The sequence below is a fragment of the Euwallacea similis genome, chromosome 11 (genome assembly GCF_039881205.1).
Source record: "Euwallacea similis isolate ESF13 chromosome 11, ESF131.1, whole genome shotgun sequence".
NCBI classification, from domain to species: domain Eukaryota; kingdom Metazoa; phylum Arthropoda; class Insecta; order Coleoptera; family Curculionidae; genus Euwallacea; species Euwallacea similis.
The window spans coordinates 4,363,196-4,859,703 of record NC_089619.1 but is presented as its reverse complement, the minus strand read 5'-3'; the positions used below and the strand labels follow the sequence as shown (position 1 = coordinate 4,859,703).

Below are 496,508 nucleotides of genomic sequence, written 5' to 3'. Positions count from 1 at the left end.
TACGTACGCTTCTGGAATTTATTGTTTTTGGGATTTATAATTCAGGTAACGGAGTTAAACTAAATAAGAAGATGGGTTTCCGGAATGAGTTTGCCTAAGCTGCGAAAGCATACTCTCATTTCTTCTTAAATTCAATTTGAGCCGAAAAAAAATCCTCCAAATTCTCTCATTTCTCAACGATGTTTACACGGCATTATTATTCTGGAAATTACAAATATTAACCCAATTCGATAGTTTGTTTGGGAGATATGGAATAGAGTATTAAGAAGGCTCCGAGACTTAATAAGACAACTTTAGACTTAAATCAACTGTAAAAATGTATAACTCCAAAACGGAAGGTCCTAGAAGATTTATATTTGCTCAAATCGACCATCTGTGTGGACTCTTAAAGCATCGAAAATATTAACTTAGTCCGCTGTTCTAGATGGAAGTTATGGGCAAAAGAAGCGAGGTAGCAAAGAAATCGAATACGCTTACTGAAGACTCCAAAAAGTTTGGAAATTTATAACTCCAAAGCAAAAGGTTTTAGAACGTTTTGCTAACCTGAACTAACCCGAACATTTGAACTGCTCAAAATATTAGCTCAATTTGCTGCTTTTTCGGAAGAGTATCGAGCCACCGCCTAAACCGATAAGTTTAGAGAAGAGTGTAGTCGGGCTTGAAAATGTGTCAATCCGAAACGAAGGCCTCTAGAAGATCGGTATTCGGCCATGGCAGTCATGCATGGAAACTCTTCAAATACTAAAAAATCATCACTCCAATTCGCAGATTTAATTTTAAGTATTGCGTCAAAAACAGCAGCAAAAAAAGCAAATCAAAACCAAATTAAAACTCGACTCAAAATCCAGAATTGTAAGGGAAGTTCGTCTGGTAATTGGCCCAGGGATCCCCTGGTGGTACATTAAATTAGCGGAACGAGCTGACGTGCTGGAAAATGAATACGTGAATGTAAATTACGTCTGGCTGGTCGATTATTTCTGCTTTTCGAGTCCAAATTCAAACTAAATTATCTACGACAGCCTTTAAAGCTTCACTTTTGCCACTGCTCTTTCCGCGAATAGAGCTAGGAAAACCAATTAAGGTCCACTTATTTTGCTCCGATTTAAAGCCGAATCAGATGGATCAACGGAACATAAATCTTCCAAAGGTAAGTAGCCACATAAACCGTCCATGGCCCGTTCATTATTTCAACTGTCTTGTCCGCAATAATTTTCTTCATGTTTTGCGGCTTACCTTTAGATTTATCCGGCTTAAGGGTTGGGCCCTTTCTGTTCCCCCGGGGAAATACGGTCAAATTTCATCCTTTCAGTCACGGGCCGAGGTTAAAATACTGGGGCAGCTGCAGCGTATCTTTAATCCTTCAAAGTTACATATATATCAAACCAGCTAAATCAAACTTACTACTGGAGTTCGCAATTAGAGCGTTTTAATTATTAACAAGGATCTGTTAGAGCCTCAAAGCTGGCTTTATTATCACGTAGAGATAAAGAAGAAATGACTCTCTAGTCGCTTGTAAGCACGTTCTCTAATTAGGGTAGAAATATGCGGCAGAGTCAAATTAGAGACGACACTTGGAAATTAATACTCAGATGTAAATTAGGGTCGTTTGGTGGTTAATACATTTGAATTCAATTTGCATAGACTGCCTGAATTTGGCTTCTTTGATTTATCATAGGTTCGGAAGTTGTAAACTTGAATCTTCGAAAATTCAGAAACGTTCAGAAAATTGCCTGCGGCAGCGGCAGATTAAGTAGAACTCGAGAACATGCAGTGAACTTGACAATAAACAATATGAAAGTGATTAAATCCTTTATAAGAAAAGTATTGCAAGTTTTGTGACAGGAAGCGCACAGAAGCGCTGCGGCAACGTCGCCAATAGTGCTGCTAAACAGGAGATAACTTTGTTCTAATTTTATTTGAGAGAAAGTTGCGATGTTGCCTTAAATAAATCAGAGACGTACTCGCGAGTTTGAAAATCTGAAGTTTCTGAAAAGAACATTTCAAAAGCATTTTAACACCTCTAATGCCAGAGTGTTGGCTGGGAATTAAATATTCTGAGATATAAAGAATCATGCCAATAAGGGATTTTTATTCCTGCATTTAATTCCTTCACATAGAGATGTTGAAGATCTTCAGATGTTCAAATTGCCTGCTCTACAAGGAGCAGATTAGTGATTCTGTTTTTCTCGAAGTTGGTAATTTACTGCCGGGCTTTCCCGCTTTCTAGCACAGAAAAAGTGTTTTCTCTTGCTCGCAAAACCATCCCCATCCGTCACGATATTCCAAGATCTCGCGTAGGATTTCTTCGGTTATGAAAACCGCAAACGAAAGTGAGATACCATCGCCACACGTTTTATTTTACCAGAAGACACTGAAAGATGCAAACCACCATTAACGAAGTCAATTAACGGCCTACACGCATGCAAGGGACCTGGTCTTTGACAAAGGTTTCTTTGTTGTCCAGGCCAAATGCAAATTTAATAACAAGGTTCAGCTCGTTGTTATGTATGACGATTTTTAATTTGAGATGTTTACGAGATACATAAACACAATCGGAGCAAGTTGCAAAAATGGAAGCAGGGAATTTACAATACGCTTTACGCCTCAGTCAGTCTCAGAGAATGTATATGTACTTCTTGGCACCTCCTACGTAGGTGCTTTGAATACCATTTAGGTGCCACGTAAGGAGCCATTAGAGGAACTGTTTTGAGATATAAAAGTGCCTGGTGTTTACTTATTTTTGCTTATGCAAAATATTGTATTTAGCAAGCTCTCTATATGCAAATGCCTGTTATTCCTCTTTCGAATTGTGTTCCTTTTGAGTGCTCGACATTTTCCTATTAAGAAAGTAATACAAGGCTCGTATAACTTGTAATTTAGAAAATAATAATAGTATGTAAACTTTGCAGGCAAATAAGGAAATTTGAGTTCTTTTCGTTCAAATCGAACTTAACAGAAAATCAGAATGCTCTCGGCTACGGCAAATAAATCCCCGAAACCAATCTGCCTGTTTAGTTCGACACTCTATTACTTACATTCCAAATCCCAAAAATAATACATTTCAAAGGAGTAAGCGGGGATAGTTTGAAAGAAGTAAAATTGACTTTTTATAACAATTTTATGGACGATTATCACAGCAAAAATGATCAATATACACCAATGTGTCGCATTTCTCTTAATTTTAGACGTTTACAAGGGAGATTACAAAGCAATGAAATTCAATATGACATTTAGCACACTTAAATCTGTTTCTAAATTAACACGTTTCCAACTTTATTTGCGAAATTTCTAGATTAAAAAAATCAATAAATTATTTTTTGACTACGATTTTTTGGAAGGTTCTCATTGCTGAAATAGTAATGATACGCCACTGCGTTAGAAGTACCTTAATACCTGTCAAGTTCTTTCTTCAGAACATCAAAATTTTGAATTTATTGTCAAACCATCAGAGGCGTAGGCGCGCGCAAGGTGATTTCAAGGCACTAACATTCAACAGAAAATGATTATTATTTAAACATATTATGATTGGCTTGACGACGTTAGGATAATGAAGACAGGCTAATGTGTTGGATGGATATGTGTAAAGTTCTGTTTGACAATGTGAAATTGTTATTTTTTTTATTTTAAGTTTGAGCAGGGGGGGTTCAAGGCACTAAAATTCCGGAAAATTAGTTTTTCGAATATCATTTTCTGGAAGACTTCCGTATTTAAAATAATCGAGCTACGCCAATGGGTTGAATGTCTCTCGGCACCTTTTAGACCTGTTTCAAATCATCAAATTTATTTTAAAAATTGTTTGCTTTTAAAATTTTAATAAAAAATTTCGTGGATTAGGGCTCATCTATTTTCAAAAGATGAAAAATAGGTACCAAAGATTCAATCCCCTTAAAATTCGTCGAAAGGTCTACACAATCAAAAGAATGTTTCTGTTGCACTTTCTCGTTTTAGAGCCCTAAATTGAATCCGTTCGAAAGCCACGATTCAACTAAAAGATTTATAACCAAAATACGTTCCATAATAAATACAAAAATTCGTGTATATACGATACGTTGAATAATATATAACAAAGTTCGAGCTCCAATATGTGTTTATGTCGGAACAACATTATTTATTGATGCCATAATGCATTTCCATCACATGATAAATGACACGCAAATATTGCTCCTATGTACGAGGCAAATGCATGGGAGGGACTTTTGGTGACATGCTTGTTTTATGTATTTTTTCTAACAGTGTATAATTAACCCTTAACAAGGGAAATTAATTTACAAGCTAACAAAACTTTCCATCCAGAGTTTCCACTCCCTTGTTCGCTCTGGAGCTTTATTTTCTGCTCCAACAATCTGCTTACCCTCAAATTTAAAGCCATCCTGATGTCCTTTTTGCATGCATCCGAGTTAACTGGTTTTGCTCCTATGGAAATTGCATGGACTTTCCATGGAAAAACGTTTAATTTGCCTTCTCGTTGTGTATTCCCAGGCAAAGATTGATGGATTATAATCGTAAGAAAAGAGGAAATATGGAGAACGTTGTTGTTAACTATTCAAATAGGAACATAGATTAATTCTTGGGAATTAAAACCTAATAGAGACTTAAGGCCCCGTAAGCGTCTCAAATGGGAAGGGCTTTATCCACTTAAACTGAAAATTAAATATTGAGGGGCCGCTTAATCCTGCGACAAAGTATCTTCTCAGCTGGGGCTCACTTTTGTTACCCAACAAAGACAGCAGAAAATAATCTGGAAACTCGGAACTACGGCTCTCGGTGATACTGAGTTACACAAATTCGCCTGCCGGTTCCTCTCTGCAGACGAGTTCAAGCGAAAACTCCCTCGAGTCGGACTCCCACGGCGCATGCATTGAGTCACATGGCGAGGTTTTGAAACTTATGAAATTTTCTCTTGAACGGAAAAAACGTATTGTCCTTTCTCGTTCGATAGATTCGCTCGCATGAAATGAACTTATAGACTCTACACGGCTAAATAAGGTTAATGAATACATTGGTAAAGCTATAATGAAGCAAGACTTATATGTACTTTAAGAGCCAGTGTGCAACACAATGGGTAATTAAGACTTCTAATGATCACTAATAATAGAATTGTTATAATACAAATGATTATCGTTTTCTGGTCGAAGCTATGTGACCTTTTTGGAAATGCGATTATTTTCCATTGTTCATTTTGGCCTGTGGATGTTCCATAATGATCAGCGAAAAAGGCGTATATTACGTAGCCGGCTTCCGATATTTTATTTAACGTTTTCGATGGGTAATTGGTTTCCATTGGGCGGCAACATCAAACTGTGTCCCACTAGGGAGCTTGATCGTCACGAATTTCCATTTCAAATCTTAAAATCTCCATCATACATCATGATTTAATAAATCTAATTTAAAATGCATTAAAACGGTCGGAGGGATTTTTTCTTTTTTGGTGAGTAAGCTGCAATACCAAATATGGGCCGGACCCAGCAGAGTGTAAACAGCGGACCCATTATTTATATTCAATAAAGAGAGCACCGTTCTCGGACCGTGATGCTGGTAAAAAGTATGATCTGCGATGCGAATCTGGACCGATTTTATTAGAGTCACTTATTAAAATATAATTGATAGTCCGATAAGCTTTGGAGGTACATAATTGGAAGTTGCCCGCTTGGATTGGCCTTATCGGATTCGTTATAGTGGATTTTTTTGTGCCTGTGTGTGTTTCCGATAAACTAAATAACACTACATGTTTCGTTTAATAACTCTCGTTTACCTTTTACTTACGAAAATTCCTTTCGACAGGACATAGAGCCGACATAAAGCTCATTGCCACTCAAAATATTAATTTTTTGGGCAGTATTTGCCCCTCGATGGGGATAATTATTTCAGTCATATACGGAGGCTAATATTTAGATATAATCATTTTTCCAAATCCACAAACCCGCAGACTGGACTTTTTTTAAGGAAAGCGACTAAACCCTTAAGTCTCATCCTACTAAAGGGTCCGACGAAGTTTGAAAATGTGCAGTTGACACCCGATGGACTCAACAGGGTTCATATTTGGGCTCGCTGATCCCCCATGTAAGTCTTCGAAGTGCTGAAAGTACTCACTCGATTCTCTTCTTTAGTTCGAAGTTGTGAGCAAGACTAGTGCGGTAGGAGCAAAACTCTATAAGCCTATACGACGGTTCAATGATATTTGCAATTGTATAACACCAAAACTACAGCTTCTAAAAGGTTCACATTTCGTCAATGTAGCCATCCATGAGAATTCTTGAATCATCGGAAATATCACCTCAATTCGCTACTTTATATAGGAGTTGTGGTTAAGAGTGTTGAGGCATTAGCAGAGCTTAATAATTCTACTCCAGAGTTCAACCAAGCAGGAAATTTTGAAATTAACGAACAATTAACTAATTTTCATTTTCGATTTAGGTGCATAATTAAAAACTAAATTAAAACTCTTAAACTCAGACTATGCCATAGATTTTGGAACGATCTAATGACGGAACAGTTCGCCTCTTTTCCCTGCCATGACTGAAACTACAAACAATCAGCGGTGTAATGTCTGAGGCCGACAAAAGGGACAAAGCCATTAAACCCTAATGGTAAATTTTTAAAGATATTTGATTCTCCGTATGAGCAGACGGCGCTACTGATTTAATTCTGATTTAGTGGCAAGAAAATTAAAATTTTTTCGCTATGATTGGCTTCTTGCTTCTTCATTCCAAGGGGTGAAAAGCTGGCATTTACCTGAGCAGACTAATAAAAAAGAAATAATATTGAAAAATTCCTAAGAGTCAGGACCGTAGAATTTCAATCCTTGAAAATTTGCAATTCCTAAATCCTAAAATCCTAAAAATTTGCAAATTAAAATTATCATCAAACACCTGCATTTTAAAACTCGTGGGCAAAATTTATTTCCTGTTGCACCATTGATTTTATTTCGGGAAATTTCCATGAAATAAAAAAGGCAGTGACACACTGTTGGCAAACCCCAATTAAAAATAACGGCACTATTTCTTGCAAATCATTTCACTTTTCACTGTGCTAGCAATGCCTGACAAAAGTTATTTCAATAAAGTGCTACAACTGAACAGTAATGGCGATTGTGAAGTACCCGTAAAATCAGTGGCAGCTACGTAAGGTTACTTAAATATTTTAATTGAATTATAAAAATATCCCGCGGTTGTATCCTGGAGCCGCGAGATGCCGTGGGAACTCGACTTTAGATTACTCTTACTCTTTTAGTTTTACGACATCTTCACATAAACTTCCTTAGGTTTTTAGATCTAAGCTCTACGGAAACTTTATGGATCATACGGAAACGTATCTCGAATACATTAAAAGGGCCTTTGTGTCCGGTGTCGTAAAATATAAATTAAATTTGCTGGTGTGCCTGACCCGAGTGGCTCTTGTTTTGGTTTAGGACACTTTTGTTGTCTTGTTTTTGTCTGCTGTTTCGCTAATTTTAAGCTTGTCGAGCGGTATATGTAACGAGTTGGGCTTTCACGTCTCCGGCCTCGTTGTTCCGTTGTTAATTTATCGATGGGGACTATTGTACCTTAAAATTTACAAAATTTTATAATTTATCGCCACCCGGGTGGTAGAGCTAGATAGTAAATCATAAACTCTGGCCAGAGCACATTTTGCCGGCTTGATTTTCATTGCAGTTTCAAATACCTCGTAAAAACGGGTTCGAGATGAATTTTTCATTTTGCCTTGTGTGCAATCACCATTCATCGCTGAATTTCAATCCACAATTTCCGCAATTTAAATATCATTTGCATTTCAACAACGAGGCCATAAACGAGCTTTTTTACTTCGGTACGGTAAGAGACAGTAATTTGACGAGCTTTTTTCAGCCTACAATTACCAAATTTCGTTTTATTCCTCATTTCGTTCAAGTTTGAAACTTTTGGCGTTTCCGCAGAAGTAAGTACATTGAATGTGAAGCAAGCAATGAAATTACAAAAAGGGAATTTGCAAGCAAATCTGGCTTGCTGATAATTGAAGCAATTAGGCAGAAAATGAAATTGGGTTTGGAAATGTTTTTACTGTGGAAACCTGTCGAGGTAATTTAGAGCAGAGAAAAGGGGCTGCAAGATGGTCTGAGAAACCTGGAAAAAACCGTACGCGGCTATGCCAAAAACACAGGAAATTTAGATTTCTCTCTGTTCGACCCACTGAAACTCGCTTGTTTGAAATTTTCCAACGTACAACTGAAGAGATAATTTGGTCGCAGAGATGTCTAGAAAAAGCCGAGCACAGTGGGCCAAATAACTGTATCAACAGAGAAAAGCCAATACGCATATCCACATAAATTATTCCCTGTTCAACTCCCTCTAACTCTTTTGCTTCTAATTTTCGATTCATCTGAGGAAATTTGAAAATTGCAGCAGAAATTTGGGGCTGCAAGGTGACATAAAGAAGCATTAAAATAGTTTGCTCGTCGAGGTACCTAGAAAACATTGTATACGGTGAGCCAAAAAAACTCATAAAAGAAGAAAGGTTAAAACACAGATAATTACATTGCTCCATTCAACCCCCTGAAACTCGCTTATTTGAAATTTCGAGCATACATTTGCAGCCCGAAAATGCAGTTTTAGGAACATTCGTTTCAGGGTGCTTTAATAATCGCGAAAATTCCTTTAAAAGCTACCGTGTATACCAGAAACTATAATAAAAGAGGTGTTAGAATCGGTTTGTGCACGCTTGCAGAGCATTTCGAACGAATGGTACCAGTTAATTTTTTAAGAGATCACTCCTCAGATTCGATAGTAAAATTCGAGTAGAATTATTGAATTGCGGCGATTCCAATACTTTTGGGCACAAAGCAAATAAGAAGTTGATTGGTGACTTGAGCTCTGGTTTTTCTGGGACATTAAGTGCGAGGCGATGAGAACAGGAACCTCAAGAATAAGAATTTTATTATAAAATTTTCACCCGAAAATGGCCAACAAAGAATAAATCGAAATATTTTTTTCCAACTTTCTTTCTATATTTGTATGCAAATTTAACCCCACCGTCTCGACAGCAACTTTGCAAGTGGGTACAGGCCTCGATTTAATTTTCAAGCCAAATGGCGAACTCGCCTACTTCTCAGCCACCTTTTGCCATTCTTTCTGACCGAATAAAACTGTTGAAATATAAAAGAGAAGTCGAGCGTTGTGTTGGTTTCTAAACGCCTCATTTTCCGCCTTTAAACGGTCCAAAAATCGTCGGCCACACATGCGATTCATACGAATTTCGTTATTCCGGGTCAGTGGCCCCGGAAAATAACCTTAAAGTTCCAGGGGGAATAAAAATATTATTTTGTGGAATTGCTGCGAATTTCCTTGGAACAAAAAGGCCCATAATTAACGCAAAAAACGATCCCTAATCTAATTCATTACCGGGATGTCGTTAAAGAGAAATCTCCAATGATAATAAAAAGCGAAACGTCAGGAAGCAATTTCGTTTCTAACCCGAATTCAGACACGAATGCTGTAATTTTTCAACTGTAAGCAAAATTCGAGCAAATCTCATTATCCCGGTTTGTGGCAGTATTTACATAAAAACCGAATAACTGAGCCTCCTGCGGCTTTGTGACATCTTCGTTCCATTAATTTTTCACGCTCCCTGCATTCCACTTTTGCGACAAGTTAATTAGCCCGCAACTGTATAGAGGTGGAAAAATCAAAATTCTTTCCGTTTAATAATAAATTTCAATACAATCCTGGCATCGGAACATTAATCTTTCCAGGCTTCTCTCTCAACCCGATTCGCAATGAAAGACTTTATAATGGAGAGATTTTCCTTGACTTATGAAATAATTTGAAAATTCGTGCCCGCTTTCCAAGTTAATTTTCGATTTTCCGCGCTCGCTCACAGGATGCTTCGCAGAATTAACTCCTTTTTTTGCAGTTTCATATTCAGCCTTTATATTTCCATTAAATTTAACGCAGACTTAAAGAAGTAGTCCTAAGGCGAGTCAGCTGGCCGTCCCACTCTCCTGATTCGGCGTCTATATACAATCACGTTTCTCAAGCTTTCAACCATATCAAGATTGTCGGACTTCACGCCTAACCTGATTTAGATCTGATGCATTTGCTGGTAGCGAAAAATCGTTATTGCCTGGAAGGCAGTAATAATACAGGTGCTGGTAGTACCAGGAAGAAGAAGCTTTGGGAAAATCAAACAAGCGCAACAAAGAGCTCGTTTTGCTCTCATGCATATCCACCCAAATCCCCCAAATATTGAACAAACTGCAGTAATCCTTCAGAACAAGACGGAAACATAAAGTTATATCGGAAACAATAAGTCTTTTCATTCCTTCGAACGATAAAGGATGGCTTTCTGATAATCGATAACATTGGACAGATTGAAATGTGCCCTTATCTCTTAAAACGACTTAAAGTATAAGTTCGGACGGATAAAAGAAAATTGAATTGGACTCGGGCAATCTTTCAATTCATTTCAGTCATATAATCAAACTTCATTGCAATGATGGCGTTGAGGCTTATTGTTAAATTGGGAGTGGCACAGATGAAGTTGCCAATTTTTAGATAATTGGTCGGATGGTTGGACAAATCCGTTAGTGGGTTTATCTAAAAGTTATGGTCCAGGAAAGGGACTTCCAATATTTCAATGAATACATATTGAGTTTTAATTTTTGGGTAGAACGAGCATCTGAATGCAGCTGCCACACAGGGGAAATATCAGCTAAATCGATACGTCAATTTGAAAATAATAAACCAAAGAAGCGGTCAATCTTCTATTCAAGTCTGCATTTCGATTTGGACCACTGTAACATATCAAGTTCACTACCTCCTCAAAATATCAACTAAATTTCATAATTTACGTATCCTCTAAAAAGCTAGAAATCTGGAAATAGTTGCTCCTTCCTGGAAAGTTCATTAGTTAATTTATTTGGAAGTTTTGAACCACTGCAGTAGGTCAAACTCCCTCGAAAACCTTCAATTAAGGTTAAAAATTTGTTGCCTCAAAATTGATTATCAGGACTGTTCATTTTCGGCTAAACCATGCTCCTGAGAGTACTTTTCATTTGCTAAAAATATGAGCTTTGTCGTTGAATTTACCTGGACATTTTGAATCATTAAGACAGATCACTTTCACTAGGAAATCTACACAAAGTTTCAATTAGCAAATTTGAAAATTTTAGTAATCCAAATGGGGTATTAATGAGCGTTTACTCTTGGATAAACCATGGATTTGGAGGTAAATGACATTTACTGGAAATACGAGTTTCATTGGTGAAATTTTTTGGAAGTTTTTTAGTACTGCAGCAGTTAGCTTGGAAATTTTCTCAAATTAAAAAAAAATCAAAGTTTATATATTCAAACTTGATAAATCTAGAATACCTGCTTTGATCCAGTTATGTGCCTGGATATGCCATCGTCCCTTTGGAAATATCAACTAAATTTTCTGGAACAGGCCATTTGCGGAATCTGCATAACTGTATAACTACTCAAAAGGTCAATAAGATTCTACGGTGTTCATTTTTGGCCGAGTAACGCATCTGGACGAATCTTCGGCCTATTGCGAATTAATCAGTAAATTAGTGTAAGAATGTCGCACCTTAATGTAGCAAGTCGCCTTAGAAAATATAAAAAAATGCTGAAAAATTCAATAAAGTTCGTAAATTTGTATTTTCGCGAAGTAAATCTAGAGGGTTCTTTTTTAGCCAGTTGAGCATCTGGATATTTTTCTTAAGCGGTAGAAATATGAGGACAATCCGGTAATTTGTCTGGAAGCAGTGGGGTCCAGGTCGTCTTGGAGAGTCCGTGTAACTACTCAAAAATGTAATAAAATTTATATCTGCTGTATTTTTCTATAAAATTATGTTTTCTCTGAGAAATTTCCTTTGTCTTCAGTTAAGTAGTAACCGACAGTATACTGACGACGTTTAATCTCTCCTTTAATAAGTACATCAAGATTAAATGGGTATGGGTGTTGACTCATAAAAAGGCGATTAAAGCTACTTTTATTTAGGAGTTTCGCCGTATAATTAGCAGCCTCTATCTGCTCTCAAGATCCCGAACTTTCCAGTTGTCGTTTAAACCATAATTTCCAAAAACGTGTATCACATATCCAGCAAACGGCGTCATCCACCAGCGGAACGACAGTTTCTCCCTCGCTCACGTCTGACGCCATGTAATTCATTCAAAGACCACCTTAGAAGTTATTTTCATGCAACTCGCATCTACCAGCGATAAATTATCGATGCTTTTTAAAAATTCCTGACGAAGGCGCACTCAGTAAATTAAGTTTTGTTATTTTTTATGAATTATGACTTTTCGGCACACTCCATAAAGCCGAGAGGGCCGCGCCCCGTTTTTCTAAAAATACCTCAATTCGAAGCGTCTATTTTGGGATTTTGAAAGCTCCCCGTGGAGTGTCTGTCTAAAGGGACAAAAAGTGGTGTAAAATGAAAAAACCCTTTAGCGCTCATCTCCGAGGTGAAACTTCGCGTTTAACGCTAATGGAAGTAAAAATAAAGAGGAGCTTTCCCCAACAAAAGCAAAAAATGACCCTAATATTTTTGTCCGCTTAAGCGACACCGTCATCCCTTATCCCGCTTGCAGCCTCACAATTATGATGACGCGTCATCCTTTGTTTCTTATGTATCTGGGAATTTTCCCTGGCAGGAACACAGACAATAACTTAATGTTCTTCAAATTAGTCAACTATTTTGCTGGAAATGAGGGAGATTATAGTAGTTTCCCCCTTTGTAAGTTAAAGGGGTGAGTTTTGCTTTCAACGTGTAAGGGGATGTCGGAAGTTTGTTCAATTTGTCAAGAGGTGTTGCACAGAAATCTGTCACATGTTCTAGTATAGTTTCACCCTAGTCTTAAAATATTCTTGAAAATTCGCATTCCACAGGCGCCGAAATTCTACGGGGATTTAAGCAAATCCCGAGATTTGAAAGTCAATTTGAATTAATACGACATCCTACCGAGAAGAGCCCCTAAATGGTGAGAATAGAGAAAAATCTAATCACGTAAATATCTTGTAAAGAATTCGGAAAGAAATTCGGAAGACCGACGTACGTCACTGATGTTTAAACTTCCGCGGGATTCTAGGCAAACTCTCAGATTTGGAAGTTAACTCGATTAAAAAAGTGTCGCACCGAAGAAATTCAGAACAATTCGATTGTCTGTTCCTGATAAAAGATTCGTAAAAATCCGGAAAACATGTGAGAATTGTGTTTTTGGAACCGGCGTATTGCGACATGGCAGCAAGAATACCGCAAGTTCTTCGTTAACGTTTCTTTAAATTCAATTTTATCTAAAATCAATAAAATTCTCGATTCTTTAAATTCATTAATTTTAAATGAAATTAATAAAATTAAATTAAATTAAACATTGGAGAAGAGATTGTAGTACTCTTGCTACTTCATCTTTATTTACCGAATCCAAACTCGCCTTGGGAAGACACATCACTCATATTCCTCGACGTTAAAGGTGGTAGAAATTTTAAGCAAATGCTTAGATTTTGAAATTAATGTAGTGCGAATTAAGACAGCGTCGTATCAAAAAAAGAATTAAAAAATGTGAATACTTATAGGATAATTTCATTACTTTTCTTTTAATAAACTGACTTCATGAGCTTTGAAAAGAAAGTTGTCCAATATTTGCCCAAGACTTTGTCCAATAATTTTAAGCAAATATTGAAATTTGGAAGTAAATTTGACTTTAGAGGAAAGTGTCGAACCGAGGGGAGGCTAAAAAAGGTGAAATATTACACGAAAATGTTATCACGTTTTTTTTCTTAATCGCGTAAAAGCAAAAGACCGATGCATGACACTAACGTTCATAGGCGTTGAAAATCCAAGAAATTTTAAACAAATACTGACACCCCGTGGTGAGAAAAAAGGTGAAAAGTTACAGGAAAATTTCATTACGTTCCTCGTCAAAAAATCCTTGAAAATTCGGATGATCGATATACGTCACTAAGTTTCATAGGCGTCGAAAGTTCAAGAAATTTTAAGCAAATATTGAGATTGGAAAGTGATTGCTGATTAAGATCGCGCCGGGAAGTTGATGAAAATTATGAAAAAACAAGAGAGGAAAGTTGCACAACGTTCTTTTTAAATTGGTCGTAAAAATCCGATTACCGTAGTACACCACTGGCTTTCATCGACGTGGAGTCCAAAGCGACTGTAAGTAAACGGGCACTGATACTTTGAAATTAATTTATATCTAAATAGGGTCCTATGGAGAGAGCCATGAAAATACCATTATTGTATTATATTCTTAAAGATGTGGTGTGGTGCACGCCACTGATTTCCGTAGAGTTTCAAAGTTTGTGGAATTTTAAGGAAATATCGAGTTCAGATAATTAATTTAAACGAAGGCAGTGCGGTGTCGAAGGGGAGGGAAAGGGGCTAAAAATTTCAGCGAATTGCTACGGCGATGCTTAATTTTTTGACGCAGTTTTTGCTGAATTCCCCGTACATTGCCATCTAATTTACATTAGAGAATTCCAAACTAGATTTAATAATATTTAAAGCACACTGCTCATTTCTGCTTAACCTTCGCGTCTCTTGCTAACAAATCGACTATTCTCGGGGGTTCTTTAGGATGATAAAATATGATATCCAGACGTCGCATTTCCAGAGGATTACGCCGAGAGACGCAGTATTAATAACAAATTCTGGCAGCTCTAATTTATTCGAAATCGAGCCACTAATTTGGGTCTGTTTGACCAGCTGTTTAAGCAAAAAGGCGACACGCTCGCTTCTTGTGACAAAACTAATGCTAATGTCACGTCTCAGGGTTTGTGTAAACAATGACGTTTAGGTAACAGCTGAGCCCCCGTAACCGGATCTTTCGGGGGTGGAATTCGGCGAAACAAATGGGTCGAGAAATAGCTCGAAGCCCTGGATTTCACTGGAAGTTAATTAGGGCCCCATTCAGACGCAACTGCAATCAAATCGATTAAGAAAATAAAGCGAGACACAGCGTCAAAATCGCAATTAAGGTAATTATTTCCGAAATCGAGCCATCAGGTATACGGACAGATGACAATTAATAACGATTGGAAAATTGTTAAGTACATATTGGGAGGACCTACATGGTACTCGGCCGAGAGTGGTTCTGATGGGTTCTGGGTGGCGCGCACAACACATTGAATTACCGAGCCTTATTTAAATTTTATTTAGGGCATAAATTACGCCGGCCTGGTCATTTGGATATCTGATTACCCGAATCGTATTATTATTCGGTTCTTGTGCATGTTTATTTCTCGCTGTTGAAGAGGGTGCGGATTGAGTGATTTAAGTTGCAGGCAGGAATGCCGGAGAAACAGACCAACATGTCAGTCAAAAATCCTGAATCCACTGAATAGCTTTTAAGGTTTTTCGTTCAGTTCGTACTGTTATAGTCGAATGCACCAAGGAAATTGCAAAATGAACTAAAAGAGCCTTAAGCTGGAAAATAAACTGGGAAATATTAGAGCCATTTTTTTTGGCTTAATGGGGAAGTTTTTGCAACTCCAATTCCATTAGCAATAAACATGGAAACATGGAACAAAGGGAGTTTGTAAAGTATTTTTAGTGGGAATGATAGCGCTATTTTAGAAGTTTCTTGTGTGGGGATATTTTCTGCATTGTGATGTTTAAATATGAATGAAATGCGTCATTCAAAGTCGAAAAATTCTTACTGTCGGCTGCGAATTTATTTCTCTCCGTGTATGTTACGTGAACGTCTCGTTGAACTTACACTCAGCCACTTCAGCCCAAATAACAAAGCCCAAAGTCGAAAACTTTTTGACCAAATCTTCAATTTGCATTACTTATTACGATGATGACTACCAGCAAGACCTCAATAATTTTAAATGAGGCGCAGAGCCGCATAGACGTTGAAAAAATTGCATCCCGACGTGTCCTGTTTCCAGAATTAAGATTCTCTGGAAAGGATAAAACGAGTCGTTTAGGAAACACCTCATCCATATTTCAGTTCTTTAGGTCGACGACTGGAAGAACGATGTTATGGGGTGTTTTTATTCAATTTGTTTTGCACTGAAAGATGAATATTTAAGCCTGTGATTATTCATGCAGGGCGAGATTGATTAAAAATTAATTGTATGTTACGCGGAGAGAAATTTATTGAGTGGTTGGAGAGTAGTAACGGAAGGCCAATGTGGTGTTTGATTTTCGCTCTGCTGTGGTCTCATCATGTGGAGGTGGGAATTACACCGTTTTCTACACGGAGAGAAATATAACCAGTCAACTGAGAGTTCTCGAAAAACATGTTTTAAAATTGAAAATGGGTTATGTGAAGACGAGGAAAGTTTGACAAATGTGACGGGTTGAGAACATAACAGAAGAAGCACGAGGATGCATGACCTACACGAAAAGAAATAATTCATTCAGTTCTTTCGCTTTTGATGTAGCCATATTTTCCCTGCTCCTATGACAGTAAATAACGAAAATAACACATTAAGTCCTCCCCGCAGGACACGCATTTTTCCCGAAGAAAAAACGGTAATTTGAAATATATTGTAGCGTTTCCCCAAACACGGCAGACGGCAAGAACGTTCCACAAAAAGAATAAAATATTATGTGCCACGAGAACCGTTTGTAACAAAAATTACGTGAACCCTGCATATGTCGCTGGAAGTATTATAAATTACAAGGTGATAAGCAGAAACTCCAAGTTTAAGGCCCTTTGATTAAACTCGTAGCCCGACTTGGATTGGGGTTTAAGTTAGGGATAAAGATATTCCACGGTAACTTGCGAAGCAAATCGCTCCATTATATTACAATCAGTTCCCGAAAAGTCACGGAATTCCTAATCTAAAGTAGCCTTGTTTAATGGAATTATACAATTTAGTACACGACATTTAGCTGTATCGAGTTTTTCACAAAATTAAAAAGCCCCGCAAAACGTGCATAACTCATCGTGGTAGACCTGTTTATTATTTGTGTTTAGATAAGAAGTTGGATAGGGGCTGATTTACGTCATTCCGAGGGATTGGCAACAGTCGTTAGCACGCGAACCCCGTTGCCAATAACGGGTGGTTAATACATGCCACCATAGGAAAAAAATTAACAGTCTTTAATTATCCGATCTTAACGACCCTCCAATGCAAAACTGGCGAGATAGAGAAAAAGAAGCTCAGAAATGCCATCGCTCGTTAATAAAAATTCGGAAGTTTTCTCCTCATAAAAACCGGAAATTAAAGTCTCCATTAATTACCAGAGGCTTCCGTCAGAATTCGGAGTTGATTTTAATTACTTAACGTCTCGATCCTGCTTGAAAATGGACGCTTCATTTATCATTCAATATTAATTCGAAAACACAACACTGATTCTTCTTGATTTTTCCCCTCGATGATTTATGAGTGTCGTCGGTCCATCACAATCGAATTCAGATGTGGAAGGAAAATTTCATTCATGAAGCCTTTATTTTCAGCCCCAACGGAAAGCAGCAATTTGGAGTAGTGAAAATATTTCTTTCTGTGTGTGAAGTTTTTCGACGATTACCTAAAGTTAGCAAAATCGTCCATCTCAGGCACGACCAGGATTTTCAAAAGTCTTTCAAATCAGGAAATTTATTTCTCTCCGTGTGAAAACCGTTTTGTAATCCCCAATCTGAATTTTGTTATCTGAATATTTTGTCTGTTTCTGTGATTTCGTGTGTTCTAAAGTTACTTTCTTTCTCGTAAAGTCCCTTGAGAAAGTTACAAAGTGAAAAAACAGTGGCGAGGATAGGGAGCGTTTCACTTGAAGGGGCACCAAAGAGGCTAATATAAAAGAAAATATACAGCGCGACAACATGGAGATAGTTAAGAGGGCGATAGTACTCTGCAAAGTAACTTTAAAAAATGCTAATAGACCCATAGTCAAAACGTACCATTTTCTATATACAGAGTGGCAAGGTTTCACAACATTCCTAATTGAGGATCAATAAATGAAAAATTGGTTTTTGGAGTTAAATCTTATTTTTAGGTTGCCAAAGAGAGGGGAACCAACGTTTTAAGAGGGTTTAATAACAAATCAATAAATGTTCTCTTATTTGTGTCTTTAAATGGGGTAAAAACCGAGATATATGGATTTAATCAAGGTGTCGAAAAACACCCAGAGAATCGTGATTTGGGCAGTGGCATCTCAAATCGTTGAAATAAATCAGCAAATTCTACACAAAGGGCCCTTCATAAACAACCCATTATTCAACTATATTCCTAGATTAACTTTGTCGCAAACTTTCCGAACTCATTTACTAAATTTCGGGAAGACTATAAAGGAGTACATTCTTCTCCTCAGAAAGTTTCTTAGGGTACAAAAGAACTTAAAATTGACTGAATTAGGGAGGCTATTCGTGATATATCAACTGAATAAATCAGCCCTTTAGCAGGGGGAGCATCGAGCAAGTTAGATTGATTGTTAACTCGAAATAGTCTTTTCCTGAGATAGGGACGTAGTAGATTGATCGATGCCCTGCACTTTTTCCTGTATTAAAAATTGGCTAAATCAAAAAGCAATTATCTCAAATGGCCAAAATTTACAGGCTTAATATATTATATTTCAGACCCTTAAGCCGCTAAACCCGAAAGTTTGCAAGTTATGTTTCATCCAGAATCGATTTAGGAGATCCTGACCAAAAGTTATTAATGGACCTAAGATTACTTAGCCAAGGAGAAACTTCCTACCTCGCAAATTCACCGTTATATCCTTTAGGTTGGCAATTTGGGGGTTGCTGCTGAAATAAGGCTGTGTTAGGGGTTGATGTGACTTTGCGGTATGAACTTATGGTGGCTGTGATAATTACATTAAATATTTACACGATTCCGGGCCAGTTTTAATCCAGATGTTAATGTGTATATGAGCAATTAAAAATTCCCTTTTTCCACATGTTCCTACGAATGTTTTTCCGGGGCTCTAATATTTTATTAAGGGCCCCAACTTCAATGCGAGACATACTTTTAAAGAGAGCAATATTAAAGGGGAATGCTCTTAAATTACCCGACTGAAAATTTAATTTCAGGCAACCGTTTTAAAAATGGCCGGATATTCCAGGCATCAAGGAGATTTTTAATAAAATACTTTGCATATTTCGGATTTAATTTAGTACCTGCTTTAAGCCCTGTATGAAAACATATTTCTTCTCTGATATTTACATCATCAGCCAGACGGTTCAACAATAATGCAGGAGAAATGCGTGGCCAAGTCACTTAGCCTAGGTTAAATTTCCATTTTCAGCCTTTCATCTACCCATTTTGCTTCCAGGTTATGGAGGCATCTCACGCACCACTTTCCAGATCGCTTCCAGAGATTTCTCAAACGCCCATTTGCACAAAAATTTTTGTTTCGGTGCAGATATATTTAATGGAGTGAAAGAGGAATTTTGATGTTTTCCCACATGGAACAGTGTGCCAGACATATGCAGGCAATTGCTTCCCGAATCGATTCATATTCATAACACACAACAAAGGCAACAGCTTAATTGTTCCGTTTTGTTATACATACGTGAATTGCGTTTATCGACGTCTAGGAAGTTGAGTCGAAACAACGCCCAAACTTTGGGTGTGAATAATTATTCGGTCCAAATTGCGATTTTCAGCAACTGTGCTTGGATTATTGTAAACACTGGGTGAATAAACTTGCACTTATGAATATCTGATAAAATCCTTTCCAGGCAATATCAAAATATTCGTCAAGGAAGAGGGAATATGCCACTTTCCGCAAATATGCTTCCTACATAAATAACGGGCAATCTCGTAAAATTTGCGAGCTTCGTTCGTAAACACTTCAGTTTGAAGAACGTAGCACATGAAAATGTGTGATTTTTAACATAAAAATCTCCATTAAAATCGTAAAATATTTTGGGATAAATTCGGGCCCGGTCCGAATAGCAAATTGCTCGCTGATCTCCATGTCGATGTCCATTTTCATTATCCGGAATATTTACTGGAGCGAATAACATGTGTGTATGCAGTCGATACTTGCAATTAAAAACATGTTATTAAGCTAATAGATGATGTTATATTCGTTTTGTAACTTGTTTCATACAATTCACGCCCTGTTGCTGCTCAATTATCAACTCAAATTTGGGCAAAATGGCATGCAGTTCGAATTGAAATTTCATCAGAAGGGCACTAGAAAATATGTATCACGTTCTTCTCAGCCAAATGCACTTTTTACTGCGTTATTACATTAAAAGACCTTGACGAATCTGGAAAAGAACTACGTGCGATCATCAATCACGGTTGACGTGAATGCTTTATGGCTGAAACTGATCATTAGCAAAAGCTAATATTTCGATGCTGAACTTCATTAATTTTAAGTGTGAGTTATTCATGCCAAGATGCATGCCTGAAAACTGTTGTATAAGATCAGGAATAATTAATACTTATGTGACACGGGAAAATTCTTATGGCTTTGCCAACTTCGGCAGCAACACAAGCTCTCTCTTCCTCTCTGCATCTCGTGAGGAGTCGGCGTCAACCAGGCGATAGCAGAAGGTCTAGATTATCCGCTCTAGTGTCAATCAAACTCTAGAAATAGCTACTAGATTACCCGCTCTATTATCATCCAGGCCGTAGCAGAAGCCACCAGGTTACCAGTTCTTGTATCGCCGGGCCGTAGCAGCAGCGCCCGCTTTGGTTTCCGCCAGGCTTTGACAACAGTTACTAGATTGCCTGTTACTAGGTAGAACGTGAAGATTTTATCACAACAAAAAAAAAACAGAGAAAGCTCAATTCACAATGAAGCAAATGCAGTAAAGCGCAATTGAAATAGTTTTGCGAGCAATTATAAATGAGGGGCGATCATTAGAAAAACCGCGAGTGAGTATTGAAATATCAGAGGCACGTCTGAGATCAATTGATATGTTAGTTAGATCTTTGGTAGTAAATAATAAATCTCTTAATTAACTCCCTACGTTTACGGTTCAGCGCCTATTACATGGTTTTTGCAATGATCATCCGTTATGCACTATTAGACTTGATATATTGTGTACCGAATACGCCACTGATTTTGGCACGAGTCCATAACACGAAGGGTTCTTTATTTTGCACATAATTTCCCACGAAAAAATTAAATAAACTTCAAATCGTAAAAATTCTCCCTATTACAAGCACTAACTTCTACCGAAATTAGGGACTAGAAAATTCATAAGTTCATTTTCCATTTTCATTATCATAAACCGCAGTTACGCCTCTGATTTTGATACGAATTTACAACCCAAAAGTTCCTATCTATTTTCCGCTTAAATGACTATGAAACTTTAAAGCATCAGGAGCGTAGTGTCTCGAGCTTACAGAAGGGCTAAAAAAAGTTAAATCCGAATGCGCTTACCATTAACCCCATTAAAAGCAAATTAAAGCACAACCGATTTAATTCCGAACTTGTAAGAATCAAATTTATAATTTCCAAAAAGCATGGGCGTAGTATTTCCGTATTCGAAACTGTGGGAATGCTAACAGTAAAATGACGCAAAATATGAGGTAAAACGTGAAGCTTCGCCACCCTGTATATAGAAAATGGTGCGTTTTTGACCGCGGGTCTATTAGAATTTTTTTATTATTTTGCGGAGCGCTATCATCCCCTGAAACACTTTTATGATAATTGACCATTTATTTTTCAAAAATCAGCGGCGTGGCAGTTCCATAATATTTCGAAGGGCGGACAGAAGAATCTTCTTCGTGGAAACGCGAGCTAGATTCTTGGTTTTCAATGAAGTTACCTCTTAAAAATCATGTATGAGCCGCTACTAGTGATCTATTATCAAATTCCCAAACAACAGAGGAAATTCAATTAAAAAGGCTGCTCGGATTTCCGCGATAAATCGCTTTCCTCAAAATTGCAGCCTCGTAATTCCGCCGTAATATTCCATATTTCGCCCTTTCCATTCCTTGTAACCATAAAACAAAACAAAAGAATAACGAAACTCCCGGGGGCGCAATAAGGACGGGGCGAATTCTTCTCGAGGGCAAAGAAAATTAAAAGTCACCCCGCTAGTGCTCCGACGACCAAAAAACACAATAACCTCGAGTTTTTTTCGCTTCGCCATGAAAAACGCCTATTTTAGGAGATTTATTATATTACTTTGTTTTCTGGACCTTCTTTAATATATAATACATTCATACGTGGACTGCATCGCTTTTTAATGCAAAATTGAATGGAATGCCATCTAGTGAATCTTAATCATTTCTCTATAAATGACGTATAATCAATAGAGGGCGCGCACCAACCAGGAATTTTCTATGGGAACTAGTGAACCCCACTGATAGATTGATGTATTGAGAGTTGCGTTTTTCTTTTTCTCTTATTTCACAAACCCCAAAGCTTTCGCTTCAGTGGGAGACTGCCCTAGATATGGCAAATACAAATTTCGATTTAGTAGGTACTTTGTCCACGTCCATAAGGCGCGGTTCATAAAATACCTGGACAAGTCAAATTTTAAAATTACAAAAATAGCGGAAGAGAGTTCTGAGTTAGCAGTAAGGTACTGTTTAAGTTGCTCTATAATCTGGTTTAAGTTTCGAACACGTAGGTTCGATAGCTTAGAAAATGCAAATTTTTAGCTTGTGAGAAACATGAAAGTTGCTTTTATAAGAACCTTGTCAGGCCAAATTGGAAAATTCGTACCTTTTAGAGAAACAGCGATAGAGAGCTCGAACTTGGCAGTAAAGCAAACTTTGAGTTGCTTTATAATTTAGATTAAGTCTCGCAAATGTAGCTTCAATGTACTATAATTTTAAGTTTTATTTTGTTCAAAGACTATCCATATACGATCTGCCACATTGGCTACCATTGTCTAATGCAAAATTACATGTAGTAAAATTTAATTGTTTATCCATATATGACGTATCAATAAAGGATTCGGGATAAAAACTCCATTGCCGTTAGATGATGTTTATACATTTTAAGTCTTTGGCCATTGATGAGATTTTCAGGACAATCATTAACTCTTCAGGTTGTCACTACATGAGTTTAGTAAGTAAACACCTGATCTACATACAATGGAAGGTTTGATGAAACGGAGAAGTAACGTGAGACGTCTAGACGAAAAGACTATTTGCAAAGTCATCGTTTCTGTATTTAGGTATTATAGGCTGTTTTTAGGAGTACTTTTAAGTTACATAATATTACAATAGTTCAGAGGCACAATCATTGATTAAATATTTTCTTTAAATGTAAATAATGTTTTCGAGTTTGTCAACTTAGCCACATTCACCATTTTGTACAGCAAATATGCGGAGCTATGAAAAGTGTACCAAACAGTCCAGAAGCCATTTAGAGGTATCTTCGAATATCTATTGAACTTCTACTTCCTACCTCATTGTTCATCTTCAAGTGGCTCTTTAACTGTTAAGCGGCCTATGTTCACTAAGTGCAATTTTGAAGGATTATATGGACTAGATACAGACCCAGAACTAACATGGGGCGAACCTTTCTCGACCCGTCAGTTGAAAATCCGCCTTAAACCAGGTTAGTACCCAAGGTACTGTCGGGTTTAATATATTCCCTCGAGTACAAATACCCGGCCGAAGTGGGCAAACCAGTATTCGAGCCGGCTCAGACTTATCTTTCTTGCTTTTTAAGATAATTTTCTCAACAAATATTCGACTATAAATTAGCCGATAGGACTTAGAATGGTGATAAATCTAGGAGTACTATTAATTAATATTCAATATTTTTTTAAAGCAAAATTGAGAGCTCAGTAAGTTTGAGTCGCGTGTGAGGTAGCTTTAAGGTGCTCGTTTTGCCCTCGCGATAAATCTCCCCGCTTCTAATTACTTTCTGCTTAATAGCGACGAACATTATTATGAAATTACCCCTTTGCTCGCTGTAAATCACCACTTATTCGCCCAATAAAGGCACGGGAACAGCTTTTGTCTCAAGACCGTTAGTCAAGCAGCAGCGGGCCCCATAAATTGCAACATGTGGCCCTAACTCGAGACCAAGTGGGTGAAATGCCGGTTTAAAATACTACTACGATTTCGATTAGGGCTTTGCCTTTTAATGCTGTTTTTTACACCTCTGTGAATTGCTGATTGTATGCAAAAATCGACAAAATTTCTAGAGGAGGTTGGCAACCTACACGTATACACCACAATAAAATGGGAATTTTTCAAAAATCCCATACATTTTTACCACAAGCCATGGAAAGCTCCAACTTGGTTGCGAAGCCCCCCTTCCTGGTCTGCTGACCTGGGACGTCATCCAACCTCGCCCTCATAAGACCAAAGCTCTGAGAAAACTGCAGAAATAGAGAATTCTTATAAAACGAAAATTAATTTGTCAACATGCACTTTCGCGCATTACATTATTTAATAATGTGTAATCCAATGAAGATAAGAAATTCAACGTCGTAAACATCTGGAGGATTACGAGACTAATAAAAGTACTTAAAAGATAAGGACAGAAATATTTAGTCGATATGCGGCTGAGCAGCTCATCAGTTTTGTCTTGCGCCCTAAGATGTTGTTCATGATTTAGCTTGATTACGTGCCAAAACCCCAGAAAAATCATTATTTACAGTTGGTGCGTCTGTACAGGATATTATAGCTTTAAATCGAAGGTAAGTTTGTTAAATCTCATGAGATTATAATTTGCGATGTGACCATACATTAATTCCTATGCTAGAACTAAATCTCAGCATGTTCTGGGTACTGGCTACCATAGCAGTACTATCATTCATAGTCTACTTTGGTTATGTAAAGCCATTTAAATACTGGAGGGACCTGGGAGTTCCACAAGGGTCTCCTTGGTTCCTATTAGGAGACGTATGGCCGACCATTATTCAGCGTAAAGATATTGTGCAATGGCTGGATTGGCTTTATTACAAATATCCAAAAAGTAACTGAGACATCCCAATGAATCCCACATACGTAAATAAATCTATTTTTTTAGGCAAATACATGGGGTTTTATCAGTTTGTGAAACCATTGTTCCTTGTCAGAGATCCGGAATTGATCAAACAACTGGCAATCAAGGATTTCGATCATTTTACTGATCATCAAGGCTTCGCTATTTCTGAAGACGTTGAACCCTTGTGGAGCAAAAATTTATTTTCTCTGCAAGGTAAGCAGAATTTCTGTTGAAAGCTTATAAGGAAAATTGAGCTTCAGGTCACAGATGGAAGGAAATGAGAGGTGTGCTCTCAGGCTCGTTCACCAGCAGCAAAATAAAAATTATGTTCGATCTGATCAGGGATGAAGCTGAAAAGTTCGTAGATCACTTCAATGAGGAGATTCAAGTTGGAGTTTTGGAGTTGGAAATGAAGGACACCTTTAGCAAGTACATTTTCTGTTTTACGAAAATTTTCAATGCTAATTTTTCCAAGTGAAGATATGCTACAGATGTGATAGCCTCCACCTCATTTGGAATCACTGTGGACTCCCTCAAAAACCCATCAAACGAGTTCTACAGAATGGGAAAAACGGTGACTAATCTTGGAGGGTATAAAACGCTGCTTAAATTCCTAGGATATCAAATCTGCCCTTCGCTTCTAAGGGCAAGCAACAACCCACAATTTTTCTCTCTATAGCTTAATAGCCCCATTTATAGCTTTTAAAAATTACATTTTTCCCTGCAAAAGTCTCAAATTTCTTCTCTGGAATCGTAAACGATACCATCAAAGAACGGGCAGAGAAGGGAATAGTCCGGTCTGATATGATAAATATTTTGATGGAAGCGAAGAAAGGAACCGCTAAAGTTGAAAATAAAGAAACTCATGATGAGGGATTTGCAGTCGTAAAGGAATCAGTTGATGGAAAAGTAGAAAGGAAGCATAACATAGAAATGACCAACCAGGATATTACATCTCAAGCTTTTATCTTCTTTACCGCCGGATTTGACACCGTATCGACCGCCATGAGCTTTATGAGTTATGAATTAGCAGTAAATCTTGAAGTTCAGGAGAAACTGAGGCGGGAAATTAAGGAAGTGTGTGAGAAATCCAATTCCAAGCCTTCATATCGGGAAATACTGGAAATGAAATACCTGGACATGGTAGTTTCGGGTAAGATCTTCCTTGCGTTTCTTTTTCTGATTTTGAGGCTGTATAATTTTAGAGGCTCTGCGCAAGTGGCCCCCAGTATTAGGCACAGATAGAGTATGTACTAAGCCTTATACATTGAAATCTTCTGGAGATTCAATACCGTTTAAGAAGGACGATTCTTTATTTATACCCATATATAGCATTCATCATGATCCGCAATATTACGTCGATCCAGAGAAATTGCTCCCTGAAAGATTCTCCGAAGAAAACAGAGGAAGCATTAAGCCTTATACGTATATGCCCTTTGGACTAGGTCCGAGGGCTTGCATAGGCTCCCGATTTGCTTTACTGGAAATTAAAATTATGATGTTCTATCTACTGAATAGCTTCGAGATAGTGCCCACCAACAAAACACTAATTCCATTGAAATTCGATACATCTAATGTTGCTTTTATGCCTAAAGGAGGGTTTCAGTTGGGTTTGAAAAAGTTGTAGATATTGTGTGGCAGATAAAAAGTTCTAAACTAAAAACGAATGTTTTTTCCTGTCCACGCTATAAGGCTCAAAGTCGCCTGAAGAAGTATACGAGTGTTAGGGAAATTACTTTCCTAAATTGCTCTAACACCCTGTGCTGCAAGTTTACAAGAAAATGTCTGTATACTGCAAATTTAAGCATTGATCTTTCCTAAACTATTGAAACTTTTATTGGGAATTATAAAATGACTTAAACAGTGCTTCTCTGACAAGTTAGAGCCTTTCATGGCCTGTTCTCTAAAAGGGGAACATTTTTAAATATGTCCAGTCAAAGTTAAGGCAACTCTAATGTATTCGCTGTATATTTTATATTTTCTAAATTAGCGAATCTACATCTGCGGCGTTTTCTCTTGATTATAAAGCATTTCAAAGAGTTCTTCACTACCAAGCTAAATATCTCTATCGCTGGTTCTCTAACAATGAAATATTTCAAATTGAGACTTTCTTCTAATTCTGAACATCTGATAACTAGTATGATTCGATGACTTCACTTAACTCGACAATTAATTAAATATTTACTAGGGCAAAGAATACTCCCTTTGAAGCCAGAAAGACTTTAAATTCAAACTCCAGAGTCCTGAGACCAATTTATTTCCCCTTCGTCGAGAACGTTTACCTTGCGAACTAAACACACCACCCCCAAAGTCATATCCGAAGATATACGTTTGTATTTGTCTTTGCAAACATCTTTTCCGCCGTATTATGTTCTTTGGGAGGTTTTTTATTATTCGTTTTATTTGGCGAGGCCTATAGGCCCTTGATGTTTTATTCAGCAGAAAACTCTGCCGGCCTCCTAATGGGGCACAAACGGCTTTCAGTGTCCATGGAATGCCGTAACAGCAGGATTTTTCAGTCTCTGCTTGGCAGGAGTAACTCAAATATACATGATTAGTTTGCCATTGTATGCAGTAATTCCATCAAGGGGTTTTCGTCGAAATGCTAGGAATTAAAATACGCATATCCTGCATCCTGAGACTCTCATGACGATTCATCATGCATCACTTTTTTCCCTATCTTAATCAACTTAAATTAACTTTGACTTTAACATTTGACTCGAATGGTGGTCATGTATTATTGAAACCTCGCAAAAAGCATATTAGCGGCCATCATTAATTTAATAATCTACTCGAAAGCTCTAAAATGAGCATAAATGTTAAGTATAAAATTGGCTTATTCAGTTTTTAATTGATTTTATTTATTATATCATTTGTAGTTCCGTTTACTGCTTTTTCTACTGTTATTTGCATAAAAATGCGAAGTCCACTTTAGGACTAATGACGTGTTATTATAACGTTAAATTTTGGAGGATGATTATTATGTAGATGCAGATGCAACGTCTTTATTGGAAGGACTGAGAAGCGTACGTGAAGAGATTATTTACAGAGAGATGCAAAAGAGTAGCGATAGAGTGCTATAAATCGGCACGAAAGTACTCGATGGGCTGCTCCATAATTTAGAGAAAATCCCACGTGTATATGTGTCTCAGTTTCGAGCATATTAATTTTTAAACCTAGCGTAAATATCAAAGTTTTCGCTCATTGGGTCTCCAGCGCTCTAATTTCACACGAAAGTACTCTATAAGTTGCTCTATAGTCTAGAGAAATTCCCACATATAAAGCTGTCCCCATTTCGGAAATATTAATTTTTTATTTGGCAATAGAAAGCTTTAATTCCGTACAAAAGTAGTCTATGAGCTGCTCTATAATTTAGAGAATGTTCCGTATATATAGCTGGACCGATTTCGGACATATCAACTTTTGAACTTGGCGTAATCAAGAAAATTTATTTAATAGAAGATGGGCTATCTGCGAGAAATAGTTTAAGTTTGGAACTTTGAGCGTTTACACAGGAATAGGTGCAACGAATATAAAATAAGTAATAAAATTACAAAAAGTCAAAAGACCCATAACCAACGACCTCGGTCACAAATTTCGTGAAATTTATGACTTAAAACAGCTTTCTGCGGCATCCATCAATTCAGTGTTTGACTAAATGAACTTACCATTTGACTAATTAAACTTACCATTCAACTAATTGAACTTACCATTTGACCAGTGAAACTTACCATTTGACGAATTAGAGTTACCACTCGACCCAGAACCTGATCTTATAGAATTCAACAATTTCTCGATTTTAAAGAAGTCACTAACGCTGTAAAGTACCTAATGCTTTTGAAATACGGAATGATACTTACAGTGTCTTTACGGGTAGGTGAAATAACTCGTATAAAAGGTAAAAATTCTTTATTTAAAATTTCATTTTTCGGGATAGGGTCCTGATAATTCAAAACTAGTTGTCCCCATAATTTCAGTTCAGATAAATGTTTCAAATATTTTCAAAAAGATTTTTTCTATGAAGTAAATTGCCTTTGATATAGGAAATACGACAGAAAGTTGGTAAGTAAAAATGTTATTATGAAACGTTGAAAAATCTAACATTGATACCGACAAATGTCTCCACGTACAAGCTTTAAGACTAGTCTGATCCTTGATGAAGGCATTCTGAATTAATCAAGAATAGATTAGAAACCTCGGTAATCCTCCAGGAAAGGGTGAAGAAGCTTGAAAATCAGGATTCTGGGCAAATCATGAATGATTATTGCGAATATTGTTTCCGGGAAGGGTCTGGAATAGTCTAAAGATATTTAATTAACCTGGATTTAGCACTGAAATCAATCCAGTGAAAGTATGATGGATTTCCCGGCAAGCTTAAATCTGAAGATTCCTGGATGAAATTGCGAAAATCTACTAAATAGTAGAAAATCAAATATTTCGTTTCGGGACAAAGCAAACTGCACGGACCCTATTGTAGACAATTATCATATTCTTGGTTATCTGGCATAAACCTCGATTGCAGGTCAGTCCCCTGGACAAATCCGGCATTATCGACAAAATCTACCATATCTACCGACTTATTAAATATCGATTAACACCGTCTCCAAGCAAAACTCTAATCCACAACCCGGGAAACCCTGATGATGTCGGCCCATAGGCCAGAAGCAGGTACGTTGCGCTATAGACTTTTATTCTTGGCCGCGGCGCCTCAGTTCTCTCGAAAACGTCGGCGAAGTTGGTGCGTATCGACGGTTCCGTTTAGCGTCGATTACGCACGTACGCGTACGCTCTTTGTTTACTTCGTTTGGATCCCGAGGAAAATGCATTTGGAGTCTCTGGAGTATGAGTGATGGTTTTGTGAATTGGTGAGTCGCGAGTCGGCGGATGAGTGCGTGAGTTGATCTGAGGTTGAAACAGTTGAAGCGGAGGATGATGGAAGTGGTTCTGTGCCCTGTGCCATTTAGGATGATGTTGGTTTTTGTAGTTGCAATGTTAGTTTGCGGGACGGAAGGAGGAACGACTTCTGGAGGCTTTTATGGTAATACATATTTTATGACAAAATAGCGCATAAAACTAATCCCCACGCTACATAAAACATCCCTGCGTCTCTTCGTTAATTCTTTGGAAATATTAATTAATACGTCACCAGGGATTGGGATATGTTGCACTTAAATTAGTTTTGGAACGCAGTATGAAATACGCTTCATGGGACAAGTTTATGGTCTTCTGGCAACATCTGTTTGTGGTAAAAATTGAGGAACTTTCAATTGAAGCTTCACATTTAGACCCGAAGAAATGTTCTCTCTTCGGCATACATATTAGTCCAGTTATTTGTTTTGGTGAAGTCGAGATCATTTATCTTCTGGCCCCATAAAAGTATCCGTTAGATTCCATATAAAGAAAGGTGTGGCAAAGTAGAACCTCTTATCAGGTGAGGTAAGGCCCCTATGGAGTCTGGTTTCGTTTGGTTGATTGTAAGTCTATTTGCTTGAAGATATAATTCTTTATCTATTTATTTCTCTGCGTGTATTTTCGTACGGTTTCTTAGACAGACGAGCGTAATGATTTTACATTTGTGCATATAATTTGAAGAGAGGAACTACGAAATTTTTGGTATCGAATGATGAAGTGCTATTGGGAAATACATAAAAATTTCATCTTTCCAACCGCAGTACGCCAATGACTTTCATGTGGGTCTCTATCCCATGACTGTCTCTCTAACTCACGGAAATTTCGAATGCATTCGTGATTTAAGCAGCAGCGTGTCAGGTGGTGATCTTGATATAACTAAAGTTTATGGAAGAACTCAAGTTTGGAATTTAGCGGGATTTTGATAAGGATAGCAAGAAATAAAATTACAAAATGAAAATTTGCAAGTAAATTTGGTTTGCGACTATTCTACTGGTTGCAACTGATTACTTCGGGTAGGTAGTGAGTGAAACTAAGCATAAATCGCTGCCAAATAAAAAAGAAATGAAGGAAAAAGTGATATTTAGTTTTGAAATGAGGGTGAACGTGTGATTTGTTTGCAAATTATCATTATCCAATTTTATTGCTTCCTATTCATTGTACCTATTTCTACGTACACGATAAAAATTTCAAATTGTTTCTCGTGGAAAAGGCATGTTTTATGTAGTTCTCTAGCTCATGACTGTGTCTTTAAATCGTAAAATTTTCAGATCAATTCAGAAATAAACAGTGGCGGGTGAGCTGGAAATATTGGGAACTAAAATCTACAGAAAAAACTTTAACATTTTTCGAAAAAATTCTTACTGCCTTTGAAATCACAATACGTCAATGACTTCCACGTGGTTCTGCCAACTCTGTAGTTCACAACTGTCTCTTTAGATCGCAAAATTTTTAAACTTCGAATAATCAGCGGCGTGCCAAGTGGAGGAACCCTGGCAAAACAATTTTTTACCCCTCTCTGCACCACTGTTTTCCGAGTATTTATCAATACTACACTACCCCTTACGTAATACCAATAATTTGATCTTCTTGCAAAAGTTCCCCTTTTCTTCAAAAGCCTCGCATCCAAGACTTTAAACTCCTCACATTGCTCTATAATCTCTTAACTTTGGATCTCGCTTGAGAACTCTATTTCTCCAAAAAGCCCGGACCAAAATTTATACTAAAACCGTCAAGAGGACAATACCAATTTCCCCTCAGACACAAACCATTTTTTCCCTGTTTCAGTCTGGACTACTCACATCCTCGTTAGGCCCGGTGCTTAGGTATAACGAGGCTCAAAAGGTCGTAAATATAGGGTAATAAATAAAGCCTGTCTTTCCATTTTCAATGCCAGTTGTTTGTGTTCCTTTAGGCGCAAAGTAACAAATTACGTCTCCGGCTTCGTTCCCTTTGATTTGCCCTCGGATATGCCCTTATCTCTCCGTCAGCTGCCTCTGTATGATGGTAATTAAATTATATTTGCCTTGCCAAATTGATTCCATTGGGCCACACTTAATTATCTCCCTTATCTGATAAAAGTCTGTTTCAACTCCATCTCATGTTATCTTTGAAATATGAGGTTTTTTGTCTCTTGAAACCAGAGATAAGCCTTACTAACTGTTCCTTTAATGGAGTGTCACGGTTTATACAGATATAACGTAGAGGTAACGTTGACAGGGTGTCAATGTTATCTGAAAGGGTCTTAAGATATCAGTTTAAACTCAAGTTGAGTGCGCACTCCTTCCTGGGATAAATCTTTATGATGAAGCTGTGCTTTATGGCCGAAATTGGTGTGGATTTGTCGTCGCAAGGGGTTATCTGTTTGGTTCAGTAAATACACATAAATTGCAGCGATTTATTGCTGACGGCAGCGATCTAAAGATCGTCGCAAACATGGCTTCATAAGATTCCGACGAAACGATTTAACAGTACCCGCAATAACAAGTACATACCAAGTTCTGCGAATTGCTAAGTACCGACTTAAAGGAATCAAACATTGTATAATAATTAAATAGCATGTGATAAAAACGAAAGCCGAGATGAAAGGCTTTAGGGAACCAAATTGGAGCTTTATGTCACCGTTTACGATTTTGTACGATGTTTTGTGTCATGATACAGTCCCAATTCAATAAAAAAAATCTCACTCAAGGAGCTCAATTTAATGTGGATTTAGATAATGCGCCCCCTTGAATTTTTATTAAACTATCGCATGTGAGCTACTGAGATCTGTTGAGGTTACAGCCCTAGCCCGTAAGTATACAACCTTAAAGCTTGGAGATCATACTGGCACTCGAATATATGAAATTTCCTGCCTTCTCCCTTTACATCTAATACAACCCTAATGCATTAATACAAGAATAGAAATTATTGCTTTCATTGCTGGCATCATAAACCTGACCACTATCCTGAACTAGCCCTGCAATTTCGAGTGTAATTTTATAAGCAAAAACATGCTTCCGGCATTCGAGAACATAAAAATTTGTTCCCCTGGTGTGTACAACACCCGCCACTGAATTTTCTTATGAGGCTAGAGCACGGACCCTTAACTAGAGCTCTAAAAATTATGGCCTTTATTGCTGGCTTAATATCGAGGCCCTAGGGCTCTAAGTTCGAATGCAATTTTACGGAGAGTCGCCATAAAGAAAATTTTGCAAAAATTGTAAAACCGGAAGGAGTACGAATGTGTAGGTGAAATTTTCTAAATAGGTGGTCAAAAGTCCCTTTTACAGGGGGAAGGTTTGTGGTAAGAAGTTGAGGAAGAGTTGAAGTTGAAAAAAAGTTGTGGTGACAAAAGCCTAGGGGAGATTCCTTTGGCCCAAATGAGAAGAAAGTTCGTGTGAACATGGGTCCGCAAGTGTTTTGTATTCGAGATACAGGGTGTTAAGTTAAAAAAAAAAAAATTATTTATCGCTTAGAAACGCGTTTACCTATTTGAATAAAATTTTTACAGTTTATTAAAACAATTATTATACACCTCCTGGACCAGTTAGATTTGGTCCGGAATTTCCAGGAGCATACCCAGCGAGCAAGTCGGTTGTTTTTTGCACGAAAACCTATCACCCTATATTTTTTTGCGGTTTTTATGTGATATTCAGATAAACCCACAAAAAATAGTACATTTTTGTCTTTTGGCCTTTTTTCGTGTCTCGCTTGAACTCCATACGGATAAATAACAATGCTTAGAATTTTTTTTTTTTAACAAAGTGAGTGTGTTTTTTGTAAATGGTCTTCATTGGTTTGAGCACAAAGTCAACAACATTAGTTTTTAAAATGTCTATCTTGGTTGTTGATAGTAAAAAAAAATTAACTTTTTTTTTAAACTTAACACCCTGTACCTCGAAAACCAAGCACTTGCGGATCCATGTTCACATGAACTTTTTTTCTTATTTTGGTCAAAGGAATTTCCCCTAAGCTTTTGTCACCACAACTCTGAAACACCCCCGTATAAACTACAAACTCTGCACTTTTATACGACTCAAATTGGGAGTAAAACCTGCTTCAGTTTGGGGGAAAAATTTTCTCAGGAAGCAAATTTAAAAATTTTGCCAAAAATCGTGGAAACCGTAAATAGTAGAAAAATGAAATTGCGTCGGTCATTGTGTGTTGGCCAGAGACACTAAAACATTTGTCTTGAGCTGGCAGATATCTCAAAAAACTGGCAAAGCAGCCTTTAGCAAAATTTCGCGTTTCCTTAATCCCATTGGGGTCAGATTGCTTTGCAACAATGTGAACGTTGGCAACATATTTCTCGATTACATTTAACACCAATAAACAACGATATGATTCGCTCTAAATTCCGTAAAAAGCCTTTTAATGCACTCTTTCCTCTTATGTATCGGATAACGCGTTGCCAAAGTGATAAACTTCTTCATCGAACGCGACATGCCGGAAAATAAACGTCGACCCACCATATTTAATTAACAATTCAAACTTTATCGCACTAATGAAGTCGCCTGCAAGCACTTTATTTTACTGTTATCCGCATAAAATACGAAGAAATACCTAATTTCTCAAGATAAGGCTTTACGTAAATAAAAACTTCAGGATTAAACCGTAAAGTTTTATATTTCGCAAATTTGGTTATTGCTGTTTTTTAGTGAGGAGGCAGATCGTTAAATTAATTTAAATTAGTCCTCACACAAGGAATCTTGCTGAGATAAGTTTATTTCTGTCCATAAACATCGAAATCAGTCATTAAGATTTTATGGTCGAAGAAAAAATACTCGAATTTCACGCATTGTCATGGCAAAACATGCTGTTTTTTTAACTTCATATCAACTCACTTCCAGGATCGGATCCATGACAATGGTAAGCGAAACGTGGGTGAACAACAGTCGTCGACCCATTAAGGCAATTTAGGCAGTTTATGTCCTATTAAGCAAAACATGACCTGCGTGTAATCTTTCATTTAGGTTCTTCTTGTCTTAATACTTTAATTATTCTTTGGGTGAAGTGGTGCAAGTTCTTGCTGGTTTTATTATCTACCCCTCCTGTAAATTCTTTAGGATGGACCTCTATAAAGATTTTTGGGTAGGTGCGAAACGCTGCGAAAGTGATTTATGGCTGATGTACTCATTAGTTTAAAGAGGTTGTAAATTTTGAGTTATATATTTTCAGTAGGTACTTAAGTACTGATGCTCACGTTGACTGACAGTCAACTTTTTAAGATTTAAGCTCAAATCTTTGAGCGGTAAAAAGAACCAAATGTCTGTAAATGCACTGTATGACGCTGAATTTAATTAGGCTAATGCCTTGAAAATTAGTGCCCATATTTCATTATGAGACTCAATAGTTATCGAAGCTTGAGTAATATTCTATAAGTACCTTATTAACATGCATGTAGTAATAAATTTGTATTCCATTTAGACGCACTGCAGTTATAACCCGGAAAATCCGTGCCCTAACTGAAACATAACAAAACACTATTTCTCAATGTTTCAGTGCGATTTTAGCAGCAATATATTAATAGACTCATATTAAACATAGTGTATTCCCAATTAGTCGCGGCGAACGCCACTGAAATTGTTTGGGACTAATTCATAACTGCATCCCGAAAAATCAGTGCCTTGATTGCTAGCATCATAAACGGGCACTAGCCATCAAAGTTTCATTTCAATTTTAGCAGCAATATCGCGTTATTTACAGGCACTTTGGGGAAAATGATCAAAAATTGAGTTTAACCATATAAACAAAACACGTTTTTGAAATTTGAATATTTAAAAATTCTTTCTCCTTTTTCTCGTAATGCGGGCTCCTCAATTTTTTTAAGAATCTAGGGCGAAGCCTCGAAATGAGAGTCTCGAATTTCGAACAAAATTTACATAATAAACAGACACTGGGTGTCAAATTGTATATGTCCCAATTTAGGACTGGCTTTAGCAAGTTTGCCGCCCTGGGCGAATTTTTTAATCACGGCCCCCTTCCCCCAAGAAAAACCGCCGATCAGAAAAGCTCCGCACCCTTGCTGGTCTGTTACCTTGGGTCATCACCCAACCTCTTCTCCGCTTCACCCCATAAGGCCGGTACCGTCCCCACTGAGTATGATGGCTGTAAGTCCTTCTAAGCAAATGTCTTCAGGCTCTGTAACTGGCAAACCATCGAGACAGGTATTGGAACTGTGGTTTCTGAATATCTAAAAATGTACAGGGTGTACCATTTAAAAAATAAACTTTCAAGAAGCAGACAGTTGAGGCGACAAAAATGAATATTTTTATATACAGATGGTGATATTTCGGTTTACTAAAGTCAAAAATATACAAGGCGTTATACCTAAAAAGTCGATTCATTGGTGGTAGCAACGTGGAAAGACGAAAATGGAAATGTCTAGTAAATTTTTATCAAAAAATTGTCCCCTCTATTGCTCAATTAAGTTTTCATACACGGAGGGTCAGTATGTGGATCCCTTATATCGGACACAGTGTATATTATGTTTGTGAAAATTTGAGCCTTCATTGTAGCAAATTCTGGGCGCTTATTACGCTGAGAGGAAAAATCACCTATTTAAATTGAAATTGCGTGTTCTGCTGAATTCCTACTTTGATTTCGAGCGCACAAAAATCCGGCTTTTGTCCGTAACTTCAATTTTTCCACGTTTCATCGCTCTAAGCATCGCCTGCTAGCTACACCGAGAAACATCGCTGATTTTTACTTAAAATGAAATGTACGTTTCTACCGAGTACTTTCAGATTGCTTTGGTTGTAAACGGTGACTCTTAGTTTCTTTTTTGGCCGACTTAGACTTTTGACTTCACGTTCGGTTATTCTGGCTCTTCTTTGCAGTCGGCCCATACAGTTTTGAAGTTAAAAACTAGCCTAATGTTTTTACGCATTTCCCCCTGAAATCTCCTTATAAAGTACTTGAAAGAATGCTGCACAGAGGCGACATGCCGACTTAAAAATGTTCCTCCGGTTTAGGGCGTGAAGCCCACATGCTCGCCAGCCTGCAGAGCCACTTAATATGCATAAAGAATACAGGAACGTATAAACAATAAATTCCCTCCCACGCGATATACGACGGCCCTCGTTGTAAAGTATTTAAACCCGGCAATTAGTTAAATTCTATTAAAGTATTAAATTTCTTCCCCGACTAATGCGGTTTCTAAACGGCTACAACAAGGGCCGATGGTCAGTAAGAATAGGAATCCATCGACTTTATTTTCTGTGGGCGAAATAAGTTTATCGGAGAAACTAGAATGTCTTTTAGACCTCTCATATGCTGAGTTTTATGAGCATATTCGCTTCCGATATTAGAGGCGTCTGCGACACGTCAAACGCCTTTAACCTAAAGATATCTTTGATGCACGATGACGCCTTAAAGTCTCTGTTTTGTCTCTTAACGGAGCCTCTAATGAACTGTCGAGTGATCGACCTTTTCGAGAGACGCCCCCCTCACTTGGGTTTCAAGCCAGAAAATTAAAGATAATTTAATTGGAAATATGTCGTTAAATTATCGTGTTCTTCATAAAAGTCTCGAAATTCGAGTCAGTGATGAATACGAAATATGTTGGATTGTCACAAACTTATCTCGAACTGAGAAGCTCGTCAGGACTGGCATCCATCCCCCAATTAAGCGGTAATTTCCCATGAAATTAAGACACATCACTTTCGCATGATTCGGTGCCGTTTACGCCGAATTAACATCTCTCAATACCAGTCTTGTATTGGCAGCTGCAGGGGGCGTGGTCTGGCACTAATTAAGCCTTCGAATCGTAAATTAATTACGTACTAACACGACTGTAGCCTTATTGCACATAATGCCCGTTATGTCGGCAATTGATGCGATATGCGCCCTGCTAACGGACTTAGGGGGTGTCTGTTCACGACGAATTTCCCTGATTATTGCTCTCAGAAGGCCCATTTCTGATTTCGAAAAATATTGCTCTACAGGACACTTACGGTACACCTGTTTCCATGTGTTCATTCAAATTTGGTCGCGAATGTCATTCCAGTAAAGGAATAGCTATTTCATACACACGATTTACGACACATTAAAGAGTTAGTGCCAGAAGACCATCGTGTAGTTGTCCGGTCTACGAACCGCGGCAATAAAAGACTCCAACAGCAATAAAAACTTACTTTTAATGACGTACGTTCGTTTATGGCGCTTTGGATAATGATCCGTCCATTAATTGAGGGGAGAAATTGCGTGACTTTTGGACCTCAATTAGTCTGGAAGTTTTAGTGTTTGATTGCTGGAAAATGGCGGGAAATGTGGAAATTAATATAGTGGATTCCTCCAAACTCTTTACAACCCTTCCCGGCTCGTAAAAACCCAGAGGATTCGTCTGGAGCACCTTTGATCTCTCCAAGGAACCATTGAAGTAAGATCAAAGCAGCCATGAAGACAGTAACAAGTAGTAACAGTTAAGGCCGTTTAGGACTGCGTGTGGATAACAATTCAATTGATAATTCAGTGACGATCATTTCGAGTATAAGGAGAGGCAAAGTGTTACTCCATTTTTGGGCGACTAATGCCTGCTTATTATGCCAGCCATAAACTCAACGAAATTCAGTGGCGCACGTTACGAGCACAAGGAGGAACAATTTTTTTAATGCTTGAATATCAGGAACGTGTTCTTGCTGATGAAGGTGTACAGACATTTTGACGGGTCAGTGTCTTTTTGTTATGCCAGCAATCAAAAAGCTAATTTTCACGGTTGTGCCCATTGATTGGAGCTGCAGCTGCAAGCAAGTTCAGTGGCACGCGTCATTTACACAAGACGAGACAAATTTTTTAATGTTCGAATGTCAGAAACGCGATTTACCTAAATAAATTTCGAGACACTGAAATTGAAGTCTACGTTACTCGTATTTGAGTCGTAGAAACGTGAAGATTTTGCAATTCATAGAAGACACAGAGAATTTGACTTGCAGACTCCCGTTCCTTCGGGATTTATAATTTTTGCAAAATTTCTGAATCAAAGTCGGTATGAACTGTGAACCTTAGTTAGAGCATACCTCCAGATCTCTCCTTTCATGATTCTTTCACCCACCGATGATTCGTGAAAGTTCTCCACGACCTGTGCAAAAACCCGAAAGGGAAAAGTACATTTCCATTGAACTACGTTGTTCCAGTCAAAGTGTTATCATCCCATAAAACGTGGTTTCCAGATTATTCCCAATCACCAGTAATTCAGTCGTCACCATCGATTATCTACCAACATTGTTTATTTACCAAATCCGCTCATGAATGGCTCAAATCTTTGACGTTGGGTGTCTGTAAACTCATCCACTTTACGACCGGAATCACTACTTTCCAGATTTACGATCCACTAAAGCATGCTGATAACTCGGCATATTGAACCTGGAAAACTCCCATAAAAGACTGGAGAAGTAGGACTTTATTCATATTAAGGTCAGCTCCAGGAATCCTCCTGGAGTTAATAAACTTTAGTACATTTGCAATGGAGGAGTTTGAGCTTTCGAGAAATGGGAAATAAAGTGAAGAGGTTTTATTGTTCGCATCATGTTTCCTTGTAATTAACATCTCATAACGCAGCTGCCTAGGGATTAATGCAGGCATTAAAACGAAATTAATTTTCGGCTCGAAGCGAAATTTCGATTATGATGCAGTATATCAGAGATAAGCCCTAGATAAATCAAAATCTCTGATGGCTTTATTTTAATCCAAATGAGATTTTATGCAAAAGTCTTTTTGCTTGAAACAAAGAAAGAATTTGGTGATTAATCACGCGAGTGATGTATTTGTGCCAGTTTATTTCCTTTCCAAGACGAATGGGGATTTCACGCTTTATAAGTCTGGATGGGTTCTAAATCAACTTCGTCCAAACAAAGCTATTTAAAGTAACAAGCGCGATGTTAATTTCAGCAGATGCTGACTGTTTTTTTCGTCAACTGTAGTTAATCTTGACGGTTTTGGCACTCCGACCGCAAAGCCGTTCCTTCGCCGGAAACATGTTTAGGAAATGGATCTTTAACAACTTAATGACGTTCTTTGAAGGTGTATTTTTACGCCATTGAACGAGTTTCCTTAAATGAGGGCTGTTTTTCCAGGCGTCTGGATCAATGGAGGTTCCTAGAAACAGCAGAGAAATCCAGAAATGTCGCTCAATCCCGTTCAAATTCCACGGATACCGAGGAAGCTCTGATCGCAAGAATGTATTGAGCACGAAAATACTTTAGGGAAACTTCAATAATGTAGAAGTTCACTATGTAAATGCCTTGTATTGCACATAAGCAGACAATGCTTATTTCACAATTGTTTTCACCAGAAATACTTTTCATGCTCAACCAATAAATCGATTTCCCTGCGATTTTTCAACGAACTATGACGGATTTTTCGTTAATTTTCTGTGTTTAAAAAATCCCGTTCAGTTTCTAGAGAGAGGTATTTTTTAATTCCAAAAATGTTTTCACGGACACAGATTATCGTTACGAAAATATAGTTCTAAGCCCATAAAAATAGCAGAAATCTCGAGTTTTCCCAGATTGGGAAATGTTTCTCTTGTATTTTTAGAACCAGGAACGAGGAGAAATTAAATACTCAAATCAATATGAAATATGAGGTAATAATAATATGAGAATAAGGTTGTGAGCCCGTAAAAAATTCCTAAAAATCCCAAATTTATTCCAGATCAGAAGTTTTTTGAGCGGTTTCGTATGTACAATGAATATTTTCTTTTTCAGGTAAGTGTCCGACGTCACAGTCACACGTGGATGCAGCACACCTTTACAAGGAAACATAGGTAAACCTTCCATTAATTTATTCCCATGCAAGCGTTCTCGGAAGTACATTATCTAATTTTCCACTTTTATTATTGTTAAGTGTACCAATTACCTTTAACATATCTCTAAATGCATCTCCAAACAGAGGCAGGCTTGCATGTTGTTTTTTGACCCTCGAATTACCGGGGATGTATCTACCCAACTACCCATATAAGGGTAGGTTTTAGAACTTGCTGATGTATCTAGCCAGGTGCATGTTACATGCGATATCGTATATAAAAGGGGACTGCTAAATACATGATTTTGTCATATTATTTTTAAACTTAAAGGTCATAGTTGCTGATAATTTAAAGTCAATTTTTCAGCAAGTTCACAGGCATATTTCTAGAGCTTTGCACGCAAATCTCTAATGGCGGAAAAAGTCTCTTCTACATGAGAGCCCTACGGTGTTATTCCAGATACAGTCAGTTTATATAGCCAATGTTCCAATTTAAGCCATTAGAAAGTAATTTATCCTCCCTTAACTTTGTCGAACTGGACAGAAACATGGACAAACCCCATGTCGCAGGGGCGTTTAAAAACTCCAATTGAACAGGACTTCTGAATAATACATGGAAATCGAACGTTTAATTAAAACAGTCGTGTATATTCCCCATGTTCAGTTTACGTTAGTTTGAAATTTTTGAGCGTGTGTATCTCGGAAATAATTGGAAAAATAGCCCATGAAAAATAACCCAAATTAGCACATAACCAGGTTGTAATATCTCGTTCAGTCGGTAGGCTAGAAAGCCGGTTTGCTGGCTATGTTCGCGATTTTCAGGCAATTTTTCAGGAGCAAAAAGTCCTGAGGATGCAAGTAAACCCAGAGCCCTTATGCAAACATCCAACCTAATCCAGTGGCGTGGGTAAAAAGGCACGTGTGCCTCCTAATTCCGTCATTTCGGGGGTGAATATTCAAAATTGACAGCCCGATAATAATGGGTCCAGTGACGGCTGAGTTATTGATGGGTTCAATTAGCCAGTTTCATTGACAACACGTGACCCTCCAAGGAAGGGTGCGAAAAGCCCTTTTCGTTTTATTATAGAAAATTATGGGAAATTTCACCTTTGATTATATAAGCCTTTGATGCCAGGCGCTAGGAAATAATCTTCTGTACCCATCCTTAAATACATTTCTTATCTAAATAAACAACACATTAAAATTTGTATACTTTAGAACGGTTTTTGAATGTTTATTCAACGCTTGAAAAGATCGACAATGGGCCTTTATCAGATGTGGGTTGGGTGGTTTGCACATATACATAAAGTCCCTTATATACACATCAGCATATAGGTCTTGAAAATCCTAAGTAAATATGCACTAATTTAAAAATTCGTTTGAGGATAAGGAGTGGCGGAGTTGAATTCACGATCTGTATTTAATAAGGGTTGAAATAATTCCGAGGGAATCTAGGAATGTAGTTTGAGGTTGGTTTACATAAGGAGCGTACTCCCTGTTGATAAAGTATTAATTAGTTTCGGTTTGCGAACAACCTGAACAAACAGGGTTATGGAATAGATATTATAATCGAAAACAATGTTTGATGTTTGTACACATCGGAGTAGCAAATTTGCTTAAGTAATTGTTATGAAGCCATGAAATGGAAGATTGAGGGAGTATTTTGTAATTAGCGATACAGAGAAAAGGTTTCGGTTTAGGTCTCTTTTGACAAAACTTCAGAATTTCACGGGATCCAAAAGCAATCAGGATTATGCGAGACGAGTTTCAACGACAAACGTTAATTTTTTCTTCGAAATTGTCAGCCAAAGCAATAATATATTTCCGAAAGAAAACGCTTTCAAGCCACCACTACTTGGAGAGAAATGTATGCTATTTTTGAATAAGAATCAGAGGCGTGCGAGACGACTACTTCATCGGATTTGGTAACAATAATCGACGTGCAAGAGGCCGATTTCAACATTCTCGCGGCACGCCAATGGACTTCTGCAGCTCGGCGCACGAATTCTAGAAAAGTTTCTACTAGGGCTCGCTAACAAGTAGAGGCCGACGAGAGGTTCAAAGGCAATTTGAAAATTACACGGAATATTTCGTTGCAGGACCTCGCGAAGTTAAAAATTTCCCAGTTAAATCACGATCGACTAATGAGTGTTTCATTGGCGTAAACCAGATCCCAATTATTTTTCATAGCTGAGCAGGACCGAAACTGCATTCGGAATGTTAAAATCAGCACAACAAGCGGCAACAAAACAATGGCCTGACAGAACTACAGCAGGTAATACAAAGCGGTCGCTGCATACGAATCGAAATCGAACAGATAAATAGTACCGTTCATTGTTTTTAATTGGACCAGGAAACAGTTGATCTCGGGTCCGAGTAATGTCCCTAATTACACGGATTTAATGTGCCCGCCTCTTTGAATTGCCCGAGCTTTTAATTCGGACTTTCGTGCCTTTAGATTGCTGATTAGGTCGCCAAATCGAACTTTATTGGACGGTTTAAGTTCCTAGCAAGAACACTCCATGTTGCATCAAAGCGGTTACTGTTCTCACCTTTGATGGCAAGGCAAATGAAATCATATCCTGAAGTCGAATAGAAAGTGCAAACAGTTCGGAGTCTTATCTATTTCGATTATGGAGAAATCAAATATTTGGCGTTATTCTCACTGTTTCAATTCGGTGTCGATCAAATAGCTGCCCTTGAAGTGCAGATGATCGGAATTCTACAATGAGCTTCAGAATAAACAGAGACATTTGACGCCGTAATAAAAAAAAAACGTATGAACAATGCTATCTTCAGTCTCACACAGAGCTAAAAAGACACTTCCCAAAAGTCTAGAACAACTCCAGAGTTCCTCACTCGAGCAAACTCGGCGGCGAAACTCCAATTTGGAGATGTTAAATACTGGTTCTGCACACCCTTGTTTCGGCCTTTGAAATCAAACTACTTGAAAACTATAATTACTTTTCGAATGGCAACTTTTTCTCGAATCCAGACGAAAATTGGATCCGGCCAGTATTGATTCCGGCGTCAGCAAAAGGTAGATTTTATACGACAGCAACGGCCCAATAGGATAATAAAAGCTAAAGGGTTGAAAAGGATAATGGTGCAGAAAGTTTCGTTCGCTATATTGGGCCCTATTCCAAGGGAAGCATCAAAGTTTGGGGATCCTGAGGAAAGTAAATGATTATATTGGCAACGAATCTCGGATGAAACCAGCCCCCAAAAGGCGGATTAGACAACTTTGTTGTACAGCTTTATTAGGATTATAAATTCATAAAGCTCCATTTTGACATTGAAGCTTGATCTACATAAGCCAATTTGCTTGCAAATTACGAGTTATCTTTCAGGAGGAAATTAAAATCGCCCAATAAAGAGTCGAATTTAGACCGTCATGTGCTTGCACTATTGCTGTGGCACAAAAGGTTCACGAGAAAATCAACTACAGTTTTGACAAATTTTGCAGTGGTTCAAATCAATGCATGTGCGCCCCCGATTATTACTGAATCATGATGAGGTTTTAACTATATTTAACGGAATTTCAGAGGGCTATTTTGTTGAAATTTGTTGATCAATTTTTAAAATTTTATTGTGGCCAATTTAGACATATCGCACGTCCCTTACTGTTACTGAATGGTAGTAAGATTTTAACTTAGAACAATGAAATTTAAGAGAGTCATTTTTCTGAAAACTAATAGTGCATCATTTTAAAAAATTTTGTGGTGGTTCGGATGAAAATATCTCTTACAGCTCTACAAGATGATCCAAAACTAAATTTCTGCACTCGTCTTGGTAACTACGTATATCCAACTTTGAACAATGAGCTTTGAGACACCCGGTATGCAGAGATTTTTGGGAAATCACATCCGGGATATTCAGTAGGTCAGTTGCAATCGCTGTTGCGTTTTGTCTTTTATCAAGTCGCCTACGACTCCAGAATGGAGTTCTGTGATTGGCCGATGCAGAAAAATTAAATCCCATGACATCACATTGAGATGTAGTTGCCGTCATCGAGGTCTCAGGTTTTCGCAAAAATTGCCGGAAAATTAGGTAAAATCGATTAAAAAAATTAATCAATGTGAGATCTCCAGGTCGTTTAATGAAGTTTGAAAATGGTTTTTGTTCTGCATGTAAGTAGTCTCAATTAAAGGCTAAGTGTGGACTAGGAAATTGTAGATATCTAGGTCAATTCGAATTTGAATTTGTGACAAAATTAAGAAACTAATATGTCAATAATTTGTGGCTCTCTTGAAGAAATTATTTTCCCATTTAGGAAGATAATTGAAAATTTATTAAAACTTGAGATAGGACGTCGCCAGATAAATAACTTCTATAACATTGCCCCTTTGTTACTTTATATTCCTCTCTTTGTTTGATACGTAGAAAATTAAAGAGTGAAAACGTCAAATACGCAATAACATCTCGAACTCCCTATTGGAATGCGATTTATGTCTATTGAGGCGAATTTGGAGGATTTCAGTGAAGGTTTTCGCAAAAATCGCAGAAAAATGCGGGAATTCTTTTTCAAAGTAATTTGAAAATCATCAAAAAAGGGTGTGTTTGAAGGTTCAGTGCGTTTGTTGGGGGGTGGAGATGGTTTTCCTTGAGCGGATGTAGCGTCAAAAGCTCAAGGCAAATAAGAATTAGAAACACAGTGTCCCTATTTAAATTTTCTAGGAAGTTATACGAGATTAATGAAATTATTTTGAGATTACCCTGATTTATTTCAGAATTGACGGTTTTTAAATTTGGGACACCCTGAAGCCAATAGCAAAATAATGCGTTAAATTAATTCTTTGTCATCGGCACACTCTCAGTCTAGCACACTTTTGTGCACAATAAATTATGATGAAGTCCCCCAACAAAACCCTTTTCACCAAGGGTTAATCCAGTTTGATAACATTCTACAAATTTATATTACTGGTCCCCGTGTCATGTTGTCTTAATTAACTTTGTTTTGTTAATTAACAGAGACGAAATTAGTATTTCTATTGTTTGACTGGTCCCAATTCCACCTTTGTCTTCTGCGGTATTAAAGTTTCCATTTCTCGGAGCTAATTAAAGAGATATGTGAATATAGGTCAGTTTCATCAAGAGTTGTTCCTGAAAATCAACATAAAGATGGAAGAGCTTAAAGCCCCTCATTCTTACTTCTGAAAAGCGTATTAATGACATATAATATCCCAACTAAAAATAAGCTTAGAGGAAATCCTCTAAGAAGATTAAAAGAAAAAACTCCTTATACTTGTCATCCCGGTTAAATAATATCTGTTCACTGGTTTGTGTCACGTCTAATTCTGTCCTCCATGGTTACGAAGCTAATAACGCAGACGATAAATATCCAGGATCTCCTTTCCAGACACCCTTTTTATATGTGTGTCCGTATTGCTTTGTGAACGACGTGTAAAAGGGCTTTTGGGTTTTATGTTATATGCTGAGACAGCGTGTATTGTGACTTAAGATTTGCTGTTTCTTGTTGTCTGCTCCTTCAAAATACTTAAAGTCAGAAAAGTTTCTTCAACAACACAACAACACAAAACCACAAATTATTTCTTTATTATTTTATTATTTATTAGCTTTGCACCTTGACGCCAAAGTTTATTAATCAATAAAACTAAAAGTTTTGCTACTTTTACATAATACGTAGGAAGCGGTTTCCCCTGAAAGTCATTGGCGTAGATTATATATTTGAGTTCCTAGAAATTTTCGAAAGTAACCAAGAAAATGCATTCCAAGTATCTACTATAATCGTAGTACTCATACTTTTTTGCTTCCTCATCTTTTTCCGTCATTTTTTCGCCGGATTTAGTCAGTTTTAGCTTCGGTTTTAGCTTCAGATTTCTCTTGATAAACCGTCCAAAAATGTCGTTCCCTGATGGTTCCAAGGCTATCAGCGATAATGACACTATCCTCAACACACATAAATTGGAGTCAGCAGATGTCTATTTACTTTTAGAATTTCCTCATTTACATGTGCAACGTATTTACATGTTCAGAAGTAAATAATACGAAAACCGAAAGATAAGTTTGACGGAAACGTTTTATCGTGAATGATGCATTTATGTAAGCGCAATCGTGTTATGCATATAAATGGCAAAATATCTCGAAAACATCTAAATGCAGGCCACTATTTTCGACCATATGTCGCAGTATTTGGCTTTAAAGGGAAAACTGGATTTATTGCTTGATAGAGGCAAAACGCTATTTAATGAAACCTTACAAAAACAGATGTTTTATATGATCAAATCCTTCGAAACAATCCGAAATGGATCCGCATCAGGACATATTGCTTATCACACACGTCGGTATCGTATTTTCCCATTTTCCGGACTTTTAATCTGCTATTCCTCGCTTCATGCAATTACAACTGTCGTTTGTCAAAAATTACGTGCCATCCAGTTTTAAAACAATTCAGTGTTATCGTTCATATTTCCATTGTGTAGGAAGTAGAATTAATTGGGTACGTTTCCATTTATGGCAAATGCAATTTTTCCAGTGAATGCAACCAATTAGGTCATAGAAAATTTATGTTTTTTTCCGAATAAATGATATAAATTCTTTGAGCACAACAAAGAGGTAATTATGATGGTACTTGTTATTCCTATAAGACGCATTATCTACATGTGAAAAAATGCGTTGGTATTGTATTCGCTAAACTGGATTTCCCTTTCATAAAATTGTTATTGATAGTTAAGCACATTATAAAATCCCAACCTTTCTCAATTACCTTAAGCGCCATTATGCGAAAAGTATTAGCCATAAAAAGTTTCCGTACAAATCTTGCTCCTTTGATCGCTCCAAGACCCGTTTGGGCCTGTTTGAGACAAGTATCAGCAACCCTTGCCAAAAGCTACACAAAGCTCTATTTTCAACCATAGCTGATTTCACAAACACAATTTTCCTATACCGAGACATCAAGACTGGATTCGACAAAAAGTTTGCCATGTTCAGTATGATTAATGGGATCTATACATGTGTCACAGGGACTTTTGTGTGGGCCCGTTCTGACGATGCAGCATTAAAGGCCCTGCTTTTGACAAACGGCCGATAACCATGAATAATTATGTACTGGCGTGTTGGGCCCATGGGTGGGGCGCAAATATTTACATCTCATATATTGTAACATCATTAGTCAACTGGTCAAGGGATGTATCTGAATCTATCGTCTATTATTCTAGATTAATTCGCAAAACGATCAACTTTTGATATTTTATTAGTTCCCTCTCGCCACGTGCCGAGAATGAACCCTTCTCATCTTCGGTATTTCATTAGTTGCTCCCGTGATTTTGCGATTGTCCCTAGAGAAACATTTTGTGCTGATTTTTCATGAGCTATTAGGCACTTACAGGAACTAATGGTGCTTTACGGGATGAAGCTTCTTTTACTTTTAGTGCAAGTGGGGGTTTAGTGGGGCTGTTTCTGAACTTCCACCTTAAAATTCTCCTCTCAGAAAGGCAAAATTGTCCGATTTTGACTGGGAAATTACAATTATTTTCCTCCGGAGTTCTCATTTTTCACGATACGCCAATCTGTAGTTTTTTTTTAACATTCTTCGACAATCAGTTCTTTCACTTTCCATCAGCAAAAGACAAAACATTTTCTCTTCATCTGCATCAGTATAGTTTAAACCGTGGAATCCGGCGTTGTATCTCTTCATTAACGAAACACAACAAGGCATTGACGTAGCGTTGGCTTAATATGCTTCAGCCCGAGAGTCAAATATCTTAAGTATTCGTCAAATATTTCTCGAAAATTTCTTAAAAAGTCAAAGGCGCGTAGTGAGGAGTATTTTTCGATCTTTAAAGTGCTGAAAAAATGTTGTTCAGGTTAGGAAGCAAAAATTACAACTTTCCCTTCGCAGCAAAGGGATTGAAAATATACTTTTCGGAGCTCGCGGATGACCAAACTCCGAGGCATGCAAATGAGTGCAGTTCTCGATGTTCCCCTCTGAATTGTGTGATTTCTTCTTAAATGCTGTGGTTTTAAAGTTAGATAACGAAAATTTCGTGGAAGTAGTTTTGAGTGGAAATGTAATGAATGTTTCTGATTCAACAACTAAATTCTAGCTCATCGAACTTCGCAAATTACATGTACTTACGTAAACCGCTACAGGCGCAGCCCGGTTGGGCGTACACATTGATTTAAAACATACAATAATTTTATCGCCATTTATGCACTTTTATCAAATCTAAGCGCTAAAAACTGTCGTACAGATTCAGGAATTTAGGACTTTGTGCAATTACGATATTTACATACATATTCATGCAAAATTTACGAGCTGCAAGAGCCAATCTAATGACTTATTACAGGTTTTGCGGAATATAAATGTCTCCTTCAATTAATAAACCTGCGTGATCGACACTATAGGACACGATTATTAATTTGCTGAATAATCTAATAAGCTAAGAAATAATTAATAATCGTTGCAGGAATATTTATCATCGGGCATCAGGAAAAGTTTTTATTGAGCTTTAAGGTGTGTGAAAGTATGATAACTTCACATGTAAAGACACTTCTGTAGGTGCAGTTTAAACATCTGTAATAAGTTTGAGCACACGTGCTTACAAATGGGGCGTTGGGCTGGAAATAAATAGTTGCATTGGTAGCAGAAGCTGTAAATAGTATAGCAAATTAGCTAGGGCGACAAAACGAGAAAGTTGCAATGGGATTAAGACAGCTTATATATGACATCATACTCGGTAAGGCTTGATTAATTTCCTGAACCGGCCTCGGTATGAATTACGAACGACAGTTGTGATTAATTTCGTTCCCAGCTGAAAATTAGGTTCATTATTTTTGCCTTTGTACGGTCGAAAATTAATGACCGACTAGCCGACGGTTTAAATGCACTTTCTAATATTACATTACCGGCAGTGATCGCGGGTATTAATTTTTTTTTCATCTTCTAGGCGCCTGAATTGGTATAATCGGTTTTAAGAGGTCTAATGCAGGTGGTAATTAGAGGAAAATCCGTTAGGTCGATTATGTTGAGGGAAAAAGGTTTAACATTTTTTCAAGCCTGTATGGCAAGTCTCAATCGGTTCAGTTCTTTAAAAGAGAGTTTTGATGCTGTAGAAATTGGACATATAAGTCGGAGACTATTTATAACTCATGCACGGGAACTATAGAGTTTTGTTCCTGAATTGATGATTTGTTATTATTATTTATTGAGAAGAACAACTTCCCATGTTGACAAGAAGGAAGCACCCACTTCTCAATTACTCCATTTCCGTTTAGTAGTAATTATTTTAATTGACCCCATTTGTCTTCACCAGCATTGTTAAAAAAACGTTTGAGTTTGAAGTCGTGAGGTTACCGGATTAAACGAAAAATATGCTAAATTTCATTTCAGTAATTTAAATAACTTTTTATACTTCTATTATTGTTTAAATTAAGTAGTATAATTAATTTTAAAAGCACTTCTCTTCCTTCAATTGACCGCTTTGAACTGGCGCAATCTCAAACCCGGATCTGGGCATTGGTTCGATTCGTATACTTGAACTTGAACTGAACGTTATTTTATGTTAATATCTAATAATGAAAATATTTGTATATATTATTAATAAATCATGGAAATGTTCATTTTATTTCTTTTCGGTCTCAGTAAACACTCTCATTTTTTTATTGTTTCCACATTGCAATCTTGCATTGTAGTAGCTTAAATTAAATTAAAGGTAAGTTTTATATAGGGCGTGCTTCCCTTTCGAGATGACATCACGACTGATGCCGTAACTCCATAAATTCAATACTGAGGCAACGTTGGCCCCTCACTAAAAGTTTTCTACGAAATCATTCAAACCAGGTCATCTTTTCCATGGAAAAATCTCAGCTATGGCCAAATGAACCAGCAAGTGAAACAAACAAGCCCATTTCTGTCAACGCCATAAAAGAGTCTCAATTTCTTTTGATTAAAACTTTCGAGGCGACTTTTATACAGCCGATGCATTATAAAAGCTATCGCCTTGGCTCCGGCTCTCTTTTTGATGTACAAACTTCCATTCTCCCTCTCTTTCCTTCGAACTAATTTATTTATTTTCCTTTGCTCCCTCCGATTTAATTTCGGGCCTTCTCACACATTTTCATAAACATTTACGGCTTACTTTCTCCTCCCCAGATTAAAAATATTATTAAATGCCTGCCTGAAGGAAGCGGGGTTGTTACCCCACCAAATCCAGAATTAAACAAGGGGTAAGCTTTGTGTTTTTGGAATTCTGGAAATGTTAATTTTCCGTTTAAGGAATCTTTCTTTGAAACCTGAATTTCTTTTTGGAATATTCAAAGTTGCTTTAAAATTTTTTCTTAATCTTTGAAACAGCTAAAGTTGTGATATCATTCATCGGCCACGTTCAAAGTACCTTTCACAAATGTCAAAATCACGTTAGCAACATTCACTTTCAGTCATTAAATCATAGACGCACTAAGGTCGTACCTCACGAATCTTTAGAACAAAAGAAAACTCGATTATTCCGTTTATTACCGCGACGAGCATCTATGAAAATCTTGTTCATCGTCGCGCTAACATTCGAGTGAATCATCTACGAAGTGATATCGGTACTACCTGCCTTTTATCAAGGTACAGCTGATCGCCCTTGGAAGTGAAATGTACAATGTTTTCAGATTTAGCAAAATGTCAGAAAAGTTTCGAATTCAAGGCAGCAGTTTCATTACGCAAACATACCCCGATGGATTAAAAAATAGATTTTCTATTGCAAAGAGAACTCGATGGAAAAAGAAGTCTTAGGTTTTCGAGAATACTAATTTAGAATTTCATATGTCGTGTTTATAATTGATATATCATATATATAATAAAGATAAAGCCACCACTCACTTTAACATTTTGTCTCAGTCTCTTAAAATTTAACAACTTAGACGACATATGCGATCTTATAAATTTAATTCTCTTATAAACAATAGCCGTAAGCGTCGCGTCGCGATCTTGCAGGGACAACGTCGTCTCCACCAAATTGTCCAGAATTCGTAATTTTTATTAATAACACGTTTGTGGATAATGTACTCGACATTTTTAAAAAATTTGGAAACCGCTAGAGTTGCCTCCGGAAGAGCCAGAATTGACTCAGAATTGAGAGTTTCTGCTCAAACCAGAGACGCACACGGCTCACGCTTAAAGCACAAGAACATTGAATTTAATTTCCTAAATTAAAATTTAAGATTTTCAACCTATGCTGACCGTGGAAACCACCATTGAGGCCGTGGAGCTTTGGAAAGACTCTTTTCGGACCTTCATTTTCAAACTAAAAAACATATTGTCGAACAATTTTCGCTCCGAGTTAACTGGTTAGTTTATTCCACACTTCGAATGTCTTGTTTGATGTGCTACCGCTCGGCTGAATCATCTAAGAATCGACATTACTAGGAGTAATAGGACGGATCATAACGATATGATAGCCTCCAAACATTCACATACCTTTCGCCCTTTTTGCGACCGTACAGCTCTCGGTCTGACCGGACGGAAACGATACGCGAAACAATAATATGCAACGTATACACGCTTGAGGAAGAACAGCGGCAAAAACCACTCAGAGTGGTCACCAACGCAGAAAATAGAATTAAGCGAGGTTAAATTAGGGACAATGATCGAACACTGATGACTTACTGCAAATAAAGCTTCTGCAATTATGATTCGTTGGGAGTCCTGTCAACAAAAACTGTCATTCCGCAGCCTTTGAGGAGAGAGATTTCAGTTACCATTCATTTTCGACTCGGTACGGACTGCACTGCTCGGTCTCACGTCCGCCTATGGCTCCATTCTTTTCGGTCGCGGAAACTTTTACTCCGATTCAATTCGAGCTCCTTCCGAGCAAGCCGCTGCTACTCAGCGATCGTGCAACTTCGGAGACCCGAGCGCAAACGAGACGGTATTCCCGGAAATGGCAATCAAAATTTGTCGAAACGGCATTCCATTGCAAACAAAAATAAACAATAAAAAAATTCACATTCTACACAGATGTTTCTTTTCGAGGACCAAAGAAATTGATTAGATTGATAAACATTTGCTTCAGTGATTAATGCATCTTTTCTTTTGATGGTAAATTGATTTATTGCAGCAATTTCCCAATCATTAGACGTATTTGAATAAAAAAAACTTAGTTTCAACGCTATTAAAACACTAATCGTGCAAACGATTTTAGAATGATTAAAGACGTCTAACTTGATAATCCAACAGTCGAATGTAACAAATGAGATACCAAAATGTAGAGAACGATAAGATCTTTGAAACGACATATCACTTAACCCCTTTACTAGTTAAGATGTTTGAGAGGGCCGTTCTGCGGGGTAGAGGGTTGAAAAAGATGCGGTAAATTCTGCATAAAAATTCTTCCCCCTCGATAACAAAATCGACGTGTTTCGGTGATTTTTAAAAAATTTATCCCGTTTCGAGATAATAGGGGTGGGAGTTCTCAATTTGATACCTCAATTTGATTATGTGTGTGCTAATTGACCCCTTTCATTGCTTTGCTATACCCTACTCCCTAGGCCTCGGAATTACATACCATTCAGATTCATTTTGAAACTTACACAGAACGCTTCAGGTTAAATTCAAATAACAGTGGCGTATAATTCGTTTGAGAGGTATTTCAGTTTTTTCATAGGTATAATTAGCTAGCTGCAAGCTAAGTTTAGAATAGCATAATCCCACTCTCTGGGACTAATTAATGATAATTTGAATGAATTCCTAAAAATTGAGTATTTTTTTAAATTCGCAGCAATCTTTAGGAACGAACTTTAATACTGATGTTTGCAGTATTTCAAAGTTTACAGATTTGTATATAAGATCCTGCTCCCTTGGAGAAATCGGAATATTCCTATCAACGGCTTAAAGAAAATTTCAACCGTCAAGTGAAAAATCCGAGAGTATTACTTTATTTCATCAAAATTTCTGAAATTCCTGGAGGACGGGCAAGGCTACAGACTTTTATGGTATATTAAGGGTTTGAAATTGTCTATAAAATGCCGCTCTTGCAACTAAAACTAGCAATATATGGGTACCACCTTATGGAAATTGGAAAAATAAAAAATGTACTAATATATCTTTGTTAGTCGATACACATGTAGAAAATTGTCAAATATCTTAATTAACGTTAGTTCAGTCTTTCAATAAATCCTATTTCCCACTTTCTACGCCTCTGAATTTACTACAAACAAAATCCTACAGTGATTATATAAAGGAAACTTCAAATGTCAAGGTTAATGGAATCCATTGGCGGATCTAGGGCTACTAAACACTCACTACGCCTCTGGCGTTGTAATAATTAACTGAGTTGAGAGATCACTTATTCTGTTTTCGAGTCTTCAACGAGATGACCTAATTCTTTGATATTAATTTCAGAGATGCATAGCTACATAGCTCTACTAAGTTCAACGCTGTCGCCTTTTAATTAATTAGGACTGTAACTGCGAATGCGGTATGTGAAACGCTACTGGCAAACGTTAAAGCCGAGGAACTTATTAATTAGAGGCTCGGAATTGTGTTATTACTTTGGCGAGCTCGTCTCAGTGTAATTCATGTGTAATCTACTTCCACATTAAATCTGCCATATTAGACCTGCTCGTGTGTAACCTAGATACATGCCAAATTGAAAAGAATCACAATGGATTGGAGTATACTTCGGACGAACTAATCCGCAACATCAGAAAAGTTACAAGAAAATTTGACTTTATCAATAATCTAAATGAATCAGAATTAAGTATATCAATCGCCCTCAAACAAACGTTACGCCGGTACGTTTCGATGAGCGTTTAACCTGAAGTTTCTTCAGTAAACCGAGTTATAAGTTACGCCACTGATTCCTTTTAGTTTTAGAGTGCAAATCCCCCTTGTAACTGTAGAAATTTTCAGTCCGTATCATTCAAAATTAGCGGTGTGTCAGAGTTAAATTAAATTACTTCAATGTAAGATGAAATCTTATTTCGACAATCTAGAATTAAAATAAATTGAATTGCGTTATAAGACCAGCTACCTCACTGATTTCCATCTGGTTTCAGGTTTCTTTTGCTAAATTGTCCAGCACGTAACGCGAAAACTCAAAAGCGCATCAAAGTCAAATCATGAGATCGGAGTAGGACGAAATCTGTCTTGCCCATTCATATCTAGAATCGACCTCGAAATTTCCTGAACTCGAAAACTAACCTGAACTAACCCGAACTCGAACGAAACGAAAAAGGCATGGCGACAGGAATTGTCTGATGATGTTGATTTTATTGCGGTTCTGTTGAAAATGCGGTAACGACAGTCATAAAATCATTATAAGCTAAATGCTCAAAAGTCTACCTAAACCAGGACCATTGGAGAAATTAACCGATCGAGGTCTCATACATTATTCAAAGCTACTTCGGTGCTTCTGAACTAAAGCTAATCAATATATATGCAAAATATGAGGCGAACGAATCAAAGAATAGAAACAATGTATTGTGCTGTAGTACATAAATCAAATCTCAGTAAAAATCAGGCGTAGAGTGGTTATTGTTTTTGACTGTGACTGGTAATAAATCGCAATGTCCGCACAGTAGAACAATGGAGAATACTAAATTTCACATATTAAGTTCCTTGGCCTCATGTATACCTCATTTCTTGTTATTAGTGAAACTTCCGGGGATTTAATTTTACCCACAGAGATTTTCGGGTCAATGGGACGTCAAAATGACGTTAGTTCCCTACGTAACAATAAAACCTCTTAACACAACAACATCTTAATTAAAGAGGATCCATCAATTGGCTAAGCAAAATTAGTCTGGCTGTTATTAAAGCGAAGTCAAACAAACTTTCCCTGTTTACCTCAACCTTTAATATTAAACTTCGTTGTGTGCTACCACGAAAACTAATTAATTAGGAGTTCAACTCCGGGGAATTTTGCCAAAAACCTCAGTGGAAACAGGTGGGATAGTAATGAGTTCCATTTTATTTCCAGGAACCTATTGAATTTTGTGAGAAAAGTATCATATTTTCCTTTGTCCCCCTTTCAATTATTATTTATGTCGAGCTCGTTGTCGCCTAATGCTTGCCCTATATTATAACCCGTGCAAAATCCATCATCTTTCGAAATCTGTCAAGCGAAAGCAGCTATGTTGACGCAGATGGCGCCTCCCGCCTCTTCCTCCTCATCCTCCCTCGATAAAGGGTTCCCGAGGGAACGTCACATCATTAGTATGACTGGCAGGGAACGCATTAAACGACGCTTTGAGCTGCGTTTTCCCTTAAATGGCAAATTATTTATTCAGAATTAAGTAATGGAATTTGTTCCACCTTCATAGTCATTGATAGAGATCCTCGAAAGTGACCTCCGACCTAATGAATGGATCAGGAGATTATGTCTTTCAGACCACCCAGGTGGTGGGCAGTGTCTGAACTCAGCTGAAATGCTTTATGGTCAATGACATTGTGAATTCATCTGCTAATAAATCGTTTAGGGTTTCCAGGGGGAAGTCTCAGGTTTTTTAGCAGTCACTAAAAGTCATTGTCGCATCGTTTTTTGTGATTCGTCATTTCGACTATGGAACATTTTAATTGTGACCAAATTCGTGGTATAAATTCGCTTCGTCACAACTTCGTGGCATTGTCGCAATACCGCTGTCCACTCATTTGAAATGATTAGAATTCGAAGAAAATCTGTCCAATGTGTCTTAAAGAGGCGTCGGAGAATATATAGAAAAATTTATTCGTTTTTCACTTAGCCCCGATTTCGTCATCAATGCAGATCTCTAGTCTTTTTTTACATTGAAAATTTTGAATTTATCTGCATACAAAACTAACATTTCCTAACCATTCTTGTTTCAGGTCAATACCGGTCACCGCGCATAGTCGAGCATCCATCGGACATCATAGTGGCGAAAAACGAGCCTGTGACGTTGAATTGCAAAGCTGAGGGAAAGCCGGAGCCGACCATCGAATGGTACAAAGACGGAGAACTGGTCAAGACGTCCACCACGGACAACAAATCCCATCGCGTATTACTCCCCGTAGGATCCTTGTTTTTCCTCAGAACCATGAACAGCAAAAAGGAGCAGGACGCTGGCGTTTATTGGTGTGTCGCGAGGAGCATTGCAGGAGTTGCTACAAGCAGGAATGCTACTTTGCAAGTTGCCGGTAAGTTTTATATGAAGCAAAACATCTGCCCACCAGAAAAAGAGCGTTCGTCACGCATTTCGAGGGACCTATGCGTATAGATTCATTTTTGCCTCGGGCGTCTGCAGTCTGCAGCATTATCAGATTGGCGATAAATAAATAGAGCCGTCCAGAGAGGCGATAAATTGCCGCCCCAGGAAAAATATTAAACAATAGCAGGCAAAAAAGTAGACAAAAACTTTCTTCTCGACTTTTGATTCAGCCAGAGATTTATCATCCTAAACGTCCCGGAATGGCCGATAAACAAGGATTACGAGCAAAATTCCCGATCGCAGGCTGACAGATGGTGATGAATGTGCGGTATTTAATCGATTATCGTCGCTCAAGCACCGTGTCTTGGATGTGCTTCAAGCACTTCTCTCGATTGTCGTATGACATACCACTTTTTTATCTTCGACTAGCTAAGAACAGGATCTAGGAATTTAACACCGAGATTTCTCAGCCCTTTCATTAAATACTGTCAAATTAGCATCAATTTGAAACTGATGAAATTCATGAAATCGTCTGGTTTCGTCCGTCTTAAGGGCGAGATCATTTTCACTTTTCGATTTCATGTCCGTCAATCATTTGATGATCGTAATTGTGTCTCGTTAAGGAACCGACCAGTAGAGAATATAAACAAGTGCTTCGTTGCAATTATCAATGATAAAAACTCAGTAGCGTGGAGCCTTGGATAGGATGGTTTATTGTTCTTTTCAAACCCCCGAGCACGCCCCTGACGAGTAATGAATGTAATTTAAATCTCGAATTTCATTTTAAAAATTTCAGGCTTCTAAGTGCGTATGAAGTAGCGTTGTGTGTTTCCAAGAGTCCTAGAATTTTCTCACCGAGAAATGAAATTTCTTACCCAAGAACTTCGTTCATTTATCAAATCAGTGGCATCACAAGCAGTTTTTTTAGACACATCTGTGCAAAATAATTGATTGCTTATGTAGACCGACAATGAAAAATTGATGAAAAAAAAACAATTTGTAAAATAGTTAAAACCAAACAGTGAGATTTATTTTTTGATTTTTACATTTCTTTCAGTCTCCTCGGGGGACGACACTGAGATTTCTAATTCAACTTAGGATTAGGGTCAAGATTTCTAATAATTCAAAAAGTAACATATACAGGGTGCCGTTTCTGCAGCTTAACCATGGGGATCTCGGTTATTATAAGAGATACGAAGTCGGTTAAATTGGGACAAAGTTGTGTCCTAGGGAGGGTAAAAATATGCCGCTGAAAATTTAAAAAATTTTTCAAAGGTTGCCGAGACTTTTGGAAAAAATTGAAATTTTGATTTTTTGTTTTTATTTTTTTTCAGCGAAAACGGATAGAGTTGGACATTTTTAACCAATACATTATTAGGACACTTTTTCATGAGGAATTTGAAAATGTGACCAGAATGTCCAAGACACTCTTTGTTTAAAAGTTACGACGCCCAACTTTGTTACTTCTTATGGTTGCCATATTGGATTTTTGCATTTTTGAGTTAAACTCTTTTTTCTGACTTAAATGATGTGCGACACAGCATCTCTTACAGTAATCGAGATCCCCATGGTTAAGCTGCAGAAACGGACACCCTGTACACTAATGATTATCACTTAGTTTTTGAGGTTCTTTTTGAGGCCTCTTGTAGGACGAGCCTCAAGTTTACTTAGGAGAATCGCATCAAAATCAGTAGCTTACCTCAATTCTCAGGGTTCTAGGCTTTAACAAAAATCACATCTATAATCTTCTGCCAAGATTTTCCAGTTTTTTAATCTTTCTTGAAAATATTCACCCCATATGCACCCCCATTGCCTGATTTGACAAGTACCAATAATTAACTGCAAAGAAACCAGAACTTTTCAGTCCCTTCAATCCAAAACCCAATCCAGACGCATAATATGGGCCTGGAAAAATATTTGGCAAATTTTCTAGTATTTGGCAACACGGCAAACCCCAGCACCGATTGCACGTCTATACGGGGGATTTTTACGAGCCCTGCGGGGGTAGTGCGTGCTGCAAAGGGGGGAAGCGGCGCGCTGTCGGGGCTGAAATATGGGGGAAAACTTCAATTCGAAATTAATGGTTCCCATACAGAGGTGCACGTATATATTCTACCTTTAATTAAACTTCGCCCAGAAGGCAATTTCGCCCGATATAATATATGTTGGGAGAGCCGTCATCGCAACGTTCCGGCGTTTTCCCTATACCTACCCGCAAAACCGGAACTGGATGAATTGCACAAATAGCGCTGGAAAGGTAAATTTATATTGTGGAATTCCTTAAACTGCAATTAATTTTGAGGAAGACCAATTTGCGCCCGTTCCATTTTTAACCCAAACCCAGTCCCGCTAGAATGGGCTAAGTCATGGTAGCTGTCCGTAAACCGACATGGCTTTTTGAAAATGAGCGCTTTTCCGATGAAAAATTTTCATCTGCTACCGATAAAGCATTCTTCGGTGTTAATTACATGTTAATTCCAAAATAAACTTTCAGCCTCGGCTATTTCAAGAGGGAAATTCTTGTTTGTCCTGTGCTGCTAAATTTAACCGAAATGGGCAGGTCAGTGTCATTTTAATGTGTGGATGGAGTTAAGTAGTTTGTCCTAAATATAAGTAGCTATGGGCAATTATTTTTTCCTCTAGTGCCGTCCAATAACCAGCTTTTATCGGGGTACAATTCTTTTTCATTAATTGCCCTTTGTGGGTCAGCCCTAACGGGCCTATCAATAAATCCAGATAACAGGCAAAATAGTGGCAAGAAATCATCAGCAATGGATTCGACTGTCCATTGTGACAGATCTAATAAGGAATAACTTGTTTTGTGGCTGTTTTTAGGGCACATGAATCAGCGTAAAAATCCCACTGCAGGAGGATCACATAAAGCAGCGTTTATATAATGTACACGTTGGGTAAATAATAAGCGGCTGATATATATCTGTCATCCTAAAACGTATAGATCATTTGTATTCGATCATGTTGGTGATGTTGAACATAAGTACGTGTTATGGTTGACGAAGAATCGGGTGTGGGATCAAAGGCAAAGCTGCCGGTTTTTACCAAGTAATCTGCTGATAGTTGCTTTGTATACAGTACGCCATTTGTCGTTATTTAAGTCCACATAATAGGAAATAGTAGGGCTGGATGTAATTAGGCAGCTGGCATTATTTAATTAGAATGATATATTGCTGCTTAAGCGGCTTACACACAACCGAACAGGTACAATGCGTAATTCTTGTAAGTACTAATTTAAGAGACATATTTTAGACTCATTCCATACCTGAGCATAAGGTATGTCACTAAGATGACTACTTATACGAGTTACGCATAGTGTAATATCTTAGGTTCCAGTGGCAAGTTTGAACGGTTAAAACTAAAAGAGATAAATTACGTGACAAGGCTGTGCAAAATCTTAAGAAATGTTCCCGCAATTTTGCACGTCAAATTACACATCGTATTACACACTACAATGAAGGAAGTACTTGCCGTGGGGCCGCTATTTTATTCTCACCTCAGTTCATGTGGAGCTACAACATTCTCTACCTGCACCGCACTCTTCCTCCTACTGGAAGGGTCGTCTCACGCGGGGAGTGAAGAAACTCTCCACAGCACAGCGTTTTTAATTTTCCACTCGGAAGTCAATGGAAACTTTGCGAAACGAGGTACGACGCGGTTTTTTCTGGAATTTTGGAGTCTATTAAATTGTTATGTACCAAATCCAAGTTTTGTAAGCGGAGTCACAGTAATTTGGGTACAAAAAGGTACACAAACGAAATTTAAAAAGGAAGAGAAAAATCCCAGCCCACCTTATTTTAAATATATTTGTGGAATTTATCTCCTAAATAAATTTAGGGAAATCAGCGTCATGTCACGAGGGTTTTGAATAAATTTCTAAAATTCAAAGAAGCCAGTTTCGGCATTTTGATAGTAATTTTATGCTCAGAGTTTTGGTGAATACATTTGAGGTTATTGAGGATGTTTAAATCAGTCTTCCCGCAGCGAATTTTCTGCTTCGACCGTTCCTAAAATACCTCAGTTTTTTTAAATAATTTATACGGCAAATTTTGCAGTTTTTGATGCTCACCTAAGTAATTTCCGGCCGATTTCAGTGAGTGTTTTTAAGATTATAAAGAAAACACAAATCCTCCAGAATACGAGTGTTTTCCCTCTTCATCTTAGAATTCAAGAATTTCTTTGTTTATTTAAAATTTTCTCATTGTCTGCATTGAGCATTTTTGGGCTCGCTCAGCTCACAAACACGCCCGTTTCATTCTGAAAATCGGGTGTAGCCTTAATTTACGACAGTTGACATCCCAACATGGCCTTTATGCATGTAAGTGTGTGTACTGTTAAACCAAAGGTCACTGTTTATCACTTCCCAGAAGGAACATTGTTGTTAAAGGCGTCTCACTTTTATTTGAGATAAATCAAGCAGAAACGTATCGTCTCAAAAGCAATTAAATCGAAGACATTTTTGTCGGCTTTTGTTCTCTTTGGTCGTAATAGCCGTAATGCTGTCTTTGATCTAAAGCTGTAAACTGTCTCTTTTTGCCGTAAAATCGAGATGAATGCGAATAATCGAAGGCTAAAATTAGATGAGAGATTTCACATGGAGATCTTGTAGATACTTCGCAAATATTTGTCAATTCACGCCTAATGGCAATAATTTGCCAATATTGACATCTTAGAAGTGCTTTTAAGCTGGCCTTTTATGTGCTAAAGATAAAAGTATCCTTATTTCCTGGTTTTTGTTATTCCAAAGTTCACACGGTCCCAGTACAATATTACCATGAGTATTGTTCGATTTAATGGGAATGTGAATGTACGAAATTAAGTTGGTTTGACACGAGAAACATTTTCAATATCGATTGCGTGTAGCTCCTGTTTTTCATTCAAATTACTCAATTGGAAACCTATTTGTTTCCACTAATGCGCTATTTTAAATTTGCCACTGTATAGGCATGATTAATGGACACAGTTTGCTTGTCATTTTAAATTAAATTTCGAAAATTAATAGAAAAAGGTTTTTTCAGCACGATTGTGGAGCAATGAAAAGCAGGAAATATTTTATCAGACGTCAAGCAAGCAATGAATGAAGGCAAAGCCTCCCTATTAGTATTGACACTTTCCTTAAAAACAGCGCTCCAAAACCCTCTTGACTTACGACTTTCCGATGATACGATAAAACGCGTTCCCCAAATTGATAACGCTCCCCTTTCCGGCCGGTGCATCCCCAAGTGGATCGATGGACAATGTTGCCGTTGTGTCTTTCAGCATTCCACACTTTAGGCTTTTCGAAGTTCTTTGTTTTCTTCCCATGCTGACAATATCTTTAAAATTGTCTACTACCCCGCTAATGAGTTTTCTTCAGTGTGTTTTTCAGTTCAGATAATTTCTGGGCCGAGGAATTACAAAGGAAAGAGGCGTGCGTATTGTGGAATTAACTTTTGCCGCCCTTCCTCTTTTTTTTTTTTTTTAAACATTTTTTGCGAATAATTTTTAAAACTCTGGCTGCACGCCACTGTGTTACGGCAGCTCTGTAAGCGTTTCGACATCGTGGTATCGTTGAACGATCGTGGTAAAAAAGTCAGAGACAAATATATTTTCAACCTCTGTAGAAAGTTTCGCCTTGATTGCTCTCTCAAGAATTATTAGAGTTTGAGATACAGCCAGGTCACGATCCTCCTCGGGTGGAAACTGTAAGGCTTCCCTAGGGGCTTACGGTTTTCCATATCTTCCTCTTCTAAATTCATACGCTCAAATAAAAATGTTTGTCATATGTCGGAATCTAAGACTGCCCATTACGTCTTCTTTGCCCATTACAGCAATAATCCTTTGATTTATATCACTGACCTAAGCAATGAAATTAGTACGATATCTATTTGGTCACGAGCTCTCGCCCAAATTGTCCGATTAGTGGGCAATTCATTATTCGCATTACTCACACTAATTTGAATCCGGCCCATTATAAATTGCCTTGACGGAGCCGGATAGACCAAATTTATCGAGATGAATCGAGATTTGAGCAGGGCATTGTATCCACAACAAAGCCCTAAAGCTTGCAGAAATTGGTCGAAGAGCTAAGCTCCAAAAGGGACTTTTATCTCTGAATTCGAAAAAGGGGTTGTTTATGTACCTCTGCATGTATATGCAGGTTTTAATTATTGCGATGGTATACGGAAGTTTAATCCTCGAGGCGCATACGGGCTGTGCATACAAATCTGAAAAACAAATGGATTTATATGCGAGTTTCGGAAATTTCATTATGTGTCCTATAACGTACGTTGCTCTATACATACATTGGAACTTCTCTTACCGCAATCTAACAGATCTTTAAAGCAAAAGAATACTTTCGAATAAGATTTCTGATTGTTTTCTTGCAAGGTGAAAATTAGTTTGAGTACAAAAAATTACCAAAAAAGTGATTTAAATCAAAATCAATGTCTGTAGGTCTGGAAATCATGCCGGCCACTACAAAATTTTATGCCCATTTGTTGATTTATCGACATTAAAACAACCTCTTGAGTACTCGATTCATTAAACAACAGTAAATATTGTACTTTATAGGCTGTAAAGGCTGATAAGGCTACAAAAATGGCGCTCTCATTTATCTTTAATGGCATCTTTTTATGTAGTCCCCTTGAATAGGGCACGTAAGCAGCGTTCATCTAAGATGTCGAATCTACGTGGGGGTTATAAAGGGACTGCCAAGCAATTCAAATATCCCGTTTTTGTGCCCTTTTCATCTGGACCAATAATGAACAAAATTAGGCCATAACAACTTTTCAACTATGTGTCTCCTGTTCAGGTATGCGTGTCACACAATTCAGGAGCCATTCATCCACATAACTACAACCACATTTAACAACTTTTCCTGCCTACGCCAATCCAAAATCTTCAAAACATCAGTGTTTGTGTGTCTTGTTCTTGGCGACGCTGAAAAGATGCCATTAAAGATAAATGGAAACACACTTTTGAAGGCTTATCATCTTTCACTGGCAGTAAAATATAATATTCTACGGTTATTTAATGAATGTAAGAAGTTTGTAATGGGATATCTTTGATCCTTAAGTAAATAATTGTTTCTGTAGCCTCTTTGTGGAGGTTTTTAATGGTGTAGATGATTTGTGATAGTTGGTACCGTTCTCGTACATCAATGCAAGAACGCACGAAGAGAAAATTCTAAGATAAAATAGCCAGGAATTGTTTAAATTTAGTTCCAAGTCCCGTTCAGCTCCGGTTTTCTCATAGGTCTTGTCAGAAGTTCCTTAAATTTTAAAGAAAACTGATAGGAAGTCCCTTGCAGACGTATGATCATTATTTGCTCCATCTGCACCTGGCTATTTTTTAATATCAAAAACTACATGTCTTAAATGCAAAAAATTGGCAAGTGAATTTGAAATGAACACATGGAGCCACTGTTTGTTGTGAAAAGATACATTGGCAGATGACTAAATTTTTTACGATTTTTCGTTTGGAATGTACGTATTGAAAGTGGGGCAATTGAACAAGGATCCAGTGAATACTGTGCATAAGCCTAGATTTTTATTAATTGGTTCCCTAAATTTCTTAACCTTGAAGGAGGAGATGGAGCTACTCGCTTCGTTTTAGAAACACATGGGAGGAGCACCAGGATTTTTAGAATCAGTCGAAGAAATGTCTGAAAAAAATTTGAGAATATGGGGTAAAGAATGAACTCCATCTCATGTACACCTGTGGGTTTTTAAATTTGAATTGCAATTTGTTAAATTTCATCAAGACTACTTTTTTTCAAAAAAACTATATAGGTATGTACTGTAGAAATCTATTTCTATATACCTCTGGTTTTTCAATATCTGTTCTCTTAATTTCAATGACCTGTACGCCTCTGTCATTTTATTAGTGTAACATTAGGATCTCCCAAATTGGAAAATAGTTTTGAAGTCATTTTATACAGAAACTCATGGACGTAGCTACACGATTATTAGAGTTTCTCCAACTCAGTGGCGTATCACTAATGTTTCTGAATATGTTCAAAGTAAGTTGCGAAAAACATGTTCTATATCCGGAAGCTATTCACAGTTCCCTCTCATTCTCCAACGTCAAATTTATCATTATTTAGTTGCATCTAATCTTTGCGACAATCCAATCTCAACAATAGGAACCTTATCGGTGCAAAATGCGTCTTCAAGTTTCCATCTCTCGAGAGTCGTGAAAATGCAAATTGAAGCGGCTTAATTATCGCCTCGAGGCATATCAGTATTGTTTGGAACGAGACTCTGGATAGCTGGAAAGACCGTGGAAATCTTATCACCATCGTTAATACTGACGCTATTTGCATAGCTTGCGAGGTAAATTAGGAAGAAGATGCAGCTATTTATTAGTTCTCATAGAGAATGTGGCTGAAGGAAATACTAAGGGAAGTGTGATATTTACAAGGAGAATCTCTGGAATACGTGAACAAAAGAAACTCGCCGACCGGTAATAAAAGGTAGGTATTGTTTGAAGGAGCAATAAATTTTTTTCCACTGCATTTCCTTGCATTCGGAATTTCCATGGAAAACAGAGGGTTTCCTCTTGAGAGTGCTTTCCAAGCACACTCGGGTAAAGAAAGGAACAGGGGCGTTATAAATAAAGTTCTAATGGAGGAAAGGGACACTTCTTGTCCCTTTTTTTCTAGCAGGGCTCACATTTATTATGTGGCAAGTGACTATAGGGATTTCGTGGTGTGTGAGTAAGGCAGAAGTCTGCAGCAATACTGAGACTTCATAAAGAATTTCCCATGTAATAAAAGACCCTGCGAAGCAGGGAAAAGCCTAATTTACAACCGCAGTTTCTCCTCAAGATACACACACACAAGTAGCATTAACTTCTTCGCAATTAACAAGACAAACAATCAAAGACCTCAAGTTTCCATGCGTTGATTGTTCAACAATAAACAACACATGCTAAATGGAGGGCAAACAACTGTAAGGCTACAGTTCGAAACACAATAAGCTTTCCGGTCAATGTGATGGGTAATTCAAATAATTTTTAAAGTGATGTTTGCCTAACTAATAGAGTTTAAAATAGCAACGTAGATTGAAGCAAATGGGTTCCAAAAGCACGCAGGTGCAAGTGGGATTTGAGGAATAATATTTTCCATCTGAAGTTTGATGTTTTTGAGGAGTTATGACAGTGCTTTAGATGGCCTAAATCGTCGCCTTTTTAGGTACTAGAATTTTCGCTGTAATCGATTAAGTGGAGTTCATTTTTCTGACTTTCGACCTAGAAGTTGAGAGGAGTTTTTATTAAAATCGATAACTTTTGCCACCTTTAAATCCGTTGCTGCTACAATCCCCTGAACTGAATGGTGGTCCGCAAAATTTCAGGGTTTATAGAGGAGTCTGCAGCTTTCCGAATGGGGCAAAAGCAGCTTCAGTAGCTTCTGTGGTTTCGCTGCTAAAAATCTTTTAAATGCAGCGATCCTCTTTAATGAAAATTTTATTATTTTTTTAATCTGTGGTGTTCATGATACTTTTTCGCACCCTTAGACTCACCCCTGACGCCACGTCCAAGACTTCAATTTTCTGAAGACAATTTCAGGGTTTATGGGGAAAACTCCAGGCTTTTGAATGGGTCATAAGTGGATCCTCTAGTTTTTGTGGTTTCGTTCTATCAATATTTTTGAACGTGATACTCTATTTGTGAACTGTGACTGAGACTCTATTTGTGAACTGAGAGTACTGACTCTCATCCGTTTTAGTCTTCTTCCCGGCTAACTCGGAAACTACCCAGATACAACCAAAACCAAAGAAATGAGAAAGCGACAGAACTGAACAAGGACGTCGAATTTCCGAGTATGAAAGGTCAGTGGCGCAGCGCAAAAAAGTTTGAACTGGTCATTGCGGGCCCGGACATGACCCCCCCCAAGAACTACCACCCTTTATAAGTATTTAACCTGATGAATTTGAAGGGTGTTTCTGGCAAATATTTTTCATTAGAGGGCCTGCAGGAGTAAATAACACGGAATTCCCCACGGTAGTTCCCAGCTATTTCTTAATCCCCCTAATTCCCTGAATGTCGGTAATTAAAAATCGGAGCTAATAAACTTGCTAAACTGTTTCGGTTAAATACCACTCGGGTTCCAATGCACCGGCCATTTATCGTGCTTTACCGGGTATTAGAGGCTTTAAACTTTCGCCTAATAAAATAGTTAAAGTTCAGGGGTAAAACTGAAGTTCACCGAGACGGAACCGGAAATAAGCCTTTAGGCCAATACTCTAGAACTAGGGAAAGTTTTCATTGCAAATATGCATTTGCCTTCTATTGTTTGCCAAGTTTCGAATAAAAAACTTTTAACACTTCCATACGTTTTAAACACTCATTTTTAAAGCATTATCGCGGCTCTAAACTTTTACCACGACGGTGGTCATTTACTACGCCCTTATCTCAAACCCTGTCAACCCCACGACATGGGCAGTTACGGAGTTAACTATATAGTTTTTATGGCGTGCTATAAAACCATTACTTCTGGTATATGGGGAATTTAGGCGATGGTATTAGGCCATAATACGCAGCAGTCGCTCGAATGTGCGGAATAAGCTTCGATGTTGCTGAAACTGTACGCTCGTAATTTTCCACGATATTTCAGCTGTTTTGTTCTCTAGAGGGTGGTAAAAGTGCCCGGATGGGGGGAAGACCATAAAGGATAATTTAGGGATTATGAGAGGAGTGTTGCAGGGGTGCCAAACCAAAGAAAAGTTCCCGAACCAGACAAACTTTTAGCAAAACTAAATCAAATATTCCGACGCCGTATTCCTACTATTTCAATAAAATAAGACAATCCAATCACATAATTTTCAATCGCCCTTTAGCCAGACTACGAGCCGCATCTCTCCAAGATAGAATCGTCTGGATTTTCCAGAACTCTGCCGAGACTTGTTACGGGAAAATTGCAGTGCCCCTGGCAATTGTCGGACTACTCGAATTTACATTTCCATTTTGTACACAGGAAAAGTCCATTTCCATGCACAATTCCTTTGAAAGGACCAAAAAGGCACGAAAAATAGTTTTGGAACCTTGCTGGGTCTAAAAACTTAATGATCCGTCAATAGCATATTGTATGGGAACGCTTCAAAATTCAGAATCTAGGAAGGAGGCTTATCGAGCTTGAATAAAGAGGAAAAATAATTTTGGACCATTGCCTGGTCTTAAACCATTTAGAAACGCCAATGACGTTCTACCCTTAGACCCGCCACTGATCATTACCGTCATTATTAAACATGCCCTAATTTCCTTCCATAGTGCTGCAGTCTCTCCCATTTCGTGTCACCTTAAATTGAGCTCTGAAAGGGGGCTCAGCAGGATACAGTTCTGGCCACTATAACCGTAAATTCGTTTATTCTACATGTCTGAGATGAAAATTGCTGTATTCGCTTTCAGTCGGGAAATATAATGCAATTCTCCCTGGAGGGTAGTTTCAAGGGTAGGGTCAAAAACGCAAAAAGAAAGGGAAAAATGTGTATAACAGAGAAATGGGATTTGAACGTTCTCGAGTGCACAACATCAAACTCCAGCAATAAAATTACCATACTCAAGATAAGGTATAATTTAATTCCGAATTAAGTATGTAATAAGGCCCCACGATCGGAGTTTTTAATTTGCTTTATCACGTGTTCGCATTAACATTTTCTACAGTTATACAGCCCTTTCTCGGGCATTTGACCGTGCTTGTGGTCATGGTCCATCGCGAATAAACTACTGGTTCAAATCTGTTATTACTTTCGAGCATGTTAGATGTCTCGATATGGTCTCAGTTCGCTTGCCATCCAAATAAGTGTTTCTGTGGTTTAATAAACTGTAAAGTTCGTAAAATATGGCGAGATTCGAACGGAATTAGCGAGAATATGGCGGCTGTTAACGTTTATGGCGAGCGTACTACTGAGTGAGTAGTGTGACGTTTATGTCATCGTTAGAGCGAGGAATAAAGCGGCACAATTGTGATAAAGGGGGTTTTAAACTGCTCTTTGAATGGGTAAAATGTTACCTTGAAACCAGAAGATATAGCGCAAGTTCTAGGGATGAGATACAACGCTTGAAGCGTTACAATCTATTTTTTTTTCCTTTTCATTTCCACAAAATTTCGTATCTCACACGTGAAGTGGCCACTCATCCTCAAGCGAGTCTGCAGGCTGTCGGGGCCCAACAATAAATGACGATGCTTTTCAGTTACCAATTCCTATGACTCTAAGGGCAAAGACATAGCGGAGCACCGCCCCTCGCGGGGCACCTCGACGTTCACCTTGCCGTTTACCTCGCTAAGAATTGAACATCGCCGCTGATTAACATAATGAAGAAGTTTGCATCGCCGTTTATCGTAGTCCATTTGTCCAGTTTCTTACGAACAGAGAGGTAGTAAAAATGTTGTCCGATTCAGATAGTGCAAGTGATTCGGCAAATACTTTGATATGGTGGCTATTATAAATTGTGCCTTGTTTATGTTAAGTTCGGTCTGGTCCCTCAAACAGCACCACACATTCCGCTCCTCCACCCTCAACCTTTACCTACCTACATTTGATCCTTCCACCGCACCGAACATGTGGAGTACTGCTGATTAAACGCAACTTGCACTGTTGCCGTGTGGGAGGAGCGGAGGGTTGAGACAACCAATCACAGAGCAAGTTTCAAGCACCTCGCCGCTGGAAAACAAAATATTTTGATCTTCATTTTATGGCGACGCGAGGGACGAGGTGCGGTACTCAAGTAAACAACTTCAGTTTTTTAGCACTCATCTGATTCTACTGTTTTGATTTACCATAGCCGGACGGCGAGGTGAACATCGAGGTACCCGGCGAGGTGCGATGCTTCATTATGGTTCTATCCCAAGAGCACATATGCACTAAGCGAGTACCCGTCATGCGGCCAGCCGTTCGATTGGTGCAATAAAAATATATATTAATATACGGGGAAGCTTTAGTTTTATCCGCACTATCTGCCGCATGATAGTACGAATAGAACTAAAGCTTCCCCGTAAGTTAACATATATTTTTATCGCATGCGATCAAGCGGACGGCTGGCCGCATGATGGGTACTCGCTTAGTGCGTATATCTGTGCTCTAAAACGATTGCCGCTCGTTGAATTTTAATCAGAAGAAGTTTTGTTTCGAATTTTATAAGTGAACGAAAAGCGCCCGATTTTCAGTAGTCCCCATATGTTTCCTATCGGGATTAACTCGAGCGAAAAATCATTAAATATTTATGCTAAAATGTTTTCTGGACACATTTTATTATGACATGACCTTTACTTACACAAACCAAATTACTTTACTGTCAACCTGAACCGTCTGCGATAAATTTTTTGCTTTGGAAATTTTATATAAAAAAATGAGAAAATGTGACAAATATAAAAAGATGCAAATACTTCTTAGATATACTGTAGTTGATATGCAGGCAGTCAAAACTCAGAGAAGAATGTTTATTTTTGGCTTTCAAACCCCTTTCGTACCGCCTCTGACATTTTCAAAACAAACTTTAAAAGTTAAAATTTTGAAGAACATCATCATTTTTTTGAGAATCGCGATGCGACGTCACAGGCGTAGCTCGCTTCGCAAATTTATGTTGAATATTCAAGTGCAATTTGAAAATTGAAACAAATTTTTTGAGCCTCAAACGCTATTCGTGTCGCGACGGTTTTATGGGCAGTGGCGCAGTTCGAATCTCGGAGATGTATGGAGTTTTTAGTTCTGATTTCTCTATGTGCATATCTAGTATACTGGCAGACTTCTTGTGCCGCCAGTGGAATTTTCAAAATCGCCTTTGAATTTTCAAATTAAAAAAAAAATGATATTGCTTGAAATGAAATGTTTTACGGTCTGTGACGGAGCTGGTATTTTGGAGATATATAAAATTTTTAACTGATTTCTCTACATGTTTTGCACACTTCATGACAATTCTTGGACCTCTACTGATATTTTCAAAATCGACTTTCGTGACCGATATCTCGAGGAAACTCATGATTTTCCAAATTATTTTAACGTCATGGGCGTACCTCGAGTCTCGGAGGAGAATGGAACATTTAACCGTGAGTTATTTTTCTGTTTTTAGTGCACTCCTACAATTTAGTACAGGCACTGTCAAACCTTTTTTGGGCCGCCACTGACATTTTAGATGAATTGTCTTTCAGTATTACAATTTTGTAGAAAACATCACGGAGTTTCACTATCTTCTCTGTTGGCGGAGGGGATTTTTAGTTTTCGTTCATCGCGAATTTTGAAATATTTCCAAACCCTCCGACATTTTTAAAATCCACTGTCCATACCGAGAAAATTCACTATCCTTCAATACCTTCTCCAATCAGTGGCGCAGATTAACTCTGAACGGTGCAAGGAATTTTTAATAACCATTCGCTTTCATTCCAGCAATACATACTTTCAAGCCGAAGTTTCACCTCGTTTCTATAATTCTTAAAAGCAGCTTAAACAGCAACTTCCCCCCCGCATAAACCTTCGTTAAGCCGCCCTTCTGTGTTGGATTCCTAATGATCTATGCAGCAAAAAAAAAAGTCACCCCTAGGGGATTTAAATTCCCCCTGGGAATCAAATTGATTCGCTATTGCAGCATTAACGATATAAAACTTGATTTAGCCTTAGTGAACAATGACATATGCTCTTGGCCGCAAGTCACGTGTCTGATTTGCAACTCGTATATCACATCATCCCCATGAGAAATCAGCTTCTGCGATAAGTTTCCAGACATGAAAGTTGGTAGTTAAAATATTGTAAAAACTTTCGCAATTTTAGTCTCAAAGCCTTCAACTAAAAGCTCCAGAAAGTTTTTATGTTTAAAACCCTTTAGAAAGTATTTTAGACCATTAGCTAATTACCATCATTTTGGACTTTTCAGTACGCCGACGGACCCGGCCATCCGTGCTGAAATCAAAATGGGAGGAAGTGATACGTCTCCCTAAACATATACGTATTTGTTCGTTTGATTGGAAATGAACATTAATGACGTGAAAGAGTATAATGGTGCCCTGTTTGAGGCACAATGGGCCGGTAGTTTGACGACGTCTCTATTGAAATGGGTGTATAGTGTTTCGTGAGTCAGCTGGACCATAATGGAACGTTTGTTTGCGATTTTGAAATGATCCTAGTTTATTCTAAATCTGAAACAGCCATGAAACATCTCGATATCTATCTGAATAGTTCCCCAATGAATTCTGGAAAATCTTATCTGGAAAACGGTCGGTCTGAGCTTGTTGTCGTCATGGCAGCACGCAAATTCGCAAACTGAGAGTGCATCCCATTGTTTCAGTATAGGGCTTTCGTCGAAAATCTGCTTTCAAGGGGTATTATCCCCGGCTGTTTTGCTTTGATTACCATAGATGCGGCTTAAGTAGACAAACTGGGAGTACGAAAGACCTTTTCAGCTTTTATTTTTAGTTTCAAATTTACCCCTGGAAAAGTCCCTGGCAAAGACGCCCTAAATTATTTGCTCGCATTCGATGTTGCATTTCATTTTACTGCCGCAACATTTTAGGGCAATAAAGTGAGTGGGTGAGGCAAAAAGTGCTCTTGTCGAGGAAATGATGCTAAAGCGAATAATATCGTAAAATTTTACAGGCTAAAATTGCAGGCTCTGTCGTGTTAACTCTGGTACTTTACATGTTTCGGTTTTATGGCCCAAGTGTGTTTTTGATGGCTTTAATGAAATTTTGATAGCCAACGGTCTAATTAATATTAAAATACAGTAGATTTCGGTCATAACGAACCTAAAAAATGCAACAAAATGGGTTCGTTATAAGCGAACTCGTTACAAGCGGTTAACAAAAAAAGGTACAAATGCGAATCTTTTATTCTTTAATTAAAGTTGACTCATAAACATGAATCTTTGGTTTAAAAATCTGTAAGTTTTGTTTGCACATGCTTACTTGAAAAATATACTTTATTTGTATAATTTTCAACGTTCCAAAAATTGTTCCACATTTCTTCTGGAATAGTGTGCGACTCTAGAAAAATCCTAATTTCTGACGTATTTTGGACCATTTCACGAAGAGAAGGAACAGAATAGGTAGGGTCTTCATCAGATTCGTTATCAGCCTCTTCTCTATCACTTGGAATTTGCTCTGCAGACAGTGATTCCATAATTTGTTCATCAGTCAAAATTTCTCTGGCTAATATGTTATTATCAATTCTGACATCTTCTTCAAAATTGGAATTTAAAAATTTTTCACATTCCAGGGAGTGTTGTAACTTAGTGTCGAGAACGCGATTGGAATCGTCTGCGTGTTCCTCTAACCATTCAGAAAGTGGAAGATCATCATCTGCGTCGAACTCATTTTTATTTTTACAAAACCCCCCGTGCTAAACCTTGCTGCTAAACCATGTGAATAAAATTCACAGCAGCCAGAAGATTGACTGAAAACTTTCTACCATCATCCATTGCTTCAATTAGTTTTATCAAGAGAATTTTTCTATAACAACTTTTCAATGAATGAATAACAACCTGGCCCAAGCTGGTTGAAGTTTTGAACTTGTATTGGGCGGCATAATAACCAATTTTATGAATCTGAGATCTACCTTAGGAGGTGGGCTGGATAGTTATCAGCTAGTAGTATGATTTTCCCTTTTTTCGGTTTAGCTCATTATCTAACTCTTGAAGTTCACTAGCAAAAATTTCCCACGTCATTCAGGCCTTACTGTTGAACTCATATTTTACGGGTAATTGTTTGTTTTTGAAACATCTAGGTCTAGCGGATTTACCAATAATCAATAATTTCCTTTTTTCCGTCCCAGACATATTTGCGGCTGCTAGAATGGTAATTCGATCTTTCAATCAACTTCACACGATTCGCCCAAACCTCAAGGTTTTATCAGGGATTAATTTGAAAAGGAGGTCGGTTTCATCGGCATTAAAAATATTATCGGATTCATAGCCTTGTTGAATGTTTGGCCACACATCAGTTAACCATTCATTAACCACATTCATGTTAACCGCAGCAAATTCTCCAACAATTTTACCAGCAGTGATACTATGACGTTTTTTTAAATCGTTTTATCCAACTTTTGGAACATGAAAAATCATCAGTTTCGGTTTGCCGGCCCATTTTATTGGGGTTTTCCTGAAAAACATGCCCCGTTATAGTAACATTTTCGTGTCTTTTTTGATTAAACCTCAATAAGAGACCCTTATCCATTACCTTATGAATAGATTTTTTAATTTTTTTACGTTAAGGTTCATTTTGTTGATAGGCAGGGTAATTGCCTCACGCCGTTTTCCAATAAAACCAGCTGTGTGTTTTGAAAGTTCCACATTTTTAAAAAATATCACTTTGTTTCATACAGTTTTTTATTTTTTGTATTATTTCACATTACTCTTTTAAAGATATGCTTTTACGTTTTTCCTTGTTAATTTTCAACACTTCCGCACTGACAAAATGCAACTCGTATAATAAGAAATATGGGCTGAAATGTTGAATACGCAGCAGGAGAAATAATGCATATACCGGGGAATTACCGAATCGTGCCTGTTGCTATCTTTAACGAACAAGACAAAGAAAACACAAATGAAGTTGTAATTTTCTTCACTCGGTGTCAATACAGCACCAATTGTGTTATGAATGCGGTTAAAAAGTTCGTTATAAGCGAGAAATGTTTATATTTTTGTGGGCAATTTGAGTTCGCTTTATCCAGAAGTTCGTTATAAACGGGTTCGTTATAACCGGTGAAAACTTACATTGGTCTTCTGGGAAAATTTTCGTTGCTTCAAATTTAGTTCGTTATAAACGAGAGTTCGCTATAACCAGGTTCGTTATAGTCAGAATCTACTGTATATTAAAATATTAAAGTTTCAGCTCGATGTAAGAATCAGAATGCACTAACGTCCCTAAAAAGGTATATAATTTATGGAAATTACCTTGTAGCATTGGATATTTTAAAAAATCCAGGTGTCTTCGGATCTATCGGATATTATAATTTTATTGCGTAAATAAAATACTGGCCACATCAAAATGGTGAAATTTTAACTTGCGGACTAGATCTGACTGCAGGCGCTGGTCAAAAAATTAGACCAAATTAATGCTGCTTTGCAAGTTTTGAGAAGTTTCAAAAAACGTGAGTTTTTAGGCGCAACCGGGGACTTCGGTAACTTCCTACAGGAGAAATACTGATCAATTCCTGCCTAGTACAGAGGCGGGTCAAAAAGTGTGAAAATTAATATTATCAAATACACATTAAAAAAAATTGAAAAAATTATAACCGTCTTGGGACGCCACTGGCGGATTCCACTTTGAAATGAAACAATTCAAAATGAAATTGAAAATTTGAAACTGTCGGAACTCGGCAAAAGTTCATATTGTAGTTTTTCATTATTTACTCCCACCAGTAACATACTTGTGTAATAAGTGGGTCTGTGGCCACAGTTATATGTCCGCCATATATCTTGAACTCGCTGTGCAAGCTTCATATAGGAACTACAATGTAAACAAATATTTAATCTGAATCTTCCATTTAGTATTTAATTTTGCCATGAATAGACAAAGCAAAGTTAATGGAAAAACGAAATCCTTCGACTGCAGGAAATTAATCGCCTTAAACGTTTAATGTTCCACACTGGGCGTTACGGCCAATCGGGATTCCGGACATATTTCCAGCTTAATAACGTCGGTAGAAAAGAAAGTTTTTAATTGAATAGCAAAGTTTGTAACAACTCCCTTTTACCCGGCCGGTTTATGCATGAGTTTCCCCAAAATGTGAGAAGGGATAGGTACAATTTGGGAGGGAAAATTCTGCGCAAAGTTTTTCAAATCCACCAGCTTGGGAATTTACATTCTATTCTGGTATTTAAATTTTAAATATGCAGAGAAAAAGGTACTTTCCGGAGTTAGGAAAGGAAAAAGTTACTGCTATTAATGGCTAATTTCAATTTGATTCACTCCGAGCTAAAACTTCAAAATCCCTCTTAATTTTCCCTACTTAAGAAAAGTGACTTTTTCGCCCCCCTCATCAGTGCCTTTATCCACACCAAGACAGATTACTTTTATTTCCCAAATTTATCTTGAGGCCTTTTAAAGAATCTTATCCAGTAATGGAAGTTCCCAGTTGTTGGTAGAACTTCTAAAAGAAAATCTCTTGAAATAATGGCTCCAATATCAAATGTCTTTAATTTAAACTTTCCAAATGACTGATTCTTGTTCGGTCATTAGCTGTTTAATTGGGCCCGATGAAAAATCGCAGCCATTCTTGAAAGTTTTCAACCATTAATATTGGAGAATGGAAAGATATAACATAAATGACAGTTGGAGATTTATATGTTCTAATTGGTCTGTATTCAATTATACCTAGTATCACTTAAATTTAGCCCAAACGCAAAATTATTGGGAAATCTAGCGTGCAATCCGGAACGCAACCCCCGAAATTGTTCGTTAAGCCACCCTCTCTTTTTGTTCCGGGCATAATGATCTATTAGGAGGAAAAAACGCAGGCTTGCGGGTAATCCAAACCCCCTGGGGTGTAATATTTAATTTTGAGTGTAACATTACCATTGTGGAGGTCTCTTAATGGGGCCATATGAGAGTCACTTAAAATAATGGTCATCAGCGTTGGACCCACAGGAACATGTCATTCCCTGTAATATACCTCTTTAATGGCGCATAAAGCTTTCCTTAGCTTTCAAAATCCATTCTTAAACACCATTTTGCTCCGAGTTCATTCATTTTAATATCAGATTTAAAAGCTTTTTTCTCATCTCGAAAACGCGCTTTATGCCGTATTGCAGGCATTTTAAATATGAACCCTTTCCAAGGGACGGTCATTAATCATTGAGCTTAACTTTTCACCGGAAAAAATGGCAATTTTTCACCTGAAAACGGAGATTTCACATAACAAAGAGCAATTTCATTTCAGATTTCAATTAGTTTGGAAAAGCGAAAGCTTCTCCTCACATTTAAAGCTTTTTGTACGTGCTTTCTTTGCTCGTGTCGTTATGAAACGTCTTCGACGTACCCTCCATTATTGAATTTCCTTTTCCCTGTTTCGTCTCTATTTACGGACTAATCCGTAATTTGCCCTAAACAAACTCACCCCCGACGAAAACCTATTGAACTGTTTGCCTGCAGTGGACAATTACAAGTCAGAGTTTGAGCCATTGCATCTGGCACGATTCAATTCGACATAGGAGGGATTCTCCTGTTAATGGTGGGAAATCTAATTTGCAGTTTTGGGGTGGTTTATCTTTATTAGCCCTACATATATTGCAGTTTTGGGCTATTAGATGTCACCGGGGTGTGGTTCGGACGCTGAAAGTGGCCTGATGTTCCTGGGTGCAAAAGGAAAAGATATGAGATAATCTGTGTTTGTCACTTTTAACATATCAAGAAAAATGTTTTATGCATGAAGGCACGCTATGTGTAATTTTTCTCAATGTCGAAAAGCTGCCTTCAGAGCACAAATACGTTATTTTTTATTTTTAGAAAGTTGCAATTTTTCAGGTATTTTGTATTTTATCCTCAGTGGCGAAGTTCTCGTCCGCCTCGGCCATTTTCAACATCGATCTTCAAGAGTTTAATTTTAAAGAAAAAAAATATATAATTTTTAAATGTACTTATGTAGTTTATCGTCAGTGGTGTAGCTCGATTTCTAAAGGTGTAAAAAGTTTTTGAACTGTGGTTCTTCTTAATTTCCGACCCACCGTTAAATCCGCCTCGTGCCGCCTCTGATATTTTTAAAAATTGTCCTCGAAAACTAAAATTTTTGAGAAAAAACACAATTTTTCAATGCGTTTTAAGCATATTAGTGTACTCGATTGTCTGTGGTGTTAAAAGTTTTCAACCGTATACAGTGTTTACAGTTTACAAGTAGTAGATACTGCTACAACTGTAGCCATCCATAGCAGAGTTGGAGATCCAGAATAGTGGAACTGACGTCTTGAATGTCCTGGACATGTTTTATTGATATCCAGAAATTTATTCCTTGATAATGATCTTCTGCTAGTGATGACTAAGCATCAAACTGAGTAAAACATTCCTCTTTCAGAAAATCAATAAACCAATAGCAATCGGAAATAAAGAACTCGAGAGATATTCCGTCAGAAAACATCTTAAAGATTCTGGAAAAGTTTTATTGTAGTTTCCGAAATCCAGATATTTTAGGAGAAATCTAAATGATTTCCAAAAGGGTAAATTATTGATTGGGTTACTTCATTGGGCTTTTTGGATCTTTGGCCCTAGTTTTTCCCACTTCATGCATAAACCATCCCTGGGTTTCTTATTATTCAACATCGCCTCATATGGCTTGAAAACCAGTAAAACCACAGGGCCACATCACCCAAATATGTTATTAAAGAGCCTCATTAACCCTAACTTCCGCCCTAAGGGAATGTCACATTACTAGGCATATATTATTTTAATCCTTCGAATTTCGGGAGATACACGTATACACACTCGAATGTTCATTTAAATGTGGGGGGATTAAACCATTTGCTCCCCAACCCCTGCAATAATGGGGCTGTTTATATGATCGAGTCGGGGGCGAAATGAAATCGGCCCTAAGTTACAAGCACTGAAACCCCTATAAATTCAATTGACTTTTATATGTTAACTTTCTGTGTTTGTTTCGTTAATGTCCCACCTAAAAGTATCGATTAATGTTAAGGTCGAACAATTGGCGCTTAAGGACTATAATTAATAAAGTATTTTTATGCCTAATTTTTTACTCCTTCTAAGGCCCACTTGCAATTCCGGGGATAAATTAAATCCCTAAGAGTGCAAAATCGATGTATAGGACATAAACGGAGTAAGCAAATGCTGCAATGCCTGACTCAGAATTTAATTCCGCAGAATAAATTGGCGTGAACCGGGCCTAATGGCCTCGTGTCACTTTAGAAAGCTTCGGCTAATTTGTTCCGATGCCCGTCGAGCTTTTAACCGAGTTTTAGTTCGAATTTGTTGTCGGCTAATTTGCGGAAATTTTGTTAAAAGTTGTGTTTATTTGATCGGGCAAATTTGACTTAATTTAGAAGAAGATTTTGCCGGCTTTTTGGTAGTTGGGGAATTGAAAAAAGAAGTAAAATTAGTCATAAAATAGAGAAATGTGGCTCCTCGTGCGAGAGATCCTTATTTCTTAGCGAAAGTTCATTATGATCGCATATGAGGTGCTCCCAATGCAATCATAATGATTTTTCAGACTCACAAGATTTTCTATTGAAAGTTATTTAAACTAGGGGGGAAATAAGTGTACAAACACCTAGGATCAATTGCAAAATTTTCAAGTTAATAAGAAATTCCTGGCTCTTTACTACGCCACTGAAGATTTACAAAAAATTATCCCATACGTAAAAATGCCAAAAACTGATTTTAGGTTCATTCTCAAAAATCAGCGATGTCTTTAAAAGCGTCGAAAAACTTCAGCTTTGACTTCAAAAATTTTAGTTTAATACGAAAAAACTTGACACTTTAGAGCGTCGCTGATTTCATCTATTTGGTCGTTAAATTTCATAAAACTTAAAAAAATATTAGAAACATAATTCTACTAAGTTCACAATAACCAGAGACACCGTCACATGGATTGATTAATAGTGGGTTTTTAGATTTAAAAAAAAAAACAGTGTTTGGTTTTGTGCGTCACTGAAGAAAATAGTAGTTTAAAAAGGTCTAAAAATATCCAAAACTTATTTGAATTGAAGCATTAAAAAGCAATGTTGTCGTCTTTGATAGCGGTCGTTACTTCAAGCCAAACACGCCATAAATCTGCTTCAGTCTTCAGCGCGTCTAAATATATTCTTTCGGTATGATTACTACACTACTAAAGAAAGTTTTTTGAATCCAAAAAAAGGTTCAAAATACTGGAAACATAATTAGATAAAATTTTCAATCTCCAGAGACGTCTCCATGAAGATCGATCATTTTTCGACGTCAGGAATTTAAAACATTACGAAAAACTGCACTTCTTGACACATCACTGGAGGATTGTAGTAGAAATATGGTTAAAATTAAAAAAAAATTAAATGCAATACATTTAAAAAACGAACAAAATTAATTGCTTTTGGATAAAAGCGGGTTAAAAAGAGTGCTGGTAGCATGTCCTGAATAAAATATTAATTCGAACGGGAACCGGGACTGACAGAGACATGGAGTTTTCATTACGATAATCCCAGAAACCTCCCCTTTTACCTCCTTTTACGAAACAACTTATTCAACAGATCTTTTGACTATTTTTGGCGTCAGATTATTGACTCACTCTGTACTTATTCTCTTGCAGTTCTTCGTGACGAATTCAAGGTGGTACCAACAGACACAAAAGTGGCTGCTGGCGAAACTGTCCGTCTACAATGTGGCCCCCCTAGAGGGTACCCGGAGCCCACTCTTATATGGAAGAAGGACGGTAAAGTGATGGAAATCGATGGCAGGAGGATGAAGGTGCTGGATAGCGGTAACTTGATGATCAGCGATGTGAGGCAGCACGACCAAGGCCAGTACCAGTGCCTTGCCCACAATGTGGTGGGTAATAGGGAGTCTCCAATGGCCACTTTAAAGGTTTATGGTAAGTTTTTATGTCTAGTTTTTGAGATGATAAATTCATCCGATGATAAATAAATCCGACATTCTGGAGTGTTCCCGCCTCGGTTTTATCGCAAGATATATGGGAGTTGGGTAAAGTCATTTTTCAAAAGTTTACTGCTGCATCAGTAATAAGAATAACTCAATCGGAGTGAAAGAAATGCGCAAAGTTTGATGTTGGTATTTCGCAGGATATTAGAAAGTTGCCTGCAAGGGGTTTATTACGTCATAATATGCAGTAGGATCATAAATCTAACGTACGTCAGAACTATTGGGAACAAGCCAGGAAACGTGTTTGATGCATGGAAAATGGTTTCCTTGTGGAATTTGAAACATTTCTGATTGATGGATGCCTATAAAAACTATAAAACACACAGCTTCTGCAACTCAAAACTTTGAAAAAGCTATAAGTTCATTCCTCAAATTCTTTGTAAAGTTTTAGAAGGAGGGGAAGAAATTGGAAGCTATTCCTTTCTCCCTAAGATGTGGATTCGGGAAGGTATGCCTATGTCTCGCAAGAATCTGAAAAGTAATTTCTATGAAACCGCGAAAACAACTTTTGGAGAAACTTTAAAATTAACGAAAGGATGTCTTACTCGAGTCCCTTTAGGTGTTCCCAAGATCCAGCGTATTGACTAATCCTAGAAAACCATTCAAAAGTTTCCGTCTTCGCGCGGTTGCCGCAATGATAAAAAAGAATCATGTTCAGAGACCAAAGTTTTGACCAGCGAATTGAAACTTATCATGGTTCCTTTTCTTTTTTGATTTCAGGTAATTCGTCTGAAATTAATTATTCCCACTGATTATTACTCTTCACGCACTGTGATTTATCGACTCTCTTAGAACTAACAGAATTATAAAAAATCAAGACTGCCTTAAATATCGTATTTTTGAGTTTGACTTCCCAGAAGAATCATCAGAGCCGTGAAATGTGAGATTTGCCCATTTTAATTTTTCATAATATTCGGTAAGGAAGAGTTTGGTAACAGATTAATATAAAAAAAATGAAATGAAAATTAATGACATTTGACGTACGGAGGACGGGATTATGGCCGATGTAATAGTGACGCAGAGGCTGTTGTCAAATTGACACTTTTTTCCCAACATGTCAGAACTTTCCTGTCAAATGAGACAATATTATCACTACTTCGCGTTCTGCAGGCGATTCCTTCGGCAGTGCGCAAAATATTTATTCCAAAACTCTTGGATTAATTTCATCTCTATTTTTAGAAAATTTCCGGATCAATTCTGATTCCATGTTCGTCACAGGCAATCTCGCCAATAAAACGCTTTTCCCCGCATCATCCGAAGACGGAAATAATGCATATCATACGACGAAGCCGTCTTATCTCCCGAAGAGAGTTTTGACAGACGGCTGTTTACTTTAGCCGATGTTGCGATATATAATACATACATATTTCTGCAACATGGAAACTTTCGGCGTTTCTCTGCTTCCTGCTCAGCTTTCCCTGCATATATAAAACGAATCCTATTACGGATGCAGCAGTAAAAGCTCTGAAAAATTGCTCCCTCTCTCGTATATTTCTCTGGAGATAAGCGAGTCTTGTTTTCTGTCATTTTGAGTTATTGAAAGGACTTTTGTTTGCTGTATTCATCAGGGAAATGGTTTGTTGATAACATGAAATATTCATGTATTTATAAGTTTATTTTTTACATATAATTATTTGGTGCTTCTCAGTCGCTCCTGGCATCATTCAGTCTACTAGAAGACCAAGAAGAAGCACGGACATTTTAGTCCATAAAAATCCCTATATTGGTGCTTACACGCCAGTCCAGGTGCCAAATCCTTTGCTAATCTCTAGGTCGGCAAAATTATAGCTGCTTTGCTGGCAGCGTGTCCCATTAACTACGAATTTCACATTTGATGATATTCCCCTTTAATACGCAACGATACGGTATCCTCCTCTGACAAACACCATCAGCCTCGTTTCCTTTTAGCAAAGGAATCGCCAGTCTGGCCACGTAGGTCCCTTCAAGGTTCACTTGAATAGAGGTTTTTGCCCATATACTGAAAAGAAAGTTCCGAAATTACGATTTTACCTATAAAACCCTCTTGAATGCCTAAATATTACCTGCACTTTCATTTTTATGGTCATCGATCTTATCGAGATTATGCGGAATTCCACCGCAGTTCCTAATACTATTTAAATACTCAGAAATGTCTTTCTAGTGTATGCAGTGGTGTTCTCTACTTCTTTTTCTGAGGTTAAAAAGAGAGATTTCCCTTTTATGATAAAACGTTACTGCGATTTCTTTTGATAAATGGGAATTTATCGCTGCAGTGATCCAGGTTGTGCTCAATGCGGGGTTGAATACCCAGGATGGATACGCCCGTTCCTTCAGTTAATGAGTTTATTTGTTAAGTGGATGGTACCCATTCCTAAGCCCGAAGAACCGCCGGTAACGGTGCAAACTGAATTCCGTTACGAATTTCAATTAGAATGGAGCACCGCATTTTCACTCATCAGAACTCAGATTAGGATGCGGTTATTACGGTCCTGATATTTCAACTACAACGCTGTCAAATTTAATATTTCTAGTGAAAAGAAGGAGTCACGCAACCATGTAAAAATAACAGATCGGTACTTTGAATTTCTTAAACATCACATATTTCAACAAAAAATAAGAATTTTTTTTTTATTTTGAATTTTAGATTGCAATATCTTCGGTGCTGATTCTGTGCTGCCAAATTCACTGTTCATAAAAGCGGAAAGGGGCAATGGACCCCTGCAAAATTGATAAATATATCACGTACAGGTTTGTAATACAGTTTTTAAGGAAAACGGAATATTCAAATCTTTGGATTGAATACGTTAATTACAGTCTTTAAAGCATATACGTGTTGTTGTGTAATTTTATACAAAACAAAGCGAGCTTTCCAATTGAAAATTTCGACATTTAGTTTGCTCTTAAAAGAAATAATACTTGAACGTGGATAATATTAATGGGAAAATTAGTATTCACAAGAACACTACTTATAAGTATGTACTTATTAACACTCAACTAAGTTAATAGAAAGATTAGTTGCGAGGCAGTTTGCCACATAATATAGTCCAAGACTTGAAGTAATCTGATCTTCAATATTTTGGTAGCACTTCCTGTTTAAAAGAGTCAATTTTGCATCGATTTGAACTTGTTACTGAAATGAATATGTTAATTCCGTTGGTTATTGTGAAAAAAGTCAAAACTGCCAATGGAATAAATGATAACTAAAAAGCGCCGACTCCCTTACTACTCTTTCAATTTTTATGTTTGTTATTGCTTCTGTGAAAATAGAACTTTTCGTTATATTTTTAGTAAGGATTCAGTATTATTTCTTCTTTTTTCTTAATTCCTACCGTTCGTCGTTTCATTCTTGCTCACATTTGAATAGAACCTCCAAGCACTATCTAACCGAATCGAAGTTCCATTCAACGTGGGGTTCTCAATCACCTTCTTTACAAGCCTGATAAATTGCTCGATTTTAAACAATCTATTTGGGGAAAAGACAGTTTTTAATAATATTTAAGGTCGGATGGAAATCCTTGACTTCATTGGAAGAATTTGGGTCACAGGAACATGGAAAGACACTTTCAGTTATCTAGGTTTCCAGATTATGATTTTTGAGCAGGTACTATATCTATTTCGCAAATTCCATGAGGGCTTAAATCTTTCGCGAAAGGATAAGCAAGGACAATAAGGGCTGCCCTGCTGGAGGGATAAGCCAGGACCTTGGTAAGCTGTCGTGTCCAGCTAAGCTGATTAATTAACTGATACAATTCCTGGATAAATTTAAAATTACGTTGTCACCTAAATATATTTATAATAACCCTTTTTTTTCGTATTTATTGAGTTTGTTTTGGATCACGTATACGACTGCAACAGAAGCTTGATATTTATGTACGTTAACAACTTTGGTAAAAAACTCAAAACTGTATTTCATATTGGAGATGGAGTTATGCGTGAGAGTGTCCTGAGGGTATTTCGCAGTACAATTTACGATATCACTGATGTGACCCCATCGCTGTATTACTTGCTTTAGGGCTGATTTTATCTCGGTTTCAGGAATAACCTGAAAGTTGGTTTTAGCTGGGTTTGAAGCTTTAGTACTTACATCTTATATCAGCCTTTATACACCTATATCAATTTCTTTCCGCACTTGTCGAAACTATCATCAATCATTAAGCGAATGTCGAAAATGTCTACGTTTGCTCCTTCGGAGCATGACGCTCCAGTCAATGCTTCGCTTAAGTGTTTGGAGCCACCTGGGGTGATGTAAACCTAGTCCTATGAAAAAACAAAGTTATTACCGTATACAGTGTGTCCAAAATTTTATATGCAACATCTCAAATTAGGCAATATTGAAAGAAAAAATCTATAGATTAATTTATGTACACTCTGCATATGATATATTTTAACATAAACTGTGTACAAACTTATGATGGCTACTTTTCCTACTGATATCAAACGAATTCAAAGATTCATGGCCCCAATACTTATAAATCATTCACCAATCATATGATTAATGATTATGTATATCCAAACGATTTCGCTTTTATTTTTCACTGTTTTTCTTTCCTGGGTAATATTTCCAATCACGTAATCGTCCATCGGTCAAAGGGAGATTTGTGGTTAAACGACTGAAAGTTTTGTAATGATTCGACCTCAAATCCTGTACTAAACGCATAATTTTTCTTATTTCCTCTAGTATGTGTTTATAATTGTAATTACTGAAATTTGAGGTTTTTTAGTTTTAAGTTATCTGCCTGGTTGAGCTAAAATTCAACGAGGTTCCTGCTGCGAATTGAGACATAATTTTTTTCCCTTTACAGTAAAACCATTTTTCAACAAGGAACCCCAAGACGTAGAAGCCCTCGCCGGTCAGAGAGTAATTTTCAAATGCACTGCAGACGGAGACCCTTCTCCTAATGTAGTATGGAGTCGAGACGATGGAAAGATGCCCTCAGGGCGAGTCTCAATAATCAACAACAAATCCCTTCAAATCGAAAACGTCCAGCCAGGTGACGAGGGCCTCTACATCTGCAAAGCTGAGAATCTCATGGGAACTATATCGACGAAAGCTTCATTAGTAGTGAATTGTGAGTAAAAATCTGCAAGATATCATCAGGTTTACCAAAACGGCCAGAGAGTGTATTAAACTGGCTGTTCAGCAAAAATGCTGAACATTCCCTTTTTCCCTCGCAATTGAATTGCAAAACGGGGCTCGTTTCTTTCACTTTTATTTCGGGTTTATGTTTTGAGTCTGGCAAAAAGTGAAACTGCGCCCGTATGTTTAAAGCGAACTTGACATTAAACTACAGTAAAAGTTTCCAGACTTTGCCTCTAATAAAATAAATCCCTCCGAAATCACGTAGGAGCGATCTTCACGCCCTTGCTGCCAGGAAAGTTTGGGTTCAGCGATGAAAGTAGTGATCCCAATTTCATTTTGAAAGTAAAGTTGAATGTGAAAGACCCTTGAAAAGCATTTTCTAATGTTAACACGTATTATTTGTTGTATTCGCTACGAAACTAAACATTCCGCCCCTCCTCAATAATTGTGAGATTAGAAAAAAATTTAAGTGATTTTGGCAACCCCTTGGGAGTCGCCTCTGACTTCCGATATTTCTTCCAAATTGAATTTTCACCATTTTCAGGTAATTAATAATTTTCCACTGTAAAAGTAGTACCTTCCAAGGGCGTACCATAACGCCAAATTAAATGCGAACAAGTAGTTTTAAAGGGAAATAACCGCAACTCAGGATTCAGTGTTACATAAATTTCCACAACGGCTCTAAACAATCAGTTTTATTGTGCATGCTTCACACGTAAAAGTTCCAAAACATGTTTATTGCGTAATAATATTTCGAACTTTCTGCAGCTCCTCCAGTGTTCGTTGAACGGCCCAAAGATCAAAAGGCATCCCTAAATGGGGTGGTGGAGTTTCACTGTTCCGCCACCGGCAACCCTAAACCCTCAGTGTTCTGGAGCAAAGAGGGATCCCAAATACTAATGTTCAGCGACAATTCGAACGGTAAAAAGTTCATTGTAGACGAAAATGTTCCTTCCATTTATCAAATTTCTGTAGGTCATATGCACGTAAACGCCCATGGTACCTTGAGGATCCAAGGAGTGCAAAGGGAAGATGCTGGATGGTTAGTTTGCAACGCTTTAAGTGTTGCCGGTTCGAATAGCGTTAGAGCCTTCCTGCAGGTGAGATTTATATCCCAATTACCGGTCTCTATTTTTCTATGTTTAAAGGGCCATGTATCCTAATCTAGAATAAATGCGATATCCATTTACACATCAAGTTTTCGGTGTAACGATAATTCCCAAACAATGATGAATGACCGAAAAATCGCTGGCTGAATGGGTTGTAAGTTGGAATTACAACACGCGATGGCTCAAATTGAGCTACTTTGAAAGTAATTAGTTTTTGGCGTGCGGACTTTTCACGCTAGCAAGGAGGTTCATTTTCCAACTTTGATTGATATGAGGTTGATTTTCAAAGGAGAAAATATAGCCTTTTGCATTTTTCCTTTGGAAAGTAATTGCAATAGACGTAATCGTTCTTCACAGGGGTGTAAAAATATTGCATTGCCTTAAGGAATTGAGAATACAGCACATGGAAAAAACCATTGAAGTTGCAAGAAACTCTTGAAAATCTTTAGGTAATTTTAGAAAGGTAGCGAAACATTCTTAAAAAAGTCAGGTAAGTTCTATGCGCCCTTATTAACGCCACTGAATGTACACTCCGTGTAAAAAACCTTCATCAGTTTATTAAGAAATCTAAGCGCACTTTTCAATGTTAAACTCATATTTTCTGGGGGAAGTAATTTGGAATGTTAACCGTTTACGTCGCAAATAAAGAAGATAATTGAAAAAATTAAGTAAAAAAATTATATTTGGTTTGAACGTCAAAGTCCACAAATGAAATAAATAAATAAAAATATGTCGGTAGGCGCACTTACTCACCTGTAAAAAGTGATTGTACGGCAACTCTGTCCAAAAATGGATAAGGCGTTTTAACTATTTTTTCCATATGTTGATTTTGATTGACATTTAAAACTCAAATCTCATTTTTTTTTTATTTTGCGAGTATTTATGATCAATTTCATTCTTTCCCAGTAATAAAGAATTGCCAGCGATGGAACAGCCGCAAAGCGTATTTATTTGCAAATTTCAATTTTGTATACTTATTGCTTATTGTATATTCATGGTACCTACCTATGCGCTAAAAATTCCAAACTTAAACTAATAACTAAACCGTAAATTTAGATTCACCATTTCGTCCAGATATTAATTTTTTCCAAAATACGACTTTTCTTTGTCATTCAAGAACTCTATACTCAAAAATCGGTTAAAGAGCTTCTACAAATAATACCGGAATTCAACTGGGATCCATAAGTATCAAGAAAAGCCAGATTCAAAAATATTGCCCGACTACCTAACGGAAAATATGGCTACAAGCCGCTCTCATTCGCCTAATTAATCACTGCAATCAATCTATACATAAATTCCGCCATTTTCTGCGATTCTGATTGCACGAAACCGTAGCAAATGTCCCATGGCTAGACACAGTATTTAATGGCAATCTCCCGATCTCTGATAAAAAGACAATAATGGATTACGCCATCAGAGCCTTAAGGCCTGATTTTATTACTTTTAGTTTACTAGTAGGCAGATAGTAACCGTTCGAATTGCGAAAGCACTGATCCGAATAATAAACAACCATGCCTACTACATTATTGGAAATACAGGTCTTGCCTCTATAATATGAAGTAGCCAGAAAAATTAATACAATGGAGAATTGATTTTAGATTACGTAAATTAATTATTTCCAAGTCAGGAAGGTAAAATTTTGCTTCAGGTCACTTCAGTGGCAGACCTGCCCCCTCCGATAATCCAAATAGGGCCTGCCAATCAGACTTTGCCCCTGCACAGCGATGTTACTTTGCATTGCAAAGCTTCTAGTCCTGAGGGCAACCCTCCGGTCATCCGGTGGTTAAGAGATGGCAAGCAATTTACCCAGGAAAATCTACCGCAGAGGTACAATCTCAATTCAGATGGAACACTTTTGTTGGATGGTAAGTCCCTTTAAAATGGCCCTAATCCTGTAGATACCTTTCCTCCCCTAAATGAACTGATTTTAAATTCGCCCAGGCCTGGGTAATTAGTTAATTATGGTCGGCAAACGAGTGCTGACCACGTGAAATATGAACGTGAAATTTTCCACTCCATTTCCATTGTGGCAACGTACGTTTCCCACGGGTAATCAGCGAGCGAAATTCGCTTGATCAGGTCGGAAAATTTCTGCGTAAATATGGGATAATTGGGAAATGGGTCTGTTAAAATAAATTAGTTTTTTTGATAATCATTTTGGGCTATTTAATCAAGCCCCCGATGGGTTTTAATAATGAAATTGCTTTTCGCGTAATTCCTCTCCGTAGCCATCTGTCTATGTAATAACAAAAAAACTGTAATTTGCAGACTTAAGAGTGGAAGATTCCGGTCTCTACACCTGCTCAGCAACTTCAGAGAGTGGGGAAAGTGCCTGGTCAGCCTCCCTTAACGTTGTGGAGGGTTCTAACGTGCCTCTGCACCGCAGTCCTGACCCATCAACATTCCCATTGGTACTATTCATCTCCTTAGCAAATTTACAATAAAAAAACTCCTTCACATTAAGGCCCCTTCAGCGCCCACCGTGTTAAATACTACTGAGTCCAGCATCAGCCTCTCATGGGAGGGGGATGAAAGCGATATAGTAGGCTACACTGTAGAATACTGGAGTCCAGACCTGCAGACCGGATGGGTTATTGCGGCCCATAGAGTACAGAATACTTTTATGATAGTCAAGGATTTGAAACCTGATAGTTCCTACGTTTTTATCGGTATAAGAGTGGTTTATGTGATTTTCGAAGCTTTAATATGGTTGTTTTAGTTCGTGCTGAAAATGCCCATGGGCTCTCCCCAGCTAGTAAAGAATCAGCCACCTCTAGAACTTTGGCAAACTCTAGATCTTTTCCTAACTCGGAGCTTGATACAGCCAGAGCAGCTTTAAGCACCAAGTTAATAGAGCTGCAAGATGCTAGAGCTCAAAGCTCTAGTTCTGTTAGGTTAATGTGGTTATTAACTGCTGTGGATTATGTTGAAGGGTTCTACATAAGGTACTTATTCTTCTAGGTTTGTTCTAGGTGAGTGACTAAACAAATTTTACTTGCAGATTCAGAGAGCTTTCTGGAGGCTCTCACAACTACAACATTCTCACGGTCTTAAACATCGAAACCACCTTTTACACTGTGACCAATCTGAAAAAATTCACGAAATACGAATTCTTTATTTCTCCTTTTTATAAGTCGGTTGAGGGACAACCTTCCAATTCCCGAGTTGCTCAGACGTTAGAGGATGTCCCCTCAGCACCCCCAGACACTGTAACTGCAGGTGAGGCTCTTTAATCCATTCCTTCTGGATTTCTTCAAATAATTAATTTGCAGGTTTTTTCAATAATACTGCTGGTTGGGTGCGATGGTCCCCTCCACCCCCTCAGCACTGCAATGGGGTTATCACAGGGTATAAAATTCAAATTAAAGGGGAAGCTATGTCAAACACCATTGCCATGAACGCATCCACTGTTTCCATTTTAATTGGCAATTTAAGTTCAGGGGCTACCTACAGTGCAAGAGTGGCTGCAACTACTAGTGCAGGACAAGGTAGGAGTATAAGGGTTATACAGGGTGCCCCAAATAAAGTAGATTTCATATGAAGATTATAGGGACGGGGGAAAGATAGAAGATTTTTCGAATTTCCGGGTGACCAATGGCGTAACACAACTTTTTTAAATTTTAATAATTATCTAAAATGTTGGATTCAATTAACCTCAAAACAATACCTTAAATGTAATGAAATACTTTACGGTAACGCCTTTGATTTTATAGCAACCAAAGCACAAATCGTTTGAGGAAAAAGTCAATTTTTTTTTTACCCATACATGAGATAAGTGACGTAGCACAGTTTTTTTAAATCTCAAAATTATCTGAATTCTTGGTTTCAATTTTTTTTCATACCTAGATTTTAAATAAATCGTCATTAATTTTATTTTCTTTGGGACATCCTGTATATAAGGAAATTTCTTAATAGAAATTGCTTTTTTAGGGCCATATTCTCAGCCAGTGGCTCTGTTAACCGACCCTAGAGCTCAAAGTCCTCGTACCCTAGGCCCTTTAGTCCCTATAGTGCGCGAAACTTGGTTTGTAGTACCTTTGGCTATAGTAGTTGTAGTGATAGTGGTGGCAGTTGGAGGTTTCCTGTATTTCAAACGAAGGAAGTCTACAAGCAAAGAATTGGGTCACCTGGATGTGCCCGTAGTCAACGCCTCTCAGCTCAGTGCTAAAGAGAGCTTATGGATTGGAAACGGAGGGTCAGTGGCTTCTAATTTTAGCATTGTTGATTTTTAAAGATGGTTTTAGGTGGAAAGCTGCGGATTGCGACAAGGATTCTTCGATCCCCTTAACGCAACCTACAGATTACGCCGAAGTGGACACTAAGAATTTGTCCACTTTTTACAATCGAAACAAGAACTTGGACAGCCCCACCCCTTATGCCACCACAATGCTTTTGCCCCCTCCCAGCTGGTCCGAAATCATCCCTCCTCCTCCAGACCACCCTCCTCCCGATTGTCCCAGGGAGGGACCGTGCCCCTCGAGGAGTGGAGGGAGTAGCACATGCAGCAGCACTGGAGGGTACGCATGTTACGCTGTGCATTTGCCAAGTCAATGCAATAAGGTAATTCTTTCACAACTTAGTTGTACTTGAATAACCAAAAAAAAACATTACTAGGGGGTGTCTTTTCCGAGGGCTCGATCATGCAACAGCTGCTCCATAGCGAGCGGCAGCAGCAATGGGGGAAGACACCCCAAAGGAGGACACCACTCCTCCAATCCGGCCCATCCTAGTAACTGTGATATTAAGGTGTGGTTTAATCAAAACGTAGCTAGTTGGAAAGGGGGAGAAGATGGGGACTGCGATGGAGATAGGTGAGCTTTAAGGGGAGAATTTTAATTTCGAAAATTCCAGAATTTCTTCACTCAGGCATTCCTGCTCTAGCAGCCACGATACTACCTGCTCCTGCAGCGAATCTTCCTGTTTATATGCTGAAGCTATAAATACAAGTCAAGTAACACCGTTTGCTAGTGGATTTAATAAACGTCCGGGTAAATAGGACCAACCTTGTATATATTTCGTGAGGACTGAGTTTTGATACTCGCCATTCTTGACGTGACGAGTCAGTCGCAAATACATTTTGACTGAGTTCGATGTTGATTATGAGGAACTGTAGAGCAATATTTACTCATATCTGTTATTGTCACTAAATCATAAAAAATATAATATATTATAGGGTGTTTCAAATTCTATTTTCTTCGTGGGTTTTGTTCAAATTTTAACGAGTTTTAATAATTTTATATACGTTTATCCGCTTAGCACGCCACTGGTTTTATGGTATTAAGAAAAGCTTGGAAATAAGTGGAACTGTTCGTAACACTTGGAAAGGCTGTAATCTCGTTACGAGTAAAAATTTAAATATCAATGTATCCTTATAAAAAGCCTCATTCCGCTGTCTCAAATTTGCCTATTTTATGTATACAGCAAATATTAGTCTGAAAGAGACTATAGATGTCCAAATGGAAAGTGCAGCGCTTTTCAAATTGGAATTGTTAGACTGTTCAATGAATTTTTAGAATGTTCAAATCGGGTATCTGCTCCACTCACCGTAGAAGCTTCCTGGTGAATTCGCGGGGTTATACTTGCAAATGAATATAACGTGTCTGGTTTATATTACATCAGTGGCATTTAATATATTCATAATAATAATTTTAAGTAAATCTCACAAAGATTTTTCTTGACAGAATGGCGATTACTCTTTTTAATTGATAATAACTACATAACACCATCTATCAATCAGATACAAAAGTATTTGTTGCTTCTTGACTAATCAATGAAGAAAATCGTCAAAAAAAAAGAAGGCGAAAAATGTTTTTTATTTCTACAAAATGAAAACTATTTTTTCATATCTCTATGTTGAAAAATCGAATCTGAAACACCTCCAATTGCAATTTGTTTTTGGGTCCATCTAATTTTAAGCATTCCCGCAAATTACCGACTTTTTGTCTCCAGTTTAGTCGGTGGCTTAATTAGCAAAAGGACATACGTGAGTGCGCATATTTATCTATTTTAAATCCGCCAATAAATGCATTCCCACGATTATGCAACCCGACAAGCGAAAATGTCGCTAATCTGCGGGGCCCTATGTGTTATATGGTCGTCAACTCAATAAACCTTGAAAATTTACCTATATGAATAGTAACCTGTTCCGTTACCTTTAAGTAACTGTTATACTATTAATAAACAGACATGCATATCCAAATATACGTAATGCAATAACTATCCTTTTATAATTAATGATTTTTAGATTATGTGTTCTTCGACTGATCAAGTTCTGGTACTTTGGTGATTTAGGATGTAGTAGATACCAGGTTACTTATCACCTTTGTAACCACGTATATAATGTCTTTAATAACACTGATACATACATACGTAAGTAATCCAATGTGAAATCCTATATTATGCATCTTATGTATGAACAAAAGTCCATGCAATTTAGAATAATTATCAATAAGTGTGTAGGTACGTAATATACAAATTATTATAATAGACTGTAATATCTTAAAAATCAATTAGGAGCTAACGACTTACTGATGAATAATTGTATATATGTTTTGTATATAAATGTAAATACTGTTTTGTACATTTTGTACCATATTTTGTACTAGATTTCTAGGATTTACCGATAAAAAATCAAACGAACAATCACTATATTATTCGTGTAGATATTTATTATTTGTTTCCTGTTTTCCTTTTTGTAATTTATGTTGAATAAAATATGGCATTTAAAGTTGGTAATTTTTTTAACCCTTCTTAAGTAAAATTTCTAGACACAATTTTTCAATTCTTCATGGGAAATGACCATCGCAGCTACTTCCACACATACGAGTATTCAAGGTATCTGTGAGTGATTTGACGAGGAACGTTAGCGTACTGGATGCTGATCTCGGGGAAAATAGATATTTGAAATAAAAAAATTCATAGAATAATGTCTTAAAAATTGTATAATTTGAGAAAAGTATTCTACACCACTATAATTGTTTAGGTATTAATCGTATCTCTTGTTGAGAAAAAAAACGATGTATGATTTTAATTTGGCTGGAAGCAGTAGCTTCTGGCCCAAACACTAAAAAACTACAAGAAAATGCTACTTTTTATAAGAACATTTCTGACTTGCACCACTTCTGACTTGCGTCTTTTATGTGAAAAAAAAATAGATTTCACACAAAATATGAATTTAATTGAACGAAGAACTGTGGCGTATTAGGCCAGCCATGAAAGAAAGTATTTAAAAATTTCAAACATTTTAGACCAGCTTCATAAAGAACATCGTCTTCCAAATCCACATGTCTCTGATCACGACAGTCATCTTCCTGAAGATATCATACTTCTAGCAAAGTGACAAAAAGTATATGTGTGAATTAAAGCTCAACGGTCAAAAATTGGTTTCATGGGCAGCTGTCGACAGCAACCATGTAAATAAAGTGAAGAAAAGCAACCTCCGACATTAGTTTCAGTGATGTAGTTTTCATATGCATTTCTGCAAGTGTCTATAACCACTTTGTGAAGGTTTGTATACAAAAAAAATCTTTTGCCTGCTTCCAATTTTGCTCTCAACGACCAGTAGTTCTAGACTACAATTGAAAAATGATTTCACTTTTGGACCTTTAAAATTACCAATAGTAAATTTATCAGATTTGCTTGGAGGATTGGAGAAAGTTAATTGGGTTTGGCGAACATGAAGAATAGTCATAACAAAAATGTGAGTGAATTGGTATTTTCAAGGTCGTAAATTGCACTCGTTTCTTCACTAGCTAATGAACTATTAGAGTGCCCTAGTTCCGAGGCTAGTAATAAATCTCCCGCTGAACACTAGTGGCCCACCATGGTTATAAGCAGAATAATTAGAATTAATACTGGCAAAGTGTTTGGGGATTATGATGCTGTAAATATCTTCACTACAGTCTCTCATCCCAACGATACTGGTAGATATGCCCTTTATTATCATTGTTTATTTATTTCTTTAATATTTTTTGACACCTGCATCCAGGTTCTCAACATTTATGTAGCAACATCAAAATTGAGATAGAAATAGAAAATTTTCCATCACAAATCCACTTTATTGCTATAATTAATCTCCAAAATTCGGGCGGAAAATAAAACAACCGGGCTCAAACGTATAAAATATATTTATAACAACTATATCACTATTTGCACACAAATATCAGGCGAAAGATATAAAAACTAAAATCTAGTAGATAAATAGACACCCAGAAACACAAATGTCCTGTGTGCGAAACAAGAAATACACCAATTTCTTCGTTTTTCCATAACATTTCTCTCCTGCGACCATTTGTAATCCAAAATATTCAGTAAAGTTTGATCGCCCATATTGACATTTTTCAATTTCCAGAATATCAGCTCAATCTGTTTATCAAGCTGAGAGGCAGTTTGAGTTGTTTTCTCAAGTGTTCTGAAATCAAGCAAAAAATTAATCTAAGCCCGTTTTTTCTGGTTATAACTTGTTTTTGAAAACAGTATTAAGAATAACGATGTCAAACCCAAACTTGACTGATCTTACCGGAACTTTCTTACCTGGTGACAATTTTGCTATAACGATGAGATCCTTTTTTCAGTTTACACCCGTTCCGGAAATAAAGTGCTGATAAAATTGACCTTCAACACTCTGAACGGCTTGACTCGCTCGCCCTCTTGTCTCAGACACAGGACGTTGAGCAGGATTGGCAATTTGAAATTAATATTTCTCACAATCCAAATCAGTCTTTCTGTTGCCAATCCGCTATTTTCTGCCTGCAACGAAAAAAAGACTTCATCAGCAAGCAATCAATTGAATCAATGAAATGTCAGGGGCTTGGTTTTTGCATTTTTAGGCATTCAGTCTATTAACACTTAATTCTATATTCCATTCAATCAAGGTTAGTTGACTTCTATGAAATCATGGTTTTGTGTGGTTTAATGATTAATCAAGGGAGAGGATATGCATACAAGTATTTGTCTGTGAAAGACATAACCATGATTTGCTATCGTACCTGAGCTAAGAACTGATCGGAAATCTGTAGGAAATTCACAGAGGCGTGACCCGACTTGTAGCACAGCTCCTTAAGGGCCTCAACTGCTAGCTTCTTGTCCCAGTTCAAGAGTTTCAGCAACAGTTCAATATCCTTCACTTCTACTGTGAAGGCCGGGTTCACCCCATCTTCTAGCTGCCATCTAAATAAACATTTGTCACAAGTTAATTCAAATTTCAAATATAATTTAGCATCAAAATATGTAGCTTTTGTCTACAGTAAAAAATTTTGAGATTCTATAGTTATCGAAGAACGTTAATGTATGTATATGCTGTCATATTACTGATTCATAATTTGTCGCAATTAATCTTGGTAAAAACACCATATAGATAGTTTTATGTTTAAAAATTAAGTAGTATTTTTTTATTTAGATTTTTTCTAGTTAAATGACAGTTATCCCAAAATCGACAATAGCAATTGTCTCTCTGGGGAAAATTAGTTTTAAATAAGTACCATGTTGAGGGTTCTATCTTTAAAAATAAGCAGTTACAATTCTTTCAAATTTCAATTTTCCTCGAATGAGATAGCGACTTCAAAGCCGGACACAAAAAAATCCCTTACACCATGTATGTTTGCAGTTCTGGTTGAGAAGAGCAAGAGCAATATTGCCCATTCTTCTGTAAGAAACGACAAAGTCCACAAATCAGTGACACTTCGAGGTCCATCACGGCTCGAAATAGTACCGTTGCTGCTACCAAACAATTTGTCGGTATGTAGTTTGCAAGGGTCGTCGACTCTTCCTCCCTCCAGTGCACCCAGCCGTCATTAAACGTGCTGCAGAACGAATCAAAATATCATTTACATGAGAAGTTATGATACATGAAGTAAATCATATTTTGATTCAATAAATTGTCAAGAGTTTGCTGTCAGAATGACAACTACATCAACTGCTTCACGTACGCAAAAGGCCCTAAAAGTTATGTGTTCGTGAATGACCAGTGTTGTCGCTTCCTTTTTTTTATTTTGAAAAAATGAAATCGGAAGACGGTACACTCAACTTCACTTTATAGTTAGTCTATGATGGTATTCTACACTTGGAATTTAAAAGAGATAGGAAAAGGGAATAAATCGCTTCGAAGTTGAACAATAACTTTTTTAACAATGAAATGCAATTTGTAGGCACAACAAATTTTATATCATCTCTTACCAGGTGGCGCACATAGAAGGAGCCTGGAAGTCAACTACATCGAAAGTGGTGAAAATGGAGGGCTTGGTATACCGCCGTTTGTTGATCTGCACTCGGTTAATTTGAACCACCGCTCCACTGACTAATCCTAAAGACACCACGTGGTTCTCTCGATTGGCTAAGTAGGTGTCGATGTACTGGTTTGCAGTGGTATCTGTTCCCGCCTCCATAAAAATCAATCGAAGTTGGAAGTCGGCTAATATAAAAGTTTGTTAAGAATATATACAAGAATGGATAGGGCAGAGTTTACATTAGACATCAGTTTTGTCACAATAGCTACAGATATTTACATAGCATTCCAGATAAGTATTACACTAGATTTGACCATATTATTGTTATTATCACCTCCAACTCCGAAATAGGGTATATTGTCGTGTCTCGTAGGAAAACGTGAGGGAAATTGTTTACTAGACTGTCCGTCTTTTTTATGGATCTTCAATCTAAAATTCAGGGTTGCATTGTCGGGAGAGCGACCAATTCCCGACCTCACATCCCAGAATCTGGTGAGAACTTCCTCCTTGCCTTCCCGTTCAAACGATGAGGGCTGCAAATTCGTTTCTTGGAATACCGAGTTGGGGTCCACTACTAAAACTTGTCTTATATGCGGATTTTTCAGGGCATACAGTTCTTTGTAGTTGAAGATGTTCTCGTATTTTCTTATAAAAGAAAATAAATAATAAGAAAATTCGCCGTTTGTTTTAAAACCTACTCTGGAGAATTCGTGAACACACTATACGTCACGTTTTCTCTTAAGAGCAGCGACAACTGTATTAGCTCTGCGGTTAAAATCGCGTATAATCGCTTAAATCCGTGAAAGTTGGCTTGTATGGAACATACGGCTTCCAAATACAATTCGGGGCTAGATTTGTACCCAAATATAACCTAAAAATAATTAATTGATGTAAAAATTATCTGGCAAAAGGTATTCAAATAAACAAGCAAGTTTTCAAGGCCTTACTATGATCCAGAAATTTGACATGCTGACGCTTTCTTTACATGTGGAAATGGGAAATACAAAATATCGTCTCACTTACATCAGACTTTTTGACCACATGCATATAATAAACATATCTATATGTTGTCGTCACAAGTTCCTTTTGCCCATAAAATGGAAGCTGAGGCCCTTCTATCGCGCTTGATTGAATAAGCACTATATCTCGTTCGTTTACCAAAATATACTCCAACGGTACATTTTGTTCATCATTCATCACTTCGGTTATCAAGAGATACTTTTTGATCAGAACGAAGGCGTTGTGAAATCTGTAACTGTTCTTCGCGCCAACATAAAATTTCACATGAAGATAGGTCTTTGGATCGTAGATCATAAAATATCCGTGGTAATGGGATATTACCATGACGCTGATTAAAAAAGAATTTATTAGGGGAAATACCCCGATTGGAATAATATTCATTCAAGCAAGGTAGGCGACTATACTCCAGAAATATTGGCAACATTAAATTTGACATAGAGACGAATTCAAAAATACTAAAATTCTTGGTGCAGCCACTTATCTCACTTGCTACTCTCACTCAGGCTCACCCACATAAAAATTCAATTTCGGCGGAATCATCGCTTTCATCAATTTCATAGCTTTTGCTAGGGTAAGTATTAAATGCATGTCGAAAGTCTTTGGCAAAAGTTGCATATAAACGAGGCTGATCTCTGACACGAGTCAGGCATCTTGGCAATTTTAATTTTATACATTTCATGTCTGGCTGAAAATTAAAAAGGCTTCATTGATATAATCAGACCATTGACCATCATCGCATGTCAGAAAGTTATCAAAATAATAAAATATATGTTATGTTCAAAATTTTGGTTCACCACAGAAAGCAGATGTTTTTCCCTCCTGTATAAATAATTCACAATGGCAAGGACTGAATTTGACTAAACAATATATATACAGACCTTTAACCAGATTGATTTTAGTAACTTCCATAATGTTTTTACAAAAAGTTGCTGCCCTATAGCATCAACATTTAAAATCTCCACTTTTCTTAAAAATGTGTCCATCTGAATGATATTGTTTAGATTATCATAAAAGTTATTAATTTCTAAATACTCAAAAAAATCATGGAACTGTTCCTGGTCAAATACATTTTGCCTGATTCCTTGTGAGGCTATGGTTATTCTAAAATAGTAGATATTCATAATTTGCCAAATGGTATTCTGAATTGACAACTTTGATAACTTTTTTCAAATATGACCAATTATTATATACCGATTAAATGTGGAGTCTTTTCCTATGATAGCAGTTTTTGTGGCCAACTGAAAAACTTCTAGGTCTTTAAGAAAAACTGTATCTCCCACTTGTGGAGAAAATTCTGGCAAGTACAGTGGAGTAACGTAAACTCTATGGCCCTCCACTTCAAAATAATTCAGTTCTGCAATTATTTTTGTTACTTCACCCTAAAAATGAATTTTCCTAAAAATGGGGTCAACTGCAAGTTGATAAAAATCTGCTACAAAAGATGTGTTGTATTGTGTTCCTACAAAGCTATTTTTTGGCACCTATTTAAGTTATCTAAAGTTTTACCTTTCCATAGGACATTGCTATCAAAATAATTTAAACTTAAGACAGGTGGTATTTGTGCCGACTTTAATATTAAGCAACCAAAATGACTCTTGAAAAATGTGAGCATTAGTCCAACAAAGTGGACAGTGACTGTCACTTGTATGTGGACAAGTCTTAAAATCTAACCATTGGATGAGAGATTGATATGGATGTACAACGAGAATTTCTGGTGATGCATATAGTAACAACTGGATCTTTTAAATTACAAGACTTTCCAATGGGTTAAACGCAGATAGTTTTTTAACATAGCAGTGTATAAGGCAGACAAATTTCCAAAGCTCTCAAAAGATGAAAGATAATAATAAAAAATAATTTGAAAACATACCTTTATGATGTTTTGCACTGTTCTTCCTAGACGACCCATCTTGTATCTTTTAAATTTATAACTCCTAAACGCTTATAGACTTCACTACTTTTTTTGTACAAATAATAATATTTACCACCAAATTTAAATTAAATCCGAACCTAACATTATTCAAAAAACAAACCAGTACTACTAGATGTCAATAATATATGTCAAGCGAATTAATTATGTCCATGTCAACCTCTCTCAAAAGAAAATATTAAACTATGAAAAAGAGTTTGTGGCAACATTGAATATAGAGCGATGATGGCAATATTTAAATAAATTTACAAAAATATTTTTAATATTTATCTACCAGCGTAAAAATTAAAATAGAAACGGAATTTTTTTAAACATAAATCCACTTTATTGCTATAATTTAATTCTAAAATTCGGGCTCACCCTTTATCCTAGTTAATATCACGATTATGAGGTGTGTAATTGAAATTCAAGCAAAAATTTAATTGTGAAACTGAATATTAACAATTTTAGATATAGAAATTACTTATTCATCAAAGAAATATTAGGCAAATGTTATTCCATTCTTCATCCATCAGGACAGGTGTTAAAAACAATATTTAGTTACGGAAAGCGCGTCAAACTTATAACTGAATAGAGGATTTATTTTCTGCGAGAAATAATTTAAATTTGGATGTTTTCGCATTTGCACAGAAACGGGAACAATGAATTTAACGTAATAAAACCAAATCTCCCCTGTGGTCATTTCACTGATTGCAATTGATCAGTGCTCTTTAACTAAATTGGAATAATACAAGTTTAAATTATGCTTGAATTTGATTCATATCAAAATTGAAAAAAAAATTTTTTTTTTAAATTGCCATAGAAAAAATGTTAAAAAAGATGGAATAGAATTTAATATAAAGGAAGTAAAAGTTATATAATGGAAGTTTAAAGGCAAATTTGCTTTGCGATCGCTCCATCGATTGTAATAAAAGACAAGACAGGAAAGAATTTCAGAAAGAAACAAACACAAACAATTACTTTGAGGGCTAATACCCCTACCGACGTTGGTAAAATAAGAAAAAAAATACAAAAATTACTTATCAGGAGCTTCTAGTCAATTATACTCTATGAATAGTGCCTGAAAGGTAATTTTTGCAAATTCTTTCCTCATAGAGACAACGTCAAGAAGGGTAATGGCCCTCGAAGCAGTTGTTTCTGTTTATCTCCTCAAATTCTTTTCTTCTACTTCTTTCATATTAAATTCTAAAATGCGAATCAAAGTAAACATAATTTAAAATTCCATTATTCAAATTTCGTTAGAAAAAGGGTATTGATGAAGCAAACGCATTTAGACCTATACCTGAAAAAGCGATTTATTCTCCATTCTACATGTTGCAATTTAAGCAAAATTACCGAAAACGATCCAGAGATGAAAAAGTGATGGCGAATCAAAGTTTTACAATTCAAGGACCATTTTTATCCAAACCGTGGTTCACGTCGTCCACACTTATGACGCCGACGTCGATCGTCATTTTTGCGCACGCGACGCCGACGCCTACCGCCAAAGCTTATTCTCATAATACAACAGTCGTCGATTGCACTTCTTTGTAGCATCTTAACGCTAAGATTTTTCCCTAAATACTACCTGGACAGCATAATGCAAATCCAGGGAAGATCCTTCTTTATCTTCATTGTCTGTGTTTCAATGTTATGTATTGCAGCATCGCACGCTAATCGCATTGAAATGACCGTAATAAAAACAGAAGTTTTTACCATACCCCTTGAGCCTTCTACATTCAATTGGACCTACGAAGGCGATCGACACCAATATGTGTATGAAGCCTCCTTCGTCGACTGTCCAGACTTGCCCTTATGGATACACTATCTATTCAGCGAAAGACACCATTCGGGCTTCCTTTACGGAGTGGTTCCTAATCATACTAATGAGAAGATTTCCTTGGACGTGGTGGCGTGGAATAAGAATACCTATGAGACTAGGTGAGGGCACTTTTGGATGTGACCTACATCAATATGGATTTATTTGCCCTTGTCTGCTCTTATAGGACCGAGCAAATCGACATTATTATAAAGCATAAACTAAATCCGGCCATGTATGAAATTCACATTAAAATTGATAACTTAAATGTGGCTGATATGTTTGATTCATCGCGAATGGAAGCCCTCTTTGACATCTTTACAAACCACCTCTGGGTCGAAGCCTCTAAAGACCTGTACGTGACCTTCTTGGAAAGTGCTATTGCTTTAGGTGCACGCAGACCTTTAAACCCTCAGCAAGGAGATGGGTATTACGAAAAAGGAAAAAATATTTAGTTGGAATAATCTGGTTCGAATTTTGCAGGGTAATTGTAAAATTAGGCAGTGAAATGGAATTTTCCGCTGAATTGCTTGAACTGCAACAGGAAGTTGTGCCGTTGTATTCTTTGCAAAATTGCCCCAGAAATTTTAGGAAAACCTCTGTGGAACGGCTATTTCGGGATAGGGGATTTCTTGTCGACTGGTGTAAATTTCAATTGGTACCTTGATGTCACTCCGAGGAAACATTAAAGTGAAATCATCCCTTGCATTAGGTTGATATTGATGAGGAACAAAAACTGAAGCAAACTCACAAGATCGGCAACTTTGAGCACGCAAAAATGGATGAGACTCTCGATGAATGGAACTCTGTGATGTTTAGCAGGGACGAAATGCCTGAAAGGTCATACAAGAAGGATTTGGCTGTCGCTATAGTATTGCCATTGCTTATAATGACCATCCTGGTGGTCCTTTTGTCGTTTATCATTTGCGTGGTGCACCAGGATATGTAAGTACCCATTTAAACACCCTAATGGTAATGAGGAGCCCACCTATTTTATAATTCACAGACAAGATGAAGCCAGTGAATTTTTCTTTGATAATATTTTCCATATCTGTACTGATTCATACAACGAAAGGTAACTTTGTTTGATTTGAATTATCAACTAATACTGTGGTTTTACCTTTCTTTTGAATAATAGTTTAATAAGTATGTGGCTTTAGTAACACCTTGCCGAAAATGTAAAGATGGGCGTTATACATAAATAAGATTATTTCCCTACAGAATGGGGCTTTCGAAAGACTACGCTGGTTCCGCGCCCATCCAAGAAGAAGCAGACCCAGATCGAGCTGTGACCTTCACATCTAGGAATTTCATTAGGAATTTATCGGAGGACCGAGAATATAGCGCATCTCCAGATATATTACTCCCAAAGTATGTTGGTATATGATACAAAGTGATTCACAACACAACGGCCACAGAAGAGGTGCATGTAAAGGACCTCAAAACAATTTGATTTTTCATATGACATTTATTACCCACTCTTATGATTGCCGAGATATTAGCCATAAAAAAATTGGAAAAAACTCAGCAATATTCAAATTTTGAAAATGTGTTTCTTTCATTGATAAAAATTTGGCTGGCAACTCAAGAAGGGTCGGATCACCCTTAAAATTTCATATTTTTTAGAATCTTAAATTAATTCACAATTAAAGACCACCAGTTTTCTACCAAATTCTATTTTACACTTTCTTATTATTCGCATGTTATATTTTGGAAGTCATTAATTTTCAGATTCAGAATATCTTAGCAACTCCATGCAGAAAAAAAACGATATGAAAATTAGACTTGTTTTGAGGTTTTCTATACGCACCTGTCCTGTATCCATTCTGTTTCGTATCAAGAAGAACTTTGATAATTTTAAAATACCTATTCTTATAGTCGTAGTCCGAATTCCACTATGAACAGAGGAGTTCATTGCAGGCCCAGCCCTCCTCCTTATGTGCGCCCGCGATATAAACCCGAGGTTAACAATGTCACTTTAACTGAGAACAGTGGTGTTGAAGTTATAGAAAACGACGAAGGAAACGCATGGTATTGTTAATTTGTGCATCATAAGTTTTGTGTTTAAATTTGGAATTTTTAGCGTTTACACAAATGTATTGAAATCGATGAATATTGATTATAATAAATAGATGAAAAATAAAAATGATCATAAATAGCCACAAAATAAAACGGATAACTGAGAAATTAATCAAAAGGTTATATTCGGTTTCTAAATCACTTTCTGCAGGTGAAGGTGTAGTTGTGTTTGCTTCTTCAGTGTTACATTTCTAACAAAATTTGAATAATGGAATTTCAAATTATGCTTTACTTTGATTCACATTTCAGAATTTAATATGAAAGAAGTTAAAGAAAATAATTTGATAAGGAAACAAACAGAAGCAACTACTTCGAGGATCATTACTCTTCTCGATGTTGCCTCAGTGAGAAAAATTTACAAAAATGGCTTCTTAGGCGCCATAGAGCATAATTGAATAGACGCTACGTAGAATTTAATGTATTTTTTATTTATTTTAATATAAATTAAAGTCAAACATAATTTAAAGCTCTATTATTCCAATTTAATTAGAGAAAAAGAAATTTTATTACTTCAAATTCATTGTTCCTACTTCTGCGTAAATGCGAAACAATCCAAATTTAAACTATTTCTCGTAGAAAAGAATCATCTATTCAGTTATCAGTTTGGTGTGCTCTCCGTAATTAACTATGGTTTTTTAATACATGTCCTGATGGATAAGAAATGGAATATCATTTATCTAATATGTCTGATGATAGGTGTATTTTAGCTAAAGTCGTCAATATTCAGTTTCATAATTTAATTTTTGCTCGAATTCCATTGCCATATCCCATAATCTTAACATTAACTAGGATAAAGAGTGAGTCCGAATTTTGGAGATCAATTATAGCAATAAAGTGGATTTGTGATGGAAAATTTTCTATTTTTACCTCAATCTTAATGTTGATACATAAACGATGAGAGCCTACTGTAACCGAATTTAAATATCGTAGTCATCGCTCTATATCCGATGTCACTATAAAGTCTACTTCATCCTTTTAATAATAGTAATTCGTTTGGCAAGTACCATTGTCATTTGAAAATAATGGTTTATTTTTCGAACAAAATTAAGTTCGAATTTAAATTTGACTGTTACAGGCATGCAAAAAATCTATAGGAATCTGAGTGGGTTTATAGTATTTCTTACGAATATAAAATATCCATGTAAATAAACCAAACGTGTCATCGCCAGCTTGGTCACCACTGATTAATTGGTTGTGTTGTTTGAACGATCGATATTTAACAAGGGCGTTTTACAAGGTTGAACTTGTTTCATTTTGAATGGAGAGTATTTATTACGCGCTCATAATCGAAAATATACTAGGCATGGCTAAATTCCAGTGTTCATTACTCTCAGAACTTGTTAAAAAAATGTTCAATGTAATAGCGGGCTGTTTACGGTCCTGTTCAATACTCTCGTCTTGAACGGATCACGTGTAGGTGACATGTATTTGTTACATGGATGTTTTGTTCATTGACACACTATAGTTGTTGTAAATTTAGTAGAAACAAGATAGGTCGCCTATGAAGGGCAGTACAAAACATAGTAGTATGTTCGAAAAATATTTTATTATCATCTGTCCTGGGCATCATTTGAGTCTTTGGCTTTTTGTCTGCTTTATACACCGGTACGTTATAAAATTATCTAGGACTAATGTTTTAGAAAGGTTTGTAATTTAGATGATCTCAATTCCTACTACATGTATCGCCAGAAATTCTCACCTTGTATACATACCAATTCCCGATCCAGGAGTTAGATCTTAAGATTTGTCCACACACCATAGCAAGCAAGTCACTGTCCACTTGGTTTGAGTAATGTTCACGTTTTCCAAATTTCAAATTCATTGAGGTTACTATTTTTTGTACTGATGATTTATACTAATGTCTCTGGGACACCCTGTACATTATGTTTTCACTTAAACTTTTGGTGGAGTTTATGCAGTTTCTAGAAATTGTCTGAGACTGATGAAACTGCCTTTATCTTGTGTTTGCGTTTGTCTTGTCACAAAGTTAGTAGTTTTGACGTTAATAGCATCTTTTTAATGTGACAAGTACACAGGAGTTCCCAGGGCAACTCCATTATGTAAGTAAAATGGGTTCTTTATTTTTACTCCACATTTTGTAATATCTTGCTGTTGAGCTGTGGGAGACGAAATCTTTAAGGAAAATTTTCTGTAGTAGTGTATACCTCTGATAAAATCAAATATGTAAATCGAAATTGCCTCAAGAGATGGTACTTCGATCAATATGTTAAAAATTTACTTAGTAGTTAGTGTTGAAAAATCATTTTCTATCAGTTATAAAGGTAAACAATCTTTAATGAAGGTTTTCTATGTTAATGTATAATTAGTTGCGTGCCTTAGTTTCTAAATTTGGTAGGATGTACAAATAAAATCTGCAAGTACGTTGATGTTTATTTAAAAGCTAGATCATTCTACGAGATGTTTTATCTTGCCAATAGTCATTGAAACTTAATCATAGTACTGTTCAAATCGCATGTATTATGTGAGCAGTCTCTTCCAACCAAATAACAAAATGGGAAATTAACGTAACAGATAAAAAACAATATTGAACATCACGACCATTATTTTACTCCACCCTATAATATGCCGAATATGTACAACTACATCACCGTTCAACCCTTAAATAAATAATTACATCACATTCAGAGTACACTGTGAGTCGGTTTTCCGAAAAAAGGCCAATTATTTCCCCAAAGTTCCAACAGTTTTAGGCTTTTTCTCAGATGAACCAAACCTCAGTTAAACAGTACGAGAGTACGAAACAAATGTTTATTTCGTGGACCAAAAATCTCTAGAAGCAGGATATCTTACCAATTTACAAATATTAAATTCAAACCGCACTCATCAAACAAAACCAAAATTCTTTATTTTGATTGCCAGCAACAGCTTTTGTCTTAGAACTGTCCGGCTGCTGTAGAGCGGGATGTAAAGACGTGAAATGCACGTATTGGCGGTGGGAAGATGAGCGTCATCGGCGGGCCTAATAGTTACTGAGGGCATCGGTTGGAAACCATCCTCGCTGGCCGGTAAAGCTGGAGATCCAGTCCAAAAATACACCTAAAATTGATGGATAAAATAGATAACGAACTCAATAACTAAGATAGAAGAACCAACCAAATCTTGTCTTTCTAAGTGCGTCATTTTTTCTACAATAGACCACAGCCACCTCTTGAATTTGACAAGTCTTTCGCCACTCTCTCCGGATTCGTCATTGAAGGATGTGTAAGAAATCAGCACCTGCACGTTAATATCACCCACCCCATTCAAGAGCAGTCTTAAGTCTTCTGCAGTTAGCCCATCGAGAGACCCCTCAGGGAGGACGTCAAATACTCCAGTACGAATGCTCTGCAATGCAATTGAAAACAAAATATGAGCTATATTTCTTACGACATTTATTTACTTAAGACGCTAGTGAAATAACTGTTGCTTTTCATTGATATTTCGATGATTATAAAATAAACCATGAAATATAGGAAAAATCAGTTCATTTTCACAGCAATAAACGCCATCTGACTTAAAAATTCCGTCACGTGGATGTTGTACTGTGGTATAAATTCTAATAACTTCGGAAATATTTGAATTTCAAAAATAAAAATATTCAAGACTTTCTTACTTCTATCGCTTTTTCTTGAACTTTAATCATCCTGTATTTGGCGTATTTCCGAACATAATCGTACACATTACTTGCAGTTACTTCAATTTCTTTTCCGTTAGGTACAATTTCCATGGTACCCCCACCTTCTTCTGGTCCTAAATCAATTCTGTAAAAACAAGAAACAAACTCAAATTAGGATTTAACCTTAAAAAGCATGATTAAATCATTAAACTGAGAGTTTATAGGACTTACGTGAAATTCAAATCTAAAGCCGAAAACAAACTATAGCCATCCTTAGTCTCGGCATCTACCACCAATTGCCTGAGAGATTCGTAAACTACAGGATCGAAAAAGGCCAAATCGTGGAATTTTATGGGTCGCCCCAGGATGGACTTCAGTACGTGACGTGTTAAAAATATCGGACAAAGTTCGTTTTGCAACAAACACAAACCCAACAACCTAAATTTATTATCTCGCTTAGGTTATATTACTGGTAAGGAAAAATTGTTGTTGTTTTACCTTCCCACGTTCCTAAAGGCGTTTAACCTTTCAAAGGTAGCCTTGCCCTGCCTAGGTGCATAGAATCCTCTCTTTCCGGGACAATAAAATAAGGGCGCAATGTCTTCTTCTTCCGAAGCGCCCTCTTCTAGAACAGAATTATCCGAGTTGACGCCTCGGGAACCACTGCTTTTTCTCGAACCGCGTTCGAAATCTTACAAAAATTAATAAGCGCAAAATAAATGAAATGCTGCCACAAAACTGAAAACCATTAAGAACATCGAAAAACGAACTAAATTGCTGGGGAACCGAAATGCAAAGACCGAATTTTAGTACGAAATATGACATTACAAAATAGAAAAGGGTCAAAAGAAAATCCATTCAAAGATTTTCTTAAGACAAATGATAGATAGACTAAAGGTATAATGCGGTGAAGTTCGAATTAGTGAAATAAAAAAAAAGATTTGTTACAATGTAAAGGAAAATTTCTTGTTTTTTGTAATGTCATTTTTTATCGTATCTAAAGCATAACCAAAAATCTGACAAATTTTTTTCAAATTCTGTTTATGCGTTTTGTTTACCCAGCAGTTCAAGCATTGTGTTCGTTTTTGTACTCGCAGAACGAGCAGTTTGAGCAGTGGTTATATGATAATTGAGATTTTGGAGGTGTCTATTTCACAAATGCATTTGAGCTGTTCTATCATTAAAGTTGCCAGTGTCACAGTCTTTGAAAGCAGTAATGAGGAAGAAAATGAAACAGAAAATATTTTTAATTTTGAGAAATTTCGTTACGGTAGTGTGTTTTTGGTGAAACTGCAATGTGTCGGGCAATTCTCTATATAGAAGTCGTTTTGAATTAAAGCAGTTTTTGATTATTTTATGGTATCATGCGAATGTAGAACCGTTTCGTAAAGTATATTTGAGGAACTTATTGAAATTTTTATCAAATTATTCGATTAATAGACATTGCAATTTTTGGCTATGTCATCTAGTTAATTTTTACATGCTCAATCTGCTCGCTCTTCAAGCTCTGATCAAAGCGAATTGTTACAGAGCACAATAAACGAACAGAATATCGATTCGAAAAACGAACCCAGTAAATATAACACGGTACTACTAAATAATCCTATTAGACACTGAAAGCATATTATAAACACAATCGTATCTGACTACCTCTTTCCTACTAAGGAAATTTCCGGATATCCGAACGTTATGATCGATGTTATACATGCTTCTAACAAGGGCGTGTAATATGTATAAAGATTGGTACGTTCACGGTTAGCCCAAAATCGGATTAACGTCTCTTAGTGGCGTCATTTTTGACAAATATGGATACATTTGTGACCCTACTTTAAGTGTCTATTAGGCTATACGAACGACTTAGAAGAAATGGACGGAGCATTGTTTTGCGTCGTCTTTCCGACATTTCCAGTAAAAAAAGGGACCGATTTTAAAGAAATTCTGGTAATAATTCTTTACTGCGTCCAGTTGTCTCTAGGTCATTGCTATACGCTTATTACCTAATAAAGAATCCGAACCCATATCGGCATGAGACTGAGAATGTGCGAGTATCATTTCCACCGCTTCCTCTACTTTTGATCGCAAAGATTCTTCCGAAGCCAAAAGCAGAAGCAACTGTGCTGGAGATAACTCTAACAACATCCCTGTAGATAATAGCATAGCATTAAATCTCAATTTGTATTATTTCGCTTCCTTGAAATAATTGGAGGTCGAAAGGTAGAATGAACCTTTAATTTAATCATACAGACGCATCGATCACATTAATTTATCCTTCATTCATACTAATTTTCGATATTCAATTAAATGAAGCAATAACTGAAACGGTACATCCGAGTTTTTAAACAATATCTTGTTTGGTTTAACAGCAAGAGTTATTTTTTTAAGAGCTTACCTATAGCAATGGGTCTATACTTTAACTTTGAGACCCTTTTCAAAGAAAACAGATATACTGAAAGTTTAAACAAATATACTTCACTCCTTTTTCTTTCCTGTGTCAGCGAATCTGTAAAACATTTGACCTTGTATTTGTCCGTTCTACCTGAAGCACCTAGATGGATCTATCGACAACGGTCCCAGTTTTGAAAAACAATTAAACAATTTTAAAACTAGCTAACAAAAATCGAACGTACCATTTTAATCGATGCTGAGTTTACTATTTAGTTATTTGACTTTTCGAAAAATTAACTCACCGGTTATCCTACCGGCAAAAGTCGGATGCAAATTATAGACCTTAGGGTACAATCTGTCTCCGAGCTGCTGTTGGTGCGTTGTTAAATGTTCGTTAGGAAGAGAATTGACTCCTCCCGAACCTGGACCAGCGGACAGGTCTGGCATCGACGGAGCATCTGCGTTGTGATGCATATTCTCGGCGGGGACAAACGGCCTCGCATCCACACTCATTGTGCGTCTGTGATGGTCGCGGTTCCTACCGGAACCTCTAGAAGGCAGCGACCGTCGGAGAATCTCTCTGTCCCGTTGCCGCAGTCTCGGTAGCGAACCCCTGAATTTTTTAATTCGTCTGTCCTTCACCCTTAATAGGTACCATTTAAAAAAACATTTTTACTATTGAGAACTTAGAACTACCTATTAAGGCGCTGCGAAATGTCAAGGAAATCAGGAAAACAAGCGAAAATTCGTAACACTATACACAGTTACAGATGAATTACTAAAGTTTTGACACATAACCTGGAAAAGGGCAAATATATAGTGTTCCGTTTGAAATTAGGAAATGGAAATTAGGCATTCATACGAATGATTTGCAGATATAAAATAAATACTCGTAACATTAAAATTCCAAAACTCAATTTTTTTTTTAAAGAGGAGTAGCAGCCTGGTTAGTATTTCTTGTACCACCTAATATACAAATAGATATTATTTATTTTCTATTCTTATATCACTCGCTTCCTGTTCGCAGTTTGCCCATCACAAGAAAGTTTCAAAGTTTTCAAAGTTAAAAATATTATAGTTAATTGAAAAAAGCTGCAGCTATAATATTTACTACCTTACTAACCTCTGAAGAACATTGTATTGACTGTACTTGCTGTCTACCACTTGCACTGCTTCCAAGCTGGGTAATTTTTCATTTGACAAGATAGCCTCGGCTATTGCAGTATAGAAACTTCGGGCTACGCCGCTACCCTCACCTGGTTCGTCTTTAAACGTAACTTTAACCCTGAATAAAGTCAAATACATTAAATTATATAATATATATAATATTCAATGACACATACTTATTGACTGCTAAAGGGGGAGAAGAAGAGTTTCTTCGATTGTAACTACTGTACTGCGTATTAAGTTCCTTGAAAGTTTGCATTAAAAGTTGAGTACGATCACGCTCGATTTTCGACAATGTCAAATCTCTCTGTTGGTTGTTTCTTAACTTTTCCATGTCCCGCCTAAATTTGGCTTCTTTGACGGGAAATCCGCCTAGTTCAGAGACGATTGAACCTGGTTCTAAACCGACGTCTTCCATGAATACGCGGCCGAACAGGTCCAAGGATAATCTCCAACGCCCTAACGTTTTAATTAGGTTATTGTAATTCATTAAGGATAAAAATTTGATCAGACAGCGCAATAATGCATAAATCCGATTTTGTAATTTTTGGAAATTTGGCAATGGATGATGTATAGATAATGAAGATAGAATCTTTTATTCAAGAAGTTGGATAATCTAAAACCAGATTAATATGTAAAAGTTCAATTTAGGTAACATGTTATACCCCCATAATATCAGTAGCCAAGAAACAATAATAATAAGAAGCCTTATTTACCTAACAGCAAATCATGAGACACAACCTGCCCAATAGTCGGTGATTTGGAGGGTTCCTGGCTCACAGAAGTTGTCACCACTGTAACATTCGCAGAAATCTCTTGATTTTCCAACGTTTCTGGCTGCTGTACGTCCATCATAATATCAGAATCGTTGGACTTCTGACTCTGAGTGTTCACCTAATAGCGAGAAATGAAACTTACATTGTGCCTTAGGAATTTTAAATATCCATGTAAACAAATGAATGATACTTGCACGTGATTCTCTTAAGACTGAGTATTAAAACAGCACCGTAGTCAGCCCGCTATTACAGTGAAAAAGTTTAAAAACAAATTGTGAAGGTTATGAACACTACAATTTAGCCATATCTAGTGTATTTCAAACATGATGACGTCCTGTATATTAAACTGTTAAAAAGTTTAGTTTACATTCGATCATGTGCAAGAAATAAACACTATTTAAAATGAAACAACTTCGGGTCTCTGAAACGCTGTCGCCTTTGTGGAATATCGATCGTTTAGACGACACGACCGACCAATTAGAGACGACCAAAACAGCGATCACGCGTTTGGTTTGTTTACATGAATATTTTATATTCAAGAAAAAAACTTTAGTGTTTTTTGGTAATTAACATGGTGTACGCTCCGTATCTGTCCCCAATTAAAACCTTAAACAATTGCGGTCATCAAAGAGCTTAAATTATTTAGGAAGATAAGTGATGTATAATTTACAGATATTCCATTATACACGTAAGTGACTTCCAAAATATTAAAATTGTTAGAGTAATTACATTGTGTGCGTAAAGTGATTTATATAAAGTGCATTGTCAAAAACATACCGAGGACTAAATATAAAAAACGCAATGAATCAAAACCAATCAGAATAAATTTTTAAAAAACGTTATGAACCCCATATTCTACGCACTAAGGAACAAGTTTTAAATGTGTTACTAACTTTACCATCCATTTGACTTTAGATACAAAACAATAGTAAAAAATTGTTGACAAGATAAATGACCTATTTCGAAGCAAGAGATTGAAACTTACCATTGATGATCCTGCTCGAACAATTACACTTTTACCGGGACTTCTCGACGATCCTGGAAGGGATAAATTGACATCGTTTGCGATGCGATCTGTACTTTCAACCAACTGCAAAAAAAAAAACAAAACCACCCATTAATTAATACTAATGCTACAAATATGGTATACGAGTGCTAGGTAATAAGAAACTTATTATTGATCTTTAACCCATTAAATAAAAGAGATGGCGTTTGATGCGAATAACACAGAAAAAAAATGGGACAAGTATAGTAAGCTTGGGACAACAGATTATTTTACTTACCGAATCTTGACTATTGCAGTCCATTGGAATTTCAGATTTTCTTGGTGAAACTATTATTTGAGGTCTAGAACTTTGGGGCACATCGGGAGGTAATGGGATGGATGACACTGGAATATTTCTCGCCGATAGGTCTTGCGGCTTTTCGTTAATGGCCTCCTCTAAAAAATTCAAGAAAAAATTAGAACCTCGCAGGAAAACGCAATAGCCTCAACAATTCTCAATATCCAGACAAGTGTAACAGAGCAAAAAAAACACGAAAAAGCCATTTTTTAGCTAAGAGAAGTGGTGAATACAATTCTCTCCAAAAGTGGCTATTTCATTAACCATCCTTAAGCCGCGTAAAGGAGCAGTAATGGCCAAAAAAACCAAAGAAATTTGCAGATAACCGACACTCTTAGTTCAAAGAATCGGCCGACTGTGAAACAAAAAGGACACACTATTTACTTCAATAATGAAAACGTATAAGCAAAGTTCCCTGTAGTTTCTATCACTTACCAGCCGACTTTCCGACCAAAACTGCCCCTTTAACATCTAACTTACCACTAGCTTTATTACCGATAGCTGCCAGCAGGCTTTCAAAGGGTTGCATATTCCTCTTCTTTTGGTCTTTGTGCGGGGACAAACTTCCGCTACTAGGCCCCGGCTGAGACTCTCTTGAGGTGCTTGCCAGGCTTGGTTCCGTTTGAATCTAAAGCAAACATCACTTAAACCGCTTTAAAATAATAACAAACCTAAAAAAGTAGGGAGTGGTGTAGCAAAAATAGATTGCAAATACAAGATCTTGCAAAATATTGTTCAGGAAATACTAAGACAGATTTTACATATGCGAAACAAAAATTCCTACACACATCCGGAAAATGTTCGTTCAAAATATACGCGGAGTTAATGTATGGAACTTTAAATACCCTTGTATCATAGCCCAAGAATATGTAAGTGCATCTTTGTGTGCAACCCGAATTAATCTGAATGTTTTCCCGCATCAAAATATTATCCTTACTGGGAAGATATTTAACTTAAAATACGAGTACAAACTATACTTTTCATATACGTTTCGAAGATCCAGTAATTTAATTACTTTATTTTGTTGCCACTAATGATTGATTTGATTTGAAAATCACAAACCTGCACTTCTCTGGTTACTTCAGCATCTGGGTTGTAGTTTTTGGGGTACGTCAAAGGATTAGGACCCATAACGTTAAGGGCATTTGAAATAGGATGGTTGGCGTGAGCCGGCTGCCGCATTGCGTATTCTGTAGTTCTAGTTGACAAACTTAGTTTTGTCGGTAATTGCTCAAGCGGATTGTTAGAGTTCCCTAATATAAAAGTGTAAATTTTTGTAATATTGCATTAGTCATAACAACTTACCTGTAGAACTTAAAGTTATAGGTTGTTTGGGAATGCCAAATAGATCCTCACGACGCGCGTTCGGCTGCAGAAGATGGGGTTGATCTGCCAATGGGAGGGCTTCAGACATTGGAGTTTCAAAGGGGTCGGGAGGAGGACAACCCAAACATAATGTCGATTCTGACCTCTGCATATAAAAGTATTGTATAGTGAATTTCCCCTATAAGATTTTCAGGACATTAATACTTGGAAAAAACTGTGTTTTCGCCCCTTTCCGCTAAACCCATGCTGAGATGAGCTGTTCAGATTGCTGGATATGTTGCTGGCCAAGTTGGATACTTCCTGATCATCAAGTGAGTCTGTGTCCATGTTCACAGCAATATCCTCATCCGCTTCTTCATTCTCGTTTTCGTCCTGATCGTAACATGGCGGCAATGGCAACATGTTGTTTTGACTTCTTATATCCTCTTCCCTGTAATTAAATGCTTATTTGATGAACAAGTCTACTAACAACAGCGATTAATAATCCAGACGTTTTTTAATTAATCATTTAAATTTTACTTAAAATAATTCCAAATTATTAACAACAATTACGTGAAAATTTTCATTTAACAGATTTTCAAAACTGTAATTTTTGCACTACTTAGTTTTGTTCTATTGAACTAAATAATTTTTACCTATTATCTAGCATTCCAGAACGCATGTAATAAATTAAAGCGTCGAATACGTAGGCCACGTGCTTAAGGGCCGATACGTCCAATATTGGTAATGAATCCAAATGTTCACTGTTGTGGGCACGCATTAAAGACAAGCAATATGACAAAAACTCCCTCCTTGCAGCGTGACCGTCACCTAAAACGAATATAAAACACGATTATATTCAATTTTGAGTAATTCGCCAATTAACTGAATTTTGATTAGGATTTTTTAAATTTCTCTGTAACCGCATCAGGGAAAAAATTTCATATGAAAAATCGACTTGTTTTAATGTTCTTTACATATAATTTTATACCTATTACTTTATCAACTACTGTGTATAGATCGAAAGGTCAGTATTTTACCAATTCTAAAGCAATTTCACTTGTTCTAAACCCTATAAATTGTTACAGTAGAACATTACACTGTAATCTTAAACCACGGGTCTCGAAACTTACCATCCCTATCTGGCCGAGTCCTACTATTTTCTACATTCGTGGTAAATCCAACGATTCGGCTGCCAACAGATCCACCTGCAGCACCTGCTAAGGCGTGAGCCCTACTTGATCTCACCACTCCCGAACTGGAACCTACTGGAAAAATTCTATTAACATACATTCGTTTGAAAAAAATCATAAAAACTACAGCAACCACCAGTTTTAGATTAGTATTAGCTCAACTTGGTACAAAACCTGGACCAACTTAGAAACCCGAGAAATGAATTATTTAAAGTCGGTTTGCACAAATATCAATAATGTCAAAGTAGCAAATAAAAATTGACATTAACGAGCCGTGCAACGACAACAAAGAACAAAACGACTAATGTGGCCACACAAAACATAGTAATCTAGAACTACTATGCCACTATATTAAGCACACGAGTTAACCTAAATCAGCAAGTGAGGCTAAAAGGGAGCGAACAGGCACTCGACGATGCCCACCTCCTGAGCCTGCTGACGTCGGGTGTAGCTGAGTGCCGATTCCTGAGGCGCTCGACGATGAAGTGCTAGTATTTGTCGTAACATTCACGCCTCCGTTCTCCAAAGAATTGGTTAAAGATGCACCGAATTTCAGTTGGGCTTCGGTAGCGTCCATTACGGTTAGTAGCCAATCCCACGTAGATTTTAAACGGAATTCTAGGTAGATCTAGCAAAAGATAAAAATATTGAATACATAATTTCAAAGTGCTACTAGAGCATTGATGACTATTTCTATTTAGGTTAGAGGTAATATTATAATCTTAATCAATTTACTATATTTGTAATTTAGTCATAATATCTAGACAAAGAAGGTGGAGGATATGTGTTATAAATTAAGTTATCGATTATCAAGTTATTCTTGTATGTTTTATTACTCAAGAAAGAATCTTATCTAAGAAGGTTCAATCTCTGCCTTATTATATGGAACTATTTACGAAATATACTATGCTATAAAAGAAAAAATATTAATGTGTTTACCTGCACATTGCAGATATCGTCTTGAGATACTCCCATATAGGAAGATGAGGGGATTCCTGTGCTTGAATTATTAGATACAGTAGCAAGGAGATCTGCAATTTGTCGCACGACGATTCCTACAACAAACGTAGACATATTAATGGTTAAATAGTTAATAATTAATTTATATGATTGTTTATCTGTAACTGAATAAAACGCAAACGAAAGACGTAATGCAAATCTGAAAGGACCGTTTGTGTGAAGTGAAACAATATTCCAATAATGTAAGATGTGTGGATACAATATAGTGATATTTTTTATGATGGCGCTTTGAACGACATTGTCAAAGTCATTCTACGCATTTTTAACTTCTCACATCGACATGTAACTTTGATTGTTCTTGCAAATTCGTAGGTGAAAATTAGTGAATCACCTAAAATAAGTTTTATAAAATTCTACTTACCAAACGCTCTGGCCAAACAACTGGCAGTTGTGGCCATGGTAATGGGTTCAGAACTAGCAGCAACTGTAGCACTTCCCGTAGTTGACCTTCTCAAAGAAGTGGGATCTATAAACACCAGATTCGAGCCGTTCGCTAAACGGACTCCAGTTGACCGTCCTGATTCCCTAGACCGGATCGCCCACTGCATGTTCTGCGGCGCGAGATTCGAACGTTGACCTGAGCCGCCGACGGCAGTGCTGTAACGGCTTCTTTTGTGAAATGGAGAATTCAAAAAGAAGGGATCAGAAACTTATATTAATAAAACATACTGCAGTTGTATAAACTCAGATTAGTTTTGTTGTAGAGGTGGTTTATGCAACTGCAGGTTAGGATATTTGGCGGGTTTAAAAATGAACCAAATCAATGAAATTTTATACAATGTATCGTGTAAGGATTAGCCAAGCTTAATGATGAATATAGTGTATGTTATTTGAAGAATTAGGTCAGTTAAATCAGGGCGAGAGGTTTAATATCGAGTTTTTTTCTTAGTAGCTCTTTCGGCTTATGAAAATTTCAGATGTGAAATTTTTATATCTTAAGTCACATTCACATACATAACACCCTATATCTGAAAACAGTAAAAACCATAATATTTTTTATTTTGATTCCCTATGCTGTGTCAAAAACTATTAACCAATCTGAAAAATATTCAAATAACCAAGAGCTTCCTGCATAAACTATAAAAAAGCTTCCCAGTTCGAAACCGATTTTCAATCAATTTATTTATGTCTAACAAATGTTGATGTTCAATTGAAAAAACCTTAGTTTACTTTCTATAACTTACCTACGCCTTTCCAGTTGTTCCTCCGTCACATACTCCTCATTGTCAGGTTCGTCGGTACCAGCCTCACTTTCTTCTTCCTCCTGTTGACTAGATTCGCCGCTTTCATCTTCAGGGAATAACAGCAGACCTCCTAATAAGTTAGTTATAGCGCCAAAAATACTAAACTGAAGGATATTTGCTATTTTTCCTTTTAAAGAGTGATCTATTAGCGATGTGACAAATATCCTCCCGATTGTATAAACATTTTATAAACAATACAAATAAGATTTTTACCTGAATCACTGCCTGCTGTAGCACCAGTCTGCACGGACCTCTGCGCACTGGCCGCATCCTGATTACTGTGATTATCGTCACTGTCGCTCTCAGTTTCAGCCAAAAGATCTAATTCTGGATCCGACTCCTCACCCTAAATTCCAAAGTAAATACTATGCAATTCAAAAAATAACCACAACATACCTGCAATCGCCCTTCTGGTTGATCAGCAGGGGCTTCTTGATTCTCGCTTTCGGCCAAAGATGGAGCTTGGCCCACCAAACTCAAGTCCCGCTCTGTCTGATGATCTTCATGGTCCGATGCGACGTCATCATCATTATCAACTGCCATGCCAAGACCTAAACAAATAGATGTAACAAAAACCTGAAAAAAATTAATTCAAAATATACCTTCTGAATCAATGATATTCAACAATTCTCTAGCGGCCTGAGACCTTCGTATAGATTCGTTTAGATAAGGAAAGGCTACTGATGTACTTTGGCTGTTTTGTCTTGATGTACTGGGTGCTAAAGGATCAACTAAGAACAGCTCTTCTGATCCCTTCAAATAAAAATACAAATTTATGAATAATTCATAAAGAAAGTAGGGCATTTCCTCACATTTAGAACATCACTTGGTGAAGTTGCCAGCGAAAAGGGAGCAGTAGGTCTTGCGACGCCCAATCTCACCGGGGCAATCAACGAATCAGCCGTTTCACACAATTCCTCAATAGCCAATTTGCTCAGTGACTGAAACAGCCTCTTGCATCGTATTAATGGCTGATTTTGGTTGTTCAAAACACGCCTTTTTGAAGAAGTTGGAGCCATTTCGATGCTAAATATTACGAAAATGCGTACAACTGATCTGACGAATCTTCTGGCCACAAATCTGATAAAAAAACAATAGTATTAAAAAAATACGAAGGTAAAGTTATATATTATACCTTGCCAAATCGCTTAGCTTCTTATCAGGATTTTTCATTTCTTTGATTAAAGTTTCTGCAAGTACATCAGTCGACATTTGGCACTTAACTAGAAAGCAGTGAGTAAATTTGTCCAATAAGGTTGTACCGGATTGGCCAGACACATAAGGTTGATCGTTAAGCTGTAAATATTATTTATATCATACTACTGCAAAAGACAATAAACCCTAATTAAACTGCTCAAAAATAGGTACAGATAACGCAATTTTTTATCAAAAATTATAAGTACTGTACTGTAAAGAATTATTAATTGATTTTGAAGATAGTTTTTTTTTGTATTCTTCCTTTATTCAAACCCTACAGGTAAGTCCAGTATATACAAAAGTGTTGGCAATTTTCATGAACTTTCAAAACAATATAAATGACCCCCTAAATACCAAACTAATAGTTACAAAAACGTCATGTTTTTCGCATGTTTTAGTTTTAAATACAAAAAATAACTTAGTTGCAAAGTGGAGACAATATCATAGAAATAAATCGCAAGAGAACTTTTTGTGCAAAATAATAAGGTATAATAATATATGGGTGAATATACGTAAGTATTAATAAGTTTTAATTTTTTGTTTTTTAATTGACTCTAATATGCCTAATAAATACAAAGAATACATTTTTGAACTACACTTACCTGTAAATCACCAGGTTCTCTCATTCCAGACATAATCATACTTTTAACTGCCTTCCAATCAGAAAGCAAACATTCCAGCGCCCTTCGACTAAATCTCGGTGGTTCTAAGTCATGTTCAGGCATATCAGACTCAATATCCGAAGATGGTGTCTTATTCCGCGAACTAGTGCGCGGCCTAGACTTACTAAATTGTCTTTGTTCCTGATTCTGTCTGCCCACTGTCTGCACTAAGAACAGCAAAATACTTTCACCCCTAGAGTTGGGCAGGCACACTAAATTTGTGTCTTTAACCAGCCTGCTTAACAATTCGTATCTCACAGACTGATTGCCCATAATAAGGGCTTTACATTTACACTTTTCCCAGCAGTCGCAATAAGCTGTAGGTGAGGTTCTCTTTAGTTTGCAATCGTGACCTTTATGGCAAACTCTGGCGCATTCCGTGCAACAGCACAAAGTTCCAGTCAAACCGCAAGTTCTGCATTCGAATATGTCTTGATTAATGTGTTCAGCGCCGGTCCAAGTAAAGCTGCAAGTGTCGTTACAGCACAATACATGAAGGGGCGAATGATCTGCGTTAGATCCTTTGGGGAAAATCATCTCTTCACGTTCTTGGGCAGTCCCGAGCTTCATTATTCGTTCAAACATTTCAAGGGCAGCCGGATAACTTCGAGAGGAAACTGCGAGCATGAACGGAGTTTGACCTTGCGCGTCTTTGGCGCACAGTAACTCTATTAAATGGCTTTCAATAGTGCTGGATTCATAGAGGAGAAAGTGAAGAATCTGTATTGCATTCGAGCGTCGTTCTGAAGGATGCACAATGGTGTTGGATAAGCTGTGATTGTGACTACTGCCTTTGTTGGCTGCACTGCTGCCAAGGCTCATTATACTGTCCTCATCACCTAAAATAAATAAATAAATAAACAATTGCATTAAAAACACCCCAATATTTGAACTCAATATTTAATATTTTAATTATGTTTTTACCAGATGCTACGTCAAAAGTCTCTGGCGGCCAACTCTGGGTGGGAATTTGATCCTCCTGAACCTGAATGTATCTAATTGGATCTTCCTGAATAGTATCACTATCTTTATTCGATGGGGGCGTACACATATTCAAAACAGCATGAAATATATTCCTATTCCCGTCACATCTCTCAGTCAAAATCGACGGTCTTGTAACGGTATTTAATTTAAGGTCTTGATCCAATTGCCCTAAAACCTGTCCAAAATCTTGTTAAAATAAATCAGAGACTTTACAGTGATTCAAATACCTGTCTGACACCTTCAATATCACATCTTAGGATTTTGGGCATTAGTACCTGCTGTTCTAAAGCAAAAACCACCAAAGCGACTTGATTTTTCATGTTAAGGCTTGTACTTGGAACAGCTACAGTACTGGCAGCTACACATTTAACTGGTGGCAAATCCAGGAACTGAGGGTCACGTATTGCATCAGCGCAATCCTTAGCCAGAGGATAGATAGTGTTGTTCCCATCTCGGAGTATTAGAACTGTTTGGTTGCTCTAATAAAACAAGGATATGCAAGCTATGAAAGAAAATGATTAAGTCTTCACCTCTCCGGCGCAAGTAAGATTTATCAATGGGGGACAAAGACCCATAAAGGCTGTTGTATCGCTGGGCAAGGGATTCTCTTGTTCCACGCGACCAGTGCTGATGTTGAAAATGCAGTAACTGAGCTTCGTGCCATTACGCACAACCGAATGGATTCCTAACCCGTCAACGGCAACAGTTAAAATTTGCCCGATGTTTTCAGACATCTGAATTCTTCGAGGTGTTTTCTGAAAGCAGTCCGGCACTCTCGAGGTGGAACTCGATTTTATTACCTAATGACATCAAATTTGCAATTGACTGTAAATTTTCTTATCAATAGAGGCAAACCTGAAGATCATCTTTTCTCATTAAACGACAATCCTGAAAGATATCATCCAAATCCTTTACACCTTCTTTTTCACGGGAATGTGCAGATGGAAAACGAACCGCAGCATATGCTCCGTCTACTTTGAGCACGCGTCCCGTGGGTATATTACGCATATCTTCAACAAAAATCACGTCACGCAAGTGCCATTCTTCTTCGTCTTTGCGAGTGTCCAAATTTATATCAGAGACCGTTACTACCAACTTCTTTTGACGCTCTAAAACACAGAGAAATGTGTATAAGTCTTGAACTTTTATCCTGAAGACCTAATTTATCTTACATTAGCAGTCTGTTATTTTAAAAAATTAAGAGTTGCTATCACTATATAATCAGATTTGGGATGCTGTTTACTATACATGTATAAATTGCATGAATTATGTCTTTCACGACATGCAACAATTAGTGCAAAATAATAATAATTTTCCTTACTACTTGTGCTTCCAGTATCGCTGCAGGTACTGGATGCGGGAGATGGTGGCGGAGGCATATCCAATCTATCTGTATTTTCTTTGGAATTGGAGGATTTTGAGTTTGAACCCGAAGCTGCAACAAAAAGGAGAAATATTTAACAAATGACTTAAACTGAACACTTTAAACTAATCATTATTCCCCCAAAGTAGGAGCAGCACTTTTCCTTTGCTACTTACATTCAGTAAGAGTATCCTCAGACCGTTTGTTGGACGAACCTTTCTTAAAAACATCTAAAAATGCACACACTTCTTAGAAAATTGTAATGCTACATATTGAGGCATGCCGTTTCTAATACATAGTTGACATTATGAAACACTATAGAAATCTTTATAGTACTTTTAATTTTTTTAATTTTACTTACATAAGCTAGAACCACTTGACCCTGGTCTTGCCTCTTCCTTAGGTTTTTCAGCTGAAGCTTGTACTTGCACGTTCATGATTTTAAAAGTGCAGGTATCACTCAATGTCCAGGCTGCATTTTGTAATTGACCAATTTTGGGAACTCCAGCGGATACTGTAAACCCTATAAAAGTCCATACAGAAAGTTAAATAAATAATAAATTTACTGAAAAATAAAAACTTACCAACGGCACCTGGCTGGTACATCGGACTATTTTTCATACACACTTGAGAACCAGCCACGATTTCCGATTGGTTTGATGAAGGACGTTGTTTTCGACATTTCGCCCTGTATTTTTCCCATAAACGCTTGCGTTGTGCAAACGGCAAAACTCCCCTGAACCAGACAATAAAGAACTCACAAAACTCCTACAAATTCGGCACTTACCACCAATATAAAGCTCCGCTTTCCAATTTGGCAACAGTGTACAAGGGACAAGTAAACAAAGCGGATATTCGATCACTCAAGAACTCTGTGTAAGCTTGCGCAGCATGCTCCAATTTATTTGAAGCAGGGGCCAGTAACTCGTCCAACCATGTTGCCACTTTACCGCTTTCAGTGGCAACTGAACAACGGGTAGAACAACCCGAGAGATGAACCACTTTTTCATTCACCAAATTCAGGACTATGGTCTTTGGGTGATGAATGTTAGGGTTCTTAAATGATTAAAAATAAAATACTTCTCATTGATGATTTAATGTTAATGATTTACCTCTGGATGTTTGTAAGGCTCATGCTCATTCCACTTCCATTGATAAAGTTGTCCATTGCTAGATAAAGCTATGAGTTCACTGTATAACGTAGCAATTTGAGAGAATTTGGGAGCTGGCTCCGGCCAAAATTCCAAATCATCTGAGATCCAAAGGGGGCATGCACTGTCTTTTTTCTTGTGATCTGCAAATCCTAGAAAATGAATAAAGCATTTTTGAATTATTAACAAAATATCACCTGCATCCTTTTCATAAGGATTGTCTCTCAATGCAGTCTCCAACCACTTTCTAGGGCCGAAATACTGCCTATCGCGCCATCTGGAAAAGTTTTCTCTATCTCTATCCGCACCGCTACCTCCGCCTGAAGTTGCATCTCTATCTGAGAGTCTTCCAGTTCGACCTCCACTGCTACGACTACATAATTCAAAAATTACATTATTCATATTCATATTTTAGCGATAATAACTCACTTCCTTATTCCAGCATAGCCGAACATGTCTTCGGAAAACATAGCATCGGCATCGATAATGACCGAATGATCCGAATGAAATCCCCCATCCAGTAATGAAATTAGATCTTCTGGGACGTAAGAGTCAGCTGCGTCGTCACCTTCCTCACCTTCTTCGTCGTCCCGCGATAAAAGATTGTTTACCGCGAGATTTACGTCTAAATTGGTCCTCTGCAAATACAAAATTTTGTTTAACTTCTAGTGAAACGTCATGACTTGATAACCTGGCAGTTTGTGTGCTTAAATTAATTTTTTTTTCTTTGCTAAAAAGTATATACTTGGTAACAGTCAGGTTGCAAGAAACTTACCTGTAGTTCTCTAATTATCAAATTCCTGCTTTTCCCCTGTAGCACAACTTGAGCTTGGGATACAAGTTCTTCAGGGACATAAGGAGCTGGGACTGTCACCATAGGCCTTGCGCTGCCTGATGCTGAAGTTCCTATTATGACAGGCGCACCTCGACTACCTATTTATTAAATAAGATGTAATAAAGCATAACCGTTATAATCCTCAGAAGTAAGTAAACATTATTGGCATTTATTAAAATAAAACAGGAATATGTTGTATACATTTGAAGGGGTTCTTTTATTTGATTTGAAAATGATGCCTCACACACAAATAGGCGTTGTTGGAGCAGTAAAATTGATCACTGTTCTGAGTGCTAACTATTTAAAAATGTTAAAATTAAATTCATATAATAAAAACATTAAGCAATCTGATGAAGAAACTTTCTGATTAAAAAACTTACTTCCATTGGTACCTCCCCTGCTTGCTCTTTGTCCAGGAATGAGCCTGGTATTGGCCCTAGTTCGGCAACCTCGTCCCCCATTGGTGGGTTTTCCACCTGTTCCGCCACTCGAACCAGAACCACCGCCCGAAGCTCCTCCAGCTCCCCCTGAACTGCGCAACAACCAAGATCTTTGGTTGCAGGGCAAGGTTAAGTGTTAAGAAAATGTGTGCGCTAAGAATCATGTCTGTTTGTGATTAATGAGGAAAGTGACTTCAGTTCTGAGAGAAAACTGTTGAACTGTGCTTAGAGTTGTGCAATATTAAAGGAGGGATAATCACAAACAAAAATGAGAAACTTTTGATGATATTTATATTATGTGCATTCACAATATTTATATAAAGTCAAAGTAATAAATGCATGTTGTTTAAGGAGGTACTACAAAAAGTACAAATGATATGTCTGATTTTGTATTCCTCGTGAAAGGGCACCCTTTCAATACCGAAAATAAAATCAATTAAAATGAGTTTTATTGTTAAATGCAGTTTTCTTTTCAAGGTCATTTTAATTGCATCTTTTCAACAACAATTTAATCTAAATTTACCTTTTTGAATCATTTTTACTCAGGTCTAATCTGTCAGAGAGAATATTGTAAGAAATCCTGCATATTCGACCATCATCTAACAACAAAGCAATCGAAGTGGAACTGAGACAAATCTTCTTAATGCCAACACGAAGACTTGATAAAACTGGATGAAGAGTATGCCCTAGGCGATTAATTCTATCTGCAACTTCCTTGAGCCTAAAAAGAGCCAGAAAATATTAATAACAATTCAGTAGTTTTAATATTAGGCAATAATCAACTTATTATATATTGTGGCCAAATGCTTTGGACTATTTATAACATGCAAAATGCTACTAAATTGAGGAAAAGAAATTAGAACATCAAAGTTTTTTAAAGAACCGTGAAATGACGCACCCAAGAAACAGCTCAGCAGCTATATACTTTTTTACTTAAAATGGTATACCCTCAATATAATACATATATCTTTTATACATAACTTTGTCCTGCGCACTAAAGATTTATTTATTATTTAGTTGTTTTTATTACTCTTGGACAATGGGAGATCACTTCATGTATTATTCATATTTTCTAATTTAAAAGTTCCATTACTGGCAATTTGAGTAACATTCTTGATTTTCCAACAAACTGCTTTGAAAAGAAATGTGGTAGGGTTCAATCATGAATTTGATACTATTGACAGAACCCACTTATGTTGGAGTCCATGCTTTTTGCAATACAAGTTCAGTCAAAGTCTAACCTATGTTATCCAAAATATTTTATGAAACTATTGCAGATCAAATTAAGGGCAGTAATCAAAAAATACTATTAGTCATCTATGAAGCTAATTTTTCAATTCTGCATCAAATTTGACAAATATATTATATCAATAGCAAAGTTTTAAAAATGTTGGTGTATAAATATTTCACTAGTGGTTTACCCTTTGGTTTCAACATCTATATGAAAGTTAACTTGCACTTAATGTTGATGCACATAATTTGATTTTTAGATCTGCTTTTTAAAATTCATAGTGTTCTATGTTGTGCTCTGGTTTTGCCTTTTATGGAAATTATCTTGCTGGCAAAGTTACCACAAGACATTAACAGTGGTAAACCAAGCCTGGCATTTAGGTAGTGAGTCATATGCATACACAGTACTTAGTTAAGTATAATACATTCTTTTGGTATGATGATCAAAGGAAAATAAACCTCTATTTAAACACGTGGATAATACATGATGCCTTGTCATATTCTCAAGCAATTTTGCTTTGAAATTCCTCATTGAGAAAGTACAATCGCCATTATGCGCAACAAATTTGACATCCAAAGCATCTGCATGGTGGCTTTCCACAAGGCATGAACTGGCATTGAAAGTCATGAAAAGTCAAAGGCCCCAATTTCAATAAGTGGAGCCCCTATTAAAAGATTAATTGCACCGCAAAATATACAAATCCTTTATACACCAACTTGCATAATATTTCCTTACGTTACTTTAGGACAAAGACATTAGGATTCCCTGACTCCAACGACACAAAAACGAAAATGGAGGAAGACGTCCTCCATTATGGCTTTTAGAACAAGGGTGTAAAAAACCTCACCTATCAATGAACTGTTCTTCGGTACCAGGTAACGGATGCACTACATATTGTAAAGAACTCATTTCCACTAAAGAATGTACAATATTTACATTAAAATCTACTCAAAATCCACACACATTTAAAGCGACCATTCACGAACTGCGAACTGAAAATTGAAATAAAATTTGACGTTTGTAATTGTAGTTTGTATTTATGTTACTGATGGCGCCACTATCTTTATGGCAGGAAACCGTTTCCGGTTCCGGTTTTATTGATTAACATAACCTTTGGGTAAGAATAAATCGTCTATCTAAAATCCAGAATTTAACTAATGCCAGTTTTCACCAAGGACAGTAGAAAGCTTTTAGAATAATTTGTATCTATAAAAGCCCAAGTAAATCGCTTTTGATTACTGCGCATCCATTGTGACGCACCCGCGTTACCCCGCAAGTCTTTTGTTTACATCCCCTTAACCTTAATTCACTTTATTTCATTTTTTAAAAGCATGTAGGTACCTAAATAATCATAAATATTATGACACAATTTTAATTTATACAAAATAAAGCTGTCATAGCATTAAGTCTAAATAAATTGAGTTATTCCATATGAACGTGGGAGTGTGAGAATGAAATTTTTGGCAACCTCGATTGGTGAAAAAGCCCCAGTCATCAATTGGACAAAATTTTCACTCTTACTCTCATGCGTTCTAATAGATTCAGAGTATAAACCCTTGATGAAGATATTAGATGCGGCAAAGACGGCATTTAGATACCACATGTCACGAAATAAAGGAGCATTTTCTCACCAGTTTTAAGGTTATTCTTGGGTGCACAATTGTGCAAAAAGTAGCACAATTTGTGTATTAAGACAGTCTGAAGATACAATTATGACTTGAAATGAATTTTTATTTTGGGTTTCCCCGATTTTAGCCCAAGCTATCAGCTTTTGCTATTATTATTTATTTAATTGTTATATTTCTATAACTTATTTGTAAACGTTTATATATTATCATGGCGGATGCGTCAGAAAATGGCACAATCGTTATCCATTTGGCACAATTTTGGTATGATTTGTTGCGCACCTAGTAAAATCACTTCGAGAACAACGGCGGTAACAACACTGTCTGGTGTTTTATTTCGTTCTGTAGTTTGTTGTGTAGACCTGGTGTTTAACACGTTGGTTGCAGATTAAAATTTAATTAAAATTGATTTTAAAAATCAATATTTAATTAACAACTTAATTTCAATCTACACGTTATAACGGAAAGACTTGAAATTCAAAATGGCGAACGAAGCTTCAGAGGACATTTCCTCCTTAACTCTCAACAAGTTAAAGGTAAATAATTAGATATAGAACACTCATATTACGAAAGTCGTTGAAAGAATAAGAAACAAATCATATATATGAATTCGGTCCAAAATACAGTGTAATTTACCTTGTTCAACTCTAAATAAACATGTTTTGTAGGTTATATTTTATAGACAGCTGTTTTAATCTTTCGAGATCTCTGCATATTCTTTTGATCGCCCCATAACAATAAATATTCTTTGTAGGTGCCAGATTTGAAAAAGGAATTGAAGAACAGAGGTCTCAGTATCACAGGTAATAAAACGGAATTGGTTGAACGTTTACTGTCAGCATTGAAAACAAAAGCTCCTGAGCAAAAAATTATTTCTGATCCATTAATTGATGATATTGAGGAAGAAGACCTACTAAATGTAAGTACAAAAATTGACTCATGATTTGGTTATACTATAGGTGTCAAAATATATTCTGGACCTCTTTGGTTGTGACATCAGGTCAATCCTATTGTAGTTGATAGCTTGTTTATTAAACCTAGATATAAGGAAACTGAAATCAATGAAATGGAGTGATTGACATGAAAAATTTTGTTGCTAAAAATTTGTGTATTATTATTCTTTCTGTTGTATTATGGCATTCAATTGATATAAGAAAATGTACTGCAGTAGTCAAAGTCAGAACCCAAATAAGTTCATAGAGATGCATTCCAGAGTTCACAATGTGCAACAGAATACTAGAAAGTTTCATAAAAAGCTACATATTTATTTAAGTTTAGATTTACTATAATATGAACACATACTGTACCTATTTATTTCAGGAAGATGATGATGATGAGCACCTGGATGAAAGAGAGTCCTTAATTAGTGACATAGATATAGACAATTTACCCAAAGTGGAAAAGCGAAAACTAGAAGCAGATAAGTCCAGCATAGCAAGTGGTCCAGCCAAAAAGGTGATTTTAAAAAGAAATATCAGTGAGACTTATGCAGCTAGTCCTGTTGCACAAGAGGTAAAATCTGAGGAAGATGTTCCCACAGGGAAATCAAATATTATAACGGATGATAAAAAAGTCATCAAATTATCTGAACTTTCCATTAAAGAGGTGAGGGGAAGTGTGTTTTATGTTTTTGCTGATATTAAGGCCCATCTTTAATTGTTTCAGAGGTTGGAAATGCGGGCTAAAAAGTTTGGAGTAACAAATTTAAGTGACGATGCAAAGAAATTGGCAAGAGCTGAAAGGTTTGGAGTTGGAGCTAGTGAAAAATCCACGTCTGGAAACTCCATTAAACTAAATGTAAGCTATTCATTCAATTCAAAAACAAAACAAATTATTTAACAGTTTTACTATTTGACTTAAACTTTCAGCCCCCAAATACAAGTATTGAAGTCCTGAAACAAAGGGCAGCTAGATTTGGTGGGTCAGTATCAAGCTTAATGTCTGATGTGGAAAATAGAGAGAGACAGGAAAAACGCAAACAACGGTTTGGCATTACTACGTTGACTACAACTTCAACAGTAAATGGTAAATCTGCAGTAAAAGACTTGGAAGCTGCGAAAGCGGCGCGATTGGAAAGATTTAAAACTGAAATTAAATAGGCAGGCCAGAGACTTATATTGTCTATTCTGAACTCTTGCTTGGTATTAATTGTTTACTTTAGAATAACCGATTAATTAACATAATTATAAGTTTATGTTAAGCTATTTGATGAAAATTGATAATTTTTGGTAATTCTTTTTAAATACCAAGTAAACTATAAATATACATTCCGAATGTAGTTTGGAAATGTAATTAATGGTACTCGCGTTTACCATTAATCCAGAAACCCATTGCAGTGGTGCAGTTTTAAGTTCTATACAATTAATTTTTTATGATTAGAATAATTGTTTAAGTTGAAATGTTTAGCGTTTACGCAAAAGTAGGTACAAAATTACAAAATGGACATTTACTTAAAAAGTAGTGGTCATTCCAGTGGTTGATTTGATTATTACAGATATGCTGAAGCTAAAGTAAATAATTGGAGAAATTAAACAAAACATGAGATTTGGTTTTAACTGCCATTTCAAAACAAAATTTGAATTTTTATGTATTTAAGTGCTTTATTTAGTAACTATTCATGATCAATTTAATAATTTCTAATAATTAAATAATTTCCTACTTGTTTGTAATAAACAATTAGAACTTTGTATTTTAAAATTTTACTACTTCATCTTCCTTGTACCTAGTTTTGCGTAAGTTTTAAAAATTCCAAATTTAAACTAATTCTTGCACAAAATAAATCTCCTACTCAATTGGTTTTCAATTATTGTAATTGGTTTTTACTAATTAAAGAATAAGCATTTTTTGCAATGAAGGTGTTTGATATTAATTATGATCTAAACACTGGGTGATTGCTGTAAGTTTTGAACATGATTCGCAAAAAACTATTAGGCAGTGGCTCTCAAAATTGTCTCACAAAAAATAGTAACAGTGTAAAAATTGAACGTGACGAATACAAAGAAAACTCCCTAAAACAATAGATGGAAACACGACAAAAGATACTTGCAGGTTCAAAAAATGCCCATAAATCTACTGCAAAACCAATCTAAAAAAGTGTTGACGTATATAACACGTCTTAAGCACAGTCGTCAGTGCTTTCTATCACATTGTTTAGAAGGGAATTAAATTAAATAATTCTTGTGGTAATTTAAAAGTATTTATTGCTAAAAGTCAATTATGTCGGATACTATTCTGGTCGTAGACCCAAGTAAAGTCAGAAAGTAAAATCGCAACATAAATCACTGGAAAATGACATTGTTTATTTTTAATTTCCATTAAAATTAAGAAGTCTGCTTATAGATTTTTTAATTTTATTCAACTTATAATTATTTTATAAATATGCTATATAAAATATGTATTATTTACATATTAATAACTATATTCCTTGAATCAAGGACCATTGTCGCTTACAGGATGTCTGTACCTATTAATTGCTCGTCCGGGTTTACGTAAATAATCGAATAATTATGAAGAAAAACTGTGATATCGACTTCAACATATCTTGAGGGAAAAAGATTTGATTTGTTTCCTATATTTGAGTAATTGTTTGCACTTGAATTGTCTGATTATCTGCTGTTCTAAAATACATGAAACAACAATTTTAAATTAATATCAATCCAAAAATTGGATATAGAACATTTATTACATTTAAACAAAAATTAGGGCTTACATAATTTCGGCGACTTCCATAGCTTCTATGTTCTCTAAATCCTCACGTTTGATTTGTATCGTAGTTGCCTGTATAGTGTGCTCATCAAGTATGTGTTCATTAAAAGTATTGTTGTCATCAAAATTTTTATTACACAATTTGCACGTATACTGAACAGTTTGCACGACTTCTTCACGTTCTGTTGGCACTAAGTGAGCTTTCATGTGGACTTTTAAGCTATTGCTACCTGCAAATCTTAAAAAAATTTACATTTACATCCCGAACTTTAGATCCTAGACAAAAACTAACTTTTTTCCGCACATTTCACAGACATGAGGCTTCTCCCCAGTATGAGTTTTCATATGACCGGAGAGCTGTCCCGACGACGTAAATCCTTTGTCGCATAACTTGCAAATATGCGGTTTATCCCCTGTATGAGACCTAAAAAATAAAATAAATACATAGGCTTTAAATTAAATTGACATTAGAACCTTATATGGATTGTTAAAGTTTCGTGTCTACTGAATTTCTTCCCGCAAATCTCACAAGTGTATGGTTTTTCCCCTGTATGAATTCTTTGGTGAAGGGTTAATGTATTAGACCCTGAAAATGCTTTTCCACATGTCTGACAAACGTAGGGTCGGTCTCCAGTATGTGTGCGCATGTGAATCCCCACGTACCCTGACTGAGTAAATCTAAAAGGAGAAAAACATAATTTTGCTGCATACATAATAAAAAAAGCATAAATACCCTTTATTACAAACAGGGCAAATATATGGTTTTTCTCCAGTATGCACCCTTAAATGTTTTTCTAGATTACAGCTTTGAGTGAAAGATTTCTGACAAACTCGACATTCGTATGGCCGTTCTCCAGTATGCGATCTTAAATGAATCTTCAGACTTCTTGCTTCAACATACTGTTTAGGACAGTAGGTGCAGCTCAGCAGTTTATGACCTGTGTGATATTTCATGTGTTTGTGTAAACTAGAAGCCCATTTGAAAGCTCTGCCACAGACTGAACACAAATGGGGTTTTCCCTAAGCAAAGAAAAAACATATAATACACTAACGGATTGAGGTACTTATTATAGTAACAAAACGGTAACAGGCGATCATTAAAAAAAATTCTCACAATAAGCAATTAATCGTAAACGTATGGTGTTGGTTGAGCAAATTGCTATTTGCAATCGACCACTAACTGATAACAGATAATAAATGAATTTATCAAAAATACGCCTTTGATATTAAAACACTTACTTGAGGTTATTTTTTAAAATTAATTAGTATTGCTTTAAAAATAATAAGAGAGCACTCTGAGAACAGTTATTTTTATATGAAAGATTCCACCCTTAAAACAAACCTGAATATTCCTCAGCTCTCCTGTATGTTTCTTTTTATGTTTACTCAAATTAGAGCTCTCTGCAAAAGACATATCGCATTGATCACAGTGATGAGGTTTGTGGTCCAAATGAATCTTCTGATGTCGTTTCAAAATGCGAGATTCTGCAAATGCTTTATTACATACACTACAAATGTGGTCTAAATCCTTGGGATGTGACATCATATGAACCTAGAATGCTGTGATAAATATAATTTCTTCATCTTAAAAATTAAAATACCTTTAAATCAACTCTTAAATGATACTGTGCATCACACTTTGTGCATTTGTATTTCAGATCTTTACTTTTTGGTTTTGAAGAATCACTTTCAGTATATTGCTTAAGAGTGTTTAAGTCAATTTGGTAGTTCAACTCGTCCCCTGTGTCTTCATTAGGTGTATTATCATTATCAACCTCTTCATTGCCATCGAATGTTTCCACTATTGTGTAATACTCATCACAAATCTAAGAAAATTTGATCAATGACAAAGACCTATAAAAATGACTGGATACATGCCTCCGTCTTTTGCATTACAGCTTGTTGCTCTGTAGTAATAACGGTTTCAAAGGCATCAGAGTCACTGCCGAATGGCTTGGTTTCGAGAAATATCTTTTCTGGCGATGGGGATCGGAATCTTAACTGTTCTTCTAATTCCTTTTTAGCTTGACTTCTTGAGATTTCTTGTTCTTGGTATTGTCTTAGCATATCCTAAATAAATTAAAAGTTGAGATGATGCCAGGAGAATATCAAAATTATTAAAGAGTACCTGAAACTCCGTGCTGGCAAACTGCCTAAGTACTGAATCGGATTTTTCACATAGTTGTTTGAATGTGTATGCTCTACTGCATTGAAGAACACATTGCACGCACATGTGGTTGGGTAAACCATCTTCTTCTGAAATCTGCAAATCAAATAATATCTAGCTATTAACCGGGTGCAAATTAAAATATCTAATATTTTTAATTTTTAAAAGATCTATCTGCACCTCCAGGGGGTGACCCCTGGATGCCTCCTCCGAGTCAGGGCAACCAACACCGCAAGAGGGAGAAAAGTAACAGACGCGGAAGGCCGAATATGCAATGGATAAAACTGAGAAATGCCTGTGTGACATCAAAAATTAGCCATTTCAGACAAGTAGGGCTTTAGGAGAGTAGAGTGAGTTGTATTACCACCACACCACGGGCGCATAATGACTTAAGTAATTGAAAGGAGGAAAAGTGGCATTGCCGCTTAAGTGGAAGGATGCAAATGGAACATGGAGAGATACAAAGCCATTAGGAAGACCTTCTTAATTATACAGAGCGAAAAAAAGTGCAATAGGCCCGAAATGACCCAATGAGACTATAAACAGCAATGTTTTGAGATCACATTAGATAAAGAGAGTGTGAAGCAAACTAGGATTCCTTTCACGACCCTGACATGATAAACCTCAGGGACAGTTCCAGTGTCAGAGAAGGCTTTTTTCAATTAGAAATTTTTAAAGGGAAGGCGTTTCTCGGCCGCTAGAATATCAGGCCAGGTTTCTCTTTGAAAATTTTCCTCAAGATAAAAAAATCTACAAATTGGACCCCAAAAAGGTTCACAGTATTAGCATACATGGAATATTTCCTTAATATGACGGTTCAACAAAAGCCTCTATAATCGAACAAAAATTTTTTTTTAATCTCCCGTTATAGTGTCTAAAAACAAGTGGTTGACACCCTGTATATCAAACTAATTTTTCTTTTTCTTGGCTTTGTTCACACTGCCTAAACCTCCTGCTTCCTGACAGCTTAGTCTAGGCAAACCATCATCTTCTGTTTCTTTTCAGCTCCCACGTCTCACCACAGACCGAGATGAGTGAGATCAACGACCGGCATACGTCCGACCTAAGCTTGACACCTAATCACTAAGAAGCCCAGTAAATGGAACACGAATTTCAATCGTCCAATGCAATATGTTTTGAATAACGTAACTGTTTCTATTGCTGTTACTTCTAGAGAAAAAAAATTACCTTAATTCCCGAAAAGCTCTGGAGCATTTCATCGAGACAGGCACCGAAAAGGGGTCTCATGTTACCTTTCTCCAGTAAACAGGCCCGACAAACCTTTTCTATCTGCAATGGAGACGCCAAATACTGAGACAAGTCCATTTTTATGTCTTTTAAATCCATTTCGACCATAACGTGTGTCGTAGTCCGGCAAAATGGTAATTATGCCGAATACGAAATTCCGTTCTGACGTATGTCTAGGATAAATATCTCCAAAAGGGAACCACCAAAAACACCACCATGGAACAATGTAAAATCAACATGGCTGCGAACTCGAAACGACGACAGTATCGAAATATGTTTTACGTTTTCCTATAGTTTTCCAGTGATCATGCGCTGAAACAACAGAAATTACGTATTTCGTCACTTGATTCTGCGCTTAAAATGCAATTCAACTCCGCTATAAACAGGACAATCGTATCGATGTTGAATAATCGATATTTGTATAATTTTTTTAGCTTTTGTAATATCAATGTCTGAGTTGCAATTAACTTTCACTATTCTCAAAAGCATTACTTTATTAAATGTCAAATTTTAGCAGCTTTTGCAAATACAGTACCCGCTTTTTTAAATATTCGGGAGGAAATATTTAATTTTTCTAATATATTCGATACACAAACTCATCTTGATTCATGCATCCTGTATGTCCGGTTGCCTATACATGTAGGAACTAACCTAACTTTATGCAGTTTAAGTTTAAAATTTTCTGTTATTTTTCTGTTTTTTCACATTTATTCAGTTCCCATTACAATAAAATAGTTATAGGAAGAAATAGTTACTTTAGGTTTATTCAACATGAGAAACTTTCAAAGTTTTGAATCTCCGAATGATAATGAGATTGCTATTTGTGAGATAAACGGAAGAGTTCAGTTTACTAATTCTGACTATATTAACATAGGCATTTTCACTAATGCTGTAAGTATGAAACTACTCCCATGACATAAGTCTCATTATAATGCTCTAGGTTTCCAGCTATCCGAAAATTCATATAACTAGAGATCAGCTTCATCCCATTACTTCTGGAGACGAAGGCAAGGCCCTATTCCTACCAGTCAATGTCTCTTTCCTAAAGCAGCTTACACAAGTCTACTATGAGCAGGGCCCCATTGAAGCCTTACAATTAGCCAAATCCCATAATCATTTTTTAGTATCACAAACTGCCAATATTTTGTTAGGCATTTTCAACTACATTAAAAAAGGCAGGCTTCTTTTAAACCCTAACATAAGGTACAGTGGACCGACTTTGATACATAAGTTAGGGCAGACTAGAGATTGGCAAAACAGTACTATAAGATTTATTTCATGGCATCCTTATTGTACTAAATTAGCTGTGGTCACCTGTGATGATAGTGTGAGGATTCTTAGTAGTGACAGCAATTATCATCCTTTGCTCAGGTGTAAACAGCAGAAGAATATAACTTGTGTGGCATGGAGACCTTTGTCTAATACTGATATTGCAGTTGCACATGAGGGTGGTATTCTTGTATGGAATATTGATCCAAATTCTTTGGTGGGTTTCATTAATGGCTCAATAACAATCAATGATTAAACCCAAATTAGGGCAGAATTTTAAAGTTTGGATATACTATATACACAGATAAAGCTCAACTTAATGCACCATTTTTACTTGTAGGTATTAAGGCCTTCTGTTAGCAATGCCACAATTCTCTACAGAATCGAACATAGGCCAGTAATGAGTATTGCTTGGTCTCCAAAAGGAGATTTACTGGTCAGTGTGGCTGGTTGTAACAATAAAATCTTAGTGTGGGATCCTGAATTAGATTGCATTAATACCTTAATGAGGCCTGGGGGATTTGGTAATGTGTTGGTTAAATGGTCTCCAACTGGGGAGAAGTTATTTACTTGTTCAGATGGTATTGTTTTTAGGTATGATATATTGTGTTGTTGATTCTGTACTTTATAATTTGTGTAAGGCACCTAGTACTCATCTACGCAGAGATCCTTTTATTATTTGATTTAATCTATCAGCTTTTGTTTTTATCTGAATTTTAACTAGTAAAATCTAGACAAACTTAAATGTTAATGTCTGACGTTATAAGACAAAGAACAAACTGAAATTCACAGGAATCCATGACTCTGCACTATTTAAAAATTTCATGTTCTTTATACCAACAGTGCAGTAACTGTCAAAGGAGAAAAATTAGTTTTACTCTATGAATTAGTGCAGAAACAGTAGATTTAGTTCAGCAATAAAAGACAAACCTATCGAAAGTCTTTTAGGTTCTCTCTTTTTTTCCCTACACCTACAGCATCACTGGTAATCACCTGTTTTCTACAGTTCCCAATAATAAATTATCAGCCCCAAATATTTACATATTAAACACATTCTTGATCCTACCTCTTCTTATACTGAAAAGAACTACAAACATCAATATTTTTTCGCAAATTTTTCCAACTACTGATAGCTAGAATTATCTAATTTTCAATTTTTAACTTTCTGCTCGCATGGGGTACAGATGCACATTAGCGTTTAATTTTTGCAAAACTCATTCGTTAACTTTAGAAAATGAATTTTGTGTCAAACGGACTTTACACGTGTTATTTGTTTGTGAAAGTTTTTAATATTTACGCGGGTACAAACGCACTCAGCATAAGTTTTGTTGGCATTTTTCCAGAGTTTGGGACTATAGAAACTGGGAATGTGAACGCTGGACTGTTCCTAGTGGACGTGTTCAATCTGCCTGTTGGTCAAACTGTGGCACTACTTTGCTGTTTGCCACCAATACTGAACCAATTATCTACGGTGTAATAGTAAAAAGTGATTTGGTTTTCACTAGTGATAATGGTACGAATATTTTACCAGAAATTATTACTAAACCAAATATGGAAAAATTATTTTAAATTTAATTCTTACAGAATCTTCATCAAACCAAGCTATATCAATATTTGACGTCACCAAGACTGATTTAAATGGTTTGATGGTTGGGGGCTTAGTGCATTGCATGGAGACAGATCCAAAAGGGAAGCATTTAGCTATTATGTTTCAAGATACTAGTACGATAGCCGTTTTTAACATAGTCAAACAACCGACTTTACAGCTTTTACCCGGGTTAGTACAATAACTGAATTAGCTATAAAGCGACATTCATAAAATTATTATTTATAGGTGTTTTGTAATGGGTTTAGCAGAAGAGAAGCCAAGTACCATATGTTTCCAGCAAAATTTTGAATCTGGAGCCTGTCTTACGATTGGATGGTCAAGTGGGAGAGTTCAATATTTCCCAATTATCTACACTGATTTGACTTCTAGTAGTAGCGTAAGCGAAAATGTTCCTTCTAATGTGTCTTTATATAAATCTTTTAGTAATTCTCATATATAGGACATAAGTTGATTGTGGTCATGGTGTTATTTTTTACACATGTTTTTGCTATTCGAACAACAACGTTTTAATGCTTTCAATAAACGGTTATTTTATAAACGGTGTTTTGTATTTGCGCATTTCCTTTTCACCATTTATCCTTAGTCTAAACTTTCAACAACTTTAAAAGCTGAAAAGACCACGGTCAATGTTGTCCACACCTGTTATTTATGAGGAATAACAAACCCATTTTGAAACTAAATTGAAGGAAATATTTACCACATAATTAAGAATGCTTAATTAGATACAACTAAATAATAAAGTATTATGAATAATAAGACCAAAAATTCCCTATCTGTTGCTGCATATGTATGAAAATAAATACCATTTCTTTAATTACTCAGTTATAGAGGTATTCAATAGCAATCTTCAAATTTCCATAATCTCCACCACTGATCTAGCGCAACAAGAAGAGCGTGTAAACTTTATCACCGCTTCAGTTTCAATTTCAGCACCGCAGTGTACGATGCTCCGGACCAACTCCGGTGAAACTCCCCAATCACGCATATGATGCGCTTGGAACTTTTCGGAAAGTTTCACGATGAAAACGGGTTCAATATAAACTGAAATTAATTCAGTGTGTTTATTGTGAAGTACTGAAAGCTTATTCGAGAGCAACTATACCGGACTGTGTATCAAGCCTTAAAGAGCTAATTAAGTTTTTGATTTAGGTAAGTTGAATGATGCGTTCATTTGGTCTCATGGAAGTCTAATGACTTAAAGGGGTACAAAATGATTTGGCCTATTGAAGCTTCAGAAATTAGTTTCAGTTTTTTTTCTTAAAATGTAGAATTATTTATTGTTACACTGTAAAAAAAGCTATAAATTAGTAAACGTTGAGTGCGTTTTCTTATCTGGTTACAGTTATTTTATCTTAGAATCAAAGGAATATCTGGTTTCTTTCAGTTAGAGAGTTTATACATCAATTGTATAAACGTAGTCAATATTTCAATAAAACTAATAAATCGCCAAATGACAGGCAACCCAGATTATACTAATACACATAAAAGAATGGAGCTATGCGTCATAATGGCTATTGGCTAGGTTTACATCGCATACAGTTCCAGAAATGTAGTTTGTTGACCAGTCTCTTATCATACCGTGCTGGCACCCTGTATATTCGTAATATATACAGGGCGTCTGAGTAGAAGTGAAACATTAAATCACCTCAATAAAAATAAATGAACTAGATATGTGCATATATATTAAAATTCCTCGAAATGTGTGTTTTAAATTTAACTATGTTAAAACATTTTAAGTGTTTGTGTTTGCAACTATTCATACATTCGCTGCGCTTTAAATCAAAGTTAACGTTTAATGGAGACAGGATACGGATGCCAAGTGAAAATAAACTTATTCCATCGTTTAATGCTAAATGTTTCTGTGAAAGACGTGTTTCTCAATCAACGAAAGTATTAAGTGCGTTAATGTTTAGAAGTAGTTAATTCGTTATAAATTCTGATATAGACCCATTTGGGAAGGACGAGTAGTAGAATAATTCACTGTCAATGATAATAAAGGTAGAAACAAATTATTGTCAATCACGTGAACTCACGGTTTATCACACGAAGCATGGAACTTCATGCTATACTGGTACATCATACAATCATCACGTGTCAAGTTATATATTATGGAATTATCGTGTCGTCGCGTGAATGGGCATCCACATGAATTCACCTCATGTGAAAATCTGAGTGCACACGGTTTTTGACTACCTGAGCCACGAATTTGGTTCGATCGTATTAGCTCAAGTTAGGTCCGGTTCCCACGTACTCCGTAATAACGTCATTTCCACTAGTGATGAAAATTTCACTATGAGGGTTAATTTCCATTAATTATCATTTTTCAGATGTCAGACAGTTTGTCTCATCTGCAGAATATCTCTCACCTATCAACGTTCTGTTAGTTAAATTTCCATTACCTTCAATGGCTCTCAATTTCAATATTTCATTTAGTAAAGCAAAACAAACAGATTCGAACAAACATCACCTTTATTTAAATATCCACTGGGAACTTAGTTAGAAACCAATTTAGATTTCACCCCTTTAACAAGATCTAATATTGTTTTTTGAAAGAAATTCCTACCCACTTAACGGAGGTGTTTGCTAGTGTTGACACGAAAGCTTGCTTTAATTGTATGTGACTGATATTAATGCATTATTCGCCCGAACAGAATTTTAGTGTACATTTCCAATTATTACCTATTTCTTACAGTTACATAACAAATTTAGCAGATTGGTATTGCTTTTGTGTATCTACGTAACCGGTTTTGAAACATTTTAAATATTTAGTATAATTATACGAGGACATCAATATTTAGGATGTTTGCGCGAAAATTTAGCCAACTTAAGCGAGGCTGAGAATAAGCCTTACACAATAAATCTCATTTTAGTTGGCTTAGAATAGCCAATTAAAATGATACTCTTTCTAAGCTTCATTTAAGTGGCTCACTTAAGTTGGCTAAATTTGACAGCATAGAAAAGTATTAGTTTAAGTCACGCCTAGACGCAAGTTCCGTTCATGGACTTACGGCGAATACGGGGGTCCTACGAGTAGGACTACATAACCCAAACTAATTCGGTTCGATTTTTTTTTACCATTTCAATACAAAAACGACTTTATTGACTGAATTATATTGTGTAATGACCATATCATACAATACAAGCTTCCAAACGAACTAATGTCACTCCAACACTTCCTATTATCGCTCATGTATTTGCTCTACGTTTATAGATAACAATCGATCGATGTTCATACACACACTCTCATTTTGCTAAAATTATCTACACGTAATAGATTAGGGGAAAACAGGCTCGATAAAGGCGCACATTACACGTACTTAATTTGAGCTGAAATATATCAATAAAAGTTACCTGATAAGAGATCAGATACATAATCTGTCCGGTTCTTGTGGTATGTTTGTTAATAGACTTCCGCAGAGGTTTCAAAGAAACGCACGAGAGCGAAAAAATCATTGGGGTTGGTCAACATCAACAGACACTCATGGGCATTGTTTTTATTACGTGCTTTCTTTAAGGAACTAGAACCTTATTAATCAAGTTTTTCCTAGTTTTTAGCTACTTCCTGTTTAATTTTTGGCTTTATTTCAGCGGGCTTTCGAACAATTATCTCTTAGTTGGGTAAACCCCTTCGAGAAATGCATTCCACCTACGGATCAAGCATAGAAAGTCTCATAGTTATCGTCTTGACACATTTCCAGAAAAGTGACTCTTATTCTATTTGTAGCTCTCCCCTGAAGACACCTAATTCACCAACCCTAATAAAGCTGTCGACTTTATTTTATCACGCCACACTACTGCTAGAACGTTTATCCCCGATTTATTTTCCTCGGAAGTTTAGAAAATACATTCACCGAAGTAGTTTTTTCCAGATCCTTTCCAGCCTCGGCGCATAACAAGATGGATATATTAAACATTGATTCAGCGGACATTTGATGTGCGAGCAAGGGTCGATGGACGTGCCACGTGCCCCAGGATCACCGGGGACAAAGCCCGAGGAGGGAGACATGGTCGAAAGCAATAAGGAGAATCTCGCAGGGTAGGTTAAGCCTCTTAAGGCCTCGTTAAGGTTCTGACTAATTATGCACAATCTGTGGATTAATGATGCACAATTTTTATTTGGAATACCTAGAAAGCTCTTTTAAAATGAATTATAGAGCTTAAAACTTCTCAGAAAGCAGAACAATTTGTGCTTTAAGGTCTAAAGTGGAAAGAGAAACTGGGGAATTGATTAAGTACTTCTGGCAGGAATTGTATCATCCATTTCTTTGGGACAAACTTTCCATTACAAGTGCGCTTTAATCTGTTTCTTTTTCTTTGGTTGGAGTTTTCGCCTTCTCAATTATAGGGAATACCGTTTAATTTTAAAAACTGTTGTTGTTAGAGTCTTGATGTTGATTGCCAAGAAAACTAAGACAATGGCAACTTAGACCAAGAACTGTTAGCAGTGAGAATCGCTTAGAAGTTTGCTCGATTCAAAATAGCCGAAAGCAGTTTATCTGCTCACTCTCTCATTTGGAAACTAAGCTTATGTCCTTTATATTACAGAAAATTCTTTCGCCAAAGTTTCAATATCAAAAACTCTCGATTCCGTCTCATCTATTAAGTTCGGGATAATGGTCTTATCCAGATAGCAACCCTTTTTGCGGTAGATCGTTCACCCCATTGCGGCAGCTGGAAACATGCCGAGAATTTTATGACCTTTTTTCTCAGAGTTTTTATGCGCTCTTTCATCATAATGAGTTTATGGATTTTATTATTTCAAATTATTCTTTGAATGTATTTTTAATTCATCAATTACTACAATACTATCGTGGTTTAAAATAATCTGAAGAGTGCACGGGCGTGAAGAGGAGGGAAAATGTCATAGGGGACTATTGAGAATATGAAATTTCTCTTGAAGACAATAGGCTCTGGATGTATATTTTGAGATATTAACCAGTATCAAAGTATTATCAAATATCAAAATTTTGTCGAGAAATACGAGAATACTTGCCTTTCACCATTTTGCCAAGAAAGGTCTGAAAACAAGCCTAAGGAGTTTGGTTCAAGGGGGTACCCAATTATCTCCAACATAATGATGATATAGATGATGTCTTGCTCACATTTTTTACTCGAGATATTAAAAAGATCTTATGTGGAACGTGACTCTTCGAATATCACCTATTACTTATTACCATTTGATTAAATATTTCCTGTATGTAATCTAAACCGATTTCAAAATACTGACGCTCAAAGTTTTATATTTTTTTCACTTTCGTGATCTGTATCCCGTCAACGGTTCGAGGTAGAATGATGTTTTGCACTGTTCACCTTAGTTTCGATAGGTTCATCAAATGGTTCCCAAACTTTGAAAAATAATCAATGAGACGTTTAAAGGCTTTGCAAGGGATTTACGTTTCAGGTTTAGCCCATTCCAGTTTAATTTACTTAAACACAAGGCTTGTGAAGGATTGACACATCAGATTCAACTCAATCTAGTTTAATTCAAGATTTATGAAGGGCTCACGTCTTGGGTTTAGCACACACGATTAGTTACAATATACAAGAATATTACAGACTGTTGAAGGGATTAAGGAGCGGAGTTTTAAAATATATTTCATATTTTACATTCGTCTAAAAAGGAATCCAATCTTTGATCTGAAGGTACAGCTGCAGTTATAAACCCGTAACAGTGGATTACCATAGTTTGACACAAGAAGTTTAAAATGATTAATATAAATAATTAAATATAATAATGATAATCAAATTCAAATAAAGTTTTACTCTGGAAGCGGATACATTAATATTTATTAGTGTTAAACATGTCCAAATTGTTCATACTCATAAATGAATTGAGCTCAGAAGTTGACGCATTTAAATAAATAATCATCAATTTATTAATACTTTATAATAGCGCTAATCGGGCGAACGGCCAACTGGTATTTATCCGTGTGTATTAATAGGAATACATAATTTCATGATACATTTTTATCTACATTTTGTTCTTGAACGATACCGTCTTAATCCACCTGCATTTACCCCATTACCGAAGTGTATTTAAAATTACCATTCAGCTACGCCACCCTGTAGCTCAGGTTAGTTTAACTGAATGCATTAGCATTCAATTAAGTTGCATGAATATTCACACTTGGGCTGTTGGTATCGACCTATGACTCAAATCGAATATTAACCGTTACGTAGCATAGAGCTATTCTCTTCTAATACACGCCCTCAAAAAGACGAAAGATATAAAATTCTACTTTACTACTTAGGGTGACAAGATCAATATCATAATTTTTTTCCTTTGTCTAAGCCCATGTTATAAACAAAGATAATGATGGAGATGCAGGAATATGATGCGAAGTTGGTGACGCTGGATATACTTTGTTGCCACTGCTACAGTGGTGGCAAATTAGAGTTTTAGTAGTCAAAATTTTCTTATACCGGGTGCCACCAGTTCTTGTCTATGTACGATGATGCGGTTTTCTACTCGAATGCTTACGTACCTACTTTGTATTTAAATGTTGACTTCAAATCAGATATCTACTAGTTTCTTGGATTATGAGCAGACATTACAGATCGAAAAAGCGGCGAACTTTTAAAAATATTTCCATACTCGCTCCCTGCTGTGCTACTGTTGGTTCATTGAAATTATACTGTTCAAATTTAGTACGAAAACCAATTTACGAATTACCGAGCTAAAATATCACGACAAATAAGAAATAAAAAGGCTGAAAGTCTAGAGCTCCCAGGTTTCTTTAATTTTAGCAGCATGAGTTCAAAAATTTTCCTGTAGCTCAGTGGGGAATTATTACGGAAAACAAAGGCCCCATTAATCACTGATGGAGCCCTGTCTAGACTATTTGCACAGTTATTTAGAGCCAAACCGCATGATGTCGCGTTCTTAAGCCACTCCTCTTTTATATTTATGATATTCATTCACCACTAGTGTGATAGCCATCTAAAGACAATCTCATGTATTAAATTTTTAGATGAGAAAAACTTCCGGTAGAAGCGGTAGGTTTATCCGCAAACCATCCGCAATCGGACCTTTGTCCCAACCTTTTAGGAATATTTAAGTAATGATATTTATAAGGCCACTCGCACCACTTACGACCTTTCGTTACTGTGTACATGTTAGCCTTTTTTCGTGATATGAGCCTGCGGGAAGTCGTAATGAAATTTTATGGCCCTCGTTTGCTCTCCATGTTTCCGCTGACGTGGTACGGCTCAAATAAGAAAACTTTCCAGGCGGATTTGTTTTACTTAAGTCATAATACTTCCAAGGCAAAAATATGCGGAATTATCTTTATTTGAACGAAATCACAGCCATGATAAAGTTCTATAATCTTCTAAAGGTAAAGGGCATGAAGGCCATTTATAAAGGTTAATCGAAGTTCGAGTTTCCGCAGTCCCTAGGGGTATTTTTATTTCATTTACTCTAATAAGGAGCCTCAATCATTTTATTGTTTTGTCGATATTTTATTAAAATACACTTTTCCTGAACGTGTATCGTTCTGTGCGATCTTCCTAGGCATTGCGGAAGGTTTGCGAAAAGCGATCTATAAGGGGTAACATATCATCATGGAGATATTTCAGGGGGCGATAGCAGCCTGCAACACTTTCTTCATTTGAGGTTGAGCAACTTTGGCATGTTTCTGATTGATTATGTGGAGGGATCCAACTTTATCGGAATATATGATTTATGTTTCGCAAAACAAACGTGTTTTTGTCGTAGCGTCTTTCCACTGATTCCATTATTTGCTCTATGCTAAACCAACTAAAAAATCGCTTTGGCAGTGACATGAAAAATAGGGTGCGCTTTGAAAAATTCAGCAAATCTCTTTCAGCTCATTTCACCGAATAATAATTGGACTCCCACTCAAAAGATGTGAAGTAGAATAATGGCAAGTGTTCAATATTAATGGGTGCATGAGCACGCGTCCGTTTAGTGTAAGTTATGTGCAACTGGTAAAAAGAGAATTGCGAATTTGTCGATTTTACTGTAAACTTATTTCGCATTTTTTTCCGTTATTTTAATCGGCCTTTATCGGGCTCGGTGATCGTACGTTGAATATCTCTTTTAGTTCAGGTTAGTTTTGGGAGCTGAGAGCTTCTCGGATTTGTATTCTCCTTACAGCTCTATATCACAATACATAATCGTCTCCAGCCACCCTTCACTTCTATTTTTATATCCCTTCAAAATATCGAATCAATTTCGCGTTCTATTAAATTTCAAGTCTCTTCTGCCTGTGTTTCCTTGGAGACAATCAGCGGGTATAAAATTTGAGCCCTATTGAGAGGTCGTTATTTAATTCTTCCTTTCTCGACTGCACGCATTTTTTTCCATACGTCTCCAACGTGAACTTCTAAGCATATTTGGAGACTCGATTTAATCCACTTACTTCAGCTGTGCCACCCAAGCAATATTTCTTACACAATAGATTCACTAAGCGAAAATAAAACAATGGGAACCGAAACGAAAGCAGCATGAATGTGTCAAAATTACATTGAAATTACGTTACCGCAGGAAGCTTTCGTAGGACAGCTACTTGCACGTGGATGGTTTTAACTTAATACAAGAGATATTGGATTTTGTGTTATTTTGACTGGTTTACTGGCTTTTAAAAATGATGAATGGCGAAACTTTGCGGAACTCTGACGACTAAGATGAAAATACCAGAAAATGTTTTCAATAACTTTGAAACGAGTTTACTGGACGAACTTTACTTGGACCGTTAACTAATCAACCAGGCATGTTCGTAGTCTGCCCATCACTGTTGAAATTTGACTTAATCAATGTGCCCATGGAGCTCTAAATTATAAAATCAATTACACATATAAACAATACATTATTTATAGCTGAATTTGTCCGAATCGTCTGCTGTTTATAACGTTTTCGTAATAGAATTTATTTAAATGAAACATCAGCTTTTGGATGTTGCATGAATAAAGCTCTTGATTTAAAAGTTTAATCCCTCCAATGCATATTAATTTTCCTTCTGTCGTTTCATTGAAATAGCTGGATATAATTATCGTTTGCAGATCTACCATTAATAGAGTTGAAATTGTATAGTTCCATGTTTCATGAGTAAATTCATATTTAATGAATTTGTCATTAAACAATTAACAACAAATTTTCCCTTTGTGTTATTAATTTCGCGCTAAAAGCTAAGAATTGGTTTTCCAGTGTAGTCGGTATAGTGGAACGAGGAGCAGATAGGGCTTCCTTGGGAACTGGAAACAATTAACTAATGAAAAGGCTGTTTAGCTAGTTTTCTCATGTACTAAGTGAAAATGTCGTTGCTGAAGGAAGAAAAGATGGATTTGTATCTTAAGAGTACGAGTAAGAGAACTTTTCGAAATTAAAGACAACCTGAACCATTTAAGCAAACCTGAACTAACTTTTTTTCAGTTAAATTTTCCAAAGACATCCGGTCTGGTCTTTTGGCAACTGGGTTGTGTGGGATTTTCCCCAGTCACTCCTTCCCCCGCCACATCCGGCCTTGTCCTGGTTGAATACCTCGTGGACAAAAGTTCCTTCAGACACCTACCTCCTAAAACACCTTGAGTTTCCTTTTCTGTCCACCAAGAATTGCCGCAAAACATCACTTCTGAAACCTGAACTTTTTTTAACTCAAGGAAAATTTTGAAAAGACACCCAGCCTGGCGTTCTGGCGACCGAATAGTGTGGAATTCCTCGGGGTGCCTACCCACTAAAAACCCCCGGTTTTCGTTTTCTGCAGCCTCTAGCGACCCGGAATTGTCCCTGAGGGATAAATCGGCAGTATCGAGGGGAAAGGGGATTCGGCTATCAATTGCTTTGATCTTTTTTCGTAAATGCAGACGCTGGTGCTGGGGAGAAAGAGTGAAAACTGAACTAACCGACAGTGCGCTCAATTACCTCAAATGTATAGGGAAAAAGGGCACTACATCGAAACATTTAGCTGAAATAATATGTTTTCGTGTTTTGAGGTCCAAGAGATTTGGTAAAATTGAGAGAATTACGGAATACCGGAGCTTCAAATTCATATGATGAGCATTTTAAAATAATTTAAAATTCATTGCGCCCTGAATTCCCCCGTTTACTTAACCCAAATTTGATAAAATCTTAAACTAACCTGAATACTTTTAAGAACACCTTATGTGTGATTTCGGTAATAACATAAATCAATATAAGAGATATGGAAGCATGGAAATTATCAATTCTATAGAACGTAGTCACATCATACCCCTGAGGTTTAACCTATGTAGATTAGACAAATCTCCTTGCAAGCAAAATATGCCAGTTGCAATTTCAAATCGGAATTGGAATTATAATTGGATTAGCCCAAGTTACCAAGGAGGATTTGGCCAAGTTAACTCTTAATACCCTTTTATTAAAAAAACTCCTTAATTAGGCATCTAATAAAGGCAAATGATATTATAATGCCTACAGATGTATTCGAAAATTACTACTATGGCCGGAATGATTCAGCTTCATATTACTAATTCATAGTTGTAAACGTAATTTGTTTGCATGTGTTGTTATGCACAGAAATTACATTTGCAACCGTGAATTAACGAGATATGAAGCTGGGTAATCGCAGCCTAGGTATTTTAAAGCGAATGAAAACGTGAATGTTAAAATTATTCACCTACTTGGTGGCGCCAAAGTTTCAATGCTTCCGAAGCCACTCTGAAGACACCAATTTATTTCCAGTCGCAGCAAGATCCGAAGTTCTAATTACACATAAGCCTTGTCTTAACACGGAAAATATATAATATCAAAGGTATTTCTAGTGTTTTGCTGCTGATTTAATGGAGTTAAGGAAAATTGCCTTTACTGAAAACCTAATAAAACCTTAATTTATTATTCTGGTATTTAAGCCACCTGAAAGGGTTGGCAAATACTCCCTGGAAATAACCCAATAAACCTAAGAGCCCTTCGAGTAGTTAAAGGAGGTCTTTGCAAACCGGCACAGAGGGTGGCAAGTTCCATTCAGGTATTTGTGTCTTTTTGATAATCAGATTTTTTTGGATAAAAGCCCACAACTGCCTATTTGCTTCGATTTACAATTAACTCTAAGCTTGTTATTTTTAACCACTGAAGTTCTTTCCATTGCATTGGCTCTTTATTGTTAGATAGAGCGTGCAGAAATCGAATTCACAATTTGAAGAGCAAGGAGGCCCATAAACCGAAAGCAGTTTCAATTTACACTTCATCGAGTTTTTTGTCTGAGACCATGTGTTAAATTGTTCATCCACACGAAGTAGTGAAACGATTTGTGCGTCTGCTCTTGCGTGTTCCTCGAACCTCCAAAATATCACTCATTTACTGTAGTTTAATAATCAAAACCCCAATAACCCCCGGAATTATTCTATCCTGCCAACTTTGTTCCTAACGTAATTTGAGCTATTGATGTTTACGTTGGGGCTTAAGAGGATGTCGTGTTTGCTTGGATGTAGCAATTTGGCAAAGAAGGTGATGGTTGTGTCTATGTGTATTACGAGTGCTATACAAAGCACTAACTCGTGTCGTAGTTCAATTAAATGGGGGTTTCTGTGGCAAACTAATGTTGAAGGTGCGTGTAATGAGGCTTGGAGTGATAAAAATATAGGAAATTTGACGCACCCCAATGTCTCCACTTTTATAATGTAAATTGAAGCGTTCATATAATTGAGTTCTTGAGAGGAACAGCCTCTAATCGAATTTCTGATTAAATTTTAATTTTCCTGTTCATTTTCTCTTCGTCACGTATTAATTTTTCACGCTGAAATGTATCATAGAGATTTTATGGCCTGAAGTTCTATGGCCAATTTGGAATTTCCTACGTTTTAATTTAGCTAATGCATCCCCACGAAAACATTTACGTACTCGTAAAACAGCCAAATAAATTGTTGATTACACATTGGCAATAATCGTAATTTCCCCTTTTACTAATCCAAACTAGGGTACACTCCAATTTGCACCAGATGCTCTTTTTATCAGATAAAAAATATTATTATTGTCCTGGCTGTAGTACAATGTTGAATATAAATATGAGAGATATAAATGCCTTAAACGAATGTTGTCACTCGCGTACTTGAAGACAGAAAAATGTTCATTAGGTAATTTCGTTTTTAAAGCGAACGTTTTCGGGGTATGTACAGGGCGTCTCTGAAATGACAGAGAACGCTTGGCCAAAAATGAGGCGTTCTAGACCTATGTCCAATGTTGCTTCATTTTGTCGTTACAGGGCGCCAAAGTTCTCAAATTAATATGGGTTTTTCGAAATAATCGTAAATAATAATGAAAACTTTCATCGATTTTCACTCATTTTGAAACTAAAAGTTACTACATAAATTGGCGTGTTTTGACGCGAGAGATTTGTAAATTAAAGTTTGTATTTTTATTACCCCTTGTATGAATTACTTTAATTTTTTATCTTCCAAAAGCTTAATTCCTGAGAAAAGCTCTAAAAATATTTAGAGTTTCAAATTGGTTTCTATTTGAAGCAGAGGCGTACACAGTTGAGACCTGAAACACAAAAAAAATCAATGTTACAGAATTCCTAAAAAAATAATCAATTTGACTTCCTGAAAAAAATTGAATATTAATTTCTGAGAAAATTCAATATGAACGCGTGAAAAAAATCTTCAAAACGGTTAGAGTTTCGAATTAATTTCGACTTGAAGTAGAGGTGTACACTAACCTGAACACCAAAAAAAAAACAATATTAATTCTTGAAAAAGTTTTAAAAATCTTTGAAGTGACGGTATCATTCTTCGGCCATGTCCAAAAATAGTCGTAAATACCTTCCAAAAGAGCCAAAATTGCAAATAATTTCGACTCTCAACTAAAATTTTATTTACACCGTTCTCATTCACCTGACAAAACTTAACTGTGAATCACAAGAAGCAACAATCACTTTCGAGCCGCAAAAGTGTTAGTCAGACTCACGTCCGCAATAACCATTTTCACTTACTAAATCATGGATGCACTAAGGACGTACCTCACGAGTCTTCAGAAAAAAAACAAATTGGTGCAACGCACATTACGAGTATCTTGTTCATCCCTGTGCTAACATTCGAACGAATCATCTACCAAGTGATGCTGGTACACCCTGCCTTTTGTAAAGGTACAGCTGATTGGTCTTAGAAACGATACATGTGATGTTTCCAAACTTAGTAAAATGGGGGAAAAGTTGCGGATTCAAGGCAATAGTTTCATTGAGCAAACATACTCCGACGGAATAAAAAAATCGTTTGCTATGTCAAAGAGAATTTGATGGAAAAAGAAGCCTGAGGTGTTCTGAGAACAATATTAATTTAGAATTTCATACGCTATTAAATACGTCATGTTCATAATTAATATAGATGGGTATATAATAAAGATAAAGCCACTATCAACCTTAACATTTTATGTGTGATCTAATAAATTTAATTCTCTTATGAAGAAGCGTTATGTCGCGATCCTACAGCGGCATCTCTTCCTTCATCAGTGTTCAGAATCTGTAATTTTTATTAATAGCACGTTTCTGACTTATTTAGACAATTATTTCAATATTTACAATAAATATGTAAACATAATTTTATCTCCTGATGGACCTTCTGAAGGCTTTCTCACCATTAATTTTTATATTAGGAATTATTGGCAACTCGATAAGGAATGTTTCTTTGGTACTTTCTACCTCCATGGATGTTCTACCAATCAACGGGGATGGCACCAAATTTTTTTCTTCTCAATTTGTGGCGTTGGCGTCTTCGATTAACATTATTTGATAAAGACGACCCTGTGCAATAAAAACATTATGCAAAAACACACAACTAATTCGAAGTTATGTATCATTCGGATATACATCGAAGAGCCCTAATTAATAAAATTATCTTATATATTCAGTTTCTAAAAGCCTTTTTGAAGCTTTTCGTGCCTATTATGCACTTTAATGAACTTTATATTAAATAGAAAGATTCGATAAACTTTGCGACACACGTTTAAGGACCGGAAGACTCAAAGCAAAGGCCCATTGATGAGCTCTTTCATGGGTCTTATTAATTATTTTTTCCAGAAAATTTCGACTTGTTTTTGTTTGAATAAATATACGTATAATACGCAGATAGAAAATCAGAGGAACATCCAGTCAATGGGCAAACAACATGCATTGTTTATTATGCATGTACATATTTATTATGCACATAAATATATTCGATAAACACAGAGAAATGTGCGGGGTGGCAAGTTACATCCGGTATATGCGTTATCCATATTTACATATATAAATCTGCACCTTTCCATGTAATTGTGTGAGAACCATACACTTCCAAAATAATTATCAAACTCACCCAACTCTCTGTATTTGAGAAACTGTAACAATCTCGACCCAAATTATAGCCCATACCAATGAGGGTTTCGTATAAATAAACTAACTACCCCATATAACCCAAGCCTGAAACCACTTAGTTCCCGAGATGACTTCAATTTTCACGGGAAGAAATGAGCTACTAGGCTGTAACGTTAAATACCCATAGGCCTTAGTTACATCCATGTGTATCCCCATCTCTTTAACTCCAATTAAATTTGGAATTTTTCAATATTGCAATATGAACAATGTTTCCTCATTTTAACTTAAAAATAATTGGCATAAAGAATCTTTATTCATCTCTGCAATCATAACATGAAATTTTCATTACTGTGGAATTTCCATTTTATTTAGCGTTACATTCCAATTATATGGATCCAGTATTTGAAGTTAAATTAACTTAAATGGCAAGTTCAAATTTCCTTTTTTTCGTATATAAGTTTTGGGAGTAATCGGCTGAATGTTTGTCGTCTAATTGTTGTAACCATTGTTAATTTGACAATATTGTTAAGGTTTCCTCCAATAAGAATCCAGGAAATTAAAATGCGTGAAAATGTCATAATCTAAGGTAGATCTTAAAGGGTCCTTCAGATGTTAAGATAATGCCCAACAGATTAATTGAAAATAGCAGGGATTGTGCTTTATGTTCTTTTGGAATGCCCTGTATGAATTCTGATGCTAAATTTAAATTCCTTCTTCAATTCTTTAGATTTTTAGTCTCTAGCAGTATTTTTGCATTTTTTACTGTTTTCGTAGAATTTGCAAAAATGCCGATCGATGCAAGTTAAGAATGTAAAAGGAAAAAAAATCGTCCGGCTCAGTTATCAACTATTTCATCATAACATTTAATCGAATTTCTAAGAATAAAAATAAATGTTCTCGCAAAATATGAGAAAAAATGTGAAATTTTGCCACCGCTTATATCGGTAATGGTGCGGGTCATTAGCATTTTATTTTTGTTCTGCAGAGTACTATCGCCTCCTGAAATATCTCCATGATGATATGTTACACCCTGTATAATATAGCACATATATAAATTTAATACATTTAATATGAATAATATATAGTTTGAAGCTTTTTAAATTTCGAAAGGAATATAGCATTAACAATGTTGGAAGCTAACGGTGGCCAACAAGCCAACCGGGACAAAAACAACAAGAATTGATTGTAAAAATAATATGAACAATATGAATGAAACTTAAAACAAACTTAATTTCATTTTCTCTTGAAATCTCCTAAACTTTAAACTGTAATCCAATTGCTGGTGCGCTCTGTTAACGATATCTGTATGAGTTTCCTGTAATGAAATATATCCACCTAATTCCCTCTACCATACATTCTCAAGGAATATGTTGAATGTATGTTAGGTCAACCACATAAATTTCATTTACTGTCTCCTTAAACATCCCTGCGAATTTAATATCAGGGGAAGTGAAGTACCTACTTCAGGGATAAGTCTGTTAGATTATCTAATATATTGGATATAAAGCTCAAATAATGGAGCTCCGGCTTTTGATTACAAAAATGGGGTTACAAAACCGGAATTTCCTTATCCGGATTCTATGTTTATTGAGCTAATTTGCGAATAAACACAGAGGCCCTTATATATGTAAAATATACTATATGGAAATTTGATGTTAAAGTGGAACTCTGGTTCCCCTAGGGTGGAAGCCCCAAGGTCAAAATTTGCCCATCTACTAATTTCATTAAAATATTTTATCTGTAAATTTACACCGCACATATTTCTGTAACTTCATTATCGAAAATAAACCCTCAAAATTGACGAAAAGAGGGTAAAATTTGCCCAGTTTTCAAACGCGAAAATCTCTTACGTTTTATCCGCGTTCTCTTGCCTTTAATTAATTTCAATTACAAGGCAGCTAATTAATTGCTAATTGGTCTGTAGTTAACAAATCCCCAATTTGTCATTAAGAAATTATTCTTGTTTGTTTCAGGAATAACAACAAGAAAAACAGTAAAGTGCTATGGGAGAAAGCTGTGAGGACGGTTTCTAAAGAACGACGCAAGAGTAGGCTGTCTGCAATTGCTCTCTCCATCGTGGATAAAGCAAAACTTCAAGACATATCCATTACTTTGACCCCTCCATCGTCGCCAAAGGGCTTCACACTTAATAACATCAACGAAAATTGCAATAATTGGAACAATGTGGGTATTTATTTGGTATTAGAGAATACTGTAACAGTAAGATTGTATTTAAATTTGAAACATTGAAAACTCTCTAAAATCAAATGAAAAATCGCCAACATAATTAAGGGGCTTCTTTGACATTCGTTCAAGTTTGAAAATGCTTTGTTTCAGGAAAAACAAAACAACAAATTAAACAAAGAGTCTTGCTTTTCCATGAATACGGATGATGCATTTCCTGCAAATGGCATTTGCGAGAAGAAGGCTGATTTGTACCTGGATTGTTTCACACAGGACAAGGCATATTATGAAGATTCAAATGATTCTGCTGTTAAACGTAAGAGCTTATTTGTAATTTTTTTTGTTGGCACTCTGCCCTTGCCATGCTGAGACGCTATTCTAATTGGTGTCGAATTTATGAATCTATGAGAAGTCAAGACATATTTTTTCATTGAGTAAATTTACTTGCCAGCCCAAAACACTCAAAAAGCGGATTTTTGCCAAAGGAAAGTCATGTTATCCATCTGGTGGGGTTACAAAGATGTCACCAACTAGATAAATTGAGTAATGAAATCAATAAATAGCGCCTAAGATTGGTAACTAGTAAAGGTGTCGTGTTTCATCAAGACGATGCGAAAACACATATAGGTTTGATCACCCGCAAAAATCTACTATTTTGATGGCATGTTTTGCCACGTCCACCCTATTTCCCAGAGTTGACATCATTGGATTATCGTCTGTTTCGATTGTTGTAAAATACTTTTAATAGATAAACCTTCGTTACAGACGCAGATGTAAAAACGTACTTGGGTCAGTTTTTCCAAAAAAGAATCTAGTTTTTATTAGTATGGTATTATGAAATTACCTTAATTTCATTTATATTTGAAAATACACAATAATTTTGTGGACTGCACAATGTTTATTTGCAAAATGGTGCTCTTGCCGTACGACAGCTCATGATGAATATGTTGAAGACTATTACTTATAGAAAGTTAAATAATATTCTAGAATATTTCCCGAACGTGCCAAGAAACAGACATCGTGGAGATGCAGCAAAAAATAGATTTAGTGTTGATACACCAGACAGTGCCAGCATATGGAATAAATGGATAAAAAAACTTATCCATTTTTGGACAGAACGATGATAAATGTTTTTATTTAATATTTCCATTTTGCAATTTTCTCATTCACTTCATTTTTTCTTTCTTTTTTTAAATTCTTGCACATATTCATTGTATCTACCTCTGCATAAACGCTAAAAATTCCAAAGTTATACTTACTGTTTCATTGAAGTTGAATCTTCATTATTCACTTTTAAATATGTCTCTTCCCTCCAGCCGATTTTGCGTCCCTCTTCAAGAAAGGCCTCATGTACAAAGGAATATATTGGCCCAGCCTCACCAACAGCTTCCATTGCAAACACCTAGAACTCGCTTACCTGAAGTATTCCCATAGGCAACGCCAAAAAGCTTTAATTATAGTCAACATTGTTGATCTGCTTTTAAAGGTAAGTTTAAAACAATTTAACTTGACTATTATAGCACGACAGAACGTTTAAAGCTATATAAGGAACTTGTTCGTTTACTGAAATAATAGTCTTTAAATCGAGGCCCTCAACGTACCTAGTCTCCCTGCTTATTTTCTGAGATTAAATTTTATTAAATTTCCCCATTAATTTAACTGTTTAATTGCAAAGTTTTGTTAAAATATAATTTAATTGAATTTAGCCCGAGTTTCGGATGCCGTTAAAACCTACTCCCAACTGCTTAAAATTGGATTTATTCCTATGATTCCGGCATGGAGGAAAATTGTTTCAGCTCATGGTTTTTTGGTATTAAAGCAGATTATGAAACTAATTTGCAAGTCATCTTATGAGAGATATTGGGAGAACTGTCCTTTATTGAGGACGGCAGGTGAACGGCATATCTGAGATAAGGCAAACATCCATTACATCCGAGTAAATAAGCTAAGACAGTACTTTATGTGGAAAGCAAACAGGCGGTCCGAGAGGAGATTGATTTTGACATTAATTCCAGACCAGCTCGGTGTATGGTTAAACCCGGTTAGTTCAGGTCTCGTCAGTTTCAGAAGGAGCATTATACTCAGCTCTATTATTGTCGGGTTTGGTCCTAGATATTTCTCCAATGTTTGATGTATTAGATATTGATATTTTGATGTAATTGCTTTCAACGTTCAAAGTACAGGGTGTAACATATCATCATGGAGATAATTTAGGGGGCGATACTATTCTGTAAGATGATAAAAGAAGAGCTAACAGACCTATGGACAAAAACGCACCACCTTCGATATACAAGGAGGCAAAGTTTCGTATTATTTAAAGGACATTTTCAACAGTTTTGATAATTTTGTTTTCATTTAGATTTATTTTTATTTTAGGAAATTTGATTAAATGATACGAATTGCTTCAGATAGTTGATAATTGAGCCGGATAGTTGTTTTTTCCTCACTTTGATTACATTCTTATTTTGCATTGATATATAATTTTGAAAATTCTACCAAAATGGAGAAGGAAAACATTGCAAGTGACCCAAAACTAAAGAATTGAAGGAATAACTGAAATTTGCTATCGGAAATCATACAGGATGTTGTAAACAAGATATAAAGCATAAAATAGTACATAACCCAAAAAAAACATAACACCCTGTATACGGGTATTGATGATTTTGGCATTTTATTATAGAGGGTCTTAAAGGAAATAGGTGCACGAAATTTAACTCAGAGCAAACGCGAGAAAAACATAAAATATGAGAAGAAATATGAAATTTTGCCACCGTATATATCGAAAATGACACATTTTTGGCCATGGATCTATTAGCATTTTTTAAAATATTTAGCAAAGCGCTATCGCTCCCTGAAATATCTCCATGATACGTTACACCCTGTATGGAGGTTTTACGTATATTTAAGTTTACTTAAGTCGGAATAAAAGCAAAGTCGACACTTCTTCTAATGAGAAAAGTTTGGAGGACTAACAAACTTCTCTGTGTTATAGTAACTTGCGGAGTAAAAAACAGGGCTAGGAGTATTAGACTAGATTTAAGTTAAATCGATATTAATTGAATACGTTTAAATGACGATTTAATATAGGCACCGGCAATTGAGCATGCAGAGCAAGAGATAGTTTCTTATTTAATTAGAATAGCGCTTCTTGGTTAAAAATGCTGTGCGTTAAGTGGTTTATGACCGTTGAATTGACCAAAAGCATTTGAAAATTCCACAGTGGGATAATGATATATGGATATTACCTCAGGAATAGAGCAATTTGGGGCTATAATTCTTGATTATGTGGAAGCAATATTCGCTTTACTGCCCTCGAAATATCGCACATTTTATTGCACAAAATAGATTAGTGGGTAGGTACTTGATTTGACAACTTTTTTTACTTTGTTGAAAGATGTGCATGGGTTTAGACCTTCAAACGACGCCATGAATAATATGGATAACGACGTATTTATTGCTTACTGACCCGCAAACGAAAGTGTCGCCTTTGAACTCGGTTTATTGGACAACTTCAGTTATTTTACCAATTCCTACATCACAACCAATGAAAGGCAAACATAGACTGTAGACGAGTAAAAGCTTTAGTTTCGGGTTTAATAATAATAAATTAAATCCTTATTTAATATTACCTTCTTACACATTTCAGGTGGCATTGATCATTGTATGGGTGGCTAAACCCACTGGAGTAAATCTGGACGATGACAATACAACCATAGGAATTGTCTGGTCAGTCTGTTGCATGTCCATCAACATTGCTGTGTGTGTTTTGGGTTGGTGGAGATGTTTCGCCAATAACTATCTGCATTGGGCTGCTGCTTGCACTTGGCTTTTACTCACAATACAGAGTAAGTTATAAAAACGTAGTAAAAACTAATCCTAAGAGTAATTCTTTGCCATCCGTCTACTCCATGGGTTCCGCAATTTAAACCCTTTCAAAAATATTTTTATTTATTGCATGAAGTTATATTGTCTGCTGCAATAAATCCAGAAAACGGCTTAAAGTTATAAAAGTCAGTGAGTAATAAACTCATTTATAGTTCGAAACTGTGTAGAATATTGCCATGGGCCTCAACTGTGCCTCGGAAAAACCGCTACATTTGAATTTGAAATTGGTCCATTAAGATTGTTACTGTTAACTAATCTGGCTTCGAAGTTCCGTCGTTATAAAGTTGGAAATGTGTTTCGGCTGACCGTTTGAGTTTCATAATGAATCCATGTCATTTTGAAGAAGAGATCATTTATGGGAACGTTATTTTACAATTAAAAAAATAAATTATGATGGTAGGTATTTGAAAAACGGTCTGTTGAAGGTAATTTAAAGAAAAATGCGTCTTTACGTGTTTCGAGGAAATATGTTGACTCTTGCAATTTGGCAAAAGGAAAACACATAAACTAAAAAAAAAAGATGTCATGACCAAGCCATATTCTTTTGCTTTAAAATTCCTTATTAAATGTTCCTAGTAAATGTTTCATTGAAATCAGTCGCGCGTGTGTGAAGATGAAAATGCAACTTTTCAAATTTCAAATATGGATTTTTAGATCGTTGCAAACTAGATTTCAATTTATGTTAAAAGTTGTTTTTTATAGGAGAAAGCAAGTAACGGGTATGGTAACTACGTAATCATTTTAATATTATTATCAATGATAAAATTTATGAAACAAGGTTCTGTTCTTGACAGAATGGCGAATAATAATTTTTTACATGATATAAGTTATTGGAAATAAAATTACATAGCCCTATCTCTTAATTAGTGGTAAAAGTATGTTGTTTTTCGACAAATAAGTTAAGATTGTACACCAGAAATCAATTAGTAATTAGAGGTTCACTTATACTTTGGAGACTTGAATAATACAGTCAAGTGTATCTATTGTTACATTGTGAAATAATGACCTCCATTCTAAGATTAATACGCCTCAGTTATAAGTAACTTTACTGAGGGTATTAATATTTCAACGATTATGATATACGATGAATTGAAGATATATTTTTGATTGAATAATAGCTTATGTATAACTCGTTTTAAGTAACAAAGAAATCAATATCCAAATTCTGTAGCTTGAGTCCAAATGAATATCACCAAATTTACCAAGGGTGTTTCAGAAAGATGCTACTGAGTAATAAGTCGTAATTCAGTCTTTCTTGTAGCACACTTATAAGTAAAATATACACTCTTCATTTGACATGATTGAAAATATACAAGGTAGATTAAAGTTAAATCAGTTTTTAGAATAATTTAATTAATCCATTTTTCATTTTCAATAGTGTCCTCAAAAATATTAGCATTTTAATTACCAACCGTAGAATTTTACGCTTAAGGTTGCCTTAACGTTCATTTTAGCCTTAATTAGATTAAATATTGATTTAACCACCGGTAGATTTATGTGGATTAAAGTTTTAAATGTAATATAAAAAATATGTAAATATTTTAATCCCTAATGAGCCTTTAGTCCAGAACATGAAATAATAATTAAAATAAAAATCTAGATCAGTATCAAATGGATATTTTCTATAGAAACATGAAATACAGGTAAAACATTTTGGTTTCCACGTAAATTGCCCTCCAGCTACATTACAGTTGCCATTAATTTACTAGTCCAGATTTATATACATATTCTAACCACGTAGGAGTACAATTTGCTTTTCTACTTCTAGGTATTCTGAGTGATGGAATAGGCTTTGGCCTCAAAGAGGGTCTAGTCTGGTATGTCCTCTTCATCGTTTTCGTCTCATATGCCATGCTTCCTCTTCCTCTACGTTGGTGTATTATAGCTGGCTGTATATCTGCCTTAAGCCACGTAATTCTGGTTATAGTAAAGGTGTTCTACTTCGAAAAACAGGACGTAAGTAAACCTAAGGTTTTAAGTTTCCTCGCACATTATTTTTAAATGTCCTGAACCCATTTCGCTCTGAAATAAGCAAATTACTAACAAACTGTGAAAGCAAAGCAATTATCCGGCTAAAAGAGTTTATTTCAGTTTTCATCATCGGGGTGTAATGAAAAAAAATTAAAAGAACATTCTTTGTCAGGTAAGCGCAAACCAGGGTTTTTTGGCATGTAATTTCCAGTGAAAATTGATTTCCCTTCTCGATTTTTTCAGTTCAATGCAGGTGGGAGTTTTATCGTCTAACTGGCTTTTGCTTTTTCGATAATAAATAAAAGGCCCACTCAAGCTTACAGAGCGAGAGTGCTACTCTTCTACAATTAAAAGGAGCATCTCCATTTCTATAGGCCGTGTCTGATCCGGCTAAATTGCATTTCCAGCTGTAGTCAAAATCTATCTGAGAAGAAAAATGTATATAATTTAAACTATAATTAGAGTTTCAAAGGGTCTATTATTACGCACTTTATTTCCAAATTTACTTAATAAACCTCTTCAAATTATACCATAGCTTTGAAGGGTATCCAAGTGAAATCGTCCCTATCTCCGAACAGATTACCGACCGATATACCTACCCTCACATTACACACGAACGAATCCTCCCTTTACAAAGGCTGATATCAATATTCTGAATTTAAAATTAGTCCAGTAAATCCCTCTCTGCTCAGGGAAGTTTGTTGTGGTAAGTCTGATGTAGCCTTTTGTGCGGGATTTACCTTGAACATCACCTTGAGACGTATTAAAGGCGATGTATTCAAGAGAATAACAAATTCGTAAGCACACTGAGGATGGTTAAGGTTTATGTGAGTAGAAAGGTTTGGTGGGGAAGCAACTAGCTTTTGAGCTAGAAAAAGTTCATAAATAACAAGATATCTTAGAAGACACTCTGGAGAAGTTTGCATGTAAATTGCATGGGTTGTAGGTGTAAAATATTAGCTTTGCAAAAATTTAAGTATTTTTGAAATTTATTCCTAAATAAGCATCCTAATTTATGGTAACAGCTAGTAAAGAAATAAAAAAATTAAATGACTAAAAATATAAATCACAAAATTTGTGTAAGGATTAGATTTTTTAAATTAACGATTGATAGCAAAGTCTAATTTCATATAAAAAAAAGTTCGAATATGGAAAATACCTTGGAAAAACCAACTAGAAACCAATTTCCAAGCCTGTTCTAACCATCCGAAGGAGTTTGCAGAAATGCCAAACGAGTTCAGAACTTAGAGGTTTACTATAATATGCATGTAGTCACATTTAGACATTAAAAACTATAATAATTATTGGCGAATGGAATATTTCATAAAATAAAGACTTAACAAACAGATTGATATATTTATTTCCTCTCTCCTGGCACTTCCAATAGGTAGATCTGACCTAAATAATTACGTTGCAAGTTGGTAGGTAGATAGCAATCAGGATTTGTCAAAGTATATGAATCTGTAATTATGTTCTCCCGAAAGGTGAGGATAGTTTCCGCATCAAAGCGTTAAAATTTAATGAGATTTAATGGAAATTCAATTACTTCGTCGAGTTTCTGGGAAAGCTCGAAATAACGCCTCTCACAAGTAGAGATTATTGGAGCGGTCAAATTGTAGAGTATTCTACACTTACTTTTCCATTTGTTTTTCGATATTTTCAGTCGAAATTTGATAAATTTCCCGAGTGGAACGATAGGAAACACGGAGACGTCATTGAGAATAAAAGCGTTATTATTTTGTTTCCAAAGCCTTCTTTACCACAAAATTTCTGTGTGACGTATTATTGTAAAATCGCGTGTCTATTTATTCGTACAGAATTGTAAATTACTATTATAAATGTTTTCGCGATTTGGAACAGTTTATAATAAGAAAAAATTAAAATTGATTTATTACAAACCTTATTGTACTATACGTAGCAGATATATAAGGCTAAATCAAGCGCTTAGGAAAAAATTCGATGGTAGAACCGTTTTTTGGACAAAAAACCTGCTACGTTCCAAATTTATAAACAAAACCGCAAAACGAAAATGAACGCGTAAAAATGTCATATGAACAATTCATTGCAAATGTGAGAAATGTTGTATTTACTAAATCTAGATCTAAAAAGACAATAAAAAACACTAAAACTACCATAAAAATACAGAAGTCTATAGGTCAAACCTATCCCAGTACGTCTTGATAGTGACCACAGCATTAAATGGAACATCACATAAAAAAATGAATTCTCAAATATATAGAACAGATTTACCTATTAGGATTATAAATTTATTTCCAATTTTATTCTATAATAAATATATATAGACTATATATTTGTTACAAATTTACTTATATGAAATACACCGAAGGGCATACATTTTATTTTGTATGTTTAAATGTCTAATCTGCTTATCAACGTGATGCAATAGCAATTAACGAAAGAAAACATTTATTCACTTTCTCGTAATTTATTTAAAATTGTAATAATTACTTTGTTTAATTCGCAATTTATTATGCAAACCAAAACAAATTGCTGTTGACCCTTATAGCCGAGACCATTTTATCAGAAACCTTTTTTGTCGGTAGTGTGGGAACCTGGACTGATTCACGGCAATTTATCAACATCAACTAGAGCGAAGATAATTATTAAAAATTTAGGGATTTATATAAATTGAAAGAAATTACTAATGTTGGATTTCTAATAAATTATAAATGGCTCGTTAAAAAAAAAGCGAATGTGTTTATTTTTAGTTAAACTTACACGAGTGCTAATATGGCAAAAATTATAGGTACATTTTCGTTCTATGAACTCTTTTTCGTAAGAGAATTTCATGAATCAATTTTTCTATGATGACTGATAATTGTACTTGTACAATTACCCGTTAATAACACTCGTGCTAATTACCGCATAACATAGGAGCTATTGGTTCAGGATGGCAATAACAAAATTAGTACGTATTGCACTATTGAGATGTCACATTTGACCGATTAATTAAACGAATCTGTTAAATCTGATAATTAATGTCAAATAATAATTAATGAAGATGAATATTTTAATAATAAATTAATCTAATCAAAAGAAATTATTAATGGTGGATATGAACGTGGACCAGGGCCTCATGGTGGTCGTCTTCGAAATTGAATGTCGGAAGTCCGAATTTAACAAGCTTGCAATGCGAATAGAACTTTTTGATTTTTTCTGCTCCAGACACAAAATTATGACTGATAGGTTTAATACAAGACACAGAATCAGCATAATTCAAAATGCATCTCTCTGGACAATGGTATTTGCAATCTGATGATAGTAATGCATAGAATCAGAATTATTTTCTACTTAAGCAAGACGTACATATTTTTCAGCTACAAGAAGCCGATACCTGCAAAATAAAACGAATTTCCGCCAATATAATTCTGTACTTTTGCGTCAACTCCGTTGGTATGTACACGAAGTATTTAACGGATCGCAGCCAGAGGAAGGCTTTTCTGGAAACTCACAGATCAATGGACACGAGATATAGAACGCAGGCTGAGAACGAAAAGCAAGAAAAGTTACTTTTGTCAGGTAAAATGTCTGTGTATTCACATAGTTCATATTACCCTAAAGCTTCTTATTATGTAGTATTGCCGGATTTCGTTGCCAAAGAGATGATTAAAGATATTGAAAAAGAAGAGAGAGGCGGACATTTTCAGCCTCACCAATTTCACAAGATATATATCCATCGATATGAGGATGTCAGCATACTGTTTGCAGACATCAAAGGCTTTACTGGTAAGTCGCCTTACTGGTAAGTATGAGTGTTTATGTTAACCTCAAGCTTCCCTTTCTCATTCTCAGTTTTGGCAACGAAGTGCACTGCACAAGAACTAGTGAAAATTCTAAACGAGCTTTTTGCTAGATTTGACAAACTTGCAGCGGTAAGTTTTCTATGTCTGCGCAATTGCGTGCTAACAGTTATCTGCGCAGGAGAATCATTGTCTTCGGATAAAACTCCTGGGGGATTGCTATTATTGCGTGTCCGGACTTCCTACTCCGAGATCGGATCATGCTCACTGCTGCGTGGAAATGGGGCTTCATATGATCAAGGCCATTAAGGATATCAGGACCAAGACTCAGGTAAGTAAATAAATGATACCTACATGAAAAAAAAATTATACGTGATGAGGATTAATACATGTGGATAAGACCTGGAAGGAACTGCGCCGTATTAGTTTCCATTTAACTGTTCGATCGTTTTGTTGTTAAGAGGGCAAAGGCCTATTTTTGTTAAAGGGGTGATGAATAAGTGGGAGTTGCTGTAAGTATTTCTCGATTTTTCTCGGTAAAATGGTAGTTTTCTTTCTGGAATATTCACGGGATTGAATCATTCTTTTTATTTGAAAATCATTGATTGGGCTAGGAATATGTCATTTTTCGAAATTCTCCTTTATATATGGGAAAAAATATGTGAAATTTTGCCACCCTATATATTGAAAATATTGTGATTTTCACCATGGGTTCATTAACATAAAAAAAATTATTTTGCAGAGTATTATCGCCCTCTGAAATACCTCCATTATGATATGGTATTATACATATATCCGATATGCAGCTCGGAAAACGATGAAGGTTGCGTATCAAGGATCATATGCGAGTCAAGAACGTTTATGGAAATTTATTAAAAAATCATGAAAATGATCTTAGCTTTGCCATCCCTGAAAACTTTTTATTACGCATTAACAGCAAAAATCTATTTAGAACTTATTCAGATTGCCATTTATAACATTAATGCAATCATTCACACACTACATATCGCTCGCTCTGTCTTTCAAATGTTATTTATAAGTTCTAACATTTTACAATGATTTGCAACTATTTCTCGTTATCTTACTTAGCTTTGCATATATGATCATTAATTATAATTGTTGATATCCAAACTTTTTTCGTTCTATTAGAGAAAATCCTTTATTGTCTTCTTAATGCCGATTCAACAGTATCTAAAGCAATCGTTTCTCTAACAATCGGTCGTGAGATAAATATTTCACATGATTATTATAGGTTTTAGTACCAATCTGTGAAGAGAAAAAAGATCCTTTGGCAAACTAAGATAATTACAATTGAATAACGAAATAAATAAGATTAAAAACGAGAAGATTTAAAAAAAAACCACGCAGACAGAACATTAAGAACATTTTCCCTTGCTCAAACAATAATGGATATAAATACCTGGTGTCTGAACACTCGACTTTTAAAGCCATTCCCTGTCTGCGAGTGAAGAGAAATGAGACCTTCCGAGTAAGAGTGCGAGTGAAGGTACGTCCTTGTTACCGTGCAACAAAAAGCTTAAAAATTCACCATCATCATCAGAACACCTCTCATTTGCTGCCTGCATTATTCCTCATGGGAACTAAGCAAAACGAAGTTTATTGTCCCTTGGATCAAGCATTTCTCAAGGATTTTGAAATCCCACAGAGGAATAATCTGCAACACTTGAAGACTGTTTTGAGATCTCTTGCGCAGCTTCAAGGAAACCTCATAGAGCCACAGAAAACTTGTGAGTATTCAGTCAAAAATGTTGCAGACAGAGTGTTGTGTTCAGATTTGTTTAACTCGTTGGAGCGGCGTAAGATAACGGAAGTATTAGAGATGGTGCAAAATGAATTAAATGAGCTATTGCAGACACAGATTTTAGTAAAAAGTCTTTGGCAGGTTGGGAATAGCAACGTTTGCTTGAGCGCCGATACAAAAAAAGCAATATTTCTGAACGCTGCTTCTGACAATAATCAGCTAATGCCCTTTGCATACGATGCATTGCTCTATATCTTCTCTTTAAGCGACGAAAAATTTAGGCAAAAGCATTTTGACCAACTTATTTCTTTCTATTTCAACTCACTCGGGAAGGCAACGAAGCACTTCGAAGAACTCAGTGAAGCGCATGCAGAGCTTCAAATTAGAAATTTGCTACCTGTGGTTAAATTTAGTGTAGCTAGTACCACAAAGGATTCAGAAATATTGAACAATATTCGCAACTTCCTGAAATACCCCCAGTTACACCAAGAGGATATTTATGAGATAACTAAGAACAAACTCTCCTCAGACGACTTTGAGCTCTTAAACTTCCGACTCATACCATTAAATGAGAAAAACGGACATTTGGGAGAATATTTTCATCTCTTCGTGAAGACAAATTTTCAAAATGAACTTCAAGAATTCACAGTTTTTACCAAAATCCTCATGGCAACTGGTCAGATTTTCAAGGAAATCATCAAAACAGGAGTAGGGAAAAAGGAGCATTTCTTCTATACAACTCTCTTAACTTTATTCAAGAAAGTGGGGATGAATGATTTTCTGGATTTTGCCCCTCAGTGCTACCTTGCTAGGTATTGCGGAGTAGTCTTGGAAGATCTTGGAGGACTCGGCTATAAAGGACTAAAACCTAATGAGATTTTGGATCTGAGAGGGTTAAAGCTGGTTATAGAGAAACTTGCCAAGTTCCACTCTGCTGGGATGATTGCTGAAGAGCTAATTAAGAAAGAGACTGGGAAAGAATTTAGATTTGGTGAGGAGTACAAGGAGTATCTGAAAGAATCTTTTTTGTTTTATGATGGCAAGTTAAAGAAGTTGTTCGATGGTGCTATTAAAGCTCTCCTGCATGTTGCAAAAAAATTGCCAGAGGTAACGGAAAGTCTTGGAATGTCTGAAGCGGAACTAGAAGTAACACTTGCGGACTTCTATTTAAGCACATTTTCAAAAGTGAAAACATCCACGAAAATTAGGAACGTTATAAATCATGGAGACATGTACGTTGGAAACATGCTCTTTAAAATGGACCAGAATGGCTCCCCAGAAAAGGCAATTTTGGTCGATTTTCAGCTGTTGAGGTACATACCTCCATGTTTCGAACTTATTTTTTTCATCTATGTTTCCTCAACCAAAAGCACCAGAACAAATCACTGGACAGAACTCCTTGATTACTACTACAAGAACTTTGCTGACAACCTAAAGCAATTCAATTTGGATCTAAATGCGATTTTACCAAGGAAGGATTTTGAGGAAGAGGTAAATCGCATTAAATCAGCCTCAATAGCTAATGCATTCTTTTATGGTCATGTCACATATAGTGATTCAGACTTAAGGGAAAAAATACTACACGGTGAGGATCAAGCAAAGTATTATATGGACGATCATAGGGATGAGTTTGTGGATATTGCATGGAGTAATGAGCGCTATAGGGGGCTTTTAAGGGCGCTTATGGAGGACATCGTTGAGGTGATACAAAAAGGTTGTTAAGATGTAAATACTTGAGTAAATTTGTAATATAATAATTAATAAAGTGGTTATAATTTTTAACATACCTGTAATAGATTTTAGGGGCATGGTTCCACAAGTTTCTTGGCTGATTGCTAGGTAGCTAATATTGTAATCGAAATGAGGCACAGATTCCTCCCAGAGTTATCGTTAGTGCTAATATTTGCATTTATAATTAGATAATATTAATTGTTTACCGACAGTGCCGGAATATTTATTACGGAAGCGTGCGGTAGTTGATAACAGACCCAACTTATACAGAGTGTCCGGAAAGATCACGTCATAAATTCTAGGGTTCATAGAGAAAGCTAAAATAATGCTACTATATTAAAAAAATTCTAGCGGCCTTCGTTACCAAGCTATTCGCTCTCAAAGTAAGAAGTTAAAAAAGTATTTTTGCTGTAAGTTTTAAATAATTTTCACGGCAACAATAAGGCTAAAAGACGTATTCATACAACAAATGGAAATGAAATGCTATATTTCCCAGTAAAAAAGTAATTTGAAACAATAGAGACAAACATTGGCCGGCGCGATCACCAGATCTTTCCCCAATAGACTAGATGTTAACCTATTTTGACATGTAATACTCACTCTTCCTGGCACTTTGAACATACAGGTAAAACCAATTCAAGTGGAAACAGGAATTGTACAAACGGGGAAAGGACCGCATAAGGTTTGATATGCCTTTGACAAAGATCAACGAAGTGGGTTGCGCGGCTGAAGTGGGCGGAGTCAGTTTGTTACAGAAAATAACTACATTTCTCTTAAGATGAGACAAAATCAATTATCGATAAATAGTGCAAATTGCATAAATGCACGTCTTATTTTAATGAAATTAACTCAATAACATCCGCCATAAAATAGTCGATCGGTACTGAGTGTCGTTTTAAACGATAAACAAACCTAGAGAGGTCAATGCTGCCGGCTTCGACTCACCAAAAGCCCATAAACAAATATACAAATATCAGCGAATTCAGATCAAAATATTCATTAATGACGTAACTAAGTTATTCTATAATGGGGAAATATGCAATAATTTATAAATAGTAAAAGTTCGAAACTAATTTGATTCATCACTAGAACTTATTATGAGTTCTGAAACGCTGAGAGATGCGACAAACACCTGAATGACTCCGCCCACGTCATTCGCCAGCCGCGCAACCCACTTTGTCGGTCTTTGTCGAAGGCATAGTAACCCTTATGCGATCCTTCTCCCACTTGCACAATTCGCGTTTCCCTTTGAACTGGTTTTATCATATATTTTAAATAAATAATGTTTAATTAAAATTTAAAGCGTAGTAAGAATTTATCCCTAATGGCATACTGTGATTAATAAGATAATTGAATGGAACCCAATTTTCTTTGTTTGCATCGCGATAAAAGCGCCTAAGTTGCGCAACATTCGAATAGTGATATTTAACTGAGTATTAATGGGAAATACTTTTAGTAATTACGTAGTTACTTGCGGTTCGGCCCTGTAAGATAAATACTGCCATTGATTATTTTTCATTATTGCAAATCATACAGTTTTAATAGTACTCGGAAATCCTGAAGGTACTTTTGAACTATAATCTTTGATCTCGAAGTATGCAATTTATTCCTTATAATAAAGAATTTAGATAACGAACGGTTCGTGCTAATTTCATTGCTAAGGGAGATTGAAAAACCCAAAACAAATTGCTTTTTCACTCATTTTTATCTTGCAGTGTATATTGTTATTTAATCGCCGGCAATGTTTATGCTACATGGCGATTTCGTACATCAGATCAGGAGTAGCACAAGGTTACATAATATAATTCCATTCTCCTTCGTAAATCTATCGGCACAAATCCATCAGAACACCATTTCAAGATTATTTCTTCATCACGTACAGTGTCCTCTGCCTCTCTCAGCTCTCTTAAATCTATATTTTAAGTTAAAAAAATTATCGCTTTTTTTCTCAGTCCAACCCTGCTTCAGTCCAATCTCACATATAATCAATAGGTACTTCAGTAAATTTTTACCAGTTAAATAACCGTGCCGAGTTGTGTATCTCCATTAAATGATGGAGCACCCAAGTGATTGTTGTCATAAAAACATTACAAATGTGGACAATTTGCTCACGCTCATTAAAGATATAGCGAAGGGGCAAGCTAGTGAACTAAGTGATGAAGCTACGAAGAAAACTTGTGAGTTACAGTTTAAAGATGCAACATCCCTAGTGACTTCTTCAGATTTGTTCGATTCTCTGGACAAGGAGGTTGTGAAGCGCGAAGTGGAGCTTCGACTTGCAGCTTTGGAAACCATTGCCGCAGACGGACTTTTAGTAAAAAATCATGGAATTAAGAACACATACGTGCCAAGTTCTTATGAAGTTTTAGGACTGATTTTTGCCCAAACCAATGAAAAATTTCGTCAGACTCATCTACACAAGCTTCTAGATTTCTTCTACAATGAACTCCAGGTTAACTTAGAGCTTAATGGGAGCAAGCTCGCATTAAGTCGCTCAAAATTTGATTTTGAGGTGAAAACCCTGCTGCCTTTAGTGAAATTGGAAATTCTTCATGATTTAATGGAATCTACAACTGATAATGGCCGCATTTCTGAGCTAGTGAGTAATATTACAAACTTTTTTAACAATCCAAGGATGAATCAAGAGGACATCTACGTTGTGATTAAAAACAAGCTCGGCTCTAATGCATTTGATTTAAGTTCTTATGAGCTTATTCTGATGGATCAGCGAAATGGCCATTTGGGCGAATACTTTCAACTGTATGTGGACATTAACCGAGGAGGGGACGATGAGAAATTGAACTTCTTTGTGAAATTTTTAACTCCGAAAGCTGAATATATGAAGAACTTTGTTAAAAACGGTCCATCGATGAAAGAAGATTTCTTTTACCTGACCTATCTACCAAAACTTGAAGAAGCAGGTTTGGGTCCATTAACAGAGTTTGCTCCAAGGTGTTACTTTTCCAGAGTGGATGATGTATTGGTTTTAGATGATATGAGCCAAGATGGTTTTGTGGGGCTTACTCCCAACATAAAGCTGGAGTTTGACGCTCTTAAATTGGCAGTACAAGGATTGGCAAAATTGCACTCATGTAGTATTATTCTTGAGGAAATTTTATCACAAAAAGAGGGCAGTAATGTGAGGTTGAATGAGATATATGGGCCGTACTTGAAGGAAGTGGCATTTCAAATGGATAATGAACATCTAGAGATGATGCAGAATACCTTCGAAATTTCCATATTGCATTGTCTATCGAAATTTCCAGAGATAGCGCACCAATATTCCAATGAAGAGCTTGCGAAGAACATCACAAAGGGCTTTAAAATTATGCTCGAAAAAGTGAAACCTTCGGAGAAATTCAGGAACGTGATATGCCATGGCGACGTTTATGTATCCAATATGCTCTTCAAGTTTAATGATCAAGCAAAATGCGTTGATTTTAAGCTCATAGACTTCCAAATATTAAGATATTGCCCCCCAACTCAAGACTTATTATTCTTCTTGTATCAAAACTCTCTTAAAAGCACGCTAGATCTCCATTTGGAAGAGCTGATCAGCGACTACTATGAGGTTTTATCAAGCTGTCTGGCCAAATACAATGTAAATATCAATAGCATCTATACCAGAGAAACCTTCGACAAGTGCATAGAGTACATGAAGTCAGAAGGAGTTTTCCACGCCCTGTTTTATTCTCCTATGCAAACTATCGATCCAGAGAAAAGAGAGAGAATGGCCCAAAGTGATGCAGAGATGGAAAAATTGTTCACAGATCCTCTTTATTTGGTTAACCAGGGAATGGAGGAGGAATATTACCGGAAGGTGATGAGGGGCTTGTGCGAACATTTTATTGACCTCTGTGATAAGGGGCTTTTGTAAGTGAATTAGATAATCAGTGATATCAACGAGAAATAATTGTGATTTAAATTAGTTTTCTTTGTTAATATTGTCATGAGATAATATCAGTTTTGGGTTTAATGTATTTGACTGATAATAAAGCCTAATAAAGAAAATTGTTGGTTAGATAGCCTTTAGGGCGTCATGGGTTAAGCTCCGTTGAGCTAGGACTGTGTTCATTTTCACAGATGAAAACCTTCAGAGGCTCAACCATAAAAAAACCTTAACAGCAATATTATTCCTTATATTTCCATTTTCCCATTTGGTTCAATAATATTTTTTGACCTTTAAGGCAATTTCATAATATCGCTCATAAAAATTACTCTTTTTCGGCAAAATTTTACCTCAAGTACGTTTTTACATTTTTATGAGTCGCGTAAGTTTTTTCACTAAGAACATTTTGTAATAATCGAAACAGATAATAATCCGATGGTGCTAGGTCTGGAAAATAGAGTGGATCTGACAAAATATCCCGTTAAAGTAGTAGTAATTTTTAGCTAGTAGTCAAAATAGTATGTGGTTTAGCGTTATCTTGATAAAACATGACACCTTTACGAGTTATCAATTTTGGGCGCTTTTCCTTGATTTCGTTGCTCAATTTATTCAGACATCTTTGTCTTACGAGACATCCACTTTATAATTTTTCTTTGATGAATGTTCACTTTTGGAGTGTTTTGGGCTGACTCATTACACTTAGTTCAAGATCTGTTACATAAAACATTGTTGTAGACGATCCATTTTTTGTCACCTGTTATCATACGTTTTATCTTCTCAATTAGAGGATGAGTTGTAAATTGGCAGATTCAAATGGAATTAGCAACAAAGTAAGGCAATTAAACTCACTCAACGAAAAAATACGCCATGACTATGGAAAAAGCAATAGAATGTCTCAATCGTGCCTCAGTTACCTTCTTCAGTCCAAAAGATATCCCAACGAGAGGAAATTGGTCACAACCTCAGTTTTATTGGAACAGAAAACGAGAAATTTTGCAATTAACTGGTCCAAAGGAAAACTCAAAATCAAATATTTCATAAATCGCTGATTCGATTTCGGTGTTCGTGAAGTCTTCAAATTGGGCGCAGTTTTCTCTTCATGGTCGGTAGTAGAAAATTTTCCAACGCTTAGCCATAATCATATAGAAAGTGTTGAATAGTGTAGTATCCCCAATTTACGCTCTAGAACCTCATTATCTACAGAAAAAAAGAGATCTGAAGAAGCCACTGAAGGTACTACATCTCTAAACTGTAATCCACTAGCTTTTTTCGTTCATCATTTAGTTCACTGGTATGCCCTTTCGCTATGTCTTCAATGAGCATAAGCAAATTTTCTATGTTGATGATATTTTTAGAGCAAGAACCACTTGTTTGCTCTATGATCTTGTGAAGATGCAATACTCAGCAGGATTATTTGACTGATAAATATTCCACTTAGGCACCTATCGGTTATATGCAGGATTAGCCTAAAACAGGGTCGAACTAGGCTATGTGATGAAACTTTTTGTAGTTGCATTATATAGTCCGCTGTATTTTCACGGTTCAGGTAGGTGCTCCATGACCTTATAGAGGTAAGAAACTCACCAAAGTTATCTGCCTAATAAATATTCTACTTAGGTACCTGTTGGTTATATGCAGAATTCTACTAAAACAAGGTTGGATCGGACTATGTGATGGAATTTTTATGGTTTTATTGCATATTATGTAGCTCACTGGCTCGCGCGGTTCGTTTATTTACTCCACGTTCTTGAAGAGACTCAAAACCTAACAGAATTATGTGAGTTGTAAGGAGTCACTTCATTGGGTTTGTTGGTTGTACGTATCTCGCCCTAATTGGGGAAATTAAAAAGGCGCAGAGCTGGACTGGGCAAGTACCCATTTCTTGTTTCCAATATGTAATTTGATGAACCAATCTTAGGAACCAAATGCGGGGAGCGAATTCTGTCCAACTGTTGTGGACGCGGCTGTACGGACAAGGAGTGCAGGTGGAGACCTACATAGATAATTACACAGACATGACGCAGTAAATCTTTTCGTAGCATCAAGATTTTTATCAATTGAATAACTAGTAATAATGCACTGTGGGTTAAAAATAGATAAAAACCTTGTGTCGTTGCTTGAAAGTTACTGCGCACTTTAAATAATTATCATAAATTTTTAAGCCATTTAAAGCGTCGAATGGGACAGTTACTGTACGTGAAAAATATATGTACATCGACCTACATTCATACGTTTACGAATTAAATTCCGTATTATCAAACTCCAACGATTTGCACAACAAATGGCAATTTTTCCCCTACAGGCTAGGACGCGCGATGCCCGTCATTACTCTCAGTATCATTAACGCACAATTTAGAATAAGCACTATAATGTTGCGCAATATTATGTTGCAGGAAAGCAAAATTGGTTCCCAGGAATTATCTCATCACTCACAATAAACATTCAAATAGCACGCCGAATTGCACAAGGTTAGATCAATATTATCAAATAAAGTAACGGGAAGTGTTCTTCAAGACTCGTAAATTTATCTGAAGCCGCTGAAGTAGCAAATATCGATACTGTTGGCACTCTTAGTCTCGATCCGCACTTTTTCAATATAAACTCAGGCAAGTTCACTGAAATTTTAGTTAAACGTTCGTGGTGGTCGAGGCGAATGAGCGATGAGTCACGAGCCATTTGGCCTGAAAAGCATCGAAGCAGCGTTGGAGGGAATTCTACCTGATGGAAGCAAAAAAGAATACAACCTTAGGAAGATCAGTGAAATAAAATATACCTTAGAAGTGCGAAAAAGTACGGGCGCAGTGGTAGATAAAAGTCTGTTTCTCCTAGTCAAGGTTCCTGCGGAATTGAAGAGCGAGTGTCATGTGGGGCTGATAGGGGAAAAACCAATTTTTCAACTCCTAAGCAATGCCAACGAGCCTTTTAGTGCTTTCTGCCATGATGCGTCGCAGGAGAATTTCAGAGAGCCCAAGTTTAACTCCCTTGAAGACCTAAAGACGATTTTACTAGGAGTGTCGGAATATCAAGTCAAATTTATTGAGAATCCTTCAAATCAACCTTCAGAAATGGACGTTAAAAAAACTGCACATTTGGCCATTAAGAAACTAGGTTTAACCTGTGCAGAAAGTAAAATCGAAAAGGCTGTGGCGTGGCTTGAGAAGGAGCTGAACAACCTCATAAAAACTAAGGATAAACTTCTAGTTCCCAGCTATTGGACTCCCACGGCAAACCTTCTAATCAAAGGCGATAACACCGACAGCATGTTCTTCAATTTCGTATCAAAAATAGAATTGATGCCGCCAGCATACGACGCTTTAATGTACTTGTTTTCCCTCAGCGACGAAACCTTCAGACAGCGACACTTTGCCGACCTAATGAACTTCTACTTTGAAGCTTTTAATAGAGCTTCCAGTAAGCTCACGAGATCCTACAACGAGAGGCAAACCAGAGTGTTACTGCCTTTGGTTAAATTAAAGCAAATAGCTTCGTCGCCAAAACCTCCAAAAGAACTCGCGGCTAACATCTCAAAATTCTTAGTCCACTACATCATCAACCAAGAAGATATATACGAAGTCTTGAAAAACTACCTGTCAACAACTGATTACAAACTCCTGGACTACAGCTTGCAGCCATTATCCGAGAAAAACGGCCATTTGGGCGAATATTTTTACCTGAACATCGCAGCAGATTACCAAAGCAGTGTTCAACATATACAATTGTTTGTGAAAGTCCTGATAGCTCCAGTTGAAGAAATGCAGGCGTTTATTTATAGTGGGCCAGCCAAAACTGAGGATTTCTTCTACAACACCCTATGTCCCCTCTACGTAGAGCATGGTCTAGGCAATCTCCTGGACTTTGCCCCGAAATGCTACCTGTCCAGAATCAATTGGCTCATGATGTTGGAAGATCTCAGTAGAATCGGGTATCAAAGTTTGAAGCTGAATACTGTATTAGACCATGAAGGAGTTGGCGCTGCTGTATCGAAACTTGCACGGTTTCATGCCTCCAGCATAGTATTTGAAGAACTTTCAAGCCAGAAGTTTGGAAAGCAAACAAGGATGAATGAAATATTTCCCAAGTATATTGGAAATTTAATGGATGCAATGAAAGATGAAGATTCAATTATTAAGGTTTTCCTAGAGAGGTCACGCAAAGATTTGCATCACGTCGTCGATAAATGTGCTGATATCACTGATAAGTTAAAGTTGTCTAAGGAAGAGCTGAAAGAGAAGTGCAACAAGGTGTTTTCATCTCTGTTCCAGAGACCTTCCACTAAGTTGAGGAAGGTGATCAATCATGGAGACATGTATTTAGGGAACGTACTCGTCAAACCTAGAGAAAACAGTAATCCCACAAAGGCAATGTTAATTGACTTTCAAATGCTGCACTACGCTCAACCCGCAGCTGAGCTGCTGAGTTGCATCTATTGTTTATCAGGCAAAGATACCAGAAATCGACACTTCCAAAGCTTAATTGATCGTTACTACAATGAGGTCCACGCAGTTCTGGCAGACTTCAGTTTAGACCCTGAAGAGATATTTCCAAGGGATTTATTCGATCAAGACATAAAGGCCAATATTCCTATAGGGATAATGCAGGGGTTTGGATACAATCATTTGACACACATAGATCCAAATTTTCGCGAAGAAATAACGCATGATGAGGCAAAGATGAAGTATTATTTAGAGAATCATAGAGAGGAAGTCATCGATATGTCGTGGAGCAATGAAGAGTATAGGAGTGTTATAAGAGGCCTGATTGAGGATTTGATTGATTTAATTGAGAGTGATTATAGCTGATGTTAAATACATGTTATGTTTATGGTTTGATTCATGGGTTTTTCTTTTCAGTTTTATTAAGTGGTTAATTCGGTTTTATTCACAAACGTTCTCCTAATGGAAACTAAAGAATTCCCTCACGTAGGTCCGGTCAATTTAAAAACTTCAGAGTCTACGTCCTGCCGCGAAACCGGAGAATTTAGATAAAGTCGTTTCTTAACGTTGCAGAAACGTTGTGTACGGTTAATAATTCTGAACAGGACCGGCTTTAAGGGGAGCGAGTTTGGGCCTAGGGCGCAGACTTCCTAAAGCCGGTCCTGATTGGGAACGACAACAACCAAACAGCTTACATGTTTTGATGATACTGCACTTATTGAACATGACAAAACAATTGAGAAAGAGCGAGAAACACACAGACAAACGGAGACTAACGCTCAATGCCACCAAAAACCAATTTTAATTTTCAGATAGCTAAATTAAAGCAGATAAACCAAAACATACAATAAAGCAATTATATTTATGTACCTATCATGATAACTGAATGACGAGGGTTTATCGGAAATGTGCACTTTCACTCCTATATCGAAAAGGAAAGGTCGAAAATCCTCGGTCACTCCACTAAATTTCTCCCCAAAAAAGACATCAAAAGTACTTTATTCGTTTTTCCCCATCTCCTATAGCTGCCCAGATTTCCTATATTAAAATCCATTTTGCGCAGCTCACACTTTTTGATTCGCATTCGCATTAATATATGGGGTGTAACTTATCATCATGAAGATATTTCAGAGATGACAATACGCACATTTTTTTCTCATATTTTGGGTCTTTCTCACAAATGCCTTGAGTTAAATTTTTGAATTTTTACACCTATTTTCCTTAAGTCCCTCTACAACAAAATAGTCAAAATAGTCGGTACCCATATTATAGGGTGTTATATATTTTTTGGGTTATGTACTATTTTGTGCTTTATATCTTTTTTTTTAGAACATATTATATGAATTCTGATACCAAATTTAAATTCCTTCTTCAAATCTTTAGCTCTTTGGTCTTTTGCAGTATTTTCGCATCTCGTAGAATTTGCGAAAATATCTATTGATGCAAATTAAGAAAGTTCAATCTAGATATTCCGGTCTCTAATCTAGGATGCCATGGCTGAATTTCTGCCATTTTAATAATTTTGTTTCGGTTTTTGACATTTTGCATTTCCAAAAATTTAACCCATGGCATATGTCAGAAAAATGTGAAACTTTACCACCTCGTATATCGAAAATGATGCGTTTCTGACCATGGGACAATTAGCAGTTTTTCAGTATTTTGCAGAGTACCTGAAATATCTCCATGATATGTAATGCCTTGTATAAAATTATGATCAATTCTAGGTCAACAACAGTTATTTTGCAATTTATTATGACTGAGGTGCAGATGTGAAATAACTATACAGCAATTATGGACTGAATTATGAGCAAAGTCATAATAAGGTTTATTATAAAACTTAATCGTTAAACATTTAAAAACTTGTTCAGTTAGGCCCAAAACCACGAATCACATTAATTAACGAGTAATTGACACCTACATATACGAATCCAATCCTTTGGGACTTCCATCTTTGACCAGAAGAATTATCATAGGTAAGAAGGAAATCGACTAGATTGGGTTAGTATAGAGCAAGGTCTCAGTTAGAAACATGCAAAAAGCAACAAATCTAGTTAGAAATTTAACGTGCAGTAAAAGTATTTTGCTTTATAAGACTATTTTCTAAGTAACGTATCGGGCATTGTCTCATCAAGGACAAACATGTTTACGGATAATTTTAAAAGATTGCATAATGTCCAGGGAAGGACTTGACGATTTTCATCAACATCATTATTTCAGTGATTTTATGTAAAAGAAGTGAATTTACTTAAATGTTTTTCAACAATTGTTTTTCAAATTTAGGGCCACATCTACGTGCCGATGCAAGCGAACTTCGACAGTCTGATCCTGTTCTTCATAGATCCCTGGTTAGCTAAACCTTTTTATGAGTGTAACGACCAAAACAAACTCACTAGTTACCGCGAATAGATTAGCGTGTCAAAAACATCCGGGTTAAAGAATGGCGAAGAATGGCAGTGTTCGTTCAAATTTAAACATCACCGACCTTGAGAATTTCGTCAGAGACATTGCGATTTCTCAAGCAATTGAATTAAATCAATCACACACAGTTTAAGAGATAAAAAGTGCAGCTTGCAGGCCAACAGTCTCGGTGCTTTTTAAGCTATTGCGAAAGCTAAAATAGAACAGGAAATTGGAGCTCTAAGAGCAGCCCTGCAGGTCATAGCTGATGACGGTTATTTAGTTCGAAATCGGGGCGTAGAGGGATACGTGCCAATATCCTATGAACCGTTGAAGCTGAGTTTTACCCGTGCTAACGAGAAGTTTCGTCAAAAGAACTTTCATAAACTACTGGACCTGTTTTACACAGAGCTCGAATTCAATTTGGAGTTGAAAGGAAGCAAACTATATCTGGGACGCCCGAAATTCGAGGCTGAAGTGAAAGTTTTGCTCCCTATTGGGAATTTTGGGAAATTATTATTGTTAAACTGAAAATTCTGTTTGATTTTTTGTTGGGCAGTAGCGGTCAATAAATAAGGGAAGTGACAAGCAATCTTGCAAACTTCTTTAATAATCCTCGGCTGAATCAGAAAGACGTTTACGCTATAGTAAGAAGCAAAATTGGATTTAACGATTTAGACCTCGATTCTTACGAATTCATCGAACTAAACCAGAAAAATGGAAATTTGGGTGATTACTTTCAGCTGAACGCGAATATTAAAAGGGCAGGTGTGGAGGAAAACCTGGATTTGGGACCAAATTTTGTGGCAATCAATACAAATAGAAAACATCACATAATACTCGAAAATTCAAATATTAATCCATGAGATATAAAACATATGTAATTTCTATTGTATGCTCTTGTCTCCTTTCGAAAAATCTGTCTGGCAATTGTATTTATTCCTCCCCGAGAACTTCAAGGAACTTTCAACACCTTTTTTAGTTCTCCAAGGAGATTCGAGTTTTGAAAGAAATCTAAAGGTGTTAGATCGGGTGACCTAGAAGGCCACGGAATTGTAGCACCTCTGCCGATCCAATGTTGTCCGAACTGACGAAGTTCAAAGATGACATTTGTAGTGTTGTTTTGGTTAACCACATTAAAATAAAATGTACTAAAACTCGATAAAACATATTTTTCGTACAAATTGTCTTAAAGCATCGTAACGCCGTAGGGAGACATTTCCGGACATGAACTTTTATATTCAAATGCCTTCTATTATTGCAGTGAATAATCCCTAAAAGTTTGATTTGATAGTTTTAAATCTCCCTATATATGAAAGTGCATTCCATATTTCTCAGTATTGTAAATGAGAGTAAGGTCAGCGGCCAATAGGTTTAAATCCACATCAAACATTTTTCTGTTAGATAATCATCAAATAAGAAACGTAACGTATTACATGTGATGGCAGTACGACACTAAACTCCATTCATTTGGGATCTTGAGCAGCTACATCAGTTTTTTAAAATTGTCTCATTTACATTTCTTTCGAATCTTGAGGTTTGAGGTTTCGTATCCTTTCCAACTCTTGAGGACGCTGCTGTTGCTCAAAAGTGAATGACCTTATGGTGTTTGAAGATATGCGAAGATATGCATCGCACTGCGTTTATTACTAATTCTCCAGAATCAACTTTATTTTCTTCCAGGTTGATGATTTGGATATGAGAATAGGCATTCACTCTGGGGCGGTTTTATGCGGAGTCTTGGGTTTGAGAAAATGGCAGTTCGATATCTGGTCATCTGATGTCCGGTTAGCAAACCATATGGAATCTGGAGGAAAACCTGGGTGAGTCCCACAAATGCCAATCTCAACGATGAACAAAGTGTGATTTTCTTGCAGCCAAGTCCACATCTCCGAAGCCACTTATCAACGTCTCAATGGGGCCTACGAAGTAGAACCTGGAAATGGTGTGGAAAGAGATTCATACTTGAGGGACAACAACGTTACCACTTACCTAATAAAACAGTGTGAGCCCATGGTAACCCGAAGAAGGCTGGCCTCTAGACCTAGGTGATTTCCCTGCCATCTTCGGCCACTTTTCTGAAAATAAAAATTTCAGCATCTTCTCTAATAAACTGTGGCCAGAGGAGGAAATTTGCAGCAACACAAGCACTCCAAAAACGCCTATAACCCCAAGTTTTTCTTCATCTCAACCCCCCTCCAGAGAAAGGAGCGATAGTGGCATTCAACACAGTGGCATTGAAGAAGAAACCACCACGGATTGGATTCCTGAGATACCGTTTGAAAACGTAATCATACGTACAAGACTAAGCTAAAGTTTAATTCTTTTCTGCGTTGTAGTTGCACAGATCAATTTCAGCGGATCTGGATGAACCCTTAGAACCCAAAAGAAAACAGAAATACGAGCTCAATACCCCAAAGAAGGCTTTCAATGAGCAAGTTGATGATATCATCGACCACAGTATTGAAATCGAGAGTAATAAACGAATGAGGAGTGCTAATGTCGATCCTTGGACTCTGAGGTTTATCGACAAAGTTATGGAACAGCAGTTCAGCCAACTTCGAGAGGATTTATTCAAGTCAAACATGTTGTGCTGCTACATAATTTGGCTGTTTATTGTTATTATTCAGTTCATAATTTCTTTGTAAGTATGAAGGCTATTTTTTTTCAAGTTCTGGTGAAGTAGCCAAAACAAATGAGGTCAAAAAAATTACTCATGTATCCAACCTACTTTCCAAGATAGTCACTAAGAATATTAAGTCATTTTTACACCCTCTATTTCAATTCCTCATTTGTGCTGAACCGCTGTTTTCCGAACCAAAATTTCATCCTAGCAAACAAATGATAGTCACTTGGTGCCAAGTCAGCACTGTGCGGCGGATGGTCAAACACTTACCATCCCAAATTCTTAAACGGCTCTTTAATCTGTATTGCTGCATGGGGGCGTGAATTATCACGAAGTAGTACTACTCTTAATGACAACATGCCTCTATTGCCATCATCAAAATGCACTCACACTCAGATCAAAACTGTGACATCAGATAGTTTACTAGAGAGATGGATAAATGGTTCTAAACAAAAACCGCGTTTCTATGGCAATTAAGTATCCACAGCCAAGTAAACGGAACGTGAAAAAAAATAGCTTTCATACTTTTTATGAATTCAGTCAAAAATGCAAAAACCTTCAAATGAGTCGGAAGCGGTGAAACTGTAGAAATTGAAAATCAAATATCTCGTGAACCACTGATTTCATTTCGGTGATGTTTTTGATGATTTTGGTTGGGCACAGTGGTCCCCTTACAGCATAAAATTTGGTCGTTTTTGATCGTAAATAATGGATAATTGGTATGATCAAGAAGTTGATTTCCAGATCTGACATGGTCATCTGGTTGATGATGGCAGTCTCCATAGTCCTAACTGCAGCTTTAGTCCTTGTAATGGCCGAAGAGTTTCGCCAATTCCCTGAAGCATTGCAGAAGATTTCCTCTACTTTGGTCCATAATCGAGATACTAGGACGGCCTTCATTTGCATCTTAGTGATTATCATGTCTCTAAGCAGCTCTGTCAGTCTTTTGAAGAACGATCGCTTACCCTCAGAAAATCAGTCGCGGAATAGCAGCAATAATTCGAACTCCTCAATCATCGCAGCAGAATCGTATATTTCCTCCATGGACCCTCAATTATTATCGCAAAATACGCCTCTCTACGTCCCAGAAATTACCATAAAAAATCTGGAGCAGAGTGTGACTCTCAATTTAACCTTCAACATTTTATTAAGTGCTAAATTGAACAATCAGAAGATCTTCAATGATTCAGCACTTCAAGACAATGATGGAGAACTAAATAAAAGCAGTAAAGGGTTTGTGGAAGGAGCTCGAAATAAAGTAGACCACATGCTTAATTTTTCTGATATCAAAGGCAACAGATCTAAAAGGAGTCCCTTGACTTTCAATAAGACCTCAGCCAATCCTTCTTTGCCTGTAACAGAGAATAATTTAACAATTGAAGCCTGCAATTGGTCCGAGTGCAAGCACCCAGAGTACATAGTCTTCACTTGGGTACTTTGCATGATAGCTTTGGCCACAGCTTTAAAGCTGTACTATCTAGTGAAGTTGCTTCTAACATTAATCATGGTTTCTGTCTACACGATTTTGATTTTGGTGCCCTATAAGCCTTGTTTTGATGAGGTGGTGTTTGGCCAGTACGAGGGGGTGTAAGTAGATTTGTATGATTCTTCGCAACTGATATAACTGGTCCGTTTAGGGCTTCGCCTCCTTTATCAGCTCAGATGCTAATTCTGCTGGGCGTGTTTCTCATCATGGTAGCGTATCATGCCAGGCTAGTAGAGGTGACTTCCAGATTGGACTTTTTGTGGAAACAGCAAGCTGAACGAGAACTTGCAGATATGGAAGAGACGAGGCATAACAATATGCAACTTTTGACTAATATTTTGCCTGAACATGTGGCTCAGCATTATCTGGCTACTGACAGGAATACTGAGGTAATTTGAAGATTTTTGTTTGGCAATAGTAGTGCAAACTTTGCAGTTTTTTCTAGGAATTGTTTGCCCAATATCGCGAAAAAGTTGGAGTCTTATTTGCATCAATACCGAACTTCATGGAGTTCTACTCAGAGAATATTAACCAGGGAGTTGAGTGTATGCGTCTCTTAAATGAAATTATCGGTAAGTGCAAATTTCTAGTTACAGAGAACCTTTGTAAAACTACTAAAATCCTAAAAACTGTTGAAAATATCCTCCTCTTACTAAGATCCAGAACTTTACTCTTTTCATAGACCAACGGACTCTCAAATATTTCAGGACTATTGCGGATAAATCCACTATTCTATTCTGCAATTTCTCGTCTATTTCAATTGGGGTCTAATATACCTATGATTTCATGTGTCTCTCCCAAAAAAGTCTATACTATTCAGGTCGGGGGAACTAGGGGGTCATGACGTCCCCTGCTCTTTCTATATCTAATATATGATTTATTTTTCAAACTGTGAAGCACTCAATATACTTTAAATTATTGACGAATCAAAGTTTTTTGAGACGTCGCAATCTCCAAATTTATATCTTTCTTTTTTATTATTGTTTTTTACCACCTACCACGGCGGCAGATGAACGGGGACGACGGACTTTCTTGGTTTGCGGTTTTTCTTGGGGGTAGGAGGTCGGTGATTAAAAATTTCACCCAGGGTGCCAGACTTGTTAAAGTTGGTCTTGGTTCTTACGTGAACATTGTATTCTATGCGCCTGTAATATGTCGTTGGCGTAACAACGCAGTACAATCAGCATGTCTAATGATTTTTATCGTTTATGCTTTTACTTTCCCTTTAGCTGACTTCGATGAGCTGTTAGACGAGGACGGCTACAGCTGCATCGAAAAGATTAAGACAGTGAGCGCCACTGCCACCTACATGGCAGCTTCAGGGCTAAACCCGACCCCCAAGGTAATTCCAACCCACTTTCCCTCTGTAACGTGCCTTTATGCATAATTTTCAGGAATCACTGAAAAACCGAGACTGCCTGGAACACCTTTGCGCCCTGGTGGACTACGCAATGTCAATGAGGGAAAAGCTAGATGACATCAACAATAACTCCTTCAATAACTTCGGACTAAGGGTGGGAGTGGCTTGCGGACCCCTTGTATGCGGGGTTATTGGGGCTCGAAAGCCGGTTTTCGATATTTGGGGAGACACGGTGAACTTGGCTTCTAGGATGGATTCCACAGGGGTTATTGGGCATATCCAGGTTTCCAAGGAAACCGCACAAGTACGAAGATTTTAGATCTTCAAATTTTTTTCTGAAAGTGGGTTTTAGATGTTGGAGAGTAGAGGATATGAAGTGCAAACCCGGGGTGTAATCGATGTTAAAGGCAAAGGATTGATGGAGACTTATTTCGTGATAGGAAGGCAATGTTCCAGACCTGCTAGTTTCCAGAGACAGGCCAGCAACTACAGTACTCTAGCTGCGGTTGTCTATGCTTTGGCTCAGACTAGAAAGAAACATACTGGCCATACACGTAATGGTTTCTAAACGCCTTTTTTTGTAAAGATTTGAAGATGGTACTTGCAGCTGGAAGCGCTGTTTTGGGCAGAGCCAGAACTCAAGGCAAAAACGACCTTACTCGGAAAATCATGAACTATAGTTCCATGAGGGTCACCAACAAAACATCCGGGGGGCCTGTTAGACGCAACACCACCAGAGGAAATCACAAGAATATGCATGCCAGGTACTTAAAAAAAATTATTGCTTCAAAGCTGCTTTCAACTAGATTTTTCTCGTAGGTCTCAACCGAACATGAGACAAATCGGATCTCAAAATCTGGAAACAATGAAGTCTCTGAAATCTATTGACAGGGACATGACTTCGGGTACAATCAATAGAATGACCATCTCGCAATCTGCCCCCCACACCCCCGTATCTTCCACTAACCACTGTGAAAATTCCCAATTCAAAGCGGTGCCAAGGTTGCTTTCTGAACCCATTGTAAACAGGTATCAATTGTGTTGTAAATAGTTATTATGGGGAGTTTTATTGCGGCTATCTTAGGTCGAGAAGTTCTCCCTCATCCAACCACAAACAATCCCAAAAAGAACTAAACAAGACTGTAGTAGATAATCAAACCTTAGATAAAACAGATAGTTTTAAACAGAAACTCTCAGAAGCAATAGTACCCGTTCATCATTCACCGAAACATGTTTTACGAAGGGAAACCAAATTCTCTCTGAGGAGCCCCATGGGAAGAAAGGACCCGAGGATGCAACTGGACGGGAACAATAAGTTAAATAAGGTCCATTCCTTAGATGGAACGCATGTGTAATTATTTACTTTATTATGTGTTTAGGTGAGCTCTATTTTTCTTATACATTGGTGTACGTCATTGTTTAGCTACTTATCGTGTTTGGTCATTATTCAGTAGTTCTTTAAGGAATTTGTTGTTTTATTCAGTGAAGATGGATTTTATCACAACCCCCAATTGGTTGTCTCTAGGGATAAATATATGAAATAAGAAATCGAAGTTCCGCCGGCTCAAACTTAGTAAGTACTTATTAAGTCATATGTAAAAAAACGTAGGAACCAACTCGAACCCATTCCTTTGCTAACATCATTCTTTCTCATCCAAGGTTCCAAGAGCGTGTTCGGAGTGGCCTTTCTCATCGATTATCTGAAAAAAATATATAAACTACCTTTTTTGTTGAGGCCCTGCTCTTAGAAGTTGAAAGAATTCCTGAAAAAGTGTGTCGGTATGCCGGCGTTAGTGACTTCACCATGTCCATCCCTGGATGGTGGCGCGACCTAAACACCACGCGTTACCATCGACCAACTACCTGTTAAACAGCGACAAATTCCTCCATAGCACAACTCTCAGATTGGCTCAGCAGCGTGTGACGCCACATCAAAATATTTTTCACAACGGTGGAAAAATTCCCAAATCGTAATTTCGTACGCAACTGTATTAACTAATGTAAAGTAAATAGTTGGCGCAACTTATCCTAATACTGTTCTGTGATAAAGCAAAGAAGGTGTCTAAGAAGGTGGTTTTTTATCTTCCATATGAGTTTATGCATCACGTCAGGGACGTCCATGATAATTTTGAACAATTAAAATTTAAAGGGAACCGAGTGATTCGATTTCCACTAGATTTGGTTTCGTAGTAGGCGTAAGACACAGCTTTGATGTGCAGCGGTCGAAACACGAATCGCACAACTTCGATTTAAAGAAGCCGGCTAAAAAGCTTTACAATTTGTTGAAGAACGTGAAAATTGTTCGGGATCACAACCCATGTACGACGTTCCCCTAATAATCGTTTAATATCAAAGTAAACAAAACTTACTGTAAAGCACAGCGCAAAAATCCAAAAATTCCACAAAGTCCAGGGATTAGCTCCTTGAATTTTTGCCCTATGTTGTAACATGTGTATAGATTTCCATTAAGATTTTCCAATATAAATTACAGATTAATTTTTTTCTTCTCGAAATTCGAGTTTGGTCATGCAGCCAATGGAAAAACGATTATCCAATTTGCTTCCAGTAACAGTAAATAGTTGCTTTTTTATTACGGGGAAATCTTCGAAAACCCCCCTCGGCCTGATGCTCTCTCGGTCGGGTTAGTGTGCCCCCTGACCCGGACGGTCCCTAGGAGATATATCGTCAAGTGTTGGAGAGGATTCTACTGTTTTTTGTCTTAACCTCCTTTTTTTGTACCCGCCTCTGACGTGTGTATATTTTTGCCCGAAGGCTGGTGTCCTTTTTGTGGTGAAGCCGAAGGTCGTCCTGTCCCTTTTCCCCCGCAGTCGCCCATCCATTTGCAACCCCTCCCGATGTCGCTCTACTTCGATGATCGGACGGGAGCCGGCAGTCCAACGTGGGGCGCGGCTAGCTAGTAAATATGGTCTAAATCATGATAAATAATTTATTGGCCGTTCTTATATTACAATTTGTATAAAATTACTATGGTAAATATAAACGTTATAAACAAAAATTATTTAATTTGCACAATATATTATTATTAAAGTAGTAAAATATTTACAATAAATAGTTGTTTTCCTGACCAGAAATACTCATTAACCACAGCAAACTAAAATAGCTAAATTAACCCCCATCTGGCAGATACTTTCCGTGTACTCGCAGTTCCTTTTGCGTCTCATTCGAACATTAATTTACAAGTACATTATTTATACAAAGTGATATTCCCTAATAACCATCAGGCCTATAAAGCGTAAACATGTAACAATGAGCTTTATTTTTACATAGAAAATTGCACAAAAAAGGCATATAAAAGCTTACTTTCTACAATATACGTAGATAGTTAGATGTATATTTCTCAAAATATAGTTTTTATGACTTACATTGAGACAAACATTTCGGGTTCACCTTTTAATTACTCCAGTGTAATTTAATGGCAAACCCTTTGTGATAAATACACCGTAAGTGAAAAATACAAGCACTTGGTTATAGTCGTGGTGTGGTGTTTCTTTATTACAGAGCGTTCTAAAGTAAATTTTCAATGGAATTAAAATGTCTTTGAAACGTTATGGAATTACACAAAATGTATCTCATGAACAATCTACGATAGTTAAGAAATATGTATACAGGGTGATTCAAAATTATAGGATCAAACTTCTATGGATTATTCAATTCAACAATAGAACACTTTTTAGCGTCTTAGAGAGACATTTCTGGACATGGATTCTTATACTCAAATGTCTTCTATTATTGCAACGAATAATCCCTAGAATTTTGACCTCATAGTTTTGAATCACCCTGTATAGGTTTTGAATATTTTCTTTAAATATTCTCTAACGACTTTCTGCAAATTCCAATAATGATTGCTACTATTGATTACCTAAAACCAAATGCGGGTGTCTCTGTATTTCATAATTAAACCATTCTCGCTATTGTAACTTCTAATTCCCTCCATACCCAATGCGGCAAACGAAATAAGATTCAAACACCCCACAAATACGCTTCTAACTCGAAATTCGAGGCACTTTATTTAATAAAACTTATGAGACGCTCTCAGTACCCGTCTGAGCCAAATTGGAATCCAAACTATTGCAATCCGAATCGTTTGAGTGAGGACTCGAATAATTCGCAGCCTCCTGCAGTCTCATGAGCATATTTAGCAAGGGATCTCCTTCGTTTTCTGCTTGCGCATTGGGATTCGTCTCTAGACCTACGTCTTTGGCGGTAATGGTAGTTAGGCCTTGAGGAGGTGCTCCGGGCCAGGGGTACGTGTCCAGCACAAATTGGGCAGGGTCCGTCCAAGAGGAGCGCCGTCCATAAAGCTGGAGGCCTTCTCGAGCCGCTTCACGTAAATATGGAGCCAGGGAGTAATTCCAAACATCTGCGAACCAGGCTCGAGCAGCGTCCAGTTCGAGAGGGCAACCTACCGAGTAAAAAATCATTGCATGGTAAAAATATTTCAGGTGTAGGCGAAATGATGGATGAAACGATCATTTTACCTAGAAAAAGTCTTGGTCCAATCGCCACATCCCCGCTGCTATGCGTCTCCAGGAAAGCATTCAGATGTTGCCAAACCCTGGGTAGCCACCCTAAAATGGCTGCCAATTCGGGTTGGGGTCCTTGGTCCAACTCTAAAGCTGCAAGCCGCCTTCTCAGAACCCGTCCAAGGAGACCTCTGGCCGGTTCCATGTGAGGAGCCACCAGCACCCACCTAAAGCCATGCTGCAGCTGCAAACTTGTAGCTGAACAGGAGCTTTGCGCCATGGTTCCCAGCAGGCAAGGCAAGTTCCTGGGTAGACTTCCTAGGGCATCGGCCAAAGGTCCAGCTTTGTGGAGGTTGTCCAACACTACCACGCAAGGAAGAACGTTGTGGTCACCAGCAGCTGCTTGTTCGGACAAGTGCTGTAAATATTGGCGAAGTTCTTTGGCGGATTTGTTGTCGACGCTAAGAAATTAATTTCATAAGACCCTTTGATAAGTTAGGTGCAGGTGAAATATACTTGAAAGTTGCTACGGCCTCCTGAGGGTCTCTCCCCAAACTTTGTGCATGGAACTCAGCCAATCTTGTGGCCAAATGGGTTTTCCCAGTCCCAGGAGCTCCGCATAACACCAGTCTTCTGTGTTCGGCTAGTAAAGACACTAACCTTTGTGCTACCCCTTTTGGTATCAACGCTTCGAAGGCTAAGGCTGCAACTGGCTGCAAAACCTAATAACACGATTTTTACAATTTATATGATTACAATCACCATCATCAGGATTCATGGTCGTGAATGTACAATAGATGTATCGCATTTGAAAATGTCACTGTTGATGCCCCTTTTTCCCTTAAAAGTGTTTGATAACTTACCACGTGGACTGACGACACCCGCCCTACTGCATATCCAACAGGCAACAAATCTGGGGGTCCCGTATCTGGTTTCCTCTCAGCCTCCCCCAGTTTATAACTAGCTATAGAGTCGCTCCCTAACCCTAAACCTCCCCCCGGATCCAGTCTGGCTACATACTGCTTGAAAGCTCTCCTCACAGCATTATCGAGTTGCCCCCACAGCGTGGATGCTCCGACGTTGGTATATGCAATAGAAATCTCCGAGGTAGTGTTGTTGGTCTCTTTGCCATCGTATCCATAGTGCTCGGAATAATACCGGTCAAAGCTTTGAGGCTGACCTAGGTAGACAGCAATCGCTATCCGTTTCCCATCACTCTCAACCTCCGGAGGGGGTTCATCTGCCGGGATCAAGTCGCTCAATGCGTCCAAAGAAGAATTTGAGCGGACCTCGGAAGATAATTCTCCGCATGGCAATCCACCGGATCCGCTCACCATTCTCTGGAGACGTTCATTATTTTGTTTAAGGCTCAACATTTCGCTCCGCATTTTCATTACTGTGTCCTGGAAGAAAAAAGATTTTAAAGCGAAACTTTGAATGTTTCGATCTTCACTCACCTTAAGGCTCTCCAGCTGATGTGCAGAGCTTAAAGCTTCTAACCGAATATCAGTCAATACCAGATCCTTCTCCCTTAACTGTTTTTGCAATTCTGCCACCTCCTGCCCTTGATCAATGGGAGCCGGAGGTGGAGGGCTGTGTTGCCTATCATTCTCTCCCTCGCTATGACTGGACTGAACTTTGGTAACTTTGGCATTGCGTGAAAAAGCTTTTGTGAAACTACTTCTCAGCCAGCCCTTTTTCTTCTTCTTCTCTTGCTTATCTAAGGAACATGCAGAGGAGAGACTGGAAACGCTGTCTGAGCTGGGCTGTCTCGCTAAGGTGGATCCGATACCTGCTTGGATGGATTGTGCCCTAAGGGCATCCATCGCTTGCCGAAGATCTTGGAGTTCACTGTCCTGTAAATGCAAGAAAAGACACTGTGTGAGTTTGCTTTCCGTGGATTTTTTTACTGAAACCAACCTTTTTCTCTGAGGTGGCTGTCAGGTGTTGAAGTCTTTGGGTCATGGAGGTGAGGCTTTGCTCAAAGGCGGAAACTACATGAGCCTGAAAGAAAATCTTTAATTAGGTACGGTATGGTTCACTTAACTTGCCACCATCAGGCACTGTCGAATACATTTGGGGGCGTAATTCTAGAAACTTGGGTACCATTGAAAAGCTTATTGATAATGCTTTCCAAAGATATGTCGCAACCGTGCCCGTGCTATTTTGAAAAATGAATTGGGGTGGCTGGGGAGCATTTAGTAGAGGGTAGTGAGATCGTCATATCCTCCATCATCTTCCCCCACCATGTTATGGGAGACGTGTTTTAGGATTTTTCCATTGCCGGCATACTTTTTAGGATATTGGCATTTATACTATTAAAAAATCAACTCTGTTTATTTAATTAGCTAAAAACATAGAGGGTGTTCCATTCAAAAACACATTTTTCCATTTGATAAAAAAGGCGCATATCTCGAAATATCTTGAAAGATAAAAAAATTATAACCATTTAAGGTGGATGAACGCTGAATCGATCACACTGTACGTAACTAACGTTAACAGCAATATGCGAAGTAAGAATTTTTCAAACAATAAGTGTAGCAGTGGAATTTCCTCGGCTTGTCAATTTGCCTATATGATCAATTTCCCGTTGTTCGAGACTGTTCCCGTAATGGAGGCTTTTTCTATGTAAATAAAAGCTCAAACAAGCAAACAAAAGGCGATACGACTTTGTAACATAATGTAACCGCTAAAGAATTACATACACAAATAGACGCATGCAGCAAGGGCACTCCTTATAAATAGAAATTGGATAGGACAGCAGGGTGTGGTATGATGTAATTCGTGTCTTTTTTTTCATTTAATTGCACCTTATTTTGAGAGTAAAAGTTACTTTCTGGTGTTTCAATAGAGTTATCTACTCAGTGTTGGAATTACGGTCTTTGTAATACATTTTGCCAGTGTTTCAGTAAATGACGAATGAGGTATTTGTTTATAATTCGCGGAATCAAATTCCACATTAAAACCTCTTTTTGTTGTAAACTACGCCATTCATGAAAAGGAAAAAACAGTGAATGTTGATTGCAAATGTCACCTGATACTGATACTGACTAAGGTGAATGCTCCGTCCTTTTTTACTGTGTTGCGATGAAGTGCGACAACAATAACACTCTCGTTCTAGTCTTTGTTGTTGCCATTACATGAATGAATTATTGTAAAGTATTTCATTACAATACAGGGTGTTGAAGTGTATATTCTCTAGAATAAAATTTAAAAAAATTTGGTTTTTATTTTATTGCGTTTGATCTACTGCAGATAGAGCTTTCAAATTTTACATGCGTATTTGATAATAGGTGCGGTTTAATATGAGAGTAAATTGCCTCTAACTACTTTATAGTGTAGTAGATTTTCTAACGTCTTGGTTCGTAAAAATTCTTTAGAAAAATTTCTTCGTACACCACGGAAATTGTAATATTTTTCTTGTGGTCTTCAATCTATCATCTAAATTTTACCTCTCCTGATTTTTCGTAGAATTCAAATGGGAGTTGATAAATTTTAAATGTTTTCAATTTGGAGACAAAAAATTAAAGTTTGCGATTTCACGCGGAGCTCAAAAATGATCTGTAAATCTTGTAATTCTATGGGACTCGTTAGTTACAAATATCATACGTTCAGCTCTGATTCTAACGGTTTACATAAAATTAATTACACAAGAGCTATAACATTAAACACACGTATTAAGTCTTCCCTATTAAAGTATCATATCTTAATAAGTGCACTTAACAGTGTAAGTCATTTGAGCTGCGATACCTCATTGAAGTGTGCGCACACCAGAAAGCAAGGAAACGAATCTACTTAAAAATAATAAAACGATAAATAATGGTTATAAGCCTTTAAAACAACGTTTTACCCATCATAAATTAATTTTACATTGACTGAATTGCTACTTTATTATAACTTTACAGCTGGTTTTATTGCTATGTCTTTGAACCACATTGTACATGATTTTAATTTAGCATTAGGCATCGGCATTAACCTCAATATTATTTTCCGGTATTCTATGAGTGTTATTCCTAAGTCCCAGGAACTCACATAATGATGTCTATGAGACCATCACTTCAGCACTTTTCTGAAATTCATATGGAATTGATTATAATGCAATTATGCAAGCAGCATTTTTGATACGCTGATTTTACATGCGTAGACAAGCTTCAGCATAAGAATGGGGCTCTCTAACTATCCAAACACTTCGTGACAAGTTTGGTCTCATTCTATTCTTCTACACGTTGGCGGCCACGAGGCCTATAAGAACATAAAATTCTGATGTTCCGCATTATGAAACAAACAAGAAAAGCAGCTGCCGGCTTCGAACACGCGTCGAGGCTTCTACTCGGTCTTGATGTGTACTTTATAATTAAGTACCTAATAAAAATATATCATTACAGGCTACAAGCAAAACAGAAACCGCATTATTGCTTTCTTGTGTTGGAAGCAACGAGAACGAGGAATATTAAGTTAGAGAGATGTATCTGAAATCGAAGATTTCTAGTTTGCAGGAGTTAGATTTCGTGATCAGAAAGTAACTTTCTTATGCGAATTCAGAGTTTCAAGGTGTATGGGGGAGTTGGGAATATTAGCAACTAACTGCGCCCAACTTCTTGCAGATCTGTACGCAGCAAGTACCACAAGTCCGCTCCGCCCCACAACATTTTACTCGTTTAATATTTTTTAAAGAAATTTAGAACACATCACCGTGAAACATTGCATATTCCAGTGCTCAACTTTCCAGGAACAAAGGGAAGGGCTAATCGCGTGCGTGGAAATTTCAACTCCAGAATCCCTGATCAACGGGATGCTGGAGAGCAAGATAAAATGGGACCGCTGCAGCAACGCCATTCCTGCGATGGTAAAAGAAAAAAAAAGAACAGAACGTGCTGTACAAGATAAATAACCGATTTCTAAAGAGGAGCGGTACTAAAGAAGCAAAGAAGGAATACGTTCTCTACCAAGCAGGGCTCTGTAATGTAGGAAAAAATATTAAGAGTGATCAAAGGGACATCAATCGGACACAAGAATCCAACAACCGGCAGGACAAACCATAGATACCTTTCTATTCCGATTATATACATACATATATCCCATGGAGTCGTTCCAGATCCCATACTATCTGACCGAGAGAACACCAGGTCGGATGTCTTTTGAAGATTTTCTTCGTGAAAAAAGAACACGCCTATGGACTTCAGTTGCTTGGCTGTGAGCAACTTTAGCTGTGAAAAGTTTTGGCGGCTGCAAACAATTTTCGTGTATTTTTCTAATAGAAAGTAGGATAGATAGGCTCCTCATTTTGAAGAGATTTGCGACAGAATTATGATGTTCCCTCTATGAGCATCCCTTAAGCTTAGTATTTTTTTTCTACTATAAATAATACTAGACGTAGATCCTCGTCAACTTTCTTTCTATGCATAGGAAATCTCTACATTAAACCTCGTTGTTTCCGGTTATTATTCGCAAAAAACTGAACGTATGTCTTAAATGGCGACTGCCTACATGCATTATGTATTACGCGCAATTCTCAATGGGTGCCAACTCCCAAATGGTACCTTTTTATACTTTTAAGACCATTCAGGTCCAACGAGTATGCAATAAAGATTAATATCAGTTTTTTTCTTTTCCCCTCTGCCTGCATGTAGGAAAAAAAGACCGTGAATAAGGTTCATTAACAGCTACCCCCATATACTGGTTTATGTTCCCCCAGACTTAATATCCATAATGGATTAATGGTACATATTATATCCTGGGTGACGTTGAGAAAAAATGAAACGTTCACCCCTCATTTGATACCTTAAAACTTCTTCTAAGCTAGGTGTGTCTGTGTCCCTAGGGGTGTTTAGGCGAGACTGAACGATGGGGTGATTTTCGTTTTTGCCTGAGTTTTAGAGCATTATTCCCATCAAGATTAGTGGAAAAGGAGTGGTTTGACTAGCTGGTAGAAATGAAAATAATTAGTCAAAACAGTAATCAACGTATCGATCAAAGTCCTTGACAATCTGTTTAAAATTTAAAAAATTCAGGTCCTTTCATTCGTGTACCATGAGGGCTGCAACTGAGAATGGAAACCATTAGATTTTCATATGAAGGGTGCTTTTAAAGATTTGCGTGAGCCTTGAGAAGAAAGTTTTTGCCTCTGCCCGTATAAAATCAGGGGTAATTATAGGAAGTTAATCTTCATTTCACAGGCTTCATAATAGATTTTCTTCTCACAATAATTTTTCTGCTTTTCCATCTTCTGCCTCCGCGGTCGCTCTTCTTCTTGATTAAATTTCTACTAAATGTTCAAATTTTTGAGATTTTCTTCCTCAATTTAATCGACTGATAGGAATATCGTACTTTTTTTAAGATTAGTGAAGGTAATAAAGTTAATTTCACGTCCGGTTTTAGATTACTTTAACGAAGTTATTGTCATACAGGAGTACAAGAATTTTGAATTAAAACTCAAATAACTTAATGATGGAAATCGAAACAAATTTTCCGTTGCGGGCATATACGCAACTAAGTTGTAAGTAAATTTGTATCCGAGAACTAAAGTAAAATTACACAAAGAAAATTGTCTGTATTATACTGGACGTTCTTTACTCTTAAAACCAATGTTTGGTTCTCAAAGTAGGCGGCATTTACTACCCCACATTTACTCCCCCCAATGGACGTTGGAGCTTCCAAACTGAAATTAGTGGGCGCCAAATAACACCCCGTAGGCGATTCAAAAAAGCATGATGAAAGAAACGAGTAAAATTATATTTACGCGTTGTAAACCTACCCATTAAATAAATTTTAATGCTGGGCAAAGCCATATGTTATACAGGGTGTTCCAAAGAAGCTGTGCCATACTTAAGGTTATATGCGACATTACGGTAAACAACTTTTGCAGAGAAACCTTTAGTCAAAAATGAGCCGATTTAACTCTAGAGCCATTTTTGTTCAAGAACGTAATGTTAGCTCGTTGATACCAAAAGACTTCGATATTTAATTCATTTTTATTAAATGTAACGAAAAAAAAAATTATAATAAAGGTCCAAAGCGACGACCTCCAGCCTGGTTACATAAATTTATTCTTTGAATTATTGCATCGCGCATCCGTTATAAGATGTGCGGATCTTGCTGCACGAAAAGACACTGCCATCACTCTTCCCAACATTTCCTGTTGGTTGGTTACTGGAGTTTCATACACCAATGGCTTGATGTAACTTCAGAGAAAAAGATCCAAGGGGGTTAAATCGGGACTTCGCGGTGGTCACCTGATAGGTTCGATTTTTCCGATCCGTCGCCCATAAAAATGTTGGTTTAGTCCTGCAAGGTGCGGGTAAAATTTGTAGATACACCGTCATGTTGGTACCACATTCTATTTTTTACCTCCATAATTTTTTTTTAATAAACGTCTTTAACAAAACTGAGGAGACAAAAAAGCTTTTATTTCGTTTGTTTTTATTCTATTCACTTACGTTGAAGTATTTTGAATAAAAATGTTTCTGGAACCAGAACGACTCATTTTCAACTACGGGTTCCCATGCAAAAATTGTTTGCCGCAGTGTTCTCTAGAACCTCCTTAAGTTTGGCAAAACCTTTTTGGAACATCCTGCGCACTGTGATTATTTGTAAAACAAACTATAAATTTGTAACTGAACCCAATATAACTAACTTCACCTTTAAATTTACAACGATTGCTTCATTATTAATGTTTGGTGTTACGTGGTAGACCCGCGTAGGCAGAAAGTATGTGCAACTAGTACTATACTATTTAGTAAAGCACTCCCATTTCGTCACTTTTCTTTAGAGCCTTGAACCAAATGCGATCTCTTCTGCGTAAACGGATTTAGAAAAAAATTAATTTAAGAGACACTGAGAGTTTGTCTTAGCACCAAGGCTACCAACGTAAATTATCAGTAAACAATGTAAAACACATCCCATTAGCTTTATTTACTCTTCAATTAAGTGGTGTGTATTGGGTTTTAAGGTGAATTATTAACCATTAACCGAAAATGTACTGTTTACAACCAGTATCTTTGCAATATCGATAACAGGAATATTTATAGTCTCAGGGACTGAGATAAAATTCATTTTAATTAGAGACGCGTGGGTTTTTACATGTATACTGTTACCATCATTGAATGATCTTCTATATATGATATTTCGATCATTAAATCAGTTAGGAATTTCGTGCTAAATTATCTGACATTTACATACTTTAGTTCATGTGCACGCGGAAAAGTTCCTTGTAGCTTGTACCCAAATTTCAATAGTCCAAGAAATTTTCCTTGCGAATTTTTCCCCATTTTCCCCTTGGAATTTCTGAACTCTTACCGAAATTAAAACGTTAATGGAAGGATTGCGAATAAGCAAGAAATGATAACAGGAGATGCCAATCTGAAGAAACTGTTTTCTATTCGAATACCTACTAGTAGTATTCAAACATACTACATGTACATAAATTCAAATTCTCTAGTGATAATAGAATAGAATGCATTTGGAGAGGAATCGAATTTTTTTTGCATTTGCACGGTCCCTTCACTAGTAGGTTTAAATTGCAACGAAAGCGTACATTTAAATCAATTATAGTATATGAGTAATGTGGATGCTGCAGCACATCATTATGCATCTTTTAAGTGGAATAAATTAGCTGTTTTACACTTGAACGAAGGAGGATAAGAACTCACTTCAGCTCTTATTTGCAACAAGTGTTTTAAATGAGGCTATTTTCGTTCATCCGGCAGAAGCCTAATTTCGGTTTCACAATACACACTTCACTGTACGAGAATACAGGGCGATAGTCGAGTATGTAGACAAGCCCGATGGAATCATTCTTCAACTTTTTTTCAAGAGAAAAATGTAGAAACTTATCTCCATAAAAAATATTTGGGATGGATAAAGAAGGACGGATCACGGGGAACCATATCGCCTTGTAGACTCTCATGACCATGTGACATGTTTAATAATACGAACTCAAACTGATCTACAAGGAATTGATGTCGCAGATTCGAGCTAAACATCCCAAAAACTGATGGTGCTGTTTAAGGTGCAAGAACATTATTGGAAATTGACCTCAGTACCTAACCAAGCGTCTACCAGTGATGAAAAGAATGCCTTGTTTTAAAATAAGCTGCAGATTTATGCCCTAGTTTGCTTAGATGCTTAATTAATACCATGTATTCTCGAGACAATACTAACTGTGTGCCAATCCAATTGAGGACACGACCTGTACTTGCTCTTCCTAGTTGCCAGCTCCCACCAGGGTATATTGGGATTCCCAATGGGGGATGTAGGCGACACCCCCCCATTTTCCAAGCCATTGATCTTCTTTTTGAACTCTTCAAAGCCCTCTATATTATCACTACCATTTCTCAACCCAGTACTCCGCGCGATAGTCGCGTAACTGAACCCGTTAACGTTGTTCAATCTATCAAACGTTCTGGAATCTTCTGGAACGCTGGCCAGAGAAGGAGGTCGGGGAGGTTTCCGTGGTATTCCAATCCGGGGGCGGCGGATGGTTGCGAAACCGTCGTGAATTGCGGAGGGCGGTGATGCTAGCATTTGGGTGGATGCTGGAGGCATTTATGGTATCCTTGGATCTGGCCTCTTCAAGGATTGTTGGAAATTTTAGAGCTTGATTTCTTGCACTTTATTTAGTTTAATGTGAGCGTTGGTGGTCAACGGTTTTAGAAAACCATACTGTATATAGGGTGTCCGAATCCATTTTGACTGTAAATACAATATCGTCAACTCTGTGTAAACTACCTTCAATGGGCATTTACTTATACAGGGTGTTTCAGAATCGCGCGGCACTATTAGAGAGATGTATTCTCCAGTGCAAAATTAAGAAAAAATCATATTAGCATGTATCCAAGCTCGATTGCTAGCGGAGTTACAGAGTGTTAAAAGTTAATTCATTCTCCTTGTGTGAGAAAATACGTTTATGTAAAACAGTTTTTTTAATCTTCAACAACTAACTTTTTGGCTAAAACTTTTTATTGGAGCAAATACGTTTGTGGCCGATCATATCTAAGGTTTCTGTCTAAAATGAGTTGGGACACCCTGTACGTATAGTTGCTAATGGCAAACTAGTAACAATAAGTTTGAATAACATGTTAGAGATTAAATACCGTGGGTGGCAGAATTAACTTAATGTGATGATTTGAGTGGGCCGATGTTGATTCTATCCTTTTCAGCAAGTTTACGTAATGCTTAAACTTGTTTGCTTGTTTATTTTGCTGTATTTCAGGTTTTTCTTGGTTGGAAAACAATTGTTTCGCTTGAGTTGAACCAGATTTCTTTTGCCTATAAACAGTAAAAAGTAGGAATTTATCAATTCAAATAGTATAAAAAAGTAAAGTAGTTATATCGTTACTTGACTCAACTTGACAATGGAATTCTATTAATAGAACTTTTTTTAGAAGTCACCTCAACCAGCAAAAATGCTCATTTAGTGAACATGCATGCATGCATGACGTTATTTTATACCAAAATGAACAAAACTGAATTTCCTTTGTTACTACGTCATAAAAAATACACCTTCCTATTTGAAAAAAATTAAAAAATTGAAGTTAAAAAAAGGCGAAAATTAAAGTCGTTTTTGCGACCACTCTGTATGAATTTTTGGCTAAATGAGTACGCGTGCCTGCTAAGGGAATCTTACATGAGAATCTATCCTAAAATTATCAAAATCTAGCTTAATTGCGATATTAATTTTTTATAGGGCACTGCAAGTGTCTAACATTTCTTTTAAAACATCATAGCTTCGAGTCCCTGCATCCCAGAATAAAAAAAAAGTCTAAAAACTAACAGATTCTCCAGGTGATTCTATCGCGTGAAAAAAATGCAACTAAAAAATTACACTTTACGATGTTCCGCCTTTTTGGGGCACCCTGTAGGGCAGCCACTAATTTTAAAATTCACCTTCATTGACCTCACATACACCCCCATAATTGATGTTTGTATGAAATGACAAATAAGCTCATAGGAGTCCGAGCTGCTGTTAAATGGACACTCTGTATACTTGATTGTTCAAAGAAACGCACATAAATAAACTTGACTTTTCTACATGCAGCTTGTCGTCATTTCGAGTCTAATAAAGTAGCCTCAAATCCAAGTCAAGTTGTGAATCCCATACTTAAAAAAGCGCTTGTTCTGTCGCACTTGGTATTAATTCTATTGTAAGTCGTACTCATCTAAATAACATGTGGGAAATTGCAGATGATATCTATGTGAACATCAACTAAAGAAAGTGTGCAATTTATTTCAATTAGAATCGGAACATCGGTTTGAATTTTAAGCAACCAATTAAAGTATGTGTACGTGCACAGTAGATCAAGATCAGAAAACTGTTTCCTCAATGATAGAAATTCCTTTGAAAGTAACGAAACATGATGGTAAATTTCGGCACTGAATGATAGTAATCGCGTTTTAAGGCTGGGCCGACAGGTGAAACTCGTTAGATGGTAATTTTTCATATTCCGGAAGAACTATGTCTGCCCTAATATACTTTGCTTGATGGATAATTATCCATTAATTTATGTGGTCATTATATTACAATTTCTTTAATGGAATTAAAGAAATCTGAAAAATCTTGGATCTCTGTGACATTTATGTATGCATTAGAAAGTTCTAGCAGAATTCAATATCGGAACCCCCTAATCGGATATTTACAAAAACTAAATCGTGCTTAATCCCAGAAGAAACGAAAGCATTACTCCACTTTTACGGGCACTTATAGCCCAAAGGAACAGCTAATAGACCTGCCATTATCTATAGCGGCAATACCTCTTGAGCATCACTTCTGGGACTAATTTACCATCACTTCCCGTACTCGAGGTTTATTTGGGAACTTGTAATATCACGTTATCTTGGCTTTTTGAAGGATGTTGTGCAGGTTCATGTATTAAAGGCTTGAAAATCGCTGATTAAACTTAATGATGATATTATACCGGTTTAGAACGGATTAGGAGATGTGTTTTAAGTTGTTTGAAGACGTAAATAGATTACGTAAATCTCCAATATTTTGATTTTGCAATCATGACAAGTCCTCACGGATGATTTTGCGAGTCAAGCCGTAATCGAAGATAGTATCACTTTCGGTTCTCGACAGATGATTGCTGAATTACGCAATAGTTTTCAATCATTTGTTGAAAAATAATAAACATATTTCCTTTAAGGATTTTGCATGAAAGTGAAATTTGCTCGTATCCTGCAATTAAAGACAGAGGGGGATAACGCAAAGAGAACAGGGCGTAAAACTTAATTAAGACATTTCTTGCACCTTCCTCAAGATTTCAAACTGCCGAGTCTCGTAAACTTTCTCAAAGTAAATAGGTGTTCAAAAAGAAACTGAGCACTGAAGTAAGTTGCATTAAAAAACCTACGTAGACGCACTCAATTGGTCCACAATTTTGCGCATGTGCAATCTAGTCTTTGCTCTTTATATGATAAAAGTGTCAGTTACCCTCGAGCTGTCATACAACGCATAAAAGGTAATTAAATGATGGATGTTCCTAGGCAAAATTTAAAAATACCGATGTTTTAAACTGAACAAAAATGCTGCTGAAACTACAGAAATGATTAATTCGACTTGGGGAGGTGGCGCTTGAATTGTTAGGAGATGAAAGAGTATCATGAGGGAATTTTTTGTCTTGAGGACGATCCACGTCCGGGGTAGAAAAAGTTTGAGGACGAACTTTAAATTTTACCTGACGAAAATTCATGCTAAACTCAAAAAGGTTGCAGAACAGTTAGGAGTGACTCAACAGGCAATTTCAGTTCAATTGTATGTAATGAGAAAGATTCAAATAGAAAGAAAATAGGTTCGTCACGAGCTAACCGAAGACAACAAAAAACGTAGAATTGACATCTGCATGAACTTGCTTTCTCGGTATAAAATAAAGAATTCTCTGTATGATAATCCTAAGCATAGAAAAGTATGGGTTAATCCAGACCAATTATCCACATTAGTTGCACAACCGAATGTTCACGCCAAGAAAGTTTTACTATGTGTCTGGTGGGTTTGGAAGGGAGTCATTTACTAAGAGCCCCTGAAGTCTGGTCAAACTGCTACATCTGAACGCTATCAGGCCTAAATAATCAAATTAAGTGAAGTTGTAGATGAAAAGAGATCATTTAAGTGATATTGCTGCATGACAATGCTTGTCCGCATGCAGTAAAACCAATACAGGAACTCATCTTCTCCTTAGTCTGGGAAATTCTCCAACATACGGCGTATTCTCCAGACTTGACTCCTTGCGACTTCCGCTTATTCAGATCAATGCAGTCTCATCTAGCTGACCAGGGGTTCACTAAAAACGTTCGAAAACGGCTCAGTAACTATTTTGCCTTGAAACCACTGAGCTTCTATTGCGGGCGCATCCATCATTTACCCGATAAGTGGCAAGAGACCATAGATAGGAATGGAGATTATTTTGACTGTTAACATTTCCAACATGTATGTTTTTAATTAAACTTAATTTCACCAAGAAATGTTCAGTTTCTATTCGTACACCTATTATATGTAGCATTTAACAGTAATTGTTTTGTATTTGCGCTCGAACTACTCCGATGTCTTTGGAGCCTAGGGATTTCAGTGTTTTTCCTGACGCTTCTCTCTCAACGAGTATTACTAACATAGAGTCGTTTAATCGCTTGAAATTTTTTTTTGTTTTTCAGTTTGTCTATTGGCAAAAAATGAAATTTATCACCAAAAACTCTTTAAATATCAAACGAATGAAGCTTTCACAAAGCCAATTTTCTTTCTTCAATTATGAGTATATCTCTTACTTTGCTATACCTTATTTCTCAACTATAACTGCTTGCGTAAAGCATTTATGTGTGATCTATTAGGTTTTAAAATCGGCATCAAAAGTAATTTTTCCTACAATAATTTAAAATTTAAATTTGGAGCACGACATGTTGATTATAAACAAGGTCAAATTTGATAATACAGTCTGACGAACATATCGTACATCTAATTATTGTTGATGTTTTGATAGCAAAATAATTCCTGGATTATCAACTAAACTACATCACGCATGCTTGTTTTTTTGATAATTTTGTCCTAAAATAGAATTTGAAAAAATATATATATATATTTGGTGCACAATATTCGTTCAGGGATAATTGATAATTTTGCCACCCAATTGTCACAAAACCAAATAATTCGGGTAAAGTAACTTTTCCGCCACTGATGTCAAAGTACAAGATCAAACATAATTTACAAACTTTGCAGTATTTTCCTTTGAATTCCAAAAAAACTCAATTCAAAAATGATAATTCGCGCCGTACGTGAACTGTAGTCGGCGTCGCGATGCGCTTCGACGCAGAACGCACAACTTCACCCGACGATCGTCAAAATCGACTGAACGAACTTGAGTCATGAACGCAGACGTTCAGTCTTCCTCGGTTAAAAGTTTTGTTTTGTTCTATGTAAACGTACTATATGTCAACGAGGCAGTAGCACTAGAGTATCCACAATCTGCAGGCAATGACGCTGAGAGAATGAAACGCCGATGAAGTGACTCATTAACAATGCATATAGCGAAATTCACTGATTAACAAGTACTAAATATTCTCTCTTTCTAGTGATTTTTTCTGAGTGTGTTGACTGTGTCATTTAACTCGACAATTTATTAATTTTATTTAAAATTTTATTTAAAAAAAAAACAAATCTTATCCAGAGCCAGATTTTTTAATTTGAGGGTGGAACCTTTAAACGGTGACCTAGGTGATTCCGCTAGCCTCAATATCAGGAAGCACATGTCATTTTAACGTTAGCGCTGGGAATACTCTGATCACCAGATTCAAGAATTTAACTTCATTTGATTGAAGTCCTGAGGAAATTCTCCGCAAAACTGAAATAATAATCTTAAACAAACGAATTCAAAATATCCTAAATTATACGAAAGCTAAGTTCCCGATTTTTGAGTGACCTCAAAGGCTTTAAATAATACCTACGTATATATTTTTTTATTTTTGAGTCAATAATGGACACATGGAAATAATCCTCGTCAAACTGAGTTAACATATCGTAATATAGATTTCTGAATGAGATGACAACTAGAAGAAAATAAAGTGTCCCCAGTTTTCAGTGAGCACCCAGAATGGCCAGAACTGACTAAAAAATTTTCCATATATTTAGGTGGCAAGTAAATTGACTATAATATTGATAAATTTGACTAATTCAATCGCTCGTTAACACCCCAAAAAATCAACATACATATTTCTCATACGTTGTTATTTAAATAACAAATCTAATTTATTTCCTTGCATTTTGATTTGATTGAATGCGGGCCAAAACTAATCGAGAGGTTCCACTCAGAACTCCATCAGGTCATAAATCCATCCATTGCTGTTGCCTCCGTTCACCAGCAGCTCGAAACAACTATTTACGATGTTGTAACCTTATTTCAGAATGTGAATTCTATTGTGCTCTAATCAACCGAACTCGATGTTTTTCTAACTTTTTCACTTGATGGCATGAGTTAGTGCAGCCTTGCGTGACCTCTGAAATTCGACTCGCACCATAAGAATGGGTAAAAAAGAAGTACCCTGGAGGGAACATGGCTATAATAAAAGATCACAAAGCGTAATATGCGCATTGTAGTCACGTGTAGTACCCGGAAAAAAGTGTTGTTGGTACAACCCGGAGCTGGGTCACTGTCCGTGTTTTCAAATAACCCACAGCGACAATGATAAATTAGAACGAGGATATTCTTTGCGTTCAAAGTGCCTAAATGAGGATTTATGGTGTTAAACCGAAGCGACAGCCAATTCAGGGATTTAACCATAAGGGACTGTGAAATTTGACACTTTACCAAAATTTTACCTACTGAGTAAAGAAGTGTTTTAAATTATATTATACACGTTTTAGTTTAATCTTGTGAAAAAATAGTATCTGTAGATTTATGGCAATTGGATGTCGATTTTATGCAAATGTCCTGTTAGTGACAAGCATGAAAATGTAATTTCTATGCTGGTCGGTTACAACACAGGCTAGAGAGCATGACAGGTGGTATTCTTCTTACTTCAAGTTACAATAATTAAGAAATGGGGATAGGAAAATCACATCGAGTAGACTGTAACTCTGAAACTTCTAAAAGTTTTCCATGTTGCGACTTTGTACTATAATAAGGATCAGCTCAGAAATTTGATATATGTAGGTATTCACCAGTCTAAGAGTTTAATTTCTTTGGAAACAAGTAATTCCCCGAATTCGAACCAATTTACCACCATGATTATTGTTATTTTAGGGAAGTACTAAAATGTTACGGTAAAAAATTAAGATGTCATAAACTAGGGAATATTTTTGTAAATTTAAGGGGAATTTTGAGATAATTTTTTGTGATTCCAAAAGCATTCAGGATGCTTGAAATTTTAAAGTAATATTATTGAGGATATTCCAGATATTTCGGGAACTTTTCAAAGAATATTTTCCGATTTTATTTGACATAAATAGGTATATTTTGGAATTTTTCCGTACTTCTTGACGAGCGAATTTCTCGTAAAATTCTGAGCGCTTTATTATATTCCCAACAACTCCCAACAATTCCTAACAACCAGAATATCAATCTGTGTCTGTTCCTTAAAAATTTTTATGTGAGTTCGGTATATCTTGGAGGAAATATTGCAGGGACTTTTGGGATTATTTTCACATTTTTTTATGGTATCTCCGACTTACCTGATACTTAACATTCATATTCTAGAATTTCTCTCCTCACTAAATGAACTGAAGCTCTCGCCAGACTTTCCTATAAATGTGGCTACTTAGCATGGTAATCGTTAACCCGAAACACCTTGAATTCCAAATGTGTTCTTTAAAATTTACAGTAGCCGACTATTTTTTCTTCGGACATTCAGATGATTTTCGGCAGGTTGTTTCGAATAAATCTTAATTATTGTTGAACTAGTAGATTTCACTTTATATTCTACAGGGCGTTCTATGACGAGAAGAAAATATTTCAAGGGATGATTATATAACTCATTTTCAATAAAAAAATATAATACGGTCTGATTTTCAACTATTTTAGAGATATTTGAAAATTGCGCTAAATATTTTTGGATTGCACACAATTTATTGATTGCCAAAAATTTACCGAAATACATGTTAAACGTAAATAACATAAATGGAGTTTAACTAATTGATATGTTTAACGCAAAAACGGTCTCAAATGTCCCCCCATCTTTCGAATGCAAAATCTGCTTCGTCGAGAAGTCGAATTAAAAGCGCGATAAATTTCCTTCGGATTTTTGTGCATGAATTCGCACACTTGTATTCGCCTTATAAAATTTTCTCTGAAATTGATAGGTTGCGAATACACTTGAGATTTTAGGTGATCCCAAACGTAAAATCCAGAGGTGTGAAGTTTGGGTTTCGCGGGGGTCAGAAGGAAACATGGAAAAAGGGCAGTGTCTCTCCAAGTTTGTAAACTCTCACAAATGTTCTATAACTTGGACTTCGTTATTCTGGAAATCGACGTTGATACGACCTAATAGCTTTAAGCGCCATTACCATTAGCAAACCCATATATAAAAACTTGTCCGCATATTCTTTGTTAGTAAACATTACTGTAAATAAAGACATACTATATACATATATGACATTTTTAAGGGAAATGAGCTATATAATCATTATTTGAAATATTTTCTTCTTGTCATGGAACCCTTTGTATACGTTGAACGGGACTGGATTTCAAGTCAAATCTAGCCGTTACACTTTTGCAGTATATTGGCCATTTTCCTCTTTTAACTTGAAGAAACCTGTAATTCAACACCAATCCCAGAACTATTATTTTAAATTTATGAATAATAATTTCCTTAACAAGACGTAACTATTGTATGGATATAATGGATTAACCCAGATCTCGAAGCAATCTTTTCAAAGTCTCTTAATTAATATGTTATTTTTCAGATATGGAAATTAGATACGACAAACGAAACGATTTAATTAGTAAATAACCGACGAAATTTTTAAAAGTTGATATATGATTTGAATCGAGGACATTTGAAGAATATGTTAACTCATCATCGCCCCAATGACAAGTCGAAGCCATATACGAAGAACTTCCAAGAAGTTCATAAGGTACTTTAGCCATTCCTGAATAGCACGACGGTTATGGCTGTTTATAGAGAAATCGCAAACGCACAAGAAGTCGTTGAATGACATCACAACCATATGGACGAATACCATCCGGTAGGAGTATACCAATTTAATACGGTATTTCAATGTTATTTCTGAGATTCCGCAAAGAAAAAAGTTGCGATGATAAAGGCTGATTGTGTTTTTTTCTGCAAGTTTACCTTAGCTGAGAGGGCTAGTTAGAGAAGTCTCGAGTTATTAACCAATTCTACAAAGTAACTTTACATGAAAAATAGTTATCTATTAATTTAAATTGATTACATGTGATTAAAGTTTACCACTAAATTTTAAAAATTGTTTGTTTTCAAGGGGTATTTTGCCGAAAATTTTATACGACCTAACTCTTCTACAACCTCTATTTTTCCCCTGTATATCTGGTTTTATTGAAAGAAATGTATCGCGTTTGCAATCTCTAGATGTGGCCATTTTTAGTTTCTTTTCTCACTATGACTATAGAAGAATCATTAAATAGCTGCAAGAATTTTGCAAAATTAAAAAACTTTTTTTTCTTTTTAGAAATAATTATAATTTCTTTTAGCATAATTTTTTTTGTAGAGGTATTCTGAATTCTAAGTTTGAAACTTAGAATTTGGGCTTTCCTCTTGATTCATCTGATGATTTTGGACCTCAAATTGAACGCACAGAATTTCAGTTTTCTTTAGACTCTCTCTTTTCTGTCAGAAAAGACCCAACTTTTTAGTATCAGCAATAATTCTCCACATGGCCCGCTATTTGTTTATATCAATCCCATGGTAGGTTGCGTTACTTACTGGTGAATGCTAAAAAAAATGACTGCGGAAAGTAGGATCGGCCATTTGGGGTCAAATTCCTTAACAAGTATGCAGCCAAAAAAGACTTTGACTTATTTGTAGAAATTATTTGAGCCTGTTTGTAAATTGAACGAATGTCCCAGATTAGGGCGGAATCAGGCAAAGAAATAACTTAAAAACATTTTCTTGAAAAACGACATAATTAGCAAATAAACAAGCCATAATTGGACACCTCACATCTGGTATGTGAACCTATATTTGACCCTGAAAAGGGACTGAAAACACTTGTCATGTGTTTACTATCAATTGGCATCGGGGGTTCTTGGGGCACAAACATTTGGTTTCGTTTAGCTTCCAACAAATAAGGTTTCTAGATCACGGCTCCATTCAGACCTTCAGTTGTATACACGTAGAATTGCATCTATAAGCTTCCATCTCTCAAGGAGAGACCTAAAGGCATGTAATCACATAATTCGAGCTGGGGAACTTCTTTAAGGAACTACACTTGACTTACGCCCTTTCTTATCATAATACACAATCTTTTCTTTGTTACATCTGCTTTGTGTTGTTCTTTGCCTCTTCTGAAGGTTTAGTGGTAATTGTATACCCCAGATTTTTTAAGGTAACGACAAATAATTTATATAGAAGAATAAACCAATAAAGCGCGATTAAACGCTATTAAACACCATTAAATTTAACCCAATTGAGATTTTTTTGTTATAGTAGAGAGATCAAATGTTGGACAAGTTTGAAGTGACCTGGAATGCGTTGATTGTGGTTAAATCAGAGTCGTGTCGGTTAAGTGGCAAGATTATTAACAGCACAGCCAATATTGAACCAGACAATTGCTAGAATAAGGCGTAAATAATGTCGTTCTTCGACAATGCGTGAAATCTTTTCTATAAAATTCTAGTGTTTTAGCTTACTTGGAAACGACATACATCGAATAACATTGAATACACAACACAATGAATGAAATAACATTGATGATGCCAGTGTACTAATAAAAAAGAGTCTCAGTTCTAAATTTATAGCATAAACATAAATATTTATTAACGTAAGATCATCAGCTAATAAATTGGTTTGTCAGACAATCTACCTGCTTAAAATCTTCAAATACGATTCTAAAAACTCTTCTCAGCTTTATAGTAACCTCAGAAATTTCAGATAGCTTCAAAAGTTTTGCATCATCTGATGTTTCTGTTTTAAGTTAATTTGCCACAAGATTTTTTTTGTCGTGTAAGCTAGTGCCAAATTATTTAATTGTTTAACATAAAACCACGTCGTATTATGGTAGTAAATGACTACCTTGAAAATGAAGGAATCAATCGTTTAGATTGGATGCTTTGTCGTCAAACACGAACCTTACAGAACATCCTTGGGATATGCCTTCCTGAACTGTAAACTTTCGAAGAAATTCTCTCAGAATCATCCAGGAGTTTGTTATTGCTGCTGCAGAAGAATGGCAGCACATTCCTCAAGATCTTATAGCTAGTCTTGTTGAAAGCATGCAGAGACGTCTTCAACCTTGTATTGATGCGAGGAGTGAAAATACACGTCGCTAATTTCTTTTTCACTTTAGAAATTGTTTTTATTTCAAATTTAATAGTAAAGTAACTGTAATACAAACTAATTGATTTTTAATCAAAATTCATAAATAAACAAATATTCCACATATTTTTACACCGCATAATAAAATATCCAAGAATCGACGTGATGCAAAACTTTAGAAGCTATGTATATTTAAAGATATGAAAAGTACACGGGTTGTTTACCAGTTACACATTATCCTTTGTCGGTGCAACTTAAAGAATTTACTGTAATTTGTAAATTCCGACATCAACAAAGCGGAGATTTAGATAAAACTGAGTAACGTCAGTCGATCGATCAAGCAAAGCTTACTGTGCAAAGGTCAAACAACAATATGTGTAGCATTAAAAAAGCGCATCTAGTGTGCAAGATGTTTAGGGGATTTTTCCATAATACAGAGAAGCGAAGAGACAGCTTGTCTCTTGAATAACAATAATAATTAATAACGAATATTGGGAGAGATAACATAGGCATTAAATAATAACATATCACTCAATTAGTTTCCGGTCTAACTAAGAAAAACATTTTTTCTTTTAGAAATTCGACTTTATTGATCAACATGGTGTCCTTCAAAAGTGATGCATTCATTCGAAAGAAATTCTTTTTATCTCGCTTGAACAGCTCCAAATAGCACTTTGAATCGTCGACGCATTGATGTTTTTGGTCCGGCGTGAGTAAACGCGGCACTCCTTTCGAAAGCAACTTACGAATGATAAAATTTTCGTATAAAATTATAAACACACATACTTCTGATATCTTTAAGGTGGTAGCTATATCACGTAACTTCACTTTACGGTTTTTTTTTGTTTTCCGGAATAACCGTCGATTTTAGGGGACTAGAGCGTTTAGCATCATCGGTGTTTGTACGATTGCGTTTAAATTCAGTATAACAGTCAATAATAGTTGATTTACCTGGTGCAGTTTCCATAACGTTTATCAAGCCACTCTTTGGCTTAAACAGTATTTTTCTCCATAAAAAAAGAATGTTTAATCAACACACGGAATTCTTTTTTGTGCATCGTTTTTAAAATTACAAAGCTGGGGTCACTGAAACCACTTTAACCTATAAACTAGCTGTCAGAAAGTCATGAAATTTTGACACAAATCATATGAGTCTGTCAACAGTGTTGCCATACATGTGGCAAACCGGGCCTTATTGAGTGATGTGATACTAAAGGGAAAGTTATAACAACATTGCGTGAGAGCGGTTAAATTGATATACATATACTAGTCGCGATAAAATTTTCGATGTACGTTACAGTCTTCAATGATGACACTGTGGTCACATTATGAAAAAGCTTTCATGGCCGCAGCAATTATATGCACACTATCCTTTTTGTGCTTAAATGAACAGTTTTTACAATAGTGCTGTAAAAAGGATCTGGAGTTACAAGTCAAAATTGCGGCAGTAAATCATAAAATATTAATAGCAACGTCGTAAATTAAGGTATGGTGTGACCAACTTGACGATAATAAAATTCGAATTTAACTAATGCTTATAAGTTTAATTGAAGATATTATGTGCTATATTTATGTTAGTTATAAGGTGAGACGAATAACTTCATAGTATTTTTAGTAGCACGCCAAATTTTAACATTTTTAGCCTAAATTTTATCCCGTCATATTTGCAAGCTTGTACAATGGTTTGCTGGGTAACTTGTCACGTGCATCGGGAATTTTATCGCGAATAATACACATATACTCACATAGAAGATCGAAGTCCTATATCATATTGGACTTTAGTTTCCCTGAAGATTTTTTAAAAGTTCGCAGTTAAAAGAATTTGTACTCAATATTTCCTTATGCATACAGGGTATCCATAAATTAGATCATGTTGAATTACAAGTTTATTCAGTTATGGCTGCCATTTTTAACGTTAAATGCATCGAGAACCTCACAGAAGAATGCTAGTGGGTCGAGGAATACTATAAAATTACCAGTTCATTTTTTAATGAAAATTAGTGTTAAACACAACAATAGAGGTATGAAAAAATGTAATGTATTTTTCGTGAAAAATTTTCTTAGAAAATGCAGACTTTCAGTTACGCGGAGAAAGGCGAAGGAAAGAATACGTTTCCTCTGCAAAGAGGAGCATCTTGCTTTCTCGAAGTAAGGGAGATAAATGGTACTTTCTATAGCCATTATACTAGCTCACGTACTTAGGTATTTCCCCTTCGTTCTTATTTCTGATTTGTGAATTATTTGTGGGACTAAAATAGGCAATTTCCTCCCGTTCATAATATAAATAGCTGCTAACCGGAAATTGTGTAATTAGCCAATTTGCGTTGGGAAATTAATACTAGACAGTGACCTTTCCTGGGACAATTTAGCAGAAAATGTATAAATACGCTTTTTTGCAAATTTAGTACTCGAACATAAATAGTCACTATCGCCAGTATGTCAAGAAATTGCAATTTATTCGGAATCGTCTGAAAGTTTCAAAATTCTTTTAACTTTCGTTAATTCCTTTTACATTTTTGGGACGCCCTGTTTCTTTTAGGTTTAAACATCAAATTAAAATCTCAATATATAGAACATTTAAGCATTTTGTCCTCTTTGAGCCGCCTCTGTTCTTGGCCTGCACTATAAATTAAAATTTCAAAATTCTGATATGTTCAGTAAATTTTCAAGCAGCCCGAAACGAAAGCTTGTAGTGACGTCTCAAGATACGACGGTTCCCATTCGTCAATTTTTTTAGGATTTGTATTAATTTTGACTCGCTTTAATCAGGTTGGACCTGAATTAAATTCTCTTGAGATATGAAATAAATAAACCTACTTACATTTGTACTTAGCTGAGAAGTCAAGGTGTGTACTTTCTCTTGAGCCTCCGACAGCTCTCTCCGAAGTTTCCTGATTTCATGGGCATGTTTTTCTTCGGCGGAAGAATAGAGGCTTGAGGCCGTTGATACTAGACTAATTGAAGATCCGTGAACTGGAAACAGAATGCAAGATATATGGCAGTTTTCAAACTATTTTCTTAAAGAAGCACTCTTTAAAGAATAGTTTCTTCAAAATTCCACAAATTGACAAAAAAATTCAGAAAACGGAATATTCAAATGTTTACAAAAAAATGGGAATAACAAAACTACTTACGATCATCGTTCTTAGGCATGCTATGTCTTGGAGTGCCTCCATGTGTGGGACTCAACGGAAAAGTCCTGGCATTTCCAGGCGCAGGACTGGTAGGTTGGGACCAATGCGAAAGACTTCCGATGGGCAAACAATAGTAGGGCTCAGTGTCTGGTTCGGTGTTTCTATGTAACATCGACGGATACAATTTCTCAGATTTGGTTGATCTAAAAGCAAGCCAAATCTTTCACTATTTAAATAAAATCCAATTTTTAAGTAGAAAAGCACGGTGATACGTGGTGCCAAACTTAAAACAACACACGGTGAAATTAAGTGTAGAAGCTTCCGGTAGTCAAAGACGTTTAATTTCGTTAGAAATTGAGCTGTATGCACAAATGAAGCATAGAAAACTAAAATATACCCGTGATAAAAAGCACACAAAATCACAAATTGTCTATTTTTTGTCGTTTTGCTTCTACCTTGGGAAGGTCCGGTCTCTGAGGTAGCTATGTAAAAATTGAAAATAAATCTGAGGTCAAATTTCAGAACATGGAAGCATTTCGACTCAAAATAAAAATTTTGAAAAATGCCAAAATGGATTGAATTCAAGTTTTGATTAAATGGAAAGAATATTATTGATGGTAATAACATGCTGAAATGTGAAACTATTGTTTTGAAAATACAAGGTGTTTTAGAATAAGTCTGCTAACTGCTTTAGGTTCTTATAACCAAAATGCGAAAAAAATTAATGCGAACAAGGGTCCGTTTTCGCTTCCTGTCTAAAATACAAGGTGATAAACTAACCTGAACATTTTAAATGAAAAATATGATACACCACTGGTTAAAAAGTTTTCTGAATGTTTCATATTTCTGTTAAAAAAAGGTCTTTTGAATATTTATATTTATTTAACCAGTGACGTATCATATTTTTTATTTAAAATGTTGAGGGTCACACCAATGGAGACGCCACTGGTGGAATTAAAAATCTTGTTTTCCTTTTAAAATATGTGTCTCTACATTCATTTTACGCTCCCCCAATGTTCATAAGCATATTTAATACCGGAACGGATTTATTAGGAAGAAACCAAAAAAATTATAATTTTTTATCACTCTGTATTTCAGTCTGAAACCCAAAACGGAGACCGTGTTCGCATGAACGTTATTTCTTATTTCGGTCAACCCACAACAACCAGGTAGTAGCTACCACGTTGATTTGCCAGCTGCTATCCGATCATCGAAGTATAGAGCGACGTCAGGCGTGGTTAGCGAATGGATGAGTGACCGATCGCAGGTAAAGGGCGACCTTTTGCGTGTCATGACAAAAAAGACTCCCCCGGCCCTTGGACAAAAAAATATAAACAAAGTCAGAGGCCATAAAAAATCAAAATATGAAACAATAGATCAGCAGCAAAAAAAGGAAAAAAATTCAACGCTGAGGATGTATCTCCTCAAGGACATTTTTCCATTCCAAGAAGGAGGGGGAGGGGGGGGGGGGGGGGTGTGTGTCTCTTCCATTTTCGAAGTTTTCAATGGGTAGACGCTTCGGCGAATTTCCTTCACATTGACCAGCCGACAGACAGAACAGAACATTTAGGACGCGGGAATAATAAAAAAATTAAAGGAGATGGTAGACTTATTCTGAAACGCCCTATATACAATGGTATCCTAATACGAAATTGTTGAACTTTCATTTTTCTCCTATTCTTCCAAAAACCACCCTCTATCTTTTTTTTTCTGCTTGAGCTTCAGTAAGCTAGCATATTGGTTTTTTTCCACTAGAGTTGTAAATCATCGTCATATCCGACTTCAAAAAATTGATATACACAGAAGAAATCGTCGAGCAGCCATTCCTCTCACCTTATACTATTACTCCTGCTTAATCTAGACGGAGAATCGCGTAAAAGGCGTGCATGAGTAAGGCTACTTCTGTGTCCTGGAAGACTGGTAAGACTCTCCATACTGTCTGTCTCAGATAGTCTGGGAGCAACTGAATACGTATTGCTGAAAAAAATTACAATGAAATTTAGGGGAAGTCACTGCTATCGGCACTCACCTATGACGTAACCAAGGAGCATAGGGACTGCAATTCTCAATCGCTTGAGTATCGCTCAAAGACCCATCGCTGGCTTTAGGTCTCATTTGTCTCATCACAAGACCATACTCTTGATGAACTCCTCCTTTGGGCAGACTCTGAGAGCCCATCATGAGTCGCTCTCTCACCGATTGGGACAACTGATTGGCCGTGTTGCCCGTTAGAGAGTAGGATTTGAATTGGGGAGGGGATGGTTCTAGAAAAAAAAAGATTAGAGAGTGGTCCCATCAACTATTATTGGTTCATAAGTGTCTGAACTAATGCTTACTGCTTGATTGTTGCAGATCACTTGAACACGTTTGGGTGCCACCGGAGACCTTGACTTTAGTTCTAGGGACAACTGAAACGGCTGCGGTTTTCCCATTGTGGTTTTGCAGAACTGAAAAAATATACATTAGTCGTTAATATACGAATATATTGAGTTGAAGGGCTTGTATGCACAGGGTAGACAAATTTCGACGTAACTTTCTGGATCTTGGTAACTATACAAGATAGAGAAAAAGCATAGGGCATGTCTTTTGAAGTTTTTTTTGGAAACAAGCCTAGTGGAATGGAATGATTAATAGATTAATCGCTACACCTCTGGTAAAAAATTGTTTTCTTCTTTCTCTTATGATTACCAAGATTTCCTATATAAACATCGAAATTCGCTCACCCTATACATAGATAAGAATGCAATTGAAATTTTCTTAACAGATTAATTACTGATGGATGATTGTTAATGTTCGGAACTATCTCTTAATACTTTTGAAATATCAGGATAAGGATTGATGTGGAGTTGCAGCCAACCGACATAAATTAATTGCATTCATAGATTAAGTTGCATGACTATGGACAATCAATCTCTGTTGTTCCTTGATTTGTATGAATTATTGCAGTAACTCTTCCTAGTCTCTTTATCCTTTTAATCCGGAGGAAGTAGAGAAACTTTTTGAAGTTCCTCTAACGTCATCTTTAATCGACCCTACTCAACGAGGCATTTTAAACTTGAAAAGCAGACTTTTCTATTTTCTTTATAAATTAAGAAGTATCTTTAATAAGAAGGGATTATCCCAATCTTCTATAGCATAGGCTATTCCAAAAAGATTGTGCGAAATTTAAGAAGCTTATCTGAGATATTGAAGTGAACGGTTTTTGCATAGAGTCCCTTAATGACAAATAAGCTGTTTTGACTAAAGTCATTTTATTACATGTATATTGCAGGACTTAAATGCTTCAATCACTTGTAACCGCCACGTTTACTAACCCATATAGAATCGGTAAGAACTCTTCTTTACAATTTTCACCCCACTGAACTTCAACTTCTACGCTATTTTAAGAAATCGGTAAATATGAAATTATCATGGAAGTTTAATTACCTTGGACGGGAGGTCCGGTACCATTGGTGGCTCCATTCCCATTACTGGTAACATTCCTTTTAACATACCTAAACAAAAAGTAAAATATTGCTAAGTTTAGTTCACTCAAAATTAACTAATCAATTGCAAAAAAAAGGAATGTATAACTCACCCAAAACTTTGAGGGACCCCTCGAACCCCCTTGCTTCCCCCTGATTTCTCTTTCCCATGTGGACTGCTCCTCCTCTCCCCTCGTTCCCTTCTGTTGGCAGTGGGACTCCCAGGGGCTGGAGGGGGAGGACTGCCCACCCCTGGAGAATCTCCGTATCTTTTCCAGTGATGTCCGTTCGAGGTAGAATGTTTCGAGTCTGATCCTATATTGTAAAAACACAAAAATAATCGATTAAGGAACATTGTATTGACAATTTTATCTAAAAAAAAATTTCCATTGAAACCGTGAATCTGACCAATACACTGTTTTTATTTTAGCGTTTCTCTAGGTAAAGCTACTTCGATCTTTTGGCCTTGATATAGAGGCAAACTAAACAATTTCAGCAATATTTACCTTGAGGTACACTCCCGTTTTTCTGTGCCTTAGAAGATCCCCTGGGGGCCGGCGGAGGAGGGGGCGAGTCGCGGGAGGACCCACCCCTTCGAGTTGATTGTTCGGTCAACACGGTGAAGCCGGACCTGGAAAAAACACATGTAAGTTATTTATTTTTTTCAAATTGATAATTATTTTGACATTGCACACTTTACACCCCTATGCTCACGAATGACCCTCTTGCATGGATTTACCCTTGAACTTGTTGACTCATACCCCAGTTAGTTTTTTCTTCTGCCCCCATTTATTTACATGTCTTCTGTTCAAACAGAGGGAAAATGAGTCAACGAACCGCCCTCGGCGTTGGGGCTAATCTTTTGTTTTCGTACGTGATCTATCTGTTTTTAATAAGAATTAATTTTGAATATTGGATCAAAATTTATTATTCAGGAAGAACAAAATGAAAAAGACGATACTCACAAGAATTTATCATCAATACGAAATGACGAGAGTATCAACCCTGAACTGAAGTCGTCAGTGTTTTATTTTAATTACGATACCCTTTTTCATATTTAAAAGGAAAGTTGTTTAGTTCAGGGTTGAATCCACGATTTAAATACCATCCTTTACAATAGGATATTCATGAATATGCTAGCATGAATCAAAAGCTTTTCACCGGCTTTTTACATTTGTTACAAAAGCTCGAGGCTTTTAGTACCGTTCACAGAAAAGTCCATTCACTCATTTTCTTTCCCCTTTCGTTGCGTTGCAGAAAATCTCTTTTAATTAAAAATGTGCTACTTTTATAACCTCTGCAATGGGAACTCGGTCCTATTTTCAATCTGTATTAATGGAAAATGGAGATAAAACAACAAACTTCGATTAAAAATCGTTAATAAATTGAATATTTTCTAGGAAAGTTTATTCAACTTCGGACACCTGCAACTCCCCAGACGACTCAGAAACAAAAACAAAACTTACGGTTCCTTCCCTCCCTAACACCCCCCTTTGCTGTCCACCAGACCATAACTTCCCAACTTTCGATGATCCCACTCAACAATTTTTCCACTTAATACAGCTAGATAAAGGGCACTCAAAAATCGACTTTTAGGCACATTTTCGTGTTGTTTTGATTTTTTTTAGACACTTTCGGGGGTTCCTGTTAACTACATTATTTCCGTCAAGGGGTGAAAACAGTCTGAATGTCTAAGAGGCAAAAGGGATCGATTTGTGTGCGCATGTTCCCTCGGTCGGTTGCCTCGAACATCTGATAGGGAAACTTTCCATGGGGGGACGTTTTCTAGGGTAGGTTAGGCCGGAAGGCGCAACATTTAGAGAAACAGTTGTTATTTGATGTTATGCTGTCTGTAATCAAAACGTATCAATTTCAATTCATAATAAAAAGTGAGCCAAATAGGAAATATTGATTTTTTCCTTTATTTTTTTGGAATAACGCCTCATACACCAGTAAGAGTTGATGAAGTTCTAACAATCCCTATTGAAAGAATGAGCGATCTGTCCCAACTTTATAGAACATATTTACAACAAAAAAGTTATAGGGCAAATGGCCCAAATTTAAAAGTAACTTCTTATTCACTTCAGTAACATGGTTTAATTCGTTCCTTTAACATCTTTTCTGTCGCAGTTTCCCTAGTTCCTCTACTCGACTTAGAAGCGTGTGCGAAGTGTAGTTAGTAACACCGAAAACTTCTTTACTTTAAACGCCGCGGTTTCTAGTCTGGCATAAGCGGAATTTTAGTGCCGAAAGGTTGAATTTAAAACGCTCTGGGAGCTTTAAAACTATTAATCTAGAAACTTTGGATTTCAAAGTTTAGTTTTATTGGAAGCAATTCATAAAAGTCGGAAAGATCGAACTTTCTTGTTAAAATGTTAGCTTGCGGTAGTCATTAGAAAACTGCATACAAGTTCACTCTTCAATATGCTTGTAAATACCTTCTAAATTTGATAAATTTATTGATTTTTACTGATGATACTTACTGATTTTTTCAAAAAAACACAAGTTTTGGGTCAAGCAATGTTTGAATAGAAGAAACCAGAAAGGCGCTATAGGCTCGCAAAAACTTTTGAATTTTTAGCACCTTTTTAGTTACATTTATGTTTTTCTTTTCATCATTTGATTCGGGGTGAATGTCCGACAGCAATAAAAAAACAAGGTTGTGTCGCATAGATTTTTGACTTCAAATGATCACATAAAGAAAATCCAGCGGAGATAAGTCTGGTGAACGTGCGGGCAATTCAGTAGGCCCTCTTCCCCCAATTCATCGGTGAGGAAATGTTTCGTCGAAAAAGTACCTTATAGGGGCCTCGTGGTGTGAAGAAGCCCCACTTTGTTGAAAAGTTATGTCTTCAGTACGGTGACGATTATTTTGCTTAATTAATTTTTTTAATGTTGGGTTAATGACATTTTCTAATAAATTTAAATAGATGTCTTCGTTCAGATTTCCAGGTAAAAAGAATGTTTTCAACGGTGAGTTTTCTGGATATTGGGTGTGAACTTGACGAAAAAGTCTTGGATTGCTGGACGACCAATAACAGTAATTATAGTAGTTAGCTTTGTCATTTAGGAACAAGGAACACATAAAAAAATATATATATATATAAAGATATTCTTGATTGTTAATAATTTGTTGACTAATGATCTCACAAAATTTATGTGACTTTAATACCATAGTTAATATCGGAAAGGTAACTGAATGTCCTTTAAAATTCTCTTTTCATGTAAGATTTTTTGGGTTAAAGTCACTCCTGCTTAGAAATTAAACCTGGGAAAATGATTATGCCAAAGAATTATGACCCCATTGAAATTAAAGTTGACGGGTCAGAACGTTTTCGTTTTTTCTACATAATAAGACAGAAAACTTCGGTGAAAGATTTTTGGTGGACCACTCTGTATAACTAAAAAAAACTTCCAAAACAGTACTGAATAAATCTGTCGCCTACAACTTACGTTACGAAACGGGAGATTATGTAGTCTCAACATATTAACGAGGTAAAAAAATCTATTTTTAAAGCGGAATTTCTTAACATTTTTAAGCCGTTTTATATCTTGTTTTACAAACAAATATACGGAATTTCAAAACACTTCATTTTATGTCTCCATTAAAACGCGCTTTGCAAGCAAGTGATAATCTCATAAATCTTTTTTTAAATCGCATCTCCCAAAGGCATTTTCCCTCCTGCTTTCCTAAGCAAACTAGCAGCTTAGGCGTTAATCATTAAGTCCAAACTAACTGCGGCGACACAATAGCAAATCCCCCCAGCAATCCCCAAATTAAATTTCCCTGTACCTAATCCTTTCACATAACAGACACATTGAATTCCCCACAGTTTCCGAGACGCCTCCCCTTTGCTATCTTTTCAAGTTTAAGCCGCTTAAGTACCACAACATAAAGAAGATTTTTCATGTGTGGATCAAATTAAATTTGATGACGAAGTGGGTTTCAGACAAAGGTCATTAGAAGGGAAAAATTGCCAATAAAATGAAAATTCAATACTCTATAGGTAACTCCCTTTGGAAGTTCGCCCGTTGACTGTTCATCTTCATTATTGGGTCATAAATTTCAGTTCATACTGCACCCTCCAAATGAACACATTGTTACTTTCCCTTTTCGCAGTGTTTTCCTCAAATTGAAGATATAAATCATTCAGGGTTGGTGCAATGGGCGCTAATGCACTTTCAAAACGCTCTGACAAATTATTGAGCCTTGAGCTTCTTTGTGGAACTCATTTATTGGTATAAAATTTCATATTGCTCTGTTCGAATTACCTAAATTTCCATCACTTTTAAAACTATAGATGTTATCGTTAAATTCGATAATTTCTAGACTTACCCGTTATTTGATATGTTTTGCGTTTGTTGAGCATTTTGCAGTCTTCTAGCATATAGGACAGATCCTCCTTCTGAAAGGTATCCATCTGATATATCTATGGTATTTGGCCCTCTTAGGAGCTCCCCTTCTGACAAGTATCTGTTAAAAAACATTGATCGAAGCAAACTTTCAGGGATGAGTATGGAGATATGTCTATGGATGATTTAACACTAATGCAAACAATATTTTAAAAAATTGATTAATACAGTGGGATTCAAAATTATGAGGTCAAACGGCCTTATGATGACAGTTATATGCAAAATGTGTCTTGTCGAGTTTTAGTACATTTTATTTTAGTTTGTTTATACAAAATAACACTACAATAATTGTTGAAAATGTCGTCCTTAATCTTGAATGCACCTGTTTAAACGACGTTCATGGTTTCTGAGGATTTGGCTAAAATTTGATAATTGCTTTGAACGACTTTAAATGCCGCAGTAATTCGTGCAATCAGGTCTTGCTTTGTTTCCATTCGCTTTTCATAAACCAGAGACTTTACATGTCCCCATAGAAAGACATCTAAACGTGTTAGATCAGGTGACCTTGGGGGCCACAGAACTGGGCCACCTCTGCCTATTTAATGTTTGTTCGAACTGACGATTAAAATACTGACGAACTTTTGTACAAATTAAAATAAAACTTACTAGAACTCGATAAAAGACATTTTTGCACATAACTCTCTTACAGCATCATAAAGCCGTAGCGCCTTAGAGAGACATTTCCGAATATGGGTTCTTATATTCAAATATCTTCTATTGTTGCACTAAATAATCCCTAGAAGTTTGAGTCCATAGTTCTGAACCGCCCAGTATATGGTGTGGTACACATGGACTATTCTAACATAAGGTCAAGTTGGCTCTCTGTGTCTTAAGTTTCGAGAATTTACTTTGTTGACCATCTTAAAAATAACATGAAGCCTTAAATTACTGAAGAATTAATGGAGATAGATATAGGAAAGTGCATTAAGATAATATTCTTTGTGATTTCAGAGTTTATGAAGAAAAAACTGCTTCCCAAATAGACATAATACGATTTTATGACAATATTGATAATATGACCTCGAGGGAGACTCACATTACTGGAAAATTCATCAAAGTCATAGGAAATAATATAACCTATGATGAAAGACTTGATATTATTCATTAATATATAAGTTTTCCTATGGGAAAAATCTAGTTTTCATAACTTTTCCACTAGTCTTACCCATTAGCAAGAGCAATTTCGCAATAATCTCCTTCACCAAGTCCCCTGTTGACATATTGTTGCCCCCTGTGTCGCCCCTGTAGTGTTAAAGTACTGCAATATCCCCTCAACAACGGCCTCATGGGCTCGATACTCAAATTATCATCTCTTCCATGATCACTTATCAACGCCATCAGATCATGCCGATTCAAATTTAGATCATCTTCCATCTGGCTGAGGTTAAAGTTATTTCTAAGATCGGCAGGATTCAGTTCTCTTAGTTGTTTCATGGAAATCATAGAATCTTTGTCCATTTGATTATCAGGCTTTGACAAACTTATTTGTCTAATGTGATTGGGAATTGTAGTTAATCGAGGACTTTCCAGTTGTTTTTCTTTGGGAGGTGATGTGGTTTGAGTGGGTTTGGATTTAATAGGACTTTCGATTTCTTGAGCTTCTTTGAGAGGCTCTAAATATTGCTGATGGTGGGAGGATGATTCAGCCTCGTGTGGTACTAAAGGCTCTTTTCTGCAACATTAATGTTTTCTTAAATAATCAAATCACCTTTGATTACCTTAAATTACTTACCTAGAAGTCGTATTAGCATCATTGACACTGATACTGGCCATGGAGTTGCTTTTTGGAACTGCAGTAGAAGAGACTCCTTCACATTGCTCTTGAGAACAATTATTTTCGCTATCTTTACTAACATGATTATGAGCTTGAAAATTTTCTTTAAGTAGTTCCGTCTTCATCGGGGACACCATTGCTATGGCAGGTTTCTGGCTCGTCAAAGAATGCTGGGAAGACTCTCGAGATATGGACGGTTTTTGATGATGTGATAGGTTCGATGATTGGGAAGTAGGCTTTGTAGTTCCTAGATCAATAGTTAATAAGTGTCTGAGTTTTTAAAATACAAGTATTGTACCTTTAACTGCAAGGGTAGGTTTAGGAATTCCAGTCCCTCCTCCACTAAGCTGATGGGGCACAGATATCGACTTCATCTCTTTTAAGGCGGAAACTCTTACTTTCGGCTCAGCAATTTTACTCGTGGGTAAAGCTGCAACTTTACTGGCATGTTTCTCCATTTCGGATACCATTTTAGGACCCCCATTTTGCTGCACGGGTTTTTGGCTTTCTTTTTTAGCAGTGTTAGGACTGCTCTTTTGCGGTGGAGTCTTCATGCTACTGTTACTAGAAGAAGAAGAATATTTTGTTATCTTGAGTTTTCAACTAATTGAAAAGGTACTTACTTAGTACTAGTGGTTACTTTAGTTGTCTGCTTGATTCTTGATATGTTTTTGGGAGGTTTAGATTCAGCATTAGCTTCTAGAGAAACGCTGCTATCGCTTCTTTCACTCTTGGCTGATGAGACGCCACTAGAGGAGCTAGTTCTTTTGCCATTTGTACTATTGCAGGATTTTTCACTGTTCTGCAATAAGATGAAGGTCCGATTAGTATTATAATACCATAGCTTCAAGTAAACATCGGTGCTCTTTTGGTACCGACAATCCATTTTTATATATTTTTTCTTAAATAAAGAATTTCAGGTTTATTTTGATGGTCACGCGTCACTGATTTTTTTACTTTAAAAATTATTTTTCTGTTTAAAATTCAATAGTAAAGTAATTATGGTACAAACTAAATGATTTTTAATTAAAATTTATAAATAAATAAATATTTATTAATAATAAATAGTTAACTTTAAAATACCTATGGAAATTATTTTTGATCTTTCGCCGAATAAACTCTTAGTTCCTCAATATTAATTTGCCAATAAGTCCTAGAACAACTGAATCGTATCCGCAGATAAAGCCTAGGGCGGGTAGATTACTGATTATTATCTCCCAGATAAATTTGTCAGGATATTGGCTTATCAACCCTTATTTAATTCTACAGCATTTGGTTTGTTACCTTAAAGAGTTTAAGTTTATCCAACATAGACCCATTCTGGACCGCAGCACCCTTCTGTCCAGCCTGGTAGGGACTGGCTATTTGTGACGCAGGAGGGCCTCGCGGGATCATACTCAAAGCAGGACTGGTGGCCCGTGAAGACCCTGCAACCGGGCGTACTTTGTCTGGTGGACATCTCCGAGCTGGTATTGCACTGCCTGGTAAAGGTATGGAGCTGGTGGTGCCACCTTTGTGTGGTACTGCTGAAGACCTAAAAAAGGATAGAGCGATTAAATTGGGCTAAGGTAAGTTATCAAACAATCAAGACAATATTTCACTATTCCGAAAGGGTCTATTTCCAAATTTTAAAAGTGGAAATTTCACCTTTCCGGTTAAAGGTTTTAGTACATGGATCAAAGATAAATTAAGCCAATTCAGGTCTAAATCTGGGGAAACACAAACAACACGAATGGGATTTGTTTTTGTATCAAAGCTTATGTAACGAGCTTAATGGCTCGTGGTATAAATATACCTACAAATGTGTCTGAGATTGTGTAGATTCGATATTTCAAGTTTTATATTAATTTTATTGGAACAGTTCTTCTGGTATTATTGTGACTCAGGTCTATGGAAGAGTCTAAAAGTACATGTAAATGGAATGCAAGGAATAAGAATCCGAAAATAGCCCATTGAGTATTTTTGGATGCACTTTGATTAATGCTGATAGATCAAAGATGTATAGCCTGTTGAGCTTAGGACAGTCTTGTTCAGTTGAGAGCACGAAAGAAATTGAGGGGTATTTTTAAATTTGGACAGGATAAGAAGGCTTAGCTTATGGAATTATATGTATAGTTTTGTATGAGGATTGAAAATATTTTGGAGTGGGAAAACTATTATCTAGTCCTATATATTACTTATTCCTAGAGAATTTCATACAATTTTTTAAAATTCATTTAAATTAATGTTATCATGGAATTATGCGGCCTCCTAAGATTTCGATAGAATGGAACTTGTTATAGTCAATTAATTTTGATCAAGCACATCTGGTGTAAATAGACACAACAATTCTTATTCATGAAATTAGAAGATACTATACAGAACGATGCAAAGCAACACACAAAAAATCTCATAAACCATTGGCAAATTTTTAAAAACTATCAGATGAAAGGTTTTTTTGGTTAACAACTAACTTCTAAATATTCTCAAAACAATAGGGTAATTTTATTACTTCATGAAGAGATACATTAGATGAACGGGGATATTCTTTACCCTACTTATTAATTTTCTGCAATTTCTTTGCAATAAAAAGAACACTCAAGTAAGTACTCCGAACATTAAACTGAAGTATGTGTTTATTAATTAGAGAGTTACAACTCAAAAGCGGAACTGATGGGTCATAAATCAAATTGGAAATGAATTTAGATTGGACCATAAATTTCATATTACTCAATTCGCTCTCATTTGAGGTCTGATTAATATTTAGAATATAGCTATATGAGATTTATTTAATGAAAATATTCAAATATGTAATTTTTTTCTTTAGTTGTGAACTTTTCCATGCGATGATAGGTATATAGGGTCACTCGTGTAGTAATAAAAGTCATTTTAATTTTTTTTTGTTATGAAACCATCCGATTTGATTATGCGAAGCTCATTATTCTCTCTATTATACCTACTGTTTGATAGCCATAAACTGATTCATTCATTGTATCTCTAGTACAATAAAGCACGGAACATACGTGTTTACTATGGAACTAACAATTACTGAATATTGACTGATGAACAGAATGTTCCTTTGTCAGAGAATTTAGGTATTTCGAAGATATTTTAGTTTTGGCTTAAAGCTAAATTACGTTACAGCCTTATGGGGCTTTAAGACAGTTATATGCAAAAACGTGTCTTATCGAGTTTCAGTACGTTTTACAACACTACAGTAATGTTTTTACTACACTAAAAGATCCGTCAGTAATTGGATCGTGAGTTCGAACAATATTTGATTGGCAAAGGTGGACCAGTTCCGTGGCCCCTTAGGTTACCCGACCTAACACCTTTAGATTTCTTTCTATGGGGACATGTAAACCCTCTGGTTTATGAAACGACAGTGGAAACACAGCAAGGCCTGGCTGCACGGATTACTGCGGCATTTGGAGTCGTTGAAAACGATTATAAAATTTTAGCCAAATTCGCAGAGACTATGTACGTTGTTTAAACAGGTACATTCAAGTTTGAGAACGACATTTTAAATGATTACTGTATTATTATTTTGTACACACAAATTAAAATAAAACGTAGTAAAACTCGATAAAACATATTTTTGCATATAACTGCCTTGAAATATTGTAAGGCCATAACGCCTTAGAAAGACATTTCCGGTTCTTATATTCAAATGTTTTCTATTGTTGCATTGAATAATCCCTAGAAGCTTGATCCCATAGTTCTGAATTTTCTTGTATATAGACCATACATGTGTATATTTAATGAATATAACAACATTCTTACGATTTAGCTCTCCTCACTTCTGGAGACGTAGGCAGACTTCTGGATTTCCTTCCTCCAGAATGACTATTTCCCATTTTACTAGGAGCTAAGAGCTACTACACACGGCACTCACACAAACCCTAAACGTATCTTTTTTACATAAATGCATTTATTGATTGCCTCACATTCAGCTCTAAGAGCATACAGTTTTTGGGCCCAGATGCAGTCACCCTCATTATAACTGACCCTCTTTTCTAATAATCACCCGTTCTCACCCCATAATACTACCCCAACGTTCACTTGCTCAATTTCGAACAAAAGAGAAGATCATATATTTTTTTAACGAGGATTATTATAGCGAAAATATGAGGCACCAGGTATAGGAAAAATAATTAATATGTGCTATCTCTTATTTTTGCGCACTAGTTTGAAAAACTTAACTTTCTCGCACTGATCAACCCGGAACTTTCGGTATTTTTAACACTTCCTTTTTGAACTTCTTTCGCGGCTCGCGCGTGACACGTTTCGAATTCTTCGCTGTCCGGCGATCATCAGGACTGGCGCACGTGCGTTCAGCGAGTGTCCAAAAGCGAAATGCACTTTAATTCGGCGTGTGCCACCCTAAACATTCTGTGGGAAAGGGATTTACGTTTAGTGATGCGATATTGCCGCTTTTACGAAAGGAAATTTCGGTCTAAAGACTAAAGAAATTATTAGAGTTTAAATCAGCAAGCTTCACTTGTTTCCCATTTTCCTGGACCAATTCAAATTCCAATCAGCTGTAAGTCGTATATGAACCATGGTTTTTGTTTCTGCTTTTTTTCAGTTCAGAAGAAAAAGATAAGGTGATGGTACTATTTTTTTTTTTGCTACTCAAAAAAGAATCAGGTCCAGGGTTTTTTTGTTTAACGCGTTTTGTATGATTATTTTAACATTCTGGTTCAAATGTGTTTTAGCAGATATTGAGCATTCATTCGACCTCCAATTCGCAAATTTTTAAAAATATTCTCGCGGTGTTGCAAATTTATTTTCATGCAAACTTATGAAAGAACTAACTGGGAAAACTTCACACTTCGCTTTGATATTTCAGACAGTATGACAACAGCGCTCCTATCTCGAATCCCCTTCTGGATAACCGGCTGCATCGCTGCCGTGTTCCCCCCAAAATTTCGAATATCTGGCATAACCAAGCAACTTTCACTTCACTCTTTCAAACCGGACAGCGATCAATTGGTCCACAATTTTAGTAATTTCAAAATACTTGCATAAAACTCTTCTCATTTTTTCAAAAAGTTTTAAATTTTTTAAAGACGCGCATAGGAAAAAAACATACATTTTTCGCTTTTTTCATTCCTCTCTAATAAACTTTATCGTTGAACTTGATTTCAAATCAACCCAAAGTGCTAGAAAATCAAATCAAAACGTGAATCTTTATTATGACCAGTTGACTGAGTTCTTTACCTTTACTTAAATTATTCCCGATCACGTTTCTGTAGATTTTTCAAGTTGATTAATAAATGGGGAAATTTTTAATGTTCAATAAGGGACCATTAAATTTATCTATTCAAATTAATTGCCCTTGATTATGTGACTAACGAACCGTTGAGAATTACCTATACGGACATTACAAATTCGTTAACAAAACATCACTAAACACGTTAGCCATTGCATTAACTGATCACAATTTGGAGTGTAAATTTGTCCAAAATTTTCAAATCTAAATAGAGAAGTAGCAGTGTTTACTTATTAGGCTGGAAAAGTCATGAGATTTTAAATCTGGTCATTATTTAAGACGAACCGATTTTAACGTAAATTCTCAGGAGTTGTCAGTATCGTTGCTTGAATAATATCTGGATAAAGTGGATAATACTACTTTCGTCTCCTTTCCCAGGATAAGCGATGTAGTAAACACCTCACGTGCGCTATCTCAGGATCACTTTTATTAGAAAAAGGGGAAAAGTGTCAAGAGATTTTAGTATCTGCGTGCAGATGCCAAACACAGCCTCCACTTTCCTACTGTATCAGCTTTCCTGGAAAAATGTGCAAACTTTTCCAATAAAATACGTTAATGGAAACAGATTTCAGAGGCGGCGAGTGCCGAGAAAGATTTAATGTAGAAGCAAGTGAAACTTCTCTTAGAATGCACATATTCCTTTAAAGCTTTCTAAATTTCTCTATTCTAACCCAATTGAAAAACTCGCTTATTGACAAATAAATAGGCGAACTATGAGTTTTTCTTTGCATTTAGAAATGCCAATCACTGCACTGCCTTTCAATAAAGATAAACGAGCGAAGTCCTAAGTTACTCGACACCAACTGCTGTGCTCGATTATGGAAATTTTGAGGCCTGAATTTTTTCTTTTCAAAAAGTTTCTGGAACATTATGACGAGGTAACAAAAGTGTTGAAAAAATCAAAATTTTTGTGCACAGAACATCTAAATTTCATCCTTCGCCAGTGACCCGAGGGTGCAAACTAAGTATATCGGAATCCCCTGAAAAAGTCATAAATTGTTGGCCAGATGTTCGACCAGGGACCTGTTTTATTTCCGTCACTTTTTAGACCTTTTTCTCGTTTTTTTCGCGTTCAGGATGGACCGCTTAAGGGGAGATTAGCCTCATTTTTTACTTTAATTAAAGCTTCAGTCGACAGCCGAATAAATCTTTCGGGCTTAACGTTTTATCTTTTACCTTTATCAAGCTTTATTTTTGGGCCTCCAAAATCTGGTAACTTCACGAACGATAATAGGAACATCGAACCTACAGGCCTGCTTAACTTAGAATATATAATGTGGAAAATTTCACTACCGTAACATCACAAACTTCCAAATTTCTCCATTTGCCAAGGCTCTCAAACCGTGAAACAACAGGGTTGCTAATCATAATTTACCATCTCCAGGGAGAAATAAATAAAACGTAATAATCCCCAATGGGGGAAGGGGGAGAAGCATCTCATTACTTTGGTTCAGTCTATGGGGGTTTGTTATTTTGCGTGTTCACATCTTAAAGATAGAAGGTGCTTAAAGCTTGGCTGCTGTCTTAAATTGACTTAAAAAAATCCAGAAAAATTTATGAAGAAAAGTCGCATCAACTTATATTTTAATAGAACAATTAAATCCACAGAAAAAATTATAAATAGCTGGTAAATAAATCTATAGATGTGCTTGTATAATAAGAATATAGATCTTTTATTCATGAAGAAAAAGAAAAATACAAGACAACGTGGGATGGTCTAATTTCCAAATCTGAACGAAGAAGTGTTTTTATAAGCTATTCTCATTGAAATTTATTTTAAAGTTAGTTGCTCAAATTTCTAAGTGACTGGGAGCTTTGAAAATTCATCAAGACACATGAGTGAGCCAAATTTGCTCTTGGAAAATTAAGTGTGGAGTTGGAAAAAAAATGAAAAAGTATGGCTCCAAATTAAGCATAATTTGATTAAAGCTTATCTAAGCACATACTGTGAAATTAAACTATCAAAAATACTCTTGAGGCATATTACTTCTTCACATATTTCTTCACCTTTCTAGCATGTGAAAATCGTGAAAAGTTTTGTATCTCTATTCGAATATCACTCGAGAAAAGAAAGAACTGCAAAATCTAATTATGAAATTTAAATTTATAGCAAGAATAGTCGCAAAGTTGCAATAGAGAGAAGAGGAACAGAAAGGTAAGAACTTGACACTATTTTTGCACCTGACATTGAAATTTTAGCTAAATTTCGCTTAAATTAATGTTTTTGTTCTTTTCGAAGATGGAAAATATTAGGAAACTTCTATTCGGAGTATTATCCAGAACATTCAATTGTGCTTCACTAACCCTTCCTGCGACGTTTAAATATCCAACAGGAGACTTAAAGAAACTGATGCCAAAAACTGGAAAAAAGACATAAAAATGTGGTAATATTAATCTTTATACTAATCGAATACTAAGGGATATGGATATAAAGACTTCTTTAGGTTTAAACCATTAGACTTAACGATCAGTACAAGTTCGAGACATTGCGTAATATACAGGATGTTCTACGAAAAGTTTGATTTTCAGCCTCCAAACAACGAAAATAATTTCATAATATTTTCAAAACATGGTTTCTAAAGACTGAAATTATTTACTTGAAAAGTGATTAAAAATTCAAACTATATGGCTTTATGTATAAAAAGTCCTGTAACTACTGCGAAAAAATGTGTAGAAAATCTACATTTTTACTCATTTTTTTGCAGTCTCCATAATGGACATCTACACCAGATAAGAAGAAAATTCAAGTTAGGTTGCTAACTATAATTAAAATATCAATATATAAATTAATAAAGTAATTCAAGACACATATTATGAGAATTATTCTAAACTTGTAGAATAGAAATGTACATTATTAAAATTGAATTAAAAAATCTTATACTCTTATTAATTTAAAACTTTCTCGACAATCTGGTGAACGCTATTATACCACCACAGCAACTTCTTTCATTTCGGCAATTATCAATATGAATTTTGAAGTATTTAAAAAATGCAATTGAAAATGGAAAGAAACTAAATATCACGACCTCATTAGGATTGTCCTTGTGTGGTTAAAAGATGTTGATGATCGCGAATGTTGTAAGGAACTCTTTTATTTTAATCTTGACAACTACTTAAATAAACTAATTTGACAAAAAGTAACTATTCACAAAATACTCAGCTTTTCTGCTGAAAGGCGTCTAGGTTTGGAAGAAATAGGAAAACCTTCTGTGAGAATAGTGTGAGAGATGCTATGTTTTAGTGATGAGGGAGTAGATGAGAATTTTGTAATTTCTGGAAATTGAACCAAAATGTCAAAATATTTGCATGAAGAAGGAATTGCATGAACTGATGATGTAGAAAGACAAGAAATTTTACCATTGTTTGTCAGATTAGTTGTGCTGTCGATAATTCGTTTACTGCCCAAATCTAGTATTATGTTAAAATAGTGAAGAAAATCAATTCCAATAATCGCATGATTTGTTTGTGCCACAATAAAATTCCATGTAAACATTCTTCGGAGACCTAAACTAACTGTAAGAGTCTTGGTTCCGAAGGTGGAAATACATGTGTTGTTGGCCGCAAATAAGGTGTATTGAGATTGATTTTGTTGTACTTGAAAAGATTTGGGTAACAACGAAACATCAGAACCAGTATCTATAAGGAAATGAATACCAGTTAAAGGGTCTTTGATAACTAACCTGTGACTAATTATATTAATGTTTTTTTGTCTATCTTCGTTGGTGTTCGTGGAGATCTTCACTTGGCAGTCCTTTGTACCCGCGCCGTCTGCTGCCCACGACGACGCGATCGTTAGTTTTCCTTCTTGTAGTCACAAGGAGACACACACTTGCGAGCTTTTTCTTGGTAATTTTGATGGTACCAGCACCATGAAGAATTTTGACGATCTCTGCTGGGTGAATTGCGTCGAAATTTAGAAGATCTTAATTTCGAATGGGATCTGATTTGCCTCTCTAATTTATCCAAACGTTTAGTGATGTGTTTGAATTCTTCTGAAGATGTATTTTTGTTGATTTCATTGGGACTGCTTGTGCATACCTCTGACTTGATTTGGGAAACTTGGGAAAACTCTATATCAGCAATTTTATCTGCTATATTCGCCACTTCTGATAATGGCAAGGAACATGCCGTTAAAATGGTCTGCATATTGTGAGGTAATCTCTGCATCCAAAGGGTTTTCAACATCTCTTCTTGAAGTGAAGAGCCTCCCAAACTGTTCATTTCAGATAGAAGTATGGAAGGCTTTTTGTCTCCAAGTTGAAGTTGCGAAAAAAGTTTCTTATACTTTTTTTCTTGTGATTCTACGAGGGCATCCAATACCTTTTGACGAAGGGTTTGGAACTTGTTGTTCATGGGAGGTTTAATAATTAGATCTCTAACACAAATCAAACTTTCTGTGTCCATAATTCCGATAGTAGTGTGGAATTTCAAGTCGTCTGAAGTCACTCCATTGATAAAAAATTGTGATTCCAATTGAGAAAACCACAATTCTGGATCTGTTCTACTAAATGGTGGAGCTTTAATGAAGATTCGAGCTTCTTGGTCTACAGAGGGTTCGATGATGTTAGCTTCTGGCTGAATGGTTCTAGAACGTGGTATGATTGGATGAGATAGCTTGTGTTCTAGAGGGTTGATGCGTTGAGTTCGGAATCGGGGTCACCAATTGTCCTTGTGTGGTTAAAAGATGTTGATGATCGCGAATGTTGTAAGGAACTCTTTTATTTTAATCTTGACAACTACTTAAATAAACTAATTTGACAAAAAGTAACTATTCACAAAATACTCTAAAAAATAATAATAATTGGTGGTTTGCCAGACCTACCTATGACAACAACCAGATTATAATACACCTATAATGAACTAATTATTAATAACGTAAAACAGGTACTAACAATTAGCACCTGAACTAAATTACGTGCACCACAGGATTAAGAGGATTCCATATCATATTTGAATTCTGTATAGTAGATATTACGGAATACCTACATAACAAAGAAAAAAAACTCTGCTATATCCTCAAGAAAGTGTTTACTTAGTATACTTAATGTCTACTTCTATGTCATTTAGGCAAAAATCATCATGTAGACTTCCCTTCTAGCATTATCTAGTGAATTTTGTCACACCTAGTCTTATTGACGTAAATTTTAATGTTTAAACAGTATTCTGTATAATATAGTGTCTCATGGGAACAATCTACATTTATGAGCTATTGCTGTTTTCCTACTTACTGATGGGTTGAGAAATTGAGTTGTCTTTTTTCAGATGTACCATTCTAGTGTTCTGCCATTTGTGATAGATTTTCCCAATTTCGAAACATTTACCACGAATTCAATGATATTTTACACTAAGGACTCAAATTTCAATATTTCTTTAGCTTCTTCATATCGCATATAGTATTATTGGTTGTTGGTTGTTCAAAACATAAATACTTAAAATTTAATTTTGAAAATTCGTCAAGTTATACTTTGGTAAATAAAGAATCTCTTTCTCTCTAAAGTAAAAAAACAATTTCGCAGATAATCAACAGCATTAATGCCAAAAAATATGGAATTGGCGAGCTGGAACTATTCTGAATAAGAAACTTAGAAGAAATTATTAAAGATTTATGGTTTTTTTGAGAAGCATTTAATTTCAAAACGGTTCCAAGCAATATTTTTAGAAAGCATTTTCTATATTCCACACGCCACCCGCATGCTCTATTCATCGAAACAGCAGTCTCAAATTTGAACGGAAATAAAAGTTTGTGTTTAAGTGACTCAAAACTTAGTTCTTTCGTTCTTCAATACGTGAAATTGACCCTTTTAATGTTATAACATACTATTTTCCCTCTTTGAGGCTGAACATTGCATATTTTTATAAAAAAAAGCTATTTTAGAGTACAATTTCAGCCTAATCCTTTTATATTCCTTCGCAGGAAAAGCGCGTATGTAGGGCTGCCTACCTATTGGGAGTCATCTCCTGCTGCTGGCGGGCTTTCGTCGCTTGTTTGTGCCGCGAAAGGGCGAAAAAGAGCGCCAAAATGGCCTTTAGCTTCCCATCTCTCAATTCCTGCGCTGAGATGCCTTCTACCCCTTGAATGTGCTGCACGTGGAGGGCGGAGATACATAAGTTGATGTTATCCAACTGGAAAAAGAGAAAAAACATTTTTACCAGTTTTCAATTTAAAGTTTCCTCGGAAATATTTCGGGATTTTGTTTTAAATTGTAGAAGATCGCATTAATTAGATTTCTAATGACAATTTAGGGGGAAGCTTATTAGCTGTACCCCGATGTACCATCGATTCCTGATGTCGCTCTACAATACCGCTGTACTAATCACTGTACTGTAGCGACCAACTCAGAATTGATTGTAGTATTGAAGTAGATACTTAATTCTGATTCTTTAAGATGTGATTTTCTTCGGTTGAGGATTGTTTCCACTTCAAATATTTAATTTCTTGGCGTAAAGCTCGTGGTGGAAATGAACAACGTATTACTTTCCCAGACATTTCGATAGCATTGGCACTAACACTATTATCAAGTTCATTTCACACATTAATGAGTGCCGTACAGATGTAGTAAATTAACAATTTGAATTTCACAATTTCGCCGGTTTTCAGTTATTTTTCGTCACGTATAATCGAACCGTTACTGTTCCAGCCATGATATTTGCAAGTGTTCGGTAACTTTCGCTGACTTTTTCAAGTTCCTGAGGTCAATCATGAGGGGCATTTAGTACGTCAGAATAAACGAAAGTATCGTTGATCTTTGAGACGCCAAAGGTCCGAAGGGAATCTTCAATATTGTGGTCAGTTATATCTAGGAGCAATATGAAGAGAGAGAGTCAGTGAAAGAGACGATGGGAGTTTAAAATTCTAGGTAAGAAACAAAATTATTATATTTTACGAGATAAATGGTAATTTCAGCCTTTCTCACAGTGATGCTATACAGGGCGTTCCAGCAAAAACTGGATGCCCCAAATAACTTGTTGATTATGCAATTTATAAAAATTTGGTAGAATCTTGTAACCCCAATTCAATGATTTAGTACACGAAAACCCATAGTAAGGTTATTTTAAGAAACATTTATTTATCAGAAGAGTTACGTTTTATTATGTGTCGCACTGCTTCGTCATTCCTAAGTCAATTCCCAAGATGTTTGAACTGTTAGGTACCTTATCATTTGTCGTAGGAACCACAGAGCAAACTTTTTCAATAATTAAGTCGTTACCATCCTCGTGAGGTGGTCTACTACCAATGCGCTTCTCACTTGCATAACCTTGTTCTCTTGTTCGGTATTTTGATTTAACTGGAAGGTGCATATAAAATTTGGACGCCAAAGGAGTTCTAACTTTTTTTCGAAAAAATTTCAACACTGAATTTACACAATTCCGTAAAAAAGTTCACGTATCTAGAAGATTCTTACATTTGGACGCAACGTTGTTGAGTTTTGAGAAAAATGATTCGCACAATGGATTTTTATTTTTGCCTGAAAAGTGTTCGGATTTTTAAGATGGCATTTACAGGAATTTGCGTTCTTCGGTGGCAAATTGATTTTAAAGCGGGGAAATTGCGTCAAAGGGAATGATCGGTGCTAGTCGTGGAAGTCTGCAGGGATAAAATAGAATTTACATTTCACATTGATTCAAATAGTTTTATTTAGGAAAAATCACATAATATCGTTACAGAGTCAACAGAATTTTTACAGTTTGAGCTGAGTGCGTTATCCAAATTCGCTCCTCTCGATTTCGCTTAGTATCAGCGGTTTGACGTAGGTAAATAAGATTGTATCTTCATGTTAAGTGTGTGGTTCAGTTATGTCCTAGTAATTGACACCCCATACATATACACGAGAACAACTCTGTTTTTCTCTGACCTTAAAAGCTCCCCTGCATTGCCCGCAATATCGAGACTCAGACATTCATAAGGAGTAAATTTGAAGTTATGAGTCTGGGACACGGCACCAGAGTAATTTCAGTAAACAGAAAGCAATTTGCATGTCGCCGAGTGAGTAATATTGGCTGTCTTGTACAATTGTTGCTGCATTTACCTTTTACGGAGGGTAATTTGTTTAAGTGCACTAAAACTTGTAGCTTTTTCGACGAAAATATCGAAGTGAATTACTGGAAGGTCTTGTAGGTATAGCAAGCGCTTTTTTGCAGCTGCGAGTTACACTCGGCTTAATTTGAATGGAGTAGAAAAATTTCAAATAAAATAACGCCAAGTGGTGTTGCAAGAAGGCAACGGACTTCTGAACCACTGAACACAATGCAGTTATTATTGTTAGTAACAAAGAAAGCTATAAGGCATGTAAATGAATGTTGTAAGTGACGGCATATTAGAAGTAATCAGCAGGACGACAATGCAGGAATAATTGGGTTTGTTTTCATTGCTTGCAAGCAAATAACAATTATTACCAACTTTGTCGTACAATTGAGGGCCATGTAAGGGTCTAAAGTCTGGCTGCTAAGAATGGATTAATGCAGAAAGCCTCAACTGATGGAAATTTTCGAAATTTCCTTGAAAGAAGAAAGCAGAAAAAATCCTCAAATTTACCATTTTTATACCGAGCTCTATAAGCCTTCACAGATCGGTTTGGAATACTTCGCTTACGACCACTTTGAGATCCACTGTTGCGAAGATGAAATAAAGATGCTTCAATTTGCTTTGAACCCAGATATCCAGATTAGGAAATGGAACGATGCTTTATTGGGTATGAGCAAATGAGAAGCTTCAAACTCTAACGATAGAGTGGTCCACATTTCAAGCGATTTTCAAGTTTCAGCATGTTTCTCAGGACTTGGAAGTATCCAAGAAACTTAATAAACATGTTTTGCTCTATTTTAAAGAACACATTATTGCAGCAGACATCTGTATAAATATTATTCGAAATTATCGTTTTAAACTGTGAGAAAACTATCTAGGGTTAACATCCTGTATGTCCGAATAATTTATCTAATTTGCTCCTATCCACAGGCAGGAATCTTGACATAACACACGTCTCAACCAGCAATGAGTATTGCATAATAAATGTTCTTGCTGCTTATTTACCTTCATACAGTGTGTTGCTTCAATTCCATATAAGCCGGGTGATAATTTATCTTACGATGTGAAAAATTTATATTGCAGTCGTAACACAGATTCCAGATTTTAATGCTGTTAAATAATTAGCAATAAGGTGCCAACACGGAGCTGCAAAACAATAATCGTGGATTACTCACGATGCAGTTTTAACAGTTGGTACAGACGTTTGGCACTTAACCCCATAAAGTGTTAATTAATACAAATTATAACTACATCGAATTGGAGTTGGAGTGCTCCGACAAAGTTTCGATACGAAAGTTATAGCAATTTTATCAACAAGAGAGAGATTATTTCTTTATGTTTCCAACTATCAGACCCGGGGGCAGTATGATAATTCCCAGCCTGCATTCGCCTCCAATCCATATGGTAAAGAAATCAATATTTTCCCATTTCTACATCTTTCTGGGCTCTTTATCTGGTTACACAACGCCGCAAACTGCAGACAATTTATAAATAAACACATCAATTGATTTTCAACCTTGAAATGTTGCACTTAGCCATCTGTAACGATGTCGGTTCAAGAAAATATATCGCGAATCCGTAAATTATTATGTTTAGTCATTGAGCGATATTTATTGCCTCTCAAGATCATTCAGTGATTACTATTGCTTAAGTCATGATTTTGTTCTAATTTAATTATGCGGTTGTCGGGAATGATTGATACGTGAAACCATCAAGGCTACTTGTAAAACTACAAATGCGAGATTTTCCTAAACGAAAAATTGAAATATTTTCCAAAATTGGGGAAAATTCCATGATTGTTTGGCGTCAAGAAAACTTGCACATATGAATCGATTTGGTCTCCTCTGAACCCTGGATACCACGTGCGAGGTTCTGAGGCCCTATTGAAAGGGAGACACTTTCATTTAGGAACATTCGCATTTCGAGTGTCATGTCAGGAACTACCTTTAAAAGACATTGAAAACATGCTTATGTCGCATCTTATATTATTCGAAAAGTAAAAGAGATTTCTGCAGGTAAATTAAACCTAATTAGTGGCAAACAGAGAGAATTAAATAAGTATACATATACGGGTTATGCTATATGAAAAAGTAGAGCTTTAGCATTCCTAATATAGTATAACTTGGTAAACTTGTTAAAAAAATCACCTCGGGTATAGGAGCTTAAAATTCAATTCAGTTGTAGTTTAGTTTTCTCCATAAAAGAATTCATCTCTGGCTCTGTCCATAGAAGGTGGATACCACTTTTCGTCTCAATGCCTCAACTTCTTGCAACGGGCCTTTGTCGAATTGGCGGTCTGCAATGTTCCCCAAAATGAAAGAAACCGATTTTTTTCCTCTAGGTTTTTATTCTATTTTTTGACTTTTTATTAATTTTTCCTATGCGAGATCATACAACTTCGCATCGGCCCCTTTCCCCGTTCCATGTCAAAAGTCTTGAGGCTATACGGGATGGTCCAATTGCTATGGGTCACTATTACTATCTTCTAAACCGTGAACGTTACAAATTCGGTTAAATTAGACAAAAGTTGTCAAATTTGATGACAAGTTAAGATCTCGAGGCAGTGTTGCCAAAATTTGTTCGCTTTCGGAAGTATTGAGAAAAAACAAAATTTTGCCGAAAACATGTTTCGTTTTCATATACTTTTAGGTTTGTCTTTTGGAAACTATAAATTTTATTTTGCTCTAATCCTAAAACTCTAATATAGAATAAAATTAGGCACCTTTGTTGAAATAAAAAATTAAATCAATGATCCAGGTCATTGTTGAATTGCATCCAGGGCCGCGTTTACAAAATTGAAGTTAGTGTCGATATCTCAGAAACTACTACTTTTTAAAACTTAACATTAGTGTGTAGAGCTTTAAAAACCAATAAAATGTCGTAAGAAAAACTTTTTTCGAAAACCCTTAGTTTTCGGTTAATTTACAAAAAACATTTTCGGCAAAATTTCGCTTTTTCCCAATCCGAAACCGAACAAATTTTGGTAACACTGCCTCAAGATTTTAACTTGTCATCAAATTTAATAATTTGTCTAATTTAACCGAATTTGTGACGTTTACGGTTTAGAAGATAGCAATAGTGGCCCGTAGCAATTGGGCCGCCCTAGAGAAGTGACCCTTCTCTACTCCGTGTGAATTGCCAGGAATGAGGTCAGTAGTTGCTGCTCCTTCCTCATCGTTTAGCTCTTTCCAACAAACTTCACTTAATTTTTCTGAATTACTGATTGCAAAATTTAAATCCCGAGACCTTTGCCTCGCTATTTTGTAACTTCAGTGTTGTCTGTGTTACTACATATGCGAGTGACTCATTTGTTTATATGCACCACCCATTGCACAATTTATGTAGAAAGTGGCCCACGGACCAAAGTGTGGTGTGGCGCCAAAGACGCATATAATGTAGGATATCGTCAGAGTTCGTATGCAGAATCAGCTTTAGGCGAGGTCAATTTACATCTAGTAAATTGTTTGTTTTTAAAATAATCACGAAACTCCGTCAAAAACGTAACAATAAATGCAGATTTCCTGTTGCTCTCGCTATCATATCGTGTTCGTAAAACAGTGGGAACTCTCCTTAACGAGAACCTTCGGTTCGGCTTATTGGCACCACCAACGTTGCTGTCCCAGAGCCTACTCCTTATGAATAAGTGCCTGTATTACAGTGGGATTGACTTTATTCTGATATACAGGGATTACGGAATATTTAGCATGTCCAATGAGGAGAGGAGTCGGTCCAAGCGTCTTGATTTCTTGAATAATTTATGACGGCAATGAATTGCATTAGAATAATGACAAATTGTTCTATGCCTTGGTAGATTGTTAATTGCCTTAGGATCTACCTACACGGATGTCAGTCGGCATTATCGATTCAAATTTTGCTCATTTGTTGGTTGGGTAAACCTGTAACAGAAAACCTACATCAAAAACAACTCAAAAAGGCCGACACTTTTAATTTTCTGCGGACGAAACTCAATTTAACAAAGTGTCATGCTCAGTCCCGGTGCGATACGGTAGTCGTTGACATATGATCGTTATTAACAGGTACACGGGCAGGACATGCAGCCATTGCAGTACGGCAATAATGGACAATTTCACGGCCGAATCGTGTCTAACCGTAAAAGGGTGAATGAGCTAAATGAGTTAAACCGAGCTGGATGTGCTGGACAATTGTTTCCAGTTTAACGGAAAGGGCGCAATACATCTCTGCATCGAATTTTGTTTGCAAGAAAACATACCGCAGTGATTAATGCGTGAAAAGTTCCATCTCATTAGAAACAGGCGAAACTCATAAGTCAGTTAAGGGCGGATTTTGATAAAAAACTGAAAATCAAATAAAATTATGTTGTTCAGACCGTCGAGCGACTTCAGAGCCGATTTTCTTTTGACAAAATTTTTCCTGCTTCAGGTGTGAATTTCAGGATTTCAAATGGAACTCCCGATTTTTCCAAACATTTTTTGATAGGAAGTGTTTTTCTGAATTTGATGATGTGTGACAAGTTCGTGTTAAAATAATTTTTGGGATGAACGAAAATGAAGCGAAATTGCCGAAAAGTGTCTGCTCAGACTATCTGGCTGGGAAATTGAAAATGGGGGCCACGGCCAGCTCAAAATCATTTTCTATTTCTTATCCTGAGTCCTGATTAATTAAAAAATACGAAAAGTTACTGCTTGCGTTAGCTCTCTCTAGAAATAGGATTGAAAAATGAGACGAACCCGAACATGAAACTCCCCCTAATCTCGTACTGGTATGTCTAACCAGATCAGTTTTCTTACACCTCACAACCTCAATGTTCGTTAAATCCCATGCATAATGTCTTAATACTGCGCTCGACCCTCTTTCTTCGCACTCCCCAATTTCTTAACCCTTTCTTATTGTACCGAATTAATTAGCGGCATATTACCCCTACAAGGTGTAAACTTCGAACTTTCGTTATTTAATCCTTCTCGAAGTGATTTATGTTGATATAGCGTGCCGGATTAATCTGATAATGGAAAATTGGAGCCGGCAAAAACTGCTGTCGCGCATATTGTGTTCACTGAGCAAAATTTAATTTTCAGTCAGTTAATTTGTTTGACACTGATTGCCGGATGCTTCTAGAATTTCAAAATGGCCTTATTTGACACCCGCACAATCCGAGCCAAACTCGAGCCGTCCGCGAGCGTATTCTCGAGGTGGTCGGCTCAATATCTCAAGAACCATCCCATCAGCCGCTTATATCGTTTATCGTAACTCCGGCTCAAACGTAAAGTGATATTTAAATTAAGCCGCTGGATCGTAAAAGAGCATCCCGAAGTTAATAAAATAGGGCCACTAATACCCTGAGGACATGCAACTTTTCAATATTTTACGTAACTGGATGCCATAAAGTAAAGTCAATGATGTAATAAAATTAGGGTTAATGTTTCCGAAGAATGGCAGGGAAAAGCACTTACTGAGCAAGGTTTGGCATTATTATTGTGCAAATCTTTGCTTGCACTGGCCCACTGTCACATCTCCTCAAAATTGCCTCTTTGACCTTATTACGCAGAGATCTAAAAATACATTCACAGTGTCCTGATTTTCTATTTCAAACGTTTATTTATATTTGCGCTTATTTTTATTTATGGATGTTTATATTTGGTCAAACGGCTCTAAAGTTCCTGCAAATAGACTGTTGAGGCAAAATATTTAACAAACGATATACAGTCGTATTTTGCTTACCAGATGCCGGTAGTGGATCGAATGTCTTTCGCAATTTAGGGTAATGGGATTTCCTATAAAAGGCCAATGTAATTTAAGAATAATTATTATCCTGCAGGGTTCTTCCATTTTAATTAATTTCTTGGTCTTTTTCCATGAAGAGCCATTCATGAACTTATAGTTCTGCATTCTCATATAAGCTACTATATTATTTTCGTTGGCTCAATCAAAGGCAAATAATGATGAATATCTCGGGAACCGTTTTAACTTTAATTCGTCGCAAAAAGCAATTTTCGTTCATACGCGCCGTTTTTTGATAAAATATTTCACCAAAATGTTGAAATTCTTTGTTCGCAAAGAGGTGTTTCTTGAAGTTAAGTCGTTTGTATTTTACAGCCAGAACAAAAACATCACCACGTTTAATACTCGCCGTTATGGGTTAGTGCAGTCATCTTAGACTTTCTTCAGAGCGACATTTAGGAACCCATATATCGATCCTGTGAAAGTTTTTTGATCATAAAGTGAATAAAAAAAAAAACAAAACAACCCATGTCCACGTTTTGACTATATGTGTAATGGAAATTTCTGAAGAAAAGTGCGTTGGTGATTTTCGAAGTGTCTTTACATGAAGATCCCTCAAACTGCACATCTTAGATGTCTACACTTCTACCTATTGCAGAAAGAGCTTTCAAGTTTTACATGTGTATTAGGTAATAAGTGCTGCTAATAAGAAAGTAGATTGCCTCCAGCTACCTTACAGGGTCATTACTCTGTCAGGTAGTTGGAGGCAATGTATTTTTTGAGGTCTAGATCCGTAATCCTTTTTGTGTTATACACAAAGCACAATAAAATAGAAACCAACATTTTTTTTACCTTTCAACGCTCTGCAACTTCGCTACGGATCGAGATCAGACGCACGCATATGTGAGCTTTTTTCTTTACTTTGCACTAGAGAATACATTCCTCAAGTAGTGCCGTGCAACTATGAAACGCACTGTACATATGTATAGGTATGTACAGGATGTTGAAGTTAAGGATGTCTGAAAAGTTCCATTCATAAAAAATGCAACTAAAATTTGATTTGGCTTGGACGTGTGAGTCAGCATCATCCATATGCTGACCTTGACTTTTTTTCGTAATTTTATTACTTACTTTATATTCATGGTACCTACTTCTGCGTAAACGCTTAAAATTTCAAACTTAAACCAATTTCTACTTTAATCTTATTCGTCTCCGTTGTTCTTCAAAATCATCTTCCGGCACTAAAACAATCACTACGCAAACGATGATGCAGCTCTATATTTAGAACTTTTTAAAGAAATTTGTTCTCGGAATAATTACAAGAAATTACACATAAATTGGAGGCTAAAAGGTCGACATTCAAATAAGTGTGGGTCAAGCTAATTCATTTAAACTCGCAGACATTCAGACGATGTTTAACTTAAGTCAGAGGTGCGTGGGGAAGATTGAGACATAACGCACTTTATACGCATTTAGACACAAGATCAACTATAGAAATCTGATCCCATGTGGTATGTGGAATAGATTGCTGATTGATTAATAAACATTTCAGGAACCCAAAGTGCAACCAGATACCAAAACAAACGCAAATCTAGCGGTTTGTTTCGACTTCGACCATATTTGGCCACGAAATACCGTGAGGTACGTGACCGACTTTATTGAGAATATGTTTTGGTGCTTCTTAGGCCGAACGTGAGTCGGCACCACGCTGTTAATATGCCAATTCGCTGAAAGTTAAGCTCATTTTAGATTATCCAATTTCCTGTACATGACATTGCACGATTTTTGAAATATATCAAATTCCCTATTCAAATAATACTTGAGAAGAAATTTCAGGATTTAAAAAAACCCTAAAACAAGCTTCATAGCATCCAATAATAATAAAAATAAAGGCAAAGAAAGTGTGATTTACCTAAAATTTTCTTTCCAAGAAACAAAAATCAAAGTTACAGCACAGCACCATTAGCGATTTTTAAATCTTTCTGTCTTAAGGGGCCTATGAGGGTCACGGTACTCTAATATCTCGTGAACCGCGTGTTTCGATGGGTTCGATCGCGTAGTTCCACGGATGGGCCGCCTCGATTTCGTTTGATATTCGACTGTTGTTGAGATCGCGGGTGTATGAAGTACTGGCACCGTTCTGGTCCCCACCTATTTCTATGCTTAGAAGTACCACAGAGTTCTAAATGCTGCTTGAAGTTTACCGGTAATACTTATTCTTTTTTTCTCTGGGGTAATAATTTGCCGTTAAATTAAAATGTGATTTAATTTTCAAGGTATTTTCAGGATATTAATTACTTGAGATTTGCAAATACTTCTGAAGATTTTTTTGGGGAATATCATGGGATCCCGCAGATCTCTTGCGATTTTCAAGACACTTTACGAAGCTGGTTAGTATTTCCCATTATTTCTTTTATATTCTCACGATTTTCCGAGAATTATCCCTCGTAATTCCAAGAGATTAAATATTGAGGTGTAGGCGTAATGTGTGGTAAGCAAGTGATACAATATCGCACGCCGTGTCGCAACTACTACTCGCGGCGTGCGATAATGTTACGTTACCCCACGTCATTTTATTTTTGAAATAGATGCGATGACCATGCGGACAATTATTCATTTATTTCACATGATTCAGTGTTTATTTTATTGGTTTTTATTCTATTCACTTAAGTTGAATATCGAAGTTTTTTCGATATAAATAACTCTGGCGCCAAAACGGCTCATTTTTGACTAAGAGGTTCTATACAAAAATTGTTCTTTGCAATGTCTCCTATAACCTTCTTAAATTTGGCACAACTTTTTTGGAACACCCCGTGTAATTTGTGATTCTATAACTTGTTTCTTACAAAAGATTTTTAGAGATTTTTAAGTATTTTCTTCTAGTTGCACATTATTTTCAGATAGCTGATGCAATTTTCGCGAGTTGAGGAGTTCCCAATTTATGTGATTTTTTGAAATGTTTTTTGGAGGGTTTTTAGATTATGAAGGTAGCTTATCATTAATGTAACCGGGCTATCAATTTGAAGCGAAGAAAACTTTTATTTGGTATCAATTCGTTTGAATCTCAGTAGGTTTGTTTAGTATTACTGCGCCTCTCGTTTTTCCACTGCCTCCAAGGTATTTTTTTAATAATTAAAGCGGTTATCCGCTGCTCCCTTATGAGTTAAATGCCATATTGGTTTATAAATGGGTTATAAATTTATATCGAAAAGAATTCCTCAAAATCAGCTTTATTTTACAATTATTTTAGGTCTTAGCATGGTTGTCCTTCGCCTCTGCTTTTTCTATCATTTTCAAGACATTCTGCAATCGCTAAGGTGTTCATCAAAACTTCTTCCATAGATCTTGTTCCGAACACTATCTTTCCAACTAATTTCATACTGCACTTAGTTTATGTCCGAGTCCGAGTTAACCGAGTTGTGCTATGCCTCTGGGTCTCCTATTGATTCAAGGGATCAATCGAAGTATTCAAGTTCAACGTATTCTATTCTTAAAATAAATGCCAGGTGAATGAGCTTAAGTACAAATTATGTGCATATTATCTGCGAAAAATTCACCGATATTACTCTTCAAGGCTTTGTAACACCTGCCGCGAAGAACTTAATTCCAAATTGAGATGCAAATTATGTCTGAATTATGCCAAAAAAAGTCACCATATGTTAGAGTTCAAAAGCACCATAAAAAACTGATTACATGATAAATCTTGCTAATCTGATTTGTGACTCGCTTCCTAAATATACAGAGAATTCCAATGGAGCGCTATTATTGGCCCCTCATAACAAGGAGAAGTCGCACATTAATCTACTAGAGGCTTTCGGTATAGATAAATTCACTTATAGTCTTCCTATTTATGCATGTAATTTATAGCCTGAAACACAAAATAGTCCCTTTTCATGTTCCTTGCTTATCTCGGCATTAAATCGCCAAATGAAGCCTTTTGAAGTGGCACGAGCCCTTTCGAGCCTTATTTACTGAAACTTAGATGTTCTTTTGTGATAAATGCACTTATTTCCACGATTAGTTTTCCATCAGCGACCAGGTGACCAATACACAATCCAATCGCATTTTTCTTTTATCCGGAGGTCTCTAACTCTCAATGATTTATGGAGCAAAGCGCGACCGCACATAAATTTTTCCGTAAAGAAGAAGAATAATCCCTGTGCCATTAGGGCCTTATAATAAATGGACTTCTATTGGAAACAATAAGTTCTCGAAATTGGATTCCTTATTATCTCAATGCTTAAAAAATAATACGGATTTTTTCCCATTAGTCAGAAATGTAATATTATGGGATGATGCGGGCATCTTTGTGTGGTATCATCTCAGCCACATCAGATATTACTAACGGTAAATGGGTCTCTGTGGAATAATTCAGGTAAAAAACGAAATAAAGGATTGGATTTATTGGGCCTTTTATGCCAGATTTTATGGCTTTCACGGTGTAGAAAATTGGAAGTCCCTAATAACGCAGCATAAAAAAACAGCAAGAAGAGGAAATTTTATGATTTGCAGTGAGCTGAATCTCAAAATTATTTGCATTCCAGGCCAGTTGCCGTTCGAGTAAAGAAAATAAAGAATGAGTTGAGGCTTCGATCCTAGAGAAATTACTTCCATGTCCTGAACTGGTTTTATTGAGGCAAACCTTTAATTTTCCATAAGAAAAAGTCTATTGGGATCTAATCGTGCAAACATTCATTAGCGTAGCAGAAGAATTTTTTTTAATTTCCCCATTTTTCGAACGTGTTACTCAATGCCCCGATGCCGCTTGTTTTTACTGAAGTACGTCCTGACTCTTCTTAACCAAAAGAACGTACTTTAAGGTTCCGTATTACTAAAATTCGTTAATATTATCAAATTGATTGTGTAGTCTCGAGTGTATCGAACAAACTAACAGAATTGTTTAAGTCTTATGCCAAGATTCGCTCAGAAATAGACCATGGATCAGTTATTAGTAAAAAGCTTTTTAAAGTTTCTCGCGACACGCCCAAACTCAATTTACAACACAAAACACAACCCCTATACACATAAGGGTAAAAGGACTGACAAGACAACAGAGAAGGCAATCTAAACGCTTCTTGCATACTAATCGCATTGGTATATATGAGGTTTTTTTGGATTTTCCCATTTCCAGAAGCCTGAAAAATCCGCAGTGCGTCCTTTTAATATCAATGAGTTAAGGGAAAACGGCTGATAGTCAAGTAAAAGGGAAAGTTTCCATCTCAGGTAAAAATTTCGTATCTAGTTGGTTTAATGTTATAACACACCGTATAACACACTTACCATTTGCGATGGAGATTTTGGTTTTCTATTGATGTCAGGGATCTTCTGGCAGGCTGAAAGAGAGAGAAGCATCATTAACTATTGCGAAATGCATTTTTTCATGTTTTCATCTGGGAAACATGACTTTTCTGGAAAGTTTGAAACATAAAACTTACGGAATAACACGAACGTTACATAAATAAATCTGAGTTAACCCATACCCTGTGGAGTCTCGCCTTACACCCATTCAACTTCTTGAGTTCATTAAAACTTTAACCCACACATCCCGGTGGTCGTAGTAAAAGTACCTTAGTCCATTTGCATATGTTGGTCAGATCATTATAAATATCGCATTTTTTTATTTCGCCTTTACCGAATATTTATTTTGGAATGGAACGGAATTTTGGGTTTAGGAAACGATGCATGGAATCTCTGATTGGAAAAATGGAAAGTGGATTTTCGGAAATTGTCTGGGCACCCTGACTAAACAGATCTGATTCTGAAAATGAATTGTTTAACCATAACGCCTATTTTAATGCTAATGTTGCGGGTTTATGGTGTCGCGACTCGTATACACAGCATCAAACAAATGTATTCTAAGAAGAAATGGGTTGCGACAAAGTAGGTATAAACTTATAGAAAATTTCGAATTAATGCAGTGTCCCACTTAACTCAAAAAGGGCCTCTTCTTGCAATTAACTCGACACGTCCGATGGAAGAACGCCATAAAACTGCGACCTCAAAAAGCTATATGTATAGTACGGAAAAGAAATTACATCGTTTATGCCTATAGACGATAAATCAAGTTCCCGGTATTAAAATAACCGTAAGTTTAAACAAAGTGCGTTAAAGGCCCGTAAACAAATATAATTAAGTTCGAAAAACATAACTGTCTGAGTCATATGAAAAACATGATTTAAGCGGCAACATCATCATAATCTTGGGGGTCGATTAATCATTTCGTGCCAAGCAACACATTTTGGGGCACTTGGTTTTTGGCAGTAGTTGACGAGATCATAGTAGTTGATCAGCTTTGATTATTCACGTGTACATGGCAGGCATGCTTTGAGCTAAAGTTGTTTTGCAAGAAAGCATTGTTCGTAATTTATGTTATTATTTCAATTCTCTCTTCCTTTAATTCTTCCATTCTTCAGGCTTTGCTACTGTTTCGTACCTTTCTAACAAGTTTGTTGTATACTGACCAGTTTCTCTCTTGAATTTCTGAGAAATTTATGCCTATGACGAACTATTTTTTGCTAAAACTAGCATTATATTTAAATTCTTTATTTATACATCAAATGACATAGAAAAAGGAAGACCTAGTGTATGACTTTTAATTTCAACAATTTTTTGTGTAGACGTTCTTTAGGACTCCCGAAAAAATGATGAAAACTTGAACCTTATCGGAGCAGTATTTCTTGCAGGCCTTATTTGTTGCAAAAATAAATTAGTCTGCATTAGTATAAATTTAGTATTTGACTTACACTCATTTAACGTTATTTGGTGGTTTGTACAAAAATCGAGGTGTATCCATACATTATTAACTATAGCAACCAAACTCCTGTGTAAAACCTTCTGATTTTTTCACCAATTCTATAAATTAGCCGCAATAACAAAACTATGCAACAGAAAGTTAATCTAATCGTTATATCTGGGCGTTCCTTTTTCTATGTCACTTAGTATACTTCATATTATTTATTATTTTCTATATTATTTATATATTATCTGTATTATTTATATATTATCTGTATTTATTTTATTGTGTTAATAGGCTGTCCTTTATCTAGTAGTCTGGGTGAATGTGCCGCTCGATTGTTTCCCTTATTTCCTAGTGTGAAGAAAACCACACTTTCCCACCTACAGTCTCTCGTTAAATTGGCCATTTTTCAAACTCCTATGCCTTAAATTGATAAACCCACAACAATTTTTCATACTTACTAACTGATTCGATAACCTCTGCCAGCAAAACTCCGTCACTGCAGTCTGTCGCTAGAGAATTAACCCTCTTTTTGCTCCTGGCCTTTTCCAAGTAATGGTTCGCCCAGTCGGTATAAATCTGGAAAAAAATTAACACATAATCAATTTTTAACTGTTAAATCAATAAACCCTAATAACGTCATCGGAATGCTCTTCTTGATGAATTAATCGAACACAGGTTTTACCAACATTGCTTACATTACGCTATAAATACACACTGCTGGCAATAGTTGGATTATCGGAATAAAGAAGTTTTACCCTGTGATGTGGGAAAAATAGTGAAGTTAATAAAGTCTGTTTAAAGATTAATTAATGGATAAACAGCCCTTGTACTTTCCAATTTTCCAATGCCACAAGCTTCCTATGGTTAGCTCTAATCTACATTATCTGGTTACGAGATACTAAAAGTTCAAAGTTACTTGGAGGTTCTTATATCGGAATCTTAGCTACCGCATCCACCAGCTCCTGTTAAATAATATGAAATTTACCCCAACTTTTACGCATTCCGAGCGTGTAATAAGCTTCCACCCTGATACTTCCATATTTTCCAAGAACGAGTTCGTACTGTTACACTTTATTAAAGGGATGATTAGGGGAGTGTCGATTGAAGGAAGAAGAGCACAAAAAAGTTATGAAATATGAGTAGATCAAACTCAGACTAGTGATTCTTTGAACTATTCGAAGGACCTATATTCTGATTAACATTTTTAGTATAATAATTTTCTTACTTAGACTTGCCTAATCTGCCACCTCAAACCTTATTACTTCACTGTTCTATTTACTCTTCATTAAAAGCCATTTCTTTATCATTAACTTTTTTCCCTTCAGCTCTATTTCCCTTTCAGCGGTGCAATTTTAACCACGTTTGTTGCCTCTATATCTGATAAACTCGTTGATGAAGTCATCCTCTTCAGAGCTTCCAAAATGCCCCAACGAACTGAAGTGAAAGTGAAAATCTGCCACGGCGTGTTTCGTTTATTAAAACCCTTAATTAGCTGAACTTCAAATTAACTTTTCCATTGGTTTCGTTTCACGGAAGGGTTTTTGAAAAAGGGGCGAAATTGATTATTTCTTTCTTCTATCAAGGTCAGTCAAATAAAGTTATAGAAGATGATTAGCGGAGATTAGTCGATGAATTCTTTTTAGACTTTCTAACAATATTCCCCAAATTATCTCAAAATTTTTTTTTTTAATTGCAATTTTGGAAAAATTATATTATTTTAAATATACTCTGTTTGCCTATGATTTAATCTAGTGTACAAACAACCAAATTGATTAAAAGAGAGTAGAATCGCATTTGATGACGCGAGAAAGTACCAAAGTTTCTTTAAATCAGAAAGGAAATAATATCCAAAAAGAATCAATTGTGAGATAAAGAACTTCGGACTTTAAAAAAATAAAAATGAAAAATGTTTGTCTAAAAGCTGTAAAAAATAATTCAATAGAAAGTACCACCTTTTTTAGATGACTCGCCAGGGTTAAGGTGGCTACCCTATATCCTAATAATTTTTCTTATCTATTATAAATTTAAAAATATATGTACATATGTATTGGCTCCTCAAAACCGACCAAAAAGTTAACAAAGGGATATATAGAATCCACCTAGAAAATCTCCAGAGGAATGAAAGCGAAAATTTTTTTCCTGAAAATTAACTCAAAATCAGGTGAATATTTCAGAAAAAAATTTCTCATGGAAAATCTATAAAAATAATAATTGATGATAGATTTGATTTTGTTTCTTTACTTCATTGTCATTTTCAACGTAAAATCACTTTTTTGTCAAGAAAGGTGCTCTTCAAACAATCCAAAAACACCTAAATTATTATTAGAATTCCACAAAGGAGTTTCTTACGAAATTCTCTTTCTCTGTTCTTCCAAAATATGACGTAATAATCCGCCTAGTTCTGAACTGAAGAAGGTGTCTTCAACACACTCACCTCCAAATGTTGCATGTCGATTATACTAAGTCGTAAATGTACTTTAAACAGTTAGGGAAACAATAAAAACTTATTTGTGGTCGTCTATATCCAGGATTTTTCCGTTCAATTTAGTACGAGTCTGCATTTTATTGATATCAAATAATCCTTCACTTGCAAAGTTCTCCATTGCATTAAACGTTCATAATCCAATATAAGCCGCTTTAATTGAATTTAATGTTTTCCAGGCGTTTAACCGATAAATTGAAAATGATTAGAGGAACATACGGCCGACACACCATGCCTGCCACTTGACCGTATTTTGTACACTTCTGTCAATTATGGAGAGTAATGATGAGTTATCATTGTTTAATATGTAAACGACCAACACACATCTATAGGTAACTCCCGTAATTGACATTGTCTTTTCAATTCATCATTAAAATCATTAAAAATTGAATCGTCTCCCCATCATCTATTTCAAACCTAAACCAACACTGGTGTTGTTATAAAGCAATCACACACACATCCGAATTCACCCCTTTTCGCATAAATAAATCACTCAGAAAAGGTATGCGTATGCACTTAATATAGGCTAGGTATACAGACCTTTAAAGCACACCCCTCGTTATATCAATAAGTGTTTACGGAAAGGGGTGCGTTTACCCCATTTTCCCGTTCATAATTTGTAGCCGCTGAATGTGAGGCTCCATTAGACTCTTGCCATGTTGACACTGTCCCGGAAAAGAGGTTTTTATGATGAAAATCTGTCATTTGTCGACTATGGCTGGCTCTAATTTATTTTTGCATTAGGGTCCGGTCCTGCCTATTTGAACAGGGTATTTGAGTATAAGAACCTATATCCGGAAGTATCTCTTTAAGGCGCTACGGCTTTATGATATTTTAAGACAGTAATGTGCAAAAATGTGTTTCATCGAGTTTTAATACGTATCATTTTAATTTGTTTATATAAAATAAGATTATAGTAATTGTTCAAAAAATCGTCCTTTAACTTGAATGCACCTGTTTAAACGACGCACATGATTTCTGCAGACTTGGCTAAAAATTTGATAATCGTTGCATGTCTCCACAGAAAGAAGTCTAAAAGTGTTAGATCTGGTGATCAAGGAGGCCACGGAACTGGACTACCTTTGCCGATCTAATGTTGTCCACACTGACGAAGTTCAAAGACGACATTTTGAATAATTACTGTAGTGTTATATAATATCCCCTAGTATAATTCACTAGTGTAATGCATTAATCCCTAGAAGTTTGGTCCCATATTTCTGGATCACCTGGTGAAATGTTTGAGAGTAAAACATTTATTTACACATATGCGATATCTGAGGAATACCTTGTTAGAGTTATTTCCTGATGGTTTAATTTTATAACAACTCATCATACCTACACCTGTCCGAATGTGCAATATTTCGGAAGAAGCGCCGTATCTAAGAGGTAACTAAACTAATGACCAAACCTAAAATTAGCTTCAGTAGGAGGAACACATTAAAAGCTAGTTTATAAATAGGACAAAAGCTCATCTGCACAAGCTTTCAAACCAAACACATATCAGCCCCTTTGGCAATTACTGATATCATATGGCTCATGTCTAGTTTCAAACTAGAGGGGCCTTGAAACTTGAGTTCTCAATAGTCCAATAATTTCTATTCAATCTCATAACGAAGAATATAAACTAAGATCTGGTTCTGCCTCATTATGAGTCAGTATAAATAAAAGGTAGCTGTCAGGTCGAGTACCCATCGATATCGTTCAATGGGCACTTGTGTTTGTGATTTCAACGTGAGTCCATGTTTGGTGCTCTGCGGTATTGTTGAGATTTTTATGGGGTTGTCAGATGGGCAACAAAAGGATGGGCGATCGTTATTGCTGAGAAAATGAAAATCCATTTATAAAATCCGAGCAATACTTAGCTAGGAAAAACGGTTAAGGTCTGTCGCCTAGTTATTTATAAACGTAGACGCTCAAAAGACAAATAAAGTTTATGTGGTTTTAAATAACTGATAGGTGTTTAAATCTTCTAGCGATAGAGCTTCAGAATCTAATAGAGGTAATTTGTTATCTGGCTTTGTTGGGGGGATCGAAAAATTCGGTGTTTATCCAAAAATTTTATACGTGGATTACTTGCGTATGTCGGGAAATTTAACTTCGTTTTCAGATCGAACAGTTCCGTTACGGCGTTACCCCTCGTCATTGAAAACGTTTTATGCTGCGGCTTGATACGTGAGCAGCACTTTTATTTACCCCATCACCTTTCCCTTATTTGCTTCCCTCGTCCGAATTCTTGAAAAACGAACGACAATCGAGAGCAAAAAAATACGCTGTAACCCATTTCGCAGAGGGCGGAAGGACCAGTAAAAGCTCTCTTCTGTAAATTAACATTACTATCCGCCTTACTGGACAATAGATCGCAAACTAGCGTAACACCTTCGAAGCTGAACTAAAATAATTACTCCCGATACACCGAGGAGATCGCATAAAACGAAGAGAACAGTGGGCCAATTAATCTCATGGGCCGCGAAGCAATTTAGGCCGTGCGATGTAGGCGGAAGGGGTAAAATTGGGTAACTTTGTTAACTAATCACCCTCCAGGATTCCCTTATGGTCTGAAAGACTGGTGGAACACGTTCGGGGCTGTGTTTCCAGGATTGGTTAGATCTATGCCATCTAATAGTGTTAGCTTGTAACTGTCAGAAAACTTTTGAGGACAAACGTGAGCAAATTTGAAAGAGCCAACTTTTATAACAGATATGGGTAGCATCTAACACTAGTTAATGACGCGGCATCAAAATTACTGGGGGAAGTTAACAGTAACGTAATGGGTAGCTTTACCCCAAGGGCTATTTGCTTGGAAACCAAGGAACTGACCGATGGACCGTTTACATACAATGCACATACGGGGTGGCGCAGCCAACACGAAACAGAGGCATTTTCATGCATTTGAAAATTTATTTTCGAAAAAATGCTCGGACACCTTAATTTTATATTCGAGGGAGACACACTGTGGACGTATACTCGCTTCTTTCACAGCAACTCCCTAGCCGGGGCAAGTTAAACCCCTAAAATCTTAAATGAAAAGTAGGGTCGAGCAGTACCTCGTTTGAAAGGTCTTTCGATTCTCGTTATAATGATCCCCAATTTGGCTAACTTTGATTCAGCAGTTTTCGAGAAATTTGATCAAAAGATGTACCATCTGACGTGAATCAATAATGTGAAATTCGCAAAAACTAAGATAGAAAATAACATGAAGCAGGCACTTTTGGCTCCTTTTTTATTCTGATAAAGAAATTCTGTAAAAATGCACAATACAGATAATGCATCGTTTTCATGTTTTGAATTGTTGTTTGCCTTATAAGTGAACGAGCAATTGGAAACCATAATTATCTATTTAAAATCTGCTTTTCTGATGAATGTTCGTTTTTCCCAAACGGCACGACGAATCGGCATAACTGTCGATATTGGTCTGATGAAAATTCCAGAAATTTTCACGAGGTAAGTGCCTGACATGCTGATAGTTTGGTCCAAAAAGAGTTATTTTTGAACATAAGGAGCCCGTTTCTGGGTCTCAACCATGGGGATCTTGGCATTCATAAGAAACACAACGTCAGGGAAACTGAGGCAAGGACGCGCGGAAAATCCCATAAGATCCATCAGTGCCCCATAAAATTTCCGTTAAAATATTAAAACATCTAAGTCTCCAGTGAAACCTAAGTATTTCTAAAAATCGTAAAAAATTTGAAGAAGGATTGATGTCTCCCGAAAACGAATTCGGATAAGACATTAGCATCAAGAAATCTTCTGAGGTTCTCCGAGAGACTTGGAAAAAAGACCAATTCAAGAATAACACGATTCGATATTGTGCGCATAAAAATAACACAGTCTCGGCCAACGATGTACATTGTTATCCGATTTTTCCTGCGAGTCGAGATTAATTTAAACTGTGTAAACTTATAACATAATCCATACGAAAACAGTGGTGAGGGGATATTTAGCCGGTCCGTTATTTGCCCCGGTCGTGGAATAATGAACTTCTAGGTCGCATATATGAGCGAACCCTGGACCTACCTGGAACAACGCCTTCTGCGTCCTGGAAAAGCGGCGGAAAGTTGTGATTTCTTCAGGGATTGCAGTAAGAACGTTGATTCGACGATTGATATTGAAAGAAGTCCTTAGAATTCTCATTTCAAATAAAGTTTTCCTTTGCGGATTAGCCGGCGTTTTCCCAATTTTCCGCTCTAGAGCGATTTCGTTTTCGATTTAAAGTAAGAGAATATATTAAAAACATAGAATATTATTATAATCTGCTTATCCTCGATAAGTTCTGAGAGCTCGGCGACTCCAACAGAAGCTCCTCTTGTTTCTAACCTAAGACGAATTAGTAGAAGAACTTTCTGCTCTGTAAATGTCGGATTTATGTTGATAATTTTGGGAAGACGTGTCCAAATAGCCTTCAAAAACCCGTTGAAACCAGTCAAAGCATTAGGAATGCCGAGTTAAAATTCGCAATATCAAACTCTCACGTCGACGTTTTTATGAATTTTATTCCAGATTCCAACGAGAACATGCCAGTCAACCGTTTAAATCACTGTTAAAACATGGATGTTACTCACTACTATTAGATATTTTTGAAAACTTGTCAAATGCAGCGTGGAATTATAAATAGGCCTTTATAAAATTGTTGTGGTAACTAGAAACGAATATTTCCTACCTACATTACACAAAAAACTTCCATAGATCGGCAAGCTGAAATTTAAAAAACATACATTAGGCGTTTCAGCAAATTTACCTTCTTCAGGGAGAATCTGTATCTTGTCCGTGGCAAAATTTAGTTTTCCCCAATACTTCCGAAATCGAACAAATTTTGGCAACAATGCCTCGAGATCTTAACTTGTCATCAAATTTGACAACTTTTGTCTAATTTAATCGAACTTTAACGTTTACGGTTTAGAAGATAGCAATAGTGGGCCATAGCAATTGGACCAGTCTGTAGATTTTTATTCCTTAAAAATGACGGACTTCGAGACGACCCTCTAAGAGGGGCTGTGCAGAAGATGATGTAATTGTAAAGAATTTTTTGATCACAGGAAGCGATTATTTCTTTACGTAGCCAAAAGCTAAAACCTGACCCAATCCTACACTCCAGCGACCTCCTGCACAATTCTTCCTCGTCCCGCACATTTCTTTTCATAATAATTCATCAAATTTCCTAAGCCCTATTGCTTCTTCTACACTCCATAGTTTAGACAACTTTCAAAACTCATCTTTTGTCACTTTTCTCGTGTAGTTATTTCGGTACATTTCTATCAAAATAAAATTCCAAAACCAACCGCATCCGATCCCGGTCGCCTGACGACATCAAAGACGCACAAACGGCGCAGTCAATTAACTATCCGGGAAAAGATGTACGAGGCTCTCTGAAAGGTGATATGAGAAAAATTCCATTTGCTAATACTTTCACTTTCCCATTTTATGCAATTTTCATCAGCCCCTCAAGATGTCCTCTAAAGGGTAAAATTCCATTTTATTAAACCCTGCAGGATCCCAAAATAACTTCAAAACCATAAATTCTACATGACTTGCGGCCAAGCTGGAATAGGTCATCCGGAAACAAATTAACAAGGGCTTTATATTTTATCTAGAAAGATCTCTTAACTTTACCCTCGAGATCCGGAATAATCCCATATAGTTGACCGTTTATGGCTTTTATGGGCTTTAAGGATACTAAAATATCCCTTAATTTTTCCTTGCGTTATAACTTATTTAGCAAGTATAAAATCGGTTAGATTAAAGAGAACTTTCGGCAATTTTCTAATGCCAAATTCTCCCAATAAACCATGTCAGGTGCGTAATATAATATAGCGTGACGTTTGATGCCCCAAACGAGGCTGGAAAGCTAATAAAGCCGCAAATATGCGTTAGTAATCCCTTTCGCTTTTTGGATTTTCCCGTTTGATAAACTGCCAATTTCAGCGTAAATATTATGAACCCGAAAGGCCCATTTTGCTTTTTTTGGGTCGAGATTTGCCCGGAAGCTTTAAAAATATGGAGCTTAAAATTGCCGACTTTTTGACGATTTACAAGCTTTGAGGATTCAATTAAATTCAGGATTTTCGGGGAGGAATCTATTAATTGCGGATGCTCATGGGGACTTAAAAAAGCAACATAGAGGAGCTCAGATGGAGAAATCGAAACCCTCCTGCTAGAGTTAAAGGAATTACTAATTTACAGCTCTATAGCTTTGCATCTCCTCTATAAATTGCATGCTTTCAACGTTGATTTATATGGCAAAATAGAGGAACTTGGACGGGAGAGACCTTAATGCTCACGAATATAAATATCGAAGGTATAATTTTCAAAATGTCCTGACTAAAGTTAGCCAAGGCAACCAAATTTTATATCTCTATGGTTCTGAATTTGCTGTTCAGATTTCAAGCTTTCAAGATTCATTTATAGAGCAAAATAGACGAAGAAACCTAAACGGATTCCAACCTCGATGCAAAAAAGACAATTCTTCGAAAAGTCATAATCCTGGCTAAAGCTGAACTGGAGTCTACTGGCAAAGTTTTCAACGTCGATCCATAGGACAAAATAGAGGCTCTTAACGGGAAAAGCTTACCGCTACTTTGAATGCAGAAAACACGATTTTAGACAAAATCATAACTCCTGTTAAACACACTAAATGTTACAGGTAAACTTATGAATTTTTCTAGTCGTGGAATTCTTCATCGGCGCTACACTCAAGTTATTTCCACCCCAAGGAAAAAACATAAGGGCTGTATTGAAAAAAAGGGGAACTCAACGGAGGATTGATGGATCGGTGACGCTTTAAGTAGACTCTATGTTGACTGTATTTGAGTCTGCTCAAAGTCACGTGACCAAGGGGCCTGATGTGATCCTCCGGGATAAGTACTTTTCTTTTTTCATTCTTAAGCCTCTAACGTCACACATATCATTTAAACACCCAAAATGTACCATAAGTTCACTTGCAACTTCCCACGTTAAGCCCATTAATTCAACTAGAACAGTGCAGCTTCTTTAACACAGATTTATTTTCGTGATGTTTATAGGACATAAATCGGTGTCCAACCTAATAAAATAGCCATTTAGCCTGCATCCATCTGCTGTATAAATTACTGAAGAGTGTAGAGTATTTTGAGCTCGCCTCATATGTTACATAATGTTCAAGTATAGAACATGAGAGTAAATACATTAAAATCGCAACTTATTATGGTTTGAAGAAAGTGGATAGAAGTTTTGACGGTTTCATGTCTTAATAAAAATTAGTCCCTTGATAATCAAACTTTCCATCGACACACAACATCAAATTCCAAAAACGAATTTATATTGGGAACAAATATTAAGTTTCTTTGTGCGAATCCCAAGGGGAGTTTCTTATTCACTGGAAATTGTTCATTTCTGTATTCATTTCCCCATTGAATTTTCTTAAGAATAAGAGGGTTATCGTTACTAATCTTTGGGGGGTGCGCTACACGCTAAATTGGACTTGTAATTTTCCAGTTTTCGCTTATATTGGATTTAATGGGCCGGAAGAGCTTTGGATAGCGACAGTTTATTATAAGCCGTATTGCCGGTATAGGGTGGATTTGGGGGTAGCTTGTTCTCTATGAACAGCAAGATTTCATGAAAAATACACGAGAAAAAGTCATATAAACGAAGAATAAATTTCAAGAATTAATGGATTCGATAAACTGATTATATAAATCGGTTTCGACTTCCAGTTCTTAAGACTTGCAACTCGATGCTCTCGGCTCCTGGAAGTTCTTCTGCGCGGGGAGTGGGGAGACATTAGTTTGAAGACATCGAACTGAAAGAAATTATTTGCTGAACACTTTTACCGTATCAACCTCAAATTTTCCACAAAGGGATTTTGGAGATGGTCTTCATTTATAGCAGATAAGATTTATGATGGGAACTTTTGTATGAGTCTTCAACGAAAACTATCAGCACTATGCAAAACCAATTTTTTCTTTATTCGACCCAAAACATACCTCAAATTTAGCGATTTCAACACATTCTACGTTCCGACCGCACGACTTTAGCGATTAAACAGGGTGTCTCGGAATAAATTTGCCAACTGCGTATTCCTGCTAATAATTAAAGCCCATACGAGCATGGGCCCGTTTTCGCTTCCTGTCTCAAATACAGGGTGGTAAAAAAAATTCTTTTTTAGTCTTTTCTTAATAAAGTCGTTCTGGCATTAAATATTGTTTTGAAAAGTGGGGAGCCTAAAATAGGTGTGGACACACCTCTTTTAAGGGGAAAAGAATGTTTTTAATTTCGTCAGTGGCGTCCCCATTCAGATGACCTTGAACATTTTAAACAAAAAATATACGCCACCGATTAAAAAGATAAAAATAATTTAATGAAAGCTCCATATTTATGTGGAAAAAAAGGTCTCTTAAATATTTCCCATAACGTTAACCGTTTTCAGGTCAACGTTATGAAAATCACCATCCACCATATACACCATCAAAGTCGTTTTACTGCTCACCTGCAAGGAATCTAAACTTCCGTTTCGGGCTTAGTGATTCCCGAATCATTAACCATCTATGAACCCTGAATGGACTGAAATCATCTTAATGCGTTATTTATAGCACCTTTATAAGGTTCCTATAAACTCCCCTTGTTTTGAAATTCGGCCGTGTTGGGAGTAATTTATTGCTACATGTTACTTGGCCTATGCAAACGTGCTACGCTTGTAAGTTTATTAATAAATTTCTCGTTTAGCGTAAAAACTGCTTTTGAATGGGCTATAATTACAGTCATTAGGCTACTTTCTGCTGGTTATTTTGAAGTAAAAACAACTCCTGAAGATATAAATATCTGCTCACCCTAAAATACCTTGAATTTCCCTCGTTTTAAATCCATTGCAGGGTCAACTTAAACAGCCGTTTAATGAACTACAAAGGGATGGAAGTTATCTGGAATATGTGGATGACAAGGCTGAAGCGCACGTCTGGCTGAGGGCCTAAGGCCATAATAGAATGGTAGAAAAGGAGCAAAAAGGTAATTAATCTTCAAAGCGAGAAACTGGGGGGTGTTAGAGGTGTGTTCGGATACTGTTTTTAGCAGCACATAAATATTCAGGACCCAGAGGCACGTGTATGTAGGGCCGAAGAAGTGCTGACACTTTTTTTGTAGCAATAATTTACGCTGTCGTAAAAGTTGTGTAAGTGAGGCTAAAGCTTCCTGAATATTCATGCCAATACAAGCCCAAACCACAAACTTTTCAAATTATATCAACGTACAATTGAATAACATGCGAAAATGGCTTTGGATTCATACAGCAACAATTTGGATTTGATCCCAATGCGATGTTGCACCAAGCGAATATTAATAAGATGTTCGCTTTACTATCATCTTCTCGCCTTAGAAGTCCTTTGGAGGTAACGGATTAGGGACACCACAGGACGACCTTTGATGTGTTCACAGTACCTTTTTGTAAAGGATATCTCTCTCCATTAATTTATCCATTGACCGAATGAACTCTGTTTGGGCAAAGGGCGTAATTTTCAATAGATACTTTAGGGCACAGGAGAAACAGCTGCTGCTCTTCCATTATTAACGACTTTGGTAACCCTTTCGTTGCCTTTTGTTGAAATTCTAATACGACAATTCCTTGTTCGAGTGATGTCAAAATTGATAATAACTTCATTCATTAGATATTAAACATTTTTAGAAATGCGTCATTTCGACGTCATTTCGACGCCATTTCAGCGTCATTTCATTGCGGATTTGCTGGAATGGTATTTCGCGAATAGATCCCTTAGACAATGCGTCCAATTTGAGCTGTACAGTCGTAAATCTGCAAACTCGGTCTGATGTTCAATTTATGTCCTTTAAAGAAAACGAGGAGAAATATAAAACGATTCCTTTACCCTTGACGCATCGACTATCTTACTGCTCATACGCCTCAAAAAGGTCTTACCTGCACAATTGACTTAGTCTGTTTTGTGATATCATCAGTAGATCCCTGTATACTTCTAGGAGCTCTAATACACCCCGGAATCATTTTCGCCTTCGAAACACTCAACAATTCAATCCATAGACACTTCTGTCCGGTTCATACAGAAACTGTGCTTCATTTCGACACTAACACCACAAAACATGGATAGTTGGTTAAAGGCATATAAGAGACTGAACCTGCTGACACGCAATCATCATGCCGCTGCAAATAAACTCATCTCCCAATCGAAACAGCTGAAACCAGCTAAGGAAGAAAGCTGCAGCTTCGCCTATTCGGAAGGAGATTTTTCAAGGCGGTAATAAAACAAACGGCTCAAAGTCGTAAAACTTCCTCGGAGAAATGGCCGCATTTTCTCTCCTCGGGATTAATTTATGTCCTGAATTTGTTAAAGTCTGACGGGACGAGCCCTAATAATATTGGCACAAAAATTGCCCTTTAAAGAGGGACTTTTTGAGGATAGGCTTCGTGTGAGATGAAGTGGAAGTGCACCTCGGAGGTAGCAAACAAAAGTAAGTAAAAACCAATTTTAATTTGTCTAAAACTAAAGAAACATGATGTCGTGTGTGAGACTTGATGGACAGATATGAAATGCATTTGCCCTTTCTTTCCATGGAAAAAAGATAATTGTTTCTCCGTTTAACACGCGATTTCTTCATTACCGTAGGGGTAAACGTTAGGTAAACTGATACCTTCCTAAGCCAATAGTTTATGTAAATCGCTGTTTTGAACATTTTAATGTAGATCCCCAGCCATAAATTGAATGCTATTTTCTTGTTAAGTAGTCATAATTTTTCCTAATGGAAATAGAGTGGCTTTGAGGATATAATAACTTTAAAACCCAATTCCGATTCTATAAACCAATTTTCCATTAGTCACTTTATCGTAATTTACCATTACTCACTTTTGTTTACGAAAAGCAAACTGTGAAAATTCTCTTAAGTTTGTCACAACTCATTTGCCAGATCTAATTTTCCTCGACTCAAAGCCGATTCGGTTTGCTTAATTCCAGCTTCACGCTCGCGACTTTCGAAGTTAATGCAGGTACATAAGTTAATCTTTCGAAACGCTAAATTCCTGCTAAAAGACCAGGAAATAGCCATTTTTGTCAGCAAATTTAAGTCACTTACATACAATTAATTAACTAAAAAAGTGTTACTGCGGTACACAACCACTAACAACAAAACTCCTCATGATGATTCGAACTGTTGCGAAAGATGACATCAAAGAGATTTTATATTCTGACGATTTCCCGGTGAAAATACGCGATTCTCGCCGCGACGGCAGGAACGACGACGCCTCGACGCCCTACTTACACGACGCCGCGTTTCCTGAAATGCGACTGAAAATGCTGAAATTCAGGCTCAGGGCATCGTAAAGGGGACGCACGCGCCTCGAAAATGCCTTTTGGGTATTTGGGTTTCGTTTATTTCGAAGTTTTCAATTATTGAGATGTCAATTGTTATTGTTTTATTGAACGAAAAATTGTTGGGCAGATTTACTAGCGTGAAAACAGGACTGAGGGCTGGTAAGGGGTGAAAAATAGCGAAGTGCCAGTGGCACAGATTTTGACAGTTTTATAAAAGTTTTACAAATAATTTGAAAATGTTTTTGAGGAGTTCGAGAAAATGTTTAAAAAAGAAAAATGTGCCTGCAATTCCGAGTTTCTCAAAAGCCCAAACAAACCAACTGGGAGATTCCAATAATCCCTTGGAGGGTCTTCAAACGCTTACCTTCAAAAATTCCTAGATATGAAGTTCTAAAGTTAGTATTAAATGAGAAGAACCGAAAATTGCGAAATAGAAAAAAGCAAAGGATAACTGAAACCACTTGAAGTCTTTGAAGCTTTAAAAATTGAAAACAAGACAAAAATAAATCTTTGAAGCAACTAGAGTTGAAAACTAGGGCTTCAGAAAAATTAGCAAGTACACCTTGACAGAGAAGAGTTAACTAACTTTAATAATAAAATGAAATTGCACAAAATTTCAATTTAGTAGTGCCTAAAATAGCAATTGCCAATTCTGCCTTCGACAGATTTCTTGCCCCTATCTCTGAAGGGATGAAAAATCAGAATCCACCCACCTAACACTCTCCGACGTCTAGCCCTTAATGTCACCCCCTAGTGCACACAAGACCAAGCAAAAGACAAGTTTTTCTTTACGTAATTGCTTGCAAATTGAGTTCATAACCGAGGGCACTTCAAACGCAATCATTTTAAGGGCATATAGGCAGTACAAGGGGAAAGGGTGTCTAAGGACCTTTAAATATCAGTGCAGGAAACGAGAGGAAGGGTTTTTAAAGACGCTTAAATTGGAGTAAGGAATTCCAGTTAACGATGAATTACATACTGGGCCTTTCAAAAACGTTATGCCAATTGAAGGAGGTTGTGCAGACACAGCGGTGGACAATTTTCGCACGGAAACCCCTGGTGAAAAACGAACCGTTTTTCTTCAAGATGAATTCCCGACCCTGATTCTAAAAGAAACGGTCTAAAATTAGTGTCGGAAATTGACGAAAAAAATTAAAATCAGAGATATAAGTCTTCAAAAATGACGAACAATTGCTTTATCGTTGCTTTTCCTGACCAGTTTATGTGTATTAAAAAAGCTTTGAGGCTACCACGCCCAATTAGAAAGCACGTCAATATAAACACCAACCCCATTTCCTCACTGTTGATTAGAGAGAAGTCTACAAGAGTATGTATACTTAAAAAACACATTCAGCGCCTCTAAAAGGGCCTCATTTACATTTCTTTTCTTACTTCCGAAGGGGCGACAAGAAAAAAACAATGGCAAGGCGAGTAGATTGTAGTTAACGCCTCTGTTTTGCATAATAGGCTTTCTCTCGAAAATAAGGGCTCGCTGAGAGCGCATTTAAATAAAGTCAGAGCCAATTTCGACTTTTTTTTCTGCGAAAAATGCATCTGAAGAAGCAACTGCGCCCACCGGATCCGCGATTTGCTGCTTTAGCGCTTAGCTTAATCAATACGTCATCTGCCAAATTTCTTCCCTCTCGTCATGTTACATAAAACCACACAAAAAGCCAACGAAAGTTCCGAGTCGACCCCAAGAAAACTTCAAGCATCTCTCAGGAATTTTGCTCTTAGCGGGCGCTTTCTTTGATCCTCTTCTTATCACTTTCTATAAGTTCGATTAGACCTCGTGACAATAGGATTACACGTGTTCATATAGGGACCTCCCTTTCTTTTCCCTTCCCGATGCCCTTGGGATTCCACTGTCAACCTGCATTTATTCAGCCATCAGTCGAATCACCCAAAGGTTGGATTACCGATCCAGGAAGTTTGGATTGGAGTGCGATGTGTAGGACTTTGAATAGTTTAAGAATTTGTCTTTAATCACGAAGGAAATTCGTCACGTATACCTGAGAATTTCCAACTTTCGCCCCAATGACTCACCCGGAAATCGAGGGTCAGAAATTATATTTCCTTGGATGACCAGCTGCCTTTGATCGTTATCCATTGATAAATAATGGGAATAATTGGGCCTCGAATTCGGCATAAATTTCATACTTCACAGCTATCGTCAAAAGTTTCATCTTCTTGTCGAGTAGAGGATCTCTGGTGATTTAAACTGGATGGACAAACATAAACCCCAATCCCTTGGGTCGTCTTTTATTCATATATCAAGTAGATACGAAATGGAAAATGCCAGAAGGTGCCGAGATCAGCCAATACACCCGCTACATAGTACAGGGAAACGGCAGTTTTATGTTTTTCGGTCAATACAAATTGAGGATGTTGCGTTTATACAGGGTGATTCTAACGTTGGAATTATCCTTTCACCAGCGAGCATAGGGCTTCAAAAAATAAGATTTTTTTTCCTTTGGCGCTTTTTCGACATATCAACATCGACGGAAATACAGGGTGTCGAGGTTTTATTTAAAAAATTAAAATTTATTAATAATTGCCAAATCACTTGAGATAAAATTTTGTAGGGGTCAATAGGTACGTGGGAGGGAAATTCTTCAATAAATAAAATTATTCTTGGGTTTACCAGTACCCTGTATATAAAAAAGTTGTTTAATATTTTAAAAAATGGTATGCCATCCATTTTTCTAAAAATAAAAATTATTATTGAATTTCTTGTTCAATTCTAAAAAGTAAAGTTCTTTTATTATTTTTTGGTAGAACGTACCGTTTTCAAGTAAAAAAATCAAAATCTTTTTAATTCACGCTCAAAATTCATTTTGAACACGATATTTAAGCTAAATTAAATTTTGATTTTGATTTTCATATTTTTAAAAAGTAAGCTCAGCTGCTGTTTAGAAATTTAGCCAAAACTCACAAATTGTTTAAACTTGTTTTCTGGTAAAAATCATCGAAGTGATAGTTCCAATGCAATTTGACTATCACTAACACCTAGAAAATTGTGTTCAATTATCTCAAGTGGTTTGGCAATTATTAATAAATGTTAATTTTTTAAATAAAACTAACACCCTGTGTCTCCGTTGATGTTGATATTTCGAAAAACCACCGAAGAAAACAAAATTTTTTTGAAGCCCTATTCGCTGGTGAAAGAATAACCTCACCTTTGGAATCACCATGTATAACCAGTTTTTTTGGAACGTTAGTTTCCGAGTATCTGGGAGTTTATGAAGGTCTATTTGAAAATTTAGGTTTTCAGTTTTAATAATCCCTTAAACAACAAAAGAGAATTATTGTCTTCTCGTATTTCCTGCTACGTACGGAATGAAACCTTTTAACGAAATTACGACTATGAGCCATGACTGGAATAGAGATCTTTTTCACGGTAATTAAGAGCAACTTTCATTTTGTCAGCTTATGGCTTACTCTCTCTATTCTCTGTCCATTTCCACAAGCTTTTTGCAGTTGAGATAACTGTTAGAGCGAAGGGTCTATTATGAGTGATAGAGCACGGTGATGAAGGTTTGCTTTTTATGAAGCTCAATTCATTAAGGAAAAATCATCTGACTCTGTCATGGTATTGCGTAATAGATTAGCTTACATATTAAATGTTTTTGTTTAATTTGAATCATAGACGTTTTGTTAGTTCTCACCGAGCTACCCTGCCATGGAAAGGAACTTGCCGATAAGTCCAGTAACGTTAATTTGATCATTTTTATGATGTTTCTGTAATTTTTCCAACCACTGTAAAAATTTCCAAAATAAAATTTTTATAACGTCTACGAGACAATCAATCAATCAATTACTCCACATACAACCCTTTCTACGACCGACTACCCAACATCATTTGAAATTTCTAAGAAAATAACATTTGACTGACAAAGGCACTTAATTTGTAATCAAAGAAATTGAAAAAAGCTTAAATAGCAAGGAAATCTGTCACTGCTTTTCGAATTTCTAAAAGCCATTTTTTATCACCCCCACGTTAATTAATCTAATGGCAGCCGGATATCCGGGGGTGGAAATTCAGATACTAAATCAGGGTTTAAGATTTATTGTTTGCAGTTATGAAACGTGTACCTACTAATTTGCACGTATTTGATTTGATATGATACAGACACCTTTATATCAGTTTCATCTCGCCCAATTAGCCCACTGTAAAGCTCTCGGTAGTTTCACATTGCCGCACTGGTAGAAGTGCACTTATGAGGTTCCATATCATGAGTAGCATGTGGTGTTACCAACGATGCGAAAACAATATTATATGAGAGGGGAAAATTTTGATAACTTATAAATGTAATATAAAATATTTTGCGAAAACAAACTTCTGCACTGATAGTGCATGATCCCCAAAATACGGTTAAAAAATACAAAAATGTGCAGCTTGGTTGTACTGAATGACGAAGAAAGGTAAATACCCAGTGTCTGTATTTTTATTATATTTGTATTTTTATTTATAATATTTTGCATGCTAACGTGTTTTGGGTCTAACAACAATTGATAACATTTTGAGACAAATCGGTTGACCACCACATAAAACCATTCAATAATGTGTCGAAGACCCTCGGTTTGTTATACACTTATTCAGACGCCTGGGCATTGTTCTTATGAGGTTGTCTGTAGCATCTTGCGGTATCTCATTCCAGGCTACCTCTACCTCAAGTCTAAGTGCTGCCGATGTCTGAGGAGAATGCTCTGAATTCAACAACCTGAGACCTACCATGTCCTACACGTGATCGATAGGATATAAGTCAGGCGATCTTGATGGCCACGGTAAAATGGTAACATGTAACGAGATAAACACTGGAAAATTACTGAAATTTCTCATTTAAAAGTATTTATGCACGATATTGTGACGTGAAAATTTTCCCCTGGGGATCCCCATACTCAAGAGACATACCAACCTTCTACAATCCTAACGATTAATACCACACAAGAGACGCCTATTCATGTGTAAAACTATAACCTGTGGCTGTATTTTAATTGAGTGGTTGAATGTTCATTACGGCTAATGAGCAGCGCAATTATTACATTTGTCCCCCCAAAGCGGCAATTTTTCCCCGGCAATATATGCACAATTTGAATGCAAACGCCCCAGGGGTCATTCCAAATTTTCCCTATAAAGACATGTTTACTCCGATGGAGCCTGCATTATCTCGTCGCTTTACTTCCGGTTAGTTTTCATTAGACCAGGGACCGTTGACAGAAGCTCTATGTTTATTAATGAGACATAAGTGGGGAAAAAAGGGTTTGACGCTGATGTCGAGGGGAGAATATTGTCATGACGTTTTCAGAAATCCTGGTTAGCTCAGCCTATAAAAATATGCAACAGACCCCCCCAATAGTTAATTGCCTTCTACCTAATTTTGGAAACGAAGTATCTTTATGTAAATTCGAATCCAGATTTATTGTATCTATTAATGCAATTGGTGCTAATGTCCATTGGCGGTTTATGGCACCTTTGGAGGCAACAATTAGTTATTCCAGCTAAAGCTGATTATCAACGTTCGTGGCTGCTAGCAAAAGCGACCTGAAAGTGACTAATGGCATTTCAGATTATTGCAATTCCTCGAATATTGTGACGTTATCGTTAGCAGACATTTCGTTTTGAAATATTTACATGCTGCACACACATAATATTTTTGAAAACTACCCTCGATTCTTTGTCTCTTGGGCGAAACCATCTGGGATTACTCACTCATGCGGGAAGAACCTTACCTTAGTTTTGTCCGTTACGCAGGAACTGCAATTTTTAATCCCAGAAACATCCAAAAACTTCGGGTAAAACATCCCGTACACTGAACCTGGAGATAATGGGGAGTTAATTCCAGAATCGGAATCTGACACTTTTCCAGTCTTAATTTCCCCAGAAGCACCTTCCACTAAAGCATCAAAAAGCTTGATATTTTCGCAGCTCAAAGAGTGCACATCGTAATTCTGACTGTTTGAGGTGCAGTAGGTCTTCGGATCGTATTTCTTTATGGGGAGCTCCAATTTGCAATTACAAGAGCTTTCTTTGGTAAATACAGCAATATGCGGCTTTTTGTACCCTTTACCCGGTAACCTACTGCTCCCATAACTTTCATCTCCAAAGTCATTTGAGTTAGGTCGTCTCTTCACAGTTCCAGTTTTCGTGCTATCCGAATCCCAGTCTAAGCTGTTAGATCTGGATTTGGAAAGGTTTGGATTTACAGGTATTCTTGATGAACTTCCTTTGACAAACTTGAAATTCATCGAGTCCATAGTAGGTCACCACGCATGCTTAGTACACAGTACCCTCACGAACCGGAAACACTACTCAAAACAAAGCAAATCTAAGGATCCGATGGCACATGATCCGATTAAAGGGAAACCAGACACTGAAAGACAAGTGCACAACGCGCCATATAAAGACGGACCTTTGAGGATTTCCCTTTGATGAATTTTTCCACCCCCTCAATGGGAAAATATTGAAACGGTCAACGAGGATTTAGCAGCGGAGTGCGCGCTGGTCCGCCTTAGCTTTCATTGTAACCGAACGCACCCAACTTAGTGCTCACGAGTGATATCATGTGATATTTATATATGATATTACGAATTAATTATAATATAATTTTATGTTTGTTTATATTGGGGACCTTAAAACGATATAAATGTTGAGCTCTATATATTGGAGCTCGTTCTAGGGACCCTTATAGAGGGTAAAGGGGCATTTTTGCTCTTAAAACCCCGTGATCTAAGGGAGGGGGTGTTGAAACAAATGAAACAATCTCACGCACGATATTACCTTAATCAAACAAGCCATAGGGACATCGAATTGCTTCACTCTCAGTTAGTATGGGGGGGGGGTGGCAGATACGAGGTTAATTTGGAATAGTATGCACATACCAGCAGTGACTTTAACAGCATGAGAATTGCAGGCCTAATATTCTTGGTAAGTGTAAAAATCATGCTTTTTTCCACCTCAGCATTTTTTGCCGTACTTAACTGGTCCATTCGTTTCCTGAAATTTCAATTTCTCGGTCAATTTGGAAGCTTTCTTGCAACTTGAACATTTTCCAATTTTGGAGGTGCTTCTTGGACACAGGACAAAAAGACAAAAATTCTAATTCCTTGCAACTCATAAATACGATAAATTCTCAGCAATCTAAAGACCGTAGCGAAACTCAGAAAATTTAGAAAAATATTTGAAAATAATGGAAGCCTTCTAAAGTAGAAAAGAAATGCTACTTGAGATATTGGAATAATAATTGGAAAATTACGCAGACCATCCGACAACCGAATATTTCAATTAATTTCGAAATCCATATCATTTTCAAGAATCCCAGCAGAAATGGCAAAAATGCCCCTAGTGTCATAGAAATGCAAATCTTTTGGAAACCCACTCAGGGAAGGTTTAGTCAAATTCGCATGGAGGGAGGACTCGCGGAGAACTATAAAATTTTGAAAAATGATGAAAAATAACGTCTTTATGGAAATTGAGAACCGCATTTTTCTGAACAACCAGTTGATGATTTATATCAATTAATTGAATTTTTTGAGTTTTGCATAGAAGCGTCATATATTAGTTAAGCCCCCCTCGTAAACCCACCCGGTATCAACTCCATATATTGCACTTCGCCTGCCACAAATGACCGAAAGCGAAAAACCACCCCTTCGATTTCCGAGTGACTCATTTTCGTTGAGGGATTCCTGTAGGGAATTCCCGCGTTTATTTCTGCAATGTAATCCTGCTGATTCCGGCATTGTTGCACTTCCATATTGAAATTCCTTTACATATTTATGACCCCGTGCCGACAGTCGAATGAGACGACATTTATTTAAGCTCCTGAGCTCATGGTTATATGCGAAAAATTCCTGGTTACATTATCAATTCCAATTAAAACCACCCTCTTTTGACGGCCCAAAAATATCATTATGAGAGGCACAATAAAGCAGATTGGTCCCTCAATGCAAAATTGAGCAATGAAAGAAATTGGCCACAAATCACGACCCTTTAATTTACAGTCCCCTGCTTATTAAGCTCAATATGTATTTGTAATTATTATACATGTTGTGGTCCTGAATTCGAAACTCTCGTAGAGGCTTTAAAAGGGAAATCTTGAGGACGAAACTGAAAACATTAAACCGAGATCGTGCCATGAGAAACACGGGAGAAAACACAGGTAAAACTTTCTCCCTCGCGAAACTTTTGGGGGCCAAAAAGTAAATTTAAGGGTCGCGTTTAGAAACGGCAAGGTGTTTCGGAATACGGGGCTTATCTCGTGAAATACGGTTTGTGGGGCCCCATGTTGCCTGTGCCGAATCGTGGGGCCCTTCTCCAATTGCCTCTATGGCCACAGGCGAAAAGCTATATTGCTGAAGTCAAACATTAGGACTCTTGAAGATCTAATGAGAATTGAGAATTTAGTACTGATAGATTTAAGAATTTTTAAACTTCTTCAGCAGACTTTTGTTGAAATCAAGTCAAATTTCACGTATAAAATACAGTCAAGTACTTGAAAAAACAAGCAGTAGCCAAGGGGGAAGTGGCACCCCCAAAATTCGCAAAAGTATGCAGTACCCTACTTAGGGGTGTGGATATTGCTCGATCATAAATCCTAACTTGGCCTTACATTTATAGGAAAATCAGGGATATATAAATTGACAATTAAATCAAGTTTTTTTGTATAAAACTTAATTTTTCCTTAATAAATTTGGAAAATTCAAGAAAGTTCTGACAAACCAAGCACACCACTGGTTTTCAGAAATATCAGATTATTACAATTTGGAGTTTTGTAAATCGACATGAAAAACGAAGCAGAAGTACATACACTTGCAAAATCATCAAAAGGCTCTGAAACGCTGCTTAGAATATATTGAGTAGAGTAAGGGTCCAAATTTGAAAAGATTTGAAAAGTTTTGAAAAGCACACTGCACCAAATTTTGAGCTGATAACCAAAACCGAAAAAAGGATAAACTAAGATAAATAATTTTGAAAATTTCTGGGCCCCATAATGTTCAGCCAATAACATACCCTATCTAGATCAATACTATATTATTTATTCCTAGATTTGTCCCTAATTTTTGTCACGAAATCCATGGACGTAGGTACATATTTTCCAAAGTTAGAGATTTTTTATCAATGATTTGGAAATCCAGAAAATTCTGATTTTGGGCAAACGAGAAAATATATAGCACGTTGCATCGCTACTGGCAGTGAGCCAAATAGTGAAAATTTTCTTATATTTTCCTCTACCTCAGCTCTATATTTCGCCATGAAATCAGTGAGCATACTACAAAAAAATCTGATTTTATACAACTGAGAGAAAAATGTTTGCTCCTTCACTGGAACCAAATTAAATTGGCCGCAAAGTTCATGGGCGTAGGTGCATATTTTCACAACTGTAACAATGTTAAACATTTATTTTTCAAATAGTTCGATTTTTAAGAACAGTTTCGTATTTAAAAAAAAAATTAGACAGCTTGACATATCCACACCCTGAAGTAAATGCTAGAGGAAGAAAATCTGTCTTATCATTTAAGTACCTACTCTAGGGCCTAGTGTCGTTGGACTTTTAACTGCCGGTGGAAAGCGAAATTGTGTTTCGGTGCCGTGGAAAAGCAGTAGAGACGACTGAATGGCTCTAATCTTGGCGAAACGTCTCTAAAAGCGAAGAAAAAAGAGAAAATGAGCCCAAAGTGCACCAGAAAAGGAAAAAACGTACAACTAAGCGATTTGTGTAATAAAGCGCAAAGGAGACCATATCTTTAACTGTTGCTTTTGCAGTAAGTGTCTTTAAGACAGAATGTATGTACATTTTAGTTTTTTTCTCTTTCACTTTCCAAAGTCTCCAAAGCTGTAAAGAGTTTGTATAGAAAAAGAAAAGCGAATCGTATAAACTCGCTTTGTCACTTTCGACCTTTCGCGATCATAAGTTTGTCGTCACGCGGTCTGCATAGCTCGATCTCCCCTTATTCCAGAATCTATCCAGAACTCCGAACACGTGCGACGGAGACATGCGCCCCGAACTTTTTCCTAATAGTAAATCCATACTGGAAATCCATGCGGAATACCGAAATACCATCGCTCAAAAGTTGGTCTTGTGAATAATTTTAAAGAAGATGTAGAAGAAGTTAGTTACTTCCCCTTGAGCCCTAGAAGGCAAGGGATTGAAGAATTTAAAGTATTTAAAAAAAGGAGTTTTAATATATTTACTATCAAGGGTTCAGAAGCAATGATTACCGATAATTGTTTCGCATTCACGTGTAGGATTCCGGCAGAAGAAGGTTACGACCGAGAACGAAGGTTGAAGCTGAAAAAGAAACAGAGGGTTTCTGTTCGGTCAAGGGCGCAATTTTCCTTTCGGCCCCTGGTACGCACGACATTTTACGCACAAAGGATACATTTATAACCTTCTCTGAATAAAGCCGGCTAAAAATTAACTGATCTTATTTTTACTTTACAGCCCGTTGCCAGGAGCGACGGGCGTTATAGTAACTTTATTGCTCGTTGCCCTGAGCGACAGTTTGAAAAAGTAAGACACTGCCCGCTGTGTAGCAAGCACCTACTTAAACTCATCTTAAAGTCATCGATCAACAGGCTAAGCCATACCTCAACAGTAATTCTACTGTAAAAGCTCCTTAAGATTGGACAAAACTCTTAAGGGAAAATAAGGGAGTTCGTTTTCCTAAGAATTTTTTATTTTTCAAAAAATTTCAGTGATATTTAAGTAATTCTGCTGTTACTTGCTTGTTAATTCAAGTTTGAGTCTTTCATAGGCACGAAGATGCAAATCTCTAGCGAGAATACTCTACACGGTGCTACTTGTAATATTCGATTCTTAAGCGCGATGCCGAATGGATGTTCTTGGATTTTTGGCCATATTCTGGCAAACAGTAATCACATCAGTAATCGATGTAATCACCTCAAATTTTCTTATTGGTCTCATTAAAGTTGAGGCATTTGGACATTTTCCCAACCAAAAATTGGACGCAATTTGGGTATCTGCCAAACTCTCACCATTTTTAAAATAATTTTTAATCACACACGTTAATCGATCTTCCTTACAATAACATATCAACCTTACAACAACGTGTGTTGTTGTAAAGGAAGATCGGTCCATTTTTAAAAATTAGGGACAGAACAAATGGCGCCAAATTTAAATTTCGCGTTCTCGTTGGGACACTTTTTAGAGAGAGAATGAAATTCAGCATAAATAGCCATAAAATTAAGCACATAATTGAAGGTATTAAGCAAGAAATAAGATTCGGTTGTGGTGAAATATGAGTTAAAGTCCATAAAGGAAGTATTGAGGCTCTAATTAAGTATTTGATTTAAGGTAAATGCAATCTTCGAACGCATTGCGGACGAATTTCGGCTAACCGTACGTAGTGTGACTCGGATATTACTTTCCGAACTGTATATACAAATTTGAAGGGGAAATTATATTTATATAACAAACAGCGTGCCTCCTAGCAATACATGTTAAACTAATTATTAAATGAACAGAGGTAGCTCTATACCGGATAGCAGAGTCAACAGAGGGTTGAAATTAATTTCCAAATATCCACGGCAAATGAAAATCGGGGTAAATCGCATTAAAATGATTTTCCCGGGTTTCCGGTTTCATATCAAAGTCGATCAATGTTGCGGCCCTTCAAAAAAAAAACAAATCCGCAAAATTGATTTGGTCTGAGTTGGTTGTATGAAAAAATAACTAACTGTAAGCCAAACAAAGAACCATTGTAGGCCGAAAAGGCATAAAAAGTGCATTAAAATTCCTTAGCAGTGTAGAAATCATAAAAGTCTTTACTAATGCCATTAGTCGATGGTGTAAGCTTTTAGGTTTAAAATTCCAATTTTGGCTTGATTCGTTTCTTTCCTGGAAGAATTCTCTTCGATCCATTAGCGATACCGGATAAAATTTAAATAACAAACATCTCACATTAGTAATACAATCAATTTACCTTATGTAGCTCTTGAGCCGAATGTCCTTGGGTCATTATAACACACAAGTAAACAGTAAAACCATCAAAAACAGACAATATTTTACCCGGGTCTTCGCTGGAAGCAAACAAAACTTGCATACGACCAGACAATAAGCCTGCTGTCAATAAAACCCCCTATACAAATACTGACTAAAAATAGGGCTTTTTAATAGGTGTGTAAGGTAGTAACTACCAGATGATTTTAGGTATAACTTAATCCTGCATAAAGCCCCATAAAAGCGTATGGTACATAGCACGTGGTATAGTGGCTTCCGGTTTTAGTTCGAGCCCAGGTGCATGTAAAAGCAGTATTTTAAGGTGAATTACTGCATGTGGCGGGGGGCTTAATTAATTAATACTGCTGCTTCATTGTGGCAAGTTTTTTTGCTCTCTAAGCAAATTCGGAAAGAGGTGGAGCAAATATCCTCAGCTAATGGTTTTGATAGCTTATACCAATTTAATTTAGCTTCTTGCGAAACAAATTCGAGATTTTTCTTTGCAATTTCCTGTGGAGGCGAATGTCTTCTAACGCTAATCGTGTAAGTTGTGGCCCTTTATCTGGTTGTAACGAGGGCTCTAAACAGGGATATTTTAGTAAAGGACATTTAGCAGCTTAGCACGTAGCAATAATGTGCGTTCGCCATTGTCAAGAATTGTTATGCCTTCGTTGTTTTTTCTTCAATTTTTGTAAATTCATCTTCGAACTCCTTTGATCTTCTTTCCACTTTATTTAATTCCACACTGTCACCTACAGCCGGATTTAATAGCGGTATCGCCAGTGAGTTATTACAACAACCACAAAACAATGGTAATCCTTGGTATTCATCACAGCATTGTCAGGTAATTGATAAAAGTTCGTTCTGAAGCATTCATGGATTATTTGCTTGTATGAACCAATTGCATTTTTCCGCACATATTATTTATTGTAATCCTCGTTTCAAAAGGCGACTTGTAAAGACGAGTTGATATCAGATGTTTTCATTGTCAGAACCATTTTTTTAAGGATCTAATTAATCAGTTATCACAAGTATTGACAAGAAATTATTAATTTTGAAGCTTAAAAAGACGGTGCAATTTGTCTCCTCCCACACCATCCTGTCCCAATAAAACCTTAAATACGGTTTCTAATTTTTTTCTAAACTCTCTGTGTTCAAAATGAATCCTACTGACCTCCTGTGTGCCTACTCATGGTCAAACTGTACACTGATTATTGCGATTTATAATAACTATTAGTAAAGAGGGTTATCACAGCGGTTACTATACGCACTTCAGCTCGGCTATTGAAATGATAAAGTGGTCTAGTCGATTGAAGTGTTACAAGCAAAATTAATCTGTTTCTGAACAATAAAAGTAGTTGAGCTGTTACGAATGTTGAGAGTGCCTCGCATCAGGTGGTTTAAGACTGTTGCTGTGAATATCTTAGGAACTATTCCAACTCCAGCTGCGGAAATTGGGGTATAACGTATTACAGTTGTTATTTCGGAAAAGTTACATAATAAACACGAATAAAACTTAACATTACAGTATTTTGGAGGGACATAAACTAGCTCGATACAAGGGTTTTCATTTCATGGTGGCGATTTGAAAATCTTAACATGAAGGCAGTTCTAGTTGCAATTACTTTGCACTTGTTAACGGCAAATTGCATATTTCTTAATGGAAATATCAAGAATAACGAAGTCCACAATGAATGCAATTTGCCAGCGAAATTGGTCAGCGAAATCAGATCTTATGAGGATACTGCTAATACTATCATTAATAGCCTCATTAACGGCAAGTATAAGGTGAGAGCAGTTGATATTACACGGTGCCGTCAATTTAAATTCATTTCTGGATTTTAGGGAAGAACATACAAGGAGTTAGCAAAATTTGTAGACAAATTTGGTGCTAGAGTATCTGGAACTGAAAACTTGGAAAACGCAATTGATTATGCGCTTCATACCATGGAGCAATACGACTTAGAAAACGTGCACGGTGAGGAGGTTAAAGTACCCCATTGGGTAAGGTAAGAGTTTGTGTTGAATTTGCCATAGAATTCTGGATAAATTACACATTTGCAGAAACTATGAAGCTGCAGAGCTTTTAGAGCCACGCAAAGCGAATGTTCCAGTTCTGGGATTGGGAAATTCCGTGAGTACTCCTGAAGGAGGTATGATTCTAATACCTTCAACAAAATATGACATTACAACAATTTCTGTTTTAGGAATTGAGGCTGAAGTTATAGTTGTAGACACGTTTGATCAATTGAAATCAGAGAATGTGTCCAAAAACGTTAAGGGAAAAATTGTGGTCTTCAACGAAAATTGGATTAGTTATGGCGAATCTGTTAAATATAGAAGCCACGGTATGAATATCAAAAAACCGTAGCTTTTGTAATCATTTTGGTGCTTAGGTGCATCTGAGGCCTCTAAACTCGGAGCTGTAGCTGCTCTAGTAAGATCAGTTACTCCATTCTCCATGTCCACTCTGCACACTGGCTGGCAAGAGTATGATGATGACGTTGAGAAAATACCTACCGCGAGTATCACAAAAGAGGATGCCAGATCGTTTCAAAGGTATCAGGTAATATCTTGCAGATCACAAGAGAAAAAGGAGGCGGTAATTGTGTAACGATGTTTAGGATAGAGGGGATAAGATCGTCTTAAGATTGAATCTCAACTACACCAGATATGAAGACAGCCAGTCGAGGAATTCTGTTGGGGAAATTAAGGGTAAGAAACTTTGTCGAAATGTCAGAAATAAATAACTTTATTACTCCAAAGAGATCTTCTTCGACGATTAATTTCGATGTAAGTAATACCTAAAGTATAACTAAAAAATTTACAAAAATGGCTTGATGAAAAGTTCCATGCAAGAGAGGCTCCAAAAAAAAACAAAATTTGGAAAACGTCGAATTATCAAAATAGATCTTCTGCATCGTCGAATTTCAATTTGAGTATTCTGCAGGACGATATTAAGAACGGTAAAATTTGAGTGATCATTAGGTGAGAAACCTAAGAAGTAGAGAGAAATCGCACGTAATGAAACGAAGAATAACCCTTAAAATTAGTTTCGTGGAAGAAACGTTTCGAGAAATTAGCTTAAACCGAAACTAAAGTAATTTATCCCTCATATTACAATTTTTAGGATCAACACACCCAAATAAAGTGGTTTTGGTAAGCGGTCATATCGACAGCTGGGATGTAGGAGTTGGAGCAATGGACGATGGTGGTGGTGCTTTCATTAGCTGGTATGCATTGGCGGTACTCAAAGGACTCGGATTGAGGGCTAAAAGAACCTTAAGGTAACAAATGATCTTTGTCACGACAGTTTTGTATCTGTATTTGAGATATGTATTTGATTTTTAGAGCAGTTTTGTGGACAGCAGAGGAACCAGGTTTAGTTGGATGGTCAGCATATAACGCCTCTCATTTCCACGAACTTGAAAACTTTACTTTCGTAATGGAATCTGACGAGGGCACGTTTACGCCTTTGGGAATCGAATATGCAGCTGGAACTGAAGGGGGCTGTATCATTCAAGAAATTGTAAAGTAAGTTGGAGAAGCGAAAAGCATTATACCGCTAACATTTAGAGACGTAAGTACCCTCGTTAAATAATGTGTTTAATTCTTTTCTTAGTTTATTAGCACCAATAAATGCAACTCAAACAAAGGCCAGCAGCTCAGTTGGTTCTGATATTTCATTCTGGACTAAATCGTTAATTCCTGGAGCAAGCCTACTTAATGCCAATTCAAGGTAGGAAAATTTTGAGCTCAACGTTTTGTTCACCTTTAAAATCTAAGATTGCGGCCGTCGAGTTCCCACTAGGAGATCTTCGGCTGTTTGGATTCAATCGGGGAGCCCCGGTGGTTCAGGTCTCATCAAGGATCTTCGACCATCATCTCTTTTGATGTCCGAGACACGGAGTCACTTTAGAACCTGTTCTTGCAATTTTGAATGTGGTGTAAAATAAAAGTTCTTAAAAATGCTTTTCTAAGCATTGAGACATCCATATCGCTCCACTAAACCGAAAAACGTATCTCAAAAATTTCCAGAGGCAGAAGGGTGCCCACTATTTACCTCAACTCTGGATTTTTACATTTGGAATTTGGTGGAAAATACAAGTTTGTTAATCCATGCAAAAAAATCCAGAAAAGATTGTGCACGCTCTGAAGTCTCACATACATAATAAGAAGGGAGATACTTGAACGGTGTATGCGATATTAATGTTGTATTTTTTTGACTGAAATGAGCTGTATAAACACTCCTTACATATATTAGGTTGAAACAGACTTCCTGGCCGATTCTTATATTATTACAACTTTTTAACCAATTCAGGTACTTTTGGTTCCATCACACCGCAGCAGACACAATGGACGTGTTAAATCCGGATAATATGGATAAAGCTGCAGCAGTTTGGGCCGTGGTTTCCTACGTTATTGCAGACCTAAACGATGAATTCCCAAGGAGTAGAGACAGCATTACAAAGGACGTAAAAATTAATTTGATTGCTAATAACAATGATAATGAGAACAAGTAAAATACAACAGAACAAGTTAATAACAATTAATAGTAATGTGATGTAGATTATTCTCTCGTGCAAACCCTAATTCCTCGTTAGCAAAGGATGAGAGAGACATATTCGTTTGAAATGCATCCTCTTTAAAATCTTTTATGTTCTTATTCTGGAACGGCGATATTTCGCCATTATCTGCCACTGAAAGGAAGTAAGCAGGCATCTGAGAAATTGTAGTGTGCTGTAAAAATATGAATCTTTGTAGAATTTTTTTTTTTTTTTATAAATATACTCTACCAATGTACCTTTCTTCATAGAGCGACAATATATCACTTTGTGCTCTTAACAACGTAAATACATAGTCATTTCCTCTCTGACAAAATGCGCTCTCTCTAAGAAGCGACATGTGAGAGTTTAGTTATCACTATATCTATAAACCTATTATCTACATTACAAATATTTTGTTTTGATCCTAAGGTGATTACTTGGTTTGGGGCACATAAAATGCATCCAACGGAACATAAGTCAACAGCTTATTTGATATGCTCATGAACAACCCTGAAAGCTTCTTTCTTAATTGAGGTAGCATCACTTTGAAGACTTCGTGGCCGTTTTCCCTCAGGAATAAATTGATGGCTTCAGCTAGAATAGAAGAAGTAGATAGTTAAAAATAAATGACTAAAATCTATGTGGATTTTCAATGAAATAAATATGATTTGAAAAAGTGCGAAATTGAATTTGCTATAATACTGGTAAGCCATAATTGTAAATTAAATTTTGGTTAAAAAAATTTAAGAATTGGTGGTAAAGAATGGTAAAAAAATTTTAAGAATTAACTATCTCTAAGTTCTCCCTTGAAGTCATTGTAAACCCTTTGAATCTTTAGATGATGCATTTTTAAATTTCGGTTACAAATTAGTATGGAGCTGCTGATTTGGCCATCAGTTTAGAAGAACTTTCAGACATGAAAACTGAAAACTTTTTATTTGGTTTGCAACAACGCTAAACTGTCTTTTTACCTGTATCTTGATTCACTAGTACCTAGTACCGCATTACTCTCACTTACACATCATCTTCATTTGCAACTTACTTAATATCCTGTTATTTTTGAATATGTTTTTGACCATCATCCTCATCTTTTTAACTATTAGGTCCACATGCAAGGCGTCAACGTGCAAGTATTTTTTTCCGTTTTTTTCTACAACGCTAGCTTTTCCTCTCAGCATACAGTCAAGATCATCTAAAACACACTGAATTCAAATACTCACTCAAACTGAATAATATAAAATCGTTACCAAATTGCCCTAAGAAAGTTCCATTTCCACTTGCTGGCAAAATAATTAATACTCCACTACTTTGGTAGTTGGCATTTATTTTTAAAGTCGGTATTTTGATTTCTGCTTCAAAAGGTTTTCCACCGTCAGACAATCTGAAAGAATTCTTTTGGTTATAACAAAAATGTTTGTCTTCGATAAAGAAGTACTGTACTGGAAACTTCTCCATCGGGGATGATGGCCTTTATCATATACTACTACTATGTGGGCTGTTATACCCCACACCCCAAAATAACCCATTTGGCACCTATTCTCACTCCATATTCTCCTTTATCCCCAGGTAACTACCTGGGGAAAATTAAAGAAATTTATTCCGAAATTGTTTTAAATTTCTCTAATAAAGTTAATTTGCACAACATATGACGAGTTGAAGGAAGACGGTTAGGTGCATCTTTTGTTATACGGATGCCTTCGGCATCCTATAGGACACTTTGCACCTGTTAATACGGACTTGGCGCGAAACGCCCGGTGCCCGCAGGAAGCTGCTGGCTTCCGTTTCCTAATAGGATGCCGAAATGTTTTCGGCATCCGTATGAAATTATTACTATAATGTAGGCAACTGAATGTAACGATAATATAATCATAACCATTTGTAAATAAGTGCCTTAAAATATATCACAAAATAATTTTATTGTGGAACAAACCTACAATAAACAAATTTCACGTTTCACCAGAACTATTCTGTATACTTTCACCACTCGATTCGTCACTACTCGGTGGTGTCGGTAAATTGGCTATTTCGTCCCTGCAACAGCATTAAATAATTAGTGTGGACATTTTGTACAAAAAGTCAGAAGAGACTCTTTACAAGTATTATATATAAAATACTACAATCACATTGTTTTATTACCTTAAAAAAGTTTCTAATTCATTTAACGCAGCCTTATAATCATTTTGGTTTTTAAACGATAGTACTGCACATACTTCATTTCTAGATGATATTGTAATTGTACGTGTTCTTTCATCTGGTGAAAACCCATTTAGGTTTTCGGACAATATTGTACACTCTAAAGATGAATCGATACTTGAGAATATAATTTTCCTTTCCCCTTCCGTTATGTATTTACAATTTGCATTGTACCATGTGAAATTCTCCGTTCTTTCTGATATTTTTACTTTGCATGGACGGAATTCCATTTTTATTTGTTTCTGTATTTGGAAGTGCCTCCAATCTTGCATAAAAGTTTCCACTGAAAATGAAAAGATTATTTTGTCTTCAAAACGTGTTCGTTATCGTTATACTTACACCTTGACATAATGATAAAAATATCAAATACAAATATCAAAAAAGGTTAACAAAAAGTGAAGTTATTCAAGGACTATTGTCAAATGTCAAAATAACCGCTCGTGTAGTGTTGGTTAGAGTCTTATTATTAATTGATGCAGGAAACTGTAATATATGTAGTATATCTTTTTATCATAAGATGGCGCAACCATGTTGAAAATTTATGTAAAAAGTTAGAAGAATGAATAAAGTATTTTTAATGATTTTATTGAATTCATGATCTATTCAATTCAAGATGTACCAGGTCTACCGGTATGAAATGAGCGCTATTTTGTGAAAATAAAACACCAATTTTAACAAGGAAAGAAAAATAAAATTTATTCAAAATATTGACCATTGTTTTCTACACATTTTGACCACCTTTCTGACAATTTATGGATACCACGCCAATAGAAATGTGCCTCTTTGGCATCAAACCAATTAGACACCCAATTTTCTACTTCTTCGTAGAGATCGAAGTGCTGCTCAGCCAATGCGTGTCCCATCGATGAAAACAAATGGTAGTCCGAAGGAGCCAAGTCTGGTGAATACGGCGGATGGGGTAGCAACTCCCAGCCAAGTGTTTTGATGGTATCCTGAACCGGTTTTGCTTTGTGTGGAGGTGCGTTATCATGGAGCAAAATTACCTTCCCGTGTCTTCTGGCCCATTCTGATCGTTTTTCGATCAACGCTTTGTTTAAATTAATCAATTGTTGTCGGTAGCGAACAGCATTAACGGTTTCACCAGGTTTTAAAAGCTCGTGGTGCACCACACCTTTCTGATCCCACCAAACACACAGCATTGCCTTCTTGCCGAATCGATCAGGTTTTACAGTCCATGTTGATGGTTGTCCCGGATCAACCCATGATTTTTTCCGTTTAGGATTTTGAAAATAAATCCATTTTTCATCTCCAGTAACAATTCGATGCAAAACTGATTTTCTTTCGTGCCTTTGAAGCAAAATTTCACTGGTGTTTTTTCGGTTCTCCATCTGTCTTTCATTCAATTCATGCGGCACCCATTTTCCACATTTTTGGATCTTTCCCATAGCTTTTAAACGATCAGAAATTGTTTGTTGTGCAACATTTAACATTTCTGCCATTTGCTTTTGACTTAAAGTGTCATCTTCATCCAATATTGATTGCAGTTCGGCGTCTTCAAACTTTTTTGGTGGTCTGCCACGTTCTACATTTTGCATATCAAAATTGTTATTTCTGAATCGTTAAAACCATCTTTTGCATGTTGCTTCTGATAAAGCATAATCACCATATGCCTCGACAAGCATTCGATGCGACTCTGCAGCATTTTTCTTCAAATGAAAGCAAAAAATTAATGCTTTCCGCAAATCATCATTTTGTGGTACAAAATTCGACATTTTTGGCACAATGAAATAATATAGTGTTATTTGTTCAAGGACTTGATTTGTACTAAATATGTTTGTCAGTTTGTATACCAACCAAGCAATAAAAAAAAAAAGGTTTGTTTACAACAAATGCCCTATATCGAGACATTTATATCCTGACGCTCACTTCATACCGGTATACCTGGTTAGTATAATGATAACGAACACGTTTTGAAGACAAAATAATCTTTTCATTTTCAGTGGAAACTTTTATGCAAGATTGGAGGCACTTCCAAATACAGAAACAAATAAAAATGGAATTCCGTCCATGCAAAGTAAAAATATCAGAAAGAACGGAGAATTTCACATGGTACAATGCAAATTGTAAATACATAACGGAAGGGGAAAGGAAAATTATATTCTCAAGTATCGATTCATCTTTAGAGTGTACAATATTGTCCGAAAACCTAAATGGGTTTTCACCAGATGAAAGAACACGTACAATTACAATATCATCTAGAAATGAAGTATGTGCAGTACTATCGTTTAAAAACCAAAATGATTATAAGGCTGCGTTAAATGAATTAGAAACTTTTTTAAGGTAATAAAACAATGTGATTGTAGTATTTTATATATAATACTTGTAAAGAGTCTCTTCTGACTTTTTGTACAAAATGTCCACACTAATTATTTAATGCTGTTGCAGGGACGAAATAGCTAATATACCAACACCACCGAGTAGTGAGGAATCAAATGGTGAAAGTATACAGAGTAGTTCTGATGAAATGTGAAATTTGTTTATTGTAGATTTGTTCCACAATAAAATTATTTTGTGACATATTTTAAGGCGTTTATTTACAAACGGTTATGATTATATTATCGTTACATTCAGTTGCCTACATTATAGTAATAATTTCATACGGATGCCGAGAACATTTCGGCATCCTATTAGGAAACGGAAGCCGACAGCTTCCTTCGGACACTGGGCGTTTCGCGCCAAGTCCGTATTAACGGGTGCAAAGCGCCCTATAGGATGCCTAAGACATCCGTATAACAAAAGATGCACCTAACCGTCTTCCTTCAACTCGCCATATGTTGTGCAAAGTAACTTTTTTAGGGAAATTTAAAACAATTTCGGAATAAATTTCTTTAATTTTCCCCAGGTAGTTACCTGGGGATAAAGGGGAATATGGGGTGGGAATAGGTGCCAAATGGGTTATTTTGGGGTGCGGGGTATAACAGCCCACCTAGTAGTTATGCTTGTCCAGTAATATACTATTGTGCAAGATTACAAGAATATTTTGTTAGAATTATAATTTATTGAACCAATACGTATGAAACACTGCAACTTGTATATAGTTTTTGAATAGCTTGTGAACATCAGAAGGCGACTTAAAATGTGTATTTGCTTTTCATGTGATGTTATCTACTTACCTCAACTTCGACATTGAGAAATTGCTGGCTCCATATATCTTCATGTCCTTAAGAGCAATTGTGTAACCGTTTGGCCCACCGGTCAACGAAAGTGACAGTTCGTCCATGAGGAACGGTTCCACAGACGGTAGTTCAATCTCCCTTATTCCTGTTCTTAAGTAAGGTCTCAAATGGTGGAGTGCCGCAATGAGGCAATCGATTACTTTTGGATCTTCCTCGTGACATTGCTTCACGTATGGCGCTGAAATTGTACATAAAATGCAAGTCAGAAATCAATTTCTTCTTCGCAAGTGCAACAAGTACGCTGACGTTCAGGATGAAAAACTTTTTCGAATGAGGTGTTACTCGACCTATATTGGGATCCTCAAGTTGAGTGCACCCCCGCGAAGGGGGTTGTTCTGGCAGATCTGCATTTAACGCTGAAATATGTTCCCATCGGAAACACAATTGACGTAAAATATTTTAATCATAGTTTAAAATGAGCCGGGCGCGAAGTTTTCAATGGTGCACCCTGTATGTGCGGGCGCTGTGTCGAAAATTGTTTTAACGCAATTGCCCGGGGAGCATTTAACTCCTCATAGTACAAAATCGCATCTCAAATGAGTGAAGGCGAGATACCTGAACTAAATAAATCTGTTCTAAAGAATTTAATCAGCAAGACGCCATCAAGGAATATAATTACTTCGCCGATTGCTGAGCGATACAGGCAGCCGGCTGCAGTACAAGTTGAATTAATCAGTAATTTACACACAGCAAACTGAATGTTCTGTTCATATCTCAAATTAATAAAATTTCAAGTCAATAGCGTCTTACAAACATATCAACACCGCCTATGGATAGATCTGCAAAAGAAGCCTGCCACCCAGTGTTTCAATTATGATGCAGCAACGTCGAACAATATCGAATTAAAATGTTAAATCGCGGCAAAAACCAATATCACTAAGAGTGTGGCATTGCCTACGGATGTGGAATTGAAAATTGGTTCTTAGCAATCAGGTCAATGATAATGGTGTTTTTTATTCACAAATTGGCATTGATTTTCTTAAAAATGGCACTTTTTCACACGGGTGTAGCACGCTGCTAATTATCATTGAAGTAGCGGTATGCGTCGCATAATAAACGAAACGAAGTCAATTTTGGACGAATTTGGTTTGAAATTAATCCACGACCACCCAGAAAACAGGCAGCTTTCCTGCGAGCAACCTTTTACCGAAAAATTCTTGTGGCGGATTAATTTCGAACAGGAAAATCAGGTGATACAAAACTTTCGAAGCCGTGCGTCTCCGGGATGGGCCCTGGAGGGGACCCGGTGAAAAATGTGCGGCCCTGCGATTATCCCTGCAAACTCCGAAAATCTAATTTTTTGTGTTTTCCTTACATTGATATAAATGGACCACGAAAATTATTTCCTCGGTAGAGGTCTTAAAATCGCCCCAATGGCTTTCAAATGAACCAGACGCACGACTGGCAGATCCAAGGCCTGGCCAGGGGTGATTTTGAATTACGACCTTTGCACTTAAATTTACGTCCCTTAATTACTTATTACACTAGGTGTAGCACCAGCATTACGTATCGACAGAAATCTATGCGTATACCCTGCTTTCATGGTTATTAATGTTATTATGTAACTTAAGCAGACCTCTTTCGTCAGAAAATCAGCCCGATCACTTTTTAGCAAATTAAACTAAATTCGGTTTATTATGCTCGCGTTACGCAGCATGCCTGCAGTATTTTGAAACTGCATAATTAATGCATAAGTAATTGTGAACAGGCATCATTTCGCTAACATAAAAGGACATATGCGTGTCTGCTATAAAGATATAGTCTTAACAGTGAAATGGGCAAATATAGTGCAAACTTACGCAGATTATTAGTGTCAATAACTTCCCCTCCTTCAGTCACATAAAAACCAACACAAAAAAGTATTAAATGAATTATTGACATATTTCTTATACTGTATAAAAATGAATTATTTATTCAGACCTACTCGCTGCGAGCGGTATCTTTGCGAATGAAAACGAGAGTTTTGCGTTCGCAGTTGGTTCTTGGATGGTGCACACGAATTGGTGACGGATGACTTTCTCTAACTCGAAACTGTTATAGATGGTTATGCACCTCTGAAAGTTGTACCGTGTAAATTGCCATGGGATTTAATGAAAATATTGACACGAAAACAGCAATTACCATTTTGCTTTTCTCTGAAATTTACAATGTTTTTAATTAAGTAATAATTTGGGAGCGGAATTAGTTTCCTAAGCGTGGTTATATCGTTGGAAAGTAGATAGTCGCGATGAACATAAAATCTAATCCACGAAGAACGGCGATTACGTTACAAAAAATGGCAGTAAGCAAAAACTAAAATTAAAAAAAAAGCACACAAAGGTATTTCAGCTTCTAGGTGTACCAATGCAGTTATGCCCAGAAGTGAGGCAAATGCACCAATATGAATCGTTTGTTTTGAAACTCGCGCGTCTTCGCACCTCCGTGTCCACAATTGCCAGCTTTGCTGTGAAGATTTCAAACATTTCAGAACTTGCTTTAAATGGAAAACCATTAGTGCTGAAAGTAAATGAGCCAAAAAATTACCATTCTGATCCTTCAGCATAAAGAGCAAACCATGGCTATCTTCTAGGTCTCGGCAAAGCTGGTACCAAATTTTGTTGAATTGAATACTTACCTGCAGGAAGAAAAAGACACTGATGATGATATACCATAATCGTCAATTCAGGAATTGCGTATAAGAGAATTAACAACTTAACATATGATTTTTCTGGATGAGACAGGCTTATTTTCTAAAGTGAAAAATGTTAAAAGTGTTAAAAAGGCAAGCTTTGAAGGAAAAGGGTTTATTACGGTAAATGCAGGCACAGAAAAAGGTTAATCTTGAATGCGGACCTAGAATGTAGTATAAGAACAAATTCAATCAGAAGGATAAGTACTTTACACTCCGCCACATCAATGCTAATAGAGAGAATGTGTGGCAAGAAGCTTTAAATCAAATTTGTCACGAAAAATGGGAACAGCACATAGAACAGAGAAATAAAACTATAATAGTTAGCAGTGAAAAAACCATTCATCACAGAATTATAAATATTAGTAGTGAGGAAGACTCTGATTTTAGTAACGATTTTGATATGGAAGAATAACCCAAGAAATACGTGTCTACTTTGACAAAGGGCTGTTAAGTAGAACTGGTTCCTTCGGCAAAACTTGCAAAACACCTCTTTCCTCTCACTTCGTTATAAAATGTAAATGCTAAAATTACGTTCGTATATCTGCAAAATGATTGATGTATTTTGTTGGATTGAGAAAGTCAATTTCTTCGTTGTAGCTTCGTCTACATTTCTATTAAGTAAACATGGTATTTAAATACAGCTTTAACTTGCGCCACGTAATTTTTTTATTGATTTGGTAATGCCAAGTCCTCAGGTCGAGTAAATACGCGAATTCAAGGTGAGAAACTACCTAAAGTGAAAAAAAATGTTCTTATAAGGTGGTTTGCTCAATTTTGTAGTTCATCCAGTCTCTCGATCATCGCAACGATGCATTCGGCAATAAGAACCCGTATTGGTGGACGGAAAGAATCAACCAGATAAGGCGAGATTGCATAAGGGCCAGAAAACGTGTGCTCCGAGCCAACTGCAATAACTCGGATGTCGACGCTGCTGAAGAGCTGTGGCAAGAGCATAAATCCGCCAGAAAGTCGCCCCGAAAGGAGACAGAAAAAAAACCACTTGGATGGAGCTCTGCAAAAAACTCGACGGGGATATTTGGGACGACGGTTATGCAATCATCATGAATCACCCTAATCCCGGCAATCCGTACAAGTTAACGGCCTCGAAAAAAATGGAAATTGCGGATCTCTCTTCCCGAGAGACCTCAGTTATATTCCAGCTAAACGTTGCCCGCTATATTTGTAACTTTTACCAGGGAGGAACTAAGAGGGGAAGCAAAAAACTAAAAAGTGCCATTGCCTCAGATCCAGACGGTTTGAGGGCGGAGACGGGTAGTTATAGCGTCTAAGTCTTCCCCGAAGTATGGCTCAGCCACGAGGTAGTACTAGTTCTAGCGGTCCCATCGACCTTCTTTTGGGGAAACGCTCAACTCCCCGTACTAGTCCACAAGTAACGGAGGCGGGTAGGAGAGCATATCCATCCAGAAATTGCAGGATCGCTGGTCAAGTCTTGAGGGTTACGGTCAGTAGACAAAACGACTTATCTCTGACTTGAATCTATGGACTGCGCCTAAACATAGGCGCATGAACCACTACCTAACTCAGGTGCTTAGCACACACGGAAGCATCAGCAGCTACATGCACCATATAGGTAAACAGGCCCGGATTGCAGGAACTGTAGAGTCAATGACACCGCAGAGCACTGCATCTTTCAATGCCCGTTATTTGAAGAACAAAGAGAAACGCTAAACAAGTGCGTGAATAATCTGACTCTAACAACCCTCATCAACGGATTGATAAAGGTCAAAGAAAAGGAACGACTGGAGTGGATTACTACTCAAGAAGGACATTAAGACGAAGCAGAAGCCAAATAAAGATAAGAATCGTTATAGACAGTAGAATTTTAACGCCTCTTCGACACTAAAGATACGTGCCTCAGAGACAGTACCGGGTCGTTAAAGGTTTGCGAGGTATCCCAAGGTTTCGACGAATCACACAGTACCCGACCGCCAAAATAATAGGTCGTGTGGGACTCTCAATTCTGGCTAAGGTAATCTTTCGAAGTTTGCAAATACCATTTGATCGCATGCTTTCTGATTAGGGCGGTGCTAATTAAATTGAGGAATCTTTGACTTTATAAAAACCTAGATCCGAGAAGTTTTATTATTAAAAATACTTCAATACGAAATCGTCTATTCGAAGCGTTTTTCTCTATTGGTTTCGAAGCTGTGTGAAGAAATTTCGTTCTGTGGATTCATCAATTGTCTAAATCGCTAACTCTTCTCTTGGGGTAGATTCAGTTACTGTATAGTCCCAATTGATTGCTATTTAAAAAAAAAAGTCGGATAGTTTTTGTTAGTTAGCTAGTCGCGTACCACATTAGTCTGTAGGTTTCACTCCAATAACCGAAGTAAAGTGGAGTTGGGAGTAATTAGCTAGCAAATGAATAGGTGTCCGCAAGAAAAAGGAGACGAAGACGACTTTCTACATCAATACAAAAAACCGAAGAATTTTCCTCGTGTTAAAAAAAAAGTTATCTCGTTAGCGTGTTTGGAAAATTGTTTGGATGGGAAGTAAGAAAAGTCCCACAATTGTGTAGACAACAACACCATAATATGTGGTGATTTTTCTATGACGCTCGTTTCTTCTAACAGATATGTAGCATATTTCTCTTCACCTCTCCATTGTCTAAAACATATGAAAATAATCATCTACCAGTGTTTAACGCCCATTTTAACCTATTAATATGTAAAATAATTACATAAATATATTCCTTACTTTCACTTTCATTCTTTGGCCATTATAGCTTTTCCCGACAGACCTGTTTCTGCTTGTTTGTACTTGTTTCTGTGTAATAGATAATGTATAAGGACATACCTCAGTACCGTCAATCAGCTACTACCAACCACCAGTAGTACCCCTAGATACTTGATGCTGATTTCATGTGCCAATTATCCGACTGGAACAAGCTAGAGCGCCAACAATACAAGTCTAAATGGATAGGGATCAACAACTAGATAATGTCATCCTAGACAATTCGCGAGCGAAGACTAACATTGCCAGCTCTTTACAAGGGATACTTTCTTAAGAAATCAATCATTCAGCTGTTAATCAGAATCATTGCACGTGACACTCTAGCCGATTTTAACAATGATCAGTCCAAGCGTTTATCATCTCTGAAGAAGTTAGACCTGTGGCTGTAGGAGAAAAATGAAAGAAGTAATAATAACTAGTTTTATCCCGCTCCGAAACCAAGACAAAGAGATCCCGTCACTCTCGTTAGTATCAAGAAATCTGGAATCATGCGGGGATATATATGTTGAAAAATAATTGACAACTGCAACAAACACTATAAGCTAATTTTATATACTAGAAAATAAATCACTTAAAATAGAATCCCCTCCAATTTGACCCAAAGCAACCGTTATTCTGAATCAATGGCAATAGTGTTATGAACCAATGCCAATGGGGGCAAGTACTGGTCCGAGGGTGAGGGCCAAGAGCCTTCAGCTAACTGCTGATTAACATGGAGAGAACTATACAGGTGTGGCGATTGCATGAGGGCAGTAAAGAAACTTTGTGAATAACCTAGAATCCGTCAACTGTGATTATCAACACAGATCACGTCAACCATTACGATGGCCACTGTCAGTAAAGTCACCAAGAGGACCATTAGTCAAATAAGTGATGTTACAGTCATAACAGATGCGCTTTTCTGATGCTACAGTCATGTATGATTGTAATAGCATCAGAAAATCGTAATTTACGTACACACGTACACGATGTACCGATAATTAACACACACTCACTAAACTGGTCGAATTGTTCGCCGAAACACTCCATCTGCTAACAATTAAGAGATTTTTATTTAGACCTACTTGAAAAATGCTACATGTTTGATGTTGTCGAAATAAAATGCAACACTATATAGCAAAGAATTATATATATTACATAATAAAAATATAACGGGAAGCTTCCTTAACATTAACGAAGTGAAGTTACAACACAGCAGTAGTTGGAGTCATCGTTTGGTTTGAGTATTTAGTTTTATAAATCTCCTGCCCATATAACAGCCTTTTTGGACCTGTCTACGCTCGCCAAGAAGGTACCGAAGGGATGCCATGATGTTGCCGTTACTGCTGACCTGGAGAACAGTCCAATTGAGGTTGATCTGCACATTAACACACACAACAAATTACAGTATATCGTCGCTACTATGCTAACTAGGTGGCCGAAGTGAACTTACAATTTTCTCTTAAGTAGTCGAGTGTTATTTTCTTGAATTTAAATGACAAAAATTTAGGGTAGAGTCAGATTCCTCAATGTGAAGTCAGAAATAGGGTTCATTGATCCCAAAATGCATAAGGTACAGGATGCTAAAGTTTAATAAGTGCAATACATCATAATAATGATTATTTATTGGTTATTTGGACCTTACTGAGTTGTTTTCGACATCCTGTTGGGTATCGGTTTTGACTTGATAGCATCGTTGTTTGAACAAACTTGCACACTTTCACCGTATTGAAATACCTGACAGATCACAACCTCTGTGACGGATGTCTACGTCAGAGGTGAAATATTTTAGATGTATTATACAGGGTCAGTAAAAATTAAAGCCCGCCTCATTTTATAAGAAATCGGTTGGGTATAGCGAAAACACTTTTTTACCACATTAGAAGGCAAGTTGTGAAAAGAAAAAAGTATATTTCTAAAAAAAATATTCCTTCTACTTCCGAAATTTAAATTGACCCAATATTTGTTTTACATTATGCGCTCTTTTTAATGTTTTATAACCATATTTTTACTATACTCAACCAGTTTCCAATAGGTGTAGGCTGAAGTTGTGATGACTCTGTACATTTAAATTTTCAGCTGAATATCTCGATAACTATAGAAGTTATGAATACAAAAATTAAGGAAATGTGAAACTTTACTATTCTACAAGGAGTTCTTTGACGAGAGGAAAATATTTAAAGTTATGATTCATACTCACCCATGGTCCTTGAGGATCGATTCCACTTTTCCCGAAGATACGCCCCAGATAAATATACTACCCTCTGAAGAACCCACAGCTGCATATTGCCCATCTGGACTGAACGTTGCTCTTGACCAATCACATCCAACCTTGAATCCTTCATGGCTAGAAATATAGGTTAAATGATTGTTATGAAATGGTTATATATTGGTAACATAGATACAAATAATAAACCAAAAATAAATCGAATAACAACATTTGCTTTTTTTTTACATTTATTTTTCATGTACGACACTCCTAAAGCGTGATTGGCGTGATCCTCCCGATTTAACCTGTATATTTTTTCAAGTAAAAAATATGATCATTAAATGACATGGTACTAAATGATAATGTTAAAGGTACGAGCAGTTAAATTAAGATTTTTCCCAGATGTCGATCCTTGCTTACCTAAATGATTTTACCACTTGATTCATCCTTAGATCGATGAGCTTTAGGGTATCATCTCTGACACATGCCAACAAGTATTTTGTTCCTGCAATGAAAACAGATGCAATTCTCAGAGAATATTAATTTTTTTAAGCTAATTTCGATAGAAACCAAGAATTTAATCAATATCAAATAGAAGTCAATATTTTTATGGACACCGGCTTGCAGTTAAAGTTGACACCCAGTTGAACACAAATTTTATTTACCTCTCGCCAAATCGAGCGATGTAACTTTTCCATTTAAAACGATATTATTGGCACTGCCCTCTGATCTACAATCCCAAAAGCGTATACTTTTATCAAAATGACCACTGATGATTGTTGTTCCAGCATTGTCTACTGTGACTAAATCGTTACAACTGGAACCGGCAAATTTGGTTTCAATACCTGCAAAGAAATGATAAAAATCAGTCAATGGTACTATAAAACATAACAAATATGAATGTGGTCTTTTGCAAAACGTATTCGGAGGTCAGAGAATATTGAAGCTTTTAAAATGTTACATTGTTTTACTCAGAATTAAAATTTATTTAATTGACAAATTTATAATTTGTAATTTTATTTGTCTAATAATTCATCGTGAGTATAAATCGCCTGCTTTGAGAACCAACGAAATTTGCTAAAAAACGCGGATAAAATTGTAAAAAACTATGTTGCATGTAATCCCATAGATCGAAGGTTGGTAGAACCTAATACCGGTAGAGGAAAAATAACATTCGCCAAAATAACAAGATATATCAAAGGTATTGCCGACTAGAATTGTAATAGTAGTGAACAGTATACTTACTTGGAATATTTGTTGATCAATTACGAATCTCGTTAACCTTGGATGTGTGACCTTGACATTCATAGCATAACGAGATACAGTTAAATCGTGAACAAGATATAGGTAGGAAGAGACAGTTGTCTTGTTAGTTTCAGGGATCGACGCGGAGTTATACTATATGTGCCAAAAAAGCCTGCTTAATACGGCATTTAACTAATAAATCTGTTAATTCTTTGCCTAGGTGTCTTACTCATGGATTCTGCATTTTAGGCAATAACGAATATATTTGGGGGCGAAATTCCAGAAACTTTGGTATCATTGACAGGCTTATTGAAAATGCTTCCCGACGATACAACCATGTCCGTTCTATTTAAAACAAATAACTTGGGGTGGTTGGGGTGCATCGTGAGATCATGATACCCTCCATTATTTTCCCCCTTATATTATAATAGACGTGTTTTCTGATTTTTGTATTGCCGGCATAATTTTCAAGATATTGGTATTTATACTTTTAAAAATCCACCCTCTGTAATTTTGCTTTCTTATGCGCAGGAAAAAAATGAATTCGTACCATCGGTTCCCGCAATGCATAATTTTTCAAAATATGATATTGACACAGGAAAGACAGAAATGATTGCCGACTACAATATGACGAAGGGAGGAGTGAACTCGTTAAATAAAAAATGTGTAAAGCCTTATAGGACAATGGGTAGTTATAAATTTTCTTTATTTCAAAGTTATAATCACCCCATTAGATTGTTGTGATTTTCTGAAAGTCCTTGCAAAAAGATGAGTTACGTCCTTTATGCACCTGGAGTATACATAACCCTCTCTTACCAAAAGAACTAAAAAGTCATATGGAATGTCTGTTGCCAATGTTAGACGTTCCCGAAGAAAAAATGAAATCAGAAGGACGAACACCTTCAAAGCCCCATGATTTATGTTACGTATGCCCTTTCCAACTAAAATTAAAGACTTTTTATGTGGCCAGAGCGTGAGAAACCAATTTGTTAGGAACATGCTCAATAAATTTGTGTTGTCTATGTAAAAAGACGAGAAAAGTGACTGTAGCTTTTTAACAAGTAATTTTAACAGTTACTTTTACTGTTAATTAAAAAAAATACATTATTTGTGGTTTTTAGTTTTTAATTTTTTTAGTGAGATTCTTTAGCTGGTTTTTAGCTCGCTCATAATATTTAAATAATTGGGAAATAAATGTATTAGTTTGTAAAAACAAAAAATGAGATACACTCAATCGCATTACATACTGGCAGTACTTGCAGAGTTAATCTGTTTCTGGATATCAGTTAAAGATGAAACATAATTTTACAAATATACTTATAAACATCTATTATATAAGCCCATTTAGTAAATAAGTCATACTTAACCTATTGATCTTGGAAAACATCTAATATTACTTTGAGCATTTGAGAGGCTCTAAAATTAAAAGAGTGTAAATGGATTAGGCCTTGTGCTTTTCTATAATTACTAAACTTTCCTCAAGTTTTCGATAGATTATTGGTAATATGAAATTTTGGACAATGCCTGAAATAATCGTTTAATGTTCAAAGAAATTTTTAAAGGGCAGTTACTCGACGTCACTGAAATCAACCCCAAAACCAAAGCATAAAAATAGCTAGGATATTCAAAACACTTATAAATGATGTAATTTTTAACATAAATATATTAACAGAGGAACTTACATGCTCTACTCCGCAAATCCCATATTTTCAACGTCCTATCATGGCTTCCTGTTACTACTTTCGATGCATCTCCAAGAAATTTAGCGGCCAGGACTTTTCCAGAATGACCAGTCAACGTGTGCTAGAATAGGAGAGTAACAATAATGTAGAGAAGATTTTTCAAGAAGTTTTTCATGTTATAAGAAGCACATTTTATCTAATCAGATCCTGAAAATTGAAGTGAGTCATATCGAAAAATATATAACATCTCTTATATTTAGTATGAAGCGGATTGGTATTATTACAGAACTTAATGGAGTAATAACACGTTTCACTTTAGATTAGAGTTAAAAACGTTGTTCTTTCAATTTTTTCCCTCATAAATAAATAATGGGTGCTCTGATTCTTTAAATTTCATTATAACGTCTTATTCAAACGTTCCAAGACAAAGTCCCACGAAATTAGGTGCTTCCATAAACAGCGATGACCATAATTTGCTATATGTATTATAATATCTATTTTTGGAGTGGCAAATTTACAGAAACTTTAATACCGTTACCGCCCTCGTGCGGAAAAGTGTCTAGGGAATAACACATCTAGTGTTTCTCATAAGAGATAATTGAAGATCGAGCGCCAACGGTGCTGTTTGAGTGAGTTAAACAAACACATGGCTAGTTATAGTTAATTGTAAAACTGGTGCTCTTGAACGACCGCAAAGGTAATGTCAACTATCAGTTTTTAGTCTATTAGGGCAACTCGATTCCTATATCATAAGCGACTACATTAAACTTAAGTCAATTTCGAAGACAGTTTAAGAATTATACCTATAATTACGAGAGGTTATTTATGAAACCATTGTAAAAAATCTGGCAATCAAAATTAAATCTTTAGACTGCCTACTCTAAATATTAATTTTATTCATATGTATATTATGTATGTATATAGACAAGAATTTGCAAAAAATGCATATGTATGTTTATTGTAGTTGCAAAGAATTTGGAATAATTGAAATTTAAAAAATTTTAAGGCTAATAGGGGGCAAAGGGACTTTTAAGGTTAATAACAAAACATTTTTCAAAAAATAAATGCATACAAATGCAGGATGGTTTACTTCATAATCTCAGTGCTACACCAAACTATAGCTAATGATGAAATTATGGCAATAATGGTTTCTCATTGAATTTACCCCTCAAAAATATTTTTTGAGACACCGAGTATCGAAGTTTCAGTATATTTTTTGGGAATTACTAACGATGCCTATTTGTTGTAGAATTTGAGCTGCTTCTTTAGCATTTCCATTACAAAACTAATAGATCAAACAAATGTCTGATTGCGGTTAACTGGTAAAATTGAAAGGCACTGTAATGTTTCAATAATTAAAACCGACAAAGCTTTTTGAAAGTAAGCCAAAGACATCATTGTGGAACTTTATTATTTACGAACACATATTATTATTTTGTCATAAATTCGTATGTAATCTGTTGTACATTCGAATGCTATCACTTCCTATAGAAATCTGTAATACTTTGAAAACCATGATAGATGAGAACAACGTATTGCTATTGTTACAAATTGTTGCTATAAAAGGTAAAAAAGTCAACATTTCCATGATTGCTATTTCCCACGAAGAGTGGTCTCGTAAAATAATGATCTTAATTGCTAATAATAATTGATAAATATGTTTGGAAAGCTACAAATGTGGGAATAAGTCAAACTGTTTTATTTAGCATAGTCAATTTATTGCCATTTAGGTACTGGCAAGTTCTTATTCATATATGTAACTACAATCATTTTCTAAGCAGTACCAGACTGAGATGTAAGGTAAGTATAAGGTGATTGCAATTAGAAATTGTAAATCGTCCTTATGTTTTATTAATAATTTAGATGAAACATTCAACCCTTCATACTAGATTTAAGAAACGATGAAGTTTTAGGTTAGTTTAGGTTAGGCTGTTACATAAATAAATACAGGATTTTATTACAAATCTGACATGTTCTTATTGCTATTTGCCCATGAGTATGGATTCGAATGCTAAATTTTAAAATCTTTTTATCAAATTTTTTCGTCGTTTTACGCAACAAAAATATGTAAAATAAAATAATGAAATAAATCACTGTTGTTGAGTAAAATAATGTGATGGTCTCGCTCCAACTTGAATATTTCTGGTCGAAACAAATTTTGGATTAAATTTTGTATTTGTTTTGTAATTTATTTGTATAAATTTGTAATTGTCATTATAAAATAACCAGCACTTTCCGTTGCGTATTCCCAAATGAACATTATTAAATCTTAAACCTTATCGGTTTAAACCATGCAAATCAGCTACTTATTCCTGAATTGTAATTGATTGGAATGTAACCTATCCAAAATGATTTATTTCTTTATTCGATGTATTGGCATAATGGTTTTGGTACGTTAACTGTACGTCTATTTTTTCCGAAATTGCCACGACTTATGCTAATGCGGATCGTGCTGGTCACTTATTGAATACGCCATGCCATGATGGCCGCCGGTTGCTCTAAAAATTTCGTTGTACACAACCGCATTGTCTCTCGATCGCCGATGTAAACACCGGCTAATCGTCGTGAATTGTCAATTAGAAATTCCAATAACTTCATGTCTTCTGTGCTGGCAATAAGGGTAAAGTTGACAGTGTGACACGTAATCGAAATAACGACAAGTTGGAGCAAAAACTCTCCCGACAAATCGAAGATTTAATCGTTGCCTCAAATGCTACAGGAGCACCGCATTGCATTTCTGCATTTCCACATATTTCGGTATTCATATATTGGGTGTTACAGAATTGCGCTGCACTATTTGAGGTATCTCTAGTACAAAATAAAGAAAAAAGTTCATATAAGCACGTGTGCATCGATCGGCAGAGGTGTTAAAAGTTAAGAAAAAATTTGATATTCATTTTATTGCGCTTGATGTACCGAAGGTAGAACTTTCAAATTTTATATGCGTGTTAGGTAATAGGTGCTGCTTGATGCGAGAGTAGATTGCCTCCAACTACTACACAAGATAGTGTACTTTCTACGGTCTAAGTCCATAAAATCCTTTAACAAAATTTGCTTGTACGGTACTGGTGAATATTGGTATTTTTCTTGAGTTCTTCAATGTATTATCTAAATTTGATCTCTCTCGATTTTGAAAGAAATCTGTTCACTTTCCTCCTAAATTAATAATTTGTAAATTTAATAAAATCTCCGAACCTTAGGGTTACCGGGTAATTCAATTATACAAACGATACCATTGAGGAAGCTTATTACGAAAAATAATCCTACATCGGAAATATTTTTCTCAAATATCTCATAAATCACTCAAGTATGTAGCATCACTGAAAGGGTTTGTGAAATGAGTTCCACAAATGGCAACCCTTTTCTGATACTTTACTCTACTTTTCTACTCCCCTCCTTTCGAAAATATGTATCAATACTGAACATACTTAAAAAAAAAACATCAATTCAATGATCTCTTATTATCCGAGTGTTAATTTTTAGCACCCACAACTCAAGATACTATTATTCATGTAATCTTATAATCCACTTTGATCCTGTTTACCTAGTTGAGTAAGGTAGTAAGTAGCTGAAACAAGGAATCTGATGAATACCTAAGTTCTGTTTCAACGATTCAATAGAAATTAGCCTGGAGTTAAAGTTGACAGCAAATTAATGATTTCCCTCTAAATTATTAATTAAAACAAAATTACAGACAGTCCTTCCTGAACTCTCGTGACGACGTGTATAGGCAGACACTAAGATTCTGATGTAATACCTTTAATATTCACATGGCACTCTCTCACAAGCTGCAATTAGCTCAAGATAAACCTATATCACGGTGAGAAATAAAGAAGAGCGGCTCCCTGATTCCATTACACGCCATGCCGATATCTTTGCTTTAATAGATTTAAATTCATGTAATCAAGGTAAATCCGATAGAAAAAAATCGTACTGGTTCGTCTTCTGGAAGGACACGTCTTCTCATCAGGCCGTGGTAGATATAGCTTTAGTTCATTTTGTTCCATTAAAGGTAGGTACGTGGTGATGTTTATACAGAGTGTCCTCCCGGGCTCAATTGCAATTGAGAAAACATTTGAAGTATGACAAAAAATTGACCTTTTCGAGGGCATAGTAATGTTGCAAGCTACAGTAATATGTATATGTATGTGTGCCTAAATAAATTTAATTTTCATAATAAACAATCACTTGCTTATACAGTGTGACCAAAAAGTACTGATTGAATAGTAGGGGTAATGTCGGCAAAAATGTTTAATATCAAAGTGGCAAACGTTTCTTTAAGAACGATAAAATGATATGCTCTAATAGATGGGGGGATTTCAAAGAAAAAACTATAAATACCAACTTTTTTTTAGATGGTATTGCTATATACTATATATAAGCGGCGGGTGCTGGTAAAAACAGAAAAAAAGAGTCTATCGTGGCGCTTGCTCGCCATGTGATTTATTACTTCTTTTTCTGCATGTCGTATAATCTGGAGTGTTTATTTATGTTAATGTTTGCAAGTTGCTAAGAAAATTATGGAGTCTTCTTGTCATAAGATTTTAGCTATATAAGGAAACCGTTGTTGACCCTGGAGTCTCGTGCCTTTAAAATTTACGCAATAGCTTGTGCGTGAGAATTTCTCTCTCCCTCTTCTATCTATGTACATCCCATCATATCTTGCTCTCTAAATTACAAAAGATGGAGTATAGAAAAGCCGAGAAAAACTCAGAGAAATTGCACTGCAAATTTGAGAATTTTAAACCACAGATTGCGTCCTTATGTTTCTCATCCGTCCCATATTCTAGTTCTATGGAATATAAAATACGAATAACTATTAACAACCAAATTAATTTTAATTAATTAATGTTAATGCCATTTTTAAATGGAGGAATGCGAGATATGGTTGAAGTTTACTACGTACTCTTTATATCAGAATATACACAAAATACTTATGCATTTCTATAACCGTCAAAATATGACATTTTGCATAGCAATGTTGGATCAACATAATTATCTACCAGTTTTACATGTTGCCCGTGGCAGCTTGCCCTGAAAAGGAATGAAAAATAGTAGTTCACGAAATAGGCAGTTTCCTATTTTACACCTTTCCTTCCACTACATGTTTCGCACACTGTTATTTTGAATACACGGAGATGTTTTTAAATTTTAGTTTTCCGGCACAAATATTTAATGTTTCAATGTAAATAAATATACTAATTAACATCATTTAGAAATCCCCATTTCCCGTTCCTACTTTGGGTGTTACAATCTGTATCAGTATTTAAATCTGCCTAACCATCAACAATAATTAATGTAATTAGTAGTCCCACCTGTACGTTAGCACGAAGACAATCAAATTCGAATCATGGGACAGCCCGAAGCCTTGTGTACTGTGAAGTGCCCTTATCAGAGCTCATACGGGACGCAAAATAAGTATTGCGACCCACGCAACATTCCCCACTGAAAGCTAATCAGCTAATAGGAACTCTTGTTTTTAATTAGCATTTATAATCGGAACATTCTGAGAATTTGTAGAGGTGTAAAGTCATTACCAGCATTAGCATATAACACTCGAAAGTTGTTTTTTTTTTTTTTGGTTCTTAGATCAGTGGAATAGAGGACAGGAGTTCCATCCAATTTGCTCTAGAAAGTTCCTGGTTCAATACCGGACTTTTATTCTAAATTATTTCTTGTTGTTGTGATGCACTTGCTGATGCTACATGCTAATCTTATACTGTAAATCTATAAAAATTGCAAAAAAGGTGTATAAAAATTAGTTTTTTAAAACTTCAGGAACAGTGAGCTACTACCTTCGGTCTCTGACTTTATTGCAAAAAATATGAAAATAAATTAATGCAATTTAAAATAAAACGAGGCTTGCGTTTTCTTTTTGTTTAAATATTCGGTGCAATTTTGACGAATAAAAAAGAATGTCAAAACAAAACAATGCATTTTTCAAAAATCATAAAGTCTAAATAAAATATAAAAAATTAATAAATGCACAAAACTAAACTAAACTATTTTATAGTGGGTTGACAAAATTTAAAACACATATTTGAGAATAAGTGGCCACATTTTTACAAATTTCTCGAATTATACACTTAACCTCTTACTTTCGTTTTACTTTTGAATGTTTCTCAACATCTCAACATTTGCTATGTAGCACACTTTATAGCTATCTTCACTCGTTTTCGAGGAAATCCAGCCTAAACTTTTACATTATTTATGGGTTAACACACTCTTTCTCATTAAAAAACATTCACCCCGTATATACATATATTGCCATTGATTAATAAAACTATACTGATCAGTGTCTTCTGGTCGCTTATTGATGGAGGGCGGGCAATCATTATTACTTATCGGGCAATTAGCGGAGATAATTCCACAAGTATATCAAAATTACCAATAATTTTTTCATTAAAACATATGTATTTTTAATGAAACTGCTCTTAAGGTTTAAAAGTTTCGAAAGTTTTTAGGCAAATGTCGACATTCTTTCTTTAAGATTGCATTATATTATTATATATGTACATCGTTAAAATGTCTTTCTAGCTGAGCTAAAAAAGTGACTGTGTTAAGAAGAGTTTTAGTAAAATGATACCTATATTTCCATCATAACATTACTGAACACATTCATTGTCGACATACCTTATGCATCTAAGTAATGACACCACACTGGTGTAGCAAGACCAGTCTTAAAGGCGATATTGAATAGAGTGATGCAAGGTGGACTAAATCATGTGTTTCCTCTTCTCTTTTAAACTGAAGGATAATATATTGGATCTTTTGCGGCTTACTTATCTAGCTCGCCATTGGTTCTAAATCAGGGAATCTGCCTTATTCTCACGCTTTGCTTCTTGCGGGCTTTGCGTTTTTCCGGCCTGATTTGTATCTCACTTTTGGCCTATTATGTGCCCATATTTTCTGAAAGGAAACCTCGTACATCTCCTATCAGAATTTCATCAGACATTGATCTAGTCTGGTTACTAGGTGATGTAATATGTAGAAATATTGCTGGAATTTATACCAGCATTATGAATAGAACAGATTCATAAGTTAACACATTTTTCTACAGTCATGAACAAATCATGCCTGTGGCTAAAATAATATAAGACGGATAGAATTTTATATTTAGCTTCTATGAGTTTTTTCAAGTATCAGTAGAAAAACGAAATGAGTCAATTGAAGAAAGACTATGGGAGTTTTGAATAGTCGAATAGTCGAATCAGTCGCTGATATTTCAGGAGAACAAGTTAAGGAGAAAAAGATAAAAGTGAGGAAAGGAAGTGTCTGAAGAAGGGTATATGTACAAGTACACCGGCAAGACACAATTTTAGTGGGAAAAACATAGCGCAATTTAGAAGGAAACGGCTACTGAGAAACCCAAAAGTAAAATTGAAATAAATTCTAATGACACTGAGTACATAATTCGTCATAGTACAAACACATGGGGGAATAAATGCAATCGCAGAACCTTTCTAAAATTCAAAGAAGTTACAATTTAGCTAGATTTTATAAGTGCGTGGAGACCTAATATAGATATTGATATAGAAAAAAAGACTATGTACTTATTATTCTTTGTCAATATTGTTTGTGGCCCTTTCAAGTACTTCTTATTCCACTATTTCTATTTTACTTTTCACTTGCCAGTAATTAATATTTGTGTTAATAACGTGTTTGCTTGTCAACTTTTTTTGTTGCATGTGCTATAAGGAAAAAATGAAATAATATTGAAAATTTTAATTTTGAACACCCGGTATGTTATCAATGAAGAGTTTACGGATCTATGTCTCAGTGGACAGGTCATCGTAACGCAACGTAGCTGTTCACAGAGAGGTCATTTTCGCTTTCACTTTTCTCCGAATATTTTAGCATTTTGAGTTGATTCCTGTATCGTACATTTCCCCATTTAGCCGCAGGGCGGCGACACTTTAATTAAAAATAAAGAGAATCCATGCACGGCTGTCGATGTCCGCATGTTTTCTCAGTCGCGAAAATCGTTATTCATCCTTATCTCTCCCATTGTACGGATCCTTGTAAGGTACATTTCTTTCTCTATTGTCAAGAGCGAAATAAATTTTGAGGAACGGGATTTACGGCATGCAGACGTAATCCAAGTAAGTCGTAATACCATTTTCTACCGGAGTGGTGTTCTTCCTTATTATATCGCATGTGTAAAGTACATACGAGGTGATTAATAAAAGATACTGTGAAAGAACAAAGCCAAAAGAAAGAATCTTAAAGTTTTTAAAAAGTGTATAGAACGTGCAATAATAACTTGTTATATATAGAGTCTCGAAATTGTAATTAGTTAAGGTATGTATTCTCTAATACAAAATAAAGAAAAAAGTTCGTATAAGCATATGTCCAATCTTGATCGACAGAGGAGTTACAGGGTGTTAACAGTTATGCAGATATTAGGTTTTTATTTTATTGTGTTTGATCTATCGCAGATAGAGCTTTCAAATTTTATATGCGTATTAGGTAGTAGGTGCTGCTTAACATAAGAGTGGATTGCCTCTAATTAGTAAAGAAGGTAGTGTATTTTCTGTGGTTTTGGTCCATAAAACCCTTGAGAGAAATTTGCTCATATGCTATTGGTAAATTTTAACATTTCTTGTGATATACTTCAATCTATTACTCAAATTTTATTTCTCTTGATTTTTGATCGAATTTTGTTCAGTTTTCCCTTAAATTAATGAATTTAAAATTCAATGAAATCTTCTCACCTCACGATTTTCAGATTTATTTTTCGGAATTGCAGAATTCCATGATTCTTTGAACATTTTTACATAATTTTGTAAAAATTGAACGAAAAATTACTCTTGCTAGTATCGGATTGACGTTTTACAATTTTCAATACCTTCCATTTCACTCTGTCCTCTATAATCTCTCTAAAAAAAATGACGTAAGGGAGATCAATCGTGGATCCTAATTCTTGAAGAATCGACTTTTTTTAGGCTACGAATTTTTGATAAATCCTTTCAGAGGTGGAAGCACTTAAGGAACGAAAAATTTTGCTGAGTCATTTTTTTGCATGAGTTATTCATGTAGGCGTAAGTTTCTCCCATGAGATGTGTTCGTAGAGTTTTACGCATTCTAAGGTGTTGTTTTAGAGTGAAATATTTATATTTCAAACTTTGCACTGCATTTAACGTTGTGTGTGATGTTAAAAGGAAATTTTGCTGCCAACATACGATTCGCACTTCGTGGCACGTAGAAATGAACGATGTCAACTTTTTTATCATTAATAATATGCCAGTAAACCATGGAAAGATCTACTTATAGAGCAAAATGATTAGCTACCCGCGGCATTTGCCTTTATAATTGCTCAATTTCATTTCGTTTTTCGCAGCATTAGACGTAGATGAGTGAAGTTCACCCCGAAGACATCATACGCAATAATGTATGCTAATATAATTGCTTTATAGACGACTACTATTCTATTCAAGTTCTTTGATCTTAAAGGTGGACGGCAGGCAATAAGCTGCATCGTCTATAATCTACGGCATTTAAGCTATTTCGGCCAATTAACTTTATTTACATGTTGTTTTTTCTGACATGTACATAATGGACTTGTCAAAGATAATTCACCTCCTGGACGTTGCCTCGTCTCTTTGCTATATAAGTAATGAAGTATACGTTTGTTCTGACAGATGACCAATACATTTCGATGAAGGGAAATAGTAAAAATCAGTTGTTGCTGTGGCTTTTTTTCTGTTGCCAGTGATTTATGACCTTCGGAGCCTTATCGGGTATGGGTATCTCTTTAATCACGGGGATATAGTCAGCCCTATACTGCTGTTTACCGAACCAACCTGCTTGACAATTTAATTTCTCTGCATGCATCCTGTAAACACTGATTGCTATTTGAGCTGAAGAAAAGATTTGCTAGGAAAATCATTAAGAGATTAATAGTACACTGAATATTGAACCTATTGGTGGACATTTAATGAATAGCTTGAATGCTTGGGATCCTACAGTGTTGATCAAATTCGAGCAACATCGTTAGGATCTCGGAATTGGTAAGAAACACAATGTACGTTAAATTGTGGTGAATATGGACAATTTTGTCAGCATTAAAACGATTATTTGGGATTGTTGTTTTGTGTTTATTATGTTTTTGTTTATTATTATTATTATTATTTAATTAAAATAATATTTTTCCTAGTTCTCCACAACTGCATATATGTATGTAGTTTGTGGAAATTTGTTTTGTTTTTATAAGAATGCACTGATTTTTCCATACATCATTTTCCAAAGAACTTTGACTTTTAAAGATAATCATCTATCATCAAATGATTTAATATTGCTTTTTTTACATTCGAGTTTTTCTAACATTTCGTAAACCGTACAAGTTTTTCTTTGTCTAACATGTTTATTTTAGGTTCATTCAGGTTTCTCAAATTTGAGCCACGCCGCTGGGATGTTGAAAACGGGAATGGATTGGAATTGGTTGAACGGACGCAAATTGGTTCTTTGCGATGAATTACGTGTTGCCGCAAATCTAATGGATTCCGTATGTTTTCGAAAATATCCTAAAAAACGGAGCTAAGAAAAACATTTTGCAAAAGTATTCTTTCATGATTTTATTTTAAGCGATGTTTGAAAATGTATCTTACCTCATTATAGCCATTTCCTTCTTATCTCCTATAAAACGAAGTATATAAAAAATCCGACGTCTCAGTCTGAGTAATCATAATCAACTCTTTTTTATACGGACGTGAAATTTTTTCGTATCAATTTAGATTCTTCTTGTAATTCCAAGACAGATAGTATATGATAAATTATCTTTTTACGATATTTTAACAGCAGTAAAACAGCTTTTCTGAACATTAATTTTAATAGTGGCTTGTATATTACGCAAAACTAATAACTATTAAAATAAACTACCTCCGTTTGACTTAAATACATTACCTGATCTTATAATGCAATTATTACAAATTTTAAAACTCAATTAAACGCCCAGTTCGAGCCTCAGACATCCGTTTTTGACCTAGAACTTAGTGTGTTCTAACTTTTCCACAGAGCTACCGGCTACCGGTACTGATGCATGCTTTGATCGGATGATGAAAGGGTGAAAATTGTTGTTAAACCTCCAAAATATCCAAGAGAATCCTTACCTAGATATCGTTGAAATCGCTAATTTCAAACAAAAGCGTAATCTCCATGATATAGTGATACATGAAGACAGATACTCCTACAATTTATATAGGACTATTAGAAAATCGTGTGCTTAGTGGTCTCTGATATCTTCGTACCTAAAATATAACATGTCGAGGATCAGACTTCACGTGTATAAAGTACTACGGAAGACAATATTACATAACTTGCTTACAGGGGAAGAGCGCGAATATTTATAATTTTGTATCAGGTCATGTACTCCAGGTACCTACATATTTTATCCACTACTAGCTTAAAAATCCCCCATTATTTGATATGTTAAATGACTGTTAAATACGTTTTCTCACCTTTATTTCTAAGACAGTTGAAAAATCAGTTAATATTGACATGTATATGGCTCATTATTTACCTAACGAATTAATCAGCAACAATGCCGTCATCGTTCTCATTGTTGGTTGGACTGGTTGCAATGGAAAAGAAGTCAAAGGAAACGTCATCGCTGATGTTATGATTCATGTGTCTTTGTCCTTTTGGATTTCGGATTTAATCTTAAATTTTCGGATTTAAATTAAATTCTTAAATTTAGGCTTGATTTAAGAAATTTTATTGTACTTTTGTAAAATCTGATTAAATCTAGTAGTGAACCCAATTGTATATACATCGTGGTTGTGAACTACGTATGATGTTCACGTCTTACATCCTATTTATACTTGACGATCGAGTCATAATTATATGTATGCTTCACAACCTTGATGTATAATATAGTACTAAATATTAGTTAATTCGATGACTCTACCTTATTAGTGCCAATAACCGGGATGGGTTATCTTATAGATAGTTAATTTGATATAATAATTTCCTTTTCTAGTTAATATGTCGTTCTCTCCCGTTTAAACTCCAATCAAGAGACCCTCAAGTACAGCACCCTGAAGTTCTGTGTAATGGTTTCCATGTACTAAATTTTAAATCGAAAAGTATCTATGGTTATTTTACAATAACTCTTCATTTCTGTGGATGCTATGTGCGAGACTACCACTTTTTTGAGATTTAAAGGTTGACCTTTATCGTCCCCCCACGAAAAGACTCTCCACAATACTTCCCGGTACGGCAACTTAATTTATTATTTATAGGTGAAATGTGTCGAAGTCAAAGTTGATTTCAAAGCTGGACTTACCCATGAAATGCATATAGTAAACAAATATTGTGTCAAAAAATTCTTGACCAGGAATTTTTTATACACCCGTTACGTTGTTTACAATAGACTCAGCATTCTGCACGTCCCCAATGAAACAGTATACTATAAAAGAACTTGACTTAAAAATAGGAGGTTCGCATGTCAGCTGTGCCAAAGACAATGCAATGCGATATTCCTGGTTCTTTACGTTAGTAGTTCTGCAAGTAGTACTGTGGTGCTATATTACCGGCAATCTTTGATCGCGGCGGATCCCGTTACACGTTTATAGTTTTCCACCGACACACGAATTTAAATTCCGAATATATCTGCTACATATTTATTTACGACGTACAAAGTTATAATTTTTTGTATATTTTTAAGAAATTTACGCAAACCTTATGAATTTATTAAAATAAGCATTCCCATATTAATATAGCTAATTATTTAATTAACAGGTGAAAAAATTATTAATTTCGAATTGTTTGTATAAAAAAATAATTACATACTTGCCTTGTGATTACTGTTACTGTTACTCATTATGACAGCAATCGAGCTGTATCATACTGCTACTGTAATCAACACTTAAATAATATGCTTCTTAGTAACTATTATATACAGGGTGTACAATTGAAAACTTTGCACCCGGGCTATTTGGAACAACGATCAAAATATCAGAGATTGCCGCGACACGTCGATTTTGTTTTTGAAGGGGGCACATTTCAGCGTTAAATGCAGATTGACCAAAACAACCCCCTTTGTGGGGGTACATTCAATTTTAAAATCTCGAATGGCACTATAGGTGGAGTGACACCTCACTCGAAACGATTTTCAGTTCTGATTGTCAGCATGCAATTTTTTTCCAATTAATTTAAGTTCAAAATTTTTAGTGTAGTCGTAATAATACGACAATATCAAGAAAGTGAAAAAAAAAAACTAAATGGAAATTTGAAAGCAATTCGTTTCGTAGTGACTCTGCTGGTTGCAACTGGTTGATGTGCAGGCGTTGTGTGTGACAAATGTTGTAACTGATAACAGAAAATTGAAGAAATTGAAAAAAAACTTTAATCATTTCTCACACACATAAACCATCTATAGAATATGGATAGATATGGACAATCCTCGACCATACACATTTTCATTTTATCTGAAATCGATAGGACAGTGCCGTCTGCAATTTCCACTTTATGCTAAACAGGGCTACAACGATTCATATGTTGTTATCTAAGACCTAGCTGCGAAATTATGAAATATTACGTATGTTGTGCGTGATTATCGAAACCCAACCAAAAACGTAAATCCTGTACAAATCAATAATATCGACTTACACAACCGGCGTATAGGTACTCTGTCAAGGGCGATAAATCATTCGTGCCTGCAAATGTTAAACCGAGGCCGAAGGTTTGACCAATCGAAAAGTCGACGTTTCGATGTTTTTCGGGCACTTCCGGGTCATACGTCAGGAGAATTTGACGTTTACATGCCCGGTCGATACAGAGAGTCCTGTAATATCCACCGACGAGCGAACAGAGTATGCGGAATTTAAAAATGCGGAGGTTACATGATTTCATTGTTTCCTGGGTTGTTTCTGGTCAGCGAGCGGAATTATGCATGCGTTTTTGCACATGTCAAGAGCTGCCATCGATATCTTATTAGGTAGTACAAAAGATGCGATGATCCTAACGATCAGACCTAAATTTTTCAGTTCTCAACGATAAATATGTTAATTCCATGTACAATTGCCGAAAATCCCGCGTCAAGGCTGTTTCTGAGGCACCCAGCGTGCTTCTTTTGACTCGAAGACGATAGTAATAAAATATACGGATTTTGTCATTAAAATTTTATTAACCTCAAGTTAGGTTAAACGATCGTTTTTCGAAATCAGACATTTGTGGCATAGTTTTGGTCAGACTATGTAGGCTGCAGAATTGTAGTGGCTAAAATCAATCAGGAAAAAATCTATTTTCGAAATCACTACACTTGCATTATTTGGATGTTAAAATTCTAACAAGCATAATAAAAATAATAATAACGGTTTTTGCAACTGATATCAAATAATATTGAAGTATCTAAGCTTCACAGACGCCAGCTTCGTAGGGAAGTGAACTTAGACACCGACAGTATATGAATAAAGTTTCAGTCACTTGTTACTGGTGGTTTCAGAACGTCCGGTTATCAGTTCCGAAGATCTAAGCTACCGCTTGGCAGGCCAAACGGATTCTCTTGGCGACATCATCGACGTTGCAAGCTGCTTTCAAGGCAAATAATCGATCAAGAATTTAGTTGACGGTTGCATACAAGTCTCGCAATTTCAAACAAATGCATTATTCATACGGAGGAAAGAGAAGAATGAAGAAGAAAGGAACAGTGTCCGTTGTGCTGTCCCGCCAGGCCAAATGATATGAAAGCCGGTGCATACAGCGACATTCAAATAAGGATGACCAAGGAGCTAGTAAAAATTAACAATTCTGTTAATTCTGTTAATTTTTGCATATGCTAAAATTTTATCTATACTTCACTTTTGACTAACTAATGCAAATTGCTTACTTGTTGTTATAGAATGAATTACCATCTTTTATTTTGGCCTCTCTTCAAGGTCAAAAATGATCAAATCAAAGCCATAAGGGGTCATAATGCTCTATTTGTATCAGCAGTGTGTGCTTCATTTTTCTTAGAACAACTAAAATTAATTTCAGAAGCAGAAAAAATCAACATAAATACCATAAGAAAATAAAAATAAAAATGCAGCATTAAAATAAGAACTGACAAGACAATGACATGGTCCTATAAATGGAAATCCAACATTAATAGCAGGCAGTCACACAACTCAATCGAAAACCAACGTGAAATACTTGAAAGTCCCAATCGAAAAAAATTGAAATTTATTAAACACTGTCAAAATATAAGAATGGAAATTACGAAACGGATAAAACTTTTTCGATCTTTAACATATAAATATAAAGGAATCAGTAGAAAAATTGAAACAAAAATATACAAATTTATTCGCAGACCTTTGTTAGACCAAGGACTGATACTGGAGGCAAATGCAACAGAAAAAATTAAGCAATACCTACAAATAATACAACAGATTATACTAATAGGGATTATAAAGATTAGCCGTCCAAGCAATTACTATAAGAACGCACATATGACAAAAATAACTGCAACAAATTCAAGCAAAAGGGAACCACACTCATCACAATTGGATCATTCAGAACCCGCCTTGCCTTACAAGACACAAAACACAATCCTGCTTCCTCTTCCTTTCAAACACTCTATGGGAACATTTCCAAATGCATTTGTTTTGTTTCCTTTTTTTTGCATTTTATTAAGGATTATTTATAAACAAATATAAGTATTTTTGTCTCAAGGGTAGAAAGATCAAATGGTAAATCTATTCGATGTAACTAATTAAACTCACATGCAGTGTGTCTCAAGTTGGTACATACATGAGGACCTCGGTTACCATAAGGAAATTAGAGTCGATTAAACCGTTAAAGTTATAGAGAACTTTATGAGAAACTCGTACCTGAATTAAAAATTGGTTTAGATTTTAACGTTTTCCAGAAAAATCAAAAAAAAATGAAAACTAATGGAAGTCTCCGTATATAAATCGCGGTTGTCTAAATCTCGGGTGAAATACCTGGACCATCAATATCGAGTATTCGTCCACCACACATTGATTAATACTCAAGGAAGTAATATAATGACACCAAGTTAATTTATTATGCAATCCCGACAAATATCTAGCGGCATTTTTGCTTAATTGCCGGTTTCATTTTCCTGAAATATTCTCGATTAGTCTCCGATATACCGGCTTTGCTCGCTCCCGAGGCCATTAAAATACGCATTGTTCTGTTAGAGACCCTATTCATTAGGAATTCAATCGCAGATATTCCTTACATATTTCCGTAAGTAAATGAATAGAACCCGGTTAGGCTAATATTGGTACTCAAAATAATTCTAGTATAGGTGTTCTATGAGATCAGAACCAACTGCGGTATTACTTCATTAACCCAGTTACAACCAAATTGCTTACTAATATTACGATAAGTGTGCAACAATTTTGAAGCTTCAATGATTGTGTGCGCTTAACACTTCCTCGGACACCCATAAGATTAGTTATGATTTTATTCTTAGGATAATATTTTTATATTATGGCGAAGACTCGTTCTAAAGGTGCTGGTATTCAAAGAGACGATTCCAAAAAACGAGGCGTCATAAAAAAAAGTTTTAATTGGGCTGTCTATATAATATATAGTATACAATCCTCCCTGCTGAACTACTTCGACACATCTTCCGCCGTCTTGATGATAATTAAATGGCCCAAGTTGCAAATGTTAAGCGGACACCCTGTATGTTCATAAGTCAAATTAATCAGGCTCAACAGGTGGTGTCTATTATTTTTAGACTGTTCATGCGGTCCTAATAACGTAGTCCATAGTGACTTGTTGCATTGTATAAAGACAAGCTATAGAGAACATTCAGTAAAATAATTTTCTTGAAAAATTTCTTCTCATTTGTTGGCTAATCTAATTCCGTTACTTAGACAAAAGCATTTAACAAAGGCGCTACATCCATTGTCGAGTCGAGTATGGCAGTAATATTTGCTAAAACGCCATAGATTCTTTCAACTAAGGTGCTTTTTAAATAGACATATGGTCAACAGAATAGTGACGTCTTTTTATGACCTGTAAGTGGCCAATAAGTCGCCAGTGCCGAGTCACTTAATTTGTGTACCAATTGATTAACGCGATTCGTATCGCGACTACCTATTGAAAACTTTCACTTGAACTGAGGGCTCCATATGCACAATTTTTGCTTGGACTCGCTATGTCGGATGACCCATACAGGACAAAATTGAGGCATTCCGGAAAGTGTTCGTTTCTAAAAATATGTAGTTGACTTTTTTTATTTTGTCTTGACATCTATATATAAGGTGTTTCTATCAATTGAATCCCCATAAAATTTTTACCCAAGTTCCTTCTTAATAAATAGTCAAATATTTTTATTTCTCACCTTTTTGTATATTTGCAATCGTTTATTAAGTAAAGACTTTAAAAACGGTTACAAATTCTTCAGAAAGGTAAGAGCTAAACATATTTTTAAAGAGAATAAGGCCTAACAATTTCAGGAAAAGGTCGCCGAGTGTAGTATCACAAAAAAGATTCGGTTAGTAAAAAGGGACCTGACCCTGATCGAAAGTTCAAGTGAATCTTCCCGTTTATTTTACCGAGTTCCATTAGCCCATTAAATAACAATACATTTGAATAATAAACGGGAAAATTTCGAGATGTATTAATTGTCGACTATGCTACTTGATTTCAGAAGAAATGCTTAATCTTTCCCATTTACACTTTTCTTCCAAGTAAATGAGCATGACAAGAAAATGGCGGTTTTCGAAGCCATTTTCAGCATCCTCCCAAATGGTATTACGTGAATAGTTACAGGTTAAAACCATTAAGACCTGATAAAAGGAGGCAATATGCATCCTCCCTTTGCAAATACAATTGAGAAAGAGAAATGCACGGCTGGCTAACAAATTACAGAGGCGAAGTGCAAAGACTCACACCATAAATACCAGAATATACTACCACGAATTTGCATAATAGATTACTTGGCCTAATGATAATACACTCGATTACTGGCCGCGCAAAAATATATGCGCACGTTGTTCGTACCATGCGAGCAGGCGTTATGTTAATGCCGTTGGCGATCAGGAAGTACTAGAATGGTACCATATGGCATAGATTGCTTGTAAAAAAGTTTAACAACGTAATTTAAATAAAGACTGTTTTGTATGGACTTGATGATTGAACTCGAAGCCGATGTGTCGAAAAGGTGGTACTTATATTCATTGTATATTAGAACTTGCTCACCATGTGGAAACCTCAACAACTTCCATGGAATTAAAATTACCAATTGTAGCCCTCGCTAAAGAAGGTTATTAATGGTTACTAGTGTAACTGACTACATGCTGTTACACGTTATAATTAGACATATGACGAAGGAACTATTACAGTAAAGTTTAATCCATTATTATGTAATAATAACACATATACACAAAATAATAGCATACAAGCAGAAATGAAGAATACAACCTAATTAAAAGTGATAGTAGCCAGTAGACTAGGATAGGTTTTTAAATTTTTTGAATGCGATGTGGTTGTTTCACAAACGTATAAAAGAATATTATATACAGGACGTTACAAAAAGTAGGCCAATCATAGGTTCTTGGAACAAAAATAATAAAGCTTTTATGAAACTATTTTAAATTGTGGAAACCCCCGTTTGATATGCAGGGTGTCAAAATCGTTAGTTTCAAAAAGGTGTTTTTAATAAGACATCTTCTGAGTTTCTAAATTTTTCTCAGTTTCTAAAATCCCAATGCATGTCTAACCAATATGGACTATGCATCACTAGATAGATAAATTTTCTAAATTTAATTTCAAATAGACAAAATTTTAACCAACATTCTTTATTTAATAGCTTTCATTTCTGAGACATTATAAGAGGAATACATTTTAATGCGTATCGCCTTGATTACAAGAAATGTCCATTTTCTTTTAGGGATGTAACATTTGTTTTATGATCTTGCCTAAAGAATCGAAATACAATATCCATTATAACCGTAAGTGGTTTACGCAGATTTTAACACTCTTAGATTTTAATACACTATTTATTTCATTAAAATACTGTTATAACTTCATTTTGAGAACTGTAAAGTAATTGTCAAAGTAATTGTCATTCAGAATTACTTCAAGGGACAAAAGGTTCCTACGTTCATTGCTAATATTTCATGGCTTCATTTGATAGTTTATTCATGGAGGAATACTATGTACTTCCTTGACTTAATTCGAATTATCTGTCAACGAGGCATTCTCTTTACGTTTCAACTTCAATTCTCTTCACATTGGCGTAAAGGTCATTTACATTCAATTTTTTATTCATTAGAAATTAGCGATTCAACACTGGATACACAACTCAAATGCCGACGTCAAATTGGCTGTTTGATGAGGACCATTACAGAAAAAGAAAATAATGTAAACATCTTTCGGCCTGTGAAATAAGCAAATATGCATATGAAAGCTTGACAAATGTAAAATAGATGTCGGGATGATCAAAGTGAGCAGGCTTGTTTGCATTAACTAATAAGAAGCTCTGTGCAAATAAACCCATGGTTCACGATGGTTAAAAAAGATTATCATCAATGGCAACGACGCTTCCGCATTATTCTTTAACGTTGGAACACGAATATGTTCTATTGTCAATTTTGCTCAGTGTTAGTTTAAAGACCCTGTATTGTTGGCGCATACATTGCGTATTAAATGGATATACCTAAATTGTAGAACATGGCGAATGGTGAAGCATAAAGCGCAAACACAAAAGTTGATGTGCTATAACAGCCACTACGCGTTTCAAACATAGACAAAGAAATTTTAATGAGATATTTGGATATTATAAAGCCAACCCAAATCTTTAATTTATCTTTTGAATAGCATAAATGAAGCTACATGAGCATACCGAATCACAATAAGTTGTAGTATTCAAGTAATCAACAGTGCTCCAGAATCTGATATACACGATGTTTCAAAAAGGTTGTGCCAAACTTAAGGAGGTTATAGGGGACACTGCGATGAATAATTTTTGTATAGAAATCCCTAATAAGAATTGGCTCCAGAGTCATTTTTGTTCAAAACACTTCAACTTAAGGGAATAGAATAAAAATAAACAAAACTAACACTTTTTTGTTTCCTGATATAATTTTATCAATTGCATTCGTAAATCCGAATTTAAATTTTGATGGTGCACCTGTATATTTTGCTTGTACTGTACAAGTTCATCTAAACCAGCATTTTTATGAGCGAAAGATCGGAAGAGGTAGACCTAGCAGTTGACCAGCGCAAAGTCTCGATTTAAGCCCTTTGGATTTTTCCCTCTGGAATTATATCAAGTAGTTGGTACGAAGCTCCTGTAGCCTTTTGAAAGAGGAAAACGAATTGTTTGAAAGAATAATGGTAGCATTTCTTTTCGTGCAGCAAGATTTGTACATCTTGCAATAGTTGGGCAATTCAACCATCATTTTGAATCTATATTATAATTTTTTTTGCGATGTCTAATAAAAATGAATTAAATATCGAATTCTTTTGGTGTCATCGAGTTAACATTACGTTTTTGAACAAAAATTACTTTCAAATTTTCGATGTGCTGTTTATCAGTCTAATGGACTCATATGCGTCCTATATTGACCGTGGATAACTCAGTTGAAGTCGCAGAGCCTTGAAAAGGCACATTTTTTAAACTGCTATTTTTGACACCAAAAAATCGCAAAAATTGAAGACCGAAATGATCCTGTATCTCGGAAACTTTACATGATATCGACAAATAGTTTGCGATATTTTAAAGAACTCATCGAGACGATTAATTTGAGCTATTTAAAAAAAAATTGATTTACGTTTGTCTGAGTTATCGCAGTTCAAAGTTTGAAAAGTGCCAAAAAATGGGTACACCCAGAGAGCAAAAACACCCCGTATCAATTTCAAGGTGTAATTTCTCACATTATGTTTTGAAAAAAACTCTATAAGAACGTGATTCCGCAAACGCTCCGTTGCCGAAAGACAGTGTTAAGTTTCAAATTTTTTTCATATTTTGCCTCTAGCTACCTAGAATTTTTCAGACATGGAGTGAACTAATGGCTTTTTCATTTATTTTTAATGAATAATTACTAAATAAAAATAACCGTACAGAATCGTAGTAAATAATGATAAAAAAGTATACTAACGCACAAGTTTCATAAAGCAGCTCAGTGTTGGATCAGCCCAAGAGTGCAAAACGAGGAGGAGAGCGACAAGTTTTGCAATGAACGTCTACGACAAGAGCTTTATGAATCATGTATCTTATCGTATACTATTTTTTCTATTAAGTAGGATTTTCATATTTATAATATACATAACACAAAGATTTCCTGAATATAGCCTTGTGAAGGTTGGTGCACCTCGCAAACTCCGTCAGGTGCCGGACTGTGACAAATCGTTTATGTTGCTAATACATAGTTCTTCCAGGTTGGAGGGAATAAAATTAAAAAAATATGGCTGTTTTAAATTTGCAAATTAGACGTGTTCAGTATTGTCAATTTCTATGGCTTTTAAGGAAAAGCTTCATGATATTTGATTGGACAGTGAATACTGACAATATCAAAGAGCAAACTTCACAAAACGATGACGAAAGAGCTTCATTTCAATACTGTTTTGAGGTGATAATAGTACACTAAAGTTGTTATTTTCAACACGAAATGCAACGAACTAGAAAAAAAAACACTTTTTAAACATTATTCACCGCCTTATAAACACGCGACGATTTCAAAATCATAAGCTAATACGAGAAAAATGCAAGGGCTAAATAAATTTCCATGTTGAACAGGCAATTTAAGTTTTCTGAGGAAAACGGTCAGTAGTACTTAATAAGAAAATTCACTAAAAAAACATAGGGTTACTTTTCAATTGGTGGAATCCAACTGGTGAAACCCAATTTGTAATATCGCAAAATAGAGAATTTCAGAAAAATATTTTATAAGTTTTTTAAATATCCCTATAATGACTCTACATACGTATCTACCCTATGAAGCAGTAAGGGCCCTTAGGTATATAGACCTAAGGCTTCTTGGCTTTAATGAAAGTTTTATTTAACATTTTCTTATTTTTCCCTACATTCGTCCTGTTTCGCTATAAAACGTTCTCGATGCAACAGTAAAGAGATGTCACCTTTGTTTAGAAGTATGTGTTCTTCACTTTTAACACCTATTGTAAATGTATTCTTGCTTTATAGTGTTTTCGTCAAATGCCTATTGTTCGTAATTTGCCTTTTGTAGTAGGGCCTAGTCTAGTTTAAATTGCTCATTGATTGTAAATATATTTCTTTTTTTTAAAGTTCCATTATTCAATTAAATAAATGTGAAGTAAAGCTAAAATGAATTGAAGTGGAGGAGTCGGAAAAAGAACTGTTTCTTTCTAAACTAGCTGCATTAATTTACTTTAGTTTCAAAATCCCGTGTATAAAAAAATATAAATTCTACATTGTGCCTCTACGATGATTAGTTTTGAGTTGTTAAAAAGAGTTGAAAAAGCGAACTTTTAAAATTTTGTTTTATTTTTGTTTGACATTAATATCCAAGATAGAGAAAATTTTATGTACGTTTATTACATAAAATTTAAATAACCTTAAAATCAACGTTATCAAATTTATTAAAACACATTTTGAATTGTTGTTTAAAGGGAATTTGAAAAGTCACTTTATTTTCCTATATAGTTAGTTATTCAATTTTAATATAAAATTAAGATATTTTGTAATTATTTAAATACACTAGTAATGTTAATTGTCAAATTCTGAGCCTAATGGCATTGCCTCTGTAAACATAACAAGATAAAATATTTACAGATTCCTGGACTAATTTTATACCATTTCGTTCTGTAAATCGATATGTAGATGGTTTTTCTAATGCATGCACTTCAATAATATTATATGTAGTACCACTCACTGTGCCTATCGAAACTTCATGAAGATGTATTATCACATGATCTTATCTCATTCGAAACAAAAACAGCACTGTAATTACAGTGATCGTCAATGTCTGATGCTTATGACAGTAAATGATTCATTCAGCCGCTCCTTTCAAAGAGCAAACCATAGTAATAAATAATTGTTGAAAATCGTATTCTGGGCGTCTGCAGTCTTTGACTCAAGACACAACAATAGAGAAAACAATAATCGTTTAAAATATCATTGCGGAGCCACTTTTGTTTTCTTCTTACTGATAGAAGATATTGTGTCGGTTTTACTTTTCTTGTGTTTGTTTTAGTCTTAGTTTACCTACTAAGAATGTCGGTTATGGACGCATGAGGTTATTTATCAATATTAAAATAGTAAATACAAACGTTGGTAATTATTTAACCCAGTGGTGGACCTAAGGGTAAGTAGACCTCCAACAAACACAAATTATTTATGTAGGCCTGGACTTTCTCACAGTTTTCAATATGCATTTACCATTCCATACAACAGAAAACTATTTATACTTTTTGCTGAAAAGTCTCTTTCAAAATTTTACTTCTTAACTTTAGGCAATCTGTGCAACTCAAGTAAAGGATTTATTTAGTAAACACTTAAAAACATGCCAATCTTAACGTTTTTCACATAAAAAAAATTAATATTAAAATTAAAGAAACATTATTGTCCACAAGGTAAAAAATAGAATTAATTGTTTAAGTTTTTAATATTTTGTGAATTGTTGTCAAAGAATAGATTTGAAAATATTGATAAAGACTAACAGCTGTCTTGATAATACACAGTTCCATACTTTATGTAGACACTCTATGTATAATAGATAGATAATTTTAATGAATGCAAAAATCGTGCTACAGCACCTGAAGAAGAAAATGTTATAGTAAAGATGAGCCGGAGTGGTTCGTCAACATAACTCACAAACACATTGAAAACAGTTATATGCCTACAAGGCTTTTAAAAATTTAGTCTTTTTGTTACAAAACGTTACATATTCAATTAACTGAACCGTTTATGAAAGAAATCCACAAGCATTTTACAGTGGGACGCGTTCGAGATCATCGGAGTGTCGAAAAATTCCGTTAGCAGTGAAATCAATTTTTATTAGATTACAGAATTTGACCACAAATTAGACACGGCGTTTGTAGAAAAAAAGATGGCACGTTGGGGATACCACTACCTACAAGTTACGGTAAATAGGCGTGTTAACAATAGACTTTTTTTAAGAGTCAACAGCATATAGTCTTAAGCTTCTGTAATAGGATTGGCATGCCACATTTCACACACAAAAACACACTTTCAGTGTTAAGAATTAAGCTGCGTACTTTTTATTAACTCTATAGAAAATAGCTTTTTCGTTCAAATTCCTTAATAGGTTTAAATGGCCAGCAAATTCCATCACTTTTTCTTAAATGAATTAACACATTATTTAGAAGAGGTAGTTATGCTTCGAAAATTTTTACCTTGTGTCTTAATAATATTCCAATCTCGGTATGAAAATTTTTTTCTGATTACTTATATACTTAATAAGCCTTATTATGTTATAATTATTTAACCAATACCTGTAACAATGAAGGTGATTAATAATCGAAGCAGTTTAACGCGTGAGCGAAGCAAGCCGCAGGCGTGCCCTGGAAGCTCAGAAAGCCCTGCTAAACACATGATCAGTTGCGTAACATATAATATTTCTTACGACCGACTTTAGGTGTTACTCGTTTCTGACACTTAATATTGTATTTTACAAAACAATCACATAGACTTGTTTCCAAATAAATGCATATTTTTCTTAAGTTTACAGTATTATTTCGCAGAGGGGGGGGGGGGGGGGAGGGGGGGGGTAGTTTAATCTGCGATCCTTTAAGTTAACTTTCCGTATTTGACCGTCAAAGCCTTAGATATCCTCAATGTCAACGGGAAATATGTTGATTCTGCAGGAAACTATAGTAACAGCTACGATCTACTGTATTTTTTTTTGTTTTATTTCGATTTAATCTTTGAGTGTAAGCAGCAGGAATTGCCACGGGGCCGACCTATAGCCAAGAGTAATAAAGATGAATGCTAAATAGTCACAGAAAAAATCTGAGAAAATTAAGCCCTTTATGACTTTGTGTCTATATTTAATTGACTTGAGATGAACCGCACTGACGAGATATAATAGGATCGGAACCGGTCTTTGAGGTGCTCAAGTAATTAAACGCAGAGCAGGAATGAACCATAAAGTCGTAATAGACCTTAATCTCCTCAGATTCTTACTACGACTATTTGCATTTGACTTTATTATTCTTAGCTATAGGTATGGTCGTGTAGTTATACAGTACTACCCCTGTTAAGCAATCGTTACAATTATCCTGAGTCCCATCCTTTGCTAAAGATATCATATACCCGCACTTTTCTGGATTTCTCAAAGGCGATGGGTCAATTCAGAATATTGTTGCATGACATGCCATCCACCCAGCCTTGCAATTATGCAAGGTAATTGGGCGGTCTCTTGGTTTTTTTTTCATACACTGTACTATAATTTTGTCTTACGAACATAAAATATCCATGTAAACAAATGTATGCCACCTACAAGTGGTCCATTTAAGACGAGAGTGTTGAACAGGGCCGTAGTCAGCCCGCTATTACCCTGGAAATTTTTTAAACAAGTTGTGAGGGTAATGGGTAGTAGAATTTAGCCATGTTTAGTGTATTCTAAAAATAATGACGTCCTGTTCATTAAATGGTTAAAAAGTTTAGTTTATATTCGATTATGCGCGCGCAATAAACACTCTTCATTCAAAATGGAACAAGTTCAACCCTGTGAAACGCCGTCGCACTTGTGGTGTATCGATCGTTCAGACGACAGAATCGACCATTCATCGATGACCAAGCTAGCGATGACGCGTTTGGTTTGTTTACATCGATATTTTTTATTCTTAAGACATATGTTATGCATATTGCATCCAAGAGTATTATAACCTTTTAAATTTGAGGAATTGAGTTTTGTCTTTCAGTTAAGCGTAGGCAGAAACTGCAAACTTCCTCATAACATAGTTCTTCGTATCTATGGTCTTCCGAAGTTTATATTGTTACAGATAAGGAAACGGACAGCATAAAATATAACAGTTTCGGTATAATACGTAGACCATGGTACATTAGTATCCATTTCGCGATCGAACTTTACTATCCTTCGTAAGAGAACTACGAGTATAAAACGTTTATGGCATGTTTTATTACCTACAAAGGATTTTTAGAGGCGCTTTTGCAAAATACTAAACGGATTTCAATACCCGCCAAGATAGAAAATGCACTACTCAGAGTAAGGGAAATTAAGGAAATAATTTCTACCAATAATTTATGTCAAAAACTGAAATATTAGATATATCTCACCATATTGAGTTTCCTCAATATCTAGATGTGCTAAAGTGGTAATACTTACGCAGTGAATCCTTATTTAAGAATTTATCCTTTTGCGAGTACTTCTTTGAAGATTACAGCACTTACCTGAAACCAAATTAGAATATATTTATGTGAGTAATATAATTAGATATAGTGTGGATGAAGTTTTCCCAAAAATGACTAAATATTGAAAATATCGCTGAAATACTCATTTAATTTTTCATTTTTCGTTCCTCACAAAGATTTTTCCAATTGCCTATTTTTGCATTTTTAAAAAATTAAAATCACTTGTTAATTTATTACGGTCCTGTAAAATTAAGCTTGCAAAAAAATGCGTACGTGTTTCAATTATTTCTCCTAGATTTGGTAATTTACGAAAAACATAAACATTGAGCTGCCATTTCCCAATTGAAATTTTTTTCCCATCTACGTTTTTATTCATTGTACATTTTACCCAAAACCGTTAAGTGATAAATTACGTTTCAAAAATCGTATGGTTTAGTGATGCAATACTCCAAAACTTTCTACATTTCATCTACTGTTTACAGTATCCGTGATTCCCACACATATAGAATCAATTTGGGACACGCTGTATAAACTCCTATACGTAATAAGTGTAAAACATTCACGTCTGATCCAATTAGTTTGGATTTTATGTCAAAAGTCATAAAGTGCGCATAAAACTAACGTAAGTTCCACTTTCGATCTTCTGCTATGGCACAGACACGCAAGCTACAGACATGCATCGCCTATGGGGCCGATTTTACAAATAATTAAGGGAATGGTACATGTTTCGATGCTCCTGGTTATAAAAACGAACAAGCTGGTTAACATTACAGCAAACAGATTGTACGTTACAGTCTTTTCCTATTGCGAAGTACATCAGACCTTCTATTTGGATCATGATACTGCATAAATTGGGCACTTGTCCGAAGCGTTAACTGTTCACATAAACAGAAAATGGGGGAATTTTTATTTATATGTATCCAGGATGATTTTTTTGTGTAAAACAGCGTTTACTTTAAAACCAGTGTTCAGCGTTACCAAGTAAGAAATGGTATTTCTCAACAACCCCTTAAGGGTCAATCAATATTCAGTTTGTTGACTGAAGTTAAAGTGCTACAATATAGCGCCAGAGGAGACACCAATGGCGAAGCTGCGTGATATAAAGCCTTTATTCCCGCTGACCCTGAGACACACGCATTGTCACGGTAATCCGCTCACTCATTTTTGAAAATTAAAATTACCATCGGAGCTCCATCCCGAACTAGTGTCTAGTACTTAGTTTCTAATACAACTTTTCACGGTTGTTAATTTTATGTCACGATTGTCTTATAGTAACGGGTGGTCATTAAAAAAATCCTCTCAATAGCCACTGAACCGTAAACGTAAAATCAAACATTTGATGAATAGATAATGCCTGCTGAATTTATCCAAGAGATACTTTTAATGTTTCAACGCGTATAGTTTCCCTTTATCAACAGTATATCTTGTTATTCGTTATAAAATAGCTAACGTACACGTCCAAAATAGTAAAATAGCTTAGCTTAGTAAGATTTAGGAACTAAAACCATGAATTGTGTTGTGGGAAATACAAATGGAAAGTGCATGATGGATGATATATGAAGGAGAAATTCTAAATATCGGCCAATATTATCTTGCAAAATTGATGGGAGTTCAGCTCACATTACTTTGGTTGCCATTTGGCTTCAGGCTAGTGTCCTGCATTTAGGACCACATGAAAGTAATGAAAAACTTTTTATTTCAAATGGTTCAGGTAAAATAAAACCAATGGTCTGTTTTTGCACAGCAGGTGCTAGTGCGCATTACAAGCATCACCATTAATCAGCAGCAAAGCTCATCACCGCACAATCTATGTTACTGTATTTTATTAAAAACTTGTCAAATTTTGTCATTGCAAAGCATTGGTGCATTTTGTTTTTAATAAGAAAACTGTTATTTAACGACAATTTTATTATTTATTTGAGAAACATGGTTCTAAAGGCACAGCGGTTACAGGCATTCAACAAAATGCAGTTTCAAGAATTGTCAATCTTGAAATGCTACATATTCTAGTCATTTTCTAGGAAATTGCTGGTGTAATATAATAAAAAAAAGTCTAAAATGAAGATTTACTTGAAATTAGACAAAATTAGTGGCAAATTCGCAAAAGAAATGAGCGTTCACATAGAAATGGAAAGAGGGTGTTGAGCAATCCGACGACACGTATATATCCTCTTAGTAGCTTCATCAAATATATGTGTCTACAAAATTGGTACACACACATCATGCTGCGCATCTCCGAAGATATACATTCCTGCAGCCTGGAAAGACAGAAGGAAAGAAAGAGGAGACCACAAGCAGGCATTAGCTCAGCTTAGTGTGGTAAGACCCAAAGTTTCGCCAGTTTTGACGATGAGTCCAGGATACCTGCTGTTATTTACCCAACTAGAAATGCTCAACAATAAAAAATTTATGTAGAAGAACTTGGAAAAAAGAAAATTGAGTGCCAAATCTGCAATGACAACGAACGTTCGAGTGTAAATGCAAAGAGAATGGGGGGCAACCCAGTGACAAGTGCTTCTACTTATTGGAGATCATCAAGCATATGTACATACAAAGTAGGCAAAGACACATCCTACTATGCATATTTGAAGATATTCTCACATGCTGATGCTGCTTGGGAATGATGAAAAGAAAAAGAGAGGGAAGCACAAGCAAGCTTCAGCTTCGACTATGGTGGCTGCTTGTGGTCTCCTTCCATCCTTTCCTCGCTGTCGAGGCGTATGTTTTCGGACCTGCAGAGCATGATGTGTACTTACTTTGTACACACACATGCTTGATGAAGCAAATACTTAAGTAGAAACACGTGTAGCTGTGCTGCCCAACATCCTCTTTTCGTTTCCACTTGAACGCTCATCCCTTTTGCGTGCCCTCAATTTTCCTACTTTTATATTCATCCATGCAAACTTTTTCAATATTTATGTGAAATGTTCGCAAAGGTTCAGATTTTCACAGAATTGGATAATGGCAGAAAATTTCGCATCGCTGGATCTCGATGTCATCACAGAATTGCCCATTGAGAGGTAAAAGAAAAAAGCATATATTTTTTTCCAAAAACCTTATTAGGCATGGGAAAAAATATGAAAATGCCGTCAAACAGCTTTCCTAAATAAACAACAATAAAAGGTATTGAGTTTGGAGTGGTAACTTGTCAACATTATTATCCCAAAGCTATCACGGTTATAATATTTCCAACAATCTAAAAATGCTTTTACCTCGTTGCAATTCGTGTTACTAACACAGTTCAAACAATAACCTGCCGAGATGGAATTCCTGATACGGTTTAGAAACTCGTAGAAGAGGAGTAGGATATTTATCTAATAACGCTATTTACTCTCCGACGGCAAAAACCAAAGATCCCCGAGCTAAACATGTATAAATAAAATTGACCCAAAAATAAAGTAAAAATAAGCGACACTAACGGCCGCCATATTTAACTTTGACCTTATTCGACTGCACGGACCTCGAGATATCCGGCGAATCGACGAAGTGACCTTTTGTTGTTTTAATTTTACAGTTTCTCTATCTCGAATAGACCTCATTTCAGACACCTGGACAATAGCTTGAGGTCGGTAGGAAGATGGAAGTTCCTAACTTGAAATATAAATAATAATCCTTTCGTAAATGTCTGAACAATTTGTTTCGCAAATTAGCCTAAGAGATCAAAGATTGGGTTCGCAATTTAATACATATATTGATTATTTTGCGCGAACTTACACGAAGTCTTGGAGATACGACAGGTACTTGCAACTGCAACAAACTGCAAACGTACCCAAAACTGCTCAAAATGACATAAATGTCAAACATTAACATAATATTGCGTTTTCCACTGACGCAGTTATCCGCATACAGATGACCTCATACGTATAAGGATATACTCATACACGCAATTGTTGAAGCTTTAGGTGTTACCTCAAACTTGCGGTTCCCCTTTTTTTTCTGTGGAGTATGATGCGAGTGTACCTACCTACTTTATGCGTACACATGCCTAATGAAGCCAATAAGTAGAAACACGTGTTGCCGGATCGCCCAACATCCTCTTCCATTTCTACTTGAACGCTCGATTACTTTTGCGAACTTGCAACTAGCTTTTCTCTACATTTTTTATGTTCATCGGCATAAAACTTTCCATGTTAATTGTTAATTTTAAATTGTAATTTGAGCTTGCCTCTGCAATTTTCTATCCGCTCTCAGAATATAAGAATGGGATCCTTGGTAAATTTAATTCCTATAATGTTCACAAGAGAGATGTTTGTGAGAAAAAATCTTGAATATTTAGCGTTTACGCAGAAGTAGGATCAATGAATACTTGTATGAAGTAAGTAAAGTGGAAATTTTTGAATCAAATCTGCAAGCAAATTTCCATTTTGTAATTGTATTATAATTAGGATCATTTCGACTAGTGTATGAGCTACTGAAGGAATTATCTACTATTATTTCTCCCTTTCATAGAATTTAATTGTGGCATTACGTCCATAGAGTAACATAAATATAGGTTGTTTAATTGAATTAGTTTTATGGATGAGATAAAACTTGCATGGAGTTGATTTTTAAGTGAACTTAGGGTCCCATGAACAGACTCTCTTGGACACACCTTTCATGAGAATCAATAGTTGTGGTGATTCAATATTTGCGAACAAACATACCACGAATTTTGGTAATTTAAATATGACAGCTTCAGCAACCGTTTTTAACTTAAAGATTCTGTTTTAATTAACTACAACGCTGAGGTTATTTGTATTTATTTTGTATCTATAAAGCGCCTTGTATACACTTAAAAAATATGAGACCAGTTCATTGACTTTCATGCCATTTTATCATATAAGGAAACTTCAACAAATGGATTTGTAATTATATTAATTATTCGTATTCAAAGTCATATGTCAAAGTCATATGTCAAAGTCAATGTTGTACTAGTAACTAGTTTTAGTTTGTTACGATCATAAAACGAAGAAACTCTTGAAATAAATGTATCAGTTTTATGCGGTTATAACTCTACAGGGAACATCGAGTCAGTAAATTCTCACAGTCCCATTTGTTTTATCACAAAATAAAAAGGTACCTACAAAACTTTATCACGTGTCCGTTATTTCGTCCCCAGACACAAACAGCCCGTAAATCTCAATTGTTTCTGGGTAGAACGTGTGTGAGTATTGCGCATTGTAGGCATGTAATTATTTCTCGCAATAATTATTATCTACTATTTTGATCGAAACTGAACATCCACTCTTAATGAGGCTCGTTAAAAAAATTTATTCGTGTCGGTGCTCAGGGAATATAGGAAGGCTGCGCAACTTGAACTTTTTAACTATTTATTTACATTATACTATCTTCACATCAGTGTAATTAGACGACAATCTGTGGTACACGTAGGATTTCCTCCTTTAATATCAAGAATTTAGGATTTTGGGTTTGGGCTGTTAAAAGTTTGTTATGTAACCATTACTTCAGATATACAAATGGCGAATATTACCCACTACTGGGTTTCGGGAGTGATGAAAGCTACAATGTCAATGAAATTAAAGAAGTTATGCTATAGGGGAACAGCGAGTAGTATGGGCCACTTAAGGAATAATTAAATTCAAAAAATATTTGTGGTTAAAATCGGTTATGAATGATAAAAATATTCTTTTTAACTACATTTTTTTTAAATATTAAAAATACATTTCGCAATAAAGCGCGAACGTAGCATAAAATGCAATGGGTGTAAACGTTAAAATTTTTTTAACGTTTAAAAAATTGTCGAGTAGTATGAGCTGCACTAAAATGATTAGGTTTTTAAATTTAAAAAAATATATTTTGCTTATTTTTTAATACTTGTAAAATTGCATAATGTATTACAGCTCGTTTGCCCTATTATTTATTATATAGTTTGCGGAGATCACAAAAGGAAAAAAGTAAATCGTCCATGTCCGCATAGAGCTCATGGACCCAGCCTTCACAGTTTTTGCACTGGATCCAATTTTCTTTATAATTTTCTCCACAAACAATGCATTCCCCATCTACATTATCTTGAAAAGTACTTGGCCTATCCTTCCCGCCGGCCCATACGATATATAATCGATATATAATCGATGCTTCCATTCGTTCTTTTTTTTTTCTTCTAACATCACTTGTCCATTTACTTGTTCTATGTTGCTCCGTTCTCTCTGTAGCATCAGTTCTCTGTGCTATAGGCATACTGTATCTCACATTGATCTATAGTTTAATTGGTCTTACTCCACAATAGTCTACAGTCCACACTCGTTCAACAATAGACAGCTGTCCTGCTACTCTCTACCGACGACAGATGAAATATCATAGTCATTCACGAGAATAAAGAACCGGGAGAACGAGGACATCCTAGTGGAACATGCAAAGCGTGCAGAATCGTTACTCTAACTTCAACGTTTTTTCCATTTACTTTTTAAGGTCCGAATTTACAATCGACCAGAAAAGTAAGGGAATCTTCGCGAAGATGCACTTGAGTGTTTCTTAATGGGTCTGTTTTATAGTCGAACAAATGTAGCCCTCAAGGGGTACTTGCAAAAGTGCAACTCAGCTGCTCGTTATTAGGATTTTATTACCGGCTATACTGGCAACCTCATTTTGACACGAAGGCTTATTAAACTTGATGATAAAAAATGTTGCAGTTTTTGAAAATTTTGAATTCAGTAATAAACAGTACCTGACTTAAGTTCACATTTGTATTAATTATAAAGTATCCACACAGAATTTTATCCTTGTTATAGGACAAGACTGGAAAGACGAAAGGAACTATTCAACTATTGAAATAAATAAGTGCACTTTTGAAACATTATTAATTTCGTTTGTTGAAAATATATCCACTTAACATTAAACGGAAACCTATCTATTAAATCCAAATATCGCAGCAATGCCCTCCGAAATGAAAACTATCATTATCAGCGTTTTCTTCATCATTTTTAAAACAAGTAGATAATTTGAACTAACATGTATATTAATGGGCGGTTAATGATCTCAACTTTATTAAGGAAATTGATATAGTTGAGTTAAACCGTCTCTGTTATTATATTCATAGACCTGTTATTACATCATTTATGGAGGTGTGGATTAAATGACTATTAATCAAAGCTTTAGGCGTAAAGAAAAGTTATTATTGTGTTTTTAACATATTCAATATATAAAAAATAATAAAAAAGTTTTCAACTTTATTGAAATCCCTGTCTTTGCTTATTTTGGCAGAAACCCATCCCTGTACTGCCGTTTCACTCTTTTTAGATCATCAGCGGAGCTTTAAGTTTAATTTCCGTGGAAGCGAGCAAAAACAAGGCATTCAAACATAGATTGTATAGTACCACCAGATAGTCACTATCGGTGGTGTCATCTGTTGGTGCTGGCGACCAGATGCTACATTTAACTTTCACATAGCCAAGTGCCCGGCTTAGGACAAAACGAGTAATTCTCAAAAGTATGAAAAACATTTGTTTATTTTAAACAAATGGTTTTTGGACGCCCTAATACTCCAGAAAATTCACATAAAATGCTACTTTGACACATAGGAGTAAAAACTGTCATAAATTCGCCGCTTATGTTATGATAGTACAATGCCGGAAGGACTCTCATATCGCAGGAACGATTTTTGTAACAATTCCATAATACTCGCGAGGGATCTCGAAACAGCAAACTCAGATACAGCTCACGAAACAATTATTGTATTGTTAAATAATGCCACCTTAATCAGGTTTATGAAAAGAGGAACTAGGTTGACGAAATCAGCGCGACAATTCTACCAAGAATGTGAAGAAGAATGTGAGAAAGATCTTGGATCTGAGAGACAGATTACAAGTTGCAGAATTCTTAAATATTAAAATTAAAGCCTTAGGCCCATTGGCATTCTACAATTAAAAGGGTATTACCGGCTAAATTAGTGTCCACCTTGCTAAAGCGTAACGCTTACATAAAAAGCAAGATTGATTTATTAGCGAGATATTGCAATTATACTGATTTAACGAAACGTAGTCATGCCCAAATTCTAATACCGACAAGAAAAAACGGCAGGATTGCCATTACACAAGACAGCCCGCATCTGAAAATAACGGACACCAGAATTTAGCCGTGTCGAACTTATTACAAAAAATGGAGACCCAAATTAACGTAACATAAGAGTACATTACATATTATCTAGTTTCAAAACACATAACACCTCACAAAATCCTCCGAAGTCCTCCAAACGATATCTTTATATAAACAATCCTCGAAAAATATAATAAAATATCACATAGCAGGATTTCACTTGACAACAACCATATGAAGTATGAAGTAAATGTTACATCGCAGACCCACTTTCTGTTGTCACCAGGTATAATCGCCGTCATATGAAAGACGAACATTCAACCCTCTGACGTAACAGTTCCATAATCGACCTTCACCGTTCCTGATGCAATTCATGAATCAGAGCCAAAGAAGAAGCAGCAGCAGCAGCAGAAGTTGCAGGAGGTTCGGCGACCGGCAGCGGTCTTCAGTCGGCCTTGGTAATGAACGCACGAAAGGTGAAGGCAGCCAAGCCGTGACGAAATTCGAAAACACAGCTGTTTGCATTGAAGCAATGGCGCCACCGGCACCGGTTTGTGGGTGATTTGCAAATATTCATTTCAATGTCTTCTTTAGTTAAATTGTTCATCTAAACTATTATTAAATACCACCCAGCTGGAAAAGTAAAAGAAAAGTGTCTGTAAAAAGAGACGGCTTTGGCGGCAAATCGCTTTAATATTTTCAAAACGAACAAGACAAAGGAAAATTGTATTGGCAAAAAAACTATTATGGTACAAAAAAACACTATTCACGCACCGCAAATTAGTGTAATAATGTGTGTGCGTTAAAATTTTTGTTAGCATTTCACATTGACGTGCGTGCGGTAAAATATTACAGCACACAAATGTTGGTGTAAGAATTTTACTACTTGCTAATATTTCATTAAACGTATACGAGAATGCTTTACTTGTATACGAGAGTTACTTGTAGGAAAAATATTGTACAAAACACGTGAAAGTGTCTTTACCGCACTCGATTTCTCACCGAACTCAATTGGCATCATTATATATGCAGAGTGATAGTGCTTTGGGGATCAGATCACTGTGTAATTTTTCGCACTTTTTATCCCTAAGACCACTACCACTGTATTGTCTTTTAGAGCCAAATTGTATATCACTTTAAGAGGAGTACTCACAGCAAATGTGAACTATCTGAAGAATTCTAAGAGCTATACAAGGTGGGCTAATTGCCGTGATTTACTATTACCACCTCATAAACCCTAAGCTTGTTTTGGGTTAAAATAAGCCAAAAATTGCCAATTTAATGATAGACGCTAATATTCGAAAACTGTTACCAACACTTCTTTAGATGTACGAGATACTAAGGAAAAAATTTAAATTTTTCGAAACAGTTTTTGCAAAATAAATGGCAAACTGTCAATTTTACAAAAAATTGTTTAGTACGAAATGTTATTATTTTTTGAGGTGTAGATATTGAGAATCGTTTTTTCCTGTATAGTTTCTAAGGTAATGACTCGAACTTCATATTTTTGTATGAAGACCTGGCTATTTTTTCTATCATATATTTTAGAAGTATTCTTTACCCTAAAGATCAATAATCCGTCACATGAATGCACACTCAATGTTTTTTTAATGGTAATCATCAGAATTTTGTAATTTTTAAAAATTTTTGGTAATATCTCATTCGAATGTGAGTTTACCATTAAATTTAACAACTTTTGTCTTACCACTTAACCGATCTTCTAGCTCTAACGGTTTAGAAGATAGCAATAATTATTCATTGCATCTCCTAAACCGTTACATTTGGTAATTCATAGCAATAGGACCTCCCTGTAGAGAAAAGACTGAGATCCATTATAATCTGTGTACTTCATTAACGAAGCAGTTGCGGAACTATATTTATAAAAATTTTCTTTAATTTTTTGGATGTCGAATTCGCCCTAGAATTCTCCGAAGAAAATTTTGCAACACCGGGTATAACAAAATATCTTTTTTTTTCTTTGGTCTTTTTGTGGTAATAACGTGTAACGCAGTTGATTGCTACAGATCTAGAAAATTTGTTCAGTTTCTATGATTTCAGTTCCTTCTACTTGTCTTGTGACACGTGAATCAGTATTAGATAAAATGAAACATTTTCTTTTTTAAATTGTTCAAATATAAACATTAATATTAGCAATGTTACTCGTAACTCATCCAAATGACCTTAGGAAAGTTTTAAATATAATTCAGTAATATACTAAGGCATTTTCGTTTTATTTGTTTATACTAATGAATGATTGTGTCAGAGGTGGAAAAAAATGTTGTATACCCTTGGGAGTAAATAGTCCAATGTAGTTCCTCCTTAGAGGGACTAAAGTTGCTGCTTTGGTCTTCGCAGTGCAAACGCATGAATTTTTAGACATTTGGTAATTTTTAGACGCTGAATATAAATCTAAAATCATTGCTAAAATCAGGGATTTGGGTTCAGAGAGAGATGATTACCTAGAAGTTAGCGGTTACAGACAGTAACTGGCAGTACAGATTGTAACAGATAGAACACATAGATTACTTTATTATTTATTTTTTGCTACTGTTTTAATATCCTCTACTTGTGTAAGGAGCTAACGATAATTCAAATATAACCGGCATGTACAGACCTGCACCAAAGCGGACCGGACCAATAAATTGTGTCAGTTTTAATTTGAGTTTGCGAAGATAGCATCGCCTCAAGATTTGAAACTCGTATATACGCAGGGTGCATTATCACCTGAAATGTTTCAACATTTATCTGCATAGGATAAGACCATAAAAGCTAAAATTACCTAAAGGAATGTCCATGTATGTCGTTCAGTTCCGTGACGTACTGTGCAGTAACAGTGGATTTACCGATTTAAAATGACTTTCCTAATGTTTTGTCAAGCCGGTCCGTCCTGATGCAGGTCTGTATGATATATGTGAATCATCCTTTATTCTCAAAAACAATTAATTTTCTATAATAATTGTAGATGGGTTAAGAAAATTAAAGAATCCACCTCAACCCTATACTCTCTGCCACATAGCTTTAACTCACGTTGTAATTATGGAATATATCTAACAAGTGTTCAATCCTGATTGCAGGTGAGCAATCGAGTGTAAAATATTTTGGCTATGTGTGTATGTGTCTTGGTTTTATGGCCTTAAAGTGAAAGGTTTTATCACCAGCATGTCAATATCAAATACCCACAAACCTTTTAGCACAAACACATACCATATTGATTTGTGAACTTTAAAGCTTTTTGAAGTCCACGTGCAAGAAAGATTACCGTGCATCGCATGCTAAAATAGGAGTATGTTTAGAATATACTGTTAACGCAAAAGTACCGAGTGTCCGATAGTCTATGCTATCCCAAAAATTTATGGAAAAATGGAAATAGGATCGTTCTCAAAATTTGATCAATATCTTGAGTAAATGGCTCTAACTTGTCGATTTAAAATAATTTGATCATTGCAACGTTGTTGCTTACATTGAAAAGTAGCAGCCAGTCTGTTACTTTAAACATCGCGCCATATTTTTCAAATATCTAGAATCCCGATGTGTTTCTAATCGCTTTCGAGATTTAAATATATATCATGATTTTTTTTGTATTAAACGTTGCAGCAATAAAAACGGTTTTACACTACGAAATCACCTGACACGAAATCACCTGAAAGTTAAACTAGACTTGTTATAAAACCCAGGAAAGGCAAAGGAAAGATTATTACACCACTATATAATGCCTTGCTATTTCTGAGGAACATTAGAAGTATTTTTTCCCTTTTGCTGCTAACAGTTTGGAAATTTCAGTTTCGTATGCTTCTCTAGCACGCTGCTTCAGGCGGCGAAAATTATCCATCACGCATCTAATGATTGATGCTTGGGAATAAAAAGAAGCCATTATATGATAGATCAAGTGAATATGAACCATGAGGCATTCATTTGTCGTTTCAACTTGGTAAAAAATCTTTTGATTTGTCGTGCTGTCTAGAATCCGGTATTTTCGTGACCTGCTGTTACCGGGACGATTTGAAATGCTTTTTTTTTTTAATGTGTTGGTGTACATAACAAGTTTGTGAAAAGTCCTGGAATAGCTTGATTATCATCACTAAAAACTACTAAAAAACTACAAGACTATACTATAGGAGTTCCCACTTCTGTTCTAATAAATTTTATCTAGAAGACATGCCCCAGTTGTCTGAACGACGCCATACTTCTGAAGATGTTTGAGAAACACCTGTAGGATACAAATGAGAGATAGAAGAAGTTCGCAACTACTGTCTTCACGTTGGAAGAAAACAGAAACTTAATAGTAATATGTATTGCTTAACATGCAAGAAAATCGTAGAAATTTACTTACTTTTGATCGCATCCAAGAGGTTAAATTTGATACAAGTGGGATTTCGCTCAATTATGAAACAGTTCTAAGCATCTCGAAATATAGTATTCTCGGTGTCATTAATGTTTATTCAAATTTTTGAATAAAGAAAACGCAGATATATTTTTGCGTTGTATAAAAGGAAACGATGCCATGGAGAACAAAATAATTTATATAAATTTGTCTAGATACTACGGCTGAGATTAATAATCCAAAAACTTCCTATGTTTCAGCGAAAGCACATAAGAGAACTATTGGAGAAATTACATTCTGAGGGCGAAATTCACACTAGACATTTGGGCAGCATTCATACGCATGTGAAAAAAGCTACAAAGTTTATATAGCTCGTCCAGAGAAGCATCGAGGCGCCACCGACCTTGTTTCTTTAAATCAATAATAATAAAGCTAAATCTATAAACTTTATTTGACTATACTAGAACATAAATAATGAGCGTCCAAACATAACGATTTATAAAACGTCGCAGGCATTCGCGTCGCCGTTCAAGATGAACCATCTTTAACTTTCGCCGCCGGCGCTGGCCAGGTGTCCGTAGCAAATTCGTAGAAGATTACAAATAATCACTCGGTTAGTGAATTTAATATCACATGACACTTGACTTGATAACTATTTACAAACTATCACGTCGTCAAGGCCGCGATCAGTAATTCACCTATTATGATGCTGCAGTGACAGTGAACGACAAAGTCAGCGCCAGCGCTAACGTAAAGTTTAAAAGTCCAGCCTAGTCATCAACTCGATTGAAAATCTTCCAGGTTTCACTTTCTCCTCAGTTCGGAACAGTTCGACTGATTTTGCTGGCAAATTCTCCACTAAACACTCTATTCCATTTGAGAAAACAGGTAAGTACTTCAGATGATAGTTTTATGTTTTCTCTGAAAATTAAGAACTGTTTTCCAACAGCGACTACCCAGGCGGCGACGAATTGGAGGTCGTCCATGAATGTGAAAAGGCAAGAGGTTGGAACTTGTCGATGGACAGAACTCGAGCAACGCACCTTATTAAATTTTTATCACCAATGCCTGAATTCTGAACTATTTACAAGAAATGGTAACGCTATAAAGCTGTAACTGTAAGGAACAACTAAACTTATACCGATAGACCACTGTATTGGTACATCGAATGCTAGAGAATCGTAGCTTTAGACGTTGAATAGCGACATAGTTTTGGTCAAAACGAGTGACTGTTTGAGAACAACGGCCCACTTTTCCGATTTTTATGTTTTAAATGGATATTTATCACACTAAATATTCACCCTGGATGTTGTTAATAGATGATCTTTAAAATGTAGGTTCGACAGAAAATTAAGCGCAATGTAAACTGCATTTAAAAAGACATTTCTGTGATAAACCTAATATTGGAAGATTCCTGAAGGATAAGTGGTGTGGAGTTAACAATGGCTTGGTAAATATATATATATGGACAATATTCTTCTTTTTCACAATGCAGTTAATCATACAATCAGATAAGGATGCTATTAAAGATGGGTGAGAAAAAGAGAAATTGTCTAATGTTCTTACTTTTCAACCACTGCACGATACGTGGAAATTATGAGAGTCTAAGTTCATGGATCTTTAAATGGATGTTATAATGAGATTATGTAATAAATGGTGATTATTAAAAACCCTGAAGTAGGCGTTTGAAATATTAAATGGATGTCTTGATTAAATTCATCTGTAATCTATTTATTATCAATGTCAGATGTCTTATGGTAATAGCAACTGGTTTAATCAAGGCCCTATGTTTGCGGTTTATCGCATGCTACGATAATTTTTCTGCAGTCCAATAAAATTCTACATTCTCCTCTTTGCCACAACTACCGAGTCTCGTTATGACGACCGAATTTAAAACAGAAAATAACGGAAATCTTGCCAGAATCAAGTACATAATTATACAGGATAACATCATGAAATCGCCCAAAAATATATTTACATGTACACACATTATTACAAGAATGGCTTTTCAGCTTCTTCCCGCTTATCTCTTCCGGAGAATCAAAATCTCACGAAACTGAAAGAAGACGAGTACTCTAAACATAATCATACAATTGCGTGCCGCTTGTTTCATGAATGGATTCAACCACTATTCAGTATAACACGTTAACCTAGACTAATTAGCCTTATAAATTTTAAACAATTCGAGTTCAAATTACTCTTCAAGGAAGAGTTTCACTGAGAAAAATGTATATAAGCAAGTTAGCAACTGCATTAAATATTCCATACTGCTGAGATAACCAAGCATTCGATGCAGACGTAAAACAAACATTAAAATCGCGATTCACGGTTATCAAATGAGGCTAAAATGTGCGATGTATCATAAAAGGTGAAATGTATCTACATAAAATAAACGTCTGTTGAAGTATGGGAAAGAGTGTTCTTCTATAACAATAAGCGCTTCTTCTGAGAGTATGAACCATGGTATGAGATACATTCACACTACTAAAACCTTCTTTTTTTTAATTATTAGTGTTGGGTAAAAAAGTTGAAATTAGTCATACTACAGAAAAAAAGTAAGGTTTTTTCTTCGGACGTGCATGAAAATTAATTTGATAGCAACTAGTATTGCTGGATTTTCTAATATGGAGATAACATGGATACATAAACAGACTCAAGTATTTGTAATTAAATCAATTGGCATTTCGTTCGTGATATTTTTCTCGCATCATTGTTCATTCCAGGCATAATTAGGTCGATCTTAGTTTATAGAACCTATATCCCACGGTTGTCGCCACATTCATTCTTACAAAAAAATGGTTCTGAATCAGACCATGGGCACACCACACAAATGTTTCTTTAAGTATTATTTTCCATTTGCGACATTTATGACGTCGTTAATCCAAAATTGTCGTAAACTTGTAGCCACAATTATTCGTCGTAAATTACACGTTTTGTACAATTTGAGCATTTAGGAGGTTCAGTTCGAATTTGTCTTTTGTTTAAGTCACGAATCACAGCGTTAAAGTGACGCATTTTTATGCCGAATATAATTACGTTCTAGAACTTATTTTTCAATATTTTTTTCCAAAACCTGTAATCTCCTGAATAAAAACCTGTGCCACAATTATGTTCAAACAAAAGGCTCACGAAAGATATATCCAAAATAAACCGTTCTTTAGCCTTCATGAGGTTTAAAGGTAATTGCTATAAACTAAAACCTGGACACCCTGTATAATACAAAAAAAATTGTTAATCAAAACAGCGATAACTTCACATTTGTCCGGCTTTTTTGAGAGCTAGTGTTTCAGAAATTTCTCGACCTAGTTTTATGAATAAAAAATCCGGATGCTTATACAAAAATGCCATTAAGTGCCATCTTATACAGGGTCACTTTTATGGTTAACAAAGGGATTTGAAAAAAGATCAAATTTATAAAGTTGCTTAAATGGGAAAATCATTTTAATTTTACTAGACATTTTAAAAATTATCTTGTTATTTTGAAAAAGTTTATGGCTGACTAGATACTTTTTAATCCACCTATTCCATTTCCACTGTTTTGATAATCAGTTTAGTTTTAATATGTACACAAAACTATAGCTGAATTGACTTGTTCAAGTGATTTTACCAACAGTTTCATTACCAATATATTTTACTTAAAAAATCCCATCCTGGTATATTCAGCTAGGGAAATGTTTCGTTCTTCGAAAAGATGAGACTGGAAGGAAAATACTTAAACGCCCTTAGCTGTTCACACCGTTATATGTAGAAAAATACTATGCGTTAGTCGACAAAATCAGTCTTGTGTGGAAACAGTTAAATTTGAAGTAATTCTCATCACGACTCCTACAACGGGCCGCGGCCATTCTGAATTTTAATTCGATGTGTAACTTTTATTCGCACATTTACATTGTCTGTTGTTCGTTTCTTAAATGAATGTAATCTCTTCGCGTTGCCCATTAAGATTCACGTCCGCTTAAGGATTCTTCTTCTGAAGAGATCCGCATTATTTTATATTATTCTTTTTACGCATGAATGAAATACATTAAAAATATTAAAAAAAAAGAGATATTTTCGATTAACCGCGTCAGTGCTCTCGATTTGGACTTCTCTGAATGAAGATAAATTAATATGAAACAAGTTTATTCACGCATTAGACGCCTTCAATTCAATTCCTTGCCTAGACCCTGCTCCTTACGTGACCTGTACTTGAGCTCAAAGTGCTCTTCAACTTCAAATTCAAAAATATCTTTATTATAGGAAAAATGTTGGGATAAGGCGAGGGGTAGGCTAATTCAACTTGAAAAGGATATGATCAACAAATACGTATGTGCGATATATGCAAAATTTATTTCAAATTAATGCAACTTGAAAATTGTTTATTAAAATATGCGTGCAATGCAGACAAAGCAGTTGTAAACTATAGGGACGAACTATCCGATCACGACGTACCAATTTTAAAAAGGAAGGATGTTATTTAGATATAGTAGTTGTAAGATCTACAGAGTTCAAGTTTATTACCAGTTATTATCACACCTATTCGACGACACTATCATCACAACGGTTCAAATATCGTAATTACGATTTCTTTTCGAGTAGCCATCTCATTAAGCAAGTTTATTGACGGTTGACTATAAAGACATACATTTTTGGCCTTAAACGTCTTTGGCAGCTAAATAGATCAATCTCTAATCCATTAATGAAAAATTAATATAAAATAAGTCTCCGGCCTAACTAAGGAAAATAGTTTTTTTAATTGAACTTCAACATTACAAACTCTATAAATGAACATACTCTCCTTCAAGAATGATATGTTCATTCGAAAGAAATCCTCTTATCTCGCTCGAGCAGCTCCAACAGCGTTCTGAATCATCGACGTGTTGATGTTTTTGGTCCGACGTGAGCAAACTCGGCACCCACTGTGAAAGCAACTTACGAATGCTCGAATTTTCGTGTGAAATTGTAAACACATATCCTTCTGATACCTTTAAGGGGGCAATTATCTCACGCAACTTCACTTTATGGTTTTTTTATGTTTTCCGGACTAACTGTCGATTTTAGGGGACCAGAGCGTTTGACACCATCGGTGCTTGTACGGCCGCATTGAAATTCAGCATGCCAGTCAATAATAGTTGATATTTACCTGGTGCAGTCTCCAGAACTCCTATCACGCCCCTATTCAGCTTCAACAGTATTTTTCCCCATAAAAAAAGAATGTTTAATCAACGTGCGAAATTCTTTTTTATCACTAAAACCGTTATAACCTGTAAACTAATTGTCAAAACGTCATGAAATTTTGACATCAATCAAATGGGTCTGTCAGCAGTGTTGCCATATATGTGTCACACCGGAATCTTATTGAGTGATGTGTTACAGCAATGTTCACCTCTTTCTCTGTACATAATTTTGCAAGTTAAATACCTTTGCGCCGTTAATGCTTAGACAAAATGAGTTAGAACTAGGTTTTGTAAATTTAGGAATAAATTGATGAAATATGAAAAAATAAAATTAAACATGTCCGCAGACTCTTCACTACACCTAGATACAGGGTATCCATAAAGTTTTAAATATTTTTTCCGTCGTTCTACAAAGGAGTATTTTATTCTATAAACCTCGGGCGCGTCATGGACATAGTGAAACCTCCAATGATTTCACATGATTTCATTTTTTTTGTTTTGTATTCGGCATCGTTCCATATTATATTCATAATAGTATATACAGGGTGTTTTTTGATAAGTGTCCGATATTTCACAGGGCGATTCCTCGAGTATTTTTAAGATAAAAAGTCCACATAAGCATGGGTCCGCAAAGCCTTACTTATTGAATTACAGAGTGTTAAAAATTTATTTTAATTTTTGTTTTTTCTAAGTAATGTTACAAAACCTCTAAGTACCATGTTTCGTTCAAATTCGATACTATTTCAAAAATTACTCAGAAAAAACAAAAATCAAAATAAATTTTTAACACCCTATAGCTCGACAAGTAAGGCCTTGCGGACCCACGTTTATACGGACTTATTATCTTAAAAATACCCGAGGAATCGTCCTGTGAAATGTCGAACACTTATTAAAAAACACCCTGTATACATTATTATCAATATATTATGGAACAATGCCTTGTATAATAATAAGCATGCAATTTTTTAATTCTGAACTGAAGGGCCAGGCAACAATATCAGATTTGCATAAAAGCAGTTTCTGCTGTGTCGCCGGGTTTTGTTATAAAAAGATCTTAATTGAAGGCTTTTCTGTATCGCAAAATGAAACGCTTAGGTGTTGAGTAAAGTTTTAGTCAAAAAAATTTAAACCATAAACTGAATTGCTCAAACCAACCAAGAGAACCTCGAAATAAATTTAATCATACTATCTTGCATTACCAGTTAGTTTATGTGTAAATCGAATATTAAGTACTTAAAACTATAATGTTGCTAACCAAGCTAACCAGACCCTTATTAGGGATCAATTGTCTGAAAAGTTGCAGTAATTTCTATAAAAATTCAAAACTGGCATGTTTCGATAAACAACGAGGTGAATGTAAAAAGAAATCTCGCAGGCGGTGAATTATAAAGGTGTAGCGTGATTAAGCCATTTGCTATTTACCATAGAACATCCGATTGACAACTGTTTAACAAATGAATTTATCTAAGACATGCCTTTGATATTTCAATGAGTAATTAAGGTTTTTTCTATTGATGATCTTTCACCTAACTGCGTTTAACTCCACCCAGTGACAAAAAAGGAGATAAATATTACGTTCGCCATATTGTCAAGGAACATTGTTAGTTTTAGTGTCGTATTATTGTGTGGATTATAACTGTAGGTACTTGTACAATCTTTCTCTGCACATGTAATCAGGATTGTAATTGGCAAAGATACAAAAGTACCTGTAATTATATTTTATATACTTTTTTTTTATTGTCTCAGCTCTGCTTCTTGGGAGAAATATTTAAAATCGAAGAAGTTTGCTTAAGCCCAATGACTATTACAGGAGATTACACTAACATGTTGAAATGCATACTATAATACGTTGCAGTGAGCACAGAATTCCAGGCCAGGTTGCGTTGGTTTTGTGCCATTTGGCCATCATCTCACTACCGTGGTCAAATTGGGTGCCAAGAAGTCATCTCAAAAGACAATTTTCGTAATTCTACACTATTTATTGTTGCCATATGCTGACATAAGCCTCGGCAATAGCGGTTTCTTTTCAAGTCCATTCAAGAGTCTTGCAAGCAAGTCTTGATCTTGATTTTGCTTTCACATGTCTGGCATTGGTGTTGCATTTTGTGCAAGACCAATACCATGATGTACTAGTCACCACTCAAAAAGATTTTTATTTATCGCATATTTGTGGCATAGAACAGTTTCTGCCATTTTGCTGCGAAATCAACTACAACAGCTTTGAGATGTTAATGTTAGCGACTGGACCGTCAGAAGAAGACTTCGTGCTATTAAATTGACCTGCAGAATAATGACCACGGGACCACCATTGTACTGCCGGCTTCGACTTACAAGGTTGGCTTTTGCCCGGATTCACGCGGCATGGGATGATAAGAACTGGAATAAGATAATGTTCTCCGATGAGTTGCATTTTTGCCTCAACGGGTCAGATGACGCACAGAAAGATATACTTCTGTTTGTATAAACGAGGGTTGAGGCAGCGGTTATGGTTTGAACAAAAATCACTTCCCATGCCAACAGAGAGTTGGTGTTGATGGAGAATAGATCCCTCGCAGCTCACAGGAACATTACAGAAATTCTGGAAGATCACATTATGAGTTTAGTTATGACTATGTGCGATCATGGGATTTTTTTGCAAGATAATGCCAAATCGCACACAGCCGGAATATTTCGTGAAAAAATTAAATTCTCATTTGTTTTTTTTACGTTTTTTCCAAAACTCACAAACATTTTCGATATGCTCTCAACATAATTTCTATAAAATTTCATCACTAAATTATGCAATGCACTGCATGTTACATATCATGTATGTAATCTCAGAGCTTAATGGAGAGAAAATAAGAATCATTTGATTAAAGAAAACCTTTTCATCAAATCAACCATTCATCAAGTGTGTATCTCCCCGTACATCGAAGATTAGACCATGCCGCGAGATGATTACAACTCATCTTATTGACCAGATCTCATCTATTAATCTACTTGTATTTTTAGATCCCCAGTAATTATGCTACGGACATATTAGACGTTTTCCGTCTTAAATACCGGGTTCGGTTAATGTGCGAGCTACTAAAGCAGTTTAAGTATTATTGCTCCGTAGTTAATCAAGTGGAACCAAACTGCTGTCAAAACTTATTCAACATACCACATTTTATACGATAATAAGAAAATGTTTTTTTATGTTATTTCCTTAAGAATTTAAATCGTTAAAGACTTAGAGCGAAATGATTTGCTAGATTGGATATAAGTTTTTTCTCTGAAATTTCAATAATTTGTTTCGTATTATAATTAAATATAGCCGATGTAACCTACATAACCACTGTTAATCTTCTACAGACAATTTGATCCGCCGATTGACTTCTTATTAGTCATGCAAATAAAAGAACAGTGTAGTTACGCAATAATTCAACTTAATTAATTATTGGAGAGAGAATTATACACAGTGTTTCCTTTAAGTGGTACTACTATTGCTAGCTTAGTAAATGTAAGAGATATAAGGTCAACTAAACGAAACAAAGTTGTTTTTTTGGTGACGATTTAAAATACTACTACAATGTGCCAAATTATTACTGCTCTAATAACTTATCAATATTAACTATTTTCAAATAAGGACTTGCAATTTTCATCTTTGATTTTCGAAGGCCTTTTTAACCTTCCTATCCACCGATTTCACTTTGATGATTTTTTAGACGTTATCTCTCACAAATGTATTATCGGATTTTGAAAGTAGAAACTTACATACATGGACATTTTTTGTTATTTCAATAATTTCTCAAAACTTCACTTGCTTTATTTTTAGACGTGTCGAACTGACGATTGATGTAAATGCGTGCTATTGCTTCGTTGAAATATGGGTTAAATTTATATCTAATAAATGAAGGTACATATTAATGAGACGTTGGTAACGCCGTTCCGAGATGAAGCTTTCTAAAAGAGCAAAAAATAAACGCATAATTTATAGAAATTAAAAAGGGCCTCAAAGAACAAAAATAAAAAGCCAGGGCCGCATTTGATAAATAAAGAGTTAATAGTGATAAAATATGAACCCAATAATAGTTTGAGGACGCTGAGCTTGTATCTTAAATGGTCACCAAAAATTACAGATTTTGTACCGTTTAAGTGATCTTGTATTTCTTACAGTTACCAAGATAGCAATAGTGATATGATTTAAGAGACACCCAGCATAGAGTTCGTTAACGAAAACTTGATAACCTTCAAATCGGAAAAAGTAGTAAAATCAGTAAATAAAAATAAGTTATTCAAATTGCTATTTAGATCGAAACCATATTCTTGCATGCCATATTTGGAGCATTGTCGGGCTGGTGTTAGTGCGTAAAAAAATAGGTTACACTTTGTGAGCCCGTTGACGTGTTGTGCTTTATCCTTATACCAACAGAATAAAGATATTTACTATTATCATTATTATTATTATTACCGCATTGGGTTACTGACGCAAACAGTGCGACGACGCGAAGCGAAGTTTCGTCAAGTGCGATAAGCGTTTTACTTGTTAGACAAATCTGTAATCATTTCGCGAACTTTGTCATGTTGCACGAAATATTTTTATATCCGTAGCAATTCATCTACCTCCAAAATTAGATAAATATGACAAAACACCAAAAATCTACAGACAGATAACTCGGCATGAACGTGAAAATGCTTCGTCTAACGTCTTTATTCAAAAGTGAACAGAGAATCTGGAAACGTCACAATATCGTAAAGTATTGAAAAGATGTGTAGAACACATGGACCAGCGATTTTTCCTAGATTTAATAGTTTGTAGAAATTATGCTCTATTTCTTACTTTATGTCCACACTGTACAATATTATATTTTTCAGACTGCGGGGGTCATGATTAAGTTGTTAACTACCATGCAATCTAAACTCGGCATTCATTCAGAACCAACGATCCAGAAGAAATGGGTGTAGCATTGTTTTTAAAATTTTATTCCCGGTTTTTGGTAAATAAGACACTAATCGAGTCGGCGACAAAATTGGTGGAAATGAAGTTACCACGAAGTTTCATGTCTTACTATTAATTGTTGGTCGATAAGAAGCAGATGAACATGCATATTTAAAATAAAACTTTACTATTAATAGGTTGTAATTGTTTATTATAACAGATCAAATATTACACCGATATAATAACAAAGGTTTATTGTAGATGGTGCTGGCTGCTATGGGTATCCCATGCAATTTTGAATATGGTCGCTTTAAATAGACTTCAATACGATGCACGTCCTCGAGGAGTTGTTTATATTTCAGTAAGAATATCAAGCATTTTCTAGATCACCACTATAGTTCCACAAACTTCCATTAAGCTGGTTCTTTAGCAAATAAATCAACAATGAAATAGAAATTAGAAATCCTTGTAGAAATCCAAACCATAGCATTGCGACATCAATCAATGTATAGATGCTCATACAAGCATTACCTTATAGTTATGGATCCCGCATCCACTTCAAAAACAACCTACCCGTTATAAAATATCTGAAACAGGCACATATTCTTGCAATTAGTCTTAGTTCCAGTATGTAAGATCTTTGAAACTCACTATTGCATGCAGTTAATCCCTCGGGTAATCCATATCTGTCTAGTGCACTGATTTATTTATATGAATATAAATAATTTTGTTCACATAGGTACAGGAAATGCATTATTTGCTCACACACACATTGCTCACACATAGTCGTCACTATCAAAATCTATTGCCAGTACCGACTAATGAGTACTACTTAGAAAGGCACCACAAAATGATAGATTAATAGTCACAAATATGCTTTCCCGCTACATGTAGACTAACATATGTGAATTTTTCCTAGGTATTGTGTAATATTCAACCTTGTCGTTAAGTTTAGTTATTTCAGTAATAATTACATTAAAAGTGAGTGCTAAGCGTAGATTTGGTTTTTCCTATCGGCACATCAGTTGATCACTAGTCCTTTAGGCGCTGCCGTATATAGTATCATGAGCACGCAAAATGCACACTCAAAATGGGTTATCCCATAAGTACAACACTGAATGTATTTTAAACGATGCTATCGGACAAAAGGTGTATTTTTTTTAACTTAGGGCCAATAGATCAACCTATTGGTAACTTAATCTAGAAGATCATTTTCATAAAAACCAAAAAACTAACCTTCATTATATTATTTCTGTGGAACTTATGTTCGTGGTAAAGTAACCTGGATTTTTCTCCACTTAAAAAAAATTAATGGGGGTTTCTAGAAAAAAAAATGGCAAAGTGAAAAATTGCCACGTCATAAGAGAGAAGTGCCAATAGCAAGCAACCTCTGTTTTCCTTACTGTTGAGTAGTTATCACTTACTTTTACTTCAGTTGTTGGAGTAATAATTTATAGGGAATATTTGTTAATCTATTTTACTGATTATTTCTGATTTCGGTGCATGTAAGGGTGTAAGGTTACGGAGTTTATGGTGTGTACATCATTTCCAGAGGCCCTTAGTGCACAAAATATCGCTAGAACTTCAGATATTTTTCTTTGAATTTTTACAGCAATCATTTGGTACTTGCAATGTGTAATTTCTATTTCATAATAGTAATTTTGATGTCAGAATACTGCTCTCGCTAGAGTATTTTGAGCAAATTGAGGAAGTAATGGGAATTTCCCAGTTTTAAAACGCTATTTTGGTCGTTATACAATAATCTCCTACAATTATTCTTCAGATCCCCATCCTGTTCATTATTATCTTCCATACACTACATACTCGCTTCTCTTCTCACATCTGTTTTTGCCGATTTTCGGTTACGCATGACACTAAAGTCACCCCTTCACCTCCGGGAGTTCCTTAAACCCAATTTTTCATGAGGCATCCCGGTAGCGATATCCACCTGTCGTTGATATGCGATAGTACCACCGACCATGAATATGTCGCACCGTAAAGGCCCTATCCCCCACTCTGGCGATGTTCCGCGAAGAGCTCACAACCTGCAAGAAGTACCAACGAAAAGGAGTACGGACTTCGCGGATAACATTCTTCGCGAGGCGGTAACCGGGGTTAGACGTACTCTTCTCCTAAATACTGCAACAGTACTCCTTTTAATCTCAAGGCCAAGGGCAGTGAGCCGTTGCATTGATGATAGTAAAGTACTGTAGTTAGTGCCAGTGCTGGACTATAGGATTTTAATCGATAAATTATCGAGATAATTGTCGAGAGTACCTGTCAGCGGTCTCTTCAATTCCTGGGTGATATAGTGGCTCTTCAGCTAAATTGCTCGACTGCAGTCAACAGGTGCAATTCCAAAAAATCTATAAGGTAATTTTTCTTCTAGGTCTAAGAGAGATGGGTTTTAATAAAATCGTTCCTCATGGCTGGAATGTCGATTTGCTAATTTAAAAAACACGGGAACAGTGTTTTTTTGTGATAATTTTCAGCAGCTTCAATGATAAAATTTTTAAAAATCACATCAACCACTTAGATTAGGAAAATAGTATTTAGCTTAACGTATACAGGGTTCTTCAATTAAAATTTTCCTGTAAAATGTTTGATGCATTCAAAAAAAGGAGTGTGGTCAATAATAGATGCATCACGTGACCTCTTTTTCTATTTAAAATTATCAAAGGGGTTGCTGTGAAAAACACGAAAGTGAAGGTCATCCACCTTCATCCCCCCCTCCACTCTTGATCAATTTTATAAAAAACCTGTTTCCCCTCAAAACCAACGATGGTACATTTTTAAAGTTCTGCGAGAATTCGTCATTTTAAAAGATTATTAGGGATCAAGTTTTTCGTTGATTCCTAAGGAAGTGCCCCGTAAGGATTACGAATTCCGAGATCCCAATTAGTACACGGAATTTATTACACCTTTTGAATAATATAAATAATTCAAGCGGCACATAAGTGAGGTAATAATAATAATTATTATTATACTAGGTATAAATTATATCGTGCAAACCAGTTAAATTATATGTATCAATTTAATTGTTGCATTATAAAACCATAAGGTGGTTCAACTCTCACTCGTACGTATTCAAGCAATAATTGAAAAATAAAATTTAACTCACGTTGAAAGTTATCATGACACGATTGCAATCCGGTGTAGGATAATTTTATCATAATACTGCCTACAGGAGATCCAAGAACCTCATTCGAAGAAGTATAAAACGATCCATTTAATTAGAACCCCGTGGCATGTCTGGAGCAAAGGCACTAATACGCGATTAAAGTATTATCTATAATTTTATTGTGCAATAAAAGACGTTTTATAGTCGGATTATATCGGTTTTGAGACAAATCAGAAACGATGTCTGTTGGTAAAAATAAAATTAGTGTGCTGGAATTTTATTAGGATGTAGTGTCATGGTTATTGACTTTTTTACAACAGCTCTATATTCTCTTTATAGAAGTTTTGAAGATCGTGCTGAAGATTGACATTATTCTATTACATACGTCTTCCTATGATTTATGGTCTCAACGGGGTACAGTTTCATTGATTTAATGACCAACTTTTAAAATTTGCTCTTGAATCTGTACTACCCTACCTCTACTACTAACAGTCCTGGACATTTCGAACGCTAGGAATTTTTTCATAAGTATCATAATCAATGTAATTTTGTAATAATTTCCTAAACTTTTTGCAACACAACTGGTTGCCATTTTTCCGTGAGTTAAAGTACAAAAAAATCGACAGCGACCACCAAGGAAGATTCACACACGAGCTGCAATCAACATTTTCTCTGCAACTGATAAGGCGCATCGTATCGCTTGTCTTATGATAACTATGCTGTCCGATGAAGTAGAGTATGACAAACCATATTTTAAATGCCCATAGGAAAAAAACGTTTGTTTACGTACATAACTGCACAAAATGGTACACAGAAAATGAAGAGATGTCGGCATATTCTTCAATCGTCTAAACTAATAAAATAAACGATGAAAGAGATTAGTGATTACCATATTAAATCAGCAAAGAGAACAATTTGCCACTCTCACGCATGGACAAACACAACATTCGCCAAATAATTTCAAGTATTCCGAGAACCAATTTATTTGAAACTAGCAGTGTTTATTTCTTTATATTTTGCTATTCTCAAGTCTCGTTTCCCCTTTTTATCGATAAGCCATAAAAGGAAATAGTGTCATTCTCGGGAACATATTTTTTTCACTTCTGCCATTTGCGACATATCCTCGGAGGGTACTTGAAATACCCCCAACAAATGCGGCGATGTTGTACTAAAAGTAATGCCTTCAGGTATCTCCGAGCACTTCTGTAAATTAATCTATTATTCTAAAGGAGGGAATGCGCGGTAAAATGTGCAAACATCGGTTTTTTGCATGTCAATAAAATCAAATTCTTTCGCGCGTATGTCAATTACATCGATTTGGTTTTTACATCGCAGGAATGACGTCCACCATACGTCGTTTCACGACGAAAAGAAGTGGCAGTTTGTAACAATCGCAAGTCTCTTTTTGACGTATTTGGCTTAAAAGCCAAATATAAATGGCATAAAAATGGCGCCAGGGAGTCGCATCAGCTCAGTGCTGACGAAGAAATCGAAAGAAGGGAAAATGAGATCGATTTCCAAAGTAGGAGATAAGGAGATTTGGGTACAATTTCGAGTGATGGAAAGGAAAGCTCAGTTTGAGTTGAGTAGTAGAGAACGAGTAGAAAAGACTCTCACTTGCTGTAAGTGTCTGCTACTACTTAACTGCAGCAAATGTCTTGTTGGTGTAGATACTCCGCATGCGACGTAGATAATTGAAAGACATGAAGTAAATACCACTTTTGATGCAAATGACCTATGTTCTTTCTACTTTGCTCTTTGATATCAACTTCATTTGATTTTACATGAGCATGTTGTTATACATATATTATTTTATTTTTGGCTACTGTTGAGTAGCCCTAGGGCAATAGCCCATGACACATGTAGGGAAAACTGAAGAAAAATCTAAAATTTATAATAAAACTGACAATAGATTAAATTAGACAATAGAGAATGCTGCAATCATTTTTTCCATCGACAGTTTTCCATTTCTCATAAGTTACAGTCGATAAGGTGCCCAGTTGAAAATATCTTGACAGTAAAAAGCATTAAAGTTAATCATGGGACCAAAACGTCCTGTATGGAATTTAATGTGCAATTATGCTAGTAAATTTTAAGTGTTTCCCCGTATTCTTGGAACCATTGGGAATTTTATAAATTCGAAAAAGGTATTCTGTTGATTAATTAATTAATTGCCCCAATAGCAAGATTGTATCTATTCTTGAGACTACTTAATTTGCTCACACTGCATAAACAAAACCAACAAAGGTATTGACAAACTGCATTTCTTATGCAACGCTGTAAGGAACACCCTTCTATTATAGACACATCAAAGACGAAATGCATCAAATGTCGTTGCTATTTGAGATCGTTCCCGTGGTCAAGCCTCCTTTTTACGACCTCAAGTGCACATTATCATCATTTTTAATGATGAGAATTACTTTATGGATGATGAATTCATCGATCAACCTTGTTATGGCACGGTTTAGTACTCAAGCAGGATATATGATTTAAAACCACTGAAATCATTATTACCAGTACGTTGATATCTCAGATAACTGGCAGATTATTATAATTGCCTTGGATTATATGGATCGGTTACGATGATAATTTTATAATAATTATGATGAATTGCCAGATCTAGTCACAATGTAGGTATAGTGGCACGTACATACCTGCACTTGGTGTGGAAAATACTGAATAATATCGATTGAGGAGATTGATACATCATTATGAAAGATTAATTTTATTAGTAAAAGTTTCAATCATCAAGAAGGGTTTTAATGAGTTCTATAGGATCCTTCTTATGGTTCGGAGTTTCCTAAAATCTCCATTTCGATGTATGGCACACACATAGATTTCTTCAACACAGTTACCGTCACAATATTGTACAGTTATGCCTGTAGGAAAGCGTCAAATAAGTGCAGAAAACGAGATTGATCGAATCTTAACCGACACAATGAGAATGAAGGCAAAAAGAGTCGAATACAACTATGCCTAATGACTGTAGGTCTCAGTCTAATTATAAAGGCGGACGCCATCATAAATTGGCGTGCCGCCTTTTCTTGTCTTCTGATAAAAAAAAAACTGGCGCATCCGTTGCTTAATAAGATCTGCAACATATTATTTGCATGGAATCCGATTTGAGATTCTTACTTATCGTATTGGAAACTGTTTCGTCTATCGTTGGACGATACGAAGAGAATTATAGAGAGCTACGTTCGTCTCAGGGCACAGTTTCGCTACAGTAACACAAATAACACTGTATAAAAATTCCAACAGCAGTGAATTTCCTCTAAAAATACACAAGTTATTAAAAACATTATATAGTTCATAAAATAAAGGCTGACTATATCAGATTTGAGGTCCGCAGAACTGAACAGGTTAACGGAAATGAAAACCTATGACGTCAAGTTGTAGGTTTTTTTTTGAAAATAAGAGCACACCTCGTGCGGGTATAACACTTTATAGGATCTCATCACATGCCTAGAATGGTCCACAAAAAAAAAGAACTTCCGTATGGCAACATTTTATAAGATTTTTTTATCATTCAAGTGGTCTGTAAGAGGACGTAACTGGTCTAAGAATTCGGACAAACATGCATGGAGTTCCGCTTAAAATACGGAAGTTTGCTTCCTTTGGGACACATCTCCCACACACACAAAAAGTGTTTTACCGTCACGACAAACGTTGGTTATACATATTGACTCGAGTAGAGTAAAAGGATCTCTGACCGCGATATATGTAATGTACCGTCTTGGTTCAAAAAATAGGACATCCTGAATGCAACATAATTTTAAATTGTATTTGTAATAATATTCCAAACTTTTTTAACACATTGTATATGTATATTAAGTCCGTTTATTTATTTATTTTTTTACTTTTTTATGTGTAAATTAAAAAAGTACTTGTCGATCCCTTGTTTTGTATTTTTGTCGCCTGTGAAGAAACCCCGCCAAGTTGGAAGTGGGAAGAAGCATTCTGAAAGTAATATAAGCGTTTCCAACACTTTCATCATACATTCAACATCAATATAATTTTTCGTAAACTTTGCACATTATTATCTACTAGAGAATATCTAAATCTAAATTAATCTAATATTTAATGGCAACAAAAAAATAATCATCACAGATAAAAAGTATGACTTTAATATGCATAGAGAGTTATTTAACCAGTTTATTTCAGCATGCTTTAAATATTTTTAGATGTTTTTAACGTCGTCCGCAGCACTGACGAAATTAACATTAGACACTTTAAGTAAATTATGTATAAAACGTAGATATAATTTCCATCAATTTAACGTTAGCGCTTATTGCATACTTTTTATTCGTCATATCACAAATTTATGAGTTTCTGATACTGTTTGCAGCACTACACATCGAAAAGCCGGAGCCCTTGTTCGGGCCTTATCAAAACCTACATGGTCTTCTTCCGTATATGTTAAACGCGAGTACAATATTAATGCGCAAGTGCAGCATCAAAAATTATGTTTACGTTTTATGCGCGACTTAAAGTGTTTATTAACAGATTTCGTGTGTATGCTACACACGAAGGAAAACCGGTCATCCTAACTTGGTACCTGACCGATATCATTATATCGATTTAATTGAGAAATACCGTAACGATAATTGACATCTGTTTTTTGCATGCGTATTCTCACAATGAAATACGGTAACGTTTTTCGGTATGTACGGAACGGTAGCGCGATGATACTATAACGTTATATATACTTCAAATTCAACAAGAAAAGCAGAAACATAAAATTTTAATGTTATGAAACGAAATTCTACTTTCCATACTTTCCATAATAAAATTGTCTATAAATGTTTCAACTTGAAATTAGGTTAAAATTTTACTTCAATCCGACAAAATTCTCAAAATCTTCCTGGCAGGGAATCTCGAGAATTAACGTTTTTCAAAATAACGTTCGAGCTCTTGGCGTGCAATGCTTGATTATGTTTTCAATTGAATTATTGCCCTTTTCTATGTGAAAAAAGGGATCGTTATGAGAAAATGTTTTGAAAAATGACGTAAATAGCTTGCCTCTGGGAAATTAATTGTTCCTAATGAGTATTTTTTGTTTTTGAAAACGAATTCCTTCATTTAACGGTAGGTACTTCTTTGCTCAAAACTTAATTACGTTACCGTGTTTTTCTACTCCCTTACTGCAATGTATAGTATAAGCTTATTTAACGGATATGCAGACGATTCCGGTTACATGTTATACTGTAATAATGCCAATTATTAATATTTCCTCACTAACAAACTAATAAAATTAATTATTATATTAACGTAAATTAAGAGTCGTCAACTTTTTAACGTCTTAATGTTAATTGTTAATTAATTTCTTCTGAAATACGCGTATTATCCTTTCCTCTAACCATAAATCAGCCAAATTAGAAATATTAGTTTGTGGCAACATTGTAACAAAACCGTATTTCCTCACTAAAAACACCTCTCAGTGTTAAAAGAAATTATTATTATCTTCGTGAGACTTTTCCCTGAGGGAGAAATAAATAAATGCTTTGACACTTAGACCTCCTGGGTGTAATAATCGTAATGGCCACTTCGTGGGCACTGAAATCTGTGTCAACTATTATTGGAATGTCTGTACTGATTTGCTAATGCACTGTTTGCAGGCACTTGCGATAATGATAAACAGATATAATTTGAATAGATAATGGCATAAAATAAGCTCGAAAAGACTGGAAATAAACAAAATTTTAAATTCAGGAATTAGATTTTTTAGAACAAATAAAAACATTTTCATTTTAATTTGAACATATTTTCACTTATACAAAGCATTCTTGCATTTAGCTGCTCATAATTTTGTACCATAAATAATCTAATTAAAAAGAAACTCTTTGAAATTTATGATCTATGTCTCCCTTTATATCGAACGATGGGCTGCAAAATAACAAATTGTATTATAAAGTTGTATTATTTTTGCTCAAGGAATCTGCGGAAAACGTATTGACCTACATTTCTGTAACATAATAAAATATCCAAGAAATATATTAGACATAAATTAATGCTCAAATCATGGCCTTTTTATATACGAAAAAAACACGTCAAAGGGCACTTATGTCTTCAGCACGACAAAATACGGCGACCATTACCGTTCGTCCAGTTTTTCCGACTTACTTAGAACAATAGAAATCAGGGTTATAAAAATCGTATGCGGGCATAAATGGGCAATTTGACGCTCATTTAGGCCTCTCTGGTAGGTATCGAAATGGAAAGGAATTAACGTTTAGTCTCCCGTATGAGGGCACTCGTTCTAACTTGATATAGGAATGGAAGTTGATGGCCTATTTTTAAGAAATGAGTACACGATAAGAAGATAATGAAAATCTCACAGACACACACAGGCACAGGCAATGTTCAAAATGTATATTAAAACTACTACCGCTAACTCATTAAGAAACACCGGTTTGAAGTATTTAATCTCCAAGAAAAGATTACCTTTAGCGAAATAGTCAACATCATGTACTTACATTTAACACAAGGAAGATATAAAAATTTAAAAACGTGAGCTAAAATCTTCCACGATTAAAAATAATTATTAGCTTTTTGTTTGGTTGATATAAATCAATTGTGATGTTATTTAATTTATTTGAAAAATATCACAACTGATTTTATATCTTATTTTTATACTTTCATTTGCCAATTTCCCTTATTTCGTTCGCATTCGGTAATAGCCCGCTAATACAAAGTATCAACCCTCTAGGCTCTCAAACGAGATAGTACATTCATAGTACATTCATGTAGTTTGCATGGTGCATATGGACAGCATATGTGATTATTTATGGAGACACCCTGATACAAGCTTAGAAGAATATTTCTGGGAATTCATGTATGATTGACGTATTCTAAATGGTTCGACACAGTTTTTGAAGATTCGAAAGCAAAAGAAAAAATAGGTAGGGGAGAAGCGAAGACGACTAAAGTAAGAAAAAACCTTATGCGGAAGAAAAGGGATGAAGACAAAAGGAAAAACGCAAAGATGAGCAGCAAAATGATTCGGCAAGGAGGAGCAGGACAAGAAGAATTTCGACGGTCACATATTTAAAAGGAGTATTCTTAAGGCTACAAAATGTCTACAACGGTTGAAATGTGAGAATAAAAATTATCAAGCGGACAAAACATTTTCGATCGCTGACGTACAAATATAAAAGAATCTACAGTGAATCTAAATGCTACAGAAAAAACGAAACATACATACAAACAACAGAAATGATTGAACCAACACTAATTACAAAGATAAGGCTCTTCGATAACTCGCTATAAAATCCATCCAATTAATTACTATACGAACACACATATGTACGTGACAGGAATAACTGAAAAACTGTAACAAATTCAGGCAAGATGAAAAGACACTCGTCACAATTGGACCATTCTGAACCTTCTTTGCCTTACAAGGCAAACAAGACAATGCCACTTCCTTTTTTCTTCAACGGCTCTATTGGAATATTTTCAAATGTTTTTATCACATAGGCAGAAAGATCCAACGGTCGGTAGACCCTTTTTTCGTAAATAAAGATCTATGTATATTTCGGGTGTCCATTAAAATTCATATAACCCCCTGAATTTTTGCTGTATGTTTAACGGACACTTTGTATATACCTATATCCAAAAAAGTTCTCGTTACAAAAAAGGAGACCATATCTTTTCCCCAACGAAGTAAAGTTTGTTTTGGACACGGATGTTTCGCATCACACAGAAGCAGTTCTCTCATAGTACCAGAACAGGGAATAAATCATTATTAGCTACTACAGCAAGTTGTTGGAGAAGGCCAAGAAAAAAATTACTGCTTCACTCGTAAAGAGCCTTTAGGAGTAGTGAAAGTTGTAGAAGACTATTGTAGCATGTTGTATGGAAGGAAATTTCTAATTATGTAGATCCAACTTCGCTGTATTGGAATGACTGCTAAATTATTACAACACGGAATAACCAAGGTTGATTGGAAAAGCTTCAAGCCTACGATTTTTATTTAAAACACCAAAACAGACCAACTCACGTTAATGTTGACGGGTTGTCGGGGAGGCCATGTAGTAACATCTCCAAGTTCTGCGAACCCCAAGAACTAAACGACAAAAAATATAGATCAAATTCTAAAAGTGAATTTATAGGTTTTGGAAGCAGTTGAATATCGTTTATATAATATAATCTCTGACATTTAAATATTTCATAAGAAAATTCAGTAGAGTACCGGTATCTGATTTAATGGAGTAAAAGTAGTAGAAAGTGAACCTCGTCTGTGGAATATTTAAAAATATATCCACATATGGGAATGCGAAGGAAATGCCACTGAACTACTGAAAAGAAAAATGAAAAAATTATATCTTTTTTAGTGCAGGACTAAAAGAACTTTTATCAAATATTTCTCAACTCTTTAATAAATTTAATAATATTTCTTATCATCACTTATTAAATCTTTTTACCGCAACAGCTGAATAACCGTGAAACAAGCTTGTTCATTGTCTCAACTTGCATCATTTTAACAAAATTCGCGAGAATAATAATTTTGCTTTAAATTGGTGTGTTATACAGCTCGTACATGATACGCATGGTAGAATATGGCAGCATTTATTATAGGTGTATATGTTATTACCTCCTTCGGAGTCATTATTTGGATAATTAAAGCGTTCTGGTAAAAAAGATTTTTGGGAGTTGATAACCTAAAATCCTTCAAAGCAAATTTTTGAATGTCAGGGAACTCATAAAAAGGCGAGAGACATTACATTAATTAAACAAGAGGTCATACACACGTAAGTAACGTGTAAAATGTAAATCTTACATATTAAGTGTTGTCTTCTTGTAGTAGAGCATTTTGAATTAAATGCGCTGAATATAATATTGGAAGATTCCAAAAATCATTTTAGGTGGGAAATTTTTAATGTGCTGATAACTTTAACCGTAAGATAATTTTCTTATACATGCACTATCTATCATTATTGCAGGTATATAATTAGAAAGCCATAGACAAATTCAGGGCTCTTCAGGTTACCTGAAGATCGTGAAGATTAAATTCAAATTAAAGTTTGAATTCGGGATACTAGGAAGTCGTAAAATAAATAAATTTTATAATTTTTTTAAACCAAACATACTGTATTTTATTTTGATTCGATTTATTTTCCTTTCGATTCGCCTCGAGATTCTAAGAATATTGAAGAGCTCCTCTTGCTCTCTGCCTAGTTGTTTTGTTCTTCTAATTAGGTACAGAGGTCCCGTTTTACTTCACTAGCCAAACATAAATTACGAGAAAATTACAACGTTTAAAAAATTAACCGGTATTCGATTTGGATTTTTTTGAAACTTCAGGAAGAGGTAATAAGAAGTAAATAAACCAAAAAATTCACAAAAAGACGCACGTGCCAGACGTAAATAGATAGACAGTTTTAGTAGACATTAAACCATTAACGGCTATTTGCGAAAAAAGTAAATGACTCTCTAACTCTAACAATAGGGAGGCGATAATTGCTTTATGTTTTTTGCTGTATCATCGGGTAAAGCTGGAAAAACACAAGACCAATCTCATCAGCTTATATCAAATGTTTTTCGAAATGTCCTATTCGTTTCACGTTTCACCTTATTTAACAGGTACAAAAAGTTAACTCAATATGAGTGTTGATAAATTTTTTCAAATATATTACTGTAGAATTAATTTGTTATCAGTAATCATTCGAAGAAGGTATGAATGCTTTTGACTCAGGATTTCATTTATCTTCCATAATAACTCTCATGAGAATTAGTTTTGATGAGAATACATCCATCATAACCTAAAGATGGCTAATAATCCTTGAATGTTCAACCATTCCTAAATCAATCTTTATAAAGGCTTTAGCAACACCCTATTTCTTGATTCTTATGATTTTGCAGTTTTCAGATTTTTCCATTATCTCGTGACGTTAAGTGAGGTTTCTAGTGAGTGCGAAAAAAGCACTTTTCACAATATTTCAAACATTTTTTCTATGTCAAACCTTGGTTTGCGTTTGGAAAAGCTTAATAATACGCGAATAAGTTTGTAGTGGTACACGTATGTATGTATGTAACGTAGCTAGTGGTATTTATTCTTCTATTTTTTGTTTTTGTATGAATAGATGTATATCTTAAATGGTAAATAAATAACACATTTCTTCTAAAACGTAAGATATCAAAATTATGCCTAATAATAATAACACTAATCATCATCATCATCCAAATAGGACAATGGAACAATTCTTTATAAATCGCGGAGAAAAAGGCGATTTGTAGTATAATACATTAAGATACTATTGTTGTAAATATCCATAGTTTATCTATAATGTATATGCCGGTAAAGCTCGTACGTATAAGAGGAAAAAAACATTTATTGCTCCCAACAAATAGAAAATCCACATAATGGTTTAAAGTGAAAAATTATCTTATAACATATGAAGCAAACACAACCACGAAAGGAAAAAAAATAAGTAGGGATGCAGGGTGTGAAAGAGGAAGGAAGGAATTAGGGGGCCTAGAGCAGTGTCAATCGGCCTTCTTACAAACACACTGTGCCAGACTTATCATATGGCGAAGATCGATTTTGGAAGAATAGCCTTTTAATCCTTTTTTCTTAACCACTTTTTAAAAATGGTTTTTGTATCAGTGAAATCAGTGAATCAGTGAAAAATATTGAACCATTTAATTATAAGCATTATATTTAATAAGAAAATTATTTTTTTGGAAAATCCTTCCTATGTTTTGGTGTTGTTATAATGTGCCGTAGTCCGTAGTCTTATGTTGACATGATTGAATGAATAGTCCATTTTCTGTAGTAAACGGTTTAAAATACAAAATTTCAGCATTTACCTAGAAATAGGTACAAAGAATATGAAGTAATAAAATTACAAAAAAGACTTAACTAGCATTTCTATTTTGTAATAAGGCCAAGATTCTTGGTCGATTCTCTGAAGTGAACCTTATCATCACCAACCGCGAACCTCAGCGAATTCATTAGGGCTGTTAATTGCTCTGACTGATGAAATTTTTCCGTAAACATCAATCTTCAGCTACATCGTCGATCACGTTATCGTATGGCATAAGCTCTGTAAGGTCTTTAGCATTGTAATTACACTATATGCAAGCTCAGAACATAATATAAGGGTGATTTGGAATGATACTTCCAATAGCGTCATTTTGATTATTGTTCTGATTAGAGCGGACGTGCACCAACTCCACTTGCTTTTTCTTTCCACGTAGTGGAATGATTCTCTGTATGTTATAGCTAGCCGAGGAATGCTTTCCAAATCAACTTGTGAGTTTTGTAATATTTATTTGTTGTATTTAAGTCACTAGATTTAATAATGCGGCGCACGGAAGCGTCATTTTGGTAATCAATCACAGCCAAAGTCATGTGATGGTCACGTCAGTCACACTCGCCAATGTCCCTGACATCCATGTCTACAACATCCCGTTAATGGCAGACCAAGTCAATTAAGGTCTATTTGGTCTCAGTCAGCCTAGAAGTTAACCGAACCAAATCAAATGGACCAAGTATTATTTAGATAGACTCTATATATTGAGACTCAAAAGACATGATGTTGATGTTAAAATCACCGAAACGTACAGTATTTTCATGTTCAGTATATATCTCAAGCATAATGTCGGTAAAAATTGATAAGAGTTCATTGAACTATTACGGGGACCAAAAAGTTCCCTGATAAAAGTCCTAGCTTTAAGGATGATTTTCATCTAAATGTATTGAATCACATCCTTGCACTTGATCATAAGAACATCACATTCACTACTTTTCTCAACGTAAAGTCTAACGCCACCACCTCGACACATCTGGGCCTACGTAATAAAATTACATACTCAGTTAATTAAATTTCAGTAATACATTAAAAAGAATTCTTACCATTACTGAATGAAAATTGTTAAGTAATAAACGAGCATTCAAATGAGCATAATGGAACATTCAAAGGAAGATGAAAAAAGGTGAAAGGGAACAAACTTTTAAAAACGCTTGCTAATTTTCTGCTAACAGATGACCAGATTGCGCGAACAAAGAATAAAAAAATCAGCATGGCCCTAGCATTCTCAAATTAAGTTAATGAGCTGTACAAATAAAAACTTAATAAACTACTGTTAATATAACTTTAATAATAATCATTAACGAAGACCAGATGGTACAAGTAATAAAAAGACTTTTATTGCATGGGTTCCTAAGCAAGATGGTCGTTAGTGAAATACATAAGTAAGTTCCCAAAATTAAAAATCAAAACGTATCGAAATATTCAAATGTTATCCCCTTGAATACAGGGTGATTTTTTAATGGCTAATAAGCTGTTCGGTACGTTGTAGGGAACTATTGAGGGAGTCTTAGGAAAATAATTTAGAAAATCCTTCTTGAGAGGTAAATTTCCCATCTTCTTCATTTTTCAAAATTTAACAATTTCATCTCGTTTTTAATAGAACATTGCGTTTTCAATTGTTATTTGTAATAAAATTGACTTAAAACATTTTCTTTGGGCACATTAGAAAAGGTTTTTGAAAAACTTAAATGTTGGACTCTTAACATTTAACTTATTTTATGAGCTCCATATAGCTATCGGAATACTAAACGTAATAAAAAAATAAAGGGATAAAAAAACGAATAACCTGAATTTGGGAAACGAAGCATTTGCGGCATTCCTGTTCATTTTTCTTGGTAAAATTAGATTATTTTACATACGTTAATTGTCCGCGTGCATTAAATTGAAAATATAATGCATTTGTACTAAACTTTTATTACAAATTTCTAGAGAGCGTTCTAAAAGAAAATTGATAGATTAACATTATTACATACACATTAAGTGGTTATAATAAAAAATGTTGTTTGATTAATAACATCTGATTCGTTCATCTCGGCCATCAACTTTCAGCTGGCGAAAATAATTCTACTTGACAACCACTGCAGATACACTATTTGTTTAAACAAGATTTTTTTTTGTTTTATGGATTTAGTTAAATATTGACCCTGTCATACAAGAGCTGGAAACTTAATGGCTTGTCTGCGCAAAAATCTGCCTCATTAAACACGTTAAAGTTAAGCAGAGATTTCAATGAAATGGAATGCGACAGAACTCGCAAACGAGCAGCCAGATTTCAAACAAAAAGCCAAAAAGTCGACATCTGCGTCGACTTCACGATCGTCCAGGCCGACATAAATTTGTCACCATAAGCTGTTGCAGTTGGTTCAAAGAAGAACTAGAAAATCGACTAATGCATGCCAACAAACAAAGTAAAGAAAAAAACTAATCTATCCTCGATGTCGCAATCCGGTCTAAACGACCCATAAATGTTATCGAATGAATTCTAGTTAGCGTTACCAACTCTTGTGCGCTGAACAGGCTTGTTGCTCTATTTCGCTATAAAGTCAAAACCTTATCACAAGTGATTTTTAATAGCTTGTAATGTGATTTTAAAGCATTGTGCGCCACCTTCGGTATTTAAATTATTGCTTTAGTCCTTTTTGAAATCTGTGAAGCCATTCTAAATTCAACAGTTGTTCTATGAAGTTGGTCTTCGAACCTCGAATATTATCATACAATTGAGAGAATACTGTTAGTTGCCCATCAATATGAACCTATTATCATCGGTATCACTTGAGAAAACTCCTTTCATGGAGACTAAAAATACTAGGAAATTTAGATTGATGGAACTTTATGTTGATAAGCAACAGAAGAGCAGAAACTAGCATAAAGAGACCCTATATGGGTACACCGACGGTTTAGTAACTTTTTCTTCAATCTTCCCATCCCACTTTGTTACGGCGCTCACGCTTGTTACTTTTGATGTTGTTTTTATAGTTGAGCAAAAAAGGTGCAACCTGCTGTATCTGTAGATGGAATCAAGTCGCATGCTGTGCCAGAAGTGTGAGCGATCCACACCTTTTTAATCACATCACCTATTATGGAATATCTAAAATATTTGCCGATACTTGTTCAACTCAAAGAGGTGGGAAACTTACAATAGAGCTGACTCAGATGAATACCTGTGGAAAGGAACAAATCTGAAATGTATGCAACAGCGCACGCGCAGTAACCACAGTAATCAAGTTATAAGTTTTCATGACAATTTTAAATACTAAATTATTTACATGGCTTTGATATGGCTTTACTGTCCAAAAGTTCCTGATCCAGTAAGTCCCCCGAAAGCCAACAAGATCAATGAACAGGGTAAAGAAACGTGATCTGAAGAGGAAAATCCTCAACTAGTTTTTTTTGGTTTAGGTGCAGACCCTTTTTACGCCATGAAACTTTTTACCAAATCGTTTTTCTTATGTATGTTTGCGGACTAATTATATGTAAAGTATTTTTACTATCAGTTGAAATGGCAAAAAATCCTCTTACCGCTATACATGAAAGGAATTCAGGACATAGGCGTAACAAAAACTATAATATATTTTTTGAATTATTATCACAAATAAGTTTAGTAGACACATATTATTTTTTAATTAAATTTAAATACAGGTTTCATCATTCTCATCATCAGTGCACTCACTATCTTTGCTCGGTTGAACGATTATTGAGGCAACAGCAGATAATCCATAATACTTGTTTTCTTTTTGTAAAACATGAGCTACATAGCTTTTCCGCATTATGTCATCTAATTTCAGTTATCACCTGCCGAATATTTTCCAAAACTGCACCACTTCAAGTTGGTGACTTGTTTACCTTTTGTAATTTCTTCTTTATAATACTTCAAACTGTTTTATTTGAGTTAAAAATACAATAATACGGCGGTAACCGAAAAATCGTATATCCTTGATTGCGACATAGTTTGTTAGTTACATACTTCTTTTTGAAATTTAAAGACTTTATTATGTCTAATAAATCATTTTTTGTTGACTTTTTTCTGGGATATGTACATTTTTGTCCCTCATAAAGTTAATTATCTTGTCTTGTTTCTTTGTACTACTATTAGGGGTCTCGATTTGTAACCAGATATGATAAGGTCGTCCATTACAATGACTGAGTTAGGGGGATGATTGGTAGTAGTTGTTCGGTGATCCATTTTTCGAATAGTTGAGCAATCATGTCTTCGTGGCACTCAGCGAAGTATTGGCTTATATTTTTAGCGAACAACAACAAGCCGTTTGGCACAAATCCATTTTCACTGCCAACGTGCAGAATAATAATTTGTTAGCCTCTCGAATATAGAGTACCTAAACTGCATTTTTTTGAATTATCTACTCAACCACATTTAATCGCGTTGTGAGTGTCAAACCACGTTTTATCTAAATAAACTATATACATCTTCCTAATTGTCGATACTCCCTAATGTTACGTAAATATTCTCCCCGGAAACCAACTATTCGTTGTGACTCTATTACCGCCATTCTATTATCAATATTTTTATATTTAAAGCCGCGGTCCATCATAATGGCTCTCAACATTGCCAAACAATTATAATTATGATATGAGTAGTCTTTTAGGTGTTCTTGAATCATTTCTATTGTAGGTACTGTAATTTTTTTTACAAAAATTATAGATAATTCTTCGAATGACATCTCTGCCTCCATCGTCGATTTATTTAAAATTTTGAGAAGTCTCTTTCCCTTCAAAGGCATGCTCTATAACATTTTCGTCCTTAATAACCCGATACATCGTCGACAATGTTAATTTAGTCATTTCGCTTATTCTTGTTACAATACTTTTAACTAGATTATGCTTGTTTTCTTTTTTTAAACAGTCATATATATTCAAAACGGGACGTTGACCCTGCACATGTAGGTCTTTGTTTTTACAATCACAACTATTAGTCTCTGCAGGATTCACATTTATTTTGTTTTTCAAATGGTCTTCAAAGAGCTTTCAAAAAACCACACCTATCAAATCAATATGTTCCTAATAATATAATTAATTCTATGAAAAATATACATATAAAACTATGAATGACTTAATTTAACTACATACGTAATACCACAAGTGGGCACCAAAAATTCAATTTTAAATGCCCTTCGTCGGCGCCACTGGTTTCAGTTTGTTTACACCTACGAGTACCGGTCTCCGTACAGAGCGGCGGCGCATCTCAAATATTCATCGTTTCGCCACCCAGGCCGAGACAGTATTCATTTTGGTCCGCTGTCTTAAACATCCGAAATGTTACAGGGTCCTGTCACCAGATAGTAAAGGAATGTACCATTGATTTTACACAGTGACCCACCTTCTATATGCGAAATTTTCCACCGATATTAAAAATACTATACTGCTTTATTTGTTTAGTATTGTTACCCTATTAAAATATCTTACACTAACTTTCCAACATCCTGCTTTATTATGTTGAGTTCTATTGTTCTTTCATCGACAATTTAAATTTTATTACTGGTTCCATTTGTCTTTTTTTATGATTAGTTTACGATTTCAAGAATTTCCACGAGCGACGATCGTTAAAGTTTCAGATTTCAAATTGGCAAAATGGTTTTATAGTTTGCATTCAGCATATCATAAACTTTCAAAGTGGGCTGGCAATTACATGATACCGTGTGAAATTAAACTATTATATACGTTACTATTTTTCTATTCACATTGTTATAGGTAATTACTACAATTTTCGGTTCGGTGTTTAAGCCGCCATTAGCCACTGTATTTCAGTGCTCTGTGCGTGTAGTAAGTCGCAAAATTACTATGTAACCTAACTGTTGATCTTTGCGCTAATAGATATCATCCGTAAAAGTACACCTGTAACAATGTGTTTGCATGACAGCGTACAATGGTTTTTTGTGGTTCTGTACGAAAACAATTTAAAGAAGTAGGACATAACCGGTACTGAACGAGATCACAGTTGGACACGATACCGGCTTACCTAATTAGATTTACTAAAAACGGCTTTTTTGTCAAGTGCCAGTTGAGATGTATGAATAACTAAATATTTCGCTTTTTTACAAAGTCGGTTAATCTAGAGATTTTAGGTCGTTTTAAATAATCGCGAAATGTTCGTACTTAATTTGTAATGCGGTTACATTCATTGTGATATACTTAAGTAATGTATGATTTTTATTTCAGGAACATAAGAAAAAAAATAGTCCCCTGCTAAAATTCTTGAAAGTAAGACAAATACTGTTAAAAAAAATTACAGCTGGGGATCCTAATGATAACTCCTTGGTGCTCAATTAGTCCGCGACTCTTTGCCCGTTCAATATATCGACATGCGGTTGTCCTCATCGATCAGTATCGTATTTATACCGCACTTTTTAAATTTATTTTCATTACAGTAGATGCTTCTAAAACTAAGATCCCCCAAATTTTTATGCCGTTTTGAAAAATGATAGTGCTCTATGACTTGCGATTTTACTGTAAGTGACATCAATGTCACGGCTTAAACACAGGGAATTGCACGGTAGTATTTGGTATTCGAATGACGTCAAACTTCAAAAAGTACCACCTAAGTTATTGGTACTACCCCTTTAATGTATGTGTCATTTTCATGTCCTTCGAATATAGAATATTTCCGTTCCAATTTGAAGAGGTCGATACTGTTACATTTGACTCACCCTGTAACTGGGTTAATCTGTAAACATAAAGGTGATACAATTGACCTTGTCTATAACGAAATTAACCGGTCAAAAGTTCAGTTGAACAATGTCCCGTGCATTAAATGCAGGTGAGGCCACCTACGTTGAGTTCATCTCCGTTTGGTGAAAGATTAAACAATGCTTATAAACTATGCAAGAAATTTATGGAATAATTATGGTATTATGAAAGACTGCTTGTTTAAATAGGTATTTTCATTGTCAGGTTCACGATTCCTTCAATTTCGAAAAGATATTTACTAATAAGCGCATTTTAAAGCAAACGAGGCCTATTAACGGTTTTCAGTTAGTATGTCAAATATTTTCAATGATTTCCTAAAGGCACGTAGTCGGATTTGTGTGATTCAATGCCTGGCAATTTACAACCACTCTTCCTCCATCCGAAACTGTTGTTGTCACACTTTTGCCGGTAACCATAAGTGATTGACATGTGTCATGAAGACAGTCTAGCAGTTTCCGGTGTGTTCTGTCAAATTTCAGACTAAAGTGAAATGAAATCACGAAACTAGATATTTTAAAGTTAATTCAATAATTCGCATGCTTGATAGCCCCGCAGCCTTTCACTAGTATTTGCACTTCCTGCTCTCAAGTAAGAGTAAAGGAGAGCAAGATAAACGATTTGCTGTAGTTCAGCAGAGAGAGAAAATATAAAAACCTCACTCCGAGCAGAGAAAAGAACAGAAGCTGTTTAACGAAGAACAGGACAGGAAATATCAATGATTAATGGGCATTTAATCATTAATGCAATACCAGCAGTGAGGTAGCAGCAACTAGACCAAGGATAAGAAATAGCAAGGTAGCAAGGAAGATCTAGACTTGGAAAAGGAATTCCGAAAACTTCTATTGCTGATTTTTCGACCATCGGCCTCTGTTGACACATCGAGCATATGAGATGACCGATTAGTCAAAGCACAACATTTTTTAAAATTTACCTCGTGAATTTTCAATTAAGAGGAACGATCTATTTTTCTTTATAAAAAGATCTAAACACTGTGTATTTATCTTCAACCGTTTCTGAGATATAATGTTCATGTCCAAACATTTATGGAAAATTGTAGATATTTTCCTAGTCTCGCTATCGCGAGCCATCAGCTGAAAACTTTCAGCAACTATCAGCAAATTATCAACACACATTTCTATATACTTGCCCAATCATGTTGTCAAATAAGCAGTACACGGAGTGGTCTAACAGTGCCCTCAAGTGAAACTGTTTGAATTTGCATGAAGAAATTTAAAAATACAATGATTTTCTTTTTTGAATTTTCAGACATGGTCGTAATTTTTCAATTCCGCAGTACGGTTTCGTTGGATATGTAATTGGTGATTGGAGAATATTTCGTTGTGGGTGCGCACGACCACCAGTGTTGGACAGTGTTGAATCGGATTGGATCGCAGTTAAAACCTGTTAACCGCAGCAGTATCATTTTATCCAATTAAATCGTGTATTCCGTTTACGACAGAATCATACAACAGCGGAAAATGAAGCTCAATGCTGTTTAATCGGTCAATCATTAGTAACGCTCAGGATGAATAAGTGGATATTGTTGCAACCTGAATTTTTACATTCCTTTTGCTTTTGAATTTCAACTATACTGCATCGTTCTTCGTAAATCTTCGAGGTCCAAATGTTCGACTCGGCGAGAATTTTTAATCTGCGAGGTTGGATTCTGATGTGCTACAGCGTCAAACTGACCTTCTACTGTGGTCCAATTCGATTCAACACTGTTGGTCGGACGCACACGGTCAAACGTTGTGCAGTTACGTGACGTCAATGAAATCTGCGGTACTGCGGCGTTGAACCTGGAGTGGCGGCCTTTCTGGTCAATTTGAAATCATGTTCTGATGATTTCGAAAGAAAGATGGACCTACTTTTTCCTATGCTAGTTTAACGACTTTGTTAAAACTGATAATAACAGAAATATTATCCATTGGTGCAAATATCACGATCCTTCCCGCACCACTGTCAAACGCTTTGAAGGTCCTCAATTTACGGCAGTCTCCTCTGAAATTACTTACGTTTCCACCTAGATTCCTAACCTGATCATAAACAAAATCTTCTGTTGAATAAGTGGGCTTTCTAGGTTAATACATTCAAGTTGAGTGAATTTGCTAGACGTTTTATTGCTGCTTTTACTAGGTTTGCGCGGTGTCTGTCCAACAGGTAATTTTCGAGTCACTGTTCCATTAATGGAAAATTTTGCACGGTCTTCTGGTACCGCAGGTACCGTGTCCACGCGGTGACTCTTATTTTGTCTAACACTGAGAAATACGTGTAAAATGCGTTTTTATGAACAAATTCTTAACAACCGTGTAAATGATATATTATGTATCTAACGGTATCGTAAACGATTCTTTGTCTAAGAAAAAGGTGTCGGATAATCGATTAGATTATTTAAGGAAAAAAGATTGGTTTCCAAGGAATTTTATGTTTGCGGAGGCTCCAACCAACAGAAATTTTAAAGCAATATTACCTCACTTCTTGGATACTGATGTATAATTTAATGTCGTAAATTAAACAATTCTGAGAAGTAAAATCTATCTGAATATCGAAACAACCGTTTTACCCAATTTATAGCGCATTTTTCGCATGTCTCCTGATTGCTGTGGGAAACTTCTAAAATAAATTGCACCAAACTAAGCTGCGATCAGAGATATAAACGTTCAAAAGGCAGTTGTATCTTGCTTTTGCATTAATTAGTCAGCGTGTAGAATTGCGATAAGCTGTAATTGGTGTTAAAAGGAATCGATAATTTAGTCTCCACGGCTGAAAAGAAGAATTTCCTTGTTAACCCATAAATATTCAAGTTATACCTACACCTATGGCGAATGTAGTTACGATATGAATGCGAATTGAACATACAACGTAACTACAGGAATGTTGGTCGTTATCTTTCGGTTGACAATATGACAACTTCTTATTAGTACTAGCTAGTGATTACGAAGGACAGGTTTAGGTCAACTACGATTAAATATTCATGATTTAACCGGGTCGACCTTCAGGTCTCAGGATGGGCATAACTTAAAATCATCTTTCAGAAATAGGTTTTAGCTATTTGCGGGCGATTATACTAATTTTATATGATGGAGGATTAGTGGAGACTCACCTGCTACACATTAGCAAAACCGGTCAAATTTCATTAACTCACATCATTATGATAGATGACAGTCAACAACAGCATTCAAGCTCAAGCATGTAAGCATCTCCTTAGCCTGTTCGAATTAACAGAATTTTTTTTAATACGTTAAATATCTGACACTACTAATAGTAAGATAAGGGGATATGAATTTCAGTAACGTTTCCATGATGTAGCTTGAATTATTATATGCCCCCCACAAAATGCCTAGCTTCACTTGGTTAGATAGTTTCATATTCATACTAACCTGAACTAACTTGTCTCTCGTGAGCTTGAGGAGCATTTAACTTCGTTCGAACTTGCAAAACACATAAAATTACCAACGAGATCTCGAGACATACCGCTATCCAAATTGACTGTGTATGATCTAACCTTACTCTGATTTCCTGATCGGTCGAGAGTCTGGAAATCTCGGACTATGGGGCAGCAGATCTTTATTCTGAAATAAGAAGTGAAGCGGCAATTCTGACTAGGATCAGGCGGAAGCTCTTTTAACTGCTTAAAGATCAAATTATGACAATGTTGACAACTTAAATAAGAATATAATTCCTTGGAAAACGGTGCTCCGAACAAATGGTAAACCTCTATTTCAAAACTAACAGATTTTCGATTTTTTCCCAAAAGATACGACTTTTCGAGGCAGCAGTTGAACATATGTATTTTTTTACATTTAATTCTTAAAAATCTCATAATGAGTGAGAGGCAAATATTCTCGTGAACAAAAAGCTCGCCATGTTTTTAATATATGCTGGAAAACGGTGACAAATATTGAAAAATGCAAGAGACAAAAAAGTTTCGAAATTAAATAAGAAATTAGTTTTTTAGGAAGAAACGAGTAGTGACACGCCACACTAAAAAGTTGGCAGAGGGTGAGGGACCAGAAGAGTATGTTTAAAAAAAAATCAAATATGTATCATTAATGTTGAGTTATAATGAAAAAAATTGGAAAAAAAATCAAATTTTGATACTCTCTATCTCAGAAACAAAGCATTTGCAAACCTATGTACATATATGTGAGCTTTTTTGAATTTTTCGTTGTAAAATACCTTGCTAAAATCTGATACTACCAACAGCCTGAATATTGAGTGACTTTACCACATACCTAAAGAAACTATTCGAATACAGTGTTCGACAGATCGTTCATATTCGTTTTCCAAAATGCATATAAAAAATTCAAGTCGTAATTTACGTAAACATTTTAGCCTTATTTCTCGAAGTAACAATTCCGTTCTGAATATACTAATTTGAATAAGGTTGAAAGCTAATTTACAGCACTTGTTGTGTAATTTTTTGTGCTTTTCTCCGGTAATCATAATAATTTGTAGTTGGATCCTAGTTGGGTCTAATAATATGGTGTACAGCAAATTGAAAGCAAAAACAAAAACAGGTTGTCTGAGGCTAAAATATGCTCTGACCCTGATTTGGTTTTCCAAACTTGGCAGTAACATCTAGATAGTTCTTGTCGCTGTTGTAGAATGAAAATTAGTCAAAGACAGAGGATTTTTTGCGTTTGCGTTGGCTCGTCGAATTGTAATTTTCCCTTTTTGCAATTTAGATTGATAGCCCTAAGCAATAAACTGCATAAAATAGTTTCCACCAGGCTCACAATCATGGCATAATCGATGTCGTTCCAGCAATTGAGATAAATTCCACAGGCTGAACTTCCGCCTAACCCGTCAGTAGCCATCAACACTACACAACTGGTAATTCCGGTAGATTAGATATGAATTTCTTTACCTATCGACCGACTGATTGATAGCCCGCTGCGCTGGTGTAAAGGATTTTTCATTCATAAAATCAAAGTCTGCTTCAAATAGTGATGATGATGATTATTATCGCTCGTTACTTGAATTTCTAGTAAACCGCTTAAGAGGTTTCAGGCGGCCTTCGCTGAAATATTATCTGAAGAACTTAAAGTATGATTTGAGTATTTAAGTACCTATGCGCAAAATACCATATTTGTTTAAATAAGGAGGTGAATTTTTTGTCACGTTTTACTAGAAACTGACGCCATTGGCAGAAACGCTGAATATTACGAGAATGAGAAATTACATCACTAGTAGAAAAAACTGGTAGTTACACACACGTGCACTGGCATTTTACGAGGAATAATAATTAAAATTTAGAATCCATTATCATCTATGTCATTCAGTCACTGAAAACAGATTGGCTTCGAAATATGCAAAAAGTTCAAATGGCTGCTGTATTATATTACAGTTAATGAATGCCTAATCGAATTATAGCTATTAACGAAGATGTCACTTCGATGTAATGTGCAAACAAAACCCCGATTTTGTTTATTTTACTGATTACTGAACAGATTTGTGTAACTGTATCTCGAATGGATGCATATACCAAAGCATATGTTATCATCCATAACCTATATGAAAAGATTTATTAACGTAATGAATTTTCACTTTTAGAATCAATGAGATTCGTTACACCACTAGTTATGCATTGCACCGCTTTATGCCACTAACGAGGAATCTGTCAAAAGCTCCTTATGCGTAATTCATCAGCTTTGAACGAGCAATGTAATTGACATTAGATGCGGTCAGTGGCGTACCATTCTACAAGTCTCTGTATACCCCACTTACTGTTCGTTTCGGGCGATTTGACTCATTTAGTTTAAAAACTTTTCTGTCAGCGACATGTTTCCCCGTATCTCTAATCGTTTTTTAAGTATTTGTGAAAACACATTATGTTATGTGAAGACACAACATTTTTAACTTAATTTCGCCATTATTCATAAATCGACATAAAAGAGACATCACCTTAAGTCAAACGAGTATAAAGTTTCTCAAGTAACTCGAAAACGGCTACAAAGACGAAAGAAATGTAAGAATCAAACAAGTTTTTGGATCGAGCAAAGATTTCAAATTTTGTGAAATGATCTTTCAGCGTCACTACAAAAAAGACTGAAATGGTAAAACGAGGCCTGACCCTAGGAAAATAATCACCTTGTAGATTTTCGGCATGACTCGGATAGCGTAATTATGTACGTCTTAAAACTTTGTATCGGCTCAAAATCTGGCTTAAATATCTGAAGAACTGTAGAAGCTAAAGACCAAGAATAGAAATAATTTTGAAAGTTTAATACCCATTTGTATTTCGACAAGGAAACTTTAAATTATAAAAGTTCAAATGACCTATATTTATTTTTGTGAGTTCTGTCGCTTGTTAAAAATTCTCAATTAAAATTTGAATCACCCTGTATAATGCTATTCCTTTCGTCGATCTAACGCTTCGGCTTTACTTGTAATGGTTAAGCACCCAATCATACGATGAAATCATCTACTTCTATGAGCCAATATTAAAGAAAGTTTAGTCTAAAATTCGTATATGAAATAGTATTTCTCGTACTCGCGAAACTGTAAACCTCGCCTTTGGCTCGGCCTACAAACTTTTCGTTCTTGCTTGAAACTTCCATTTCATACTTGTTATAGAATATAACGGCTGATCATTAAAAAAATCGTCGTAGGAGGCGGCAAACCGTAAACGTAAGGCGTTGATTAAGCGATTTGTTGTTTACGATCAAACCTCTGACTGACAACATATAACAGATGAATTTATCCAAGACGTGCCTCTAATGTTACAACTGCCACTTAAGTTTTTTTTTCCAATTATCACCCTTTACTCTAATGCTTCATTAAAAATTACCCATTCTGAATTTAAACTTGATTCTATCACTTGTTACGGATTGCTATTCCGTAATAAGCAAATTATTGGTCTTCCATATACATACACAGAGCGTGATGGAAAAGGATTAACACAAATCGAATAAAAAAATACAATATTCGAATGGTGATGATAATATTTCATATTCAGCGTCAGTGTTAGAGAAGATTTTGTATTTGGAAAAATTCTAGACATATTCCGCAGGCAAAAAAACGTGGCGTGGAGCCACGTTTTCCGAAATGTACCAAATCATAGTTTTTTCTTTAAGACGTTGGTGTCTTTTTTGTTTATTCCTGCACAATGCAACAATGCATTAACCTAATATTTTTTATTTATGTTAAGAAAAATTAGGTCGCAAACTAATTCATAAAGAAGTTGTCAAGGGAAATCTGTGCGTAGTTTTCGAAGCGTCCTCGTACGCGAGAACTCAAAACTGCTGACACTCAATTATATACGCGGCGTTTTTTCTAAAGGAGAGCGAGAGACTATTCGCTTTGATACCTTTTTACATATACTTAGTCATTTAGATATACCCCTTTTTTTTACCCTTCAGTTACAACATAGCTTTTGGAATTCAATACATATTCTTTTCTGTTTTCCAACCAAGTGAGTTTAATTATCCAGTGCGACCATCCCAAAAAGTTAACGCGACCAATAGGTCCTCCACATTTCAACAATCTGGTTTTAGTTAACTTCACAAACCAACCAAAAAACCACTTAGATAAGATAGTAAATATTCAAATCCTCCTAGGTATATGAAAATTTGGCAACCAACAATCGGCACCTTTAAAACAATCTGAAAATTTGGGTACTTCCTTAGTTTTTGTGGAGCAGGTTATTTAAAAAAAACCATCAGATCTGACAACAGAAAAAATAGTTGGGTCTTTGACAAAAAGTAATATGGTGAATTTTGAAGCTTCCTCTAGCTGTTCGTAGGTAGTATGTTGTTTGCCTCATTGTGCAGATTGATGATCCTTAGCTCAATCTCCTGAACCGCCTTCTTAGCCATTAGTTCAAGAGAACTCCCTTGAAGCATTCCAAATATTTGTGTTGTTGACCGCGTAATTGTCTAAGATTTATTAATAATTTACAGATATCTTGGAAAACCGCATAAGTCATTCCATGACATATACGTTCGTCCGACCGCGAAATTCCGCAGTCGGTCTTTTTAACCGATGACACTCTGATGCCCAATAGTGGAATCGGCGATAACTGTAAAATCGTCAATGAAGTCTTGACGGTAAAAGAACCCGTCCTTGGTTATGAGTCTTATTACAAACTGTTCATTAATTCGCTTTGGTTCTTCGCAGCGGCGCGGCGGTTCGGTGTCTTCTCTTCTGCCATCATTTAATTTTCGAGCCTCTTGTGGCAGAACGGAACTTTGCGGCAAGGTCGATAGGTACTCGGTGGTACCTCGAGTGCGGTGGATTTTCTGTGACTCGTGTTCAAGTGGCACAAAAATTTCAAAAAGGTTAGTAAGTTTACTTTTCTGTTTTTACGTTTTAAATGTGAAAATTGTTAACATACAAACCTATTGTATCACGGCAAAAAAGTGCAAAATTCCGTTAGGTTCGAACAGACTCTCATTTTAAGAATTTCAGTTAAAACGTAACAAAAATTTTTGTTACACTCAGAATGAGTCGCTGCAATATTTTATTTTTATTGAGGGTAGAAGAAAAATCAATTACATATACACTGATAAACTGAAAACTCAATTTTAACATGTAACTAAGGTATGTTTTTCATTCTTTTGTGTTTAATGAAACCCTGAAGGGCGAGACTGACGATGATGTTCACAATAATTTTTTGATTGAGGCTTTGACTTGTAGCAAAAATTGATATCGCAAATGAGCCTATGCAACCTAAATATAAAGTGGAATACTCTCAAAAAGAAAATGATGGTTTATCTATTAATATCACTTCTATTTTCCTGGGAATTATTAAAAAATAAAACAAATATCAAACACATTTAATGAAATTAAAAAGAAAAAGATAATAAAATTAATTAGAGATTCACGATATTAAGTACTGGATTTTCAACTTACTTGACTTGTCTTGAAATCAAGTTAAACGCAACATAAACTTTACATATAAAATATGAAGTCAAGGACATTCGCATGATCAATTGGATTAACCATACAATAGACTGATAACAACTTCGTAATGGGTGGCTCAATGACTAATCTCAACATTTACCACCATCTTAGCTTAATAATATTATCAGGTGCCTAACTAATCACGTTGTCATGAAAGCCTCAGGAAGCAAATACACTTTTACTAAACTTGGTATATTCTCATCATCAATCATCCTGACTGTTCTTTTGATCCATAGATTCTTGTGGTAATTTCTCAGATTTCTCAAGATTTTTCAGGGTATTTTCCGTGTCTTCAGGCCATTTAGTGAGTGAATTTCCGTATAAAACTGTTATTTTGACCTGAACTACAGGGAACAACGGGGGTGGATTGTTTTGACAATATACGGGTAGATATTATCAAACATTATAGACAAAAGCGCTTGTGTTTGATCAAATCAATTACATATCTTTTATCAAGTATTTTAACCGCATAATCGCATTAGTACAAGATATATTGTAGTTTATACTATTGTCACTTGTCCATATTGTGATTGATTAGTTTAACGGAGACGAAATTCAGTGATATGAGTATTGCTTACTTCCTAGATCTTGTTAACTGAAATGGAATAAGCCAAATTTTTCGTTCAATGCCAATAGGAAAGAACCAAGTACAAAAAAAAAAAGCAATTTTTCAAACAAACGTCGGTTTTTTATCAAACATTCTCAATTTTATTGATATCGTTCTAAGGAATCTTGAAAATGAATATAACTAAGAAATAAAGAAATGATTTGGACGACCTTGAACTAATTTGAAATTTCTACGTTAAGGTAGTTTATGCCTTTTCTCAATTTTCAATTGAAATGTAATCAGATAAACAAGAAACAACCTGAAATTTACAAACGAAAGTAATATTTTTTTGAAGTTTTATTAGAAAAGTTTTAAATTATACTCCGATAGTGAAAATTACCTCTTATTATCTGCATTTTAGGTAATTTATTGTTTACAAACCAAGGTGCTTGATTGTGATTTGTATTGTAACACAATAAGCCTTTTCTCACCAGCTCTTATATCTGGAATTTCGTATATCGTCTCAAAGAGAAGCGGAAATAAACAGTGTAATTTGTTTTTAGAAAGTCACTAGGTAAAGAATCGGGTATGCTTACAGGCTTTTTGGCAATTTTTAAGAATTATTCATAAGAAAAATACTCTGATTTTTATAAAGTAAAATAGTTAAGCTTTCTAAACTTTTTAGGAAAAAGCTTTAGAGATACTGGAAGATACTGGAATAAACCTCAAGTATCCTTAAATTTCTAAGACAAAATAGTCAACCATTTTTTAGCACCTCAAAAGAAAACCAAGGACAAAGAAAAAATTATGTAATCAATTTGAACCAACCTAAATAAATTGGGCGAAATTTCATTGGACTAAAATAGTTCTAGAAACTTCCAGAATAATACTCTTGATAAGTTTTTTAAATTTCTGTTAAAAATCAAGCTCTATGAAAGAATTTTGAAATCTAGTCAAGCTTTAATATAAAGTAGCAATATCGAAATGTCAAGCATTTATGTTTCAAATAAGCACACTATGTTCAAATAAAGTCAAGAATTTTCATTAAATTATCAAACTACTTGATTTTATAAATCCGCGCTAAATGAAATCTATACTTCTAAAGAAAATCTATTCATGCATCACATATTGATTTATTGATTATATTATTGACTGACGTTAAATAACCAATTAAGCAGGCAACATGTCAATTTTATTTAAGTACCCTTTAAAGAAATAATGCTAATCAGGATATGCGAGACGTACCGAAGGCATGCGGGTACCCACGGAAGAAGTGGGTACCCTTGACCTTGTATCTAATAACCCACAGTCCCCATAATTCGTGGGGGTATTTGCATTACAGCTCTGGCGAGGTTATTGATCTTGTTCAGAAATCGGTACATTTAAAATTAAGAAAGACTTAAGAAGAACATTTGTGTTTTGCGTTTGTACTGTTGTGTTAGCAATGAAAGGTTTTAACGTATGTGCATGTACGTAAATTCCACATTGATTAAAATCAATTTATAGCAAGACTAACGGTAAGATTTGGCCATAGAAAAACTCCATGCAGAACTAGGCCCTACTTACTTATTTTCACCGAGAATCCGATAACGTTAATGAGCACCACATTGGCCTATAAGGTTAATTATTGGCGATCTTGTATCTCTATTGTTTTTGCTATGCCTTACTGAAATTAACCGAAAATGGACTAACCTAATCTACTTAAGGTTTAACGTTGTAATTAAAACGAATCCACGCATAAATGTGTGTCATCTGTGTAGCACGGTAAATTTACATAGACTTCGTGCATTGATGTTCATTCCTTGCGTGTTTGCGCCACATATATTTTGGACCGACAACACTGTCATTAATATTGTAGAATTTGCCATAAAACAACTCCGCAACTAGATTATGTATGCTAAATTATCAGTTAATCGAACAGGTTGAATGATGTTTATATGGATTTAATGCCCCTCGTAGTATTTCATCCTGTAACGGTTGAGGCAAATGATTTAACGACAAAATTCATAATTTTAAAGTAATATTTTCAATGAATTTTTAAATTTCACACAGAGACGCTCAATTTTAAAATTATTACGAACACTTTAACTAAATTATATTATGTACTGCTTTGAAGACTTTATTTTCGTTGTTTTTCATTACAGTTCAAAACAGACCGCGTTTTATTCCTTTTTAGTAAATTTAAGACCGGTATTTTGATTCTTGAAGTGGCTGTTGTGTATACGGGTCCTTCAACAGTGAATTATATTATATCATGAGTGTTTGGTGGTCCTCCATCGATGCACAATATTTTATGAGTTTTTTTTTAACATCTGCACCTGTCGAAATATTGATAAATGCGCATTGTTTTTGAAATATAGATGAAACCAGTATCACTTTTCCTTTTTTTGAAATTATAATTTTTGGACTTACTTCTCGAATCTTGCTTGTTCTCCTTCCAGCATTTTACGTATTACCAACGTGGGAATACAGAAAACTTACATTTATTTTCAGTCAGTTTAAACAGTTTAGAATTACCATTATATTGGAAATTTTATTTTATGAGAAGGTATATGATAATAACATATTTAGTGTTTACGACGTGGGTCTATAAAAAAATAGTACAACTGATTTTTTAGTTCCATCATAGCAGTCAGAAGTTCATTCAAAATTTTTGAAACTATCAAGAATATTCTGGTTCTCATAAACTTATATCACGGTCATTCAAAATTGTTTCAATTTTTCTTTTTACAATAATATATAAAAGAAACAAACAATTATCGATTTGTAAATATCCTTTTCTAAATACTCTTTTCCGCATTCCATCAATATTTAATAATTAATGCATGAGTACTCATTAAATGGCAGAGCTTCTTGAAATTTATAAGTGGTTTAACGTGACCAACATTTACGTGACGTTTTGCCTTAAGCATGTTGATGTAGCGTAGTATTAGATATTTTTTCACTTTTTAAGTAACAATATCATAATATAACTGAACAAATTACTTTGAGAAAGAAAAAAGGTTCAATCTAAATATCGTTGAAAATTGAGATATGATGGTTTACCTAGAATAATTCATTGTGGCTTGAAGAGGTACATAAAGAAATTGTCCTAAGGTAATAAACGAACATTTTTATTTCTTCTATAGCTTTTTCATAAAATTTATTCAAGAATTGTCGGTTTCTTTTATAGTTAAAAAATCCAAAAGCATCAAGAAAATATTATTATTCAACAAAAAAATTTAAGTTAAAAAAAAAATAAAAACTATATTTTTCAAACATTTTCTTCCCAAAACAATGGATCAGGCAAAAAAGGACTTAGATGCGTAGAAACAATTGTGAATGAGCCAATCAGGTACATTCGATAATCATTTGTTTAAATAATCTTTGCACGCGATGAATCAATTGAAATGTTTGCCACCTGTGATAAATTATTAGTTTCAGGACACCCAGCATGAACCAAACCTGATAACAAGTATGATTTTCTATTTAAAAAAATATAGCCAATGGTAGAAGCTTAAAGTAGAAACGTCTCATAATAAATCTAATAATACCGGTTTTTTATACAGTGATGAGCAAGTTTTATGTTTTTTTACATACCTTTTCCAATAATGTCAGTTATAATAGGACGTTTTTTAAACATTTCGAATTTTTTCAGATATCTCAGAAACTACTGACAACTTTTTTAATCTCAAAACCGCATTTCGTGAAGGAAGTCGACATAAAATTGAAGTACCCCTGTATCTAATGCCTCTTATAGTTTTCGAGATTCCAATTGCGACTCAAAAAATTGGGACATGCCAGACAAAGCAAATAAACTCGTACGAATTGGAGTTAGCTTGATTTTCCTAAGCTAAAAAGACCTTTACAGGAAGACATCCTGGAATGTTGAAAACTAACCGAACAAATTTAAAGTAACCTAGATCATTTACACAGTGAATTTTCGTGAAATGTTCTGTGTGAAATCTCAAATAAAAGACATTTTATTACAAGATCTACGTAATAAAACAAGATATTAAAATTTTTATCAGAATAGTTAACCAGAATGTTGGAAAAAGAATTATAACTTTAAAGAAAATACCGGAAAAACGTAATTATTTCATGTCAACGAACAAAAACTTACAGTTATAAAGTGCAAGCAGAAAGAAAACATCAGACTTCACCGCTATCTGTAGTCTCCCCAAGGCCTGTTTAGGTACCCCGTGAGAATATTTATACAAATCGGGCCAGTAGCCACTCAAGGAAGTTTAAAATTGGTAATTAACCAGCTGGAAGCGATTCTCTAGCCAACACTGCATCTAGCCCAGTGGTATATCTTTGAAATATGTGTCCGGGAGATCCGAAGGTAGCCTCCAACAACGTTTAAGAATGCATGCAATAAATGAGATTTGACTTGATTCATTATTATGTAAGGCCGTTTTATCTGATATTGTGCTACCTATTATCTACGAACTACGGTTGGTAAGTAAGTAGCCTCCCAGGCAGACAAGAGATTTGCTGAAAATGGTAGCTTTGACGATGATGGGACATTTTATGTCGTTGATATTGTTTGTTAATTTAATGTTTATGTTGTATTGAAACGTCCATAATTGAAGTATAAATTATGGCTGATAGGGATGATTAGGTACTTAGCCAACCGAATGGAATCTAATTTATTCGCATTTTATGAACTATTTAAGATATGTGTGTAAAAGGATGCAAAACGTGACCAAGTTCTCCCATTCGCTTCATCCTCATTTAAAATAATAATTAGAATTTTAAATGTTCCTCAAATTAATGAAACTCATTAAAATTAGCATATCACGGTTAAGAGGTGCAGATGAAACGTTAAAGCTAATACACTTTGCGATCACAGGAATGTAATAAACGGTTGTTGTTTAGATTAAATAAATGTGAATTGGTACTCACACCGTTTCGGAATTTTAAAGCTTTTTAAAATTTACCGCTTATCTTATTTGCAAATCTGGAGCACTATGTCAATGTGTTATTTTGTATGCAAAATGCGCTGTGTGAACGCATTTCTTGATTGACCTTATAATTTTAATTCTATACACCTTACTTCCAATCTGTTGTCTGTCGCCTCACATTAAGGTCGTTTGTACTCTAGAGATTTCGATTCTGGTAAAACGACCCTAATTTATAAATTTTCAGTTTCAGGTTTTTTCTTCGCATGAGTCAGCTGTGAATGTAAAGATTAGTAAACTTCAATCACGTCTCGATTCATTTAATTTCGAAACTGCAACTCACTTAAGTTCCAATTATTACATTTTGTAAGGAAAGTGGTACAACTGCAAACTAGAACACATAGCAAAATTAACTTCTACCATTCAGAAAACGTTTTGAGTTTTGAATTTTACCACGTGAATCCGATTTCAATTAGTCTTCCTTTTGCTTCAAGGTCAATTCGCCAATTTTCAGGATTGAAGTAGGATAGAATCATTTTCAAATGAAAACCGGTTTGAAATCAAGGAGAATGTCTCATCAGGATTAGCACTTGTCAGCTTGTAGCATAAAGTATTGTTTAAATGTACAATTGCATGTAAATATCGCTTGTCTGTCTTTCGTCAAAAACTCCATCTCGTTTCAAAATCCAATCTAAAATCCGCATAAAAACCGACACAAATTTTAATACTGAAATTGTTTTCGCTTTCGAAACAGGGTGTGTCTGCGCTCCAAAGAGTCTCTATACACAAATTCCAGAATAATTTGATTTTTCGTTTTCACCAGCATATTTTCTACAAGTATTAGCTTTCATATACTGTAGTTAAAAAGTTTAGTACCATCTGTATATTTCGGGAACGGATGCATATAGTACATATCTTTTTTTTACGCAATAAATAATATATTTTTAGCTTATTTGTTTCAAGCCACGAGGTTGAAAAACGACATCTAAGAGTACTATTATTCAGGGATTTTAAACAGGACACCGAGAATACCATAAGAAAGTTTACTTACCACCATTATGTCAGTGGATGTGCTACGAAAAATTGCTTTATTATTGAGTTTTATATGTATACATGTGTTTAAGATATTTTCGACTTGAAATCGACTGAGGAATTCCCCTTCGACGACATCTGTTAAATCACGGGACACCCTTATACACCCGCAGAAAATGATTTTTTTTAATTTGAATTTATCAGAAAATCTCATTCTTGGTAAAAGTTTGTGCAAAATTTCATTGTTGGGCTTATCTTTTAATTCTAAACAACTTTTCATGATATATGTTTCCTCTAAAATTAAAAACAAAACTACTTTACTCATGAGCCGTTTTCATAATTTTCGGATCTCCCCTATATGAAATGCGATATACAAATTTCGTAAACTCCACTTTAAGTCTTCAGAAATGCACAAACTTTTACCAAGAATAAAATTTTCTGATGAATTCAAATAAAACCAATCCCATATGGTGCGTACTTTCCGTCGGTCACTGTATGTTGATAAAAATATAGAGGAATGATTATTCTAGTGCCCTTCTAGTACCCTTTAAATGTCAGGTGTTTTGGCAAACGGGGTTTACTAGGTTCATGCAGAATTTTTGAATTAAAAATGTTTAATTTTTCATCATGTATGTTCACAGTTTGCTCTTTTTTGGCACATTATTAAGAGAAAAAATCCATATTTTATGTCTAAAACCTAAATTTTTCCGTAATTTGATCCATTGACCTTTCGCGAATTTGTCTGCAATTTCGATTACAAAATAGGTGTTTGCCCCAACAGAAATTGCAGGTACTGCGTAATAACCGATGAACTGAGACAAAGTTTTAATGGTAGTTCCCACACGTTGCGTCGGCCGGATAGCCACTGAAAATTTATAATGGGTAATCTACATAATTTCTGCACATTTCAATATATCGCAATCCCGCTATTCCGTTTATCGTTGTTAGTTTATTGCTGATAATATTAATAATAACACCGCTTGTTAGAACCTGACGACCGCTTTGATATCATAGGTTCACCAGTCAACCACTTACGAAACATATTTCATAGAATAATTCTTTAATAAGTACACACTTTGAATAATCAACCGAGTGGTTTGAAAATTTTGATATCTTTCCAGTTAAACCAAATTGCACGAACCGACAGGACTTGCCTGACTGAGTGCAGTTTGCAATAAACGGATGCTAAAAGTTGCCTAATCATAACTTGTTAAATTTACAGTACTGTTCTGAAATCAAATAAAGTGGGTATGATTTTATCAAATAAAAACGCCCAAAATCACGTTACTTGGTTCAAATAATTAATTTTTAGTTAAAAAAAGTGGCATCCGGCAATGACCGACGATAATGGGCATGGTTCGTTCTTTCAAAGACATGACCATTCTCTTCATAACTGCCAAAAATATTTATGTGTAGTTAAATGTTTTTCTCATTCATAGCGTATATCAAACGTAATGTCATAATATTATGTTCTCGAAACCCAGGCAAGTCAGAATACATATGTATATGCGTATGTGGAAATCATGCCATAAATACGAAAAGGAATGACTTCCTCAAATTAAATAAATTAAACACCCTGTATTGTACTTACTCATTCATAACGCATAAATAGGTTTAATATCATCTTACAAAGTGGTCATGCTGCGGTTGGTATAAATTCCTGAAGAAATCACATGAAACGAACTTATACCTAGAACTCGCCTGATTTGCGCTTCGTTTTATTACAAAGCGCAAATTAGTTTTATGTGCTCCCGTATAAACCGCAAATTATAAATTCACCATAAAAACGAAGTCATTCGGCTCAAAGCAGAATAATAAAGAGGGCATAAACTTACGTGTTAATTAGAAACATCACTTGCCGAGGCAGCCCAGTTAAGGACAGCCCTGATGATGCTAACAAATTAAGATTCATTCTTTTTTACTTAATTAATCCTGGTAGCTATTATTAGCCTTTATACGGGAAGTTTATTAACCGAGATTCAGACAAATGGAAATAAGTGCATCAGGTGGGTTTTTGTTATTTTTTTAAATGCAGGCGATTAAGGATTTAACTCGTCTTTGCTTAAATTGAAATCATGTCAAAAGTTTTAATAATTCACTTTTTACCTTTCTTATCATATAAAATGACATATCCACTCACGTCTACATGGAGAGCATCAACTGGACTTACCTAAAATAAAAAAAATTAATTAGCGATTTTAAACGTCATGATGTTGTTTATGTTTTATTGTTTTTAAAATAATCTGGTGCGTTCGGAAATAATCATATAATACAGAAACCTGACTGAAACGGCAAATTAAACGGCAAGGCAATACTAAATTGTTTTTGAACAAATTCCGTTATTCACTCTTCAGTGGGCATTGGGGAGTCGTGTTCCCACGTACATGCAGAGTGTTTACTTGGAGACACCGAGTTTTACCGTTCGATTCATTTTCATTTCTCATCGCTTCATGAAGTGGGGGGTTGGAGGTAGGCGCTTAGGGACTGCGTTCGCGAATGCACCCGTTGTCGTTCCACGTGGGCCCCCCTCTTTCTCCGCAAAACGAACCATTCTCTCTACGAAGGAAAGTGTCCTATTCTATTCAAAAGCCGGCAGTTCTTTCCGGAGAAGAAAGGACTTCGCGAAAAAACTTTGTATCTGAGGGTACCCACGCAAGGAGGACAGGGAGTCTATTTATTGGCAACTAGCGTGTATAACCGCCAAAAATCCAATAAACTTTTCAATCGAGGAGGGCATAGGCAAAACTTGCCGAAACCCATTACAAGCACAGACTTGAATTGAGGATGATTACTCGTGGATAGATGTTTGGTTTGTAATCACGGCAGAGGGAATATTATTTTATCACAAATCGACGAATAGTCGCTTAAATTAAGCTCTCTTTAAGGCACTGGACATTGCGAATATCCCAAAAGCAGCCATGCGATTTTCTGATTTCTTTTACTCGGCTGAAATAATTCCTGTCCGCCTCTATGGTAATACACTCAAGAAATTAAGACCTGCATATTTACGACATCGCGTAAGACGCATAATGTCAGTATTATTTTAACAGCAATTACTACTAACTTAATTCCCATGTCATATTCGATAAACTTGATTTCAACGTGCTGCCATATATAAAACAAGATTTTTATTATTGCCATTTCGAGATCAAAGTTGTTTCAGAAGGAAGAAATGGTATGCAAGTTGTTTTGTAGTTTTACACAGTTCACATAACTGTGAAACCCCGCGGAGAAATATACATAATACTTTTTCTAAAGTGATGATTCATTGTTTGTCAAGGCACTAATAAAATTGACAAGACATTCTATTTTTTTCTAGGTAAGCTAATATGGCCAGTCTCATAAGAGCGCTGAATCGAAATGAAGATATTACAGTTGATAGTATGATGAAGTAGGTGAGTGAAATAACATCTTTATTCAATGAAGAACATGCTGCCATAATTAGGCATGAATATGACAATTTGAAGCCTAGTTCTCAAGGAAATATATCGTGATTTATTATGCAATCTTCTTGTTGAAAGATTTTGAATTTTTCAACTGCCACCTAAAAATATAGTATCTTCCCTGTTGAGGGTTACTTCAGTGGGTGAGAAAAAGAAAAAAAGGGAGCACCTGATTACAACACGATATATTACAGACTAACTGTTTAAAAAGAACACACATCCAAAGGAACACTAAAAACGCTGACCTCGCATATACGTTTGGCGGGCCGCCTTATCAATATTATTGCTTTTAGGCAAATTAAGGTTTTCTTTCTTCAATACTCTCCCTAAAACTTAACTAGAATAAAGCAATAAACAACACAACACTAAGATAGAATTTTTTCGAAACTTGTTAAGCCTAATTTACCTTTTAGAAAATTAAATCTTGGTCTTGCTAAGGCCTTTGTAAACAAATCAGCGATTTGCATTTCCGACGAAATGTACTCTATTTTTATTGTACTTTTAGCATAAAGATCTCTTATAAAATGACACCTAATATCTATATGTTTAGTACGTTCGTGAAACTCAGGGTTTTTGGCTAACTTTATCGCACTCATATTATCCATGTACAAAGTGTTTTCCTGTTTTGCCTCGCTAATTTCACTTAGCAATCGTAACATCCACAACATATCTTTGGCCGCACTAGCCGCGCTCACATATTCCGCTTCCGTAGTAGATTGAGCAACACATTGCTGTTTTTTACTACGCCATGTCACCGCTGCACCACTATAGAGGCACAATGAACCTGTAGTAGATTTTCTGGTCTCGACATCTCCTGCGAAATCTGCGTCGCTGTAGGTCATGAAGTCTCCAGTATTGGAATAAAGCAATCCAACATCTTCTGTTCCTTTTATATATCGGAGGATCCTTTTAACAAGTTGACAATGCGCTTTCGTCGGTTTATCTAGTGCTCTGGAGGCAAGACCAATTGCAAACGCAATGTCAGGTCTAGTCACTACTTGTAAATACATTAGATTTCCCACAATTTCTCTATATGGAAAATTGTCTTCTTTTTCAGGAGATTTAGTTGCTTTCCATCCAGTTTCTATGGGAGTTGATACAGCGTTTGCTTCCAGCATTCCAAAACGATGTAAAATTTTCTGAACATAACCAGCTTGATTGATAAAAATTGAACCATCCATTAATTGATGTATCTCAATTCCCAAATAATTGTTTACCTCTCTTGTAATTTTTGCTTCAAACCTGGAAGTTAATTGACTGAGAAGTTGATTGGCTTCTTCTTGGCTATTTGTTGCAATTAGGCCGTCATCGACGTATAGAAGTAGTAGCAGTTTATTTTCATTACTTTCTTTGAAAAATAAACATGAATCCGCACTACTCTCCCTTAAGCCACAGTGTATGAGGAAATCTTTAAATGACCGATTCCAACATCTAGGGGCTTGTTTTAGTCCATATAGGCCTTTGTTCAATTTACACACTCTTTCTGTCCCATCTTCAAACCCTTCAGGCTGCTGCATGTAAATTTCTTCTTCCAATCTGCCGTAAAGAAAAGCTGATTTAACGTCAAATTGACTTAAATTTAATTTTTCACGTGCTGCTACACTTAACACTGTTCTGATAGTATCAAAACGTGCCACTGGACTGAAAGTTTCTGAGTAGTCGATATCTTTTTCTTGAAAATACCCTTTTATGACCAAGCGAGCTTTATAACGATCAGCACCTGTTCCATCTGAATTGTGCTTAGTTCGATAGACCCAACGATTTCCTATAACTTTCTTATCTTCTGGTGCATCAACCAGTAGCCACGTATTATTTTTCTGTAAAGAGCACATCTCTTCCTCCATCGCTTTTATCCAGTTTTGTGAGTTCTCTGAAGAAACTGCTTCTCTGAAATTTGTTGGTTCAAATTCAGCAAACATAGCTACAGGAATTCCGAAGTAATCAGGTCTTTTTAGCATGCTTCTGTCACGTAATTTTGGCAAAACTTTTGGTACCTCCTCTTTGGTCTCTTCTAAATCCTTGTTTTCAACGTCTTGTTTGTGATCTTCAATTTCAAACGTGGTAGGTGAGAGAGTTTCTTCTTTAAAGACAACATCGTGGCTTAGCACTACATCATAGAGCTCTGGTACCCACACACGATATCCTTTGACACCTTCGAGATAACCCACAAGATATCCTTTAAGGGCTTTCTTGTCCAGTTTACGACGCTTTTGTTTCGGCACGTGGACAAAGCATTCAGTGCCAAACACTTTGAGGTCGTCAAATCTTGGCTTTTTGTTAAACCAAAGTTCATATGGTGTTTTTCGGTCTAATCTTGTAGGTCCTGTCCTGTTAATTACATATACGGCCATATTAACGGCTTCTGCCCATAGATATTGAGGAATTTTAGTATTGGAGTATAACATTGAGCGAGCTGCCTCCATTATGGTGCGATTGTCTCTTTCAGAGCTTCCATTCTGTTCAGGGGTATAAGGAGCAGTGATCGAATGTTTTATTCCTCTGTTACCCAGAAAAACGGATATTTCTTTACTGGCGTATTCTTTTCCTCCGTCCGAACGTAACTCAACAATGTCTTTTCCGAATCTTGTCTTTACTTCATTGCAGAATAATTTTAGTTTATGTTCTACTTCTGATTTTTCACGTAGAAAATAAACAGTACGATACTTGCTATGATCATCTTTAAATAAAACATAATATCGTTTTTGTCCAGGAGATTGCACACTCATAGGTCCACAAACGTCAGAGTAGATAAGCTCTCTTGCATTATTTGAAATATCTTCCCTTCTGCTAAAACGCTCCCGATGTTGTTTGCCATAAGCACAAGCATCACAAAAAAGGTTGTCATTGGTAAATGCAATGTCAGAGTTCCTAAGAAAGCATTTCACATATTTTTTGTTTTGGTGACATAGGCGTTCATGCCAGAGTTGCAATGTATTGCTCATAGTCGCCGCACAAACGATTTTCGGCAAGATCACACGTAATTTAATTCGATAAAGATTATCGGCCTCGACTCCAACAGCGATAACTTTATTATTTCTAGTAAAGAAACACTGTGAACCGTTATTTTTCAAAATAAAGTCAATACCTTTCTTAGCTGCTGTTTTAACCGAGAATAAGTTCTTAGCCATATCTGGTATGAATAACACGTCATACAATGTTGCCGTTATCCACTCTTTGCCGTCAAAAGATTCTACATCTATGTTACCTTGACCTAGTGCTAGTACTTGGTCACCATTTCCAATGTAAACTGCTACTGGATCCGGGAATTCCTTGTACTCATAAAACCACTCACGCTTATTTGAAATATGATTTGAAGCACCTGAGTCTATCAACCAATAATTGTCACTGTTCTCATTAACAATAGTATTCCCAACAAAAGCTTGTCTTTTCGATTGATCACCTTGTTTTGACGAACAGTCTTTTATTAAGTGTTCTTTTGACCCGCACGAGAAACAACCTTTGCAGTCTTTCCGCTCATGATTCACTTTCCGACACAAGGAACAGCGCGACACGTTAGAGTCCTCTTTCTGTTTCTGAAAAAACTTTTTCTTCTTGAGAAAATTACCTTTTAGGTTTACTTTAGATAACAGGGCGACTGTGGATTCCTCCTCTTCCTCCCGCTGTTTTTCCAAACGTAATTCTTCAGTTAATAAACGAGTTGTTAAGGTCTCAATGGTCTTTTTAGAAGCTTGAGTTGAATCCCAGGCACTATGAAAATAGTTAAACTTGGACGGCAAGGTTGATAGAATTCTTGTGATCAACATGGACTCAGGAATGTCGCCTCCCAGCTTTTTCATTTTGCTGGCCAGTTGCTCCAGCTTTGACACATGGTGTGCAACATTACCATTGGGGTCCCACTTGAACTCGAAGAACTTCTTTTGCACTAGGGATAAACTTTCATCTGATTTTAAGTCGTACACGCTGTGCAATTTCTTCCACATTTCTTCTCCTGTGGCACAATTCATCAGCAGTTGTAACGGTTTGGATTCCACAGTTGTGACGAACAGTTTTCTTGCCATCCTGTCACCTTTGATCCATTTTTTAAATTTCTTTTCATAGTCCAGTTCATTTTCTTCAGGCCTTCTTTCAGTACCATTGCAGATGTCTAACGCATCTTCACTGTCTAATATCGTTTGTATAACAAACTGCCACTGTTGCCAGTTTTCGGAATCACGTAGTTTTTCGATTCTAGGCTTGTCGATCTCCATTTTTTTTTTTTATGGCAGATAATACACTAATTTTGTAATTAGTCGTATAATTGCGAACAAAAGCTCAAACCGACACTTCTCACTACAACACTCGCGACTTACTCTCACTCGCACACTGGGCCCATAACCTGTTGAGGGTTACTTCAGTGGGTGAGAAAAAGAAAAAAAGGGAGCACCTGATTACAACACGATATATTACAGACTAACTGTTTAAAAAGAACACACATCCAAAGGAACACTAAAAACGCTGACCTCGCATATACGTTTGGCGGGCCGCCTTATCAATATTATTGCTTTTAGGCAAATTAAGGTTTTCTTTCTTCAATATTCCCGAGTGAACATGACATCTGATGGAAACGGTAAACGTACAGATTAATCCATTTTAGATTCTAATCGAGTGGACTAAATTGTATGCCGAGGCATTTAGTGTTCTAAAAAAGAAGGAAACCATAAGTTTCAAAAGCATAAGAAGCTGTTCTGTCTCAATGGCTCCAAACAATATTTCAAGCTTGAATCTAGACTAGAGAATTAATTACTTTCTGTCATTATTTTGCCATCTACACTTTCCACACAGTTCGACAATAGGATTGAATGGGTTTTAACAGGTCACTGTGAAGACAGAAGGATTATTCTTGATAGAATATACAGGATGTTCTATGTCGACAAGAAAATGTTTCTAGGGGTGATTATATAGCTCATTTCCAATAAAGAATGTCATATAGCTGGTCCAATTTTCAACGGTTTTAGAGATATTCAAATTTAATGTTTTTGTTGATTTTTAAAATTGTTGCATATCTATTGAAAAAAAGTAAAGTTAACATGCATTTTCTTTATTTTATCAAATTAAAACAGTAACCGTGGTAAAGTAAGCGTGTTTTGATTTATAATAATGTTTACTAACGAGGAATATGGCGAATATGGTTTTGCTAATGGTAATACACTTGAAACGGTTAGGTGGCATCAACGTCAGTTTCCATCGTTCTCAATCATAGAATATTTGTGAGTGTCTGCCAAATTTTAAGAGAAACTGGCCACTTTCCTCGTTTCTAAAACTGAAAGTTCGCATTCTAAAAATTAACACCGTCTTCTGCGAATTTGCTGCGGATTTGACTAAAAACTAAGCATATCGCGTCTAAGTAAATTTGTGTTATATTAGTCAAAGCTAATCCTTTTGAGTTCAATAACTCTTTGGGGAAGAGTAGAGAACGTTTTCTTGATCTTCCCTCTATGGATATTTCATTTCTTCCACTCCATTATATATTTTTTATTTTTTAGTAACTTCTGATTCAAGCAAGGCACACCCCTCAATTGAAGTAAGAATGAGGAAGAACGAGACTTATTCGATGAAAAATTCATACGTTGATCTTAGTTGTATCAACGTTGTGTTGAAAGACAATGTAAAACAATTTGTACGTTGCGATCTAAATTTTGGAGAACTATTAAGCGTCATCATTGTTGAACTTTCCAAAAATCATGAGATTGGTACATTTTCTAAATTTAAAACTTGATGTGATTTGGTAGATTCAAGGTGTCCTAGAAAAGCACGATTGAAATTCTAAAGTGAAAAGACGCCGATTGAGTTTGAATTATTTATAATTCTGCAATAATCCTTCGGTCTTCCACTAAAAGAGAGCTTTAGAGTTGAATATAAAAAATGCGCTTTTTACATGTATGTATACAGGGCAAGCAATAATCATTGAAATGTGCCGCTGTCTACTGAAATTCGGCTTCAGTACTTTTTTCCACTAATTCTCAAGGTCAAGAACTAAAATGTTAATCCGCTGGACTCCAGTGGCGTACTTACTATATTTTTGGCTTTTTGGGAAAGATTTGTCAATTTTCACTTAAAAGAAAAATTAATTTGCAAGAAAATTAATTATTATTTAGTATTACTGGCATTGTTTTCTGTAAAGATGTAAACTTTTTAGTTTAGAGTCTTACAAAACATTTAATTGTAAATCTACTTACGGTTTCACAAACAAGTAGTCGCAAGTTACTGTTGAAAAATACAATTTGTTATAAAACTGCGAAAACACAAAAGAAATAAATAAAGAATTAAAGAGGTCCAAATCAAATATGAGTAAAAAATGATCTGTACGCACATGATTAATGATTGTTGTTTGACAATGGATGAAAGAAATTTTGATAATCTTTCAATCAAAATTCAATCTTTCATCAATGATTGATTCACTATTTAGATGAAGCATTGTTGCTCGCAATGTAGTTTTGATTAACCTTGTAGTACTTTTGGCACAACAATATGATACTATGGGGGTTAACCTACGAAGGAAATCTTATTTATTTTAGACTATCAGTTACCTCACTAAAAACCAAATTATTAATATGCTGTTAACTTTAATTGCAAGTAAATTTCTATATAAAAAAGTCGAAATAGAAAGAGTCTCAATATTGGTCAGATTCTTTGTTTCCACGTAAAGTAGCCTGATGTTAAAGTTAACAGCATTTTGTCGATTTGGTCCTATACAGAGCCTGTAAGGCAAAGTCGTCGAAATAATTGTTTTTCTGTAATTTAAAATGTAAAATATTCCCGTTTAAGTAGTATCTTCCTTAATCAAATATTCAGTTACGCTGAAGCATCGTTCTAACTAGCTCTCAAACTATTTTGTTTACAAGCCACTATCTCGAAATCTATTAAAATATCGGCATAACTTGTGTAACCTGAAAACTATGGAAGAAAATTATACACTTGTATTTTATTATAACGGGACCATAAATCAGTTGTGTTAATCCTACTAGTGCAGTGTTTTATCAGCTGGGGGAAGCCATGCAAACATGTATATGTCTAAAGAAACACAGTGGAATAATAAGACGCATTGTAAAACAGATATAAAAAAAAATTCCAAAAGTCGAAGTGTATCAGCACCACTCTCAAATCTAATTTAACAGAACAAATTTTCAATAACTTGCCGGGATACTAACCAACAGTTAGCTAATCTACTCGATGTTAAGCGTGAAGATATTCAACACAAATCGTTTTTTGTCGTTTTATATAAACACTTGTTGCATTCACACTTTCAATTTACTAGCACTTTGTATTGATAAATTTTTATCAAAGCAGTAATAATTTGATCGTTACTGGGAATTAAAGAACAAAGTTTAGTAGCCATCTCATGCTGTATAGTCTTCCATAAACAATCTAATTAGCTTCTTTGTGGTCGCAAACACTCACCGTAACAGGATGGTATAATTCATAATAAAATTAAATTTGCATGGTTCGATTATCGGATCGGGAGGAAGATTAAATGCACGAGCCAGATATTTGATTTAGAATTTTTTCGATTTGAAAATAACCCTTATACCACACCATAGATCCCATCACATTTTGTACAATATACAACAAATTTTAATTGTTAGCTTCTTTCTCAACCAACAGCTGTTACCTTATTACAGAGACGATAGTATTTAGTCTCTAACTAAACATGCCAAATATATAAATTTAACAAATTGGGGCATCCCAACATTGGTCTGACCTTCCATGATCGTCTAAACTTGCTTTTATTGACATCACTCTTTAAGAAAATAGTGACATCGTTAAGGGTTTAAACTAATGGGGCCATCACAGTAGGAGTTACCGCTTATGTATCTAGTAGAAAAAAATAGATTTACATTGTGGTTTGTAAGAACATACCTGCAGACAATAAACAATAAAGCACCTGTCGCCCTCGATCCGCTGACATAATATAACGGACTTGCGTAGTCACAGAATGCACTAAAACCAATTTAGTCACGGAATAACACCCATAACGTAACCGACGATACCCATAAACAATTCGGCGGATTTGTGCCCAAGTGACCTGGTCCCAAGGACCGGTCCAACAAGGAGGACTCCGTGTAGGCCAGATTTGACCCCGATGCAAAAATGCGCTGTTCTCAAGAACAGTTATAGGTATATGTAGTGCAGGTAAGGAACTGTGACACTTGTTTTAAGTGGATCAGTTGGTGAAAATGCTTCGATTGGATTTACGACTCTATTAATAATTATTGTTCTGTGGGAATGAACTACAATAATAACAACCAGGAAGCTCTGCCTTTGGTACTTCCTGAATAAAATGTGCTATATTGCCATAATGGTGGGTTATTTTAACTGTCATGTTGCTGCCTCGTGGTAACCAAGGGGAAAATGAAGATTTTAATCTGTATGGTTTAATCCGATGTATTAGAATATCGGTAACCTGACAGAACCACGTTGATCGTTTAAAATTATAGGAAGTATGAAGGGTAACGCAAGAAGCAACCTCGTGACATGAAAAAAATGATCATTGTAGTACCCGGACAATAGAAGCATAAAGCCAACCGAACGGACCATATCGAGCCAGTAACTGTAATAAGAATAAATGTTACCAATTAGCAATGGCTATAAAAATTCTTCTCGGTTATGATATTTTGTCCGCAAGGATGCCAACGTGCCAGGGAATACCTGTATTATAATTTAATTTCAGTTTCTTTTGAGGTGTGTCTTCTGCATTTTTGTCTTAGCCTTTGAATTTCCTTGCTCTGAATTTGAGTCAGTCTAGTGTTATTTAGTTATTTATAATATAGTAATTAGTATAAACCAATATTAATTACAGAGAAACATGAGAGACCATCAATTTACTCTAGAAAAGAAGATTCACATGACAGACACCAAGAATTCTGCATATACATATATATCTACAATTCCTTGAAACCTAAAAGAACAACAATAAATCTGTTTTTCTAACTTAATTGAATTAGCTTTGTAGAAGTCTAGATATGACCGACAATGTTTATGTATAATGATAAATTAATACAATTATAAAAGAAATTGATATAAAGTTAAATTCAGTTTAAAACTTTTGGTCTTCACATTTTCAAACAAGGAAAGATTCAGGAACAATTTGTATTAAGTTACAGTATACATAGAAAACTGGTTAGAGGTAGTCGAAAAAAAAATTCCAGTTTAATATATATTTTCAATTTTCTAATAGATGGGTGCTAGTTTTAACCGAAAACTGATCAATAATGTGCCTTTATGTTAACTTTATCAAGAGGATATTACCCTCTTGGTAGCCTTACCAGTGGTTTTAATCTCTTCGTTTTCTAAATACATGAAACCGTCTTGTCTTAGCAAGAAACCATATGAAAGAACTATGAGTCTAATTCTAAGGTGTCTCAACCTAACCCTTGATAGTACTTGACATTCAGTTTTGCAATATCTATCTTCACGTTAATGTCATATTATAGAAGTCGTAAAGCACAATCAAATAAAGGAGAAGATGAAAAAACATCAATTTACTCAAGGAAGGAAGATTCCCCTTATTGACATCAAAACATGTCCTAATATGTCTGCAATTAATCGTAACTTACGAAAGCCATAAAAACACCCAACTATGCTCTCCATGCCACGTGTGCAAACACTTCTACGAACTCTATGAGTGCCTTTAACCAAATGACAAAGAGCCTTAATTAGTTAGAACTTCCAATCAAATGAATATGGAACAATGATTTGCAACAGTTCCATAAGAGAAAGCAGTAGATTTCTTCCTCATGTATAAATCAAATGAGTTAAGAACAATTAACTAATAACTATAATTCACTATTTCAACAATATCCGACTGACGGCTTATTATTTCTTCGATTCGGAGGTCGGGATGAGATAAGAATTTACAATTTTTCAGTCTCGATGGGTAATTGAGTTAACGGTACAGAATTGTATAACCGCAAATTCGACAAACCAGTATGTATTGATGAGATATGATGAGAATGAAAATTAACATTCCAACTAAATTTAAAACGGCTCGGTGGGTAGTTTGAATATGTTCTTGCATATGATGAATTATACTCGAGTTTTAAACGATGCGAAATAACTGGAAAAGACATGTTGGGAAGCCAAAAGTTACTAAAAAATTAATAAATTAATTTAATGATAATATTTACAATAGACATTCTTGCAAATCTTATTAAGAAAATCTAATGTCAGACGTAATTAGAGACAGGAAGGGGACAAATACTGAATTGTGGCCGAGAGATGATCGTTCATCTAAACAAAATCAATAACCATTACAAGTTCCTCAGCAAAGCTTCAAAAATCGTCCATTAGTTCGACATTTGACATCCGTTAGAAACTCTCAAGAAGTGGTTCAAGAGATTTTCACGAACTTAACCAAATCTGTAAAAATGTTTGGGATGTTTCCGAAAGATTGAAATGGTTTGAAAGTCCACTGAGGGAAAATTCCAAAATCATCCCCAAGAAGTATAGAACAACTTAGTAGCATCAACACTCAAATATCAAAACAAATAAAAGATTTTCAGAAAATTTGACACATTTTTAGAAAATTGCTAAAACTAGTAGAAAAACTCGAAAAACCTTAACATATCTTTTAATCGTTGAAATGATTTATAAATACATTGAGGAGAAATTTCAGGCAATATATAGAACAAAACATCTCGGCAATTCTGAAGTTTTCAAAAATTCAGAATATTTAAATAGCTAAAAAAATATTCAAAGTTCTTTGGAATTCTTATGGAAAAATGTTCAGTAAATTTTAGCAATTGATTCATATTTATTATGCAATATTTATTGATGATTTCCTTCTCTTTAATGGACACATCGAGATGCCACATTGAAATTGATCCAAGAGTCTGAAACAGCACTTAAGCACTTTCGATTGGTTAGAAAGAGAAAGTGTCATATTTGTTTCTCAGACATCTGTCCACGCCACATTATGGCTAGCAGTAGGAATTTATAACACCCATCAATATGTTTTTTTAAAATATTTTCTGACATAATCGAAAGAATGTCAACACTTCAGAGATTTTAACGGGATTCGATATTAAAAAAGCGAACTGACCAGATATAGTGCAATGGCATTTTCATTTATGAAAGTAATTTCGCTGGTCGTTCTCTCTCATTTGACTTTCAATAAAATGCAAATCCTCGAACTTCTTTTTGATTGCACAACATCCTGCTTCGGTCGCTGAAGGTGTTTAAAGCGACTTCCAATTTAAAAATTCCAAAGGTACTCCTCAGTTCGTATTACCTAATAGGCAGCAAATACATGGCATCCCATTAAACCGGGTCTAACCACCGAGTCGTGTAACGAGCTGATGAGGCATCTAAGGATCCAGTGTCGTATCATTTGATTTGGTACGCAATAAATGCATTTTTTGAAATTTTGACAAATAAAGTGACAATTTTCGTAATGGACACCAGTGACTAAACGAATTCGTAGCTAAATTAACAAATAAGAGTATTTCTTTTTCCTAGGTGATCCTGGGTGGGTCAGCCTTTGGGCTGTCAGTTGGCCAACAGCTGATGTTTTGATCTTTTATATGTGGCCGCTTTTTCTTCGACGATTTCACAGCTCTTTGGAACGTTTTGGCAACAAGTTCCTTTGAAGTTCCTTTGTCATCACTCCTATTGGTAGTTCATTTTATCAAACTTTGTGGAACATTTTGGCAACCTCCAGCTGTAGGTACTGCTCTGAATTTTCCAAACGTCCTGAAGGTCTCATTCGATTTTCTAGATGCCTTTGGAGTTTCGTCTCCATGCATCTCCAAAGTATTCGAACTTTCGGCACTTCCAGAAGGTTTTTGGAAATGAGCTGAAAGAATCCTGGGCGAGTTTGGTTTGTTCCAAGCAAATCTCGTTATCGTAGATGACATTCTGCAATTTTTTGAGTAATCTCAAACTTTCTAAACAGACCGTTTGATACAAAATAATCAAGCCACAAATTAATAAATAAATGGAAATCACTAATGAATGATATTGGATGCATTAAAGAAATTAATGGTCAGGGGTGTAATTAAATCACCCAAGGGCGTCATTTTGTAGTTCCAGAGCTGGCAACTGAAATCAAATTAAACTTAAATTCGCTTCCTAATTGAAATTCTGATTAATATCGAGCTATAACGTAAAATCTATATGTTTAAAGCACAGTATTTCCTAGTTCCTAAAATGGCTTCCTGCATTTAAAAAGTGAATTTCCGTGTTAAAAGATTGCCATAAAGAAACACTACTCAGATAAAGCAAATAATTTATACCGTCAAGCGCGAAGTTAATTCAAAAACAAGCGTACTTTACTGTTTTCTTAACGGTAATAATATTACTATTTCCATCTCGAAGGCGTTCCTTCGAAATTGTTTCCTTTTTAAATCCGCACATACGTGTTAAGATTTATGGATTTATGGGCTGCATAAGTCGATTCCGGGCATAACCCACTATTTTCCATGTCCCGTTGGTGCATGGGTACCCACCGGACGGGCTTATTTGTGCCTCGTCCGTTATTCTTACTTTTCAAATCGCTGCAACTTGAGACCGAAGAAATCGAGTTTGATCAAGTACTACGCGGATAAAGGCCAAGAATGATTGTCTGGAGCAATACTGTTAACAAATGTTCTTAAACCGTTTTGATGCCGTTTTCTGTCATCAGCCATCGAGACACTTTTTCATCTTGAATTTGTTAGAAAATACGGTAAGGTTTGTGAAAATTCGGTATACGAAAGCAGAGTTCAGGCACCGAACATATATTTATCACAGAATGTTCAGTCAACCGCGACACCTTGATCTAGTCATATCAAAGCAATGCCAATAGAATCCGTAAAAACCAGGTGTATTGACAATTTTTCATCACATATTTTGCCTCACACTTATCATTAGATGGTAGAGAAAAGGAAATAAAGTTGCTGCTTTCGCTGGAGACAGTAATTTTATTACAGGCCCGAGTGCGAAACTCATGAAAACATGAACATGGAATGAGAACATGAAAAGGAAAAGTCTCTTGCATTGTCTGTTATTTTCTCAAAGAACTCGAACTGACTCGCCTTGCACAAAAGTTACTTTCCTATTTCATTTTGGAGATACTTCGTCATTAACAGTTTTAATTGTTTAAAAACGTTGTGTGCGATAACATATCACCAATAACCGATAATTGATGGTCTTCAATAGCTATTTACGTAAAGTGTTAGGAAACACATAGCTTTAGGTAACGAGTGGGATTCTTCGCATCATTACACATAGCACTTCGCATAGTGTCATGATTTACTTGATGTGGTATTCTTGGCGAAGGCAGTCAACTGCAAGAGGGTCCTTGTAATTCCAATCAGACAAAAGTACCAATGATACCTTGTTCGCATTTTCGGAGCACCTTACCACTCGCCCGAACAACAGTGAGGTTTATGTGGTTGTGTTCTATGACCTTACAAGAGCCTTTAGTTGTGTTTACCATGAAATACTGCTACTGCACCAAGCAAGATTTATGGTGTTAGAGGGGTATCGCTGAACTGGTTTCGTTCATAGTATCTTGACGGGCGTACACTGGCTGTGATTGTGAAGGAAGCCTCACCGATGGAACTTGGGGTCACTGCTGTAGTGCCGCAGGGCTCAGTTGTTGCGCAATCATTGTTATTAATCTATATAACTGATTTACCTCGCCAGCTCACTGGGGGTGTGTTCACTGTGTTGAACGATGACATCACAATCTTACGGCATGGTACTGACGCTGGCAGCCTAGAGTCCGTGATGAATAGTGACCTTGCCACCATTAAACAATGGTGCATGTGACTTCAATCAACTATCATTATATGCTTCAAAGCAAACGCTTCGTTGGTGTAGCAGGTACTCCACATGCGAAATAGATGCTTGAAGCACTATCAAATACTACTTTCATCCATACGACGTAATGTCTCTAAATTAAATAATGTTCTGGGGTTGAGACATGAAATTCATGACGTATAGCTGGGGGCTAATCTTATTAACGTTTCGAGGGTAATGACATTGCCGAGATTCACTCTGTACAACAGACTTGACTTTTTCAAGTCAATTATGACAAGTTATAATGTCTCATCTCCAAAGTCTTGTTCACGTTGTTATAGTCAAACCATAATTTAAAAATTACTATTATTCCAAGCTTCATTTAGTAACTCGACCCTAATACTCACATTCAAAAATAGCAATAGATAAGAAAATTCCATGTGATCAAAAGCAATTTCGTCATTATTATTTGCAACATAGTAACTTAAAATATCATTTTCAAAGTAAACTAGGTGAGGCACAGGATTTTCTCAAACCTAATTAGTATCTTTAATTTTTCATAATCTAGAAAGTATTCTCGTATTACATCCTTGGCGACAAGAAAATTGAACGGTGAATCTAGTAGTAAACCATAGTAATTACCGTATTAAGTAAACACTACCTAAGTACTGTAATGTTATTAAGATATCCAAACCATTCCCGCAGCTAATTATCAAGTATCTAATTTGATGTTTGGTTAGGCGGAATTGTTGGCATTCGATTTACATGAGTGGACATCTAGGGAATTAATAACATGTATTCTGCGACTTATACAATTTAATGAAAGATGAATATTTCTTTAGTTTATATTTAAAAAAAATTAATAAGTGCTACGAAAATTATCGAGAATTTTTTAGATATGTGCGCGAATACAAATCAAGTGTTTACAAAATATATCAAATGGCATCGGTTTAGAAATATCCTTAATTTTATTGTACTTTTGGATATCGCTTTTCTAAAAGGAACCAAGCGACTGTTTCATATTTTGAAAAAAGTCGATACGTTTCAATTTGTGAGAGTCTACAGGAAGGTGTTTGGTTCGATGAGTGGTGGATCTCGCCACGATAGTTGATGTCTTAGATATTTTATCGAACGTAAAAAATGGATAACCATATTTTTAGTCGTATTTAGTCAATTTTTCTTTTTAGGCATTTGCTTTCTTTTAAAAATAAGTGGTAAAAATATATTTTCTTAATTTATACTCTTTGAACGTTCGTAAATTTTGTCCCTGGAAATTTTAAAATAACCCGAACAAAACTAAGAGAGAAAGGTGTATTCTGTTTCATTAACGTCACAAACATCCTTCTGAGGTGACATCGTTCTAACATTACCCTACAAGAGTAATATCAGGAAATTACAAATTGGGGAGTTCCCCTTCAAGTTTCTTGATCTATCTTTCCAGTGTTTTCCTATAACGAGATCTTTTCGTTCCTGTTTCTGAACTTTGATCAATGCACCTTGAGAACAGAACAAGGCAAAAATTTATTGTCACCATCTGCGATTTACTTGCTATTAGAAAATTTTTATTCAGGGTAGTTCGGATTACCGTACTCGTTAATGCCCAAAATTCAACAGTGTCATCAAAATCCAAATCTACCAATTATTAGTTAGATGTCTATTTTATGTAGTATGTTTGAAAGACGTAGAAGATATCTTGTCATTAACTCCAAACCATCTCCCGGAGTTGTCCTCGAAGGCTCCACAAGAGATAATGGAACTCCCGTTGGTGAACTGCCTTACTCACGCATTCATGGTGAAGAATCTACAGGTTTTACATAAAAATTATGTTAACTGCGGCCTATTTATTGACATTAAAGACCAACTGATTTAGTGATATGACGATAGTCATGGCCATTTTCAGATAGTGTAACGTGTAACCGAGGCAGCGTGTGCTCATAACGTATCTCGTAAATAGGATCGGTACCTTTGCCGGTATATAAGGCCATCGCAGGATCAATGAGGTTCAACTACCGTTGACTTCTTATTTACTCAAAAAACACTTTATTATCTATTTTTCTTATCATATTTTTGAGATACGATCAAAAATTCTATATTCTATGAAAATAGTAAATATTTAAAACTTAAGCGATTTTAGAAAATTCCAAAATATTAATCAGTCTGAGTTGCCTGAATGTTCTCTGTTCAATTCCAATTATACATACTTTTCACACATCTTGGCGCAAATGCACAAACAGTCATATCCGACGATCGTGAGATCGGCTCGCGAGCTTCAAATGATTCCACACCATCCAAAGCTATCTCAACAACAATTTATACTTAAAATGATTAATCTACATCAAGGAAGAAAATATGTGTAAGTGAAAAAGTGTTAAGATTAAGTCTCTATTACACTCGCCATTATAATCTCACATAGATGCCTACTGTGTGTTGCGGCGCAACCAATTTATTTCAGCAGGAATGGGGTTGCATGCCGCTAGTACATTCGTTTTCCTAAGCCTGTATAATGGGTTGAGAGATTCTTGAAACGACATAATCTCGATTATGCTTGATTATGCTCTTTTTGCACAGCGCGTTTGTGCTAGTGCTTTGCACGATGATGCAAAGAAATACCAACTTATAAAAAATTGGACCGGAATAAGTCGATGGCATTAATAAAAAATAGAATCTTGTCAACGAGTGACGAAAATATATTTTTCTGTCACGGAAGGAAGCCTTTACCAAATGAAGCGAAGCGGAGCTTGGTAATGAAAATTTCAAAATTTTCATGTGAGATTATGGGGTATAGAAATAAAAGAATCTAAGACAGATCGTTTCTGTTAGAACTCTAATTTCTTTATTACAGTCAGAAGGCACGTGTTAACGGTCAAAAGATCTGTAACGAACTAACTACTAAAGACTCACACTTTTACCACCCGTCAGTATAGTGCAACCATTCTCTTGATTTATTGTCCTGGTCATCTGGTCTTTACATGGGTGAAAATACTAACTTCAAGTAACAAAAGACCCAAAAACCCATACTTTTTTCTTTCTTCTGTTTTAAGAAAAGGAGTCATAAATAGAACAAACTTAACTCTTACAGACAATAAATTTGAGAACATAAAGACTATTGAATTTTGGACGTGAACACTTGTATCAGAAATCCAACATTTCATTATGTGGCTGTCCATTCCTTTTACTTTGTTTCAACTTTCTTATCTTCTTTTGTAGAAGATCTGATAAGTTTCTTACTTGTACCTCACATAACTTTATTATCTACTACCACCCACTGAATATCTACGCCAAGACTTGCGGTAATACTGACCTGTTGTTTAATCCATTTTGAACCACAATTTTAGTTGATTTTCCTGGATTTTGCGTTTTGGAACCTGGGCTCCAAAATAAGAATTCTAAAAAATACTATTTACACATATCTATAAAAAGCACTGAAAGTGAATTGCAATTACGTAGAGCAAAATACTCCATTTTCTGTATTTTACCGTTGCAAACTTATACACACATAAATTTTATTACTGAAGGAAAGATCCAAAGATAAGATGGCTGTATCTAAGTACCTACGTATTTTGAGCCGATGTAATTTATTGACCGGTGGTAGGTACCAATAATGATGATTTATTTATCGTTTCTAGCCTTACTCACCTACTGCATCGTTTCATAGAGACCTCAGCAAATCTACCAACTCTTCCTGTAATTTAACTAATCAAACATATTTAATCCCTTTTTAATTCTCTATATAAACAAGCAAATCTCCTTTTAATTCGTCTCGTTTATAACGGACATAATAAATTCGATCTATAAATGTATAGCATTACAGTTATCGAGGAAACTACCGAACCCTATAAGAACAACACATTAGCCAATAATGAATCCGTTTCTGTCCAATCGAACTAAATCAGGTTTGTATGTTGGCAATAATTCAGAAATTACACGGTTAACAACCTGAATAATTATTATTATACTAATATGCATAAAATATTTGTGTATGATTGATTTTCGCATGACTTGGAGATTTAATAAATTGTAGCCTTCAATGTGGGTTATTGTGGCTGCAAGAGTTGTGTGGTTTCACCTAGACAGTTTCAATGTTATTAACAAGATGTTTTGCAAGGCCGCTTCGTTGAATAATGGGTTTGTTGACCCGAATTTCGTAAGCGTATCATAATCGGAATGTTAAACAAAAAGGTCAATTACCCATCCTGTATTTTGTTTTTAATGCAAAGTTTTAATTTCATATATTTTAATTGCAGGTAAGCAATGCTCAGAACCCAAAATACAGTGTAGTGTAAGTATGTCAAATAAATGAGAGTGTGAAGAATAGGATTCCATTATACGGTTATAAATTAGTTGAGTGTTCAGATGCGGACACGAATATACAGGGCAGCATAAATTCGTGTTTGGCAAATTGATGCAGACGCACGGGGTGGCCCAAGTTGAAGGTTTTTGAAAGTATAGTTTCCGAGATTCCGATGAACTTTAAAATGTCGGATCTAATAAAACTATTAACGGAACGCTGGTTTAAGTTTAAAAAAATCGCAGTAGTTGAACCTGTTAAGAGAAAGTGGTGAAGAAATTTCACCTCATTTCAAAATCACTTCTGTCCTATATTTTCTAACTTTTTTCTATGGCAACTTTAACAGTTCTAAAACATGAATCGAAGCCATACATTATTTGCAATTTTGTTTTAAATTTAGTTAAGTGAAGAATACCAATGAAGCAGGCGCACTTATGTACCTCCAAAAAGTGATTTTACAATCAGTGTCTCCAAAATTGGGCAAGTTTTTTTAAATCATTTTCCAATAAATAATTAAAACCATTTAATGAAAATCGTATATATTATTAGAACAATTAAAGGAATAAAAAGTATATTGAAGAGTAGTTTGTAGAGGTAATTCAGATAGATACGATATAAAATATTGAACGGTAAATTACGTTGATCATTGTGAGGTAATTCGATTTAATGTGATCATCTAATCTTCTCCAGAACCAAAGCAGAAACGATTTTATTAACACACTAGGCACCCAACCCGCAAGATAGATTACTATAGCATTTAGCAAGTAGATTCGCTGTTTTTCCTATGCAATAGAGTAAAAAAAAACGCAAATTATATACGGAAAGAAGTAAATTGCCTTTTAAGTTCTCAAAGCGTGCTACTGTAAACTTTATTTAGCTTCTTTAAATGAAAATTGTACCGAGTATGAAATAAATGCAGGCACATAATATATTAAAATATAACAGAATAGACACTTCAAACAAGAAGTGATTATTGAAAATTATAACGTTGCTTCTAAATCGAAAAAAGTTGTAACGTTTCAATTCAATTTCCAGATTTTTTTTTTTAATTTTAAATTATAAATGAATTTTTATCGATAAGAGTTACTCTCACTGTTCACTAATGAATCGATAATGACTTAATTTCCGTACACCATTAATAAAAGTCTTCTTTTCAATTATTGTGCAGACTAATATTAACGGATGTCGACTATTACCTATTTGGTTGTATACTTGTAACAGAATATATGCCTATAAGATTAAAATTGCTCTAAAGGATATCGTACAATTATTATTCAATATAGTGTATTTTCAGTTTCAAAGCCAATATCACTACATACGTATCTTACAATATTACTGCAAGGAAAAAACGTAAAGAATAAGACTATGCAGACGAAAGACATACAGGATGAAGGAACATATACAGGATTGCACTTGAAATAAAAAATGTTAGTGTTCTTTCACCTAATCAATTTTCAAAGAATTTCGACAAACAATTAATAAGATTGACACTGAACCATTCTACTCTCTAAAAACATGAACAAATACTCAAATTAAGATTGATGAGTTTCATCTACGCAATGATGCAAATTATGAATGCTACATAAAACGTGGCATTTCTCAAGCAAGAGATCCTAATGGGACAAAATTTTATAGCGGATCGGTAGATAGGTAAATTATTACTATATTGTGACTGTGGGAAAACAATTAAGTTTTATTGCTATGCCATCTAAGGATTTATCTGCGAATTCGATTATAACAGGTTCAACTGATGAGAATTCGATTCATTTCTAACAAAGTATCAATTGCCTTCCGTCTTTTGACGATACAGTTATGTGAAGGGGAATTTGGAATTAAGGTTGTATATTTGGATATATAATTTTTGCCGCATTTATTTGGATCTAAATAAGTTGTTGGCCAAATCAACAAATTTAGAGTTGGGATTTAATAAACGGCAAACCGTTAGTCAGTCATAATTTTTCGATTATCTGCTAATAAAATAACACAGTGATCTTGGCGTTATCATGGAGAGCGATTGAAGCTAACTATTTTTTAAGAAAAATGTTATTTAAAAATAAATAAGCTACGTAGAGAATGCATTTCATAAACAGCATAGTCTTCAAAAATAGACATATTATTGACAATTTACATTAAATTCATGAAAATATTTGATATTCATTATGTGGAATGAGTCCATTACAATGGCCAACAAATAATCTATTACTATTTCACTACTTTACTATTATCACATTAAAATGTTTAGCTTTAGTGACTCTACTATAGCTTTCGAGCGATTTGTTTGCTTACGTATAAATCATTGTGACACAGTACATGCCCACGCCGCTCGCCGGACGACCTGTCTCGTCGCGTCTACAGTTTTCGCACAGTATCGACCTGAAAGGGTTCTGCGCTCTTCGTAACAATGCTCTCCTTTCAAAGCTATTCATCCCGGACACACGAACATCTATGATATTTCGATAAAGCATCCCTGATGAACAATTTTCTGGACCTCTTTGAATATTACGCCCTGAAACATTCTTCGTGGGGTGTCAGAAGATATTCCAAAGAGGGTTTTAAGAAGTGCTAAAACTTTCCACCGAGAAGTTGTCAATGTCGATTTGCCACTTCAAAGAACACAGCAATCCTTTTTACTTCTAGAGCATTTCTAAGTAAAAGTTTTCACTTTCCTTCCTCCCTCTACACGAAGTGAATTTTCTTCAGTTTTGCTTTTTGTTTTAGATTACCTCTTCCATACATTTCTTCCTACTTACAAGATAACGTACGATTTCTCCATGTTTTCTTAAAATAATTCGTCTATAATTTCATGGGCATGGCACAAACAATATTCCTCAATTTTTTCGCGCTGGTCGCTTGCTTTGTAATAAATCATTGTGACACGCGACCTGTCTCGTCGCGTCTGGCTTTTTCGAACAGCATAATTTCGTAGGGGATTTGTGCTCTTCATAACAATAAAAAAAGGTTATTTTTTTGCGTGGTTCATTGATGGGGATGTGGGTTTTTCTTTTGTACATAACTTGAGTATTTTGTAATTGGTATTTAAGGAGACGTGCTTCATATTGAAAATTGCGGAAGATCATGTAGGTATGCTTGATCCTATTTCATCATCTTTTGATGAAAATATCTTGGTGGAATCTTCTTAAGAGATATTTTGTATTAATAGCCTATAGACATAGGCAAGCTCATGTAGCTCTTAACATTTCCACATATTATTATCATTAAGGTTAAGCGGACTGCACTTTGTTCAACCTAGCAAAACCATTACCAAATCGTCTAATAACCATTCCAGCGCATTTTGCATTATGGGCATTTGAAAGAAGTCTGGGCATTTCACCGCCGCACAATTTTTCAATCCTCGGTAATGGGATAATTTCATAGAACCAGCTCAAAACCCTATTCATGTCTCCTTCCCAGTGCTTATAAGAAAAGCTGTAATTTTAAAAGCAGATTTTCTGTGATTATACAGACTATTGCGCAGAGGAAAACAAACAATTTTTGCCTCAACCATTAGACGAACGCATACTGGTTAAGAGCCCCTTTATGATGACAAACTATTTAGAAGTCTTGTTGTAATTGTTAAGCCAAACACTCGAAGGCATAAAAATTGAGTTCATGTACTTGCAGGAACCAGTTGGTTTGAGGACACAATATTGTTTGCAGAGGAAAAAAAGCACTTCGGCGCACACTTTACGACGAACGAAATGTTCAATGTGGCGTAAAGGGAGCTACCACAACCATAAATTTCATTCATTAGGAAATAACTCATTTATAAAGTAGGTGTTAAAGTGTTAACATAATTAACGAATAATATTCCTTAATAATGCTTAATAACCAATATCATGCTATTTTATTAATGATGCAGTTGTAATTGAGAAGCCTAACTGTTTAGCCGTTAAAAATTGTATAAATTTTAGATAAAGGCCTCATACCAATTTAACTTGGAATTTTCATGCTGATTTAAGACGCACTCTGAGTCGGTAATTGACAAGTTTTTATTTGAATATCAAATTTATATTTTAATATAATATTTATTTCGTTTTACTTTAGATGTGCTAAAGCTTTCCATCAAGAGTGAGAGACTAAGAACCCGAAACATTTCTGGAAGAAAAGCTTTTGCCCGAGCCTTTAGCAAAAGGTGAATGTTATTCTTAGTAAGTTTTGACTGAGAATAATGTGATACACCGCTTGAAGAACCTCTACTTATATTATATTAAGAAAAATTTATAAGAAAAATAAGTTAAAGAAAGCGAAAAGTTTTTATACCTTGATGGTATTTGTTTTTAGTTTCCGTCATGTATATGTCTGTATATCTCTGCATCAATTTCGAAATCTTTTTAACTAAATATACTAGGTACTTAAAACAACAAGGAAAAAATAAAAGAATAAAAAAACATCTTATGGACGTAACAAATTACCAAATTAATTAACAATTATCCTTAGCAGAAAAAATAATGGGTTATATACGAATGCTTCGCTGAGGTGAGAAATAACAGATTATTTTCGAGTAATTAATTACATGCTGCGTGGAATCAACACAAATTACCAAAGTGCGTGTTCAAATAAATCATAAGATGATCGCAATTTCGCAGCTAATTTTGTGTTAAGTACTCAAGCCGCTATATCACCTCGGTAAAATGAATTGGGTATACATTACGTAAATTTATGGGAATCGAATCGGAACTCATAACGTAAAAGTATACTGGAATGCTATCCATCCTGAAAGGCAAATATTTGGATTAACGGTAAGGTCAACAAGATTAGAGGTTAAAAGAATTAGATCAGTGATGAATCAAGCGAACGACCACACATTACAAAAAAAATATGTATGGAGTGACCCACTTTCCACGTAATATTCTGATAGGCCATTGATTTGGAAAAAACTACATTATAAAAATAGTGAACATGTAGTACGAGCATGAGGGTGTAAAGAAATTGTGACGATTAAAAAAACTATCTATTAGAAGAAGAATATGAATGCATTAATACACCGCAACGAGCCAAAGTCTTTACGCGAGAGGGTGAACTCGAACGCACTGGGACACCCTGTAGATAGAATATTATTGCCTTACAAAAATGGAATGGAAAATAAAATGCGATGGTGCTATCCTTAAGAACTGATCCAGACATAACCTCTTTGGTGATATAATCAACGAATAGAACACGGAAGGGCACCTGAAATTGTGATTGTGAACTACAAACAGCAGATTATTCTAAAAGTTAAATCAAAACACGATTTTTCATTCGGATCGTATGGCCACCCGAGGAAAAGGATAATATGAATTTAATAAGTTAAATTAGAAATTGTCGTTGTAGAGCCTAAGAAGAGCTGCAGGTACGTTGACATAAGGGAGTGTGAACTGATGACACAAATGCCTATAAATGTTACGTGCACCGTCCTTATACCTTTTAAAGACCTCCGGAAGCCATTCTACTTGATCAAAGTGTTGCTATAATAACCATTCTGAGAACTGCACATAAGAATCCTTACACCAAATACAACAATTATCGAATCGCGCGATAAAAGGAAACAACAAATGGAAGTTAATAGTTGGTTGCGGTAGGTATGTTCTTTTCATCGGCTAACTATTTCAAGCTCACTTACGGTGTACGCATAACTGAGATCTTATATATCGAGCATACTTTTTAGCATTGGATGATCAAACAGAATACGAACAAGTCGGTACTGTTTTGCGAGGTCGGCAATTCAAATTTAATTACAACTAATTAATACCACGGCAGACCGGTCGGATAAACGCTAAAGGATCCGTTACGTAGACGGTTCATAAGTGGCTAATTAAGAGGTTCGCGGTATGGGCGATTTATCAGTTTCACTAATCCGTAATATATTACTGCAAATGATACATTTTTTAGATGATTTCTTCTAATTACCACCAAGAAAGTTTAATTTTGTACCATCACCTTGTATAAATAGATGATAGAAATAATGAGCAATACTAATAATTTGCGGAAATGGACTTATTGTAAGCAGAAAAAAGCATTTATTTTCTTATTGTGAAACTTACAAACACAGTTTTAATAACACATCCTTGATGATAGATTATCAAGAATGAAGGAATCAGAGTTCCTCAAGTCTTCTAAGACATTTAAAGTTTCATTTCAAAGATACCATTTTCATATTACATCCTTACACATAATTACAAACTACCACTATTCGATTAAAACCCAACTAATCTGTGTTCCAAATCTCTATTAAATCTCTAAGAAGATCTGCAAATATAAAACTGTAGTGTGAGCATCATGCCGCAATTAAGTGCGTTGCACCTCATGACATTTTTAAGGCGATAATTAGATTTAGCAAATTATTAGCCGGAACTTTACGGGCTATTTGACAGGCATTACCGAAGAACATCATCATCATCATCATCATCATCATCACCACGCACCTAGTCGTTAGCTTTTATTAAAGACGGTGATGAAATGCGTCTTATCGCCTTGGGATAGTTGATTTTACTTTCTTTTACATCCCTAGACATATGTAGGTGCGTGGAATAGAACCCATTCTAATAAAACTAGTAAGAACGTAATGTCTTTTTAACCCAATCTTAAGCAGGTACGTAATATATCTTATGAAATTGATTACCTAGTGTACTTAGTTCCGTCTGTTTGGTGGATTACTTCTCCAGTGTTTCACAATAATTTTTCTTAAAATAATAAGAGAGTTATTATCTGGAAGAAATAGTTTAGAGATGCACTTTAATTTTAGCCCATCGTCTTTTCCCACTAGAATTTCATAACAGTAAAGGAATATATAAAATATTGTCTAAATTTTCATTTTTTAATTTTTACGCAAAAATAAGTGATAAAGATGAAGTAATTAACCCAATCGAAAAATGAAAATTTGCAAGCAATTATCATATGTCCAGCTGTGGTAAGAATTTTCTCTCCCTAACAGGTTCATGCCGGAAAATGTTATCGATCGAATTAGTTAAGTTAGGTAATTTTATTTTACCGTTTTGAAACTGAGTTTGGTAGAAATTCTATTAAGGAAAAAACCGTATATTTTGGATTTTATAACACCTACATCTGCGAAAATAAAACAAATTCAAAGCTATATATGTATGTAAGTACACACACACACACACATCATATGCTTCGCATGTCTGAAGGTATACACGCCTATGAAGAATATTACATGGTAAAGTAATATCAACGACTGTTAAGTTCAAATGCTCAGATGTTCAACTGTGGAGTTTTGTAAAGAGATAGAGTAGGCAAGGGCTTCGTTTTTCTATTGACCTAACTTGAACTAACTCACCTATGAATAATGAAAATTCGCTGATTGACTTCGTACTTTTCCTCTGTTCTTCAATTTATTATGAAGAATAAATCAATCTTCAAAGTGCTTTACAACGAGAACAAAAACCATCGTGCATAATAATAGAGCGATACGTAAGAATGCCATGGTGAAGTAAGCCGCATATAGGTAGCTAACCATGACTTTTCAAACTTCCATTTCAAAATCAAAGATGATCGTTTTTTCATGTTTTATTTATGTGGAATTTGTGTTTGTCGAAAAAATCTTACATAGCACATAATATATTATCACTGACTCTCATTTATTATTTATTTAAATATGAAACATAAAAACCCTCTGTGTGTCTATAAGGTGGTTCATACACGTGTTGAAGCTTATGTACATATATTATTGTTACGTTTGATAGATTCTGCTTACTTAAGTACAAGAAATGTTTATTTATACTAATTACTCTAATTATCTGTTAATAAATTCAGTCGTACTGGTATATTCAATGTAACAAAGAGCGCGGTGATAATTTGTTATTAGATTGCTCTATACAATAGCTCATATTTTTCAAATTTACGAAAAAATTGACATTTACACTGACATTGATATGACGACGAAATCGCATCTCAAAATATAAGGCCCCGAGCATTAGCCAATAATACTTAACCTCTTAGTTGAATGGGATTTACGTACTTATTATTTTATGCGGGCATTGTGTATTACCATTAACGTCAACTTCATAAAAATACATTAACTTGGTGATTTTTTAGACAGAAAAAAAGCTATACGTTAAATTAAACTTCTCCTTGTGCTCGATGCTCCTCGCTCGTTATTTCGCAATATTCATTATCTTGTGATCCTGTTATGAAGCTTGAATTATTTGAAAGTGGCAAATTGATTAAAAACAGCTTCCCTAGCTAAAAAAAAATCAATTTATCTAGCGGCTCATAAACTGGCCCGAATTATAGATATTACGTACCCGTATTAAGTTCGTCATCATCATTAAACTTGCATAAAGCCAGTGTGAGAACTACTTCGAAATCCGGGCGGTGATTTTTTTTCACACAGTAAATCAATTTTTCGCTCTTTAGTTGTTAGCTGGTTGTTATCCAGAGGAACGCATTAATTATATCCATAAATCAATGTTAGTTCTTTGATGTTGGCGCATTCTGAACTTGTGACGAATTTTCATATAAACAGATACTTTGATGTATTATTACTAATGGCGGGGTATTATAAGGACGGATAAGTCGAGACTTCGTCAGTACTACCTGCTTAAGCAAGTTTGTTAAATTATATAACTAACATACATAGAAAGGCATATGTTAGTTTTAATTTGTGTTATCATCTATGTACATATGTTCATATAAATTTTAATATTTTATGGATTAGAAATAAAGCGAATATGCAAACTATTTAACAAGATGCACGTTAAACACAGATTTCGAATGCAAAAAAGATACAGTTAGTTCTAGAAATATATTTGCAAAAACTTAGTATTCGAGGTATTTTTTGTTGAAAATTTAAATTTTCTTGAAACATCACATTAGTTAGGCATTCCATTTCTGTGTTTTAATTTTATCAATCTTGCTTTGACTATATGATTAAAAAAAATGAAATCTCTCCAATTACTATATCTGCCAACTAAGTTATATCGAACCTTAGTCGACCAAAGCAAATAACTAAATTTCTAATATAACTAAAAAAAATCCAAGTCGAAGTTAAGTTTATTTAAATTTAATTCATTTTGAATTGTCGACGATAAAGAAGGGAGGATAAAGTTGTCAAAGTATTTTGATTTCAAGATATAAAGTCATCTACAATTTTTTGTCCTCAAAACTCTTTTACTTCTGCTGCAATTCTCTTGCTCTCACTTTAACTTATTATGTTGGACTTTATAGGTTGGAATTTATAGGTGGTACCTATGGTTTAATATTTCTAAACATCCTAGAAAACAATATGTTAATTTTTTAACTGCATCACTCATTGGCATATTGTTGTGTTCGATTAAAAACTAATCAATTTCTTGCATTACTTTTTGTCGCTAAATTTTTAAACTGCATACATTCTTGACACTAATTGTTAATAAAATTACAATTTACATGGATTTTCTTTTCGTTTACAGCTGCGACTCTAAAAAATTTAAGCTACAAGTGGAAGATATTCGAATAATTACATTTGCTCCAAGGTAAGTAAACTATTGATGCTTATTATTATATTTTTTGGAAATTTGAAAATTGTTCTAAATAAAAAGTATTCACAATCTTGTTATATAAATATATATTTTTATAAAGTTACTAGCAGAAGTTCTATTCTGGTCGAAATTCTAAGATTTTGATTTTCTTTCATATGTTAACCAATCTTAGCAACCAAGTTATACAAATATCCCTCATTTCGATGTGATTGTGAGCATGGATATGGCGGGATATGGAGGTACGCATTAAAGTGAATAAAATCGTTCGTATCAAAGGTTTACAAACTCAGAATAAAAACACATTTCCGAATATAATGCACAAAATCGAAGATCGTTTAAAAAAAATCCAATGAACCATATGTCGAATTTTAACCCACAAAATTCCATTCATCTCTCAAATTTAATATTTTATTGGTATACTGATGCAACCCCTGACCAATTGCAGCGGCAATTTGCACTCGTGTATATATTGCGGCAATTTTTCTGGTCGCGATAGTAATCGTTGAACAAACTGCAATATTTGTATGCTAAAACCATTTTTGTCGGGGATGATTCATAAAATTCTCTTTCTAAATAGATCTCGTGCTATAAAAGTTAATTTTTAGTTTTTGACATTCTGCAGTGTTGCTGTGACATGTTGTAGGGAGCAAAAATTTCAATGATGAAGTGTGAATTATATTAAAGTGGCTTTTTCACTTAAGCCAGGAAAAAGTAAAAACTTCTTTTAAAAATTTTATTATTTTCTGAATATCTTCAGACTGAATAAAAATTTTACATTTTATTAGACTCCACAACTTTTTTCCCATAATTTTCCATGTTTCAAATTAAAAGATAACTTTCACATTAAATTAAAAAATAGTATCTTAAGGTTATGAAAATTCGACCATTATATCCGCAAGTAGAAATTAATCAATTAAAAATTTCCCACACAGAATGGGTGAAACATCTAACTTAGTGTTAGTTAAATTATCATAGTTTTATGATAAAACTGCATCACAGTAATAATTAATATAACCTACTTGAAGTTCCCACATCTTACGGTAGCATAAGACGGAAAAATTATAATTTCGCAATTACGTTTCGCCCATAAAACCATTGTCAATGAAGAAGCCGTGATTATTATTAATACGTACCGAGGATTAGCGAGTTTAAACTACTCATTCGTGAGACTAGTCATTAGAAATCATATTTCATATGAAGGAGCTTCCTGATGGAGTCACGTCTTGGCTTTACAATGGAAGAGACAATAATAAAAGCAAAGAAATTGTGATTTTAATACAGGTATTAGTCGACATTTAGTTATGGAATTTTCAAAGAGTCATTGTCACTATTGACGGCTATAATAATTCTCAGATATTAAAATATCAAGATTTTAATGCAAAATTTAAACATTTAAATTTAATGGAATGTTGTTGTGAGTCAATAAGCTAATACATGTCAGACTATGTTAACCATTGGAACCAGTAACGACAATGGTCTAAAGATACAGAGCGCATATTAAGTATCTTCAAATTTTGTGCGAATTCCTTGCCATTACTTTATCATACAACACAATTTTAAAAAGTCGTATAATAATTCCTTCAAACGGTTTATTAGCCATAGATTATATTGTTCTTAAAATCTCTCTCTGATTTAAACAAAAATTACTAAGGTAAAATGATGCTTTTGTTTATTTTTTCTATTTTGGTAAGTCTAATGGTGATGTGTCATACCTGGTTAGAAAACTTTTTTTAATATCTGTTTGACGCCACCAAAATCCAATATGGAGGCGATAAAAAATAGTAAAGTTGGATGTGCTAATTGCTCGAAATTTGGAAGCCCTGAAAAAATTCTGATAATGTCATTCGATTGGCAGTTTTCGATAATAGAAAATTGCCAAATTTCGTAAACTTTACTTAAACGATTTATGCATAATTTATAATTTTCGAAAATCATAATTTTCAGTTTTTTACTTATATTTTGACAATTCCTGAACATATTTTAAATGTTAGAACATTTTCTGAACGGGCCCAAAAATGTACGTGTTTTTTCTAATCTAAGTCACCTTGTACCTCTTACCGTTTCCATAATTTTCATGGAGCTCACTTTATTTGGGACACCTCGCATATAATATTATCTTCTGCATCTGGAGCGTAATTTTAATGAGTTTAAATTTTTGCCTTTTTCTTCTGATTTCTCTCCATCTTTTCTATACCTAACAACGAGTGATCGTCAAAAAATAATCCCAGTGAGCGGTAAATTTTAAACGTAGGGCGTTGATTAAGTCATTTGCTATTTACCATTAAACATCTGTTAAAAACCTAACAGGTGATGAATTTATTCCATATATGCTTCTAGCATTTCAACGTCTACTTGAAATTTTTTTTAAAGATTACCATTCACTGCTTAATATAATGATGTTCTATTGACAAAATACTGTCTGCAGACTAAACACATGTGGGTATGTAAAATGTTTCGATTATCGGCCCATCAAGACCACTGATCAGGATAACTTTTAAAAAATATTCACGAAACCACAAAGTGTAACTTGATCTTCTTAAACATAGAATGATGAAGATATGTGCATAGGAAACAGAATACCAATAAACTTAAATAATGTTGGAAAAGTTTGTTATAAGATAATTTAATTTTATGGCCATGCACACATACACACATGGCAGCTCAATCATAATTTCTGCTAGATATCTACTAGAAGAGTTAATCAAAATTATTAATTAGATGGTACATTTTTCACTAATTTGTCTGAAAATTGCCCGAAACCGCCATATGGTATACCAGCAAGCACCAATAAAGTAACAAATCTTTGGTGAGTGGTTAAATTAAAAGACGATACCGTTAAACATTTGCATAATACTTATCTTACCTTCTGTTAAAGTTTATCCGGAAGGTCAAAAGCCTAATTCTCCATGAATATACCGGCTCCCAGTAATCATAATTCGTGAAATATGCAAATTTACTTGTAATTTTATTGTCGCTCGAAAATTTACAGTTTCAAACAGTCTTAACAGAGTTGTATAAACAGATCGTTGACATAATAAACCGTCTGGGTCGAGAGATTTGATCACTACTAGGGATGGTCTTTGTAATAAAATTAAACCTACGGAAATAATATAAACACATAAATGTTTCATTTAATATGTCCGATATTTGGTATCATAGGTGGTCTCTTGTTTCCTTACGGATACCTGAAGTGAACTCGCATTTTTTTTAACTTTTTGCCGTTTCATTTTTGTAGCTTTTTAAACAGGCTGTCACATGCCAAGTAAATTTACGACTCTAATTTAAAGATTTTAATCACTTGCGGTTAGTAAATTGAAACAAAAAAATTCTCGCTCACAGTAAAGTGTAATATAGTAATTAGTAATTTATATGGATTTTGCAACATTTTTTAATTGAACCTCTCTTGCCGCGTTTTTCACTGTTACCTCGTAATTTATAACACCCTACGCCAACAAGTAACATTAACGCCTCTCTATTTATAACGTTATTTATGGTATAAAAAATAATATCAATATCTGAACTGTATACATAAGTCATCCCGATTTAATTGCTAACTAGTCATCGTTGATTACTTGCTGTCTGGAGCAATTAATTGTAAAATATTGCGTGGTTCTACCTGACAAATAGAGCAATTATTGATATAGTTTTATGAATAAAATTTCAAAATCTAATTATACAGATACAAACCAATTCACGAAAAAAACCAAAATCCCTCAATCAATAAGCTGCTTTAGGTTTGGGAGATCTTTCTTATCCTACTGGTGCTACGAGAACTTTATACAGATCGATGAAGGGAGAATTTTAAAATTAGTTTGAAGATGCAATTACAGTTTTGATATCAATTTAACAAAACAACGAAGAATCAAAACATATTTTTGGAATTTTGGCATCTGTGAGCACAAATCTTTGGAGTGCAATGTACTAGTGATAAACAAGGATAATTTAAACTAATAATTTTAAACGATCTCAAGAGACGTTGTAGCAACACCTTTTTCTAAAAGAAGTCTGGTAAAATAAAGAAAATTTATTTGGGGACAATTTATAGTTTTCCCTGGTAATTTGCAAGTGTGTACATAATTCTTCTTGCCATTAAAATTCATCTTTAACAATAGCTAAAATATCTCCTATTAAGCTGTTTCAACACCAATGTCCTCGAGCCAAAATTTACATAACACTGAATGAGCATAAGAGAGGTAATAAGTCTTCTTATAAAAATAATTTATAGCGATCGTGTTCAATGGCGAGTTTACGAATATATTACCTTGCGATAAATCGCATGCAAATGGCGTGAAAAGTCGTCTCTAATAGTATAAAATTACACTCTAGAGAATCTCTTATAATATTTATATCTATATTTTGTATCGATAACAGATTCCAGAAGCCTTGCTTTTGTTTTATCATTAATGGAATCCATCGTATTGATACGCATGATTTACATTTAAGCCTTAATAATGTCTATAAATTTTGTATGTATGTTTATAGGACAGAATGTGTATTAACTTATAGTAGTACCTGAGGTGTGTAATTCTTTTCAGCTAAATGGTGTCTTTTTGTGAATACGTTATAGTGCTAACTTCAGAAACGAAGACACGAGATTGGTTCAATTAGGAAAATATAATTATCGAATGAAATGGAATAAATATACATTTCCAAATACTGAAGATTTTCTATTTCTTTGACTACCAATAGATACAAATTTAGGGTGCCCAGTGAATACACATATACTTTGCCAAAAAATATATCAAAAAAGTTCATGTGATCACAAATCCGCAAAACCTTTAGTATTTTAAGAAGAAAGTCACACGGAAAACATTATTTGAAAAACTGCAAGTTTAAACTAAAACAATATTAAACGAACATTCAAAGGAACTTCTTTCATTATTTTTTAATACAGAATACAGTATTAAAACCTGTCAGTATCATTACTTACTTCTACAATTTTAGGATAAATAAAATTTTACAAAATAATATAAGTGAGGTGAAACTTAAATTTGCAAAAATAAAATAAGTCCCGGTAAAATCTGACAGGGATATAAAATTTCTTCCCGAAATTGAATGGCCGGCAAGCACCCCTGATCTAACACCTATTTTTTTTCTTTTGCCGCCATTAGAAAAATGCTTCAAATCCAATCTACCTCAGTTGATTTTTTTTTTATCGTCATACTACTAAAGCATATGAATCTATTGTCATATCATAGTTTTTCAAAGTATAATAACAAAATTTGAAAATAGGTTACACTTTTTTTAACCACTAATTAAAATAAAGACTTCTGTTAAACATTCAACAAACAAATTATTTCAAAAAATATCATCTACAGCCACTGTCGACTCTACGTACCTTTTAAGGAGGTGCATTCTCAGAATACAAGAGAAAAAATAGTATAATATTCGTGTAATTACCCTTATAACTTGGTCTACTGTACTAAAATATGGCAATGGGAAAAGTCTGTCTTCGCCTCTTCGCTTAGCTGTTGTATGTATACTTAACCTCTAAGTATCTAAAATGCTCTAACCCATGCATCTCTTTACAAGCAAAGGTCAATGTTTATTTCATTTCTACACTTGACCGAACAACAATAAACGAGTCGGAGCGCCGGTGGACGATAAACTCGCTTCACTTTTACTTTTTAGAACCGGTCATTACATTAACGATATTTAATTCTGTTTAAGAAGTGCAAGTGTTCGGTACTGTCTGCACTGGTTTATTTTTATTGAGAGCGTGGTCAGAGAAGGTCACTTATACACCGAGTGTTCCAAAGAAGAAGGAAATCGTGTAGCTTAAGTACGTTGCTCCAAAACAGAGGAAGACCTCGCAAGATGTAAAATGGATAATAAGTAAAATGAAATACCAGAATATTTTAAGTAACGCAACTGTACCTACCGAGGTGACAGAATTATAACGGATGATCATTGGAAAAAAAACTTTGCCGTACGTGATAAACCGTAAACATAGTGCATTTATTAAGTTACTTGGCATTGACCATCTAACAGCTGACTGACAACAGTTTAACAGATTAATTTATCCAAAAAATTCCTCTGTTATATCAACTCCTACTTGTTTTTTTTTTAACGATCACTTTCTATTTTCTCATAGAGAATATGCAACAATTCGACAAATCTTCAACAATTATTACTGGAAGAATTGTAGGACAAAATACAACAAAGTTGCCAGATAACATATGAAAAAAGTTGACAATAAAAGTGAGAGGAAGTATTAAGTTCGAAAGGTTAAAACAAACCGAGAAACTGGTTGGCCTTGTTCCAAATGAGGATATAAAAACTAAATAACAAAGTGTTAAAGAGAAGGCAAAAAGACAAAAATGTAGAGACTAGGGGGAACAATATCTTAGAAATACCTTATCCATACTATTATACGTATGTAGGGTATATGGTGATGCTGTAAATAATAAATAATTTCAGATTTTTGTAAACTGTATTAACATTAAATTTAATTATGTAACCATACCCATGGTTGCGAAGAAGCCTGTAAATAAAACAAAATTTTCAAAATACCGGATTTTTGGTTTTGCAAACAGAACACCTTTATATTGATGAACTATTGAATTAATCTCAAAATTCTAAGATTTCATGAACCTTATCTACTCCCATTCCCTAACTGGTTTCCATACTTTGAAGTTTAAATAGAAGAATATTTTTGCCAATTGCGAAAAGCTTCCAGATAATTTGAGCTGAAACAGAAAAGTTTCACATCTTACGTTAACTTTGCAAGAAGCAATGAATTTGCCAGTTACAACTTTTATCAGTAAACCAGCAGAATACTAATCGGGTGATTCTGCTAGTCCTGACATTAACCAACGACCGTCCAAAAGAATTCCAACAAAGTGAGCTTTGTTTCGATGTAATGTCATAAAACTCACATAAATTCCATTCGAAGCCAGCAGCAACGTTCGTCCAATCTAAAAGTAAAAGTAAACGTCCAAACGACTGTACAACCTGCGGCGATGATGGTTCTCATTTGTCTAAGTCCCATTTATATTGGTGCTCGGTCAAGTGGCACTCGGTACCCGGATGACCTTTCTGAAGAGGGGACCGTCACGGGTTTCGAAACGAAAGCTCGGGTTCAGGGATGCCCCACCGCGAGGCAAATCACTTAAAAATAAATCAGTCCAGGAAGTAGTGGCGAATATGCCACAAGATCGTTATTGTCGGTCAACCATGGACAATAATATTACATCATTCGAGTATTTTCTCATATCTTGTTTCTATTTACTGTATTGATCACGTTCTTCGGTACCCTTCGCATTACCATTAATATTAATCTGAATTTCAGATATAACTGAAGATGTGCAATATGAAGGAATCATTTATCCTATTTCTGGCTGTATCATGTGCGACATCTCTTGGTCATACTAAAGGAAGACAAACCTCAGATAGTTACGTTGTAAGTTCACCAGATAGACCTTCTGGACCGCCGGGACCATCACCGATGGATGAGTGCGATCCAGAAATGATTGGGTAAGGAAGCATTATCATCAGGTGAAATTGATGGTAAAGAGTTATTTTTAGATTCGAGTTGATCACCGGTTACGTGTTTTCCTCGCCAGGCAATGTCATAGATTCTTTTCCGGGTACTTTGATGTTGACCGATTGTCTGGATATGTGTCAAGGGAATGAAAGTTGCCAATCTGTGAACTACGAAACGGGCCTTTGTGTGCTATTCGGGTCCAATGCAGATGTTCTTCCTGGTAAGTTCAATTCGTTGTAAATTTAATTCAACTGTATGTGTAAAAAATGTGCCTACATTTAAATTCTATTTCAATCTAGAGCAGCATGGCAGCACTTTTTTTGGAGCGGGAGCAAGGTATGGATTCCGACAGTAAAAAAATAACATTCGTGCATTGTATTCATATTAAAAAATCAATAGAGCAGGTGGACCTTAAGAGCTGTGACGAATTTTAATATTTCAGATCTTGTTAGACTTTATGCACCATATCTTCATTGCTTCGGTGTCTTTGTTGATTCTCTCTGAACTCATAGAAAATCTGTATCGCCTAATGCTGCCAAATCAATTCTCCCATAACTTCGTTATCGTTCGGCGTGAATAATCACAACCATTCCAATGGGAAGTAAATTCAGTTCCCCACTAGGCTTTTCTCTCCCAGTTATTTGCGGAATTGTTTTAAATTCCTTACACGTAATTGAAAAATAAATCTATGCCTAACCGCAAACTACTACCTTTATCGATGTTTAGTCATTAGAAAATGTTCGATTGCGGTATTTGCTTCGCATGCTTATGTACGTACAAGTCATATTGCGTGTATAGTCACGTAAATGGACTTCTCTTTATGTTTATTGCATTATATGGTTCAGTTGGGTCTATTAGCAATATTTTTTGGATGTTGATATGGTAGGTTGGTACACAGAACTTTCTACAGAAGGTAATAATCAAACTAGTGGAACATTTGTCAGTTGCGTCTCAAAGAAGGTTTCAGCTCTGCCAATTTGTAGAGTAATGTGAACTTGATAGTTTTACAGTGACTTTTGAAAATGCAGCGGGATTGCGCCTCTTTTCAGACTTCATAATTGCTTTTACAATATTTTAATATTCATATACCGAGTAACGTAGTTGTCCATCTAAGATTCTACTATTTTTTCAAAAGCATTTTAATCTGCGCATATCATTTTGACTTGTTTCAGGCGTTTGATGGTACTGCATACCCCTGTTGGCTACACTGTCTTTTTATTACAAATCGCTACATGACGAACTATCCGACAATCACTATTTTATTCCAAATATATAATCTAGCATTCTAAAATAATTATTGTTTATCTTAACACACATTTTGAACTTTTGAAGGGTTTGCTGATACGGCGTGGCCCCGTCGACTTCACCGCACCCGTTTCTTCTGATTCAAATCCAGAAGGTGCTATCAAGGTTCGATTATTTTTCCAAACCCATTTTAATCCTCATACGTTCTGTGACTTAGCTAGCCACGCTTTTTTTAAGCATTAAATACTCTTATTAAATTTCTCGAACTTTTACCAGATTCCGGTTTCCCAGGAAAACACAGCCAGGCATTCTGGATTTAAAATACACGGCAGCCTAGAAAAACCTGGTTTGATTGTCTAACGACATAACAAGGTATTTAACTTCGCAACCAGTAGAATAATTGATTTCGGCATTTAACCGTCACGCCCATGGCTTTCCGAATAACCAACGTAACTGAAATAATAATAACGAGCTCGGACAAGGCGCAATTAGCCGAGCGCCTCCTCTGTACGGCTACCGCGTTCTGGTATCTACCCGGAATGTCAAACACAAATTGGCCTCTAGTTAAATGTATAATATAATCAATTTGTTATTCCACGGTCCGTTTTTGTTATTTCTCCGACAATCGATACATGAATGCGTTCTTGAATAGCCATTTTCCCCGCACATGCAGATAATGTGGGAAGCTTCATAAACTGACCACCGAAGAGACCCCGCATGTTGGTCTCTAATAAGCATACTCTAAGTCAAATGGTTCGAGGAAGATTGGAGAGATGTGACCACAAATAATATTTTATAATTGACACTGTTGAAGTAACAAGTTGATAAATATTCTGAGTGAAAAGAAATTCCTCACTTAAAATGGAATATCGAAATCTCTGATTGGTCTGGGGTAATTCCGCTGAGATTAGTATATGTCCATCTCGTTGAAAAGGATCTGATAATTTCTCTTGAGTTGAATCGATGATTTTACTTGATTTTCGATCCGCCAGGGTATGAGATCAGCCAAGGACAAATAAGTTCCTTCGTTAGTACCAGGAATTTACAGAGTTCCACGCAGTTGCGCTGCTATGTTCTCAGCACTACAAAACAAAGGATAATTACTAGAGTTTTGGAGAATAAAAGGAGTTGCAGGTTGGTCGCAAAAAAATCAACAAGGCGGAAAATACACTTTCACTTATCATCTCCTTTTTACCGAGGCGAACATCGTACACAAATCTGAACGGTACTTCCCTTTATAATCCAGAGAAGCAATCCAGGCCTTCAAACACGACAACCTCAACAGCAAAAAAAAAGTCAGGATCCTCAACGCATCTCAACTCAGTATCGTTATTTACCTTTTTAGGAGCTGTATTTTTAGCTATCATTCAACAAACACAAAACAATCTTCACGTTTTCCCGAATTTTTACGAATACGATATTTCAAATTTACGTTTGAAGGTATTCTCGACATATAACGAAATTCAATAGCAAAATTATTCCTGCATATTCTCAAGATTAAACAAATACATATATTTCTCGTATCTATTTGCCATTGGAAATCAACTACAAAGATACGCTCACGATCAAGATAATAAATTAAACCCTCACAATCACTCCCTCTCATAATGGGCAATTAATGTTGGTCAATAAACTAAAACTCCCTGAATTAATATTCAATAAACACGTATTCGCAACTCATTAGTCCGACCATTATAACTTAAATAAGATCTACTAACCTAATTCACGTGAGTGATTTTATGCTTGCTAGTATGCTACGTTTAAATTAGCATTAAACAGTGCAGATATACTGTGTTGTAGTATTATGGTCTTGTTTAATCATCAAATATAGGCAAAAAGAATTGTTGAATGTGGAGAATGTTTTATGATTTACATAAAGACGTGGTAATCGGTAGGAGAGAAAATATAGGTACTCACTTCCGTTGCTCAGTGGCAATTATCGATATTTGATGGGTTTAAATAGAGTGTAGTTTGAATATAGGGTGTCTTCAGTCACATAAAATGATTAATAATAAGATAACATCAATGGCAATTAAAGAAGTAGTATACAGTGAGATTAACACATGAAGAAGAGTATAATAATAGGAGTAATACGACTTTATGCCTTATTTCAGTTCTGCGTTTAAATCACTCGAAGACCCTAAAGACCTACTTCGATTCTATTAGATCGCTTCAGTTTGGTTCTTCCCAAAATAATCAAAACGCAAGGCAGAAATCGGCAGTGTCAACAGCAAATATGTTGGGTGTGGAGGAAAATATTCTACCAACGCCATCTGCCGCCTTCTTTCTACTACATCTCGACTGAACCTTGAAGTTGGAATGAGGCATAAATTTGTAATTGTTCTTAATTCTGTCAAATTTTTTCTGTAATTAGTATTATGCTAATCTTCATTGCTTTTGACTCTAGGTCAGCCCTATGCACGAAACCCCACTGCTTAAACTCGAAGATTTGATCGAAATGAAGCAAAAAGGACAGTGTAAATGGCACGGGTAGGATATTTTCCTGCAGACCCAACATATTTGCCGTTGATATTGCCGATTTTTCCTTGTGTTCGATCGACTCAAGATGAACCAAACTGACGAGATCTAATAGGATCAATACCTGTTTTCTATAATGAACTATAATCTTCTCAAAGATTAACTCGTGATAACCACCCATGTAAAACTTCATTATATGATATAATATGATGAAGATGAGAATATTGAAGCAAACGAAGCAGTTAACTGTTTTCTGTTGAAATATGTATACAGTTGAAAATATCAAGTTGTACAGGTCTATTCAATGAATATCAGGTATAATAATCTCATCAATAGAATTTTCATTCTGATACAACTTATTTTACGTATTTTTAATATGAACTCGACTACAGTGAACTTTAATAAATTTTGTTTCTCGATGTGTTCGTAAAGTGTCAGATTCTCACTAAGAAACATTTCACTGGTTCTTGATGCATGGATAACGCGTACTTTGCAGATATTATCCGTGCAAAACATAATTTTCATCATCTGTGACCACTTCGAGTAATACTACGAAGAACCAAAGTTCTTAATTAACTCTTCTAGCTACACCACCTTTTCACGTACAAATTGACCATTATAATACTTTTTTTGCAATGCGCTGTTCCTTATTTGTGTAAGTGCCATTGAATTGGCAATTTGCCTGAAACGGTCACGTTAATTTCGCCTAGGCAAATATTACCCGCTGCTGCCGCTGGAAAAGAATAACTAGCACGAACTTTTAAAGAACATCGTAAGAAGAACAATCAAAAACGGCACACGGTGTTTTGAACATCGGTTTTTACAAATTTAACTGTTAGCTATTACCCTAAAGGCGCATTCAAATTAGAGCGCACTGTCTTAAGATCTTTAGAGAAGTTTAAACTCGGTATGAATTTTAAAAACTGCTTCAGATTTATAACTAAGGTCAGATAAAGAAATACATAAAACCATTGGAAATAAGCTTATTTGAATTTTTTTGAAACTTTAAAACGCATTGAAAAACTACAACCCTTAAAAGATATACTATATTAATACTAAATGGATCCAAATTAGGGGCGTCTACCAAAAATAATGAATTAAGTATCATATCCCACACTTTGCATGCTGACATTATAGTCAAGAATCAGATTATTCCGTCTCGTCTGCCGCAGTTCCTTTTTCTAGGATGATTAAATTAAATTTTTAGTCGCTTCGTTTTTCTAAAAGTTTCGAATACCCCTGAAATATTCTCCATACTATTTCTGAATTTGTTTTTTCCACAATCGGTATTTGGTTTAAAATTAAATACACTGAGTGCCCCAGATAGAAATGCATTGTATAGTGACAAACTTGAGAAAAACCGATTTTATTTTTTACATATCTCTTCAAATACACTCACTTTCACACGAAATGCACCACCCAGTAATAATAATAATTAAGTCTTGTAATTTTGGCAAAATAATGCTTCATAATAGAGTATCAAATGATCAGACTTTCATTTAAAAGATACAACATTTGATAATGAAAAAATTAATAATAAGTGACATCGCCTCGTACGGCAATGCAAGCACGTACTCTTCGCGGTATGCTTTGCAACAAATGATCAATATCTTCCTGAGGTATTTCATTCCATGCTACCTCAAGATGATGTCGTAGGTCATCCACATTGTTTGGAGGTCTCGGTAAATTTCGAAGACGGCGACTCATCATATCCCAAAGATGTTCGATGGGCGATAGGTCCGGTGACCGCGCAGGCCAAGGCAGTATTTTCAATTGTGCTTCTTCCAGGTATCATCGAGTAATGTTCGCACTATGTGGTCTTGCATTATCCTGTTGGAAAATGCCATTTGGTAAAGTTTGCATGAAAGGTACTAATACTGGCCTCAGAAAATTGTCAATGTAGCGACGTGCGTTTAGAGTGCCTGGAACGAACACAAGAGAAGATCTTTGGCCAACACATATCGCACCCCAGACCATAACACTAGGTGTTAAAGCTGTGTGGCGCCTTTCAGAAAATTGCAAATTTCTTCTTTCACCTCGGTATCGTCTGACTCTTCTACGATCATCATTGATCCATAAACAAAATCGCGACTCGTCACTGAAGACGATATTGTTCCACTCATGATTCCAATCAATTCGTTCTTGATACCAGGCTAATCTGGAAGCTTGGTGTTGGGCGGTTAGTGGCAGTCGTAGATTTGGGCGGTATGAATGCAGGCCAAAAGACGAAATTCTTCTGTAAACTGTTGCCATCGACACCCGACGATTTAGAGCTCCCATCCAATCTACTGCAACAGACATTGTTGTTTGAAATCGATCACCAATGGCCATCCGTCTAAGAAGTCGATCTTCATGTGCGTTGCTGCTACGGGGAGGACGTCCAGCTGGACGATGTCGCTGAACCCTCTCTTCAGACCACGAAGACCATATTCTCGCAATCGTGGTGTGGTTCCGATTCATTCTTCGGGCAATCTTACGAAAAGAAAGTCCTCCCTCCTTCATTCCGATAATTCGCTCTCTATCAAAATCCGAAACGTGGGAAAAATTTCGACGCTGTCTCAGTGGGGGCATTTTGAGATGTCTTGTTCACAGTTCAACAACAAAATAAACTGATATTTCAATATAAATATTATTTTATTTATTTACAATTGAATAAAAAATCTAATAGGTCGATGACAAAAAAACCACCAGCATTCTTTCTTTTTTACTGAAAGTTTGATCATTTGATACTCTATTATGAAGCATTATTTTGCCAAAATTACAAGACTTAATTATTATTATTACTTGGTGGTGCATTTCATGTGAAAGTGAGTGTTTAATCAGAAGAAATCAAGTAAGCGCCTTGTGGAACACCTTGTAATCTGGGACAGTATGTTGCCTTTTGAGGTGCTGTTAAAACTGATCTACATAAGTACATATGGACAAAAAAAATGTAAAGATAAATAAGAAAACTGCATGGGGCAAAAGAGAAACAATATCAAAGAAAGAAATAATTGATATAAGGCAAAAAAATCATACTTCAATATACATAATCATTGTTGCAAATGCCAATTTTTCTGATTGTGAAGCGGATAATTCCGTTGATTTTTACAGACAAGCAATTATTCTGGCCATATTTTTCACTATTCCTGCGTGAAAAATTTTAATTCTTTTTTTCTGTTACTCAGCAAAAATTCAACGCATATATTTAAATGCCATAATTGGTTGTTACAATTTTTAATTTATACCTTTTGTTGGGAATAATGCCTTGCGTTGCGAGTACAGTAATTTGCGATTAAACGATTGAGATTCTTATTTTCGTTTTATAGACTCCCGTTAAATTGCGTAAACTAGTTAACTAGTTAATGGGGTTTTTAGAAAACAACCCACTAAAAGACGCTGTACCACACACAGAACAATCGAATTGAGACCCACTTACTTCAAATAAAACGTGAAATTGGTTTAGCAATAATGGGAACGCTGCGGGTTGCGATCTAATAGATAACTATCAGGAGGTTTTATCATTTCCGTGCTGATGATTTGCTTTTGATACCCGAAGGGGCATCGAGACGTAAATGGCATTTCAATTACGAATTTACTGCCCAAAGCCCTAGGAAATGTATACCGCAGGTTGTGTAGGTTATTGGATAAAAAAACCAATAGATGATAACAGTAAAAACTAATAGATAGCAATAGTATAGATATAAATATTCTCATAGGGCCAGAAGTAGTGATCACTTTATCTGGAAGATAACTGCCATGGAAACTAAGAACTAAAACAAACGATGTGCCCGTATTTCATAATTTCCACGAAAGTTAACATTATAGCACAATTATGAAAACAAATCGATAGCTTTAACCTCAAGCTAGTTTCCATAGAAACGAAAAATCTGACCAATACTAAAACTTTATTTATGAGGGAAAATAGTTTGAAATTAAACACACTGAACACTAATATGGTCCTTAGTGCTGAAAAATCAAACTCTAAGTAACTTTATCAAAATGATAATTTTAATAGAAACGACGAAATAAAGGCACATCATCGATTAATTTCTCGGTTTCTATGAAAATGATTTTCTACATAAAGTTGTCAGTACTTTCAACACACGGCCCTAGCGACCTAAATCAAAAGTTACCTGAATTAGTGACAAAATACATGTGAGTGCGAAAATAGTCATCTTATTTCAGCCTTTAAAGCTTGATGTAGTGTAGTCAAATATTGGATTGCAGAGATTATACCACGCAACAGGACAGTAAGCATCACAACTTGCACTGATGAAAAAAGTTAAACCCAACACATGAACAAATACAAAGTCAAAAAAAAAAATGGGACCACAAAACAAGTGCAACAAGATTCTAGTATGAAGATTACAACATTCTAAAACTTATGTGAAAAAGACATCAAATGAATAAACAAACGAAAAATATTAGAGATAATGAAAATAGGTATGAGGAAAAAAGTTTCTAAAATAAATAGGGAATTGTGATTGGTTAACAGCTTAGTTGGTTATTTAATTAACACAGACATCTGTTTGTACGCACATTCACTGATCCTAAATCGGCCGATAAATGCATACACAGTGACGATGCACCCCGAATCAATTAAACTGTCGGCCAACTACTTAGTCTGACTTATTGAATTGTGGATTAAGCTTGGTTCGTCTAAGCTCGATCCTCATAAATTTTTAGATCCATTAGAAATACATTATTACTACTACAATAATAGCAATCTGACATATACAAAAATGTCTTATGTGAATTTCTGCATACGAGATTTGAATTTACTACAATCCAGCATAAGCCATGATTCAACTTGACATTAGTGTGCATAATTTGGTGCAAATATTTTTCTCTGATTTTTTTCGATTTCTTAAACCTGAGTTTTTCGAAATTTCTATATTGCAATTAACGTACTTCACCACTCTGTATTGTGATAAGCGAGATTTTAAAAAAGCAATTGGAAGTACCGATAATCAGGTAAAGCGTACAAGATTTTATGGGAAAGATTTATGGGAAAGATTTTTGGAAAATAATTTTGATGCCTAAAACCCAAATTTTTGGAAATCACCTTAAGTGTTGGTCATATACCACCAAAATCGACAAATTGAAAAATCGAAAATCAGAGACGCATTTGGTCAAGTTTAAAACTAGGCAGACACACAACATAAAAAGGACAGGCAGTATAACACTGCCTATCCTGATATAAAAAAAAAGAGGTGATGAGCTTCTATAGGATGGAGAAATATATTTAAAAAATCACCGACCATTTTCTAGGCTTATAATCCAGAATTGAGTTAATACCCTTATTAACCCTCGGATTTCGCCTCTTAGTCGTGGCCTCCTTCATGCGTATTTTCTAATCTAGGGATACCATATATTATTACACGGTCACGCAAACGTGACTAAAACATCAAAGATCATTTTTAATGACTTGATTGGATTTCACCCTCGAGGACGTCCTGCACCAGTGTCGGCAACTATTTAGGTCTTAAACATTTAATAATCTCATGCTGGATAATGAACCTGGTGCAAACCTGCCATTATTTTTTTATTGAAAAACTCCTCTCGCAGGCGAGTATAAAGTTAATTTGATAGTGGGATATTTCTATTATCTTGTATGAAGTGCTATTGAGACCTTTACATCATCCGACAATAACAAGGAACTGTAAATTATTATAGAAAATAATTTCTGATTTAGATAAAATTGGCTATCTGGCTGGGAATAATGAGAGATGTGTGACACTGATGTTAAAAATAAGCCTACAGACGATCCAAAAATATTTACTATATATGCAGGGTGATTCACTAACAATAGGATATCAGAAAGTGTCAAGTTATGTTTTTTTAGGCAACGAATACGGTTCCCGTTGCAATTTCCGCATTATATTATCAAAACGTAGTATTCGTTATTTTACGTATAATTATACAAACAATATTAAAAAACGTTAAACAAATATTAACAAAAACATGTAAATCATTGAGACAAACAGGATAAAAAGTTCCTAGCCTAAATATTTTCGAAAGAATGGCAAAATGCAAATTAAAATTTTAACTTTCAACGCCCTGTGTTTCCGAAGTCATCAAGTTTCGGACAAGACATATATGCGCCAAGGTAGTATCGCCAGCGTTTAAATTTCCCATTTGTTAATGAATTACCTGTATACAACCGTAACCACTTGAACTTCTTTGCATGCCGTATTCGGTATTTACCCTAAAGAGTAAAACTTCGACTTCATTACACGCGTAATTCAACACGATATTTCAATATAACGAGGCACCTCATTTTTCCTGACACTACTGACCAACGCAATATTAATTTGACCTTTAGCTATAGGGGTATGAGTAAATTATGGCATTCCATTTGTTGGATACGAGGAAATGCGTTTCCGTCTATTATCGAAGCGTAAGAGGTGCCTGGTTGATATTACTGCTAGACAAACACATCGTCAAGTATGTACTCAACTCCTATTATAAATTAATTAATCAATTTAATAGATAAATGACCGTCTCGATCCTGCAGACTGTTAAGACTACGAAATAGCCATACGCAAAGCTTGCTAATATGAATTATGAATCAATATTTGGTTTTGAATTATCTTTCGTCATTTTCTAGTTAATAAAAAATTCGATATATATTGACAGAAAGGAAAACAAGACTGTTATTCTATACTAAGTCAAATAGTAAATTGGAATAAGTAGCGACCTACTTTGAAACCTGCATATACAGGGTATCCAAATCCTATCAGATTTTCAAATTTTTGAACTGATATTATGTCTTTTTTCCGAAAAATCTAACCTACCCCGGATTACCCTAAACATATAAATAAGAGCCTTCTGTTGAATTAACTTTCAGTGGTGGGCCTGTATGCGGATAAGTTGAGGCAATAGTAGTGATATAATGTTAAATCACTGTTCAAGATGTTGTTAGTGGACTAGTAGAATTACATAAGAGGAAACTTATTGCAGACGACTGTTTTGTGATTACTTTCGAATGTTAAAAACGTAACAATATCTAAAAGGAACATTACTTCGGATAATAAGGAGAAATGTCAAATATTAACAATATTACTGGAGTTTACGGAAATAATAAAGTTTTAAAAAACTAGACAGAACTAAATAAGTCAGTTTTTCCACTAACTGGTTTTATGCCACAAATCTTATTAGGAGCATCATGTGCGATCGTACTATGATTGACACTAAGTTATAACTCCCAATTAATTTTTAACGGTTATTTAATGGAAAAAAATACATACTCTTATATGCCGTACAGTGAAGTACTTAATGACTAGTCAGATATCCAATTATATAGGTACTTAAAGGGTTATGAATTATGATAATAGAGAAACATCAAATACAGTTTTGGAAATTAAATGCAGCAAAAAAAAATGCCGAGGAGGATTCTAAAATTGAAAGAACTCGTTAACTTACAGATTTTCCTAATATCTACAAAATCACAGTAAATACTTTAGAATAACTAAAAATTCACACTAGCAATAGTTTAAAAAAATCACCGATTCGATATTTGAAATATCTTTGCTCATTGCTAAGTTTTTTTGAGAATACTCATACAATTTTTTGTTTGTTTCAGGTGCCCTAACAAAATCTCAATTTCCAGTCTTCACTATTTACGCCCAAAAAAGCTGTTTGGGTGTGAAACCGTGCGAAAGGGCTTGGTGCATAGATCGGATCCAAAACCATCGTCTAACCGGCTATGTAAAGAGTCATCAGATTGTGGGGTCAAGACAGGAATGCTTAGAACTCTGCTTAGGTGAAACCGAATTTGCATGCAGGTTAGTTCAGTTTGGTCATAACCAGTGGGGAAGGGCTTATTGAATTTCACCTCTTAATCTAATACGTTAACTGATGACATCATTAACTCATTCATCATGAAGAGGTCTCATTAATCAATTTCAAAATCCAATACCTCGTACAAGAATTTTTTTTTGTAATAGTCGTTGAAATCATTCCAGAGCGATTTCGTTTGAACCACCTGTATTGTCAAATACATCTAACAACCTAATCCATGTTGTTACGTTATTACACCAGAACTAGCAAAGATGGAGCAATTACGCAGCAATTCCTTGCAGATAGCGCCATGTTGCGCAATTAGGAATAGTTAAGATAAATATTTTTACTGCATATTAAGTATGCTACTAAATTGATTCGATTGGCACCACTCGATCGGAGAAAGAAGCGAAAGATCAGCTAATGATACTGGTATATTATGTTAAACTATTCCTTTGCTTTTCTTGGTCGCTATAATTATTACTTTGTGGTTTGTTTCTTCAAAACGATTAGCATTGCGATTTGTCGCTGGTTTTCTTAAGCATTTAGAAGGCAAATTCATATGTACATGATAGTTATACGTTTCTTTTGCAATTTAAATTAGATAAAGGACTATTATAATAATCACTATGTTGACAATCTTAGTCGAAAATGCGAAAAGGACACTTTGGAGGCATATGAATGTGCGTGGAATCAAAAATGAAAATTTACTAAAGTTAAATGAAATTTCCTAAAATTTAGGTCGAGTCATTTAGATATATGTATATTATACATACATGATTAGTCAATTTCTACTAATGCTATATTCCCGGTCCTGTTGAAATACAGGATGCGAAAGTTTCAAAAATTTTAATAACTAGAAGTTTTTTCTGGGACGTCAATGATCTTCGAGTGTTAAAATACTCTATACAGAGTATCTCTAAAAGGTCTTTACAACGCTTTACCATAGGTAGCTGAAATCAAAATAAAACGATTTAACCACATTTGCCTTAGTCTAAAAGTTGATAATAACCGAGCTACAGGATGGCACACAGCAACACAACAACCGAGCAACAGGGGTTAATTTTATTCGTCGCATTAATTTTTGTGTGCGTGTAAATGGTGAGCATTTTGAACAGTTACTTAAGTAATTTTTTAATGTTATTTTTAATATTAAAAAATAAAAATTTAGAAAATTACATTCTTTTCCATTTACTTTACAAGCGTTTCTCTCGAAAATGATTGCAGTTAGCGACTTGTTTAAGGTATACCTTTTTAAAGCAAAAATACCACGCAAATACGTTTTTCCATCCAAAACTGGTTTACCGTTAAAACAAAAAAGTTTGAAGGACCTAAACGAGTACCTAATGCGTATACGTGGGTCCCTCTGCGATTTACCGAAATTTTGTTCGTAGATATGAATTCCTCATCCCGAAAAACCCCCTTGTAGAAAATTTCATGAGTTTTCCTCTTGCCATTTAACAATTATGGCTAAAAATTGAATTTTACATTTCAACTTTGCCACCCTGTAGCTCGATTATTATCAACTTTTGGACTAAGGCAAATGTGGTTAAATCGTTTTATTTTGATCTCAGCTACCTATGGTAGAGCGTTGTAAAGACCTTTTAGAGACACTCTGTATATTATATCTGTTGCGTTTTAGATAAAATAATGTTAGTTTTACCGTGTTTTTTATTTTTTTTAATTTTACTGAACTTGTTCAAATGTTATTTTATTAAACAGGAGACAAACTTCACATTTCGAGAAATTAGAAGCCAGAAGTTATGAAATAAACACTACATAAGAACTTCACAATTTTACCATCTTCACAGATAATCGTGAAACTTGAGTCCTGTATTAACGAACGGAGAAGTAGGCAGATAGATCTTTAGTCATTTTGCGTGTAGGCAATTACAATTCGCAGGAACCATGTGAGTAAGGTCAGGTGTGTTAAATACCATTAAGATGGATAGGGCGATGGATGACCATCAGTTCGTGCTAGTACTGTTAGAAGGCCGTTAAGACAGTTATAATTTGGTAGTTATGGCATTTTCAAAGATTATGATTATGCTGTTAACTGTTGCATAATGTTTTTATTATCAGATGAGTTAGTGAGAAAGCTAGAAGGATCAGTTAATAAAGTTTTGCTTTCCTACAATCTTTACAGGATCAGTTTAATCGTATTATGTATGGAAACGGTTGAGTCATACACTAATGTAACTAACAAACAAACGATGAGCACAAACATTTTAAAATTCTTTCCATCAATTTTCCGAACAAAAGTTTAATACACCTCAACATAAACATACATACAAGATTAGTTGAAAAGCCACTGAAATGTTAAATTTCTTGTTTTTTCTAACGTAATACTACATATTTTAACGTAAAAATTCTATAACACACTACATGCTTAAGTTTAACCGCTTTCGAGATATGAAGAGTACAATTTTTTTTAAACATTTTTGGATCAAATCTTTTACATTATTCGTTTTTCCGTAATCCATAATTTCAATACATAAAACTGGCTTTTGGAAGAGAGTGACAAATGACTGAGGAAAGTAAAAAATTGAAAGTGAAAGAATTTTCGTCAATGGGTTTATTTTTTAAAGATATTTAAAGTGGTAACTCTTTAAAGTAGGTTGGCCCAAGGTACTGACGATATTATTCATATCATTATGCAAATGATGATTACAACTGGTAAAACGAATAATTATACAGTGAAAGAGAATGTGCGTGTGTACTAGATTTAAGAATCTCTTTGGCATTTAAATTATTTTCAAACAACATCTCTATTTGATGGAAAAATAATTTACTTGCGGTACCTAACGAGCAAACGGCCCTGAAATATCGTATACAAAACAAGAACAATCGATGAAATGGATAGGTACCAAGTTAGCAGCAATACTTCCTTGTTGTTGAAAAGTGGAGAATTGGCTCAGGTATCATAATATTGCTTTAGTGAGAGTACCGTTAAATCATTTTACATTTTACTCTTGATCACAGAAAATTTAACAGACTTAATATCTCAAAAAACGCCAAAAATAAATTCATAAATTTTGGTTTATCCCACGGGATATTAAGCGATAACGGTAGGTTTAAACTTTTTTCCTAAAAAACAGGATCTTCTTATTTCAACTAAAGTGGTGATTAGAAAGTTGAATTTAGGTATACCAAATCTCAATAAATATGAAAATTTCTAAAGATATTGAAGTTAAAAAAAGAATCGCAATGCAAGAACATCTTTGTGCAAGGCGGGAACCTCTAAACATTTGGTAAGTTCCAGTATTTCTTGCAAATTGTATACATGTATATAATAATGTAGGAATAATGTTTCTTCCTTATTCTTGAGGTACTAAGATTTATATCGGTGAACGACCTACGCACACATGACAGATTGATAAGCAGCTTGGCGGCCATAACACGGACATACAGAAACTTAACATTAACTGTATTCATTCATTCATAGGTCATGTCAACACGCAGGGAACAAGTAAAGAAATTATAGCCCAGTAGAACTCGACATGGAATTTAAGCTCCAGATCTGACTTGTCACATAAGTAGCATAAAACTGGGTACAAATGTTTCAATACTGGTTGTAAGAATAGTAAAACAACATCATAAATACGTTAATTTTTTTAACAATCAGGTGTAAGATATCATTTGGTTAGATTGGGCGTAAACTTTCAACAGCGGCCGTGAAAGTTCAATTTTAGGTCCTTGTTACAAATATATCAATTTTACCATCTCACTAAATTGCTGTTGGCGTAGGTACTCGAAAAGAATTTGATATGGATAATATTTGAAAAGGATCTAATAGACTAAATCAACCATCGAACAATGTTGCCGCACATTCAGTTTATTCACAGTTTCTTTATTTCTATTAGATGTTCTCGTGAAAAATATGTTGTTTTGAAAATGTAAATTTTACTTTGTTGGATTTTTTTGTAAAAGAAACTAACCAACCTGTTGCAACAATACAAAAATAACAAAACCATACACTGTGCATGTGTTCGCATTCTTTGTATATTACATACAAGCCCATATCTGATAAAACCAATAAGTAGAGACATGTGCAGAAAGGCTCTTCAACATGCTTTTCCCATTTCTAGGTACTTCAGGCACTAAACTTAGTTTTCTTCGGTAATGCGGATAGTGATTTTCTAATTCACATAAGTGTAGAACTGACTATTCAAATATAGAATGATTGCAATAAAGCAACATTGTTCGAGATAAGTTTATGACCGATTCTTTTGTCTTGAATCGCCATTAGATTTTTTAAAGCTCTTTAAAAATAGATGAGTACATACATATTTTTCATGATTTTCCAACTTTGATCATCGATACCTCAAAAATTTGTCAATCACATTACCTCATATCAATTCCCTCGGTAAGCTCTATGAGTATAAGCCTTCACAATTGGACATGTTACCTACATTCAAATTTTTTCGTTTGCGAAACTCGATGCTATTTCTATACCAATTTTAATCAATGTGCCTCTAAATAAGAATCGGTCAAAACTACATTTCCAAGAATATTGCACCTCAAGAGACGTATCGAGTGTTTTTAAAACATTCTGTATCTTTCTAAGAATTTCCGAGATGGGCGAGATAGTTACATCTTTCTCGCATTTCCTTACATAAGGTTTCCCTTGTCGGTAAAACCTCCATATGTATGTTGGATGTAAGTTGTCATACAGGAAATAATATCAGAGGTCATCCCCAATTGTACATGACTGTTAACTTCAAGCCTGCAGTGGATTTCTCTCGAACAAGCAACACATATGCTGAGACATTGTTGCTTAGTCTGCTCCTTGCGTTGCTTTGCTTGCATTTCAAGTACCACGCAATGGTTCTATATCTAATAAGTAGTCTAACGATTATCTCGGAGAGCCAGAGCAGAGGTTTGGATTTGATATCCTAATTTTTACCCCACCCCTGTTTTTATGTCCAAAGGGATAGCTTCGCCTTGTTGATTTCCAAATGTACATTCTAGTTTAATACTTTATCTGAGGTTGTACCTACGTAGATTTTTCGTCTCTGTAGCAAGTGGGATAATCTTCCAGCGAAGTGATAATGGCTCGAAGTTATCTCGTTTTTTCCGCATTTCAAAGCGGACTATCACTGTTTTGTTTGGGTTCACAGACATCTGCTTTCTCAGGCACCATTCAAATATGGTATTGAGTAGGGCTTCGTAGTAAAGCCGATATGCTCACCCTACAGTATTCACGAATAAGATGACAAGGTCGTTGGCATAAGCCTGAGCATCCAATCCCTCCCACCCAGCGCAATCACAGCCAGCGGATCATTGACCAGTACGGAACACATTAGAAGCGACAAACTCCTACTTGTGGGCAACCCGAAAGCGAACCGTAGAGTCCTGTAAGGAGGTAGTGACCACTTTCGTTGTAAGCTAGCTGCTTGTTCAGTCCTATATCGCCTACTTCATCCTCCTTACACTAAAAGTCTTGCAACAGAAATTCTTCAATGTGAAGGAATATCCCTACCGGAGGTCTTCCAGATTGGATTATTTTGATTTTTTCTTCTCTGATGCGCATATTAGTCTGTCTGCTCAAGAGACGATCCGCCATTGTGTCTTGTCTGACGTTCAAGTCATTTTCAAACGAGTCAGAAGGAAAGACATGATACTCTTGACTTCGGAGCCTGAGGCAGTGTTTTTTGTGACTAATTTTTGGTTATTTTCTGCTGCCTTTACCCAAATGACTTTCCGAGCGTTAACCGGGTTAACTTCCCATGCCTTAACGCGGATGATGGTGGATGCTTTAACCCCATTGATCTATGCTGCCGTAATCCGATTTGTAGTTCCGTGATATTTAGCTGTAAGAGTAAGCAATAAGGAAATTGAAACTTTAAAATCTAACAATGCCATTTCTAATTTATTTGTAAGACGTGGGGATAAACTCTTAATGAATCTTAAGTCTTACATATGTATGTCTTGGATTACGTCTTATGCTGCATACGGTTGCGGTACATATACTGCATGGTACGGGTACATCATGGGTGTTAAGCAACTTGTTAAATTTAATGCATGATTTCTCTTGTAGTCCTAACTAGGAAATATATTATTTACGTTAAAACATGTGCCTACTCAAGAATGTTAGGCGGTGGTTTTCGTAGAACTATAATATTGGACTGCTGATTAATCTTAATCTTTTAAAAACGTTTACAATAATGTGTGTAATAGTCCGAATACAAACAGAATGGCTTACGTTCAACTTTCACACATTGCGACCAATATTTCAGTTCTCTCGAAAAGGAAAACGGCATGCAAATGGGACGTATTTATGGGCGGTTTTAAAGAGTGCTCCACCATTCCGCATGCATGTTGTTTGCACCTACGGAGCCTGAAATTTAAGAGGTCTTACAGTGAACTAGATTATAATTCTTGCAATCACCCTTATTAGGAACTTACGCACCTATTTTGCTCGCTTCGTATTGCTATCTGGTCAATCCGTGGGATGTATGTGTACTCGTACTTACTTTCTTCCTGCTGCAGTGCCAAAGACATTGCCAGTGTGTATTGTTTGCTTACATTACAGTATCGTGCGATTACACATTGCGAGTAGCTAATTAACTGCACACTTGAATAGCCACTACTAACCGCAATAAAAGGCAAGCGGGTATATTGACTTTTATTCTAACGAATGTATGTTTCTTGGAAAAGCTGAACATGGAAAATATTCGGTTGCTTTAACGATGTTTCGGTATATCATCAGTGTTTTACCGCTAGTTACAACGAAAAGGGTTATAAACAAATTGGAAACACGGTAGGTAGTTTACTTCTCTGCTTATATTGCCTTTAAACTTCCTGCTTTCAGTTTCATTGCATCTCTAGTAATTTACGAAATAACTAAGTTTTTACCAATAAGCAAGATCTGTAAGTCAATTCGTAGTTTTTAATATTGCACTAGGTTATTATTATTATTATTATTATGGTACATTCGAGAGTGGCCGCTACATTCGTGTATTATTACCTTCTTGTTTTGTAAATGTAATAGTAACTAGAACTCGGATGTCTAGTTGATATTAAACGCAAAGGCTAACACAGAGTGCACAAATGTTTTCAGTGACAAGTAGAACATTTCCCAGTAAATGCCATGACGATAAGAAATTTTCTCATGACATTTTTCAGTTAATTCACTAATCTTTTAAAAGAAAAAAATCATTCGTTTTAACCCACGTTTGTCTGCATGTTTCTCTAAAATGATTTTTTTCGGTATTTTTCAAGGGTATTCTATGATTGTCAAATTTTACAAATCTTTTTTAATTATTCCTTTAAGCTTCTCACTTTTAGTAAAATCTTTGAATATAAGTCAAATGTTCTTAGTCGACTCCATATTACATTAAAGCAATTTCCATTAAATTGTTTATTGGGAATTGATAAATATCAGTGGGGAAAGTTATACTTCCTCGCATGCGGTTGAAGTTGTCCGAACGACAAGAAACCTACTTTTATATAAAGAACCGTAGACTTTCCTGCACACAAGTAGAAAAGGAAAATGTTTGAGAGAAGAAATGTTTTTATACTGAAAGTGATCCTTTCAAATACTGCAAGTATAATTTTCCCCCGTGACTATATTATTGGCATGTGTACTAGGAGTATATGTACATATGTATTATCAAATATACTAACTCTGCGGACAATTGATACAGATGAATAGGTCAGTTCAAGATAACTTTAGCTTCAAAATTTACAAAATTTTTACGTTTCAAACATGACTTTTAATTTTTAATACCTATTTGGCGCGACACCTTTAAAGAAACATATGGTACATTTTCTAGACTTTTTACCTCTCTCGCTAAGTGCAATTAAAACTTACTACTATTATAATATGTACATTCATTAAAGCAATTGCTTGGTTAGTACCATGTTTTACGTGAAAAGTTCTAATGAACAAATGACAATAAAAAGTGATTTTCTTTAGAATTCGACAAAAAACATGAAAGATCATTTGAGGATGAAATGTAGACTTCTTTTACTAATGAACTCTTATAACTCGATTTGAAATTTTTGCCAACCACACTATTATAGAGATAATCTGTGACTAAAAGCGTCCAGTGGTGCGGGATTTTGTCTTCCTATTAGTTCCGTGACTTTACGGTCTCACACACGACGCACGTTAGATATGGCTAACTGGTCTTACTATGCTTATCTCGGAACCCATAAGCATAAGTTCGAGCACATACAATACGAAGGCTTTTTATAATACGTATAAAGCGATATCGACGCCGTATCAGAATCGGTAAATACTTATATTTAATAGCATTCCGCTTTCTTTCGGACTGATACATCTTATCATAGGCGGTACTCTCGAATTTAATTGCGTTTTGCCATATGAATTCTGGAAAAATTCATGAATGTCACTAGAGCATATTAGGGCTATCTATAGGTATAAAACTTTAACTCTGTTATGTTTATAATAAGAATTATTATTTTGGGGCGAAAAAAGACAGTAGATGTTACAATAGTCTAATCAATAAAAAAAAATTAAATTTTCTTATCTGAAGTTCTAGGAAAAATTTTCTAAAGAACCTAATTTATGAAAAAAGAAAAGTATTGGACATTTGATATTTTTTGAAAAATATGCATTTGACTCTACTAAAAAATAAAGACGTACAGACGTACAATTTTCAAATAAAAGCCGACCACTAAACTAAACAAATGAACAAAATAGAAAATTGTTGAATTTTGAAAATTTGTGATACGCCAATGGTTTTTAAAGTTAGCTTGCTGCAAGCTGTAAAAATTATCCATAAAGTGAAAATTTTGCAGTATAGTAAAAACAGGTATGTATTGGCGTATTTTAAAAAATAATAAAAACAAAAAAATAATTATTTATAATAATAGCTCCGTAATGTAAGGTTTTATGAAACGAATCAATTTAGGGCCAAGCGAATTCTTAAATAGGTGAATCAAATGTTATATGTATATGTACATATTAAGCGCCAAAAGGGTTCTCAGCAGTATGAAGTAGAAGCTTTTTATCCAGTAAAAGTAGGAACGTACAGTACCCAATTAATAAACTCTCCCCCATTATAAACCCATTTTCAAGTTATCATTAAAGTAACAAACATATCATTCCCATTAAAATAAAAAAAATTCAAATTTTATTCCCGAAATTGATTGTTCCACAACTTTGCCACAGCGCACTCGAGATGTTCCAAACTAACTACCATCTCAATACTGAGACTCAATTCTCTATGCCTTCAAATAACGGAAATATCCATCTAACTCCATGTGTTTTGCATGTTACATATAAGCAGGTTAGGGCACTACTTATGGGGACGTCCGGGAATAAACTTTTGAGAACTTTTCCGGAAATTCACGGATGACTTATGTATTCGAGACGATTCAGCGTCGTTTTGGAAGTATCACGCTAATGTCGAAGTTTCAGCCGGGGGATATACACTATTACTATCTTCAAAACGATGAAAGTTATAAAATAGATTAAATGGGAGAAAATTACCATTTTTTGGTCGCCCTTAATGTTCCGTGAATGACCTTGAAAAATTGGTTAGGCTTCTCGATAGTTCACAAGTCGTAGATTCGTCAAAATTTTCGATCAAAAATAATTCAAAACCATCAGGCTGACCAAAAAAGTTTTATACTTTACTAAAGTTTAAATGCTTCTGACATTTCTGTCTTCTTTTTTCAAGATCTACGTGATGCCTTTCCCTTTCGCAGCAATTGAATTCGACCTTGTCTTGCGTTCCTCGAGATAAGTGATCTAACCTCGCAGTTCATTAATAAATATAAAAATCGACGGTAATATATTATTAATAATGATAACGACTTCTGAGAGCGCTTGTTTTGATGTTCAATTTATAAAGGAATACCTGGACCAGAAGATCGTATACAATGTATGTAGTTAGGCGTACGTTGTGTACGATCAGGCAGTTAGGCATTTCACATGCTCCAAATGTATTTAGAATTTCTGCTTAGGGAAATGTGAGGCATTTATTCAAGAAGATTTAGATCGCTTCTGTAAATTGCTCCATTGCTTGTGTTCTTGAGATTTCCTGAAAGTAAGAACTACCTGATGCAGAAGTAAACGTTTGGTAATAGAGTATTTGAATCATACATCAAAGACCGTAATGTATTGCCTTCCAGGTGTTACGCTTCCTTGCTAACTGAGAAAGTTTTGAAAACAATTACAGTATTAAAATTTAAGTAAATTTCCATGCCGATTTCCAATTCGTTTTTAGGTCGGTTTGGGATAAGACTATTCCTAATGTATTTTCTAAAAGTCCTAAGTTGGAAAACTAAGGTTTTTAACTAAAAAAAATAAAATAAATAAATAAATGGTGGCTTACTTGTCATATTTCCTGGAGAACTGTAAGTCTGAAGTACAGTTGCTTTCACTTTTTGTCACTATAAACATATCTAATTTACAAATAGGTAGTATATTTTTTATACATTTTTACATATGCTCATGATTATGCTCTTTAATTTGATAGCACGTACTACAAGTGCAAATTAGCCGCAATTAAACCAAGATTTTGCTCTGCACACTTACCGCTTTATTTTCCTGAAACCGCAGTTAAATTGCTATCGAAAGGAACATTCTGTTTTAGCTTATCTCCATTTATAAAACATGTTCTTCGTCATAAATATCAGCACGATAATTTACGAATTTTTAATCCAATATAATCCATCTCGAATTAGTGATTCTATCCAGATTGGCAATATTCTGGTATGCAACTCAATAACGGTTAGGTTCATTTTTTTGGTCTGTCGTTACAGCTTCCGTAGTACCGTCAAGATTTTATCTCAAAACATCGGCGAGATCAAAAAGAACGGCCTACACGCAATACCCTGCAGGGTATTAGTTTCCTTACCTTTTGACGTTTAAGTAGATTAATTGTTTAATTTACCCTGTACAGGGTCATGACAGCGGAAAGTTTCTTATATCGTGTACATAAGTAGTAAAGTTTCATCTTAAAAACTTTTACTTTTTTTTACATGCAACATACTCTATTCTTCATTCTCCAAAATTTGATCGGTAACAATGTGTCCAAAATTTGACTTTCTATAGGTACATAATTTTACTGTTTACATCATTTTTCAACAGTCCAGGCGTTTCAGTAGCAAGAAGTCGCTTAATTTAACGGTACTATTTCTCGTTTTATTAGAGTAAAAAACCGTTGAACTTATAAAATTTATTCTCAAGGCCAAAATCTTCTCACAAATTTCTATCCTAGGTGGTGGTGGTAACATCGACTCATAAAATCTTAAATGGAATAAGGATACTTCATTCCATTTAAGAATCTAGGAGGAGTGGTACAGTATTATTTCAACGGACAGTGCCCTCTAAATGGACCTCAGTTCAAATCAATTAAATCGTTTACGGTAATAATTGTAAAAACAATAAAAACCGACTATATAAAGCATATATAAAAAAGGAACTCTTCAACTTTTAACTGAAGTATTTACGTTACGAAGAAATATGAATTCGTAAGTAATCCTTACATCCAGCTTTAAGGTGGCGTCACGAAGCAAAGATATATGTCAGAGTTATTTACAACGATTACGTTTATGTCGTGCAAATGCAATATTAAACAATCGGATTAATATATCGGGAGTCGGAATACGGATGTCAACTGCTTGCAATGTAAATATATCGGCACTGAACATGGAGCAGGGGAAATATTGTAAAGCTGACAAATCGGTTACATCGAAAGACATTTTTACATATATTTGTTCTTCATTTCAGTTATAGATATCCGTAATTCACAGTTATACCTGCTGGTGGGTTCGTCTTTAAAGGGTGTAGACAACTTCCTTTGTTTCATTTCTATCCGACAGTAATTTTAAAATGCGGAAACACTTGCAGCTCTATGCATAAATAATGATATAATATCGGTAAAATATCCTTTTAATAAATAATTGCCTTAGAGAACTAAACTGATTTATAGGGCTTACGATAAACCTCAGGCTTTACGTGTATTCAGATCGGCAAAAAACCTTACACAATGGGTATATGGAGGTTTTCAGAAATAGGATACTATTAAATAAATGATCTACAAATAATAGCATATTTTACGTTCAGTTTCTAAATCGATTCATAGTATTTTTGAGCAGATAAAATATTAATGACGCTACCTGTTTGAAAAGTAACTAACTCTTCGTAACACAAGTCTAGTGTTAAGAGAGAAAGGTCCATAATGTTCCATGATCCACTCTTGGCTTATGTTATACACTAAGCAAATAAACTTCTTAGTTGTCATATTGGTTTAACAATACGAAATAAAAGAATTACTGAATCTCTTTATAGGAAAAAATGGTGTTTAAAACAACTGCAGGAATGAAAAAGTTTCTTTTTCAAATGTGCGACCTCACATTTACCAAAAAAAACCATAAATCAGTTTTCGTTTTTTAAATAGACCTATTTTTTCGGAACCTGCCAGAGATATCATAAATACTGATGCGACCTTGTTTTTTGATTGGGTCAACATTTAAAAATAAGATGTTATCATTATTCTTCAATATCTTACCGGCATCGTCCTTCTTCGAATTGCTGGTGGTTCTAAATTTACTCTTAATTAATGATCAAGTCAGTGATCGCATTGCATAAAGAACAGCTAAAGTGCGACAAATTTCTTTGCATGAAGTGTTTTAATTAGCCTAGAATTATCATGAATGCAAATGATGTGTCTTCGTCCTCACGGATGTCATCAATTTAATGTTTCAAACGGCATTGGAATATGTTTTTTTTTTCGTTGCATTACCAGTGTCTACTAACAGGAAAGAATCATCCGCATTAAAGAACGATCGGTAACCGCCAAGATGGCTGAATGAACGTTGAAAAAATGCCTATTAATTTGCCACCTCGAAGATTTTCAATTTAAAATCCACGGTGGCGTGTAACAAAATAATGTGTCTCATAAGAGACATTGTAATTACGATTTCTTGTGAGCTCTATAAATAAATGTACACATCTAAATGCATAAAACCGCAATTACCGTCATGTCTAAAATTATAACTCAACCGACACCGGAGTGAAATGACTGAGGAATGGAACATAGAATGGAGTGTTTGGTAGTCGCATAAAGAAAGATGCAAAACGACCTTGGTACTACAAGCATGCTTCTAAAGGTAGACAAGATTGTCTTATGAACACGTTTTTAATTAAGACTTCCAATGGATTTGTTTTTTCACGTTTTTTACTATTTTTAATAATAACGTCACTTAGTAATGAGACGAAAAAATACAAATTCCATTAAAGAACTTGTGAATTTAAATTAATCATTAAATCATCATATTGTCTGTTATATGGCCGGTTAAAATACTGGACGGTTGGTGAAGAATTCTATATCATTAGTGCGTTTAATTGAAGCAAAAGTATGCAAAGTCAACTTACTTATAAGGTTAGCTAGACCATCGCCATTATTATTATAATAGCCGATAATCCCAGCATTCAATAACCAATTAATACCTTACATAGAAACGTTCTTTGAAGAGAATTTATCTTCGGCTTATTGCTATCATATATTATTTCCTAACACTCAGGTAGTTCATACAAGCACAGAAATTAAAGATAAATGCCTCAGTGTGAGATTATTACACTTGCTAGTGTCTTTAAACTGTACTTTTGCTTTTTACATGCTGGAGATAATCCGAGATTCATAACTGTAATTACAACACAATGCTTAACTTACAAAAACTAGGAAGAACCATTTCGTAGATTGGACGCAGTTAGTAACATGGAAAATGAGAATGATTACGTCCGTGATGCATGATGTTAAATAGTAGAGATTATTACGATTCTTGCTCAAAGAGGTTTTTTTTTTCTTGATGCTAATAGTAATATCATTATGGAAGATAAATCAACAGCTGAAGCAGAAATGATTTTTGCACGCGTTTCACACTATGCCTTTAAGGGGGTGTCGCTTCACTGAATTACTCTGTATATACAAAAGGCTTCGAATTCTGGTTTAAGTCGTTACTTACCTATACTTACTTATTACTTACTACTAACTAGAAAATATTTTGGACTTAACCGGGATTCTATTTTTTTATGAAAACGTAAAATTCGGAAAATATTCCATTCTGAGCTTTGATTGCAAGCTAGGTTGCAAAAACACTCGATTGGATACGAAAAGTTTCAGAAATTGTTGATAACACTTTAAATATGCTACTTTTGTTACAGATCTGCAAATTATAACAACTCAACCGGAGATTGTGAACTGTCATCAATGGATCGTCTTACTCTCGCTGGAGGAAACGCATTTTTAGCCTCAGATGGACACGACTATATGGAGAACAACTGTATTGAAGAACCAACCAAACTGTGCGAATTCAAGAAACTGAATGGGAGAATATTGAAAACAGTAAGCATTCATGGAGTCTTAATATTAAATTATACTTGATGTTATAAAGGAGATTTGATAATTTCCGACATAAAACAAGGTTTTTCTTGGAATTGTGATATGGAACGTTGAGGAAATCTATTTGGTCTCTGTTCCCTTACGGTCAAAGGAATTACAATTGTGAGTTTAAAGTATTTCCTCTGTATTTTGTGCTTTCTTTTTGAAGAGCAAATGTACGTTTTCCATTTATCACGATAGAAAATTTAAATTTAGATATTCGTCTGCCAGGGGAAAACAGGTTCAGTCAGAAAGCAAACTTCTTCATGACTTTGACCTTGACATATATTCAAAATCTTAAATCATTTCACTATCAACTATTATATTGGGCTATTTTACTTCAGGTCGATTCTGTGCACCAAGATGTTGGATCAGTCGACGAATGCAGAGAACTATGTCTTAGTTCACCTTACAGATGTCACTCGTACGATTACGGAGACACCGGTGAAATGGTTTGTAGGTTGAGCCACCATTCCCGATCCACTCTCTCCAACATTCAGGTAAATACTTTTTGTTTTTGATTCTTCAAAATAAGATGTCCTTAAAGAACAATGGACTATTTTTACTACCTTATCTGAGGTTTTAAATAAATTTGTAATAAATGAAGAAAATGATTAAAACTAACTCAAATACCCTTTTTTCTCCTTAGGATCCTTACCTGGATGTGCCCGAGGCAGCAACCTACGAACTCAGCTCATGCTACAACGTTACTATAGATTGTAGATCTGGAGATATGATCGCGAAAATTCAAACAAGCAAAGTATTCGACGGGAAAATTTACGCAAAAGGAAGTCCCAATTCGTGTGTTCGAGACGTTAACAATAGTTTGGAGTTTGAGCTGAGCATGGCCTACGATAATTTGGAATGTAACGTCAGGAAGAACGGCCTTGGAAGGTAACTATAAAAATTTTGTCGTCTTACGTGTCTCAAGAATGCACTTTAATTCCAGATATGTTAACGACGTAGTGATTCAACATCATGATAAAATAGTGACAAGCAGTGACCTCGGTTTAGCAGTGACATGTCAATATGACTTGACCAACAAAAGCGTAACCAATGAAGTTGACTTAGGGGTTCATGGCGACATCACTCCCGGTAATTCATGAAATTGCCAAAACCTTTTGATAAAATTCTAAAAATGATGTTGGTTCTAGCTCTATCGGAGGAGGTAACCGTTGACTCTCCTAATGTGGCAATGAAAATTACCGACAGAAACGGGGAAGACATGATGCAATCGGCAGAGGTTGGCGATCCTTTGGCCTTGAAATTCGAAATTTTGGACAAAAATAGTCCGTACGAAATATTTGTGAGAGAACTAGTTGCTATGGATGGTGTGGATTCCAGCGAAATCGTTCTTATTGACTCCGATGGTTGTCCTACAGATCACTTTATCATGGGGCCTATTTATAAAAGTGCTCAAACAGGAAAGGTAAGATTAAATTGATAGAATAAAAGATAGTAGCTGCCCATTTAATTGGAAGATGGCCAAGAGCAACAGAATTTGCGGTTCATAATACGTACACGAAATGATTCTTCGCCATCATTTGAAATAAATAAGAGTGCTAAGAGCACTCGGAGTCAACTTTTTATTCAGGGATATTACTGAAGCTCGACATTTCGTGCATCGTCGCTCTATCTGTTCCCAACCAATTCGCATCTCATGTCAAATTTCTGTTTCTAAATGCGATCCTGGCGTGGGAATCCTGGTATTCAAAATGGCAAAAATCGGCCATTTTAACGCATTGGGTGTGAACTGTTGCGTGCAAACGAAAAACTCCGATTTTAAACATTGTCTCTCTATTTCAGGTCCTTCTATCTCACTTCGACGCGTTCAAATTCCCATCCTCGGAAGTGGTACAATTCAGAGCACTCGTGACTCCCTGCATGCCATCTTGTGAACCCGTTCAATGCGATCAAGAAGACTCTACTGGAGAACTGCGCTCAGTCATCTCATACGGCAGACGCCGAAGGCGATCAACTGACCAGGCTCACGAAGACCTATTATTAGTTCAATCCATTCAAATAACAGATAAATTCGGATTCGACAAAGACGCCAACAAGACAGCGCTCAGCAGCGAGTCAGTTTACATCAACGATGACAGCAACGGGCTATGCCTGAACATGGTTGGACTAATGATTGCGGCAATTCTATTCTTAGCAGCACAAATGGCTGTGATTGCGGCATTGGCTTTTATTTGTCAAAGAAGGAAAGCTAACACCAAAATGTCCCCAGATAGCGTCAGCATTCCCTCCCAACTAAGCGCCAGTCGAACCGACAGTCTCTGCAAACTCTACGAGGGTGGCTACTCGCATTCACGTAGATTTTAGGAAGTTTAATTTTATTTGTTTGTGTACAAACCGTTTAAACAACGCGCCAATTTTCTTACCTGCCACATGATGAACGAGATTGGACAGCTTTTACTAACCACATTTCTTACGAGTAACTTTTGGCCAATTCAATTAAGAGGGGCAATTACTTGACCAGGTCATAAGCAGCATGGCTTAGGTCAATTTAAATCCCTTTTGGCAAGGTCATCAATGGATGAATATTTTGTATAAGGGTTGAACGATATTTTTGCATTTAGCATATAAAATAGTTAACACAATGAGAGTAATATCTATCAAAGTAAAACCTCACCTGCTGGCATAATGTGATTTTAAGGATACTAATTTTAGCCACAAGAGTACTTTCTAGAAATCACTACGGATTAAGTTATCATGTCAAATTATACAAAAATATTAATATGCACTACACACAGGATGAAAGAGGGACACGTACATAATGTTTTCTTCCAATGTACTGCAAAATCAAGTTCCATGATCAAAATCAGATTTTGCAAGAAAACGAGTGAAAATTTTTCATGGTTTTTACGGTTTAGTAGAAATGCAAAATATTGTACAACCCTAGAAATCTAATGTTTTTCCATTGCTAATCAGTGCTATCTATGATATTAATTTTCCATTGCACAAGTGGTCACATAAACTGAAGCAATTCATTATTTATGTTAATCGGGTTAAGTTTAAAAGGTCGTACTTCTTTCGGTACTATCGAAATTAACTTTCGTTGGTGTGACCATTTAAATTTAAAAGAATCACACAAAATCTAAGTTCGATTATTAAACAATCGCAAAAATTAAACATGATATAAACAGAAAAACCCACAAGAGATCAAAAAGAAATAAAAATCATTTGGGAAGAAACGATATTGCACTGATTAGTAATCTTAATTATCGGTGATACTATCACTACCATCAGTTCTTTACGATTAAAATCAATTTAATGTGATTTGCCGCTTGCGCGATAGACTTCCATTTAAATAGTTATACTTTTGATCGTTTGAAATTAGTGCGCAAGCGCACTTATTTCAAAACCGAAGTCTCGACGCGACCATTATTTATCACTACTAATAGTAATTTAGAATTAAGTAATAGTAACATTACGCAATACGATGCAATATTTACTATATTAATATAACGAGCTGATTGGTTTTTACCCCAGCTTCAATCTCTCTTAGGACGGCTATAACCAGTTCTTGACTTCCTTAAAATAATTTAAAGTAATCAAGAGAGCGATATAGATGTCCTGACAGAAAACTAATACTTGATGCTTTACTGGACGAACAGTCCTTCATTAGTTGGTAGATACAAAAATATAGTCCGTTTGAATGTTCTAGATTAAATTGGACTATGATTCGACGACGACACTATTAAGGATTAGAGGACGATCAAGAGCGATTGAACGTATGACTGGTGCGTGTTATTAATATTACATATTACTCTTATGACTATTTATGATGCTTGTCCTTTAAGCCGAGTTGATAAATAGTGGCTTTGGAAAATTTGGCCATTACTGCAGAACAGTGATTTAAAACGCAATTTCCCAAGGTCATTAAGTCGTCTGGAAATACCACAGCGATTTATATTTAACCGTAGGCAATTTCTCCCATATATATTTTTAAGTTAGTCATATCAATCAAATTGTGTCGACATTTTTTTTGTATTCGACTAAAACCTCTCTGAGCTTAATTAATATATAATATCTACTACTGAGACAGATTATTTCCTTTTTATACTCTCTATCCATCCAGCATTGAATATAGCTAGAAGACACTGCATTGAAATTATGTTGAAAAAGCTCTGTTATATTCATCTTTGCTAGATTTTGAGGTTTTTAACCTTTTATGTAATTTTCGGATTTTGCCTTTTTTTGTACATACTTATAGAAATTACTTACCCTCAATCTCTGGTCGGCAACCGTCCAGACTCTAGTAGCATAGTCATTCGATGCCCCCAAAACAAGGGATCCAGATGTATCAAAATCAACCGCCATGACACCAGCATTGCTCCCTACCAAAATTCCTTTGTTCTCATGGGTTCCTAGAAAGTGTAATAAAAACAATATAAATTAAGTGGTGCCTATTGCGAAACTGAATCCAATGTTTAGATCAGAGTAGCATTAATTCGCTTCAATCCCATTGGTATATTCAGTGACGCTTTGGATTGAAATTTAATTCGGATTCAATAAACTAAGGACCATTTACAGCGCTGGTTTACCCTAAATTAAAGTTACGTTGAACCTTAAAAAGCTCTATAAGAAATATACATATGTATATCATCAAAACATTAGTTGATCGCTAGTTGATAGATCTGTTTAACACAAAGTATTTTAAATGGGAAACTTTAAGGTCCATCTTAGCGAACATTTTGAAGAGAAGTGGTGCAAATGGAGTTTACGTGAATTCTATTTTTTGGTGGCTTAGATTAAGGTGACGAATCACCAAAAATACTTAAAAAATATCAATTCAGTTGAATCCGGATTAACATCACAAGCATTATCTTTTATTTATTGTGCGTTTATTATATGTAGTAGATATGAAAATTTGTAATGGGCATTAAAACTAAACAAACTGAATTCCAATATTTGTATGCATTCACAACGAATCGTTTAATATAATTGATAAGTTGTGCGAAGTATATAGGATTGGTTTCGATCCGAACATGAAACTGGCTCGAATCAATTATATCATATATGGCCACGACATCTCTATTACTAGTGGCAAAATCGCACCAAGACAGTCAACTAACAACAGTGCAGTTATTCTGTCCGTGAATTACCTTGTGTACCTAGTAAGTAACCTTCGCTATAAGTATCATCAAAATCGGCCTTATCTGGGAACTTTATCAATCAGTGAATTCAATCAGAAAACAAATATCGACAAAAGATGTGTAGTGCTTTGGGACTTTACTTTCGACTTTTCACGAAAAGTGGTAAAACTGAAGAAAGGGCTTAAGGACTTATGGATAGGATCTCCGAACAATAACCAATGGACCCACATTAAGACTCAAGTAACTAAACCTTCACAATGATCTCCAATTCTTCAGAAGTTCACTGTCTAATTGAGAGTGCAGTTGATCATTTAAATTATCCGACTAAGAGTGCTAGCACCACCAATCAGCAAAGATCAAGCTGGATACCTCCCAGGTCATATAGGCCGAAGCTTACTGGCATTCTCCGGACAAGGAAGAGAGATGTAAACAAACTATCAGGATCTTAATCTCTTTATTAAGCCTCAGATTGTTTCAGTAGATAGTAGCAACAAAAGGTTATGTGAAGGTAAGAAAATCCAGTGCTTTATCCACCAAAAGACGGTATTAGTTAAATCACCATTATATGTATAGTAGATAAAAAATTAAGCAAACCACACAGTCACTTCGATCCCAACAGCTGACTGCGGCATTGCCGATTCAATGTACACGTAAAATAATTCCAATACCAAGCAATACTCTTTTTTTCTCATGCTTCACTTTTAATTATAGGTACTATGTTATACATTTTATTAATTATTATTTGTTGCATTATCTTTTTCATCGGAGACGAGATCGGCAATTTTTATATGATTTTAAAATTCGATTCAATTTATAGAATGCGTTTAATAATATGTTCTGCTAAAGGCGAAGATAGGCTGAAAATATGTAGTTCCAACGTTGCGATATTTTTCAACGTGTATTTGTCACAAGAGTTAACTTCAGCGTCAATTACAGACGGTTTGATTCATTTAAAGGTAAATAGCACCGCATATTTCAAACGTTGTCCAGTTTTTGGTGGGACTTGGTGGGCTAAGGAGATATGGGATTTTCGAGTTGTTCTGCCTTTGAATGTAAGACAGCTCCAAAATGGCAGGCATAAAATTCCAAATCCGAGTTTCACAGTCCTCTAGTTAAGTATCAGCGAAAAAGTAAAGGCCTCATAGAAAGTACTGTTGTCAAAATACTGTGTCAAACCGGGCAAGAATTTTCTCACGCCAACATTAACATCTTCGTTCCCGTTATCTAGTTATTCCCATCCCACCATAACTATAGTTCGATGTCTGGTATCCATTTGGTAAACTTATACATCAGTAGAACACATAGAGTAAAGAAGATTCTGAGACATAGAGTGCTTGCTATTTCGAAAATGCCATGCTATGAAAAAAATAATTTATGGACGAAAAAAAAACATGAGATAGGTATCTTGAAATTTCAAAATAATACAAAAACGCCTAAAGCTTTATTTGTTTTTAGTCCTATAGCACTAATGATGAGTATCTATTAATGTTGAATATTGCGTGCAGAACACATTTCAAAACAAAAAATAAGAAAAAATGAAATTAAAGGCAGAAGAGATGCTAACTAGTGGACAAATACAACACTACTGAACAAAACAGACTACTTAGTAATGTTTAAAATAATTTATTTAAACTTTGGATAACACGATTCCAAACGATAAAAACAGATACAGAACGATAAACATAACCGCGACAAAAACAAAAATTATCATATGTAATAAGCATTGAAAATCATCGATCAATTTTAGAGCAATGTGCATGAATACAACTTGGGATGAAAAGCAGGAATGCGCATACTACATGGGTATTTTTTTTCTGATCAGGATTGAAAGTACGCATATTGGTCTAAAATTATCTAGAATTTTCGATGCACAAGTTACATTCGAAGGAGAATTTCAAGTACCAAATGCTACATATTTGAGACGGATTTGTATAATTTTTGACTTGTAGATATTAACAGAAATTTAATCGCAAATTTCAATCAGTGTCTATTGCTATAGCTAAAATCATTACTTAATAACGAATTATCTTATTTATAATGTAGAACAGGTGGTGAATGAAATTCTCATAAAAATAAATACCTATAAAATTTTAAAACGAAAACAAACCGAAATTCGTGTAAAAAAAATTACATCGCTATTGATGTTTCTTCTGACGAAATCACTACCGTATTTCCAAAAATGTTTGTTTATGTAAACGTTTTTAAATAGTGATAGGTAAAGCGGATAAAAGATGATAAGGCGTAATGACGACACAGTCCGATGCAGGCAAGCCAATAAAATGATGTCATGCAATGTTAGACTGACCTTTTGAAATGTCCCACAGCTTCACCTTTCGATCTGCACCACCAGTTGCTACTAATCGATCCACTGGACTCCACTTTACGGCATTCACTTCGCCTTCATGGGCATCCTGAAAAAATAAACTAAGATTACCTATTATTTGTCACAATCATCATTTGTTAGTTACTACATTTTTAATTTCTAGTTTGTCAAATTTGATTCTTGTTCATTATTCGTATAGGGGAGAAATAACGTAAGAGAGAAACTTATTTTCCTACCATATTAATTACCCTTTATAATTAACTTTCAATGGGTGACACAACTATCTGATCACTATTAAGAACATTTATGGTAAAAATTTTCCGTTTCAAATTGTCCAATTCTCCCTTCCAGTTTTCCTGTGAATACAAATTTCTATCAGTAATAATACTTACAAACGATGTAAAAACACCAGACGGTAATGTAGATTGAGCGAGAGGTCCATAACCTTCCTGAATATCATCTGAATTGAGTCCTTTAGTATCGCGACAGGCTTCTTCCAGGTCTTTTTGCATCTTTGCGAATTTCTTTCTGAAATAATAATTATTAGATAGCTTTAGTGGCACAGAATTGATGAATTTGCACAATTGAATTAACGTAAAAAAAAACTAACTTCAAATTGCTGGAAAATAGGTAAAAAATACAAATTCAATTCTTCATGACGCACCGATTTGCAAATAATAACAAAAAGTATACATGGCTCATTCCCTGTAATGGCATACGAACAAATCATAACCCTCTAGGCTTCGATACTGTTTATTTTGGTGAATACCGAGCTATTTAAAGCTTTCAAAAGCCTGCGAAATTCAACGTAGCATTTTTCTACCTTTATATTTACCTTTTATAATTATTAGGGCCGGTTGAAATGGACCCCTTTACAGTGTTAACCAAAAATTCTGTACCTTGGGAAACTTAAAAAGTTGTTATATTATATATTTAATAAAAAGTCCAGCAAATTATTGACACAAGGAAATATAGCACCCAGTTAAAACCATATGAAATTTACTAAAAATATCCCGCACTACTTTCTGGTTAGTAAGTAATCTTCATTGTTACTGTTAGTACACTCTTTTACTTCTATCTTTAGTACCTACCTAAAAATACCAAAAGTGCTGAGAACAGTAGTGAAATGCTTGGCACCCTCACTGCAAGACAACAAAATGTACAAAAAGCTTACAAACAAACACAAAATGGTACAACACCTAGAACTAAACTACAATATTATTACTACACCACACCACAATAAGCATTAAACGAATTATTAATTTATTAATAAGTATAGATATGCCTGTAATTCTTAAATGTATTCAATTTTAATAGACTAATATGCATTTAAGATCTACAAGATATATCTTTGTTTATCAAAACTACACTACAGATTTTTAATTCGAATTGCACAAAGTTCACGAAGCACTATATTCTATATAGGTTTAGAAAATAACGCGACAACTGAGGCACGAAATTTCACATATGCACAATGGGATTAATCTCTCAAAGAATGCTTTGGGGAAGGAACTAGAAATAGCACGAGAAGTATTAATACAGGTAATAGGCTATGTTCAGCAGTGAAACATGAAGCCACGCTCATAGTGATAAATATTTATATCTTACTCTCTAGGTATTAATGCAATGGTGATACGCAGTAAATCAAAAACTTCCACCCCTATTCCTATAATTCCTCATGTTTAAATTTGCGCACTGAATCAACTAGGTAATATCAAAAAGTTCTTCACATTTAATCAAGCCAACAGAAACACTCAAACTTTAATGAAGATACGAAAAATTATTATTTACAAAGCAAGCAAGCCGAGATTTTGCTACTATTTTAGCAAAAACATGATTTTCTTCAGAAATAAAAATATAATAGGAATTTTCACGAGTTTCTAATAAGTGCGGGACAAATTATCGTTGAGATGTTTCTAATACTTTACGCCCCTTTACTTCTCTAGAGCCAAAAAGTGGTGTTCGTTCCAGATATGAGATAACTAAGTACCATATGAAAAACAATTCCATAAAAAATCAATTCAAGACCGCATTTTGAATAATCATGATTCTCCATATCAAGGTTTTAAAGATGATAACCATTAAAACTCATAGAATAAGACTTTACCTGTTATACTTACTTCAAAAAATTGTCGTTTTCCTCATTCATCCGAGCAGCGTCATTGGCCTTATGAGTTATCAATCGTTCGAGCAGCTGCTGATTTTCATCCTACAATACATTAATCATAGATTTTACCCCTATAGAAATTTAAGGTGCGCACATCTGAAACATGTATATTTAAGAAAAAACTAATAGTTACTTGCGCTTTGCGAAGCTTCTCTTCTAATGATGTAAAAGCCAACTGCAGAGCCTGATGTTCGTCCCGAAGAGTATCGTTTAAATATCTAAGTTCCTTGTTTGAATGAGTCAACATTCCTATTTCAGCATTTAGGCTCACAATTTTTGATTGGCACTCGGCTAAACTAAAATTAATATGATGTAGCTATGTTATTTGTTAGTACTAACTATTTGAATAAAAATCAAGGTGCCTAAACCAAATAATTAATTTACTCACTTAACATCTTTTCCTACTATTAGTTTATCTCGTTCTTGTAATTTGACATTTAAATCTATAATTTGTTGTGCATTTTCACCCTTTCTCCTATGAAGTTCAGTTAACTCTTCAGCTTGGGCTAGAACTTTTTGTTTTAAGTGTTGAACTTCTTCTTGCAATTTGGTTTCTAAAAATATGCACATAAAAAATTGCAGAATTAATGACAACTGTATTTTCCCCTATATTTTCTTACCAGCAGGATTAATTGGTTTTCCATTGTTTCCCTCCGCTCTAAGTTTCTCATTTTGGATCGACAACTGAATGTTCTCATATCGTAGGGAATTGGCACTTTCAAATATCTTGTTATCTGCAATTCAGTCTTGAATATTATTAGATAAAATTTGTTATATACTAATTAGGAGTAACTTTAAATATGGTTAAAATTGCAGGTCATTTCAAAGAAAAAGTAATTCACACTTTTTATTCAATTTGAATCGTATTTCGTATTTAAAAGTTTTTCAGTAAAACTAACCATTTTAGAGACACTTCACTGCAAATAAAAGCAGGTAGGTAAGTGCCCCCTTTTCAAAAAAATTTCCTATCACATCCTCTCCCCTGTGACAACACATCAAATCATCCATGAAATTCAAACAAATTTTATCCAGGCAATACACTAAAGGATCAAACCTGGATTAAATGACATTTATTATTGTTTTTAATTTTTAACTGATATTCAATTATTAGAAAAGAAACGAATTTATTATTGATAATGAGGCAAATTCCTGCTGCTTAAAAACTGGTAGAAGATAGATATAGATTATGTTGAATATTAATTACTTAGAATGTAATGTAGATTTCGAAAATGAGGAAATACACAGATTATTCAATTTAAAATAACAAAATAGATCTGGTATCTACTAGTGATACAGAAAATGATAATTAACCATCCATATGTACAATTTGTGTTTATTACTTGACTAATTTTTCTGTATCATCCAGTGTACCTAAGTATTAAATATGAAAGTACTTCCCTTGGAACTTAGAAACTATATCCTTAGATAAATTAAGTTTCTGAGAGTGTACAGCAAAGCAAAATAAGTACTTACGTTGGGCTATTATGTCCTGAAAGCAATGTGCTTCTTTCTTGTTTCTATTTTGTAATCCTAACAAAATATTCTGGCGCCACTCTCCTAATTCCATTTCAAAACACCTAAATGTGACACAGGTTGTTACTGTTTATTCTCAATTAACTGATGATAGTCCTATTGCACAAAATGGTCTACGACATAAGCACAAGATCAATTAAATTGTACTTAAAGGGGAATTAAAATTCTGCTTTACCATGATTTGGGCTTTATCTAATGTTCAAAAATTATTGGATAGCAAATTCTAAGAATTTCAACCAAAACAAAACAAACATTATAGTATGACAGAACAGGTGTTGACAGGAACCAGCTGCAGACGTCCTGACAGGAACCAGAGCAGTGATGAACGCAAGGATCGAGAGACTGCTCCTCAGTTGATTTATGTGATATGAATCGATTAAACATGAAACGTGATCGAAAAAATTTGCCACCAAGAAAATAGTTAAACGTTTTGTGTGACTATTTCCGATATTAATTTAGGGATATCCATAGAAGGTTTGTCGTGTAAACTATACAACACTACTTATGAAAAACTCACGTGACTAATTATTGGATGTAGCAACGCGGTGCATATTTGATTCGTTTTGGACATTCAGAACATGTGAATTTTTAAAATCGGAAATATCTGAAAACAGGAACTTTGGAATTCTAAAAGATCGATATAGCTATTTATCGAATTCAGATTAACATTCCTATACAGCTATGATGTAGATTTCTAACCTAACAATGTATTATACCCTTGCCCTTTTCACAACTATTAACGGTGAACTACAGTGATTAACACTTATTGTTAACCTAGAAATATTAAATTTTTAAAAAGTAAAAATAGTAAAGTAAATTCCCATATTTTCATTACAGTGCAATAGATAATGTGAAAAAATGGTAAGTAGTAAGTATCTACTATTATATTAATATATGTAGTTAGAAGAAGTTTAAGAAACAATTTAAACAGTAATTCTAAATGCCAATCTTATTTAATATAAATCTCCGTACATATGATAAACGGCTCATGAGAGGATACCACTTAATGCTCTAAATCAACTAAATACTTAATTACTATGTATATCGAGTTATTTCTGATATGTCACAAACGGGTAACAAAACTTTTTAAAAATTTATAAGAACACTATAAGAATTTAGAATCCCAGTTAATTGATGGGTAAACACACTATAACATCACTTTATTTTTTAATACTTGAATGAATACTGGCATATGGAGTAATAAATTGGTAAGCTTATGTAAAAATATGTTCATTAAAGATCATATTCAATTGAGTAGAAACTTGGTTATTTATCTTCAATCTTTTACCAAATTCATAAAACTTTTAATCTTATAAGAGTTACACTTCAAAATTTATATGAAAAAAGAAAAAAAACATAGGGAAAAACATAATAAAATATATGCCATATATCTAGCTGAAAATTTAGTTAATAAATTTATAATACTATAGTTCATTTAATTTTAACTAATTTGAGTAACTAAGTATGTATTATAGTGAAATCATGTATCTAATAACAGAAAGACTGAATTTTAGCTTAAGTTTAGTAATCTCTAAATTAGGTACAAAAAAATTAAATTCTTAGCAAAATTTATAACACTTTATTTTACACTTTATAGAATTACTCTGTCGATGTTTTATGTAAGACACCATACAAGAAATGTATAAAAAAGTTGGCACAAACTGACTCCTTCCTCACTGTTTGTCTCATTTAAAATTTGAATTACAATTTGAATATCCTGCAATGCAGAATTTGTGTAATCTTGAAGAACCTGGTAGAAAATGTAGAAATTAAATCCATATAATTTTTTTCTTTCTATATGTATTTCTTGCATGTTTTTTTCATTTCAGGAAAAAATATTTGCATATTACTGGAAAGAAGACTTAAAAACTGCCAACAAAAAAATATGAGAATCATATAGAAGAAAAACAAAGCAAAATTTATAGCATTTCTGTTGCAAACACATAATAGATTGAAATTACAATAAATGAAACCATGGACATCAAAGGCATATCATTAGCAATAGTTAGAGGAATGTACGACAGTTTTAAGGGAACGCTAGTGTTGTTCTATTTGGACAAGGAAATAAATGAACGGGCTCGCAACAGACACAGCCCATCCATAAAGCAAAAGCACATAGAAGTTGACACTCGGTTGCCACAAAAACAGCAAAAGAAACAGAATGAATCCAATGTATTCCACAACGTATTGCAGTGCGCCCTACTGAATGGAGGATTCTTTTTGTTCAGTGTCCTGCTATTTGAATATCTTCTGTTTCCAGGAATTGATGTCTTATTCAATACAGTCTTTGGAGCAGGCTCGGTAACAAATGTTTGGATTTGGATTAAATATTTCTTATTGGTGATCTATGGGACAGTATGGATTCTTCCGCTTATTTTACTAAGTAAAATCATTAATACGCTCTGGTTTCAAGACATAGCTGACTCCGCTTATAGATATAGCAGAGGGCGCCCTGTATCTTTCCCGAGTATCAGCATGTATTTTGCAGATTCCATATTTAGTATAATGGTACAAATTTTGTTTTTAGCTCAGGCCACTTTAACCAGTTTTATTCCTATTTTTCCGTTAGGATACTTAATTTATATTATTCAAATGTCATTATTACACGCGCTATATTCATTTGAATACAAGTGGTTTAATATGGGTTGGGAGCTACACAAAAGGTTGTCCTTTATCGAAGAAAATTGGCCGTATTTCCTCGGTTTTGGTTTGCCTTTAACCATCCTCACGCAGCTTTCTGAGTCATGGGTAATAAATGGCTGTGTCTTTTCCATTGTGTTCCCGCTGTTTATTATCAGTGGAAACGAGGCCAATCCGATTATAAACAGGAGTAATATTAATCTTCATTTATTTTCTTTGGTAATAACGACAGCCAATGTGATTTTTAGTACAATGGGAAAATCTAAGAAATTAGGGGTGGTCAGTTCTGGCAAGATGTCAAAATAGAAGGTTTTGCTGTTTTTTTATACGAATTTGTCGGCCATAGCATCGTGGTGTGCACCACGTCTTTGTTGCTTTATATAATTATTTTATAGGGAAAGTTGTAGCGGATAAATTTCGTAATTTGGCAGAAGCATATTTAATTTATTGTGGCCTAGCGGCTTTACACTCCAATCTTTTTTCTCTAGCCAAATCGACAAGAAAAGACGGCAGCCGCAAAATACCGACATAAATGCCTATACTACGTTTTTGCATATGGTTAGATTTTAAAAATTACGACGTTATTTATTCCGTTTTGTATATATGTAGTATACAGGATAAATGTCTATATAAATGAAAGAAATTTTCTTTTATTACTCGATTTGTATATTATGGGGTAATTTTTCTTTACAAGATATTTTTAATAAAAATTGGATTGACTTTTTACTCTTTTTTTAATTTTAAAATCGGTTCACTTTTTCCACTCTTCCTTACGAAAACCGCACTGTTTAGTTTACAGAACCTGCAACGGTGTAACGTACTTAAATGAAATGTACGGGTCTGTTCACATTGACCATTGGCTATACATATTAACTTTCAAAAATTAGCTGTTTAATTGATTAATCGGGACACGAGCAACATGCAAGAATCAGTTTTTAGGAAAACGAAGCGCAAAAAAATAATGTAAAATAATTTAGGGTAATAAAAGGCGTAAAGGTGCAAAATTTTCTGGAAAATTCTCTTGTCAAATATGGAAATTTCTGCATTAACCATGTCAGACTTGTCATTTATATTACTGTATTAATATTTGACTGCCATATTTGTGGTTTTTTTGAGGTTTGGACACGATTGCACATGGGAAAGACTTATATTTAGAAGTGCCAAATGAATCACAAAATTAAAGAAAAATTACAATGAAAACGACTTGTATACTTAACCCTCCAAATACCGGGTGGGGCCGCGGCCGATCTGACGCTCAGGTTTTTCTCACGAAAAATTGTTAAAACGTACTTTCTGGCCAAACTGTAGAAATTTTATCTTGCAGCCGTCTGTGCTACTTAGAACAGAATATATTTCTTTACAATATAGCAATGAATTTATTACGTTTTTTTTTCTGCTTCACTGTATAAACGTTACCGGGAAATAGTTAGCCATGTCGGTTGTTGTGTGCACTTTTTCTCTCCGTCCTTTTCTTTTTCACGGAATATCCCCCCCCCCCCCCCCAAATCATACTCCCGTTGAATATTGTGACGTAATTTCTGCTCAGTCTCAATGGAAGAACCAAATTTGACTTGAGCGTACATGAACCAAACGTGTGGTGCAGCTCGAGGAACCAAAATTATATGATACGGCTTGAGAACCAAAAAGTATGATCCTTACCGATAATCGAAATGTGGTGCTTTCACAAAGTGGCAGCTAAGATAATTATGGACTATTTCAAATTCGAACCACTCTAAGTTCACAGTACACGACTTGCCGGCAAAAAGGTGGTGGTCGCTTGCGATTTTTGGGAATTTTATTAATTTCTTTGGGCAAATACATTTATCTTCTGGAACGAACTGCACCTAGATCGGAAAAAAGCCGACAACCATTGATGTATCTCTGATCCAGAGACTACTAAATAATCCTGGCGTTCGAAACAGACTTCCAAGGAAAATCCGTCAGCCAATGGAGTGTTGCTTATAAGTTGTCTACACGGAAAAACAAGTGTAAGAAGAAGCAAGGAAAGGTGTCTCAGAGGAGGAACTGATACAATCTCCTCTGGGCAAAAGAAGAGATCAAGGTGAGGACAGAAGAAGGGATCAAGGCGTCTGCAAAAACATCAATGCACCATTATATGTCAACAACGTAGTTAAATTTTTAAAGCCTTTTGTATTTCAATGTTAGTTTTTTGATACATAATCTTATAATTATTGAATCCAATTTTCTTTATTTGTAGCACTCAGTTATTACATTTTTTTTTAAATATTGGGGAATACAGGAGTGGAGTCCGTAAGGAACCCACCCGGCACGTTGTATAAATTTTTTTACCCAGTATTCGGAGAGTGAATTAATTATGTAATTTTCACTTAATTATTAAATTTTTTCGTTATTTCCGAAAATTTGTTTAGAGGATTTTGTGTAGAATATGTCGACATTGTCAATAATGCATATAAAGGACCTTTTATTATTTCTTTTCAGGTATATACAAATTTTAACAGGGAAAATGCTCGTGTGCTTAAAATATAACGTTTGCATCGTAAAGCGAAACTCAAATTTGAATCCATCATTTGCCATTAAAATTATGGTATGCTTAAAAGCCCTTACCTTCTTTATCCCAACAGTGCGTTAACTGTTATAAAAGAAAAACGAATTACGTTCAACGAACTAACTCAGAAATCTACAAATTTAGTTTTCAATGAAAGATAATCTTGTTTCGCGAATTTAACGAATTCATGATCTTAACCTCAAATTAAATTAAAAAACTACAACATTGAACGGGTACATGCTCACAATCGAAACTTTTGGCAATCAGCTGAGTGATCAGCCGATTAGCGATGGCGAATGAGATTTTAGGTCTTCAGAAACTTAGCGAATAAGGACGTTGTAAGTGGTCTTTGGTATTTTTTTCATATTACGTTTTGTTCCCTGTAATTAGACACATCAATCGCAAACTGTTCGTAGTAGGTCGGTCAGCAGACGTGTACCGGACGTAGGAAGTTTATGTTCACGTTTCTCTTTTTTCAGTTCATCCTCGCCGGTAGTAGAATTACCTGTTGCGGTTTTTAGGTTTAGTGGACTGTGGCAATTGCAATAAGCAGTTTATAAGTTACCACGTAAGTATCTTACCTATATGCTGTACTATTCAGTCTTACTCACATCATCGAAACTTACTGTCTGCTAGTGGTAGAAATTGGAAGTAATTCAGATTTAAAATAAGAAACATTACCTGAAGTGTGACATAGATAACAATTGTTATCTATTTCACCAACTATTATTATATAATTAATTTGCATTGGTTTGGTATGGAATGCAGCAAGGGCCAGCCCAAGCAGAGTAGGCAGCAGCCCTATTAAAATTCGGTGCTACAAGGCATAGGATAATGCTTCATTAGTACTAGAATTTTTATGTTAGAAAATGTATTTGGGAGATATTGGGTATATATCCCAAGCTTCCAATTCAGACAAATAAGTACCACAAATTTAGGCTATAAAGAAATATAATGTTATTACATTGAGTTTAATTGTCGCAAAATTTGACAGACATTTTTCGAGATATTTCTAGATAATGTAGATCTTTGCAAAAATCTCAAAAGATTTGTGTAAAATTCTTATTATAATCAATTCAAGACTTCAGGAACCAGACTGTTGGTTTATGGACTTATATAATCTCTGCAATGTCTAATATTATTTATATAGGGTAACAATTTGAAAATGCTTTTCAATGATACGCTACAAAGCTACATTTGATCAAGTAGTTTTTGGTTTATTAAGAAAAACCTAATTGAAATGCATTACAACTTAATTTATATCCCATTATTAAGGCATGGCTAACATAAAAGTAGAGAGCTAAAACAAATACGCTACCTACTTATCAAAAAGGCAATATATCCAATATCCAAAATAGGGGAGTTAGGATAACCCAACATATGTGCGCGTCGGTTTCTTTGGTTGAAGACTATTCTAAACTAAATAATATCATCCTTCATTTGGCCGAAAACGAAAGTGTATTAACTTTGAATTATAGATACACAGAATAAAATAAGCTCATTTTATGGTAACTTACATTGTCAACCTTTATAGAAAGAAGGACTATGAAAAGTCACCAAAAACTATAAAATGTACACCAACTGATTACCAACCAGGAGAATAAGAGCTACAAAAGTACAGAAAACTGTGAAAAATGAATGTACTCATTTTTGTTTGTTGAACAGAGTAAGAATTGTTTAAGTGTTACCGCTTATATAATTACTGCTTAACTAATAATTACTTAACGTACAGCACCAGTGCGGGAAAAAATCTTATTAAAAGTGCTAATTAACTATGGTAGTAGAAAAATAATTATATCTAATTATTAACTATTCATATGAGTATTTCGTCTTTTTACTTTTGAAATATTTTTTTGTACCTATCTATTCTTATGCATATTAGGTACATACGTAAAAATACAAAATCCAATTTTTAATGCCCACGAAATTCAATACTTAAGTAAGTAACTAATACATATGCATCAATAACTTATTTCAATAATACCTGCTGAAAGCAAAGCTTTAACAATACTTATTCGCCATGGCGTCAAGATGATGTGGGCTTAAATTTGCAAGTTACCGTTGGGATCTTGGTTATTATTAAAGTTAGGGAGATGGTTAAATTAGGAAAGTTTGATAGTTCTACGCCTACTTCTAATAATAACACAAAATTCAGCTTGTGCCTTTTGTGTTTGAAATATATACAGCAGGAGCAAAATACTCAATTTCAAAGAACAGTCAGTACTAAGGAAAGGTTAGCAGTTTGTTTAAGGTAAGCAGAAAATAATGAATTATAATGCGTTTATTACTCTAAAAAGGTAATTACAAGCCGAAAACGAACTTATAAGAATTAGTAATGGTTTTCTGGCAAAGACATCATGTCTGGTAACATTGGTCTTCGACTTTCACTGGAGGTCGATGCACATCCAGTTCCGACGTTTGAATTGCTATTTCTAGACGATGGAGACGAAAATACAGATAATTGATGAATTACTTCTCTTTATAGGTTTTGTGAATATGTTATAGAACATAAGATTTTTGATTAGTCCTTAGTTCTGTTGATAATTCTAATGCAAGTTTTTGAGTCCCTTCCATTTTAGGCAATTGATTTACCATTATTGACGTACTAAGAAAACTTCTATTGTATCATCCAGAGTTTCAAAACGTTTTACTAACCGTCTTTTTATTGGATTTGGAGTTTTTCTTCTAAATTTAAATGATTTCGGGTGTTGAATAATTTTTTTTTGAATTGATGGTTGTTTAGTTGTGTTTTTTTTTTGTTTCGGCTGTTTGAAGTTGAATTTCGCTTATTTCCATATTATTAACATGTACTAGATTTTTTTGCTAATTATTTAATCGAAGAATCGTGCTTGTTTTCCATTTCCACACCATGGCTTAATATCTGTAGTAAAGGATCAGGTGTGTTGTAGTAGTTCCTTCATCTTCTTTCTCATAGTCATCTGATAGAATTTTTCTTCAGTCGCGATCTTATGCGAAAAATTTTAATCATTTAAATTACTGTGCATTCTGTAAAATACATATCTAGTAAAGTCACAATAATTCTGTAATTTGACTGGATTTACTTTCGAGTGTGCCTAGAAACGGCTTGTATGGCATTTGCTCTTCATATTTGCAGAGATTTCTTTGCTACCATCCCGTTTTTGGTCTCAACGTGGTGTTAGATTGGATCCTCGTAGTTTGTATCAGCGTCATTGTAGTTTATCCCAGCGTCACTGTAGTTTGTCCCAACGTCATTTAATTTTTTTAGTTAAAACAAATTTCCAGTATTAAAACATTATCTTTTTTTCAGATACCTAGCAACAGGTAATTCCTTTAGAAACATAAGTTTTAACTATAGATTAGGATACTGTTTAAAAAAATTGTTAAACAAGTTTGTGTTGAAATATGGATAAAGCTAGGACTAATTATAACCCCACATCCTACAGAAGAAACTATTGCAAATAGGAGAAAGAATCTGTGGTATTTTTCAAACTGAATTGCTGCACTGATTATTAACGTCAGCTCGTGTGGAACGGACAGCGACTGAGGAATTATTTCTAAATCAGAGACGGCCAAGAAGGTACATAATAAAATCTTCATTAAGCCAAAACCAGCACCTCTAGTGGAAAACGAAAAGATTGTAGAACATTGCTCTTGCAGCAGGAACAATGGATTGTGAATTGGGTCGTCTGACAACTACAAAACGTTTGAAAGGAACGATTTCTTACATAAGTAATAATGGTTGTATTATTACGCTTGAAATAAACACGAAAAATTAGATAATAAAATACTTACCCAGTATTTTCAATTCATTTCCAATTTCCTCCCAAATCGGCTGACTTATCTGTTGATGGCAGTGTGCATACAATATATGGTTTAAACTACAGATTTAAATACGAGACTACTCCATACTACCATACACTTTGTACCCGTGGCGCGAATTAACTTGACAACACGCGAGCTCACGTGGGGTGACGATAGTCTGTTTACGCTTTTAGATTTTAACATAGAAGTTGTCAAAATGTTTTTTTTATATACACGCAGCTCCTGTTTGAGGGAATGCAATAAAATTGTTTGTGAATTATCTATGGCTGTCGACAAATTTTAACATGGCAGAATAATTTTAAAATCTACAGGGTGAGTTTTCAGGAGCCAAGCTCTATTTGACCGTCCAAAACAGGACATCACACAATCGCAGTGTGTGGCACCTTTTTGTTCATATTAGATTTTTTTTTTGAGGCTCAATAACAATTTTCAAATTGTGTGTTTTTAAGTTTTCGAAAAAAAATTATATGATTGATTTTTTAGCAGTTCATGTTTATTTTTCTCTTACTTAGTAAAATTTTTCCACCATGGGTAATGTATAGGACACTTGAGTTGATAATCTTAACTCATCCTTGGAGTGGAACGGGTACAGAAAAGCGTATCTCTGTCAAAAATATTTATTTTAATTTGAAGAACGGCCATTTTTGCCTCGCTTTCGAACGAGCTCAATTTGTTTGAAGTTATTTACTGCGGTTGGACACGCGAGAACAAACATGGCGGATGGCGGTTTGAATGCTTTAAATGAGAGGAAAGTTCTTTATGACTAATGTTTATTGGCGCAAAGAACATGTACTCTCAGGAGCGGTCAAGAATGTATTACCAGGGGCGTCGGTAATATACAGAGTGGACCATAAAAACCGATACAATTGTGCCTTAGTAAGATTTTTAATTTTTTATTGTAGTTATTAGTATAAAGTCCAATTTTTGTAGGTAAAATGAGGCACTTTAACTTAAATTTAAATTAGTAATTCAGTAGGTCTGTGAAGCTACATTTACTAATCAATTTATTTTAAAGGATTCGAACAAAACGAAATGGTTACGTGTAAGATATGTCCCCCATTTCCATTACGTACTGTGTCATGGTAATGCGAGTAAAATAATCCTACGTTCCTTACACAATTTGTAAGTAAAACTTGTCTTGTAATTGCAATGGTTTTTGTAATTATCCTTATATACTACTGGCTCGAGAGATACTTATAGGTTTAGGACTTTGAAGGTTAATATTTTTCCCTTTTACCTTAAAGAGCCTTATTCTCATTTACTTCATACCACCTCCTTGACTTTTATGCCAGATTTGTGAAATATTTTTTTATTCGCAATTTAATATGGCAGGCAAATCGATATATTTCTTTTACCGTAAGCCCATAGCAAACGTGTGAGGTTTTCTGAAAATGTCAACATGTTGTTGTTCTACCTTTGTAAAAACAGTTTAACTTCGTGCTTTTTGGTCAAATTATAATTTACAGCAGTTTATGCACTTGCCCTTTTAAACTTAAATTAGGTCTAGGAAATGTGCATTGATCATGACGTCACAATTAACCCATAAAGTCGTGGTCATAGGTATTTCTATTCACCTTTTTGATCAAATGGATGTTAAATGAGATGCTATTCCAAGATGAAAATTATTATTACAAAATTGGAATTATTTTTGCTCAAGGAATCTTTCCTCACGTATTGCCCCACTTTTTTTTAATACTCCATAGATTATTGTATGCTGTAACGGTCAGTTTTATAGAGTCATATAAAGCAAATCTAACATTTAAACGAGAACTTAACTTGAGGAATAAGTCAATAAAAATGACTATTTCTGAGTTCGACCCAAGTTCTCAAATTTTTTAAGTCAATCGCTAAAACTAATCGTAACTAGTTAATTACATAAAACCGATTTATATGCTAAAAAATTGTTTGAAAATTCCAAAACTCGTAAATAATTATTTAATTACGACTTGTAATCCGTAATAGTGTCTGCTTCACACATAAATTAACTTTTGTCATAAGGAAGGGGTGCAAAAAAGCATCCCCGTTGAGCGTTTATGGTGTCGTTTATTAAAACATATAGTAGTCAATCTCATTACGACCCTCCTGCGTTCTTTATTAAAACACACTACGCTATTAGAAAATCAAAATTATATAGTTTGCATAATTAATTGTCTAGAATTTTATTTCAAAAATCTGTAAAATATCGATTAAGTGTTCATATTGTAATTATTACCGCTCAATTTCTGTAATGGCTATTTATATAACCGGTAAGCGAGGCCGTCCTTCCTAGGGGTGGTCCGATGCAACACGGCTGAACGTTGATTCGGAAAATAGTGACCAGCGAAGCCATCAAATAAGTGGTGAGAGAATACAGTCCATATAAGGCGTCGGGTCCTGATAATCCCAGCAATGCTGTAGGAGGAACTTGACGTAATGCTCCTATCGTTGAGCCGTTAATACTCAGGATGTTCACGAATAGTGTGACGCTGGGATGATCCTCATTCCTGAAAATCAACAATCGCGAGTTCGTTCCGAAAACAGGAAGAACCAAAGGCAGCGTCGCCAAAGCCTTCAGACCAACATATTTTGCATTTTTTCTAGACCAAAATATTTGAAAATAATTGTCGTCGACGGGTAATAGGTGATGCACTGAGGCGACAACCCACCAGCAAAGATCATCATGCATGCAGCAAGACAAAGTTGCCAGAAACGATTCTTTATTCAGTTTTGTACAAAATAGAGAAGGATTATTCAAGCAGAGAAGTGATGCTAGTCCTCCTCTTTGACATTGAAGAAGCATTCAAGCGGTACCCAGCTGATAGGATGGGTCAAATAGGCGCTTCGGAATCAAGGATGTGTAAAATCATGACATCTCTGAGAGATCATCAGAAGGAAATCAGGGTCAAAGGTCTCTGTCCACAGGGCAACTGCTTATTACCGTGACAGTGATGACGCTTAATGGACCGATGGTCTTTTGAAACGACCAAAGATCGAGGCTTTCAGGGTGCAGACCTATGTTGACAACGGTCTGGTAAAGATATCGAACAAGCTCATTGGTAGTATCCGAATGCAAATTAGGTGTAGAGCTGTAGAATTCTAAATACTGAAACGAAACTACATGCCAATCTTGACAAAAAAAAGTTACTAAGTTACAGAAGAAAGGCAAACTCAGGATTCAAGCAACCTACAACTGTATGAGAAAGTTTTATCCAAAGGCTAAATATTTGAGACAATCGTAAAAAGCAAGTTATCTTGGAAAAATCACGGAAAAAATATGCAGTTATATATAACAGTAACATTGCAGCTCTGCAAGATAACAAGAAAGACATAGAGCCTGAAAACCTACGTCTTACGCTAGCTTTTCATTTTGGTATTCATACCGAGGGTTTCCCACGAATCTGTGGTTTGGTAGAAGATAAGACTTGCTATGTACTGAAGTTGACGATACTTTAGAGCATGGTTTGTCTGGCCATTATCGATGCATTCAAGACCACTTTTGAGACTACTTGAGGTTGTCATCAGAGAGAAAGTCAGAAAAGGAACGCAAAGGGAAAATTTACATTTACTCGGATAGCCAAGTAGCATTACGAGTTGTCTGTAGATAGACGATGGATTCAAAGTTCGTCTAGGAATGCAGATAGTGCTTTTTAGGAACTGGCAGATACAAAGAGTCACCTTAGGTTTGTAATATTTTTAAAAGGCCTTCTTCAGCCGTACGTGACAAATTTAAGTCTTCAAATAACCACTAGTAAAAGCCGGCGATTGTGTCCAGGATGTTATTACTGGTCACATTTTGTTCTGCTGCGCTAAACAAAATCATAAATATAAAGGGTTTTAAAAACAAATACGTTTGACTAATATTTTCCCAGTGACTAGGGTGCTTCTAGTTTTATTACTCAAAGTTTTAAAGTATATTTCGAACTTTTGCGAGGCAAAGGCAGACGGTGTATGTACATATGATATACTACATAACTTTTATTCTGTTTAAATGAGAGTGACAAATTTAATAGTTCTGAAATTATTTTTCTATCTAAGATATTAAGTACTGCTGTGTTGCGTTGAAGCCTTGCGATTAACTAACATACGTGTGCGTTAGGAAAAAGAAATAAATGATGGACTCAGCGCATTGAACTGATCTTACTAAAAGAATTATTACCACTAGTCAATTAGGCATCCATACTAATAACTTAGTTGTATCCTACATGTTTTGAAAATAGGTAAAAGATGTTAATTTCTATAATAATATTCAATGCCTGGTCGGCCATTATGAGAGTGGGCATGCACAGTTGATAAAGCAATGGAACGATGAAGTAGTGTCTCGCATTTGTATAATCTATAGTTGTGGGAAAAATATTGCATATTATTCAAGAAAGTTTTTTTTTCACACGCGCGTGATTGTCGCCCTCATCTTCGGCTGGTGTAATGTTTTACGCTCGTGCGAGTTGCTTTCAGTCCTTGTTATGTAAATAGCTATGAAGAGTGGCGTAAGGGTGACAAAAATATTAAAAAAATCAAATTATTAGTAATCTGATTCAGTTTTAAAAGAGTCAAAATGATTATCAGATAATGCTGAGGGTCAGAAGTCATATTTTTAAGGAGGATAAGATCCAAGTAATAAGTAGGCAGACTTTAGGATGACAAAATTTTGTTTGCTAAATTTTGAAGAAATGATTTTGTCATAATTGGATTAATGAAATCTGGCATATTTTACATTTGAATTGGAAACCTGCCCTTGGGCTCCCAAGATAAGTTAAACACTCAGGGAACACACTTTACATTGCCCTAATTCCTCCCATGGAGTACAAGGTGTTGAGTGAATTCTTCTCTAGAGTTGATGGATCGTGAATACACTTAAGATTTTAGGTGTCTCTAAACGTAAAACTCCAGTGGTGCGTGGTCTGGGCTTCGCGGGGGCCAGAAGGAAACGAGGAAAGTGGCCAGATTCCCTTAAAGGTTGGTAAACTCTCACAAATGTTCTATGATTGGGGATTTGTTGCTCTAGAAATCGACGTTCATACGACCTAACAGTTTAAAGTGCATTACCATTAACAAAGCAATGTTTGCATATTCTTCATTAATAAATATTGTAAATAGAAACACGCTTACTTAACCACGGTTACTTTTTTAATTTGACGAATTAGAGATAATGCCTGTTGAATTTACTCTTTTTCAGTAGATAAGCAACAATGTCGTTAAAAATCGAGAAAAATATGAAATCTGAATATTTCTAAAACAGATGAAAATCAGACAATTAGTTATATAACATTATTTATTGGAAATGAGCTATATAATCTTCCCTTGAAATATTTTCCTCTTGCCATAGAATACCCTGTATATAACTTGTCAAGAGAAGTATATGTGATTTATTATTAAGTTATATAATACTTGACTTTTTTGTTTACTTGTCATGGACCACGTAGGACAAAAAACCAATTTGAGCCGGTTTCATGCCCTTCGGGTATTTAACAGTCACATCGGAAATCTCATTAAGGCAAATTTTCGCCCTCGTCTCGTTGAACTTGCAAACTTTAACACCGTTAATCCGCCCTCCGTAAACCGTATTGACAAATTAATCCGATAGCGTTCAATCACGGGGTTGTTTTCCCTTAACCAAAATTAAAAATGGCCCCCTGATCCGATTTTAATGAAATTATATCCGCTCTGAGAAATGTTTGTCTAGGGATTAACCGGCGGCTGATCTTACCCCCCGGGCTAACCCGCGGGTGATAGATCATCATCATTAAACGGTTATTAAGTTTGTGTTAGATTTCGTTACTATGAATTATACATGAGTTAGGGAATTGCTTTTTATTACCTCCTCGCAACACGTGTCGTGGGTTTAGCTTTTATTTTAGGTTTCTATATTTAAATAACACCCTGTCTGGAATGTGTTCGGGTGATCTTGGAAGTGTACCAAGACAAGTTCTGATTAAATATTCATATACTGAGAAGTCAATTTATATTGTTAGACTATAAGTTAGTAGATCGAGAACACTTACACATACAGGGCGTCCTAGAAAAATTGATACGAATTACAAATTAGTAGTGGGCACTAAGACATGGAAATATAGAGCGAATGAGATAAATATGCTAGTTTTTAAAACAAGAACAAAATCAAGAGAGGAAAAATTGAAGAGAGTAGGAAGAGAGAGAAAACGACTAGAAATATTTATTTAATTAAAAAATAGAGCAAAAAAATGAAAACCACATAAACACTATAGATATGATAAATAAAAGTAGAGAGAACTAGAAGGGAAAGCGTGAGGAAGTGGAAGTGCCAAGAAATGATTCAGTAAGGGAAGAAGAAATAAACGATACACTAGAGCGTGAAGCAGGCATAACGAAAATACATTCTGATACATAATTTTACAATCTATTAAATTGTTAATAAAGGAAAAAATATTGCGAATGTTTTGAAAACGGCCAAATATATTTCACTTCGTGCGGGGAAAAAGCGTATAAAAACTTAATAAGTTATCAGCAATTTAGGCTTTTACTGTGATATAGACACATAGGACGTAAACAGATTGAATTATCTCGAATAGTTATAAATTATAATTTTATATTACCTGTTCGTAAATCATTGTAAAAATAGCATTGTTGACGTTAAAAAAAATTTTTGATAATCAATTGGATTGTAAATTTTCCCTTCAAGTTACTGTTATTCTATTAGATTTAGTACAAATTTACTGTAGAAACAATCAATTACCTGTTTGACTTAAAAGATTAAAAATAATTGAAAATGCGTCAAGACTCGTAACAAGAAATATTGATAATTATGATTATTAATGGAAATGAACAATTTGTTATAAATATTAATGGCTTTGATATTTTATGTTATATAAAAATTTTTTTGGTGTTGTAGGTGGTATCTTATGAGCCAGCAAAAGGTTAAAACTTGAAATTAACAATTATCTATCAGTAAAACGTGGTAAGTGCTTTAGTTTTGAAAAATCATTTATACCAAAAATGCTTTTAGATAGTTTCGCGTTTGATATTTCGAATTTAATTAGAGCGTACAATAACTGATTTATGTTCACAAAAAACTTATAAAAGGCCAATTTTTGTTTACATCAAAAATGCCTTAAAACGTTGGGATCCGCCGTTCGAAGGTTACATTTTGGAAAAAACAGACAGCCGCAATAATAGGCAATAACATCTTATATTAAGGCGGGCAATTTCAATGCAAAAAATGCCAACGCCAGTAGTGCATTTAGGAATTACAAATATTGCATTAATTTCCCAATTTTACACGCACTTAGCATATACTTACTGTATATTGAAAATTGCGATATAGTGTGAAAGTTTGAAAATGGTGCTTCGGATTTTATTTCATAACTCTTTTAATTAAATGAATGAATAGGAGAGGCGGCCCGAGAGAGTTTTTATTTAAATACATAATATATAATATAACCATATAGTGTTGACATTTCTAATTTTATTAAAAATTGGGAAATGTTATATTACTTACGTCTGCTTCCCGGCTTGATTTCCTGGCACACTCCAATTGATTTCTAATATTTCGCCTAACATACATATAGTATACATTACCGCCCACAAGGTTTACGATTTCTTCTGTTTGCTTCATTTTCCCAAATAAGCCATTATAATATTTTTAGAGGTCAAGCTTTTTAGGTCATTGGCAAGAAACTAACGTTTTATTAAAATTGATGAGACTTTCATCCCTTATCCCAAAGATTTATCCCTTATTTTCTATTTTTTTCATTTAGCACTTATCCCTAAAAAATGGTAAATGGTACATATTAAATAAAAAAATATCACTCCATCATTAATCTAAATTGTAAAAGACTATTATAATTGAAAATAAAACCACCATTGGGATCTCGGTTATCGTAAGAGGTACGAGATCGGTTAAGTTAGGATAAAGTTGCACAATTTAAAACTTAATAAGAATACGTTTTTAGATTTATAGGATTTCGAATATTTTTTTCAATTTTACTTAAAAATTGAAATTTTGTTGTCGAAACGGAACAGTAAAATACACCCAAGAACCAGCCGTGATGTTATAGAAACAGAATCAATCAACTTCAATAGAAGGATATTTCGGAGTGTTGCCTTTAGCACGCCAAAATTTTTCAAGTTATTAAATTCGCTCACTAAAGCTCTAAATCACCTTCAATATATATGTATATAAATTAAAAGATAGTAGTTGCTACGTATAATAAACTATTTCATGTGTTTGGATGACACTAAGCTATATGGATCAATTAAGCTAAAATTTCAAAAACTGTTCATTACAGTTGGTACCATATTATCGGATACATCAATGGAATTTGGGATAGATAAATGTATGATCATGCATATTTAAAAACGCAAGTGTCCGTCACACACACATGCCTCTATTTTTTAATTCACCTCGAATTTGTAAAAATATTTTGTCAAACATGCCCTTTTCTAATCTTCAGTTTTGTTTTTACAGTTTTTATCACATAATTTTTCATATGTTCAAAAACAGAAAAAAATCCTGGGACAATTTGTTTTCTTTGTGAATTAATATCAGAAATCATACTTCAACTTTACATTTATTCTTTTTAGTTCTATTACACTGAGCCTTCGCCATGCCACCAAGTCCGAGAGAAAAATTGCAGTTGCAATCAGTAGAAGCAACTGGGGTATTGGAAGAGTCGGACTGCGTCGCCGACAAACTCCCGGAGGAGGCATTTATTCCAGATAATCGTCCACTTGATATTGTTTGGAAAAATGTTGTAGCCTTCGTTATTTTGCATGCCATCGCTTTCTATGGTTTGATCCTAGTTTTCACTAGTGCGAAATGGCAGACTTGTCTCTACGGTAAGCCAAGCGATGCGTCGTATGAATAATATGTCATTCCAACTTTCCAAAAATCTCGATTCACCGCGCAAAAAATTTGTTTCTCTGATATATTTAATGGACAGGGACAATTTCCGATTTTAACTTATGAGTGGAGTTAAAAATTCGCAAATATAATTTTTTTCCTAAGCGCATTTTAAATTTCTTTGTGTTTGACTAAATGTGTGAGGCGAAAAATTTAGCACATGTTAACACACACATTCATTAAATTTGTTCTGCAAAAATAAGCGTCAACTTTCCAGGGTGATTAGAGACTTTTAATAAGGTGGAGTAACATTTATGCAATTTGGTCTTGTGCACATACATACGTACATATGTACAGGGTGGCCATCGAGAGGTGACCCTGTAGCTTATCTCAAAAACTGTAAGAGTTACAAAAAAACTTTAAATATAAAAGTTTCATAGTTTTGTTAATAGTTTTTAAGTACTTTATGTTTATGTATACAGCATGTCTCATTTTCACGGAATGGAAGCCAACTTTCTTATTTTGAATTAGACAGTATACGTTTTATTTTTTTATTTGATTCTACATAAAAATCTAAGCCTTTTTTAGTCATATATACCTATCTCTCATAGTTTTTGAAATAATGAAGCTTTCATTTTTTTTTCCCAAAAAATCAACTAGCAAAGAAATGGTAATATTTAGTTCAATATGCAAATCAAAACGATAATTTTTAAATAGCAAGTGAATGATGGTCTACTAACACTTGATATCTGGTCACTTTGTATTATTAATATACAGGGTGCCGAAAAATTTTGATCAAAAAATTGGATTTTTGACGGGCAAAAAGTCAAATATTTTAAATGGGACACCCTATATATTAACTTATATTTTAAATAACTTGTATTTTCTCTATTTTTTTTCATATATATGTCCAATTTTTTGATCAAAATTTTTCGGCACCCTGTATATTAATAATACAAAGTGACCAGATATTAAGTGTTAGTAGACCATCATTCACTTGCTATTTAAAAATTATCGTTTTGATTTGCATATTGAACTAAATATTACCATTTCTTTGCTAGTCGATTTTTTGGGAAAAAAAAATGAAAGCTTCATTATTTCAAAAACTATGAGAGATAGGTATATATGACTAAATACAAAAAAGGCTTAGATTTTTATGTAGAATCAAATAAAAAAATAAAACGTATACTGTCTAATTCAAAATAAGAAAGTTAGCTTCCATTCCGCGAAAATGAGACATGCTGTATACATAAACATAAAGTACTTAAAAACTATTAACAAAACTATGAAACTTTTATATTTAAAGTTTTTTTGTAACTCTTACAGTTTTTGAGATAAGGTACAGGGTCACCTCTCGATGGCCACCCTGTACATACTGCCTTAAACCATTGAGAAATTGTTTTCATTTGGGACAGATCAGCGTTATCAATTTTATTCTGTCAAGCAGACATTAATTTTTGTTTATCAGATTTTTCAAATCATTCAAGCTTTGAGAAGGTAAAGCACAAACTTTTTTCACTTGAATCACATTTGATATGTGATTTTCATTGATTCGCAAATTTATCTGTTTGAAAAATAAAGTTTCTGGAAAATGTATTATAAAGGAAACCAGAAATATAAACAACTTTAAAAACGATGTCTGGACTGTTTAAAATTTAGGAGTTCAAGTATTACCGATATTTACTGTTGATTTCAGCTTGCCTTTTGTATCAACTGGGTGCATTTGGAATCACCGGCGGGGCGCATCGATTGTGGTCTCATCGGGCCTACAAAGCAAAGTGGCCTCTGAAACTAATTCTCGTTATTTGTCAAACTTTAGCTCATCAGGTACGAACTACATCTGCCGGTTTTCTAAATGTTTTACTTTGTAAGAATTATTTTTTATCTGAAAAATTTTAGTTACTTAATGCGATTAACGCATAAAATGGCTTATTTTGCGTTATTCACAACAAAAATGAACCAAATCAAGGTGTTTTAGGACTCAACTATATGAAACTCTTAAACTTAACCTCCTCATAAATATCTCCGCATTCTTTTCCATAATTTTCTAGTGATTTCTCAATATTTCAAGATGAAGTTTTGCACCAAGTCCTTCAGTCATAAAATTTCTCTCTGAGGTGTCTGTGAAACGACTTCATGCAAACGTAAAAGAATATTCATAAGATCGTGATTCATTCATTTTTCAGTGTTCACATTGTTCATACAGGGGTTTTTGGTACTGTGAAAACTGACCGAAGTCTTTGAAGGCATTATTATTTACTTTTTGTTTGAAGAATTCGGTTATCGAGTGGTCCAGGGATCACAGGGTTCATCACAAATTCCAAGAAACTGATGCCGATCCTCATAATGCCAAACGCGGATTCTTCTTTTCCCACATGGGCTGGCTAATGTGCAAGAAACACAAAGAAGTGAAAGCTAAAGGAAAGGGTATCGACATGTCGGATCTTTATGCAGAACCATTGCTAAGGTGAGTGCTTCCTTTCACAAGTTTTCTTTTCTTTTAATTAGTTTTTATTGTCTGCTTATTCGTCTGTAATACACACTCATTTTTTGTGCTTTATGTTCATTTTATTTTGATTTCATTTAAAGCGCGTATCACGTTTTTTTTTTAAGGTGTCACAATAATTAAAAAGATAAATTGTAGAATTTATCAGTTTAGCATCAAGTGTTTCTGTAATTCCAAGTGTTAAAATTTGTAAAAAGTCTTAAGAGTTTTGTTAAGAAAATAAGAAACATAAAATTACATCTATCCGGAGCTGAAATTAAACCTTCGGTAGTGGCTAAATTGGGAGCTGTCGTTAACCATACAAAAACCATTTTAAAACTTACACCCTGTAACAGGAGTTTTTAAATATTTTTGGATGTAGAATGTCACCTAGAAGTATCTGAACAATATTTTTCAACACCCTGTACATACTTGTGTTCGTAAATCATTTTTCTTCTGAAAGACATTGTTGTTGATTTTTATCTAATTTTATTCCAGATTACAACACAAATACTTTATGTTCCTCATGCCCAGCATTTGCTTCATTTTACCAACTTTGACGCCCATGATTTTTTGGGGTGAAACCTTCGTCAACTCTTACAGTTTAAACATCTTCAGATACGTGTTCTGCCTTCATTCAACTTGGTTGGTCAATTCAGCAGCTCATATGTGGGGATCTAAGCCTTATGACAAGTAAGTGGTAACCGCGTACAAGAAAATCCGTAGATATTACACAGTTAATTTTTTTCTTCGGAGAAATGACATAAATTTCAATTTTCAACAAAATTGTTTGATGGTTTTTTAGAGGTTTTTTTTTTGATAAAAACGACTTCAATCACGTCGTTTAAAATGAAAGAGATGTGTCTATTCCCGCTTTGTAGATTCAATAACTTACTTTTTCTTAGTAAGTAGGCAGCTATTTTGTCATCGTCAACTGCGCAAATAGCGGGTTTAATTTTCTTCGATTCGTATCTGACACAGACGATTTCATATAAATTCACAATAATCTTAAACTTAATGATTGCCGGCATCCGTTTACAAAAAACTGCCATAAATTGAATAACAAAATTATCACTTTGAACTTTACCTCCGTGAATCATTCTAAGGCGAAATTTCCTTGGTTTAGGTACATAAATCCAACAGAAAACCGTTTCGTGTCGTTCTTTGCCATTGGCGAAGGCTGGCACAATTATCATCATACGTTCCCGTGGGATTATAAAGCGGCTGAATTTGGAAGGTTGAATCTCTCGCTGACTATTATTAACTTGTTCTCTAAGATTGGCTGGGCTTATGATTTGAAAACTGTTTCAAAAGAGATGATCAAAACCCGCGTACTCCGAAGCGGAGATGGAAGTCACGAGATCTGGGGATGGGGAGATAAGGACCAGACCAAGGAAGACTATGAGGCAGCCGTCATCGTCAACCGAAAGGAAAATTAAACTAATCTTGCATTCTCTGTCGTTTCCGAATGAAAGTCTTTACATCCCTTACTCTTGCAGAAAAGAAATTATTCTTTTAATAATTTCAAATTACTTGATAAGTATTCAGAAGCTGATAACTAAGACTTAATTTCTTAGTTGTTGCGAGGTTTACTTTTATATGATATTTATTAAGAAGTAGTCTCAAAGATATAGAATTTAGTTTTATTTTTACTATCAAGTAAAAGGTGGTGGTTAAAAAAATCTCAAGTGAGCGTTGGAAAAAAGGCTTAACCAACGCCCGATGTTTGTGGTTCACCGCTTACTGCTTATTAGTGATCACCCGTTATGTAATATGTTGTATTTATTTGTCTAGATAAATTTATTTCATTATAATATATTTTCAACTCCGATCATTATTTATCGTAACTGTAACAAGCTATATTCCTGCTATTTTGTTGTTACGCGCATTCGGTAATCAATCTGAAATTTTAATTTACAATTCGCGAAAATTTAAGATATTTTCAAAATTTGTAATGCAGAATAAATTTGATTTTTGAGTTATTTCCAAATGTTTACGAATCAGAAATGATGATAGAAACAATTACTCATGAATAAGGTAAGTACAAACTTTTCCGATGGGAATTGAGAAAAGAGTTAAGATATGTTATATATTCTTAATACCCTGTGTTCATTTGTTTATTTATATATATAATAAGTACCTTAGGACCTCAATATGTTATTTTTCCTTCTCGTTAATTCATTAAAATATAATTAAACTTTAGATCGCCAATTAAATGTTTTGCATCTTGACTGGTTTTATTTTGTCCTTTGTGGCTAATATATAAAATTTTTTTAATGTTATTATCATCCCCTAAGACTGATACAGCCTTCGAGATGCCCTCCTTGTTCTCTCATGCAATAACCTAGTCCCTGGATCCTGACAAAGAGTGATTTCCGTTCTTTCCTACCCTCGGATTTCGAAGGGTTAGAAAGGTAAAGAGTAAGTAAAAAAGGTGTACCTTGTTGATGTCGCCAGGAGGAGCCGTTTACGGGATAAATGCATTTGAGTAATTTAGGTGTAAGATTTTGGATTAAACAACTTATTTGCCACAAAAAACTACTCTTGATAAGACTTTTAATAATTCGCAGCAGTTTTACAAGAAAACTTAATTACAAAAGCATGAATGTAAAGAAATAAAAATATCATAAAAACTGTTCAAAGAGCCCACCATTTGCACGTATACAAGGTTTGATACGTTGGAGAAAATTAAAATGTACTATTTACATAACTTCTTCGTCGTTTCTAATATTATTTATTGCATCTTGAATACGTTACCACAGTTGTTCTTCGTTATCGACAGTTGTCATGTAAACCATGGATTTAAGATGTCTCCATAAAAAATAATCCATTGGATTTAAGTCCGAAGAACGTGGTGGCCATTTTATAGAGGCGTCATTAAATTGTTCGTGTAAAAGCAAGTCGTTTACACTAAATACCTGACAAATACATTTCTGAGTCATATTTTTATCTAAAGAATATTTGCAAAATTTTTTTTTCTAACTTCTTTATAACTCCTGGTGATGTGAGCTCTGAATATTTACAATTTAAAGTTTGGCATTTTTGAAAAAAATGGTTAACCCCAATTTAAACTAAAAGTTAACGGTTTTCGAAAAACAAGGCTCCCAAGTATTTTTCTTAGCCTTTTTTAAAATGATTTCTTCCGTGACGACAGTAATAAGAGACAGACGACATGCATCTCATAAGAATGTTGTGTCGAAAACTACCCTGTATTGTTATCCGCTTTGTGTCAAACACAAACATGCATGCACCTTGAATAGGTAGGTAGTGATTTAAATGACAATCATCTTGATTTGGATTTGGGCGGTGCATCGCAGGTACACTTATATTATGTAAGAACGAATTAACAACTTTTCCTTTTTGAAAACCAAACAGATATGTGTCTGTTAAATGTTGTCGGACTTTACGTGGCAAAGGCCTCTTAATTTGTAGGCTTATTCAAGTACTTCAAGTGCAACAAAATTTCAGTGTCTAGGAAATTGTCAATAATCTTTATTGAAATTAAAACGTAAATAATTGTTGAACTCTTTATTTTTATTAAATAACACACATTTTTTTAGAACAACAAGTGCGGTAGGGTCATTCTACAATCATGGACCCCAGCCTATAAATTATGGAATCGCCAACACACACAAGCCAAAACTCAAACCGTGTACCTGGCGCCCTTATCATCCGATCTTAGACCCCGATATATTTCAAAAATATTATAACAAAAGGCAGAAGGCGTTTGTCATATTTTTTACGGTTTTCATAATTCACTATACGTCTGGGAGCTCTGTTAGGTGTTTTGAATAACTTTGAATAATTTTATAACAGGATCGCGTTCTATTCGTCCTTTTCAGATTTTTTTTTGTGGTGGTTGGAATCATTGGTATGATAATTGAGTGGTGTTTATAAGTCTTCAAGGGTTTTGTCAGAAGAAGGACGTTTGTTTTTAAGTTCGGTTAAACATCAGTGGAGGTGCCGCTGAGATATGCAGAAAGATTCGTAAATAGGTATTGTAACGTTACAAACAGATTTTGATAAAATATAATTTTAAGTGTTAATTTAAGGAGTTTCGCGTTTTAAATTATAATTGTAATTTATAAGTATGTGTATGTAAACATGGATTGTTTTAATAAATTAGCAGCTAGTAAATTAATAAAAAATAAAATGTCATCCTAATGGAAAGGAGCTTACGCACATCTCATGATCTAAACTTTAGTTGATGCTTTAAATCAAGAGAGGTGATAATGAGGTACCTTCTTTTATTTCTGAAATCCGTGAGGTTTTAGAAACAAGTTGCGTCTCGACAATATCCATCATGTTACAATGATTTAAAGATATTTTGAAAAAAACAAAAACTTATTTTTGTGTAGATTTCGATTACCTTTTAGATAATGGCCAATGCGGCAAAGTCGCAGATTTTTTAACGTGCCACCCTGTAAATTATATTTTTAATTGTCGGCATTCGTTTGGTTCATTTCGTTCGTAAAAGTATTCACGGAACTGTATTTTTTAGCAGTTTCTGAATTTGTTTCTAAGATGGCATGAGTTCCTCATAAATCACTCTAAAACTTTCTCCATTTAAACGACTGTGTATTTCATCCGATAGCCAGTACATGTAGAACGAATTTTGGGACACGCTCTATGTTTGTGTTGCTCACTTTTTCCCAGGGTCATGCACAATTTTCTGCATATGGTCAACTTAGCAAGCCGTTTTTATATTTCTTCTGCAACACATTGGATTTTTGACTATGCACATCAAGAATATCACTTCAATTTTATGCCGGTTGCACACCGAATGCATGTTATATGCTTCCTCATTTGTGCTAATGCTGAAACGTTAAAGAAACGCTAGATTTACGTGCAGTTCGATGGGGAGAGAAATATTCATATAAAATTTGGAACCTGTCCCAACGGAAAAAATTGTATTTCTATTTAAATCTGCCACGATCCTAAACAAAATTAACAGTTTACGCCAGAGAAACAGAGAACATTTTGTGTGGACCAATCAGCGCGTCCGAAGTTCTTTTGTGCACCATCCTCGGCCAGTTTAATTGGATTATAAATAACGTTGGACCTTTTTTCCTCGTTCTGAGCGCTGGAAATTTATGGCGGCCATCTTTATTTATTGGATTAATACATGTAACATATGACCAACACACGAGAGATATAAATAACTGGCGAATATATGGGATTAATTTAGTGGACTGGTTCTTTCTTTGTACGACCCTATAGATTGTCTTGACGGCCGTAAACGCGGAGTTATGTGAGATACTTGTCGGGTTATTAGGAGGACTTCATCATTCCTTTGCTCTCTATATTTCTTCGTAGTGATTTATTGCCCTAATCGTGGTTATTAAATAAATACCCTTTGGATATTATTACGTCATGGACGAACAAAAAGGTGACCTATTATTTGACGATAATGAGTCAATTAATGGTGAATTTTTGCGATTTATGTTAAAAATAAATGTCAGGAGTTCCATCGAAGGTCTACCTAACAAGGTGTCTAAGAGACATCGGTGTCTGTCGTGGTGCTATGATAGAATTTTTAACCTTCCGAATATCGGGCGGGGTCACTGGCAACCCCACACGCTCTTGTTTTTTTCTTTCACGAAAAACTGTTAAAACGAATTATTTCCTCACCATCCTGCAGCCGTGTGCGCTACTTGGGGCAGAATACATTTTTTCACAACATAACAATGAATTTATTACGAATTTTCGCATTTTAAAAAACGAGGTCGATTCGGGCGAGTTCAGGTTAGTTCAGATAGGGGTCAGGTTCCGATCTAGGGGACATTCGCAGGGTCAAGGCGCACTTGCAAGAACTAAAGAGGGTGAATCACAGCCACCTGGTGCGTTGTGTAAAATTTTTCCCCGGTATTCGGAGGGATTCTGGCTAAGAAGCCAGACACATTTCGCAAACATAAATGACGGGTTATCTCTGGACAGCTTGAAGGGGCCGTGACAGATATTTTAAGCAGATACCTTCAGTTCAGCAGACACGAACTTACGCGACACGCTTGAGCTATCTGTAACCTTTCATAATTTTCAGGTGGAGTCTCTGATATGGCCGCGTGATGTGAATAACAAAAATGAAGTTAATTGCAGGGCCGTAAAAACAGCCATCTCAAGAATGAAGCTCTATGACCATTTTTTGCCCAACCCAGGTATAGAAACGTATTTGACTGAGTCACGGTATATCACAACGAGTTTTAAATTTACTTATGATGTTAGTGTTCGTGCTGCCTGCCACAACAAAATATTTGCATTTTCTTGGTAAATAGCGAACGTTATCTTCAGCTCCTTTTAACTGAGAATCGTGTGCAATTCTATGGCTGCAAAAATTATTATTTGTGTGAGGCTTTATTCACGGAAATACTTAAAGGAAAATCAACAATACGCCTCCTACTTATAGTGGGTAAAAAAGTGTTCGTACCCCGTTTTTATTAAATAGTTAATATACAGGGCCTCCCAAAGAAAAGGAGGCATTTTGGATATTTCTTATACTGACATTTCCCGAAACATGTTGATTGATTTTTCTTTGGGGACACGTTTGACGTACCCTTGACGCCTGAACGAGCAACCCCCTAAAATGTTACGTGACAACCCCTCAAATTTTAATAGGGGAGAACGGTCGTGTGACACTTAGTTTTAAAGGTCTTGGAACCGCCCTTAGAACAAAAGATAAAAGTAATTTTGATGAGTTTTTGTAAAAATTCAAATTTTATTTCTTATCGTTAAATTCACTTGCAACATAAAAAAATAAGATGTTTATAGTAAATTCTCTACTTATTGCTACTGGATTTGATCAATTTCAGTGCAAAATGTTACTGAGGTTGCTTTTTTTCTTTCAAATATGACTTGATTTTATTTATTATACACACAATACAAATAACAATAAAATTTTAATTTTTGCAAAAACAACTCGTCGAAATTACTTTTATCATAGCCTCTTGTAAAAAGAGTCCCAAAACCTTTAAAACTAGACAGGACTTTTCTTCCCTATTCAAATTTGAGAGGTTATAACGCTCCCCCTTCTAAGACTGCTCTACGTATACGAACACTTTTTTTGCTGTCGAGAATTATAATTTTTCGAAAATTTGTTTATGTTATTATTTTCGTTTCTTATCAATAGAAAAATGTTCAATGAAAGATTACATATCACTGTGTAACAGCAATTTGAATTTGGTGAAAATATGTATTTTCTATTTAAGAAAGACACGGTGTACCAATAGTTTTTTACTCACTGCATTTAAAATCTTAACAGACACCGGTGCCTCTTGTGCCCGTCCACAAGCAAACCTTAAACCAACACCAGTGCCTGCCATGGCACTACCATTTTCATAGTTTCATTAATCGCTGTGTATCAAAAGTCTCCAAAACTTTCATTAGGTCTTTTCCTAAAGAAGTGCACATAGAGAAAACCATAATCATTTTTTGATTTTCCTGGTTGATGGCTGGTATCGCTCATCTTCATCTTTGCCAATGATAACAGACAAAACAAAACTATGGTTCTTGCTTGCAAAACGTGGTAGCAGGATAAAAACTGGCGGAATGTCGGGATTGCAGAAAATCGGCCGTTATCCGTCCAATCGGCGTAGTATCGCCAAACAATGGCATGCCAGCGAAATCTGATAAGGAGACAAACGGCCATTCCGATGAATATGCGCGCTTTTTATCCTGAACATTCATCAGATTAATATATTAGACGGGGGGAATAATATACACTTTTGTCGAGATTTCAATACAAAGGGAAGATGTATGGAAAGTACTAAAGTTATCCTGTCCAATGAGATAAATTGCGATTTTGCCCCTCTCCTAGTTAATTGCAAAGGATTGCTCTACAAGAACATCTAGATTAACCTGTAATTAGTGATCAAAATTCTCACGAAGACTCTCAATATGCCGGTAGCGTGAATTCCTATTTCTCCAGTGAATAATTACCTATTCCCAACTAAATACAAGCTTTTAATAAAACAGACAGGAAAAACACTAAAACCTTCAGTTTGAGGCATTTACTTCTTTTTTAGACGGATCTGCACTTACAGACTTCAGTTGGTGCAAACTAAAATCGTTATTAACCTGAACAGGTATAATTTCTATTCACCCTCCCACGCTCTAAGCACCGAATTGACTCGGAAAGATCGACTCGACTCGGCACAGTCGGGATGTTTTGCTATATTATTTTTCGCATTTGTGCCGAATTTGTACCGACTATTTTCATACATTGTAGATGGCTTTAGTTCATGTGAATGCGAGCATAGTTCTATATCAACATCTTGGACATCAGTCAATTCTTCATAGTTTTATCTATAATCTGTTCCTTATAAAAGCAAACTGACATCACACAAATGACACACAGTGTTGCCAAACTTGACATAATTTTGGAGAGTCTCGGATTAAACTGAATTTTAATAGTAATGGATATATATGCGAACATTATGCATTAAGTAATGTGAAGCTACCTGGAAGTTACTTTAATATTTTTTGCTTAAAATTGGTTAAATAAGTTTAAAAAAGCAATAACATATTTTTAACTTAATTTATCAATCTGGCAGAAAATCACTTTCGCTGCTGTCGCTATCTTCATTCACATTGATAATTAGGGGTAAGAGTTCGTCTTGATCTCTATCATATCATCTGTTACCTTTCGATTCCCTTTCATTTCGCTGAATAATATTTTTTTTAGTATAAACGACTGTTTTTTTTCATATGTCTGGAGTTACTGTTGCAAGTGCTTCATGCCACATATTAAGACAATCGATTTCCACATTACCATCTCAACCACCACGTCTATTATAGTCATTTTTATGCGATACTCCATATTTTTTCAATTTCATTAAAATGCAATGAAATCTCAAGACTGTATACTCAAATTTTCCCGCTAGATAGTCAACTTTTATCAGTTTTTGGAGGCTTATTCCTATAATATAAATGTTTAAGAAACCAATAATACTATTTTTAAGTTTAAGTTTACCTAACAACAATGCCTAAAAGGTCACTTTTAAACATATTTGTTGAATATCCGATATTGTATAAAAGTCTCGAAAATATGTGTCAACGTCGCATCAGGTTGGCCCGAAAGCGAGGTAGCTAGGCACGCAAATTTCATTGCAACGAACAAAGATAAAGCTATGTTTGTTGGTTGGCAACAACTCATTCTCATTTGTGACGTCAGTTTGCTTTTATAATAAACGGACTATAGTCAAGATAATAAAAAAATAAACTCTATTCTGGACCCTGGAATAAAATCTTTATTGCCCTCTGGGGCGCGTTCACTATTGATGTCGCTGTGTTTCCGGAAATCATTGACGATATCTGAGAAATTTTATCAAGCATTGAGCATCTATCATCTATCTTGACTAGGCAAAAACCATTATTGCGGCCCTGCTCGACAAACCTCACCACCCGCATTCAGTGAGGTACAATATTAAACGCTTGATAAAGTTTGTTGCAAATCGTGGGATTGTCGCGCATTGGATAAACACCATGAACGATTCAACATATTCGCCGGATACACTCGGTATACATCCGACGTCACACGACAAATCAGGCCAGGGACGCGTTCAAAGTCATTGTCGGGGGTATGCCGAGTGCATCCGGTGAGTCTGCACTCGACAAATGCAAGCTAAACAATGTGAACGAGTTATGGATCCACTCGACATATGCCCGACAGCGACTGTGAATGCGCCCCAGGGTGGAATAATTTAACATCTCCAGGAACAAAGTTCTGGGTTATTCATTTGGTGTATTTCGCAATCAATTTTTTTCAAGGATTTGATGGCCCTAAATGTGCTATACACGGCTTTATAAGAATGTAGACAAAACTGAAGTGAGGAAATTGATTTACTGAGTTCAAGAAAATATGTCCTCCTGCGAATGCTTGGTCGCCACACCTTTTTCTCATATTGTTGCCCCAGTCCCCCAAAATTAGACAAAGCTCCTCCGCAGAAGATGCCCTTTCCAGCTCATAACATTTTTCGGCAAGAAACTCGTTAAATTATCTTCAAATAGACGCTCTAGAATTTTTGTGAATTATCCCGAATAATTATCACTCGCGCACTGCGCACGCTCATGTTCTTTTTCAACTTAATTTGAAGCCATCCGAACTTCCCGAAAATTATTAATAACTGTCGATGCTTTTATTGTATTATCCCTAAAAATTTAGAACGAGTGGTTCTACTGCGTGTTTCTTTCTAAGCTTTAAGTTAACGTTGACTATATACGAATTTGATTATTCCGCCTCCTAGATTTCCGAGTCAAGTAGACGTTATTCTCGACATTATTGCAGGGGGTGGCACTACTGTTGTAATCCCCTTCTGGACCATTTCCTCTTTTGCTTAGCGGATATCACACGCATAGACCCACGCTCGTTCAATGGGAACGGATGTCCATAATTCATTGCCAACTATAAATTTATATATGGGTGATGACCGCGAAGTGATTGTTTGTCTTGGCTTAGGACATGATTCAGAAGTGAACTGGAGAGAAGAGCTCTTTTATATGAGTTTTTTGTTGGGGGATGGCGAAGGGGGGTGTCTAGGCTGGGAGGTGTCGGATTTTTTTGCAATGGAAAGAAAGAAAAAAAATCGGATATTAATAAATCCTGTCCGGCTAGAAGAAACAATATGTTTGTTTTGAGAAAATAATCCTCAAAACAGATATAGAAAAAACCTTCTCCACGACTACGTCAGGAGATACCCGTTTATTTGGTTTTCCTGAGACCTCACTATTCATAGAAAAAATCTCAACCATTTATTGAAATATCCAACATTATTATTCCATGACCGTAAAAGAGGAACATCGGAAATTCGTAACTAATGTAACAAAAAGGTGTTCAATTGTATAGAAAGTCCGTCTTATAGAAAAATTAATTGAGGGGGCGGGACCGGTGGGACGCCACTGGCTGTCGAGAACACGCAGCACGCGTTTCACTTCTGTGCGTGAAATGTGTATACAGGCTTAATGAGGGATTTTATGTGCATTACTCTTGCCTTACTGACTTTGACATCCATTCACTATTCATTCTCGAAAAAACGTCAAGCCTTGTGTATCAGAGAATCCCTTTAGATGAGTTGGGGAATATTTTTAGCGATTTAATTGCATATTCACATTAATCATAATGATATTAACATTACCCAGCGCTGCTAAAAGTTTGCACTAATGTGGCTTGTCAGTAAATAAGCCTAATATCTACAAGAAAAAGACAAGACGCGTTGATTTTAACATGTAGGTGAAACATTCGAAATATGAATGCGACTTCTGGTCAGCAAAATACGAAGCGAATGAATCGAGTAATATGCAAAACTTTCTGTTTAAAATAATAAATTTGGCGTCACTTCCGGTTAAACCGGAAGTCGTCTGTGACATATGTCAGGAAACGTCAAAATTCTATCACGTTACGTCACAAAAATTAATTTTTTTTCTTTCAAAGACAGTGGAGACATTTTTTGAAAGAGGAAGAAGGAAGAACCTTTATTCAGAAACACCCGGAATATTAAGCAAGAGACATCAACATCATTAGCACGGACTTCAATTGTCATCGTTGAATTCACGCCTCTCGGTATTGGACACATTCTAGTCATTCTTTGCTAGTTAAAGGCGTCACTTAACTTTACCTGTTAACAACGTATGTAAATTAAGAGAAAAAGTAGTTTGTGCTCCCCACTAAGCTTCAAATAACAACTTAAACCAATATATTACAAAATAGTATGAGAACAATATGATTCAGACACATTTCGTGAGCGTGCGGTCGTGTAACTTCCCGACTATATTACTGTCCAAATGCAAATTGGTACACGCGGAGCGGATGTATGGCCGATATTTTTATTTTGCGCAATAAATATGGACTGAAACCGTGACCACCGCATTAATGTGTCTTGAATTATTAGTCCCGGCTTAAGACTGAATAATTTTGCTTTGTTACTTGACAAATTGTTGAACAGATCGTAAGATTGGTAAGAGTGGTACTTTTAATTGACCTAGCACTTGAAGCTATAATACGTTAACTTTTTATTTGCGGTCGAGCAAGCCATGGAAATTTGACAATTTACCCCATGACAGACATTGACATTCCTGTTATGTTTATATTTAGGCGGTAATAGACTTGTTAGACTCAGACAAATAAATTAAACCCAAAAACAAAAAGGTACGAGTGAAAAGGTAGCAGTTTTTATCTTATTGTAAATTGTATCTTGTTTCCACAGAGCTAGTATGCATTATCCTTTTCTTATTGCACATTGCTGAAACTCTTTTGACAGATGTCGCTACTGCGCGAGCAAAAAAGCAGCACTGTCACGGAGTTGGCAACACTGACCTCGTCACTTGCCTTCACTTTGCCTTCACACAAATTTAAAATTTCATGTAAAGGGAACAAAAAGTGGTGTAATGGCAGTACTTCTGAAGATAGGTACAAATAGTCGTAGAAAAAATCTCAGCGGATTAAAGCCTATTAGGAATTTATGCCTTATTCCAGCTTTGACGTTGCAAAAGGCGTTGCTCTTCTCAGATTTTTCCTACGACTATTTAGCATTCATTTCCACTACTCTTGTCCATAAGTCGGCCCTGTGCACTAAGTTCTACTGCTTATACTCAATGATTTGGTCGAGAAGCATCAAAAAGGACACGGCAGGTGGCGCTGGTAGGATATTTTTCTACAGGCTCAACAAACTTGCCCTTGATTTCTGTCTGCGTTTAACTTACTCGAGATGAACTGAACTGACGAGATGCAACGGGATCGAAACCGGTCTTTGGGGTGTTCGAGTTAATTAAACGCAGAGCTGGAATGAGGCATAAAACCGTGATAGGCCTTAATCTTTTCAAAAGCATTTATGCAGTCTTTAAGGGCATGAATTCAAGACTTTTAAATACATCACCCTTTATATATATACTTTGGCCTTTTTTGATTCTACAACAATTTCTAAAAGTTCAATCTTCACTAGTCCCATGAAGGAACAAGTTTCAGTCGTAGTGTCAATAAAACTTTTATTGAATTTTTATCTCCTTACAAAATTTATTGGGACTACGACTACGACCAGAACTGACTTGTTTATTATTATATTAAGTTTTTTTGTGGCAATGAACAGGTATTTACAATTTTAAGCATATTGGGTGATTCAGAACTATAGCAACAAAGTCTTAGAAATTATTCAGTGCAACAATACAAAACATTTCAGCAGAAGAACCCATTCCCGGAAGTGTCTCTCTAAGGCGCTACGGCTTTATGATGTTTTAAGATGGTTATGTGTAGAAATGTGTTTTCTCGAGTTTAAGTACATTTTATTTTAATTTGTTTGTTCAAAATAACACTACAGTAATGTCGTTCTTGAACTTTGCTCGTTGGTATAACATTGGATCGTCAGAGGTGATACAGTTCTATGGCCCCCTAGATCACCCGATCTAACACCTTTAGATCCTTTCTATGAGAACAGATAAAATCTCTGGTTTAAGTTAAATGACAGTGAGCAAGACTTGATTGCACAAATTACTGCAGCATTTGAAGTTACTAAAAATGATGATCAAATTTTGCAGGAATGTCAGAGGAAATATTAGGCCGGCATAATATTCCTGTACGGCTGTAGAATGTGCATCTTTTGCGAAATAGCGTGTTATACCGCGAGCACAAACGGACGAGTGCAATAAGTCGCATGAGTAGAAAATGAGTACAAGCTGTGTGCGATATTTTTTTCGACAATTATAAATAATTTGTGAAGAATAAAAGCGATTTACTGAAGAACACCTCTACACTCGATATAGCTGCCCTGCATAATTTGATTTAATTGGAGAATATTTAGAGTCAAATCCAAATTGTTCAGATGTAACTCTTGTATGGCTCCACATCGAATATCTTTGCAAAGAATACGTTTCTATTCTCACGAGTCCGAATATTTTATTTCTTGGAAAGGCACGAAAATACGCCTGGGCCTGCATGAGCTCTGGGTTGTAACAAATGATTCTTTTGGCAACAGAAATTGATTAATGAAAGAATAATTCATTCCCATACAAATCTCCAGATCCCTTAAAAATTAATATCGTTGAACGAGCACAATAAAAGAATGACACCTGTTTCGAAAAGATAGACCGAAACTTCATTATTCTTTTGTGCAGTCTATTATTTATCGTACTTTCTCCCACACACACGCATTCGCAATCACAAAAGGAAGCGTCACCGCAACGTGGGCAACAAAAGCAAATAAAATGCCTTGTGGAGGACAAAAGATTTGAGTAGATTCGAATTTGAGTTCTCACTCTTATGTGGTAATTTGGTGTAAATTACACGGATGTAATGGAGTAATTGCGGTTGTTGCGAAGCAACAAACTAAATGCTCTTTTTCCCAAAAGAGGGAACAAGAGCGTTCCTTTCCGAGGCCTTCAAGACGTCCCAGGAAAAAGAAGTCAGACCGACTACCTCCACAGACGAATTTTAGAAAAATTTCAACGACATTCTGAGCTGTGATGTTTCCAACGTGAGACATGCTGGCCCTTAATAATTCTCTTTAAATAATGGTAAAAGTGACAGAAGATTAATCCATAACGTTATTGAGCGCGCTATAAAAATGAGTTTTGAGCTATGAAAGATGCCAGCGCATTTTGAACTTTAACTTAGAACGTACCTCGTAAATTCCAGTAATTTTTCAGATTCGGTAGATTCCAGTAATTTCCTCTCAACACTAAGGCATCGTATAGTCATTAGCAGCAACCGCAACTACCAATTTCCTATTAGTAAAATCAATTTAAAAAAGGACATCGATTGTGAAATCGTGTTCCTGATATACATGATAAAATAATGGTTAGGAAATTTAGGCAATGATTTGCATATTGTACCACTAGTGCTTGCTTAACACGAATGATTAATTGAGTCCGTTGACTCTCCCTGAAGGGGTGTCACCTTTATGACCAAACATCGAGGAAACCGGTGGCGCAAAATTCGCATACCACAAAGTGTAGTTGTAAATCAACAAACTGCAGGAGAAAATTAATTTTAGCATATTTCAGATGTAAGAAGTTAATCGATTCATAAAGAAATTGGCAGTGTAGTCCCGACTCATCGCCTCTGTGTCCTCCTAGGTTCCTTATTACCGACTTATCAGCGATCGCGCTCTACACAGCTAATCCAATCTATCATAGGTAATTTTAGACTGGAAGAAATATGTTAAACCTGACACTATGACAAGTACAACTTGGATTTGAAAAATATAACTTTCTGGTACGATAAAAAAATTAAAAAATAAAATCCACACCATCCTTCTAATCTGAAACCAGCAAAATTATGAGGGTGAAATCACGAGGAATTGTGCACAATTCACCTCAGCCTCATAAAACCTCAGCCAAAAATAAAAAGTGATTGGGCACCTTTGGTAGTACTACTTAATTCATAAAAAAAAACATCGAGAATCTATCACTATAACATCAAGACCGAGTTGCCAAATCAGGGCGTCGAGTTCATCAAAATGCAAAATATTTTTCACTATCCAATATAAGCAAGTATTGTAAACTCGGCTTAATTCTTCTTGGCCAAATTTCCAACAGCTCAAGAAGATTAATGACCAGACCGATACAAGCCGATAAACTAATGAACTATTGTGTTTGAAATAAGGTGCCCATTCCTGAATAGTGCGCCGACAAATCCTTCTACAATGGCCGTCTATTGTGTCCAAACGGCGAATTGGTCCCAGAGGAAAATATTTTAATATGTTCTTATTTGCCTGTCATTTAAATAATAGCTTACGAGGAACTAATTTACTTCTGTCATGATTTTTTTAATCTTTGTTGCACCCGATAACAATTATTTTTTTGTAATTTCTGCCCGCTTCAAATACAAATCGGCGAGTCTGTGATTAGAAATCCCGTTTGATTTGATTCAGTCTGACCCAAAAATGAGTTTCTGTAGCACACCCAAATCAAAAATTTCCGTTTAAAATTTCTTTTAGGAATCCATAGCACGTAACATCAATTTGATCATAGTTTAGATACGTAGAAGATTTGGTAAAAAAATCTGGCGCTTTTAGCGAAATGTCGGCAATTGCCTTCTACATCCAGTTTTACTGGAAAGAACCAATTTTCAGCTCTAAGACGGCGGGCGACAGTCAAAATGACGCGATCCAGTGGCTACCTCCCAGCACTCCTCATTCCAGGAACCATATTGGTGCCAGACAATCCCTCACTACATCTTATCCAATTTCAAATTCGTAAAAATTTTACTTTTTTATTAACCTGAACTAACTTGCTCATCCACTATGGTACCATTTTTTGCAGTGATGGCATCGAACCCATGTTCCCGGTTTATTTGTTAGATTGTCCGAGTTCACTGCACTAAAAACATGCAAAGTGTCCATTTTAATCAAATTTTCCCTGTACCGTTTTATCGGGGAATTACATTAAGATATTATTCTTCAATAAACTAATAATACAAGAACTGTTAAAAGAAAACTAGAGTAACAACATATTCCCAAACATAGTTAACGTCGTAATGGATCCTAATGAATAATCACCCATCCCACTGGAAAAACCATCAGAAAATCGTTAAACTCATATCAATTTGTCATTATATTCATGTTTATTAATGGTGCAAAATCTTTCTGTATAGCCGAATAACATACCGTGAGCATATTCTTGGTAAATCACAGTGCTTTGAATGGTTTAAAAAATTCAAAAGTGACGATTTTGACGTGAGAAACGAAGGACGTGGAAGACCACCGAAAAAGTTTGAAAACAGCAAGCATTGGTAGATGAGGATGTCGTTCAAACGTAACAACTTGTAGATCATTTAAATGTGACACGAGAAGCTCAATGCTTTTGAAACTCATGGGAAAGATCGAGAAGATGGGAAAATTGGTTCCACATGAACTGAAAGAAAGACAGCAGGAAAACCAAAAAACCACTTGTGAAATGCTGCTCGCCACGTACAAAAAAAGTCATTTCTCCGTCGAATTGTGACTGGCGATGAGAAGTGGATATATTTTGAAAATCCTAAGCGTAAAAGATCACAGATTACCTTGGGCGAACCAACGACATCAACTGCAAAGTCAAATTGCTATAGACGGAAGAAGATGCTCCGGGTTTGGTGAGATCAGAAGGATGTAATCTATTGTGAACTGCTAAAACCTTATTATTGAACGCTACCGACAAATCATCAAATTGAATCAAGCTTTGTGTGAAAAACGACCAGAATATCAACAAAGGCAACACAAAGTGATTTTGCTTCATGATAATGCACCATCGCATACAGCCAAAGTGATCGAGAAAACGTTTATTTGGGAAATACTTGCGCATCCGGCTTACTCACCAGACTTGGCTCCGTCTGATTATTACTTATTCGCATCGATGGGATATGCACTTGCTGAGCAGCATTTCACTTCTTACAAAAATGTATGAAAATGGCTCTGAGAGTGGTTTACTTCAAACGTTTTTTTGTCGGGGCATCCACAAATTGTCAGAGAGGTAGAAAAATGTGCAGCTAACGATGAGCAATGCTTCGAATAAAATATTTTTTATAATTTTTGTACAATAAACGTGTATTCTCTGTATCGGATTTATCTTTACATATCTGGTAAACACAATGGTAAAATATTAAGAGCTTCTAATTTTGATGTAGTTTCAATCTCAAGAGGTTCTTCACATTCTACTTAATTCGAAACCCTGGTAGGATGCCAGTCTATTATAGTGTGCCATAATATACCAATTTCCTCTGCAATATTCTTCCTGGCCACGGTCACGGCTTGACATGATGTGAAAGGTTGCTTTGCTTGAGGTAAAAATGTCTACCTCATACGTGCTATGAAAGGCTACTTTCAGCTCGCAATGCATTTGCTCCACCATCGTAGGAAAAAGACTGTAATGTGTAACATCCCTTCTGCTATTTGACGGGCCCCCTTGACTGAAATATTATGAGGCGTAACATATCAAAGGGTGATAAATCCAACACCGCGCGCCCGTTCTCATCTCTCCGCATTTCCTTCCGAAATCTATAAACGCGATTGTGTATTTCCCGGGGACGCCAACGCCCGGCGTCTGTCACTACCAGACGCACACAAAGAGATCGCTTCTTCCGCTTGTAATTACTGTCCTCTGCAAGTGAAATCCCTAAGATGGGGACCAGCCTTTATGACAATATTTTGATTAGTGATGTTGCGTTTCAATTTCAACGTTCGTAATTTCAACAATTTTCTGATGAGTTTGATAAATGGACTCTAAGAGCCACGATCCTTAGTTTACCTCCACATTCAAAATTTAAACCTTTGTGACTTCAATGGTATGTCGACAAGATAGAGATGCGTCTGAGGATATTGAGAACCAGCGACTTAAGATGGGGAAATGGTTAGAAATTGGAAACCTATAGACATATTTATGTACATATAAGTTACATCAACTTGTTCTTCCGTGTTGATGAGAAAGAATAACAATGTAAATGTTAAATAGCTACAGTACTCCGCAAAAGCTTAGAAACATATAAGAGAAATATACAAAAACGTGAGTTATGGGTTTAATTAATTTTTGATTGGCGTTTCAAATTTTCAATAAACATTAAATTAAACGTGTCATCTTTCAAGAATAATTGCGTTGAAACCATATACATAGTAGAGAAGTAATAGATGTATTAGCTAAATAAGTCATAAATTACAACCACATAAATTTGGAAACAAGTCATTTGTCTTAATATTTTATAGAAAATCCTTTGTTTTTTGATGTAAGTTTATACCGATTTGTCATGGAATCAATGTATTTTGCACGTTTTTCCGCCGATAATTTTTCCCACTCCAAACAAATTGCCTTTATTTGTGATGTGATGAGACCTGATCTTCCCATAAATATCATTCCATAAGTTCTCAATAGAGTTAAGATCGGGTGGTCGCGCTGGTCATTCCATCACGTTAACGGTATGTTCTTCAAACCACCCTTTAATGGTTCGAGTCCTATGTTTAGGATCATTGTCTTATTGAAATATTCACAAGTATTTTCCTCCACAAAGAATAACATATTGATTGGTTGGATAGTATGTCCGTATATACATATGGATCTTTTACAGTTGTAAATCGCACAATCCTAGACCTGATCTTGAAAAACATCTCCACACCATAATCTCACCGTCACCATGCTTAACTGCACGTAGTTAATGCTTAGGAACAAATCTCTTTGCTACAGCACGCCTTACAAGCTTAACACTATCAGTGCCAAAAAGTAGACATTTGTTCTCATCATTGAACAATGTGGTGTTCCGTTTTTGACTTGCCCACGATAAATGTTGGTTTGCAAATTTGATTCGCTTCTTGCGATTTTTTGAAGAAATTAAAGGTTTTTTCACAGGGCGCCGTTCGAGTAAACCGATCTCTACTAATCTACCCCTAACAGTTTTAGTAAAAATGTCATTTATTATCTCCGCATTTGCAAGTTCGTCATGAATTTGTTTCACCGTTTTCCTTGAATTTTTTGCTAAAATGCGTTTTGTTAAACGATTTTTTACCGAAGTTTTACGCAGTTACCAGATTTTAACACAAGTTTTATTGTACCTCTTTCTTTGTATCATTTTATTATTTTTGACACTGCTCCCCAATACATGTTGAAGCAATTAGCAATATTTATCATTTTTTCACTTCATTTATAAGCATCAACTATTTCACTTTTCAAATCAAAAGTTAATGATTTTGCTAGGCATGATTGTAAAATATTGAAGATACCTCAATCAGAGACACTTTGCTAATAAAGTCTTTATCATCCAGCAACGTAGCAAATCTCTATTTTGTACATGTTTCCAAATTTGTGTTTTTGTTCTTTAGAAAAAAAATTATCTCAAGTACTTTTTAACGCTATAAACAAACTAAAAATACGTTTTCAATATTTTAACCATTTCCTATTAATATTTCAAAACTTATGGAGTACTCTATATGGTCATTAGTATCACTTTCTGAATTGTTCCTCGAGGTCCCGTCTGCCGGTGCGTGTGTGTGTGTGACAAATAGTGCTTTTTTCAAAATTCTTGATGCCATTTTGATTGAAATCCAACTTTATAGCTAGTACGTTTGTGATGTTTGAATCACATGGTAAATATTTACATGTTTATTGAAACTTCCTTTATTTTTCATGTCGCTCAAAATTCGTGAGTTAATACATCGAGGAAATACATGATTGGTAAGTCCATTCTAAACTGGGTTGCACCTGGGCGAATAAGTCAATTTTGAGTATGTGTGCGTGATTTCACATTTTTTCACTTTTCATATTAAGCGAAATTAAAAATATTACTACACAGCAACATGAACGTGCAGCCCATTGAACCGGTAGATACAAGACAACAAAGCTATAGGAGATATGGGCATCGATAGACATCCACACACGAGTTATTGACTGTGAACTCATTGCTGAATTTGGTTTTAATGCATAAGCTAACAATAACTACCCTAGTAATTATTGAATCCAATTTTCCCTCAATACAATGCAAGAAACATGTTCTTGATTTTTTATTTACTCGGGCCGCAATATTCGTAAATTAGATAGATTGACACTACAAAACTTCAAAATAGTCAAAGGAAATATGGATGATAGATGACAGGGTGAACTCATTTGTCGATTATTTTCGAAGCAGCTCCATCTCCAGGCGATTTAATCCTGAAAGAAGTTTGCGCTGTTGCCGGACGTCTTCAATCCGCCCAATTTTAAGATTTAAATGCATAATGTCATCTATAATGACATCATTCAACACCCGCAGATTTCCAGATTCCAAACGGCGATCCGGACGACGTTCCGCGACGTCTTGCCGTCGCTCGACGGTGCGCCGTTGTTTGTCCCCACGTCGCGGTTTCCATGGAAATGGCGATTCCCAGCAGGGGGCGGGGCAATCGATATCCCCCGCTAGGGTGCGTATGGCAACACGACAAGGGGGGATTAGATAGATTAAGTTTTTGTTGACATATTTAGGGAACACGAAATGTTGGGGAAGTAAACCGAAGACCGAGGATTCGCAGTTGCTTTTATCTTGTTTCGTGTTTAACTGGTGGATTCGGCTCTCCGAATGATCTCATGATTACGGCAAATAAGTTATTAGTTAATACTGTAATTTATTTTTAAAACACTGACAAATGACAAGGGTTAATTGGCGCACAAACTAACAAATTTACTGCCGCAGACTATAAAACATTATAAACGGGCCACTCATTATTTTACAGACTCATCCAGTTTTATATGCCCTGAAAGCTACATAGTTTTTTTCAACAGTTGAATTTTTAAATTATAAAATATCCATGAGTAGCTGTGAAAATACACAAACAATGCGTTTCATTAGTTAGTTGAAAATACGATATTGAAAAATATGTTTAGATTTCACAATTTTTTTGAAAAAGCACATTATATAAAGGGAAATAATAAGGGAACAAAAAACAATAACCTGGACTTTTGATTTTAGCAGGAGCAGGCTTCGTGAGACCGAGACCAAGACATTTCTGGTCTCGATCGCATATTTACAATTAAGTGTGTGTTCCAGTCTCTGCCCTATATGTATAAATATCAAAACCGAGGGCGAAAGTTTGATCTCTATGTTGGTTTACCAAGAATGTACAACTTCATCTTAGCTATAATTATTCAAGGTTTGTCAAAAGCCTTTTAGAACATCCTGTATAAGAAAATGTTCCATCTTCACACATAGGTACATATGTATGGTATATATATTGTACGAAACTTTTCCCGGAAGATCTTGTTGGGAGGGGTTGTATGCAGGGTGTTTCAAAATTGCATGGCACTATTTGAGCCGTGTATTTTCTAGTGTAAAATTAAAAAAAAAGTTCATATAAGCACGTATCTGATCTCTGTCATAAAAGTTAAGAAAAAATTAGTAGGGATCTATAGATTTGATTGAATTTCTAAATAAATTAATTTATGAAGGAACTAAATCGAATTTGGCCAAAAGTCAAGAGAGATGCGATTTAGGTAATAGATTGAAGAACTTAAGAAAAATATCAAAATTTACCAGTGGCGTACCAGTAAATTTTTCTAAAGGATTTTATGGACCAAGATTTCAGAAAATACACCATCCTGTATAGTAGTTGGAGACCTTCTATTATAGTTTCGTATTAAGCAGCACCTATTACCAAATACGCATATAAAATTTTAAAGTTCTACTCACAGTAGCTCAAGCGCAATAAAATAAAAACCTATTTTCTTTCTTAACTTTTAACACTCTTTAACTCCGCTACGGATGGAGATCTGATACATACTTACATTAACTTTTTTCTTTATTTTTTATTTAGAGAATACATGGCTCAAAAAGTGCCGCGAAACTCTATATTTGCATGGAAACTGCAGGGTAGAACTGAGCCATCAATGGTTTGCTATAAATGGACTTTAGACAGCAAATTTGCATTTTCGCCGAGCAAAACACAGATTCGTTTGATTCGAGTTTGAAATTTTTCCTTGCACCATGGAAAGTGGTGAAAATATGCTGTGAATGTGTGCTACGAATAAAGACAACGAGGGGCAGGGTGCAGAGGAGATCCTGCTGGAAACGAAATTTCTTTGAGTAAAAAGATTCTGGAAAGTACGAGTATCAAAAGCACAGATAAGGTAGAAAAAAGTTACTGGCTGGATTTTAAAATAATAATTTAGTCCCGGCATGAAACAGTAAATTGCCACTTTCTATGCCAATCGCGGCGGAAAAAAAATGATTTGTAACACTTTATTTACCTGTCTGTCCCCGGAAGTAAAGGAAGTATAACTAGTAGGAAAATTCTAAATCGATTCGGCTTCAGAATTTTCTAATTCGATTTTCGAAAAGATGCATTATTTAAAACTGGGATTTCCGCCATAAGTTTCACATATTTTACGAATATTTAACTCGATCTGACAGGCTTTGTTATATAACGAGTATTTACCGAATTTATTTTTGTCTTTGAAAGCGATTTTTCACGCCCTATGAGACCCAGTAAATAAATCTGCGTTTCCTACATCCTCTTTTTATTTCGGGCACTTGTTTATTTTCTCTTTAGATTCAGTGACAGGACTATAATGAGAGTGTAAATTATTATACTTAGTCGCTGAGAAGGATATGGTGCTTTTATGAAATATACTTTTTAAAAGTAATGTTAAGTCGTTTGCACGAGGATTGTATTAAATTTGGAAGTGGCTTAGTGTCTTACGAAGTATCAACCCGAGTCTAATTATGCCTAAACTCTGATGATGTAGGCGCAGTTGCCAAGCCTCCACGTTTCCCCCGGATACCAGGACCGCCTTGTATTGAATGTGACACCCAAGACGTTGATTCATTCGGGATTCTCTTGGATATGAATACATTATAATACATAGATTTAAACGGATAAATGTATTTGAACAGCTTTTTAGAGAACCTTGAAAAACATGCAAACGTGTAATACCAAATCTCATGTTGGTGACATGATCCTTGTCCTAATCTATTGCCTTTGGAAATTTGACTTTCATATTTTTATTCGTTGGCCTTTGGGGCGTGGTGTATCGTGACAATCAGAAAATCTTCTCAGCCTGATCCAAAGGAAGACGAATAGATGAAACATAAAGATTTTAATGCTAACGAGACACGCTTAATTCTTAGGCAGAATGTAGATGCATTTTCTGAACAGAAAGATTTTCAGTACGATTTTATTGCTAAGATTATTCCGAAAGTTGTCGAAAAAGGAATGAGTGAAACACCACCAGTTCCTGTCACATAATGAATTTATGAGCCTAGACGGGCCTCGCATAATGAGGATCGAGTTGTCTGAATTCCGCGTATTATTTATGGGCAGTTTATCGTGGGGCGGCGAGTGGGCGTGTGGAAGCCCCCTAATCACCCAGGATACTTATTAGATTATTGTAATTACGACCGCCTCGCGTTATTTATCCCTTCCTTACGCTCCTCCTTTGTTGGTTTTTCCTTAATTGCTTGTCTCGAATTTATATTTCCTCAGCTCGTAAAACTGCTTAATATCGGTTTGGCAAACGATAATTGCTAGAC

General features: G+C 35.6%; 19 protein-coding genes, 1 long non-coding RNA gene and 1 other non-coding gene across 52 annotated transcripts; 13 read left to right on the top strand and 8 right to left on the bottom strand.

Annotated features, from left to right (window-relative positions):
* The first annotated feature begins 24,397 nt into the window (after positions 1–24,397).
* Positions 24,398–26,465, top strand: LOC136412207 (cytochrome P450 9e2-like). Its single transcript, XM_066395201.1, has 7 exons — positions 24,398–24,512; positions 24,578–24,790; positions 24,845–25,015; positions 25,063–25,231; positions 25,283–25,448; positions 25,502–25,955; positions 26,008–26,465. The coding sequence occupies exons 2-7, from the start codon at positions 24,592–24,594 to the stop codon at positions 26,427–26,429; spliced, it is 1,581 nt and encodes a 526-aa protein (XP_066251298.1). The 5' UTR covers positions 24,398–24,512; positions 24,578–24,591; the 3' UTR covers positions 26,430–26,465.
* A 3,061-nt stretch (positions 26,466–29,526) lies between these two features.
* On the top strand, positions 29,527–91,513 carry robo1 (roundabout 1). 2 transcript variants are annotated; one of them, XM_066395120.1, is made up of 16 exons: positions 29,527–29,840; positions 56,229–56,537; positions 79,759–80,040; positions 84,890–85,156; positions 85,936–86,088; positions 86,143–86,267; positions 87,925–88,141; positions 88,545–88,687; positions 88,741–88,945; positions 88,996–89,221; positions 89,278–89,495; positions 89,549–89,764; positions 90,207–90,471; positions 90,521–90,836; positions 90,891–91,087; positions 91,143–91,513. In XM_066395120.1, the coding sequence occupies exons 1-16, from the start codon at positions 29,732–29,734 to the stop codon at positions 91,270–91,272; spliced, it is 3,378 nt and encodes a 1,125-aa protein (XP_066251217.1). In that variant the 5' UTR covers positions 29,527–29,731; the 3' UTR covers positions 91,273–91,513. The 2 variants fall into 2 exon arrangements, with proteins under 2 accessions (XP_066251217.1, XP_066251216.1); XM_066395119.1 differs by having other exon boundaries at positions 85,936–86,267.
* Positions 91,514–94,569: 3,056 nt separating this feature from the next.
* On the bottom strand, positions 94,570–99,504 carry LOC136412163 (uncharacterized). The gene is made up of 12 exons (XM_066395124.1): positions 99,390–99,504; positions 98,711–98,898; positions 98,398–98,620; positions 98,029–98,204; positions 97,523–97,847; positions 97,198–97,370; positions 96,834–97,144; positions 96,450–96,684; positions 95,864–96,076; positions 95,264–95,444; positions 94,809–95,024; positions 94,570–94,686 (listed from the first exon to the last, which is right to left on the bottom strand). Exons 1-11 carry the CDS (start codon positions 99,426–99,428, stop codon positions 94,851–94,853), a joined length of 2,238 nt encoding a protein of 745 aa, XP_066251221.1. The 5' UTR covers positions 99,429–99,504; the 3' UTR covers positions 94,570–94,686; positions 94,809–94,850.
* A 1,397-nt stretch (positions 99,505–100,901) lies between these two features.
* On the top strand, positions 100,902–104,179 carry Scgalpha (sarcoglycan alpha). Of its 2 annotated transcripts, XM_066395149.1 has the most exons (7): positions 100,902–101,369; positions 101,435–101,674; positions 101,731–101,905; positions 101,960–102,192; positions 102,254–102,322; positions 102,469–102,618; positions 103,126–104,179. In XM_066395149.1, exons 1-7 carry the CDS (start codon positions 101,029–101,031, stop codon positions 103,286–103,288), a joined length of 1,371 nt encoding a protein of 456 aa, XP_066251246.1. In that variant the 5' UTR covers positions 100,902–101,028; the 3' UTR covers positions 103,289–104,179. The 2 variants fall into 2 exon arrangements, with proteins under 2 accessions (XP_066251246.1, XP_066251247.1); XM_066395150.1 differs by lacking the exon at positions 102,254–102,322 and having other exon boundaries at positions 100,907–101,369.
* A 1,692-nt stretch (positions 104,180–105,871) lies between these two features.
* Positions 105,872–126,251, bottom strand: hyd (E3 ubiquitin-protein ligase hyd). 22 transcript variants are annotated; one of them, XM_066395095.1, is made up of 44 exons: positions 126,086–126,251; positions 124,531–124,728; positions 123,948–124,117; positions 123,508–123,665; positions 123,162–123,370; positions 122,930–123,105; positions 122,694–122,875; positions 122,369–122,637; positions 122,166–122,317; positions 121,943–122,104; positions 121,758–121,811; positions 121,540–121,653; positions 121,074–121,327; positions 120,749–121,018; positions 120,446–120,697; positions 120,159–120,393; positions 119,169–120,073; positions 118,511–118,671; positions 118,188–118,455; positions 117,978–118,128; positions 117,772–117,926; positions 117,589–117,721; positions 117,316–117,445; positions 116,493–116,740; positions 116,051–116,166; positions 115,481–115,739; positions 115,052–115,186; positions 114,575–114,749; positions 114,144–114,369; positions 113,919–114,084; positions 113,676–113,866; positions 113,094–113,241; positions 112,554–112,711; positions 112,256–112,360; positions 111,211–111,388; positions 110,671–110,953; positions 110,451–110,612; positions 109,630–109,970; positions 108,940–109,083; positions 107,441–107,633; positions 107,174–107,380; positions 106,940–107,087; positions 106,441–106,671; positions 105,872–106,383 (listed from the first exon to the last, which is right to left on the bottom strand). In XM_066395095.1, the coding sequence occupies exons 1-44, from the start codon at positions 126,145–126,147 to the stop codon at positions 106,171–106,173; spliced, it is 8,847 nt and encodes a 2,948-aa protein (XP_066251192.1). In that variant the 5' UTR covers positions 126,148–126,251; the 3' UTR covers positions 105,872–106,170. The 22 variants fall into 22 exon arrangements, with proteins under 22 accessions (XP_066251192.1, XP_066251197.1, XP_066251193.1 ...); XM_066395100.1 differs by having other exon boundaries at positions 113,109–113,241; XM_066395096.1 differs by having other exon boundaries at positions 115,052–115,183.
* LOC136412336 (small Cajal body-specific RNA 8) lies at positions 111,843–111,972 on the bottom strand. The gene has a single exon (XR_010752397.1). It is a non-coding gene; the product is annotated as a small Cajal body-specific RNA 8 (non-coding RNA).
* A 933-nt stretch (positions 126,252–127,184) lies between the features above and the next one.
* Positions 127,185–129,130, top strand: LOC136412188 (SAP domain-containing ribonucleoprotein-like). Its single transcript, XM_066395161.1, has 5 exons — positions 127,185–127,399; positions 127,618–127,782; positions 128,184–128,468; positions 128,529–128,660; positions 128,732–129,130. Exons 1-5 carry the CDS (start codon positions 127,346–127,348, stop codon positions 128,960–128,962), a joined length of 867 nt encoding a protein of 288 aa, XP_066251258.1. The 5' UTR covers positions 127,185–127,345; the 3' UTR covers positions 128,963–129,130.
* A 1,029-nt stretch (positions 129,131–130,159) lies between these two features.
* LOC136412170 (zinc finger protein ZFP2-like) lies at positions 130,160–134,246 on the bottom strand. The gene is made up of 10 exons (XM_066395133.1): positions 133,924–134,246; positions 132,697–132,831; positions 132,447–132,638; positions 132,170–132,394; positions 131,911–132,120; positions 131,302–131,588; positions 131,043–131,246; positions 130,861–130,992; positions 130,573–130,806; positions 130,160–130,480 (listed from the first exon to the last, which is right to left on the bottom strand). Exons 1-10 carry the CDS (start codon positions 134,089–134,091, stop codon positions 130,432–130,434), a joined length of 1,836 nt encoding a protein of 611 aa, XP_066251230.1. The 5' UTR covers positions 134,092–134,246; the 3' UTR covers positions 130,160–130,431.
* A 413-nt stretch (positions 134,247–134,659) lies between these two features.
* On the top strand, positions 134,660–137,332 carry LOC136412176 (aladin-like). Of its 2 annotated transcripts, none has more exons than XM_066395146.1 (6): positions 134,660–134,874; positions 134,924–135,469; positions 135,593–135,846; positions 136,596–136,765; positions 136,837–137,029; positions 137,087–137,332. In XM_066395146.1, the coding sequence occupies exons 1-6, from the start codon at positions 134,755–134,757 to the stop codon at positions 137,298–137,300; spliced, it is 1,497 nt and encodes a 498-aa protein (XP_066251243.1). In that variant the 5' UTR covers positions 134,660–134,754; the 3' UTR covers positions 137,301–137,332. The 2 variants fall into 2 exon arrangements, with proteins under 2 accessions (XP_066251243.1, XP_066251244.1); XM_066395147.1 differs by having other exon boundaries at positions 134,748–134,874; positions 134,932–135,469.
* A 3,406-nt stretch (positions 137,333–140,738) lies between these two features.
* On the top strand, positions 140,739–184,097 carry Adcy8 (adenylyl cyclase 78C). Its single transcript, XM_066395116.1, has 23 exons — positions 140,739–140,897; positions 153,117–153,327; positions 153,481–153,643; positions 154,644–154,813; positions 156,974–157,172; positions 158,981–159,168; positions 162,522–162,723; positions 162,781–162,930; positions 162,997–163,076; positions 163,126–163,275; positions 178,840–178,979; positions 179,034–179,204; positions 179,254–179,443; positions 179,496–179,800; positions 180,527–181,369; positions 181,420–181,657; positions 181,714–181,840; positions 182,498–182,610; positions 182,663–182,932; positions 182,981–183,182; positions 183,236–183,392; positions 183,448–183,657; positions 183,713–184,097. The coding sequence occupies exons 1-23, from the start codon at positions 140,794–140,796 to the stop codon at positions 183,981–183,983; spliced, it is 4,854 nt and encodes a 1,617-aa protein (XP_066251213.1). The 5' UTR covers positions 140,739–140,793; the 3' UTR covers positions 183,984–184,097.
* On the top strand, positions 164,405–166,535 carry LOC136412169 (uncharacterized). The gene is made up of 2 exons (XM_066395132.1): positions 164,405–164,451; positions 164,506–166,535. Exon 2 carries the CDS (start codon positions 164,539–164,541, stop codon positions 166,426–166,428), a length of 1,890 nt encoding a protein of 629 aa, XP_066251229.1. The 5' UTR covers positions 164,405–164,451; positions 164,506–164,538; the 3' UTR covers positions 166,429–166,535.
* On the top strand, positions 168,460–170,450 carry LOC136412171 (uncharacterized). Its single transcript, XM_066395134.1, has one exon. The coding sequence runs from the start codon at positions 168,488–168,490 to the stop codon at positions 170,312–170,314; it is 1,827 nt and encodes a 608-aa protein (XP_066251231.1). The 5' UTR covers positions 168,460–168,487; the 3' UTR covers positions 170,315–170,450.
* On the top strand, positions 172,830–175,125 carry LOC136412164 (uncharacterized). The gene has a single exon (XM_066395125.1). It carries the CDS (start codon positions 172,987–172,989, stop codon positions 175,123–175,125), a length of 2,139 nt encoding a protein of 712 aa, XP_066251222.1. The 5' UTR covers positions 172,830–172,986.
* Positions 184,098–185,561: 1,464 nt separating the features above from the next.
* sick (sickie) lies at positions 185,562–258,599 on the bottom strand. The gene is made up of 25 exons (XM_066395115.1): positions 258,418–258,599; positions 246,496–246,613; positions 244,579–244,631; positions 231,520–231,701; positions 221,609–221,858; positions 220,948–221,126; positions 220,623–220,888; positions 220,283–220,571; positions 219,716–220,222; positions 218,474–218,611; positions 214,644–214,768; positions 214,251–214,452; positions 214,100–214,167; positions 213,010–213,120; positions 212,703–212,937; positions 212,507–212,650; positions 211,129–211,155; positions 210,674–210,876; positions 210,361–210,512; positions 189,033–189,116; positions 188,570–188,968; positions 187,976–188,515; positions 187,629–187,834; positions 187,128–187,573; positions 185,562–187,051 (listed from the first exon to the last, which is right to left on the bottom strand). Exons 1-25 carry the CDS (start codon positions 258,499–258,501, stop codon positions 186,669–186,671), a joined length of 5,391 nt encoding a protein of 1,796 aa, XP_066251212.1. The 5' UTR covers positions 258,502–258,599; the 3' UTR covers positions 185,562–186,668.
* A 14,456-nt stretch (positions 258,600–273,055) lies between these two features.
* Positions 273,056–276,504, top strand: LOC136412111 (carboxypeptidase Q-like). 3 transcript variants are annotated; one of them, XM_066395015.1, is made up of 11 exons: positions 273,058–273,241; positions 273,311–273,570; positions 273,628–273,791; positions 273,847–273,935; positions 273,990–274,130; positions 274,179–274,348; positions 274,407–274,497; positions 274,913–275,069; positions 275,134–275,316; positions 275,405–275,521; positions 276,104–276,498. In XM_066395015.1, the coding sequence occupies exons 2-11, from the start codon at positions 273,382–273,384 to the stop codon at positions 276,303–276,305; spliced, it is 1,503 nt and encodes a 500-aa protein (XP_066251112.1). In that variant the 5' UTR covers positions 273,058–273,241; positions 273,311–273,381; the 3' UTR covers positions 276,306–276,498. The 3 variants fall into 3 exon arrangements, with proteins under 3 accessions (XP_066251110.1, XP_066251109.1, XP_066251112.1); XM_066395013.1 differs by having other exon boundaries at positions 273,056–273,248; positions 273,847–274,130; positions 276,104–276,504; XM_066395012.1 differs by having other exon boundaries at positions 273,056–273,241; positions 273,847–274,130; positions 276,104–276,503.
* Positions 276,505–276,564: 60 nt separating this feature from the next.
* LOC136412112 (protein takeout-like) lies at positions 276,565–283,945 on the bottom strand. Its single transcript, XM_066395016.1, has 5 exons — positions 283,519–283,945; positions 281,657–281,897; positions 277,577–277,710; positions 277,372–277,521; positions 276,565–276,923 (listed from the first exon to the last, which is right to left on the bottom strand). Exons 1-5 carry the CDS (start codon positions 283,598–283,600, stop codon positions 276,763–276,765), a joined length of 768 nt encoding a protein of 255 aa, XP_066251113.1. The 5' UTR covers positions 283,601–283,945; the 3' UTR covers positions 276,565–276,762.
* On the bottom strand, positions 277,925–278,896 carry LOC136412113 (uncharacterized). The gene is made up of 3 exons (XR_010752390.1): positions 278,862–278,896; positions 278,466–278,805; positions 277,925–278,360 (listed from the first exon to the last, which is right to left on the bottom strand). It is a non-coding gene; the product is annotated as an uncharacterized lncRNA (long non-coding RNA).
* Positions 283,946–288,258: 4,313 nt separating the features above from the next.
* On the bottom strand, positions 288,259–452,490 carry Atg16 (Autophagy-related 16). 3 transcript variants are annotated; one of them, XM_066395136.1, is made up of 14 exons: positions 452,264–452,490; positions 451,411–451,524; positions 451,179–451,344; positions 450,924–451,086; positions 450,744–450,832; positions 449,715–449,765; positions 449,016–449,151; positions 448,606–448,711; positions 445,429–445,571; positions 292,260–292,380; positions 289,998–290,177; positions 289,753–289,837; positions 289,324–289,470; positions 288,259–288,501 (listed from the first exon to the last, which is right to left on the bottom strand). In XM_066395136.1, exons 1-14 carry the CDS (start codon positions 452,355–452,357, stop codon positions 288,378–288,380), a joined length of 1,719 nt encoding a protein of 572 aa, XP_066251233.1. In that variant the 5' UTR covers positions 452,358–452,490; the 3' UTR covers positions 288,259–288,377. The 3 variants fall into 3 exon arrangements, with proteins under 3 accessions (XP_066251233.1, XP_066251234.1, XP_066251235.1); XM_066395137.1 differs by having other exon boundaries at positions 288,259–288,474; XM_066395138.1 differs by lacking the exon at positions 449,715–449,765.
* Positions 342,985–445,242, top strand: LOC136412168 (uncharacterized). 3 transcript variants are annotated; one of them, XM_066395128.1, is made up of 11 exons: positions 342,986–343,318; positions 369,707–369,867; positions 415,151–415,335; positions 415,387–415,565; positions 426,636–426,837; positions 440,979–441,159; positions 441,540–441,695; positions 441,845–442,089; positions 442,145–442,290; positions 442,350–442,624; positions 443,002–445,242. In XM_066395128.1, the coding sequence occupies exons 3-11, from the start codon at positions 415,163–415,165 to the stop codon at positions 443,521–443,523; spliced, it is 2,079 nt and encodes a 692-aa protein (XP_066251225.1). In that variant the 5' UTR covers positions 342,986–343,318; positions 369,707–369,867; positions 415,151–415,162; the 3' UTR covers positions 443,524–445,242. The 3 variants fall into 3 exon arrangements, with proteins under 3 accessions (XP_066251226.1, XP_066251225.1, XP_066251227.1); XM_066395129.1 differs by lacking the exon at positions 369,707–369,867 and having other exon boundaries at positions 342,985–343,318; XM_066395130.1 differs by lacking the exons at positions 342,986–343,318; positions 369,707–369,867 and adding an exon at positions 415,071–415,091.
* A 585-nt stretch (positions 452,491–453,075) lies between the features above and the next one.
* Positions 453,076–455,687, top strand: tank (EI24 domain-containing protein tank). 2 transcript variants are annotated; one of them, XM_066395156.1, is made up of 2 exons: positions 453,076–453,184; positions 454,153–455,687. In XM_066395156.1, the coding sequence occupies exon 2, from the start codon at positions 454,298–454,300 to the stop codon at positions 455,267–455,269; it is 972 nt and encodes a 323-aa protein (XP_066251253.1). In that variant the 5' UTR covers positions 453,076–453,184; positions 454,153–454,297; the 3' UTR covers positions 455,270–455,687. The 2 variants fall into 2 exon arrangements, with proteins under 2 accessions (XP_066251253.1, XP_066251254.1); XM_066395157.1 differs by having other exon boundaries at positions 453,093–453,191.
* Positions 455,688–458,038: 2,351 nt separating this feature from the next.
* LOC136412183 (acyl-CoA Delta-9 desaturase-like) lies at positions 458,039–474,804 on the top strand. Its single transcript, XM_066395155.1, has 6 exons — positions 458,039–458,058; positions 469,830–470,084; positions 471,785–471,915; positions 472,362–472,555; positions 473,072–473,266; positions 473,700–474,804. Exons 2-6 carry the CDS (start codon positions 469,853–469,855, stop codon positions 474,010–474,012), a joined length of 1,065 nt encoding a protein of 354 aa, XP_066251252.1. The 5' UTR covers positions 458,039–458,058; positions 469,830–469,852; the 3' UTR covers positions 474,013–474,804.
* Positions 474,805–496,508: the final 21,704 nt, after the last annotated feature.

What these genes read in the sequence shown, in the direction of transcription:
- LOC136412207 (XM_066395201.1), top strand. Translation starts at nt 24,592, where the DNA reads ATGTTCTGGGTACTGGCTACCATAGCAGTACTATCATTCATAGTCTAC. An exon ending in AAATTTATTTTCTCTGCAAG is followed by an intron (nt 25,016 to 25,062) that starts GTAAGCAGAATT and finishes ATTGAGCTTCAG; the next exon opens with GTCACAGATGGAAGGAAATG. An exon ending in TCTGCCCTTCGCTTCTAAGG is followed by an intron (nt 25,449 to 25,501) that starts GCAAGCAACAAC and finishes CCCCATTTATAG; the next exon opens with CTTTTAAAAATTACATTTTT.
- robo1 (XM_066395119.1), top strand. Translation starts at nt 29,732, where the DNA reads ATGATGGAAGTGGTTCTGTGCCCTGTGCCATTTAGGATGATGTTGGTT. An exon ending in TGCTACTTTGCAAGTTGCCG is followed by an intron (nt 56,538 to 79,758) that starts GTAAGTTTTATA and finishes ATTCTCTTGCAG; the next exon opens with TTCTTCGTGACGAATTCAAG. An exon ending in ACCCATCAACATTCCCATTG is followed by an intron (nt 88,688 to 88,740) that starts GTACTATTCATC and finishes CTTCACATTAAG; the next exon opens with GCCCCTTCAGCGCCCACCGT.
- LOC136412163 (XM_066395124.1), bottom strand. Translation starts at nt 99,428, where the DNA reads ATGGGTCGTCTAGGAAGAACAGTGCAAAACATCATAAAG. An exon ending in CAGTGCAAAACATCATAAAG is followed by an intron (nt 98,899 to 99,389) that starts GTATGTTTTCAA and finishes ATTCATTTTTAG; the next exon opens with GGTGAAGTAACAAAAATAAT. An exon ending in CCGATCAGTTCTTAGCTCAG is followed by an intron (nt 95,025 to 95,263) that starts GTACGATAGCAA and finishes TTTTCGTTGCAG; the next exon opens with GCAGAAAATAGCGGATTGGC.
- Scgalpha (XM_066395149.1), top strand. Translation starts at nt 101,029, where the DNA reads ATGCAAATCCAGGGAAGATCCTTCTTTATCTTCATTGTCTGTGTTTCA. An exon ending in ACTGATTCATACAACGAAAG is followed by an intron (nt 102,323 to 102,468) that starts GTAACTTTGTTT and finishes ATTTCCCTACAG; the next exon opens with AATGGGGCTTTCGAAAGACT. An exon ending in CCAGATATATTACTCCCAAA is followed by an intron (nt 102,619 to 103,125) that starts GTATGTTGGTAT and finishes CTATTCTTATAG; the next exon opens with TCGTAGTCCGAATTCCACTA.
- hyd (XM_066395092.1), bottom strand. Translation starts at nt 126,147, where the DNA reads ATGAGTTCTTTACAATATGTAGTGCATCCGTTACCTGGTACCGAAGAA. An exon ending in ATATTGAAGGTGTCAGACAG is followed by an intron (nt 120,394 to 120,445) that starts GTATTTGAATCA and finishes GATTTTGGACAG; the next exon opens with GTTTTAGGGCAATTGGATCA. An exon ending in GAAAACACAGTTTTTTCCAA is followed by an intron (nt 114,085 to 114,143) that starts GTATTAATGTCC and finishes TTTTATATGCAG; the next exon opens with AGGTCAGAATCGACATTATG.
- LOC136412188 (XM_066395161.1), top strand. Translation starts at nt 127,346, where the DNA reads ATGGCGAACGAAGCTTCAGAGGACATTTCCTCCTTAACTCTCAACAAG. An exon ending in AGGAAGAAGACCTACTAAAT is followed by an intron (nt 127,783 to 128,183) that starts GTAAGTACAAAA and finishes TATTTATTTCAG; the next exon opens with GAAGATGATGATGATGAGCA. An exon ending in CTGAACTTTCCATTAAAGAG is followed by an intron (nt 128,469 to 128,528) that starts GTGAGGGGAAGT and finishes TAATTGTTTCAG; the next exon opens with AGGTTGGAAATGCGGGCTAA.
- LOC136412170 (XM_066395133.1), bottom strand. Translation starts at nt 134,091, where the DNA reads ATGGTCGAAATGGATTTAAAAGACATAAAAATGGACTTGTCTCAGTAT. An exon ending in AGAGCTTTTCGGGAATTAAG is followed by an intron (nt 132,832 to 133,923) that starts GTAATTTTTTTT and finishes TTTGATTTGCAG; the next exon opens with ATTTCAGAAGAAGATGGTTT. An exon ending in ATGGAAGTCGCCGAAATTAT is followed by an intron (nt 130,481 to 130,572) that starts GTAAGCCCTAAT and finishes CATGTATTTTAG; the next exon opens with AACAGCAGATAATCAGACAA.
- LOC136412176 (XM_066395146.1), top strand. Translation starts at nt 134,755, where the DNA reads ATGAGAAACTTTCAAAGTTTTGAATCTCCGAATGATAATGAGATTGCT. An exon ending in TAGGCATTTTCACTAATGCT is followed by an intron (nt 134,875 to 134,923) that starts GTAAGTATGAAA and finishes ATAATGCTCTAG; the next exon opens with GTTTCCAGCTATCCGAAAAT. An exon ending in ACTTTACAGCTTTTACCCGG is followed by an intron (nt 137,030 to 137,086) that starts GTTAGTACAATA and finishes TATTATTTATAG; the next exon opens with GTGTTTTGTAATGGGTTTAG.
- Adcy8 (XM_066395116.1), top strand. Translation starts at nt 140,794, where the DNA reads ATGTGCGAGCAAGGGTCGATGGACGTGCCACGTGCCCCAGGATCACCG. An exon ending in GAATCTGGAGGAAAACCTGG is followed by an intron (nt 178,980 to 179,033) that starts GTGAGTCCCACA and finishes ATTTTCTTGCAG; the next exon opens with CCAAGTCCACATCTCCGAAG. An exon ending in CTACTGACAGGAATACTGAG is followed by an intron (nt 181,658 to 181,713) that starts GTAATTTGAAGA and finishes AGTTTTTTCTAG; the next exon opens with GAATTGTTTGCCCAATATCG.
- LOC136412169 (XM_066395132.1), top strand. Translation starts at nt 164,539, where the DNA reads ATGGGAACTAAGCAAAACGAAGTTTATTGTCCCTTGGATCAAGCATTT.
- LOC136412171 (XM_066395134.1), top strand. Translation starts at nt 168,488, where the DNA reads ATGATGGAGCACCCAAGTGATTGTTGTCATAAAAACATTACAAATGTG.
- LOC136412164 (XM_066395125.1), top strand. Translation starts at nt 172,987, where the DNA reads ATGAGTCACGAGCCATTTGGCCTGAAAAGCATCGAAGCAGCGTTGGAG.
- sick (XM_066395115.1), bottom strand. Translation starts at nt 258,501, where the DNA reads ATGATTCCGGGGTGTATTAGAGCTCCTAGAAGTATACAGGGATCTACT. An exon ending in CAAAACATATCAAATAACGG is followed by an intron (nt 214,769 to 218,473) that starts GTAAGTCTAGAA and finishes TGTTTTTTCCAG; the next exon opens with GTCCGGCTTCACCGTGTTGA. An exon ending in ATCAGCTGGAGAGCCTTAAG is followed by an intron (nt 188,516 to 188,569) that starts GTGAGTGAAGAT and finishes TTTTTCTTCCAG; the next exon opens with GACACAGTAATGAAAATGCG.
- LOC136412111 (XM_066395013.1), top strand. Translation starts at nt 273,382, where the DNA reads ATGAAGGCAGTTCTAGTTGCAATTACTTTGCACTTGTTAACGGCAAAT. An exon ending in ATCATTCAAGAAATTGTAAA is followed by an intron (nt 275,317 to 275,404) that starts GTAAGTTGGAGA and finishes TTCTTTTCTTAG; the next exon opens with TTTATTAGCACCAATAAATG. An exon ending in CTACTTAATGCCAATTCAAG is followed by an intron (nt 275,522 to 276,103) that starts GTAGGAAAATTT and finishes TAACCAATTCAG; the next exon opens with GTACTTTTGGTTCCATCACA.
- LOC136412112 (XM_066395016.1), bottom strand. Translation starts at nt 283,600, where the DNA reads ATGTCAATAATTCATTTAATACTTTTTTGTGTTGGTTTTTATGTGACT. An exon ending in TATTGACACTAATAATCTGC is followed by an intron (nt 281,898 to 283,518) that starts GTAAGTTTGCAC and finishes GTACAATTTCAG; the next exon opens with CGCCATACGTGAAGCAATGT. An exon ending in CAAAAATAACAGGATATTAA is followed by an intron (nt 276,924 to 277,371) that starts GTAAGTTGCAAA and finishes CTTCTATTCTAG; the next exon opens with CTGAAGCCATCAATTTATTC.
- LOC136412168 (XM_066395129.1), top strand. Translation starts at nt 415,163, where the DNA reads ATGTGCAATATGAAGGAATCATTTATCCTATTTCTGGCTGTATCATGT. An exon ending in AGGAAGAACGGCCTTGGAAG is followed by an intron (nt 442,090 to 442,144) that starts GTAACTATAAAA and finishes CTTTAATTCCAG; the next exon opens with ATATGTTAACGACGTAGTGA. An exon ending in AAAGTGCTCAAACAGGAAAG is followed by an intron (nt 442,625 to 443,001) that starts GTAAGATTAAAT and finishes TCTCTATTTCAG; the next exon opens with GTCCTTCTATCTCACTTCGA.
- Atg16 (XM_066395136.1), bottom strand. Translation starts at nt 452,357, where the DNA reads ATGGAATTAGGAGAGTGGCGCCAGAATATTTTGTTAGGATTACAAAAT. An exon ending in ATAGTAGGAAAAGATGTTAA is followed by an intron (nt 451,087 to 451,178) that starts GTGAGTAAATTA and finishes TATTAATTTTAG; the next exon opens with TTTAGCCGAGTGCCAATCAA. An exon ending in TTGCCGACCAGAGATTGAGG is followed by an intron (nt 292,381 to 445,428) that starts GTAAGTAATTTC and finishes CTCCTATTCTAG; the next exon opens with CACACGTTGACTGGTCATTC.
- tank (XM_066395156.1), top strand. Translation starts at nt 454,298, where the DNA reads ATGGACATCAAAGGCATATCATTAGCAATAGTTAGAGGAATGTACGAC.
- LOC136412183 (XM_066395155.1), top strand. Translation starts at nt 469,853, where the DNA reads ATGCCACCAAGTCCGAGAGAAAAATTGCAGTTGCAATCAGTAGAAGCA. An exon ending in ATGGCAGACTTGTCTCTACG is followed by an intron (nt 470,085 to 471,784) that starts GTAAGCCAAGCG and finishes TGTTGATTTCAG; the next exon opens with CTTGCCTTTTGTATCAACTG. An exon ending in GGATCTAAGCCTTATGACAA is followed by an intron (nt 473,267 to 473,699) that starts GTAAGTGGTAAC and finishes TCCTTGGTTTAG; the next exon opens with GTACATAAATCCAACAGAAA.